The sequence below is a fragment of the Cyprinus carpio genome, chromosome A5, assembly GCF_018340385.1.
Source record: "Cyprinus carpio isolate SPL01 chromosome A5, ASM1834038v1, whole genome shotgun sequence".
NCBI lineage: Eukaryota > Metazoa > Chordata > Actinopteri > Cypriniformes > Cyprinidae > Cyprinus > Cyprinus carpio.
In genome coordinates, this window is record NC_056576.1 from 15,781,841 (window position 1) to 16,326,953 (window position 545,113).

A 545,113-nucleotide genomic window follows, 5' to 3' on the forward strand; every position below is an offset into this window, starting at 1 on the left:
AAAGCCTGATTTTGAAAGTTTTCCAGAAATTTGTTTCATATTTGAAGGAAGCATATTTACCCAGCTTTGCATTGGTACAAATAACACACATTTGTAATACACCTGGGTAAAATTCAGGCCTATAGATCATTCACATTCTCTGGAGTACTGTACATAAAATCTACTGCCTCCTGTCCTGATTCTCCTAAATAGAAACCAAACACACTCATGTATCTCCATTCTTTCTTTTCATAAATAGATCTTTGGCTCTGACAAACAAGCATATGGTGCCATGTGGTATTTTCGAACAAGTAACCTAAGAGTGTGAAGCATTCGCATTATTATATTTTTCAATAAATTCGTAGCCATCCATTTGGATTTGCATGATGTGTCACTTGGACCACATGGGCGTGTTATTCAGAAATCTGCTCTTGTTCTTTAGCTCCTCTGAAGAGTTCTGGAGCAGATGTTCCTCTCCATGTCAGTTTGAAGGTAATGTGCCTTTAAACTTGATTGCGAGTAGAACAGCTTGTTCCGATGTAAGATCTGTTTGTTGTGCAGGTGATATAGTGAGCTGAAATTGTATGCTGTGAAAGAGAGATGTAATGGATAGTAAACAACATGGCAGTATAAAACCTCGCATGTTAATGTTTCCTGTTATTACAATCAACAAAGTACTAATAAACAGTAATGAAGTACTAATCAAACACATCGTATCTAGTGATGTGTGCATTCATTTATGTTCTGGCTTTGTAAGAGCAGTGATGGTAGGATATTTAAAGATTTATTTTGGTTTATTAAGCTATGAAACTGTTGCCCTGGATTCAACACCAAAGCTCAGTGTTATTAGTGAATAACCTATGTACTCTGTATACTAATGTATTTTGCTTTGTTTTTTTAATCTCAGGTTGTTGGGGAAAGCTAATTTTACCACAGGGAGCAAACTGACATAATTTGCCAGATGTCCTGCTATTAAAAGTTTGGATGCAAGAACTAGCTGTTTGTGAAGCAGAGGGAGAAACCGGTTGCCTCTTAGAACCCCAAGACCATTTCACATCTGGCTTTATGTGCTATAGGATATTTTCTGCTGTTATGCACAACAGAATAAATACAAGGCGTAATTTACTTTAAGAGCGTTTTTCTGGGTTCTGTATGTGACTAAAAAAACGTACTTAGTTACTAACGTAATCTCAGTTCCCTGAGATATGGCTAGCAATGCAATACTCATTCCTGTATCTCAGAACCGAGGTTATGTTAGTAACTAAGTACGTTCTCTGTCGATACTACTCTCGTACTGTGTCTGCTTAAGATGCTATGGGAACACAGTACAATCACGCTGTGCTAAGTTAGAGGAACGACTGCAGATCACGAAGATGCCTGAGGCGCCGAGTCAAACGCTATCTTGGGTCAGGGTCCCTGGCGCTTAGGAAGCATCTGGCCGAGCGGGAGTGCCCTCATGTCTGCTGAGCCTTAGCAGGCTGAATGGTGGGGGCAGCAGGTGCTGGCTTCATGGGCTGCTGAGTCGAAATAAAATTAGGGCAACTAGCTCCAGAGCTGAGCTTTGGCAGAAAATGTCACATATTGGGATGATTTCTATATATACCTCGTTGAAGCGCTCTGCGAATCCTTCGACCGCCAGTCCGAAGAGGCCCTTGGGGGAGATCGGAGCATCAAGGAAGGGGACCTTATCTGTGTCCTTGATTTCTGTTAGCGTCAACAATAAATGGCGCTCGAGCACCACAAGGCTGGCCATCGACCTCCCGATCGCCTGTGCAGTGGTCTTGGTGGCACACAGAGCTAGGTCAGTTGCACTCATCAGCTCCCTAAGGCTCACGGGTTCAAGCCGGACTCATCCGAGGATGCAAGGATCTTGGCCTGAAAGACCTGGAGGATCGCCATAGAATGAATAGAATGATGCGGAGGGTTCCTCAGGTGGAGACAACTCTAAACCCAGTTCTTCGACCGCTTTTGAGAGGATACCATCCCGTCTTTGGCAGCGCTGGGTGTGGACAATGGCAAGGGGGTGGGGTTGATCACCGAGCTCAACATCTCCACTGAGTCCGAGGTTGTCAATGACATGCTGACATCAGGCAGCTCTTCCTCACTTCCCCCAAACGAGACCAGATCGCTCGCACTGTCAGAGGGATGCTGGTCAGACTGGAAGAAGAGGAAGGGAGAGCTCTCTCTTTGGAGCGAGGGCAAGGCATGCGGGATCTGGGCCTACTTGAGCTCGCTCGAGGGTGGATGCTCGAGTCCTCTGCCCCGCTGTTTTTTTCCTCACAGGGAGGAAGAAAATGGGAGGGCACGAGGGGCGGAATCGCTCTCTGAAAAGAAAGCTATCTGCAAGTGAAGAGAGGTGAGACTGCAGTTCTCACAGTGAGAATAATCAGTTCCTGTGAGCGCAGTTTCAGCATGGGATTCTGAGGGAAATATGAGAATCCTGTAGCGAACGCCTGCTTATATAGCCAGATGGCCCCACCCATTCTGGCGGACTCTGGCGGGCTTTGCCATTTTTTTTATACACTGCACGAACCAATGGCTGTGCAGTTTCACTGTGTGAAGGCTTCAGTTCAGGAGAAAAAAGGCTTTTTTCCCCATAGCGTCTTAAGCGGAGTGTATTATTGACAGGGAACAAGCAGTTATTTAGAATGCAGTGATTTTGTGCAATTATACATTGGGATTTTCCTTTTTGTCTCTTTCTGTTTTTTTTACCTTTGAGCAGCCTAATCTCTGTGGCACTGAATTGCACCCACTCTTGGACACTCTGAACTCATTTCTTTCTTTGACACAATGGGACTGATTAAAAGGGCAGAAGTGATGGCCACTGCCCTTGCTATCATTCTCTTCCCTCCATCCCATCAAAGAAACTCTGTTCTCCACCATTTCTCTCTGGCCAGTTTGTATAAATTCACTCTCTTTTTCCTGCCTCTTGTTAAACACTTACAGCAAACCTCCAAGCCCAGCTAAAAAAATAAATAAAAATAATAATAAATATAAAAATAATAAAAAGGGATGTGCTAATTAAGTTATTTTTCTTTTCTTTACCTTTTTTGCTTCATATTTTTCATTTTCAATTTGAGAAGCATTAACCTTCAGCATCAAACTGGACTTAAATCAATAGTGCTTAGACTGCAAACGAAGTAAACAGGATATTAAGGTAAGATGTTTCCTCCACCTTTAATTTTCCTCTTTTTCATAGATCACCATATGTCAAATTGATTAAATGATTGTGCTCTTATTAATTGATTTATTCTATCTGAACAGATAGAACAAATGTTAGGGGATCTATTGTTTGTCTGTTTGTTGGTGGGGGAATGGTTGACACAGTGATTTATTTAGATTTGTATGGTAAAAAAAATATTATATCATTGACTCCTCTGAATTTGGGTCAGTTTTTTTCAGTCTCTTATGCTCACCATGCCTGCATTTAGTTGGTCAAAATACAGTAAAACAATAATATTGTTATAGTTTAAGACATCTGCTTTCTATATGAATATATTTTAAAATGTAATTTATTCCTGTGATCAGTGTTGCATGCTGATTTGATGCTCAAGAAACAGGATTTTCAGGATTCTTTTATGACAAGAAAGTTAAAATGAGCAGCATTTATTTGAAGTCTTTACTGTCATATTTGATCAATGAATGCATTCTTGATGAATGAAAGTATTAATTTATTTTCTAAATGTTCTAAATGGTATTGTACTTTACATTTCAGACAAATTTAGTTATTCAACTAAATAAAAAAATAAAAAAACACAAATTTGTCTCCCTTTCATGACCCATTCCAGTACATACTAAAGTCATCTCTAAATTTCTTAGTTTATCAGTTCTTGCTCATCTTTCCCTGCTTATCACTCTATATTATAGGCCCTTTTGCAAAACTATATTTTTGCCATTTTTCCCCATTGCAATAACAGGCAAAGAAAAAAGATTTCCCGCTATGTAAATCACATTAAGGTCAGTTCACAGCAGAGTGCTCGATTTCTCTACTGATTGGACGAATGAAGTGAAATTGATTTTGGCGACTCTTCCCATGTTGAAAAAGTTATGAATCACATGGCTTGCCCTTTTTCTCTCATTGCTTGTTTGTAAAAGGCTCCAGATGAAAAACTGAAACTCCACAGAGACGAGGTGCACCTACATTAACTGTAGTAAGGACAATTCCCCAGGAAAGTGGAGGATGTTTCATCTGACTTCCAGTCCTGAATTGTAATACACATACCGACTGAATGCAAAATGAGGATGCAAAGGAATATCAGCGAAAAATGGCAGCCACATTCACAAGTTTCATGGTGTTAGTTCTGAGATAAACTATTTCTCTTTATGTAGCTCCTATACCATAAATCTTATGAGGCTTTACATGCACAGTACTTACCCCTTTTATTGTAATCTTTTATTGCTCGCTGAGCTCTAGTAGTTCTGTTTTTTTCGGGTTCACCCCTCAGCACTTTGCTGTTATTTTGTAGTGAATATTTCAGGTTGTGTCACTCGCTAACAAAATGTACAATCCTTAGAACAGAGTTAACTGTCTTCATAAGTATGTGTTAAATTCACACTCACAGTGTAAAAATTAACACTTATTCGGGGTTTATACAGCTCCACACTAAATAGTTAAACTAACATGTAAAATATTGTTACTTTTTTATACTTGTATAGAGTTAAAAAACAACACCGTAAATGTTTCCCTTTGACACCATTAGTGTTTTTTCCCATCATTTGCACCAACTTAGTATTGAAACTACACTAGGTGTGTCAATAGCTTAACAACGAAAGGAGTTATCTCCACACTAATATATACCAGTATATATACACATACCAGTAGGTATGGCTGGTGGTCCTCCCTCTGACTGAGATAGCGTTCAATACTGGTGCAGCACTGTAAACAGCAAAAACAAAAATTTGATTAAACAAAGAAAAGAGAGGGGGAAAAGAAAATTACTGTGTGCAATGATGAATGTGAAAAACCCGGCATCTAGTAGCTTTTTTTAATGATGAAAGTGAATGAAAGTGCTTTAAAAGGTTAGTTCACCCAAAATGAAAATTCTGAAATCATTTATTCACCCTCATGTTGTTCCACTTTGAAACACAAGTGAATATATTTTAATGAAAACTGAGAGATTCTTGTCCATCCATGGAGTCCACACAGCTACCACTTTGATGCTTCAAAAAGTTTATAAAGAGATTGTAAAACTAATCTATATGAATTGAGCATTTAAGTACAAATCGATCAAGTCTCTTTAGAAAAAATAGAACAAACCACTCAGTTCATATGGGTTAGTTTTCAGTTCATAGGCAAATCTCTTTTTGAACTTTATGAAGTGTCATTTTGTATTTGTGTAGACTGTCAATCAAGGGACAGAAATCTCTCAGATTTCATTCAAATAACTACATTTGTGTTTTGTGTGTTGTACAAAATCCTAAAGGGGTTAGGAATGACATAGAGATTACATGACTGTTTTGATTTCAGTTTAAGCATGGTCGCTATATGACTGGTTTTAATTGGTTAATTTCTAAGTAGTAGCTAGCACTTACCTTCATCGAGAAAATCTTGGAATAAACAAAAGTTAAACATTTAACTTTTAACCACTTTTCTTTTATGAAAATATACTGTAACTTTCAAAATGTCTTCTCTGTGACACAATTTGTGGGAACTAAGATACAGAAATTTCTGTTTTTCAGCTTCTGAAACTTGCTAATGTTAGATGAATATGGTTCAATGTAAAATAGGGATGTTTAAAAAAGAATGAAAGAGAAACAATTCATTCACTTTTTCATTCTTTGAGTAAACCATACCAAACCAAACCATGTTTCAATGGAGCATTTTGCTTTTTGAAGAATGCCTCCTTTATTAACCAGGGTTGATTTTACCCTATGGGGCAACAGTTCATACATAAACAAAGAAAAGTGCACAAGGAAATGTTCAGTGTTAAATTTACGAAAGTACTTCCTAAAGTTTTAGTGCAAAGTCATCAGTAATTGATGCTTGAATGAGTAGGATATTCTATTTTACAAATATGTCTTGCTTCACTTGCTCAGATCCCTGAGATTAAATGCAGTTTTCATAGTAAAAACATGTAATTTATATGTTACATAGAAACTAAGGTAAAATTCTTTAAAATAGATATATGAATGATATTCATATATCATTGTTTCTAAATGAATTTTGAGTAGTATTTGTTCAATTAATTGAGTACTGAGTACTATTATTAACTTATAGCGTGTCATAAATCATTTAAAATAATAATTTTAACTGTTTAAAATCACAGAATTTACACGACACACCTTATTTCCTAGTCCTGAAAGCCACTCTTTACTAAAGACCTAGAGTTATAAGGGTAAGTTCATATATATTGTCCTTGAGGTTGATATGTATTTTCCTTACCTCTATGGCCCTCAGGGCAGTTCGTTCATGAGAGCCATTAGTCTTGTCTGATCTTGACTGATATCTTCTTATAAGGATAGAGCTTGAAGGCAGCGTTATATGGGAATACCTTCTCTGTGACTTTTCTCTTGTTTTTTCACGGCTCTGCTGGCACATGCAGGTTACACCGATATACTCAACTGCTCAGCAGCCACCTTCAGTGATGAAACTGTTACACACTGTCATGTTGACATTCACACTTTAACATTTTGTGCATGATTGCTCAGGTAATCTGTTTCTCCTGATTGCATGGCTTGATTGACAAATGCTGGATAACAGGTGAATGAGCACAGCTGTTAATAGGAGAGAATGCGAATAGCATTTGAAAAGAATGATGATGAAAATTATGTTTTGCAGACCTAGTGTAAAGGAATCTTAAAGCCTTGAAATATATTTGAGATATCCTAAAAAAAGACATTCATTACTATAGTACTACAGTATAAACCAAAGTATTTCCAAACTAAATGCTTTATTTAATATTCCAGTATTTGAATTTCAATATGGTCATTTTCTGATTCAATATGGTATTTTAGAGTCATGGTTTTTAAAAATTCTTAAATACAAAACAATTAATTCTTTATTAAAGAGAGTACAATTCATATACTGTACATAATGTATAAATACAATACTTTAAAATGTGTATATATATATTTTTTTTTTCTTTTTGAAAATTGAGGGGTAAAATGAGCTTTACTATCCTAAAAAGTAATCTTAAATGTCCTAATCATAGAGCTTTGTCTTTTTTCATGCATTTGTGGCTACTGCAGGAAAAAGCAGACCCTCTAGAGTGGCCAGGTCAGAGTTCTGACCTCATCCTGATTGAGATGCTTTGGTAAGAGAGCAATTCACACCAGAGATCACAAGAATATTGCTGAAATGCAAGGCTTTTGTAAAGAGGAATGGTGCTGAATGCTTCCTGATCGTTGTGCAGGTCTGATCCACAATTACAGGGAATGTTTGGTGGAGGTGATCACTTGCAAAGAAGGGTCAAGCTGAAATCACATGCTCACATTCCTTTTTTTTCCAGCCAGCACTATGAATGTTTGCATGGTATGTTCAAAACAGACATGGAACTGTATTGTTGTTTGAGTGTTGTGACGTAAAAATTATATCAATAATGAAATTAAATTCAGCGATTACACTAGGTGCACGCCACTGAATCAACTCTTATTACTGCACAGTTAAAAAAGTGCTAGCAACAATTGGAATGCAAAGTAGCACAAATATTCCTGTGGTAATTTAAGCTTGTTGAAATAACTGCACATTATTAGCATAATAAGATAACAGTGAGCTGAACATAAACCGTTTTTTAAAAAAAACTACTGTTATTCTAAATCATTTAGTCTTTGGATAAACTGTTATTTGTTCTCGTTTGTTTCCCCAAATCACACACACTGACACATTATGTATCCTTATGTTTTTTAGGATTGTATCTGCAAGTGGTTCATGAAAGCTTTTTCTCTCCGCTTGCACTGTACATTATGGGTTTCTTAAAATAATTTTATCACTTTAAACACAAAACTAACATCACTAACCATCACTAGTCCATTACAAACAGTGAGAGCATTGTGCATTGTGATGCACTCAGGACAACATGTGTGAAGAGAAACTGCTTCTTATCAAAAGTTCTATTAGGGGTAATCATGTAAAAAATAGCACTAAACCCTCTTCGGATACCACAGAACATGGGGAAAATGACCTGAAGGTCTGGTTCATGTTTAGTCCAATTGCCTTTCAGTAGCCCTAAATGTGTTGTTTACCAAGTCAAAAACACTAGAATTGTAGAAAGCCATATGGGTACTAATTTATTTCCCCACACAGACAATTGTACCCTAAAAGCGGAAGACAAGAGAAAAACACTTCTGGTATCCATGGTGATGTCTTATTCCAACTGCAGTCACTGCTGAAGTGTCTGTGTGGATCTTGAGGCAACAATTCAGATGTAGATTACTGAATCTACAAATTCAAGTTCAAGAGTGCTCCAATCAAATCTAATCATACTGTTTAGTACTCATACTTGGAGCTGTTGGAAAAGTGTTTTTCTGTCTGTCCAACACAGAGTCTGTCACTATCCTGGCATTTTAAATGGAGTGGTCTGTTCACAGTCAAATGGAGGATATTTATGCAGCACAAATGTGGCATTATTTCTTATAAGTAGAAATATCCTTGTGTTGAATCAACACAAAGGTCAGAAGAGTGCTATTACAGGCATGAAAAATGTGTCAGAATTTGCCTGCCTTCTGTGGGGAAATGTCAGAGGATCAGTGAGCGACTGAATACAAATGTCATATGGATATAGAGGAGAAGAGAAACTGTTCAAACTCCCCTAACATTGCATTAAATCGAGCACTTGTGAAAAAAAAAGATCTTAGAAAGTTTGGGGTTAGTATTCTCTTATGCTCAACAAAGCTGCATTTATTTAATCAAAAATACAACTGCAAAATTGTGAAATATTATTACAGTTTAAAATAACTAAAATGTAATTTATTCCTATCATGGTAAAGCGGAATTTTCAGCAGCCATTTAGTGCAGGGGTCTGCAACCTTTTGGGTGTGAAGTGCCATTTGAATTTTTTCTGGTTGACCATTGTGCCAATACCCTCACCTGTATTTGATTATCATACAAATAGTGAAGAATCTTAAATATTTCTTAATTCATAAGTTGTTTTTTAAACAAAATCCTAAAAGTTTCTTTATTTTAATGTTTAAATTAGACTTTGAATAACAGATTTACAGTGTGAGACTATACTGAACACCAATGTATGTGTGTGTGACAAGGTTAGTTGTGCATTAAACCGTTCTACAGAGAATGAGGAGTTACGTGACAATGTTTTCACTTTGCATTGCATTTCAGTAAGGCATCGCTATATTAGCAGGATCCTTTATCCATTGCCATGGTTACTTGGACAGTGAAACAGAGAGAGAGAGAGAGAACAGCTTGATATTTGTTTGTATTTTTACAATACAGCAGTTTCTTGGGAAGAAATGGAGAAAGCAAAAGGAAATGGGCTCTAACGGGACAGACTAAATAACACCTCCAAGGAGCGTTATTTAGAGAAACTGCTTGACATCGACAACATCGACCCATACGACCCACCAGCTACAGAATGGCAGAAAGACCCAGAAGCACTACCACCTCTCCTATGGATTAAGACAGTGATATTAAAAATTCATATTTTTCCACATAGTATGCTTTATTACTAAGGTGTGTGTAGAATGTGGTCTTTTAATATCACTGAATTAAGCATTTTCTTTAAATGAGAGGAAAACGCTTAAAGTGTGAATAAACATGTTACGTTCACATTTTGGGCTTATATGCGTATCTGCACATAGTATGCTTTATAGTTTTGTCTTTATCTCTGTCTTAGTACATTAAGCCACATTAAGTGTTATCTGTGTTAAGCATTTTAGAATGTCTTGGTTCAAGTTCTGCGAATTCACAAGCTGAGTGAGAGTCATACTTGCAAAGCCAACTTTAATTATTGAACCAAACAAAATCAAAACAATGTCCAGCAATGTGATTCTTTTATTGAGTGATAAGCAGTGGGTTTAATCAGTGACATTATTAATAGATTTACTGTGTGGTGTCTTCTCATCATCTCCATGACCTGCATCCCTTGGTGTTTTTACACGTAAAAAAGGCAAATTTAAACATATTGCATTGTCCAGTTTTCTCTCAGAAAGATGATCTGAGTTACTAGTGCAATTCTCGATGCAGCATGAATGACATACAATGGTGGCATTTTTCACAATCACAACAGAAAATCAAAATACTGCCCTGATCTCAATAGTGGAAAGGCAGTGTGATCCTCCCAGTATGGCGGACAAACAAAGCAGTTTCCTAGAACTCAACGCAACGTGACGTCAGCTTCACATTCTCTATATTAATGCGCTGCTTTTGACATTGACGAGAGCTGTTAGTCCGCTGTGGCAGACCAGGCTGAGAATGTAACTTAAAGCTTTTGTCATCCTAACAAGAGCGCTGCATAATCTAGACTAGCGCAGGTTAATTCTCACACTTTAATAGTATTTATAGCTCCTAACAGGCTGTGTGACTATAATAATGATTATGTCTCTGCATTAGTGTCTCCAGTATTCAGTGTAACATGATCCTTCAGAAATCATTCTAATATGTTGATTTGCTGCTCAAGAAACATTTAATACTGTAAATGTCGAAAACAGTTAATATTTACTTAATATTGTAGAAGCTATGTATTTGTATAAGAAAGCTTGAATAACAGATTAAAATTTTGGATGGCTTTCTTGCTTTATGGCATTTTCTTTTTGTCTTCAGCTCTCATTTGAGCTCATGTAAACCTTATGAGGCTTTTTTTGGGAGGGTTTGTGTATCGATAATAAGAATTCGTTATAATTTGTGTTTAATGAGAGAAACAGATTTGTTTAATTATTTTTAGTGGGCTTATTTCATTCTGCAAATATGTGGCAGTGTTTTAAATGTATTCACACATTACTTTCATTAAATAAAGCAGCAGGGATCACCTGTGTATCGTAATGAATAGAAGAACATTTTATTAAAAGACCCCCAACTGCTATATTCACCTGATTTGATTGTTTTAGAAAGGTAAAAATTTAAATGTGGCACTTATTAAAATGCTTATTTCATATATCTTTAAGCATTTCGTTATAATGTCCCTTTTTTTCTTTTAGTCTGCAGTGTCTCACTGCATTAAATATTAATGTGATTTGTTTTAAAGAATTACACTTACATAATTGTGAATCAATACGTGGTCCATAAAACAGAGCAAGCACAGCTAATGGCACCTTTTCTTTATCTTTGCAAGGAAGCAAATCTTAGACTTAATTAAAAAGAGCTTGATTTACCACCCTTATCTTTTGTAATCATGTTAACCAGTTGTTGTCTGAATGCTCATTAAGAGTATGGATTTTAATTAGGAACCATCTCTACACTTTATATCACTGGCTCCTTGGGGACTTCTTGCGAACAGACAGTGAGATTCATCTTTATCAAACTGGTAATGATTTGAAAACTTGTGATGGGCTCTTGTTCTTTTTACTTTATTTTTGTTTTTATGTATTTGTTTTTTTCTGCTTTCCAAACAGGCACTTTTATCGCATAATGTTTTGTTTATTTTATCCAAAAATGGGTATTTGAACGTGTATTATTTTAATGATTATTCTACAATTCTACATTCTACAGTTTACTTCATATCTGTAAACTGTAATTGTTTTATTTATGATATAAATTAATATATGCTGTTTGAACAGTTTGACATTATCTATTTTTGATTTGGTCACCATCTTACTTCTCATCTTCTAACACCTAATTAGTTCAACATCAGATTACACATCAGTAGAAGATGATCCAATTTAAGTCTTGGTAACTGCTGATGCAGGGGCAATATTGATTCATTAGGGTCAATTATTACTTTCTGAGATTTAATTAGCAAACACCTGTTTCCTGGTTGATTTTATGCTAATAAAAGATTTTCTCTAACACTTCTGTCTTAATGCAAACCATTAATTATTGATGACAGGCTGAGTATTTAAAACAACAACCAAAAAGTAGATTTCTGCTGTAAAGCTTCAGAGGATGATCAGTAATCAAGACCTTTTTTTTTTTTTTTTTTACTTCTTTTTAAGTTTCTTTTTCAAGCAATTTTGATCTAGGGCCAATATTACAGATTTTACTTTGAAAACGGAACCTAAACCATTACTGTAAGTATTACAAATATCCATTCATTCCTATCATTTGAGGAGGTAGATTCAAGGTTCATGTGTGTTTATGATTATCAAACACTTGATAAAAATGAATGGCAACTCTCTACAATCAAGTTCTTGCACCATACTCTAAGCATGAACATATCACTGACCATGACATTTTATTGATATTGCTGTGCCATGGACCTTGGATTGTACTATTTAATATATTTAATATCTCCCCATTGATTTACAGGCTCAACCTCCCCCCGGTTTATGAGCGTTAGCATGCAGCCACTCAACTTTATGCTTAACCGAAAATGAAAAAATAATGACCCCATCCATTGTAAAATTCAACCTGTTCAGAAAGAAAGGTGCTGAAGACTATAGACTGGAATGAAAATGACACCTTTCCTTGTGCACTTTGTGCACTTTCTTTGCAGCATGTGTAAGCTACTTTTTGCACATTTCTTTCTTTCTTGAGCTCTGCAAAGTCCTATAAAGCTAACTATAGAATTCTGCTGGAGTGGATTCACTGAAGAGAGAATTTAATTGTGTGTGAATTAAATATGGCACTGTGAGTGCAGAGATAATTTTGACATTGCTTAATAGACCAATGAGTTGGATGTCATTATTTTGACAAGTTTCTGGTGCACAAGGTAGAACTCTTTGCCATAGATAGTTTCTCCTATGGTTTGGTACCAAAGCTGGACTAACAGCTATATGACAGTCCAATCAACAGATATGCCGTGCTGTGAAAAGGCAGTTTTGTAACTCTGGCTCATGTATTTTTATTAATTGTCTGTATATTTCCAATGAGTGGATATTGCTTTGACATGCACTTGAAAAATAGCCTCATTAAGTGGAAGAAATGTGAGATTCTACAACTTAATGAACTCAATAAAAAGCACTTCACCTGCTGCTTAAATGTTGCAATACCAAGGTTGAAAAGCATGGAAAAAACAGGTCAAAAGCCAATAAACAGATGAAAAATGTACACTGTAACTGTTGTTGTATAAGCACGCCATCAACCCAAGGACACAACATATGCCTGGATTTGATTTATTTTTCAGCATTATCAGCTTCTTTAATGATCATCAAGGAGAGCATAAGTGGTACTCAGCTTCCCATTCCTTTTATTTCAGGAGGTGGTCTAGAATCAGCTACTGTTCTGCTTTGTGTCACACTATGGAACCATATGGAAGCCATTTCCAGAGTAAAATCTAAGACGTAATGGTGAAACAATGTTTTATAAAAGAATGTCACAAGATTTTTGATATATGATGTAGATTTGTGATATATGAATTCACATTTTGAGATTTCACATTGTAGGATCTCAAATCTAAATGACCAGAAATAAAGATGCAGTTGCAAGAAATTACATCACATTCTGAGATACTGTGTCGCATTTGGCAGATATAACTAAACTCACAATTGTGACTTTATATCTAACAAATGCATCTTTGTATCTCACAGTGTGACTTTTTATTAAGAGGTGGGCATCCAAAAATCAGTGAAGCTTGGTGTAATGCACACAAACTCCCAATCCATATTGAAAATGTGCTACACCACCCTAAACAATAAAATATGAACTCATTAATCATCACTGAGGCTTGTTTACTCATAAAAGTGAAAGTGATGCGTGGGCTTTTATGGATTTCTGCACAAACAAAAAGGTGAAAATGTCAATAATACAGCAGCAATATAGTATCAATTTGATGATTTTATTTCTGTTTCTAAGATACACAGATGTAAATTTATGCAGAGAGAAAAACACTGTATGGCCAGAGTCAAGGTCAATCAATGTGGGACTGTTGTTGATTTAAATACACTGGCCAAGAGCAAAACAGTGGATGATCCAGCTGGAATCTGATCACGGAGACAGAGAACGAGACACTGCGTCTCCTTACCATTCTTCTTATGAGACTGCATGTTTTCTCTCGGGCTTCTTAATCTGATATTAAATATTGCCATGTCTTCAAATGTTCATTTTGTAAGTGCTCCCAAAAGAATTACAGTACATAAACACCTGTAAGTAACAGTATTTGCATAGTTGCTGCATGAAAACCCAATAATAATTGAAGCAATTTTTACAGTAGTGTTTCACCTTCCTTGAATGGTGCACACATTGTCATTTGTCTGCTTAATGGCCTCATTTAGTCCACAAAGCAGTATATAATGAGCTGTGGGACATTTTCAAGTTGTATAATGAAGCCATTACTATATGCTGCTCTCCTAACTCAATTAGTGGAGTACACAGACAGCCTGTTTTTATCAGAGGTGAGAAGCTTGATTCATCTTAGGGGCAAATTAACAACAGGGATAACATGTGTTTCTTCATTTATTTATCCATCTTATTAGTTCTTTCACTGTGATAATTTCTCACTTTTCTTGAAATAACTTTTACTGAGAAGTCATTAAAGGTTCTTGGCCTGCTCTGATGTTCTTGGTAAAAACAGAAAAGATGTCCTGTTCAGTGGTGACCAAGTATTTAAGTCAGAGAGACATCAATTATCTAGCTGATTATCTTGGGAAACAGTCCATGCATGCAGGTGGTCACATTTTACAGCATGAATTGCTGAACAAAAGTGTAATTAAACATAAAATGTATGTTATGGTCAGGTAAGAGTATTATAGACTATTATTTGTGTGCCCAAGCACCTTCATCCCAGCTGGTTACAGTAATGGCAATTAACATAAATAATGGTGTAAATTAAAAAGGATACAATGTTCAAACATATCATTGTCGATATTCTGAAATAAATCACTTACATAGTTTTATAAAGCACTTATAAAGCATTTTTGGAGTCCTATGAGTCCTTCTTCCAATGACCTTTCCGCTGTTCTTAGTGATATGATAGCTCTAGCAGGAGTCCAGGAGATGCTATGCCTCTTGTTATTAAGTTCCTGTACAGGGCTCTTGTAAAATTCATTCCCTGAAATCTTCTAGTAAAATGCTCAATGAATTATCAATAATTGAGATCATGCCCTCTTCTTCACCTTTGTTTCAAATGATCTAGCAGAGATTCCCTCCCTCTTTGCTTCTCCTCGCTGTGCTGACCAGGTGAGGAGAAGCTGCAGATGGCCGGGGATCTGATTTTGATGGATGTGCAGCATGTGCACATGTGAGTCCTTACACCAGAAAAAAATGATCTAAAATTCACCTCAATAATATTACTCACAAATAAAATTGGAAGCAATTTTAAAATGAATAAATCTCAGTTATAAAAGAAGGAGAAGAACATCTAGCACAGCCATTCTAGCTGTGAACAAACACGTAATGGTGGGCTACTGTCTATCCCTGACCAGTAAGTTTCTCTTTATCAGCTAAACATTTGTTTGGTGCATTATGGTAGTGTTGATGGTAGTTGACAGAGTATATATTTATATTATAAGGCTGTGTAAGACAGACTGAAAATTGTCCCAGAGGAGCTGTTTGGCGCTTCCTCAGTTAGCAGACATGCCACACATGATGCAGACTTATCCTCATTATCAAAGCCTCTTACTCCGTACCATGCTGAGAAGGAAGACACTTTTACTATAATAAGGAATGGCACCAGAACACACATTTAATACCAAACATTTGTTCTCAGATAATGAAAACACAGAAAACATCAAAAACTTTACCTGAATAGGATTTAGTTCTAACCCAGGAACATATACACATGTGCATGCACATTATATGATTAATTGCTAGGAAACTGAAATTTGTTGAGTGGAAATTTCGCTGATGTCGTGCAACCGTATCAACACTGTTCGTGGGTTACCCAAAACAAGACCCGAGTGCTTTGACTCATAGCCAAAGCCAGGTTCATTGAAGATTTGCATTTAAAACTGTGACAGGTGATAAATAATGCACACACAGGGAAAAATCCAGACTCACTACAAAGCCTTATTTTATTAATGTTCTCACCACTGAAACGCCAGTTGATAATGGAAGCTCATTTAATCCTGAAGGAATAGTAGGACAAAGTCGAAACATAAATATGTAAATCATAGCCCTGTGCTAGATTACTCCTATTTGTCAATGTCAGGGCAACTGTCGCATGCCCTCCTCTATTCTAACACACATGCTTATTACTGCACACAATCACTACACCTTCAGAAAGTGTTATGTCACCTAATATACTTGCATTGAATGGTGGTAACTTTGTGTTTGTTTGACACCTGTCATGATTTCATCATAAAACCTGGACAGTTGAAGCACCAAGATGAACTTCAGCATCTGCACTCTTCAGTTCAATCCCCTGACTTCAATATTACTGTGGGTGGTTTTGTAAAAAAGAGTGAGAAGCAGATTCCCTTCTTCAACATTTCTAACATTTGGCATATTTTTTGTAGACAACATTCAGGTGGAGACTATTCTAAGAAAGTTAGACGCTGTATTAAAGGCAAATTGTGGTAAAACACCTCAATAAGGAAATACTGCCTATTTCCCAGGTGTTCACATTATATTTTCAACCCCTGTGTATATATAACAAAATGGCATATCAAATTATTTATTTAATCTACATCTGCAAATGTTAAAAAAGGTTCATCAAACAGATTGTTGTTGCAGATTGTAGGTTTGCTTTCATTTGCTTAATTATATGTTTGATATCAACTGGTTTTGCGCTAGATGTGGTGGAAATATACAAGCTCAGCACAATGGACAATAATAAAGCCCTGCATTATGTTTTAGTGCTGAAATCATAGTGCCATGATATGACTCTTAAAGGGAGTTGATGAGAAACCTTGATTCTTCACTGGTTCAGTTAGCTGAGGTTGCTTTAGTAATGACCATGCAGTTCATAAATTCAAGACCATGGGTGTGTGTCATTTTATGATTCTTCATCCTCTGAGCTGTAGGCTATCCCATGACAGTACTGAAGGCTGAAAATGCTTAAAGTGATGATGAGAATGATATACTGTACTACTGCCTCAGTTGTTTTGGTCAATAAAACAGCTTTCAAAAGAAGCATTGTACAATCATTTCTTTATCTTGATAACACACATTTCTGTTTTTTTGTCTCTTATTATTTGGTTAATAAAATGCTTTGTTTATTGAAGTGTGTTCATTTGTAGGCAAATGATGTAATTCTTAATCATCTTGGATGGCCTTAGTGTGAGTAAATTTTCAGTAAATTTGTGTAAATTATTGCTTTAAGATTAGCTTTTTGGTGGCCACTGTACTGTATGTAAATAGAGTCATACTATAAGTCAATCTGAAGTTTTCACCAGTCCTCCCTGCCAGCACTGATGTTATTTGCAAACAGTGGTATTGACAGCTGTGATGGATGTTGGTGTCCTGCTCTTGTGCATGGCAGTGGAGTGGGAGAGATGCTCTCTGTCATCACTGCTGAAATACTTTACATGATTGACTACTGTTGCAGTGCCCTGCCTATAAAACTGTTGACATCTGATTGCTTTGTTGTTTCCACTAGTACAAACATGAAAAGAATCACTTTATTTCAGTCTCTGTTGAATTTATAACCAAATTTGGACACAACATGTCCCATGAAATATATTCACATCAAGTCACAGCTTATTGTCAATGCTCTCTCACAGAATAAGAAAAGAGGTGAATGTAGTTCCTATAGGCAATAAAAAACAGAAGTATAAACAATATAAATTCATCATGTACACAGAAAACAAATATGAATATAGCACGTTATTATACTGTAATATTACAGTATAATGCATAGCATTTTAATATACATTATTGCTATTGTTGAGTATCAAAATAAATTGCCCAAATTTTGAGTGTGTATTTTGTAAGAGTTAGATGACTGTGTGAAATGTTTTATTAGACAAAACATCATAGACAGACATTGACTGACTTTTAAAGGTCACAAAATAGATTAATACACAATTTTCTTCCATTCATATGCATGCGAAAGCAGTCAAGCTGAAATGCATGAAATCTGTTGTGTTCAGTTTGTGAAATGCACATACTGTAAACATACTGCATATTATGAATTATTGAGTATCAAGTTGTATTAGATGACTGTGTGAAATTTCTTATTAAACAAAATGTCACAGACAGACATTGACTGACTTTAAAGGTCACAATATAGCACCATTTTTTTACCCATTCATATGCATGCAGTCCAGTGTATTCTGTTGTGAAATGCACATTATTCTGATTCATAGTTTAAAATGAATATGTTCACATAATTAAGGATAAAGTGAATAAACAAACACAGGCCTGGCTGCTGAAGTCCATTGGGTGCTTTATTAAAGACTATGATAAAGAATGACTTTAAGCTGAAAGTAGCTTCACAACTTATTCGGTAATTTCACCTGCCATATACAGTAGCAGTTTCAGACTGCATGCCAGCCCTGAGAGAGTAAATCACTGTCCCCTTGAATCAAGATCAGGTTAGTGATGGCTGATAAAAGCGAGATGCATCTCATTTCGTCTGATGAGTAACACCTTTGATATAAGAACAACAGCTGTGTTGTTTCTGTTTGACATTGACAGGCTCCAGCATTTACCAAACTGTTCTGATTGGCAATCTGTCATTGGAATCTGTCATATGCTTAGGACTACTGAGGAGAGGGGTGTAGGATGAGTTCTGCTACCAGGTTATCACATTATAAAGCAAAGTGAGGAAATGACACGCATCTGTTCTAATGAGTAGGACCTGGAGATGAAGGCAGAAAACACATAATTGAGTGGGCAAATAGAAAAAAAAAGCCAGAACAGTCTTTCAAACTTCTAAAGTGAAGTGTGCAATTACTTTGATGCCAACCTACTTTCTTTTACCCCAGTTTAATGTGCAGAGAAAACTAAGTAGAGCATTCATAAGTTGACATCCCAAAGAATTTGGTATGGTTGAGGGGTCTGTCATGAAGGGCTACCTGTTCTTCTGAACATTTGTCAGCAGGGGGCAGTGGCAGCTTTATGAAAACCTGTTTGAAAACAATGAACCCTTTTCACATTTCTAGGGTTATTAGGGTACTTTTAAAGGACAATAGTGTACTAAAAACAGAAACGTTTTTCCTTTGCATCTTTGAAAAGTTTTATGTACAGATGAAAACATTGTCAAAACATCCATTTTATTTGGATGTTTGTTTAAGATGGTTTGGAGAACATTCCAAATTAATATTCCCATAATAATGCATGCAAAATAATAAAATTGGAATGTTCCTCTTAACAATGTCTTTAAAGTTCACTTAACCAAGAAAAAAAACGTTTTAAACATTTTAACGGGACATTTTAAACATTCAAAAATAATGTGTTAATTTTAGCAAAATGTTATCAAAGTTAGCAAAACGTTATGTCTTAGAACATATTTTTGTTCTGCTCGTCATGTGAAGCACAGAAGTTTTATATAATAGTTTTCCAGAGATTACAAGAATGTAAACAGAGATCGATCAGCATTCCAGACCAGCATAAGACTCCTGTGATTTTAAGAGGTAGTAAACCTCTGCATCAATGCTTCTTTTTCTCCATTCAGGTCAACATTATGAGCAAAGCCGCTGTAAAGTCCTGACCCAGCACTGCCGTGCTGCAGCCCAGCTGAGATTACCAGCATGGGGAAGTGACCCCAGGCCAAACCTGCCTGATGAATTCTCTTATGAAAAAAAAAGGAGAGAAAAAAGTCCAGATTGTGATAGATGGCCAGGTCCCAAAGCCATTCCTCACGTGCCTCTCTAGCAGCTACCAGTTGTAATGGCCTCTGTAGGACAGCACAGAGATGCTATTTTTCTCTTTAAGTACACAAAAAGTTGTCATGTTGTTGCCAAAGTCAAGATTTAAACTCTCCCTTGAGCATGCAGTAATTAAAGGAATTTATCATAATTGCCAATCAAAGTGCTCTGAGGGGGTGGCTCCTTCTCGTTAGACATTATTTGTGCCAAGACCTATTAACGTGCCTTGTTTAGAAATGATTTGCACAGATACTTTGTGTATGTGTGAGAGAGAATAATGTGCCAGTGAGGTAATAATGTTGCAAAATTACCTTGAACTATAATCATCAGAACATAAAGCTTGTTGTTGGGGGTTGTTTATGCTGAAAATACAGATAACATGAACATTGCCTTTCAAAGAAGTAAGGAAACAGTAAAAGGAGCACTTAGAATTGAGAATAAAATTATTTTGATGTAAATAGCCTTACATTAAAAAAAAAAATTCTAAAGTGCCTTTAGCTTTATAAAATCACATAACAGCAGTTACCATCATTTCAATTTCCATCTGAAATGTTGCTTTGATGATTTTGAATATACAGAATGATGGAAACATAGCTAATCTGACGTTAGAAAAACTCACAGGTTTGAGTTTTGAGTTCAGTTTACAGGATGTTTATGTACATGTTTATGTACAGTAGTGTATTAAACTTTTAGAAGATCAAGATAAAATCCAGCATTTCATGATATGACCCCTTTAAACTGACCTCTTCTTATAAGCCACTGAGTGATTTACGAGAATAAAAAGCCTTTTCTATCCTTTGAACATTTTGCCTTCTACAGGAATGCAAAGCCTGTCAAGCCGCAATGGGTTTCTAGTTTTAATTGCTTCTTCAGAACTTGTTGAAGCAGTTGCAGTAAGGAGGAAATAAAATGTTACAGCTATATAGTAGGATTTGGATGCAGTGGTGCTGCCTTCAAATGCTCATCAGGAGATGGTTAATGCATGAACTGCTGTTCGACAACTGTGGGACTCTGGCACACTCCCACACTCATCAAAGACAAGCCTGAGGGTTCTGAACACCCCTCTGAGCCTTATGACACACCTAAAAAACACTTAATTTGTACAACTGTTCCATTAATTCATACTACATTCCTTTTTTGTCCTCTGAAGGCTTCCATGGGGCAAACGTATCAGTTACCTAATTCAATTTGCTCTGCTTCAACGCTCATGCTCTATAGGTGACTATTAACCAGAAGGAACAGTACAAGGCATGTGTTTGAATGATAGAAAGGAGAGCACACTCTGAGACAGAAGACTTTAAAAGTGCTTTAGTGAAGCTCTGGTACCAGATGTTGCCAGACATCTCTTTCCAACCCTGCTCTGAAAAAAGGTACTGCTTAGATTACTGTAAACAAATTCTGGTTCTTTAGCGGTTCTATTCAACAATATTTTAATATTTGTGAAGAATTAACATTTGGAAAAAAGAAATTCAGTTTCAGTGCCAAATGATGAGACTGTTTCAGTAATAAAAAAATCTCTTCTTTCACAACCTGTGTTTACACAGATTTAAATAACATTTCACAGTCTTTTTATATGCAGCATAAAAAGCAATCCAACAATAGACCTTAGTCAGGGTAATTTCTGACAGGAATGAAAATGAGGCTGTGAGGGATAGAAGTACATGGTGTTTAGTGGACTGTGCTATTGTTTAATAAAAAAAAAGAATTCAGCAAAACTTAATATGTAATATTAATAACTTAATATGAATACAATTTCTTGGATCCCAACCTTTGTTTCTTTGTTTTACTTGTGTTTTTTATTTATGATCCTTGTCTCTTGTATGAAAAAATAAATGTTCATTTATGTTTGTAAAATACTTATTTTAAAATTAAGCTGATTATGGCACATAACTCGAATGATACACTCTCAGCTTTATTTGTATATAAATTGTTTAGAAGGTAAAACATATTCATCGGCTACTGTTCAAGAACACTATTCTGTTGATGCAGAAAAGCATCTTTGGGTGCGTCCGTCCACGAGATTGGTTTGCAACGATCAACCTGAAGGACGCATACATTCATGTGTCGATCCTTCAGCGCCACAGACAATTTCTGCGGTTTGCATTCCAAGGATGAGCATATTAGTACAAGGTCCTGCCCTTCGTGCTGTGCGTGTCTGACAATTTCTTCGTTTTGGTTTCAGAGGATGATCTTGTTAGTATAAGGTAGTGAGGTTTTTGCATCCTCAACTATCTAGACGATTGGCTTATACTAGCACAGTCTTGGGATCAGTCTGTTCGAGCACAGGGACCTGGTGTTCCGGCACCTTAGCCAGTTGGGCCTTTGGGTCAATTGGCAAAAGAGCAAACTCTTCTTGGTGCAGAGGATCTCGTTTCTCGGTATGGAGTTGGATTCGGTTGGCCAGACAGCGCACCACAGAGGAACCTGCGGGTCGGTGCTAGCCTGCTTGAATACTTTCAAGGGCAGGACAGCAGTCCCACTGAAACTTTTTCAGGGCACTTATACCACTCAGCCTGTTACATATGAGACCGCTCCAGCACTGGCTTTATGGCCGAGTCCAGAGGTGGGCATGGAAGCATGGCACTCACGGGGTCCAAGTTACACCGGCCTATCGCCAAACCTTCACCCCATGGTCAGATCTTGCATTCCTATGGGCAGGGGTGACCCTAGAACAGATTTCCAGGCATGCTGTGGTTTACACTGATGCCTCCACCACCGGCTGGGGGGCCACATACAACAGGCATGCAGTCTCAGGAGTTTGGACGGGCCCACAGCTGCATTGGCACATCAATTGCCTAGAGTTGTTAGCAGTGCGCCTCGACTTGAACCGTCTCAAAGGTCGATTACGAGGCAAGCACATGCTGGTCTGAACAGACAACACAGTGACCATTATGTACATCAACCGACAAGGTTGTCTGCGCTCCCGTCGCATGTTGCAACTCACCCACCACCTCCTCCTTTGGAGTCAGAAGGTTCTGAGGTCACTTCGTGCTGTTCACATTCTGGGCCTGGTCAAACCATGTGATTGTAAATGTGATTGCATGTCAGTGATCTATACAGCTAAATTGTAACATTTTTTGAAATCAATTAAATTGAAATGAGTACTGAATACTGAATAGCAGTGGTTCTGTTGTCATTCTATCCCAGAATACCCTGTTCCACCTTTCCCTACTCTCTGGTTTTGTCCTTACTCCCCAGATTCAACACTGTGCCTGGGACAAGACGTTGGAAGAAATATGGCTGAGGCTCACCCCATCCATCACAAGCTGAACCTGCCCAATGAAATACAGGACGAGCTTCCCAACAATGAGTCCTATCTTGTGTTAGACCCCTTGCTTGTGTATTTATCACCTGAGCAGAGGTACAATGGCTGATTCACAGGGCAGAGTCTCAGAGTCTCTCCCTACGTCCTCCAACAACCTCTTTGGATTTAGAGTTTGTCTTTGGGGCTTTTTATATTTTTCAAATAGACCACCTTTTTTAAGTGTATTCATATGTCCCCATTTGCAGTACTTAGGTACTGATCAAGTACATTTCTTTGGGGAAGAAATTGAATGTGAGAAACCGTTTCAGGTATTACTTGCCAGTGGGTTTGATTTGATCATAAAAATATCACACCAAAATATTATTTTATCAGACTACCATTATTTATGTTGTGTGAAAGTGTTTTAAACTCAAGTGTTTTTGAAATACCCATCTAACGAGAAACTTCAGCTAACGTTCTGGAAAGGTTCTCTTGAAGTTCAAGCAATCATTCATCTAGTGATGTAAATAGAATTCATTCAAAGATATCTGGTCTTTAATATTGTTATCATTCTCATCATGTACAAAACCCTAAAAGTTTTTATGTTGCTCATGGATTTTTTTTTCGGAACGTTATGATTGACTTAAAAAAAAATCTTACTACTAGTTTCAGAATGATACAAGAACATTCAAAAGTTTGCAAAATGATAAAATGGAGGGTTCCTTTAATCTTCCAATAACCAGTAAAAACACACACACACACACACACATTCAGAAATAACAGTTTAATAACTTAATTGGAAAGTTAGAAAATTTAGAAATAGAAAATGTTCTTAGAACATAGTTTTGTTATTTGAGAACTCATTTTATAGTATTTGTCATTTGAATGTAAATGTATTTGTCTTTTTCCCCCTAACTGCATATTAAATATTTTACATTAGGACTACTAGTTGTGTTCCCATGTGATTTATCAATATATTATGTTCTAGAGATATAGTGCCACATATGGTGAGTTAGCTGAATATTACATGGCTTTTTTTGTTGTAGTTGTGACTCTTTTGCAGCCCATTGGTTCATTCATTGATTTACTAGCATGGAAAGGGAGCCAGACTGATGACGGGTATGAGTGAAGGTCTATAGCTCCTTTGGATAGCCTTGTCCTTGATTTAGGCAAATTAATATCTAGCAGGCAATAACTCTCTATGGCTCATCTAGCCCAGTGTCTCCTCCACTGGGTGAGAGGTGGAACACACCACACTGCTGGTGCTAATATCGAAGTCATGATGGGTGACAATTATATCCAAAACTGAAAAGCATTCCATGTGGGGCAAAAATATCAGGAGCAGTCACAGAAGTTTCCATAGTTTATACAATAAAAGTTGGTCTTATGCAAATGTAGATTAATAAAGGCAGTTGGGACCATTGGCTTTCTGGGTGTGGATGTAACTAAATGAATGCTGAACTACTTTTAGATTATTCATTATCTTATATGCATGTATTATATATATTCACATTGTTCATAGACTCAAATCGATTAATTATTTTTTGTAATGTTTCCAACACTACATAGGAGAGGATTGTTTAGAACAAACAGATTTATTGGAATGAATTGCTTTCCAAAGTTACACATTTAGGACAAATCATTTCAGAATGAATCTGACTTTCCATCGCTACAATGAACTGTTTAGTTGAGCATGTTTCATTATTCCCTCCGCTTAAACATTAAACAGCAGTAGTGTTTTGTACTCTTGTAAATTGCGTAAAGACAGTCTGATGTATACTGCAGATCAAGGGAACCTCCAGCCACAACGCCGATGGAGATTGGCAGACACGAAGCAAACCCACATCAGAGATGGTGGGCTGAGGGTGAGCTGAGGGGCTGACAGGGGACAGCGGAGGTGGTGGTGAGGACTGATGAAGAGGTGGTGGGAGAGGGAGGCTGGGTGGGAGTTTTGAGCGGTCCGGGGATTCGGGGATGGTGTGTGCTGCCCCCCCCACACACACAAACCAGATGGCCACTCTCAACACTGGGGGCACCAGAGATAAAGGAATGACATCCATGGCTGAGACCAAACAGACAGACTGTTCAGGGCAGATAGACAGTTTGGGCATTACCTCCATGGTTATATCAGAACAGGTAGAGAGTTCAGAACACAGGAGAGGAGGTATTTCAGAATAAAAGTCTGTTAAATCCTCTGAGTCCATTAGCAGCTCACCCTCAGTGGTGGCACTGTGGGCAGGGCTTTCCTCCATGCCCTCGCTCTCCACTGTACAATCCTCCATGGCGGGCATTGTTGCTGGCTTACACACCTGGTCAGACGTTTCATGAGTCTCTGTGTCCGGGGTGATCCTCAGCCCTGTCACTCCATTAGGCGATGGCTCATCAGTCACAGTGGACTCTGGCTGTCCGTCAGCGGTGGAATCTGGCTGTTGCGCCGCACAGTGGGTGGTATTTGGCTGGACTCTGGGTCCGGAGTGGGGCTGGCAAGTTCCTCATCAGGCGTGGCAGACAGTGAACTGAAATCCATTTCTCACCAGCACCTGTGGTTGCTTCTGCTGTGAGGAATCATTCTCAAAGTCTTAGGGTTTTGATGCCAGAAGAGATTTATTATCAGAGACAATAAAACAGAGAACTCTACAGAGTTGGTGTCTGGACACCATTTATACATACACATTTATACTATTTATATATTTTTTTCCTTTAAGGCGCGTTCCATCCGGTCATGGTTTACCTTTTTTTGGCTATGCCTCCAATCTGTTTCCTGCAAGCAGACAGGAGGCCCCATCATACATTTTTTTGTCTCATGTCAAAACAGGATGTGCAGCTTTACCATAAACCGTATGTCTGCACATTCCATTCATGCAAGCCTCTACACACATAGGCAAATATGATTATAATAGTAAAATAACTTGATACATAAATGGTTATATTCACAGTGATTATACTTGAACAATTCATATTTTGACCAATAAAAAAAAAAAAAAAAAATCTTCCACACACCCACTCCACAAAGGCAGCGAAATTCCCTCGAGGTCCGTCTCTGGACAACTGCACGCGGTGTTGAGGCTCACCATGTAGCAGAGCAGAGCACGTCGTCCAGGTAGCTGGTATTGTTGGCAATGTCCAGAAATAGTCTTGTGTGGTCCTCGAGGGTAAGTTGGAGGAATTCGGGGTGATCCATTAAAAAAAAAAAACACTTTCAAAAACAAGAAAACAAACAAGGGGAAATGCACCGCTAAACTTCTTGTTTGGTCGGATGTTCTGTCACACTCCGGTGCATTCAAAACACTCATGAAAATGATTAAGGTAAAATTATATTATATCGACACAGCAGGTAAATCCACAAGAGGAAGGGTAAACACACAGGATGACACTGAAGAGACTTGACAAACACTAACTGAACTGACAGGAACTTAAATACACAGACAAATAAAGATAATTAACCAGACATAGGTGAACAGAATGAAGTAATCAGACACGAGGGAAACTAGGTCAAGGGAAACATGAGGAAAGAAAACAAACTAAAAGTCCATGATAGTGACAGCTAACTCATTCATTCACAGTTTCTCCAGAATGGCTACACAAGCTTTGATGACAAGACAGCTATTTCACAATCGGCCATATTTACTGATGACAACGAAAATGACGTCATGACATGTTTTCCAATTTAAATGCATGAAATATCATAAAAAAAAATACTGAATCTGCAATAGAAGTGCACCAGAGTGCATAATGTTGATTTTTGAGAAAGTCAAACAGATTTATTAAATCAGTTTTTGCTCACCCTGTGATTCTGGTAATTTTAATTTCTTTGATGCACTTCACTGGCTCCCCTGCTGAGAGTCAACCATCTCCCAGTCTATGCTAAACTCTTTGTGCACATGCTGTTTGCTGAATAATTGACTGGAGGTCTGATCAAGTCCCAGTGGCAGCTGGTCCAACAGACGCCATGCCGCTATCACACTTCATCATTTCATTTCAAGCCATTGATAATATCTGTCAATGGTAATCATTTGTGATGGCGCCGAATTCTAGTAATGTGTTGTAACCAAACACAGCTTTGAATCCAAAAGCAGAACACAGGCTAAAAATTATGCAAATAAAACTTATTTATTGCCAAAAAAAGCAAGCAACACAATCCATCTCTCTTTTTATAGTTGGAGATTGTTGGCTGAGGTGAGTTGGAAACTAAACAGACCAAAAGTTTTGGCAGTGACATAAATTTTGTGTTTTGAAAAGTTTGCTGCTTCAGTATTTGTAGATTATTTTTCCACATGTTTCTATGGTATATTGAAAAACAATGATAAGCATATCATAAGTTTTAAAAGCTTTTATTGGCAAAAAATATAATGAGTCAATATTTACAGTATTGACCCTTGTTCTTCATAACCTCTGCAATATGCTCTGGCATGCTGGATATTAGCTTCTGGGCCAAATCCTGACTGATGGTGAATCATTCTCGGCGTTGATCACAATTTATGGGCTTCTGCCAGTCCACTCACCTTTTGAGGACTGACCACAGGTTCTCTATGGGATTGAGATCCGGAAAGTTGCATGGCCACAGATCCAAAATTTCAATGTAATGATATTCAAGCTACTTCTTTATCACTCTTGCTTTGTAACATGGTGCTCCATCATCCTGGAAAATGCATGGATGGATCATCACCAAATTGCTCATGGATCGTTGGAAGTCGTTGCTCTTGCAGGACATTTTGATACCATTCTTTATTCATGGCAGTGTTTTTGGGCAGAATTATGAGAGAGACCACTCCCTTGGTTGAAAAGCAACCCCAAGCATGGATGGTCTCAGGATGCTCCACTGTTGGCACAACACAGGACTCATGGCATGGATGGTCTCAGGATGCACCAGTCTTCTGCTGTCCAATCTTTGTACTTCCTGCAGAATTTCAGTCTGTCCTTGGTGTTTTTTTCTTGGAGAGAAGTGGCTTCTTTGCTGCCCTTCTTGACACCAGGCCGTTGTCCATAAATCTTGGCCTCACTGTGCATGCAGATGCTCTCACACCAACCTTCTGCCATTCCGGAGCAAGCTTTGCACTGCTGGTGACACAATTCCATTGCAGACTTTTTAGGAGGAGACGGTCCTGGTGTTTGCTGGACACTCTGGGACATCCTGAAGATTTCTTCGCTGCATTTGAACCTCTCTCCTTTAAGTTCTTGATGATTCGGTAAATAGTTGTTTCAAGTGCAATATTCTTTGTAGCAATTTTCTTGCATGTGAGGCCATTTTTGATGCAAAACGATGATGGTTGCATGTGTTTCTTGGGAGGTAACCATGCTAACAAGAACACAATGATGGGAAGCACTTCTTCCCTCATTTTATAGCAATCAGTCTGCTCTTACAATCTTAGTATGGTAGTGATTTTACCTGACTAGTACTCATTCACACTTTTACATGTGTTGCTGTTATAAATGGTCAGTTAATGTTAGCTGGTCATTTTGTGCCAGGATCAAAAAGCAGTGAAAATATTTTTTTTTTTTTTTTTTTTTTTGTGAAAAGTTAATTTTTTTGGCCAATCATTGAATGTTTTAGAAATTATTTAAAATTCATCTGAACACTCTACACCAGTGGTTCCCAATCCTGGTCCTGGAGAACCCCCAACACTGCACGTATGTCTGGGCCACTGCATGCTGAGAAAGGAATTCGTTAGTCAAGCAACGTAGTTGCTGGTTTGCAGTGAAGCTGGTAGAGTATGTCTTTCTAAGAGCAGGGCTTTGAAAAATGCTTCTCTCATCAGTGCAATCAAATACACAGCACCTACATAAAAATGATAAGACTTGTCAGTTTAAAATAAACGTTAAAACAAATGTTAAAATAGCCATGTTTGTACTGTACTTTTTGCATTTCAGACTGTTGCAAGAAAGGTTTAATCTGGCTGAGCTTCTTGTCTGCTGCAGGCATCACCCTATGACACATTTTCTGGCTTAAATTGATCATTTATGTCAGCAGTATATAAGACAGTGGACAGAAACAAGTCCTGCATTGAGTGACCTTTTCAGAACAGCATAAAGGTAATGTATGCCAGAGGAGTTAGAGAAAGAGTGCAGATGGGTGTTAGTAGCTTTTGTGTGATATCACAGATCCAAGTGTTTCAACAAGCTGGGGAACTGTTTTTGGTGACAGAAAGGCTTAAAAATGGAAGAAAGTGAGAATCTTTATGGACACTTAAAGATGTTCAATTCTTGTAGACAATCACTTTCATATCAAAACATTTGAACTTATGAGCTAATTACTTTTGATGCTTTTAATGTTTGCTATTATTATATGTGTAGAACTGATTGACAGATCTGTCCATAATGTGCTCAGTTGTGAAAAAATGCAATATCTCAGGCAGAGGCTTTGTTTAGAAGCTAATAGAGATGGATAGGATAGACTGTGGCCCACTTCTCAGATCATGTATATTATTAATAAACTGTTTCTTTTGATTAACACCAGTGAAACTTCCCACTAGTTTGTGTACATATATACTGTACATACTCTATATAATAACTGCATTAATAACTGTGTTAGTTTACTATCAGTGGCTCAAATTTCCCTTACTAGCTCTAAAATGATGTTTTGGAATTGGCAACAGTGGTGCTGAATGAGGTGCATAAGAAATTAATCCTACATACAAGATTGTTTTAATGACAAAAACCTGACAGATGTCTTGAAAAACAACATCTGAACAATGTCTTGAGGAGTTGTAACCATAGTACAAGCGAAATAAATGACTCTGGTTGGGTTAACTTGGGTGTGCATTATTTTCTAATATTTCAATTTCAACAGGAAGCCAGGCCTGCTCGTGGTGCAGACACTGTATACATCATTGTACTATATGTTAACTCCTAATCTTGGCTTTTTTTTTTGGACAAAACATTTTTCAAAATATTCTTTGTGTTCCACAGAAGAAAGTAAGACATACAGGTTTGGAATGACATGGGTGAGTAAATTTTCAGAAAATGACCGAATTTTCATTTGTGAGGAAATGTTCCTTTAATATACTGTATGATGCTTAGGAGTCACGGCATAAACAAGAGGAAAGGCCATTTTGAATTGCCATCAGACCTCACAGAGATATCAGAATGAAGGCAGATATTGATGCCTCCTTGGATTACCTCTAAGTGCTGACTATCAGTTTGCCTCCTCTGCTCAGGGGTATGGCTCAGATGCCAGATTTTCATTCCATTGTTCTGCTCTGCCAGCTGCAAGTCGATTACTCCATTTACTTACCCTGAGGAGATTAACCACAGAGCAAGTTCAGGGCCGCTTAAGAGACTCGAAGGCTAGACCTCTCTAATAGCAAATGTTTACAGCATACTGGACAGAATCTCTGTGACAAAAGGTTAGACCTTTGAGTTATCTATCCATGTTGTAGTCTAGTCTCTGGTGTCAGTAACCTAGTATAATATATAATATATATTCAGCTTCCTAACTGTTAACAAGGTGGTGCATTGAAATCATACACAAGCATGCCTTCAGAGACATTTTAGATTAGTTTATCATTTATGGATGATATGACAATCTGACAATTTCCTCAAAACAACAACAACATCAACAAAACTACACAACAATCCGTAGACCACTTAATAAGTTGGCTGAATGCAAAGAGAGGAAACATATTGTAATATTTGTATCGTCTAAATCTGTATCAAGTTTTAAGGGGATTCAAAAAACAATTGCTTTATCTCAGCAGTAAAATGGGAAAAAAAGGAGTAAACTTTCTGTGCATGAATTTGATAAATGAGAAGACTGCCAAAAACACTGCCTCATTGCTCATTAAAATTTCTGCCTTCTTGAATATATTGCCCATGGCTCATTTGATGCATTCCATTGTTTATTCATACTGTATTTTCAACATTGAAGTGAAGTTACAGCTCATGCAAATGGTAGCAAAGTGGGCCAGTTAGAACCCCTCTAGAACAGAGAAAAAAAGTATTTACTGATTAAGCTTACTGTTTAGAGAGCTACTTCAAAGACCTGAAGGCTGATTCATATATGTACTGTATATCTTCAGTGCTGTAAGTATAATGATGGAAAATGACCCCAAGCATATATTACAGCTGGCTTGTTAGTAGTATTTCAACACTATTCTTATCTGTTTCATGCTCATGGAAGCAGTGCTTTCTGGTGCCCTACTCATCTTTACAATTTGATAAAAACGGCAAATAATACTCAACTCACTCTGTAATTCATCCTCTGAAAGATTACATTTCAGCTTACCATAAAAAGCTGAGAAAAACAAAGACATTTAAGGGCCTGCTGGAAATTATCTTCACTGAAACAATGAAATGTAATAATGAAAGAAAGACTAGCAAGACTTTTATTAGCCTCAGGTGAACCTAGGACAATAAATTCTATAGGAATCATGTACAGTTGCCACAAATTGCTCTTTCTTCTGCCTTTTTAAAATTTTATTTATTTTTATTTATCTGTTAAACGTATGGTGCTGTCACCACAGGAACTTCCAAACAATAGGCCTATGCTGTGAGGAATCTTAATTATATATAAGGTTTTATGAAACGTTTTTAAAGCTTGACTTGCTTGTGCATGTGCAGGACATAGGCCTTGAGTTGTATGACATTTATTGAGTCATAACATTAAATTTGTTGGTTTTAAACATGAACAAACTTAAATATTAAAATTTCCTTGCAGATATAGAAATATGTCTATTTTAATATAGACTTCTTCCTTTACTTCTACCTTTCCACATATGAAATAAAACTTCCCCTGAAGCACAATATTACACAAGCTTCCATAAATACTCTTACCAACTGTTTTTTCGTCAAACTTTGTAATGCAGTTTTCCTCTGGTAGTAAACAATGAATGCCTGATATTACTCTTTTGCATAACTTGGTTTAGAGAAAAACGTTATGTTTCTAAACGCCGCCCACTATGAAAGGTTATTCACATTATACATTTGAATTGCTTTCTCAAATGTAATATTGCTCCCTCAGGTGCATCATTTATGTCTGTTGGATATGTAAATTGTTTCTTACTCAGTGCCTCTATCTAACTAAAGGGGAGATAATTGCATTATTGTGAATCTATAGCATGAAACCATGCTTGCACATTCCTCCATTATAGTGGGCTACATTACACATTTTAATGCTATATGAGTATTTATAATATACATTTTTTTGTACTAAGTGATTCTACAGTTCTGTAGATTTTGAGACGCTATATTTACAGAATAAAATATTTGTTAGATAAAAAAATAAAAATAAAACAAAAACAAAACAAAACAGAAAAGAAACAAGCAAGCAATGGAAATTTTATGTTTTTTTTTTTTTTTTGTTTTGCCTGCATTACATTTTAATATCATACTACAATTCATACATGTTCCCAAAGTTTAGTCTGACAGCATTAGGATTTTGCACACTTCGCACATAGGCTACTGTATATATTTACAGCATCCCAGTTTTTTCGAAAGTCTAAACATCTGTGTTTTCTCTGGCAAATAAAGTAGCGGGATTTGTCTCTCTTACATGCTTGGAGCATGAAATGGGCATAAAAAAACTGGAGTGGAGTTGAGCTGGAGTAGAGTGGTATCTGTATTCCAGTGCAATGCTTGGCAACATGGATCCTTTGTGCTTTGATTTCATTTAATACTATTTTCATTGACGGATAAGAAATATATGAAATAGCTTGAGCAGTTTTGTCTGAAACATAAGTTAATCAATATTATTTGTTTATAAAGCTAAACTGAATTTGCAGTCATTTTATAGTAATGTGGCCTTGCACCTACAGCTGATCATTGGCTGCGCTGATAATATGGCAATCGTGTTTTATAAGATATGCACTATAGTCTATAAAGACCAGATCACAAAAATAAATAAATAAATAAATAAATAAATAAATAAATAAATAAATAAATAAATAAAGACTCTTACATCCAATTATACATGTTCACGTATATAGAAAAAGTAATAAACATTTTTGTACCATTAAATACTGAAAGAAAGTGTTTAAAAAATAGAGGGAGAGGCAGTCTTAGTATGTTTTTTTAATTTGAGGAAATCCTGCTACTGGCAAGGTTTTTAAGCATTAAACAGTTTTGGTCTGCTGAAATGAACTTTTTTTTTTGACAATGTAGCAAGATTTCTCCCTATTAGATTCCGGACGCACTTCAAAAGCATCAAAATTCAACCATATGACCACGAGTCACGCTATATAGTCCTGAGCTCACGAATATTCCCACCTGACTAGTACTGATGCTTGTGGTGAACGTGTCTCCGCCCACCACGATGCTCCATTGGCTAGCTCGGCTAGTGAGCGTGTGGCACCTGCAAGTCTCAGCAAGTATCTCAGTGCACTAGGACAAGGCTCTCAAGCAGAGCACAAGCCGGTGCGGTGTTTGAAGTTCGGCGCATAGGAATGATGTCTGCTGAGGTTTTAGAGAGAAGTCAGAACATTAAAGTGAGAGAGAACGTTAGAGCAAAAACATAAGGAACTGTCAAAACAGAGAGAAACAGAATAGAAATGGGAAGTACCGTGAACGGACGTCGGCGATTTTTGGAGATCATCTTGGTTCTCGCGCTCTGTGCAACGCGCGCCAGCGGTCGAGGTAAGCGCTGTACGTGGGAGAAAATACTTTGTGATATTTACAGTGTTATAAGCGCAATAAATAGGCTATCCTGTTGTCATTATTTCAACTTTTATATTGGATAAGAAAATCTTATGAGACCTGTTTGATTTCCCGCTTTGCCCACGCGCTCTTGCACGCGGTGGCGTTAGGAGTTTATCTCAGAAAAACGACCGACTCTGACAGCGCAGTTTTCAGTACGAAAATATAGCTACTACGTGAGTGTTTTGGCTGTATATTTTACCGTTTTTAACGGTGGGGTGTAAACACTGAGGTGAGACTGACAGTGAAATTGACAGTTTGTAACTTTTTGTTCTGTAAGAGAGCAGCGGATTTTCCACACCATCCGTGCCAGGTTTGTTAGAAAAAAACAAACAAACAAACAAAACCTGAACAAATGGAGAAGAAGAGCTGGAGTACATTAAGCGTTTTAATATAAAGTCTATATTCAACAGGCGGCCATATATTTAAATACCTCTCTCCTAACTCACATGTACCAAATGTCATTATTGTGACACTTAAATTCACTAAATACAGCTGTTATTTAAGGGAGTAGTTCACATCCAGAATGAAAATTCTGTCATCATTTACACAACCTCCACTTGTTGACCTGTATCAGTTTCTTTCTTCTGTTGAACACAAAATAAGATATTTTGAATATAGTATTAGTATTTTTAGTATCCATAGTATTTTTTCCCCCTTCTGCTATGGAAGTCAATGGTGCACATCAACTGTTCGGATACTAACAATAAGAAATAAGAAACTCATACAGGTTTGGAACAAGTGGAGGTTGTGTAAATGATGACAGAGTTTTCATTCTGGATGTGAACTACTCCCTTAAATGAAGTGAAGTACTGCTTTTTACTGACTTTAGTTTGTTAGCCGACTCGACTCTTAACATCACTTAAGATAACATGAAGTGAAATGCAGTGTTCGGCAGTATTGTCCTGCTACCTTTTTACATACTGTACACTTGACTTGTGTGGATTAAGGTGAAGCTGGTGGACTGTCAGGTGATGTGATGGTAGTTGTGTAATTATAGTTATTAAAGGTTTTGTATTTTTTTTATGGACAAAATAATAATTATAACAATATAATAATAATAATAATAATAATATGTAATGGAAAATATGATGAATAAGTGTAAGAAAGGTATTGGTATTGTCAACTGTATAGCTGTGTATTACATGTTTTTTATTATTCATAATAAAACACATTTATTATTATTATTGCTATTATTATTGCAGGGTTCCATGTTCATGGAAAACTTTTTAAAATATGAATTTATATAAATTTAAATTTACATTTTTTCGAAAATATTTGATCAAACTTTGATCTTTGTGAGTGCAATCTTATTTTTAAAACTTATTTTTAAAATTATACAATTGTCACAAAAGACTAGAGATGCCTTAAGCCTGTGAAAGATGTACAGAAGGTCAGCTTTTAAGCCACAGCATCTTGTTATTTTTGTCTGGGATGTCTTGAAGCTTGTCAGATTTCGCTGATCAGTGTGGATGAACATCATATCTTCACAATGAGTGCAACACACGTGAAGGGTCAGGAACTGAGACCTCTTGCATGCTACACTGCTCTCAGCAAGCCCAATGGGGCCTATATGAAACTTTAAAAGGGTTCTCAATGCATCCATTCAAGCATGCGTGCCCCATGGATCCCACATAATGGCACGCGATGGTTAGCTTTCTTTTTCTCTAGCAGAAGTCGTACAGACTGTGCAGACATGAGTAATTTAAGGGCTGTTAGCACAAGTTTGAAAAAAGAAAGCTTAAGTGTGATTCCATAGATAATATTAAAGTTCTAATTTGGTGGAGGAGCCTTAATTCATTCTGACTATTGAAAAGGTATGTTTGCAGTGTTTTCTCATTCTCACACAGGCATATACTTCAGCAAGAATATAAAGATCTGTGATATAACAATATATGATCTTTTTCAAATCACTTTCATCTTGATCTCTCTGCTGGGGATCCTCATAAGAAGTTGTTTACTTTTGCTCTTTTGTTCTAGTTTTCTAATTCATGAAGTACAGTTACATGCAAAAGTTAAAGGGGTCATATGGTCCTGCTAAAAAGAACATTATTTGGTGTAATGAAATGCGGTTTAAGGTTCAAAATTTTTTTTATTTTCCACATACTGTACGTTATTGTTTCTCCTCTATGCCCCGCCTTCTGAAACGAGTCGATTTTTACAAAGCTCATTGCTCTGAAAAGCGAGGTGTGCTGTGATTGGCCAGCTATCCAAAGCGTTGTGATTGGCCGAATGCCTAAAGCGTGTGATGGAAATGTTATGCCTCTTAACATATTGTGATGCCTTGTCCAGCCAGAGCGACGAGACATAAACATAAAAACCATTATAAATGTAATATAAACATGATTTCTAGTCGTGTCTTCTTTTGGAAGGCAAAAACAAAGTAGTTTCGCTTTCTCAACGAAACAGCGTCACACACCGTGGCCTTGAGTGAGCGGAGGCCGCAGGCCTAGAGTGAACCGCTTGAGTGAGCAGAGGCGGGCGGCTTGAGCACGGTGTGGCAGACGGATTCTACGAAGGAGAGTACCTTGGGCTTGCAGCAACCACATTTGACGACCCGGGCTGGACTCTGCTTCGTCCACGGTGAAAGCCGATTCAGCGATCTACAGTGCAAAGTTGATGTATTTCCTCAGCGACCAGCACGGATCAGCCCCAGGCATGACGAAACAGATATCGTGCTCTTTTCGAAGGCCAAACAAAGTAGTTTCACTTTCACAGTGAAACACACAGCGTCTATGCGACATGGAGGCGGCAGCAACAACAATACTACAACGAGAATAAAAGGTACGACATCTTTCTTTGCGTGGACATCTGGGTGGTGTTATACAAATCTTCCCACATACCGATGTAGAGATGTGGGGGCGTGTTAGAATGAGCCATTTCAGGGGGGCGTGAACGAGTGTTAACTTTTATAAAGAATATCTCTTTAGGATTTGAGACTTTAGTCTTTGCAACTTCACAGATCTTCTTTATTCACCAAGAGCTTGTAACACTCCAAGGAGAAAGGAAAATTTGAAATCGCGTCATATGACCCCTTTTCAGTCAGACTAAAATGATAATTTCAAATTTAAATGTCACGTAAAACCATTTAGTTCAACTGGAATCATACCTTTCTCTTATTTTTTTTTGTGAAGTTGGACTTACAGATGTAGTTAATGTGGTTATTGCTAACATATATTGTATATAACTTAGTCAGACTTCAGTTCGCACTTGGTCCAAAACACAGCCAATGTTTGTTCAAGTATTGTTCAATGTTAGTTGTTCAAGTATTTGATTGTGCATTGTGTAGAAGTATGGTTTATACCCGAGCAGATTTTTTTTTTTGAAGTATTTAGATTGAATTTAAATGATTGCACACGTATGCAATTCAGTTTTAGAAGCAACAATCTAATTTTAGCAGTGAAATTGTCTAGCCGCCAAACTCCACCAGTGGACCGCCCAATGAGAGAAAGCAGCCAATCTGGATTCCGGAAGCGACAGAGGTTCTGTGTATTTTCCTCGCAGTTATAAAAATCCATCACCAGCTCGGCTCGGCTAACAGTGTGTCAATGCAGTACTGCTCACTGCTCAAATTTACATTTAAATGAAACTAAATGACTGAACACTCACAGATGAAAATCAGTAAAAAAAGCACCACCTCCTTGTTTTTTTTTGTTTTTTTTGAGAAAGTATGATTCTCTGCATGAAACTGTTATTAGGCCCTAATGGGATATGTGTTGATAAATAAGGAAATTACATGATAGATCCTTGTTTTTGTGGAAGGAAAAACAAGTCTCATACAGGGCTTCAGAGATGGAATAAATCTGGGAAGAGAGAGTACCTAGAGAATGTAACCTTGAGCATTATTAAAGGATTCGTTCACTTTCAAATTAAAATTTCCTCACCCCCATGTAATCCAAGATGTTTACGTCTTTCTTTCTTCAGTCAAAAAGAAATTAAGGTTTTTGACAAAAACATTCCAGGATTATTCTCCTTATTGTGGACTTCAACGGCTACCAAACGGTTGAAGGTCAAAATTACAGTTTCAGTGCAGCTTCAAGGGGCTCTTTAAAATGATAGAAGAGGGTTAAGGGTCTTATCTAGCGAAACGATAGGTCAGTAAAAAAAAAAAAAAATTCTATGCTTTATAAACAAAAATGCTGGCCTTGCACTGCTCTGCGATGTGCGACCATGACTTCATGTAATACGTAATTACATTGAAAAAGTCACACTTGACGTAGGCGGAATGTGTTTACAAATGTGGAAAAGAAGGAAAATTCAAAAGTTGTATTTTCAGTGACACATATTCAGATTTTTTGTCAATGGTGTTTGACTTAGTCTTTGCATGTTCGACTTGTAAACACTGAGTGGGTACTTCCGCATACGTCACGCATGACCTTTTCAACATTTGGTAGCCGTTGAAGTCCACTATAAGGAAAATAATCCTGAAATGTTTTCATCAAAAACCTTAATTTCTTTTCGACTGAAGTCCTTTAACTCATAACTATACTTATGATTGTGCAGAAAATAATATGAGCTTGCTGCGACTGCTTTCACTATGCTCCTATATGTGCTTTCACTGGGTAAATATTTCTTTATTTTTTGATGGTGAAGAGTGAATTTAACTTCATTAGTCTAAAATAGAAGTAACGTGGGCTGATCCACCATCAGGCTTTTTTTTTTCAGGTTTTCATCACCACCGTTTCATAATGATCAGTGCAGTGCCTAGCCTCATCATTTAATTATGTGAAGTCTGTAAAAGTGTTTGCATGGTGTAAGTATAGACTTATATTCACAAGATATAGGCCTAGATATAATGTTCAATTTTCAGCACTGTTGTCATTCAAATTCCATTTATTCTAAGGATATGGAAGCTTATGAAGATACAAGGTAATATCTGGTCTCAGCAGAAGGTTTCGCATATTCTGCAACATTTGCAAAACCACTTCCGATAACATCTGAACATGTGAGATAATATGTGTTATTCATAAGTGTTAGATCTTCGGAAGCATTGTAATCAGAAAAAATGATTGTGGTCATGAGTTATTTGGTAGCTAACTAAAATATTTACATTTAGAGAATTATGGTCTTATTTTTTTTCCCCAGCAGCAAAATATGTTCAGGCAGGATTTGATATATTGTAGCTGAAAAGGTAGTGTAATATTTAAAATAACAACAAAGGAGTTGCATGTCAGAAAAATGCATACAGTTTTTTCTCTTTAGAGATGCACAATATGTTTTGACCTCAAGGTTAAATATGAATATTTACTAGCTTTTTTGCATTGACTGGAGAATAACACAAATCATCTTACAATAATCTACACAAAAGCTATATATGCCATTGCTAATGAAATCTAGAAACTTGCAGTTTCCAGTCCTCAGAGATGTCCCCATTTACCCATTTCTTTTTGTGTACAGGACCAACTCGACAATGTGGACAAAAGTTTTTTTTTCTACTATCGTACCAAAATAAAAAACAGACATCTGTTTTTAGATCTCTGTGGTGTGGTAGGTAATTGTGGTGTAGCAATGTTTTTTAAACACACACACAAGTTTTGGTGTAGTAAATTAATGTTAAAACAATAATAGAGTGCTGCAGGAATGAGTCCTAATACCTGGAAACTAGCACCTTTTACATTTAGCAGATGCTTTTATCCAAAGCAACTTACAGTGCATTTAGGCTAACATTTTTTTATCTAACATGCGTTCCCTGAGAATCAAACCCACAACCTTTTGCGCTGCTAACGCAATGATCTACCACTGAGCCACAGGAAAACTTTTTGAACTTCCAGTTCCCTAAATCAAATTTCATCATCAGAATAGTATGCACATACTTTACGTGCACCACCTGATTTTTGTAACTGCATGTACAGGTCGCACATGCGCTTTGAAATTGTTTTGCAGTAATCAGTTAATCAGTTAATCAGACAACAACAACAAAATAGCAGAGACTGCAACTACAACAGACGCTCACATTGACAAGTGCTTGTGTGAGAGAGTGAGATAGCCTAGCTTTGGTTTAAAAGAATACTAGGGCTGCACGATATATCGAAATTATCGAAATATCGCAAATGTAAATATCATAATATGCTTAACGCAACAGCGTGCGATTGTCTGAATCATTGTAATAATATGCTACTTAAATCAAAACGTTGCAAAATATCAAAGTTTAAATTCGTCACATATAGCAGAGAATTGCTTGACGTTACAAAGAGTTATTAAGTGTAATAAGTTGCAGAAGACAGCTCTTTGCTGTCTGGTCTTGCTGTCTGACTCGCACCCAGAAGCGCATGCACAAGCCGCATCTCGCACAGCGTATCTTCATTTCTGCTGCACACGAGCAAATCACGCCACACACATAATGTGGACGAGTCCGAGCGGGACGGGAAAATCACACACACACACACACACACACACACACACACACACACACACACACACACACACACACACACACACACACACACACACACACACACACACACACACACACACACAGATGCGTTTCAGATGGCGCACGAACACAGAGTTGATTCGTCTTTTGCATCTCCTCCTTATGTTTGAACAGACACATACACATAGAATTATGTCAATAGTACCTGTCTCGATCATTCTCGTAAATGCAGTCAGTTATGTTTTAAATGAATGTGAACAGCTGAGAAAGAAATCGGATATGTATCATTATACTGGATCCATGCAGTCGGGTTTAAAGGGACAGCAGCCTATAAATATGTGCTGCTGAATGTCACGTATGTTAATCAAACAACAAAACAGCTATAACAAAGATTAATCTAAATTTAATTCATGCAGTGAACACAATGCAGTGTTATTTTTAGGGGTGCATGATAAATATCGGCCAATAATTAATGTGCATCTTGTCAGTAAAGCCGGTAAATTCCATCACATGCGTGATTTCACATAGATTGGCGGTTACTACACAGAGCTGTTGTTAACTGACAAGCTCCGCAAATCCATGCTGATAATGAACATAGATTATCGTGCACCCCTAGTTATTTTACACTTAATTATTACATTTCTGTACCTGAATACTACTGTTTATTTTATCTATGCTTGTAAATAAAAACTATAGTTTTTGCTGTGGTATATGAATGAGTACTTATAGTGTATGGAAAGCAAAGTCACAATGATATAAAATTAGTGTCATTCATTTTTTTGTTTGTACTGTATGTTCACATTGATGTTAAAATTAAATTTTCTGATTTGTGACATTACTTTTTATATACTGCTAAAACACTGCTGGTTACATTTAGACGTTGTAGTGATTCTTTGTTTTTCATTTTATTTGATTCATTTTATCGGTCATTAACTTAACTTCACACTAACTGGAGAAAAATACAGCAGAGATGAAACTTTTCTAGAATGTATGTGTCGACCACCTGCATTCGCACACAGTATCAGTGGAGTATGCTTTGAAAGGCTAGCCGTTCGACTGTATGCAAGTGTATGCATACAAAAATGAAGTATACTTTGAGCTTTAGTGGTCACTTCAAAGTCATTACAACTATGATGTAGTTCATTTTATAGTGTAACTTTTGCTTTTTATTCCTGGTAATTTTATTTAGACCTTTTTTGGCCACCTTATTTTCTGCAGTAATTCAAAAGCCATTGGAAAATTCTATTGGCCTTTTGTTGAGGTAACTAAGGTAATGCTAATTTCCGGGTTGTTCTACATAATTTCATCATCCTGAATCACTCTATTATTGATGCTGTTCATCATTTGGATACCATTTAGAAGCCATTCCTGCCCAAAGAGGTAAAAGAATAATGAAACACTCTGTTTGTTTTGTAGCATTGACTGCACATGAACTTAAACCACCTGTAAGGACAAGTGTTTGGTTCACAGGTGCTAAGTTGTTTATTTCAGCAAACTTGCTGAGAAAAAAAAACTAATTGCTGTTCATAGAAACAAAACAAAATACCATAAATTGTTGGCATGATGGCATCCTTGAAAGTGATTTCGTTCTTGGTTGAGTTTTCAATGTAATGTACACAAAATGTGTTACTTTTCACTGTTGCATTGTAGTTCCCTGAGTAATGTAACGTGTTCAGGAAATATCTTCATTACATGGATTTGTAGCAGATCTCCATTATGCTTAGACCTTGTGTGTTTGTGGTTCAGGAACCATTTCCATGTCAGTGTTTACAGATGGCACAGACAAAAAGAGATTTTTATAAGTCGGTTTTATGATAGAGTCCCTATTGCCCAGGCAGTTGTTAGGTTTACAGGATTTATCTGTGTCTGTTCTGCAAGAATATCACTCTCTGTCCTCCAGTAAATTGTTTTATCCACACACATTAAAGTGAACCATGAAATATCCTAAGTGTTCTTCCTCTCATTTACAGATTTATTTACTGCTATATGCAGTATAGTACAGTTTGCAGGCCTTCCCAAGGCATTAGAAATGCAATGTTGTAATTTGAAAGTGCAGGTTAAAGAAGCAGTTTTTTTTCTCTGATGGAAGCCTTAAACCATTGTTGTTTTTTTCCCCTGTAATCTAGAAATAGAAATAAGTGGCCGTTAAATTTCAGACTTTTTGGATAGTAAGTTGATGTGTAGTATCGCTGTTTCACGATTACGTGAATAACTGGAGATCAAAAGCAGCAATAAGTGTGGGGGAAGAATCCAAACTTTGATCATGTCTGGTGGCATTTATTGATTTTTTTTTTTCTTTCAGCTTGACTAACTTCTAGATTATATACACACACTTTCTACGATCTGCTTTTAGTGGTGTAAAATCACAGTTTTTTGAGTGCCTCAAGCTATTTTGCTCTCTCTTTTCTGTGCTTTCCAAGTTTCGATCACAATCTGAGTCTGCCCTACAGTGGGCTCAACCCGCCTCTCACTAACACTACATTCTTCTTATCCATCCCAGGAGGATGCTCGTCAGCTTTTTTGTTGATTTAACCTGCACCTACACCAAGGGTCATGTTAATTCTGGTGGTTTTGATGCTGCATTTAGGAGTCACAGAACTACAAGAGGATAAAGAGTTCAGGAATATTCTGTTATCACTTCACAATGCCTTTGATCCAGTAGAATGAAGTAGGTCATAAACACTATACTGCAATACAAATGATGCTGATAATTTTTTCAAACATGGAATGAGTTCTCAAACTTCTACGTCTTCTATACTGTTTTTAATGTACAGTATTCGGTTTCAGCCTTTTCTTTTATTTTCTAAATTATTCATATACCAACTAGTTTACTAAATGATTCTGTGTTCAAGCCAAAAGTGCAATGTGTTCATTTAGAGGTTAATCTACCTTTTGAATCATAAGCAACCAATTAGAGACCTGTTTTTTGACCGGTGTCTGGGCCAAGTTTTGACTATGTAAAAAAATCTTCTGAGCTTGACCCTGATTTGGGTACAGTATTTCTGTTGCTTAATATTTTGCATTATATCAAAGCTATAGTTTGAAAGCAAAGTTTCACTTGAGTGGTGAAGCTTTAATGAAGTGGCATTTCTTTCTCAGCTTATGTTTTCTATGCTATTCTATTATCTGCTATATGCTATTTCTATTCTAAGTAATGTTTGGCTTGCGACATTTTATGCTTTTTAGGGGTGGACCATTATGGCAGTAAACCATATGTGTACATCTAGAAGCACGTTTTTTGGACCGCACACATGACTGAGGTTTACTGCGTGGCATGCATACCTTGTCCTTCATTGTGTTTTTCATCTTTATAGGTGCAGCAGACTTGTTGTGATTTAATGTCTTATGCACTGGAAGGACACACAGATAGAAGCCATCTATCCCATCTGAATGATCCTCTCTGTCCCCATTTCGACACGACATGTATAATGCTCATCCCTGTTGTGAATAAACTACCTACTATCCAAAGGGCAAATATCAAATAAGGAAATACTATTTAAATCACACCTGAGCGCTCTTTGAATGTAAGTTGACTGACTCTAGGTCAGAGAGGGATTTTAAAACTGTCCTTTATTTTCGTTAGAATGTCTTGGTCAGGACTCAGGGACTGTTCACATGAATATAGAGCTGGCAAAAAATTGCAGCACTAATGACTGTGACATTTTATCAGGGAAACATGAGCCAATACATCAACAGAATGGGGCATACATGTCTAACAGTGTAATTTGTTTGTGTAAATATATCAATGAGTGGGCTGGCGAATATAAATTTTGAATAAACTGTAATTAATGGAAACATTGATTGTGCATCCATGGTTCAAATAATTAATGAGGAACATTGAAATATTAATGCAGCCTAAATGAAGTGCTACACTGAAAGCAGTCAGGCTTAAAAGTAAACTGCAGCCCATCTACTAAATATTAAACAAAACATCAATCTGTAAGCTCGCTTTTCATCAGTAAGGGGTGTGGGACAATATCAGAGCTGAATCAAAGTAATGGTTCACCACTAGAGAGAACTGCAGTGCTTTGTCATTAGATTATTATGATGTGTCTGAGGTCAAAGGTCATAATGATGATCAAAGTCTGAGGCTACATTCATGATGTAAAATAGGTTTGGTGTTGTCACTTGTAATTGCAGGACACAAGGTATGAATTTTAACACATTTTCCCCATAAGTTTTATTGAATATGAAATATTTGGTCCTTTCTCTCTTGTATCTGCAGTACTTTGGTTATGACTGAAAGCTTATAATTCAATGACATTGCTAGGCTGCTCAAATTGCATGCCAGTAATTTAGCAGATGTCACTTAAACACCTGCCTAATGAGGGGGGTTGAGGATAGGAAAAAAATCACTGGCTTTTAATTTTTATTAAAATGTTTTTAGGTAGTCAAACTTTATTTTCAGTTAAGTTGAAGTAGTTCTAATTTTAATGCTTGAGATGAATTAAAAAAAATAGATAGGCCTAATTATGCCTAAATTTCATTACATCATTTTCATACTGCTGCTTTTTAAGTGTGAGTGATCTTAACTTTAATGTTGTCTAATTCTTAGTATTGTGTAGCTGAAACCTCTCTAGTGTGCTGCCAGATAGCATAAGATCACCAGACATTTGTGGCCCTTGAGGCAGCTCAATCCATTTGTGCTCATGGGTTTGAATCCCCACATGAGTGTGGTGGTTATGATTGTGGCTCTGGTTTCATTCAGATGAGTAGAGGGAAAGGCACAGAAAGCAGGGAGAGAATTAGCTGGGGTTCATTTGGTCTGTGATTAATTTCCAGTAGTAGTATTACTGACTCTTCAGACACAATAGGGTGTGGATATTATAATAAACTACAAACCGCTCTCTTGGGTGGTGTGTAGGCATGGGCCAATTACCGGGTTCAAGGTATACCACAATTTGAAAATTTCCGCAGCCGCACAGCTTTCAAAAGTATACTCAATCGCAGATGAGCGCGGACGGATGAGCTCTACTCCATTTGCAGTACCATGGGGTGCACGGCTGTCCGCGAGCCCTCTTTATGAGACGCTGAAGACCGCCGCACAGAGAAAAATACTGTAGCAGGCAGATCACTCACTGTTCATGATGCACAAACTATTTGAAGAAAATCCTCAATATTCATTTGGGGGTTTATAGGAATGTGTTTATGAGGGGAGCTGACTGTCTTCTGAAAAGTTTAAGTGGTATTTTCTTTTCATCTCGTCTCTGTATATAGTTCATGTTAAAGTAGTGTTTCAGGCAGTGCAGCTTTGTTTACAGCGGTAACCAAGGTAACGCTGTATCTGGTGTTCCAAAAGCGCCTCCTGCTGTCAGAGAGTGAATATGCATCTCATTCAGAGCTTCTGCTGTTTGTTTCGTTCAGGCATGTAGTACAATTTCACAAAGCTTGTCAGAACATTCTGTTTTTGCTTCAAATTTGGTTATTATTACATCAAATTACGTGTATGATTATTATTATATAACTAAATGATATGAAATGATGTGAAAGATATGTATATGAATTATATAACTAAAATTAAATAACTGTAATTACAGATTTAGGTTAAATAAAGATGTCAGTCTTCATTTTTTTGTTTTTAGGAAACAAATCAAAGAAAATATAAACTAATTCTACTGATAAGAATAGAAACAGATAATTTGTATGTGACAATCTTTTTCTTGTCTTGTCTTGTTTGCTAAGACTCTAGTGGTGAGTTTAAAGCGCAATCACAAATAGCAAATTTATCAAAAATTTAGTGACCCACAAAAGGCTCATCTGACACGTCACGAATCTCCCTTAGTAAAAACTGGGTTATGGTTGAGTTCAAGACCTGTTTAAAGAACAGACTAAATTTAGGAATAATTTTTATTACTTTCATTACATAGTTTAAAAAAAAAAAAGTCTGATATCTGAAAATATCTGCATTTCAGGCAAGACTGTTTTAGCAGAAAAATCCATAATAATGCTATGGGTTGTCTGGCATTGTGGCATATCTTGATAAATGACATTTTCTATTTGCTTCAGCAGCCCTGGTATTAGACTTTGATAAATGTTACTTTCCTTGGTTTGTCTTCAGTCAAAGGCCTTTCTTAAAGGCCACCTTTGTCATCATCACCGCTTCCTTTTGATGAGCTGAAACTTGCCACAGTTATAGGGATTTAAAAAAATACAGAGACATAAATGTCAGGGCAGGATTCATGTGCACTGCTAGAATTAACTTCTTTCACTGATCTAAGACTGGCTTCCAATCCAAAACTTCTCATTATACATGGTTTATTTTTAGATAATCTTAAAAGGACAACCATCAATGATCCTGGCACTTTCTACATCTTTAGCACAGGTAGCTTTGACTTGAGTCTTTGGTCTAAGGGCAACAAAACTGAGTTGTGATTACCTGTTGAAATTGGGGAAGGTTGAAGCCCAAAGACAATGTGCAACAAAATAAGATTTTGATCTTGGACTGAGAGGCAGACCGGTTGAGAAGTAATGAGAAGGCATGATATCACAGGGGAGAACAAAGTGCAGTGATTACATTTATCTCTATTGGTCTGCTACAGGGCTGCTGAAGGAGAACAATCCCTGAGCTCTCGATGTAGCAGGGCTACAGGCTTTACATGCTCTGTTTTTATTCAAGGCATATCGGAAAACAGTCCTTTTTTGCAACAGTCCCAGCAATTTGGGCCAAATTCATCTCTATAAAGATAATGTTGCGATTGCACCAAATTAACATGTAAAATCAACAGACCTATTTATTTTTATCTAAACATGCTAGATGGATATCTTTGAATCACTGAATTTTTGTTTTCAGTGTCTCAGGTCATTTATTCCCTGTTTTTATAATGTGTCATTAACAGAAGTTGAACTTTTAAAAATGTCTTTCCCTGTTTTCTGGGATTTTTTGTTTTGTTAGTCTGTTTTTGAATTCAGGCACAGGTCTTATGTGAATAGCTTCAAAGTGTTTTAACTGTAAATGAAACCATCAACCTGTTCATCAAGTTTCTGACAGGGCACGTCTCTCTGTAATCCTCATTGGTGTTTCAAACACAGCGTGTGTCTTCCCTTCTACACAGTGTGTGACGAGTGGGGCGGGGCCGAGAGCCGTGGGAACGGAGCGAGGCCGGTGGAGTGATTGGGAAATGAGCGACACCTGCTCCACTCACCGGTCTCGAGTCCCACGGAGGAGATCGGGAGGATACAAAAGAGGAGCGACGACAGTGAAAGACGAGAGAGGACCAGGCCTGGGTTTTATTTTTGTGTTTGGTTTTTGTTATGCGCGGCAGTCGCCCGTAAAGGGGCTGTCGCGCTGTTTTATGTTTATTTTGTCATTAAAGTTTTATTTGAGTGTTCGCCGGTTCCCGCCTCTTTCTTCCCGTAATTATGGAGTTTTTTATTATTATTGTTACACTGGTGCCGAAACCCGGGAGGAAGGAGGGACGCGCTTCCGAAGATCCCTTGCTGCTGGGGTGAATCCGCGGTGCCATCGAGCTGGGCGTAGCAGTCTGGCGCCGTGGACGCTCGAGGCGGTGGGCTGGAGTGAGTTGCCGGGGACGGACGAACTCGCTGCCGGCCGCCGCGATGTGGAGGAGCGGCTGCCGTCCGTAAGGGAGCGGAGGAGTCGCCGCCGTTTGCCAGGTGGCCGGAGCCTGCTGGCATCCGCCTAGAATGGGGAGGAGCAGGGAATGGGTGACTCCTGCCGGCTGCCCAAAAGCGGAGGAGCCATCGCCGTCCACCGGGCGGTGGAGGAGTGTCGTGCCGTCCACCCGAGGGCCGTTCAGTGCCGCCGCCAGGCACCGCGGAGGAGTTCACCCAGCTGGTGGAGTTTTCCCGAGGCCGAGCGGCAGCGTGTTGGGAACCGGATTTTTTTTTTGTTTGTCGTCTCTGTCGCTCCTCATCCTTCCATCTCCTTTTCTCTCGCCTCGTCTGTCTGTCCTACCCCCAGGTCCCCGCAGCCACCGTGAGCGGTCCCCCCCGGAGGGAAGGGGTGGGGGGTGGGGGGGAGAAGAGCGCAGTCTCGTGGGTACCCCCCGGCCTGCGAGGGGCGATGGGGGTATGTGACGAGTGGGGCGGGGCCGAGAGCCGTGGGAACGGAGCGAGGCCGGTGGAGTGATTGGGAAATGAGCGACCACACCTGCTCACTCACCGGTCTCTCGAGTCCCACAGAGGAGATCGGGAGGATACAAAAGAGGAGCGACGACAGTGAAGGACGAGAGAGGACCAGGCCTGGGGTTTATTTTGTGTTTGGTTTTTGTTTATGCGCGGCAGTCGCCCGTGAGGGGCTGTCGCGCTGTTTTATGTTTATTTTGTCATTAAAGATTTATTTGAGTGTTCGCCGGTTCCCGCCTCTTTCTTCCCGTAATTATGGAGTTTTTTATTATTATTGTTACACAGTGTTACAAGGGAAGAATACTATTAACATTACATGAGCTTACATTATCGCCAAGGCTGATATATCGGCCGATATTTGGCATTTTTCAAATATTGGCATTGGCCGATAAGTTTCTCTGTTTGGCCAATGCGTTCGTAGCGGGACTTTCATTTTAACGGCACTGAGAACGGCAGCGCCAGAACACACAGTGCTCACATTCTCCCTCTTGCTTCGCTGTCGTCGTTAACAGTTTGTTTTTACAAGCAGTGTTCTAAAAGTTCAGATATTTAGTCTAGCAGCTCTCAAATGTTTCACAACGAATTAGCTTTCTCATTTCTTTTAACCCATTTTTAAGAATGCTCATTAGAAATTTTACAATGTAAAAGAGAGGTCTGAATGTGCATATCATGATCTTAATTCAGTGCTAGTCTTTTTTTGTCTAATGTTTCTAATTTCTGCATTTTAGTTAAACCTTTTCCTTTCAGCTTTTATCATTTAATGGGCTTAGGCTTGAGTTTTTCATGCTGCAATTCTTCAGCACTTTTTCATGCAGATGTGGCTCTGGGAGGGCAACATGACAGGAAAACAAGATGGATACTCCTCCATTATCAGTGGCCAATTTTTCTGGCACCACATCCCACGGGATTGCGCCGATGTGATGTTTATTAATCGTATATGTACAATTTCTAATAAAAGGCCTTCAGCACAGTGCCGCCTTTGTGTTCCCGAACACTGTCTGCACTGGCAAGTCACATTAGCATGCCAGTCCACTCGAATGAATGAGCGGTATTGCTAATGCACCTTGCAAGCCTTTTTTGGACCAAAATCCACTTGTGGGATTGGAGATTGGTCTGAATGCTTTTTAGATAATTTAGAGGGAGCGAGATGAGGGCAGTATTATTACATTAATGACAAAATGGCACAGTGGTCCCTCTTAGTATGACATTTACATGCCTTTCCCGTTGCCTTTGTGGAGCTGCTTTTTTTTTTAAAGCATGCTTTTCACAAGTTTTCTACAGTAAATGGGTTAATTTGGAGGAGATGCGTGAGAGTGCTAAAGATAATATAGTTTTATTTTCACAGACTGTTGATCGGCTGGCAGCCAAGAAGGAAGAAAAGTTTTAATTAAAAACTTTTTCTGTCTGGAATGTATTCTGGAACTTTTTATGTATTTACACCAAACATAAGCATGATAAGTCATGATTTATTTCATGATTGTTTGCGTTAGAATAGAAAGATGGGCAAAGTAGATAAAATATGATTGTTGACTGTTGAATATAAACATAATCATTTTAAAACTTTCTGTTGCTTTGATTGGCCAATTTAGTTTTACTCCCTGAGCAGTATATACTGGCAAGATATTTGATGTAATGTTATTGGCTTATGTCTGTTAAATAATTAAAGCGATAATTCACCCAAAAAATTGTCATTATATTAGCCAGAATATTACACTGACAGCCTCAGTCACCATTGACTTTCATTGCATCTGTTTTCCACGCAATTGTGCATGGTAACTGAGGCTTTGGTTTTACTAAAATGTCTTTTGTATTTTGTGAAAGAAAGTCATACAGGTTTGGAACAACGTGAAGCTGAGTAAATTATTATGACACAATTTAATAATAATAATAATTCATTACATTAATATAGCGCTTTTTTTGCTTTTCTAAGCAGTCAAAGTGCTCTACATTGTGAGAGGGTATCTTCTCCTCCACCACCAGTGTGCAGCATCCACCTGGATGATGTGACGACAGCCATAGTGTGCCAGAACGCCAACCACACACCAGCTTGTTAGTGGAGAGGAGACAGAGTGATGAAGCCAATCAGTATATGGGGATGATTAGGCAGCCATGATGGTCAGAGGGCAATGGGAAAATTTGGCCAGGTTGCCGAGGTCACACCTTCACTCTTTTTGAAAGCCATCCTGGGATTTTTATTGACCACAGAAAGTCAGGAACTTGGTTTAACGTTTCATCTAAAGTGAGCTTTTTGAGTCTGATCACATTAATGCTGCTACTCATAGTTTTGCCAATAAACATGCTGGAATCTTAGCAAACTTTTAACCCTGGAGCTCTGAAACTGCAATTTGAGCCTCAGACTGCTATGAAGTCTAAAAAAACAACCATACCATCGTATTTGCTGATAATAACATGTTTATGAGCTTATCTGCACTAATAGCAAGATGGCCTACCTGAACTAATGGCGCCAGTTTTCAATAAGTAGGTTAAATATGGGAAGTAGGATTACCCATGCACCTCGTTGCTTTCTAAAATCTAGCTGCACACTATGTTTACATTGCACTTGAGAATGAAAAAACACTATGAGATCAGATTAGAGTGTGTTTAAAATGTATCAGTAAAGCTATATATATTTATATATCAGTAAAGTTATTTTTATTTTATTAGGGTATGTTTGTTTTGGGCAGCACAATTAATTGAAATAAAACCAGTTGTTTAATTAAATGAATATATGTGCTGTGTGTTATTGTCCTCCATCTCTTCATCTTGTTTAATTAAATGAATATATGTGCTGTGTGTTATTGTCCTCCATCTTTTGGTATAGACTTTGAGCTTTGTAACTCTGTAGATCTTATACATGCACAGATAGCTACATGACACACTAAAGAAAAGGAAAAATAGAAATCGCATCATATGACCCCTTTAATTAGAATCAATTCATATTTGATTCATACAGTGAATACTATGCAGTGTTTTAGTTATACTTGATTATTAAATTTTTGTATTACTTCTTATTATATGTTCAATAAACCTAATGTAGATGAAAAACTTGTTTATTTAATTAGTATTTTTTTCTGTTGTGTTGGTAATTTGCTTCTTTGTTCTTATAATAATTTAAATATAGTAAAATAAAAATAGCTTTATTGATATATCTTGTTATCATGAAATATTTCTCATACTGTGAAAGAAGATTTAGGTCACATCGACCTCCCCTACTTCTCAGGACAAGAAATGTTTCTCAATATATGACAGTGACTATTTTTCTAAACACAGCACTGAAAATTCTGGATTTTTCAACAGAGCTACAGAGACAGATTAAGAAATGAAGCAGATGAAGAAATAGAAGTTAACCCTTGGGCCCAATCTTAAAAGACAAAGCAAATCTCTGTAACCCCCCCACTTTCATTACCACCTTTCAGGTAATTGCCAGCCAAAAGCAATAACCTAGAAAATGACTGATGTACAGCCTCTTATGATGTACCTGTTGAAAATAACATGAAAATGGTGCCAAGGAAGTTTAAGAGTCAGCTGTGTGTAGAAAGCTTTTCTGTATGATTTTTGTTTCATTGGAGACCATTCAGTGCCAGAATCATCATGCTAATCAATGGCAACAGCTGTTTCACCTCCCCCTGGAATCATACTCATTGACACATCATAATCCAAACCCTTCCCACCAACCCTTTACTCTTCATAATGTGCTGTACGTTGCATGTGTGCAGTTCTGCTGCAGTATATACCCATATCTCAGCCGTAGGTCCCATTGCATACCCTTAATCATTGTAGATTTGCAGTTTACTGCCACAAAAACAGACGGTAGAACCCCAAAGCCTGCGAGTGGCAGTGAGACTACAGTATTTCTAAATCAGAATTACTTTAGCCTATTAGGGGACTGTGTTTGAAGCAATGTAAATGAGATTTCCTTTCGCCTGTTCCCTGATGTAGTTAAGCATTGCCTGTGCTCCTATTATTGAATACTAAGTCTGCCCATCTTATCTGGAAAAAGTGCTCAATTGTCCTAAAGGGATTACAGCATGGTGATTTTGTAGCAGCATCATATTCATTTGTTTTTATTTCACGTCATGCTTAAAATGCTTAGAGCTTCTGTAAGCATTTTTTTCTCTAATTGCTGCTTGCATAAGACTGCTAGCCTGGTTTGATTGATTAGTTTGTGGTCTCCCAGTTTTCTCTTGGTTTTGTAAGCCATTTGTTCTGTCAAGCTTACCTAAAGGCCATTTCCAATTGTATTTCTTATTCAAACACTGCACGTCAAGGTTTACATTACGAGAATGGTGTTTTGTGTAGTTGTGAATCAAATAAGAACCTAGGAAGTCAGGTGAAAGTGGACTGAAGTAACTGCAAGTCCAGCCACCATTTTCGCAGCACAAATGAATTTCACTTTTTATTTCTTAACATGTTTATTTTAACATTTAGATCGTATTTTCCTCCATTTTGTGTCCTTGATTGGGCTGTGGATGATGCCTGCTGCCTTGACACTATGACAATAAGAGTGAAGCTGTCAGTAGAGGCCCTTAGTTGAGCGGCTTTGAGGCAGTGGAGACACCATTCGTCTCAGGATGAGAGAGGAAGGCTGCCGTGCCATAACACAAGGTCAGACATTGTGCTGAGTGATGGAGGACACAAGTAGTGAAGGTGGCCATAAGTCCTGCCTCTTCCATTTAGTATGGTCCCAATGGATGGGGTCATTCAGAGTTTTACACCAAACCTCCAGCTGCAGCATAGCTGAAGACAAGCCAAAGGTCTGACTTTCACATCCTTTAAACTTTTTGAACTCAAGTACCTATGCATGCCATTGCCAAACTCATGTCCTACGATCCAAATCAGGCACTACAATTTTATTTTTTGCTGCTTGTCTTGGGAGCAGTCATGGCATAATGGTTAAAGAGTTAGACTTATAACCCAAAGATTGCGGGTTCGAGTCTCGGTACCGGCAGGGATTGTAGGTGGGGGAGTGAATGACCATCACTTCAGCACCGCACTTCAAACACACGCATGTGCACACAAATGAGGATTAGAACCTGTAGCCGTTGAAAGAGTTTCCAATGACAAACACAGATGTACATCATCTGCTGAGTTAAGGTATTTCATTGCACTTTAACAAGTCATCTAAACGGCCTATATATGTGCAATATTTTAACCAAGCCCTCACTTACAGAGTTTAATGCGTTAATTTAAAACGCATCTCATTCTGTGGTGCTGCATTGGGCTCGTCATATGGCATACGGTCCGGAACGCTGTATGACTGATGTATCCATTTAATTTAATTTACTCCAAATATATGATCGTACCTGTTTTAAATACTTTTATATTTAATGTGTTCATTTATGTCCAATATTTAGTGTTAAACTGTTGGTCTTTGAAATAAATCTACATTTGATGTTCACCTTTGACTGATTTTACAGACCTTTTACAATGATAACTTCAGTTTAGTTTCTAATGCGATTGGTGTAACCAGTGCTGAGTCATTATAACTGCATGTGTCTAAACGTGTGAGACAGCGCAAACATAACAAACTGGCTAAATGCAGGTTAATGCTTTTATATGCTGTGCGTAAGGGGCAAAAATGTAGCTGTGATGATTGGTTTATGCTTAAGCCATTTATTACCTTACACCGGTTTCACACTGCAAGCATGAGCAGCATGTGAGCAGCACTTATTTTTTTCGGCATGCATGTTAATCAATGAGTGAATTCACACTGGCATCAGGAGTAGCGCGTGAGCAGCAGTGAAGCAGGGGTTTTGGCGCAGAGTCTATTTTTGCTGCACTGCTGATGCGCAATTAAAGTGAAAGAACACTTTTGATCAGTGGTGGTCAGTAACGGAGTAGCTTTACTTTGTTACTGTACTTAAGTACATTTTTCAAGTATTTGTACTTTACTGGAGTAGTTTTATTTTTAGTAACTTTTACTTTTACTTCACTACATTCCAAAGCATAAGATCGTACTTTTTGCTTAACTACATTTCCTAAAACATATCGTTACTCCTTATAATAGGCTATATCACATGCTCTGACACGCAGAAGTGGTTTCTGATTCAAGGACAAACTGATTATTTTCAATGAACCTTTTAAATCGGTTCGCAAATCGCACCAAACGATTCATTCACGAATTTGAATGATCCGATTGCAGCTGTTCTAGAGTCAACAACTCACTGATTCAAATGAACCGTTTAGTGCGAGTCTCTAGTGAACTCAATTCACAAGTAAGAACCGGGAGATCTTGTGAGCACGTGTGCGACTGATGCTGCTAAAAGTAAGTTACTAATGTTGAATTTTAGGATTAATTATTGTAACTGAAAACCATATTTAGGTCAAAACTGACAGTTGTTTGTGAACTAAATCTGCTGTAAAGGGTGATCTATTTAAGGCCACTGAAATGCTTGAATGCAAACACATCAACATCAGTGCCTCTTAGGTCAAAAAAACAAAACATTTAAATATCACAGATTAAATAAAACAACTAATGCACGTTCAAATTCCCGCTGCCATAACATTAACAGTTCTATTAAAATGCTACGCATTTAGCCCTATGTGACGTCTGTTGTTATATTGTTTATCAACAGTATAAATTTTGATATTGTTTGAATTAACAAGCCAAGTAGACAGATATGAATGTTTATTCATAACCGTACTGAAAATAAGTAAATATTGGTAGCTGATGCTAACTGTCTAGCTAACAAGCTTGCTGGTGCTTAGTTGAGGTAATCTTTAAAAATAAAGTCCAAATATTTTTATTCAACCACCTAGATAGATTACATCTGGGGGGAAAAGAAAGGATGTGATGTTCAGAACATGGTAACCACAGTAATTATCAAACTGGGAAGTGATGCCCTCTGGGGGCATTTGGCCAGGGGTGTTTTTTCACCACAGACAAGGTTTGAGAAGAAAAAAATCATTATGAAAATCTTCATATTTTTTTCTTAAAATGTAAATGTAATAACTTCAGGCCTTATTCTCATTTCATATATACCTGTGATGTTCTGCAAAACAACAAATTATAAAACTCTTTTTTTTCTTACTGGTGAAAATATGATGGTCAGATGTGACCCTGGAGCACAAAACCAGTCTTAAGTTGCTGGGGTATATTTGTAGCAAAAGCCAAAAATACAATGTATGTGTCAAAATGACCAATTTTTCTTTTATGGCCAAAATTATTAGGATATTAAGTAAAGATCATGTTCCATGAAGATATTTTGTAAATTTCCTACCGTAAATATATGAAAACTAAATTTTTGATTAGTAATATGCATTGCTAAGAACTTCATTTAGACAAATTTAAAGGTGATTTTCCTCAATGTTTTGATTTTTTTTGCATCCTTAGATTCCAGATTTTCAAATAGTTGTATCTCAGCCAAATATCATCCCTTCCAAACAGCTTATTTCTTCAGCTTTCGGATGATGCATAAATCTCAATTTCAAAAAATTTACCCTTATGTTATAACCCTTTGTGGTCCAGGGTCACAAATCTGTTTTCTCTCAGGTACATCACAGTGTAAGCTTCACAGTGAACATTACTACATCACTCTCGTCAGCGTAGTCCATATCAACAACAAAAATATATTTTGACTCCATATAGTGGTTATTTTGAGAAAATTCCAGGTATTTTGGATTATAAAAAAAATATGTGCTAATATAAAATTAAATTAAGTATACTATATAAAATTGCAAATAAATCTATCTATCAGTACTTTTTTACTTAAGTACATACAAAATCAAGTACTTTTGTACTTTCACTCGAGTAAAATTGAAAAAGGAGTACTTTTACTTTTACTGGAGTATTATATTTTTATACGTATTTGTACTTTTACTCAAGTACTTGATTTGCGTACTTCGTCCACCACTGCTTTTGATGGACAAAATGAATATGATTTCACACAAAAAATTTTAAAAATCAAGAATCAAAAATATGTATAGAAGATTTGCCCATTTAATCTTGTTTTTAATTATTCAGTTTGATTTCTTTTTTCGCCAGTGGGTCCCCGAACCCATCGCGCCACCACCGAAAACTCACATCTACATAAGCAAGTTATAACTTAAAACATTTTATCAAACTCACAACAAACAATTCATCTTGCTCGGGATCTTAAGTTACAATGGAGTAGCCTATATAGGAAATTAGTAGAAAACTTATTAACTGCCTCTGTAAATATTGTAATCTGTAGGTATTGCACTCTTGTTCACTTACGATTGACGTGGCAAACTTTTTATTTTCAGTTCTTCAGTTACAGAAATGGTGCTATAGACACAATACATTTACATGACTTCTTCAACATTCGGGCTAATAAAAATATAATGAGCGCTCAGCGTGTTCACTTATGGTTTGGTTAGAAACACACATTGTAATTTTTTTTAATGAATATCTAGCCTACATAAACAAATAATTAGGTTCAAAAGTAATTTACAGTGAAATGCACTAAACAAACACATTTGAATTGAATTAACACCGTCATACCTAATAAACATAATATTCTCACTTAACAATTAGCTAAAATAGAAAGAATAATTATATTGCTCCAGATCTTCAGTTACAAAAACAGACACAAGGCACAAATTACAAACAAGGACATAAGACGGACACAGACAAATCATATCTCCTAAGAAAAAAATTAGGTATAAACTTTAAATTACGATTGGCTAGAAATGCATAGCCTACCTTTTTTTTATTCAGCTCTACATAAATAATAACTTAAAACATTTTTACATTCTTACTTAGCCTAACGATTAGTTCACTTTTCTCCCGATCAGTTAAAAAAATGGAGCTTAAACACAAGAAATTAGGCCTAACATAAAGCACATCAAGAGATTATATAAGAAATATTATGGACACTAGTGTTAATTTTGTCAGCTTTTTTCAATTTAGTCTTAGGCCCGTGCTAAAATGTCCCTGTTAGTTTTTATAATTTTTAGTCAACATGATCCTGTTTAGTTTTAGTTAAGTTTTAGTTGACTAAGGCCCGGTTTCACAGACAGGGCTTAGACTAAACCAGGATTAGGCCATAGTTCAATTAGGACATTCAAGTAATTTTTATTAACATGCCTTAGAAAAAACATTAATGTGTACATCTTGAGACAAAACAAAGCCACTGATATATTTTAAGATCACTCAGTGCAAGTTTCTTTCAGTTAAAACAGCTCAGACTTATACTTTAGTCTGGGACTAGGCTTAAGCCTTGTCTGTGAAACTGGGGATAAAAGTCTCAACATTTTAGTCTAGTTATAGTTGAAAAAAAAAAAAAACCTTAAGTATTTTAGTCTAGTTTCAGTCAATGAAAACTTGACATTTTAGCAATATGTTTATTATTAATTAACCGTACATCAGTATTAATTTTGGCAGCCATTTTTATTTTAGTGTTAGTCTTACTCAAATGTACATTTTAGTTATCATATTTAGACAGACTTGTCCTGTTTTTGCTTATTCAAACTTATACAGTACAGTTTGTCGATCTAAAGTGGTAATTATGAGTAGTTCAGCCATGAAACTCTATTGGCGCTCTAATTGGTTCATGCAAAATCACGTTCCCAGCTAATCAGGTTCTAATTATAATTGCAGTCTGCCTATCAACTGGACACATTCCATGCTCACCACACCTGCATGCAATGCTTATTGCTAGCACTTTCTCTCTTACTGGGAATTCCCAGTTTCACGAGAATTATGTCTAACCCTGATGTTGAGGATGGGTCATCCACTAACGATAATGGATAAGACCCAGACAGCGACACAGCCGCTACCCAAACTGCTGGCGATGAACTACTCTCTAACCCCCTTGCCAATGCAGAAGTGCTTGTCTGGCCCAACGCCATGCTTCAACCTAAGATTTTGGAGAACTTATTCAGCCATAACATCACAGCTCCAACAGGATTATCTCATCAAGATTTGTTTACCTTTTTCCTTGCCTTGTCCGATCCCAATCCAACACCACCTAGTTCGTCCAACACAGCCCTGGCGAAGTCTAAAAGAAAAAACAACATACCTGCAGCAACTTCCACTCCTTCAGCAAAAAGATCTTCTAACGTTCCCCAAGAAGGACAGAACCCTGTGCTTGCAGCTCTTTTTGACATCAAAGGTTCAATCAACAAAACAGACGCCAGAGTAGCAGCGCTAGAGAAATCTTCACTACTCCCCCTAGAATCTCCAGGTGTTTCACAGTGTGACGTGTCCCCACGTCACCGCTGGTGACGGCAACTCCTGCTCCATCCAGCGGAACCACATTCATTTCACCTGCAGCAGCTTTCCCAGCAAGTTTGGGGAATCAGATCTTAGCAGGTAATGATATCAATTTAGTAAAAATACTGCTTTATTCTTCTGGGGTCATAGATAAAAGGATCGTTGACTGTGGGGATATCTCCGTCGTTTTCAAAGAATGCGATCCTGTCCAAAAGCCTGTCACTTGTAGAATTCAATGTTGCATCCGGAGTCTTCAGAGACACAATTTGTCTATCCAAACAGAAGATATGAACTTGATATTTATTTGGCTATTATCTCAGATTTGGCTTCCAATTAGGGTGGTTCCCTGTTTTACGAATACCATAAGTCAATATCCGCTAAAGCATCAATGTACATTTAGCGTTTCAATGTTAAAATGGATTGGTCCGTCGTCGATCTTGAACTGATAAGTAGACACTTCCCTGGTCATAAGACTAACTCCTGCTCCATTTGTGGCTCCTTCTCTCTTCTCGCAACCACATGTGACAACCCCGGGCTGGACTCCGCTTCATCCATGGTGAAAGCCGATTCACCGATCCACAGTGCAAAGTTGATGTATTTCCTCAGCGACCAGCACGGATCAGCCCCAGGCATGACGAAGCGGATATCGTCCTCTTTTGGAAGGCCAAACAAAGTAGTTTCTCTTTCACAGTGAAACACACAGCGTCTATATGACATGACGGCGGCGGCAACAACAATACTACAACGAGAATAAAAGGTACACCACCTTTCTTTGTGTGAACATCTGGGCGGCGTTATGCAAATCTTCCCACATAGTGACGTAAAGGTGTGGGTCATGTTAGAATGAGCCGTTTTAGGGGGGCGTGGACGAGTCTCAACTTTTATAGAGAATATCTCTTTGGATTTGAGACTTTAGTCTTTGCAACTTTACAGATCTTCTTTATTCACCAAGAGCTTGTAACACTCCAAAGAGAAAAGAAAATTTGAAATAGCATCATATGACCCCTTTAAAAAAAAACAGTATAAACAGCATGTTCTATATTTAAGTATGACCGAAACAACATATGAGCTGTTTTTGTTGTTTACCATTTACACACAAATCCCCATGTTAACATGCAAAGCCCCATGATAATAAACTTTCAAGAATTTTAAACTTTCAAGTTTATAACTCACTAACTTCTATAAACAAATTTATAGTTGTCTTTGTAAAGAAATATGTCACTTTGGAGCTGCTGCTGTGTGAATAATCTGGTGAGTCTGCAGCTGCAGTGACGCTGTAGTTACACTGACGTGAAGCTGCCGTGAAGATCACGCTTGTGGTGTGAAATGGGCGTTACTCCGATTAATGAAAACGAGTTAAAGCATTTACATGACCACGTGCATTCTCGGCTTTTTAAGCTTAATTGGGTTAAGAACGTGCATGTAAATGCACTCATGGTAGTCCGCTTAGTTTCATGTTGAACACTCTATTTCACTTTAAGTGGTAGTGGGATTTATCCCCTGACTGAGTCTCTTGCCAATTTTACCTGATGTGCTCTGAAAGGTTGAGGTTTTAAGGAGCCCCATTTACTATTGTGTGTAACTTTTCAGTGGTGGCCTGAGGAACTGTCAGGTCTCTTATCAGCCAAAGGAGAGCTGAATCCCATTACAGCTGTCAGTCAGGCAGACACAGAATCCATTACGTGATCAGGGAGATCAACTGCAAAAGGTTACATTTTTGATGTCTGCATTTAAAGTAGCTGAGGGGATGATGGATGTTTTTGAGCTACTTAGGTTTCCAGGAAGCCTCCTGAAATTCCCTCTCAGGTTTAACCAGCGTCAATAGGAATTCTGCAGCCGTAATGGGACAGAAACATAGAATGCCTCGGGGTAAGGAGGTCTGGTTAGGAGTAGACAATTCAAATGCTCAGTAAGAACCAACTGAACTACAACAGTTACAGTAGAAAGCATTGAAACAGGATTTTAATCAGCCCTCCTACCTCATGTGGCCTGGCTTCTGTCTCAATGACGAATTGCTCATTATGTCCTATCAATGTTCAAACAGCAGGCTATCTTAACACCCAGAGACTGCCTTTTAATAAATAAGCTACTTTTCGTTTGCACAGACAAAAATTATTTAAAGATGTTTTTATTTAATTTGTTTTGTTTGGAAATACCCTTTTCTCTGAGTGACCAAGCACGTGATCCAAAGCCAACTTGGCTTGACTTAAAGATTCTGAGTGGAAACAAAGGAGTATGGGCTCCAAAGTGATTGACAGTTAAAATAAGCCTGCTGGTGGTGAGGGAAGCAGTTCATTAATCCACGGTAAATCCCCAGCAGTTACTGAGGTGGAGATTCAATTTTCATTTACATTTCTAATTCATTTCCCCTAAAGGATTACTGACTAGTTGTTGGCAGTAATCACACATAGATAGCAGTGGACTATGTAATTGGGTCATTTAATATTCTAAAAAGAGTACTAATTATGGCTTTTCAACTTTCCCTTTTGCTACACTTTCCTTTGAAAACATTCTGAAATATCTCAAATATATTAAGCAGCACACAATTTTTACACAATTACTGACACATTATTTCTGACCACCAAGACAAGACATTAATCAAAAGTATAAACAAGGTTTTAAAATTTGATATTTCATCTGAACTGTGACAGCCTTATTAAAAGTAGCACCATATTTCGTTTAGGATGCGAATGAAAATGAGGCTGTGATGGATCGCCATGCACTGCATATAGCAAGTATATATAAAGACTGTAGATCACATCTTATTTCCAGAAAGGCTTGTTTTCTGGAGTTTTTTTTGGTCTACTAAAAATGTTTTTAAAATATCTTTTCCCCCAATGTCTTATCTGCTGGTTAATCAGCACTAGTTAGTGGTATAACCCATTGAAAAAGATTTTAAGTGCATCCCGCACAGGCTTATTTTCATTTCTGTCAAATTAAATTAAATACTGAATAAGGTAGCACACTTTGCTTTAAAGAACTGCTGTGTGGGATCATTATTGAATATTTATGCTGATATATACCCAGTAGTTTTCATGGACCTGAAACTGTTTATCTACTACCTAATCTTTGTAGAGCTTTCCTGCCATATGCTGTGGAGTGTAAGGGCATTAAAGTTAATTGTACCACAAGCTACAACCAACTCTTCCTAATGGCCTTAAACAAATGGACCATTGAAAGTGCAGGATGATACCTATGTCCTACCTCTGAACTGATTACCCATAGCTAATTAACACTTATTTAATGAATGAGTAAATTAGAAGCACAGAATGTGGACTCTCATTTATTACAGCATGCATCAGGCAGACCAAATGGATAAGGACAAATTGAATAAGGGGTTTGGGTATGAGAACAAAAGAGAGAAAGAGAAAAGGAGGCTGGGAAAAATCACTGCTCAATGAGGTGTTCTATGGAAGTGAATTGGCCTGTGCTTTTTGGCACACTTGTCTGTAATCCATGCCACAGTTTGAATTGGAGGTCCAGCTTAGTCCAAGAAAACCTCACAATCACAGGAACAATCTTCTCTCTGCATATCCTACAATCTCCTGGACTCGCCATGGTCTCTGATTTCCACACCACCGCTGATCCGCGGGTCTAACTGTGTTTGATTTGCACAATAGAATGAACTGTTCCTCCTGGGAGAAAGACTGCCATTTGTGTTGTGTTCCTGTTGTGGCTCTCCAGCTCCTTTAAGTTTATTCCAGAGGTCACCAATTGTTATGTTTTAAAATGCATCCTCTCAGAGGGCTCATTTTGGAGCTGTGCTGGGCAGAACTTTACCTGGCAAAAAAGCTCATATGATTCATGCAATCCAGCACAGAGGGGATGGTGTATGTGAATAAATGGAAATTACAGCTTTTGAATTATGTTTTGGAGCTGTTAGAACACAACATTTTAAACAAATAATCTGTTTAAATTAAATTGTTTAAATGTATATAAGCATTGTGCATTGAACACTATAGCATAAATGTTTCTTAACCATGTTTTGTTGATTTGGTAAACTGTAGAGCCACTCTCCTATCAGTAGTGATTTATTTTTCAAGATGTTTGTGTAAGAACAATATGTTCCATTTTCTACTTTTGTTCACTAGGGTCAATCGATGGCATCCACAGCAGTTTTAAAGTGGATGGACTCTTTTTCTCTCTATGTGTCAGCCATGCTTAAGGACCTTTTGTTAAATTACTCCTCTTATCGCACTATTCAGAGCTGTGGCACTAAATTTCATGCAAAGAGACAATCCATGGCCAACAAAGATAAATTGCCTTTACCAGACATCTAAACATGATTCTTTATGATAATAAATGTTGAACCCAATATATCAAAGTGTCATTCACCGCTTCAGCAGCAATATCAAGATGAATGAGGTGTGTCTTAACAATCACATTAAATCAGCATTAGACTGCCTGTGCCAATCAACATATGTCTTGCAGTCCTAATTATACCTATTATTCAATCTGTAAAAAAAGTTACTGCACATATTCAGAGAGAAATGAAAGATAATTATAAAAACAGATAAGATCTGGAGTCTGCATTTGCACTTTTATTTGTTTATGTTTAGTTACAGTCCATTGAACTACTTGATGGATTCATTAACACTGATGCATGCTGGGAATTTTATTAATGGGCTAATAGTTATACTGCTGTCGAAGTTGAGTGATTTTGAGCCCAAGATGAGGTTCAACAATTTGGTTTTAATAGTCGGTACTTTATTGGTCACGACAACATAATTTGTTCTGCCATTGCTTGATGTTTCCACTTGCATAGAAAACTTCAGTGATTTTATTTTTCTTAGAATAAGAAGAAAAGGTTTGGATTGTATTTTTGGTTTCACAGATCAGAAAATTTTTGATGAGCAAAATTATAATTTTTTAAATTATTATTTAAAGAACACTTTAAGTACTTTGATACCAGCAAAAACTAGTTGCATAACTAAAAAAGGGTCAAACATGATTAAAGACAAGTGAACTGTCAGTATTAAAATAAGAAACAAAATAAATTACAAGCATAGATAAAATATGACAAAGCTACAAATAAAGTGAGGTCTAATATCAGTTTTCAGTCACAAAAATGCATTTAAGTATAAAATAACATTGCATAGTGTTTACTGTATAAATTAATAGGGGTGGGAATTGCAGGGTACTTCGAATCAAGATACATGGCTCAAAATACGATAATGTCATGAATACAGCGATTCTGCAATAATTGATATATTGCTAGACAATTCTTTAATGATACATCACGATATCTGTCTATAATATGAAAACAAAATGCCTGTGAAAAGGTTAAGTGCAAGTTTTCTCTCTTTATTCAAGTCCAAACGGATAGAAAACAGCACAAAAAGTTATGTAAATCAAATTTCACAATAAGTAAATTAATATTTTTATTCTTGGACTTATCAAAAGCTTACACATTTCTTTGTGTGTAAACCAACACATTTAACTGCTTATCAAATTATATATATAAATCTATAAATCTGGTACGTTTCAAAATTTACCTGAGTGTTTTCTCAACCTTTCCTCTCCTCTCATCATAAAAGCGGAGCCCCGCACATGACATAGCTATTCACATCGCATCTTTTGCATGCTCAAGTTCGTTATTTCAAATGTAGATGCGCGGCAACCACACACACTGCACACTTCACACTTTGTTTCGTCATCCATGCCATAGGTGCAGATTTATGTTTCTGCCGGTCGGAGGTCACTGTGCACACTGCATAACGCGCACTTGTAATATCTAAAGAGAGAGAGAGCATCCAGTTTTGTTAACATAAAACTGGATGCGCCGTCGCCGCTCTCTCTCACTCATATAGTGAGGGAAATCCACCTGTGATCTGATGGGAGAGGTAAGGCTACTCACGGACTCAATATGCGCTCTGAAGTGAAAACGTGATCGATACCTCTATTCCACACTGATAGCTGTTCCGGGGCAGTTTTTTAGTTCTCATCTCCATAAACATAAGACTTCGGTGCATCTCTGATTTGTTGTTGGTCTGGCTCATGCTGTTCTGTAGTTTATTAAAAGTTTATTAATTCTGAACTTGTCGCGTGTCCATATTGCACCAAAATGCGACACTGCACTCCCTTGCGTCCGCAGCAACACACCCGCCACAAGTCGATTGGATGAACGGTTCTCGACATAATAAAAATGCAAACAGACAAACACACAGAGATTCCTGCCTTTATTACACCATGTCTACACCGGTTGCGGTTCAGCTAAAGTCTGTCTACACTTGACGCGACAAAGCGACCATTGATAATCATTTGAAATTTGTGTCAGTACGTCATAAATAGAACTCAGCAGCAGTTTACTGTCGGGAATATGTCAGCCGTGCGTGCCACATCCAGTGTAGACAGCATAATAAGTTCTATTGTATTTTGTCGCGCCACACCACTCGCGTCTGGTGTAGACACGGTGTTAGAGAGAAGAATATATTCAGCCCCCTCCCTCCGAAGCTTTGAATATTCGGTGTTAATTACTACCGAAGCTTCGAAGCTCAAAAAATGGTATTCAGACCAGCCCTAGTAGGTATGAATTTAGATCTTTTGTATGTTTAAAAAAAATTGATACGTTGATACAGATATTGATACAGTCTGTAAGTACATTTACATATGTAAAGGATTTGCCACTGATGATTCAAACGCGAGTTTTAAGCAGTGTAGAGCAGCGGTTCTCTATTCCAGTCCTCGCGCTCTCCTGCTCTGCACATTTTGTATGTTTCTCTTAAGGCTTCAGATGTTTTTTCTATTTGAACATAAGTGGTATATACATCACAGGATATTCCGCCATAATTGAATTTAAGAAATTCCAGAACCTGTTTTTAAATTTGCCCTGTGGTTTTAGATGGCACTTTTCCTTTCAACTTCTTTGTTCCTCTCTTTGGATTAATACCTACAGAGTGCCTAAAGGGTCAGGAAATAGACTTTATGTAATTCACATTGATTTTAGCTTTTGAGGCATTTAATCATATTTTAGAAATTTGACTATATGTTAGAACGTCTCGGTTATGTATGGTAACCCTTGTTCCCTGAAGGAGGAAACAGAGACGTCACATCGGTGGGATATCACTTCGATAGACCAATCTACTTTGAGTGTAAACTAAACGAGCCAATGCACATTGGCATGCAATTATTGCATCCAGCTGCCGCTGATCACAGCGTGAGTATAAGAAGGCAGCAGGTGCAATGCATACCAGGTTTTCGCTGAGGAGCAGAGCCGGCGACCCAGCCGCTCAGCATGTGACATCTCCGTTGCCTCCTTCAGGGAACGAGGGTTACCATACGTAACCGAGATGTTCCCTTTAAGTCAGTTACTCTCGACGTCATGTCGGTGACCGACTAACTGGGATCCCTACCAAAGCGCCATGGGTGCTGCCCCTTCCAGTGCCCTGTGCGAGCCGCCTGCGCCCCTATTAGGTGTAGGCCGGGGCTCGGAACAAGTAGTTCCACTCACCATTGTCAAAGCACTACCTCACTGGGTGAGATTGGATAACACTGGGAAAACGTACCCGTTCCGCTTGGAACAGGGACGCTGCGGAAGCCCCATCCTTCCCGAAGGAGTTTTCGGAGGCAAATACACATATAGCATCCGTTTAGGTGTATATGGAGAAATTTGAGGTGATTCAAACCCTCTTGGAAAGGCAGAAATCTGCTGGGGAAACACGTGCTCTAAGGCTATACCGTGGACTATATGCATACGAGTACCGCTTAGGTCTCAATATGGAACCCAGCCTTCCACGGTTCTCACGGATTCATCATGAAGGCCTGGCGCCGGACGTTCTGCCGCGTCAAGCTGCCTAGGGTGTTGTGGGATCTCAACAGGGTCTACAGTACGGACACTCTGGAGCAGTTTTAGCAAGCCGACACTAACCGGGGCCTCTCGGTGCCACTACCCATTTGAGGTGAGAACACAGAAGGATACCGGCTCTACACGAAGGCTATAGAACCTAGCGAATGTGTTAGGGGTCGCCCAGCCCGCAGCTCTACAAATATCTGTCAGCAAGGCGCCACGAGCCAGCGCCCAGGAGGATGCAACACTTCTAGTTGAGTGAGCCCGCAACCTGAACGGGCAGGGCACACCCTGTGCCTGATAAGCCAGGGTTATGGCATCCACAATCCAGTGGGCCATCCTCTGTTTAGAGATGGCATTCCCCTTCTGCCAGCCTCCGTAACAGACAAAGGGCTGGTCTGAGGTCCTGAAGCTTTGTGTCCGGTCTACGTAGCATCTCAATGCTCGGAAGGAACAGAGCAAAGCCAGGGCTGGGTCTGCCTCCTCTAGGGGCAGCGCTTGCAGGTTCACCCATGGTCTTTGAAGGGTGTAGTGGGAACCTTGGGCACGTAGCCGGCCCGGGGCCTCAGGATTACCTGGGAGTCAGCCGGCCCAAACTCTAGGCACGAATCGTAGACCGAAAATGCATGCAGGTCCCCTACCCTATTGATGGAGGCCAGTGCAAACAGGAGCAGAGTTTTCAATGAAATAAACTTTGGCTCAACTGAATGCAAAGGCTGGAATGGGCCCTGCTATAGTTATTTCAGCACCAGAGTCAGGTCCCAAGAGGGTATGGTGGGCTATAGTTATAACCCCCTGGCCCCTCTAAGGAACCTGATGACGAGGTCATGCTTACCTAAAGACTTCCCATTCACGGGGTCATGGTACGCAAAAATAGCACCAACCTGGACGCGGGTGCCAAACGAGACAGCCTTCGATCCTTCCTCAGAGGAATCGGCCAAGGAGGGGCTGTCGCGGGGAGCACTAGTTCGGGGAACCAGGTCCGAGTGGGCCAATACGGCGCCACTAGCAAGACTTGCTCCTCATCCTTCCGGACTTTGCACAGTGTCTGTGTGAGAAGGCTCACTGGGGGAAACTCATATTTGCGTAGGCCCCGCAGCCAGCTGTGTGCCAGTGCGTCCGTGCCGAGAGTTCCCTCGGTGTTTCGGTAGAACAACTGGCAGTGAGAGGTCTCTGGAGAAGCAAACAGGTCTACCTAAGCGGCTCCGAACCGTCTCCAAATCAGCTGGACCGTCAGGGGATTGAGTCGCCATTCTCTCTGGAGCATTGCTCGAGACAGCTCGTCGGCTGTACGGTTGAGCAGGCCCGGAATGTGAACGGCACGAAGTGACCTCAGAACCTTCCAACTCCAAAGGAGGAGGTGGCGGGCAAGTTGCAACATGCGATGGGAGCGTAAACCACCTTGTCGGTTGTGGTACGCAACGGTCACTGTGTTGTCCATTCGGACCAGCACATGCTTGCCTCGTAAGCAACCTTAGAGATGGTTCAAGGCAATGTACTGCTAGGCTCACTCCGGGCAATTGATGTGCCACTGCGTGCGGGCCCGTCCAAACCCCTGAGACTGCATGCCCGTTTTGTACGTGTCCCGCCAGCCGGTGGTGGAGGCATCCGAGTAAAACACAGCATGCCCTGGAGATCTGCTCTCTAGGGGCACCCCTGCCCAGAGAAACGCAAGATCTGACCAGATCTAACCGCCGAGCGTGTAAGTCGCTGGACCGCCATATGCCCCAGGAGCCTCTGAAAAAGTTTCAGTGGGACCGCTGTCCTGCCCTCGAACGTATTCAAGCAGGCTAGCACCGACCTGCACGTTCCTCTGTGAGGCGTGCTGTCTGTGCGACCGAATCCAACTCCATACCGAGAAAAGAGATCCTCTGTGTCTGCGAGAGTTTGCTCTTTTCCCAGTTGACCCGAAGGCCCAACATGCTGAGGTGCCAGAGCACCAGGTCCCTACGCTCGCACAACGAGATACCAATCATCCAGCTTGGAGGGCTCGGGACGGGGTGGAGGATTCCACTCGAGCCCTACCCTCTCGGTGGCCCGGGAAAGCATAGCTGCCATTTCGGGATCCGATTCAGGCTTTGCCACTGTCCCGGAGGGCGGCAGCATTGCCGAATCTTCGTCTGACAGCTCTCCCTCCGATGCTGATGTCGTTTTGTGGTCAGGGGTGGCCCGGGAAAGCACTCGCTGAAGAGGGCCCAGTGTGTTCCGTGGGTTGCTCCACTGGATCAGAGGTGCAAGAGGAGTGGTGGTCCCCAGAGGGTCGGTTCCCTGCGGGGTTTGCCACCATTGTGACCCTCAAACCACCCGCGCTACTGCCGGAAGTGGTTCTCGTCTGTCCACCAGGACGAGCACCAGATCTCGGCAGAGGCAGTGGAACTCCGCCCCCTGAAGGTACCGGAGCCTGGTTCGCAGCTCTGAGATGGTCATCTTCCCGCAGTGAGAACATGACGCATCCACGAAAGCCACCTCAGCGTGCTTGACACCCAGACACGTGAGGCAGCGATCGTGACCTTCACCCGGTGCCAGGTAAAGACCGCATCCAGAAACAGATGGGTGAAATGATATTCTTATAAGGACGATCCATCGTCTTTATAAAGACGCACCTGTGGAGCTCTTTTAAAGGAAATTCGCTCTTAGGAAATGCTCTTTTAGTGCTGAGGCGCACAGGGGAGATGGCCGCTTGCAACACAACAGGGGATAGTGCAGCCTGAAGTGTGCAATCCACTCGACACTGGAACGACCGCCGCTGAAATGCCATCTCGCCAACACAGGAAGCTTCCTAGAGGGTGCTGAACTCGCAGTTCACCGTAGGCACAGTTGAGGTAAGCAGAATGATACTGTCGCTCGGCTTTGAAGCGAAAAGCTGGTATGCATTGCACCTGCTGCCTTCTTATACTCATGCTGTGATCAGTGGCAACTGGATGCAATAATAAAAAATAAAGCCATGGTAACACTCATTTTACATACAGCACATAGTGAAAATGAAATTAATATAACATTGGGCAAAAGCATGAAGCACAGCATAATTTGAAGTCACAAGTTTAAAGTTTGTCGATCGCGCATCTCAATGAAGCTGAATTCTCCTCCTGTCCACATTCAATTCGCATGGACCGACCATCACGCAGAGTACACCTGATCATGCAGGATACAGATGCACAGTTTATAAGATCTCACAGCTGGATTCGACTAAGTTTGCAAGATTTTTTAAATTAAATGTTCATTAGTCATTCAAAGATTTGTTTAACCTGTTAACCCGCACCTGGACGTCGACGCACTGAACTCTCTTTGTTTGCATGTGTCAATGTTTACGAATAGATTAAATGAAATGGGACAAAATTAAACTTGACAAACTGTATATCATTATAAAGATCTAAGCCTCAAGCATCGACAACAGATCGCTGTTTTTCAATGGAAAGCTTATAAAGAATGTATTTGCTAGGGCTGTTATGGTCGCTGTGACAACCGCATCACCGCAGTGAGTGCACGTGACGTCACGCACTCTATAACAAACATAATAAGTTTTGTATGCAAGTGTAATAACAGTAATAGTTGCAAATTGTTTTATTTAGACTGTCTCTGGTAATTCACAAATTACCTCAAACGCCATACACATTGTTTCCTTTAGATTGACAGGTTTGAGCGCAGGAAAATACAGTTTATGCATTCAGCAAATTAATTTTGTGTTGGGCGATGGACCTTGTTGGGAAACCAAACCGCCGTTCTGGAGTCATCTCCATTCATATCACCCATCTGCGTTTGTACAAGTTCCTGTGATCGCAGACGCCTGGCTGGTCAGGTTTGGCGAGGCTTTCTCCAAACTGGTCAAATAACAAACGAGACTGTGATAAATGAAAGATGTTAACAAGAAATATGGGAACAATTCCTATTTCAAAGAGAGCGCGTGCAGACAAGGTGTCAATGCGCCACCTCCTTGGTGGTGGAACAGTGAACCGTGTCTACATCGGACGCGACACCGCCACGTTGCAACAGGTTGAGTCTATCTAGTGTCTAAACAGGACATTTGAACACTGTGTCAGTACATCATAAACAGGACGAGGCAGTTTACTGTCGGGGATTTGGACGCGACACCGCCACGTTGCAACAGGTTGAGTGTTACTGTACTTAATTACATTTTTTCAAGTATCTGTACTTTACTGGAGTAGTTTTTATTTTTAGTAACTTTTACTTTTACTTCACTACATTCACAAGCATAAGATCGTACTTTTTACTTAACTACATTTCATAAAACACATCGTTACTCCTTATAATAGGCTATATCACGTGCTCCGACACGCAGAAGCGGTTTCTGATTCAAGAACGAACTGATTCTTTTAAATGAAGCTTTTAAAGTCGGTTCGCAAATCGCGCCAAAAGATTCATTCACGAATTAGAATGATTCGATTGCAGCTGTTCTAGAGTCAACAACTCACTGATTCAAATGAACCGTTTTAGTGCGAGTCTCTAGTGAACTCAATTCACAACCGGGAGATTCTTGTGAGCGCGCGCGCGACTGATGCTGCTAAATGTAAGTAACTAATGTCGAATTTTAGATTAATTATTGTAACTGAAAATCATGTTTATTGTCAAAACTGTCATTTATTTGGGAACTTAATCTGCTGTAAAGGGTGATCTATTTTAAGCCCACTGAAATGCTTGAGTGCAAACACATCAGCATCAGTGCCTCTTACATCAAAAAACAAAACATTAAAATAACACAGATTAAATAAAATAATTAATGCACGGTTCAAATTCCCCGCTGCCATAACATTAACAGTTCTATTAAAATGCTAGGCATGTAGCCCTATGTGACGTCTGTTTTTATATTGTTTATCAACAGTATAATGTTTATATTGCTTGAATTAACTAGCCGAGTAGACAGATATGAATGTTTATTCATAACCGTACTGAAAATAAGTAAATATTGGTAGCTGATGCTAACTGTCTAGCTAACAAGCTTGGTGCTAAGTTGAGGTAATTTTTTAAAAATAAAGTCCAAATATTTTTATTCAGTCACCTAGATAGATTACAACTGAGGGAAAAGAAAGGCTGTGATGTTCAGAACATGGTAACTGCAGTAATTATCAAAGTGGGAAGTGATGTCCTCTGGGGGCATTTGGCCAGGGTTTATATATATATATACCACAGACAAGGTTTGAGAAGAAAAAAATCATTATTATTTTTTATTTTTTTTATCATCAAATATTATTTTTTCCTTAAAATGTTCTTCCTAACTTCAGGCCTTATTCTCATGTCATATATAATGGTGATGTTCTGCAAAACAGCAAAATTTTAAAACACTTTTTTTCTTACTGGTGAAAATCTGATTGTCAAATGTGACCCTGGAGCACAAAACGAGTCTTAAGTCTCTGGGGTATATTTGCAGCAAAAGCCAAAAATACATTGTATGGGTCAAAATGATAAATTTTTTCTTTTATGGCAAAAATTATTAGGATATTAAGTAAGATTTATGTTCATGAAGATATTTTGTAAATTTTCTACCGTAAATATATCAAAACTTTATTTTTGATTAGTAATATGCATTGCTAAGAACTTCATTTAGACAAATTTAAAAGCGATTTTCTCAATGTTTAGATTTTTTTGCTCCCTCAGATTCCAGATTTTCAAATAGTTTGTATCTCAGCCAAATATCATCCTTTCCTAACAGCTTATTTATTCAGGCTTTTGGATGATGCATAAATCTCAATGCTTATGACTGGTTTTGTGGTCCAGGGTCACAAATCTGTTTTCTCTCAGGTACATCGCAGTGTGTCTTCACAGTGAACATTACTACATCACTCTCATCAGCGTAGTCCATATCAACAACAAAAATATATCTTGACTCCATATATTGGTTATTTTGAGAAAATTCCAGGTATTTTGAGCAGTAGGATTATAAAAAAAAATATGTGCTAATATAAAATTAAATTAAGTAGCCTATATAAAAATTGCAAAATAAATCTATCTATCACTACTTTTTTACTTAAGTACATAAAAAATCAAGTACTTTTGTACTTTCACTTGAGTTAAATTGAAAAAGGAGTACTTTTACTTTTATTATACGTATCTGTACTTTTACTCAAGTACTTGATTTGTGTACTTCGTCCACCACTGAGGTGGAGTCAGTTTACTTTTTGTTTTATTATATGTATCTTCACTTAATATGAGTTCTATATGTATTATATATGTATATGTATCTGTTTTATTTATTTTATATTTATTTTAGTGTTTTGCAGACTGTGTATTCACTGGCGGAAGTGCTAAAATAAACACGAGCTGACGAGTTAAATCGGGTTTGTTAGACGAGTGAGACAGTGCTGGGCTGCTCAAGGACAGTTTTGAAAACCATTTCAGAGACATGTTCTTAAATGTGACTCATATAAAATATATAACATGCATGCACAGATTTAAGTCAGCTTTAATCACCTTTTTGGTAACTTCATGACTTAACTGACCACGACATTGCATGCATGTAGTTTATTTCGCGCTTTGATATGAAAGAATACAGGCTACAGCACGCACTGGCACCTTTGTGCATGCAATTCAAGAGCATGCGCTGCAAGCACAGTAGCCTACTGTTTCTGCACCCATTTGACTCGCGCCTGGCACTGAAGTGAAGTGGAGTGTGTGTCTGAAACGTCTCCCGTTCTCAGTCATTCTGCGACTGAATAAATGCACTTCTTAAATGAATAAATGGGGCAGCTGTGGCCTAATGGTTAGAGAGTTGGACTTGTAACCTGAAGGTCACAGGTTAGAGTCTCGGTGCTGGCAGGAGTTGTAGGTGGGAGGGGGGAGTTAATGAACAGCGCTCTCTTCCACCCTCATACCCATGGCTGAAGTGCCCTTGAGCAAGGCACTGAACCCCCAGTTGCTCCCCGGGTGCTGGATATAGCTGCCCACTGCTCCGGGTGTGTGTTCATGGTGTGTTCACTTCTCACTGCTGTGTGTGTGCACTAGGATTGGTTAAATGCAGAGCACCAGTTCCGAGTATTGGTTACCATACTTGGCAAATGTCACGACTTTCACTTTCTTTCTTGTCAAGAGAAAAAGTGATAGAAGCAGCAGTTGTGCAGGCGATTATTTTTTTCAGTTTAACGTTAAAAATCTGCCACCGTCACAGCCCTAGTATTTACTAAATTTGTGTAAGCAGTACACTTCAAAACATGCTGAATCAAAACACAGTATGTACCAGATTTGTCATTTTAACGAGTCATAAACGCATCCACAGCTGTAAATCCCGGTTTAGTTTGAAAGGTAAGGGTCCACTGAACGACATCCCAAAGAGCACGTTTAGTCCAACGAAGCAATAACGTTGTTATATGGATAGTAATTCCTTTGTTTACATCTCAGTTCTTCAGGGACAGGATTGTTTGTATCCATTATGGAATAACTTGTGCTCAAAAATCTGCATCTTGGTAGTAAAAAACTGCATGGTTTTGTAGCATACAGTGTCACAAACAGAATGAAAGTCAAAAATATGCGGAATATTGTTTATTTGAATTTTGGTGCTCTCTTGTGACTGCTCGTGATGCACGCTGTGACGCACCTGACATCTGATGGGGGCGTAATTTAGCGATCGGCTTTTTGCACAAATAATTATTTCTTTTTTTTCTTCTTCAACATTTTTCATGTATGTGTGTGTGTTTTGTGGGGAATGTGGCTGTATCTGCATGATTACCATCTCTATTACTGATAATCAGCTATCTATGTGAATGCGGTCTATATGAATAAAGTGTGATTATTGACTTTATGGGGCATCTGTATGATTACAATCTCTTTAACTGTCCATCAGCATGTGATTATTGACTATACGAGCAGCTATCAGTGTAAATGCTGTATTTCTAGCAATCTCAGGATGTACTGTAATTGGCATACATACTGTAGTTAATTCTGTTTTTTTGTCTCTTATTTATTTTTATTACTCAAATTATTCTTATTGTATTAATCTAGTGCTCAAATAAATCATTTATATGATGTCTAAGATTCTGTCTATTGTTTTATAATTGAAAAACTATGCAGTGTTATGTTTAATGGCTAAAATTATTTGTAGAACCCTTCATGAGACATGTGACTTCCAACCCATTACTTTTCTAGATTGCTCCAGAATTGATTTCATGTATTTTTATATGAAATTAAAAAAAAATCAGTGTGGTACAATTTTTTTCAAGGCACTTCAGTGTCTATAACTTTTAATCTTTTTGAGCACTATCAACTCTGGATAATGGAAAGTAAATTCCAAAGGGTCTTTTTTCCAAATACACCAAAATTGTGTGTGTAGCACAGTGAAGTCAGGAACTGTTGCAATTTTAAGTTAGGTAGGTAATTTTCAGCTGTGTGTCCCATAATGGGGGGTGCAGGTTAACAGGTTTAATTATATAAATGCATATTTGCTGAATGCTGACGGCAAACGAGAAAGTATTATAATGTTTGCCTTTCTATTACTAATAATATAAAAGCGAATGTTATAATACTTTTTTGTATACATTTTAATTCCTTTGTTCTATCTGATTATTAGAGCGACTTCTGTCCGTGGACAGAACTGTTAATGACCAGTGTTGGGGAAAGTTACTTTTAAAAGTAATGCATTACAATATTGCGTTACTCCCTTTTTTTGTGTGTTTTTTTTCGTGGGAAGGAATTTTTATTGACAGTTTTGGGACTTTTAAAATAATGCATTTTGCTTGTTTTTATATGGTTCTATTTTGCAAACTGCCCTGTCACACCAAAAAGTGTAATGTCAGCAGCAGACTGAAGGAAAAGTAAAAGACATTAGTTCAACACTTCAGCAATAAAAAACAATACAATGAAGATTAGTTTATCTAAATAATTTTTGTGTTGGATTCAAAGGTCAGCACATAGTTTAAAATTATTGCATTTGGTAATAAAATGTGATTAGATAAATTTGTGTTATTTAACATATTTAATTATTGCAGGTTTGTTTTAATTAATTTTGACGAATACTTAATCTGTTTTTTTTTGCGTGTTGGCAAAGAGCACCCAACGCCTCTGTACTTCTGATTTCTCCCAATATGGGGACAGGAGACTTGTCAGTCAACAAATGGGAAAACAAAGTAACTGGCATTACATTTTTGAAAAAGTAACTCCGATACTTTCTCGTAAATTAAAAAGTAATGCGTTACTTTACTAGTTACTTGAAAAAAGTAATCTGATTACATAACTCAGGTTACCCCAACACTGGTTAACGATGACAGCAAACAAGAGGGAGAATATGAGCACTGTGTGTTCAGGCGCTGCTGCTTTCAGCGCGGTCAAAATAAAAGTCCCGCCACAAACGCATCGGCCAAACAGAAAAACGTATTGGCCGATGCCGATATTTGAAAAACGCCAAATATCGGCCGATTTATCGGCCTTGGTGATATATCAGTCAACCACTATTACTACAGTTACCAAACATGCAAAATAAAAAAAATAAAAAAATAAGTCACTTACTACAGTTGTGAATCACTCATCTTGCCACTCCCAAATCTCGACCGTTGAAGATCCCGCCTCTGTATATTTGAAATTTACAGCAATATAATGTACATTTGCATCAAGCTTCATACGAGAATGCATTGCAGTTTACAGCAATAAGCTGTATTATTAGAAAAACTGCCCGCTGCTGTAAAATATTCCTGTAATTGCTGTAAAAGGAAATCCGAATTATTTTAGAAAAAAAATTAAATAAAAATCAGTTTACTTTTAAAATCTGTAGGGGTGCCTGTTTTTGCTATTCAGGCATGAAATGTCTGTGAAAAATTAGGCCTACTGTAAATTTTACAATAATTAACTGGCAATATTACAAATATATTGTTATTTCAGCAAATGTATTGCAATTATACAGTATTATGGTATCACTATAAAGAAAAAATAAGGATAATATACAATACTTTATGTGGGGTTACAGCAAAAATGATGTCATTTATGATAATGAATTGCAGTTCAGTGTAGTAGAAAATCAGTATCATTCTTGGTAATTTGAACATCATAGATATTGGCCTACATATACAATAAACCAATTTCAGTGTATGATTAACTTCCTATTTTAGCTCCATTACCACTGGAAGAAATTGCCATCCAAACTGAATTTAAAATGATGTTATACAGCATCTTGATTAAGTCTTGACTTATATTTGATGTCAAATTGATATCAAGGTGCCCGCTGGGATTATGTTCTATTATATTACATTTAGGGCTGGGCAATATAACGATAACTATAATGATAATTATCGAGGAATAATTTTCCTTGATAAAACGATAAGTTCAAGATATAAAGTTCAAATGGCAGCGCAGGGTGAGCTCAATAGAGCAGATGAGTTTACTCACTGATCACGAGACCACTTTCTTGTGCTGCAGATACTCGTCATCAAAGGCAGGCAACACATCTGTTTCATGGTTTTAAACAATATCACTCATTAGAACATGCTGAAACTAAAAATAAAATTTTTCTATTAAGATATTTATTTTATTGAGGATAAATGCCTGGAAAAGTGTAAAGAATTAAAAAATGTGAAGTAGGCATGGGCCGATTACCTGTTTCAAGATATACCGCGATTTGAAAATGTCATGATTTCAAAACCACTAATATTTTCCATTATACCGTTCCTGCTGTATGCGCTGTTTTCCATGTCTCCTCAATGACTGAAAGAGTAGGAATCCCTCAGGCTGTGTGCAGTGTAGAGAGTAACACTGACCCCTCCTCTTCCTGTTGGTGCGAGCGAGCGGTCAGTCACATGTGTGTAGTATGGCCGAACTTAAGGCCCGGGTACACTTTACATTCAGCGTTCCTTTCCATCTCGCACACAGCTGCGTCCTCACAGCTTTCAAAAGTATACTCAACTGCAGATGAGCGCAGACGGATAAGCTCGACACATGCGCAGTACCACGGGGTGCGTGGCTGTCTGCGAGCCCACTTGATGATGAAAATAACGTAATGCCAGCCTATTTTGCCTTATTGCAACTCTCTGTTCTGGACTTGCACAAACTGCGTTGCAATGCAATCATTTTCCAAAATGTCATTTATGTGAAAATATGAAGTCTGTTAACGTCTGTTAACACAGGCCAGAGACGCTGAAGACGGACGCACAGAAATATACTGCAGCAGGCAGATAACTCACTGTTGATGATGAACAAACTATTTGAAGAAAATCCTCTATATTGATTTGGAGGTTTATATGAATGTGTTTCTGATGGTAGCTGACTGTTTTCTGAAAAGTTTACATGGTATTTTCTTTTCATCTCGTCTTTGTATAGTTCATATTAAAGCAGTGTTTCAGAAGCAGCTTTGTTTACAGCGGTAACCAAGGAAACGCTGTATCTGGTGTTCCAGAGGCTTCTCCTGCTGGCATAGAGCGAATATGCATCTCATTCAGAGCTTCTGCTGTTTGTTTTGTTCAGGCATGTAGTATAATTTCACAAAGCTTGTCAGAACATTCTGTTTTTGCTTCAAATTGGGTTATTATTAAATCAAATTATGTGTATGATTATTATTATATAACTAAATGATAAATGATATGTATATGAATTATATAACTAAAATTAAATAACTGTAATTAAATTTAAATTTATGCATTTAGCAGACGCTTTTATCCAAAGCGACTTACAGTGCATTCAGGCTATCAATTTTTACCTATCATGTGTTCCCGGGGAATCGAACCCCCAACCTTGCGCTTTGTAACGCAATGCTCTACCACTTGAGCTACAGGAGCACTATTACAGATTTAGGTTAAATAAAGATGTCAGTGTTGTTTTTTTTTTTTTTTTTTTTTTTTTTTTTAGGAAACAAATCAAAGAAAAAAATAAATGAATTCTACTGTTTCTAATATTCAGTATGTTGCTCAGAAACAAAATATATTGTGTCCAGCGGAATTTTTTTTTCTTTTTTTTTTACCCGGTCATTTAAAAAAAAACCCACACATTTCAGAGCTGTAACAACAACCGTGATATCGTAGAATTGTACTTGGTGAGCTCATCAACAATGATAACATACTGAACATTTGAGAAAAACAATGCACATACAAATATAATCATATGTATCCTATCAATTACAGGAAGTGAAATGCAGATGCAGAAAAACCAGCGGAATTAAGAGCATTAACAATCCTACAATACTTTCTGTACAGAAAATGTGTAGACTTAGTTTTAATTGCTCTAAGTTGTCTGCCTGAAGGTAGAGGTGTGAAAAAGTGTCTGGCTGGATGTAAGGGATTCTTCAGGATTGTTAGACCTTTTTTCTGCAAACATGAGACATAAATCTCATCAGTAGTGGGAAGATCACAACCAAAACTTAACCAATTTCTTATCTGTAATAAAACTCAACCAGGTGCGTTTGGGTCACTGAGCTCTACCAAGTAGTTTGAGAATGTGTTTTTGATTAACTAGAAGTTTCCTAAGAGTGGAAACTCATTCCTAAGAGTGAAACAGATATTCCTGGCATGTCTTGCCCTTACTTTGTCTTTTGGCTCCTCTCCATTTCCCTTATTTTACTGATGTCTCGTTAATATGCTTTGTTATAGCTTGGAGCTGTTTAAATATATTTTTGGAGATGTAGATACAAACCAGGAGTATTAAGAGGACTGACCGTGTTTGTGACAAATGTTTAAAAAGGAACAGCTCAGTGGAGCTGGGACAGAACCTGCCTGTTAGATTGCCTGTCTCATGGGAACATTGCCACACTTGCCCTGATTCCCTCGCTTTTTTAAGGAGACACTCATGTAGATATATTCAAATGATCTCCCCCATAACCCACAGCGACTGCACAGAGAGAATATAATAAAAAAGACCTAAAGCCAGACCAGCTAACAAGATTTTGTTTTGTAACCGAGGAGAGAGTTAAGCAGTCGGATGAATTATTGATACAAACTTCGTTGTGACATGGTGAAGAGACAGATGAAGTTCATTTGAGCAAATTCCTGACAGCTCTTCAATGGAGCTTCACAGACTTGAGTGAAGCTCAGGCAGACGTCTCCTTGTTCTCTTTGCATTTTGATGTTTTGGGGATATGTTTGACAGGTTCATTTATACTGAGGTCTTAATTTAGTTTTAATGTTATAATGAACTGATTTATTTTACTTTTTTACTTTTTGAGTTATATAACAGAGTTCTTCAAATGTATACATACAATGTGTTCCTATTAAGAGTGTGAATTACTGTTGCTTATACTTTTATTTTAAATAAAGTAGCTTTCAAGGAGAGCTTTGCTGTTACTTTTCTAAGCAGTTTTCCTTTTTGCCTGGAAAATTGAAACGTACAATTAAAAGAGAGTTCATGTACGGTCTAGGGGCTGATATATTTTACACACTTGGCCTCATTTGACTTGGTCCAGTATGAAACCACCTAGCAACCAAAGAGAACACCCTAACAGCCATACAAAGCACCTTATGGTGGTGCATTTTGCATGGGCATTTTTTATTGTCTCTGTCTTCTTTGTCCTTTAAACCTCATAAATAATTGCTCTCGCATTGATTTAATAAAACACTGTCTGGCTGTCTGTTTGAATTTTCCAAATGTGTAATTTCCAGCTAAGCAATATCATACAAATGTATGGACAAAGTAATTGAACTCATCAAGCAGGGAGTGATTGGCTTAAACCACAGTGATTATGCTGTTATATAATCAGTATAGCTGACCGTGCTTGGTTTACCCTCCTGCCACTTCGTCTTAACTCAGATTTAATTGAGGAATCTTATTGAATCTCATTGTATCAGGTTTCCGGGCATCAGGTTATAACACAAGTCAGGACAGAGGTTGCTGACAAATCTGTAATGGTTGTAGCCTGTTTGTGTGTTTTTTCATTAGCCCCCTAAGAAAACTGGTGGTGGAGAGCCCCACAGCTATATCAGCACTTTGAAACAAATGTTTTTTTTTTCTTTTTACACCTGACTCATAATCAAGTGTTTTTCATGCGAAAGAGGCTTGAAGACTCTTCCATTTCTTTGATACACCTACATCTATGATTTATCATTTCTTTATCCAAGGTTATTAGAATCTCTGTTCGCTTTCCTGTGGTACCACATCCATCTGTTGTCCTCCTCCTTGATGAGAGGCATTTGTGCTACTGGAGAATCAATCCTGAGAGAGAGAGAGAGAGAGAGAGAGAGAGAGAGAGATGTAGGGCTGGTTTAAAACCTTGAGGTACAATGGAGTGCGACTGCATAATTAAAGTTTAATCCTTTTTGTCGTTCACACTGCTCTGAGAAAGGCTGTGGGGAAAGTAGGCCTATACGAGTTTGATGAGTCTAATGTTTTTTTCTTGCTCTGGAAATTTTTTTCACATATATATATATTAGGGGTGAAATGGTACACAGATGTCAAGGTTCAGGGTACATGGTTTGATACGATTTTGGTACAACAGAAAAAATACAAATCTACTATGCTCAGTTTCTGTTCTTTTATTTTGAACAGACAGTAGTACAAGTTGGGGAAAGTCGTGGCCTAATGGTTGGAGAGTCGGGCTCGTAACACAAAGGTTGCGGGTTTGAGTCTCGTACCGGCAGGGATTGTAGGTGGGGGGAGTGAATGTACAGCTCCCACCTTCAATACCATGACTGAGGTGCCCTTGAGCAATGCACCGAACCCCCAACTGCCTCCCGGGCACCGCAAAAAAAAAAAAAAAAAAAAGACTGCCCACTGCTCCAGGTGTGTGTTCACAGTGTGTGTGTTCACTGCTGCGATGAGGGAGCTTCAAAGGTTTCTAATGTACTTACAACGTGTTTTTGCAGCGTTGAGTAATGTATCACAGACGTATCCTCTCATTATAACAAACAAAGTGTAGACAGTGTAAATAAGAGATTCGTTGTGCAGCGTAAGGAGCTTCATTGATTATAATGGAGGTCTGAACTAAGATTAGTGACAGCTTTTAATGATTATTAAGGGAGTTTGCAAATGTGATATTGATTTAATACAGCAGTTCATTAAACAATAAGTTAATATTAAACAAGAAGTTAATATTAAGTGACATATTATATTGCCTTATTTTGCTCTATTTCGTCAACGAAAATAGTTTAAAGGGGTCCTATTATGCTTTTTCACTTTTTCAGCTTTAGTTAGTCTGCATAAAAAAGATCTGCAAAGTTACAAAGCTCAAAATCCTGTTCAAAAGGAGATATTTTATTTAACAGAAATCACTTTTCAAAAACTACAACAAACAACTCATTTGGACTACAACAAATATTTTCAGGGATTTGTGATATCACAAAGATGAACGAATGGGACGAGACCTGGTTGAGCTGCACTAGAGAAGGCGGAGACGCGCTAGCTTTCCCAAGGCAGACGAGCTTAGAGTGGTTACAATCATCCGTGTTTAAATCGTGCTCATATTAATTTGATTTTGATGCAATATTTACACTGAAGCTCACAGCAGGCCTATGGTAAGGAGCGTGACATTTCCTGACCAGGTGCCGAGTGCTGTCAATCACAACACAGACTGGCCCAGCTAACCAATCACAGCGCATTTGGTATTTCAGAAGGCGGGCCTTCATTTGATACAGGAACTGTTTGAGCCTTTCATGCCAGACTGGGGAGAGAGGTGTTGTAATAATGTAAAATATGTGAAAAATAATGTGTTTTTCGAACAACCTAGTATGAGAGCCTGTTCTAGTACACCCCCAAAACAAAATCAAGACCTTGGAAAAGAGCATAATAGGACCCATTTATAACAAAGAACAGCTGAGTTGCTGTGCATCTCCATTCAAGCACAGCATTTCCTTTATGAATGAACTGCATTTTTAAATGAATCTAGTGAGTCAATTATTCAATTACCCATTCAAAAAGACAGTCATGTACTTCATTCCTGAATGAATCAGCCCGTTCGAATGAATCAATTAAATGAATGATTCAGTGATAAAATCAGTGATTTGGCGCAACCTGCTGGTAGTTTTAGTTTCATTTTAAAGTATATTTTCTGTTATTTAAATCATTTAATATTTCTATATTCAAAATTTTATATTTAAAACATTAACCTCAACATGAATTTAATTGCACTCATGCGGCCTCATTAAACTTCTAAAAATACACATACAAGCCACTTTTGTGTTTTTCTGTGCCATCTCTGTAGTACAAATGTATTTCTTAAAGGGATAGTTCACCCAAAAATGAAAATTTTATGTTTATTTGCTTAACCCCCAGGGCATCCAAGATGTAGGTGACTTTGTTTCTTCAGTAGAACACAAACAAAGATTTTTAACACAAACCATTGAAGTCTGTCAGTCTTATAATGGGAGTGGATGGGAATCATGTCTAAAACATAAAAAAAAAATGCGGCCACAATAACACTGTATGACAGATGGATCGCTTTTATTTCGTTTTTAATTTTTTATTCAAAATATTCATAAACTTGCTTACCATATCATCAACTATCTGATATTCCGATTCGCAAATATGTGTAAATGAGTGTGTTTTATCGTTTAAAAAAGTGTTCTTAATGATCTTGATCCTGATCTGTAACGTGAGATGGGCACCGCCATGCTTGTTCATGCTGCAGTTTAGATATCCTGTCTGTCGGATTTACAGCACGTAAATTTATCAGTTTCTGCCGGTGAACTGGGAGAAGAATAGAGTGAACTTTATAGTTACTTACACTGTGTGTATCTGATATTAATAAAACACGGTGGCAAATTATATTTGAATGGATTGTTATTGCTGCTTCCATAAACCCTATGTGGGACCGTACTCCCAAGGGCACAGAAATAAAAATCCTATATGTGGGACGGTACCACTCAACCATGATAATTATTTACTCTGTGGATTAATTTTAATCCACATTACATAATATATAAAAAAAAATGTTTATACATGCTCTTTCAGATAGTTTTCCTTTGTGTAATAAATAATTTTGATTTTGCTTTAAAGTTATGAAAGCTAAAAAATACATATGTTTTATAATTGTGCCTTCAGATTATTATAATAATGCATATTTCAATGATTGTATGGCACGCATGCATACCCCTGCTTAGCGCACTTACCTTCTCTGAAGAGTAAACTTCTTTGAAACCTAGCTATGGCTCTGTCAATTTCCAGCCTCATGTCCTTTTTCACAGATGATAAAAAGAGCATAGAGAGGGGCGAGAATCATTATAAGTCTGGGCATGTAGAGCATTGCAGCCTACATGCTGGTCTACTTAGCAGAGTTGTCAGGGCTAGCATGAGGAAAAAGGTTGATCAAGTGTCGGTAAGTGCTGTCAGGGAGGGAGGAATAAATCATAATATTTAGCTATACGTGCTGAATGTGTTCAACTGAATTTATATATAAAAAACTATTAAAGAAGATGAACAATCACTTAAAATTGTAGGTTAATATAATAATAATAATTATTTAAAAAATGATCCAGTTTAGGCCAATAGCATCTGCAAAGTTATTTTCCCAACAGTAACAATATAATTTCAAGTTTGATTTCTTTATATATTTTCTCCTGTTTTTATTTTTTATTTTATTTTGTTTTCTATTTTTTAACTGGGAGCTGACCAGAGAGAAATAAATTCACTATAGCAAGCAGTATCTTCAAATGTTTAAAAATATATAAGTAAAATACTGTCACATTCTCATAAAATAGTTTTATTAAAATAAATTATATTCTGTCAACAATTAACATTAATCTTGCCATGACACAGGTCTCTACAGGTGAAGAAGGCATTATGTCCACATAATGTGGTTGCATTTGGAGGCAAAGCAAAAATCATTGTTGAATTCTGAAAACTATTAATTGGTTATTCTACAATTAATTAAAATACAAATTAGAAAACACTACAATGTTTTTTTCTACAAAAAACAAAAACAAAAAACAACAACAACAACAACAACAAAAAACATTATGATTTGATAAACTAATCCAAATCTGCAAGAACACAAGGCTGTAAAAGCGGGTTAGTATGAGTTCCTGTTCGGTGTGATGACGTTTAATGTCTCCGACAGCACCTGTAGTCCCATTTAGCAACTTACATTTACATTTACATTTATGCATTTAGCAGATGCTTTTATCCAAAGTGACTTACAGTGCATTCAGGATATACATTTTTTAACCAGTATGTACATTATGTTGCAACTTGTTAGCATCCGTCTTTTTTAAGAAACGTAACAGCTTTAAAAAAATCACGAGTGGGGTGTAACTGGTGGGTTTTATGTCGTAGACTAAAACATGAAAATATCTTGAGCTTGTGTGAACCATGGACATTATTTAAGGGATTTAACCAAAATCCCATTCAAAAAACCCATTGACTCTGGGACGATGGAACTGGAAGTGCTAAAATACTAACTCGCTTCTGGGTTTTCGTCTACAAATGACATCATAGCTCCACCACTCTATAATATACGCATCATTAGTTATTCAGAGAAACATAACACTGACTGCTTATGCTACAGACTTAAAGACATGAAGCTTTAATTCCAAGATGATGCACTGCGTGTTAAGCTTTGAATTTCAGTACAATATAGAGCAATATAGTAACAGGCTTGTATTGTAATATGTATTGTATCCGAATCAATTTCAGATACTAATACCAGATATATCATCACGTTTAATTCTTCCTGTGTAATTACTTGCATAGTGAAATATATTTTGTGTTGGATCAGTCACTTGTGTTGGCAAGTACGCAGCTGAGACACCCGCCTAAACGATTTCAATATATCCTGCTCGAAAAGACAATAAACACTGCAGATAACATCTGAAGTAAAAATTTATTTACCTACACATATCTTAAAAACTAATCCGTGTGACTGATACACTTCAAATCGGGTGATTTTAGGTCAGTGTTTTGGCTATCAGTCAATGTAGCTCTCAATCAGTAGGGAATAGTAAGATGGCCACTTGAACTCTTTTGGTGGCTTCACCGCTGAATTGCAGTTTAAAACGCCATGAGCGATTCAATCATATATATATAAATCAGTGGCCGAATACGATTTAAGATTTTCTTTATTTTTTTTTTTGTAAGTGTGACCTGCCGATACTGATTTTTGCTGATTCCGATTTTCTTTCTAAGACTAATTGACCGCATATACAAACAAAAATCTTTTAAAAAAGAATTATTTACATAATGAAAGAAATTATTAAACAACATTACAGTTTTCCCCAATCTGTCTTTATGAAAGGATTACTGAATCATTGACTCACTCGATTCGTTCAAAACTATGGATTCATTCAGTAAAGAAACACCACTGTGTGTTGTAGGGAGACACACAACAGTTCTGCTGTGGATTTGATTGCGAAAATTGAGCAATATTGTGTCTAAAATTTAAGTCACTTAATTTTAACTTATTTTGTTTAACTTATTTATTGAACTACTATTGTATAAAATCAGTGTCACATTTAAGTCGTGATGATATTCGGGGAAACATCTTGGTTGTGTAATGTTGCTTACCTATATCATATATCTTTTTATATCCTATATCTTTTTTTTCTATCGCAGTATACATCAAACTTTCTGTGAGTCACGAGCCACATCTGGCACAACATTTAGGTGGCCAAGTCTCAGTGCTTCCCTAGTTATTTTTGTTATTGATGTTTTAATCAGGCTTCTTGTCCATTGGGCAAGTAAAATTCTCTCTCACTTGCTCCTTAAAAAAATCTACTTATCCCGGATAAGCTTTAATTGAGCCCTATGGTTCCCACACGGTTTACTATGGACCTACACATATTACAAATTGCGAACTTTTGTTTCTTCACACACAGTGAAGAACTTCCATGCTGACGACATGTTTACATGTGGATGTGAGCGTAGCTGTGACATCAAAATGTACCGGCTTGGAATTGGCAAGACGTGAGACTGACCGGACGGTCACTGGTCCAGGTCGATCATATGGAGACGTGAGACTGACCGGACGGTCACTGGTCCAGGTCGATCATATGGAATATGAATTGTTGCTCTTAGTATAAAGTGAGATGGGATTTTTTTTTCAAGCCGTCATAATCATTTTTTTTTTTACATTGTGCTACGCAGAAAGTTTATTGATCCGTGACACATTCTTCATGATTGACTAGCTGCTTGGACATCAGAAGCAATGAATAACTAATGAAGTCAGGAATCTGATTGCCCTGCTATGGAAAAGTGAGAATGAGTTTATGTCAGCTGAAAGATAATGTTTGGGACACTAGAATGCTAAAGAGTTGACTTCCACTATTCACAGATGGAATAGGAAATCATGTTTCACAGTGGACAGCATGATTGCACTGTGTTAGACCCCATTAGGGCCAGAAGCCAACAGAAAGACAAGGAAGTTTACATAAAATATTCATATAAGTGAGATTTACTTTCAGCCTCTCAGAATCTGTATAAGGAAATGGTTATAATTGACCAGGCACCTAAGGAACCAGAGAGACTGACCCACACTTTGCAGTTAGTATGTCAACACTAGGTCTCCATAGAATCTGCACTTTTTTGAAGATATTATGTAATTGTTGAAAAAAAAATTAATTCTGGGTATTACATTTAATTTGATATGATGTGTTTAATGAAAATGTGCTATATCATTTCCTATAGTCATTTTCCTTGCAGGCCTACTCATCATCATGATTGAACACATTTAATTTATTTTTCAATTTCATTGCATTTTAATTTCTTCACCAATTCAATCCAACGGTGTCGTGTAGTGTCCACATATTGAGTCAAGAATTGTTTAACAGTGGCCTTCTATTGCCAATGAAGCCATTTTTCTTTTTAGCCTTGTTGGGATGAGAGAGAGGAAAAGAAATCCATTAGGTGTCTTGAGATTACAGGATCTGAGGAGGGCTTGGGGAATTGAATGTCGGGAACAAGACCCAGTCAGAGTAATACCTCAACACTCACTCCAAATATATCTGCTGGCAGTTCACAGCTGTAAAACATTGTTTGGTTTTACATTAGAGAGTCAGGAATAACTGCTCACCTCCATGACATGCTAACTGTTGTTCAAAACACTGAACAAAGATAAATGGTAGTTAAACTTACAAGTGTGAGTGGTGCTTGTCTATGGAAAACTTATTGCAGTGCCAAGGAGAGCTGTGGTGTTCTGAATTGGCCCAAGTCAAAAAAGCTAATTCTTTTAGTGTAATTCTATGAGATGAGCCTGTTTTGTCATCAGCCAGGTGAAAATCACAAGTCTGATCACTTTAGAGAAACAACTGAAATCGTGTTATCTGTATGAGAGATTGACTGCTTGACAGCCAGTATCTGTCTGATGTGACTAGCAATAGCCTCCACTTTGGTTGCAGGAGAGAACAAACTTATAAATGTTACATTAGCATGTGAACATTCGCCAGTGCCTGTGAAGAGTAAATCAGACGTTTTCCAGTTCAACTGAGCTTCAGTTCTCTCTCTCTGATGGCTGTCCAGATGAGGAGCTTTCTGGCTCCCTAGAGATTTGGGACAGGTCAAGTTAGAGGGGCCAATTAAACAGCCATGCTTGGATTATTTTTCAGCTAAATTTATGCCATCGCTGTCTTTCAGCATTTTTTCCCCTCCCTGTATCATCGTCTTGTTTCCTCCCTCTCTCCCATTTTCTTTCTGCATGCATCCATGGCAGTAAATTGGATATACCTCACAACCAGACACACATGAGTAATAGAATGTTACTTTTGTACTGTAATGATAGCACTGAATTAGGCTTTGAGAGAGGGACATTTTGGACTTGATGTGATGCAGTCTATTCACAGGCACTGCCTCCTATAAGAAATAAATCCATAAAATAGCAGAATAAGTATGCTGACAGCTGATTAACAGTATATTATACATTAATTTTATGAACATATGAGTAACACTAAAACGACACAGTGCAGTGTAAAATTCAGAATACTGGTAAAACACCTGTAAAAACTAAACATTGAAAATTCCTTCAAATTAATACAGTACATTATGCCCTGCCCATTGTGATAGGTCTCTTTTCCAGGCCCAGAAGGAATTTTGCAGAATCATTTTTTTCTGCACTGCTTTTGGGGAAAATTGGTGGAATGGAATTAAACACTGTGAAATGTGTTCAAAAGAGTTGAGAAATAAGGCAAAAATATTTAATTTAAAAACATGCAAGGGGCAATGGGACTTTGTATGTCAAGATTCTGGTTAAGAGAGCATTGATAATTATTAATAATTACTATTAAAATAATAGTGACATTTCCATCCATGGGACAGTACATTATACTGTAACACATGAAGATTTGCTCATCTAATGGTTATGTAGAAATATGAAATTAGTATTATAAGGTAAAGGAATATAAGGAATATAATTTGTGCCAAACTGTTTGTTCATATAAAATAAATAATAATTTCAGTTATTTTTTCAGAATTGGTAATCAGTTTAATATGCTTAGACTTTTTCTATTATTATTAATCAAATGATCATGTGACACTGAAAACTGGAGTAATGGCTGTTGAAAATCCAGCTTGGCATCAGAGGATAAATTGCATTTTAAAATATATTAAAAAAACAGTAATTTTAATTTGTAATACAGTTTTACAATATATCTATTGTATTTTTAATCAAATAAATGCAGCATTGGTGAGCATAAGAGGCTTCTTTTAAAACATTAAAAAAAAATCTTGCTGATCCCAAATTTTGAATGGTAGTGTATATGAATAATATAATCTCACTAGACATAATTAATGCAGAGCCAACAGCAGTGCACTGTATTGTAATGAGCTTTTATCTTCTGCCACCCTTGTCTGTGCCAGGGGGCCTTGCCACAGCTTCCCCTATCTGTACCCTGCTCCCTTTCCCATAGGGATGGACCTGATTATAATGGCTCTGGTCACATCACAATTAATGCACTGGAACAACCGAACCTGCTACCTAATGAAACATGTCTTCTGTTGTGCCTGCCATAGTGTTAGTAAGGGGGCATTTTGAGTAAAAATCATGTTCTATATTTGCAGGTCACACATTCAAGAGAATAAGACTATCTGACCAGTCTTTTTTCTCTGAGAGTGAGTGAGTGAGGTGTGTTTACAGTGAAAGCTAGGTGGGCAGACCCAGAGTGCTGAAGGGGTAATTTCTTAAGGCAGCAGTTTGCGAACATTGGCTGGTGGTTGGTGATAGGACCTGTGTAGTTGTTCAGTGTCATTATGGCACATCATGCTGACAATTAAGGATGGAGTTTTCGAACATTGGTTGGTGGTTGTTGGTGATGCATTTTCACTGGAACTTACAGCTGATACAGAGAACACTGAGCAAGCATGTTGACGACAGTAGAATGGGGATAGAGGGATTACACTGAAGCGAGTTGGATATCTGAAGGTGCTTCTGTTGTCTGTTTTCACTCTGGGGTTGTTGAGATAAGGGGAAATAATTGGGTTGCGGCATTTTTTTTTTTATTGTTGTTTTTCCAAAGGACTGCTTTCTCAGAGTAGCTCTGCAAAAGAAGCTAGGATCTCTGAGCTGTTGTAGCATAGATCTTTTGAAGGGATAGTTAAGCAAAAAAGGAATCCTGAATGGGCCGTTTTCTTTGATTGAGTAGCTATCCAAACGCAAGACTGGTCTCAATATTACTCCTCCCAAACAGCAAAAAATTAAGTGGGAGAGTGTGATAGGTAGTGGTCGACGATATATCACAAAGGCCGATATTTTGGCTGATATTTGGCATTTCTCAAATGTCGGCATTTGCCAATGTTTTTCTGTTTGGCTGATGTGTTTGTAGTGGGCCTTTTAATTTGACGGTGCTGAGAACGGCAGTGCCTAGATGCACAGCGCTCACATTCTCCCTCTTCATTGTTTGCTGTTGCAATTCTCACTGCTGTGTGTGTGCACTTGGATGGGTTAAATGCAGAGCACCAATTCCGAGTATGGGTTACCATACTTGGCAAATGTCACTTTCACTTTCATCTTCATTAAATGTGGTGAATAATAATTCTCTCACCAGCAGTGCTGATGACACTCTCTCAACTGTTGGGGCCTTTAATCTTGAAATCAGCTGACGATAAATAAAATGCAGCACATATCTGTTTTTTTCAGTGACTTGAACTCTGATGAATTTGCATATAGCGCGGGAACTTAAAGAGCAGGTCATATGGTATTTTAAAGTGTCCTTATATTGTGTTGGAGTCCCCTAAACAGTTTTAAATGCATCTAAGGTCAGAAAACATTGTAATTTTCTCAGAATATACATTTGATATTAGAGTAATTTGCCAATGATTTTGAAACGATTCGTTCCAAGCTAGTTCGTAGCAAACCCCTCCCTTCCATAAGCCTATTCTGCTCTGATTGGTCAGCTGGCCAAGCCTGTTGTGATTGGCACAGAGAGGAGTCCTTAAGCCAGTGAGCGAGTGCTACCATTCACAAAACTCCTTTACATAAAACAGTAATATAGTGCTCCAGTCCATTCTTATAATAATGACATAAAATGCAAAAAACACTTATGCAAGTGAAACATGCCCACAGCTAAAGTTTAGCTGCTAAACTGTGAACACTTAAAACAATAATGGTGGGTACATTAGCCAAGTGCTAACGTGACTAACTGATAAAACATACAGATGAAACAATACCAAAATATGTCTACTGATATATACTAACTTGTTATTTTGAGCACTTAATTGAAAATGTACACATAAGGTATAAATCGTACTTACAGGTTGTGGTTTGGAGAGCTTGTTAGTCCAAATTAAGAAGATTAGAAGCCAACGAAGATAAAAGCCAAGATTAGAAAAGCAGTCCTTGATGAAATAACATGCACACAACAAAAGGTTCGAATTATATTTCTGTGTTATCCTTGAACACAGCGTCTTCTCAACATGATGTAAACACACTAACTAGAGGATGTGTGTGTTGGCAGGTTTTTTGCAACATAAACAGTTATCTTAACTTTTCCACACAGGGGAAGTGGATGGTGACTCAGAGCTTTAAAAAGAACAAAAAAAGGAACATTCAGTATTTTTTTTTTTTCCAAAATGTATTTATCAAAGTTTTCTTTCAATTCTTGTCATAATATAAAAACAGCTTTAGAAAATGTAATAAATATTGTTCTAATATAATTTTTATATAAATAATTATAATATTATTCTAATATATTTTAATATAAATGTTGTAATATAATCTTTTTTCACCCATGTAACATTGTATTCTAATGGAGTTTTTTAGACACCAGTGAAATTTTAGATACCAGTGAAATTTCACAATTCTCTATTCCAATTCCAATACTACAGCAAAAAACTGGTAGCCTAACTAAGGTCCAAACACTATTAAACAAGCAAACAGTCAGTAATAAAAGCAGAAAGAAATATCAAGCAATAATAAGCAGAAAACCATCAGACTGAATTGAGTTCTTCATCACCACAAAATCACTTTAATGTTCGATAAACTTTCGTGATGACAGTTGTCAACTTTCCTGAGCCATCGGGCAGTCCTTTGTTGTTGAGAAAATAAGGATAATAATACAACAAGGAGTTCAATACCATGAGATAGGAGGGTTACTTTGAAATGCAAATATCCTTCTGGAGGAAAATGTTTCTTTTTTTCAGGTGAACAATCACTTTAATGGTCATAGAATAGAGATCTGGTGTACTATCATTGGCCAGTTCCACCTTGAGAGGCTTTTAGTTTAATTATTAATGTCAGGAACCTTGAAACGCTGGTCAAGGTCAATTTGGAGTTCAATGGTTTAGTCATTGGAGTCTCAGTCTCGGCTGAATTGTAAGGGCTATTTTTGTATTTATACTGACAGATCAAGAGGTACTGATCTGCACACCTGCTCCTTAGAGCAAGGAGAAAGAGGGGAGTTCAGTGGGTACTCATACATCATTATGCCATCAAACAGGGTTGTCCAGTAAGCCTGTGAGATTGAGAATGCTGTGTTGTCATGTCCAGAGCAATGTTCCCTCAAAACTTTTCTCTATTGGGCGGACATTTCGGTCACCTGAGCAAAAACATTCTTTATACCAGACCTGTACAGCACGCACGCAAAAAAAGTGTGTAACTTTTAACTTTATTGTGTTATTTGTATTTAATTTGGCCCGTGACTAAATGATGTACATTTTAAGTTACCTGAGAACTGTTTCTTTTTTTCTTTTTTTTTTTTTTTTTTTTTTACAGTATAATACACTTTCATTTAAATGTTTGGGATCAATAATGTTTATTAAAGAAGTTTCTTATGCTCATCAAGACTGTATCTATTTGATAAATGAATATTATTTCACAAAATAATATTGTGAAATATTATTGTAATTTAAAATAAAAGTTTTCTATTTTAATATATTTCAAAATATAATTTTTCCCTATGAAGCGAAGCAATTTTCAGCATCATTACTCCAGTCTTCAGTGTCACATGATCCTTCACAAATCATTCTAATATGCTGATTTATAATCAATGTTGGAAACAGTTTATAATATTTGCTTAATTTTTTTGGTACCTGTAATATTTTTTAAGGATTCTTTGATAAATAAAACGTTAAAAAGAACAGTGTTTATTCAAAATAGAAATTTTGTGTTACAATATACACTACAATTCAAAAGTTTGTGGTCAGTCTTTTTTTTTTTAAAGAAATTAATACTTTTATTCAGCAAGAATGTGTTAAATGGATAAAAAGTGATAGTTAAGACATTTTTTAGAAAAGATTTATATTTTGAATAAATTCGTTTTTTTTTTTTTTTTTTTTTTTTTTTTTTAACTTTCATTAATCAAAGAATCAAAGAAAAAAGTATCACAGGTTCCAAAAAAATATCAAGTAGAACAACAGTTTCAACACTGATAATAAATCATCATATTAGAATGATTTCTGAAGGATCATGTGACATTGAAGAATGGAGTAATGATGGTGAAAATTCAGCTTTGCTTCATGGGAATAAAATAGATTTTAAAGTATATTAAAATAGTAAATCAATATTAGAAATTGCAATAGATGTTTCACAATATTAAATTTTTTTTTCTGTATTTTCAATCAAATAGGCCTAAATACATCCTTGATTAGCATAAGATACTCCATTAAAAATTATTTATTAGGTTTATAATATAGGCCTAACATAATAAAATATCAAAACAAACAGAAGCATTTAAACTGAGATATGTAAGTTATATATATATATATTTATATACTATATATATATTATATATATGTAATATATTATATATTAAACTGAGATCTGTAAGTATGAACGTGAATTCTTCTATAGCTATCTAAACATCCCTATGAAGTACAGTTTGCACAATAAAACATGTGTGACTGTAAATGTCTCTGAGTTTTGTTACCCATCATTCGTTGTTTCCAGCACTTAATCAAGCCACTCTTTTTTAATACATGATGACGTTTTATTTCACGTCACGTTGGCTCTCGATTTGAGCTATTTCGGCCGCAACCATTAAAATATTTGGTTTCTACAGCGACTCATTTGGCGCACTGCCATGCACATCATTCTTTCTATGAAAGCTGTAAACTGCATTCACCGGTTCTAACTTTATAGCGATATCAACTCTATAGTGGTTTGTCCAAGCATTGCAATTCATGCGCTTTTGCAAATGGCTTTCCCAACTCATTTATGCGTGTGCGGCACATTATTTCTTCTGCGCGGCCGCGGTGGAAGAAGTGCGCTGCCGCGTGCGTGTGCGCAGCTTAGAGGGAACATTGGTCCAGAGCTGTGCCAGAAATCTCTGTGGTTCCTACTGACCCTTTGACCTGAACTGCATTCTGTCTCTCTCTCTCTCTCTCCCTTTTTTTTGTGGCCTCTACAATATGATGTTATACTCATTTCAGACTTTTTCTATAAGGGCTTTTTGTTATTTTTTAACTGTATCTGCTTGTGTCTGAATGAATCCCGATCCACAACTTCTCCCTGAACCCCAGTGTTGATCTACAGTAGTTTCTAAAGAGCTCCCTTGGGGGATCTTTTGTGTCTGCTTAACAGATGTTAAATACTTGGAGTTACTTCTGTCATATCAGAGTGAGCAAAGTGCTGTCAGCGGTAGATGGGGAGCATTTGGAATGTGTGATGATTATAGAGACCTAGAGCTCACACCAGCTTCCCACAAGACATTTGCAGCAGGTGAGATGACTGTAGCAGGGCAGCACGCTGACAGATGGGTCGCCGAACCTCTGGAGAACAGGTGGGACTGTTTAATTGGGACTCAGCTCACAGGCTACAAAACAGCCAACTTTCATAGACCCTGATGCTACAGCTGTGGTCCAGAGATGCTAGGGAGCTTGCCAGTGGTCTGGTGCAAGAGCAAAGACAAGAACTGTCACTGTGGTCTCTTGAGGCTCAAGTATGTAGGTGTCATTTAAAAAAAGAAGCTTTCAGTCCTCATTATCCATCCTCATTTTTGTTTTCTGGTACCAGTAAGCAGTTGGTTTTTATGTGTGTAAAATTCAGCAGGGCAATGATGCAATCTTATGACAATGCTTACCCAAAAAACCATTGTGCAGAAGTTCTCGGGTTCACACCTGTTCTCTTTGTGTACAGCTCGCTGCGGTTCAACAATGTGTTAAAGGTGCTGAATACACATACACAGTTTATCTTATGTCTCATTATATCTCCTCTGTATGGTTTGCGATAATTGCAAAAAATATTAGTTTTTTTTTATTTTGTTCAGTATCTAATATAATAAAAATTTACTTGAAGCACTATTGTAGAATAATTTTTCCTAACCCATTGGCAAATAATTTTCCTTCTGTTTCTCTAAGCAATAAACCTCATATTAAATACAAGAGAACAACAACAGTTGGCTATAATTAATGCGTCATGACATGAGAAATCAAATTTGCCTTGATCTTTTGGCATATAAGAGGTCTTTGTACCATTTAAATATTCTGCAAGTTTCATGTTTTAAAATGTCCTCGTTATAAAAAAAGCATTTATCTAATAAAGCTCCAAAAATGCTTTTAAAAGAATATTTACTTTGACGTGTTTGGTTTAAACAGGTCATTCACATCTCTGAACAGACTTGAGAAGGATCCCAGCATCAGGAACAAGTGAATGGTTTATTTTACTGACATCCCGGATCATGTCAGAGGATTATATGTTCTTTTGGAGAATTTTGTTTTGTAAACAATGCACAGTGTAATTGAGAGTTCTCAAAGAAACTTTTGTTGAAAGAAGAAGCAGTACTGGATCTGACAGCAGCTGAATCGCAAACCATAAGTAAATTATTTCATAATGCTTTGTCTGTAAATGACAGTTTTTAAAACTCTTACATGCAGTAGCATTGATACTGTTTCCTATGCAATGACGTTAGCCAATGTGGCCGATTACTAACAAGCCTTTAAGTGACCCATACCTTATAAAGAAACAGGTCATTTTAGACAGAGGGTCAGAATGAGGCTCGAAAATATTCCTTTTTCAACATTTATTTGTTTTATTTCCTCAAGGAACATATTAAAATAAAATAAAAAATCCATGTCATGACCACTTTAAAATACCTAATACATTATTATTATTATTATTATTATTATTATTATTATTATTATTATTATTATTATTATTTTATTATGTAAATGTTAATGTAAAACAAGACCAAATAGAAATAGGTGTTTATTTTTTACTTAATACACTTTTACATTAAGTGAAATCTGCAGGTGTATACAGTAATTTTTCCTCACATTCTTCTCATTGTGGTGGCTGACATGGTAGCACAATAATTCATTTGACATACATATACATTAAATTCATGTTTTATGCTTGGGTCAGTATGATTTTTTTAAAAGTCTCTAATTCTCACCAAGGCTACATTAATTTGATCAAAAATACAGTAAGAACATTAATATTGTGTGAAATAACTATGAACTGCTATGATTTACTTGCAACTACTGTGTTTAGCCTCTGTATGGCACTTTCAGTATTGAAGTGGTCTGACTCTGTAATGGTTTACTTCCATCAATAAAGCTTTTAATATCGAGCAATAAAGGCTGCTCAGCACCTTTTTCACTGTTTACATTTAACATTTGCCTTTGTCCTGGACTAACTGAAAGTTCTAAGGAAAAGAAATAGGCTATTATTTTAATGAGCCTTCAAGTGAATACGGTCGAGTTTTAGATTCTTTAGATTTCCTGTAAATTTTCTACAGCCATAGCTTTTTTTTTTTTTTTCACCTGTAGCCAGTAATAATAATAACAATAATAATAATAATAATAATAATAATAATAATAATAATAATAATAATAATAATAATAATATATTATATAATAATATTAAATAATATATAATAGTAATAATAATATTAAAACTAACAATTAATATTATTTTTTATTGTTGTTATCTCCTGAGTGCTTCCAGGGGGGTATTCCAGAAAGCAGGTTATGTGACATACCCGGGTATGTTTAAGAGTAAGTAAGTGGATAACCTCAACTTTCGGTTCCAAAAATGGAGGTAACTTTCAGGGTATGTTAGTAGTCATAGCAACTCACTCTCTGAACTTAACCTGCTCCGGAGCAGGTTATGTTGCAGGGTTAGTTCACTTCAGCGAGCCTTCAGTGGGCGTGACAGATAGCGCACAGCATTATATAATATTACAATATGTAATATAGCTTATTTTATATATTATATATATATATATATATATATATATATATATATATATATATATATATATTTTTTTTTTTTGTTTTTTTTTTTTGATATGTTAATGAGGAAGCACTAATATAAGTAATAAATAAGGTAACATTATTCTAATATGATTATTTCTTTTATTGCCATATATAAGAGTTATCTGTATAAATTATAAAACACTATGACAAGGTAATGTTTAACTTATAAATATTTATTTATTTTATTTATTACATGTTATATTATCTCACACATGGATTTTCTATAATGTCTCAATTCTAAATCAAAATACATATCTGATATGACTTAATATGTAATTAGCATAAAACAAAAAATATAATTCACATTCTCAAGGATTAAAGATTACATGGAAAAAAAAATCACGGTCATCAATTAGGTGGCGATATGCACTGAGCATGTAAACAACTAATGAACAAAAGAAGAAGAAAGAAACAGCTTGGCGCGCTTTTTCTTAGCGTCTGTTTCCATAGTGACTCGTCGATTCTTCGCTCTGTTGAGAATGTCTTGTGTCTTAATCAGGAACATACTCTGAGTTGAATGAACTTACTCCCGGACGCATTTTTGGAACCACATACCTCGAGTAAGCAAGGTTTGGGGTTAATCAACCGAGAGTTCAGGGTTTAGTTCACGGTAAGTTAACCCTGCTTTCTGGAATACACCCCAGGTCACATAGGCCGGATCTGCTACAGATTCTTCAGTGAATTCGGTGTATTCATTCTGAGCAGGTAAACGTTCAACAAATGTTTGAACCATCTATCTGATCTATTCAGAAAACTTGTGTAAAAGTTGAACTTAATATTAATAATACTAGCAGAGCTGAACCTTTTTATTGTTATTATAATGTTAAGTATATTGAAAAGTTTTTTGTAAGATGAAAGACTTATTTGGAGTCTGTCCATAACTTACACTTTTTTCCGACAGATCCATTACTTGAATGATAAAAGGAGTGCTAAATTTACCCTAAATTAACCCTGCTTAATTAACCGCCGGTGGGACACCTCCCACATGAAAAAGTGAATAATCAAATTACTACGCAACCTCTGAATGGAATAACAAAAATAGGTATAATTTTAAAGCTTAGAATCTCAGCTTTTTAATGAATGTAATTATTTTGATCCACGAGCGCTGAGCAGGCCATTTAAACCGGAGTGTACCACGGGTGGGACACCGCCCGCCCCCTGTGAAAATATTACTAATCATATTTTTCAAACCACTGCCTTGATGAACAAAAAATGAATATCATTTGAAAGGATAGAGTCTGAGCTTTATAATGCATGTAGATTAACTCCAAAGTAGTGCTGAGTTATTTGCTGATAAATGACAAAAAAAAAAAATCATAATTTACAAAATATGTATATAACATAGCACATAAAACCCCAAATGTGTGCATGTTGTAATATTCTCATGTATTTTTTTTACGCTTATTTCAATAAACGTGCTCTAATCGTGGAAAATGGCATATCATTATTTACAGCAGATTCTCACGATTGAAATAAGTCCAAAATCAAAACAATCTTTTGCGTCTTTTGTGTGTAAATAAAACCCATGAATTGAAGAAATCAGTTGGAGAGCTGCATTGAACACTTGGCAAGCAGAATGTAAATCCTACAATGTTTCTGTTTATTTTATCTTTTATATAACCTTTTTTTAAAAAAAAAAATAATAAGGTATCATTTTAAAGCTTAGAAATTTAGCTTTCGAATGCATCCAACCATTTTGATCAACTCCTAACCAGTGCTGCCTAGTTCCTCTAAACCGGAGTGTATCACCAACGGGCGACCCCTAGCGAAGAATAAAATAATAATCATATTTTTAAAAATTAATGGCCTTGATCAACACAAAATAGGTGTCATTTGAAAGCTTGTAGTCTTGTAGACCTTTACAATACATGTGACCACTTTGATTAACTCCTAAGTAGTGCTGAGTTATTTGTGAATAAATATAAAAATCTGTTTGCATAATTTATGAAAAAAAAAATTGTGCCATGTACTCTAACATGCCAAAAACATCATACAGCTCAGACAGTCATGTGTCAAATGTTATTTGAAAGGTCTCATCGAGTAGAATAAAACTAGTACAATTGTTTGGGGCTTTGACTAAACTTGAGTGAGGCATTACTTCAAATTCAAAACAACAATTTCAAAACTGTCAAGGGCTAAGGGAAAGGCTACCTTAGTTCCATATGCTGTAACTTTTGATTACTTCATGATATCACCACAAATTTTTATTCACATAGAGCACATATGTTTTTCTCCTACCTTATTTCTTTAATGAGATATTGAACGTCAAATAAGAATGATATGAAAACATTTCCCATGATCACTTTTCTTACATTTTGTCACCTATTTCTCAACATGAGAATATTCAACTGCAAGAAGGATTTCTATCAAACGATATCCACCTTTTGACCCTCCTTGCTACGGTATTCGACTTATGAGTCATTATTTTTGTGTATGGCACTCAGAAAACAACAGTTTTTACAATTCCTTCAGAGAGTCAAGAGCTAGACAAAAAGGCCTATTTTGTTACAAAATACTGTAACATTTGGAGACTTTATGCTATCACCACCATAAACAGATACAGCTAACATGCTGGGGAACATCATCAAAAAATAATTTTCCTCCTACCTTACTTCTGTCCTGAGATATTGAATGTCAATTAAGACAGATATGAAAAATTTCTCTTGAGCACTCAAATTTTTCTTATATTTTTATCAGATATTTCTGAGCAGGAGAATGTCCAAATGCAAAAAAAATAAAGTACAGAAAGTTTTCTATCAAACGATACCAACCTTTTGACTCTCCTTGCTACGGTCTTGGAGTTATGAGTCATTATTTTTGTGTATGGCACTCAGAAAAAACATCAACTTCAGTGAGGCAAAAATACCTCATTTTTAAATTAAAGGGTTAACATCACACATTACAATACAGACTGTCAGGGTATCAAAGATCATAAGAAAGACTAACTGAATGACAGTTATGATCTGCTGAATATAAAATGCATAATGAAATCTCTGATCTCTGAACCAGTCTTACATTGCGTAAGTAAATTTTAGAGTTATTATAGATCAGAAGAAGACTGTCACGGTGTCTGTTCTGTGTCTCCCTGGGTGGCCACTAGAGGTCTCACTTCCCATTATCGTCACCCCACTTTAGAACTGCATTTCCCATAGTCTTGTCTGTTTCATCACTGCTCATTGCACTCAGCCAATTCCCCGTTAGCATTGTCATTTCCCTGTGTATAAATACCCCGGTTGTTCTGTCATTGTCACGGAGTCCTTGTTGAATGTCACCCTGGTTTGTTGTGGTTCTCGGATGTTGTTTATGTTTCTTGTTTCTGGACTGCTTACCTGGATTGTGACCTTTGCCTGGCTGACCATGAGATTTGGATTATCCTAATAAAACATACTGCAATTGGATCTACCTGTCTGTGTGCGTTTCGTGACAGAAGGACTCCGTCATGCCTAGATCCAGCGGTGTGGGATTTCGAATCGGTTACCCAGCCACCATGGAGGAACGGAGGGGGAGATTCCGGAACTTAACCACCCTTCGTCAAAGGGGGAGTGAGGTGGGTGGCCTGGCGCAATTGTTTTGGACCATGGCGGTCGGGATGGGGTTATAATGATGCAGCACTGAAGGACTTTTTTAACAACTGTCTGGATGACCCTTTACCTCAATGGGAGATGAAGGGGCTGGAGATCCTAGACTTTTGGGGGTTTACCCATTACCTGTGCCATCGTGCTCAATGGGATACTACCGACCACACCTGAGTCTCCAGAGAAGAGGGCCGCCAGCCCAGCGCCACAGCACAAGATGGCCGCCCGCCGCCAGCCCAGCGCAGCAGGAGATGACCACCAGCCCAGCACCACTGCACAGGAGGGTCGAATCTACACCTGTGTTGGCAGACAAGATGGTTGACTCAACGCCTGAGTCTTCCGTCAAGGAGCCACCGGCACGTCATCATAGAGGCCGCAGGAGGAGGAGACAGGCGTCAGCCGTTCCTCAAAGCCCGGAGGACGTTCCCGAGCAGGCCGCTGCCGTCCAGGAGGACGTTCCCGAGCAGGCCGCTGCCGTCCAGGAGGACGTTCCCGAGCAGGCCGCTGCAGTCCAGGAGGACGTTCCCGAGCAGGCCGCGGTCGTCCAGGTGGAGGTGTCCAAGGTTCCCGAGGCGGTGCCCGATGCCGAGGCCGTTCCCGAGGCGGTGCCCGATGCCGAGCCCGAGGCGGTTCCCGATGCAATGTCCGATGCCGAGGCGGTGCCCGATGCCGAGGCGGTCCCCGATGCCGAGGCGGTGCCCGAGGTGGTTCCCGATGCAATGTCCGATGCCGAGGCGGTCCCCGATGCCGAGGCGGTGCCCGAGGCGGTCCCCGATGCCGAGGCGGTGCCCGAGGCGGTTCCCGATGCAATGTCCGATGCCGAGGCGGTGCCCGATGCCGAGGCGGTGCCCGATGCCGAGGCGGTCCCCGATGCCGAGGCGGTGCCCGAGGCGGTCCCCGATGCCGAGGCGGTGCCCGAGGCGGTTCCCGATGCAATGTCCGATGCCGAGGCGGTGCCCGATGCCGAGGCGGTGCCCGATGCGGTGGCCGAGGCGGTGCCCGATGCCGAGGCGGTGCCCGAGGCGGTTCCCGATGCAATGTCCGATGCCGAGGCGGTGCCCGATGCGGTGGCCGAGGCGGTTCCCGATGCAATGTCCGATGCCGAGGCGGTGTCCGATGCCGAGGCGGTGCCCGTTGCCGAGGCGGTGCCCGAGGCGGTGCCCGTTGCCGAGGCGGTGCCCGATGCCGAGGCGGTGCCCGATGCCGAGGCGGTGCCCGATGCGGTGCCAGAGGTGGTGCCCGATGCCGAGGTGGTGCCCGATGCCGAGGCGGTGCCCGATGCCGAGGCGGTGCCCGATGCCGAGGCGGTGCCCGAGGCGGTCCTCGATGCTATGTCCGATGCCGAGGCGGTGCCCGATGCGGTGGCCGAGGCGGTTCCCGATGCAATGTCCGATGCCGAGGTGGTGCCCGATGCCGAGGCGGTGCCCGAGGCGGTGCCCGATGCCGAGGCGGTGCCCGATGCGGTGCCCGATGCCGAGGCGGTGCCCCGATGCGGTGCCAGAGACGGTGCCAGAGACGGTTCCCGATGTAATGCCCGAGACCGAGGCTGTTCCGGAGGTCGAGGCGTGTGCCCGATGTTGTTCCCGATGCCGAGGCGGTGCCCGATGTTGTTTCCGGTCCGATGCCGAGGCTGTGCCCGATGCCGAGGCGGTGACCGATGCTGTTCCGCAGGTCGAGGCGGTGCCCGAGGCTGTGCCCGATGCCGAAGCGGTGCCCGATGCTGTTCCGGAGGCCGAGGCGGTGCCCGATGCGCAGGCCGAGGTCGTTCCCGAGGCGATGTCCTTGTCCAAGGCCGTTCCTGAGGCCGTTCCCGAGGCGGTGCCCAATGCCGAGACCGTTCCCGAGGCGGTGCCCGATGCCGAGGCGGTGCCCGTTGCCGAGGCGGTGCCCGAGGCGGTGCCCGATGCCGAGGCGGTGCCCGATGCCGAGGCGGTGCCCGATGCGGTGCCCGATGCCGAGGCGGTGCCCGATGCGGTGCCAGAGGCGGTTCCCGATGCGGTGCCCGATGCCGAGGCGGTGCCCGATGCCGAGGCGGTGCCCGATGCGGTGGCCGAGGCGGTGCCCGATGCCGAGGCGGTGCCCGAGGCGGTGCCCGAGGCGGTGCCCGATGTTGTTTCCGATGCCGAGGCTGTGCCCGATGCCGAGGCGGTGACCGATGCTGTTCCGCAGGTCGAGGCGGTGCCCGAGGCTGTGCCCGATGCCGAAGCGGTGCCCGATGCTGTTCCGGAGGCCGCCCGGCGGTGCCCGATGCGCAGGCCGAGGTCGTTCCCGAGGCGGTGTCCTTGTCCAAGGCCGTTCCCGAGGCCGTTCCCGAGGCGGTGCCCAATGCCGAGACCGTTCCCGAGGCGGTGCCCGATGCCGAGGCCGTTGCCGAGGCGGTGTCCTTGTCCGAGGTCGAGCCCGAGGCCGTTCCCGAGGCAGTGTCCTTGTCCAATGCCGTTCCTGAGACCGTTCCCGAGGCGGTGCCCGATGCCGAGGTCGTTCCCGAGGCGGGGTCCTTGTCCAACGCCGTTCCTGAGGCCATTCCTGAGGCCGTTCCTGAGACCGTTCCCGAGGCGGTGTCCTTGTCCGATGCCGTTCCTGAGGCCATTCCCGAGGCGGTGCCCGATGCCGAGGTCGTTCCCGAGGCGGGGTCCTTGTCCAATGCCGTTCCTGAGGCCATTCCTGAGGCCGTTCCTGAGACCGTTTCCCGAGGCGGTGCCCGATGCCGAGGTCGTTCCCGAGGCGGTGTCCTTGTCCGATGTCGAGCCCGAGGCCGTTCCCGAGGCCGTTCCCGAGGTCGTGCCCGAGGCCGTTCCCGAGGCGGTGTCCTTGTCCAATGCCGTTCCTGAGGCCGTTCCTGAGACCGTTCCCGAGGCGGTGCCCGATGCCGAGGCCGTTCCCGAGGCGGGGTCCTTGTCCAATGCCATTCCTGAGGCCGTTCCTGAGACCGTTCCCGAGGCGGTGCCCGATGCCGAGGTCGTTCCCGAGGCGGTGTCCTTGTCCGATGCCGTTCCTGAGGCCATTCCCGAGGCGGTGCCCGATGCTGTTCCGGAGGCCGATGCGGGGCCCGAGATGGTTCCGGAGGCGATACCCGTGTCCAAGGCCGTTCCCGAGGCGGTGCCCTTGTCTGAGGCCGTTCCCGATGCCGTTCCCAATGCCGTGACCTGGCCATCGCCACAGCCTGCTCCTTACTGGCTCCCCCCGATTGGCAGGTTCCGTTCGGGGCCACTCAAATGGCGAATTCCTCCCTGGCCGTCTGCACAACGAGAATGGACTGATCCACCGTGGCCACCTGAACTGCCTGGCCCCTCGTGGTCCCCTGAACTTTCGGGTCCACCGTGGCCACCTGAACTGCCTGGTCCCTCGTGGTCCCCTGAACTTTCGGGTCCACCATGGCCCCCTGATCTGACCGAGCCACCTGGGCTACCAGGGGAGCCATCACTGCCGGTCCCAGTTCCCCTACACGGGCCTGGCCCGCCATCCCTCCCCCTGTTCTGCCTCCACCAGTCCACCTCCCTCCTGGTCTCTTTGTTTTTTTGGTTATTTTGTTCTGAGGAGCATCTGGAAGCTGCTCCTTAGAGGGGGGGTAGTGTCACGGTGTCTGTTCTGTGTCTCCCTGGGTGGCCACTAGAGGTCTCACTTCCCCTTATCGTCACCCCACTTTAGAACTGCATTTCCCATAGTCTTGTCTGTTTCTTCACTGTTCATTGCACTCAGCCAATTCCCCGTTAGCATTGTCATTTCCCTGTGTATAAATACCCCGGTTGTTCTGTCATTGTCATGGAGTCCTTGTTGAATGTCACCCTGGTTTGTTGTGGTTCTCGGATGTTGTTTATGTTTCTTGTTTCTGGACTGCTTACCTGGATTGTGACCTTTGCCTGGCTGACCATGAGATTTGGATTATCCTAATAAAACATACTGCAATTGGATCTACCTGTCTGTGTGCGTTTCGTGACAAAGACGGCATATTGATTTTCCCCTTCTGCTAAGGGATTAAACATATTGGAGCAAGTTAATGAAAGATTTTTCCCTAAAGCATAAAACAGTTTCAGAAAAGCTCATAAAAACATGTTTATTATTTGGTTTATGCATGGTTAACCCATAATGTTGCTTGCTGTAATGTGCATTTTTAAATCCTGCAGTGCACGGTATCATGTAAAAATACACAATGGGCATAATTACCTTAAACCAAACCTGTGGTTTCTGCTTTTCCACATTTATATTCTACACATTTCTCACCTCATCAATAATAGCTAAAGGTGAGAGTGAAAATGAGTGGCCGTCCTGCTCTTTCCTCTGACCCAGTGATGTCCCAGAGCAGCCGTGTTATGAGGCTTGCTCCTCTGGTTTCTCCGCAGGCTAATGATACAGAGGTTCTGGATCTGTGTGTTTGTGTGTGTGTGTGTGTGTGTGTGTGTGTGTGTTAGAGATTGAGAGAGAGAGAGAAGAAGCTCAACTTGTCAGTGTAAATGGCACCTTATATGTTGAGTGATGGAGATGCACTGACATTCATTACTCTCTCTCACTTACAGCTACGGATTCTCCATTCTTGACTCAATACCTACAGGACGCTGGGCTGGCGTAAAGTAATGGCATGGCTTCTAATGTGTCAGTACAACTGCATATGATTTTAAAGAAAACTCAAAAACACTACACTTTGCATCGGCTTATGCTTATTTATAATGCTCTTCTAAATCATTTATCATCATTTGATTCATTTTGAATATACCTTTATTTGAGCATGGAAAACAGTATATCGGTATAACTGCTCATTTCAACTGAATCTTTTTCTTACAGGGATGCAAAGGCTATTATGAATGGAGGAATTGCTATCTGTCAGCAATGTGGCTGTTTCTACTCTTGGTGGTGTCTCAGTCTGTCCTCTCTAATCAGGTTTTCTTCAGCGACCAATATGTGTGAAAAGATGTGTGTATGCGTGTCAGAGAAAGAGTGAAATCAAGACAGGAAAGAGAGATGAAGACATATAGAGAAAAAGACAGACAGAGCAGTTTTTTAGCTTAGACTAATAGGTTTGGCAGATGTTTTTTGTGGAAAGGAAGAGGGATGTGTTGTTTGGTTGAGTCTAGCCTTGTTCTGGATGGCGCACTTGATGTGCACTCACAATCCTCATGCCCATGCCCATGAAGTTCTAAAGCCAATGAGTCATTTTAGGTTTCAGAAGGGTGCTCATGATTGCACATTTTTGCTGAGAACATGCTGTTACTGGTTCCACCGTAGATGGCTAAATCTGACTGTGGAGTAAACATTATCCATTATCTAATAATTTATTTATTTATTTTTTTTTACAAATTTTTGTTGCTTGCATTTTTCTGTCAACATCCATTGGAAAGAATGAATAAAAAGCAACAGTACAAAGTTGTTATGTGACATTAACATTGCAGTAAATTTAATAATGAATATGAATTAAACTACAATATTTGTATTATTTGTAGTTTAATTCAGACTGATTGTGCAAAAATTACTGAAAAGTTAACATCTAGCTGCATTTAATAAAACACCTTCATCCCAGAACAATAATGGTTCTTATTGTCATGTCTGGTTTTCTATCATCTTAAAAAAGCTCACATCAAGACTCTGAAATTGTTATTATTAATCTATTTTATTATTATTATTATTATTATTATTATTATTATTATTATTATTATTATTATTTATTTAATTTTTAATTTTTCATTTTTTTTTGTAGGAATTATATCCAAAAATATGTTTTACAAAAAAACGTTTTTCTTTCAATAATACACATATTAATGCTTCATGTGTCATGGGAAACCCAAGTGTGTTTGTTGTATCTGAGATGGGGTGACCCTTAGGCAACTACTTATCATCCCCTTTCAAACGCACTTAAATCACATGCTCTGCCTATAATTGCATGGAATGCTACACTAAACTGATGTCATGGCTTTTATAGTGCTCATAACAGGATAATGGAAAGGGTGGGGTGTAAATCCATTATTGGCTAGCTATCTCTGTTTTGGCATAGAAGCGTGCTTTTCAGTGTTTCCAGTGCTGAAGAGCACATTTAAAGAAGTCAGCATTTTCTGTGAGTGGAACAGCTTAGACAAAAGGGAGATGAGAGCAGTAGATTATGGTATGTTGTTTATGGTAACTGTGCTGACCACAGATTATGTTTGTTTTTCTCTTCTGTTTACTATGAAAGCTTTAAATTGAAAGAGTTTAGGATTAATTAATTCCCCCTAGACAGGATTGGTTTTTGGCATTGGCATCTTTATTTTTACTTTTTTGATTAATAATTGTATCATTACATGTACAGTTTGTGTACATGCAAGATAAGTACAGAAGGCTTTAAAGCTTGGAACTTCATGAGTTATGGATGAAGCTTTGAATTTTCCTTCTGTGTAAAATACATTGTTCTCATCCTCTCTGATTGTAGGTAATAAAACCTTGAGCTAGTTGTCTTCAAATACAGTATTTCAAAAGATAACTTCAGTAATTAAAAGCCTGATGGAAAGAACACAGTATCAGTTGAGGAGTAAGTTTATTTATCTACTCTGTAAAAATGGGAAGGAACTGGCATGTAAACCATAAGATGTGTAGTTGCGACTGTTTAAATTCTTGGTCAGCAGTTCAGGTTTTCACCTTTTTCGATTTGTATCCCCTCCCGCTTCTGTTCTGAAGGTAGATGAAAAGCATGTTTTTTTGTAATAAAAACATTTTTTTAGACAAAGAAAGTGTTAAAAAGAATACACCCTCACACAAGATTTCACTCTACAGTCATATTAGTGACCTAAAAGAAGCTTTTTTTTTCTTTTCCTTTTTTCTGGAGTGGGTCAACACATGGGCGATGACATTAAGATCAGATGACCTGCCAGTACTAACAGTTGATAATGGCTGCCAACTTTATTGTGGCATCAGTAAATAAAAACTGTTGTTTGATGCTACCTTATCATTCCAAGACCACTATCATATTTGTTCATCGTAAAAAAGAAAAAGAAAAAAAAAAGACCTATTCTTTTCTGTTACTGACAATCTATGCCCTACAGTTACACCAGATTAAAATCAGAGCTCCAGATGGCCTGTTTTATTAAAGTTTTCAAATAACTCCTTAAATCATACTTGTCTGTGTAATGTAACTCCTTAAATCATACTTGTCTGTGTAATTAACTCCTTAAATCATACTTGTCTGTGTAATGTTTGTGGATCACTCTTGTGCATTTTTTATTATCTTGTTTATATTTAGTGTAACTTTATTATCACAAATGAATCAGTGTTTTCTAAATGAGCAGAGGCTTATTTTATTCAGTATTTAAAAACACATAAGTTAGCAAAACACATACCATTACAGTTAAAAAACTGATTCTGGAAACGGTCAATAATGACCATTTCAAAGTGACACTGTGTTTGTTATGATATCATATACAGATTGTGTAGTAACTATAAGTTATCCTGCCTTTACCCTTTACCTGCTGACAGTTTTAGACTCTGTATTTCGGTAGGAAATGAGAGTTTTCAGTGCTGAGTAAATCCCAGAAGCTCGGATTCAGCGCAATTCTCCATGGCGGCTGGCCATTGTATAAATGTCACTAACATTGTGCGATATAACAATGTAAACTAGGAGCATAGACTTGCACTATTCAGAATCGTGTGTTCACCATAATTTAGGGGAGTCTGTTCCTTGACATCTTTTGAACATAAAAAAGAAAACGAAACCAAAGCGGCAAAATGCATACAGATCTATTTTGTGTCACATGTTCAAGCATGACGCGTCGCCATGGATAAGGCGGTACACTCTCTAACGGTCGCCTGAAAAAGTCAATGCTGGGTTTAGCTTGAATATTTTAAACTCAAATGCAGGTTAAAGTTGTCACATAACTCCTTAAATCTGTCTGTGGATGTTTATAGCACTTTTGTAAAAAAAAATTATCTTGTTTACATTTAATGTAACTTTTAAACTTTTTAGTTAAACTTTTTTGCGCCTCAGTGAATCAGTCTTTCTAAATGAGCAACCCTTGGTTTGTTAGGAACACAAATATTAAGGTTCAAACACAAGTCATTGTTTTCAGTGACACTGTTTCTTGAGCACCAAATTACATAAAATATCTGCTTTTGAAAGATCATGCTGACAGTTAAGACTCTGTATTTAGGTATAAATGAGTGTTTCTGTCATTGAGTTACTCAGCCTGATGGTCATTTCCATCTGGCCATTGTTAAAGACATTCATCGTGCCATAACTTCGTGAGGAGCATAGACAGGCACTAAATGTCGTGTTTTCATGATGAAATCCGAGAGCTCTTTCCTGACCCTCCTGACAGAAAAAGCAAGGATACCAAAGCAAAATGCTTTAAGGCCCAGTTCAAGCAATGTCGTGAATATAGACAAAATATCTTGGTGATGTAAAGTCAGCTGGGTTGAACCGTAATTTTATGAAAATACGAGCAGGTTTCTGTCACATTTTTGTGCATAAATTATAGCAAAAATAAACAAAATATTCAACAATTCTTCTCCTGCGAGTTTACCATCTTTTTTTTTTTTTTTTTTAGAGTAATCCTGGACGAATGCTTGGACTTTATTCAACAATTCTTCTCCTTCGAGTTACCATCTTCCGCCATTATTGAGAGTAACACGACGCATGCGTGTGGTGTTGTTGTTTCATAGGTAGGACCCTTGCTGTCTATTGAAGGTCAGAAAGCTCTCAGATTTCATAAAAAAAAATCTTAGTTTCTGAAAATTACTCATCCTGATGTCGTTCCAAACACCTTCCAAAAGACCTTCGTTCATCTTCGGAACACAAATTAAGATATTTTTGATGAAATCCGAGAGCTTTCTGACCCTCCATAGACAGCAAGGGTCTTACCATGTTTAAGGCCCAGAAAGGTACCAAGAACATAGATAGTTTTGTGACATCAGTTATTTTTAAATTGTATTTTTATGAAGCTACGATATTGTTTTTTGTGCATAGTTTAAAACAAAAATAACATGCTTTATTCAACTGTCTAATTTATCCTCGAATTACCATCTATTTCATATTGAGAGTTGCACGCATGCGTGTGGTGCTACATAGATTGCAATATTTTGGTGCCAAATACTATGTTTAACAGTGTCTTAAAATATAAACTTGGAGATGGGTGAATGACCATCCACATTTAAATATCCACTGCAGATGTATTGCACATCCCCAGATTTTAGGCAACTGTATAGTAAAGTTCAGGATTAGGAGTGGGATTACTGCAATATCTGACCGTGTGCTGTAGTTATACTCAGAAGGCATTGTGGATCTTTAAGGATGCCCTGCTATGTATGTAGTTTGTGCTGTAGAATTACCTCTGAGCTATTAAAACCCCAGTCCAAAATCAGCTATGCAGCTAGTAATTGATTCTCCAGATCAATACTGTCTAGCCCAGTGCAGTGATATTTAAACAAACACTCAGTGATAGTGGGAGACTTTAGACATTGTCTTATTTAAACTGTGCAAGCAATAGCAAGCTGTTATTCTATTATAATTCATTGTAAATCCTGACCTAGGGATCATTAGTAGACAGCGTTGCTTATTAAGCATTTGTTATTTTGAGGACTGTGGGCTAAGGCGTTTTTGGCATGCAGAGGAGATTGTGGACCACTCACCCTTTCCTGCTCTCTGCCTGCAGCTCAGCTGACAACACACTTTCTTCATCCATCAGAGAAACCCGCACATCCATGTGAGACTTTGCAGAATTAACACCTTATCACTCTTTCCTTACCTGTCAGTTTTCTTCATATCTCTTCCTGCTGCTTTGTTCTTTTTGTATTTTCTTGTTTTATAGTTTTAGTTTGAAAAACATGGCCAGTCAGCGAAAGTATATTAATATATGTCATATTGGAGCATTATATATATAAAAATAATTATCTATAAATATCTGTAAGTTGTTGAAATTTAAAGTTTCAAACCTGTATGGGTTTGTTCCTTGTGGTTTGGAGAAAAGCAGCTCAGACATTCTGCTTAACATTTTAGTTTGTGTTCCACTGAAGAAATTAAATCATGCAGGTTTGCAGTAACATGAGGGTGATAAAATGACCACACAGCCCAGTTTACCTTTGTGACTATTTACAAAGTCGGTAAGCTAATGATGCCTGGTATTTTAAAAAGGTATTCCAGCCTTTAGTCACTTTTTTTTTCCCTGGACAGATACGACAGGTTTCTGAAGGCTCCTTCTTTGTATGGACGACATGCGTCTTTCATCTTTGTGCATAAACTATAGTTACATCTAAGTTTTGTCATCTTAAAACTGTGAAAATAAGTTATTAATAATTTTATAAAGATTAACTTGAAGTGACAACCATCAGTTAATATTTAAAGTCTGTTTATGATGTATTTACATAGAAGTTCAATGTGGAAGAGCTTAAAGGGAGCACACTGAGCTTAATTGGAGCAGCAACAATTTTTAATTAATAAATATTAGATGAAATTTAAAGGACAAGATTTTGCTAAATAAATAATCTAGGTCATGTATTAAGTTTATAATAATTTAATATGAATAACTGTTATTGACAATATCTATGAAATTATACTTTTTTCTTATTGATGCCACACTGAAACTGTGAGTTTCATAGGAGTGCACCCTTTTAGCTCACCGTACAATACTATGAAGTCTTTAAAAATTACAGCAGGGTAAAACCACAGACCAGCAATAAACTGTACATTTATAATATTATGGATTTAGAAATTCCAGCCAGTAATGCCTGTGAAGTAATATAATAGTGCAGTACACAATCTTATACAGCTGGTCAGCTAACTGTGTTCTAAAATATGCTGCTGAAACCATCTTTTGGATCTAACTGTAATTATTTACCACATCCAAGTTCCAGGTAATAATATGCAAAAGTAGTAAGTAGTGAAAATTACCCAAAATAAAGGCTTAAACATCTAAACAGTGCACATTTAAGGGGCTCCTCTTCTGGTGAAAGTTTTCAGACAGCTTTTAAAATGGCTGCCATTTTAGTGTGCAATGGTCTGATTGACTTGAAATTGCAAGGAGGTATGTAGTAACAAACACATCAATTGGTTAAGACATTAAGTAGGATAATACATGATTTTGAGCTCAAAAAATGGTAGTGTGCTTAATGAGTATGTGAACTTAATAGGTGTGTTTACCCTAAATGAAATCAGTATCAACAAACTCCATTTTTCCACTGTAGGAAACATAGAAGCTGCATCTGAAGTGGTGTTGGCCCAGATTACGAACACACAAAGCCCTGTTATAGCAAACCCAAGGGCCCCCCTTCATAATAGCCTATCTTGGTGCCATAACATTTTCTACAACTGAAATATATATATATATATATATATATATATATATATATATATATATATATATATATATATATATATATATATTTTTATATTTTTTTTTTTATCAATTCTCTAACACAGAGATACAATTAATATGCACACTTAATATTCCAAGCTACAAGACATTAAAAGAATAAATACATTAAAGTGCCCCTATTATGCCATTTCCAATAGTGCCTTTTATGCAGTGTGTAATGTAGCTGCACAGTATGTGAATGTAAACGATCTGTAAAGTTGTAAGGCCGAAAGTGCACAATAAATAAAGTTATTGTCTCCCAAAATAAAGAATCAACTCTGTACAGCCTAAACGAGTCGTTAGTGATTCGAGTCCCACTTCTGTGATGGCTACACGTCACGGAGTAACACATTTGCATAATTCCTGCCTATGTTCTACATTGGCCAACTGCAAACAACTTGACCCCACCCCCAAACACGTCATTTTATTGACGACTACTTCTCTAATTTCGGGACGTTTAATGCGGGATTCACCAAACGCTTGCTCTTGAAAGATGGATCAGTATCCTGTTTATTTGGACCAGCTGCTCCACTGAATCACAACCTGTAAGTATGATAAATAATAGAGGTTTATATTTTCTATCGAGCGTTCAAAATACGGAACTGTAGCAATGGTCGTAACATTTTTTTTGACACGTGCTGTATGCAGTAGACCAATCACAACAGACTGGGCCATCTGACCAATCAGATAAGAGTAGGCTCAGAGAAAGGAGGGTTTTAGAGAGACTAACGAATTGTTTGAAAATCATTGGAAAATGAGGTGATATTGAATACATATTTTGAGAAAACAAAAGCATTTTGACCTTGCACGCATGTAATCCTATTGTAGGAGACTTCCAAACCAATATTAGGAACCTTAAAAATGGCATAATAGGGGCACTTTAACACCAGATATATGAAGTCAAAGCAAACAGGTTTCCAGAAACACCAACAGCTTTTGAGCAAATATGGCTCCCTTAAGGAGTTTACTTTTAAATAGTTTTATTTAGGGAGGTAACGATTCACTGATGCGATATGATTTACAATATTATTTTCTCATGATCTTTAAAAAAACAAAATTAGATTTTATTGCTTGGACAAAATGCTGCACATTTCTTTGTGAAATTGAAATGTCAAATAACAAAACTAACTTTAAAACAAACCCCAAATCTAATCAAATAAATAAGGCCAAAAATGTTGGTCAGTCTTCTCTCTTAGTTTGAATTAAATCCATGACTGAGTTCCATCAAGGTCACATTCCAAGTTTTGATTAGTAAGAAAGGACTAACCTAAGACTGAGATGATTCAATAAATATAACATCACCCTAGTCCTCGAATCTCCTGAAATACAGTGAATGTTGCAATGGATTATTTTTTCCTAATCTCCTGCCCTCACTTTCTTGTACTGCAGTACTACAGTATGGTTAGTCCCAGACACACTTATTTGATTTCTTTCATAATAGCAAAGGCTGTATGTATTTTTTCAATTTCTCCTATTGCTGTTAGTATACTATAGTTTATTTTATAAAACACGGAAAATAATTATGAATTAAAATTGTGAAAAGCTCTTTTTTGTTGTTTTCCTTTTTGACAGTAGTTCCTAAATTTGTTTTATTCAATGAAAATGGTGAAATCCAACATTAAATTTTACAGTATTATGCACTATAGCACTAAGAATATTATTGATTTTTGGCAGGAAATAGTGTGTAAATGATCACTTGGAAAAGGTCAACATTAGCTTGAAAAACTACCACTGTTCTTGGAGTCTGCATTTCACCCACTTATATACTTTTAGATTACATGTTAAAATGGACTGCCCTGCAGCTGATGCAGAAATGAAACCAACTGCTAGCCATCTGTATGATGAAACAACATTATTTCTTATAACAGTGCCATTTTCAAGAAATCTCTAAGAAAATGATGTCCAGCTGTGTCAGTATACCTTTCTGGATACTCTCATCTATTGTGGTTGGACATTATTCCACAAGGTTAAATGTGCTTTGAGGGAAAAATCTTTTGCAGTGTTGACTTACAATTCTGTGGTAAAATGTCAGTCGATGAGCGGTGGCAGGTGGACTGGGATATGAAGTGAAAGATGCATTAAGGTTGGGCTGTATCATATGAGATTGCTCACTCTTTGCCATTTTGGCAGCTGATGCACAGCAGATGTGTCAGAGTTTCGGTATCACATGTCTACTCTGTCATGATTGTCACTGTCAATAAATGTGATATGGCCATGAAAATTGTCTGGGGAAATAATTTCAAATGCTTGATGGTTACAAAGAAGATTCTGCTCACATTTTGGACCAAGACATCAAGGGTGATGTCATATTTAATAACTTAAATTGTGAGCATAAATGGATTACAATGCTAAGAGATGCAATTGTATTCATTCTTCCGTTCTGTGCACACAGAGGGTTTACTTTCGAGAGCCTGAGCTCCAGGACACATGTTGTCTTCTTAGTTTTAATGAGAACTCGGGGGACTACTGACCTCTCACTTTCTCTCACGTTTTGTAGTAAGGACTATATACAATGTGTTAAAAGGATAGGATTCAAAAATCTATGATGTTAATGTTCCTCTAATTGATTTGAGCTGAAAATATTTTTTTAAATATTTATTAAATATTTTTATTTTATTCTATTTTATTTATTTTTAATTGCACATTTTTTTTATACTAGATGTCACTGCGTTACTGACACATCTGTCCTGTCTTTCCATTAGCTGTGTCAAAATAGCCAAACCAAGTGTCTGTATTATTCTTTTGCAAGCAATGAGCTTGTCTTTTTGTTTTTGGAAAAACATATAGACCATAGACTCAATTTGGTTGTATTGTGCAACTTTTTGTACTATTACAAATAGGCTACATCTATATACAAGATGTCCATCCATTGATGGCAGATTTGTTATCAGGATCAGCATTTAGAGGATCTGCTACTGAATCCATTTGATATTCTGCTCACTGCTCACTGTTTTGCTTCTTTTATTTGAATAATGGCTTTGACTGTGATGCTAAAGTGCTGTAATATTGAAACTCTGTAACACAATTTGTTTACGTTTTGATATTGTGAGGTATAATTGCTTGAGAGAGGTCAAGCCAAGTCAAGTCAAGTCTGCTTTATTGTCAATTCTTCCACATGTACAGCACATACATACAGAGAATTGAAATTGCATTACTCTCAGACCCATGGTGCATACAGATAACACTAACAGTAGAAAGAAGGTCATTGACTTTATTACATTAAACAAGCAGATTAATGAAGTGACAATGTTTTTCTTTTTCTCATTTAAAGATCATTGGATTATTTCTTCCACTGCTATCTTAGAGAACATAGCACATCATGGTGGGATAAGTGGCTTATAATATATATATATATTTTTTGATACATGATAGCTTTAATGGCAGAATTAAGAATTACAATTGGGTACAGTGCAGCAAATGGATCTGAAATGGCACTGTTTATGTATATCATTATATTAATGGTGACTCATGAAATACTGTAAGTGCATTTGCATGGTTAGCTATTTTTTTTAGCACACTTGATTCAGTTTTCTTTTTGTTCATGCCTTAATGCACACATAATTTGGCTTATGGAGTTGTTCAGAAGTGAGGGGAGCATGCTGCGGCAATGATAACTCTGTAGCAAGGCATTTACATTGAAGAACTGGCACAAAATTTGTCTCATTGGTTATTTTCATAGCTTAAACGGTTCTATCCATTCTCCATTCTCATGCATAGTAATAAAGAAGATTGATCAGAGTGGGCTTGTGTTTGGGTTTATACGTCATTTCCCTTGGATCTTTCACTAGCCCTTGAGAGCCCTCATATAACCATGTGATAAATAAATCAGCCTCTGAAGTGATTAAATTTACCTCACAACCAGTGAGCTGGAGAGGCCTGTTTTACTCACCTGTCGATTAAAGGGAGGCTGTAGCCACAAAAGAATGAACTGAGATAGAAAGGAAGCAAGAAAAAGGTAGGCTAATGTCTTTTGAGGTTAGCACCCACTCTAACTGATTTAGAAATCCTGTTTTTGCTCTTTGTGTCTCTCGTTATAATACGAGAGACAAAAGTTATGTCTAGTATTTGTAAAAGAAATGAAGCAGCTAGTGCACCTAATACATCATTTCAATATTCACATAAACCTGCCTGAATATTTAGTCATTATTAATGAGCCAGTCAAACTCGCTCAGCTTCTGCAGAGAAGTAAGACACTTTAGTCCTCCTTTTCCATTAGCTGTGTCAGAATTGCCAAACCAACTGTTTGTATTTTTCTTTTACAACAAGGCATCTGCTTGTCTTTTTGTTTTTGGAAAATTATGTAGACTCTTTCTGGTTTTATTTATGAAACCAATATTAATGATGGTACAGAAGGATTTTTAAAGCATTATTAGTAGGAGACTGAGATAGAATTGGATTGTGTACTGATTGCATTTTTAAGTTTTGTGACCCATTTCATGTACATATTGAATGAATGCATTTCTTTGTATTATTACTCAGACAGAATGCTCTGGAAGAATGCTGAATATGAATGCTGCTTAAAATGATTCAAATTCATTTCTTGTGTGTGCAGAGATTAAGATAAGCCAGAGGATTTTGTGTTTTGGTTTTATGTTGATAGGATAATAACCACTACTGTATCTCATTTGTTCATATTTAGTTTAATTTCATTTGTATTTTATTGCAAGGGATCTTATTTCTTTTGGTTGCATTTCATTTGACTGGATTTTATTTCATAGCTTAGATTGTATTTAATTTATTTTCTAAAACTGACTTTCAGGAAAATAATTCAATGTTTTTTCATTTGACATCAAACTGCTATCAACTGGTGTTCTTTACTCAGATGGCTGTCTGGATAAAAGAGCCCCCATTTCTGCACACACTGACCACAATTTTTTACTTAAAAAAAAAAAAAATTATTATAGTATATATATATATATATATATATATATATATATATATATATATTATATATATATATTATATATATTTATATATATATATATATATATATATATATGTAACATAGTTAAAAAGGTTCAAGTTAAATCCTACTAAATGTGAGTATGGTGCCACCTACTGTCACAAAGTGTACCTGCAGCGAATGCTAGTAATGACGAAGGATTATGGGTAATCCTCAAAGCAATGGAGGATTTCCCTTGAGGTAACGTGTCTATGAATGTCCGTGGACTAAACAATGTTAACTCCCTTAAAAAGAATGCAAAAGTTGCAGATGTGTCATCCTGTCTTTCTGTGCAGGACTTTCCTGAACCAGATCGCATCCAATCCAGTGCACAGTTCACACAGAGCTCATCACCTTCACCTAGGTCAGAGAATGAAATATCACAAATTTTGACTGACATGGGCTTGGAGGATTTGAACCTCTCTTCTTGTGAAGTCTCCTCTGAGTGGAAGGATAAACTGCTGCAGATCATTGAGCAGTATGAGTCCATATTTTCGAAGCACAAAATGGACTGTGGCGAGGCAACAGATTTTGTACACAGAATCCGCCTAGTGGATGACAAGCCCTTCAGACTTCCATATAGGCGGGTTCCACCATGCCATTATGATAAGCTTCGGACTGCTCTAAATGAAATGGAGGAATTGGGGATAATCCGTAAATCTCAGAGCGAGTATTCATCTCCTCTCGTCCTGGTTGTCAAGCCAAGTGGTGATCTTCGCATCTGTAATGACTTCAGGTGGTTGAATGCAAGAACGGTGAAAGATGCACATCCTTTGCCTCATCAGACAGATGCTCTCGCTGCACTTGGTGGCAATGTGTTCTTTTCAACGATGGACCTCACGTCAGGATTCTATAACATTAGAATGCATGAAGACGACAAAAGATACACAGCATTTTCCTCCCCATTTGGCCTCCATGAATATAATAGAATGCCCCAAGGCCTGACAAACAGTCCTGCGACCTTTATGCGAATGATGATGTCCATCTTTGGTGATGAGAACTTTACAAGCCTGTTATGTTATCTAGATGACCTTATGGTCTATGCGCCATCTGAACAGATTGCACTTGAGCGTCTGCAGATGGTTTTCTCACGTCTTGCTGCCAACAACTTGAAGCTCTCACCTAAGAAGTGCTACTTCCTTCGCTGGTCTGTTAAGTTCTTGGGACACATCATATGTGGAGATGGTGTTAAGACAGACCCGAGTAAAGTGCAAGCTATAAATGATGTGCAGGAAGCAGATCTGATGGAATCTGATATGGAGACACCAAGTTGTAGGTGGTTTTGATATTTATTGGGGTTGGTTGTATGCTATAAATGTTTTATCGAGGGATGTTCTGCTAAGGCTAAGCCACTGTTCAGCCTTGTGGCTGAGCCTGCTACACCACACAAAAGAGGTGGAGCCCATAAGCCAAAATTCAAGAAGGGGAATGTTAGACTGTCTCCAGCTGACTGGACTGTTGAGTGCAGGGAAGCATTCAAAACTTTGAAACATGAGCTTGTGCATAGTGTCACCTTGGCCCATCCAGATTTTAATGCACCATTCATCCTCTCTGTTATGCACCTCCTTTGATGGCCTGGGAGCCGTCCTCTCACAGTTGCCTCCCGATGGTGCTGTTGCCAGACCAGTGGCGTTTCGCCAGCAAGACTCTATCGCGCTCCCAGCTGAACTATCCAGCACATCGGCTGGAGTTTCTCGCTCTTAAATGGGCGGTCTGCGACAAGTTTAGCCACTGGCTGAAAGGACGACGTTTCACAGTCTGGACGGATAATAATCCGTTGACATACATCTTAACTAAGCCGAGGTTGGATGCATGTGAACAGAGATGGGTCTCAAAACTCGCAGCATACAGTTTTGATCTGCGCTATGTGCCTGGCCCAAAGAATGTGGTTGCAGACGCACTAAGCAGGGAGCCATTTGTACAGTCATGCATAGGCCATCGTCTTGTAAGTGAACCTTATGCCTCATTGCTGAACCAAGTGGGTGGAATGGTGGATGATACAGTACAAGATGCATTTAGATATACTGCTGCTAACTGCCAGTTAGTTGTTGATCAGTCCAAAGATGATACTGTTGTCACCCCGCCCCCCCCCAGGGGTCCCTCTCCCTGCAGGAAGTTTCAGCTGTGCTAGAAGCGCATGACTCCAGAGGTGTTAGCCGAGTGAGAGGCACGGGACCAGTTATTCCTCAGCTTGTCAGTATCAAACAGAATGCCTCCCTACCAAGGAGTGAACTGGTTAATCTTCAAGAACAGGATGACGTCTTGGGCAGGGTTCTCTTTTACATCCAGCGTCACAGGAGGCCCACTAGACATGAACGTGCCAATGAGTCTCGTGGAGTGATGAAAATGTTGAGACACTGGGCCAAGCTGTCCATCAAAAACGGTATGTTGTACAAAGTAAAGAAAGACAGGCAAATGAACATGGCAATCCACCAGTTTGTTGTTCCAGACTCCCTCAAGGCCCAGGTTCTTTCTGGCCTCCATGATTCAGCTGGTCATCAGGGACAGGCTCGCACACTCTCTCTCGCCAGGCAGAGGTTCTTTTGGACAGGGATGGAACATGACATCATCAGCCATGTGAGGAACTGCTTTCGCTGTGTGGGTTGGGAAGACCCCAGAGCCCAATGACCGTGCTCCTCTTGAAAGCATTTGCACCTCTGAACCGATGGAGCTCGTGTGTATCGACTTTTGGACTGCTGAGCAGTCGGACAAGAAGTGTGTAGATGTTCTGGTTGTTACGGATCACTTTTCGAAGCTGTCACATGCATTCCCCTGCAAGAATCAGTCAGCGAAGCAGGTTGCCCGTCGTCTGTGGAATGATTTCTTTTGCATATATGGTTTCCCAAAGCGCATCCATTCAGACCAGGGAGCCAATTTTGAGAGCCGACTCATTAAAGAGCTCCTGGAGATGGCTGGTATCCAGAAATCGCATACCACACCGTACCATCCTATGGGAAATGGAGTTGTCGAGCGATACAAACAGGACTCTTGGGAACATGATAAGGTCCCTGCCTGCCCATTCCAAAGCCAGGTGGCCACAGATGCTTCAGATGCTGACATTTTGCTATAATTGCACTGAGCATGAGACAACAGGTTTTGCACCCTTCTTTCTAATGTTTGGGAGGATTCCACGTCTACCTGTTGATGTTTTGTTCCAGCACACCCTCCTCAGCGATGCTGTCGTTAGCCATCGTGAATTTGTCTCCAACTTGAAACGTGACCTGTCTGAAGCTGCACGCATTGCCTGTGAGAACAGTCGGACAGAGCAGGCTCGACAGGCAAAGAACTACAACCGCAAAGCAAAAGGGTCTCCCCTCACTGTTGGTGACAGAGTCTTGCTTGCAAATCGTGGTGAGAAAGGGAGGAGGAAAATAGCAGACAAGTGGGAATCCACAGTTTTTGAAGTTAAGTCTGTGAAACCTGGAATCAACGTGTACCGAATCAGTGACCCAGTGACATCCAGAGAAAAAGTTGTTCACAGAAACCTCCTACTCCCGGTGAATTTCCTCCCAGCAGGAGGTCACGACATTTTGGAGTCAAGCTGCTCATCAGATAATGTTAGTGCACAAAGTGTCCCTGTGGTTCCTGTTGACATGCAGGACAGTGAGACAAAGACACTTGAGTGGTTACTGCAAATGGATAAGACTAATGATGAGGATGCTACAGACAGCCATTCCAATTGCTCACCTGTTGTAGCTGTGAGTGCCTCTCTCCCAGAGACTGAAGTGAATATAGTCCCACATGCTGTGAGTGGGATTTTACAAACATCTGTTCCATCAATATCTGCTCAGCAACCACTTTCCCCTAGACCCTCTGTAGAATGTGTGGTGTCCGAGGTAGAACCCTCCCCGCCCTCAGTGGAAAGAGCTCATTGTGTCCCCTCCCCTGACCATGCTAGTGACGCACAGCCAGGTGCATTAGCACAGGACCACGTAGTTTGCAAACAGCCACATCCACTCTGCACTAGGGCAGGTAGACTTGTTAAGCCCCCAGCTAGACTCATTTGTGAAATGAATGAACAGGTTGTAGATGACTCAGCTTCAACAGTTGATTCTTTGTTTTCTTTTGTGAGAAACATGCTTTCTGGATAGATTGCTTGTGTATGTATATGTCTTAAGAGTGTTCGCACTAGTTTATCTGAAGTATTTGACAAGAATCTGCTAATGAGCAATGTTTACAATATGAGAGGTGTACACGGCATCTTTTGTGTCTTTGTTGGTATGGGGCTTAGCTACCCCCTTACTGACTTTCTCCCAGGTGGAGAGTTTCTAACTGACTTGAAACGCATTTGCTCCTAGTACGAAACAACTGTTTGGTATTTGAAAAAAAAAAAAGAAATGTTTTTTTGTTTTTTTGTTTTTTGTTTTTTTGTGCCCAATTTAGCAGGATTTAAGGGGGGTGTATGTAACATAGTTAAAAAGGTTCAAGTTAAATCCTACTAAATGTGAGTATGGTGCCACCTACTGTCACAAAGTGTACCTGCAGCGAATGCTAGTAATGACGAAGGATTATGGGTAATCCTCAAAGCAATGGAGGATTTCCCTTGAGGTAACGTGTCTATGAATGTCCGTGGACTAAACAATGTTAACTCACTTGAAAAGCATGTAAAAGTTAAGCTAGATTTCTTTTGGTTGTATAAGGTGTTGTTGATTAATTTCGCCATGTTTTTATAAAGTCAACGATCTGGTTATGTGTTTTATAGCCGATAGAAAGTCTCTCGAGTATAGCTAGCTAACTTTAAAATTATGCCTTCTTTCCAGACAGAGCATGCGCTGTTTATCCACATGAGATGACTACTCAACACTGTTTTCCTTTGTCATAAATGCAGGTATGTTACCATATGTTGTTATAAAGTGTTGTAATGTTTGAACATATGATTGAGGTATTTTATGCTGTTTGTCTGCCTCCGGTATGTTTGAATTGTAACGAAGTTACATGATTGTTTACACATAACTGACTGTTAACATAAAATGGAAAGGTAACTGTAGGAAATCTGTGTAATTACATTTTGGGTTGTTTTTCCTCCTTGCAAGATTAAGAGGGACAATTTGATGTGTTTTAATTATTTTGTTTATGTGAGTTTAAATTCACTATACGATCAATATGTCAAACTGTATTTTAATTTTGTGTAGAGCTTTAAGAGTAGTACATATGGGTAATCCAAAAAAGCAATGGAGGATTTCCCTTGAGACAGAGCATGCGCTGTTTATCCACATGAGATGACTTCAACACTGTTTTCCTTTGTCATAAATGCAATGTGGAATAAACCTGTCCTGTTACCACAAACCTGACGGTGTCCGAGAGAGTATATCAGGCAGAAGACATAACACAGAGGTTACATATATATAATCTGTATGTGTATGTGTGTATATATATATTTTTTTTTACAGAAAAGAAAGTCAGTAGCAGCTCTAATAATATTCTCTAAGCTAATATAAAACATATCTAATGTTATACATGAAGCAGAAGATGAGGGTAATCGTTCTCAGAGAGCGTTTCTTTTAGAATACAGCTTTTCTTCTTCACCACTTAACATTTAAGCCTAATTTATTATTCACTTTTCTCCCTGCAAATGACAGTAGTTTCAATTTAATGAATTTTCTTATCTCATCTCAGTTTTATAGGATTACTAATGCAATATGGGAATGAATGTCTGTAAGGTGGGGTTCCATCTGAATTTGCAATGTCATATCATACTGCTCATTACAGAATATGCTTTTAAGCTCTATTGTTCAAGTGCATCATGTATGTAACTTCTGTGAATATAGAGTCTTATCTAGAGGATGAAAAATGAAAGCCGTTGGAGGGCCCAAGGTAGAAAGTCGTTCTCATCTATTGCTACATTACGAAATCTCTTGACGTACAAGTCAATTGTTATTTAATTGATATTATTTAATATTGTTTCATATCCAGAATTTCATTTGTGATGTATCAGTATGCAACATGTAGCAAAAAGCAATTTCAATCATCAAATATTTCTCATTTGCAAATGTAATGAATCTAGCCCTTCTTTGAGGATTCTCAGACCCCACTTACTCTTTTGTAATCTCCTGTGTAGGAATACCACAGATAAACTCTCTGGGAAATTACACTCTTGACTTAATATCATTATTAGTTAGAAAAGTAGAAACTGAAAGGGGGGGCGGGGGGGTGGGGGGGGGGGGGCGGTCTAATGCTATTTAAAGCATTAGTTATAGTTATTAATAGGGGTGGGAGAAAAAATCGATACAGCATAGTATCGCAATATTTTCCGCGGCGATACAGTATCGATACATGGGTGCCAAGTATCGATATTTTATTATAATAAAAATTTGTAGAATAATAAAATCAATTTCATTACAGTCTTTTTTTCCGCATAACATCATCAGGAGGGCTCGCAGACAGCCACGCACCCCGTCCGTGTGCAGGCAATTTTTTGAGACCGCGCGGAGAGTGCGCGTACAACAGCGCATGTGCTAGGTGTATGTTGAGAGCGCAAGTCAAGTAATGTTAGGTGGTACTGCGCATGTTGTCGAGCTCATCCGTCCGCACTCATCCGCGGTTGAGTATACTTTGAAAGCTGTGCAGATGCGGCTGTGCGTGAGACGGAACGGTACGCCATGGTCATTTGCCAAGTTATAGACAAGTTAAAACTAGTATTGCTCTTTGGCTTTGCAGCACAATATTTGACCGAATGGGTAAAAAATACGGTTATTTTTGTCAGTTACGGAATTATAGAATTACAGAATTATAACATTTATTTGAATTAATTATCGATCGTTTGTTCGAGCGAGGGAGAAAGATGACAGTTGTGTGTGTGTGTGTGTGTGTGTGTGTGTGTGTTTGTTTGTTATTTGCCTTGTGTCTGTGCGTATATTTAAGCTGTGAGTTTAGTTGTTTGTATTAGATATTTTAACCTCCTCGTTGCTGAGGAATATAATGCAGTGATCCAGTATCTAATCCATTTTATTAATAAAAGTAGCGGGGCAATAAAAGTTTAGGTTGGCCTACTCCTGAACATTTCTGTGTGCGCAGTGGGATCTCTCTCGCTCTCTGTGCCAGTGATGTGTGTGTGTGCATTTGTATGTGTCAATTAAAGCAGCGGCGCATTAATATAGAAGGGGTAATTAAACGGACTTGGAACTACCTGAGCATTAAACGGTTTTAATGCATACCTGCCAGCCAATCAGAATCAAGAATTCCAACAGACCATGGAAAAAAATGAAGTATTCTAAGAGTAGCGCATTGTTTACTTTAAGAGTACATGTTGTTTAATTTAAATGTAACATTTTTATTTTAATGTAATACTATGTTTTATTTTAAATTTAACAGTAATTTACTTTCAAATGCCACAATTTCTGAAGGGTCTGCACAACTTTTTTGTACAAGTTCAAGTTGAATTGTTCAAAATACCTGTAGTAGCAAAGCAGTGCATAACTGTTTACATTTAATTAAGGTGGGCTAGACTAGACTGTAATACAACTAGTTGAGTTTGCCAGGTGCATACAACATTCATGGCAGGTTTTCATGAAAGTGTTGGTCAGTTTGTCTGCTTGACAATCCCATGTTGCACTGCAACAATAAAATTGAAGTGATACACAAACTGAGAAACTGAGTTTCTTTTTAGTTAAAACAGATGTTGCCAAAGTTTTCGTTTGGGGACATCATTTGAAGTTGGAAAAAGGTAATAAATTGCAATATATCGCAGAATATCGCAATATATTTAAAATCACAATAATATTGTATCATGACACAAGTATTGTGATAATATCATATTTCCACCCCTAGTTATTAACACAGTTTAAGAGTTGGATTATAATGCTAAACATGTCCAAAGTTTAAAAAAATTATTTTGACGTATGACGGCATATTTCTGTGCCAGATGAACTCCTTCCGGGTTCGGTTAAATTTCAGAAAGTTATTTTCTTTTTAATGACATCATGAAGGGCAGAATTGCTTGTATGGGCACTTCTCCCAGAAGAGCGTGTGCACATCAACCAGCTCGAAAGCAAGAGCAGACCATCAACGTGCTTCATTCAAGTTACGTGAGACATCAGCAGCGCTGCACAGGACTTGCTTGAGAAGAATGTCTCCAAAGAAGTGTGTTTTTGGATGTGAGAGAAAGATATCCTTGTTCAGCTTCCCAAAGAACCCAGCGTTACATGAAGAGTGGATGCAGTTTGTTTTAAAAACATAAGTGTGTTTGTTTGTTCCTGTCATTTCGGTGACAAATGTTTTAAATGACGAGTTTGACGCTGGATTTGCACATTATTTGATACTGAAAGATGGAGCGGTCCCAGCGTTAAAAGATACCAGTCATGAGTCAGAAGTACAGATTCTTTTTCAGAAAGAACCGTAAAGCTGTAATTCTCTTTTATAAATCTGATAAAACTAAATACTTTTTGGAGAAATGATGGATACAATACTAATATATAGGTACTCAGGATTAACATGAGTTGGCCGAAACTGTGTGTTATGTCCCCTTTAAAGATGCTTAAAGATGGCCATTTCAGTTTCTCGAAAGTCTGATATCCACAACGGACATCATTATTGGCACAGTATATGGCAAGGTACGATAAGTGAGTGGCATGTTCTTGATGTTATTGTTTTAGCCACTAAAGGCACACCCAACCCTGGCTTAACAGTAAGGATTGTTGATGCAGCAAAGCTTTTTATCCCAGATCTTTTCCGCTAGCTTGGTTTGATGGCTTCTAGTGTCTGGAGAGCAGATGGGCATCAGTGCCATCTAAGGTAAATGTGAGAGGGGCTGAGGGAGACAGCAACCTCCTCTCTGTCACTGCAGACAAATCTGAGAACTAATGTTGCTGATAAGGTAAAATGACACCTGTAATGAATGCCCAACAATGAAAAAGTGTGACCGGAGTGCTGAATGTGTGGAATTGAGAGTAGAGTAGGAACTGTGAAGAAAAGAGAGAGAAAACAAGTAAGTGAAAGAGAACACTTCTGTGTGAGCTTCCAGTACTGGCTGCTTTTTTTTTTTTACACTTCTCTGACCATAAGTTCAGCTAGTGAAACAACTTTCTTAACATGCAGCCCAAATATGTTAGTAAGAACAAAAAAAAAAAAAAAAAATGGAACTACAAAAGCTTGCTCTACAAAGGTCTTCAATTGAAAAGAGGAGTTCCGAACTCATTCTGTGGAGGAAATGTTGTCTGCCAGGCTCATTTGAATGTGTAGTGCTGCTTGTGGTTATTGTGGGTTGTATTTCTATAACTTGAAATGTGAACAGATTTAGTTTATAGTTCTTATCAAACCTGTCTAAGTGATTATGGATTTTACCTATTGCATGACATGCAGAGCCACCTTTTAAAGCAGCTATTGCAAACCAAAGGTAGTTAAGCAGGGTTTGGTTGGTCCTTAAATACTTTGATTTTGTTTTTCCTCTGTAAAAAAAAAAAAAATCAACAAAAAAGTGTTATGTTGGACAATTTAAATGGTAGTGGAACATGCATGCATTATATAAAAGACTCATTATACAGGTGTATATTTATGCATATTATGAACTGTGCTCGTCTCGCTCATATTTTCCTTTGTCATTTGAAGTTACCATTTTAATGCTACATTGCATTTAGTCAGTTTAGTCATGTTAGACTATTTGTCAGAGGTCAAAATCTCCACCACAGAGGAACCGAAAAGGTGAATGTTTTGGAAAGTACGGTTTTATTTTACTTTTGGCACTGATGTTGTAGTAAGACATAAAGGTTACACACATACTGGTAAAAAAAAAATGATAGCCTGAATGCACTGTAAGTCGCTTTGAATAAAAGCATCTGCTAAATGCATAAATGTAAAATGTAATGTAAAATGCAAATAAAAGAATTTGAAAAAAAGTAAATGTATTTGGTAGTTTAAACACTTTTATAATGACCATGTTAGTTGATCTATACCAGGTGATGTGTGCCACCATGTTACATTCGCGCTGAATCTGAGCGAGCTGTGGGATTTACAATATGTAAATTCATCCACTCCTCCCAAAAGACATTAAAGTAAGTCTTTGGTAAACTGGGAGAAGAGCAGATTAAACTTTATAATTATCTACAAAATCTGTACATGATATTAAAAAAACATGTCATCAGATTATATTTGTAAGGATCATTATTGCTGCCTCCATAGACATCAGCATGTATTTTACGAACTATAAATGTATGGTTTTGCTAGTAGTTATGTGTATTTAAATGTCTGAAAAAATAAGCATTATATAGTTGAAAACACTGAATAGTTGTGATAATATGACAAGCGCTCATTTGCACATCCGATCTGGCTCCGCACCAGCAAAAGAAGATTTGAATTCAGCAGTTGATAACGTGATGCACTGAACGTTCTAATCACACCGATGTGATCGTATGCTTCAGGGACCAGCCAAGAGTCAAGACTGATCACACCGGTGTGATTGTACACGTCAAGGGTTAATAATGAGAACATTGATGCAAGTAACAAACAAAAGGACTAATACAACAAAACAAAGACACAAATGAAACAAACTGTGTTTTTAGGTACAGTAGGTCTATTTAACAGTAGCTTTCAAGAAAGAGATACAGAAACTGAATAAAGTAATCAAAATATATAAGTAAAGCACTGCATAGTCTTCACTGTATGAATGAAACATTCATGCATTTATTCTTATTAAAGCTAGTAAAGTTAGTCAGGATTAGTGAGTGATTTTTTAGATTTCTTGATTATCATTGAAGAGACAGATAGCAGTAGTAATATAAGTCTGCTGTCACTTTAAGAGCTGCATGCACCCAATTTATTGCTACACATGTGTTTTCTTTCTCAGCTGTTTATATTAATTTCAGTCATATACCAAGACGGGCATTTGAACATAATTAATGACAGATCTTCTTTATGCACCAAGAACTTGTAACACTCCAAAGAGAAAGGAAAAATTGAAATCGCATCATATAACCCCTTTAAAGCTTACAAGCAAGCAGCCATTTATCTTGGTCATTTGAACTGTAGAGGAGCTGAGCCTGGTTTGTCTCTTCCTATCAGCCTCCAGGTCTATGTCCTTCATTAAAACCTGTCATGCTCTTCACCAAACATGTCACCAACAGGTACTGGAAAGTTCTTCAAGTTCCTGTCATTTGGCTCCTGCTTTCTATACAGAAAGTATGTACTGACAACAATGACATCCAAATAGCATTCCACAACTTTTTTTGCAGAGATAGCATGTCAGCTTCATCCACAAGGTCCATATGCTCATCGCAGTCATCTTATTGCAACTATTTTGTTCCTTGTCACATTAGTGAAGGATGCAGGACAGTAGATGGTTTACAGATCTGTTACACTAACTTACCTTCCCAACTCACAGATGAAATTGCTTCAGAAGATATGCTGCCCTTTTCTGAAGTTCCTGTCTGGGCTGAAAATTTTGTTTTGGTGGATATTAGTGGTCCACGCCATTTTATGTTTTGTTTTGGTGGATTTTAGTGGTCAGCTTTGTACTGTTTGTTTTTGGCTGCAGTGCTTTAGATAATTGTAGTTCTGTTTCCTAAGATGTAGAAATATGGCTTGTCATGGTCTGGCCAGAAACCAAAATGTTGATACATATCAAAATGGCTTGGATACATTGAGTAATGTGAAATGTGCTCTAAAGATCTTCATCAAATAATCCACTGGATACCTCAGTTCATTCATATTAACTAGTGATGGGAAATTCGGATAATTTTACCGACTCTGATCTTTGAGTCTCATTCAGCAAAATGAACTAATCTTTTTTCGAGTCATTGGTTCATTTGGTTAATTTTAGTTAAATTTTATTACAATTTAAAGTGTAACTTCCCTAACACATCTATTATTTACGCAAATGTTGATCACACTAGAAACAAGTTAAAAACTATAATGCTATAAGAAACAGAAAATATGAATTCATTGTTTACCTGGTTCTTTAGTCTATGCTAGCTCACCTCACCACTTATCTGACAAGTCTTCGGGTTTGAGTCATTCGTTCATCACGTGACAGCCCCATAAGCTTAACCAATGCAGTCTGAGCTGGACTAATGAGAATTTGTTAGTTCAACTTTCAAGTCGTTTGTTCTTTTGTCACATGACATGACAGCACTACAATGTGGGTGTTACAGTACAGATGGGTCGGAGACAGAAGATCACAGGTAAGGTGGTATTTATTGACATAAGCAGAGATGGGATGAGAAACAGTGGTAATCGGTGGATTGCAGAGATGTTAAACTGAATACTGTCCTTGAGATGATGTAGGGTGAAGGTCCTGGCAGTAGTCAAGTCGCGGAGATGTTGAGGGCAAACTGACCAAGACACCACACACCACTACAATCACGACCCAGACACAAATAGGAGGTAACTGGGAATCACTGGAGACAGGTAGAGCAATGGAAGTCCTTGAAGTCGGCAGATAGGTATTCCTAGTGCGAACGAACCGGACAGTGACATGCTTGTGGAGTGGTCTTTTAAGTGTTGGTGGATGATGGTGCTGACGAGGGGCAGGTGTGTGTGATCAGTACTCAGGTGAGGGAGTGCGCTGTGATTGGATGGGGTTGGAGCCTGGCGTGTCTGTGACAGTGGGTGGGCTCAGAGAAGATTTTGTGGGCCTAGCCTAAAATGCATCTGTTATCAAAATAGGCCAACACAACTAAGAGTTACACCTGCTTGAATACACATCACCGTTTAATCAGAGCATAAGCCTGTATGTCATTACAAGCAGTGTTAAGTACATAACAATAAGAACAGCATGAGCACGGTGGCCACACCACATGTGCGCATCTGACAGATGGACAGCATCAAATCAGCAGGACAGTAGCTACAGTAGTAGTACAGTAGTGGACAGTATGTAACCATGCTTGGTCATAGTCTGGCTCAGCGGCCATATAAACGAAATAAACAACAGTGATTAGGCAACTACATAGTAGGAAAATGTAGATTCATGTTCCTGTACACTGGCGTGTAGGGGAGGTAGACGCTGGAGAATGGAGCGCTGCTGGTGATGGAGAAATAGGTGAATTAACATTAGCACTAGCAGAGCTGTTCAGCTGCTTGAGCGTAGAATATGCGGGGGACATTTCATTCTTACTCGAAGCCAGAGGGCCCTCTCTTGCGCAGAGAGTACAAAACAGACTCACAGAAGTAACGTGACGTGCCAGGAAAACCCTAATATGGACAAAGGCATGTATAACAGCATACAGCGATCTCTGCTGTAGCTAATCGGCAAGGGGCTGTTTGCAAACTTATCTACATCATTATATGGCAAACAAGAATTAAGAAACAACACAATTTATTTTTTATAGGTCAAGTATTGTGATTATTGCAACAGAATTCACAATGATTAGGCTACCTTGTGAAGCAACTAACAGTGGGCCTGACTGACATCTCTGTTTTCAACGCAAGATGGTTCCATACTGTTTTTCTTCCATAAGTCTATTTCTCATTTTGGATCTTTATCTCCTGACTTGGTCACTTTAATTATGTAGCAAATATTAAAGTAAAAAAGATAACTTTTCCCTGATTTGTTGGTTCATGCTGCATTCATTTATTCTAGTGGGATTTTCACCCAATTAGATATGGTCAATATCTGCTCAGCTAGTTTTTTCACAGTTTTGAAATCTATCAAACATATACCTTTTGACATGCCCTTCAGCATTTAACTGATCTTGTCAGTTAAGATTTTTGTTTTACCAAACCCTTCATGCATAGAGCATCAATGAATTTGACAGTGAAGGCACCAGCTGGGAATGAGATGGCATCTTGCCATTGCTTTGGTGAATTAAAATGAAGTTTGGGAATTGTCTTTTTTATCCAGACCTGCATATGCCTGAGCAGGTTTGGGCCAGAAAATAAATAAATAAAAATAAACAAACCCCCCCCAAGTTATTTGTTTTTTTATTTTTTTAAAGGAGTATTTTTTTAATTTGTTTAATATGATGTTTTTGTTTATAACTACCTTTATGCCTGCATTTAATTTAAATCACTGCTCATTGTGAAGACTAGATAAAAAGTTTAATATTTACCAATACTGTATTTTTGTTTTATGTTAAAGAACCATAATGACATTATTTAAGATCATATGCAATTTAAACTTATAGGTTGAATTTTAGGTTTAAAAAATTGTAGTGCTTTAGTAAGTGATTCTGGAATCTTTAATAATTTTAATCTGGATCAGTTATTTTAATGGTAATAATATTCTTAGTTTTCCAAAATCTTTTTCATATTTTCCTTGATCTCTGCAGAGAGAGAGAAAGAGAGAGAGAGAGAGAGAGAGAGAGAGAGAGAGAGAGAGAGAGAGAGCACGCATATGTGATTGAGTGAACGGAATAAGAGATATTTGAGACATCAATTATAACCCAACTCTTTCCAACTCTTTCTCACTTCCTCAGGCTCACACTTCATTTCCCTTTCTCTCACTCTCATCCTTTCACCTTGGCTGGGATTATCTTGACATTTTCTGACACTTCTGCCTTAAAATTCTCAGTTTACTAAAATCCAACAGAGTGCTCACCATGTAACCCCCATATGCTCGCTTGTACACACACTTTCCTTCTCTCGTGTCAAACCCTCTTCAGTAATCCAGGAAAGGCTTGGGTGTGAAAGCAAAGTGCATGGTTTAAAGGGCAGGGGCTTTTAGTGCATGTGCGGAAACAGTGATGTGTAACTACATCAAGTAGCTACTTGGTGATGAGGACTGATGATTGAAATGCATTTCCATGTAACCCACTTCCACCAGCCAAGCTGCTTTCCATGCACTTTCACAACAGGAAGCCAGAGAGCCCAAAATAGCTGGCATGGGAATTGCTGACACATTATGATCTATTTGGAAATGTGCTTTATGAGATTATTAGAACTAGAGGTTTAGTGTTGCACTGACTCATAATGACTGAATTCAAGCATGATTAACGTTTGAGTTTGTTTGTACAGAAGAAACACTGTGAAACATTTTAGTGCATGTAGCCTATATTCATGTAGCCTATATTTCATTAAAAAAAAAATTAGTCAATATTTTTTTTCTCTTATGTTTACCAAGGCTGCATTTATTTTATTTATTTATTTATTTCAAAACAGCCGTTACTTAATCTTCAGTGTCACATGACCTACAGTAGTAGTGTCCTTTTATATTGTCATTTTTAATCACCCAGATACTGATGCTTTGACTCCGTACCGGCAACATGTCAGAATTGAACAGACTAAAATTGTGTTGCATACCGGTCCACTTCAAGCACTGCATATAATATAAAAAATGGCTACTAAAAAATAAAGCACTTGAAGGGGAAAAATGGTATTTTACAAAATTTTAACTATTATTAATGATAATTGGTCTGTTTTAAGAAGATTAAATGAATTAAGATAAAGAAATTAGCAGGAAAATATCAAGAGTAAGCTTTATTTTATTAATCAGCCTAAGACTAGATGAGCAGAATAGCCCAACCTTATTTGTGTTGTGGAGGATAGGGAAGAGTTAAAACAGAAAGAATAATTAAGTAATTTCTTTCTTAAATGCTAAAACTCAATAGGTACAGGCAAGGCTGCAAATTAACAATCAAAATAGAGGATACCATACTGTACAGTATGTAATGAAGTGAGAGATGAGTTGAAAGTGAAAAAATCACAAAATAAACACTTTACTAAAGAAACAACACTTGCTGCACAAGGGAGCTGGCACGATGCCACCTCACCTCATGGTTTGCAGTTTTTGTAAGAGTGTGATAAACACGCATCATTATGTAATTTTCACAGTCTTTACTGAAATGTACATCATTATATAAATCACCTAAATCAGAATATTATATAAGTATTTATTTACCTCTTCCCTGTCTGCTAACTATTGGACAAGCTGTGGACCTTCATTGCAGAGGCTGTATTATAATTAACTAGCATAATGAGAAAATGAATTGGGCTTATTGGTGGCTTGCTTGTTAGAGTCATTAGGACTTGTGTTTATGATCATCTATCATAGGATGAGCAGACAGAATTGGCTTTGTTGTTTTTATAGAGCATGGATTGTTCAAATGATTCATTACCTTTTATTGCAGTAAGTGTGCAGGCACTGCTAAAAGGATAAGGCCAACAAATAGCACTCTGGGAATTAGTGTGAACACAAACCCAGTTAGAGATGTGCATGGATGGGTCTATTAACCTCTACACCCTCTGATTCTTTTATACTTCATTACTGTAGCTCATTAAATTTCCAAATTGAAAGGTGTTTATAATTGGGTTGTGTTTTATGATGGTCAACTGTATTGTTGTCTGGCTGCTGTTCTTGGTGTGGTTTAAATCCTAGAAGATTAACTGTAGGGATAGTTACACATTATTTACCCATCCTCATGTTGTTTTCCCATACAAATTACAAAAAACAAGTCCATGGAAAAGTTATGTGTGAAAAATGCACTGAAATTTTGGTCAATCTTTGCTTATAATCTTAGTGAGATGTTAAATGTAGAACTCTCATATGAAGCTGTAAGCAAAAATCTTATATTGTTCTGTTTTTCGTTCAAAAAAAATAAAAATAAAAGCAGAAAGTAACAACAATGAGGGTCAGTAGATAAATAATGACAATTTTCATTTATGGGTGAACTATCCCTTTAAAATGCCTTTCCCTCCGTTGTTAAACCAGCAGCAGTCACTAGTCATGTAACTTAATATCCGCTGTCAAAGTCAAAGTACAAATTTATCTTGCATATTCACCTATTGGTCCATAATGTAAAAGGGCTTTTGTAAGACGTTCTTCTGTACTAATAAATTGATGGTATTTGTTTTGTACAGATCAATACAGGTTTGCATTTAGATAGCAGAGCAAGAGGTCAAAAACATAACCATACTGATAAGAACTGGCTTTAACTTTCACCTTGTGTTCCATTTACTTTTTTATATTTCCTATATGTATCTATCTACTCTTTCTAACATAGTTGCTGCTAATGGCTTTTAAATCTTTCAAAATGTTTTCTAGACTTTATTGTTATTTCATCGTATTTTTTTTTTGCTGAAGTTTAGTATGATGCTGTGACTGATTAATGTTTAATTCATTGCAAGGCAGTTTAGTTGAAATAAAGTTTAGGCTCTCTTCACAGCAACAGATGGCAGATGGATCTGGAGTTTCAGGTTATTCCTTTTATTCATCACTGAAATTTTTGCAACGGATGTGGGGGATTTTTGTTGGTAAAGGAAGGACCAGACTGCTCATAGGGTACTGTACTTCCAATACTACAATTTAAATGAGAGAAATACCATGTGATGTTGAGGGCAGATATTTACATGAATGGAAAACAAGCAAATACAGCCAATGCATGTATTTAACATTGGTTTTAAAGACTGGCAGATCTACAAGACAGAATAACAAATTTTATCCAAAGGTTGCGGCTTCCTTTTCTACCACTGACCCTCTGTAATGGAGGGAAGTGATGTTGTCGTATTCAGCTCATGATACAATTTTTATCTTGTCACCCACCTATCTGCAACACTGCACAGCAGGATTTGTGTCCTTATTTCTCCCTTTCTCTTGGGAGTAGAATAAAGTGGATATTCATAGATATTAATTTTACACAATGGAAGTGACATGATGGCATGTGATTGAAGCTACAGGCCTGCTTTGTTAAAATCATTTGTTTTCCCAACCAAGCTTTTGGAAGTGCATATGCATAAAATGAACTAGGGCTGGGTGGTATGACAGTATATAACCTTAACAGTTTTTTTTTTTTTTATTTGTGTGTATAAAGATGTATGTAAATTGGTTTGGTTAATGTTTTGTTCATGTTGAGTGTGAATGAGAATGGGAAAAGAAAAGGGGAAGATCCACAAAAGATTCAATTTTCTAAAGGGTTGTTAAAAATGTGAAATTGTTGAACAAAGGTGCAGCAGTCAACCATGAGAGCAGTGCAGCACCCGGACATTTTAGAGGAGCGCACAGGCTCAAAACCATGGAAGCATAATTAATTAAGTTTACTTGACTACAACAGTTTATATTTCAATGTCGTAATAAATAGAAATAGCCTTAAAGGAGCCGTATATAGGATTGTGGCCTAAACTGGTACTGCAATCACTATAAAAATACTGTAGAGCGGTGTATCCCCTCCCCCTACCCCCTGACTCGAGGTTGCCAGATGAGCTGCAGGATTCAGCAGAAACGTAGGCTGCTTCAATGAGCAACGTTGGCGTCTGTGTTCAAATTCTTCTCCGTTTTCAGCCGTCTCCATCTTTCAAAAGCATCTCCAATACAAATTCTGGTTTTATTTCGGACTTTGTCACGACTAATTTCTGAATTATAACGACGGTCTTTTTGATTTAGTAACATTAGACATTTTTATCCGACTGGAGTTAAGGGTAGGTTTCAGCAAAGCTGGCAACACGGGATCCCGAAACACTACTGACTTCGTGATTGGTAATAGGTGGAGGGAGGCGCGTCAGGCCAAAACACAAAATGACACATCCAACATCAGTTGAGGGCTGCAAGTCCACTTTTTAAATGACAAATATCCTGGCCGGACTACTGTTGTCAGTGATATAAGTATTTGAAATGAACATGATTTCTTAACGTCTAGTGACACATCAGGGCCATTTTATGATTAATTGAAATAGATTTCTTACATACAGCTCCTTTAAATAATGTGTAGTTATCGGCATCTTTTTCGCCTTATATAACTCCAGCCGATCTGACACTGATTGGAACTAGTTGATAATAACCTCCTGTCATTCGATGCGTCTCTCAACTTGATGCTCAAATTGACCAATAACATTTTAATGATGCTTGCACATGCAATAAGAGGCAAATATGATAGGCTGAGTGTCTGTCAGTCTTCACTGGGCTGGAGTCAAATAATGTCACAGTTATAAGGTGTGTATAAATTTAAATTTAAACTACTTAGTTAGCACTAACAGTAGCTACTGTTCAGTGTGCATACTGCTGCTCTCCTTCTAGTCACTATTGAACTCTTCCCTCTCTTCATTAAAGCTCTAGGTGAAGGGTTGCCAGTTATCACAACAAGAGCAAAACAAGCCCCTTAACATAGTACTGTATAATAAGCAGACGTTACAAAACTGTACCCGGGCACAAATTGAAACAATATAAAGTATTAATTATGTCCTGCAAAATGAAAAGGAAGTAAATGTGATTTATTATGATATTTCAATATAACATATTTAGATGTTAAAAAAACTGATTGAAGTAAAACAATAACATGAGATTTAAAAACACCTTATTTAAAGTATAATAATAAAGTTTAATATCAGTCAAGGTGAAGTACTTTTCATTTCTGAAGTATTTGAGTTTATTTATTATATAAAGCCCTTTTAACGATTTTCAGAATAACTGCATATATTAATAACTATATCATGAAATATAATGTTACTGTGAAATAAAATTTGTCATAAAGTGAAACTGAATTTTGGTCATACTGCCCACCCCTAGATGAACAGAAAAAAGGTTGAGCTGTTGTGCTTTCTAAAATTGTGTGCTGTTTTTGCCCCCATACTGAACCGAGAAAACAGCTGAGAACTGTTTTTTACACCAAAGATGGTCACCCGAGGTCTTATCGCCCTTTCCATGAGGAAGTTGAGATTTTAGTCATAAGTGACAAAACATCCAGAATTCATGAAGGATCTGAAGTTAAATATGCCGATGTAATTCTGTGTTGTTTTCCAAGGAATATTTCTATCTATGGTGCTCTGTGCAACCAAGACAAATTCCTGTCCACTTTGAGAATGTGAGCAAACATCTGCAGAAAAAGAGTAACATTTCATCTTGAATTGTTTAGAGTGAGCTCCATATTTTGTATCTTGAACTTCGAAACCCAGTGTAATATTGTGCATCTAAGATTTCCTGCATTTGCCTCCTTACCCATGGGGTGATCTGTGACATTCTCCTGACATCCCTAGTTTTGACTGTGCTTTTCCACCTGGTGATTCTTCAAATAGCCCAGAATGCACTAGGACTGGGCGGTATATCGATTTTGAATGATATATTCGATATTAGGCAATAACGTTTATATCGATATACAGTAGTTTGATACGAGCGCATCTGAAAATGTAGCGGAGGACACAGACTGATCTGCTGCATAGAAAGTGCACAATACAATTTGTTCTAAACATGTGACAAGCTTCATATTAAGACCTTTAAAAACTGGTAAGACATAGTTTCGTTTTGCATATTAGTTTAAGCGGCTCGGCCTGTCATATGCTCTGACAGAAAGGCTGCATGTGCCGCTGACAGAGACACTAGGCCTCTTGAATGCATACTGTAACTTGCATTTCATAGGTATATTCTCCATCTGTAAATGTTAGAAAGCCATGGAAATATTTCCATTTTTTCTGTCAGAAGTGCATGAGCCTTCTGCTTTGGGATTCTCCACTAAACTTAACAGACTTAAGTGAACGAGCGCCGCTGCACGCATGCGTGCCAAACAGACAGAGCTGAATTAAATAGGAGTGCAATAATTCTGACTAAAATATACACTTTGTTGAAATATTTGTAGTTGGACAATAAATGTGACATGTAGAATTTTAAGCCTACAAGTAAGACTATTTTTATGATAGCACTGACTGTAAAGTGACTGTTATGGGGTAATCAAAATAGTCTAATGCAACTCTGTGCTTTTGTTCTAATTTATTTTCATTTTTAGTTTAGTGAATTTAACTTCTGCTTGAAAAGCCTTATTTTTGTTTTTAGATTGCAGTGTTACAATGTTAGAATGAATTGTGATTTTTAAACCCTTTTTTGCACATAATATAAAGGCTTACATGGTTACATTCACTTTATTTTTTTTCATAGCCTTTAATATGTATTGTTTTGTTGGACAACATTGGGTGGTAAGTGAAATATATATATATATTAAATACAGATTTTTTTAATCCAAATACAAAAACGAAAATACAGAGATATATACCGTATATCACAAAATCGAGCCAAAAAATACAGAGATATTTATGTTTGCCCATATTGCCCAGCCCTACCGTGAACTAGGTATCACACACCTGGAAATATAACTCTGAATAATGCCATTTGTTCCTTTGGTGCTTCTTCAAAGCTGTTTTTCTATACTCAGAAATAGAGCATTCAACAGTGAATGGTTTTTAATTAGAAGTTAAAGTGCTGTTGGCATGTTTTGTTTTATACATCATTAACATGTCCACTCTTCAGCAGTTTTTGCCTCTCTTAAAAGCTTGTCTAGAAATGGTATGGTGCTCTCTGTTTTTCTCTTGAACACAGTGCACTTGTGTAAAGATTGTAGTTGAGTAGACATGGGGCAATTGTAACACTAAATTTCTTCACAAACAAGCTAGACAGATGATACTTGAGTGTAGCTGTGCACAGTGATGACAATTAAATTGCTGGAGGTCACCAGGTCACTCTACTGTTGGTTTATAGCAGCTAGAGGTTAAACCGATCGTGGTTGATCCGTGATCCATACGGACCAAGCCCCATGGTTTGGCACGCATGTGATCCGTGGATTAATTGCAAAATTTAAGCATAATAGAGTAGAAGTTTATAATTTGTTTGTATTTACACAAGCAAGCAAATTTTACATGAAGCACGCGTTTCAGACGGCGTGCGAACACTGAACTGAATCCTCTTCTGAATCCTCTGAACAGACACATACACATAAAATTATGACAAAATACCCATCTCGACAATCGGATGTGATGTGTATCTTCATATCGGATTCGTGCATCAGGTCTTAAAGGGACAGTGGCCTATAAATACTGCTGCTGTTATTAATGATCATTAAACTACAAAACAGCTGTGATAAAAATCTATATTTAATTTGTACAGTGAACACTCTGCAGTGTTATTGTGTATTTGCTCTTATTTTTACTGGCTGTTCTCTTTAATCATGTTTAAACTTTCTTAGTTAATCTAGTAGTATTTGTTGTTGTATCAAAGAAGTTCGCTTTAAGTAATAAATGGAAAGCAAGTTAAATTGAAATATTTTTCTTTCCTTGCTGATCCGAAAAATGATCCGCTCCGTGGGTCAAAAACCGTAATGTGATCTGAGCCGTGAGATTTGTGATCTGTTGAACCACTAATAGCAGCTGACTATGTGGTAGTTTCCAGCTGTATGAAGTAGTGCTTTACTTTCTGCACTTCCTTCATTAGTCTACACATTGTGTTGATGCTCATTTCCATAAGGTTTTTTGCACTAGGAAAGCATAATGCATCTGTACTATATTAGTTATTGATTGATATTATATATATTTTTAAATGTACTGTTCCATGTTATAAATAATTTTGGATTCAGTTTGGGGTATTCTTTAATGTTTTTAAAAAGTCCTTTATGCCCATCAATGCTGAATTTATTTGACCAAAAAACAATAAGAAGTTGTATTGTTTTTTTAATTATTTTATATATATATAAAGGCCAGCAGAGGAACAGCGAATGCCGTGAGTTGCGCACGTAAAAAGAAAGCCCACTAAACAGTGACCATGTGCTGACTCTGAATGCGTCTCTCACAGACTGGCAAAGAAGTATCCTTTAAAGGCTTGTGTACACAACTGTTTGTGAAATGGGGCTTTGTGCTTGTGTATCCTACCGCTCTCATTCGGCACAAATCCAAATATTCCGTAATATGACAATATTGTGACACAGAGGCGGGCGTGCTCATATTTGGCTCACTGTATTTTATTTTGATATAGTACCAACTGCGCTGTCAAGTTAGCAATGCTGGAACTGATGTGTTTTGTGTGTGTGTGTGTGTGTGTGTGTGTGTGTGTGTGTGTGTGTGTGTGTGTGTGTGTGTGTGTGTGTGTGTGTGTGTTTGTGCGTGAGTGTGCACGCCGGAGCGATCACTTCAACTATTTCCTTATACCAGCTGAATCAACTTTAAACACGCATTGTCTTATTAATAAAACATCACTGTATAAGCTCAGCATATATGGCTACATTACGTGTCACTGTTTTTTCCCTCGTTTATCTGTAAACTAAATCAAATATATTTCAATTCAATTTATTCCTTGTAAGCATATATGTAATGCAGATTGTGTGTATGTATATATATATATATGTGTGTGTGTGTGTGTGTGTGTGACTTTATGTAATATTTAGTTTTTCCACATTTAGTTTTAAATGTTATTTGTCCTACTGTCTGTTCAAAGTAAATGAGAGAGAAACCGAGCGTAGTAGATTTCTGAACCATGACATCAATGTACTGTTCCACCCCTTTTATATATATATATGTATATGTATATGTTTATGTATATGTATATGTATGTATATGTATATGTGTGTGTGTTAGGGATGCACAATATTGGATTTTTGTCGATGTCCGATATGCCGATATTTTTTCAACTCATTTTGGCTGATACCGATATATTTCCTTTTGTTTGGAAGCAACACATTTTCTGTACAGGGATTATAAGCAAATTATTTAACATTTTGGTTAGTTTAACAAAAACTTATTTTTGATATTTAAATAAACAGTGAAGTTCTTTTATAATGAGAGTACATTGAAAGCTTTGAAAATAACTATAAAGCAACTATAAAGCAATCCTTAACATTTTATTTTAATATTTCACATTTGTAGATGGTCTAAAGCAAAAGAGTTGTACAAATTCAGAAAATCTTTTTATTTATTTATTTTTTTTAAAGAAACTTATTCCTGTGATGGCAAAGCTGAATTTTCAGTAGCCATTACTCCAGTCGTCAGTGTCACATGATCCTGATTTGGTGCTTAAGAAACATTTATTATTATTATTATTAACATCAATGTGGAAAACCATTGTGCTTCTTAATATTTTTGTGGAAACATCTTTGATGAATAGAAAGATTTATCTTTTTTACCGTCACATTATCTTGCAGTATCTACAGTATTAAAAGAGAATATGAAGTGAGTGTTTCACAAAAAAGCAGTGTACTGCTTTGGGTGTGTGTGTGTGTGTGTATGCATACATTCTTTATTCATTTCACATTACAGCAAATGTGGGAGGTGGTAAAAAAATAAAAGTCTATTAGATTTCAGTGAGCAGAGCTGAATTAGCTGCTAATTTAATGGCTTTCATGGGATTTTCAACCCTCTACAGACACCTTGGCATTTGAATCGCCATTGGCTTGTATATATAATATATATATATATATATATATATATAATGTTTGTAAAGTGGCAAAGTTTTTTTTAAATATCTTTTAATATCTTTTAAGTACACTCTTAACATCAGTTAGTCAAGCATTATAATATGATAATCAAGTATTATTTAATGATAGAACTTTAGAAATTAGAATTAAAACTTGATAACCATGTATGAATGCATATTAGTCATTTTAACTGAACTGACTGGTGGTGGTGCTTTTTGGTCATTCCGTGTTTCTGTAAAAAAAAAAAAAAGGGAAACATAAAAATACTGATAAGATAATAATGATACTAATTCTATTAATAATAACAATATAAAACACACTAAGGATTAAAGAGCTGCTGGATTCATGAATATTAATCAGGTTGTGTTCTTAAAGCAGTTCTTAAAAGCTAAAGAATTCCAAAGGAACGCTGTTATTTTGACATGAAAAAACAACAATATTGTTTACATGTAGCATGTCAATTTTCTCTCTCTCTCTCTCTCTCTCTCTCTCTCTCTCTCTGTGTGTGTGTGTGAGACAAATTGACGGCAAGGTGTGTGCCTTTACACTAGAGTTTATGGTAAGTCAAATACAGGTGTGCTGCACATCCATTCAGTGTTGCCAAGTCTGCGGTTTCAATGTGGAATTGGGCTACTTTAACACTGTTGCTGCGGGTTATTTTTCATGTCCACGGGTTGAAGCGACTCCAATAACATAATATTTATCCCCTGGAATGCAAATTTTAGCAGGGGGACCTTTTCTTGTGAAAACCTGGCAGCCCTGCACCCATTCAAATGAACTCAAAAATATCACAGGTTGGTTGACGGAGAGTGAAATTTGAAGCACTCAGTCAGAAAGTGTTAGGCAAGTGAAATATATATCAGTGCTAAACTTATACTTAGCCTCCAAATCACACACTGGTGAGTAAAATCTGAGAATTTATTAGTCATTGGCTAATATTAGACATCATTTAGTCGCCAGAGTGAAGATTTAGTCGCATATGTGAGTGATTTACTCGCAATGTAGAGGGTTTGATTTTGCACATCTGACAGATTTTGCAGTGTTCAATTGAGATCAACGGATATACATTTTTTTCTTTTAGAACAGATGCCGATTATTTGCATGTTTATGTGACCGATAACTGATATGCAGAGCCGATATTTACTTATTGTTTTACTTAACACTTTAACACAATGTTAACAATAGTACTTAACTGAACAAGCATTTTTATTTACAACACTTTCAGTACTGTAATTTCACCCCCTCCTTGCAAAAATAAATAAACAAGTAAATGAATGAATAAATAAAGTGCACTATCATTAAAGTGTCTTAGTTAAAAGCTTTGATCAGTTAAACAAACAGGTAAATAAAGATAAATAAAGACAACAAAGAACATAAAGAAAGCATAAAACAACACTATACATTGATGAAACAAAAAACAAAACAGTGAATACATCATTTCAAATTCAGAGTCGATCTCAGCTGGCATGTTATCAGGGTTATTTATAGTATTTTCATCTGTCCTGATTATAAAATGCCTGCTGACACAGTGCTGGTTTTATTTGTGCATTAACACAGAATTCATATTCAAATTGTGAACTTTTGTGGAGATAATAAAGTGACATGACATACAGCGAAGTATGGTGACCCATACTAAGAATTCGTGCTCTGCATTTAACCCATCCAAAGTGCACACACACACAGCAGTGAACACACACACACACACCGTGAACACACACCTGGAGCAGTGGGCAGCCATTTATGCTGCGGCACCCAGGGAGCAGTTGGGGGTTCGGTGCCTTGCTCAAGGGCACCTCAGTCGTGGTATTGCCGGCCTGAGACTCAAACCCACAACCTTAGTGAGTGGATCTTGTTAAAGGCTACAAATGGCGGCAGTACGTACTAGAGCATGCCTGAGCATCAATCAGGTGTGAATGGGACTCATGAATGGCAGCTTCACAAGAGTATAATTACATTTCATAAACAACAGAGAGAGTTAAATTAAGCTGGTTTGTTTCCAACATGCACTTATTTAAGTCTGTATCATTTAACTCATGTAAAGTAAGGCCTTTGGGGCATAACTTTATGGATTGCATGACTCTTGTTGAGTTTATCTCTATTTCTCAATGCCAAGCTTAAACTACATATCAATCATTTATGTAACACATTTTATTTGTGAATTATTGGCTGATATGCATATCAGTTAAAGCCATTCAAATTACAAATCTCTCTACAAGATGCAGTGCCATAATGAAAGTCTTGCACAAAATTCTCAAAGCGCCATATATCGATGAATCTGATATTACAAAACCTAAATCCGATAATAGAAAAATGCTTAAATATGGGGAAAATATTGCAAAAAACGATTATTGGTCAATGTATACTGTCTAGTATTCAACAATATATATGGCTGGTCTGTCATAGGTGGAGAGTTTTCTTCCAGAGTGTCAGAGATGATTGAGGTGTAGGCAGTTACAATCATTAAAATGGCTTTCATGTAATTATCTCCAAATAAAATCTTTCTAATTTCCCTCCATCCTTAACACCCCTGTCTTATTTCTCTTCTCCATCTCTATTGGTATGTCTGCTATTTTATTCTTTTAAAAGAATGATAGCAGAAAAAAATAAAATACAAAACACTCAGCCCAAGGAAGAGCATTCTCACTTTCTTCTGCACTGATATGCATTTTAGTTCATCAGTCAAACACAAAGCAATCAGTCGCACTCTCATCCATCGCTAATTCTTTCATTCTTTTCATCACAAAAGCACTCAGGGAAAGCTAATGCATTTTTAAAGTAGAAAATGGTTTGAATTGTTTTAGTGGAATAGTCTCTTTGGCACACAATTTAAAATCAATGGGAAGCTCAGAACATTCCCAGAGGAAAAGCAACATATTTACAAACCTGAAGCTGTATTAAATGCAGACCACATTTAGATAAGTTTGTGACATTATTTTTCATTAAGGAAAAAAATTAAATAAATGAAGTACAGAGGCACACATGCAAATGATGTGTCTGGGATGTTCAAGGATCCAAAAATGGGCATAAAATTAAGATTTATGAGTTTAAAATCTGAATAAATGTGCTAGAGAACTGTTCTCATTTCTTACATGTTAATTGATTTCACAGGAGCCGTCAGTGATGCCCTTGCTGATTCTCTGTCATCAATTGGTGGGACATTACCTCACTTCCTGCTAGAGCCTGAGGATGCTTACATAATCAAAAACAATCCTATCAAGCTGCGCTGTCGTGCAACCCCTGCCCTGCAGATCTTCTTCAAATGTAATGGGGAATGGGTCCATCAGAACCAACATACCTCACAAGAGTACATGGACCATAACACTGGTAAGACATATATGATCTTGCTGCTGCCGCCCACCTAATCATTTCTTTTAAATAAATATTTTATGTATGTCAATATAAGCCTGTTGGTTCATCTGTAGTTCAAATTCACTTAAATCTCTTATCTGTTAGATCCTTAATAGATCTTTTTCCTCTGTCTCCTCTAGATTTTTTGTTCTGTATTTGGCTTTGTATATCTTATTTTGAAAACACTATCTAAAAAAGCCAGGAATATATATGATAAAAAGACATTTAATTGGTAATTTGGTAAGTTTTGTCAACTGTATTCACTGTTATGTAGTATGAGATTTTATTCCATAAATTGCTTCAGAATTTATCTTCACACTACAGCTGGTTACTTCCCAGTTAGTCTGCATCACAGGGGAGATTTAGATGCTCGTGATATTCTTATGAATAAATAAAGTTGCTTCAGAATTTGATTTGACAATGCCATATATATTGACATCTGTCAAGATACAGTAACATTGAGATTCTTTATGGTTACTATGGCTGTTGTGTTTCAGAACTGATTTGTTGCAGTCTTTTTACACACTTCTTTCTTATTTGGCTTCACTGGGTTTCAGTGCTTTGCACAGTTGTATTTTTAGCCTGTTCAGATCTGGATTTTGGTGGAATATAAATAATTAAGTTTGCACTGATCAATGCTAAATATGCCAAAAATCCTCTTTTTCTAAATCTGAACAAAATGAATAATCCCCACCTCTACTTGTGAGTCAGATGTTTATTATTTTAATTCTGTAACATTCATTTCATGTGTTCCACTTGCCAGCTGCAATAATGTCACTCTTATGAATAAATAAAGTTTATTTAGGCTGAATTACAGGAACTGTCAGAGGTACACTCGACAGTGCAATAATTAGAGGATTTCAACTTCTGTATTACTAAAAAAATAAAAACCTAATCCACCAGCTTCTCTGAAGCACACCATGATTAGTCCACATAGGCATTTGCCTCACATGAAGGCTACGTGCCAGGAATAGCCTCTCAATTGCTTCTGGAAGTTCATTATTGTGTGATTGCTGTGCTGTGAAATTATTGAGGGCTTGATAATGAGAAAATGAAAAATCACAACAATTTATTTTCCCGTCTACATATGGGAAAAGTCATAGAAGTTCAGGCAAACTTGCTTGTGACTATGTCACATTCTGTAGATGCATTGCCAAACAATGTGATTTGCTATGTCACAAAAATTACTTCAACAGTGGTTTTATTTAAATACATATTCTGATATGGATGTATTCAGTTAGTGCTGGATTGTTGTAACTAAAAACAGGAAGAGTACACTACAGTGAGCATGTAATCACTGAAACATCTTAAGATTTCTCAATTTCTGCTTTTACATTGATAATATGCTCAGGAATTGGTCTGGCAAGCTGCACCGTGCAGCTTTCCTGTGTTTTTTGTCCACAGTGAAGAATGAGGTGACTTAATGTTTCAGTGGTGATTTAATTTGGTGATCTGCTCAGCCGATTTATCACTGATTTTCTGCTTGCTGATCTCAGTTTCATCTCGATACTGTACATACATGCTCAAGACTTTGCAGCATGCTTTCTTGCCCCTATTTCTGTACCCTTGAGCATTTGCATTTCATGTATCCTTGCACACAGATTCATCATACTGTTGCCCTCAAAGGACATGTCATCATTACAAATATAAGTCAGGTTCAGTGGTTCTAAATGAAGAACCTTAACCAATGCATTTTATATGTGAAATAGCATCCAGTAGGTTCTGGATGTCACATGCTCATTGCACTAAATGTTTTGTTTCTTTATTTAGCTTGTGATCTGTTGTACAATAGATTTACAGCAGACTTTTAGGACAGGTTGTTCACGATTCCCTACTCTCCTTTTGCTCTGTCCAGCTACAATACAAAAAGCAGTAATTTCCTCCCCTGAGAATATACTTCCCCCATTACCAGGTTCACTGCCTGCAGTGTTGCCAAGGCGATGAAATGTATCAGTCTGGGCCCAAGTGGATTTGCAATTAGAAGAGCCAGAGGAAGTCTCCATTCGTCCAGTCACATTGCCAGCTTTACATCAGTGCTAAACTCATAACCAGTGATAACAACATCCTTTATAGCACCCCACCATGCCACTATAATGGATGACAAAAACGAGGATTGGATTAGAGGGATGCTAATCAGAGCCACAGATCTACAAGAATTGGATTTTATTGATTAGAGCATGGGTCTTCAATGTCATCGCAAGGGGAAGATAAGATCTCTTATTTACCAGGCATACAGATAAGCAGCAACACATTGCCCTTGAGTTTAGACCAGGTGAAGATCGAGACGTACCAGTCCAAACCTGTTGGACAGAAGCCACTTAATGTCATTTATTCCTTTATTTTTTTGGGGGGGGGTTTTGTTTGCTATTGTGGCAACAAATTAAGATCATGTAGTCAGTTTTGTTTTTCATTCTGGTTTGTGTTGGGAACAGAAAATAGTCAACAGAAGGTCACGTTTATAGCTGATAAATATTGCTGATTTATCCTTCATAAATAAACAAATGGGTGACAGTGTTGATCAATTCCAATGTGTATCTTTATCTTATTAATTCGAAGTTTTCCCATGGTGCACCAACTGATATTTCTCTCAAAATGTTCTCAAATCGGTCCAGGCACCAATAGGAATGTGACAGAAAATGTTTGTAATGTCAGAAAGTTTATTTTGTTACTCGTCATAAATGTCACTGTTTTACTGCAGATAAAGATCCTATTACAGCACAATTATACTGTTGCTTTCATAACGTAAGTGCAAACGCTTCTGCCGTCAAATAGTTTCCAGAGTCTGTTTTCAGAATTGGTGAAAACTGACCGTTAATATGCCCACAGTAGCCTTTATAGTGAGCCACTCTCAAAAAATGGACAATTTAATGAGAACCATCCTGAAAAAACTGTCCTCCATTATTGTCAGTTTTATAGAGCACATGTAAGCATTTAGGCCCAACCATCTTATCTAACCATCAATATAATAATCATTATTACATGGCTTTATTAAATACTTGATTCTAATTGCAGTCAGATAGTTTTCGAATAATGACCATACTGTGTAATTGTCTGTAGTTCCAAGCAACTCATTTCCTATATGTACTAGTTTTTTGTATCACTCAACAATATTTGTCTTTTCAAATCAGTATTTCTTGTCCATTTTTGTATTCAAATATTATGAAGCTATTTGATTAAGTGGGATAATATACAATCAGCTAGACATTATCACAGAATAAACCCCTTTATATTTATAGTGCTTTATACACTATGGATTTTTTGAACAAATAGATGCAGCCTTGGTAAGCATATGTAAGAGACTTCTTTCAAAAACATTATAAGAGCCCTACCCCAAAATGTCTTTTCCCTTTTATTTATTTTATTTTTTTTGGTACACAAAATGGAAATTTTCATGAGCCAAGTTGTTTATCATTGTTGAAAATAACAATGTGAAGCTAAGTGATTATACCTTCATCTATTTCTGCTTGTGGGCAAACGCAGTGCCATTGAGGGTGCTTGAGAATTTGCTGTGAATTCCATTATTCCCAAAATTCCATGAATGGATGGATGGATTTGTCTATGCAATGTAATATTTTTGCATATTAGTGCCATAATCGGTGACAGAGACATGTTTAATACATTAGCTAATTATATGCTCTCTTACGGTTTTTGCCTCAGCAAATCAGTTGTTGATGTACTGAATGCCTTAATAATCCAACCCTTAAGGCGATAAATGTGGTTTATGATACTAGTTACTGAGCATCCCTGGTGCTTTAATAATTTGCTCGGTTGAATTATAGCTCAGCAGGAGTTGAAAAGCACCTCATTTATGCTGGTCTTGCAGTGACTGGTAAAACAGCAAGATGCATGCTTTCCTTCCGACATGAGCATTAATACTGCTTTGGGAAACAATATATTAATACTTGTAATATTTTTCCTTTTATTCTTCAGTGTTGACTGGGGAAGAGATCTGAAATTTTCAAAGGTGTTTGACGAACCCCATTCTGGAGCACTACTTCAGGTTTTATTTGTTCCAAGCTCTGCAATATCAACCCATGAGGACAGTTATAGAGCATAACCATCATATGAAAAATCATCCTCCACTAAGTCATTTATCACAGCTTTGCCAAAGGAGGAAGAAACGACTGGTGTGCTGCTTGCTGTGCTTCTATTATTGTCCTTTACTGATAAATAACAAGCTGAAACTTCTATGCAGCAGCACACAAATAAGCCCCACAGACTACTCCATTTAGGATTATAACCTGTGGATTGTGGTAAAGAAAATAACTATCTGTTGATAAGTGTAGGTGTCGGTCGAGAAAGAATCATATTGAATGTGACCAGAAACTAGATGACACTTTTGCTTCCTGTCTATAGATTAGAGGCAAATAGAAAGAGGCAGATCCAGACTAGTTCCAAACACTATAGGGGGGCGCAGATGCTGCCTAGACCCGATAATTAGCTCTTTGTGTGCCCGTCATACCTGAAGTGAAGGCCTTGAGTCCTGGCGACCAGGCAGTAGTGACAAACTAACAATGACAAGATCTTTCCTCTGGCACCGCGTCTGCATGCTTTTCTTCTCTGCCATGGAGTGTCACATTCTAATGGCTGCTATCGTCAGGAATTAAGTCAGTATGTTCCAGGAGTATTATGGTTTGAATGAGTGAGAGTTAACTAGGAATTGGTATACGCTTTGTGGTGTTTGTGATTTAAAAGGAAGTTTTAAAGATTTCAGTTTTAAATAGTTCTTCCAAAAATTAAAATGAGCTAAAAATGTTCTCGTCCTCAGGCCATCCAAGATGTAGATGAGTTTGTTTCTTCATAAAAACAGATTTGGAGATATGTAGAATTACATGTCTTCCTCACCAATGTATCCTATGCAGTGAATGGGTGCCGTCAGAATGAGAGTTCAAACAGCTGATGAAAACATCAAGGCGTTTTAACTTTAAACATCACTTCTGGCGAAAATAACAGTCCATAATCCATAATAATGCCAGTATAATATTAATACTATCATAATAAAGTTCATCCCCCGTTGTCTTCTTACTTCAAATCCAAGTTGTCTTGTCACATCCAAATCTGTTCCAATGAAGAAACAGCCTCATCTACATCTTGAATGGAACAAGGTTGAGTACAAATTTTTTTTTTTACTTTATTCTTTTTTCAGTACCATATGAATATCATCATGCAGCTCAAACAGAAAAAGTTGTTACCTGCTCTAAACCATAGCACTTCTGTAGCATTTAAGAGAAAATTACTGTGCGGGCACAGTAAAATTATGTGGGCACTCATTGCAGCTGTCATCTAGTCAAAACACGTGAACTTGAATATAATAAAACACAGATTTAAAAACTCTTGTATGTTTTGTCGCTCTTGCAGTGTGCGGCATAATTGATTTTAATGAGAGTGATGTAGTTGTGTCATGCTGTTCACTTTCACTATAGATTGACTGCACTGCTTCACACTGCGATTGGCTGGTGTTTTGGCCCTTTCCAAGTCAACAGAGAAAGCCTCCAAAAGTTGTCAAATTAAGACATAAATTTAAGTGTCTAGAATTATACACACTTATATACTACATATCAGTATTTTTATCAGTGTGTTCATATTGACTTTATATTTAGCATGAATATTACTAATATATAAAATGGCTTAGTAACCTTAGTAGGATTCACCATGCGGATTTGTTAATTTGCCTGTTTATTAGCGCTCACTTATCCTTTGCCTTTTAGTCTTATTAGTTCTTTATTTTTGTTAGTTAGGCCTTCTAGGCAAACATCATATATCAAAATTAATTATTCATAAGCAAATTCTTCACCTTAGTAAATTACATCCAGTAAAAAAAGTGTAGTAATTTACATGCACTAAGATATCTTGTATCCTTTATCATGTCAAATCATATATTTTATATTATTATTCTATATCATTTTCAATGCCTGTTTAATATACATAATATATTGAATTTGAATTAAGTTTGTGTGTTTGTTTTGCTTCATTCATTCCATTTGCTTGTTATATTGTTCTCTTTTTGACGTCTTGTTCAGATGTTGTATTGAGGCATTTACGTATTTAAAAAAAAATAGTTTGATTGTACCCATGAATATTTTAATTTAGTGCTACAAGTGCTCTTAAACACCTATCTTAGAGTAAAGTCCTATAACTCTGTCGCTTCAGTTATTTATATTTATTTCTCCTCTCCTCTGTCTCAGACTGATGAAATCACTTTCCAGTGATTGCACAGCAAAGCTTCAGGGCAGTTGTAGCTCATGTGGCTCAGTCCAGCTTTCTGTCATGGAAGAGGAGCCAGCTGACCACTGCGAGTATAGTTATGACGTGTCAGAGCTGACATGTGATATGGTGTTGACATCTGTTAGCGACAGCTTCTCTGAAAAAAAAAGGTTCTTCTTGAGAAAGTGCCTTTATGCTACAATAGATGGAATCTGACTGCAAATGAAGGACAGAGAAAGAAAGAGAGGACTTTTGCAGTACAACAAATGGAAGCTGACTGCAAAGCAAGGTCATTGAAAGAGGACAAGTACAGGGCATCACCCTTCATTTCGCTTTACGCAGATGCATTTTAGTGTTGATGTTTAATCTCTCTGGGCCTGTAATAGCATTATCACAGACAATTGCACACTCAACAACCGCACTGCAACATACATGTCTGGAGCACAACAGGGGGAGTTATTTATTTATTTATTTATTGGAAAAGGAGGATATTATGCGAAATTACAAGTTTAAATTAGATTTTCTAAACATGTGCATCTTTCATAGGATTTTTTAATAGCATGGACAAAGTAACCATGTATTTACTTTTGTTATACAGAATTTAGTAAAACAGCTGCTTATTAAACTCTGCATACTATAGGGCCATTTCTAACTATTGGCAGAGCAGACAGCTGAACTCTGCATTATGAAGGGCCTCCATTACTGTACCAGTACCACAGTAAAATATAGGTAATGGCATATGTTTCATGTTTACATTAGGCACTCCCACCAAGTACAATATTCTGATTGTTTGCATCTTGTTTTTAAGCCCATAAATAATAATGTTCTCGTTCTAATAAATTTATATTGTAATGTACTCATACTTATATATAAAAACAATAATTTTTACATTGCTGGTAGGTTATCATTGCACAAATTAACACACTTTTGACATAAAAAAATTTAATTAGAAGAGTTCTAAACTAATGCGTCTTAGCAGATACTTGCGTATTGTGCAAGTGGGAAGCTCTGTTTCGGGCATTACGTCTCTTTATATCAACCAGCCCTGGTTGTGTTCCTCTGCGGCTAAATTAAACCTTGTTGTAGCCTATATATTATGCTCTATTCATTATTTTTTTTAGAAACCTTGCACTTTTCTACTCCTTTTTAAACGGTGTTCTTGTATTCAAATTATGCGCGGTCCACTGCTGCACACATGCCATAATATCGATGCTGGGCCAGCTGTATCGATAATTGTTTCGTCAAATCTCTGTGACGATACATCATCGTATCGATGTGTTGAACACAGCACTACTGTATTATATTGTCCTCATGTAAACAGTACATTTGTAATTTGCTGTATATGATTGATTCACATAAAAAATGTATACTTCAACCAATACCATTGGTTAATATGACATTATTTACAAAAATAAATTATTAAATTCAGTTTTTTGAGCTCTTGAAATGACTTATGTTATGATACAATTAATTTGTTTAAACCTTGCCCTTTCTTACAGTCAACTGCAAGCTTGCATTCCATCCAATTAACAAGATTAATAGATCCAAGATCCTGCCCTTTTCATGAAAAATAAGTTTCACTTAGATGTTAAAATACAGAAGAAAGACCTGACAGTACTTTCACTTCTTCGCAACTTTAAAGGTACAAAGGTACAAAAACAGCCTATTAAATTCTAAGGGTGGAAATACAGGGTGCAAATCGGTAATGTGAAACTAGAAACTATGGCTGTATTTGCTGCAAGATAAAAAGGTTTTAAAAGTGATCTATTTAGGTACAACTGTCTTACAGAGTGCAGTATACATCATAAAAGAGAGAATAAAAAAAAAGAAAATGTTGGCCCCAAAACATTGGTATTACACAGTTCAAAGATCTGTAATTGTTCATCAGGAAAAAGTAGCACGTAAATGAGTTCAAACCATGAATGCAATAGTGCTATTTCAGAAACTGCCTTGACTATGTTGTGCATATTTATGTCTTTCAGTTCATTTTTTATTTTTGAATTCTTGAAGTCTTCCTTTCATCGCTCTAATAGCACTTTGTGCCATGGCTGTTATGATAATTATTTATTAGGAGTTACGCTGGAGGGAGCTGCCATGCAGACATTGCAGAGCTGGTGGGGAGTACATGAGCGTGTGATGGAGGATGACATTAATGTGCTATTAAGCTTCTACCCCTTGAGCAAAGTGTCACATTTGCCACTGTGAGCTCAAGAACACACACATGCACACAGTGAGATGAGTCATTCGGAGGAGGTCACACCAATGTTATGTAAGTTAGTTGAGAAATGACCTGTTACCCACAGAGGATCCAGTAAAGGTCCACATTAGTAATGGAAGTAGTCATTTAACAGATGCTTTAGTTCAAAGCGACTACGTGAACAATCCCCCTGAAGCAAGCTAAAGGGTTAAATACTCTGTTCAAGGGCACAAGGGGTTGTAGCTCCTTGTTTGAATTGGTTAAATGAATGTGTGTATAAAAATAAATACACACACATTTTTATTTCTAATGATTTAATTTAATTTATTTATATTCATTTATTTTGGCATTTCAATTTATTTATATGTGCATTTTAATGAATTGATATATCAATTTGTTTATATTTTTATTTATGTTTCAATTAACTTATTTCAGACGGAGTTACCAGTGGCAGTTTTAGAAAACCCACTTTTTTAAACAATAATTGTGCAACGTAATTTAAATATTTTCTTTACAGGACTTTACAGGCCATTTAAAATCTATCTGGCTCGAAAATCGAAGGTTTTCTTTAGTTTGAATCAGCATTGTAGTTCTGTATATGACAAATCATTTTCTAAAAGTACAATTTTTCCTTTAGGTCTGTTAATTCATATGAGTTCAAGTTTAAGCTCATGCTTAATTTAAGTATAGCATGCCACACTGATGTCACAATTGAAATTATTTTGAAATTCAGTCATTAAGGAAAAGGATAATGAGGTAAAAATCTTGTTTACTTTCAGTCCTGCTGGTTGTTTAGGTGCTTAGATGCCATTATAAGTACTTTAATTGAATTTACTGTCCTGTCCAAATTCTCACCAAAGTGAAAACTGAAAAATCTGACTTGGAATACAATAAATACTGTATGACTGCAGCAGCTTCACTTGCTGGTTCTCCATTGGTTGTAACTCTCCATGGTGCTGAAATAATCTCTCCCTGCTACAGCAGGGGAGACAAAAGCTACAAATCAATTGCTGGAAGCCTTTGCAAGAATCACACGGAACGAAACATTACACCATTCTCGCTGTGCCATGTTCTGTTCTAAGTCTGTTCAAACACTAAAATACTACTAAAGTCATTCCCTGTGGCTGTCATGTAATGTAAGCAGCTTTCGAGTCTAGCTGGTGAAGTATTATGAAAGGATCCGGTGTAAATCGTATTAAAAGTGACTTGCAAATATTGTTGATTGATGTGACTCTATTGTGAACTTAAAACTGTGATTTCTTCTTGAGTGCTGCTTTTCATATTCTGTGCTGTCAGAACTATATGTCACCTATCTAAATGTCTTATTAGGATTGCTGATGCATTTATTTTAGCATCGCATACTTAAAGTCTTATTGATGGAGCACACCTTTCGTCTTGCTGTCACTCATATAGGCTTACACAGATCTTATAAGACTTTCCTCTAACAGTCCATGGCGCACAGAGCACTAGAAGCATCTGCTTAGTGGATCCAATACTGGTTGAGCCAAAGCTTCAAATGATTGCTGCGTCCTGTCAGCTTCTGTCCCTTATTAAATTGTGTCATGGTAGTGCCAAATGTTGCAGCTGAGGCAGACAGGATTAACTGATTCTAAATAAAGCTTTGAGGAGACCCAAAATCTGCTGCATGTTTTTATGTTACTGACATAGTTAAGCCTCCTCCTGACCATCTTGGTCTTTGCCAAAAGGCAAATGAGATTCTGAAGTGTAGAAATCACACTCTTCCACTAGGGGTGACTGCAATTCCTGTTGTTCAACTCTTAGAGCAGTGGTCCTGGAGAACCCCCAACACTGCACATTTTAGATATCTCCCTAATCAAACACAACTGATTCAACTCATGAGCTCATTAGTGAAGACTCCAATACCTTAAATGTGTGTGTCAGATAAGATTAATCAAAAACGTGCAGTTTTGGGGAGTTCTATGGGACCAGATTTGGAAACCACTGTCTTAGAGCATAGCGTTAACACCAGTCAAAGTCATGGGTTTGATTTCCAGGGAAAAACATGGACTGATGAAAAGATCAGTAAGGATAGATCAAAGGTGACAGAAAAGACAATTATAATGTTTTACATTTTAAAAGATTACCATAAAACATCGAAAAGATTATCATTTCAAATAAAAAATTTGATTCATCAAAAGAATCACAAAAAAAAAAATCTATTACCATTTCCACAAAAATATTAAACTGCACAACTGTTTGAAACATTGATAATAATTAGAATTGTTTATTCAACATCAAATTAACATTGTAATATGAGCCAGATATCAATGTAGCATTGTATTTCCAGGTCCGGGCTGATTCCTCAGTAGAGCTCTGTGATGAGAGGCCCACCCATGAAAATTTACGCAAGTGATGACCCCTTTCCCACCTCTGCTGTCAACAGCATTTTCTTTGTAAAAAATTATGCTGACAGATGAAAGCATGTCATCTGTGTCTCTCCGGAATATCACCTGTCAACTCACCTGTCAATATTCTTGCTCAAATTTTTTTTATCTTTCTAACAGAGAGAAAGATCACCTCCTATTTACATATTTCTCATATTTTCATCTATTAGGCTGGATTATACACCATCATTATTCATGATTTTCTTGCCTGCTGCTGAATTTTATCCCTCACACTATGCTGTCAATGGAACATCTAAGCTAGAGAATGATGAATAATGTCTGTGTCTCTCAGTGTCCATGAAACACAGGCGACAGTCTTGCTTTGTTTACCCTTGACTAACAGGACCATGTAGAGTCAGCTCAGAAGTGAAGGCAATCTGCTTTCATGATCAATAAACCTGTGGGACAGGCAGGATGCACCACGCTGTTCTGGTCTGCTTTTTTCTCTGCGGTGTCATTCATTTTTGGGAGAAAACCAATTCAAGAAGGCACTTAATTAAATGAGATGTTAGCGTTTCGCCTGCCGCTCTCCCATGACTCCTTTCCACAGTGGTTGAGAACTGCTCATTTATTAAGGGAAGAATTGCATCCAATTCTGGTAAAGCAGATGTAAGTGCCATATGTGGTGCGAACAACATTCATTTTGTGTCATCATCTCAGCAGGGTCTGTCTTTAAAGGTTTGTGATCATTAACAAAACTTTATTTTGTTAACCACATAATGACAGAAGGTGAATTTCAGAAAACCAACCGAGTAATTAGGAATGCACTAAACAACATAATTTTAAAATTGATTAGACTGTGGGTTATCTGAATGACTATTTGAGTAGTTGCTTTTAAAGAAATATACCAGATTTCCAGCTTTTTTCTGAGAAAGACTTTTATCCTTGGAACATACACACACACACACACACACACACACACACTATATATATATATATATATATAACACACACACACACACATATATATATAATTTATTTACTTTTTTATTTTAATTTTATTGTTTTTGAAAAAGGTATTTTTTAAATATTTATTAGTAACATTTATTCATTAGTTTATATATGTTAATAACTACTGTTAATAATAGCTCTTGAATTGATTTACAAACTTGCACTTAGTTTTCCCTCTATTGAAATTGTTGCACAGAATGATTTAGCACATTTTATTTTTAATCATTAACTTAATAACTGATCCAGCCCCGATGCAACAGAAAACACTACAGGAGGTCATTTATGCCTACTGATGTGAGACTTTACAGTTGCTCTAGAAAATAGGTCCACGCACTCATCTCATAGCTGTAATTAATGCAGTTAATTATCAGACATAAATTCCACTATAATTACAGTTTTTTTTATTGTTTGAATTTTGTTTTACTTGTATATCATTCTGTTGTCAATTTATTTATTTATTTATTTATTTATTACAGTATATGTGTATAGTATGTGTTTTTGTGTGAACTGTGAGTACTTTTACTGTCTTTATGTATTGTTGCTAACGCTCTTCAATTTTCCAAGTGTGATCAAGTACTTACCTACCTACTAGGGGTGTGACGGTCTCGTGGCACGAGATTTTCCGAGAACCAATGCAGTATTGGCATATGTCAGACTGGCTCGTTCACCAGTAGTGGTATGTAAGATATTTTATGTTCACCTGTGAATACAATATGGTTAACGTTACCTGCAGTTAACAGGACGCTCCCGTGATTAACTAATCACCTATCTGAATGATTGGGCTAGTGCTGTTTTCCTCAAGAAAGTTTATCATTCTCACGTGTTTTAAGCCTTGTCAGTTAAAACATTAAAGTGTTTGAAGCCATTCAAGCGTGAGACAGCGCAAAAGAGATTTCAGTGTGGCACACGTGGGACAGACTGTTTCTGTGAACGCACACAAAAAGCCACAGCAGTATTTTGAATCTTAAGTATATTCATCATCTGCTTTACGTACCTGGCACTGCCAGTATTTTTACAAACTTGTAATTTACATGTTTACAGCAGAACCATGTATCATTCATTTATATTTCTACATGGCTCCCTGCAATACAACTCTGATTCTTCATCTAGTGGTCTGTTATTGATACAACCACAACTGCTACAACTGATAATGGAAAATTAGAATCGAACAGTAATTCTTTTTTGTTGATGGTAGTGAATTTGTTGCAAAAGTGGTGCTTTGATGGCTAGAGCAGTTGTGCTTTAAATGGGATGGACCTAGAGACTGCTGCTCAGAGATGACTTCAGTGCACTGACAGTGCAGCAATTACTGTTGCTAAACCCTGAAGCATAGCACACTGTCAGCATGCTAAACCCCCTCTGAGAAGCTGCATCCCTTCCACAAAAGAAAAAAAAAATCTCTTAAAACTTTCTTGTTGCCTAACAGACTAGTCAGCCATTCTGGCCCATTAATGTTGCAATATTTACTTTCAAAACATCCAACCAGAAATTAGTGTTGTTTTTGGTGGCCTGTTTTAATTTTAGTCTTAGTCTAGTCTTTGTGTGAAGCTGTCAGTTTAGTTTTTATTAGTTTTAGTCACGTTCATACTCTTTAGCAATCATGTGCACGTTTTAGTACATTGACATGATGATATTTATACTCTTTTTAGTCTAGTGTAGTTTTATTAGATTTTAGTTTATTTTTTTTTAGTATAGTTTTTGTTTTTGTATATTTTTTTTTATTCTATTTTTTGTAATGCAGTTATTTTAGTACAAGTACCTAGAAGTATAGACGAAACCAAAATTTTCTTTTAGTCAAACCCATTTCAAACAAAGTTATCTTATTATATTATTGTTACCTTATAGACTCAAGAATACATCCATTCCAGACACGGAAGATGCTCTGATTTGAATTTACTACATTTATTTTACCAACCAAACATGTTAGAAGTACACACACATAAATGTAAATAAAATAAATTAAAACAACAATAATAATAATAATAATAATAATAATCTGCTAATTTTTCTCCCAAAAACGAACCCCGGCTGGCAGGCCATCAGTCCCTTTCTCTGTGTCAAGGCTGATTTATACTCAACGCATCCACAAGTTCGCTTGGGTGAGCGCGGAAAATATGACGTCATCGCGGTGTTCGCTTTGAGTGCGCGCGAACTATTCGCGTGGCGGAGTGCACTGCATTTTTTGTAACTTTCCTCATAGCTCCACATCCGAACATGCATGAGTTCAGGGCGATTCTAGCCGATCATGCACATCTATGGCAGCGTTTGTGAAACAGAAGCAGTTTAATGTGAAGTTCAAACTCCATCTGTGCTTTTTGACGGAAAATGCTTTTTTTGGAAAAAAATGTTTGCATAGTTTGTCCGAGGCTTCTTATTTGAAGTACATTTTATTTTTATTGTATAAAATAGAATTAGAATTCATTTAGATATAAATTATACACTATTTGCTTAAAGTTGTCTTGTGTTTGATGCATAATGCAGCCAAATGTTTAAGATTGCTTTAAGTTTGTTCATAAAGAAATTATTAATTCATCATCTCATTCATCACAAGACTTGTACTGGCAAATGACTTCACACTGGTGATTCCCGACGGTCTTAGAGGACAATTACTCCTCGTCGCTCCCCTGTCATTTCAAAGAATAGAAAGTGAGACATAGGAAACAGAAATACTGCAAAATAATAATAATAACGACTAAACGAGATGAAATAACGTTAAAACATTTCGTTTCGTCTAGTTTTGGTCAACGAAAATGAGACATTTTAGCATAGTTTTTATTTTCTAAACCACATTTAGTCTCGTTTTTATTTGTCAACGATATTGCATTATACATTTAATTTATGTTGCATCTCGTTTTCGTCACATGATAAAGGTTCGTTGACGACGATATTTAGTCATAATTTTCGTTGACGAAAGCAACACTACCAGAAATGCAACTTATATAATGATTCCTGCACCACAATCTAACTGTTCAAAGTGACCCTGAGATGTGCTGAAACGTGACTAGTAAAGAGGCAGAGGACCCATTTAATTTGCATTGTTTTAACTGCCTCAACTATTTAATTTCTCCTCATAAACCTTAGTGTGATTGCTCAAATCTGAAATCCTCTTCACTGGATTGACATACACTAGCTTTCAAAAGTTTGTGATTAACGTTTTAAAGATTATTATTTTTTTCTTTTGTTGTTGTTGTTTTTGAAAGTCTCTTATTCTCACCAATTCTGTGTTTTTTTATCCAAATACAGTAAAAACAATAATATTGTGCAATATTATTATAATTTTAAAAAAATAATTAATTTATTTTAAAATGTTAACTGTTCCTTTAATGGCCAAGCTTAATTTTCAGCAGCCATTACTCTGTCTTCAGTGTCACATGATCCTTTAGAAATCACTCAAATATGCTGATTATTATCAACTTTTGAAAATTTTCAAACAGTGTTGTAGATTTTATTTAGAACCACAATGTCCACTTGTATAGTTTTTGAGAGTAAAACTGAGGATATGAAATGGAACACTTCCAATTGAGAACTGTCATGTTTGTTTGGGCTTTTTTGTGGCCATCTTCCAGAGCAAGATTCAAAATACAATGTCAGCATCATTTTATCTGTTTATCCCACCACACTGGGGCTCATCCCAATCTCATACCGAGAAAAAAAAAAATTTTTCAAAATGAACTGAGCCTTCTTGAAGTGATCTGTTTACATAAAACGCATGCTACAAAATTAATCCCTGTGTAGTTATCAGGCACTTTCAGATTTATTTGATATTTATCTGGTAAAAGTGTTCAGATATGGTCCCTGCACTGTTGTTTGAAGGCACACAGTACAGGAGAAATTCAGATTACAGAGTTATATCAGAGAATGTTCAAGTGGAGGAGCAAACAATCTGGATTGTTTATTATGAATCTCAACATACTGCATCTTGCTTCTAATCCTATTTGTATGAAGTTTGTAGGGTAGAGATACTGAAGAAACAGGTAGAAGATGAAACTGATTAACAATGGAAGCCTTTACTGATGCAACAAACCTGCAAAAAGTGACTTGAGGGTCACAGCGGGGAAGTCAGACATTTTGAAAATCAAGGAACATTAAATTGCATCTCCACAGTTTTAATGATCATAAATTTGAGAGTTTGAAAGGTTAAGGTTGTGACCATCTCATCTGCAGATATTTGTCTTAAATGAAGCCTCAGGGGTAACAAGCGTTTCTGGCTCTTGTGCTTTTAGGCTAATGCAGCTTCAGCTAGCTATTTTCATCTTGCTAACGATCTGTGGCACAGACAACAAGGAAGGACCTCATGGGAGAGGGAGAGGAAAAAAAGGCTTTTATCAGTAATGCGCTCAAAAACTTGGAGCAGAGAGAAATGAAACTGGAGTTATGTAGGGCAGCTTGTGAAGGGAAAAGCAACCCCAAGCCATTACATTTTTCACTGGTCGTAGAGATTTTTTAAAATAACAATGCATAAGATATTTTTAAACTTCATTCTCAGAATTCACAGAGCTCTGGTACCCTTTCATCTTTCTGACACCCAGTGTATATTCTTTCGGTCAGTTGCCATTAAGGACCCTGACTGAAGTCACCAAACACTGAAAGTCAATACTTAATGGGCATTGACCTGAAGTGAATTCAGATGAAGATGTTCATGCTTTGTGTTTCTCGCTATGTAGGGCTGAAAATCCGTGAAGTGACGATCAATGTTACCAGGCAGCAGGTGGAGGATTTCCATGGTCCAGAAGACTACTGGTGCCTGTGTGTGGCCTGGAGTCATCTGGGAACCTCAAAGAGCCGTAAGGCCACAGTGAGGATAGCCTGTGAGTAATGCATGAAACATGACCTACAATTGAAATACATGATATAAACACAGGTGGACTGCTGTGAGATAGTGGCAGAAATCTCTTTTATGTATTTCCTTTTTTTTTTCTTTTCTTTTCTTAAATGATGCTCTAAATGCTTTAAATATGAAAGCATATTAAAAAGTTTTAATTAATGTAATTACATTTTGTAGTCTGTTGATAGATTGATTTATTTTTGATTAGCATTTGCTATAATTATAATTGTCATTAATTATCATTGTCAAGTTATTATTAGGTTTTATTATTTTATCATTAGCATTTGTTATCAAATAACAACATTTTATTCTTTAATACAGGGAATTTTTTTTTATCCTATCTGAAGCTGGACCAGTTTTAGACATTTTTGTATTTTTTTCTTTCTTTCTACAAATTGAAAGAATTTGCAGTTCACATAAATAAATAATTTAATTTTACTAGTACAATGGGGATGAGGCAGTCAGAACTGTATTAATGAACTGAACCAATGACACCTGCAACTCTAGCAGATGGCCGAAGCACCATTGAGAATTCCTGCACTCTCCTTCTCTCTTGCCCTGCCTTTCCAAGGTTGCCAAAATGAAGGGCAGGGGGCATAGAGAGAGCAGGATGCTGAGTGATGAAAGCATTTGGCATAAATAGGTCAAATATTGGATCGAACTCTGACCGCTGTGACAGCTGCCTCTTATCTTTTCAAACAGACCTCCGCAAGAACTTCGAGCAGGATCCTCAAGGGAACGAAGTGCCAATGAAGGGAATGATTGTGCTGCATTGCCGTCCCCCAGAGGGAGTGCCCATGGCAGAGGTAAGACCCATCCTCTCAAGTCTCTGACATCATTCCCACAGGGAGTCTGGGAAGGGCAGTGCATGCTCTCTTCTGAGCATCAGTGCTGTTTTAAACATCTATACTAATTCTGTGCTTAAAGGGGTAGTTCAACCACAAATAAAAATTCATCCAGATTTACTCAGCCTCATGTTGTTACAAACCTGTATCACATTTTCTTTCTTCTGTGGAACACACACACACAGAAATAAAATAAAAAATAAAAAATAAAGAGCTGTTTTTCGTCTATATAATCAAAGTCAATGGGGTCCAAAACATGGGAACTTTAAGATTTTCATTGTATGGACACAAACACAGAAAAAAGAAAACAGACACCTTTTCCAAAATATCTGCTTTTGTGTTCCACGTAAAAAAAAAAAAGAAATGTTGAACTGATTTGGTCCAACAAAAAAAAAGGGACCATATTGACTTTGATTGTATGGACAAAAAACAAAATTGATATATTTTTCAAAATATTTCCTTTTGTGTTCCACATAGAAATGAAAGTCATACAAATATTTTAAAGAACTTTTTTTTGGTCCTTATAATAAAAGTCAGTGGAGTACAAAACAACATGGAACCATAGTGACTTTCAATGTATGGACCCAAGAAAACAAAAACCAAAAAACACAAAAACCAAAATTTCCCAAAATATTTCAGAACACAAAAGAAGATATGAAAGAAAGACATACAGATTTGGAACGGCATGAGGGTGAGTGAATGATGGCTGGATTTAATTTTTGAGTGAACTATCCCTTTAAACAGAACTGCAACTGACTGTTTACTGACTGTTGTCATCAAATTTGATAGATTGATTTCAGTTTAATACACATTCGTGTGCAGTCAAGGGCCAAGTAAGGGACAAAAATGACAGGTCCACATATCATGGATTACGAGCAGGCAATATATCCGTGTACATGTGTGTCATTATAGTAGGGTTTGATTCTTGGCAGCCACCAATGCTTTATGAATGATTCAGTGATGAAATGGAAGAGCTCTGTCAGCATCTGTCTCTTCAAGAGCACGGTGGACAGAAACACAGGAAATCTGGGAAGTACTGGAAGACAAGAATCTCCCTTCAAGTACTTTGTCAACATAAATTAAGTCAGCTATAAGAGGGGCTGGTGAATCATGTAGAGTGCAGACCAGCAATTGGCGATCAGGTCCATTCCAGCACACCTCCGCCATGAAAAATTTAAATCCAAGCTGTGAGGGGGAGAGTGCAAAGATTTATACAGCATCATTTTACCAGCATGCTGGATGCTGACTCTCTCTCACTCGCTTGCTCTCTTTCTGTCCTAGTACTGTGTGATTGTGGATTTAAACCTTCATGAACACCCCCTCTTAGAAATGCTCTGTAAGATGTCTATGGTCACTAAGCTAATAAGAGTCTTTTCTAGTCTGTCTATCTAATGAGTTTTTCTCGCCAAGTGCCAAATGCGAGTAAAAATCGGCTTTGACAAGTATATGAAACAGTGTCAGTCACCAGATGGCTGGTAACATTTTTATAAATTCTAACAGTGCAATATTGTGAGAACAGATGTGAACAACGCTCCGTACAGTTAATGGGTCAGTGCTACTTCATCACAAAAGTTAAAGCCTTTGCAATGTAAATATTCAAGAGAGGAATAAACACGAAAGGACATGCATTACTCACGCGCTGTAGGAAGTTCAAACTAGAGCCCGACCGATATGGGTTTTTTGGAGGCCGATACCGATATTAGGGAGTAAAAAAAAGGACCGATATCGATATATCGGCCGATATTCTTTATGTGTAGGCTATATTATAGTACAGTATAGTCACGTCCCATTCCCATTCGTGTGTCCAAACCTTTGACTGGTACTTGATCACATTTGAATTATCATTGCAAAAAAATGTGTTTATGTATATATATTCCGTTTATGTAGTCTATATACTGTATTCTATATATATATATTCCTTCTGCATTATGAAGTGCCTCCAAAACTGTACCATAGTACAATATAGGTAATGGCATATGTTTCATGTTTACACTGGGCACTCCCCACCAGGCACAATATCTGTTTGCATTTTGTTTTTAAGCCCATAAATAATAATGTACTCGTTCTAATAAATTTATATTGTAATGTACTCATTCTAATAAATTAAAATCATCTTAACATTGCTGGTAGGTTATCGTTGCACAAATCAACACACTCTCTACGTTTAAAAAATAAAAATTTGAAGCGTTCTAAACTAATGCGCTGTATTCACTGTATCTCACACGCACATTTAGTCACTCACACAGATCACGCTGCGTGCATGCACATTCTTTTTAGCGCGGCCCACTGCTGCGCCAATGCCATAATATCGATACAGCGCCAAGTACAGACAAATCTCTGTGACGATACATCTTCGCATGGATGTTTCGAACACAGAACTATGGGTCACATTCAGCAGACAGACACAAGCACACTGTAATTTATACTTATTTCAACAGACAACTAAAATTAAATCCCTGGAAGCTTGTGAACAGTTTTGTAACATTTTAAAATGCTGGTTTAATGTAGTAAGACAGTAATGCTAAAAGACATGCAGATAAGCCCAGAATATTAAAAAAAACGCGTTTAATTACACGCAAAGCATTTTCCTTCGTAATGGAGAAAACACTTAAGTATTAACACAGTATTTAAAGTTCATATTTTTGGGTTCATCAGTTTTTCTGCACATATTATGGTTTATTAGTAAGGTGTGTACAGAATGTGGCCTTTTAATATCACTGCCTCGGTAGATTAAGCATTCTTTTATGTGAGAAGAGAACGCGTTGCATTCACATTTTGGGCTTATGTTTTGGTACATTAAGCCTCATGAAGCGTTAGTGTGTTAAGCATTTTAAAGTCCCTGATCTCTGCTAATTCACAAGAGTTATACTCGCAAAGGTGGTTAATTATTAAACCGAACAAAATAAAAACTTTTAAAAACATGCAGAAATATGATTCTTTTATTGAGTGGCAGACAGTTGGTTAAATCAGTGACATTAGTATGACCGTAGACATTAATAGATTTAATATCCGGCGTCTTCTCCTCATCTCCGCGATCCTGCTTCTCTTGGGGGTTTTAGACGTATAAAAGGTGAAAAAAACAACGTTGCATTGTCCAGTTTTCTCTCAGAACGATGATCGGAGTTACTTTTGCAATTCTTGTTGCAGCACGAATAACATACAATGGTGGCATTTTCCACAATCACGACAGAAAATCAAAATACTGCCCTAAACTCAATAGCGGAATGGCAGCGCAATCCTCCCAGTATAAACAACGCAGTTTTCCAGAACTCTACGCGTCGTGACGTCAGCTTCACTTTCTCTATTTATATGTACTGACCTGTTTTTATTTATACATAAAAAATAAGACAAATTCCATGCAATTGCGAATCATTCAGTAAATTCTGTTTTTATGACTGATTCCCTGATTCCATCAATGTTTTCTGCATAGCAGAAATCATATGGTCATACAAATGTAGCAAACGAATATGATAAGCTCATTATGAGAGGAAAAGGGGCATTGTTGTTTTTTTACTTAGCATTGAGTCTCTACAAATAGGTGACAACGTAGCGTTAAATCACCATTCAACAGACTCAAGCCACCACCGCACTGCCGTCTATTGGACTGCAGAAAAAGAATAACTTTTCAATCTATATAATATATATATATATATATATATATATATAGATATATATATATAAAAGATATATATATAATAAGAATTACATGGAATTACATAAATAATGATTACTTAAATTTAGGGGTAATCTATTCCCTTAAAAGGGTGTCTTGTCCTTTCGAATATTAACAGTATTGATGTCTGAGTGGTGAATTATACAGTGACATGATACTGTATCTATGCGTGGGGTGCTTCTCAGCACTTTGGTAATTACAGCTCAAACAAAAAAACACTGAAATGACCTTTTAGAAAAAGAACAAGTTTCCTGTTTTAGAGCTAAACTGTAAATGTAAATGAGTTTCCCCAGAGAGCTGCTCTGCATAGTTGGTCTAGACTGGTGTTATCATAAAAATCTTTTTAATGAGATAATGCACTCTTAGTTATGCTACTGAGGCGTAGTCTTCATTTGGAGAGAGATTTTGCTCCCAAAACTTTCTGTGAAATGTATTCACATTCCCTTTTACTGTTTTCTTTTCTTGCTATTGACTTAGAAAGCTTTAAGAGGAAAGGAAAAAGGTGACGTGACATACAGCCAAGTATGGTGACCCATACTCAAAATTCGTGCACTGCATTTAACCCATCCAAAGTGCAAACACACAGCAGTGAACACACACACACACCGTGAACACACACCCGGAGCAGTGGGCAGCCATTTATGCTGCTGTGCCCGGTGAACAGTTGGGGGTTCGGTGCCTTGCTCAAGGAGTATCTTATTTGTATAAATGGAGATTTAAATCTCTTTCTGTATGTGAGTCTCTTCATCTCAAGGTTTAGATGGACTCTTAAAATGTCTTAGGCTGTGCTCAGATTTGTCAAACACCAGCCTTTGCAGTCAAAATCCAGATATTTCATCATGAGCTCAAATCAAATTCATCCAAGGCCAAATGATCTGAGCTGATCCATATTTATAGCTCTATACCCTTGCTGCATGACAATCCAATTTTTTTTTCGTGAGGAATTTTTGGGGAAACACCTGGGACAAAGTTGATACTTCAGTTAAACAGTTTCCTTAGCTTTCTTTTGCTTTTTCCCCTAATTACTTTTAATATTCATCAGGAGTTTGTACACTCAAATAGCAATAGCTCACTTCATGTTTTCCTACCTGTTTTCCACCCCAGTCTCCTGTCCTGTTCCAGCCACCATGAAATTAACTGATGATCCTCATGATCTAACAAGCCAATTACAGGCCCCTTGGAGCTGGGTGGTATCCTGTCTCTGTGTTTAACTGAGATGAGGCTGATCTGAAAAGAATGGTAATGTGGTTGTGTGTTCAGGAGAGGAGGAAGAAAGGGACAACCCTTGTGCTTTATGCTTGTGGTTGCCTTTACTTTTCTGTGATTGACCAACACCATATATAAGTGTTTGCCTTTTTGGGGTTAATTCCTTTTGTGTGTGTGTGTGTTTTCACCTTTTTTAGGATCACCATTTGAATTCAGAGTGCGTCAAGGGATATAAAAGCTCTAGAATCGGAAAATAAACTGGAATTGTGACATTTGTAATTGAGTTTATGAGAATACAAAAACAATGAGTCTGTGCAAATAGAAAAAATTGTCTATACTTTATAATATTGCAGGTGTGATTTCTGATTTATAGTGCCAAGATTTATAGTTCAGATGTGCAGTTCATAGATGTATTGTTTATGATATCTTGATATATTGATTGGCAGTAATATATTGGCACATGAAATGCCAAGTATGTTGAATTTTTGAATTGTGTCGATACAGTACAGCTAAAGGAAAATCAGCCAGGTGTTCAATGTTCATATATTAAAGTAACATTAAATTATTAATCACCCTCTTACAAAACACACACACACACACACACACACACACACACACACACACACACACACACACACACACACACACTTAATCCTGTATGATATAAAGCTAATCTATGCTAGTAATAATTTATGTAGAGATACAGTTGGAATAAAGTCATCAATAGGAATTGCAAAATGTAATTATATTGCTCACACCATAGTATATATCATATTATTTTCAAGAGAGGAGTAAAGTAATGTATACTTGGTGTCATATAAGGGCAAGACACTGCATAGAAATTGTCTCTGTACCAAAATGTGAGGCACAAATACAAATATAATTTAAATAGGTTGAAATACCACACTGACAAGTAGGGCTTGTTGTCCAAAACATCATAAAAACGTTAAGTAGAATAGAAACTGACCTCTTACCGGGAAAAAAGGGAAAGTTAATAGTGATTTCTGTTGCATAAGTCGAGACATAGAAAAGGGTTAGTGGTCAGATCTGTGATTCCTCAGCTCTTGGATTTCTGCAGTTGAGCACTTGAGCTTAATAGCATTAGAACCACAACTCATTGTAGCATTACAGCAGTTTACTCACCCTGAGAACTTGGCAGTCCTTGAATTACTTGAAAGATTGGACCATTTTCCACAAAAGCAGACACTTTGTGTTGCCCACACTGTCCAGCTCATTGTCTGTTTTTCTCATGACTGGAGTAAGCCCTTTCTGCCAAATCCTTGCAAGGGTCCCCAAGCAAGATTCTGTTTATGTAAATAATTATTATTATTATTTTTTTTTAATCAAATATGGATCTTGTTTCACATGTGAAGAGATTATTCAATCATAGCAGATGACTTATTATTATTATTATTATTATTATTATTATTATTATTATTATTATTATTATTATTGTTATATTATTTTTGCTAGAAACCTTGCCTTGGTGAAAAATGAATATACTAAAATGTATTTGATTTCATGATAAGTATGCAAAAAATAAATTTACATATTTATGTACTTTTTTTGTAAACTAAACTGGTCTGCTAAATTGGAACAACTAATTTTGTACTAAATGTACTTTAATTGTGCAGACGTAATGCTGAAGTACAACTAAAGATATACTGAAGTATATTTGATTGTGCTAAAGTGGAATTATTCTATACTTCAGGTACACTTTAAATATCTTGCATTTAAAGACCAGTGTTATTCAAAGGTCATACAATCCTCCTCAGTAGTGGCATTAAGGGGTCATATGGTGTGATTTCAAGTTTCCCTTTCTCTTTGGAGTGTTACAAGCTGTTTGTGTATAGATAAGATCCCTAAAGTTGCAAAGACTAAAGTCTCAAACCCAAAGAGATAGTCTTTATAAAAGTGAAGACTTTTCTACGTCGCTGTTGCATAACACTGCCCAAATGTTAATGCAAAGAAAGAAGGCATAACTTTTATTCTTGCTGTAGCATTGTTGCTACTGCTGCCATGTCGTGGAGATGCTGTGTGTTTCGTTGTGAAAAATAAACTACTTTGTTTGGCCTTCCAAAAGAGGACACTACTCAAAATCAGTGGTTAAGTTGTATTTACAACACTGTTCCAGAACAATTCAACCCAAATATTCAGATGTGTGCAGCGCATTTTATGGATGACGGTTTCCTGATCCTGGGAGAGTAGCCTACAATGACAGTGTACTGACAAATAATGTTGACTCACAGCCTGTATGTACGTTTTCATATTTAAAGGATTTGCCACTGACGATTCAAACGTGAGTTTTGAGCAGTGTAGAGTAGCGCTTGTTGTTTGTTTTCTTCTCCAATCACAAATGCAGACATGGTTTTATGTTTACGCGGCGCAAAAGAACAGTAAAACAGTAAAAAGACAGTACAAGTCATTATAATCAGTAATTATGTGCCCACTGGATGCTACAAATGCCTGGCTTGTAATGGGTTTTATTGGTCTTGTCTCGTCTCTCCGGGACACGGCATTACAGTATGGTAAGGGCCGTAACACTTCCATCACACGCTTGAGGTATTCAGTCAATCACATCGCACTGGATAACTGGCCAATCAGCGTACACCTCCCTTTTCAGAACGATGAGCTATCCATCTATCAGAGCTGTTAGTAATTAATTAGTAATTACCGTGCTGAAATATGAAGCAGTTTCAACAGCCTTTTCTCCACCATACACACACTTTAAAGGTAAAACTTGCAAAACTGATCCAAACATTTTCTGATACCTTGTTTTACTGAGTTTAAAATGTTTTTAAGTTGCTCTGACCTCCTGTCCCACTTTCATGGGTGACAGACGAATAGCCCCTGTGTTTGCAATAACAGCAAGGTCTTCACTTCGACTGATCTCTTCCTGTCAACAGAACCTTAATCAGGCAGGATTGAGGCACTAATGAAATCATGGTATCCTCTTGAGACTGTGGAAACTCCTCCTGCCACTGTTAACCATGCTGTAATTGAAACAAATGTGCCAATTAGACCATTCATTTCTCACATCGTCTGCCACATATTTACCGAGCTAATTTGTATTTGTCCCCTACCTTTCCTCCTCTTACTCCCTCTCTACTTCTATCATGCCCCCCCCCCTTTTCATTCTCTCTTTCTCCCTTTCCTCTTCATGTCTGTGCTTCACCTTTTCAAAGGCTAAAGGGAAGTGGTGCGCAAGAATGCAGAGCATGGCAAATGTCTCAACAGAGAGGTCTGCTTTCACTGTGTGCTAATTGCCTATTTCAACTCCGAAGTTTCCCTGAAAACTTGAGTAAATACATTAGAGGGCAAGTGTGCGTTTCACCTCCATACACAAGTAGTATTACTCCCTGCTGGAAAAAAAGCTTAAACTGGGTGATTTGTTGATCTTAAACTTGTCCAGTAAGCTAGCAAAAATATATTTACATTTACATTTACATTTAATCATTTAGCAGACGCTTTTATCCAAAGCGACTTACAAATGAGAACAGTAGAAACAATCAGATCAACGAGAACAACAACGGTATACAAGTGCTATGACAAGTCTCAGTTAGTGTAGTACAGAACACGTAGCCAGGGTTTTTTTTTTTTTTTTTTTTTTTTTTTTTTTTTTTGGGAATATGATAGAAAAGAAAAAAGGTAAGTACTAGTATTAGTTGGTTAAGTGCAGGCGAAAAAGATGAGTCTTTAGATGTTTTTTGAAAATGAGTAAAGACTCTGATGTTCGAATTGAGATCGGGAGGTCATTCCACCAGCTGGGAGCAGTCCAGGAAAAAGTCCGTGAGAGTGATTTTGAACCTCTTTGGGATGGCAACACAAGGCGTCGTTCACTTGCAGAGCGCAAACTTCTGGAGGGTGCATAAGATTGAACTAGTGAGTTTAGGTAAGTTGGCGCCGTGCCAGTGGTCGTTTTGTAGGCAAGCATCAGTACCTTGAATTTGATGCGAGCGGCTACTGGTAGCCGGTGTAACCTGATGAGGAGAGGAGTAACATGGGCTGTTTTTGGCTCATTGAAGACAACCCTCGCTGCTGCATTCTGGATCAGTTGTAGAGGCTTGATAGTACATGCAGGAAGGCCCGCCAGGAGAGCATTGCAATAGTCCAGTCTGGAGAGAACAAGAGCTTGGACAAGAAGTTGGGTGGATTGCTCTGACAGGAAGGGTCTAATCTTCCTAATGTTGAATAAGGCAAATCTACAGGAGCGGGTCGTTGTAGCAATATGGTCTGTGAAGCTTAACTGATGATCCATCACAACTCCTAGGTTTCTGGCTGTCCTGGAAGGAGTTATGGTTGACGAACCCAGCTGTATAGAGAAGTTGTGATGAAACGATGGGTTAGCTGGAACCACCAGCAGTTCAGTCTTAGTAAGGTTGAGCTGAAGGTGATGGTCATTCATCCAGCTAGAAATGTCACTCAGACAGGCTGAAATGCGAGCAACTACCGTCGGGTCATCTGGTTGGAATGAGAAGTAGATGAGAGTGTCATCAGCGTAGCAGTGATAGGAAAAGCCATGCTTCTGAATGACAGATCCTAATGACGTCATGTAGATGGAGAAGAGAAGCGGTCCAAGTACTGACCCTTGAGGAACCCCAGTAGCAAGTTGTTGTGACTTAGAAACTTCACCCCTCCAAGACACCATGAAGGATCTATCAGACAGGTAGGAGTTAAGCCACTGGAGTGCGGTTCCAGAGATGCCCATCTTTCTGAGGGTGGACAGGAGAATCTGGTGATTAACAGTGTCAAAAGCAGCAGACAGGTCCAGCAAAATGAGTACTGAGGATTTTGAAGCTGCTCTTGCCAGTCGCAGGGCTTCAGTAACCGAGAGCAGGGCAGTCTCAGTTGAGTGGCCACTTTTGAAGCCAGATTGATTGCTGTCCAGGAGGTTGTTCTGTACAAGAAACATAGAGAGCTGGTTGAACACAGCTCGTTCGAGTGTCTTTGCAATGAATGGAAGAAGGGATACCGGTCTGTAGTTTTCTAGAAGTGCTGGATTTAGAGATGGTTTCTTCAGCAGTGGGCTTACCCGAGCCTGCTTAAATGCTGAGGGAAATGTTCCAGAGTGAAGAGAGGAGTTGATAATGTGAGTAAGTGAAGGTATGACTGAAGAAGAAATCGCTTGAAGGAGGTGAGTGGGGATCGGATCCAGAGGGCAAGTAGTAGGATGACTGGACAGGATAAGTTTGGAAACGTCCGTCTCTGAGAGTGGAGAGAAGGAGGAGAACGAGTGAGCATTAGTCGTTGTGAAGTCGTTGTGAAATATATGAGGCTAATAAGGCTGGCCAGGTCGGGAGACCAGCTGTTTTTTTTTTTTTTAAATACTGTAGCAACAGTAAATTTTACAGATTGAAACATTTACAGTAAAAAAACATAATTCATTAACTGAAATGACAGTATAAAAAATACTAAAATCTGTTTATTTTTCTCTCTTTCTTATATAATGACAACCACCTGAAAAATACAGGCGATTAAGAGAAAGTCAAATAGTAAATTAAAGCTTATCACAAGTAGATTTTCTCATGCTGAAGTAAATACTAAAATATGGAAGTAAAATACACAGCCTCCCCAAAATCTTAAGGTGAAAATGGGAGGAGGAATATTTAATGTTAATAAAATTCACAATTCATTTCAGTTCATGTCTCGCAATGTGTATTGTTTGTAATTTCACAGCTTTAATACCTGTTATAACATGTTACTGAAGTTGGAAAGCACCGCTTTTCTATCGCGAATGTGTCGAATCTGCTGATGTAATTACAAATGCTAGGTGATAGAGAAGGGTAGGGGAGGCTGGGGGAGAGATGAGCTCTCGTGCCTCAGTTGGTAAAAAAACATTTGCCAATCAGCATCGAGTGTTCACTTTCAGTGCTGAGGACTGTTGAGAAAAGAAACCTCGCAAAGGAGGCTAGCCTCCCTTCTAGTATCAACCAATCATCATAGAGAGGTAAATTACATGCTATTAGTTTGAACTTCTCACGCTGCGCTGATAATGTACCAAGTACTTATGATGAGTAGCGATATTGAATATTTGATCGCCAAAAGATTTACCAAGCTGTCATTCAAACAGTATATATTAAAAAAAAATGTAAAAAAAGGGAAAACATGCCTAAGCTGGATATAGGCTACAGCAGTGGGCTTAATTAAATAGCACAACAGACAGCTCTCTTTTAACACAGACTTTTAAGAAGGGATGGATGTTTGCTTCAAGTGATAGGCCAGGTAAGTGATATTATATTATCTTGTTGTATGTGTGTCTTTTTCTTTACGTTTTCTGAATAAAAGCAACCAAAAAGCAATTTTAAAGTGGTTAAGCAAATAATAATAATAATAATCGTCAGGATTCCCAGACCAATACAATTAGTGTACCTGCCACGAGCCGCCACTGATGACAACTAACAGTTAACAAATATATACAGATCTCATGCCTTTTTGAGGGGTGCTTAAGAAAACTGACAAACATTAAATCCAGAGAACTGCATGCTTTCATTACCTATATAACTCAGACTAGAAAACCTGTCAAAATTAGAGTCCCACCTTAGTAAAGGAGATCTCATACATATTTAAACTTATAAAAAATATAAAAATGTATACAAAAACAAATTAAAAGATTAATCAATATGTATTTAATTTATACAGTGAAATGTTATTTTACATTTGTTTAGTTTATTTCAGTACCTGAAAACTGTTAAACATACCTAAAAAGCACTGTTTATTTAATATGTATCTTTGTTCTGTGGTATTTATGTAGGCTTGCTGAATGTTAAATGGATCCAATCCATGTTCATTAGAAATTATTTGATGATGCAGCAATAAAACTGCTAGTTAAATTTAATGCAGGTGTTCTTGAAATTTGATGATTTAAAACATTATCAAAATACTATCTATTTTGATGCCAAAATTTCAAATAAGAGAGGAAGTGACAAATATCGGAATCGGCCAATAAGTGTTTGTTAAAAATTGGTATTAGTATCGGCCCCAAAAAATCCTATTGGTGCATCCCTAAAACATTTAACAGTATTTTGATGTAAAATTACATGAAATGTTTGATTAGGTCTATTAGTTTTTCACTGTATAGAGTAAGGGAAACATTAATAACTTTTTACCTTAGCATTTTTAGTCTTTTACCATTAAATTTAGAATCATTTTTTAGCATTTACCTTTTGACTTTAGACTTCGCTGACTGTATTTTTACAGCTTTATAGTATAATTATGTATCTGAGTTAGTCATATGGTTCACAAAATAATTAAAGCATTTTATGAGATATGAACATAAGGGCTAATGTGATTCTGAGAAATAATCTGTGAACAGAGCAAAGTTTAAAGTGCTGTGATAAAAGTAGATGAAGAGAGGGCAAAGAGGGCATCACTGCAGCTACTGCTCAGCATAAATATGATCATAATTTCATATTTTAGTAACCATGTTCTGTTGCACTAACCAAATCAGATTTTGTTTTTGTTCTTGTTTTTCTTCCATGGCAATGAAGTAATGAATTACAAATAACAACGTTTACTGTAATTGAGTACATGAGTTGTACTTCAAGTTTTTCGAAAAGGGTGTACTTTGACTTGTGTATGTTTTAATGGTACTTTTACCATGCCATTTTCCTTCCATCTGTGTTTGTTACGTTCCTGTCAGTGTTGCCAGATCTCACTAGAAAAATAAGCATCGGGTCTGACAAACAGGCTAAAAATAAACAACTGTTTTCATTGTTGTGTGGGACAGGAACTATTTCTTCTGTAAATAAGCACAGTGTGCAGTCTAGTGTCAGAGGCAAAAAGTCATTATTATTTGAAATCCTATTTTAAACTATGCCTTCAACAACTCAGTCCTGGAGGGCCAGTGTCCTGCAGAGTTTAGCTCCAACTTGCCTCAACACACCTGCCGGGAAGTTTCTAGCATGCCTAGTAAGAGCTTGATTAGCTGGTTCAGGTGTGTTTGATTAGGGTTGGAGCTAAACTCTGCAGGACACCGGCCCTCCAGGACCGAGTTTGGGCACCCATGGTTAATACTGTTCTAATTGAGTGTATTGCTATCTCTTTTGCTATTTACAGTTTTGGTAAATAAATGCTTTTCTTTTTGTCAGGTGGAGTGGTTGAAAAATGAAGAATTGGTTAGCTCCCTTGGAGATGATAACATTGACACTCGTGCTGACCACAATCTGATCATCAATGAAGCCAGGCTCTCTGACTCTGGCAACTACACCTGCCTCGCCAGTAATGTTGTCGCAAAAAGACGCAGTGCTACAGCTACTGTAGTTGTGTTTGGTAAGATGACACTGATATGCTTCATTGACTTGTTGTGCTGTCTCCTCATCTTTGCTAAAAATACTACTAAACAGCTCTCTGTTTGCATCAGGGCTGTGAAGTCATTAATTATCACATTTTACCTGCTAACTCATTAAGTTCAATACCTCTTAATGATAATTTTCACTTTTCGTGTGAACTATTATTTACTCGCCCTCATGACTTTAATCTGTAATTTTGTTTCGTTTTTTTTGTCAATACAAAGAAAAAGTCAGTGGGGTTCAATGTTTTTTGGATCTCATCAGCTTTAAATATGGACAAAAACAGTTGAAACATTGTTTCAGCAAAAGAAAAAAAAAACATCTGTTTGGGATGATGTGTGTAAATGAAAACTGGATAATCATTTTTGAGTGAACTTTTCCTTTAAGCTCAGTTATACTGTATATGATTGACACTTAAATTACAGAAGAATTTAAAGCTATAATATTTTCACCTAAACAAACTTTAGCTTACTTTACGAGGTTTGCTGAGATATATGTAGACTACAAAACAATTCAAACTAGTGAAGACCGCTACCAGTGACTACCACTATCCAGGGGCGTGTCCACATTAAAAATTAGTTTTGCCACCACAAAGCAGAGTATTTGATTGAAGTGCAGTGAGAGTGGAGCGATGAGAGGAGCAGCAGCATGATTTTGAATGAATCAAGGATTTTTTGAAAGTCGGTACTTTCCCTTTAAGGAGTTCCTTTCTTTCTGTTCTCTGGTTGGGCTGTCTCCATTGTATTTTCGGTGGCCCACCTGTAATATCATCAAAGTTGATAACTCTCTGAGGACAATTCCCTTTGACTAGTTGCCCGGGTTGAGCGAGATGTCCCTCATGAGAGTATGTGAATATTGAAGCAGGGTTCCTTACTCCACTGTTCAGTCTGCATGTACAGGTTCCTTGGATTGAGCTCTCATAAAGTCAACCTATTTGGGATTTTATTTGTAAAGATGTACCGGTTGAGGCTGGTTTCCTATGATAAGATCTCCCTGATAAGATAAGAGTCGAAATCTTTTTCCCTACCTAATATTTCTGGTAGCAGGGTTGGGCTGCCTCCCCGCTTTCTAGGACTTTGAATTAGGCAGTCTGCCTGAGGTTCCTTTTTATATGCTAGGCTGCCTTCCCTGATTTCAAGGTATTCTCAAGCATGTGGTCCCCCACAATCGCACATGCTTTTGGCTGTCTCCCCTGAGTTAGGGTTTTAAGTAGGTAAACCCATTGTCTTTATGAACATAGCAGTTAGAGGACAGTTGTGTTCCCAACTTGGCTGCATGGGATGTCCCTCCTTATATTAGTATTGGTGTAATCTCGGGTTAAACATGTAACCATGGTTCCCCGAGAGGGAACGAGAAACTGGTCTCCTTGCCATGCCTAGGGCCTGCCTGTGTCACCTCTCCTTCAGATAAAGAATTTGATGACGTGCATTACAGGCTCCCTCTTATACTTCCGGGCACTCTGCTAATGACGCCACAGGATGAGCGGGCCAATGGGTTTGGATTGTTTTCACAAGTGCTTCAGACACTGGTCATGCTAATGGAATTTCCCAAAGTGTCCCCTAGGGGACGCAGTGTCTCGTTCCCTGTCGGGGAACCATGGATACATGTGTAACCAGAGATGTTTTCAACCAGGTGGCAGAAATCATCCCCTTAATATGGCAGATTTTCCATTAATTATCTGCAAGAATAAAAATAAATAATCTTCTTTAAAGTGAATTTTACATATAATGTTCCAATTCTGTGTAAATGTATAAAACAGTATGCATAATTTTGAGAAAACAAATACCATAAATCCCTCCAGAACTGTTTAACTAAAATGTGAGCAATATATAGCCATCAGAAGTTAAAGGGGTGTTGTACAACACTTGGTTTTTGCTGTGGTATGTAAAATTAGTGAAGGGGTGGTCGCATCTTTGTCACTTTTTTCACCCCTGACTGACTGATTGAAAAAAATTTCTGTGAGAGTGTGGAGGGAAACATACTGGAGAGAAACTGGAGGGAAACATAATCGTAATTGGCGACATGAAACATTCATTATTGGATTAGGAACAAATATTTGTAAATATCAAAATTTTATCAAATCATTCATATTAAATCTCAAAATGGTCGAATACCTATTGGCTCAAGCTACAGCTTGCTAACACACTTAGCTAATATAAGCTTTCTAATAGCTAACTTGTCCTATCATTTTAGTAATTATCTGCACCCCTGCTTCCCTCTAACATTCCTAAAGCTAAGGCTATGTGCTGTGCTTAATATTACCTAAGTTAATGGTTGAAGCTATCTAAACGGTGTTTTGATCTTTGATGGGTAGATTAAATGATACTGTTACCTGGTGATTAGATGTCAGGGTATTTCATGTTGGGCCATTCAGTAGGATCATTTCTCCAACAAAAGGAAGGAAATTTAGAATTTAGTTTCTCAATATATCTCCTCTCAAGTTCACATAGGGTGGTGAAATAATCCTTTGACATGGTTAAAAGTAATGAATGTTTCATGTCACCGATTACGTTTCCCTCCAGTGGGTGTAGTTCTCTGAGTAATATGATATGTTGTGCTTTACTTTTGTGCCCTTAAACGCTCGTTTTTTTGGGGCCGACAGCTTATAAAAACATAGTTCTGGGGTTTTTAAGCTTGTTTGCTTTACACCTTGTCACATAGCAGCTTGTAGACATTGTTCTGTTTTTTGTTAAAAGTATTTGTTTTAGGTCAGAATGTATTGCTTCCCGCAATACAAAGTCAATGGAGAGGGTGGGATTGCCCACGGTGTGGGCGTGGCTTAAATGTGCTCTGTATCTATAAAATCCTGGACACGCCCCTACCACTGAAAGGGCTGATAAGAGAATCAGATGATTCACCTTGTCAAAGCCAGCAAAAAACATTAAAGGACAATCTTAAGAGGAAATGTAACCATGGTTAAGATTTCTATAAAACTGTATTTGTTTTAAAAACAATAAACACAGGTAAAAACTATACACACACACAAAGACACTGCCATAGTTTGAATATAAATTAATTATTTTCTCTTACTCCCCCAATAAATTTTAAACAATATACATTCATAATATTGTAATATTAAATATGAATATACCACATTTCTGCCAAAATACCATGGTTATTACAATAAGTGTTACTACAGTTCATCCATGGTAAATGCTTGTAAGGATGGTGATTTGGAGATTTAATTCTAACGTGTTTATTCATAGCACAATGTTTCTTCTGTTTTTCTTGTTAATCTTCTTGGGAATGTCGAGGCTGTTTCATCTGATGTTAAACTAGTTTAATTAAATAGTGATTCGTATCTTGTAACAGGTATGTGTGTGTGTGTCTAATTTAAATGTTTGTCACTGGATATCACAGCTGTAGATATGTATAGGTAGATGCCTCATTAGCGACTATTTCTGTGGGGTGCTATACATAAGCTGTCCGCCATATTGGAAGAGTCAACTTGGTATCATTAATCATAATAATCAATGATTATTAAGATGCCACAATTCTTGGATATCTGTGGTTCCGCCCCTCTCTTGCATTCTCGCCCCCACCGGTCAAACTGACCGGTAGAGAGTTTATGATTAGCTGTATGTTATTATTCACATTTAGCATTCTATTATCTATTCTGTTATCCTGCTATGTGACCTTGGTGTTAATATTTGTTGTATTGCTGGTTGTACAGCGAAGATATATCAAATTTAGACTACAAAAAGCCAAACCACAGATGTAAGAGAAGGTTTTGCTTAAGCCTGTTAGTCATCCTGACCTCTGGGTGTTTTTTTCTGGCAGGGTGAGGGAAAGGTTGTCTCTCAAGCTCAGTTGTTGTCTTATTCAGTGGAAGATCTCTTTATCTCTGCAGTGAATGGTGGATGGTCTCTGTGGACAGAGTGGTCTCCTTGCAGCGTGAACTGTGGGAGAGGAGTTCAGAAGCGATCTCGGACCTGCACTAACCCCGCTCCTCTGAACGGAGGAGCGTTCTGTGAGGGCATGTCTGTGCAGAAGATCACCTGCAATGCACTCTGCCCAGGTCAGATGCTCATCAACCCCAGCACACCCCTGAGGTGTAGATTTTAGTATCAACGTAGCACTTAAAAGCCATGTTTACATTCATAATAGTACATCAGACATTGTAGTACATTTTCCATTCTATAATTATTCAATGTAAGGGTATTATTATGGATATTACTGAGGCTTTACTTCATGTATGTAAATGAGACCTTTTGTTCTCCTATGAGAATGAAGAAATAATCTCTAGTTAGTGTAATTTTATTAGAGGAGTTATTCATGTTGTACTCTTGTCTTTGTGATATTTAAATCAATTTGTGAAACTGTCTTTTTGATCTGACCATGCATGATTACTTTTGGTTTGCATATTAAATTTTAATCTTTTAATTAAAAAAAAAAAAAAAAAAAATCACAGTTAGGCTTCAAATGAGTAAGACGCATTTAATTTGTTTAATTCTTAATAAATCATGCATTGAGTTTATATGTGATGATGACAATTAAAAAACAAAGTATTTATTTATTTATTTTTTTTTGAAATTAATTAAACAAGAAAACATGTTCATGTTGTGACTATTACATAAGTCAGTTATTTATCAAATGTTAATTAAATGACACAATATGCTATGCTAATTAATTGTTTATAATAAAATTCTTAATTTCTGAAACCTCTTAAGCATCTGTCCAATTGGGTAAATCTCACAGTATTTATTTTATTCATATAATGTGGAAATGCATTATGACATCATGAGCGACATAAGTGCCTTTGTGTATTCCGCTTGATACAGTTTTACGCTACCTTACAAAAGTTGGTAAGAATTTTTTTGAATGTTTTTAAAGTCTCTTGTGCTCATCAAAGCTGTATTTATTTGATCACAAATACTGTAAAAACAGTAATATTGTAAAATATTACTACAATCTAAAATAATTACTTTCTATCTTAGTATATTTTAAAATGTAATATATTCCTGTGATGCCAAAGCTGGATTTTCAGAAGCCATTACGCTTCAGTGCCACATGATCCTTCAGAAATAATTATATTTGATACTAAAGAAACGTTTATTATTGTCAATTTATTTCCAGTATTCTTTGAATAGAAAGGTTAAAAGAACACCATTTGAAATAGAAATCTTTTGTAGTAACATTGTATGTCACTTTTGTGATCAGTTTACTGCATTCTTGCTGAATAAATGTATTATTATTTTTATTAATATTTAAAACCTTGTTGTCCTCGAACATTTGAACACTTAATCATTTAAGCAATATCTTTTTATAGCTTGAAAATAAAATGAAGAACAAATTAAAACTTTGACCAAGTTACAGATAATACTGAGAATTTGATCAATTGAAGTGTGGTCAAGAGTTGGACCATTAAATCACTTTTAATTAAGTTTATGAAGTCTCTAGAAATCATTGCCGAGTGCAGTTAATGCACCGAGCATCTGTTCACCTTCCTTTAACGGCAACCCCGTTGTGTGCTCTGCAGTGGATGGAGTCTGGGAAGAGTGGAGCGAATGGACGATGTGTAGCACGCAGTGTGACAGGCAGCGATGGAGGGAGTGCAGTGTTCCACAGCCTCGTCACAGAGGCAAGATCTGTGAGGGAGAAGGTCAAAGCACGGAGAACTGCACGGGAGGACTGTGTACACAAAGTGAGTATGTGCAAATGGCATATTATGTCATAAACATCGTCATTTCACCGATGATAACAGGGTCATCATCATCGCATGTTGGTCATGCTATTGCTCACTTGGTCCTTGACACAAAGCTCAAGCGTGTGAATTGCAATGTTTTGGGAACTGTGATAATTGTCTGCTAAAAGTGGATGAAAGTGAAGGCATCATGCCCCGTGTCCCTCTCAATATCTCCCTCGTAGCTGTTATGATGAGAACCCTCTCAGATTTCTCCTCCTTAATGAAGGATGGAAACATCCTGCAGCCAAAGTGATCCAAAACCATCTGCCAGTAGCTTCCCATGGCAACAATGCCGAGCAACAGTATCCACAGCTGATGTTGGCACAGCCTGCAGTTGGAAATCTACCCCTGATGTGAATCAGATAGCAGATTTGTAATAAGTATTACAGGGATGGACTGTAATTCTCTCTCCCTTTCTTTCTCTCTTTCTCTTGTTCTGTCTCTTTTTCCCTGCAGATGGGAAGCTGATGCATGATGTTAAGCCTGAGAGTGAGTTACTCCATGTGAATTCATAATTGCCGTACAGATGAGTGAATAAAACAACAAAATAAGCTGTTGCTAATGTTAATGTTGAACTTCTGTTTTATCTTAAACATCCTTTTTATGAATATTCATGAGAATTTGTGTGATAGCTTTTTTTTCTTCATCCTTAATTAGGAGAAACTCAGTCACCTCAAATATGTCTTCACTTTTACGCTTGGTTACCTGTATCATTATGTTGACGACAGAAAAAAAGATGCAGAAAATTAATTAGCAAGAATACAATCTGTCTCTCAGTTTGAATTTTAGTATGGAAATTACAAACCAACTAAGGCATTCACAGCAAATGAACTTTACAAATAGTTTTTGCAATGTAAAAATAGTTGTTAGAAAATATGAAATCAAATAATACATTTATAATATAAAATTAAAGTATAAAAAATATAAAGTATTTAAGAAAATCAAGAAAATATTTTTTCTCTAAAAACAAAATATTTTATCTAAAACAAGTCTTATTGTCTTAGTGCTAGTCAATGTATTGTGTCCTTTCAGATTAGAGAGTGAGTGATTGGATGTGGCATTTGAACATTTGCTGTATTTAGAGGAAGCAACGGGGTGTAATCATTGAATATTAACTCACCTCGTCAAGCATATTATGTATTAATTTCTCCCTGTGTATTATTTTAACCATATTGAGGCACTTTGCAAAACATCATTTTAAATATGTATTAGTACCAGGTGCATCTGAATTGTTACAGTGATGTGGCTCTGAGACACTTCTGTGTGCATTGGTCTGTGAGCTGGGTTATAATGCTTCTAATTGAATCTATTAAATCTGTTCCATGATGGACATGCAATTAATTCACCTTTACTCTTGGACAGAAACTTCTTTCCAGCTTGAAGCATGTAATCCTGTTTAACTTTCCATAGTGCGTCAGGATATTTGAAATGCAGTGCAGTAGTTTTATAAACATATTCTTCCTCTCATGGCATGATTAATGTCCTCTGCGTCCTTTGTGATCTGACGAGTTCTGTCTGCCCAACCGTCCTGCTGCAAAGGTCATTTGGGCCAGTGCTATAGAAGCCAGCTGAACAGATGTATCATTGCGTGGGGTGTTGGCAAACCACCCTGCCAGTTATTAAAGTAGTAAGAGCCCTGGAATCCACATCTCCCAAACTGCCCTCATGTGCCAAGCATATCTTTAAACTCCGCTAAACATGTGCATATTACACCTGTTCCATTTGCACAGGTGTCTAAAAGATTTGCAAGTTTAACCACAATGACCAGACATGGCAGCTTTAAATGTTTCCCTGTCACAAAAATGTTATTTTTCTGGCACCATTAAAGCATTTCATTGGCACAACAAAACTGTTAAAAACTCTATATGTTATTATCTTTTGTTTTGTCTATTTCATAACAATAATAACAACATATAATAGAAGCAATAATGATGAAAACAATAGCAACTACTGCTACTACCACTACTAATGATGAAATATTATAAAAGATTACTTATCATTAAAGTTTTATTTTATACTGTTTCATAACACAATATAACAAAAACATTAGTAATAATAATGACAATTGTTATGAAATATAAAATTACTTATAATTAAAATAATATTTTATATTATTTCATAACTGCTATTTCATAATACTATTATTTCATATAATTATATCATATAATATAATGTATTAAATATAATAGATTATATTTACAACTATACACTTATTATTTCTTTATTATCTGGCACTGTGAAAACATTTCACTTGCACAAATCTACAAAACTATTACATGAACCATATCTTGTTTTATTTCATAACACAATAATAATAATAAAAATAATAATAATAGGCTAATGAAATATAAAAGAGTGCTTATAAGTAAAGTAATTCTTTATACTATTGCATAACACAATAAGACCTTCTTCTAAAGATGATGATGATGATAAATACACAAAAATATAGTAGTAGTAATAATATTAGTGTTATGACATAGTATAAAAGATTAGTTATCATTAAAGTAATATTTTATGTTCTATAACACTACTACTACTATTACTAAAAATAATATTATTATTGTTATTATTATTAATAATAATAATCATTATTGCTATACTATTTTATCCAAGATAGCAGAGGTATGTACATGTATTTGCTATTTGGTGTATTTTCCTAAATTGTTTCCACAATAAATGATGGTTTTTCCATGAAGCCTAAGAGAGTGTGTGTGTTGTGTATACATGTTTTTGTTTTTGTGTGTACTTTTACCTGAATACACACCAACTCATGGGGACTTGTGTCACCGTGGGGACCTAAATTGAGTTCCCCATGGGTACAGAAGCTTATAAATCATAGAGAATCAGTTTTTTTGAGATTGTAAAAATGCGCAATGTTTTCTGTGAGGGGTAGGTTTAGGTTTAGGGTTGTAGGGTGATAGAAAATACAATTTGTATAGTATAAAAACCATTATGCCTAAGGAGATTTGCCACAAGGGTATTGAACCTGAAGTGTGTGTGTTTGTGTGTTTATGGCTGTGTCCCAGGTATGGAGAACTCTATTGATGTTGCGCTGTACTCTGGTCTGACTGCGGGGGTGATTGCTGTGGTCGTCCTCATAGTGGCCATCACCCTCTACAGGAAGAGTCAAAGTGAGTATGGAGTGGACGTCATTGACTCATCTGCTCTTGCTGGGGGCTTCCAGTCCTTCAACTTCAAAACCACCAGACAGGGTAAGAGTTCATTGTAGATGAAGCGGATTGGTTGGATTAATTGATTCATTTTGATACTGAAGTTTCTGTGCTGCTTGTCAAAACAGGCTAAGCCACAATGAACATGAACACCAAATAATGAATCCAAATTGAATTGAATTGCTCATAAAGACATGCAGACGCATGCCATAAGATTTTTTTTTATTTCACAGCGAGACACTAACATATTTCAGTCACACAAACAGTCTCCCCTGAGCAAACATACATTCGCACAGAAAAAAAAAAACGAGTAAATGTTTAACGCATGCTACGTTGACTTCAATTCTGCCTTTTTGTCAGCTGTGCCGATAACTTTTGTTGATAAGACCACGACTATAGTCACATGACCCACATTTGGTTCCGCTACACGCGTCCATATTACTGCTGCTGACACTTCTGGGTCAGAGAAAGTGATAGCCATCGCCTTGCAGGGTAATCAATCCTGCCTGCTTGTGACAGCACAGTGAAAGGCTGTGACTAGCAGCTTGTGTTTACTGTGCTCAAGGCCTGGAATGGCGAAACCCCCCACCTTTGCATGCAACAGGAATGAGGGGATCAAGGCTCAGCTCAGCTGCACCTGTCAGGTCATCAATCCTATTTAAAAAGGCCAACTTTCTCCTAGCCTCCCACTGCCCCTTATTCCAACAGCCAGTCCAGTTCCCATCAGAGTTGGTAGGAAAGACCAAACCCCATGCAGTGGAGATAAGAACATGTTGGATGATCATTTGAGGATGTGGGATGTAGAATGAGACAATAGAGGCTTCTCTAAACAATTGTTCATTTTGAAAGTTCAAAAGTTCCAAATTTGAATGCATTTCATGTCATTTTGATTTGGTTTTATTTCTCTTAAGGTAGATTTTGTGTTATTCATTATATTTTGTATCACTTTTCCTTTAATCTAATTTTTCTGCATGATATCTGTTGCAGTTTTCTCAGTGTGTAATTATGATAAAGTTTCTAAAGTATTCCAGCTGACTCTCTAAATCTCAGGTAACAGTATGACACTCCGGACCTTTGCCCGTCTGTCTGCTCTTGAAATCTGAGCCACTGAGTCATTTTAATCATGATTCTAATTCCAGATCTTTCCCCGCAAGGTGCCCATGACATGCCTGTTTCATTAACTTCTATCATCCTGCTGTCTCATCCTTTAATTTTTCTCTGTCACTTTTTAAGATTTCCTGTCTCACGGTGATCATATCCTGCTTCTGAAGGGATATGAGAGGAGAAAACCAATTTGTTGTGGATGAGAATTTAAGAAGTTGAACCATTTAATGCTTTAATTTCTTCATATGTCTGGTGAAACTAAATCAGGTTCAGTTCTCTGCTATAGGTAGTGGTTAATTCACCCAAAAATCTAAATGTTGTCATCTCATGTCATTCCATGCCATGTAATAATTTTTTTTTTTTTGTCCATACAGTGGGTGTAAAAAATGTTTTGGACCCCATTGACTTTGTGTATGGACAAAAACAGTTGAAATGTTCTTCACAATATCTTATGTGTTCTACAGAAGAAAAAAAGTGATAATGGTTTGGAGCAACATGAAGAAGCGTAAATGATAATAAAACTTTAACTTTGGGGTGAATATACCTTAAAAGGATCATGAAGTTGATAATTCCAAATGTGCATATGCAGCAGCATATTTCCTAAAATTTTCCAGCATAATTTATTCTATCCTGACACCTTTGAACTTAGGAACGTTCAAATTGTAAGACACACCTATCATCACCCTGTTGCAAAACCTTGACCTGCCTAAGCATGGCAACTAGAAATATCCCAAATGCCTGACACCAATCAGCCCAGTCTGGGGTAATTAACGATTTTCCTAAAAATAAAGACCCATTAGCCTCCTGCCTCCCACCGCTCACTGTGCAGCAGCTGGCCGGCAAGGACTAAGTGACTCAATTGTTAGAGCTACATTGGCACTGGGAGGAATTGTGAGGGCTCAGTGATGGTGTGTGTCTGTCTCAGAGTGGAAAAGGTGAGAGAGCAACAGCGAGGGATGAAGACCCCTTCCAGGGGCTGTTTTGAGTTCAAGCTGGGAGGTGACAGATTTATAAACTTGAAAAACAAAAAGGTCATTTAGACGTAGTTCATATAGGTCTGTCTTCCTAAGTAGCTAAATGAATAAATTTTACAGGAAAGAACAAATCTCTCATGATGTCACTGGAGAACTAATGCTAACTGTGCTTATGGGTGTTGACAAGCTATTTAAGGATGTGACTATTGACATGTGTACCATGTGTTACTTTGATAAAGGTTTATAAAAACAAGTACATTTGCTGTTCAAGTTCGCTTGCATAATCTAAAATTCCAGCTAGCAATGTATATAATATATTTTTTTGGGGGTCATCCAAACCCCTTAGACATAAACTGTATACTCCTGAAATAATATTTCAGTATTTTACAACATGTATGCAGACAACACATATTTGCATATTCATGGTTCTCTGACTGTGGTTAACAGTCAAATGGCATGTAGTTAAGGAGATAAAATAATACTTTTTTCAGTAAATGTTTTATTTTGATTGTTTATAGTGTATACACACACACACACACACACACACACAAAATATATATATAGGTCTGCACAACTGCGCAATTATTTTGTCATAACATTTTAACAGTAATATCATATATAATATTGTACTAAGTCTCGTATTTCTGCTGCTGAAACCTACCAGGACCTCTTTTGTGGTCTTTATTATTATTAATTTTAGCTCTAATTATAAAAACATAGACATCACTGTTGTAAATTGCAGCTGTTCAGTTGGCTTATCGAACCCTCATTTAGGAAACCCTGGAAGAGAAGGTTGAGTAAAGGCGGGGGTCCTAGGTTCTGGGGGTCTAGTTTAGGATGAGCAAATATTCAGTTTGGGGTAGAGATCAGAATTAAGGTTAAGAAGAAACCTCTTTCTTCTACTGGACTGACCTTGTTTCAGTTAAATTGAACTGTAACATTGGACTTTGAATTATATAATCTTAATAATCTAACACCTATTCAGAACCACATTTCAGGTGGTTTGATTTTGAAGGGCCAGTGATTTAAGAGGGGAAAAAAATAAGCCTAAATACATAATTTAGTAGGTGCAAAAGCACTTTCTTTTCTCACATACTTAAAATTGTCCCTTTAACTCTTGTATTTTTCAAGAAAAGATTTTTTTTTTTCCGTTTTTCCAGCACTCTTAGAATGAATATTTTAGCCAAAACAGCAAATTAAATATTTAATCCTTTTCTATTTGCATGCCTTGATTTTCAGGCTGTGGTCTGCTGCACTGGAGCTGGCCTTTTAGGACCCCATCTAACCATATTCTTTTCTTTTTACTTGTGTCAGCAACACCTATGAAACACCCAAAATATCACAGACTTGTGTTTTCATCTCCTCAGGCAATCCACTTCTGCTGAATTCCTCAATGCAGCCCGATATAACCGTCGGCCAGACGTACAGCAGCCCAATCTGTTTTCAGGACTCCATAGACAAAGAGCTCTTTGACCCCCTGCCAGACAAGTTCAAAGTTCAGAGCTCCTTTATGGTTTCACTAGGTGTGGCTGACCGGGCCGAGTACCATGTGAAAGCCCATCTTGAGACCCTTCCTGCTAACCTACCCCCAAACTACAGCACAGTGGAAGGAAAGATGATGACTATGATTGTTCCTAATGGACTTCACACACTCAGGAAGACTCAGTTTAAGACAAGTGCAGTGTTTGGGCATCTGGGTGGCCGATTAGTCATTCCAAATGCAGGTGAGAGAAAATGTATATATTTATAATATATTTATAATATTAGTGTTTGTATTAGATACCATTCATCAAGTTATTTTTATGCAATGATGAGCATGACTGTCTTGAATTAATCTTAAGATACAGTACAGCTACATTTATTCATATTCTTTTAGCAATTGGATGGAGTTCATCGAAAAATGAGAATACTCATAGTCATTTGTTCACCCTCATTTCCTTCCAAGCCCACAAAAAGTGGCATGAACAGTATGCAAAATAACTCATCATCTGTTTGCATCTAATAAGTGCCCTAAAACCAAATGCTCTCTTTGGCTGATGCTTGTAAAGGTCAACAGTTCATTGAACCCATTCTCTGAGGTTTGTTATTTTTACTTGTTAGTGTGCACGAGGAAGTTTAGAAAATAATGGCAGAATACATAACACAACTATTGTTATTTAAAATGTTTTTTTTTTTTTATTCTGCTGCTGAGGGTGTTGTGTTCACCTTTCACAAGATTGTAGTTAAATATAATATATGAGCACTTAATATGTAAATATAAGGACATGGAATCATTTTTAAGTCTTTTAATGTGTTAATGAATGCTCATATTGGCAATTAGTTCATGTAGCATAGGAATTAGTGTGTATTGTGTAGCTGCACATAAATAGTATCTCAGTGTTGTTGTTGTTGTTGATGGTGTTGGTTTTCTAGGTGTAAGCTTGCTGGTACCTCACGGGGCGATTGCTGATGACACCTCTTGGGAAATGTACATGCTCACAAATCAAGAGGAGTCTAGGTAAGACATATTTGTATCACTTTCACATCATTGTATAAGCATTAGCATTTCTTTTTAAAGATTCAGAAAAATATATATATATCTTTTTTATTATTTTTTAAAGAAACAATTCAAATTTCTGTTGTTCAAGAAGCTTTTAACTAGATCTGACGTTAGACACTAAACAGGCAGCCATCACAACAGAATGTGACTATATTGTTAATGCACTTCACTGTGTATCATCAAATCAATGTAAAGTCTAGTTTACACAGTGGTTTATTAACAGTACTGCTTTGAAAGTTTACATATTTAAAGTCAGATGCTACTGCTTTAAATAGTTACACATTAGAAGAAATAGATACAAATTAGGTCAGTTAAAATTTCAGATACATTGACATTGCAGATGCGTTATAAGTTTTTAGAAGTGCTTTGTGGTATACAGTTTGGCATCGTCTGTTTTATGGGAAGAAATCCCATTAGTTTGAATAAATGAATATGGAATGTACATCTCAGAATTGACTTTTATCATCAAGACTCCCTCGCCTTAAATTGAGATCTGATTATGGATATTAGAGATGGAATCTGACTTCACACTGAAATGTGAAATGCCATAAAAGCTCTCTCAAACAAGCAGGATTCTGGCTTTGAGTTACTGAATTCTTTTAGGTGAAAAGCTGAAGTCTGATTATGACACAAGCAATGACTTGATTTTCCTTTATCACATCGAACATGAAGTTCACATAAGTGAATCATTTTATCCTGATCATTGAGTGATCATTTTATGTGAGTTGTTTTGGCATATATAGGTCATGGTTTACACCCCCACCTGAATCTTTCCCCATAAAACTTTCTTGATAGTTTCTGAAGATCTTTGACACATTGTGTATTGTGTATTCTCAGAATGTAAAGGTAATGACCCTGCATGAGCCTTGATGTGTCTCTGGAGACAATATGACTGTTGCACTCTGGCAAAACCTGAAGTAGATCCAACACAACTTGCTATCATTGCTCAGACTGAATACATCCTCATAATTACACAGGATGATTAATCTTCATAACGACACAGGATGATTGAGGAAACAGGAAACAACAAAAAAATGAGTGTAAAATGAGGACGTTATGAGTCATTGTTAACCACATCTGTGGCAAAACACTGATTTAGACTGGAGCCTTGAGTTCAAGGTGCCCTAGTGTTGTTTTTGGCGGGTTTTTTTTTTTTTGGTTTTTTTTTTTTTTTGTTTTTGTGTTTTTAGTTTTTATTTGTTTTAGTCACGTTCATACTCTTTTTAGTCTAGTCAAGTTTCAGTCAACTTAAAGTCTGAGCATTTTAGTCTTATTTTAGTCAGAATTATCCATGACTATTTTCGTCTAGTTTTAGTCGAAGAAAACGGATGACATTTTAGTCAGTTTTAGTCGACAAACCTGATGACATTTAGTCTAGTTTTAGTCAATGAAAATTGTATTTTAGTCTCTTTTTAGTAATGCCATTCTATTTAACCCAGTCAATATAGTACAAGTACCTAGTAGTTTAGACAAAACCAAAATTTTCTTTTAGCCAAACCCATTTCAAACAAGGTTATCTTATTATATTATTGTTACCTTATAGACTCAAGAATACATCCAATCCAGACACGGAAGACGCTCTGATTTGAATTTACAACATTTGTTACATTTACATAAAACATTTAAATAAAATTAATAAAAAAATAAATAAAAAATCAGCAAATTTTTCTCCCAAAGACAAACCCCGGCTGGCCGGCCATCGGTCCCTTTCTCTGTGTCAAGGCTGATTTATACTCGACGCAGCCGCAAGTTCGCTTGGGTGAGTGTGGAAAATATGACTTCATTGCGGTGTTGGCAGAAGTTCGCTTTGAGTGTGTGCGAACTCATTTCACTTGGCGGCGTGCTTGCCATTTTTTTATAACTTTCTGCACAGCTCCACATCCGAACATGAATGTCTGTGCCGCCGTTTGTGTGAAACAGAAGCAGCTTAATGTGAAGTTCAAACTCAATCAGGTGCTTTTTGACGGAAAACGTTTTTTTGAAAAAAAAAGTTTGCATTTTGTCCAAGACTTCTTATTTGAAGTACGTTTTATTTTTATTGTATAAAATAGAGTTAGAATTCATTTAGATATTAATTATACACTATTTGCTTAAAGTTGTCTTGTGTTTGATGCGAAATACAGCCAATAGTTTAAGATTGTTTTAAGTTTGTACATAAATAAATGATTAATTCATCAACTCATTCATCACAATACTTGTACTGGCAAATGACTTCACACTGGTGATTCCCGACGGTTTTAGAGGACAATTACTCCTCGTCGCCCCCTGTCGTTTCAAATAATAGTACAAAGGCAAACGCGACAAGTAAAAAAGCCTTGTCTGTTTGGGAAGGAGAAGTGAGACACAGGAAACAGAAATACTGCAAAATAATAATAATAACGAGACTACACAAGACAAAATAACATTATAACATTTCGTTTTGTCTCATTTTGGTCAACAAAAATTAAGAGACATTTTAGCATAGTTTTTATTTTGTAAACCACATTTAGTCTCGTTTTTATTCGTCAACAATATTGCATTATACATTTAATTATAGTCATCTTCACATGACCAGCATTTACGTTGCAAGGTGTGCAACATAAGCTTATTGTAAATATGTGTCTCTACCTATTTTTGCAAAACTCCAAAAACATACAGGTACATCTCAAAAAATTAGAATATCATGGAAAAGTTCTTTATTTTTTGTAATTTAATTCAAAAAAGCAAACTTTCTTATATTCTAGATTCATAAACTGAAATATTTCAAGAGTTTTTTTGTTTTAATTCTGATGGTTAAGACTTACAGCTTAGGAAAATTAAAAATTCAGTATCTCAAAAATTTTGAATATTCTATTTTGAGCTTGATTCGTTTGATTAATTCTGACTATAAATACTGGGTACCTCCTGGGATAGTTTAGAACATGCAACCACAATTATGGGAAAGACTACTGACTTGACAGTTGTCCAAAAGACGATCATCGACACCCTCCACAAGGAGGGTAAGCCACAGAAGGTCATTGCTGAAAGTGCTGACTGTTCACAGACGGCTGTATCGAAATATATTCATAGAAAGTTGACTGGAAGGAAAAGGGAGGTAGGAAAAGGTGCACCAGCAACAGGGATGACCCCAGCATTGGGAAGATTGTCAAGAAAAAAAAATTAAAGAACTTGGGAGAGCTTCACAAGGAGTGGACTGAAGCCAGAGTCAGTGCATCAAGAGTCACCATACTCAGACATCTTCAGGAAATGGGCTACAGCTGTCACATTCCTAGAACCAAGCCACTCCTGAACCAGAAAAAAAAAAAAAAAACATAAAAAGCATCTCACCTGGGGTAAGGAGAAAAAGAACTGGACTGTTGCTCAGTGGTCCACAGTCCTCTTTTCAGATGAAAGTAAATTTTCCATTTCATTTGGAAATCAAGGTCTGGAGTCTGGAGGAAGACTGGGGAGGCACAGAATCCAAGCTTCTTGAAGTCCAGTGTGAAGTTTCCGAGGTCAGTGATGATTTGGGGTGCCGTGACGTCTGCTGGTGTTGGTTCATTTTGTTTTATCAAGCCCAAAATCAATGCAGCCATCTACCAGGAGATTTTGGAGCACTTTATGCTTCCATCTGCTGACAAGCTTTATGGAGATGCTGATTTCATTTTGCAGCAGGACTTTAGCACCTACCCACAGTGCCAAAACCACTTCCAAGTGGTTTGATGACCATGATATTACTGTGCTTGATTGGCCAGCCAACTCACCTGACCTAAACCTCACAGAGAATCTATGGACTATTCTGAAAACGAAGATAAGTAACATCTGAAAAACAATACAAAGGAGCTGATCAAAGCAATCTGGGCTTCAATAATGCCTCACCAGTGCCACAAGCTGATCACCTTCATGCCACGGCGCATTGTAGCTTTGGAGATCTTGAACATTTCTGTTTTGTTGTTAATTTTTTTTTTTTTTTATTTTTGAGAATATTTTATTATTTTTTGAGATACTGAATTTTTAATTTTCCTAAGCTGTAAGACTGATTTTTGCACAATTTCATACATAATTATTTATGACTTCTAAACACATAACAGAACACTTGATTTGATATTTGCATGACATTTTTATGGCTTTTCTAACAGAGTAAACTTGCTTGGTAGCTCACCTGGAACAGCATTGCACTTGTGCTCAGTTACAAGTCCTGTGAGATGCAAGTCAAGATAAAAGAGCTCAGAGACTTGGTAATATCATTTTATTGAAATGTTGATGGTTGGGTTCAAGGTGGGTCTTTCAAAAAATTTACTACTGCTGTTACTACTACTACTAATAAAAGTCCACTGTAAAATTAGTTCACTATATTTCAAGCCTGTATATGTCATATGATAACTTTGCAAATGAGGGCATTTGGCCATTATTCACAGATAATCTTTCTATGAAATCTGAATTGAAGAGCAGTTTGCACATTCTGATATAGCTCCTTTTGTATTCCACAAAAAAAGAAAGTTCATTCAAGTTTAAAAAGACATGAGGTTGAGTAAGTGATTATAGACTTTTTCATTTTTGTGGAACTGGGCCTATTCATTCAATTCAAGTTACTGATCAATTTGCCACACTGAAGTCACGGCCAGATGCCCAAATGAAAGAATGAATACATAATGGTAGCATTAAATTTTCTTGTCGCCTCCTTCAGCACTCTGCTGCCTGACCCTCTAGCTGTGACTCATCAGTCTTTTTGAATAATGCTTCTCAATACAGACCTAGGAGCTTGCAGGATAAGACCCTTGGTGATGAGGAGGAGAGTAGTAAAAAAAACATGGCAAGCTACTTAAGTACTAGATTGGAAACTCATTTAGAAGTGCAGTTCCTTATGCAACCCAGGTAATCTGCCCTCAGCCTTGACTCCAGTGTTGTGTTGCAATTAAGAACTGTTTGCATAGAGAAATCCGTTTTTCTGTGTTGTGAATACCAGAGAGATCTGTACATAGCAATGCAAATTTGATCTGTTTTAATATTTTAAAACAAGTAGGATGTTGTTTGAATTATGTAAAGATGACAAACCTTTCGATTGAGTGGTTATGTTTTTTGCTTGTTGTTCAAATGCACACTGGAAATTTAATTGAAGGACAATGTTTTTGCCTCAAGAAAGTCAGTGTCAAACAGATACAGTTGAGGCATTTCAGACATTCATCATGCATTGTCCTTCATATAGCCTTTTTTAGTTAAACCTGAATGAGGTTTGAATAACATTGAAGTTCTTACAGAGCTGGCATGCCTGAATAGTAATTAGATGTAAATAGAAGAACACTTGAAGAGAGTTTAGAAAAGGACAGGCTAACTGGCTGTGAAGAGTGGTTTTGTTCTTATTCCCTCTTCAGCAAAGCTGAAATAATATAGATTCAAATAAACTGTAAAAACGTATGAATGATATATATATATATATATATATATATATAAACAAACAAACAAAAAAGTAAGAAATAATGAGGGGATATTTGAATTATTTGTTAAATCGAGAGCTTTTAATTAGAAAAGCTTTTAATTCGTGGTGCCGTCTAATATTATATTCTTTGCAAACAGCGACAACTTCGTTGCAGATAAAACACACCGGCTTTGCATTCACAAAACTAGGTATGAACGTGTAGTTGTCTTTCTATTCTTCTTTGTATGCCCTATTTTCGCTGTTAACTTTCCCCTTTAGACTCTTTGATAGTGCAGTTTTCTCTCACCAGCTAGTTTAAATGTTAACATCACTCTGCACACAACGTAATAGCGTACTTCTAGCACCCAAACAATTAAAACAAAAATGCAGTTTAGTACGTGAGGATGCCAAGGATGTAAAAGTGTAAAAGTAGACTACGTCAAATAATTATTACAATAAGTTATGCTCCATTGTGTAACAAGCAAATTAAAGTGATACACATTTATTATTCACAACATGGAAAGAGGAAATAAAATGTAGTTCATTAAGAGCATGACTCAAACATACCATTAATGGGCTTATTCAAGTCCTCTTTTATTTTTTGAGTTATTTGCAAGTTGGAGAATGAAGATACTTCCCAGGTTACGTGTCACTACTCTGCTTTATTGATTTATCCAGTGTAAAACCTGGACACCGCCAAACAAATTTGGCTTTTTGTTAATGACTGTCCTACTACAGGATTTAAAACGGCTCACTACCAGTTACAAGACACTGTAACAGTCTGTCACAGGCAATTCTAGTTTCATTTTTCATCAATTAATTTCTTAAATTATCCTTTGACTATGTTTTGGGCTGCCATCTAGTGGCAAATTCAATTTTTTTTTGGCCCGATGCCAAACTTACTTGCCGACCCCTGGTATAAGTCATTATAATCAGTAATTATGTTCCCACTGGATGCAACAAATACCTTTGTTGTAATGGGTTTTATTCAGTGGCGTAGCAAATCAGCCTGGGGCCCTTATGCAAAAAATTTGTATGGCCCCCCCCCAAACATTATTGGCTCCAACTCGGTTAACTTAACTTACACCGTGTCTACACCGGACATGACAGTTGTCGTGCCGCAACAGCTAAAGTCTGTCTACACTGGACGCGACAAAGCGACCGTTGAAAATCATTTGACATTTTTGTCAATACGTCATAAATAGAACACAGCAGCAGTTTTCTGTTGGGGATTTGTTGCACCGCACCGCATCCAGTGTAGACAGCATCACTGATTATTTTTAGTGTTTTATATTATTTTTTTTGTCACAGCGCTGTTCTCGTGTGGTGTGTAGACGGTGTTTTGGGCTATTTTTTTTTTTTTTAGAGTAAATAAAGTTACGTGAATATTGTGTTTTTTCAAGCTGTTTTATTTACGGTATAGGCTAATGCTTGGAAATGATAAGTTTTCAAGTCATTATTTGTATTTTCATTATTTGTAGCACACAAGCCATCCAAAAACAAACAAATATATATATTATATATATATATATTTAATTATTATATATATATGGCTATATATGTATATATATATATATATATATATAAACAAACAAACATAAAAAAGTCAAGAAATAATTGAGGGGCCCTTATTTTGTGACAAAAAAGTAAGTTTTTTTTATGTTTTATTTGAATTATTTGTTAATTTATCCTCATTTTTTTTATTATATGTTTGACGAACCTGACTCGCCTTCTCCTCTAATGAAAGAGTTTTTGTTTTCGATTAAATTATTTAGTTTTAAAATAGTAGTTTTCTTTTTCATTTAAGACTATGACAGTTTCTAGTAGCATATATTTAATGTCGGTGCCAAAAGCGAGCGCTCCTGCTCAAGACCAAGACAAAAAAAAGCGCATCCTGTTTATTTTCCTTATTTTACAAAAGCACAAGGTTTTGTTGATATCGTGAGTGCACACACATACTAGTAGACCCTTTGCAGTTCCGAAAATGATGTATACTCTTACCTTTATGAGCAAAAATGATGGCGTATTATTAAGTTTCCACTGTTATTTAAAAAAAAAAATGCAAGTGATCGTGCTTGTGCCTGCGCACTCTCTGCACAAATGATTGGATATGCACCTAACAGTGCTCATTTGTCTCGGTCAAATGTTTAAATTAATACTGTGAAATGCATGAAGTGTTTTATGTCTGTTTATTTTAAGCACATCTCTGTTGGGTTGAGAAGGCTAAATTGATCAAACATAATGCTCAACTCACTGTCTGCAGCTGCTACTTGGTCGTTCATCAAAAAACAAAAACTTGAATTTAACAAACATAAAATGTTCCAAACATATTTCTAAATTAACGTAATAAAGAAACAAAAAGAAGTATGACCACTTTGCCATTAAACGCAAAAACTGAACTATTTTAATAGCTGTGTAATGGGGAAGAGAGTGAGAGAAAAAAGACACAGGATCCAGTCGGACTCGGGCAGAAAATTCTCATAAGCTGATGGACAAGGGCCGGGCCCATGCAGGGCTCTATTCATTCCCTCGTTTCAATTTAAAGTTCACCCCAAGCTTGGCGGGCCCCCAAAATTTCCCGGGCCCATATGCCTGCATACCCAGACGCTACGCCACTGGTTTTATTGGTTTTGTCTCATCGCACCGGGAGACGGCATCACAATATGGTTAGGGCGTAACATTTCCGTCACACGCTTTAGGAATTCAACCAATCACAACGCACTGGATAGTTGGCCAATCAGCGTACACCTCACTATTCAGAAAGATGAGTTTTGTAAAAATCGATGCGTTTCAGAAAGGCGGGGCATAGAGGAGCAACAATAATTTACAATGTGTGGAAAATAATGTTTTTTTTTTTTAACCTTAAACCGCATAAACACATTGCATTACACCAAATACACAAAATAATGTTCTTTTTAGCAACATCATATGACCCCTTTAATATTATCCAGCTCAACTTTTTTAAATCATTTTTTTATTTTTGTCTAATAAATGTTGATGTCTGTCTAATGTTTATTGTTAGATAATAAAATCAAAAGGGCCACATATGTATATATACATTTTCACATTGTACAGGCTATGCAGTGTTGACAACCAGAAGGCTTCTCCTTCCTTTCTGTTTTCCTTTTTTTTTTTTTTTTTAAACCTTTAAATTTGCATGAAAGGCCAAATCTTTCATTAACTCTTTCTCATTAATGGGTTTTATGTTATGGTTTACCACCACAAGGAAAAGATGGAAGATGGTGATAATGGCCAGAAGATCATAAGCAGTTAGTAATGAATATGCAGGAGCTGATAAACAACTCCAGTGCCCTCAAAGAATCAGTAGCTTCCCTAAATCAAGGTTGTCCAAGTCGCAAATGTAATGATTCTGTAGACTGCAGGCATGACAGTTTTCATCAGTATATTATTTATGCAGGATAACGAGAGTTGTGGGCACAAGGATTTTTCTGTCATTGTGTTTTGTTTTCTTTCTATTTTTCTGATCACTCTGTTTGATTTAGCTAAATGTATTGATTTTAATTATTGGTCAAAGGGGTCTAGTGTAGCTCAAACAGTTGAGTGTAGTGCTAGTGATGGCAGAGTCATGGGTTTGATTCAAGGATTGCATGCACTGATAAAATGTATACCTTGAATGCATTGCAATCTGCTTTGAGTAAAGTATCTGACAAATGCATACAATTTTTTAAATTTTTTTATTTACACTACCCCTAAAATCGTTTCTGAAAAGAGTATCTCTCAACAAGGGTGCATTTCTGTAATCAAAAATGCAGTGAAAACCATAATATTGTGATTTTTGTGTAATATTGTGATCAATTATTCCTGTGACGTTAAAGCTGAATTTTCAGCAGCCCTTGAACCCCCAACCATGTGAATGGTAGTGTATTTTATTTATTTCAAAATAAATAATGGTGTGGGCTGTCTTGAAATTATCAGTGATATATTAATGTATATATACTTTTTTTTCTCTCGTTTTGTCTACTAGTGCCCAATCAGAGGAAAGGTGTGAAATTCTGTTAGGGCCAGAGATCACATATGGACCTCCAGGGCTGAACCTGTCCTGTCCTGTTGCCATGACGATAGCTCATTGTGCTGATGTCAGCACTGAAAACTGGAACATTAAACTCAAGAGACAAACCAAGGACAAGTGGGAGGTAGGAACAAAGACATGACGTCGATGTTTTTCACAGCAAATTAATTTCATATTCTTTTCTGTATGACTCATAAGTTTGTCGGATTGAAAACATTGTCAATTATTAGCGTTAAACCAGTACAATACAGTGATGGCAACCTTTGTCAACATAACATTTAAAAAATGATTTAACACTTTACTCAGCTAAATATACCGCCAGCCCCTTACGATTAATTTTTTTTATGCTGCCATTTAGATGTATTTTTAAAGTCTTGTGATAGAGTTAACCTGGAGACGTGTGCCATGAATCCAATTATAAGTGAAATTTATTTGAACCACATCCTGTAACTGCTTGTGGCAGCCTTTTGGGCTGTGCGTATTTAAAAAATGTGTTGATTAGGCGATTGTGTGCTCTTGACAAGAGATCCAGGGACAGCAGCTCCTCAGAGGAGGCTTTGGCAGTGAAGTGCTGAAGGAAAAAAACAATTACAGCCTGTAATAGCTGGGAAGACACACAGTTCATGGCAGTCAAACAGCAGGAGCATTGGGACAAGGCAACCCATCAGACTCAGGATATATCGATCTGGTTGTACTATAGGACCCCCTGAAATAGGTGCTGACACGGGGAAATCAGGACAGGAGTCATGGTTGGGTTTTTCCTCCTGACCCTACTACAGTCATTCACATTTGTCCTAGTCCCATGTGTTTTTCTTTGCTGTCAGCCTCTGAAAACCTTAAACTGTCATCTTTGTTTGAAAGTTGACGTATTAATAAAAGTTTACCGTAGCAGCACAGAGTTTGTTTATTGTGAGCCACTAGCACTATTGAAGGTGATTAGATAATAACCTTCTTTTTGTGTCTGGCCACCAGCATGAGTCATTATTTAGATGAATTTTAGATTGTTCCAAAGCACAGTACTTATCCTTGAGATTAAACCCAACAGTCTTCATGAAAATGCATTTGCTGTCATTTCCCTGGCTTTTAACAATTTTATTTGAACAAATTTATTTGAAGTAATTACATAAAAACTGCTGGTAAAATCACAGACTTGTCAAAGAAAGACTGCAGCAGTATGAATTTCTATCCCTTCCACGCCACACATACCTTTTATCTTTTTTCAGATTGTGAAGTTTTTTTTTTGGGGGTAGTTCTTTTTGTTTTTTATTTTTATTTGTTTGGATGGATTCAGTTAAATAAATAAATGGTCGTCTGTCAGAAAAATGAAAAGAGCCTGTATTGTATGAATGCCTGTGCTTGACTTGATGTTAGCCTAACCTTGTCAAAGAAATACAAAAGTGACCTCACTGATTCGTGATTTGTGAGTGATTCTATGTCAGTGTGGCAAAGTGAATTTAGCTTTTTCCACTGATCACAATTACACTGGCAAAAATATGGGCTGAACTGACAATCTTTCACACTCTGATGTGAAACAGTTTTTTTTTTGCAACAGCTATAAGTCAGTCTGTGTGAAGATTGTTTATTTGAAGGCTTCCAGTGAGAAGCCTCTTTGAATTTAAAGTTACATTTATGAGATGTTTTGCTGGGAGTATCATTTCACTTTGAACTTTTCATAGCACTGGACACTAAAACAAATCCACTACATCCTCCATCTTGGTGAAATTATCATTAATATCAATAGCTTCTGATAGTCTTGTTAGCTACTAAAAACATGATATGGATGGATCTCCTTAGGGATATTTCACCCAAAAATGAAAATTCTCCCATCATTTACTAACCATCATGTTGCTTATAATTTATATTGCTTATAGATTAAATTATTTGGGTCTAAAAATTATTTGAATAAGGTTTCTAAGATGTCTATTAAGGTTAGGGATTGTTTAATATCAAACAAAACTACTGTTAATTATCTCTGATGTTTCCTTGATAATGATTTAAGTGGTGTAAGTATGGCTATGAAAGCTCTGGGTAAGTTTAATGCTAGAACAAAATTTCTTGCCAGGCATGTTAGTTTTCTCGATAAACAGAATATAAAATTACTTGTGTCATATTTAGTGCTATGTCATATATTTAATATGCATGAATTTCTTGGATGTCAGATTTGTCTTGTGGTTGGTTAGATAAGTTATAAAAATCTCAAAACAAATTGATAAGTTTAGATTTAGGGTTTAGTTTAGTTTAGTTTTACACATGTTGATGTTTCCCTTTTTAAGCATCTTGATTGGTTATCTATAGAAAGCAGAATAGAACACATTAAATTTAAAATGTTACATAAGATTATCAATAATAGAGCTCCTTCATATTTCAATGCCTTTTTTCCAGGGTAAATGAGCAACATTGTTATAATACTAGGCAAAGTCTTATGGATATTAGATTGTCATTTTAAAACTATGTATGGTTGTAGGTGTTTTCTCTGAGGCACAAGTGTGACATAAGTTACCTCTGGATATTAAAGGTATTCTGTAAAAATGGTTAGATTTAGTTTAAAAGTTAAAAATTTGGCTCTTAAGTAGGTTGTTTTATTGATGAATCTGTATTTGTATATGTTGTGTATGTGTTTAATTGTGATTGTAAATTTTGCAAATGTGTAATCTTATGATCATTTCTGCATTTATAATGCAGTATCAGTATCTGTTACCAGGAGTGAAGTGAAGCATGCTTTAAGTTTTTAACTTGGTGCTATCCTTGACGATTTGAGCATATTTCACTACTTTACTCTCTAATAAATCACATCAAATCAAAAGATGGTTTGATATACTGTGATATTTCTCAAAACGATGCATGTTTAGAATGCTTTATGGTGAAAAAATGGGGAAAAAAATTACATTTTCAATTATAATTTAATTTTAATTTTTTGTTATTTTTAAATATTTTTAATTTACTATCAAGCATTCACTGAAAAGTGAAAAAGTCCAATTTATGAATGTTACAGTGATTTGATCATCTCTTTCTTGGGTTCACAGGAAATAATGTCAGTAAATGATGAATCAGCCTCCTGTTATTGCCTAATGGATTCGCATAGCTGTCACTTGTTGTTGGATCAGCCAGGCTGTTATGCACTAGTGGGGGAACCCATCTCCGATGCCGCTATAAAGAGACTAAGGATTGCTGTGTTCGGCAGTATGGAGGCCTCCTCCATGGACTACAGCCTGCGAGTGCACTGTGTAGATGACACACCACATGCCTTTCAGGTGACCACAGGACAGTGAACATGTGGTCTTAATCACATTACTCAAACAGAATGCAACAGTCGGGTTCCGAAAGTTAAAATCCCATTCATTTTCATAGGGGGATTGATTTTTAACGATAACTTACTTAGTGTGAGCTACAAGGTTATCAATGGTAAAGGCTTTTGTTCAAACCATTAGGCCACATTTGTTAAACATATTTATTACCGATGATTCTAGTTTTCTCCATCTTTTTCAATTTGGTTGTCATTCACAGTGCTGCTTAGAATTGTAGTTCAGTTCAATTCAATTCAAGTTTATTTGTATAGCACTTTTCACCATACGAATTGTTGCAAAGCAGCTTTACAGAAAATGAAATTTCTACAATATATTTAGTAGCAACTTATCAGTGATGACTGTCAGTTAATGTACATATGGAAGAAATTTATGGAAAAATCAAGACGTAATCAAACAGACGATGAACACTATTAACAGCAATTATTATTATGTTGCAATCAAACTTATAGCAAGATTTGGCAGTTCTGTATGTTTTTTTTAGGGTTCACATCATCTGAGGTCCTCTGAGGGGTTGGCATCATCTCTTCTCAGGTGTTCTGGATCCAGACTGAAGCTTGTGTAAATCCTAGTTACAACAACAGAGAAACAAATAGAGACATAATTAGCGTAGCTGCTGTTCCAACCAAGCAAAAATTGATTTGTTTAACCCAAGCTAATGAATAATAATGTGCATTTGATCAGATATAACTGCAGTACAAGATTATAAGATGCATTATTTGAATGCTTGGCCAAAGAGATGTGTCTTTAATCTAGGTTTCTTAATTCTTTCTTAGTAGTTCTTTCCCTCATGAAAGCACTAAAGGAATAGATCTCCCTAAAATGAAAATTTTATGAGAATACTCACCCTTAGGCCATCCAAGATGTAGATAAGTTTATTTCATCATTTCAAATACTTTTCAAATGCTTTTTTGCTTCAAGTCACAGCTTGTAAGTTGTGATTCACCTTGTAGCTGGGTGGTTTGGTTGATGGCTTATACCTCTTAAAAAAAATCCTTATGGGGAAAATATGCTGCTGAAAAAGTGGGCGGGCACTGTTGCACTCTAGTTTAAAATTTCTAGAAGAACCTCCTTTATTTAAATATCACAAGATGATTATAGTAAAAGTAGACTGCATTTGCAGTGGGTCCAAAAGTCTGAGACCACTAGTGACAGTGTGGGTTTAGAATTATGATGGTTTAATTGTGTGATCGGAAAGTGTGCCTTGGTCAGTGCTATTTTCAAACACACAACCAGAGGTTACAAAAGTCAGAGTCAATTACTGTTGTCTTGCATGAGCGCTCAGAATCCTGTGTGCTCACACACACACACACACACACACACACACACACACACACACACACACACACACACACACACACACACACACACACACACACACACAGAAAACACTCATCTTTGCAATACAATGAAACACAAAGCAATTTTGACAGATAAACACTGCCATGCTTGAAATCAAAGACGCCAGTGATCAATTTAAATTCTCTTTAATTTTCTTTTCAAAGCTTAAACCAGGACTTTATTTGAAAGCTTCTTTTTTTCTGAATGTTTATTAGCTACAGAGCTTTTGTTCCTTCCAAACACTGTACCTTTTTTTAGCTACTCAAGATCAAGTTTAGATAATATTTCTTATATTGAGTTTTGACTACAATGGATTGACAAGATTTTACACTTGAAATTGGCATAAGTGTTTTTAGGCATTGTAGTTATTTCTCTTCTGAACAGCACCTCCTAAGCAGAGTAGCTGCAATACTGTGGTTCTAGGTTATGGTGGTCCAGTCTATCCACATTTTCTTTATGTACCACTTTCTGTCCTTTCCTATGTCTTTCCCCAGTGTTCTCACTCTGTTTTTCATGTACTTCCATTTTTTACAAAGAGAGTGGTCACTGCTGAAACAAGTAGAGGAGGTCAGCTTCTTGAGGAGCCCAAGACGCTGTTCTTCAACAGAAACTGCCTCAGTCTGCAGGTGTCCATCCAGGATATCCCCCAGTTTCTGTGGAGCATCAAACCCTTCACTGCTTGTCAGGTAACATTCTAGCATGAGTAGCCTACTCTGACCACAAGTGCATTGCAGACATCTCGGGTAAAGCTAGTCTATACCTTCTAAAAAATGCTAGATTAAAAACGACCAGCGCAGGGCTATTTGGCAACCCATTGCAGTGTAAATAGTGGACAGAACATAAGAAGGTTTATTTTGACCCAGCTTGTTGGGTTTTTATACATTAACCCATTTTCTGGTTTGTTTTTTGACATAATACTGGGTCAAACAACCTGATATTGAAGGTTATTCATTTCAAATAATAATAATGCAATCTGTTCTATGTTATATATATATATAACATGGACAGTTCATACATTTCAATATGTCAATGGTGGTGCTTCATAGGTACAGTGTATGCTGCATTTGTTGAATACTAGCATTCCAAGCAGATATTAGTTGCAACATACATGTAAACAAATAAACTAAAAACATTAGTTTGTTTGTTTCTACAGTAAAAAATTTGATAGGAAAACAATCCAAACCTTAATTCCATTCAGGAAGATTAATCTCAGGAAATTTTCTCTCAGAAAAGAACACAAAATGACCATTGACAAATTGATCTGGTTTTAACCAGTTTGGCTAGACAACAATTGGTTACATTGTCCCAGCACTGGGTAGGTGTGTGAGGGGTTTCATCATTTGAATTTTCAGTAAAATTGACACAGCAGCTGATTTGCACAAAAACTATACAGCACCTGGGTAAATACAATAAAAATAACACAATGAAATGACCCAACAGACTGAACCCAACATTTGGGTCAAGACAAAAATAGTTTGTGTGATCAAGGTTTTTGTCTTGTTTTTCCAGTCATTTAGTAAGATATTAAAAATTGTTTTTAGAGAACATAAATTTAATCAAATATTCCTTACTGCATTAGCATAGTTTAAAGCATAAAACTATTGATGTTAGATTTATTTACTGACCAATTTATTATTATATTTTTTTTTATAAAAAACAATTAGCGCAAGTAAGGTAAGAAAAAAACCTATATTCTCTAAAAACAAGTCTTAATATTTTATGCAATTTCACTTCAATTTTGCAAAGTAATTGTGTCTTGTTTAAACATCTTAAGAAGTTTCCACTGTACAAAAAGACAAAAATACAATGTTTTAAATGTGCTTTCCTGTCTATTCTGTGCTATTTTTATGACAAGAGCAAAAAGATGAAAAAAAAAAATGTTATCTGTATGCGTGAATCTCTTATATAGGAAGCAAAGAGTAGCAGTTTTAGCTTTCATTCATTCAGCACTACAAGTTTCAGGTCTGAAGACCGACACTGTCCTCCTACCTAGCATGCAGATTTAAAAGACAGTGACAAGTATTTGGTTCTAGGTTCAGGCATTTGATCAGTTCAGAGGTGCTTCTGTCTCCTGGAACATGCTTTTGTATGTCTACTCAAGGGAGAAATTAATCCCAGCATTAAGGCATCTGCTGTCCCATCAAGCATCTCTTCTGCTCAGGGTTTCTATTACTGTTGACATAGAGCATCTCGCAGGTCATTTCAATATGCAGGGCTGGAGAAATAGTGCAGGAGAGGTCAAAGACACTCCCTGCAGACGTGCTGCTTCACAGAAATGAATTATACATCAAAGGCAATTACTTTCCCTTCTGCTGCCCTGCACCCAGTTACGGTGTGTTGTACATACCCCAGCACTGACCCCTATCATCAGAATTAACAGGGATTAGAGTTTGTGTCTCTTTTGTACTGATGGTCTCAGAGATGAGCCTCTTAATACGCATGCTTCCACATTTTTCATGGATCAGGCGCTTTCACTGACTCAGCTCTCTGATCTCTCTCTCTCTTATTCTCATCTCGCTGCAGGAATTCTCCTTCACTCAAGTCTGGTATAGGAACCAGCAGCCTATGCACTGTGCCTTCTCGCTGCAGAGACATAGCGCCTCAACCACCCAGCTCTCCTGCAAGATCAGTGTGCGGCAGGTCAAAGGTCACGAGCAGATCCTGCAGGTCTACACCTCAGTGGGAGAGGTCAGATTCATTCTAATGTCACAGTGTTTAATAACATCTCTGTGTCTTCGGGTACTGTCATTATTTACTCACCCTAATGTTTATTTTCTCTGTGGAACAAAAAATAAATAAAATTTTTTTAAAGAGTCTTAACATCTCCCACAAAATGACAGTTTATAGTGACAGGCTGTCACGCTCCAAAAAGGAGTGGCTTGAACAGAAATTATTTTCAGTGTATTTTCAGATTTCAGTGTAGACTTCAGTGCAGTGCTCAAATATGCTGCTATTGACATCTAACCTGCACTGTACACTCTTAAAAATAGAGTTTCTTTATTGGCATCTATGGTTCCTTGAAGAACGTTTAACATCCATGGAACCTTTCTATTGCACAGAAGGCTCTCTCAGAGGAAAAAGTTTTAGTTAATTTCTTCATGCCAAGAAAAAAAAAGGTTCTTCTAAACTGTTCACAGAAAAGATATTTGGGGAACAAGAAAAAGAGAAGGTGGCTATTTTGAGTCACAGAGTTGAAGGGTAATGTGAATAATGTCTTAAAATTATAATGACTTCTGTAATATAATAATGACTTGAAATATAGCGTGAGTCATGCTGACTACTTTCACTGTGTTCTGTGGTGCTTTTTTTATTTTGGTCTGAATTTACAGTTATTGCATGGAAAAAGTTTTAAAATGGCAGTTTTCATTTTAATTTAACTCTTCCTTTAAAAGTTACTGTCATTTGGGGCCAGATGTACAGCTAACAGCTTGTGCCAGCGCAAACCCTCTTTTGGCATTAAAAATCTCCTAAAGATAGCAGTAAAATATTAGCGATGAATTTGAATAACTAGTGATAATTTAATTGCATTTGCATTTGTAGGAGTTTCCCTTTCCGATGCAAAATTTATGGGAGGAGAGTATTTAAATGAGTCATGCAATGTGATATACTAAGAATTGCGGTAGTCAAAATTCACTAAATCCGCCCCTGGTGGTATGTTTAGTTTTAGTTTTTTTTAAAGTCGACTTTTATGTGATGAAAGTCGACTAGTCGCTGATGACGTCATTAATGAACAAATAAGTCTGGAGCTGCTGTGGCATATGAAACAGTGTTGCCCACAAGGCTATTGCTCCTATAACAGCTCATTTTTATCAGTTATTTTGTCTGTGGGTCGTTATATTTCTCACAGATTTCTGCTCGTTCTAAATCAGATACAGAAAAAGTAGCACAGTAAAGATATGAATGCATGTGTGAATTAATTCTACCTGTCAGCGTCTCTCTACTAGTAGGGAAGCTGTGGGGTATAGTTATTAAGAATTATATGCTTGAACTTTTCCGTTTCTAAGCTATTTTATTGAGAAATCAATGCACAATGTTGACAATACATTTCCGCGCTGAACGATTCTGTGCTCGCGCGATCTGTGCGTGATGTACGCGCTACTGTCTGAAGCCTATGTGTGTGCGTTACAGAGCAACAGCGCATTATATTAGAATAGCGATTAACTGAACTGTACTAATAGCTGTTTTAAATGTGCATTCTCCCATTTAGTTTATAGTATCCAGTAATATAATCACACATGTCTTGTGGGGCGCTTTCAGAGTCTGCATTTATTTGTCATTTCCTGTTTGGAAACAGAGCGTAAATGTGGACGTCCTTCAGAGATTTCTTATACTGTTGCGCCCTCTACAGAGCAGTCATGGCAGAGCATTAAAATCGACTAGTCTATTATTCTGTGCAACCCCTAGTCTCAACCCATTTTGTGCCTGGCATGGCTGCAATAATTACTAATTTTCACCACTCTTGGTATTTTGCATTGGTCATTATGGAAATGATCGGTGTTCTTTAATCTGCTCATTGTCAGTAGATCAACCGCAAAACTTTCCTCTCCCATCAGCAATTTTATGGGATTGCAGTCTTATGTTAATTTGCCTTATTTAGTAATTCTGAGCCGATGTCCTTTAGTACATGGTTATAATATATTATAAACCACAACTGATTTTTAAGATCCTTTGTAGATTAACAAAAATGTATGCTAAACCACAGTTGTTTTTTGTTATTTTTCAGAGTGAGAAAGAGACGCTCCCATTTTTTATGCAGGCAGATTGCACGGTGACTTCACAGACGGGAGCCAAAGCCTTCAAAATCCCCCTGTCCATACGTCAGCGGATATGCACCACCTTCGATACTGCCAACGCCATGGGCAAGGACTGGCAACTCTTAGCTCAGAAACTCCACATTCAAAGGTGAGCGCCAGAGAGAGATGAAGCCAAGGCAACAGGACTGATTGAAACTTATTGCAGCAGTGCTCACTTTGTTAACAATGCCCTTGAATAATAAGCTGAAACTGCACTCCGCTTTGCTCGATCATTTCAATCAGAACTCATACTCCTCAGGCCTTTCATCTTTATTTAATTCAGTTAATACAAAGGTTAGGAGTTAAAGAACCACTAGAGATTTGGGAGATATAAGAGATGCCACCTTCCATTTATCTATAAAGTGATTGTATGGCACATTGATAATTTATACTGATTTTTATTTCTGTGTAGTTGATTTATGAGCTGAACTTAATCCAAACCCTAAACCTTGCTTTTAAATCTGAACATTTTATTTGATAGTTTGGTCTGAAATGGGTCTGTTTAGCTTTAATTTTATTATTATTATTATTATTTTTAACAAGAGTTGCATCCAAGTAACTCTACAAAATGAAACCATGCAAATAAAAAAGAGAACTGATTACAGTTGAAGACTTTTTCCTAACTACTAATACTTTGGTACTACTAATACATAAATAACAGTTAAGATATGAACTAGAATTGCAGCTGTGTATTTTGTGCTATTTGAAATAAATGGCAATTCAGATTTATTCAGAAAGCAATAATATTGTTACCTTTTCTGAACCTACAGGTCCTTCTCAAAAAATTAGCATATTGTGAAAAAGTTCATTATTTTCCATAATGTAATGATAAAAAAGGGAATCCTTTTGCAGAAATGACTGCTTCAATGGCATGGAGGCAATCAGCCTGTGGCACTGCTGAGGTGTTATGGAGGCCCAGGATGCTTCGATAGCGGCCTTAAGCTCATCCAGAGTGTTGGGTCTTCCGTCTCTCAACTTTCTCTTCACAATATCCCACAGATTCTCTATGGGTTTCAGGTCAGGAGAGTTGGCAGGCCAATTGAGCACAGTAATACCATGGTCAGTAAACCATTTACCAGTGGTTATGGCACTGTGAGCAGGTGCCAGGTCGTGCTGAAAAACGAAATCTTCATCTCCATAAAGCTTTAGCATGAAGTGCTCCAAAATCTCCTGATAGCTAGCTGCATTGACCCTGCCCTGTTGATAAAACACAGTGCACCAACACCAGCAGCTGACATGGCACCCCAGACCATCACTGACTGTGGGTACTTGACACTGGACTTCAGGCATTTTGGCATTTCCTTCTCCCCAGTCTTCCTCCAGACTCTGGCACCTTGATTTCCGAATGACATGCAAAATTTGCTTTCATCCGAAAAAAGTACTTTGGACCACTGAGCAACAGTCCAGTGCTGCTTCTCTGTAGCCCAGGTCAGGTGCTTCTGCCGCTGTTTCTGGTTCAAAAGCACACGCCTGTGCACGGTGGCTCTGGATGTTTCTACTCCAGACTCAGTCCACTGCTTCCGCAGGTCCCCCAAGGTCTGGAATCGGTCCTTCTCCACAATCTTCCTCAGGGTCCAGTCACCTCTTCTCGTTGAGCAGCGTTTTTTTGCCACACTTTTGTCCTTCCCACAGACTTCCCACTGAGGTGCCTTGATACAGCACTCTGGGAACAGCCTATTCGTTCAGAAATTTCTTTCTGTGTCTTACCCTCTCGCTTGAGGGTGTCAATGATGGCCTTCTGGACAGCAGTCAGGTCGGCAGTCTTAACCATGCTTGCGGTTTTGAGTAATGAACCAGGCTGGGAGTTTTTAAAAGCCTCAGGAATCTTTTGCAGGTGTTTAGAGTTAATTAGTTGATTCAGATGATTAGGTTAATAGCTCGTTTAGAGAACCTTTTCATGATATGCTAATTTTTTGAGATAGGAATTTTGGGTTTTCATGAGCTGTATGCCAAAATCATCAGTATTAAAACAATAAAAGACCTGAAATATTTCAGTTGGTGTGCAATGAATCTAAAATATATGAAAGTTTAATTTTTATCATTACATTATGGAAAATAATGAACTTTTTCACAATATGCTAATTTTTTGAGAAGGACCTGTATGTCACATGAACATTTGAGTTTGGCATTATATTACAACACTGCCATCTACTGGCATATTCCCAGTAACAGCACGCAGGTCATGTATTAATTTCAACTGTAGTCCCTAAAAACAACAACAGACAGATACATAAGAATACCCAGAGTCATACATTCAGGCTATAATGCACACATATAATTTAATGCAAATATTACGTAAGAAGGTTGACATATAAATATGCTATTGCTATGTACTTACATAACTTTGTCATCTTTGTGAAACCTGCATTTCCTTTCGGCACAGGAACCTGTCCTACTTTACCAAACAGAAGAGTCCATCTGCTGTCATTCTCAGTCTCTGGGAGGCCAGGCATCAGGGCAGTGGAGATCTTGACTCACTTGCAAGTGCTTTGGAGGAGATTGGAAGGATCCACTGTAAAAGTCTGCCTCAGAGTCCAGATGAAAAAGAAACAGACTTTACGTTTTGAGGGACTACTGAAGACTACATGTACTCCACCAGGTGCAGTTCCCCAGGATCTTCAGTTTAGAGTCCAAGTGGACCCAGCTGAGGCATATCCAGTCTGAGAGAAGACTTGGACAAAATGCGACCAATCATACGGCATAAGTACGAGTTGGTATGAACTTGGCACAGATTCAACAGCTTAAAAATGCTTTTCTCAAAGCAAACATCAAAGTGCCAAGCCTTCACATCTTACATGAAATTCTGCTTTAGCCTTTCTTTGGTGTAGGGGTGGGTGATATGGCAAAATATATATATTTTTTTTTTCCAGAAAAATCACGATTCATGGTTGTATCACGATTCTTTGTCAAGTTGGTTTTACTATTTTGCAAGTTGTCTGAGCAGTACAGCCAAACTAATTTCCCTTTTTTTAAAAAAACAAAGCCTTACAAAGTAACAAAATATAAAATAAAAAACAATGGCAGACATTTAGGCCAAAATGGGCAAAGATAAAAGTCATTGTTATTATTTTATCTTTGTTATTTAAAAAATAAGAGAAAAAGATGCAGATTACAAATACACCTAATATACAAATGAAACAAACTGCTTTATTTTTCAGGTACAGTAGGTACGGTACAGTATTTAGCTGTAGCATTCAAGACTTTCTTCAATATATCTTCATTTGTGTTCAGCACAAGACAGAAATTAATACAGGTTTGGGACAACATGAGAGTGTGTAAATAATGACAGAATTGTAATTTATGATTGAACTATCCCTTTATTGACAAGCGCCATCATGTTTAGTACAATTAGTCTGCTGTCGCTTTAAGAGCTGCACGCGTCTAATAAGATATACGGGCACGCATCTGTATTTCTCTCAGCTGTTTACTTTAACTTTAGACATAACCAACAGTTTAGATGTAAACCCTGTGTGTTTAAAATATTAAAATATTAATTAAGACTAAAAACTGTTTTAGATTATTAAATTAAAGGTTTAGGGGAAACTTGTATTAAACAATAATGCTCACATTTTTCATGCACTTACTTTACGACGCAATCTTCAATAATTAGCCTACATCAAATTAAAGTTGTTCAAATAAACGAATATTTCCAGCCCATAAACGATTATGCAAAAATAACTAGATTGTGTTTTTTATTTTTTTTAAAACAAGAGTTGCACCCCCCTACCATACATATGTATATGCATATACATAAACAAAGCTAAACCAAAAAAAAATGTACATGTAACTAAAATATTTAATTTCAGTCATCTTCACGTAGTGAGAAATAATCTATCCAAGTGTCCGCTGTTGCTTATATTATCACACTACAATGCAAAATTATTTGTCAAATAAATGAAACGATGATACATTCGAGTCGAAATTGTTATAGCTTCAAGATATTGCACTGATATACATGACATGGTGAAAAAGGTCTGAATGAATAATACTGAAAGTTTCGATGTTGTTTTATTTTCAAGATATTGCACTGATATACATGACATAGCCGGATGTGATGACATGCAGACTGTGATAAAGGCCTATTAGTGCAATCAGACGTGAAAGATAACTAATCCAGTAATCAGGAGCTGTTTGACAGGAAAAGCGCATTTCAGAACAGCTTGCAAATGAAATGTTAAATGTTATTACGATAATTTTCTTCAAAAGCAGATCGTGGAGATGTTTTAATCGTCCACGATCAAAAATCATGATATCGCACACCCCTAATTTGGTTTATGATTTATTATTATTATTGTGTGGGATTTTATTGGTGGCCAGGCTGAAATGTTCTTGAGCATTTTCTTGCGTAAGAATCATAATTAAAGGAATAGTCCACCCAAAAATGAAAATTCTGTCATCCTTTACTCACCCTCATGTCATGACTTTTTTCTTTGGAAAATAAAAGAAGATATTGTGAAAAATGTTCGTATCCAAACAGTTTCAGTTTTTCTGTTTCTGTTGGAAAATGGAAAGTGAAACTGTCAAAATATCATCTTTTGTTTTCTGCAAAAAAAAAAAAAAAAAAAAAAAGAAACTCATGATGAGTTTTTTTGGCTGAACTATCCCTTTAATCTTTTCTTGTTTTTTCACTAGTGGTCCAGAGTCGTGAAGTATTTATATCCCTTCTGCATGTCACTACTGACGTGTGCTTTGTTTGCACTATATGATGTTTAGAGAAGGGAAGAGAGGGAAATACGATCCTGCAAACTGCCTTTTTTGCTCATCACACATTGTGATTGTGGCTCAGCACGTTCTTTTATCTCCACTGTTGTTTTATTGTCATTTTGCCATAATGGGATCGGTTGAGGATTAATTCTGAATAATATATGGTAATATTAAGATTCTAACATTGTTTTCAGCTATGGCAGAGTATTGCACATGAGGAAAGAATCTTGTTTAGTTATTGTAAAAATCAATTACAATTAAAAACCTCAGAGCATAACCCACTCGCTCAAATGCATGACTCTGTTCCTGTGAACCTGTTTGAGTCATCAGGCAGAGAGCAGGACAGTATCATGCCTTTTATAGAGAGCGGCAGGCCTGAGACTAATATTGACCAGAAGAAGTGTTTACTTAAGCCATGCAAATGGCATCACGTCACTTTTGTTAACACTTGTAGCTTTCTTTTGAAATGCATCAGAAAAGGGAGAGCTCCAAGAGACCTCTGTAAAATGAATCCTCTTATCTCTTCTGACCAAATTCCACTGTGTGGTGGGAAACACGGACCGATGAGCAGTGATAGTTGTAATTAAGGTCTGATAAAAGGAAAAGAGCTATGTGAAAAAATGCTGTCAGAAATGCAGGAAAAAAGTTATGTCCTCCTTTTCCAAGTTTTCTACTTCATTAACCTTCTCTCTCAAACAGAAATGCCTCCAAGAGCTAATTTTAGTTGGTTATCAATAGTCACAAAAATGCTCACCACTGGCTTAAAAAGTTAAGCTTTATGTCTTACTCTGGATAATATTATATTCACATATACATATATATTATTTGTATTTTTAATATAAGTTTAATGAAGGATTTAACTAGATTGATTGCTCGTCACTTTATGTTGTGAAGCTTCGAGAACCACAGTTTGACATGTTTATTACTGCAGTTGCCCACAACTATATCAAATATCCCAAAAATATTTTTTATATTATTTCCTTTATTTTAATTTATTAGCAAATTTGTTCTAAAAAAAATTTATTAAAACGTGTCGTCATGTTAATGAATTTGAAAGAAAATCACTTTGATGCTCATTAAACTTTATCAATGTTCACATTTATGTCAAAATATTGAAACATGACGTTAAAATTACAGAAATAATTAGCAGAAAACAAACAAACAAAAACAATTCTAGAAATAGCTATCAAACCAAACTAAAGATTTTGCCCTATTATTTGTGAACTGCATTTATAGTGGTACTATTTGATAAACTAGTACAAAGCCTTTGAACGGTAAAGATAACAATGTTTATCCATCCCATGTTCATGTTATATTTAGGCTCATGCTTCAAATTATGATTCTTGTGCCTTGTATAACTTCTGTAAATGGTGAATGTTGTACAGGTTAAGATGGTTATGAATCATGCAAATGTACTGTAAGATTTCAGTTAAAAACGCTATAGGCTATTACACTGATACGCAGGGGTCAAGAGCTTTTCTAGCGCTAAATAAACTTGTTTGGTATCGCCAGGCCAGCTTTGTGGTATACTGTATCTATAATTATGAACATTTTGGATGTTTTCTGTACAGTGGAGTTTGCAAATGTATATGCAGTCTTTTGGAAATATATGTACAGCTGAAGAGAGCTGCAACTCTAGCAAACATGCCTCATGTCTTTATTTTCTTTCCAAGTGCTGAGGATTTTCTTTATTTTCATTTAGTGTCAGGCAGCTGATCTTATGTCTTACAGAAATGTCACAGAATGTTTTTTTTTTCTCTTCTGTTTCTCTTCTTCAAAGCAAATGTAGTTCTTAAAATAAACTAATATCCTGTTACTCAGACACACAGTAGGCTAATTCAGGATCATAAATGGGAGGTGCAAAGTCCACAGTTGGTCTTATCTTAAATGGGCCCCTCCTCCTTCAGAACTTTCTTATCAAAGGACACATAAGTGACTAAAGATTCAGCCCTCATAACCATGGTAACCAAAAGGTTTGATTGTTATTAATACTGAATGGATTCTTAGAGCAACATTCAGAAATCTGAACCAACAATACATCTTAAGAAATCCCAATTCCAAGATTATACAACAAAGCATTCTAATACTGTGTAGCCTATAGATATAGCCTATTCAGGCAATTACCTTTTAGAAAATGCTTTTGGCATCTCTGGCTGAGGGATTTAAACTCAATCAGTTTCCAGAAAGCAACAAAACAATGACTAGATTTGTTGAAAGGAAAGAAAGGGAGAAAGATGCTTTTGCCACAGTAATGCCTTACAACAGTTTATCTAGAAAACAAAAATATATATAATGAAAGGATCACATGGTGGTGCGTATTTGCTGGAAGTTGAAGGAGCAGTATGAAATTCCCCTTAGACTTGGTAAATGAATAAACAAACATGAGTAGCCTACCACCTTCCTCCACGCGCACTACTGGAGTATCAACCAGCTTCCTGTGTTTTACACACGGTCACTCAGCAGTCATAGTATCGCACTGTCCAAGTCAACTGTCTACTAGATAGCGCCAAACTGACAGAAATACCCTTGCATTTCGTAAACTGATAACAATTTTTAAGATTGTGTGCATTCAGAGAGCACGCCAAAGTGAGACATCCTAAACTGTGTAATGATGGAGATTCACTTACTGGGTTATTTGACTGACACCAAAGTTAACACGGAGAATCTGGCCCTAATATCCTCCTAAGAAATAAAAAGAACGTACAGATAAAAATATTGAAATATTTTAAGTTGCTATTCAACCGGAAGTGAACCTTGCAGGCGATTCATGTGCCAGCCAGGTTGTTTCACGAACGTATGAATCCTTAATAGCGACGGCTTCATGAATATTAATTAGGTCACTTAACTGGACGCTAAGAGACAACGTCACCAGAAACTTAATTAATATCATAAGTAAAGTCTCGACCATCAGTTCTGCATTTACTATTCGTAACTTCGCTAATTTTTATAATATAGGACCGGAAGTTTTCAACAGCTAAATAGAGGTGCGCTATCAGTAGGATGGTGCTTGGACGTGACCTCCTTTCAGTTAATTCAGAGAAACAATGATTTGACTACTATGAGATACAACACTTTCTTGGTAAGTGAATCCAACATTTATTTAATTTGTTTTATACAAAATTAATCAAGGATGAAGAGGCTGAAAAAAGCTGTACAGACATTTCCAACACCGTTTGTAGAAAGAGAAGCTCTTTGGACAGCTCCAGCTCAGGTAGGCCGAATAGAAAACCCTTCTTAATCTATAGCCCAATGAAATGAACTGCATACATACTGTACTAGATGATTACAGCTGATCAACTGTAGTTTTTACACAAGTAAAGGAAATAATTGATGCATTGATTAAACCCAACATTGTCTTTTGTGTTGTGTGTAAAGACTTTGTTTTCATATAGTGTTTCACACAGGCCTAGTGATTACATCCTATTTGTACAGTGACTTTTATTGTTGTTGTGCCATTAATTGCAATGCTGGCATTCATTGTGGGTCTACTGGACAAAGTCAAAACCAAGTAAAACAGCAGGTAGACACATCTTGAAATCTTTCCTCAGTTCTTTCAATATTTCTTCTTATTTCCGACACATCTTGAAATCTTTCCTGAGTTTTTTCTGTATTTTTTATTAAAATAATTGCTTAAGGTTTTAAAGATTTTTTTGTTATCAACTGCTAAATTCAAATGTGCTTTCACGTGTTGGCTGGCGCTGAGCCAGAGAGAGGACACATTGGTTTTGATCACAACTTTTCAGTGTTTTCAACCACATAATGTTTATTTTAGTTTCAGACATATAAGTACTAAAAAAAACAATACATTTAGAGTTTGTAAAATACACACTGATGTTCAAGGAAGAGGCAATAATAATCCTTTCCATTATAATTAGACACGTTGTTTTTATTCATATCAGATACACATGTGTAAGTAACTTTAAACAGAAACTCTATTCTTCTCCCAGTTCACCAGCCACTTACTTTTATGTATTTCGGGAGAAGTGGATGAATTCACGTGTTGTAAATCCAACAGATCCGATTCTCTGAACTGCGTCTTCGGCACACAAACTAAGATGCCGTCGCGCATACACTCAACTAACGCGATCGTTATAAAGGTGTTTTAAAACACTTCCAACTTGCATATATTTGACAATCGGAATATCAGATATTTCATGCCATATCTAACAAATTTTGTGAATTTTTGAATAAAAAGGAAAAATGACATAAAAGCAGATCATTCATTCAGCTCTGTTGTTGTTGCGGTGTGTCACGTGACAAGCAATGACGCGTCACCATGGAAACCATAAAGTGACACATTCTAAATAACGGTTGCCTTAAAAAAAATAGTGTGTGTTTACTTTGTTATTAGACTTAGACATTATTAAGAGGTGTCCACCTGACACGCAAAAAATGCACCTCCCACTACAGCACCCCCAACTTAAAACCTCTTCCCACGGCCCTGCTTATTTCAGTTGTTTCTTTACTGCTTGTCACAATCTTTTTGAGTTGCAGTATCAAGAAGTCCAAGGGAAATGGTTAAGATCTGCATGGTAGTTCAACAAAATACAGCGAATACATTTCTCAGCTTTAACCACAGAAACTCATATACATTTTGATGTAACTCTACACTGTGCACATGCCCAACCAGACGACATCTTTCTTGTCATGCAGGGTGACAGTGAGGAGGCCGTTCCTTGAGCAAAACTCTGCGGTGGGTACCAACATTCCTGATTCATCTCATATAAACTATTTTTGCTCTGTTGGTTTGTCAGTCTTTGAGTGTCGTCTTGGGCAAAAACATCACTACCTGTGTTTTTTAATTACACTGAATGTTTAACAATTCCTCCTAGTTGTTGTAACTGACTCACTGTGCCTTTAAGATGTTGAATTCTTCCATCGCTTTTAGGAAAGAGAATCATTAAGAAAACTTGTTCCTTTGAATGGTAAGGCCATACCTTTTTCCTTACACAGTTTTATGTTGTTAACTTTTACATTAACTTGAGTGTGAGTAAATGATGACAGAGGCGAAGTGGCTCACCCAATGAGAAGTTGGTCATTTTACAAAATGGATGTAATTTATTAAATCATAATAGACGTCTTATTTTTTACTGTAACTTTATATATTTAATTTAAAAACATATTAAATAGTGGTTGACGTATTGTTTTTTACTGTAACTTTATATATTTAATTTAAAAACATATTAAATGTGAGTGTTAATGGTCAATTACAGGGGTTTAAGTGCTCTGCATTTACCCATCCGAAGTGCACACACACAGAGCAGTGAACACACACACACACTGTGAACACACACCCGGAGCAGTGGGCAGCCGTTAGATATGCGCCCGGGGAGCAGTTGGGGGTTCGATGCCTTGCTCAAGGGCACCTAAGTCATGGTATTGAAGGTGGAGAGAAATTTATAGGGACCATCTCTAAATTTACATACGACATTGGTATTCACGTTTCTAACTTAAATAGCATTCGAAGAGAATGAATTTCAGTCACACAACCAACTGTAAAGTGTTCATGTAGGTGTCAACTATCTAGGCACACCTTTTAGTTTTTTTAATATTTATTAAACTGTCAAATCATAAGTAACCATTGCTATTTTTCATTACCGAATGGGCTCAAACATAATTTGAGCTTTAAATTATGGCATATTTTGTGTTTGAGCACATTCTGTAATGAAAAAATAGCAATTTTTTACATATGATTTGACAGTTAAGTTGAATAAATATTTAAAAATCTAAAAAGGTGTGCATTATAGTTGATACCTCCACGAACACTTTAAAGTTGGTTTTATGATTAGTCATTCTATTCAAATTGAAGTTAGAAACATGTATAGCCTACCAATGTCGTATGTAACTTCAGAGACGGTCCCTAAATTTGCGACTTATCTAATGTCCAACGTCAAGTCTCGCCTACAATGTTATGTTTTCGGAAAACATCAATCGGATCAATTCTTTAAAAACTCTTAGCAATGAATCCGGGTCGTCTACAAAAGAAACTCGACCGACCACTTGCAGGTGATGGATTTATCGATCGGAAACGTCTGAACCAAGCGTGTTTGAAGCATTAGGTACAGCGTTTGATCCGCTAAACAGATGCGACCCTTTGTGGAAAGAAACACATAAACGTTGTGCTAGATACTATTCACAACAAACTGCGCGCATTTCTTCGCTCCTCGATCTTTACTCTCCTTTGAAGGCGAACTGACAGAGAGAGAATTGATTATCAGATCATCCGCGAAGCCCCGTTGTCTCAGACTGAGATAATGCTTTACAATAAACTTGTAGGCCCACCCACTTAAACATGTCTGGCTAGGCCCCTATAACAGACCTTACATTTTTGGGTGAATTATAATTCCTAAAAAATAATGAGTTATGCTGCAGTGTTTTCACTCTGTCTCACCTTTTCAGGAGAAGAATCGTTGAAGAAAACCTTTGATTTCTTTGAAGAAATAGATGTCCACTTTCATAACAGATTCTTTAGGTTCATTGGACTGAGTGATAATTCAATCAAAAGTGCAGAGTCTCTTTTTCCAGAAGACAGAATTTACAAACTGTTAAAAATCTGGATGGAAAAGGAGGGACTGAAGGCAGATTTCAACAGTCTTATTGAAGCATTAATCTATTTAGACCAAAGGCTGTCAGCAGAAAATATCATTGCAAAGGCAATTAGTAATGGTTACTTTAAATATGAAAATGAGTGAGTGGAAACATGCAAATATTGTCACCACCATATTCTCCTCAGAGAGCAAAGATATGCTTTTGATTTTATTTATTTATTGTACATGGCTTACCTTAGATAAGATGTTATGCCACTTTACAAAAATTAATTACATTTGAAAAATATATATATTTAAAACTTGTATTATTATGAAATGTGTGGTGTTATATGTTTTGATCTTATTATTTACCATTTTGTATACAAAATTGTGATGCGTGTCATGATCTTGAATAAAATGTTTACATGTGATTATTTTGTGAACTAATAAAAGCAGTTCATGTGTATCTTCGTTTTTCCTTTAATGATTGGGACGACGTTTTAAATAATCTTAAGGTTCTGAATATAGAGCTCACATACTTCTCTTGCTTCAAAGATGTTTCGTAATATATGTAAGAACTGCATTTCAGCTTGCTCGCCACCAGAGGGCACCTGATCTCCTGGAAAATAAGGATTTCAACCTCAAAGTTTGCAAATAGGGACAAGAGTGGGTGAAACAGATTCGTGAGAGTAGAATCTGATTTTAAACCACAGCAGTACAGAAGAAAAATACATGATCCTAAAATAAAATATATTTGTTATACAAGTTTTGTTCAAGGATGTTGGCGGTTGAAAGGCTTTCATAAATTCTACCTCTCTTTAAAACTTGATCATTCTCTGCATTATGCGGATTCCTTCATAATTTTGGGACATTTGTTTTTTTCTCGCCAGGGTAATGGTTTTGGGAAATTAGTTCCAGTGAAAAAAAAGGACATTGCAACTGAATGCTGACATCGCAGCAAAGTTTAATTTCCGTCTAAAGACAGATCTCATGAGGTAAGAGTATTTTTTTCAATTGTTAGTTTTATTTATTTAGTTATACTTGTGTAGTAATTTATCTGGGTAATTAATTTTTTCCCCAAAAGTAATAAAAATATAATCTAACAAATAATATTTACACTATCTTTCATTCGTAAATTAGGTTCTGTTTACTGGTTGTGGCTCTAAGGGATACAGCAAAAACCGGAAGCTAACAATAAATAGAATTGTCTACTTATTTGTTTGTATTTTATTAACGTCTACACCTACCCCAACCCTAAACCTACCCTTTACAATAATGCAAAAATAGTCATTATTGTTGTACAGTGTGAGAGAAAAAATACGCTATATTGATGTGCGCATGCCCAGTAGTTTTTGCTGTGGTCTAGCCTTAACCCTGTTCACTACACTTCCCATGAAGCCTTGCGGTTAAACAGGAAATTGTCATGTCGGCAAACAGGGCTGCGTTTCCCCAAAACATCGTAAGCTTGGTCGTTAAAGTTTGTATATGTTGTTTTTCTTTCTTGCCTGACATCTTATTGTAAGTTGTAATTTGTGAGATTGGTGGTTAGTTTTTGTATATGTTGTTTTTATTTGTTTTATTGAAAACTGTTTGCGCGGGTACTTCGTCTGTTTTCGAGTGTCCTCATACTGGCATTACGTCACAGAAAGAAAAGCCCTTTAAAGTTTTGAAATAAGATAATAATGGATAAGTATATGCATTAATCGGAGGGGATTTTTTGTGGCATTGTTTCCTTGCGTCTTGGAAGTAATTTGAACAGTTCTGTGTTATTAAGTTCTCTATTTGTACGGTATTTATAGTGTTGAGTGACATAATGTCCATTTCTTCCTTATCACTGCTAGTCTGTCCATTTTTGCTGTTCCTCATTTCTGCTATTTGTTTGCCATCTGGTCTGATTGTAGACGAAATCGAAAATCATAATGGGGAATCAAGGAAAGAGGAACTGAGATCAAAAAAAAGAAAAAACCGCTGTCACGAGGCTTTTGGAAATTTGTAAGACATCAGCTAAAGGTACTGCACATTAAGATGTGCTTCTCTTATAAAAACAGCCTTAGACACCTTGGATGCTCTTTGTTTAAAATTAAAGTTGAAAATCACTAGACTATTTGATTTTGAGATTTTTATAAGGTAAGTTAAAATATTAGAAATGGCTATTAATGTTGCTTATGTCTTTGGAAACACCTCTGTAATTAAGTGTACATTTAATACATGTGTCAGGTTAATTTCTCAAGATAAATAGCTTAAAGAATATTCATGTGCACTGTCTGTCTCTGCAGCACTCACAGGATGAGAGGAATTGTTGCCTTTTACCTAACCTATTTGCTGTGCCTGATATTGGGGATCATCTGTGTGGCATTAGTAGTTCACTGGAATTACAGCTATCGAGGTGGATTTGCATGGGACGGCTCAGCCAAGCACTTCAACTGGCACCCGGTCTTCATGGTCACTGGCATGGTGGTGCTTTATGGGAATGGTATGTTTGATTGGGTATTATTTCGGCTTGTGTTTCATGCTACTGTAGCTGTAATATGATAACACAACATTGCACAGTTAATGTGTTGTAAAAAAGTGTGTGGTTGTTTTATTGTTAGATTAGTGGGGAAGTCGTGGCCTAATGGTTAGAGTTGGACTCATAACCCAAAGGTTGCGGGTTCGACTCTCGTACCTGCAGGGATTGCGGGTGGGGGTAGTGAATGTACAGTGCTCTCAAGTTTGGCGGTTTTCAAACATAAGTTGTATAGGCTAATTGGTTAATAGACAAACCCAAATGTGCATGTACTGCATCCAATCAGTCATCACAATGTTGTAAACACACGCACACTGCAGAGGCGTTGATGCTGATGTTGACAGCCAGACTTACAGCCAGTCACGAGGGATCAGCAGACAGAGGTAATGATTCAAGAGTGATGGGTTTTTAGCGTGATAATATGATATTTGAAAGTATAACTGTATATTCAAGTAATTACAATGCCTAGATGTAATTAAGTTACAAGGTAAAGAGTGACTCAACTCTCAAAACATGAATTACTGTGGAGGGAGATGACATGAAGGCTCTAATATCACTGCATCTCTGAAATCAGAGTGCAGTTGAATAAATTAATCAAAATCAAAAGTAAATATCTAGGTCTTTATAATCCTGTCTTTTATCTTTTATATGGTCCAGATTGGTATACCTTTGAAAGCTGGCTTGATTAGTTTTGACTGTGCAAAGTTCTGTATTACGTTCTACAATATGAACTACACAAAAGACTTCTAGTTCTGAATCAAGTTAAAGTGCAACATGAAGGATTATAATACAGTATGTATCAATGAATGACACAGTTTTGAACGTCATGGTGTGTTCATGAATGAAAAATATGAAATACCTGCTAATTACTTAAATTTTTCATATCACTTATGTTGGCCACTTTTTGCATTTTAAATCACCTTTTTCTGACTGTTGACATTGAAAATGATGCATGTGTTTTGGTTAATTTCTTAATTGCCGTTTTGACAGTGTCTGCTTACATATTTTAATCATATTTGGTCATTCTCTTTAATGTAGCCTATTTGTCCTGTTTTGACCGGTTTACCTGGGAAATTTATATTATTTTGTTGACATCATTTTAAGGAGTTAAAACGGTCCTTATCAACCTTGATTGACATTTTGTTTTTCTTTTTTTTACCGGTTTACCTGGGAAATTTATATTATTGGTTGTTTTGGTTGGAGTGTTGGGTTTTGTGAGCTTTTGAGGTGGAAATCGTCCGTCCAGTCTGGCAACACTGGAAATATTATAATATTTGGCTAAATATTATATTATGTTGACTTCAGACTTTCTGACATCAGTGTCTTTTTTTTCCTTTATTAACCAGCGGCCATATTGTACCGTATTCCTCTGACGTGGGGTCACAATAAGCTCCCGTGGAAGCTGTTACATGCTGGACTTCTGCTCCTTTCTTTCATTCTGTCTGTAATCGGGCTTTGTGCGGTGTTCAACTACCATAACGCAAACAACATATCCAACCTTTATTCCCTCCATAGCTGGGTGGGGATTTGTACCACTGCACTTTTTACTGCACAGGTGAGTATCATGTTGAAAAGTGTTCATGTACAGTGTAGTGGTACATCTTCAGTTGTTTCTGTAAATAAGAAGTTTAAATAGTGGCTAAACAATGAACCATCTACATATGAATATGTTAAACTAAAATGTCTGTATCCAAAATGTTTGAAATTATCAGTGGTGTAAGTGAGAATTAAAGAAATTCTCAGTTTTTCTGATGCTTTTTCTAGTGGGTCATGGGTTTTAGCACGTTCCTCTTACCCTGCACTCCAATGTCAGCACGTGCTTTTATAAAGCCAACTCATGTTTGGATGGGAGGAATCATCTTGGTACTGAGCATTGTGTCTTGCATCTCAGGGATCAACGAAAAACTCTTTTTTGCACTGTAAGTGATCACACTACATAAACTGACTGGTATGGATTAGCTTTTGCAGTTAAGATCTAAAGAACTTAAATTTAACTTAATTATATATGGCTGTTGAATCTGTTTGACTAGATATGATCATTAAGCTCTAATCAGTCTGATCTGATCATTATGCTAAAATCAGTATGTTTTAAGATTTGAGGTATGAGGTATAAAGAAGTGGATAAAAAAAAAATCATGTACCCATAAATTTAGAACTCACAATAGATTTAGTGTATTGTCATGGCAAATGCGTTGTACTATTGGTTCTTTCCTCAGAAAAGAAAACACCAATGGGACGCTGCCTTATTCCGCATTACCACCAGAGGCAATAACTGCAAATTCATTGGGAGTCATCATTGTAGCATTTGGATTGGTTGTTTTGAAAATCTTATCCAATCAGATATGGCAGCGTCCTGAGACAGGCTATGAAGAGGGAGTTTACCAGGTAAAAGATAAAGGATTTTATGATGTCTTTGAGTTTGATGTACTTAATATTGTGACAAAAGTAATGCTAATTATTTTGTCTTGGTACAAATCTCTCTATATTCATAAATCAGTAGTTAAGAAAGTATGCAAACAGTTTTTTTTTTTCTTACAGGATTGGTTTAATATTATTGTTCCTTTGCTCTCATTTTCAGCCACTGGGGTATGATGGAAGCTGAAATGTCTGAAATCTCCATTCTGACTGATCTGCACTCTTCAATGGAATCAACGTCCTCTTATGTTACAACCATTAGTCTTCCTGTTTCAAATCATACAGTGCACTGCAGTTTAATGCAAATCTTCTCTTTATCATGCGTTACATTTGATTTGACTGTACTGCTGCTGCTGTTGGTGTAGAGCACAAGGAAAATGGTCATATGTAAAATCACTGCTTGATCGTCAGTGGTTTGTGCTTATTTATTATATGAGAAGACTTATGTAATAAATGATTGAAATCAAGGAAATACATGAAGGTATTGCCACTTCTTTGTTTGTTAAACCGGTTCAAACCGGTTGGGAAGGGCGTTCACACCAGGGACAAATCACCACGCATCATCATCAGCAAATACCCAATAGAAATCGAGACTGTCTCGCACGAATCAAAACACTCGGCAGAGGTGTATAAAATTTGCATATCTTCGCTAAACTCCAATCAGTTATTCTTTGATTGTTTGCAATTTACGCACTAAAACATAAACATAATGTAAAGCCGCACTAAATAATGTCCTAAAAGTAATGTAATTGAAGCGTTCAGAAAAACTGAGAAGTGATAAACAATACTATGACGATCAGGGATAAACAGGTCAATCCTAATTATTGAAATATCGCGAATACCACAACGCAAGCATAGCGCACCTGATACGTCTTTATTTGTTATATAATTTATTCGATTCCAAGATATGACTCTCAATAGACCTACTTCCCACTTGTTTTGCATTGTTGCGTCTGCCCCCTAAGAACCCCGCCCGCAGAAGGGTTGACGCAAGCATGGTTTCCACTAGGTCCGCTTTAAAGATTTATGTGTCAGTCCTCCCAAGGAAGTTCATTTAATTTCATCCGAATTCATCGAGATTTCAGTCTGCTATCATGTCTGGTCGAGGAAAAGGCGGTAAGGGGCTTGGAAAAGGTGGTGCAAAACGTCATCGCAAAGTTTTGAGAGACAACATCCAGGGAATCACAAAGCCAGCTATTCGCCGTCTAGCGCGTCGTGGTGGTGTGAAGCGTATTTCTGGTCTGATCTATGAAGAGACGCGAGGTGTATTGAAAGTGTTTCTTGAAAATGTTATTCGCGACGCTGTAACCTACACCGAGCATGCCAAGCGCAAGACTGTGACCGCTATGGACGTAGTGTACGCTCTGAAGCGTCAAGGCCGTACGCTGTATGGTTTTGGCGGTTAAATTTCACCCGGACCAGATTTTCCAAAAAAACAAAAAAGGCTCTTTTAAGAGCCGCCCAAACATTCAATTAAAAGTGCAAATTAATCTTTTAATTATTTTCTTCATTCTTTTCTTTATTTTCCTCTTTTTCTCCTGTTTTTTTTTCTTTAAGTTCCCCACAACACAAGTCCTGTTTTGATTAGATTACTACTCAAGTTTTAAAATGGAACAAAAAAAAAAAAAAAGCAAGCTGTTTATAATTAGTCGTTGTTACATAAACTGATACTTGCTCTAATTTAAAAAAAAAAACATGATTTGACAGTTCGTTAGTTAATAGGTGATCGGACTGAAATGTCAGTAAACCTTTTGACATTTTCATATTTACTAAATGTTTGTAAACTAGGCTACTTATTATAATATGATTAAATAATGTAAATGAGTAAGATTGATTTTAATAATAAATAAAGCATGAATATGTCTATGAATATAATTAGGCAATAAGGCACTATGGAAGTTACTCCTTATTGTGAATATTTATGGCTAAAGGCGGTTGTCATGCACAGTAGCCTACTTCCATAAGGGACAGTCTCGAATGACTTGTTTTGGTATTGCCTTTATAAAACGATTGCACCATTAAAATTATTAAGGAGTCCCTAAAATCGAGCCTGACATCTTTGCTTATCTGTTTATATGGTGTACCGGGTATCATGTTATATTCTAATATCACTGCACAGCATAGCGGATAATTATTTATGTCATGTCCAGGACTTCATCTTCAAGCGGAAGAACTGCGCCTAATGAATTTGCTTAAAAATAATAGTTTAATAAAATTCTAACTCACAATAACATACTCGATTAAAAACAGGAGTCTTTTTATTTGGGCTATTAAAAGTCCTGGCCTGTAATTTGTGCATTTCAATTAACAAATAAGGTCTAAGAGGCCTGCTAAATTATTAATATGGCCATGGCTTAAAGGGCGTTGTTAGGCACAACACACAGCGGATTGACTGTCACAAATACCACATAGGACCAACAGAATCATTAGGAATACAAATTCATTAAAACTATTTTATTAAGCAAACTCATAAAGTGCCATTCTTTCACAGGCAGACGTAACAGAAATCAAAAATAAATAAATAAATAAAAATCCCTGCGCATGAACGGGTCAAAGTTGTGGGATAACTGATAGGCCTACTGAAACGACTGACTGACCGATTACCATCCTTTATATATATATTTATATGTGTGTATGTGTGTGTGTAGGCAAAGTCTCTTTAATAGTTTATTCTATAGTCTTTGGTATAGTCTATGTATAGCCTATATATATATATATATATATATATATATATATATATATATATATATATATATATATATATATATATTAACTGCAAATTGACTATTAATAAAAGTCGTATTTATCATAAGTAAGCTTTTTGTGCCCTAGTCGATGTTTAATATTTCTTACTAATGAACAGCCATGAGTCCATACGCTATTAATCAGATGTTGAATAATGTACAAAAGGCAATCATAAGATTTTTCTTAAAATAAAGAGTGAAGATTCTGTCACACGCATTTATGAAATATTCCATAAACGTGTGTGACAGATAAAAAAAAAAAAAAAAAAAAAAAAAAGTTTTATTATTTAAAGTCGATCAACATCACCGTGCAGAAATAACGTGCAGCAATAGTTCCGCGCTGAACAATGAAGGAACGGAGTGAAAATCCTCGACGTTATTAAGCCTATTCGGATAAAAAGTGGCTAAGTGGCATTTTTACAACCACTAAATGTTATTGTAAGAATAGTAAAGTGTTTGTTAGTATTAAAATGTTGAAAAATTTGCCATAAATTCTTCAGAACAACATTATACACTGAGATAGCTTGCCTCTGTTATGGCACTCCTCTACTGTTGAGAGCACTTTCCCTTTAGATACTACAAACTCCCGTTTTATTACTAACAGGCAACGTCTTTAAATGTGTAATGTTGGTAAACTTGCTTATATATAAGTTATTCGAATCATGTACTGTGTGTTCAGATATGATCATTAATAGATCATTGTATCTCCGTGTGATTAGGTGAGGCTGAAATGGCTACAGCTTCGATCTGTGTTACCTTCACTAAAGAAAAACGCTTCAATTTTTTATTCCGTGAGCTGTCTTAGTTTTAAACCACCACAAATGTGTAGATTAGAGTCTTTTCTGTGCAAAGTGTCCATCATTTTAGTTGTGATTTTCGAATTTTAATATATAATCTACAAAAGAACAGAGGAAGTGCGATATTTCCCGCTGCGCCTCGCACTAAATTTTGACGCGTTTTGATTATTGTACAATAAACCGAGCGACGTTTTGCACAAAACATAAGCTGCCCTTAAAGAGGAAAGACTCAGCTATCGGGACGTGGTTTAAAGTCTACAATCCGTCACTCTTTATCGCGGAAAACCTTGTGTTTTTCAAGATCAGAAAACACATCTACGAATGACTCCGTCCTGTTGAGAGCGTCGGTTGAGGCGGTTGAGTCTATATGGTTCTCATCTCCCGTTTAAATCCCGCCCTCAGCTGTTGGATGTAAACATTGCTTGTTTGACAGCTCTGTACTACGAGACATCGGCTCCAAGTTTACTGAAACTATGGCAGAAACTGCTCCTGCTCCCGCGGCTGCTCCGGCCAAAGCCCCGAAGAAGAAGGCGGCAAAAGCGAAAAAGCCTGGACCAGGCGTGTCGGACCTTATCGTGAAGGCGGTTGCCGCTTCCAAAGAGCGCAAAGGAGTTTCCCTGGCGGCTCTGAAGAAGGCTTTGGCAGGTGGTGGATATGACGTTGAGAAAAACAACTCTCGCGTCAAGATTGCTTTAAAATCTCTGGTGAAAAAGGGGGTGCTTGTTCAAACCAAAGGCACCGGGGCATCCGGATCTTTCAAGGTGAGCAAGAAACCAGCCGCAAAGAAGCCCGTTAAGAAAGTTGTGGCGAAACCGAAGAAACCAGCCGTGAAGAAGAAGCCGGCAGCCAAGGCGGCAAAGCCCAAAAAGGCAGCAGTAAAGAAACCTGCCCCAAAGAAGTCTCCCAAAAAAGTGAAGAAACCGGCTGCGCCCAAGAAAGCCGCCAAAAGCCCGAAGAAAGTAAAGAAACCGGCTGTGAAGAAAGTTGCAAAGAGTCCTAAGAAGGTCAAAGCAGTGAAGCCTAAAGCTGCAAAGCCCAAGGCTGCCAAGGCGAAGAAGACGGCCGCTAAGAAGAAGTAGACTGCCACACTTCACTCCATAAACCAAAGGCTCTTTTAAGAGCCACCCCATCTTCACAGAAGTGCAAATATTCCTAATGCATGTAGGACGGCAAATGCCTTTTTACTAGACTGAGAATTTTTTTTTTTTTTTTTTGGGGTGGGATGAGACACTTTTTGAAATGTCTTGTTGGATAGGGTTTTATTGCTTATAAATATCACCAGCGCGAACGAGCCCGATCTCACGAGTACATATTTTACGAGCTAATTCGTACGAATTCGTACGACCAACTCGTACAATTCTGTGGAACGATCGAGTTGCACATTCGTATGAATTTGTGAATTATACACCAAACCCCGCCCCTAAACATGGCAGCAATCGTATACCTCTACGAATTACTCGTAAAATATGTCTTGTTGGATAGGGTTTTATTGCTTATAAATATCACCAGCGCGAACGAGCAGGACCAATACTTCTGTGGAAGATCGGTTTGTATTGATGGATGTTTTCAATCCTTCACAGATTACACAGAAGAGTCCGCTGGTTGGAAAGTGTCCGAAATGTGCATACATTGTTTAAAGTTCGTGTGCGAGCGTGTGTGCACCTGTTTTTATACAGTCTATGACTAAACAGTATGAGTGTTTTTATCACCATGTCACTGATACGTGTAATATTTATATTTTGTATATGATTATACTAGACTTTCCTGTAAATATAGCAATACAGAACACACATTTATAATTTATTCATTGTTAATGGTTTGTTGAATGTTGCTACAAAAGGCAAAAAAGATACATTCCATCAGTTTTTTTTTTGTATACTATTGTTTTTATCTTTTACTCATAAACCTATATTTTGTCCAAAACCTGTTTTAGTACAAAACTACCAACAAAAACAATTATGGTATCAGAAGATGAATGCTCATTTGTTTTCTTTATCTGCTTAATGTAGCCTACATCAATGTTAAACTAATTGTTTTTAAATTAAGGACACTTTTTCTTATTAAAAGCCATTTAATACTTTGGACAGACCTCTTTCTTTTTTCTGTAGAAAAAAATCAACTTAAAGATTTTAGCTTAAAATTTATATTAATGTATATGGGAATGTGAATGTCACTGCACATGATTTCACCATTTTGATTTAAGTTTTTCAAAATTTTGATTGTTTTTGCCTGTGGATGGGCATATGTAAATATTCAAAGTAGTCCATCAAATAATATGAGGTAACAAAAGCAGCAGGTATTATAAAAGAAAAAAAAAAACTGTCAGTCTGTCAGTGCCTTTTCCCTTTAAGAGTGAATAGAGGAGTCGTTTCAAAGTCAGGTGTTATTCATTTTCAGTAAAGTAAAGTCTTCAAGATGACAGACATGATTATTATTTCCTCCATTAACAAACTCAAAAAGACTGAGCATTATTCGGGTAGAAATAATAGTTGGTACTGCATTATTAGCTTTATATGATACAATAAATTAATGGTATAATCTACAAATCTCTTACAATAAGTCACCTTTTGAATGATTCATGAGCAGAGTAATGTAGAAAACAGCACTCAAAAACAGGTCTCTAAGCTATTCAATTACTCATGGTCTTACTCAGTTTGAAGTAAAAGTAATCATAAAAGTAGAATTATTTTCAAAACACACCACCAAAACATATTTAAAGATCACAATATTTCAGAGATACTAGGAGACTCACTTACATTATGAGCCACATGTTCAAGAGATGCTAACTCATCTTCTTTTGTAAATGGTATGATTTTATCCAGTGATATTTCTGTTTCTCCATGACTTAGCATATGAGGCCTTTCCCCATATACAAAGTTACATTCAGTTTCATAAGGGACTTCAGCCATCTTTGACACTGTATCAAAGCACAAATCTTTATCACTTTCCTCCCTGACAGCATGCGGATGCAGACATGGGTGACTGAAGAGGTGAATGTCTTGAAGGTTTGTGGAGTCGCGATGGTACGACACCAGCTCATTGCTGAAGTCAACCGTTTGCACAGCATTCCGAGAGCACAACTTCCCACATCCCAAGAGACTGGAGAAAGCTTTGCGGAATTCTGCATTAAATGCATAAACTACGGGATTCAAGGTAGAGTTCGCCCATCCACACCACACGAACACATCAAAAGTCGTCTTATTGATACATGGTATCTGTCCGGTGTTGTGGAGGCAAGGGTCACAAAATAGCACCATGCAGTTGAGAATGAAGAAAGGGAGCCAACAGCAGACAAACACACCCATGATCATCGACAGGGTTTTCAGGACTTTGATTTACCTCTTAAATGCGCTTTTTAACTTCTCTTCAGGTGCTTTATTGCAGCTCTGGCAGGACTGAACATGCTTAATGGTGCACTCTTGCATTGATATCCTTCGGATCTGCCTTTGCGCTATGAGAAAGATGCGAGTGTAAGTGACAATCATTATGGAGACAGGAATGTAGAAGCTGATTAGGGATGAAGTGATGGCGTAAGTGCGGTTTAAACTGGCATCACACTTTTCAGCCATTTCTCCCAGGTCTTCTTTATGGCGGAGACTCTTATGCCAACTCAGCTGCACAGGAATGAATGAGATCAGAACAGAGAGCATCCATGCCACTCCAATCATGACAAATGCTACTCTTCTTGTCATTTTCTGCTCGTAGCTCAAAGGGATAGCAATAGCCCAGTAACGATCCACACTTATGATGCACAGGTTAAGAATGGAGGCAGTGGAGCACATGATGTCAAAGGCTATCCATACTTCACAGAAACTGCCGAATGGCCAGAAACCCACAATTTCAGCGGCTGCCTTCCATGGCATTACAAGAGAGGCCACTAAAAGATCTGAGACAGCCAAAGACACTACAAACACATACGCCACTTTGGAGCGCAGATGACGGAACCGTACCACTGTGGTGCACACCAGAGCATTCCCTAGAAAGGTGGAGAGCACAAAAATGAAAAGCAGACAAGCAGTCGTGGAACAAGTTATTAGTTCTGAGACATAACCTTCAGTCTGATTTACCATCTTCTGGGATTTCCCTGGCTGCAACCTGAAAAATGAAGTCCTTTGATTAAGCATCCGTTCTTCGGGTGGTACATTTGCAGATAGTTTAATATCCAAAGACTTCAGGAATTCATCCATTAATGAGAGGGTTGCCTGTAATTGAACCTTCCCTCCTTCCCTCAACCAGAGAAGTGCGTGAGAATACAGTGCAGAGGGTGAGACTAATGATCTTGGAAGTAGGACTAGTGGGAGGAGCCTAAAAAAATTTAGTAGAGAGGGAGACTGTGACTGCTGTCATATATATTATTTATCTATTTTTGATATATTTTTAATGATGTATTTTCAATTTATGTTTTCAGTGATCAGGCTCTTTCAAAGTAATTCTAATACTTATTAAAGAAATAGCCTTAGGCAAGTGGAAAATCTTTCTAAGGACATCTGCTATCTGACTAGTTACGCCTAATTAGCATTTGTGGATTCATTTACAGTTCTGTTCTCCTAAATTCACTGTTATCCACAAGATGGCAGTATACAATAATATCCCACAAGAGAACAGACAGCGGTTCCTGTGATGGGAGGTCCGACTCATTTCGGCGAAATGAATCTTTCGAACTGTTCGTTTCAAAGAACCAGTATAAAAAAGCTGTTATGTTCAGCTGTTGTTTTACGATATTGTGTAATTACGCCATCGCGTGGTCCCCGATCAACTTTTATTTATTCAGATCGGTTATCAGCCACGATTAAGTTCATAAAACTTAAAAATAATTTCCATTGGCAATAAACAATCGTACAAACCGTTGCTGAAAATAGGTACGGTATTTATTAAAACCAATGTTTCGTATGTGATCTGAAACGGCAAACTGTAGGCTACTACCTTTTCTATTTCTATTGCATTATTTTTATATGGCAAAAATATTAAGACTAGAATGTGTGCTAGGACAAACAAATTAATTGATGGATAGTATGCATGCTATGCTTCGCCGAATTCAGCCACGAATCGGGAATCATTCAGTCAGGTTTTGTGAACCGGTTCAACGGATTCGTTGACAAGATCGCATTAAAAAAAAGAGTCGTCCAAGAATTGAAAATAACTATGAGGTTTCAGATATTTGTCTTACTGGAATACATTCGTCCCAACCCAAAGCGACAACACCAACATACATAAGTAGCCTACTATTAGTGCAATTTGTTTGCACCCCCTCCCTCCCTCCCTCCCCCCCAATTTAATCTGTCACATTTATTATTTTGGTTTTAAGCAACCGACTTCGTTTAGGCACGTACATCATGTCTGTTTCCTCTGAAATTCCAGTTATGTGCCCGTGCGACTGGAGGTCCATGAGGTCACCAGCCCACAGTGGTGGGCGTGAGGGGGCAGTTCTATAAGGCGTAACTTTTTGTCTCGACTTTCCTGAAACTGTATGAGATCAACCAGTGAAAGTTTAGGGGATGTGCAACAGCTGAGAGAAGCAGAGATTCGCATTCGGAGGAGTATTTTACTGTGAAAATTGCACTCGCAGCAAAAGTAAGCTGACAACTGCATCTGCTTTGCTTCATTAAGCTATTGTATAATCGCATATGTTTTTCTTATTTCAAAGAAAATAATCAGAGTTGTACTGAATATTTCGTTTTAAATTCTGTTACCTGACATTCTGGTTTTACAATACAGCATGTTTCCTTGTAAAATAGAAGAGAGAGAGAGAGAGAGAACAGTGATTCTAATGGTTAGGTAAGACGTCATGCTTGAGTTAGTGGGATAGGATGCAAGTACAAGCAGTTTATGACTAAATGAGAGATACAAGTTGTGCTGTTGTTTGGTTTATGTGATTGCATAAGATATTTCTTATATGTGCCTTTGCTTTTTGTTCAGGTAGTACACTGGGCTATTGTGTTTAGGTAGAATTACACAGGACTGTGACCCCTTGACATGTGAACCCTTCAGAATCCTATTCATGGTGGTAAGGGGACTTGCTGTCTGGAAGTGCAAAATACTAACAGACAAGAACCAGGTCTTTAGGACAGGAATGTGAGGCAGTTCCAAAGCTTTAGATGGCTCAGAGCAATAGGTCTTGTTCAGGCAAATACAAGTATATACCAAATACATTTCTGAACAAACCCTTTGGTCTGTGTGGACAATACATCCTAAGATCCTGAAAAGATTCTGAAAGATTTATTCATGCTTGTGTAATTTAGTTTACACATTTAGTTTTAGTTTAGGTTACAGGCTTCACCATTGGGATGTATTTTAGACAATAACTTTTTGAATGTGTTTGAGAAAGTGAGCGGTCTTAAAAATTGCTTTTGTAGAATTGGCTCTTTTATCTTGGATTAGCAACCTTAAGGGAACCCTTGGAAGCATGTTACTTTTCCCCCCTTTGTTTCCTTTCCTTTTTTTTTTTTTTTTTTTTTTTTTGCTTTTAAGACAAAATGCCAGTTAATTTTTTTTTTTCAAGAAAATTGTACTGCAGAACCAAAACATCTTGAAGACTCACTCTAATTTTCTGCACAGTGGGGTTCACATGTTTGAGAACCCTAGCATGTATTTTGCTTTTCTTTTTTTTTTAATTAAATACTTTTTTATTAATCATTTTTACAGTCAAATTTATATTATAAGCATTAGGGGGGTTGTGCATTGCACATGATTGTGCAAAACCTTTGAAAATTACCTTTTGTACAAAAGACTTCACAATGTCACAAATTTGCTTAGTTGATCTAAGATGTAAAACTAGTTAAAAATCCCAAATAAGTATTATTCCATTTACATCCTAAAACATTCGGTGTATTTACATGTTTAAATCAGGTTTTAAATGCTATATTTTCAATTAGAATTTTGTAATCCACTGTGTATGAAGTGCCCCCCCCCCCCCATTCTTTTCCTCCATATTCAAAGTGAAATTTATATTTTTTCTGGTTAGGGTATGGACATTGTAGTTGAATAGTATGCCACAGTGTGGTCTAAACAAGTCTCTGTGTTCTCATTATTGCACTTTTTGATGTGGGCTGATTTGGTGATGGATCCTTGAGCTCAAGATTTTGATAAAAGTGCATTTGATTAAAAAATAAGTACACATAAATGGCCAGTTGGAAATAGATTGAAACGGATGAACTATGTCTGTTAGCATCAATAATGTCTTTCTGAACTGCCTTTAAATAGTAATAACAATAAAACCTACTTCCATTGCTTCACTTTCACTCCCCACCCCCTCCTTTTTTTTTTTTTTTTTTTTTTTTTTTGTAGGCCATAAAAACCTCCTGAGCCTCTATCATTATGCTGGCCCTCTGGTCTGTGTCATTTGTACTATTGTGCATATGGAGATTTAGCTATGCACAGTATGAGCATCTGGGTTACCTTCCGGGCTACCAAGAACCTGCACAGGACCTTTATACTATTCCAGAGCTTCCTAAAGATACACCCAGGATACAGCTACGTCTGGCAGGAGAGAAACGCAAGCACAACGAAGGGCGCGTTGAGGTCTTCTATGAAGGGGAGTGGGGGACTGTGTGTGATGATGATTTCACCATTCATGCAGCCCAAGTTGTATGCAGAGAACTGGGTTATTTTGAAGCAGTCTCCTGGTCTCCATCATCTAAATATGGGAAGGGAGAAGGTAAGACAATGATACAATGTGAAACTAATGAATTTTTTTCTCAGTTAAAATCACGCTGCAGTTAAAGAAAAAGTTAACCCCAAAAATGAAAAATGTATGAAAATGTACTCACCCTCAAGCCATGTAAGATTGGGGGGAAAATGGCTTTACATGTTTTGCTCACCAATGATGTAAATGGGGGCTGTCAGAATGAGAGTCCAAATAGCTGATAAAAACATCGCAGTATTCCAGTCATGTGGATTATTGTGATGTTTCTATCACCTGTTTTCAGTCTTATTTTGACCGCACCCATTCTCTGCAGTGGATCCATTGGTGAGAAAGTGATGTAATGCTAAATTTATCCAAATCTACTTTGATAGTATAGGTTAGTACATGTCCATGGAGTTTGTTTATTTATTTATTTCAACTCAAGATTTTAGGTTATATGTATATGAATGTATGGTTCTAGAATTTGTCCTCATACACCCTTTTGACTTCAATAAACAGTTTTAATGGACCAGTGCTGTGACAAATGAATTTTAAAGCTGCATGCATAATAATTATGAAAGAATTAGCAAAACAGTGAATATCGACAATATTTCATTGATATTCTTTTATGGAGTATTGATGACATTTAGAATATACATGCACTGACTTTCTGTGTTTTTAGGTCGTATCTGGTTTGACAATGTCCGTTGCACGGGGAATGAGAGGAGCTTGGCCCAGTGTGAGTCTAATGGCATAGGAGTGTCTGATTGTAAGCATACTGAGGATGTCGGGGTGGTTTGCAGTGACAAGAGAATCCCAGGATTCAAGTTTGTGAACACCCTTACCAACAACATCAATGTAAGTGAATTTAATACAGATGGGTTTCTTCTGTTATTGTCTAAATCTATTCAGTGGCATCATGCCCATTCAAATTTTTGAGCCAAATTAATTTTGAATGCAACTTCAAAAGGAACAGACACAAATAAATATTTTTACAGTCATGTTCCTTTTTATTGTAGGTTCAAAATGAATAGTGCCCCAAAGCCTTTTAGTAAATTTTGCTCATTTTGAAGCCAAAATATGTCATTTAGTGATTTGTGCAAAATCAGTGTTTTTGTGTGCAGGTGGTTAGGGGAATCTGTCCAAAATTTTACAAAATATTAATTTATAAACACAATACAACCAAACAGTTTTAGCATTAAATGTGAGATGTGTTATATATCCATTTATGTGTATTTTGTAAAGATGACTTGCTGCACATGCTAGAAAATTCTGTGCAGGTGCAACGCAGCCTCTGATTCACAAAATGCAGTCAAATGTAGAAAAAAAGGTGCAGTTTAGCCTTGTGGTGATCAGACCTGATGGTTTACACTAATTTGTTTCTGTAAGCTACAGAATACATGGAGGACTGATTCAATGCAGGACTTAAAGGTCTAAAATTCTTAATATTCTGGAATAGCGACATTAAATCTGTTAAAAATGTGTGTTCTTGATTCGGTTCATAATTCAGAAGTACATAATTTAGTCTCACTGGCAGTCAAGTTCTCCATCTGGGGCCAAGGTGCAGGTTTTGGCTGTGGGCCCCTCATGAAATTGTTTTCTAGGTAGGGGAAACTAGGTGCGTGATGCCCCTGAAACTATTGTGGCTTTTGTTTTCCTTTCCAATTGTTCAATGCATTCTTTTCCATTTATTTTCACACCCAGAGCTAAGTGGCTTGGTTGCTAGGCAAATGACAATGGAATGTTTAAACGCTGCCTTGTCACATTTTTTTTTTACGCTACCCAGATTTATGCAACTCGGCTTTATCTAAATTCATTTTCGAGTCCAGTAATAACAGGATTTGTCCCCATCCTGTCTCTTTCCATACACAAGCTGCTCAGAGCCGACAGCGTCATCATGAAAGAATGCATTAAGCACGCAGAGAAATATTTCATGATAAGCGCTCTTGTAAACAAAGAGAAGTGTAATTCCAGTCTTTGGATGAAACACAGACTATAGAAGATGTGACAAATATGATTTCAGAATCTTTGATTGTAATTCTCAGTGTAATACCAAATGGAAACCTTAATGAATGCCCATCTGAGCACTCATTACCACTGTACTTTGCAGCAAGAAAAATTCTGAATATACATACACATTTCAGAAAGATACCTATTGTGTCTGAATATCATTTCAAATGATTATTGCCTTTTCTAAAAGAATAGGGAATATATGAGTCAAGCAGTGGCTAGAGGGAAGTCTAGACGTCTTAGATCAGCTTCTATTTGGTAGTCTCCAGCTGAGAAACCTGGAGAGAAAGCCAGAGTCAGCTTTTCCGTCTACTGATAGCGGGCAAGGGGCTCCACAGTTAAATCACAGGGAGGTTTACCATAAGCCGGCCACATTCAAGTCATCTGGGAATGTTCATAGGCAGCCCACTGTGGCCTTCCTCAAGTTAAAATGGGAAAAATTATGTAATGTATAAGTGTAGTACAGGAATGGCATATGTGGAGGAGAGTCCAAAGTTGAGACTTCAAAAGAATATGCAGACAGGCCTTGGGGGAGAATACTTGAACACTACATTTTCCAGGTAGTGGTATGGAATAACTGTATATTTTTACAGTATACGTAATAATATGCTCATTCACTTCGCTCAGATGCATTGATCTAATAAATCTTGTCAAGTTGTTTTAAAGGGGTCATATGATGTGATTTAAATTTTTCCTTTCTCTTTGGAGTGTTACAATCTCTTGGTGCATAAAGAAGATCTGTAAAGTTGCAAAGACTAAAGACTCAAATCCAAAGACATATTCTTTATAAAAATTAAGACTTGTCCACACCCTCCTAAAATGCCTCGTTTAAACGCGCCCCCACATCTCTACGTCACTGTGTGGGAAGATTTGCATAACACCGCCCAAATGTTCTTGCAAAGAAAGAAGGTGTAACTTTTATTCTCGCTGTAGTATTGTTGCTGCCATGTTGTGGAGACGCTGTGTTTCATTTTGAAAGCGAAACTACTTCTTTGGCCTTTCAAAAGAGGACGATATCCGCTTTGTCATGCCTAGAACTGATTTGTGCTCGTCGCTGAGGAAATACATTAACTTCCCACTGTGGATCGCCGGATCGGCTTTCACCGTGGAAGAAGCGGAGTACAGCCCAGGTTCGTAATATTTGTCCTTTGTCGAATCCGCCGGCCGTGCCATTCTCAGGTCCGCCAGCCGTTCCTCACTCAAGCCCACAGTGTGTGACGCTGTGTGACGCATTTTATGGAGGAGTGTTCTCTGAACCTGCAGATTAGCCTTCAATGGGTCTGTGCTCGAAGGCTGTTCCTATAAAGTGGGGCAGTTCTAACTTTGCGAGGACAGTCTGGTGCTTCTGACTCACAGCCTGTAAGTATGTTTTTTATATTCAAAGAATTTGCCACTGTATATTTTTCTACAGCCTAATTTTTATGTAAATGAAGTAAGTAAAATTTTATTTATATAGCACTTTTAAGCTACAACACAAAAAGTGCTGTACACAATATAAGAACAAAGTCTAAAAAGATACATTTATGCAGGGCTATACACAATATATGATGAAGCAAAAAGAGCAAACACTAAAATACACATAAAACATCACAAAATATTAAAGGCAATCGACATTTAAAAACAGACATACATTCAGATGATCTAATATCCACTGGCAAACTATTCCATAGTTTTGGAGCCCTCACTGCAAAAGCCCAATCTCCTTTTGTTTTATATCTGGTTCTTGGAACTGCCAGCAATTCATTAAAAAAATTTCGTACGGTCTCAGAAGCTCAGCTAAATACAAAAGTGCCAAACTGTTTAAAGCCTTAAATGTCAATAAAAGAATTTTAAAATCAATTAATCTGGCTGCAGCATTCTGTACTAATTGTAAACGCGAAAAATTACGATAATTCAAAGAAGAAAACAAGGCATTACAATAGTCAAGACGGGAAGAAATAAAACCATGAATAAGCTTCTCTGTATCATTAAAATTAGAAAACTGTCTCACCTCATTTCTTAACTGATAAAAACAAGACTGAACCAACTTCTTGACATGAAATTCAAAGTTTAAATTGGTATCAAAATAAACACCCAAATTTCTTACTACCTGCTTATTATTCGGAAAAACCCTATTTGATTTTTATTCGAGTTCTGACCAATTATCACAACTTCAGTATTTAGCCATCCAAGTTTTTAAATCTATTAGACATGCTTGTAGGACATCAAGACTATTCAGATTATTGGAACTCAATGATATGTATAACTGTAAGTCATCTGCATAAAAGTGAAAATGTATATTATGATTTCGGATAACAGCACCCAATGGAAGCATGTAAATTGAAAACAAAATTGGTCCTAACAGGGATCCCTGCGGAACTCAACATACAACTTCATGAACAAGTTGTTCTCCCTGTTTAGAAAGAAACGTATGTAGTTAGCCATTCATATGTTTTTAGTAAATATTTCCATGCCATTTACTCCATTTATTTAGCTCTATACATGAAAGATGAATCCATTTTTGCCAATTCTGATAAATCTAGGCAGTACAAGCCCTGTATAAATCAGGACCAGTGCCCCGTCCACCATTATCATGGAAGAGTGGGACACGCAGAAGCAGCAGGAAGCCAGGCCTACCATGCAGACACGTGTTATGTAATACCTTGATTACAATCACAGGGAGTTTGTGCCTTTATAAAGTACTACGAAGTTCAGGGGAAGTTGCATTATTTATTTGCTGAAGAGTTAACGACTGTGTTTCATTCAACATCCTAAATGGACTCAATATGACTTTGAAATATGTATTTTTAAGTCAAGGTATTTCATAGAAATGCATGTTCGAAGTCATCTAGTTTTGTTAATGCTTTTACAACAGCTGAAGATAAACATGGTCACCACCACTTCGTCTCAGACAGATGCTGCTGATCAGCCCGGAAACAGTCAGACATTATTTTTCTAGTGACTAATATGTTCCTCATCTCGGGAGTCTGGCCCAGCATGTACAATTATTCTTGCTCTACATGTTCCATGAATCCCCCTTTTTAAATCCTTTTTTCAAGACCGTACTGTACTTCACAAATAGTCTTAATAAGTCTATAAGTGTGTTTATAATGTAAATGTTATGCAGTGTATATACTCTATACATTTCCTGCACACATGAAAGGTCAAAATGTGACTGTCATTCCTTACCTTTGGGTAAATAGAATAAAGTAGTATTCTTGGTTAATGGATTTGATTGTAAATTGTTTTTTTTTTTCCTGTTAAATGCTTTCAATAACTGAGGGATGAGTCAAAATTACATTTGAGGTAATGAACTGCATGCCACAGATGCTTGATGGATGTCATATTGAAAATAACCCGTAATATTCCTTAAACTACACTACATTTCAGTGATCAATGATTTCAATGATCAGTCACAAACACTCACTTTCTCTGTCTCTTTAAGTCAGTGTTCATTCTGTTTACTTATCTGCCTCTCCTCCCCTTCAAGTTACATACTTAAGGGAAATGATACACCCTACATTAAACAGGATGTTTATTTCTATGAAGTAGCAAGCGTAATCTCTGAAAATGCAAATCAAACCACAGCTAATGTGACTAACAGTGTCATTTACTGTGGGAAGAGTTGTTCTTTCAGTCTTAAGCCTAGCCTTCGCTACTTTGTCGCCCTACATTCAGTATAGCATGTGACTATTGCTTGTGGTTTTTTAAGTACATTTAGCTTTTGACCCAAGTGGAAAAACACATTTTTTACATTCCTTAGGATTCCGAGGTTTCTATACATGTAAAAGTTTTCCTTGAAAACTGACACCAGTGTTCAATGTTGTTTTTTCCAATGTTCAAAGTTCTTGTAGGAGATTGTTAGGTCAGAATTAACTGCTAAAAGAGTGGCAGTCAGAGAAAGAATATAAAGACAAATAAACGTGGAATGGCCTGTGCTCTCCAATCTTGTTATTTTAGGAAACAGATAATCATCACTTGTGATAAGGCTCTCAGTCTGTCTAACAAGACAGGCCAGGGCATTTATCCAGCAAAATAGACAGGTTGTCTGTTAACTGTTGTCGATCTAGACTGTTTTAAAAGCTCAGTCACAGACAAGTATATGTAAAAACTATGAGCATTTTGTTATCACACTTTTATGTTATAAGTTGGGGGAAGGGAAAATGGTAATAGGAAAAGGACTCCATCTCCAGAGAAGCATTTAGCATGTCTTTACAAAGAGTTTAAAAACAAACAACAGCCATTTTTAACAGAAGAAGTTTCTTAAACAGGACACCATATTCAGTATACAGAAAGATGAATGCTGCATTTGATACTTTTGTGCTTTTTTTTGTTACAACCATGTCTTTGTCTCCATCTTTAGCTTGTGACAGTAATATCTACCATTTGTACTCCTTTTATGGATTTTGAGACATTCATTAAAATTTTGTTCATCAGTAAAGTTATTCAAAGTTGTTAAAGATGTATAATAAAATCATCACTGCAAGTTTTTAGTTTTTTTTTATGTTAAAGTTTTACGTTTTCGTAGGTTGAACATTTTTAACTTGGGTATGTTGCTTTATAATATTTTTTGAATGACAATTTGTGGAATTGTTTTATGTTATTTGTATTGTTTAGTTGAAGACTCTCTCACTCTTTTTCTTGTATGAACGGAAAAACAATGTGGGCTGTGTGACATTTTCCTTTTCACAATCTGTCTGTCGGCTAGTGGAAGAAAGCCTGTCAGTTCACCACTTGCGCCTCTGACTCCTTCTACTGTATGAGCAGTAGGAGGGTTCTCTTTTTTATTTTTGAAAGACAGAGCAGTCTCCTGAGACGCTTACTTACATCCACAGAAGGACAAGCCCTCATAAATCTATATCCCAGCTGCTGTATTTTTCTTTCCTAACTGCAAAATCCAGTTACCATGGTAGCCAGCCACACATGTTTAGGAAGTCTTTTTCTTCCTCTTTTGTGCTATTAAATCACACCTCAGGTGTTTTTTCTTCCAACCTTATTTGAAGCTTTCCACATTGCCTGTTTAGAAAAGAGTTAATTGAAACCACATGCAGCTGATATATGTGCAATTGTCTTTGAACTCACTGATCAAATCACAAAGTAAATGGTGACTTCACTCAAAAAATGGAAAATCTCATTTATCAAGACTACAGAGTTACTTTTTTATGATGGAAATTCACTTTTTATTATTATCCATCAAACAATGTGTTATGCAACATATTTAAAAATTCATGATGCTGTGTTGAGATGATTGCTGTGTTGGGGTGGATTTAGTTGCCTTTATATGCCATTTTAGCTGGTGTTTTCCTGTAACTTTTTATTTCAGCCTTTGATAGGAATGCTTTGTTGCATTACACAGTAGTTTAGATAACAAAAACTGTTTATGAAAGGTTTACTTGGTTTTGTGCCAAGTCACGGAAACTGCTTCTATATTTTGATGTCTTTTGCTGACCACAGAGTCCAATTTAGATTTTGGAAAGGCACAGTTCTTCATTAAATCCGTTCAACCTGTGCAGAGTGACAAACAAGCTGTGACCACTTGGTCAGAGACATTAGAAAAAAGACTGACCATTTCATTCACAAAAAAAGTCTTTCTCTTGATTTACAGAAATTACCATTTCGTGTTTTTGAGTGCTTGGTTGTTCATTTCAGTTTTGTTTTGCCTCATGAAAATTTCAGACATTTTAAAATCCAAAATAGTCTTTAGGTCATATTAATGAACGCTTGTCATTCTAGAACTCTATACAAAGTGTATCCATGTTGGAATAAACCCACATAATTGCACTGCTTGCATTTCCAGTGTGGTACAGTAAGGATATCCTATGACTCTGCCACATGTTCATCAACAACCACATTCTCATTCCTAGTTCGAAATCCCTGACTTCAGCTTGCTTGAGTTTTTTTTATTTATTTATTTTTTTTTTTTTTAAATGAAAGACACCTTCCTCTTTTCTGGTTTATATTGTCTTGGGTGTTGTCCACTTCATGTTCTCCTACACTTTTCATGAAAAGTTAAACCTTTTACAGGCCAAGGAGCACTTTTATGCCTGGCAATTGCAAAGTTCTTTTTTTTCATATTAACTTTACTTATACTACGAATGAATGCAGTCAAACTTATAGCAAAATGAGGTAGCTCTGCATGTTGTTTCAGGGTTAGCATCATCTGAGGTCCTCTGAGGGGTTGGCATCATCTCTTCTTAGGTGTTCTGGATCCAGATTGGAGCTTGTGCAAATCCTAGTTGCCACAGGATTTACAAAACAGAGAAAACAAATAGAGACATAATTGGCATAGCTGCTGTTCCGGCCAATTAAAATTAATTGGTTTAACCCAAGCTAACAACAATGCAATAATGCACATTTGATCAGATATAACTTCAGTTCAAAATTATGAGATTTATTATTTGAATGCTTGGCCAAAGAGATGTGTTTTCAATCTTTTACATTTTGAAATGTTTTTACTGGAATCTTAAAGGGGACATTGGCTGCCCATTTTTCACAAGTTGGTATGATTCTTTAGGGTCTTCATGAATGTCTGTATCATACTTTGGTTAAAATTACTCAATGGTTGTGTGGTGTAAAACAACACCCTTTTCACCCTTTCAAAAACAGCTCTGTTCACAATGACTCATTTTAGTGCATGTCTCTTTAAATGATTATAAATGAGCTCTCTTCTGTGGGGCATGTAGACACAAGACAAAGGATTTGCTGCCTTGGTCTTATTCAAATAGCTAGCTTTCTACATAGAATGTGGCTGCAAATTGAAACAGTTTGCTGGAAGACACAGTTTCAGACTCAGACATCCCATAACAAACTGGCTGTGTGCTTTCTTTTCAGTTTTTCTGAGCTGGCCGATATGCCAGAAACTATTTAACTAAATCAAAAAAAATCTAAAAAAGTGAAAATTTCATCCAGTATCCCCTTTAATAGATCTTTCATGAATAAAATTATTAAAGTGTATTTTCAAAAACAAAAATCTTACATACCCCAAACTTTTAAATGGTAGTGTCTTTAACACAAATTTAAACATATTTTACAAAAATGTGGTCAAACTATATCATAAGGCACAGAGGGCAATGGAATGTTTAGGCCACTATATTTACTGAGCTCAGCATATAGTCTTTCAAAACTCAACCCACATGGTCTCATTGCGTAGGAATGTAGATCTACTTCTAAAGCTCTTCATGTAGTCTTAAAAGTCTACAGAAAGGATTTAGCTTAATTCCTTCTGAAGCATTTAGAGTTTATGTAGGCCTAGATACTTCCTGGAAGAATTTGGTGTTAATCCAGAAAATTAATAATCAATAAATAAATGGGATGAAATGCATTTAGATGCTGCTATGTAAATTTAATGTCATAAGAGTTGAAGTGCTTTCTGATATTCAGTGTTTCATAAGATGTTCTCCATGTACTTCAGTTTTCCAGACTCTCCAGTAAATTTGGGGAAAGAATTTTAACCAATGCACCTTTGCCTGATTATCAAGGTGTCTGGGACTATTTGATGTGAGCTTGAAAGCAGTGACCTCTTCTTTGCCTTTTTATTTATCGACTATATACGTCAGAACCCATTAAATGCATTTTTAAGTCTTGCTACAGACGTGAATTGTAGTTGGCTTAAGGGTAAACACGGCTGGAAGTTTTTTCAGAGGTGGAGCAGGTCAACAAGTCCTGCTGATAGGATGTTTATAATGAAGTGAAGAACTGTAAAACCGTTTAGTTTAAAGTGTTAAAGTTAAAGTGTCCAGTTAAGAGTATCACAACTTTGAATAATGCTGACACAGAACAAATTGAAACTTTACGCTATTATATATATGAAAACGGAGCCATAATAGAGTAACCCTCCTGACTTGTCTGGCCTTCAGTTTGTCACTCTGCAATTATTTTTCTTACTAATACAAGAATCATCGTATACCATAAATCAGCTTTAATGTTGCAGTAACAATACTTGTCTTCTTTCGCCCTTTAGAGTCTGAACATTCAGGTGGAGGATGTTCGTATACGCCCCATCCTGTCAACATATCGTAAGCGCATCCCAGTGACAGAGGGCTATGTGGAGGTGAAGGATGGAGGCAAGTGGAAGCAGATTTGTGATGATGAGTGGACTCAAATGAACAGCAGGGTTATCTGTGGCATGTTCGGCTTTCCTGGAGACAAGAGATACAACACACGTGTGTACAAGTGAGTTCTCAGTTTCCCTTCAGTCGAGATGTCTTTTTTTGCAAATATCTCTTTAGAATATAGATTTCTTTCTTCATAAAAGCAAAAGTAACTTTGGTGACCTAGGAAAAATGTAGAATTGTAATATTTTACATGGAGGTACTCCCCTTTTGATAATAAACATCCCACTACAGCAAAATGGAAATAAAGTGCACATGGAGTTTAATAGTTTGATTGTATAGTTTTATTTGGAATGTACACTGACAAATATGTTTCATATGAAAATATGATCATGTTATCTGTTGAATTCCATCCCGTGATTCAATCTATGGAACAAAGCAAATGTTTCAATCATAGTGCTACTATAGTGTATGAATTCTGAACAGCTTTGATGCGTCTTCTGTTGTCCAGGGACCCCTGGGGTCCTTAAAGGTACTGCAGGGCCTGTGTTAGCTTATGTATGAATCATACAAATTTCATAAAATATACAGAGGTTTTAGTTTTGTAGACAAGTGAACCTAGTTATCCAATATAAGAGTTTCATCACAAAATTATTTTACTTTATTTTTTTACTGAATAAGGGTGGACTGAATGTTCAGGGGAAATCATCCTGGTGTAAAAGACATAAATCTTAATCTGTTAATCATAAGTAAGACATAAATTTTAATCTGTTAGCTGTTGGTAGCAAGCCTGAAAGAAAATACCCAACATTGGAAATAACAAAAATAAACATGCTGCTTTTCCATCAGCACTGGTCAAAGAAACCACTGGTTACTGCTCAAGAATGTCTAGGTAAATGATCCTTATTTTAATCACATCATAGCGAGTCCTTTAAGAATTTCCTTGTAGATAAATCTCTGTAGCACTCCTACAAGAAAATAGACAAATAAATAGCAAAATCTTCTGAGGGCAACTCAAACTTATACTTTCTGCTAAGCTATTACATTCCATAATGTATTCGAAATGTATGACTCAAGAGTATATCTTTATGAGCACTTTCATAACTATGTGGAAATCAGCCCTAAAGACTAGTTAGGGCTAGATAAGAATTAATCTGCTGTATGAGAAAACATACAGGCACAATGGAAATTAAAGCTTTATAGTTGGTTGTATTCTTAGACTCTTCGGCTAAGCTACGTGCTTCCTCACACATGGTGTGCCTTATGAAATGTGCAGGCGCTGTCTGTTTTTTTTTTTTTTTAATTGGGTGCTTGATGTTGGGGGGAGGGGGGCACGTAGCCAAAGGCTGTAGTTTTTTCAGCATGGAGCCAAAATGTGCTTCTTTTCAACTACCTCTGTCTGCCCTGTGGCTTTAAACTGTGCTTTCATAAGAAAACTTGGACTATCCTTTCAGAGGATCGTGCATGAATGGCTCCTGTAAATAATATGGCTCTTTCCCTCGCTGGAACAAGCAGACAATGTTCTCAGATGGTGAAGTATAATTGCTTTCCCTACAGCTGTTCCCGCAAACAATATAAATTAACTGCCTGGTTATATGTTCAAGCTTTTGTAACAAATCGTTTTTTTTTTTTTTTTCTTTAGATCAAATCTGTGAGTTAAATGCTACGTCTAGCATTTCTTTTGTATCTTCAAAAGCCTGTGTGTGTGTGTGTGTGTGTTTGTTTGTGTCCACATTTGTTTTCCCAATAGTGGTTGCAACAGGGATCTGAAACAGACTTTGGAGCAATTCCAGTGTGAGACGTTCTCTCCCTCCAAGTCTAAACAAAAAACAAATGTGGATTGTGTATTTTTTGTGAATGACGGCCAGTATACTTCTGACAGGGCACTGTTATCATCATGGCATTTTGCATGAAGCTTGTTAAATATTCTATTTGTAGGATGAGCATCATTTTTCCTGCAGGAATATATGACGTCACTTCAGCAACGTTTCATCTTTTTACAGTTCAATGTGTATCAAATCTTTAATGCAGTCATGAATCATTTACTAGTTTTATTATGACTAGGATCTTTCACTTGGGCCTATACATGAGTTTTGTTTTAGTTATGTTTATTCAATTTAATTCTTAAATTCCCTTTGCTTTATTTCTCAGGATGTTTGCCCGCCGGAGAAAGCAAACATACTGGGATTACTCCATAAATTGCACCGGAAATGAAGCTCATTTGTCTAGCTGTAAGCTAGGCCACACGCTTGCCATCAAAGCCAATAGCACATGTGAGCAGGGCAGTCCTGTGGTAGTCAGCTGCGTCCCTGGCAGAGCTTTTGCCCCCGCTCCCATGGCAGGATACAAGAAGGCCTTCAGACAGGAGGTGAGACCAGATGATGTATTTCTTTCAAAAATGCAAGAAGCCACAAGTCCACATGAGGTATTGCTTTGTGCTGAACTTCTGTCTCTCACCTTTTCAAAACTATTAAAGGGATACTCCACCCCAAAATGAAAATTTTGTCATTAATCACTTACCCCCATGTCGTTCCAAACCTGTAAAAGCTTTGTTCATCTTCGGAACACAATTTAAGATATTTTGGATGAAAACTACGAGCCTTGTGACTGTCCCATTGACTGTCAAGTAAATTACACTGTCAAGGTCCAGAAAAGTATGAAAGACATCGTCAGAATAGTCCATCTGCCAACAGTGGTTCAACCGTAACGTCACACAACAGTCACAAGCCTCCTGGTTTTCATCCAAAACATCTTAAATTGTGTTCCGAAGACGAATAAAGCTTTTACAGGTCTGGAACGACATGGGGATAAGTGATTAATGACAGAATTTTCATTTTGGGGTGGAGTAACCCTTTAAGTATGGAACAGAGCTCAGCACAGTTTCTCTCCATGGTGATAGTGAATCTTGATCTAGACTAAGCGGTTACTTTAAAGTGAATCGTCTCTTACTTATTTAAAGAAGTTTTTAGGGCAAAAGTGGCAGTTTTTGAGTCCAATATTTTAAGTTGCTGCAAACTGTGATTATATGAATACTTATGTTAGAGAGCGAAGAAGAGGATATTTTTGATTCTCTAAAGCACTGTGAAGCCGAAAATGACATCACTCTTTCCAAATTACATATATAAGTGGTCCATGTGGAAGCTTGCCTGTTACATACCATTCAGCGAGGGCAGTGAGTTCATTAGCATGATACAGATCTGCACCATTTAAATGTATGCCTGAAAGAATTCCTATAGAATATATAGATTGATTTTATGGTCAAAGATGAAGCATTACATGAAATGAATGCTTTTATCCAGCAATGATATATTAAATTGATCAAAAGTGACAGTATGAATTTATGATGCTCCAAAAACATCCATTTCAAATAATTTCTTTCCATTTCTTTTGAACATTCTACTGTGGTTGCCAAACAAATATTAGCAAGCACAACTGTTTTGCGGGAGAGAAATGGATTTATCAACTTTTACAATCTTTTATAATGATGTTAGGCTTATGATGTCTGGAGGATTGTCATGCACATCTGCCATACGAATTGCCTGAATTATTGGAAAACGTCTCAAATATGAATATCCTTCAATTAGTTTATAACCAGAGATGTTTCAGCTCTTCATGCTAAGAGGAGTCATTCTCTTCCTCTTCCTTCACAGCAACCTCTGGTGCGTCTCAGAGGTGGCGCTGTAGTTGGAGAGGGACGTGTGGAGGTGTTGAAAAACGGAGAATGGGGCACGATCTGTGATGACAGCTGGAATCTCGTAGCAGCTACTGTGGTGTGTCGTGAGCTTGGATTTGGAAGTGCCAAAGAGGCTCTTTCTGGAGGTCAACTTGGACAAGGTGCATATAGTTGAATTGAACAGAAGGTTATAGACAGAACATTACAACCACCTTGACTTCTGTGCATTTGCTTGGGCCCTTTTTAAGTATTCATAGCACAAGGTGCTCTGGGGAGATGGAGGACTAAATTTGATATGTTGCTTGTTATAATGAAAGTCATTTCCAGAATTTGCTTTGGGGAGATGGAGGACTAAATTTGATATGTTGCTTGTTAAACTTGAATAAAACTGCTTTTATGACGCTGGGAGGTCTGGAATCCCCAGGGGGCTGCAAAGTGTGGGAGGAATATTTTTTTTTCATTTGAATCATTTTTCTTCTACAATGGTATTTTTGGTGCCACAAAAAAAAAAAATGATTAAAAGATTACAAGAATAAAGTTATAGAAGTAGCAATACAAGATTAAAGTTGTAATATTTAAAAAAATAAAGTAAAAATTATGAGAATATAAAGTGAAAATAGTCGCAGATTTTTTTTTTTTTTTTTTTTTTACATGACATTAAAATGCTGTCATACACTTCAGTTTACATCTTCTTTTTTTTTTTTTTTTTGCTTTAGTACAATGGTAAATATAAGCAATTTAAAACCCAGTTTTTAAAGGGACAAGGTGCTCTGGGGAGATGGAGGACTAAATTTGATATGTTGCTTGTTATAATGAAAGTCATTTCCACCTCATGTTTGTCATTTTGGAGTCAATTTGAGTTCTGAAATTTAAGGTATGTTTTTATAGTGCAACGACCTTCTATATGTAAGAAATTGGGGAAATTTAGATTTTATGATTCCATGTTATATTAACATATTTTTTGATGTTTGCTGTTGTTCACATAAATGGATCTTGAAAAATGTATTGATGATTTTATACATTATGAAATGGGTCCTCATGGGGATCATCATGTTTTCAGACCCCAGGACTAAATAATACATTAATGCAATAATTAATTCATACAATACAGTGTATCTGAATGTTTTATAGTAGTCCCACCATGCTATTTCAATTAAAGGTGTTTGGTTTTGACAAATTGCATGGTTCCATGTTTGTTTTAGGTCACTAATCTATAGTTATCCTAAAAATGATCCAAATGATATGGTAGATAATGGTTATATAGCCTCTGGATTGATAGGTTTAAGCTGAAAATATAAAATCTTTCTCACTTGAAAACAAGTGTTCCTTAAATTCTTTCATAAATGCATACAATAAGTATTTAAAGCAATGCACCATGATTCTTGTGATAAATTATGTTTTGTTTGATTTGTTTTTTTCCCCCTATCATGCCATCATTAGATCTGTGTTTAAAGATATGACTCTTGTTATACCTTTAAACATGCTTTACTGTTTGAGCTACAAGAAACAGTTATGACTAAATATATGTTTATGACTATTTATGGATGTGTCTCTGTATGAAAACGTATATTTTCCAGGAATGGGCCCTGTACATATGAATGAAGTTAAATGTTCTGGCTTTGAGAAGTCTGTCACTGAGTGCCCCTTTAGTATGGACAAAGACTCTGAAGGTTGCAGTCACGAGGAAGACGCAGGCGTGAGGTGCAATGTTCCTGCCATGGGCTTTCAACAGAGGGTAAGAACTCACTGTTTAATGCGTTAGTGGTAACTTTAAATGACTGAATATTGAAATGTATTTTTACCGTCATAGCATAACATGGCCACTGTGCTCTTCATTATTGCAGCTGCGTTTGAGTGGAGGTCGTAACCCCTTTGAAGGTCGTGTGGAGGTTCTAAAGGAGCGCAATGGTTCTCTGGTGTGGGGGACTGTGTGTGGTGAGGGCTGGGGCATAATGGAGGCCATGGTGGTCTGCAGACAGCTGGGCCTGGGCTTCGCAAGCCATGCTTTCCAGGTAAGTTTCCCCCTTAAAACCCCACCAGAAATGGACGTTTAAGTCTCACATTAAGGACTGTCACACTGTGCTTATCTCTTGGTTACCAGAGTTACAATAACCAAGATAATCAGGGTTTAGAATGACCCAGGGTTAACAGTTTGAAGTGTGATCCTTTTACACTACTGACACCTCAACAGACTGTTAGTAAGATATGTCTATCCCTCTCACCAGGTCGTCCCTTGATCTTAGTAAATTGGATGTTGGCCTTTTGAAGAAATTCATGGTATTCCAACTTTACATTACTATTCAGCTCTTTTTGTATAAGCAGGGATGGTGGAAGACTGCTGTTAGTGAAATCAAAGCTATGTGTGGGCTGAAAGTTTTGCAAAAGCTTGAGAGATCTCTACTTGTAAAGTAGCTTTAGAAAAATCAGATCACATCAGTTCTGGAATGTTTCAGGCCAGTTATCTTGACACAACGTGATTCTGGTGGTGCCCATTAACTGTCCCTGCTGATGGTAAATAAGAAATCGCAGCATTCTATTCCTCAGGCACATTGTCTAGTCTAATGACATTGCATCTGTCAATTCACAGATGGGATTTTGTAAACAGAGCCAACTGGTGTACCTTCGAAAGAATGTCCCCTGATTCTGTTTGTTAAATATGTCCATACAGAAACAGTTTTTCTGTTTTTCTCCTAGCAGTGCGCTCTCTCAACTGACTTGTACTGCATCCAAGATGAAATTCTTTCTTGTTACAGCTTGGGACAAATGAATTACTGCAAGGAAACATATGTACTTGTAAATCTGAAGTCTGAAATGAATCACAGTTCTGTTAGAGTGTGATGTGTTTTCCCGTTGCTTTGATCTGTTATGCAGAGCTCGGCTTGAAGTCGTCCTGTGAGAATGATGGTTCTGATACTGATAGAGAACAACGATAATTAGTAGAACAACCAACTGTTTAAGACACCTGTTTTCCTCAGATTAACCTTCTTAAATACATGCTTTCTGACAGTTATAGATGTCTGTGTTTACGGTTGCCAAGAGAAACAGTTACTCCCTTCTGGTTTTACATTGTTAAAGATAAACACTTACACCTGGGAAGCATTTAAGAGAGTTAGAGACTCTCGGTTTCAAGAGGAAATTATATCTCTCCATCAAATGGATCTTAAATAGATGATAAGCTAGAACAAAACAGTTGAATCCTGCAGGGTTGGAAAAAAGGAGTGGTCTGCTTTTGAAGATGTTAATGTTGTGTTGACAAGTGATTTATGGCTGGAAATGGTTACACAATATGGATTGTTTGTGTTTCTTTTAAATAATGAAATCATTTGATGGGAAACTGATAGGCTCACGAATTTACAGCGTAGGTAACTTATAATATAGTAGCAAAGAGAAAAATTTGTTGCTTTGGATACTAAGTTTTTTTATTATTTTTTTTCTATTTTTTGTTTTTTTTTTTTTTCCACTGATTTGCTAAGCTAGGTCTAGGATGCTGAGGACTCTCTCCATTAGAACAAAGAAGTCCCTTGGGTTTTGATAGGGTGACATGCAATAGCACCATCTTGTGGTTATTTTACTGTTTTTCTCTTTCTCTGTTAACATTTTCCCTGTTTTGTTTTTTAACATCTGTTCTTCCATACGAGTGCATTCAGTGCATGCATTCTTTCCTTTACGCCAGTCTTATAACGACACCTAGTGATGTGAATATAGTATCATGAAAAAGCAAAAGTTTTAAGTTACAGATACCACATGATAAATGTTCTATTCACAATCCACTTTAATTTATGAAAAATTACCAATAATAGATGAGATTTTATTTTTAGATTTTCAGTTTTCATTTTAATCTCAAATAGTTTTTTGTAATTTTGAAATGTGCCGTTGTCTATAATATGTGCATAAAATGTGTAATGTTTCTATTTATGTATTTCCATTAGTTGACAAGGCAACATTTTTTAGTTTTTGTTTAGGTTTTTTAAAGTTTAAGTTTTCATTTGCTATTTATATATTATATCAATTTCAACTTTATTTCAAACAATGAAAACATTTTTATTAGTTGTATTTTTAATTAACAAAACCAACACTGTACTGAGATAAAGCAAGTAGTATATGCATCTTAAATATTATATATGCCTCATACATGTCTGCTCCCATGATGCAACTCGCTTCATGTAAAATAAAACAACTTTCACTAGGCTATGATGATATTTGATATTTGTACCATTTGAGTCTACTCATGTGAATATCATTTTTTCAAAAGTACTTTATGTTTAAAAATTAATAAGTTTAGAATAATTAAGAATTATGAATAATATTTTGAATGAGTTAAATTACTTGGTGCATCTTTAATAAGGTAACAATCTGTACAATGATAAATGCTGTCTTTATATTCAGTGTATTTGCACTTCCTTTAATTTTCCCGGTAGATTGGATGAATGATTTGAGCTGAGGTGTGATTATGTGTTTGTACAGGAGACATGGAACTGGCCCGGTGCAGTGAATGCAGATTCAGTGGTAATGAGTGGGGTGAGGTGTGCAGGAACAGAGATGTCTCTCTCCCACTGTCTGCATCATGGAGAATATCTCAGCTGCCCTAAAGGTGGAGGCCGCTTTGCTGCTGGAGTTTCCTGCTCTGAGAGTGAGATTATTATCATCATATTCAAATATTCAAATCCAGTTATTCTTATATTTTTCATTTTTATTCATTTATTTTTATGACTTAAACTAATTTGTTTCTGGACAAAACACTGCCCTCTACTGGTTACGTTGAAAATAACATGCAATCCAGTTTGCATTGTACTGTATAAACACTAGCACATATATACCCTTTCTGCTTCATTTGTACCAACTAAATTAGGGAAACAAGGGATGCCATGGCTAGTGATAGATGAAAAGTGTGTTGTCAGTGTGTACTTTTAAATCTTTGATCTGTGAGCTGTTAAAGGAAAAATCAAAATTGATAGATGTGTTTTATATATATATATATATATATATATATATATATATATATATATATATATATATATATATATATATATTGGTATTGTGTTGTTTTGTTATTTTAAAATACTGTGAGAACTTCTGTGGCTGCTCATCTTGCCCAGGACACTTCTAAAAAAGAGATTTTTAATCTCTGAAAGTTTATTTCCTGGTAAAATAAAGGACAATAAATAATGTAGCTTGTGGTTTAATATGTGTTTAAAACCCATCACTGTCAGATAATATGGAGTTGAAAACAAAGAAAAGTGCATAAACTATTCTGGACACCATTCAACATCTGTTTTAAAACTTTAGCTAAGTTTTGTTTGTTTGTTTTTTTATGTTCCCTGCAGCTGCCCCAGATCTAGTGCTCAACCCCCAGGTGGTGGAACAGACCACATACTTAGAGGACCGTCCTATGTTCATGTTACAGTGCGCTTATGAGGAGAACTGCCTGGGCTCCACTTCCAGTTCCACTCCTGCCAACTCCTATCGCAGGCTTCTCCGGTTCTCCTCCCAGATCCACAACAATGGACAATCTGACTTCAGACCCAAAGCCTCCAGAGAGAGCTGGGTTTGGCATGACTGCCACAGGTGAGGGGTCAGATAACTGAAAACTGAAATCATATTAATATGATTTCTAAAGGATCATGTGTCACTGAAGACTGGAGTACATTCAGGCTGCTGAAAATTCAGCATCACAGGAATAAATTACGTTTTGAAATATATTAAAATAGACAGTATTTAAAACTGTAAAGCTATTTCACAATATTACTGTTTTAACTGTATTTTTGATCAAATAAATGCAGCCTCTGTGAGCATAAAAGAGTTCATTCAAAAACATATAATATCTTACCGACCTCAAATTTTAAAAACTGTAGTGTATATTTTTACTTGGAGTTTGATTTATTTTCTTTTTACTGTTCCAGGCACTATCACAGCATGGAGGTATTCACCCACTATGACCTACTTAGCAACAATGGCACCAAGGTGGCAGAGGGACACAAAGCAAGCTTTTGTCTAGAGGACTCAGAATGTGATGAAGGTATGAGAGAATGTGCCTGTTTTTGTAGCCCACTATTGTAAATAGTATTTCCCCTCACTCTAACTCTGTGTATAATTGGTATTGAAATTGAATTGGTATTAAATTTACAGTAATGTGATCAACTTTTATGATATGCTCTTTGTATTGGTAACTTTATTAGGAATTGAGAAGAGGTACGAGTGTGCAAACTTTGGTGAGCAGGGGATCACACTGGGCTGCTGGGATACATACAGACATGATATTGACTGCCAGTGGGTGGACATTACTGATGTTAAACCGGGAGACTACATATTCCAGGTTATAATGGCATTTCCAAAATAGTAGTAATTTTAGTACCAAAGAAATTATTTTGAATCCTGTTATCCTGGTTCTTGGAAACAGACATTGTGATTAATTGTTTTTACTGACTGTATTCACTCTTTCCGACAGATCGTAATTAACCCCAATTATGAGGTTGCAGAGACAGATTACACCAATAACATTGTCAAATGCAGATGTCGATATGATGGTCACCGTATATGGATGTATAATTGCCATATAGGTAAACAAACATTTATGAATTATGCCTCTTCACATTGACTTGTCATGAAAAAATTTTTCACATGCCATTATTTTGGACTTTATTAGTCCCTTCACATTAAATATGTATATTTTCTAAAAAGTTTAACTACCAAAAAGTGTCTAAATACTTCATTTTATAATATAAATTGTATCATTTGAAATTTATCTTTTTGTTTTATTTTAAAGTGTGCTTATTCTTTAAAAATGAAATGTAAATGTAAAATGTACATTACCACTTAAATATTTTGGTAGTTTTTTTATATATAAAAGTTAATACTTTTATTCAGCAAGTATGCACTAAATTGATCAAAAATGACCATGGAAACTTTACTAATGTCAGATAATATTTTTATTTCAAATACATTCTGTTGTATTGAACATTCCATTTGTCAAAGAATTCTGAAAAAAATCTTTCCACAAAAATATCAAGCAGCAAAGCTGTCTTTAACATTGATAATAATACAAAATCAATCATATTTGGATCATGTGACACTGAAGATTGCAGTAATTGCTTCTGAAAATTCTACTTTTGCCATCACAAGAATAAATTAAAATATATTTTAAAAAGAGTTATTTTAAATTACTGTTTTTACAGTTAAATGCAGCTTTGGAGATTTAATTCAAAACATTAAATTTCTTACTGACACCTTCATAAATTTCAAGTAAAATTATATGTTTGTATAATATAGTATCCTGTATAGCTGTATAGTGAACATCACTGTAATTCTGTCTCTTTTAGGGGGCTCCTTTAGTGCAGAGACAGAAGACACCTTCCCTGGCCTGATCAACAACCAGGTGACCCATAGGTAAAAGTCTGGTGCTGAAGAACATCCAGAAACCACGGCCAACCAGTGAGATTAACAAGTGCCCTGAACCACTACACCTCTCTAGAGGGCCTTTCATCTCTCAGCAGTAATTCCATGGTACTCTTTCAATTATGCTCAGTGTCACCACATAGGCAGCACAGTCCTCTACTGTATTACAGGACTAAACATCACTTTTCAATTGAGAACTCAGATTTAAGACAGAAACTGACTCTGAAAATTGGCTGAGATTAACAGACTGAAATGATATTTTTCCCTCTCACCACTGGGCCAGTAGCAATTCTGAAACCTCATTCTTTCTTTCTTTGCTGCTGGTGTTGAAAATGAAACTGTGGATAACTCAAGTGAGCTCACTTCAGACATGAAAGGAACTCTGGTGCACTTTTTTATTTTTTTGACCTGACAGGATTTGTGGTTTAAGTCTTTTTGTAAGCGTTTTGATAAGCTGAGAGGACTTTCCTCGGATGAGTCTTCTGAGAGAATAATACATAAATCTACAGAAAAATAAAGGCATGAAGAGACCAGTTCCTTTTTCTGTGTCATGCATTTCAGCTTAATACTTTGGCATTTTGAAAAACAAGCTGATGACTTCTGCTTATAGATATTATTGTCATTATTCAAGTACCTTATGGGTTTGTAGAGGAAACAACTGATGCATTAGAAAGATATAACGAGCCTTCCAATATTTTCTATCAGTGTCCAATTTCATCAGTATTTTCAGAAAAGATGTTGTTATATTATGAATTGCAGTGTAAGAAAACTTTGAATATTGCCTTAAGCCAACCAATTCAGATAAGTGGTTCATAAACACGGCATCCTATTCGTTTTGTTTTGGGTTTTTGCCCACCCTGTTCTTATTGTTATTTTGAATTCACTGAGGGGGGGACAGTCATTATGAATTATTTGCCCTATTGAATCTGACTGGAGACATCACAAGCAGTCTGATCCTTTTCAACTATTCATGCAAGGGTATTCATAGTATTTCATCATGCAAGCATTAAATAACTTATTTTAAGACAGGGATGCTATTTCAGAATTTCTTTGTTTTTCAATGTGGAATGTCTTTCATCTGTTGTCTGTCAATGGTGCTAATATAGTGTTATCCTCTGTTTTTTGAGGTACAGTTTCAGCTAATTTTATATTTTACTTACTTGAATGGATGTAAAAATCATGGATGTATGCGATGTATCGTAATAAACATGCATTATTTGGCAAAGAAAAACAATATACATTCCTACACTTTGGACAAATGAATTCTCTTCAAGCCATTTTCTCCATATCGCACCCTCTTGTGGTGTATTGCAATATGGCAAACACATTGTAGTTTATCCACTAAAGGGTGCTCTAACAAAATAAAAAGGTGGAGTTTTGGACTCCACCAGTACTGTTTTTGCACAGTATGTGCTACTGTTTCATATACTTTTTTATTAGTAGACAGCATACATTATACACTGTAAGCAGTACAATAGTATTTCAGTCAAAACCAGTCTTTGTAACCCGAAACCTGTGTGTTTTTTATTTATCCACCATATAACACCAATTTATATTTCATACAGAGCAGCATATGTGAAGATGTGCACCTTGCTAGTTAAAGCATTCAGTACTTTATTTAACAGGCCTATGCTCTTCAGATGATTAATTACATACCTGTTTTTGCAAAAACAACTAACTACTACAATTTTTACAAAAACAACAAACTACAAATTTTACAAAAATATAAAGTGGTGTTACACCATGTCTACACCGGACGCGAGCGGCGCTATACAAAGTGACAAAAGACAACCCATTAAAAGGGTCTACACCGGAAGTGGCCAGGCACACTGTCGGGGATTTGTCATGTCGCGTCTAGCCGCTCGCATTGAAAAACTAGCATTACAGTTTATTTTAAATCATCAATCAAATTTAGAACGAACTGAATGTATGCACAAATCACGTATGATTGGAGCATACAATAGGCCTATATAAAAATCTGCATTTGTTTTAACTGTTTTTGAGAACTGCAGGCTTTGTTAGAGTGCTAAGGGTGAGAGAGAAATAAATGAGGTTGCATGGAAAGCTCTTATGGACATATTTTGGGCGTTCAATGCAAAATTTATTAGGTGTGGGCACACTCCTCCTCAAGATGGATCCAGAACCACCAACGCTGGAGCTATGTTATTTACATGCACCTGTTGTGAATCTGGAGGAAATTTTTAAGGAGATTTTTATCTGGGCACATAAACATGCAAATTGTACGAAATTATTCATGAATAAGGCCCACTGTCTTCTAAAAACCTGTGCCAAGAAGTTTGACAGTGGTTCGATCCGCATTGCTTTCATGGTAACAAGCTTTTCAGTTTCTCCTGCTGACCCTCACAGCATGATGCTTCTAACATTGTGCTTGATGGAAACATTTTCTAATGATGGACTGAATTTGGTTTACACCAAACAAAGAACTTTGCTTTCAAGCCAAGGAGCTCTGTTTTAGTCTCACTACACCACCAAAAGTTTCTTAAGGTTTCATATTTTGTCTTAGAATCTTGAAAATTTTCCAGAAGGTTTCATGTTTTGTCTTTTGCCATAATTTAACGTTTGCCTCTCCAAGGTTTTCTTCCAAATCTGACAGGCTGAAAAGATGATTATGTCTGGACAGCTTCTCCCACTTCAGGCCAATCTTCTAAAATTCTCACAGTGTTATAATCTGTAATTTTTCTGCCAATTATTCTTGTCCAATTACTCGGTTTTGGTAGGACAGAAATATATTTTTTAACTCTACAGTGCACACAGGAACATTCAATCCTTTGTTCCCAAACTTTTTATGTCCATCTGGAACTCTTTCTTTCAAATCATCATTACAAAACGACTGATCTGGTTTGTTTTTCACATCTCACAAAAGAGCAAAAGAGGCCATGTTTGCTGTCATGAGATGGATGCGTTAAATAACAGTTGATGAAAGACGAACACCATGTCTCTTACAGAGCTGAAACAATCAAAAACCACACAGAAAAAAGAGCAAGTCCAATTCAAACCACTCAGAAAAAGCTGCATGCCAGCTTTGTGCAGGATAGATGATGGCCAGACAGACTAAGAATCAATATTTGTTTTGATGAAGTGTCAGCTCGAGGCTTTGGTCTCTAAGTAGAGAGAAGAAAAAAAATAAAATAAATAAAAATAAAAAATAAAAAACAACAACGTGCAGAAACGTGGAATTTGTGCAGTGTAAGAAGCCAGGCTTCGTCATACAGTTATGCTTCTCTGTCTAGTCATTTCACAAGTTTGAAAACCTCTCACTATGTGTTCATAAATCAGAAGAACATCTCTGTGTGCTCACTCGTCTCAAGGAACATTTGTTCTTATAGTCTTCTCTTTTGGAACGTGTGGACTGATATATTCTAAATATATATATATTCAAAGATATCTGTAATATATATAATATAATATAGAATGAAATGTGTGGGGACTTAATGTGTAAAACTGTTGCCAATTTAGCATCAGTCATTATAGGACAAAAAAAAAAAAACCGAATACTTAATTCTCTGTTATTTATTAATTCTCTGAAGAATAAGCTGCAATGTAGACCAGATCTTAAAACGCAGCAAATCAAGTAGATTCCATAAAGAATATTTTGTTTGATAATCCTTTTTTACACTTCTTAGAAATGTTAAATTAGATTTGAATATATTTGCTTAGGGATATTAGGTAGCCCCACAGCACATCATAAAACAACTCCAAATAAAATACAACAGAAAACACAACCCATCATTAAAATAGGTCATTAAAATTGACAATCAATTTGATGTTTGACTCATTTATGGCTTTCATCCTCTGTCCTTATTGAACTGTACCACAGACAGATGTTTAATTAATGAGTAGTAATTGTTACATAAATCACTGTAGTCATGAGACCCTAAATGAAAAGACATTGATAGATAATGATTTTATTTGCATAAATGAAGTTTAAGAGTAAGGCAGGACAGTGTAGCGTTGCATAACATGGCAGATGGACTTGATAAGATTAATTATGGCTAAACTAAATAAGACTCGATGTTTTATCACGCAGACTTCACTCTTACTCTACTTGGAGTGATTTCCTAAAGATGCTTGACATGTTTTAACTGATAAAGAAACCATTCTGCCTAATCCTTGACCATTTTTACTATGATTTTTTGATGTAAAAAAAGTTTTTTTTTTTTTTTTTTTTTTTTCTACTCTCATCCCTCGCATAAGGGAAAATATTATATAAATTAATATAAGATGTAATATCCCAGGAAAAAGAATCCACATTTACATACATTTTGTCATGCTATTTTAATGATAGTCTTTTTTACTAAATATTTTTTATGTGAAGTTCATCTACTATTTTTACTCATAATTAGTTTTGATAATTCACAAATACTACATTTACAGCACAGCTCCCATGAATTAGTAATTCAAATGTTAAAGACCACCCTCAGACTGGATATCATTCTTTTCCTGATTTATTGTGCATCTCAAACATTTTTTCTAAGCTTTAAGCACACATCTATAAAACGTCCAATTAGGACCAATCTTAATGACCACTCAGGAGTAGGTTTTACTGTGGTATATGGTTGTGTTGTCCCAGCATAAATCAAGGCTGTGGGCCACACTGGTCAGTTTGTGAAGATGTATGCTGCTTCCAGGAAAGAGCATACAGGCTGAGCAATAAAAACAGCCATTAAGCAGCATGGCATGTAAATGGCCACCCCAAATGATGCTTGTAAGTGCTCTGTCTGATCCTGGAGAAGGCAATGCACAGAGGACAAATACGCCCTGAGAGCCTATGAAAGGCCGGGACAGGGTGGATGATGATGCATATTCTAGATCCAGATCTTTTACTTCTTATGTCACTTATTACGCAGCTCTTTAATAACTGATTCTGATTGGTCAGTCGCAGCATTCAGCAGTCAGATATTTCCTGTTATTTCCCGTTGTCCATGACAACTCTGTATATCAGTCTGTAAAGTATGAATTTCTGTAACTGTAAAAAAATGTCGATTGAATCAGTCCACTGATCTGAATAACTGAAACCATGTTGTATCACAGTGCAGACTGGCTCTCTTGTTTTATACAAAAAATTGACATTTCATTTATTGATTGTAGAAAGATTTAAGTATTACTAATATTATTGCAATCTTTTTATGTAACTGTTGTATGTTAAAGTGGATTATATTTTTTCTTCTTAGTGGATGCTTCAAGATAATAAACAGTTCAAATAATTAAAATGATTTCAAATCAGTTTTTCATGTAAATGTATTTATTTATTTGGGGAGTAGCCAGATAAAGACATTTGAATCAATAATTATGAGAGGCAGTATAGTTTAATTAAAGGTGCATTTCTAGTGGTGACTCTGCACTTTTTTTATTTATTGTAATAAAACAGCAAAATCTGATCTTATAGTTTGGCAAAGTATAGTAAATTAAAAATAAGCAACTTATTTCCTATCTTGGGATTGTGCAAAGTTTAGATTTAATGGTAACAATTTTTGATACTTTAAATTGAAAGACATGTTTTTGGACATGATAATATTTTTAAATTCGGATGCGGCTCAAGGGAACTGACGGATACAGCCAGCAAATAGTAGAACCCAGTCTAAATGAGTGGATAATGTTCCTTAAAGCAATGAATAAATTGTGAAGGGAATAAAACTCTTGTTTTTATTTCATGTCAGCAGACCAGTGATGTGCCAATGGAAAACACAGAGAGACAAGTGAAAGTATTCTGCATTTACCAATCTCTTCCATCACAGCCCCTTCTGGAATGAAAGACAAGGATAGCACTGTTGTCCTGATATAGGCCTACCCCTTTCAAAATCAGTCATGTTACATTTGTTAGTTGGTAAAATGGCTTGTTTTTGGAACTGAAATGCACTCTAGAACATTAAGTATTTCATGTGAACTACAGCTTCATGGGAAAGCCAAGTATTATTATCGCGTGTGAATGTGTGTATGTGTACCGTATGACCTACTCATAATAAATCAAGCTTGCATAAAGCATTTTTAGTTGAAAAGTACTTCATTTATTTTACTTATTTAATCACCTTTGTTATGTTTTGTTTTTTTAGCACAATTTGCTATATTGAAGCAGTACCTTATCTATGCTACAGATGGCAGTAAGTGCTATGTAAATGTTTGAGAAACGTGCTAAAATAGAAATAGTGGCAATAATGCAGTGCAGTGATGTATAGTGAAAAGATAAAATCAGATTGCTTCAAAATATTATTTAAACTAATTTAATTGCAGTGTGACTCATATTTTATTTGTAGCACATTTGCAGCTCCACATGTCTCAATTCCGGCACCCATTTACACACTAAAACCCATCAATTCAATTGAGATGACTGGTTAATGGTGTAAACAACAGATGTTAGAGTGATCACAAAAACATATAACAAAGTATTTGTGCTTGGATTAACTTATATTGTGAATAATGAGTAATACCTGTTGTTCTGGAAAATAATTTGAATATCGGTTATGTTATCGCTCATATTTGTATAACTCATTGACAGACAACTTACTGTTACTTCAGAGTAACACAGTGATGTGTATGAGCGCTTAAAATGGTAGCTTTATGGGCAAAATAAAAAACACAAAAACAATCAGCAACAGATGTGGTGAATTTAGGGCACAAAGAAAGCTCCTTTCAGCTATATCTGGATTCAGTCCAACAGCAGACTTCAATATGCCAAACGTCAATATAGCCCAGTGTACAAGGTGAAAAAGAAAGAAATGAAATGGCTGTGACAAAAATGAGGTCTCTGCTAGTTCTTTTCCACCATTCATTTAAAAGCGGGAAATAAGTTGCCTGAGGCCAGTCAGCTTCACAGAAAGCCAAATACTGAGCAGTAACTAAAAGTTAAAAAAAAACATTGTCCTTTTTTCTGTTTAAAAGAAGGACAATGTAATTCTTCAATACAGCCTTTGTTTTTGATCATATTATGGTCTGGACCCAAAGAGAGTAGAATCTCAGGTCAGTCCATCTCATCCAGTTATGCGTGCAACACTGACATGAGTAACCTTCGAGCGCTTCCCTGTCCAGTATTTTTCACACTCGAATAAACCATGCATTAAACTAGCCTTCCAAATGTTTATAGATGACTTCATTTGGAGTGAGTATAGATAGATTTCTAGACAAGGGTTACCCTGGTTTTTGGCTGCTGGCTCATGGCCTTGTAGATGTGCCAGCTGGTTCCTTTTAAAATGCGCTTTATAACTGTGAGATTAATAAATATAGACACACAACTGGAACACATTTTCATTTTTATTTACCAGAATATAAACCAAAAGTCTGTTTTACGTTCGGATGAATTTCAGTGTCTTCTTGGCTTCCAAACTTGTGTTTTGATAAATTGTTTTAAGCTGCATCTTCTGATCTATGAAACGTGTTAACACGGCAACCAAGTCCAGTGGTAATAAATAATATTCAATACTTCATTTAAAACTGTCTATGCAACCGCACAGTACTTGGCACAATATATATATATATATATATATATATATATATAAAGAAAGTATATATATATATATATATAATCCTGCATTTAGCTAGTCTCAAACATTGGTTTGGAAGTAATGAGGCCTTGTTTTTGCAACACATGGAAGGCTACTAGAAAATGTTCCCTAAACACATTAATTGTAATAGTGAGCCATGTTGTTTTGTCAAGCTGGTAAGCATTAAAGAGAAGCAAAGCATGTCTCTTAATGTTTATTAGCTGTTTAATATCCTGCTTTGAGTCTCTTTTATCATTAGGTTACATTTTATTCCTTTTTAGTCATTACATTCCAGTTTAACTCACTAGCTCCTTTTGCTCTCCATTTCTCACAGTCAAGGGTAACATTAAGTCTTGTTATTCTAACTTAAGCTGTGACAGTGAACCTTTGGTCAAAGGCTTGGCACCATAAAAAGTGATTTATATTGACCCTTGTCCTTCAAACCAAAACTTCTCTAATCTTTACTAGAAATAGGGTATGAATCAGACTTGCATTACTAAATAAGGTTTCACGCCTTGTGGTAAAACATGTGGCAAACCTGCCAAAGTTATATGGTTTGCATGTTGCTGATGACATTCATTGGCTCTACGGGGTCATATCTAGTCGTACCCCAACAAGTGAATTTAATTTAAGTTGAATGTTTGAACCAGAGGTGCATAACTTCATGTTGCATTCATCTCTATAAAAGCAGTTAGTCAAACAGTTACTGTGAAATCTGACGGTTTCAATATTCTCTCTCCCACACTGTGCGTGTATGTATGTGCATGTGTGTAAACTGCTTTAGTGAGTAGTAAACTTTTCCTTGATGATGATACTAATTTTTATTACATGTTAAATGATTAAAAATTTACTGCTGACAAATAGGTAAAACCTAGTGGTTTGAAGGATAGTGTCAAAGATTGGTAAATATTTCAAATAACTGGACTGTGATTCTTAAATAGAGTCTTTTAATGTCATCTAATGATTCTTGTTCTAAATATGGCTGACAAGATTTTTTTGGTGTATGAACGAATGCTTCTATTTTAGTGGGTGTATGATTGTCATTATGTTCTGCTCAGGGAAAAAACAAACAAACAAACAAACAAACAGGACACATTCCAATGTGCAGAAAAAAAATACCTTTTTATCTTTGACTCTTGTACAACTGTACACACTGAGACCAATGCTGCAAATTATAAAATCATCATATATGTGCTTTGTAAATATCAGACAGGATTGATGGAGTATGATTGGTGAGAGACATTAATATTTACCCTTGAACGTGTCCTACAACATTCATGTTTGACACGATTGCTTAGTAATGAATATAACAGTGCGCATTAGACGATTTAGACTAGTTGTTAATCAGGGTTCTCACATACATATAAAAAATTATCATACTTTTATTATTTGTTCTTCTCAAAATTGTGTAATTAATTTGAAGCAAGGCTGAAGGTGTTTGCTTGTTCAATAAAAAGTGTGTTTTTCCCCTCCAGAACTAATAAATATTAAACAGTCCAAATTCAAAACATATTTTCTGTCCTCTGGATTTGATTACTGAAGGCATTAGGATTGTAGATATGTTCAGTACAGTCATATTCATTTCATTTTGAATATGCTGTGTTTAAACATTGAGGTATCTAGCAAAGAGACTTTGTGTCTCAGAGTGCGTTTATCACTCTATCTCAGCTGTAACAGTATCTGTACCAGATATTTCTCTGGAATGCCTTAAAGCCATTTCTTCTCCAAACAAGGACACAACATTCTTCTGCCTGCTCATTGTCAAGACCCCTTCATCAGGGTCATAAAAAATGTTTAATTTTTCATCAAGCATAAGACTCTTTTAGGAAATATCTACACATGCTTTTTCCAAAAACATATTCCCTGTTCTGATTTTTGCTGGATTGGTTACTTATAACTTATTCGAGAAAATCGAGAACTATATTAGAATAAATTTGATGACACTGATAAAACTGAAGTTTCATATCTAAAAATACAAACAGCCTCTCCAATTATGAATTTTAGAGACAAACTACATCACTCCATCTGATGTATAACTTTGGTAAGTAGTGTAAAAGGAATGTAGCATGTTTCCAAGGCCTTTTTATCCTCTGATTATATTTACAGTAAGACCTGATCCCCATTAATTGAAGGATGTGGATAAGAACAGAACTTAGAGATTTTAACAAGCAGCACAGGAAGCAAAGCAAGCAAAGGAAAAAAAAAAGGAAAAAGCGATATCATGCTCCTGATACCTGAAGATAAATAGCTCATCTTTGCACAATTGATTATATACGAGAAAGAAAGACGCCAGAACTTTTCAGACTTTTCCATTTTATGACAAATCTGCGTTTTATTATCCATTTTAATACCAGCTGAAATTTCTTGGTAAATATTTTGTTTCAATTGCCAGCATGTCAATCTGTTTCTAAGCAAGCAAACAATCATGTTGTCTTTCATTCTCTTCTAATTACTCTCACTGAAAACACTTATATTGATATAAGACAAGAAAATGGAATAACACATTTTTTGTTTTGTTTTTTTGCTTTTTCATCTCAACTCACTGGGTGACAAGTATATTTTTCTTGTGAAGCAATAATGAATATAATTTTGCCTCTGCAGAATTCCTTCATTTAGAATCAAGTGAGATGAATGTAGCCATCTGAAGATTTATGAATTCCAGTACATATTTAGACTGAAACAACAAGCAAAGCAACTCTCCTCACAGGTTTATATGATAGATTTGGCACAGATTGTGAATTTGGAGTGTCCTAAAGTTTCAAATGACGCAATCATGACAGTTTCATTGTATACAGAAAAAGTCAAATACAAGAAGGGGAAGAAAACAAACTGACAAATATGTCAATCTGTTTAGATAATGCTGAGAAAAACTAGTGTATATCCTAAAATCCTGACCATTACAATACACTGTCCTGCCTGTCGCTGGTTGGGATTTAAACGAAATAAAAGCCTTATTGATGGGCTTAGGAGGATGGAAATCCACCTTGAAATGACCTAAGAGCCTACATAGCCCTAGGCATAAAGGATTGAATATGGAGTGGTAGTGAACAGCGGAGGGGGTACATGCGAAACGTCTCTGTTACATATGGTAACCCTCGTTTCTTGAAGGAGGGAATGGAGACGTCACGTCGGTGACCAACGAATTGGGATATCACTTCGATAGACCAATCTACTTCGAGTGTAAACTAACGAGCCAATGCACATTGGCATCCAATTATTTTTCCTCTGGCTGTGATTGATGTGTGTGTGTGTTTAGTAAGCAGGTGCAATGCATACCAGGTTTTCACTGAGGAGCCGAGTCGGTGACCCGGGTGGCTCAGCGGTGGTAGAACAACCGTGGCGACGGGACGTGACGTCTCCATTCCCTCCCTCGGGGTACAAGGGTTACCATACGTAACCGAGACGTTCCCTTTCACTCTTGACGTCACGTCGGTGACGGATGAATTGGGATCCTTACCAAAGCGCCATGGGTGCTGCCCCTTCCAGTTCCACAGCGTCCAGCTGCCTAGGGTGATGGAGGATCTCAACAGATCTACAGTACGGACACTCTGGAGCAGTTTTAGCAAGCCGACACTAACCGGGGCCTCTCGGTGGCCACTACCCAATTGAGGTGAGAACACAGGAGGATACCAGCTCTATACGAAGGCTATAGAATCTAGAAAAAAATTTTTAGGGGATGCCCAGCCCGCAGCTCTACAAATATCTGTCAGCGAGGCACCACAAGCCAGCACCCAGGAGGATTCCACACTTCTAGTTGAGTGAGCTCGCAACCTGAACGGGCAGGGCACACCCTGTGCCTGATAAGCCAGAGTGATGGCATCCACAATCCAGTGGGCAATCCTCTGCTCAGAGATGGCATTCCCCTTCTGCCTGCCTCCCTAACAGACAAAGAGCTGGTCTGAGGTCCTGAAGTTTTGTGTCCGGTCTACGTAGCATCTCAATGCTCAGATGGGACAGAGCAAAGCCAGGGCTGGGTTTGCCTCCTCCAGAGGCAGCACTTGCAGGTTCACCACTTTGTCTTTGAAGGGTGTAGTGGGAACCTTAGGCATGTAGCTGGTTCTAGGCAAGGCGCACTGCTAATTCTAGGCAATTGATGTGCCAATGCAGCTGCAGGCCCATCCAAAACCCCTGAGACTGCATGCCCATTGTACGTGGCCCCCCAGCTGGTGGTGGAGGCATCCGTGTAAACCACAGCATGCCTGGAGATCTGCTCTAGGGGAATCCCTGCCTGGAAGAATGCAAGATTTGACCACGGGGTGAAGGTTTGGCGACAGGCCGGTGTAACTTGGACCCGGTGAGTGCCATGCTTCCACGCCCACCCCGGGACTAGGCCATAAAGCCAGTGCTGGAGCGGTCTCATATGTATCAGGCCGAGTGGTGTAAGTGCTGTTGCAGCCACCATATGCCCCAGGAGCCTCTGAAAAAGTTTCAGTGGGACCGCTGTCCTGCCCTTGAACGTATTCAAGCAGGCTAGCACCGACCGCACATGTTCCTCTGTGAGGCGCACTGTCTGTTCGACCAAATCCAATTCCATACAGAGAAAAGAGATCCTCTGTGTCTGGGAGAATTTGCTCTTTTCCCAGTTGAACCGAAGACCCAACAGGCTGAGGTGCCGGAGCACAACTGATCCCGAGACTGTGCTAGTATAAGCCAATTGTCTAGATAGTTAAGGATGCAAACATCATGTTCTCTGAGGGGAACAAGAGCTGCCTCCATGACTTTTTTTTATAAGACACGGGGAGACAGGGACAGCCTGAAGGGGAGAAAAGGTCTGTGGTGCGGAAGGGTCGACACATGAAAGTATGCGTCCTTCAGGTCGAACGCTGCAAACCACCCAAAGATGCATTTCTGCATTAACATCTTGAACAGTAGCAGATGAAGTCAATGATACCGCTAAACTTGGGGGGATGTGGGGTGAACTGAATCGCATAGCCGAGGCTGGTGGTCCGCAGAAGCCAGTGAGATGGGCTGGGTAGCACTGACCAGGTGCCTAGAAACTGTACAAGCAGGACAAGCAGAACCACAGCCGTACCCACAGTGGGGCAGCGAGGTGGAACACAGGGACACAACTCGGGTGGCTTGTGAGCGGGCCGGAGAGGGGTGTGAGTGTGGGGTGCAAGGCTCACCTGGTTTCACAGGTTGGCAGAGGGTGCGTGAGTAGGGCCTTTGTTGATACACTTGAACTGCCAGCTGCTGCCATCTGGCAAAGGAGGAGGATGAGTGAGGTCATCCGCAACTCTCTGTGCCCTCCTGGGACCCAGAGATAGAGAAAAACGCTCTCTCGTTGAGATTTCCAGATTCTCCACCTGCCCCTCCTCCAGGGGAGGGAGAGTGCCTTCACCATCCCCCAAAAAGCAGCTACCTTTCTCTGTTTTGCCCGTCCCGGGGCCTCTTGCTGGAGGCTGCTCCAGATGTGGCGCGGGAGTGGGAGCGGGAGCGGACGCAGGGGGCCGCCCTCAGCGACAAGCAGGCTGGGAAGCTGTGGCCGGTGGATGGGTGGAGGCAGCAGCTGCCCGCCGGGCAGAAGGTTGGACAACCTCAGTCTGTTCCCGTGCACTGCTGGGCCAGGTTCTCGAGTGCGTCGCTGAAGGGGCCGGACTCGGACACAGGGGCATTAAGGAACCGATCTTTGTTGGCGTCCCTCATTTTAACCAGACTCAGCCAGAGATGGTGCTCCTGGACCACAAGCGTGGACATCGTACGACCCAGAGAACTCGCAGTGATCTTTGTCACTCGGAGTGCGAGGTCAGTGGTGGTTCAGAGTTCTTTCAGAACTTCCGGATCATGACCACCCTCAAGCAGGTCCTTCAGTGCTTTGGCCTGGTGCACCTGCAGTTACGCCATAGTGTGTAAGGTGGAACCAGCTTCCCCGTAAGCCATATAGGCACTGCTGGTTAGACCAGATGAATGCCTACAGGCCCTGTAAGGAAGTACCGGGTCTCCCTACCAGCAGGAGGCGGACTTAGTACACAATTGCGTCGCTACCGGCCGCTCCACAGGGGGAATCGCTGAATACCCTCTCGCTGCACCACTGTCTAGGGTGGTGATGGAGGAGGAGCCCACCGGCCAGTTTCTGGCATTAAAAGGTGCCCTCCATGACCTGGTGAGCTCGCCATTACTTCTGGAAAGAAAGGCACTGAGAACCTGCGCAAGCCACCTCGAGAAACCAATCATCCAGCCTCAAGGGCTCGGGACGCGGTGGAGAGTTCCACTCGAGCCCTACCCTCTCGGCGGCCCGGGAAAGCATAGGTAAAAAGAAAGATAACGACTGCACCCAGAAACGCACAGGTGAAACAGCATCCTTATAAGGACAATCCGTAGTCTTTACAAAGATGCACCCGTGAAGCTCTTTTAGAGAAATTTGCTCTTTAGGAAATGCTCTTTTAGTGCTGAGGCACAATTGGGGAATTGGCTGCTTGCAACACGAAAGGGGGTAGTGCAGCCTGAAGAGCACAACCCATTCGACTCGGGAACGACCATCGCTGAAGCGCCGTCTCGCCAACACACGAAGCTTCCGAGAAACGTGTTGAACTCGTAGTTCACATCTAGACACAGTTTGAGCAGAATGATTCTAACGCTCGGCTCCGAAGCGAAAAGCTGGTATGCATTTCACCTGCTGCCTTATTATACACACGCTGTGATCAGTGGCAGCTGAATGCAATAATTAAATGCCAATGTGCATTGGCTCGTTTAGTTTACACTCGAAGTAGATTGGTCTATCGAAGCGATATCCCAATTCGTTGGTCACCAACATGACGTTGAGAGTGACCGACTGAAAGGGAACCAAGTTAGACAAAGAGCCCATTTTTTCAGGGTCCAGACGACCCCCACTTTTGCCATTCAAGATGAATAAATCTAAATAAGAAACCATATATGCTCCCTGAAAGGCTCTAGGCTCGAGTGAGTGACAAACAATTGAAAAGACAAATAGTTACATTGTCTTTGGTCATGGATGGCAGGAGGGTTGCTGCAAAAAAGCAATGATGGGGTGATGTGAACTGTGAGGTCAAAGGTCAAACTCTGTGTCTGACCCAAAATTTGAAGGGGGTCCTCAATCTAAGGAAGCATGTAACTGACCTTTTGTCTCTTTATAGTTCATCCTTTTTTCAGTTTCTCTCTCACCTTCTCTTTGTTTGGGTTCTCCTTCAACCATTTTTTTTTTCAGTGCCCCCTCCCTCAAAAAGCTGACTAGCTTTCTCTGGCTATGTTGAGAAGTGCTGACGAGGCATTTGTCTTGTAGTCACTCACCCTTGTTTGATTTAATTGCTTTTCCAGTGCCTTGAAATGCTCTCCCTGCAATAAGCTCTCAGGGGCAAGAGAAATACATTAAATCACTGCCAAACATTTTATATCCTAACAGTTTTAGGTTCCCATGTAGCCTATAGATTTAGAGACCATGATTAAGTGTAATCATTGGAACGGTCTTGACCAGACAAGTCCGATTAGAACCGCACTTAATAGCATCAAGTTGCCCATGGGCTGCCAAAACTCACATTATTTTGACAGTTAGTTGAGACGACAGGATGACCTACTACATGCCGGTGGAGGCAGCACTCCCATGAAGCTTGCGGGCTGGAAAACCCTCCCTTTTCCTGTCACGTCCAGCCTGTATCCTTAAGTAAGGAACTGAACACTGTTTTCTCTGGGAACTTTGCCATCAGGCAGGTGACCTCCCTCTTCCTGGCCTCTACTTCACTCTTAGCAGCACCTGGACGATCATTAATCATGATGTCCATGCGGGTTTACCATGAATGTTAGTCAGAAATCAGAAACAGATATGAATGAATCACTAATGTACTTATATATATTTCAAATTTGATCCACACTTTAAAATGCTCTGTTGCTTTTGGTTTGCACATTATACACTGCATCTCCTTACCCTTCTAACAATTTTAGTGAGTGTTTAGGCTAATGTTTTCCTGAACATTCTTGTAACCGGGAAAATATTCTTTAAAAATAAATTGATATATAAATAAATATATATTAAACTAGATATTTAATCTTTCACTTTTGGAAATAATGTTTTTACAACTGTATGGGATGTTAGGAAAACATTCTGAAAACAAACATGTTAGCTGGATAGCCTTCTTGTTAAATCTATTGGCTCAAAAAAAAAAAAAAAAATCTTTATATATATATATATATATATATATATATATATATATATATATATATAGAGAGAGAGAGAGAGAGAGAGAGAGAGAGAGAGAGAGAGAGAGAGAGGAGAGAGAGAGAGAGAGAGAGAGAGAGAGAGAGAGAGAGATCTATATCTATATATAAAGAATTATATATATATATATATATATATTTATATATAAATATAGATAGATAGATAGATAGATAGATAGATAGATAGATGGATAGATAGATATATTAATGCAATTAATACAGGAATTACAGTTTAAAGTACACACAATATTGAGTTGATGTATCTTTTAACATAATCATGTCAGCAGAACAAAATAATATTTGCAACTTAAAAGTTTAATTAAATCAATAAATTTGAATTCTTTAACTTGCATTTATTAAAGTTCTGTAATAGGTCCTCCTGAATTTTTAAAATATATTTTAATTATTAATTTACTTGTATTTAACCTATTAAATTGCTGTTTGTTCATTAAGTCACGGAGTTACTTAAAATAAAAATGGTCAAACTGACCTAGTAATGTTTAAAGAACTTTACAATAACGAAGCATGAATAAGGTTTTCATGATAAAGTTGGGTAAATGTTTATCAAGCCTGATAAACACTGAAAGGTCATACATATAATGTTACTGTGAGAATGTTTTGTTTGTAACTTTGAAAGTATGTTTCTTTTTAGTTGTGATATACATAGATATAACGTATTATATCTATCTATCTATCTATCTATCTATCTATCTATATATATATATATATATATATATATAAAAAATATATATATATATATATATGTGTGTTTATATATATACACACACACACACACACATATATATAAACAACATATGCCAGAACACAAAGCCATGCTGTAGTAAACAGGGGAAAGACTTGTGGGTAAAATGTGGAGGTTCTGGAAGGACAGATTATTCAGTGGTTGGAATAACTAAATGCAACACACCATGCTTTCCTCGTTAAAATGCAATGAGTTCCTGATTAGACCACATTAAGGCTGCTTTGTGAAAAAAAAAAAAAAAAAAAAGAAATGCATAGAGCTGGACAGATTCCCATTTTGTTTACAAATGGTCACCAGTGAGGTGTTGCTCTCAGTGCCAATGACTTAACTCTTTGTTGTAAAGAACACAATGCCAGTTACATTCTGTTCAGTTCATCGGACAAAAACTGCTGTGTACATGCCACACAAATAGTCTTATCTGGAATAATCAGCAGCCACTAAATCTGAGGGCCATTAAGGGTTATAATTTCTTTAATTAAAGGAACAAATTTCACAGTAGATCTCAACTGATTACAAAATAAATCTACTGAACTTGTAGTTAGCAGTGGAAGAATTGTAGTAATTTACTTACTTGCTAATAGTCTCAGGCGTAGTGGCGTGCAAAAGAAAGAGGAGAGGCCTAAAGCTGCAGAGCTGGACAAATGTCTCTGCCCATGCATGAAGTCACAGAGCCACCACAACACATGTTTCTATGTCTGGTGAATGTCATGCATCAGCTGACCTAATTCTACTACTTTAGTCCTTCTTTTTGCTGGACGTCTCAGAGCCATGGGTGAAAAAGCTATTGTGGTTTTGATTTGTAAGCCTTATAATTATACCGTTTAATTTATGGATCATAATGATTATTTACTTTTTTTGTTTGTTTGTTTGTTTTTGTTTGTTTGTTTGTTTTTTTTACAGCCGACATCGCTCTATTTAAATGTAATGGATTTCAAAACACATTTTTGAAAGAAAATATAATTATTTTTTAATATATAAATAACCACATATACTCTTCTGAAAGGTTGTCCCATTAAAATCCAATTAAACAAAAAATATAAAATATTTGAAACATTTATTAAAGAAGGAAATAAAACAACAAACCAACTGAATATGATTTACAGATGAAAATATGTTTCAGTGGTAAAATAGAAGAGAAGGAAAAGGTGTGTTCTTTGGTGGCATGAGATTCCTGTAATTATAAACAGATGGATATCAAGATAACTCCAGCTCCAGCATTCCCTCCCAGTCACAAACTCATTCCCCTTATTTATTAAGATGTTTTGACATGGATTTGGTAAAGACTCATTTTGCGGTGTTCCTCTTTGGAACGTAAAACTGATTTGATATGAGTGCCTCCTGTGATTGGCTAATAACTCAAAACTACTAACTCTATATCTATGAAGCCTATAGCTATCCTGACTGGTTAGTTGAATTTTGTTATTTGCATTTAATATTGTTCAATCACTGTTGTCTGTGACCCTTTTATAACAATATGCATCCCAATTTCTGAAAACAGCTGTTTTACACATAAACCATAATAAACGGATGGTAAGGCTTGCAAGTGACTTATAAGATAAAATGCAGTCATATTGTTATACTCCATGTGGCTTGTATTTGTAAAACGTTACAAGTGATTTAATGCATGTTGTTTTGTATTTATAAACAGACATAAAAATGGGAAAACATCTAATCCGAGCTGCTTTAATCAAATGCAAGCCGGTAATCATGTCTGTGAGGTTAGATGGTGATATCATTGCTATGTTATAAAAAAAAAGGTGGGGTTGGTAGACTATAGACTAGAGTGGTTATCATTTGCAATGTTACTACCGTCACAGGACAGGCTCCTGAATGGACTTTCATAGGCAATGGGATTTTCTCTGCTTTCCTTGGCTTTGAGCTGTGAAAGAAAAGTAACAGCATGTTTGTTTTACTGCTCCTCACTTTTTCCTCTTTTCTCCTCAGTGCAAATCGATCTGTCATCCTTGCCGGCTGCTGGAGAGAACATTGCGAATGTCTGAGAGTCCATCTTTCACTTTTTGGCAAACTTTCTGAAGGCCTGTGGTGCAGTGTGCTGGATATATTGTCTCTTTATCCTGAAAAGCCCTGGAGACATTATGGTGGTCTACAGAAAAAGGATTCAATTGCTATGGCCAATTAAAGATTAATATTTTAAATATTGTCTCCTACTAAGATCAACTTAAAATACATCACCCCAGTCAGCTTGAATATCCTGAGAGCTCTGCATAGGATTCATCTGGCTTCGCATGTAAGGGTTTTATGAGCATAAACGTTCAACTGTCATAATTTTCTTTTCACTATACAGTTACTTTTTCCTACTCCCACATTGATCCCACATAAAGTAGTTGTTTGTTTATAAACATAGTGGTTGCTATGATCCACCTTGGCAATCAATGTGACATCAAAAGATTTGGCTATCATTAATTTGTAATTTGAGCCTAGTTTAAACCATAAAATTAAAGATTTACAGAGCAGCCAACCCCCAAAAGGCAGAAGGATGACACTCTGCTTCAACTCATTTGACAAGCCTTAACAAAGACACAAATTAAGCAACCAATTCAAGCCTAGCTGAGTCTTGAGAGACGAACAATAAACCAGAATCAGTTTCTCTATGGTAAAGCTGACTGCTTTCTCCCTCCTGAGTGATTATGGAGTGTGAACATGCTTTATAACTTGGCATGAGACATTTAAAAAAATGAATCTCTTAGCCTAAATAAACACGAGTTTAAGAAAGGGAATGACTATTTCCTTTTCTCTTTCTATCTCTCTCTCTTTATGTTTCCTTATGCCAACATGAAAGTTCAAGTTATCTGTAAATGTTAGTCATTGGCTTTGCAACACATGCAGACAAGCACTCACAGGTTGCCATAAAATGTGGAAATGCGTTATACAGTCTTTTGAATTCCCCAGGAGCTGTCAGGACAACATTATTTTAAATGTATTATTATACAATTATATTAAAGTGGGATACGTTTTGAGTAAATGAAATGGCATTCAGTTTAACAGAATATAGAAGCTACTTTGGAACTCATGCAACACAGGTTTAATTAGTCCTGATGTGATTTGCTGAGTAACTTAATTAAGAATTCTTATTTTTCACACATGGGTATGGACCTCCACAAATTGAAGACAAAGATCTCCCATTATGCATCATCACATTCTTGCATTTAGCCATCTATTGTCCTTTAAATCAGGAAAGTTGCTGTGTTCAGGTGCTGCAGTTAGTATAAGATTAGACCTTTCGTGTACCCGTATGTGCATTTTACTGATAATGATCTCTATTGTGGCTGAGGAAACCACTTTGCATAGGGTTCAATGGGCACTCAATACAGCTACCACAGTTTTGCTTTGTTAGTTTAAATGTTATGTTAAGAGGCCTAGCTGTTGGGTCACTTTTCCACTCACAGCCATTCAATTAGCATTCGTGCAGGCATCTCTCAGTGTGATATTAGCTTGATCAAGCCCTTTTCCCTTTATACCAGAGGCTATACAAACAGAAAAGGCATTCATTTATTCAGCTTAAGAGACTCCCTAAACTCCAAGAAACCAAGAAATTCTCTGGGAAGGTGTTGGCTGAAAAATGCTTTAGTTGAAGGCTGTTGAGGGCTTCATGTTGTTCCTTCCGATAAACCAGCACTCCTAGTCAGCATTTTTAGTCCCATATCTTTCAAATATACTGACCTTCATGTAGACCATGTCTTGTTGTTTAGTTTAGCACAGATGAAGTACAATCTCAGCTGACATATGTTTAGCCAAATTCATAGAAACATAGTCTTTCATACCATAAGACATTATGCATAAGTGTGTTTTTGTGGAAATGTGTGTTATATAAATGGTGTCTAAAATCCCATGGTTGTTCTCTACAGTAGGTTAACGGCACCATGTTCAAATACATGGAGCATGGTGCACATGATCCTATTTCTCATTTTAGCAAACTAGTATGAACAGATATCTATTATCTTTATTAATCGTCCTTTAATTTCCTTGAAGCCTACTAAAATAGTCACTGAGTCAGCATATTTGATCAAATATATTAGATCAAACTTAGAAAATCAAGTGTCATCATTTGAACTTAATTTGATTGCAGTAATTGTTATAATGATGCTGGCTACTGGCAAGTTATGACAAAACAGTTTGTTTTGTATAATATCTGTATCAGGCTTTTATGGCCCATAGTATGATAGTGAGAATATGGAGCTCACACTCCAGGAGGGAAAAAAAATCAGTTTTATTCAGAAGACCAAACTTAATATGTCTACTTACATAAAATGCATATAAATATCAGTTGTTACTCTATATCTCTCAGTAATATATCTTGGTAAGATTATTTAAATACTTAGTTTATGATTAATGTTCTGTAGTTTTAATTGTTTAATAGTTCAGAACATATTGCATTTCAATAAAGTGACTAAATTGCTTTGGTCCAGTATCTTAAATGTTGAAATATTCTTAATCTTGATAATCCTGAATAATCGTGAAATATTATCTACTAAACTCTACAAGTTATTTTTGCATTTACTTTATAAAAAAACATGAACTATTTCACAAAAACACACCTGCCACAACCTTAAAGGTGTATACATTTTTAAAAGAAAAAAAGTATGAAGAGAGGTATGTAGAGGCTTATCAAATATGATATAGTAGGCTATGTTTTATAGGGTTAAAACTGTGTTATGTATAAAACTGTATATGTAGCTATATTAATTGTAAAAAAAAAAAATAATAATAACCTTGCCAGAACTGTCACCCTATTTGTGACGATTTAATCGTATTTTAAAATTAAACTGAGAACGGAAAGATAACCTTGACTGACTGTTTAATGTACACACCATTTTAATGGCATCTATCCTGATCAGCCCCCTAAGCTTAATTTTCTACACAGAGGAACACAAAAGTTGTTTGCGTGCATTCTGCATTGTCACATTTTTCTACAAACTAAGTGCAAGTTAAAACGGTGCTATAGAGCACATTATAATGGCCGTATTGCTTTAAAATGTCTTGACAACGGTAGTTGGTGATAATGAATTCTGAGCTATCGTCAGACTTGATTATCTCAGTCACCAATGTGATTAGCAAAACAACTGCGCAGAGGAGAGTTAACACGCGCCGGGCGATTTCACACCTCATTTTAACTTAATTTGGCTCGTTGATATACAAATGAGACCTTGAACACAGAGCAAATAAAGTCGTATGAAATTATATAACGTTACAACTTTAAACGCTCACTATGTGAACAGAAATGACATATATGCCGGTTTATCAAGAAAATCAGTAGCCTATTACAGCTAACGTAGGTTATTCCGCACATACTGAGCATGGAATTAAAAATGCACGACAAACCACAGAGTTCCGTGGTAATGCGTGCATGTTTCCCTCAGGTAATGTCGGCTTTTCAGAATATTGTAAATGTCATTATCACGAGCCTTCAGCGAGTAACCCCTCATGCATTTCAATGCCTCGAATAATGTTATCGGAATTAAGTTATTAAGGACCCGCTTCCACAAAAGGCGAGTGAGAGAGACGCACGCGGGCGGGGATACTGGCTCATTCATTGGGTCATTGAATACTTTGATTGACACATGAGAAGCAAAAGGTGCAGAAAGTTTCCTATTGGTCGCCGAGGCGGTCTCAGTCTCCCCTGGTCTCGAGCGCAGCGCATTTCAAGCAACTCAGCCGTGTGAGTCAACAACAGCTACGGGACTTCAGAGCTGGAGTTTCCACACCTTCAATAGTTTCACTTCAGAGGTATTTGGCTCTCCCTCCTTATTTTCTAGATAAAGAGGACTGCATTTCACTCAAGGCTCACTGCTTTGGGGGCTGCATTGCCTGGGGATCCTGACCAGGTGTTCACAATGAAGTCCTTCGCATCTTTGTTCCTTTGGAGGATCAACATTTTAATAATGCCAATGGTCTCACTGGGCCAAACATCTGAGTATGTGTATGATAATTGGAGGGCAGAGTTGTACAGTCCCAGCCGTATCTATGACAAGCCTCCGCAGTGTGTGGACATCCCTGATGACCTGAAGCTCTGTCACGGTGTGGGCTACAACAAGATGCTGCTGCCCAACTTACTGGAGCACGACACTATGACTGAGGTCAAGCAGCAGTCTGGGAGCTGGGTGCCCTTGGTGCACAAGAACTGCCACCCGGGCACTCGGGTGTTCCTGTGCTCCCTTTTTGCCCCTCTATGTATGGAGAGGCCCATCTACCCATGCCGCTGGCTCTGTGAAAATGTCCGTGATGGCTGCACACCCATCATGGAAGCATTTGGGTTTCCCTGGCCTGAGATGTTCACCTGCGAGAAGTTTCAACAAGATGATGTGTGCATCAGTGGACCCAATGTCACAGAGGACTCCAAGCCCACTGGTAAGTCCAAATGGCTTAACATGAAAAGTTTAAGTTTGGCCTTATTCATTTTTTTATCAGGTGTGATTTCACTAAAACATGAAGATATATGTGTGGCTCAAATAAAAAATATGTAAAAAAAAAAAAAAAAAAAAAAATATATAATATATATATATATATATATATATATATATATATATATATATATGCCTAGATTTTTGTCTAACCCTAATTTTGACATGCAAAGAAAATTTGGGTAAAAAAATTAATTGTTTTGCAAATACTGATTTATTTTCTATATGTATATTTCAGTGATGGCACTTTTTATCCTGATAAAAAATGTAAGGTTATACTGACTGCTTCCATGTATACTGTATACATTTAGTATTATTTTACTTATGTTACAGCCTTTCACCTTTTGCTGTGTGTGAGAAGTAACACCTGAACTTTTTAAAGGCAGTTGCAATGTTATTTCAGGGACCGGTGTCCATTTGGGGGTTTTCATCTAGACGTATCACACCTTTTGTTGCCTCTCAGGCTCTTAAATGCCTCTTGGTTTTATCAGATTTTAAGTGATTCAGTTTTGAGAACATTTTTATAGGTAACGTGTTCCTTACAATAACATCTGTAGAGGATGCAGGGGATGTGGCTTCTAAAGCATGATAGATGAAGAGCTGAGTTTTTGCTTGTTTAACAGCTGGTAGCAATTGATTTCAGCGTGTTAGTTGAGTTCCAGGACAACGCTGGGATGTGTTCCAACAACAGACCATTACATATCTATTTATGTGGTGTTATTTCGCAACTGTGGCACCTAATTTTTGGAATAGATACTTTTCTTTAGTGTAGTTTCTCTTTGTAAAAAAGACACTGTAGACAGGCAACAAAAAATGACTTAAAATGAATGTCTACTGTATTTGAGTAGCCCCACTATTTCTGTAAATGTAATGCTTTTTTAATATGACACAAGCAAAAACTTTGCCAGGCTTCCCTGCTGTGCCTGTTAACGCATTTTTTTCATAAGGTAATGCAGGAGAATAATACTTTAGCTCAGACAAAGGGAGAGATTTGAACAGATGCTTTTATTTACTGGTGGCACCAAAGCAGAAAATGTTAATTTTCTACGGTTAGAAAATAAATGTACATTTATAAATAAATACATTTGCCCAGTTTTAGAGACTCCAATTAAAAACCTCCCCTGTAATTTAAAGAAAATTAGGTAGATTAGTAGGTAACTTAGAGTATATCGTCTTGTAGTCACGTGGACTATTTTACAAGGTACTGTAAGTCAGGGCATCTGGCACCAGTTCCCTATGGAAATGCTCAAACCCTAGCTGTATGTCCCAGACAAGGGAAAGTACAACTAGTTTATGTAGATGGCTCATAAATTACAAGGGAATTTCCATTTCAAAAGTTACAACGTGGTGTTTTAGAATGAACCGACTGTGAGCCAGAACGATGTACCACACTAAAAGAAGATACTTTTGTGACTTCAGCCATCTGCCTTAGCCTGCTGTTAGTGACGCACGGTCCTGAGTGAGAGATCACTAGCATGGTGGCTTGGAAGTTGGAATACCAGAGAGAGAAGTAAAAGTAATAAGCACCCCATAGAGATCCCGTCAGCTGTTATCACATGCTATCAGCATCATGGTCGAATGAACCCAAAGCCACAGATACATTAGACCCTCCCTCACATATCGACCCACTGTAAGCTTCAAGCAGTGCTGGGTTAAAGAGAAGAAAGGATTTCCTCTCTTCCTACTCTCTACAAGGGGTTAAGCCCTAACCATTTGTCCGCTGTTTTTTGTGATTCCATGGCAATAATGCCTGTGGAGAAAGTAACACTCAACAAGAGCCTCTGAATTTTGAACTCTGTTTTATCTTCTGCAGGGCAGTTTAAGTTTACTGCTTCTACTGCTTTTTATCATCCTTAAATGCTTTAAAATAATAGTTTTTGCACAGTGGTTTGATCCACTGGTAGCTTGCAAGTGGGTGATAATTTACATTACGCAGAAAAGTTGTGACATAAAAATGTTTATCCTTTGGAATTCCTTGCCAGCAGCTGTCTTTACAAGCTCTTTTCACCCGAGTGCAATTTCCACAGTAATCTGTTAAATAGATGCAAATGACAAAACAACTAGTCACCAAAAATTAAATCAAAGTCTTGTCAAATAGCGTAAATAAAGACCGATGGGGAGTTTGATCCTGTTGAAAAACAGATTATAATGATGATTTGCTTGAATTTCAATCTTAAAAGGTACTAAGAGAATTTACATTCAAGGCTTAATTTCTCTGTTTCCATGACTATGGGGAGGTATCTGGAGAACAGTAGTTGTCCTAATTACAGTCAGCCCGTTATTGGGGTGTTGTCTTGTGCCTCCTTTTTCTAACCTGCATAACTTGTAACAATAGATAATATACAAATGCAAATAACACAGATCATATTGGTTTACTTCAAACTGCCATGTGACGGGCAAAGAACGAAACAAGCAAGCATTTATCTAAAAATGTTTGTTTCTAATCTTTTAGTGCTATGAGAAGAGCAGCGCAAAACAAAAAAGTATACTAACAATTCAAAGTACAGGATGTATTACAGGCCCTTTAAAAAAACAGAAGAAAGCCAGGAGAAATTCCCATAGCTTGCCTGACAGGTAGATAATTAGAGAAAGTTGAACAAGTTTGAATTCTCTTCTTTTTAAAAGAAAACTTCACTGTGTTTGGATCCCCTCTGTTAAAAGCCAAATGCAGACTTTCCGAAGAGTCACACACACACACAAAAAAATACAATTTGGGACTAAACATCAAAGTAGACAAAAGAAAAAAAACATTTGGTCACAATTACTCTAGATTTTGATACCAATGGTGAATTTCTCTGACATTTCACTGACAGCATTTCCTCTGTTTTAGGATACTCCCCAGTTTGTCCTCCTTGTGACAATGAAATGAAAACGGATGTGATACTGGAGCACATGTGCGCCAGTGAATTTGGTAAGAACATAAGTACACACATCATACATGCCTACACACAGAAAAAACACACATCCATGCTGTTTTGCGCTCACACACTTGAACGTGTCAGGACTGCAGCCCATCTTCCTCTCTCATCTTCTGTATTCTGGAAATGGAGTAGGCATTTTAGTATGAAAGAACAGCCAAAACCACACAGTCTTGAACCAAAAGTATTCACCTATTCCTTCAGCTTTCCTAGCAGCCTCATACAGATGCCTGTAGTTTAATGTTCTTGCTCATCTTAAATTTGGTTCTCAGGGTCTTGTGTTAGAATAATGAGGGAAAACTTTATTCTGTCAGGAGAGGAAACCATAGCAATTATTTTTTTAGAATGACTTGCTTACTGGTATATTAAATCTTTCAGTTTAGTTTAGTTTAAAGATGGGGTCCACCTTTCATCAGTGTTAAGTCATCACGTTGAGTCATAGCTTCCTTAGCCATAAATGTCAAGTGCCAGAATTATATTTTATTTCATGGCCATTAACACTGCTTTTGGGACAGATTCAAGCAGCACTGGATCACAGTTTTGTTATTTTGCACATATTTGAGTTTCTTGACTGCCAAATCCGCTTTTAATGGAACAATGCAATGGGTTTAAACACTTAAAACAGCAGCAGCTGAATGGTTTGGATTACCCTTTGAAAGGCTCTAATGAATTGAGGTAATTCACAGAGGCTGTACTATTTATTTGGCTGTTACTAACAGCTGTAAATTGGGATGTTTGCTCTCCTGTCTGGATGTGACAACAGCCCAGGGGTTGATCTCTGGGCAGAGACTATCAAAGTCTGAATTTACTCTTTGACCACTGGAGTATAATGGATATATATTATATGAATATAATATATTTCTAAGGCCGGTAAGATAAAAAAAAAAAAAAAAAAAAATGTAATTCTTTTATTCAACAAGGATGCATTAGTAAATGCTGTTCTTTAAAAAAAAAAAAAAAAAAAAAAAACATTTTAAAATGTATTAAAATTAAAAATGGTCATTTAAAATTGTTATAATATCTCACAATATTACTTTTGTTACTGCGTTACTGCTCAAATAAATGCTTGCCTTAGTGAGCATAAGAGACTTCTTTTAAAAACATTAAAAATATCTTAGCATCCCAACTTTTGAATGATGTATTGATTGAATGACATTGATACATTGGTGGCCTTTTTTCCATTCTGTTAGAAAAGATGGGTTTAATTTCTTGTTTTTAGATTTTCAGTGTGACTAAACATTTATTTTTGAGGATGATTAACAACAATGACTGTTAAATGAGCATATAACTGAAGCCATTAAGGCCAATCACAGCAGGAGTTACCTCAACAAAAGGAGAGCATTGCGAGAGTGACTTCCTGCTTTCCTCTGAAGAGGAAAACAAAAGCTGGTTTTGGTTAGCCTTTGACAAAACCATAAAGTTTTATTCAGTGTTTGAAATGGGTTAGCTATCTCTGGAAAGCTGCCGTCTTTCTCTGGTCAGCTTTATGTAAACCGACCCCACTGACACTCTCTCTGTGACCTCAGTACTACGTTTGTTATCCAGGATATTGCCAAAGACAGACAGTGAGGGAAGGCAGGGTATGCTGTGAAATCTTGCTGTAAGTGAGGAAGTAAATGTATGGGTTAGTCTCTAAATCAAGCTTGTATACATATTGTTTTCTCATTAGACATTTTGAACAGCTCTGGATACTCACAAAGATTTGTGAATACCAGATATTTAAAGAATATGGAAACAAAAGACAAAGTATAGGTACAGTTTATTCCCATTCTGTCTCTCCTTTCTGACAAAACAGTACTGCATTAGCACACTTTAGTTGGCTGTCTATCCTGTGGTCAGTGATGCATGCTCAGCTTTCCTGTAGTAAAACTGTATGGTGTAGCACCATTTTAACTGGAGCTCACCCCAAGCCACAGGTGCCACGTTTGTGAATTGTTTCAGCCCAAACTCTCCCTACTGAGTTTATGGCATCGTTACTTCTGGCTCCGAACATGTCTCCAAAATGACAGAGGAAGCTAGGTCAAAGATCAGGGACGAAGGTTAAAAGTTTTTTAAAGCAATGTTTATCACAGATGAAATGTGAATACTTAACTGTTTTTTTTTTTTTTTTCAAACTGATTCAATTCATTTTGGAAAGAACACTGATTGTGACCACACAATTTCTGAGATATGCTCTCTGTTTATATCTTATTTATCAAATATTTACCAAAGCTTTCAAGCATGAAATACTTATTTGGACCATCTGCGATTGAAACATTATCTGCTCGGGTTTGTGTTTAGAATCTGATCTACCGACTGTGCTTGGAAATGGTGGCTGCTTCGTGTTTTTGTAGTACGTAGTATGAATGCAGCAACTATGTGTGGTCTTTGCACACAATATTTCCTTACTATCCTCACATGGTTCAGTAAATGCTTTCACTGATGTGGATCTGTGTAGAGTGGTATTATTTTAGCTTTCACATTGTTATTGTTCGGAAAGTGTGGTGTTACACGTATTAGCTGTAAAGCCACATCTGAAGGTATTTAACTGTAGCCATGTTCCTGCATTTGTAAGGATTACATTCACAAACACAAGGTGCAAAAGGAGTTCAGAGTGGAGTTAAAGCAGGATTTGAACTAAGATAAAGTGGATGTGGGAGGTAGGCAAGACTCTTTCTAGCCTGACTTGATAATTCTTTAACCTTCAGACCATTTTTTATTTATTTTATCAAACAATAAGCTCCTTTATAGATTTCAGATCAAGCTGTAATCCCTTCCATGTGCACTAATAATACTGGGAAGACAGGCTTATTTCTGCAAGTTAGAAGTAGGGAGGTGTGAGATATGAGGTTATGGGTTGCAGACTAAAACACATTTCATCATGTAACTCTTTGAATTACAGTATAACAGTGTGAAGAGCTGCTCCAATGACTTAAAAGGGGTCCTCATGGGGGACTTTAACTTTCCTTGGCAATGATCAAGCATTATATTTTCATGCTCCAGGCTGCAGAGGATATTTATAAGTCAAGGTTTAAGAGGATATGATGAGGATTTAGTTTCACTGTGGTCTGCTCACTGACAGCCAATGGAGACTGATCAGATTGTTAAAGCATAATTAGCAGTAAATCTCAATACCGATGTCTGCTCACTTCCTCGGGTCTTCAGGATCGGCCTGCTAATTGGACCAAATTCTTCTGAAGTTCACTGGTGGGTCACTGTTGTTAGACCGTTGAAGTTGATAAGATGTTACACTCTTCGTATTTCTCCATCATTAACCCAAAAGGAGAAAAAAATAAATAAAAAAATTCACCTGCGAGGCTGTGTGAGGAAGTAACAGCCATTAAAGTTATATTATGGCAGGACCACTGTGGAGTTGACTTGTGCGAAGGTTAAGAAAATGAAAAGATTAACAGGTTAAAGAGAGTTTTACTGACAGATCAGACAGATTAAGACAAAGAATTTGGAGTTAGATTAAAACAGGGGTTAAGTGGTCAAAAGAGCAGCCATGACAGAATTTCCTCATGTAAAATTCTGTCTTATACTGATAAGGTACATAATTTAATGAAATCTTTGCAGAGGTTTTTACCAACTGTTTTCACTTATCAGTACCATATCAGTTATTAGACTTTTTAAATGTTTTATTTAATTGTATAGGTTGATATTAGACATTTTTTTATCGTATCAGTCACTATTAGATATTTAATCGTCATGCTCATTTCCCCTATTTTTAGATCTAGATTACCTTTGCAGGCAAATAATGCTCACTTAAAATGAATCTTCAAAAATAAAACTAATCTCAAAATGAATATATTTTTTCATATTGCACTTTGTTGTGATGCCTAAATTCACTTCTAGCATTTAAAATTATTTATTTATGTTTTTAGTCTTTTATGTTTAATTGATTTATATTTACATTACATTTATGTTAACATGTTTTAATTAATGTTTTGCCACAATTAAATTTTTTATAAATCGAGGAATCACAATTTTGAATAGAAATATTACCAAACTTTAGAATTTGATACTTTGACAATATGCCAATGTTAACAGTCAAGAGAAAAGAATGATCCAACCGCATGTCGTCGTACGTGATTAACCGCTCAGGTGTGATGCGCTTGTGAGAAGGACCATAAGTACCATAAGTTTAATTTGAGCGCTGCATTTTTATAATGCCGTTTCATTCATGATACACTGCAAGAGATGCTAGCGCAACAGTCAAACGCATTTATGTTCACATAGAAAAAAACATGGAAAACCAGCGCAATCCAATAAAAACCTGTAAAGAACTACTACTGTATGTCTGAAATTTTATGTTTGCATCATGGTGACAGGCTGTTCATTTATAGTTAATAATAGTCTACTGGTGGTTTACCTTCAGTCATTTTGAGACTTTTTAAAAGCATTTTCCTTGTATTGTTTCTGAACTTATAATATGCATAAGACAAGTCTGTACAAGATGTAGTTGTAGTTCATGCATCTTTTTTGTGAAGATATTTAACAAGTGATTTGTTTAACATTTACATCATGTTGACAGCTTCATGTGTGGTGCACTTGAAATAGAAATTTCTTCAACTAGAGAGTTAATAAAGAAGTTATTTGAAACGTGTTGTAGTAAAATTTTCAACATGACTAGTTAAAAAAAATTTAAAATCAAGAATCGTTCAAACATTCTGAAAAAAAAATTAGGTTTTTTTTCCTTCTCCATCACCCCCCACCCCCCCCCCCCCCGTTGGAGTAATAGTTGAATGAGGACCATTTCACCTACGGCCAATATATCCATTTAGAAAAAAATTTTGACCTTTGACTAATTGCCCCAAGCTTAAAAGAGAGGTATTCAAAGGAACAAAACCTAGTATTAAGTTACGTTTAGAGGGGCAGAGGGCAGTGAAGCTGCAATTTGGGACATTCTTGCCCCCTGGGAAAAGAATACGGCTTTAAGAGCGGTTTTGGTTTGCAAGGATATTGATGTTTTTTTCTTGAACTTGACGGAGTTCATGACAGAGAGACCAGTATCATTATGGTTTGAGACCATTGGCAGAGAAGACAGGATGGATATTGATTACACATTCTCCTCATTTTTTTTTCCATTCCTTCATCTCTCTTTATGCCCCCTGCATTACTTAGCAGTCTAATCTCTCTTTTATGGCCTTGGACGTTTGGAAACTACCAGCTATACCCCTTGCAACCCAAACTCTTCTTGGCCTCTCTGAACCCAGCACATGGCCTGAGAAATTAGATGACTTTGTGTAGATGAGAGAGAGCTGCACAGTCCAGGAATAAGATGCAAGATTGAATGAAGCTTTGCAATATCATAGAACACAACAGATGCAGTAGGTGGGAGAAGTGTTTAAAAACAGTGTGGGGGCTTTTCGAGGCAGCTCAAAATCTACATGTCATTATGGAAATAAACATAAGGGCCTAATTTGAAGAAATACCCGAAAACTATTATTTACTGGCAAGATGATGTAATCTTCAGTCTCCTCTCCACCCACTGGAGAAGATTCAGAAAGCTGATCGCAATTCTCTCTGTTTCCTTTATCCATATTCTCAACCTTATCCATATCTCTGTTTTTTTTCAGCCATAAAGACCAAGATCAAAGAGGTCAAACAGGAAAACAAGGATCGCAAGGTGATCCTGCAGAAGAGGAAAAAACCCCTAAAGCTGGGAACTTTGAAGAAGAATGACCTGAAGAAACTCACTCTGTACCTGAAGAACGGAGCCGACTGCCCCTGCACACAGCTAGAAAATCTCAGAAACACATACCTTATTATGGGACGCAAGGTGGACAAACAGTACATTCTCACCGGCATTCACAAGTGGGACAAATCCAGCAAGGAGTTCAAAAAGACCATGAAAAAACTCAAAAGCCACAAGTGCCCTGCTTTTGAGAATGCCTTCAAATAAACATTCTCAGAGCTCCCACTTACTTTATGAACTTCCACATCCAGGCAACCCAAAATATTGTTTTATTTTTCATTGTTCATGTACTATATATATATATATATATTATATATATATATATATATATATATATATATATATATATATATATATATATATATATATATTATATATATCTATATATATATATATATATTTCTCATGTATAGATCAGACACTTGAGGTGCTTTGTCTTGGATCTGTGCTGTTTAAGACTGAAAAGATAATGAAAGATACAGTAGACAAACTCTCCACCACAACCAACGGATCACTTTTGTATATATCCAAACTGGTGATAATATGTTGGAAAATTATCATAATTCACCTACAATTGATTGTTTACTTTTCTTTAAAAAAATTTTTAAGAAAAATACTACAACAGATTTCCAACGCATAATTCTCTGCCAGACATCTTCACAATTTATTGTTACAATTTTATACACATTGTGAAAGTACCATATAAGCCATTTCTCCAATTTGGAGTCACAGTTACATCACTTGCAGCTGCATGAACATGGTGGAGGGAAATGGGTAAAATCCATGGAATAAGACAAAAAAATGTATTGTTGTGCCTTTGGATGTCAGAATCGTAATGCAAATCATTTTTATAGAATACTGTCATCAAAGATGCGATTTGAAGCTAAACTATAGTTGAAACCTGCTATGATTACCCTACCCCACCAGATAGGCTCCGCCCACAAAAAACGTTAACACTGTTTGCAAACACAGAAATTGGTCTATTGAGTCTATTACAAGTTGCTAGAGTTACTCCAAGTTCAATAGACAACATTATTTTACAGTGTGCATCGGTCACAGTCCTTTCTGTGACCTGTACCAATCAGTCATTAAACTTGTTTAGCAGTTCTCTGGTGAAAAATAAGAGGTCTGCTTTGCTTAATTACTGGCAAGATATATATGCATAACATTTATTGCACTGCTAAAGCCATGTATATGACAAATTATGGATTCTGTTTGATGGTAGAATATCATATACATAAGCCTATACTTATCTGCTGTAGAACAAACTGTTTTCTGACTAGTAAAATTATTATAAAAGAACAGTACTCAATAGCATATAACATCAAAAATACTGATAAAAATATTCATTGCTACAGGACATTTTTCCATTTAATCCCACAACTGGCTACTGTTATTAGTGTATAATGCTGTTTGCGTTGCAGGTGAAAGGTTTTATTAACTGCAAAACTCTTGACATTTTAGTCCACAGCTTTGTCTAAAATGCATGTCACCAATCATTTAAGAATGCATAATGTGCATTGCATAAACTGTCTCTTCATTTTTTCCTTAAAATGATCTTCTTGTGGTGTAGCACTGTTAGTTTCAATGTTTCTCAATTCCCATTTTTTTATGTTGGCAATCATTTTGTACATAAAATTCTAGCACACATATAAAATAAAGACTATAAAAATGTTTATATCGTTTGCACAACAAGTTATTTTCAGTCTTTATTGAACTAGTAATTCAAAGTTTTAGTTTTTAAACACATTTGTGGTGGTCATTTACAGTCATTGTCCCATACAGAGAATTTCTATGGTCAATATGTGCAGAACATAGTCACACCATTACAAAACACTAGTATCATTTAATCTAGAATTCAGTTTGCACATTTAGAACATTCCGATTATTTTTTTTGTTTATTTTGCTTAGTTGATATTATTTGATCTCTGAATTTGGTTCACTATGATGGACTTTTCATAATGAGGGTTATGCATTGACAGGTAGCAGCCGAAGAGTTCAGGCCAAACACAGACTGGTACATAATCACAGAGAAAATAATACATGTACAATGGCCAAGGCAAATTAATCATAAAATAAAATTACTACTTTTGTATTATATAATACATTTCAGCATTCATTCTTGCTGCTTGTTTTTCAAGCATGTTAATCCTCTCTAGAATGTTGCAACAATCTTATATCAACAATGAGCACAAGTTCAATAAACGGCAGTTTCACTGCCATGTTTCAGATGATTTATTGGCCATGCTCTACGTAAAAAATAAAATAAAATAAACTGTCAGAGTTAATCAAACTGTCTACATCTCTCAGACATGACTGCCAGAGACAGCTAATTGTTGTTTTTATGCTCCATTTTACCTTTGTGGGGTTAAATCCCAACCTAGGCATGCTTTTCTTATTTGTTTCAATATGGTTATGATATGAAACGCAAACTCTAACAAATCTCTTATGTTTCGGCTGTCAAACTGATTTCACAGTTGGTCTCGGATGATGGCATAGCCTATCCATACCAAATATACACAGCCAAATACATAAGGCGATGTGTTTTCATTGTGATAATGGTTCACCTTTCGGCATTTGTGTGTTCTGAAAATAAAAAGGTAAACATTTTAAAAGTCTTTCTTGGTGGTCTAGGCTAGTGCACAAAATGATTCACGTTTTAAGGTAACGATAAATCAACCAATCAACTAACATGTTAAATCAATCAACGAGACAACTACATAATCTCAGAGTGACTGGTGTGATGTTCAAACACAACTATTATTAAAAGGCCAATAAATGCAGAGTTCCTGTTAACAGCAAATTACTTTGGTGTGTATCTCAATAGAAAAACATACAAGAATGAAAAATGCAGGAATAACGCCAACAGGGGCGTCATGCACAATTATTATTATTATTTTTTTGATATTTTATTATTTAAATATTCCTTTTTATTCAAAATATTACCAGACGTGTTAACTATATCATGAAATAACTAGATTCTTAAAAATGTGTAAGTAAATGCATTTTGCACCTTTATAGATTAGTTGATATAGCCTATAATTGGCGATAGTAACCTTAATAGTGTAATCTATTAATAAAAACACATCTTTTTACTTAAGTACCAAATATGGGTGACATGCCATAAATATTCTGACTTTGTATTTAATGTGAATTTTATAAAAACATTGTAATTGTAACTCTCAACATTGTAACTCTCAAAAACTTACATAATTACTGAAGTTGTTTACGTTTACACTGTGAAATTAATATCCTAACTTCGTACGCACATCTGCACTTTGTTGTTTCTGATGAGAGAATTGTCAGAGCAGAATGCACGCACTGCACCTTCTAATCATGCCGGAGTGATTGTAGGAAATGTAAAAAATAATATTTGACTAATTTTTGAAAGCTGCGTTCAAAATCCACTTGTCTCAAAAATCAGTTTGAATGGGCATGACGCCTCTGAATACCAAGACCAATCTTTGGACATATGGTTTTAGTAAATGACCAAGTATTGCAAAATGTATTTCAGATGTGGTTCCATCCTCGTCATAGTTACTGCAGCTGTCTTCAAAAGCCTGGAAAGTTTCAAGATAGAGCTTTGCCTTATTAGGAAAAAATCTATGATTAAAACTCTCTCTCTGTTTCCAAAGGTCAGACAACACCTTCTGCTTTTAATTAGTGTTTTTAACAGACCATATTTTAAAGTGGGGTTTATTAGAGTTTACAATTGTAAAACATCAGTGAGATGTGCTTGAATAATAATGAATGCTATGAAAATATGGACAAAAAATCATGGCTTTGATCAAGAAAAATATGTGGGAAAAAAATCATTCTCATATAAATTATTACTATTATGATAAACTGACTTGTTGTTCTATATCAGATGAGACAATTCGGCATACAAAAAGCTCAACACACAATACCAAAGACGTTTCTGCCATTTTAATTTATGATGCTTGATAGATGTTTACTATTGCATTGTTACGCTTTCAAATTGTGTCCCATATGAATTTATGTGTTTAAATTATGTTTAAAATATAGCAAGCTGTGGTGCGAAGCAAGGCTAATAGAATTTAAAACTTAAAAAATATCAAATTTAACCACTTTTTAGGTCGTTCCTATGTCCCTGCTTGTACTGTGTTCATTTACTAAAACAAAATGATACTTAAAATGTATTGAGGTGCTTTCATGAGACAGTCTGAAGATGATTGTTTAGATTCCTTACAGATATTATGTTATGATTACTCTCTGTAAAAAGCTTGCATCAAAGAATGCTTAGGTGCTTGCATCTCCCAGTCACCCCTACCTCCATTTGGTCTCTGACTCTCTTACTTACATAGGAATTTGCTTCATAATGTCCAGGAATGGATAACAGGCTACCTCTTGACTAAATAAATGCTGATAAAACTGGAAAAACCCTCTGCATTTCTTAAGGGCATAATACAAACTGTAAGAGCTACTTATCTTCATGCAGTGGCCAAGACAGATCTATCACAGCGTTCTGGTGCTATGTGGGAGGTCTGATCTTTCCAGCAACTCTGATATTTGATAAGTGGACACACTCATTAGACATGACTGAATTCCTGTGATTATAGTAGATGTGAATATTTTGGTCATGCCTTAGCACAGTTGACGTGTATAGAGAAAGGGGTGGGGGGGGTTGGGGTGAGATGTTTTCCCTTGTGTATATCATTCAAATTTCTAATTCAACATATTTGTTAAATCAAGTTATGTAGACGAAGGGGTCACCAAACCCTGATCAAACTCACCTGAACCAGCTAATCAAGGTCTTGTATGTACTTGAAACTTCCAGGCAGGTGTGCTGAGGCAAGTTGGAGATAAACTCTGCAGAACACCGGCCCCCCAGGACCGAGTTTGGTGACCCCTGATGTAGACAATCTTTGAAGCCTACATTCTCAGAAATAAAGGTACAAATGCTGTAACTGGGGAAGTACCTTTTCAAAAGTTACATGTTTGTACCTAAAGGATCCATTTTGGTACCTTAAAGGTACATATTAGTACTTAAAGTGTACATATAAGAACCTAATAGGAACAAAAGTGTACCTTTTGAAAAAGTACCGCCCCAGTGACAGCTTTTGTACCTTTATTTCTGAGAGTGTAGGGAAAGATTAGCAATGATAGTTTTGTGGTGAAGCACATGAAACAAAACGTCTACGTTACGTATGTAACCCTCGTCCCCTAAAGGAGGGAACGGAGACATTACGTCAGATAGAGACTGACGAATGGGGTCTTGCCCGAGAGCCCAATCACCTTCGAGTGGTAACAAAACGAGCCAATGGTACACAATGTACCTTGGTCTGTGGGATTTGCATCGCGAGCTCCGCCCCGCTGTGTGGGTATATAAGGAGCAGCACAAGCAGCTCACATTCAAGTCTTCGCTGAGGAACCGAGCCCAGTGACCTAGCTGTTCAGTGGAACAGCGATGTGGCAAAGAGATGTAACGTCTCCGTTCCCTCCTTCAGGGAACGAGGGTTACATACGTAACCTAGACGTTCCTTTTCAGTCGGTCACATTCCAATTTACGTCAGAAAGAGACTGACGAATGGGGTCCCTTACAAAACGCCACATGGCTGTCTTCCAGTGACCCGTGTGAGTGATAGCACCCTGTCGTGAGGCCAGCATGAGTGAGGGTCTATGCCTGACACAGAATACACTGGGTAGCATATTCCAGCTGGACGTATGCTAGCAGGCTGCCTGCTCATAGGAGGACTTACAAGGCAGGTATCAACCGAGAGGTGGTGATACACATGAATTCTGAGGTACCCAGCCCGCAGGGTGGAAGTTTCAACAACAGAGCTGGCAAGGTGCTTGCCAAGGGAAAGACACATGCTACGAAGAGATTTACTGTGGAGATACACACGTGGGATTCCCCAGAAAGGAGAATCACAACACATGGAGGCACCTAGTCCCACACAGGGCTGACAGATAGGGCATGCATGCAAGTGCTGGACATCAACAGTGCTGGAGGAACCCAGGGTTCTGAACTGAGGAACTCACCTGAGGGAAATAGCGCACGTATCCAATCCGTTGAGTGGAATGGCGCAGCAAGCGGATTGACACCTAGCAGGTCCTTACTGGCCCGAAGGGGCGAGTACCCGGGAGGACACGGGCTCTACCAGGAGATTATAAAACCTCGCAAATGTGTTAGGTGTCGCCCAGCCCGCAGCTCTACAGATGTCTGTTAGCGAGGCGCCATGTGCCAGCGCCCAGGAGGAGGCTACACTCCTAGTTGAGTGAGCTCTAACCCCTAGGGGGCATGGCAGGTCTTGAGCCTGATAAGCCAGGACAAAAGCATCCACTATCCAGTGGGATAACCTCTGCTTGGAGACAGCCTTTCCCTTCTGCTGGCCTCCGTAACAAACAAAGAGCTGGTCTGAGGTCCTGAAGCACTGAGTTCTGTCCATGTAAGTGCGGAGTGCACGTACTGGACAGAGCAGCATCAGGGCTGGGTCTGCCTCCTCCAGGGGCAGTGCTTGCAAGTTCACCACCTGATCTCTAAAAGGAGTGGTGGGAACTTTGGGCACGGATCCAGGCCGGGGTTTCAAGATAACGTGAGGGTTGGCCGCCCCGAATTCCAGGCACGCTTCATCAACTGAAAATGCCTGCAGGTCACCGAAGCCAAAGCCGTCAGGAGCACAGTCTTCAATGATAATAACTTTAGCTCTACTGAGAGCAAGGGTTCGAAGGGAGCCCTCTGCAGTGCCGATAGAACAACTCCGAGGTCCCAAGAGGGAACTTGATGAGGGCGAGGCGGATTGAGCCTCCTGGCCCCTTTCAGGAACCTGATGATCAGATCATGCTTCCCAAGAAACTTACCTTCAACAGGGTCATGGTGAGCCAAAATGGCGGCCAGATAGACCTTCAGGGTGGAAGGAGACAGCCTTCGTTCCAACCCTTCCTGAAGAAAGGAAAGCACTGACTCGATCAGGCATCACCAGGGGTCTTCACGACGTGAAGAACACCAGGTGACGAAGAGGTTCCACTTCAGAGCATAGGCATGTCTGGTAGACAAGGCTCTAGCCGAGGTGATGGTAGCTACCACCTGAGGTGGCAAGGTACCAAACCTTCCGTGAGCCATCCAAAACCCACACATGTAGGTTCCAAAGATCGGGACGCGGGTGCCAGAGGGTGCCCCGTCTCTGAGAAAGGAGGTCTTTCCTCATAGGAATTTTGCACCAGAGCGTCCGTGCCAAGGGTGCCCTCGGTCAGGGAGTAAAACAACTGGCAGTGGGAATTTTCTGGAGAGGCAAACAGGTCTACCTGAGAGTCTCAGAATTGTTCCCAAATCAGCTGAACTGACTGGGGGTGGAGTCTCCATTCCCCGTGGCGAGACTGCTGACGTGAAAGCCTGCCCGGAATGTTGCTTCTGACTCCACAAGAGGAGATGGCGGGTGAGTTGCGACATGCGGCGGGAGCGTAGACCGCCCTGACGATTGATGTACGCTACGGTCGCAGTGTTGTCCGTATGGACCAGAACGTGCTTGTCCTTCAGCAGGGCCCTGGAGTGGTGCAGAGCAAGCCGTACTGCTAGCAATTCGAGGCAATTGACATGCCACTGAAGTCGGGGTCCTTTCCAGGAACCTGACACAGCACGCCCGTTGCACATGGCACCCCAGCCCGTGGCAGAGGCATCTGTTGACACAACAACATGTCTGGACACTGGTTCTCTTTTCCCAGTTGACCCGAAGACCCAGACGGGTGAGGTGTCTGAGCACCAGATCCCTGTGCTCGCACAACCGCGCTCGAGAGTGAGCTAGAATCAGCCGCCAGTTGTTGTGGTTGTTGATGATGAGGACTTGTTGTTTGATGGGAGGAGGGGCTCCCTCCGCGACCTTTGTAAAGACACGGGGAGACAGGGCCAACCCGAATGGGAGAACCTTGTACTGGTATGCCTGCCCCTCGAAAGCAAACCGAAGAAACGGTCTGTGTCGAGGAAGAATAGAGACATGAAAGTACGCGTCCTTCAGGTCGATTGCTGCAAACCAATCCAATGGACGAATGCATTCGAAAATGCGCTTGGGCGTTAGCCTCTTGAACAGAAGTCTGTGAAGAGCTCGGTTCAAGGCAGGCAATTCCAGGATTGGCCGTAGCCCACCTGTTTTCTTGGGTTCTATGAAGTAGTGGCTGTAAAAGCTGGACTTCATGTCGACTGGAGGGACCGGCTCTATCCCACCCTTTGCCAGCAGGGTTGCAACCTCCGCACGCATGACAGGAGCATCCTTGCCCACCATCATCGCGCGAGCACCCCAAAACCTGGGGGGACGCCAGGCGAACTGAATCGCGTAGCCGAGCCTGATCGTTCGGATGAGCCAGCGGGACAGCCTGGGGAGCTCTAGCCAGGCTCCCAGAAACCGATCCAGTGGGGTCAAGGGAACTACAGGCATACTCACAGTGGGGCAGCGAGGTGGAACAGACAGCCCTGGCATGGGAGGCATAGCGTCCCTTAGCGGGGGCGGAGTGCAAGCACTCGTCTGATTCCGAGTGGCAAAGAGGGCATGAGAAGGCAATGCATTCTCAAGCCGGCTCTGCGTGGAAACTGGCAAGGGAAGAAGGGAACGAGAGCGGCGAGGAAGCACGTCGCCAACTGTCGTCTGTGGCCTCTTGGGAGGGGGGGCCAGTGGCGGAACAAAAAGAGAACGATAACAAAGGATTCTCCCCCAGCCCTCCTCTTCCGGGGGAAGGAGTGGTCCTGCTACCATCTCCTGATGAGCTGACATCCTCAACTCCGGGTCGCCCGTCTCAGGAACGCCGCTTGGCCTGACGCTTGGCAGGTTTAGGGGCAGAGATGGGCTGCGCCGCCCTTCTGCGGACATCTCCTCGCTGCGGTCGGGGTGAAGGCTGCTGCTGTGGCCGAGCGGGAGTGGAGGAGACCACAGACCACATTTTTTCATCAAAAATGCATTTGATACTTAAAAATTAGACATCTAATTTATAAAAACACCTTAAATTCTATAGATTGTGGAAAAATATCTATTTAATATGGTTTAAGTAGTTCCGAATGTTCCATTATTTGCTACAGTTCTCATATGAAAGGCTCTAGTCTCTTGTTGCTGGAAAAAAGGATGCAATTTGGCAAACCAAGGGTTTTATTTAACAGGTCCCTGTGTACTGACATAGAGTTTGCAAGAAAAAGAAAAAAAAAAAAATTCAGTTGCGGGATTTTCAGTTGAAAGTTCAGTTTTCTCTGTTGCTATTGTTGAATTCCTTTGGGTAAACCAAAACTCTAAAGGGAACATGAATGTAAAAGTAATTTACAGCCTGAAATGTTCACCTTTAAGCCTCACAAAAACCAGAAAGGGAATGAAGGTTAAGGGGTTGAACTCTCTTGAAATTAGCCATAAACATTATGTTGAGTAATGAAGTGCTAAGTGACTAGGGAAATGAAAATGGTAGCATTACTGCAGAAACATAAATGTACAGGTTAGCTGAGTGTTTTATTGAAATGTTGCACTAAAGCTTTCAGTCTGAGGGAAATGTGCCGTAATTGTACATTACATATATGCCATGTAATTTATGGTTTGCCAGAACAAAACATGATCATACAAAAGCAGCTTTATCTAGGTTTAAATATATCACTCACAAACTCACCATCCTTTGGGATGGGACTAAGGTGAACACAAGTGTGCAAAGCTGTCCCGGACCCCTCACACACCGAGAAGAGGGGATGCTGAGAGCAAAACTGAAAGAGTGTAAGGGTGGGGGTGTGGGAGGACAGGGTTTGCCAGCTAAGCAGCTCAGGCAGCTATTGTTGGTGCACCTGGCCGCAAGACTCATTTCTAATTTATAAAGCGCCTCCCAGAGCTGCCAAGGGGAGCTTTACTCCTGAGGCACCTCAGACCACTATTGTTTATTATTCTCCCCCAGCTCCCACTTACAACTGACTGCAGAACATTGACCAGAAACACACTTGTGGCTTGATTTTTCATTTTAGTGTGGAGCTTGGGAAGTGAGTCACGGTTAGAATGTGTTTTATACCAGGCATATACAGCACACACATTTATTCATATTGTAAACACACTTACTTGGACTCCAGCGCACACAGAGCCATAAATGTACATGCTCTACAAACTGCTCACTCCATAACTCAGTCATCATTAGTCTGTGTGTATAGTGCCAGTAAAGTAACTACAGCACTTTCTCTAGAATCACTATAGTAATGTGCAGAATAATTTTTTTTAGGTGCAAAATGATGGACAAATCCTTTTGAGAATCTTATTTTACCTATCTTTTTTTTTTTTTTTTTGATCACACAGAGACTATGTATCGTCATAACTGTCAAAACTAATGGATCGATTCTCCTATTTAAATAATGAAAATATCTGTTTTGCCTGGACACATGAAATGTAAATTTTTACTTTAAATATTTTAATGCTTTTTTTCCCCACGTTTTTTAGTAAAATGGCAATTTAAAGGAATAGATTACTTAAAAATTAATTCAGTCATTCTAAACCTGTATGACTTTCTTTCTTCCATGGAACAGAAAAGGAGATGACCATGAGAAAAGCCCCAAAATAACAAATTTCACCACAGCTCTCAAATCTCATTCATGTTCACATTGAAATATGGTGCATCAAAAAGTTGCCAGACCAAGATTGATGTTTATAGTTCTGTACATTGTTGGTTCCCTGGTAAATGTAACACATAATTGTATCAAATACAACATCATGGCTGTACTTGCTAACATCTCTTTTTGTGTTAGTCAGAAGAAAGTAAGTTATACAGGTTTAAATTAACATAATGATTTTTGGATGAACTATCCCTTTAAGGTCACCTATGCTGTAATTTATGAACTTGTCTCTTCTTTTCATTGTGCATGCAAAGTTCCAGCAGTATACTGGATCCAGAACATACTGAAACAGGATTTCTTAAAAAAAAAAAAAAAAAAAAAAAATTAAAAAAAAAAAAAAAAAAACCTTTTTATGTGAAGCACCCAAAAACTTACCTTCTCATTAAAGAATGGACTGAGATTATATTAAAGCTAATGAAGTCCAACCAGAGTCATACCTGCACTTTTCTCCTAGACAATGTTTCTTTGTGCTCAACTTGGAGATGGAGAACTATCATCTTTCCAAGTGCCTATGGCTAGTCAGACGGAGAGAGAGGAAGAGAAAGAGAGAGACTCAGAAGACCTTTTTTTTCTCAATTTGACAAAACATTAGCATAAAAAACAAACAAACAAAAAATATTTTAAATAAATAAATATGAATATTAAATGGAAAGGGAGTGAGAGGGAGAGAAACAGATAATGCTAGGGGGATTTTATCTGTTGAAGAATCCAAGTTTCCCCAAAGTTTGCCAGGTCTCCCGCAATAGTGTCTGTCTCAAGTCTCCCCCTGTTGGAGAAAAGTGGAAAGTCACATGGCTTTTCAGCAGATCACAGTATGCAGATGGCCTGTTTGAAAAGGAAGATTGACCTTTGATAAATCCTTTGTTGTCTGATAGTGCAAGGAGTTCACTCTTCCATCTGTTTATGTAAGTTAAAGAGAAATACACTTCATTAAACATTATGCAAAATAGAAATTTTCTTAACTTCTATCTATCTATCTATCTATCTATCTATCTATCTATCTATCTATCTATCTGTCTATCTGTCTATCGGTCTGTCGGTCTGTCTGTCTGTCTGTCTGTCTGTCTGTCTGCCTAAAAGACAAAAAAAAGAAACAAAGAAAGAAAGAAAGGTGAGATCAAGACCCATCTAAACCCAAAGCCCATTAAACATACCATTAAACATTAAACACCCATTAAACATAAATAATTTTTCATCAGTTTTTAAAAAAATCTATTTTATCAATAGCTCCCCGACACTGAGTAAACAATTATCATTTATCCCTTAATATTGCTCTCAAAGGCCAAGCTCATCCTCACTACAGAGATCATTGTGCACTTTTATACTTGGTCTTTCTATAGAATATTCTGTAGAATTGCAGTAATGCATTTCCCCATTGAGAATAAACAATACTGCAATTACATTGTGAAACAAAATTCTCTTTGGTCAGCATTCATATTTTCTACAACAGAATGTATTTAAACTACTTTATAGATACTGAATGTGAACAGAAACATCTATTTAACTTGGTGATGCATCAAAAATGTTTCTACACCCCTACGATGATTGTTAATTGCAGATTACTTATACTGTTGTAAATTGTATATTCAAAAGTCAACCAGACCAGGAACAAACTTGCTTTACTTTGGAAAAGAAAATGGTCTTGTTTGGCATGACAGGAAAGGCAGTCATTGTTCACTATGATTCACTTAGTGTGATCTGCAGTGTGCAAGTAGGTGAGATGTTGTTGGACATTTACACCACAATCTGATACTCCGTCTGGGAAGAAGATGGGGACTTCTCGTTGCTTCGAGCTCAAGTATGTGATGAAGAGGGATTCCAAGACTAATAGCACAGTAACTGGCTATTCTCCATTCCTCTGCGAGAGGCTGGCTCCCATCATGCACTTCTTCGCCAGCTCTGACTGCCTTCTCTAATTGCAAGCACCACGCATTCCCAGAATGCCTCACTCGGTTTTCCAGCTGATATTTTTTCCCCTTAGATTTTATGTATTTATGAAATGAAGTGCAAAGAGGGAAGCCCTATTCTTTGTTGTGGTACTACACAACAACTACTCTATTCCTTACAGTTTTCCTGCTCTGTCCCCAGGCTACCACCTACAAAAAAAAACAAACAAAAAAAAAAAAAAAAACATGTAAAAAGAAACATTTTAGTCAAAACATTCTGTAGTTAATCAATATTTTTCAGACCACCACAAGAGGGAGACAAAATCGTTTGCAACAGCCCACTTTGATGTAAGAACCCTGCATTTTTCTTTCTCATTTAGATGAGAACATGTTGACTTGTGTAAATTACAGTTTACAAATAACATTTTAACAGAGGCATTAAAATGATTATTTGTAAATAGTATTTGATCTCTTTACATGCATTCTGTCTTCACCATAGCCAGCACATCCTCATTTGTGTAGTTTGATGGATGCTGTATTTGCTCTCGGGCACATTGATCTGTGGGTGTTTGTGGGCACATAGTATGAATAACCTTGGTCCTCTCTGCCCACAGTGTTCTCAAATCTCTTGTGCTCTTTTTAACTTGATAGAGACAATGATGAGAGATACTGCTATAAGAAAATATAGTTTGTCTGTATACTGACACACAGTATGTTTGCTGTACAGTACATCACACAAAACATTTGTATATGGCATGTTTGGGGCTATTAATAAGGTTAGAGGAGGATTTCTTCTTCATTTGCAGGCTCTGCATGCATTTTTCATCATTTAAAACAAATAGGTTGCTTAACTCCCTGTTGTGTACCAATAAAAGCAAAATGCTTTAATGCATAAATGCCAAATAAATGCATTTATTTTATTGATTTAAAAGTACAGCATAGAATCCCCCTCAATAAATCATAAGGGAATAATTTAGGGTTTAATGAGTGGAGAAGTCTAATATTTTATTGGAAGGTCGAAAAATTATATTTTGTTTAAAAATGTCATGGTCAAAAAAAAAAAAAGAAAAAAAAGAAAAAAGAGAAGAAAAAAAAAGGAAAAAGAACCAAACACATTTATAGGTGAATCAGTCACAATAACAATCAATTACATGCATTTAGAAAATAGATTATCATTTATAATTAATTTAATTTATTTCTTGGGGACTTTATGTTTTTTTCTCATTAAATTTTATGTCTTGTGGCTATACTTTTAAGTATTTTTACATGAACAGATTGGCCCCATTCACTTCCACTGTACAGTAAGTGCCTCACTATAATTTTACATGAAATGGAAAGACAAATAGAAATGAATTATTTTAATCAATATTATGCCACAAGTGCAGTTGAATTGATCTCTACTTGTGAACTATGAATATTCCTCTAAATAAGTGCTCAACCCCAAGAATACAACAGAATGTCTAGAAGGATTTGTAGTCAAGAAAAAAGACAAAGGAAGAAATTAGTGCTCTTTTTAACAGTAAGCACACAGGAATATGTTAATTAAATTAACCTTGAATACTGGCACAGAGCACTACAGGCTGTCCTTGCCCTTTATGACCTTCAGCATCACCAGCAGTGGCACACAAGAGCTTGCAGCTGCGTGACCTCAGTTTCACAAGGGCCTGATTCTGCTACACTACTGCTATTCACTTGGAATGGTGTGCAACAGTACACCAAAGAAGAAAAACCACACCACATCTCCTCACAGCATTTCCTTGGGCGAATTCATTCATCCTTATAATTTTTTTTTAATTGCTTAATTGATTGATGGCAGAGCAGAATAATCAATGATTTGTTGATAAGACAGCTTACATTTAAATTGAAAACTGAATTTATTTCACTTCAGACTCCAGTTTGAGGCTGCCTTCATGTGCTTGTCTTAGACTAGATTCCCTTATCCAGGTGTTAACCATTCGAAAGGAAACAGCAAAATTGGTCTGGCTTCAGACAAAAACCACTTCAAGCATCACCAAGAATGAGGTCTTGACACCTGTAGGTACATCATCGAACATGACATCACTGTGAATGTTTTAGCCTGAGGTTATAGCACTATACTTTCTTGGCTGTATATAAATAAAGTGCTTTGTATAACGGTTCTTGACATTTCCATAGGCATATTCAGAATATATATATATATATATATATATATATATATATATATACTATATATATATGATATTATATATATATATTATATATATATATATATATATATATATATATATATATATATATATATATATAGAATATATGTATCTCAGAAAAAGTGTTGGGAAAAACATTGACCAGATTTTCTCATGCAGTGGAAAGCCAATCCAATATATTCTAGCAGAGAATTAGAATATAGAAGCCTGTTTCTGCCACAGAAAAAAAAAAGTGATTTTGTGTCAAATTAGTGCAAAATGACATAATTTGTTGAATGTGTCTTTATTATTGAATGCTTTATTATGTTCACTGGAACAGTCTGCCAAATCCTGCAGTACATTATGTTAAGTAACAAAGCATTAAAGATAAAACTGGGATCAAATCCATTGCTGTATTAATTGTCACACTGCATGTCCATCTGTATGTACTGTATAGAAAATTTCCCCAGTGGACTGATAGCCCATCAGTTCCCATCCCCCATTTCTCCCCATTTTTCTTTTTGCTCTGTGTTTGTGTTGGGGGTCTGGAGTTGCCTAAGGAAGAAGCTGTGACATCACTGTAGGTGACCTTGGTTCCCCGTCATCCACAGCCGTATGGAAACTGGTATGTGCATAAGCATGCATGTGTGAAAATATGTGTACATGTGTGTGCTCAGCTGTGCAGTGGTTGTGAAGCAGCAGAACATTAGCTTAGAGCAAAGACCAAACCTGGTCTTCACATGTTTCCTTCTCTTTCCTTGCTCTTATCAAGAAGGCTGTAACCTGTGTCATAAATACTTTTAAAACTGACATAAATGCCGGTGTACTGAGCTTAGCAACCACATTGTCAATGTAATGAGCAAAACCTCTATTTTCATGTAAGAAATATGACCTGAAAATCATCATAGTTAACCTATTTTGCTACAATATATTAAATGCTGGCAACTGTTTTTATTTTTATTTTTAATTATGTTATAGTCCCTTAATCCTGCTTAAAGTCTTTTTTTTTTTGAAAGAAAAAAAAATATACAGTAAAAATGAGCAAATAAATAATAGATTACATTTAATAAAATTAATTGCTCAAAACCAGATTTTCCTGAGTCAAAATGAGTCAATACTGAGTCAAAATGCAGTCTTTTTTTTAATATTGAGTGTTTAACCTGTAGTTTCGTAAAAATAATGGATAATGTTCTGGCAGAAGGTTTTTTTTTTTTTTTTTACAGTGGGCACGGCTTTTTAATGACCCCCAGATGACAAAATGAAAAATACAAGAGACAGGGTCGCGGGTGTCATCTGTAAAGGACCCCAGGCTGGGTCTAAAGTCTATGTCCTGACATATCACATTTGGATCTGGTTGGGGCATGAACAAACTAATTTTGGCTCAAAGAAACAGTTTCTCACTCTGGCTGCAGAACATGGAACAGATGCAGGATGAAATACAAATATAAATACTAGCTAAGTTTGCAAAATTGTATGTTGTCTGCTTTCACATATATTGGATATTTATTTTAGGCTAATTTATGAGCCACATTGTCCCAAATTCTCTATGCTTTTAAAAAAGTTTTTAATTGCTTTAATTGCCGTTTAGGCCTTCTCAAACCGCAATGCTGTCTCAATCTGCCATTAATGCTTTGATTGCCTTTGTGATTTATTATGCTGGTATGAGATGGTCATTGAACAGTGAAAGTCACGCAGTATCCAGCCTATTTACCCAGAATTCCTGTAGAGAATATAAATTAGCTAATGGGAATTTGAATGTAGCCAGCTATGAGACTAAGAGTGGAATAAGAAAGGAAGAATAGAATGTGCAATCCACAGGAGATTTTTCTTCAAGGCATATTACCAGAATCTCAGAATAGTTCTATATGAGAATGAGAAGTAGGCTTAGAGCTCAGATTTAGCCTTTTTGCTGTAATAAAGGAATTTATTGGATGATTGGGTTGGTATGAATAAGAACCTTCTATTATTATATTTAGCATGGTGGATTTGTATTGCTAAATTTTCTGGTTTAAAAGCTAACTGAACATAAACAACCCCAAATATCATCTTTTAAAAGCTATTTTTGGAAAAGTCTTATTTTTTATTATTTAAAGATATGCAGCCCTTTCAGTTCTTTTAGTATGCCAGACATCAAAGAATCACTAAATTATTTTTTAGTTGTTCAGATGAATTTTAATTTAAAAGATAGTTGTCCGTGGTCTGCCTTTTAAATGGTCACACCGTTTATGCATTGGTATGAAATAAATGGCAAGAAATAAATCCAGATATATCAGGTGCATATACAGTATGTGTATATATACACAACAATAGAGGAGAACTAGCACACTATGGGGAGACTGAAAATACATTTTATTTATAGGCCACACACCATTTATTCTTGTCCTCACAATATTTATTCTGTCATACTTTTGCCTACATAATACACCTCACAGGTTTGGAGCACAGACTCTCAAACCTTGTTTAAGTGAGGTTGTGTAACTTGTTGAGTGAACGCTCACACGTTTTCAGAGTGTGACATCTCATGTAACACTGGCCTAAGTCTGGATCGGCTTGTTACCAGACATGGTGACGTGAAAATGAGATTTGATGCTGAATAACTTTACAGACACAGGAAGTGAGTGGAGCGGTTTTCACTCATTCATGTAAACCCAAGTATAAAGCAGTCTTTCAGGCTTTTATGGTTTAATAAACCATTCATTGAGATAATTACCCTACGTCAATAATGAACGAACATCATTAAATAATGCTGAGCAGAATGAACAAAATCACTTGGGCATGTTTATGGGTCTATTATGTCACAGTATGAATCTTTTTCCTTTAGAATTTTAATTTGATGTAAAAAGATGTGTGGCTGTCTATCTGATGAATGGTTTTGTAGCACTCAGTAACAAAAGTGAATATTTGCTGTTTTGCTCGATATTTGCTCAAAGTTAAGTTTAGCCTAAGGCCATATCCTCTTTAGTGACATCCTAAAGAAAGCCTCCCCACACAGCCTGGCATCACTTCAAATCATGTGGTGTAGTGTCAAAACATGTAGTGTCGAAACATTATCTATCCCAGCTTGTATAGCCACTACTGCAGGAAAAAAACTACTCCAGCCATCCAGCCAATGGAGGACGGCAGGGCGGAGAACGCTCTGCAATTGAACTAAAGGACCGCAGGCAGCTGTACACGAGCATCCTCTATTCTCCACACGCGCCCACATCACACAGTCAATGGATTACACCTTCTCTCTCCAAGTGCAACACCATCTGACCGTGTACCCAACGCACTTATACGAGGACTACAGTTTAGAGTTACAGGTATGTTTATAAAAATGAAGTCAAAGTCTTTGCTAGTTTGTTTAGCGGCGATGAGCGCGGCTCCAAACTAACCCTTCTCTCGACACTGTTGGAGATACTTGTCAAATGCACGAGCAACATTAGAATACCGGATTATATGGTGGTGGTGTACTTTCTCAGATTTGATGCCGCTGTGACGTGCGAAAAGCCAGTTTTGGCGCGAGCTCGATGAACGTGTCGCGTGCTGTGATGTTTACATGATAAGGGACACAGGAACTGTAATTACATTGAATTGTATCATACTTGGTGTTTAATTTGAGATACCTCAACAGTAACATTTTCGTGTGATCTTTGTTGTACCAGAAAGCAATGATGACCCCGAAAAAGGTACATTTCGTTGGCACGAGGCACTGTTGACAGATTGCTCTCGGTTTCGTCAATCTCACAGCTGTTTCATTTACTGCAAACGATCAAGTACAGAACTGAGAACCCCGCTGATGCGGGCAGTGCCAATTTTCCCAGTTTTGATCTTCGTGTTCACCTGTTGTGATCTGTGTAATTTCCTGAGACAGTAACCCTTGAACATATTAGGATTTAGTTTAGTGCCTTGAACAATTGAGGGATTATTACCTGTCCTATCTAGCCACAAGAACGACCGGTTGATTTAGATTCATGTACCAGGAAACATAATTTTGCAAAGTAAGTTAGATTAGTATTGTGAGTATTATTTATTTTTCTAGTTCTTGTTGACTGAATGACCTTGCTTAAGTAGATTTTCTTTACATTTAGGGTACAGGTTGTTCTGTACAGTGCACTGAATAAACAAAGAAAAGAAGAATGTTTAATAACTTTTTTATTTTTTCAGTCTTTCAGTCTCTCCATAAAAGCACTATGCCCACATAAGTAATGAAAGTTTCATAATGAATTTTGCAATGTTAATCCTGTTATTTTCCTGTTCATTACTATGAAGCTGCTTTGAAACAGTTTGTACTGTATAACACATTTTGTAAATAAATGTGACTTGACTTTCTTTGAGGAACTGAAGGACAACCATTTGTATTCATTTTATTTTTCTAATCATTGTTATTAATGTAATAATACATATGCAATGATTTTCCTTTTTATTATATTAAATATAAGTATTTAACCATTTGTTTAAGCGGCACTTGAAACTTTAAAGGGACAGACTCATTTTAAATGCTTAAACTTTAAGCCTTTGAAATGAGTCTGTCCCTTTAAAGTTTCTCCTCCAGGTGCTGCTTAGATCATCTTTGTGTGGAACAATGGTAGCATTAATATTCTCTTTCATATTCCTTGGAATGCAAATACATGACACAAAAGCAGATGTCTTTTTTTGTAATAAGTGGCTTTCCTCTTCTTTAACCCTGGATATGTACTTTGTCCACCCAAGACTTCAGGTGACATTTGCTGTAATTAGTGAAGAGCCAAATCTCATTCTTTTAGTTTAAACTGTATTTGTCTATATCAAATTCTAGAATTATCATTTAGGATAAAAGATGAAAAATACATTATAAGTTTTCATTTTTAGCCATACATTAGTGTATCGTCTAACAAGCTGGGCTAATAAACAGTTGTTAGGAGAGAGCAGAGTGAGAGTAAGATGTGAATTATTGATGTTTCTTTGATGCTGTTTTTCCTGTGCAGGGAAAAGAGGCTCATCTTTAATTTCTATTATTATGGTGTGTTTATGAATTAAGATTCTCTGCCTGCTAGCTAGCCAGTGGAAAACAGTATAAAGAGAGAGAGGAATGCCAGATATAACAGCATCAGTGTTCATTCATTATAGATGCATGATGGTCTGAACTGTCCCGCTGTAGTGTGGTTTTCAGTGATAAGGGAGAAGAACAACTTTAAAGTTTGCTCATTTGAACATTATTTCCTGTCAGCATTCACACGTGAGCCTCCCTGCCTCATGCCATTTTTTTTTTAAATTAAGCCATTTTCTCAGTATTAGGGGCAGTGAAATTGCACAGCGGTGGGTGGTTGGTTTAAATTGTCAGAGAAAATTATCTATGCACCACAAGGTGGCTCTGTTAGTGTAGAATCACCTTAGAATTACCTCTGGTTGGATCCTTTTTTTTTAAACACTGACTCCTGTGCAAAACCCACCATATTACAGTTGCACTTTCTGTTGAGGTTCATTTTTGTGGACTGTCCTATTCACATCAGAATTTGTGATAAAATCGCAATAATTGCGGTTTCAAAAGAGCTGTTGTTCAGATCATGATGTACATCTTAGCACAAATCTTTTATATTAAGGACCAGTTGAACTCTTTGAGATATATTTTTTTATTCTCTTATTCTAACATAAAAAGAAAAGAAAAAAGTGTGTTTTATATAAATAAACAGAGTATTATTTTTTGTCTCTGGGGAGTGTGAGAGCATTTTGTCTCTAATATTGTGTTTTTATTGTTAGAGACAAAGCCCAAACTGATGGAGAAGCTTATGGAGAGGAAAATGCCTTGCCAAAGCCCAGGGATATGATATGATATTACCTTTCACTATCTCCATTTCTGCTCACAGGAATTAAGTAGCAAATCTGACTCTGAGCTTTAGTCTCCCAGGCCAGCAATATTTCTACAGCAAGACTTACAGCAATACTAGCTATCCTCAATGCACCATGAATACATATGCTGAAAACCTCCTAAAATGCCAGACATGTTCTTATTTATTGAAAATATGGTGTTATCCAGTCTTTTTTTTTTTTTTTTTTTTTTTTAATAAGGTAGAAAAATTTAGTTGTCGTTCAAACATACCTCTTACATTAAATCTTATTATATTGTTTATCGACAAGGGTTGTTAGCTTTGAAGGAGTGAGGAAGGTTGATTCTCTGTGCCCTTTATTTGAACCCTTCCTTCATTTTATCAGATGTTGTTGGAGTCCCTGGGGTCCTAGTGTGATGAAGAAACGAGTTTTCAAATTTAATCGAATTTCTAATACGTGGTCCACATAAAAAGCCCTATTCTAATGTAAGATATGTTTGTCGTTTGGCTTCACACTGAGGGTGTATATTGTTAACTGAAAGCACCCTGCAGATATCAAAGGTACAAAAAAGTTAGCTCCAAATTAAATGGCACATTTCATAACCAATGCCAATGTTCAAGGTCGATTTTTGTCCTTATGCCCAGTGCATGCATTGTCGGTTTGAGAACCTTGTAGTACATGTTCTGAACTCTTTTCCAGTGAAAAAGTAATTATCGAAAAACATGATTTGTGTAATTTTACCGTGCTATGTCCTCTTCCTTTGGCCTAGGCTGATTCATAATTCAAGTATGAAATTGGTGAGCACTCCTCCACATTACAGCATTGGAATGGTTTTTCCATATTATGTTGTGGAAACTGGATAAAGGTTCAGGTTTATGTATGATAAAACGATTTATTGCAAAAGCGCATAGTTGAAATGTATTTTGTCCAGTTTGAGTGTAATTGCTAGACTAAAAATAATTTTCAGAAGTTTTTTTGGAAATTTTTGGAAAATGATTTAAAAGAAAAGACTATTTCAGTTATTATTTACTTAAAAAAAAAAAAACATTTAATTCAGTGTGTTACTTGCCATTTCTTTGTAATTGTTGAAATGTTCTCAATTTCCATGTGATAATTGTTTCAACACCAATTTTTGTTTTATGTTTCTGGAAGATGCTTCATATTCATACATTTCCGACTGCCTGAGGTGCAGCATGAATGTGTGACAAACATAATGTTTGTGTTCAGGATTCAGGTAGATCAACTGATGATTGCTGTTCTCATAAATACCTAATAAGCTAGGGGAAGAAACTCCTCCTTAGTCTCTCAGTTTTTGCCATCAGGCTACGGAAGTGCTTACCAGATGGCAGCAAAGTGAAAAGACCGTTACTAGGGTGGTTGGAGCCCTTGATGATTTTAACAGCTCTGCTTTTGCAGTGTTAGAGGTAGATGTCCTGCAGAGAGCGGAGAGCAGACCCTGAGATGCGCTCTGCTAAGTGCACAACTCTTTGCAGGGCTTTGCAGTCTTGACTGGAGCTGTTCCCTACCACACTGATATACACTGAGACAATACACTTTCAGTGGTCCCTGAATAGAAAGTTTTCAGGATTGCTGGTGAGACCCTGAATTTCCTCAGCTGTCGCAGATGGTACAGTCGTTGCCTGGCTTTATTAACCTGTGTTTGAATGTGGGTGGTCCAAGTCAGGTCCTCGGAGATACACCAGGGTACTTGAAGCTGCTCACCCTCTCCACAGGGATCCCGCTGATCATAAGAGGGGTATAGGGCTGCTGCTGTCTCTTCCTGAAGTCAACAATCAGCTCTTTAGTTTTTCTCACATTCAGAGAGAGACAACTGTCCTTGCACCATGATGTAAGTTTCTCTACCTCGTCCAGGTATGCGGTCTCAATATTGTTGGAAATGAGGCTCAGAATCACAGTATCATCAGCAAATTTGCTAATAGATGTGGAGCTGTGAGAAGACATGCAGTCATATGTGTAGAGAGAGTACACACACACACACACACACACACACACACACACACACACACACACACACACACACACACACACACACACACACAGAGCACTGGCCAGCCATTGTGCTGCGCCACCCGGGGAGCAGTCGGGGGTTCGGTGCCTTTGCTCAAGGGCACCTAAGTCGTGATATTGCTGGCCCGAGACTCAAACCCACAACCCTAGGGTTAGGAGTCAAACTCTTTAACCATTAGGCCACGACTTCCCCTGATTTTTACTATGAGGAATTAAAAATCAGGATTAAAAAAAAAATAAAACAGTTTTAATTGCAATTTCTAGCTGTAAAATTTTTTAGAGCTTGCCAAATCTAAAAATATATATATTCATTATAAAAATGCACAAAAAAAAGCCCCATCCCACTGGTTGAGAACCACTGCATATAGTATAGGGAAGCAATGATATTCAAATTCTGGTTGATACAATAAGCTGATGATTGTATACCATTATTTCCTTTTTTCACAAAATTAATATGAGATAATTGGCAGACACCCTGCAGCATTGCCACGGACCCCCAAATTCTCATGCATTTTTTTTTTTTTGCCCACATGAGGCCCATCTGAATGTTGCATGTCTTCCAATTAAAGTATTTGAACAGGATAATAATGTTTGACCTTCAGCTAGCTACAGGGAAGAAGCAATGAGCAAAGTTTTTGCTTTGAGAATTAAAATGAAATGACATTGAAGTAGCAAGTTTGCAAAGGCGAGGAGGGAAATAAGTGCTTAATGTCATAAGTGATCAGTTCTGTTGTAAGTTGATTTCAAATAGGCCTAGCTCACCAGCACCACATTTAAATTAGATGCTGGGTTATTGTAGCATGGCCAAATTATTACATAAAGCCATCTTAATTTACTCCATGATAATCACCCACCGTGACAAATGTATTATCTGCTAGGAGCAGGTCGCTTTCCTTCATCACGCTACAGTAAATTCTATCACATCTCCTTGCTCCTTTGCACATGACAGCAGATGTTTTCCCCATCCCCTGGACACATAACACCACTGTCTTCTGTAGGATGGTGGAAAAAGCATTTTGTACTATATCCACATAACAGCCCATGTCCATGATGCATCCAAAATTCATGAGTCTTGCAAAGAGAGACACTTTGTTCTTGTGCATTGAAACATCTGCTGTGTAAAAGAATCTCCTCTGTCACTTTGTTTTGTAAACCATTGGGGGGAATGGACTTGACCCACCCAACCAGCATTTGGCTTATGACCAGCGTGTGAATTACGGGGGTTTCGGAGGGGTCTGACCCCCCTTCTCGATTCAAGATATGAGGGTAAATTAATAAATAATCTGCGAATATCTGCATGATTGCAAATTTTACACTTATTTAATACTACAACAATTCAATAAACAATAAGTTTATTTTGTTACATTTTCAACACAATATTATCAGAATTGTCTGTTTTTGTGCAGTTTTGCCAGCAAAAATATTATCTATAAAGCCACAGCAGAACTGTTGTGCATCTCTGATCAACACACAGCAGTGATTCATTACTGAATGAATCCACATTTTTGAATGAATCGATTGAGCCAATGATTCAGTGAGTCATTCATAAAGACATTCACTTGCTCCGTTTTCTGAAAGTTTCATATTTAGATAAAATTTTCTTTTTTTCTTAAAACCATTTTGTATTTCAAAATTGCATTTTTTTCACTTTTTTCTTTTTTTGAATGTTGAATTCAAAATATTCCTTTCTAAAGCTACTTTTTTGTAATGTCTATTTAGTGCTTTGGTAATTTAACACAATAATGACTTTAAATTATCTTTAATTAATCAGTACATGAAGTGCCAATCAATCTAATTAATGAGATAAATTAATTAACTTGACAGCCCTTTAAAGCATAAAAAATTGCACAATAAATTCATGTTAATTTACACCAGACACCCCACCCCACACCCCATGTGCTCTGACCCCCATCAGTGTGTAATTCGCACACTGCTTATGGCGCGTTTGTGGTGTTGTCCATAAGCACTCCAGAGGTAGTTTCAAAGCCCTGTCAGGGACACTAAACAACTATGTGAGTACAACACAACATTAGAAAGATTAGCAGATGAGAACAGGCAGAACATGCTGAGCAGTGCAAGGCTATCTTTTCTTTCTTTTACATTATTTATCTTATTTTTTGAGACATATCTTTTTCTGTCAGTCATGTTTACGCAGTATGAGGAGCTACTCAGGATGTGTTATTTTGTTTAGGCAGAGGGGAGCAAATCTTGTTTCTTGACCTGAAGTTTTGTTTGCTTTTGGCTGCTTATAGATCTACTAAAGGGATGTTTTGATACTGGTATTTTTTTTTATGTCCAACTTTTAAAGATCTTAAGACTGGAGAAATGGCTGCTGAAAATTCAGCTTTGCCATTACAGGAAAAAAAAAAAAACATAGAAAACTGTAATTTTATTGATATTTCACAGTATTACTGTTACTGTATACTGCGTTTATATCAAATAAATGCAACATTGGTAAGCATAAAAATGTTTTCAAAACTTGACAACCCCAAACTTTTGAATAGTAGTGTGTCATTACTCAATATTATTAGTAGTCATTGAATCATTTAAATTATTGAAGTGATAAAACCAACTGATGATCTGCACAGTAGTTTTAACAGGCAAAACAGCAGTTTGGAGCTGTTATTTAATAAATACCAACCTGCTCAAGACCCATCATGCATCAGTTTGTTAAAATACAGTCTTGCATATTAAGACTGATATGAAAAGCTTTTCATATTCACAATGTATGATTACAGCACACTCATTGATAACTATATCTTTGTTCATTTAATAGTTTTTATTTATTTATTTATTTTTGCATTAAGGTAACGACGCAAAACCATGAGAGATGTTCCTCAATGGCAGCTACCTGCTGCCTATGGTAATTCTTCTTATTAGTATAGAGGACACACAGACACTCTCCCTTTTATTACAGTTGCTTGAGGACATTACTCAGCAACCAGCACTCGTGTGTGTGTGTGTGTGTGTTTGCACACGCCTGTTTAAAGCACCAGCAATATACTTAAAGTTAACTGAAATTGAATATTTTTGACTGAAATGGTTTTATTTTTGCATTCCTCCGCTCATCCCTCACTCCCAGGAAAACAGCGGTTGGAGGGGCGTGGTTAAGCATATTTTGCCCAAGGCGTCAAACTGACGTCATCAGAGAAGGAATACCATTCCAGAGAGGAAGCAAATGATCAGATTTTGATTGAAGATTACCAAGACAAAATTTTTTTTCAGCGGATTAACTTTCACGGATTAATTGTTCACTTTAAGACTAGCAATGTGTTTTTGCAATGTCGGGACTTTCTTCAGCTGATATGACAGTAGAAGACCTTGATCAGCTGGCGTGCAGCTCATTACCTCCCTTAAATTATATTTTGTCCCCTTAGGTTCAAGGCAGTCGTTTTTGAGTGATAGACATAAAATGTTCACTGGGCTTTGCGTAGTCTTTGGATGATGATTTGGTTAAAGACTACACGGAACAGCATTAACAAATACAGTTCAGTGTAAAATGTAATAAAAATACACTACTGTTCAAAAGTAAATTATATATAATATTACTGTTGTTATAATAATGTAAAAAGCTATGTGTACTGCGTTAAGCTAACTGAGACTTTTTATAGCACTTGTATATCACTGCTCTTTTATTGATTTTGATTGCTTCCATTGTCCTCATTTGCAAGTCGCTTTGGATAAAAACATCTGCTAAATGACTTAATGTAAATGTATTAATGTTTTATATATACTGTATATATATATACAGTATATATATATATATATATATATATATATATATATATATATATAGATAGATAGATAGATAGATAGATAGATAGATAGATAGATAGATATACATTTACATTGAATCATTTAGCAGACACTTTTACAAATGAGGAGAACAATAGAAGCAATCAGACCAACAAGAGAGCAACAGTATACAGGTATACCATAGCAAGGTGTTTTTTTTATTTTAAATATATTTTAGCGAATAGAATAGAATAGAATAGGTATGTGCTAGTATTAATTGGTCAGTTTCTAGTGAAAAAGATGAGTCTTTAGACGTTTTTTGAAAATACTAAATACTAAGCTGCTCGAATTGAAATAGGCAGGTCGTTCCACCAGCTGGGAACAGTCCCAAGAAAACAGTCATGAGAGTAATTTTATGCCTATTTGGGATGGCACCACAAGACGTTGTTCACATACAGAACGCAAGGTTCTGGAGGGCGAATAAGTCTGAACTAGCGAGTTTAGGTACATTGGTGCAGCACCAGTGGTTGTCTTGTAAGCAATCATCAGTACCTTGCTTGATGTGAGCAGGCTTGAATTTGATGTGGGGCAGTTGTGGCCTAATGGTTAGAGAGTCGGACTTGTAACATGAAGGTTGCCGGTTCGAGTCTCAGGTCCGACAGGAATTGTCAGTGAGGGGAGTGAATGACCAGCTCTCTCTTCCGCCCTCAATACCACAACTGAGGTGAGACCCTTTAGCAAGGCACCGAACCCCCAACTGCTCCCCGGGCACCGCACCATACGTCCACACGTCATTGCAGCCATTGCAGACTGATGAATAGAGGTGTGACGTGAGTTTTCTTCAGCTCGTCGAAGAAATATCTGAATATCTGTCAGACAGGCTGCAATCCGAACAGCTACTGTCAGATCATATGGTTGGAATGAGAAGTAGCCTTGAGTGTCATCAGCATAGCAGTGATAGGAAAAGCCATGCTTCTGAATGACAGATTCTTATGATGACATGTAGATGGAGAAGATAAGTGGTCCAAGCACTGCGCCCTGAGGAACCCCAGTAGCAAGAAGTTGGAAACCTCACCCCTCCAAGACACCATGAAGGACCTACATGAGAGGTAAGACTTGAACCACTGAAGTGTGGTTCCTGAGATGCCCATCTTCATGAGGGTGGACAGAAGGATCTGGTAGTTAACTGTGTCAACACAGCAGACAGATCCAGCAAGATAAGCACTGAGGATTTGGAAGCTGCTCTTGCCAGTCTCAGGGCTTCAGTAACCGAGAGCAAGGCAGTCTCAGTTCAGTGACTGCTTTTGAATCCAGATTGGTTGTTGTCCAGGAGGTTGTTGTGTGCAAGAAACATAGAGAGTTGGTTGAACACAACTCACTCAAGTGTCTTTGCAATAAATGGAAGAAGGGGTACCAGTCTGTAGTTTTCTAAAAGTGCTGGATTTAGAGAGGGTTTCTTAAGCAGTAGGGTTAAACCGAGCCTGCTTAAATGCTGTGGGAAATGTACTAGTGTGAAGAGAGGTGTTGATAATGTGAGTGAGTGCAGGTATAACTGAAGAAGAAATGGCCTGAAGGAGGTGAGTGGGGATAGGTTCAAGCGGACAGGTAGTAGGATGATTGGAAAGGATACGTTTGGATATGTCTGCCTCTGAGAGTGGAGAGAAGGAGAAGAGAGAGTGTATATTTGTTGTTATGAAGTTTTTGTCAGTTTGTGGTGTGGAGAATTGGCCGCTGATGGCTCTTATTTTATTTATGAAGAATATTGAAGAGTTGATGAAGGAAGGGGGGGGGGCAAAGAAGAGAGGAGAGGGTTTTTAAAAGTGTGTGAGAGTCAGAACAATTGTTAATTTTGTTGTGGTAGTATGTTGTTTTAGCAGTGAAGACATTTGCAGAGAAGGAAGACAGGAGTGACTGATGACACTATGGTCATTAAAATTTTTAGATTTTGGCCACTTCCTCTCTGCAGTCCTGAGCCTAGAGCGATGTTCACAGAGAACCATGGACAGCTAGGGGGCAGAGGGTGTGGTGCATGCTGGTCTGGATGAAAAGTTGTCTAAGCCCATACTCCCATACTCAGAATTCATGCTCTAACCCATCCAGAGTGCACACACACAGCAGTGAACACACACACACCATGAAAACACACCCGGAGCAGTGGGCAGCCATTTATGCGGCGGCATCTGGGGAGCAGTTGGGTATTGCCGGCCCGAGACTCAAACCCACAACCTTAGGGTTAGGAGTCAAACTCTCTAACCATTAGGCCACAACTTCCCCAGTGTAGTGAAGTGTAGGTTACACCAAAAGGTGACCTGCAGAGGAGTGTGTGTTGTGTCCGGAGGCAGTCTGAGGTTAGAAGTGATGACAAAGATGTAATTAGCAAGTATTCTAATTGATTTGGTAGGAAATATTTTAATGTTGAAAACAGTTGTGCTGCTTTTTTTTTTTTCTACAAAAAATTGATTTCAAATAAATGCAAATACATTTTTTTTTCTTCCATAAACATTTTCCATGCAAGTTTGAAGGTCCTTGGCAGTCTGAAAATAGACTTTCTTGGTTATATCACCTGGGAAGTTCAAGTCAAGTTATTTTTATTTGCTTTTTTGCATTTTGTTCTATAATCCATGTTGTTTGACAGCAGCTGAGGCAAAGAAAGTTTTTGATTAAAGATTATGAAAAAAAAAGCTTTTGAATAACATGCACTGATAAACTGTGCACACTAAAGCCAGAGACATTTTATTTAGAAAGGAACTATGCTAAATTTGTATGATGTTGTCTTTTAATCACATTCACATTGCAAATAAGTGAGGGGGAAAACTCTTCAACTCTGTCAGCCCCATTCCTCTCTCTAAGCAGGCCTCAGACCTGATTAATAATGCAATTGTTTATTAGATTGTTCTGCTGAATTTATGCATGGTTTCCTCAGAGAGGGAGAGTGAGCTCCTCTCCCCACACCATCGTTCTATTTTTCTCTTTTCATTTTTTTTCTGTCTGTTCCTCCCCTATTCTGCAGCAGCTCTGGTTATCTTTTATAGTTTTTTTAAAAAAATATATATATATTCTTTTATCCTCATCTCTACAAACGTATGCTGCTGGAACACCTATCTGTTACCCAGAGCAACTTCAACTGTGCAAACTTCTTGTCTTGAATTCAGCACATCTACAGACCTTTGTTGGTGCCTTTCATCTGATGATGGGTAAACTGAGGTCACAAACAAAAAGAAGCTGAAAAACCATGTGCAGTATTCTTAATGTGTATAGTATCCATAATGTTGGTGTATGGTTGTGCAGATGCATCACAAGTTGCAACAGCAAAGTACTTTCAACATTTTCCATCAAAGTGTGAGAACAGAGTGTCATATCAGAATCTGAATTTAAAAATTGAGAAAGAGCAGCTGATCACTACTGAAGATTTACCTGAGCTCTAATTCTGATGCAGATTTAGAAAAAAATATCTATATTACCAACAGCCTGGGACAGATGTGAGCCACTGAATGAAAGATTATAATAATTTAATTTGAGTAGCTTGAATATGGTAATGGTGTGATATCTAATATGCATGCATGAATTAGTGTAACAAACCGACTCTATTCAGAAACTATTCAGTATGTTTATTTATTCTGTCTTTGAGAAGTTGCAGTCATTAGCATTTGCAAATCAGGCCATGCTAAAAATGTCAATCCCAGTGTCTTAATCTGGCTTTCAACAAGAGCTGATGCACAAAATAAAATAAAAAAAATAAAAAACATGGCTACAAGAGAGGAACCAGAAACACCAAAAATCACCCACCATCAATTAGTGATAGGGATGTAACGATTCACTCAACCCACGATTCAATTCGATTCAAGATTTTGATGTCACAATTTGATTCAATTCACGGTTTTATTTTATTTTATTTCTTTACAAAATGGTATTTAAGACAAATTATGAATAAAATGTGTCCTTTATTATTGCTTGGACAAAATGCTGTACATTTCTTTGTGAAATTATAGTGTAGTGAAGTGTAGGTTACACCAAAAAGTGACCTGCAGAGGAGTGTGTGTTGTGTCCGGAGGCAGTCTGAGGTTAGAAGTGATAACGAAGATGTAATTAGCAAGTATTCTAATTGATTTGGTTGGAAATATTGTAATGTTGAAACAGTTGTGCTGCTGTTTTTTTTTTTTTTTTTTTTTTCTACAAAAAATTGATTTCAAATAAATGTAAATAATAATTTTTTTTCTTCCATAAAAGTTTTCCATGCAAGTTTGAAGGACCTTGGCAGTCTGAAAATAGACCTTCTTGTTTATATCAGCTGGGAAGTTCAAGTCAAGTTATTTTTATTTGGTTTGTGCATTTTGTTCTGTAATCCATGTTGTTTGACAGCAGCTGAGGCAAAGAAAGTTTTTGATTTAAAGATTATGAAAAAAAGCTTTTGAATAACCTGCACTGATAAACTGTGCACACTAAAGCCATAGACATTTTATTTAGAAAGGAAATATGCTAAATTTGTATGATGTTGTCTTTTAATCACATTCACATGGCAAATAAGTGAGGGGGAAAACTCTTCAACTCTGTCAGCCCCATTCCTCTCTCTAAGCAGGCCTCAGACTGATTAATAATGCAATTGTTTATTAGATTGTTCTGCTGAATTTATGCATTTCCTCAGAGAGGGAGCTCCTCTCCCCACACCATCTTTCTATTTTTCTCTTTTCATTTTTTTTGTCTGTTCCTCCCCATTCTGCAGCAGCTCTGGTTATCTTTTATAGTTTTTTAAAAAAATGATTATGACAAACAAAAAGAAGCTGGAAAAACATGCGCAGTATCCTTAATGTGTGTAGTATCCATAATGTTGGTGTATGGTTGTGCAGATGCATCACAAGTTGCAACAGAAAAAGTACTTTCAACATTTTCCATCAAAATGTGAGAACAGAGTGTCATATCAGAATCTGAATTTAAAAATTGAGAAAGAGCAGCTGATCACTATTGAAGATTTACCTGAGCTCTAATTCTGATGCAGATTTAGAAAAAATATCTATATTAGCAACAGCCTGGGATAGATTTGAGCCACTAAATGAAAGATTATAATAATTTCATTTGAGTAGCTTGAATATGGTAATGTTGTGATATCTAATATGCATGCATGAATTAGTGTAACAAACCGACTCTATTCAGAAACTATTCAGTATGTTTATTTATTCTGTCTTCGAAAAGTTGCAGTCATTAGCATCTGCAAATCAGGCCATGCTAAAAATGTCAATCCCAGTGTCTTAATCTGGCTTTCAACAAGAGCTGATACACAAAAAAAAAAAAAAAAAAAAAAAAAAAAACATGGCTACAAGAGAGGAACCAGAAACACCAAAAATCAACCACCATTAATTAGTGATAGGGATGTAATGATTCACTCAACTCACGATTCGATTCGATTCGATTCGATTCAAGATTTTGATTTCACGATTCGATTCCATTTAAAATTAGAGGCAACCACTGCATTTTAATCATGATCCAAACAAAGATGCTGCATACATGCAACATGAGCAGTTCTTAATTTAAACTAGAAATTTTAAAATTTAAAATTTAGAAATTTTGAAGCAAAAACAGAATGGTTTGACTTCAGTTTTGTGAAACTATACATAAAAATATCTGCATGAAACAGCATGAATGAGACACAGATTCACTCTCTGCCAGCAGATGGTGCTTAAAGCGTTTCCTTGGTTTCTGCTGTAAACGAAGCAGTGCTGCACTTATGAACTTTAATATGCTTCATTAGATTAGATTAGATTAGATTCAACTTTATTGTCATTATGCAGAGTACAAGTACAGAGCTAATGAAATGCAGTTAGCATCTAACCAGAAGTGCAAGAATATAGTGTTTTATATACATAAAATGTGCAGAATAAGTGAAGCTATGATTTTACAGAATGTACAGTTGGGTTGCTATATACAGTATTGAGCAGAGTATATACAGAATATAAATAGGAATGCAGTGTAGGATTGTATGTACATTATGAACAGAGCAATGTAGGATTATATATACACATTATGAACAGCAACAACGTGAGAACAGTGGTAATAAATACAGTTGGATGAGTGTGCAAAAGTATTGTTAAAATAAATTCTATGCAAAAACACTAGTGCAATTATATTTTTATAGAATAGTTTACTGTGCTTTGTACAGTAACAACTTAGTTTACAGTGCGATAACTAGAACAGTGTGCAGTATGTGCAAAATATGAGTAGTGCAAATACTTGTATGTAAAGTACTTTGACCAGTGCAGTAATAAAGTAGGTGCCGGTTAGATTGGTGGTGTGGCGTTCAGAAGGGTCACGGCCTCGGGGAAGAAGCTCTTCCTGAGCATGCTAGTCCGAGAGCGTAGGCTCCTGTAACGTCTGCTGGATGGAAGATGAGTGAAAAGTCCATGGTTAGGGTGAGAGGCATCCTTGATGATGTTTCTTGCCCTGCCCAGACAGCGCTTGTGATAGATGTTCTCAATGGAAGTTAACTGGGTGCCGGTGATCCGTTGAGCAGTTTTCACCACTCGCTGCAGTGCTTTGCGGTCAGATGCGGAGCAATTGCTGTACCATACTGAGATGCAGTTTGTGAGTATGCTCTCAATGGTACAGCGGTAGAATTCCACAAGGATCCTGGGATTCAGGTGAACTTTCTTAAGGCTCCGTAAGAAGTAAAGGCGCTGCTGTGCCTTTTTGACCAGGGTGGAGGTGTTATGGGACCTCATACAGAGGCCTCATACAGAGGCAAGATGAAATGAAAAAATACCATCTAAACTTTTCTAAAGACAGTAAGTTCTCCTCAGACATGCATTCATATAAACTCTTACACCTAAAAGAATCACGATTTGTTTGGCATCTCAACCGATTTGAATTGTCACATATTTGAATCGATTTTCAACTGGCTCGCGGTTAATCGTTACATCCCTAATTAGTGATTTATATTCCATTCCACTTTTGCAATTTGAGCTAAAGAAACTAATTAGGTGTAGGTGGGGGGAGTCGTGGCCTAGTGGTTAGAGAGTTTGACTTCTTACCCTAAGGTTGTGGGTTCGAGTCTCGGGCCGGCAATACCACGACTGAGGTGTCCTTGAGCAAGGCACGAACCCCCAACTGCTCCCCGGGCGACGCAGCATAAATGGCTACCCACTGCTCCGGTTGTGTGTGTGTGTGTGTGTGTGTGTGTGTGTGTGTGTGTGTGTGTGTGTGTGTGTGTGTGTGTGTGTGTGTGTGTGTGGTGTGTGTGTGTGTGTGTGTGTGTGTGTGTGTGTGTGTGTGTGTGTGTGTGTGTGTGTGTGTGTGTGTGTGTGTGTGTGTGTGTGTGTGTGTGTGTGTGTGTGTTTTTTGTGTGTGTGTGTGTGTGTGCGTGCACACTTTGGATTCTGGGTGTGTTTGTTTGTGTGTGTGGGGTCACCATACTTAGCTGTATGTCACGTCACTCTCACTCTAATTGATTTCCAGGCTTTGTAAATTTGAAATACATTATTGAAATGCACCTTGATGAACATTCACATTAAAAGTTGGCATGAAATGAAAATTCAGTAAGTAAATTCAAGTAAATACCCGATGTATTTTTATCTATGTCTATCAGTTACATAAAAAGTAGCTGCCTGCGGTCATTACCAAAATGGCCATCAGGTGAACTGTCTTGTCTCACAGGGACTTTGAAACACCCAAACTAGTCAATCAAAGTTTAGGGGTTCAGATAAATTGCAAAGAGGGTCATTAGAGCAGGGTTGGAACTAGGGCTGCACGATTAATCGAATGGGATTGTCATGAGCATCTTTTCAGTAAAGCCGATTCTGTAATCATCAGTAAATCTCCAGCACATGCTTTCAGATGGAGCAGCATTTACTACACAGAGCCGTAGTTCACTGACAAGCTACGCAAAAATCGCATTCATAATCATCGTTGATTATTTAATTGCATGATTATGAAATCGAAGAAATCGTTCTGTGATTATCAAAGCTGTTTGCGTAGCTTGTCAGTGAAATAAGGCTCTGTAGTAAATGCTGCTCCACCTGAAAGCACGTGAAAATACCACATTTAATAACATGTTTTTACTCCAAACTCACTTCATAACGTCAGTGGAGTGTTTAAAAATAAATCCTTCTGCGAGCTGATGTGGCTTCTTACACAAAATAAGGCATGCAACATATTTCATAGTATTCTAAGCAGTGATAAAGGCTATGTCGATTAGCATTGCATTGTTACTTTTAAGGAGGATTCTTGCAGGGGTGTGTGTGATAAAGCAGACAAAAAGGAAAAAATTATAAACATGATATATTGGGGGAAAAAAGTATTATGGAAACACATCAAAGATGCCAGCTGCTCAATCCAACACTTTCTTCAAACTGTTGATTGTCCGCAACTAGAGATGAAATGATATGAAAATTTCTTGTCACGATTATAGTGACCAAAATTATCATGTTTATCAGTATTATCTTGGTATTGTTCAAATGTTCAGAAAGTAGTAAAACATAAATCGTTTCACAAAGTTTTATATTATAGTGACCAAAATTATCATGTTTATCCAATAACTAAAACAATAACATTACCAACGCTGTCTGGATTTTGAATGACAACTTGACTGACAACAGTTTATCTCATGTATGTATCATGTACGAAATGTTCAAATAAAGCTTTGAAAAAGTTTCATAAAATGGTAAACCTCACATTTCAGCCTTTAAATAATAAAAAAAAAAAAATGTCTGTAAATCCACTCTGGCACTACGTGGCGCTTCTGAAACAGCAGAATTAGAGCTGTTTTCCCGTAACCTCTGTGGAGAAATCATTGTGATAAAAACACTTATTTATTAGATATTACATGGAGCGAAGATGAAACCAGAATGCCATTGAATCTTTTCTGAGAGACTGCAACTTAAAACTTTGGACAGTGTTTATTCATCCTGAGTTGTTTAAAATTGCGCTAATCGAAAATGGTTTTAATGATAATTAAAATATGAAACGGTAACACTAACCGTTGAGAATTTTATCATGACTTATCATCAAACCGGTAACCGTTTCATCCCTATCTGCAACCTGAAGAATGCCTTCTTTGCAGACAGTATATTGAGATCGAAAGGCATCAAAGCATGTCTGAATCCAATGTTTTCATTGTTTCCAGTCAACTAAGATGCCTGGTAATTTTTTTAAGCTAGCATAGATTTATAATATCCCACAATCCTGTGTGCGTGGGAAGGCATGTATAAGCGCAGCTGTGTGCCCTTAAGCAAAGATGGCAGCAAGCATGCCGTGTCCTTCCACATGTGTCTTTGAGATGAATAGAGATGCTAACAGACAGATCTTACCAGGTATTACAGACCTCTTTTGCCTGAACCCAGTTTCCTTTGGAGGTTCCTTCACATAAAACTGCTGTCTGTTAAATCAATGACTAACTGTGTAGCATGGCAGCCGATTTCAAACACAGTCTGCAGTCATTGTCTCCACATCAGTGCAGCTGTTAGTAATTGGTAGTAATAAAGACACACTAATTGGTCTATCTGGCATAGTGTGCAAAGGGCAACTACAGAGTGATCAGTTTCTTCATTACCCAGGACACACACAAATAAAATGTACAAAAATTCAAATCTAAGTAAAGCTTTTTATGTCTACCATTTGCCAAAAGTAACATTTATAGTTACTGCAAAATGTATCCTACTGTTCCTTTATCTCTTTATTACTTTTTCCCTTCACCTGTATCTGGCTGCAGCCATCAAATAACTAATATGGGAATTTTAGGCCCTTGATTTGTTCACTTATCCACAAAGCACGTGGTATGTAAAGTTAACTTTGTTTAAATGTTTTTTGTTTTTTGTGTTTTGCAGTGAATTGCCATTTTAATGCATTTATTTTTATATTTCATCACATGAAAGTCGTATGAATGTTTTAATCTGTTGCTCTAAAAACCCTGCAGTCTGTTTATAAGCCGTTCTGGGAGTGAAATGCAGCTCCAGTAGAGGCATGTCATGTCCTTGTGCTGGTACGGTGGTTTGATATGTGGGACGCATGCTGAAATAATTAAAGTGACAGAAACAGCATGTCTTTATGAATAATTCATGTTACACTTGTTTTCATGACACTGTTTTTCCCAAAAGTATGTCTAAAATAGCAGTGCAGTACTTTCGACTTCTGTCATTTTTCCATTTCATAGTGTTTAGTGATGGAAGTTTATAATAAAATGCTGAAATATAATAATGTTTTTTTTTTCCAGATGAAGTCAACAGAGGTGGATCAAGGCCTTTTCACAGACAGTTACTGCAAAGTGTGCAGCGCTCAGCTCATCTCAGAGTCACAGAGAGTGGCACATTATGAGGTGAGACCTGCTTTCTGTCTACATCCTGTCTGCTTGTACGTACAAATCTCTCTCTGCTCTTTTGTTTCCTTGATGTAAGTCATTTTAGATGTTGTAATCCAAAGTGTACTTTATCATACGGACAATCCACCTAGAGCAATCAGCGGTTAAGTGCCTTCAAGGACACAGTTACAATATAGTAACAACTAGTAAATATAGCTAGTACTAGCTTGCTTTCTGGACATCTTCCACAATTACTCATGGGAGGTTCTGAGTGCACGTCCTCTGATCTGTGTGGTGAAGAATAGCAGCCTAGCTGTGTTACAGAGTGTTTCCCTCTGGTCACTGAACGGAGAGTTATATGGCCACTCTTCAACAGAGCTGTAACCTGAACGGTCCTAGATGGGAACATAATGTATTTGCCTAGGCAGGCATGGAGTACAACAAGAAGATAGTGTGCTGGTCAGTGTAAAATATTAATTCTGGGTTTGTTTTGTTTGTACGTGCCCAGTGTGTTATTGGCTGTCCCATGTGGACTGAGCCATTTTCCGAGCACCTTTGAGCCATCTAATGATTTCGTTTACAAATGTCACGTGTGTGAATTTGATTGCATTGAATCTTGTTTAATATAACTTCTGACTGTCATATCAAGCTAAGCTCTGGCACAAAAAAAAAATAAAAAAAATCAATGTTTCAGCTTGTGATATACTGAAATTTTGGAGTGATAAACAGAATTTTTTTTTTTTTTTTTTTTTTTTGCTGGGGCTGAAGTATTTTTGTATAGAAACACTTGCTGCTTTTTCACTGATGTGTTTTGGTGGTCTGCAAAAACATGGATAAGCTACATCATGTAAGCACGTCAGCAGTGTGGATGTACTTCATCATGAACAAAAATGAGGCAAGAGTAGCAGTATGTATATTTTGTTTGGCTAAAATATCAAGAGATGGCTTGTTTCCAAAGAACATTTTTTACTATGACTGGTTAATCACCTGTGAACAACACCCTGAACAGTTAAATGACCCAAAATCTCATTACCAGAACTTTATTTTTGGTTTCAGTTTCTGGCTAAATTAATATTTACATTTTATTTTCCATGTTTTAATGAATAAAATAATCTGTGGTGCATCTGAGGCTGCTGGGTAAATTACTAAAAGCTGCTAAAAAGCTAAAATCTTTTTGCTGATTTTTGCAAACCACCGCAAGCATTAAATAAAAATGCTGTCAAGCTCCAAATGTGGAAAGACATGCAGTGGGCACAGTATTTTTTTTTTTTTTTTTTTTGTGAAGACCCAGATATGTGGAGAAGAGTTTTTGTCTCTTGCTCTGTTTCACCACAGAAAAGCTTGGATGGAAAAGTGTATCGGATGGAAGCTCAGATATTAATTAAGCGTTTTATCAGAGTATTTTTAAAAGGCTTTGAAAAGTTCTAGGGAATATACAAAAGAAATGGAGAATAACTGTTTATTTTCATCTTAGTAAATATCACACATGATGCTCGTGGCAGCAAAAGGGAAATTATGTTTGGAAAAAAAAACAAAACAGATTGTATCATGAATTTCATAAAGTATGGAGTAACAACATGCTTATGAAATTCAATATAAAAAAAATAACATAAAGGGTCTCTACACTCTAATGGTAATCAATAAACTGAAACGTAATACAAGTGATAAAAACTTTAATTTAATTTACATGGTTCATTTACTAAATTTTGCATTTGGAATCCTTATTTAGTCTACTCCAGTCCTTTCTGTCATTTCAAAAGAAACTTACAATGTGTTTTCTTGAACTAATTGGGGTCTTTGTCACAATTTTAGCATTTGATTTAATTTAGAAACAAAATAATTTGTGTTTGCATTGAAATTGTCCTGAAGCTCATTTTATTGGGAAGGGATCTGTACTGTAGAGGCTGTAGAGTAGAAACATGTACAGAGGCTTTTGCACTCAGGTCATGGTTTTAGAAATTATGCTGACGGCACAATTTTTTCTCCGTGATGAGCTCTTAATCCTCACTCCTGAAACATCAAAGACTGAAAGACAGAGAGCCTAAAACAGAGAGAGTGAGACAGATTGGAGGAGGGAGAGAAAATCCAGACATTTGAACTGAACAGTTTAACGGCAGCTGTATTAAAAGGAACATTAATAATGCAGAAATGCAATCATGGACCGGAATAGCATTTCCAGTATTGGCTTTAATTTTATAGTCCTCAAGACACTTATCCAGGGTCTCTGTTTATGCATTCAAAGTTATTCCATACCTTTTCATGTGCATTACCAAAGACTGTGATAATATCATATGTACAGGTGTGATAAATATTATTGTTAAGCTCCAGGCAAACATCTTCTTAATGTTAAATCCAAGCATATCGCTGTGCTGTTATGATTAACACCATGCCAAGGTGATTTCAGGTATGCATTACCTAAAGCAAACAGAAGATATCTGGTGTCATTTAAGCAGTAAGCAAGGTCTGTGGCCTGTGTCTCCTATTGAGTGTACAGTAATCTCTCTGGTGCACTGTGCTATTTGATTTCTTTTTGTGGTCTTGCTCTCTTTCTGTCTGTTTGTGTGCCCTTGGCTTATGTGTTTCCTTCATGCAAGTCCAATCAGAATTCTCTAATCTTACATATGCATGAGCCGAATAGCAGAGAGGGGGAAGACTGCAGGCTTTTATTTACGTTTGGTCATGATGATATTATCAGCGTTCAAGGATAAACTGCCCTCTCATTGTCCTAGACCCTCCTCTACAAGATTGGAATGGTCCATGCAAGTTTGATTCTAATGAGACTCCTGATTCACACTAAGGACTAAAGGACAAAAATCTCAGATGAACTTTTGTGGTTTCATTAATAAATGTGCATAATTCTACTTGTACAGGAATCAGTCACAACTATGTATTGCTTGGAAGCTGATTCTTTCCCCCAACCTGACACAAATGTAGACCAATGTGAATTGTCATGACAATGTCAGTGTTTAACCTAATTTCTTTTAAACACATTTTACCATGTTGAATACATTCTACAGAATTAATGTCAATTTTCCAGTAAAATTAGGACAGAAAACGGGGGAAAATTATAGGAGTGAATCACTGACTGCCATTTTTTTTTCTGCGATATTTTAAATCAAAATTTAGAATGTGTGTGTGTATATACCATTCAACAATCAGTACTGTTTTATTGAAAGAAGTACTTTTATTCAGTTAAAATGCATTATATGGATTAAAAGTAGCACTTTTTGTAATGTTACAAAAATGTCTATTTATTATATAAATGCTGTTCTTTTGAAATTTTGATTCAGAATTCTGGGAAGAAAATGTCACAAGCAAGAAAAATGTATCACTGTTTTCACAATAATATTCAGAAGCACATCTGTTTTTAAAATTTATTAATACAAACATTGAGCATATTTACATGAACACCAGTAAGCTGATAACTCACAAATATCAGCTTATTAAAATAACTAGTTTTCCCCGTTTACATGCACATCAGTAACCTGACAACGCAAGTAAGCTGAGTTTACATGACTTCATTAATAAATCAGGTTATTTCCTTGTAGAGTTCCCTCAGAGTATTCCATACATTTGTCAGTTGTGATGTTAAATTAAGCTTGCAACATGTCGGGAAACTTACAACTCGTAGGCTATATTATCCTCTCATGCAGTTATAAATGCAGCATTGTGACTGAACCACTTCTACTTCTGCTATAGATGAGAACACATTTTTATCATTATCTGAGTCATGAAAAAGTCTGCTTTTGTAATATATTTCCTTCTTTCTTGACTGCAAGACATTTGCTCGGTCTAGATGCGGTCCTGTCACGTACCACACATGCGCACTTCAATAAGCCGACAGAAAGCGGGTTATTGCGTTTACATGGCGTGCCAAATTGGAGTAGGAAGCAAAAAACTACCTGTTGTGACCGGTTTATGCTTACGCTGTTTGTGAACTTACTCCGATAAAAGAAAACGGGTTACCGCATTTACATGACCAAGTGCATTTTTGGCTTATTAAGCATAATCGGCTTAAGAACGTGGATGTAAACGCGCTCATTATCTTGAGCACCCAATCAGGATATTAGAATGATTTCTGAAGGATCATGTGACACTAAAGACTGGAGTAATGGCAGCTGAAAATTCAGCTTTGCCGTCAAAGGTATAACATACATTTTAAAAATACCAAAACAGAAAACAGTTATTTTAAATTATAATAATACATTTTTATTAAATAATATTTTAAAATGTTTCTTTTCTCTTTTTTTTACTGTATTTTAATCAAATGCAGACTGTTTAGCATAAGGCCTCTTTCAAAAACATTTTAAAAAGGCTGCTTGTGAATCTTGTATTGTAAGCTAAACTTGTCGCTGAGCTGTGAAAGTCTGACTTTGATTCACAAAGCTCTATTAAACACATCTACTGTTATTATCGAAGTGAGGATCAGTAATGTCTTTAAATATGGCTCTAAATTTGGCTCCCTCAATTAGCTCCTGTACCGTTGACTAAATCAGGATGTTCTTGCTGGCCTAACAGCCATTAGAGTCATAAAAAGAGAAGAAATCATTTCTCTGTAAGATGCTTCCTAAGATAGTGCTAACAAGTGAGAATAAAATTGGGATGCATGAGGCCAAGTCTTTGGGTTCTCATCCCAGTGTGTCTTTCAATGCAACATAAAATTTGTTTTTCATATGAAAAAAAAAAGCACAAGTAATTGTATTTCTTTAAAGTCATAATTTGTGGAGTTGCTCATATTGTACAGTTACAATATAGTGAGTCATTGCCTGCTGATTTGACTTTATTTTCTTTCATAGTTAAGAACAAATGCAGTTATATAAAGGATGTCAAGATCATTTTATTAGGAGTTTTTTAATGCATATTTCAGAGGCTATGCAGTTACACTGTCCGGTGTTTTAATGCTTATTTTTGCATAAGTATAAAGATTTTTTTTTTTGTTCTTATTTTTAATTGCCATGAAATTTCTAAACAGTTAACATAACACCGTATTGAAGACACAAAGCACAATACATTCATTGAGGAAGGCATTAGATGGGTTTTAAATCTTGCAGTGGATCTTTATGCTTTGAGGATCTTACAGATTATCTGGCAGAACGGAAGCCGTAGCATAATTCTTCATTGTCTCTACTGATACTTTCTTTAGCTATTAGAAGTGGGGAGGAGCAGCATCAGCAGCAAACAAATTAGAAGAAGATGGAGTTAATGGACAGAACAAAGGCTTGTGATGCTCTGATGAAATATGGATGAGGGCCTGTCAGAAAAAAAACATGAAAACATATCATGTGAAGAGTCCTTGGGTCTAACAGAAAGTCTTTCATACCCAAGACAAAGACTGATTGCTAATGAACTCACTTTTCCACACTTTGATCCCCATTTAGATTCATAATGCAACACGTTTTCAGAATGTCAAGTCAAGTCTTACTGTTTGATGCTCAGGATTTTTACTACTAGAAAGAAGTCTTTGGTATGTCTTGTATTCATACTGATGGAATTTTGTCTGCTCATTTATGGCAATTTTTTTTAAAGTTGTACTTAAAGTCCATACACATTCTTCAGTTATTTTTCTTTTAATAATAACAAAGTTCATGTTTTTAATGCTTTGCTGAAATGTGATTGTTAAAATATGTCTGTAGGTTTGTTTGAAACATAATGTGTTTCTTAGAAAGAATAAGAAGCTCTAATAACCTGTCCTTGTTTTTTTTCTTTTTCTCCTTCTTCTTTCTGCATTGTAATCTACAGCGGTGCTGTGATATTTTCTACAAAACCTCTTTCAGTGTATTGAATATGATAGGGTTATACAAGGTTTTGGCGTGAATCTAAAATCCCACTCAGTTTCCTGGCATTCTGTGATAGCCTTCCTGCTCCCAAAACTGGGTCTGAACATGTTCTAGTGACAAAGCAACCAGAGGCCAAACAGTGAGGATGCATATAGTGCCTTGGAATAGAATATGTATTGGGTCTGTGGCATGTTAATAACCCAGTTTACTTGATGCAGATGACTAATTAAAATTTGTAGCTGGAAATAAAATTTTTCAGCACCATCTGTTTGATTTTGATTTTTTGCAATTTTACACTTTGCTCTATCATTAGAAGAAAAAAATATCGCATTTGTATTTGAATGGCTGATTTGGGTTTTTTTTTCTCTTAAACTATTTTATAGAAATGTGCATAACCATTATCTCACTGGTTAATTCTAGAAGTCAAAACTCGCCAAACTCACAATAAACCAGTATTGTCAAAATCCCGGGACAACACATGAGAAGCACACAGTATGAGCAGGATTTAATATATTGAATAAATTAGGCTTTTCCTTATACACCATTTTTCCTTTTAATTATGTTGTCAGATTGAAAAGCTATAAGACAAAATTTAACTCCATACTTGGTTGCTGCCAGGGTTCCTCTAAAATGTATCTCAGCATTGAAGTGAACTGTCTTTATGCCACCAAACAGTCTTTGACTGGTTTTAATTTGTGTGTCCACACACATGCTGTTGTTATCTCTAAAGGTGGCTTTTTACTTGATGAAGCCCTTCAAGAAAACAAACATAGTCTCCCACAATAACACTACTTTTTTAAAAAGGTAAATTAGCAACAAGGCTATCAGCATCAACTATACAAATGTTTGAGCAAAGATAAAATGATGTTAGGTAAAATTAAGTCTAAACTTGCATGCAGGAATCCTTCCCTCAGTATTGACAGGGTCATCTACTCTTTAACTCACTTTTGATAAGAAAGTAAAGTAAACCCTGAAGGAGACATGTCTCTGCAAACAGTCCTTTACCAGTAGAGTGTGGGTCCTTTTACAGTAATGAGTCTTGAAAGCTTTTTCCATTTGCCAGTTATTTTTCCCCTGTGCTTTCCCATGAGTAGAGCTTGATGTTTTCCTCTGGCCAAATGACAGTGGGGTTTGGAACATTATGTGCCTTTTGTGCTTGAAGCTAAATTGTGGCCCTCTAAATCTATCGCTGTGACAGTTCAACCCCAATCTGAGTTTTTACTTCACCCTTTGAGACTAGTTTTGTCTACCTCCATGTAATTACCATACCCAAGACTCACCTAAGAACTGGAGTCAAGAGTCCTTAAAAGTACACTTCGGGGTCGGATAAGTCCACAAGTGTCATTTCTTCAAAGACATGCCCACCGTTTGTTGCTGAGGACTGTGGCTGTGGAGTGTCTGTTTATTTATAATTAAACAAATTAATTGTGATCACATCTGATGATTTCTTTGGGGTTAATGAAGTTAATCTTCAACATGATAAAACACACATGCATTTATAAAATGTATTTGTGTAAATTTTATATTAAAGTACTTGGCCTGACAATAATATAATGTAATAGATTTTTTTAAATGAAATATTACAGTTAAAAAATTGAAGGTTGGTTAGATTTAAATGAATAAATCTGAAGAGAAAATCAGTTGATAGCACCTGACTATAACACACTGACAGGCAGGAATGGATACAGACAATTTTTTTTCATATTTATTGCATGCTGATGTTGTAGAAAATTATGGATAGAATTGTTGCTGAAGAGGTTGAAGAGAAATGTGTTTATATTTGCACACTCTCCAGGTGCTTAAGCAGCAGCATTCTCAGTAAATCTTGAGATCCATCTGTCCCTTTCGATCTCTCTCTGTCTCATTTCATATTTACTCTCTTGAGCGGAGAAATAGGAGGACCAGGCTAATAAGATTCTCTCAGGCAATCTTCAAACACAAGGTGACAGATCATATTTTTGAACCACATTCATCTGTAGTCAGTCAGGTCTGTTTCATCCAGGTGCATATGTCATTTTTTTTGAGATTCTAAGAAAAGCAGACAGAAAATCTTTCACTTCTTCAAGAGGAAATGAGTGGCTTTCAATGCAGATTATTCCAGTGCCACTCTCTATCCTTCATTTCCACACTTTGCCTCTTTCCTTTGTATTGAGGATGAAGTTCAGTTACCCTCTTGTCAAACATCATTTTCAGGTAATCTGAGAGGTGAATTGATTTGGCTCACTCTCTGAAAGTAATTGATGGGTTTTGATTTGTGGCTCCAGAGTAATTATTTATTGGCCTGTCCATGAGATGGGCACTGCTATTCACTTTTCACTCAGTCCCTGCTCCAGTGCTCATCTTTCTTTGGTAATTTTTTATTACCATTAATGATTTTCTAGTCTTTCACTTTGATTTGTTACAGCCATCTTATTCTCTTATAATACTCTGATTGCAGAATAATCTGATTAAGAATAACAAACACGTATTTAAATAATAATTTATTTTGTCTTTTTCAGAGCCGGAAACATGCAAACAAAGTTCGTCTGTATTATATGTTGCATCCAGTAGATGGGGGATGTCCGGCTAAGAAGCTCAGAACAGATGACGTGAGTATATCGCAGCCCTTTTTTTTTTTTTTTTTTTTTTTTTTGCTTTTTTTAAATTACACCTCTATATATTGAGTTCATAAATGACTTGCTCTGTAAAATTCTTCGAAAAGATCAGCGTGGTGAGTGTTTATTCTTTTAATGAGCTTTTCTAGCCACTGCTCTGCATAGCCAATCTTTTTCATAATAATATGCTTCATGAACCCCACTTGTTAAAAAGCACTTGATTGTATGCTTCCTTTTATGCAAACAATTAATTCAATAGACTGAGTTTCTGTAGGTATGCTGCAAATTTCTTTTGAAATCAAAGTAAATACATTTGAATTACAAATGAGAAACCTGCATCCATGGACAGTTTAGCTGTTATTAATGTATCACATTTCCTGCCATGGAGTGATGTGGTGTGATATTAGTGATTGCTATAGAATATCAGTGTGCACTATAGTTTCTGTATGACATGATTTTGATTCTATTTTGTGTTTTGTTTGGATTAGATTTTTTTTTTTTTGATGATGATGTTGTTGTTGTATGATTTGTTGTTTTTTTTAATAGTTGGTTGGTGTAGTATGGTGTAAAAATGTGTCGTTCTTTGCAAAAGATGCTAAAAAAAGGTTGGCAAAACTGTTTTACAGAATGTTTGATAGCTCGGTGAATACTGAATGACTGATGACCTATTTAAGGATGATTGTAGAGGTGAATCAAGGGTTGTAGTACGTCAGTCCAGCATCATTTCATTACAAAGTGACAGCAGCTCGATGTATGTGAAATGTTTTGATCCATCTGGTTTTGTACTGCATTGTCACTTTGAGATAATAGGTGATCTTGTGTGCATTCAAGCTTGGGGTTGAGAATGGAGCAGGTTTTAAATGAAGGCCAATTAAATTCAAGAAATAAACAAGAAAGTTCAAGAAAGTCTAACTCAATTCTGAACTTCAGCCATCTTCTGAGATGAGTCTTGCTGAGATGATAGTCAGTCTGCTCTGCTTCTCTCAGTATAGGATAAAACAGGCTTCTGCTTTATGGCCGGGTTTAATGGGCTATTCACACAACGAGAGGGGTTCACAAACACAAGGTTGTGTGAATGTTGCTGGGATCTGCCTTTCTGCACTCTCAGCTGGGCAGAGAAAGACCATGATGCCTGTGGTTTTTGCAGATGTTACATGTTCTTTAGACAGCTTCCAAACAGACCAACAAAGCTCTCACCACAGGAGACCAAATGCACATCTAAATGTTTATGTGAGAATCAGAGGATGCAAAATCAAAGCCATCGGCTATGGGATATGGTTAGAATTAAATGATATTGAGTATACTGTGTATGTTTTATTGATATTCTGTATGATCACAGTAATTGTCATCATTAAACAAGCTACTGAGGTGGGGACACTGGCAGAAAATTGCAGTAATGAAGGTGATTAGTATACGATTATTGTGTAGGGAACCACCATCTTCAGTGGCCAGATTTCAAAAGACTACGTGCTGCTTCTGAGTTCTTTGACTGAACTTTAACACTTAGCTTGTATCAGATCGATAGTGGCAAAGAACAGACATTCAAATAGTCATCGACTGCTATGTGTCCATGTGTCCTCTGTCAATAGGCTCTGCAGACAAACTAGATTTGCGCAAGTTGGACAGCAAATTTTCATGAGCTGAAAACTGAAAACTGAAAGTGAGGTAGAAATATGGACATGTCTTCTCAATGAGTACAGATCATAGGCCAAAACTGCCATTTTTTCAGAAAGGAGAGAAAGACCGTATGAAAACAAAAGTGGCTACGTTTAAGAAACAAGTTAGGGCACTTTCAGACCTTTAGATTTTTTGCTTTATAACAAATGAAATTACTATTTTGTAAAAATGTTCACTTTGGAAGCTGTCTGTTTGGAAGCTGTCTAAAAAATTAATTATTTTAAGTGGTCAACCGATATTATTTTTTTGATAGCCAATGCCGATATTTTGGAAAGCAGGGTGGCCGATATAATTTTTTTAAAATTGTAATTAATATTTAAGAAATTTGAAATCATTTGACAATGGATAAAAAAATAAATGTGTAAAATAAACATACTTTAGATGACAAAGTATTTTTCAAAAATAAAAATATAATTAAAAAGTAAGTAAACACTGTAACAACAGGGCACTCAGTGTTCTGGGAAGTTTATGTGCATTGGGAATCATATTTTTCAAATAAAGCCAGAGTAACACTCATTTTACATACAGCACACAGAGAAAATGACATGAATATGGCAGTGGGCAAATGCATAAAGCACAGCATAATTTGAAATCACAAGTTTAAAGCTTAAAGCATTCAATTCACACGGACCGACCGTCACACAGAGAACATGCGATCATGCTGGATAAAAATGCACACTTCACAAGATCTCACAGCTGGATTTGACTAAGTTTGCAAGGTTTGTGAAATTAAATGTTCATTAGTCATTCAAAGATTTTTTTTTTATGATATAAATGCATATTTGCTTAATGCTGACGGCAAATGAGAAAGTATTATAATGTTTGCCTTTCTATTACTAATAATATAAAAGCAATCGTTATAATACATTTTGTAGACATTAATTCCTTTGTTTAAACGTTCTGTCTGATTATTAGACACTTCTATCCATTTTAGACAAAACTGTTAACAACGATAGTAAACAAGAGGGAGAATGTGAGCACTGTGTGCTCAGGTGCTGCCGGCTCTTAGGACCGTCAAAATAAAAGTCCCGCCTCGAACACATCGGCCGACCAGAAAAACTTATCGGCCAATGCTGATATTTGAAAAATGCCAAATATCGCCCGATATATTGGCCTTAGCAATATATCCACCAGCCATTAATTATTTTCCTCAAAATTCTACAAACAATACCCTATAATGACAACGTGAAAAAAGTTTGTTTGAAATCTTTGCAAATTAAAAAAAAACAAAAACATAAGTATTCACAGCCTTTGCCATGACACTCAAAATTGAGCTCAGGTGCATCCTGTTTCCAGTTTTTATTTTATTTTATTTTATTTTATTTATTTATTTTTTTGTGGGGAGAGAGAACAGTTCATTTAAGTCTTTAGTTTGAATTAATTAAATTTGAATGTTTAGGGTAAGTTTTCCCATTTAAATATTGAGTTAATCCTCTTACACTCTCTTATCACTTATCAGTTAATGTACTTCTGAAAATCAATATAAAATTAGTGCAAGATGTGGAATTTTGTGATTACCCTTTCTCTGTCATTAACCTATCAACGTGATAGAGAAAAACGAAGTCAGGAAGCGTTCAGTCAAAATCAGCACTTTTCACAGTGGGACCGAGGGAGTAGAGTGGAACTGAAAGCAATTATTTTTTCCACTACATAGCTCTTTCTGATGTTTATAGATCAATGAACTCTACATGGCTACTGTTGTGTGAATGCTGTTGTAATGTTTTTGACTCCTTGGCAAAAAAAAAAAAAAAAAAAAAAAAAAAACCTGAAAGTTTTGTGCCAGCAATTTTACTACATCAGAAAAAGCTAAGACATACTGTACTTATTTTCTTGATTTCTTCAATTACAATGTGAGCACACACACACACACTTGCAAAGCTACACTTTCAACAGTTTAAATGTTAAGGGAAATGTTGAAATTGTTAATAATTAAAGGTAAGTAACTTTATTATGTTGTCAACTCATCCAACTGTACCTGTCAGTCAGTGTTACACACAAGTGCTGCTTGCATTTTCTTTAGATTCATTTTTCCCTCTCTATTTCCCCAGAGCATAGGGTTGTGTTAGAGTAAACTGGCCATTGACCAATGGAGAAGTAAAATTCACCTGCATTAAGAGTCAGTAAGCAGCCAAGATCTAACAAGCTGTCCTCTGCTCTCTCAACACCTAATAAAGCGGCAGCAGATCGTACACGAGATCACTGGTCACATCCATCTGCTTAACACAAATCAGCTGTCTGCGGCAGCTACTAATAGCTACATGGTCCCCTAAGGACACTTTAAAAATCGCTCCCCAAGTCTCCAGCACTGTAACTCAATGCAAGGGCTGTGGCGGAGGATACTATTAGTGGCCTGGGACAACTTCTGCACTGATCGAATAGCCCATCTGATACTTACTCCTATTTAATTAGCGGTGATTAAATCAACCCCTGCTGGGGCTCGTGTTTCCAGGGGAGAGCAGGGCAGACGGAGAGCGTGTGGAGGACCAGAACGAAAGAAGAGAGAAGAAAGTGAGCTGAAACTCGAGCCTGGATCCTCAACTTTTGTTCTAGTCTTTGTTTCACTCAGTTAATGACAGATCAGTGACTGTGTGAATGTCCAGACAGCTTGAGAGTGATACAGCAGTTTTATCTCTACATTTACAGTTCAGTTTACGTTTCTTTCTTGGTATGAACTAATGGGATGTATGCACAGATAAAGCTTTGTTTAAACCTGCTCTGCTGGTTTAAAGTCAATGATATGCAGTCAGTAGTTGTTTAATATCTTTGCTTATCAGTGTTATTTTATTATTTATATATTATTGTATTTATTAATATTTTTATTTAGCCTTTATTTTGTGTTTTCAGTTTTCTTTTTAATTAAATTTTTGGTAGTTTTAGTAATTTTGTTAAGTGCTTTTGTATTCTTTTATTAGTTTTTGTTTTACCTAATATATCTATTTAGCTAAAATAAATAAATAAATAAATAAGTTGACAAAAATATTTTTAATAATAGTTAACAATATCAACAACTGTTGCTGATTTTAACCATAGTTTTGGGAAAGATTTTTGTTGACAATCCAGGAATTTTCTGCAGACCACAGGCCATTTTATATTGAAAAACACTGCTCTATCTGCTTGTTAAGTCATGACGCACCGAATACTGTTTCTGGTCCAAGCCTGTTTCAAATAAGAATACGTACTGTTCTTTACGTTTATGAGTACTATTCATTTATTGCACAACTTTAAGCCAAGCTTTTAAAAGCTAGAGGTGTCTGGACTCAAAGTGTTATATTCAAATAGTTATTTTTTTTCGCCTAGTATTTAAAGGATTTAGAAAAGATAAATCACTGCATGGCTATTAGGATCATGATTTTTCCATATTACAGAAAGTGAGTGTATATTAGCAGTGTTTGTTGTTTGGTTTTGGTGTCTGATGGAGCGCTTGGACCCAGAAACTGACATGTGACTGATGACCTGTGAATGAAAATAAAACCTGTCCATCAGTTTTCTTCTGTCATGGTATTTAAACTTCAGCCTTGTCAGAACCAATACTGAAATGTTAAGATGTGGCGCTGATGTGGATGGTGCAGATTTGAAACCATCTTCCAAAAAATTATAGCTTTATTATAGATATTTCATATATTAAAAAGATAAGATCTAATGTATCTTTCAAATATGGGGATGGTTTTGAGGTATCCGTGGGAACCTGAATGATGCAATGTGAACTGACAGCACTGATCTTGCCATGCTTGGCATAGTATCTTGTTCTCATGGAGACACAGACCAGACTGAGTCATGAGTTCTCTGACCTTTTTTCCTTTTTCATTGTGCTCTGTCACAAAGTAGACACTTCTTGCTGGAGGAAATATGTAGTAAACAATAAAAATATAAGTGTATAATCTATAAATGTACTTCAGTTAAAAGCACAATATGCTTGTAACATTTGGTTTTGAGCATTCTGGATCCATGAAGCAATAGCCATGCTGCACAGCCATGCAACCGTATATACTGTGTAAACAGAATTAAACCTCAAAAGGTTTTACACTAAAGCAATCTCTGCAAAGCCCCCAGAGCGCTTTCACCAGCAACTACTGCCTGCAAGCCTCAGATGCATTGCTGAACTGAGGTCTTTCATTGTACTCTGCTTTATGGATCACACACAAACACACACACACACACAAACTATTAGGATATATGTATATATATATATATATATATATATATATATATATATATATATGTGTGTGTGTGTGTGTGTGTGTGTGTGTGTGTGTGTGTGTGTGTGTGTGTGTGTGTGTGTGTGTGTGTGTGTGTGTGATCCATAAAGCAGAGTACATTTTTGTGAACAATGAAAGACCTCAGTTCAGATAATTAGAGGTGCATAGGCTTAAGCATCAGATCTAAAACCTAACAAATAGAAAACAATTGAGAGGAAATGCATATGAATTGTGAAAGAAAATACGAAAGGAACAGGGATATTCATCTGAAGGTGTATATTGCGCTTATGGTGGCGCTACTTGTATGTTCAAAATTCACTTGATCTTTTGACATTTAAGAGGTCATTGTACTATAAAAACATCCTGTAAGTTTCAGAACTCAAAACATTCTTGTTAGTCTAAAAACAGCTTAAATTGGAGCCAGTCTGCCAAAAAAACAGGTTGTGAATTGTGCCACTCTGTGACATAATAGTGTTGCTAAACTCCGCAGAAGATGATCAACGCCTGTTTCCGCATCACTGCCTGTTTAGCACTGCCCACCAATTTGGGCATATAGTAAGTAAATAACGAGAGAGGCAAACACAGGTCTACACAGAAATCAAGCGATTTAAGATGGCTCTGAAAAAAACAAGACGCTGTGCAGAGCGAAGTTGTGGAACTCTTTGCATTACCTTCTTTCTGATCCCAATGTTAGGAAATAGTGGACGGATGAACTTATTAATGAAGATCCAGACTGCGTCAGTATGAACTTGGCTTCTGTTCACTTCATTTACAAACAAAGTATAATTTGATGCAGGATTTTCAGAAAGATTGAAACTAAAAGAAAATGCTGTGCAGAATATATTGGATCCGACAGTAATGTCATACCACACAAGTGAGTAACTGTTTTTATTATGTGGTCACTATTGCTTTGTCTGTAATTACAGATCGTTTGATATTTACTGATTATTTATGTGTTTTTACCTTAAATCACAGTGGCATCCATCTATGAAGGATATAGGTCATCAAACATGCAAAACTGTTAGCCAATTATACCAGTGGGCATTTATTTCCAAGTACAATCTGGCACTCCTATTCAAACAGAGCATTCTGATGAGGGCGGTCAAAACAGGACAGAAAATAGCCTATTACTTCTAAATAGTTTTTCTAGGTAAAAATCTTGATAACATTATACAGTAAGTGGATCTCAGAAAACAGTGCAATATAATAAAAAAGTCAGTTCATGACCCCTTTAAAATAGAGGTGTAAATTTTGTCATGCATCTAATTTTACATTGTCACCAATACACCATTGTTCCCAAGCCAAATTATTTGGGGCAGTTTAATATTTTTGTTATATTTATTTATATTTGTTTTTGTATTTACTAATATGTATTTGTTACATTTTATAATATTATATACAGTTGACATATTATTTTCATCTATTTATTGTTATTTTTTTTATTTTTTTTTGTTTTTTGCATATAACATTTGTTACATACAGTTGTTATATATTATTTTTGTCATTAGTTTATTGGCAGTTTGATATTCTTACAATCTTATAGGGGTGGGGGGGAAATTCGATTCTTGGATGCATCGTGATGTGGACGATTCTGAATCGATTCACAAATGTCAAAAATCTATTTTCTAAATGTCAATTGACAACATAATATTGACGGAATGCAAAAGACAGAACTCTGAAGCGTGGAAGTGCAGGGCCTGGACAGTCTGTGGCGTGCACGTAAGAGACGCATGATCAGGCACCCTTTGCATTAAAAGCTAGCGTATGGAAGCACTTTGGCTTAGAGCCCTGCACGGGACTGTTTGCACATCAGGGAGACGCTATCAATATGAGGGGTATCGAAATTGCTTGTGAATGATTGCTTGCAGTTCACTTTTAGTTTCGCGATCACGCACACTCTGTATAGCGAGCAAATCTTACAAGATCAGATATTTGTCAATGAGCTCAGGATCTGTTGAGCAGCAAATCTTGAGCATGATCTTGTCAGTCGTCTCTCCTTTCTTTCCACCTGTGATCAGTGAAATCTGCCTCCTATAGTTCATGTTGAATGCAGGGTTGTCAAGTCTGCATTCTTCTATGAAGCTGAAGGGAAAAAGGACCTGGACAAGAGCCATACTATATGCAAGTCATGTCTATTATTTTTTGTTAGTGATTCAAAACATGCTGAAGTCTGTATTAATTTACTACAAGTATGCTGCTACAGGCACACATTTCTTTTCCTGTTGGTTCTTTGCAATGCTGGGACATTTGCTGGCAAATGTTATCTTCCAGATGACTTGCCAAATCACTTCCATTTGATTTATTAATAAAAGATATCGGAAGTAAATTCATTATTGACCATTACAAATACTTTGCTTCAATAGTCACAAGGTGAGAAAAAAGAAAATCTGTATTTATGAAAAAGATGCATCGATAATCGTTTTATCATCGCATCGTAGCCCTCTGAATCGTAATCGAATTGAATCGTGAGGTGGCTAGAGATTCCCACCCCTACAATCTTATGATAAATATTTGTTTTATTATGTACAGGTATTTTCTTACATAAAAATACAAAACACAAGGTTTACAGTTTGTACATACATAAAAGAAAGCACCATTTCCTTTTGAGACTCGCTGATCTTCTGTGTACATAGTCATATCTCCTTCTCTCTTCTTGGTATTTGAACAGCAGTTACAAATTCAGCATCTCTGTACCACAGGCTGCTTCTGCTGTTCCAATCAGATGGTTATCAGCCTCCTGATTATTCCATCATAGCCCTGATGAACCCTGTCAAACTCTTAACAGTTCTGTCGCTGCTTAGTTGGGCAATAGGCAGTCATTTGTCTCTTTGAATTGACTTCATACGATACTGCAGAAATATGCAAAATCCAAGACTATTGCACAAATCAATCACTAAAATATGGGACAAACCAATTTCAGTTTAGCTTTCAAACTCCTAACTCAGTTTGAGTCAATACCGTCTCTGACATAAGTTCATGGAAATGTAGTTAGTGTGTCAATAATATAAGTGAACAATGTGTATACTTTTTGCATGTCACCTGCACTGCCACAACCCTTTTCTCTGTTTTCTCTTATCTTTTGCCAGCAGTGAATTAGCCTACCCCTTTAACCAACATATCCATCAGAGAAAAGGCAACAGTGTTGTTTTTGACATGATTTTATTCTTAGCAGTTGTCAGAAATGTGGTCGACACCATGAAGTACAAAGTAAAGTTAATTTAAAGGGATAGTTCACCCAAAAATGAAAATTTGACGTTTATCTGCTTACCCCCAGGGCATCCAAGATGTAGGTGACTTAGTTTCTTCAGTAGAACACAAATTATGATTTTTTAACTTCAGCCGTTGCACTCTCTCAGTCTACAATGCTTGTCAATGGTCACAGAATATGAGAGAAAAAGAAACATGCACAGAAAAATGCAAATTAAACCCTGTGGCTTTACATCACATTTTCATTTTTGGATGAACTATCGCTTGAGGAGTATGCAGTATGGTTATAATATTTATAAGGTTTAAAGTGTTTAAAGTGATTAATAGAATTTTAGATTTTTTTTTAGAATTTTTAAATTTAAGTTTTAATTTGCTAAGGGGTTATTAACCTAATATAAATTTACCTAATATGGTTTAATTGATATATTTATTGCATGTGAGAGACTTTATGCTTCGGTAACACTTTTACTGTGCCAATAAATTGCTTTGAATTGAATTTAAACCTAATTTCTGAATTGAAATCTTACCTTCATACTAATTATCATATAAATTAAGAAAACTGATTTTGTTGAAAACATAATGTTGTGGTTAATGCTCCAGACATGTTGAACAGTGACTATGGTGTCATGTACTGTTCCCACTCTCACTGCCTTTTCTCTCCCTGCTTCATTTCCTGTCTAAACTCAACTGTCTCTATCAATAAAAGCTAAAACCCAAAATGGGAAAAAATGCTCTAAACTGAGTAGAGTTGGCAAAGGTATTCATGGGCATGCATGCATTCAAAAAAGATTAGCTATCGCTGAAGCTGATGAAGGTTCAATGCAAAGAGGCTTCATTGTTGTGTGTGAATAGGCTGCATTAGAAAACAAGCATTCACTAAGCATTAATCTTGAGTAGAAAAACGGTTAAAGAGCATGTTGTCTTCCTAGGTAATAGTTGCAATTCTTTGAAATGCAGTGGTTCGCAGAATGTTTGTTTTCTGTTAAAGTATGTGTAACTTAAAATACTTTCTCCTCTCCAACCTTACTATGTAGGGACAACAATAAGCTTTTTGCCTGTTTGCTTATTGAAGTTGCACCGATACTATTATAAGAGTAAAGCTCTGTGGAAGACACTTGTGTTGACAGAAAAGTGAATTTACAGCTTTCAGATAAAAAAGATTATTGTATTGCATGAATGAAATAGACGCAAATCATTTTTGCCAAAGAGCAATGCGTCTTTTTTAGTGACAGGCTGTGAATTGCTGCGTAGACATATATTCAGATGTGTAATTATCTTCTGCTTTGCACATGAGTTTAGAATAAAGTCACACACATCTGACGGATCACATTGGAGATTAAATCTGTGGGATACAGCTGAGTCAGGGGTTTTCTGTTGTGTTTTTCTATTAAAGAGCTTTGGATGTAATTTTTCGGTTCAGAATGTTATCAATATTGTTCACGCACGCACACGTTTGTGGGTTTTACCTTAGACTCTGGATTTGATGCTTAAATATAAGCATTTATTTTTCATTTATCTATAAGACAACGTGAACTTTAAACATGACTAAGTCACTTCCAAAAGCTGATGTATTTCCAAGTGAAAAAGGACAGTCAACATGAAAATATATAGTTCAACACCCAACAGAATGCCTATAATCCCATAATAGCCATTTGGATTAGCAGACAAAGAAAGTTGTTTCAGAGGAAGAACATTTTGATGCAGTTTATAGCATTTTGTAAAAAAAAAAAAAAAAAAAAAAGAGAGTTGATTGTTAATAAAACCAGAAATGTGCTCTAAGAAAATACATTGAAACATGGACATATTTCCACTTGTTAAAATTTACCATTTAAATAAATATTTAAATTAAAGTTAGAAACTTATTTAGCAGTTCTTTTCTATTAATTGCAGGTTCATTTGCATCATAACACAAACTTTTTCACTATGTCTAAAATTACCAATTGAAACAATTGAAATACTCTCAGCCAGTGCAAATTTGCTTTGCAATTTGCACCATTGTGCATATCAAAATCATACTTTTGAAAAGTCCAAAACAACCATACACCGTAATTTAACAGTTAAACTTTTAACTTTTAAAATGGTGCCCCCCCCCCCCCCCCCCCTGCAGATAGCATAGCAATTATTAACACCTATGTTCTTTATAAAGTTTTCTTTTAATAGAGAGTCATTCTTTTTTGCCCTTGGCAGTGATTTCATTTTGCTGTATTAGATAGTGAATGTCACTATAAAGACCACAGCATTCTGAATGCACTGTAGGACTGTGAGAGATTCTGCTTTTCAGAGCAGGTGATGTGGTAATGGATATACTGAATGTACAGTGCACATACTGGAGCATAGAGCAAGGTCATTTGGAGAAGTGCTGTGTTGGTGTGTACAGCTCCCTCCATTAACACTGAGGGTGCTTGCCTTCCATGATACTTACAAAAAGAGAAAACAATGAATTTCTGCAGGTCAACCTGCAGACCAAAAATAGCTTCAATGCATACTTCCCTGTTACACATTATGCAAAACCAGTATATTAAATAAAGCAAGCAATACTGGCCAAAACAAATGCAGTAACTACACCCACACTGGAACTGAGAAAAATTGCTTCAAAGTTTGGACAAAACCAACATGGCGAATGTAGTACTTTTTGCTTTGCTTGTGTAAGAATGCCTCCAAGCGCAACCTAAGCCTGTTTTCACTCCACATGTGTAATACCAGTTTGCCCTTCCTATGGTCCAAGGCTCTGTGTGGCAATGGAACAAAATTGCTGGAAAATTCATGCAAATAAGCTCCTTGTTTTATTCATAGAGCTGGAAACTGAGCTGTAGGGCAACCATTGTTTTTGATTACTATCAATATAATGTCTCTCCCTGTAATTACAGTTAACAGCTAAAACGTCTGTAAGGAACACCTAACAAGGCAAAAGACTAGCAAATTTCATAGTGGAATCTTAACAAAATTACAGTGTTTTAGGAAAAGAAACTCTGAAAGGGAATTCTATTGGATCTATAGGCCAAGCATATACTGATGAATGTATCACTGGGAAAATAAACTCAGTCATTAAATGGCTCCATAGATTCCACAAATTGTATTTGATGTAAAATATGCAATAGATCTTACAGCAGGCAGTGGGTGAACTCCTCAATTTCTGCCTGTGATAGTTCAATCAAACTGGCCCCATTACTGGTAAATCACCTCCATTTGAATCCCACCAGGAACCACATAAGCAATCCCAAATTTGTCAAGACATTTCTCCCCCTCTCGCTCTCATTCTTTACTCCGTTACATCTGTAGCACTGATGGGGGGTTTGACCTGCGGGGTTAAGGGGAGAAAATTTGCTGTGAGAAATGTTGTGCAAAGCGATTGATTTCCTCTTTTAACCCCATGCCCTTGCTCTGTCTGACATTCTGACCCAATAAATGTGTCTGATGTGTTGCAGGGGAGTGAGGAGGGAGATGTGGATAAAAACAAGTGCTGTACACTGTGTAACATGTCCTTTACTTCAGCGGTGGTAGCGCAGTCTCATTACCAAGGCAAGATCCATGCTAAGAGGCTCAAACTTCTGCTGGGGGAACAGCCTGCCATAACAGCCAAAGGTACGTGTTAGACACACAAACACACACATGCACACACGTAGCACTATAAAGTAAAAAAAAAACTCTAGCAGGTTGTTGATATATGAGTAGATATGTCAGAGATGATTGCGTATGGCTGGAGGATCAGGACAGGCGTTTGAAAGAGCCAGACACTCACAGTCTTGCACAGCACATCAGTGCTCGCCGCCTACTTGCCTACAAGGGTAATTGACCTAAAAATAAGGCAGAAGAATGCATACGTGTCTGTCTGTGACTTTGTAAAAGGAGCTGTACGGAAGCAGCCAAATGAAAGCAGTGAGTTTGAGAATACTGTTGTCACACTGTCTGCATATTTGTATTTATGTCTGTGTTAATTCTTGCATTAGGTTTCTATCATGCAGTGCTTTGCTGTGAATTTAAGGTTTCTGACCTGTTTACAGCACAATAGCGACCTGCCAAAGATGTGCAGGAAACACTCGGGGATGTGTGGGCTCTCAGAAATCTTCTGCCCGTAGGAGGATGCATAAAGGATATACAGTGTGTACAGTAGAGAGAGGCTTCGTGTGTCATTTCGAATTCAGCCAATGGAGAGAGAGACTACACTGGCTCGCGGTTTCGTTCAGCATCCATTAGTCACCAGCTTTACTACTGGCTGTGCCTCCAAATGCCCAATGTGTTTATTAATTAAACTCTTCACTGGACAACTGTGCCTCATATAGCATAGTTAGGAGGCCCACCACATCACATCCAGTGTTTAGGATCAATTACACAATTCTAACGCTTGAGATGGAGCCACAGTCTGTCCACTATCTATGTCACACTGATGTAATCTAATGCGCATACAAGACAGACTAGTGAATGAAAACCACTGTTTATTTTGTGGGATTTATTATTATTGTTATTGTTGTTATTATTATTATATATAGATATTTTTATAATTAAATTGATTTTATTATTATAATATATTATATTTGAAAAACATCATAATTATTATAATAAAAAATCTAAACAAAGTAATATTATTTTTATTTTTTATTATTATTATTATTATTATTATATCTAAATAAAATAAATAGTACATTTATTATTATTGTTATTTTTATTTTAAAAAAATGTTTTAATATTACTATTAAAATAAACTCCTTGCCTTTATCACCCTGAATAGGCTTGTTTTTGATAATGACCTCATGGTATCAGCCTCATGGTGCATATTATTGTATGGTCTTGTGTGTTTCCATGTTAATTTAAAATTCATAGGTTCATTCTTTTCACAGTCTGGTTTTAAATGCAAGGCTATGTAGCATATCTTGCTTTAAATGTATTACCACTGTAGTCTTGTTTTTTTCTTTGCTCTCTCTCTCTGCTTGTTCCTCCCATGTTTCCTGTCACTGACTGATGCCATCATTAGCTGTGCCATCTGCGTCTGATGGCTAGAGACAGACAAGGCTTGTGTCCCACTCCGAGTGGACTGAGGCAGACCATAAATCCCTTTGACATGTGGCGTACTGAGACAGACTAGCTAAGGCCCAGCTTAACTGAGCAGAGAGGAGTTTTCTTGAAACTCAGTAAGCTTTTCAGTGCCCTGGCAATCTGGGGACAAACTGTAAACGTTGCTATGTCTCTTCAAAAAAAAAGTGCTGGTATCTCTAAAAGTGTTTTTAGAGAAGCATTTTAGAGGGAAAGATTATCTATTAAGTGATATTTGAGTGCATAGTTTATTATTGAAGTTTAGAATTGGAATGTGATCTCTTTAGAATTGGAGTCTTTTCCAGGTCAATTACAAATAATGATGTCTAAGAGTTTGAGATAAAGATATCTTTTAAAAATCTAGTTCAAAACAAAAATGGCAAATTCTTATGGTTGTAATTTTTGTCTTCGTGTTAGTTTAAAGGGGTCATATGACGTTGCTAAAAAGAACATTATTTTGTGTATTTGGTGTAATGCATTGTGTTTATGTGGTTTAAGGTTCAAATTTACATATTATTTTCCACATACTGTACGTTATTGTTTCTCCTCTATGCCCCGCCTTTCTGGAATGCGTTGATTTTTACAAAGCTCATTGTTCTGAAAAGTGAGGTTTGCTCTGTTTGGCCAGCTATCCAGTGCATTGTGATTGGCTGAATACCTCAAGGGTGTGATGGAAATGTTACGCTCCTTACCATATTGTGATGCCGTGTGTCCCGGCGCGATGAGACAAAACCAATAAAACCCATTACAAACGAGGCATTTGTTGCATCCAGTGGGGACAAATTACTCATTATAATAACTTATACTGTCTTTTTATGTGTTGCGTTGCATATCAGACTGCATAAACATTAAACCATGTCTGCATTTGTGATTGGAGAAATGACAAACAACAAGCGCTACTCTACACTGCTCAATACTTGCGTTTGAATCATCAGTGGCAAATCCTTAACATATGAAAATGTACTTACAGGCTGTGTGTCAGAAGCGCCAGACTGTCCTTGCAAAGTTGGAATTGCCCCACTTTAAAGAAAACAGACATCGCATTGTAGGCTACTCTCACAGGAAACAGTCCTCATCCTCCGTAAAATGTGCTGCACACATCAGAATATTTGAGTTCCGAAACAGTGTTGTAAATACAACTTAACCACTGATTTCTAGTTGTGTCCTATTTTGGAAGGCCAAACAAAGTAGTTTTGCTTTCACAACGAAACATACAGCGACTCCACAACATGGCGCCAGCGGCAACGGTGATAATAAAAGTTACACGTTCTTTCTTTGTGTGAACATTTGGGTGGCGTTATGCAAATGTGGGGGCATGTTAGAATGAGCCATTTTAGGTAGGTGTGGTTGACTCTTAACTTTTATAACGAATATCTCTTTGGATTTGAGACTTTAATCTTCGCAACTTTACAGATCTTCTTTAGGCACCAAGAGCTTGTAACAGTCCAAAGAGAAAGGAAAAATTTAAATCGCATCATATGACCCCTTTAATTAAATTTTATAATGAATTCTTATCACAGAGTTTTCTTGGGATTACTGTTGATCTGAACCAACCTTGCCTTTTTTATAAAAAAGCCAAAGTCTAGGTTGGCTTTTTATAAAAATCATATAACAGTTACATTGTGACTTTAAGACTTTTAAGAATTTTAAAAAAATTGAAAATAGAAGATGTATATTCAAGTCATTGTCTTCCAGTTAAAATGTAAGTTATTTCTGAATAGCTTAATAAATCAAGTAAAAAAATGTGCATGCAAGTAATTTACTACTTAATGATGATGGCTTTAAGTAGTTAGCGTGTATTGTGTGATGTGTTCAGAGCTTAGTGGCCCTACAGCAGTTTGTGTGAAATTAAACCAGGCCATTTACAGGCCACTCTTATTGATTTCTACATAACATGCTAAAGTGACGCAGCTGAGTGAAGCCAGTGACCTGAGGCCAGCTCATCTCCTGGGAAACACTATTGTTTCAGCTGGATATCAGCCAATAACACAAAACATCCTGTCTCTTTCTCCTCCTCCTCCTCCTCCTCCACCTCCTCCACCTCTTTTATATTCAGTAAGACAAATGAGAATCCAGTGGAAGGCTGTGTTTATTGACTTACATGTACATTTGTTTATTTATACATGACATTTAAAAGTACTACATCAATCTTATTAAATTACTCAGCAGGGTGTTTTGCAGTCAGGTCTGGTTGCCTGTGATTCCTGTTACTACAATAAACATCTTTGCCCTTTGGTAAATATGGGAAAATTAGTTTTTGTTTGTATGTGTTTCTAGACTAGATACAGCAGTATTGTGTAAACTGGGCAAGCTACCTAATTATAATTTAAATATAATTATATACTATTTCCAATTGTTAAGACTTCCAGCCTATTCAAAAAGCTTTTTAAAAATGTTTTATTGTAAGGCATTATGTTGTAAAATATATACTGTATTTGGTCAAAAACTCCCTGCTTATATAAAGCAGGGAACTAGATTAGATACAGCAGTGAGAAAATTGTACAGAAACTCCAGTAAGGACTTTTTAGAGAGAAAAGCGGATAACTGCAAGGATTTAAAAAAAATGGGGAAAAAAGCCTTTGATCCTGTTCTGGTTGATCCAGAAATAGAATCTGTCAAGCCGTACACCTTCATTGCATAAGGATAAGGCTAATAAGGTTAACACGACAACATTTTCAGCCAAAAATGGGAAACTTTTTATGCGTTTTGTCTGTTTGTTTACATGACAACAGCGTTTTGGAGACTGAAAACGGATATTTTTGAAAACAAGTTTCAAAGTGCAAGTTTTTGAAAACGCCACTGTTATTGCATCCGTGTAAACACCCAGTACGGGAATCTTTGAAAACGGTGACGTCGTGCACATGCGTAATACGTGTTAGGTAGGTGTTGATTTTAAAGGTAAGCGTGAACAAACATACACAACAGTGCTGACTGAGTACATGGTACTGTTGTTGCTGCTCAAGAGTTTGCTAATGCTTTTGCAGCAAAGTGTGGATTTACTTCACCAATATTACAACCAACAGCGGAGACGCATCATATACAACTTATAATTGTCACTTCTCTACAGGTACTGTTTACTAACAAGGTGACAGTGCCAACTACTGGCCTGGCATACATAATGCATTTTTGGTTGTTTTCGCGGATATGTGTAAACGCTAATCTTTTTCAAAATGTTGTGGTTTATTCGTAAAACTTTTTAAAAAACGCAAGGGTAAAAACTTTTCCATTTTAATTTTTTTTGCACACTAAAGCTGTTTATATGGATGTTTTGTGTATTATGAATTTGTATTTATGAATTGATCTGGTGATTTAGCAGACGCTTTTATCCAAAGCGACTTACAAATGAGAACAGTAGAAACAATCAGATCAACGAGAACAACAACGGTATACAAGTGCTATGACAAGTCTCAGTTAGTCTAGTACAGAACACGTAACCAGAGTTTTTTTTTTTTTTTTGGGAATATGATAGAAAAGAAAAAAGGTAAGTACTAGTATTAGTTGGTTAAGTGCAGGCGAAAAAGATGTAGTTAGAATGTTAATAAGACAAATAAGACACAATAGATATACAGAGATGTAGCTTTATATTCAGTGGTGTTTTGATGTTTTCATTGTTTTTTGTTTAAAAAAAAACGAATAATATGCATCAAATGCTTTCTGTTATACGTAAATGTATATGACAATTTGTATTTGGGGGAAAAAAAATAGAAAAATCAAGTCATAATAAAGATCTTTTTTTTTTTAATGTGCAACTTCTGAGTCTAACTTAGTGCTAACTTACAAATTTTAGAATAAATCAGGTAACATGTAAAGGCAGCATAATCTTCATCTACAACTGTCATGACGTTTGACAAAGCATAATTTCTAGCATTATACACACATCGCCTGCACCTTGCAAGTTCGCTTATTAAATATATCAGATATTTTGCATGTTTTCCCCCACAATTAATTGTGATAAAAGTGTGTAGGTGTTTGGGTGTACTCAGACCTTACAACACGCCACAGTTGTCGCTAAAGAATCTTGCAATGTTTTGTGACTTGTGCAGGCTGTATGCTTGGATGAATGATCTCTTGGAAAGACCCTCTCCATCTTTATGTCACTCAAATCCAGTAGCTGTCTTTGTGCCTGCAGTAAATCTCCTGATAGATAACTCTTCCTTTATTGCCTGAACTGTCACCTGGAATTACCTGAAGTTTCTTTGTTATTTCCTCCCACAGAATCTCATTAATGTTTGAAATCTCCTGCCTGCTGGTGTCAGACTATTGTTTGTTATAAAGGAGACAGGAAGCACATTGCCAGTGAATCTTTTTCACTGCAGCAGTGGCCATGAACTGATTTTTTTTAGAATGTGAGAGACTTGAAATTGTTTCAGTCAGTGCATTATGAACTAGTGGTCGATCGATATTGGTTTTTTGACTGCCGATGCCGATATCTTGGAAAACAGGTGTCAGTTCGGCCAGGCTCAGCCACCTCCCAATCATAGCGAACACCCTCACCTGAGTTCTGATCACACGCACCTGGCACGGATCAGCAATCACCCTCAGTGCACATTCATAAGCATCCAGTGTCTGATCTCGTTCTTACAAGGTGGACTCACTCACTCTCTCTTGCTGATATCTGTGAGATACATTGAAAGACTTACCTCTGTTGCGCTTAACTCCTGTGTTTGTTCTAGTGTCTTCTCCTGTGTCCTCCCTACTTATCAACTCCATGGATTCCCAGTTCATTCATCAACTGAGGCGTGCGCAGTCCTCTATCTCCATTCCACGATCTCCTGGAATACCACTAACTGTGTTACTCTCCTCATCTTCCCTAAAGACTGATACTTTGACTCTGTTACTCACCTGCCAGTACCATTTGACACTCTTGCTGTGAATAAACAACACTAAATATTTAATAAAAATATAATTAAAAAGGAAGTAAACACTAACCAAAAGGGCACTCAGTGTTCTGGGAAGTATGTGTGCATTGGGGATCATATTTTTCAAATAAAGCCAGGGTAACACTCATTTTACATACAGCACAGAGAAAATGACATGAATATGACAGTGGGCAGATCCATAAAAGAGCGTCATAATTTAAAATCACGAGTTTAAAGTTTAAAGTATTCAATTCACACGGACCGACCATCACACAGAGAACATGCGGGATAAAAATGCACACTTCACAAGATCTCACAGCTGGATTCAACTAAGTTTGCAAGGTTTGTGAAAAATGTTCATTAGTCATTCAAAGATTTGTTTAAATCATATAAATGCATATTTGCTTAATGTTGATGGGAAACGAGAAAGTATTATAATGTTTGCCTTTCTATTACTAATAATATAAAAGCAATCGTTATAATACTTTTTGTATACATTAATTCCTTTGTTTAACCATTCTATCTGATTATTAGACAGACTTCTATCCATATTTAGACAGAACTGTTAACAACGACAGTAAACAAGAGGGAGAATGTGAGCACTGTTGTTCAGGTGCAGCTGATCTAAGCGCTGTCAAAATAAAAGTCCCGCCTCGAACTCATCGGCCAAGCAGAAAAACTTATCGGCCGATGCCGATATTTAAAAAATGCCAAATATCAACCACGTGTTTGTTGTTGTTTATATGTCTTCACTGTTCTTAACCTGCTATCCCTTCCTCTGTCCCTAATTCCATTTCTGTTGTATATAGAAATAGCCTCTCCTTAACCAGTGATACTCGGGAGCCTTCTAAGTGATTTTAAAGTGCTTTACTGCTGCAGTAGGGAAAGGGCAGCAAATAAATGGAAGGATGGAGGTGTATCTGCCTTTTGGGGATCAAGACATGCTCATTGCTCCTCCCTGAGCTTTTGAATAAGAGGCACAGTGGGGGAGTGGACAGTAAGGTGCTAATGATACACTATAATAATGTAAAAGAGCTGGATTCATGCCCCAAAAAGAGCAAGGAGTAATAGTTATGAACAAGGTTGTGGCCACCCTGGTGACCATGAGAACATTAAGTAAAACTGGGATAGCGGTAATGAACAACTTCATGTCACAGGCCTGTGGCACCAAATTTAATTTGGGCAGTACAGAAGGACTGTTAAGGCAGAAGTCTGGTTGCAGTAATTGCATTGGGTGAGACATTGTCGTCTGCATTAGACTAGTGATGGTGTTATTGGGGACATTCCCTGGGAATATATTCATTTATCCTTTATCCCCTTTTTTGTACAGGCACAGTGTTCCAGCTAATATACGTAAATATATCTTCATAATTGAAAGATAAACACTGAGTAGATGATTAAGACAATTTGGTAATTTTTTACAACAGGGTTATTATAGTTAACTCATAAAAAAAAATATTTGGTAAAAAATGTTACTTAAAATAAATGTTAACTGAAATAAAATACTTATACTGTTTAATTTTAGCTAGTTAACAAGGCAACATTTCCCATTTTCATTTAGTTTATCTTGATGTTCTAAAATAACTAACACTACAACTGAAATAAAATAATAACTACACAGAAAATCAACAAAAATAATAAAAACAACAAAAACAAACAATAAAATTGCTAAAATTTTCAAATGAAAATGACAGCAGAAAATATAAAAATAATTCATAGCACATGTATGATAATAAAATAACATTGTTTTACAATAAAGTGTCAGTGTAAGATGTATACGATGGGGGATGGGGGGTGGTTATGGGGGGGCCCCTCTTTTAAAAATATGCTTAGGGCCGCCAAAATACTAGGGCTGCCCTGAATGGTAGTATGTATGTTCAAAAGTTTTGGGTCAGTAAGTCTTTTTTATTCAAACGTAACAGTAAAGATATTTATAATGTTATAAAAGATTTATCTTTCAAATAAATTCTATTTTTGAACTTTCTATTCCTCAAATAATCCTGAAGAAATATATCACACAAAATATTAAGAAGCTAAACTGTTTTCAAGATTAATAAATATAAGAAATGTCTCTTGAGCACCAGATGAGTATATTCAAATGATTTCTGAAGTAACCTGTGACACTGAAGTCCAGAGTAATGGATAAACTATATTTGAAATACAAACGACTTATTTTAAATTGTAATATTTTAGAATAATTCACCAAACAAGTGAACTGTCACACAAGCAGACTGGCTATTCAACTTTTTGTGAATGACATGTGAGCAATGTTTTATAACAAGGGTCCCTGCACAATAAGAATATATGGCATTTTAGTACACAAATATAATGATGAATCAATGCATTCAGCTTCAAATATTCTATTCCACACACACAACACAGTGACAGTGACAATATTAAAGCAAGGAACTTGCAGTAAGTTGTCACTGTGTGACACGTAACTCACAACAAGCGCAAATAATCTAGTAAATAATGTCAAAAAGCTTGGTGAAGCTGCATAAAACACAGTTCCCTTATATTGTTCAGGGATCGTCTTGGTCTTGTGTTTATACCTGTTTTTCCTTTTGATGGATGACATTCTGAAAACCCCTGAGCTTGTAAATCAGTACCAATGTTTCAGTGCTGGTGCCGGATTCTGCCAATATCCATAGTGTTATAATGCAAGAGTCTGTCAGATACTCCAATAACTGCAGCAAGGGCTTAAGGGAGTTTTATGAATTACACATTATCTGCTTTATTTAACTGTCACTTTTCTTAAATTTGTTTTTGCCTTGCACTTTTAACATTTTGTTTATTGTCAAGGCAACATTTGTTCTTCATAGGCAGCTTAAAATGCCATGTAAATTTCCTGTAAGAGGAGGTGTGACCACACTTCAGGCAGGACTAATTAATTTAATGTCTTTAATGCAAATGTATTGCCTTTCATTGTGCCACAAACAGATAGGCCATGCAATAAACAATATTTCTTTACAGAGAATGACCGTCAGTTAAAAACAAACTAGATTAAGCTTTCTCAAAATGAAGCTGCCTGCTCATTTATTGTCGCCCTCTCTTGTGACAGCTCATTTATCTTCTTTAAATTTTCATCTCATGTAGCATTTTAATTTGCGGTATCAAAATTAATTTTTGCGGCAGTGGTTGTTCATTTGGCTAAATTATATTTTGTGTCCCAACTAAAGCATTCATTATACTTTTATCAATCCTGCTGGAAAGTGTGTAAAAAGAAGAATGAAAACAGAATGAAGGAATAATACACGTGTTTTGGCAGGGTATTCATTTCCTGGCTCAACAAGGGTACTTTTCAACACGTCTCTTGTTCCAGATTGTTTTTACAAATATGCTAATAAATTAAATATTTGGAGGAAGTTTATGTGGAGTCTCTTTAGCCTCTGCCATAGCTTTTGCTGTGTATGTAGTTTATATATCAAATCATGTATAATGTTGCAAATAAGGCTAAAGAAGAGAGTTTGAGTTTACAGCAGTCAGTGTAAATGTGAACAAACTCTGTCAAAGATATTGATTCAGTTCACTCTCACCCCTCAATGACACCTATGAACACTAATAAACTCAGACACAAAGTGGCCCATTCTCTCCAATTGTCCCTTCTGCCAAACAATGGGATGTGATGTCAAGGCAGAAAAGAGCTTTGTAAAAATTTTCTATGGCAGAGCTGACAGCCACCGAGGTGTTAAAACTGATTGTTAAGCCCGGCATTATGATTCTCTGGTATGTTACGGACGCAGACGCAGGACTGTTAGATACAATGCAAAGCATCACCTTCCTGATAAAGTCAGTGGCAACAGCTTGTTAGTTATGAAGCAGAGGGCACATCTAAACAGAAGTATAAGTAAAATTCCAGTGATTGTGATGTTGCTGTCAAGATCAGAAATAATTTCCAACTAGAATCACTGCAGTGAACAAGAATAAGGCACATATTTTTCTTTGATTCATTGGGTTATCCAAGCAGAAAAAAAAAATGTCATCACATAGCTGGAAATAATTTATGAGAGTTTCTCTTTTGTTGTCTGAGCATGTACTTATAAGAAATCTAAAAATCCTCAAGCTATCTGGATTGCAAACAGGGTCCAAATTCACTCTCTGTAAGCTCCAAATGAGAGTAATACTTGGATTTGGCAATAGAATAAAACAAAGTTCATTGCCAGTTGGAGGACAATCTTATTAGATATGGCAATATTGCATGCTTTAAAACTGATAGTCCGCCCCTTGTGATGTAAGCTATTCAAATCAAAACAGTACAAACTGTAAAACCTAAGTCCCAAACCTCACCTATTCTAACAACTTTTAGTGAAGTGAAACTCTTGAGTGAAATTCTGAGTATGGTGACCCATAGTCAGAATTTGTGCTCTGCATTTAACCCATCCAAGTGCACACACACAATAGTGAACACACACAGACCGTGAACACACACCCGGATGAGTGGGCAGGCATATTGCTGCAGCACCCAGGGAGCATTTGGGGGTTTGGTGCCTTGCTCAAGGGTCTCACCTCAGTCATGGTACTGAAGGTGGAAGAGGGCGCTGGTTATTTACTCCCCCCACCTACAATCCTTGCCAGTACTGAGACTTGAACCCACAACCTTTGGGTTACAAGTCCAACTCTCTAACCATTAGGCAATGACTGCCCTATTTTTTTTATCTAAGATATTTAAATTCATTTTTCTCCAGGAATTAATGTTGTGACAAACATATAGAATATTCTTCATGTTAAGCCTCTGAAACAGTAATAAGATGGACAAAATCACATATTTTCCTTAGTTTTTTGTGGCATGTGCATTTCACTGAGAAATGGAGATGGTAATGCTGCAAGTGACATTTCCTGTAATGTTTGTTACAGTGTTAATGGAAAATATAAATACATTTTTAAATAATTTAATTCAAATATAATAACCATATTTACACTATAGATTTTTTTCAGGATTCAGAATGAATGCAAAGTTTAAAAAAAAAAAAGCATTTAATTTAATGCATACTTTTGTGTGGTAGTGTATATATAATTATATATATTTAAAATAAAAATAATACAAAATAAAATTTTATGGCCACCCTTACCAAAAAGTAGTATACTTCAAGTTTATTTTATTAAGTATACTTAAGTAAAGTTCAAGTATATTTAGACTTTTTGTAAGTATAAGTCAAGTATACTTAAATGTTATTTTAAGTATATTTCTGAGGAGTACATAAAGCCCATTTCTGAGAAGTACATAAAAAGTAAACTAAAAGCATACTTTCCTATTTTTTGTTTAAAAGAAGTATACTAATAGCACACTTGAATAAACTTCTTTTTCGTAAGGGCAGTAAGAAATACATTTTCTCATCTTCTCCAACATTGTCAAAATAATTGCAAAACCTTTGATCCCTGATTCCAACAAATGGAGTTAATTGGTTAACAGATGTTCAGGAGCAGGGGCACGCCCCAAACAATCACCTGACTTCCTGAAACCTCCATATACTGTATATCGGGCCACCTCATACCATACTGCTAGTCTCGTTCTCTCGAACCTACCCTTCCCTCCCTTTCTCATCCATTTAGCCAACCTTATCCCACATTATCTTTCTATCAGGTTGTATCGGGGGTCCTAATTGTCTGGCCTAAATATATGCTAGAGACGGTACCCCCGCCCCGAGTCTCTCTGAGCCATCGATTCTAGATGCCCTGATCAACCTGACCATCATCCCATTCCCTCGACCCCTTCATCCTCTTTCTACTCTTCCCCAACTCCCTGTTCAACTAACAGTTTCATAGCTTGTTTGTGGCGTGGTTCTAGCTAGTGAAACATGTACAGAGTGTGATGGAAATGTGGAGGGGAAAAAAAGTCTCCTGTGAATCTCAACCCCGTATTTAGGGGTGTGTCCTAGAGAGGACAGCATCTTGGCCATTGCCTAAAGTTCTATATACAGAATTTACCATGTTGTCCCTGGTTTCCAAACTTCTGCAGACTTGCCAAATATACCTCCCCAGCGTTTTTTGCTATTGCACTTAAATCCAAAGTCTTGGATATATAAAATATTAAATAATGTGTTAAATCAATAATCCAATGTAACTCTTTTTCTGCTTTCTGCAGAGGTGCCACCTAGTCCAGTGAAGACACCCTCCTCAGAAACCTCACCTTTGAGCTCAATTCGTCAGCACCGGGATTCTGATCGCTACTGTCAGCTGTGCAATGCTTGGTTCAACAATCCTGGAATGGCACAGCAACACTACGATGGCAAAAAGCACAAGAAGAACGCAGCACGTGCAGAACTGCTGGAACAATTAGGGAAGACTTTAGACATGGGAGAGATGAAAGGTACTCTTTAACTATTTCTTAATGGCTGTTTATGGATGCGTGATTATTTTGCTTTTAGTTCATTAGATGATGAAGCAGTGAACTGAATGATAAAAGATTTGGATTGCCTTACTGTCCTGCAGGTCTTTGATGGAAATGAGAATGTTGATTATAATGGCCAGTTTCTTTTCCGTGTATGTAATATGTCTGCCAAATTTCAAATGGAAACACAAAGGCCACTTGCAATTGCATTTCCAATGTTTCTACAAGTTATGATTCTGTCATTTTGGAATAGCAATTTAAATTCACCCATTTGCTATTTCTCTTTGATATTGTTGGGAGGTATGCCACGCTGCCACTGCTGGTGGAAAATGATGCACCTTTTCATTTTTATTAATTCAAATGAGGAAAATGGGGACAAATATTTAATAAATGTGTCTATTTTGCAACAACAAAAAATTAATTTGCAATTGCGTTTGGATTTTGTCTCAAGGTATACATCAACAAACAATTGCAAATTAAATTTGCAATTCCTTTTGAATATTGTCCAGAATATCATTCCATATTTGTTTCACTTTACTGACTTGTTATATTTCATTGAAACAACCCACCCCAGAAATATGTATAGTAGGGTGCAAAAGTCTGAGATCATTCATCAAAATGCATCTATTTTAAATTTTTCCTGTTACATTTTCCTATTAAATTATATTACAAATTATATTATCAGCATAACAATTAGAATAAAAAGTAAAAAAAAAAAAAAAAAAAAAAAAAAAAAAATATATATATATATATATATATATATATATACAGTATTGTTCAAAATAATAGCAGTACAATGTGACTAACCAGAATAATCCAGGTTTTTAGTATTTTTTTTTTATTGCTACATGGTAAACAAGTTACCAGTAGGTGCAGTAGATTCTCAGAAAACAAACAAGACCCAGCATTCATGATATGCACGCTCTTAAGGCTGTGCAATTGGGCAATTAGTGGAAAGGGGTGTGTTCAAAAAAATAGCAGTGTGGCATTCAATCACTGAGGTCATCAATTTTGTGAAAAAAAAAAACAGGTTTGAATCAGGTGGCCCCTATTTAAGGATGAAGCCAGCACTTGTTTGAACATGCATTTGAAAGCCTGGAGGAAAAATGGGTTTGTTCAAGACATTGTTCAGAAGAACAGCGTACTTTGATTAAAAAGTTGATTGGAGAGGGGAAAACCTATAAAGAGGTGCAAAAAAATTATAGGCTGTTCAGCTAAAATGATCTCCAGTGCCTTAAAATGGAGAGCAAAACCAGAGAGACGTGGAAGAAAATGGAAGACATCCATCAAAATGGATCAAAGAATAACCAGAATGGCAAAGGCTCAGCCAATGATCAGCTCCAGGATGATCAAAGACAGTCTGGAGTTACCTGTAAGTACTGTAACAGTTAGAAGACGTCTGTGTGAAGCTAATCTATTTTCAATAATCCCCCGCAAAGTCCCTCTGTTAAAAAAAGGCATGTGCAGAAGAGGTTACAATTTGCCAAAGAACACATCAACTGGCCTAAAGAGAAATAGAGGAACATTTTGTGGACTGATGAGAGTAAAATTGTTCTTTTTGGGTCCAAGGGCCACAGACAGTTTGTGAGACGACCCCCGGACTCTGAATTCAAGCCACAGTACACAGTGAAGACAGTGAAGCATGGTGGTGCAAGCATCATGATATGGGCATGTTTCTCCTACTATGGTGTTGGGCCTATTTATCGCATACCAGGGATCATGGATCAGCTTTGCATATGTCAAAATACTTGAAGAGGTCATGTTGCCCTATGCCGAAGAGGACATGCCCTTGAAATGGTTGTTTCAACAAAACAATGACCCCAAACACACTAGTAAACTCGTGGTTCCAAACCAACAAAATTAATGTTATGGAGTGTTGAAATGGTTGTTTCAGGAAGTTAATGAAATCGAGAACTTTTGTGGGGTCGTGGTTCCAAAATGCTGTTTCTGAAGCAAAACCAAGAAATGTAAATGAATTGTGGAATGTAGTTAAAGAATCATGGAGTGGAATAACAGCTAAGAGGTGCCACAAGTTGGTTGACTCCATGCCACACAGATGTGAAACAGTTTTTAAAAAAAACTGTGGTCATACAACTAAATATTAGTTTAGTGATTCACGGGATTGCTAAATCCTAGAAACAAAAATGTTTGTACAAAATAGTTTTGAGTTTGTACAGTCAACGGCAGACACTGCTATTTTTTTGAACACACCCCTTTCCACTAATTGCACAATTGCACAGCCTTAAGAGCTTGCACATCATGAATGCTGGGTCTTGTTTGTTTTCTGAGAATCTTCTGCACCTACTGGTAACTTGTTTGCCACGTAGCAATAAAAAATGTACTAAAAACCTGGATTATTCTGGTTAGTCACATTGTACTGCTATTATTTTGAACAATACTGTATATTTTTTTTTGTGTGAATCTATATATATATATATATATATATATATATATATATATGTTAATCAAACATTGTAATGTTTTTTTTTTTGTTTTTTTGTTTTTTTGGAAATCCTATAATCTGCTTTTGGGTTTAGTATTATAGATTTTTTTAATATTTCATTTTGATTTTGTTAAGACTTGTTTATCATGCAGCACAGAAATGTCACAAATCTCAGCTCCTTTGATGCTAAACTCTCAGAAATAAAGGTACAAAACCTGTCACTGGGGCGGTACCTTTTCAAAAGGTATATATTTGTACCTTAAGGGTCCATTTTGTTATACCTTATAGGTACATATTGGTACTTCAAGTGTACATATTAGAACCCAATAGGTAAAGTGTACCTTTTGAAAAGTTACCGCCGCAGTGACAGCTTTTGTACCTTTATTTCTGAGAGTGTAGGTTGTCTTCAAAAATAACTGCATTTCCTTGAAGAAGGAGTCCTCTTTGTCAATCAAAAAATGAGAGCTCAATGGCAAACTGTGAGGTCACAAGAGTGATCTCTGTTGCTCATGTTATATTTCACTTAGTTTTTTTTTTTTATTATTGAAAGCTATTTCCAGTTTAGAGGGGTAGTTGGTACCGTGGGGCTCACTTCCTCGATAGATTAATGAAAGCGTTCACATAAAACAATAAAACTTCTCAATGTGTCTTTTACTTCCCTTGCCTCTTCTCCAGCTTGGGCTCCAAGAGAATAAAAGCAATAGGTTTGTGTGTCCAGAGGCTTTGATACAGGCTATTCATTTCTAAAGAATGAAGAGTGTGCTCTCCCATTGTCACGTGGCTCACATTATGTCAATAACAATTACAAATCAATTTTTCTCTCAGGTGAGCAGGAAAGAGTCCGGGCCAGCGGTTTCAATGCCTAGCAGAAAGTTCAAGTAACATGAGATGTTTCATCTCATTAGAGATAAAGGAATGCAGATCAAAGCTTCACAGAGATAGGCGCTGTGAGACTGAGATGAGCATTGAGCTTAGGTTGGGTTTAGTTTGTTTGGACTGAAGGTTATCCCCAACTTAGAGTGATAGATGGTGAATTCAGAGTATCCTTGTTAATGGAAGAGACACTGGAGACTTGGCCAGGCTCATAGTTAATATTAGTCTGTCAGCACCAGATTAAAATGGAAAACAATTAGGCTGAGTGCTGAATGAGAAAATAAACTGGAGATTTCACTTCACTTGAGGATAGAAGTTATCTACATTTCCCAAGGTCACAATAGATTTATGAATTATATTAAGATTTTGTCAAACATCCTCCTTCATATGCAAGCTCAAAGTTTTAGGTAACACTGTAAAGTGGGGAAAATTTAGCTGTAAGTTTTTTTTTTTTTTTTTGCTGTATTTATCCCAAACTTTGTCCCCACATTTTTTTTAACCCATTTCATTTTAATGAAAAACTAAAGAAAATAAAACAGCAAAGAAATTTGGAAAATTTAATAAAACAAGGGCTGTTGTTCTTTTTAACTTAAAGAAAAAATCATCAGAAATATTACATTTACATTTTACATTTATGCATTTAGCAGACGCTTTTATCCAAAGTGACTTACATTGCATTGTCTAACATTTTTTAACTAACATGTGTTCCCTGGGATATTAAGCAGCACAACTGTTTTCTGCATTCATTATAAGAACGCATTTCTTCTTGAACACCAAATCAACATATTAGAACAATTTCTGAAGGATAATGTGGATTAAGAATGGAGTAATGACTGCTGAAAATTGCCACCACAGAAATAAATTACATTTTAAGATATATTCAAATAGAGAACAGTTATTTTACATTTTCATAAATTGTAGTATTATTTTTTTAATTGTTTTTTTTATTATATGTAAAATTTTTTGATGGTATTAATGTTTTTTTGAAAAAATCTTACCAACCTCAAACTGGTAGTATAGATGAAAGTTAAAACAAGAGATTAAACGAGAATCTGCTGATTCAGATGATACCAGTTCTGTCATTTAACATCAGCCTGATCGCAAATTAGAATTAGAATAATTTTTTTTATTATTTCTACCTCCAAATGGTTTTTATTTATTTTTTAAATCCTTTATACTGATACACCATGTACCACTGTACCACTTACAACTTAATTATCCCCGGCCTCCCCTATACATCCATTTTCAGGTTGTGTTCATTATCATACACTGTCATTTCTGTATCAGGAAGACCTTGACCAATATAGACCTGTAGAAATAGCTAGTCAGACTGATATTTCATGAACATTTTCTCTTCATTGAGGCCAACCATCTCTTCAATTTTCCCCTCGGCTGCCCGTTCGCACTGTGCCCTGCAAGGTCTCTCAATAATGTCACCTAATCATTACTCCAGCCAGGAAATGTCAGCACAGACACCGCAGCGTTCGGTAGTACGCCTCTGATGGCTTCTCTCCAACATGATTATCAATTAGTAATGATGTGGCAAATCACCCTAATGGCCGGAGTGTGTGTGTGTGTGTGTGTGTGTGTGTGTGTGTGTGTGTGTGTGTGTCTGTGAGAGTGAGAGAGAGAGAGAGAGAGTTTCACAGACGGGGAAATGTTGCAGGAGAACTTGCTGTCTAATTCATTGGGCTGGAAGCTGCTGGTGGCAGACTCATCTTTCACACAAAGCGTTAGCACCTACAACACTTGCCTCTGTCTCTCTTTCAGTATCCATCCCATGTTATTTCTCCCTCTGTCTGCTCGCCTTAGATTTTTCTGCCGTTTTCTCTGTTTGCATATATCTGTCCCGGGCATCCTTTGAGTTTTGTCTGATGTTTAGAGCATCAGAGAGGGAGCCAGCAGTCACACTTTGAAGACTGCAACATCATGAAATATTCATAACTTTTCTGTTGAGCACTATGTCTGTGTGGTTTCTCATGAATGTGTGTGTGTGTATCTGTGAGTATATGGCACGTTTTCTCTTCGAGCGGCTTTGAATTGCAGCACCTTTTTATTTACACAAAGGTAGGGCTAAACGATACTTCTGTATTCTGTAGATTTTTTTAGGAGGTTAAACATAAAAGGGTGCATTGTCTTAAACTACAGAAACGAGGCCTCTATTCACGTGATGCCAGTTGAATATTATAACCAATAAAAATTTTTTTAACAACCATTAACATAAACTGTATGCAATTATCATTGCAGTTATACAGCTGATGATGCACTGACAGAGAATTATGGAGGTCATCCTTTCCTCGTAACTATCATGATGTACTGATAATAAAATTCTGTCATCATTAACTCATCCTTGTGTTGCACGTTCATCTATAAAACACAAAAGTAAATATTATAAAGAATGTTTAACAGTGTTTACACTCAAAAAACAGCTGTCACTGAAATAGTACCCTTTTAAAATATGTACACTTTAGGTAATATGTACCTTTAAGTTACTAATTTGCAACATTTAGGGGTCCATTTTTTTCTGCAGAAAAAGAAAGTCATACAGGTAAATGGTGACCTAAATGAATTGATGCTCAATGAATTGTGTTGTATTATATTTGCAGTGCTAAATACGTGCACTAGCCATGGGCTTTTTCCATTTGATATGGTTGATATGTTTTTTTCTGGAGCAGAAGTGAATCAGTGTTTGCTGAATTACCCACCGCTTAGATGCCATCTGTATGTCACTGTACAAATATGGGCATGTTTTTCTCATTCATTGTTGTTTAATATATTTAATGTTTAATTTCACACAGCAGTGCTGATGACGAATTGAAGCAGACACATTGTCTATTTACAGTGCAAACATGCTGATTCAAGCCTGTCCAACAGGTTAGTGGATGATAATGTGCTGAATATGACAGGGTGTTGTGAATTTGACCTCTGCCCTCATGATCACTGCCCATGTAAATGATGAGTAGTTAGAACACTTTATACTTTACAGAATCTTCACAATCTTCCTATACCAATTTCTCCCTATAAACATATATTTAGGTTTATAGTCAAAGCGAGATCTGTGGTGTACCATCGGGCGGGCAGATGCCTGGAGGTAAAAATAGATGAACCAGTGTTGCCTTAAACTTCATAAACGATCAACTTGCCAGAGAGGTTGTCCTATAGAGGCAAGAGTTGAAAAAGCATGTTGGCATGGTAAAGCATTTTTCTAATTAGTAGTAGCGTGTCTACTGAATATGTATGCATGTGTATATATTTGAATATATGTATACTGGTCAAACTTTTGGAATAATTCAGATTTTTCTTAATGTCTTTGAAAGAAATATTTTATGTTTATGAAGGCTGCATTTCTGATTTCAAGATTTCTGAAGAATTATGTTACAGTAATTAACAATAAAATAAATAATAATAATTGTAAAAAAAAAAAAAAAAAAAAATCAAACATTTTCTAAACAGCTGACTCAGAAATTTAAACCCCATTGTATATAAAAAAAAGGAAATGAAAAATGGCTAAGCACTTTTAACTTTTAAATGCAGCTAAAGCCTGTTTGAAGCAGAGTGCTAAAGTTGCTACACATTAGATTTAGTTGAAATCTCAGGTCTGGTAAGTGTGTGCTGGTATCTTATATGATTATTGATGGCAAAAACTGACTCTTAGAGTGTAAAGATTAGTGACTAATAGTCTTACCGTTTATTCCAACTAGTTTAAGTTCGATAAACTATAGGATCGACAGATGTGGGTATCAGTATGTTCCAGGGCATGTCCCAGTTCAGTGGTGTTATGATCCCTGACAATAATAAAAAAAAAAATAAAAAAATAAAAAAACCTGGCTACGTGTTCTGTACTAGACTAACTGAGACTTGTCATAGCACTTGTATACTGTTGTTGTTCTCTCGTTGATCTGATTGTTTCTACTGTTCTCATTTGTAAGTCACTTTGGATAAAAGCGTCTGCTAAATGATTAAATGTAAATGTAAGACCAAAAGCCTGAGGTGATAATATCCTTGAAGGAACCATTAAACTTTATTGTGCTCTAGGAATTTGCAGCATTTGCCCAGTTTTCTTTGCAGAAATGTTCAAGTCCAGTTAAATTTGATGGTGAGCATTTGTGGACTGCAGTCTTCTTCCACAGATTTTCAATGGGGTTTAAGTATGGGCTATATATAGGCCATGCAATTATATATTATAGACTAGGCCATGCAAGAACATTCGCCTTTTTCTCATTTGTCCTTTGTTTGTTGTGGTTTTGTGTGTTCTTTGTTCATTGTTTCCCATTGTGAATTTTTTTTCAGAGTTGAGAAGTTTTTGGTAGAGGATTTGACGGTATTTTGCCCCATCCAGGTCTCCTTCTCTTCTGACAAGTGCTTCAGTCCCTGCTACAGAGAAATACCCCAAAGCAGGATATATATAACTACATGTTTTTTTGTTTTGGTGTTGTTTTTTTTGGAGGTTGGGTTTTTTTTTGGATTTCCGCCAGATATATCATTTGGTCTTGAAGCCAAATAAGTTCATTTTAGTCTCATCTGCCTCAGAATCTTTAAGGTGCATTTTGGCTAACCTCATTCTTGCAACCCTCCCCCACAAGCCACATTTGTGGAGAATTTGTGATATTGTTGTCACATGCACACAATGACCATTCTTAGTCATAAATTGCTGCATCTGCTTCAGAGTTGCTGCTGTATAAATATCATTATGAAATAAATGTTTTTCTCTAATACACATTGGCCACAATTAACGGCACCCTTTTATTCAATACTTTTTGAAAACTCCATTTGCCAGTTTAACAGGTCTAAATGTTCTCCTATAATGCCTGATGCGGTTAGAGAACATCTGACAAGAGATCAGAGACTATTCCTTCATCCAGAATCACTTCAGACCCTTTAGATTCCCAGCTCCATGTTGGTGCTTCTTCTCTTTAGTTCACTCCTCTCATTTTCCGTAGGGTTCAGGTCAGAGGACTGGAATGGCTATAGCAGAAGCTTGGTTTTGTGCTCAGTGACCAATTTCTGTGTTGTTTTTGAGGTTTGTGTTTGGGATGTTGTACGGTTGGAAGATCCTAACATGGCCCATTATAAGATTTCTAACAGAGTCAGTCACTTACTGATTTTTTATCTGTTGGTATTTGATAGAATCCATAATGCCATGTATCTAAACAAGACGTCCAGGACCTCCAGCAGAAATATAGTTCCACAACGTGTAAAAAAAGGCAGTATATCTCATTGTACACATGGGGTACTTTTTATCCCTGTGTTCACCAAACCCATCTTGAGTGTTTGCTGCTAAACAGCTCATTTTTTAGTTTAATCTCACCATAGAAGCCAGTCCCATTTGTAGTTCCAGTCATGTCTGATAACTGAATATGGTTTAGTTTGTTTTTGAATGAGCGAGGATAATTTTTCTTGTAACCCTCCCAAACAACATGTGTTGATGTAGGTTCTGTTGGACAATTTTTTTTAAGGTTTTCTGAAGCTGAGACTCAACTATTTTCTGCAATTCTCCAGCTGTGACCCTTGGAGAGTCTTTAGCCACTCAAACTCTCCTTCTCACCATGCATTAGGATGATATAGACACACGTCCTCTTCCAGGCAGATTCGTAACATTTTCTGTTGATTGGAAATTCTTAATTATTGCCCTGATTGGGAATTTTCACTGCTCTAGCTCTTTTCTTAAAGCCACTTCACTAATTTGTGAAGCTCAATTATCTTTTGCTGCACATCAGAAATATATTCTTTGGTTTTTCCCATTTTGATGGATGATTAAGGGAATTTGGGCTTTGTTTTTCCCTCCTCTTTATATTTCTGTGAAACAGGAAGCCATGGCTTGGTAATTTCCATGTTTATAATCACGCTGGAGTGCTCAAATTGTGAATATGAATGGGAATATACTTCAGAGATATTTTACTCATAAGAATTTCTAGGGGTGCCAATGAATTGTGTCCAGGCTGTGAAAATTAAAAACCTTTATTTCATAAGGATATTTCCCCCCATTTTAAATTCTTATTATCCAATGAAAGGATACATTTTTGTGAATTTTTTAAATAAAAGATCAAAAGGATTAACAATGCAGATGAATTTTCACAGCCTTATTTGATCATATTTACCAATATTTGCCAATATTTTTGGGCATTACTGTGTATATATATATATATATATATATAATACTGTATGCTGTGAAACAGAGATAGCAAAGAAGCAACATTCAACGTCCTTTATTTCACTTGTGGTTCCTCTGTTCCCATTCGAAGGATACCCTGTTAACGGTAATAAATCTGAGACAAGGGTGACACAGATGAGAGAGACTTCATAGGAGCTACGCACTGGTCAACTCTTCATTGCTCATGTGTTCTGTGGGCAGCGTGACAAGCGGAACGGATGGCTAACATTTATGGATGTCTGGGCATTGCTCCATTATTTCACCTTTTCAAAAAGCATTTGAGTGGTGGCCTGTCAAAAGGCCAGCTGAGAGTCACCACAAGCTACACAGTTCCACCACATCCTCTCAATGTCAACACCCAAGAGTGTGTGTGTGGGGAATAAAGTGAGCCAGTGTATTTCTCCCACCAATAAAATACACTAGCTGTAAACAGTTGACAGTATGGTCATCAGCATGCCCAGACTGAATCAGTACCCAAAAAACTCAGCAGAAAGACTCTTTTTATGGAGAATTCTGTAGAAACTTCTGCCCAAACATCAGTACAGAAAATGCAATAAAAAAAAATGCAAATTCTTTTCTGCAAATTCATCTGCCTGAGACAAACTGTGGGCACATTGTACAAATGTTAAACTGCTGAAGTCATAAAATATTTTATTTATGACCATGTATCTAGGAGCCTTAAAAATCTGTGGAGGGAAAGGACATTTTTGCTGTGCTTTTCAGTTTCACTGTTGCTGATTTGATTAGCAAGTTTTAAAAGCTCCTGCTGGATGCCCAGTGGCAGAAATAATCAGACTCTTGGGTATAATATAGATAGACACAAGGAAGACTTTGTTCCCAGTCTGTCAGTATCAGTTTTTTTTTTTCTTTTGTTTGTTTGTTTGTTTTTGCCAACCTGCTGTAATACACATCAACTGCATATCAACAGAGACAGCAAACTAGATTTATGAGAATGAGTAAAATTAAGCATGATGATAAATCAACAGTAAGACATGACCTTCTCCTCCAAACGTTGTTTATGGGTTTAACTCGGTTTGGAGAGAAGGAGATTGCAAAGGCCATTTTTCAGCTGCAATATCATTAGTGCAACATGACAGCAATTACACGGGATGCTTAATCCATAACGGGGGGGGCGCAGACGGGAAACAGCACTGATAGAGAGCCAAAGTGCTGCTGTGTCACGTTAGTCACAAGCTTTCTGCTGTCCAAAGTCAACACACAAGAAAGTGACTAACTATAAGAAGTGATGCTGCTAACTTAGCTACATCTTTTTTAGTAGTGTGAATATTTTTTCCAACATGTAGAAGTGCGGTGTGACAGAACACTACATTACTGTATTTTTTGTCACATTTTATTTTACAGCAGAGCAAGCTGAGCCTATGATCAGACATGCGCTGTCCTTTTTGTCATTTATAATAAGTTTGTTTGCAGAGTTCAAATAAATAATTCAATATCAAATAAATTTACCAATCCAAAAAAAAAAAAAAAAAGATCACTGGTTTATTTTATCCCATGCATATTTTTTGAGGTATTTTTGAATTAGCATTATAGCTTTCTTGGTTATTTAGAATCTAACTTGAGCTTAGGTCGATTTAATGCAAAAAAGGTATCATTTGACAGTTTATAAACTGCTTAAAATTCTGAGTAGCTTTAAAGATTTAAAGTGGCTTGCCCAGCACTGAATAATAAGTGTTATTTTGTTTCAGCCAAGTTTCACTCTTCTCATATTTCTTCATAGCTGCACAAGACCAACACAGTTCCTGGCTTCCTCTCTCTTGCCCTTACAGGTGCGACAACATCAGTATCCCAAGATGCATTACAAGCCATGTGGCCTTCTCAAATATTTATAATGTCACTTAACACACACACACACACACACACACACACACACACACACACACACACCACACACACACACACACACACACACACACACACACACACACACACACACAGGAACCTGTCTCCTTAAAGGTCCCCCCTCAAAGGACATGGATCGCATTTCATTGAGAGACCTTCCATTGTAATTTCATAGTTGTTCTTAAAAACAAAAATAAATAAATAAAAAGGCTTGACATTTCTATATTTATATCTCTTTAATTGATTCTCTCCACACACATTCCCTCAGGGTACGTTAATCAGGAGAGTTGATCAGGCAGAACCGCGAAACACAGCCAAGCAGTGACCCGTGCTGGACCTCTGCTGACTAAGAGAGATAGAGACCAGCGTTATCTCTTTCCCCAGTTAGTCCTTCTGTTCTCGGGAATGACATGATAAGGCTTTATTTCAGCTTAGCATGGTGGAGAGGCCGTGGACTAAAGCCAGTCAAAGGATATGCATGTAATGTAGTTTTTTTACGAGTCACCACAAATATTATAAAATATTAGGGCTGGCTTGATACCACTTTTTCAGAACCAATCCCGATCCGATACCAGAAATTCTGAGTATCTGCCGATACCGATCCGACACCAGCGTAGGTTTTTTTTTTTTTTTTAATCAGTGTAGAATTTCCAGACTTCAATGTGTTGACCTGATCATCACTCTTCACTGTAAAGAAAAACAACAAATGACTAAATATATGATCATAGTCTATGACAAAAATACTGCTATAAACTAGGTTAGTGGATAATTCAGTAACAAAAGTTACTCAAGAAGAATCATGAGTGCACAATAACTTTATAAATCTAAACATTTAGTGTAGAATTTAGTGATTATTTAGTGGGGTGATTTTAAGGGTGAATAATTGTAGTGCTAGATTTGGTGTAATGTTAAACATTGCTCTTTGTATTGTTGTAAAATACATTCATGAAAAACAAGTAATATATTTATATATTAATTAATATACAATAAAATTTTAAGAGATTTATTTTAAATGTATAGCACAGTAATGAGGCAGCAAGATATGATAGATAAGACAACAAGAAAGGCTATTAATAATGTTTCATTGAGCAAAAAGTATTATAATATGAAAGGCTCCTACAAAGCGCTTATGCACATCCCGTGCGCAGAATAATGCTATTGAAACAACACGGAGTCACAGCGCGCAGTACTCCGCATAAAAAAGTTCAAAGCACAAAGGGAAGAGATATTGATGTGTAGTGTATTATATCTGTGCGGTAGTTTTTTGAGCCTTTTCTTTTAACAGTTTTAAATTCCAGTTACTATGCGCATGAAGAACAATTCATAGTGCTCTCCACTCAAGTGTAGTTATCTAACAGACACCCAGTAGAAAGTAACATGCTTTAGAAATAGCACTAAACTCCAGCAAGATAAAGTCCTTTTATGCAAAACCATTGATCTTTATCTACATAGCAAGTATAATAATAGGAACACTGAATCATTTTGGAGAGAGTTTAATTGTCTTGACTGACGTAACCAAATGCCACACGCAGTTTGAATGCTGAATGGAGGATGACAGACAGCCGCAGTGAAGAGAATAGTTTATGTGAACTATGGAACTCAGAACACTTGAAATATAATGCATGAAAACTTTATGATGCTTTATAATGCTTTTTTGTGCCTTTCGTGGGGCTTAATAATAACACAGAATAGTAGGCTATACACAGAATATCGAATTTGGATCGGTCTTGTCTGACCGATAACCATTCTGGCAAAAAATCGCAGTATTGGAGTGATACCGATACTGAGTATCAGATCGGCGCACTCCTATAAAATATGATATTTTGTCATATTCTGTTGTGTCCTTCGTTTTGTCCTCTAAATGCAATAATGTCATTGAAAGACATACATGATGAGATTTCACAGCTGAATTTCCATACTCTGACTGCCATGTTAGATTATGTGCATTTAATATTTGAACTTTCTTAAAATTTGTGTGTCTGTTTTCTGTGTAGGTCTAAAACGCTGCTACACATGTGATGTCTGCAGTGTCACACTGAATTCAGTGGCACAGTATCATGCACACCTGCAGGGCTCCAAGCACCAAAACAAGTAAGTGCCAACGTGCACCTCATGCAATAAAACGGCTTGTGTTGTGGAGGTTGTTTTTTAATTTAATTCATGTAAAATGTGTTTGCTCTTTGTATTAATTGTTTAATATCAGTAAAATAAAGTGTAATTAATTTCAATTTAATTTAAATTTATAAGTTAATCCATACAAAAAGTATAGAAATTTGTAAATACTTGTATAAAATAGAAAAAATAAGGAATTGTGTGAAAAGTTCTCTTTCATTTCTTAAAAAATCATTCTCCATTTCTCCTCACTAGACAAAATCAGCTGTTCTATAACTCTAAACCCCACCTTTTTTAAAAGTGCAGACTCCATCTTCATAGCTGTCAGATGTCCAGCCCCTTTTTTTTTCATCTGCTGTCATCATATTGGATGTCTTCCCTAATGTGTGGTCCAGTAGCATATGTTTTGGGGGTGTTCTGCACACTGCCTGCTGATCCTTATACAGGTTGTTTGTTGTGAGTGGACCAGACACAATTGAGACACAAATACATACTGTCACATAAACCAGAGTGGCTCTGAGAGTTCACTCCACAAGCATTTCATTTGACAAAAACAGTTGTCAGATGTACAAAGAAACTCAAAGGCCTTCACTACAACCCCCCAAAATAAAAGTTTGGTTCAACTTGTAGAAATTATGAAGTAATAACAATAATATTTATACAAACACACATGCAGAACAAGGATATTCAGTTCTCACTCCTTGTGGGGGGATGGTGAAAGAAATGACCCTCCGTGATAGAGTACCAATAAGGCTGCTGATCAATAGACACACTCTGTGTCTCCTTCAACAGACTAAATAAACTCTCCTGCTTCGTCCCTTCTCCATTCAATCAAGCATGCTCCTAGCCAACAAGCCAGATATGTTTCCTCTGCCAAATTAAGAACAACCTTATATTCAGTAATTCAATTCAGTTCTAAGGGATGTATGCATTATCCACACACTTTGAATGGAGGTGTATAACTATATATATATATATATATATATATATATATATATATATATATATATATAGTTATATAGTTATATAGTTATACACTTCCATTCAAAGTTTTTTTTAATAATGCAATAATGTTGTGAAATATTACAATTCAAAAAAACTGTTTTCTGTTTGAACATTTTTCAAATATAATTTATTCCTGTAATGTGAAAGCTGAATCCAGTCTTCAGTGTCACATGATTCTTCCGAAATCATTCTTATATGCTGATTTGATTTTTTCTTTTTAATTATTAAATAGAAAGTTCAAAAGAATAGCATTAATTCTGAAATAGTAAGGGCTTCTACATTATTATAAATGATTATGTCACTTTTGATCAATTTAATGCATCCTTGTTGAATAAAAGTGTTTATTTCTTTCAAAAGCATATACCTATAAAGTGTGAGAACCCTGAAATTAATAGATGTGTTATTATGGCATTTCAAAAGGTCAAGCATATTATAGTATCATTAAAGCAAATATAAAGCATGCATAATATGATATAGTTTAATGTTGCTTTATTCATTAGGGCATCCCAAGGAAAATGGGTTTTCCATAGCCTTTGTTCTAAAAGCCATGAAACTCTATAGAAGGTTCAGAGTACACTTCCAAAAATAGTTTTTTTGATTCAGGGCTCCTCTATGCTCTAAAGTTTCTGTAAGATACAAAGGTTTCAATGCTGATTACACACACATAAGTGACCCATGACACAAGGGTTGTGTGTACATGTTATTTCCTGATTAACACAGAGAAGACAGATGATAAAGAAAGGATGCAGAGGCTATGGGATAGGGGCAGAATAAGAAAGAGGTAAAAGACTCATTCCTCCTCTACGCCAGTATCAATAGGTCAAGCCGGCCGACAGGCTCATTACCATGGCATCACTACACTCCTGTCGCACCATCCATCAGTGTCCCTCCATCAAACAGCTTGCAAACACAGGAACAGCATGCTTACTACTGTCTTCATCCCGTTTCATGTTCTTCATAAACCGTCTCAGAACTAACAACATTCTGCTGGGGAATATTTGTTATTTTACAATCAAAAATATCGGCATTACCATATTGATGTTAATTCGTCATATTTTCCACTTATTTTCTTTTTAGATTATTTTTTTTTTTTTGTTATTTGGTATTTTGGTATTTGGTTAGTTTGTGGGTGAAATTTTGATTATTGCTTTTATACCACACACACACACAAATCAATTATTGTTAAATAAAACAAAGGCATGTAGCCTTCAAGTATATCTTTATAATAATACAGATTAATTTTGATTATCAGAAAGCATGTCAGTCCCTCAGCACATGGGATCAACTGCAGAAAGGCGATACAAAAAAGCTATTGTCATTGACTATATTGCAGTATCAATTTGGTACAAAAGTATGGGTACTTTTAACTTGTTACACAACCACATTTCATCCAAAACCTGTCATTATTAATATGTATTGTAAATGTTTGACTGAACTGGTTAACTAAAAAGACCCCCACGCCTAGTGACTACAAATCTCAGTTTACTAGCCATCACAAATGACAACTTAAAGTTTATGAAAGTGACTACAAAATGCATCAGGGATCCCTTCTGTTTGCCTATTGTTTTTCAGCTGAAGTGATTAAAGGTGTTGTTCAGTACATTAAACTGAACAGCACACAGTGAGATGCCTGCCTTATAACTTCTCATCACTGTCCCCCTCCCCCTGCCATCCTCTACCCCAACCACTGCTTTAACCCTGCTGATTAATGAAATCCTTTCATCCTGGTCCCTCTCCTGTCCATCATCTTATTCCCCCTACAATTCTCCTGCTCAGCAACCTTACAGCCAGGAGGATACGTCTCCGCGCAGCCACCTGACAGCTCTTTGATTTCAGTCTCATCCTGTCTGCAACAAGCTATTTGCCTTCAATCTCGCTTGCCCCATTTTCCAAACACCATCTTTGTTGATTTGTTTGTCTCACACAAGAAGCAAGCTCCCTAGGGTAATCTTGATTTTTTTGGTATAAAATAAACATGTCTACACTCCAAGTGGCGATAAAACATGAAGTATTGATTTTGTTACAGTCTGAACAAATGGCCTAAGACAGTCTTCAAACAAAATTGTTTGCTTTTGGCATCATATTGTGATGAGACAAGATAAAAACAGAGACATAAGCAGATCATGGAGTTTTTATTTTATTTATTTATTTTTTGTGAGGTGAACAATATTTCAGTGTCATGCTGTGCTTATGTTCCATTAGCATCTCACAGTAATGTTTTTTTTTTCTTAAATTTACAAAAGTTTGCATCCCAGTTACATTTACATGATTTATATCATGTCAAATGAGTATTCTCATTTGAGAAATTGAGATTGATTTAATACATTTAAAAATTCTCTTCTCCACGTAACTAAGGTGCGCTGCTTGTCTTGACAAATTACAATGTGAAGACAACTGTTTAATAGCAACTATGTTTGATGCTTCTTAAGCTGTATATTAAAAGGATAACATAGCATTTACTCACCCTCATGTCATGCCAAGCCTGTATGATAGAAATTCAATTTTTGAGTGAACTGTTTCATCCCATCCATTCTGCAAACCACTTTACCTTTGTAGGATCACAAGGATGTTAGAGCCTATTCAACCTTGCTTTAATATTTATTGATTTGACAGGTCTTTTATTCATAGCAACTGAAAGTGTGTCTATGTGTACATTTCATCAGTATGCCTATGTTTGTTCCCTAAAATCCATGACTTTTTCATGGATTTGAATCCTTTTTTTTTTTTTAAAAATCTTGACCTCAGGATGCCTAAAAAAAACTTAAAACTTAAACTTTTTTGTGTATATGTTGTTTGCTTATTTATGTGTTTTAGAATCTGTACAGCACATTGGTCAACTTGTTGTTTTTAGTCATGCTTTAGAAATAAATTGCCTTGCCTTGCCTTGCCTAGGTTTCTTTTTTATGGGCTGTTTGCTTTATTTTGGAAAGGACAGTGAAGTGGACGTAAAGAAGAGAGAGAGAGAAAAAAAACTTTAGTTGCCCAAAGAAACTTAAGTCAAAAGTTCTTGAAACAACCTTTGTTGTTTAGTTTTTTTTTTTTTTGACTGTTAAGTTTGGTTGTTGATTTTATTTATTTTGTGAATTTTTTTTTTGATGTTGTGTTTTTTTTTTTTTGGTAATAAATAAATAATTTGTGTGTGAGTGGTTTTTTTTTTTTTTGTTGTTGTTTATTCATGCATAATTAATGAAAAGAAAGATTACTTTATTTTTTTTTTGTTTATTATTTATTGTTAATAATAAACTGTTACATGTCGTAACATGTCGTTAATAATCATCTTAGTCTGTCAAAACCTACCCCACAGCTTCTTCATCCAACATAAAGCTGCAATTGCAAGAGAGAAAATATTATCTAATATTTCTAAAAGTTGACTCAATGAAAACAAGTTCTATAATTTCTGAAAATCAGTTTCAGTATTGACTATTTAATATGCACAGTAAATGACTGTAAAATGCTACAGTGTCACTATAGTGGGCAGATCCATTCTGAGGATGCTACACATTAAGATCAGAATTTAAAATACACAATCCCACAGCTTCAAATCAAATTTTATTCCCCAAGTGCTTCCTCCATTTTACATCACAGCTGCGATTGCAGAAGATCAGGCCATGACTTTTTGATGTCTCCATCCTGAGACACCCACCCTCCACTCAGAAGCATAATAGGGAAGCTGCTTGAGCATTGCCTTAGGAGAAGAATGAATCACCACTACTGCAGCTCATTCACTTTCAGGGTCCTGCTGCCCGAGTCCTGCTCATACAGAGGTCTGTGTAATTGAAAATGCACAAGAATGACCCACTGTCAGTTGTAGGAATTGAAAGGGTCCCAGAATCAAAAGTACTATGTCACATTTTATGAAATGTTAGTTTCATTTAACATTTTATTTTCTTCACAAAACTAAAAAGAAATGAACAATTTTAAATGTATTTGTCTCAGTTGCTTTGTAAGTGAAAGCACAAAACACTGCACAGGTAAAAAGCAGACTGTTCCATCATATTTAATTTCAGCAGTGGAAAATAACACCAGAGGGAGGAATGAAGGGAAGGTGGGAGGGAGAAGGTAGATGGAGGTCAGCGTTGGTTTGGCAACAGCAATTTCATTTGAATGTGGGTCCTAAAGCTGTGAAGATTATTATGTAAAATTTTGCTCCAGGTTATTTTGTTGGATTAATTTGGGATGTGAGCTCTAAATTATTAACAACGGACAGCATATTTTGTACAGCTATTTTAAGAGGAAATGCAACCATTTAAATACTACATGAAAACCTCACGATGAAGGTACTGTAGGCCTACTCTGTGCCTTCTGCAGAATAAACTTTGGTTTGTGAGCTTGACCTAAGTTATCAGAAACTTCTTGAAAGTAAGCTAAAGCTTACTTTTGTCACAAACAAAGTAAAAATGTAAACAATCAGATGTGGCCCTGAAATTTCATCACATAGCATGAATTCTGAGTATGGGTCACCATACTTGGCTGAATGTCACGTCACTTTCACTCACTCACTTTCTTTTTCACCTGTTTGATCTTGCTTTTCTGATTTTGCTGAATAATATCCATGAGACCATTGCCTATCCAGTGTTTTGCTTTGTTGTGCACTGAATGTGCACTACATAAGTTTTTAGAGGTGAAAATTGCTACATTTTCTAAAGAAGTAAGCACTGGCAGTTCACATATAAGTCTTTTAGGACTGGCTTTCTTCTTAATGTCATTGGGTCTTGGTGTAGAATGACAGATCTCCTCTAACATGTTTATCAAGGGCTAACATGCATATTACCTCAAACCACCAGATTCATCCATGCAGAAGAGCTGATGAAAAAATATATATATTTATAGATTATTTTATATATCTAAAATAATAAAAAACAGTTCAACCACATATGCTGATAGAAAAGCCAAAGTTCATTACATTTCATGATCTAATAGCTATAGTAATGTTCTGTAGCTTTACATTATTCATTGATTAGTATCATGCACTATGATATATGATGCATTTGACTGGGCTGTTTTAAAGGGAATTTATATAAATTTACATAAATTCTGCATACTGCAGAATTTATGTGAATAACCCTCTGAGGCCTGGCATTTGGAAATGAAGGATGGTTTTAGTGCTGAGGCCTGAAATGCAAATTGCCCTTTGAAGAGGCATCTGGGGTATTTCATTACTATGGCAAAGATAAACAGTCCTCTCCCTCTCACTGTATCAAGTGACCTGAACCTCAGCAGAGTCCTTCAAAATGTCACATGAAGTTGTGGTTTAGCAGGGTTTTGTGCCCATTTTGTCTCACATCGGTTGTAATAATACTGGGGTCTATCAAAGATCAAGGTTGTAATTAAAAGTCTTAAGGGCTGTTGCAGGTGCTGTTATTACTCCATGCAATCAGTTCCAGTGTTACTCTAATTGTGTTCTTAATTTAGCACAATGAGGCATGTTAAAATGTATTCACCAACTGCACTTACCTATCATTCCTGCTTTGGTTTATGGTTATACATCACGTATAGTCTCATTTTATCTACTTTATACGTTTCATCTTCAAAGAACTGAAACAAAAAATTAATAGTTTTCAGATTGTTTCAGAAAATAGGCTATCACACTGTCATATAGGGTTGGGTATTTTTTTTTTTTTATGATACCGGTGCCAAATCGATGCATTTAAAAATGGTAATGGTGCCTGAACTGATACTTAAAAAAAAAAAGAGCCACAAAAAAAAAAAAAAAAAAACGATGGATAAAATAAATATACACAGCATTCACATGCTCCTCGGATGCTCTCATATCCCGAGTTGTGCTTCCCTTACTCTAAGGCTAATAAATGTATTTCACGATCTGGGTCATTATTTAATACAAACAATATTTAATACAAAGCCAAACATAATGTTTCTTCTGTAACTTATCTCTGTCAATCACTCTGATATTTAGTTAAAATAAGTGAATTGACTGGAGTGCTGTCTTTTTAATCAGTTATGTGAATGACTCTATGGTATGCCACATGCACTGTAATATGTTTTATATTAAATATTACATTTTCAAATGAAAACAGCAACATGATCGTTTTATAAAGTATTCATAAGTGTTAAGGGTTAGATTTTTGCTGAAGGAAACAGCTGTGGTGTCATGAGGGGTGAACAAAACATAATGGGAAACCGATTGCTCCCTCGTGACCTTTTGCAAACTGTATTTATGATAAAGAACTGCACAATTATTATAACAATCTATCGATAAACACGCACCTTGTGTCCTCTGTTTCTGTTTGAGTTCGCTAGTGCTGCTCCGCTGTGGTCTGCGGATTGAAGAGTGCACTGAAAGTTGGGAAGGGGATGAAGTCTGTTGCCGTTTTCATATGAAATTTAAAGGGGACTGACTCTGAGGCGATCACAAATTTGTGTACAGTTTATGGAGCTAATTGCTAAAGCCCCACTAAAAATGACCTAGCGACGCCCATGCTTCAACCAGGACAAATATTTCAGTCAATCACTTGGGAATTTAAAGGCCCCGATATACTTCAAATGAACTTCGTTTTTGTTCTTCATTTGAGGGCAAAAAGAAGTTCGAAAAGGCTGAGCGACGGTATACTGTTTTCAAACATTCCGACCCCCGCGCTGCTAGAGGCGGGGTTGTAAACATGTGTCACACCCCTGTTTTTATACAGTCTATGATCACGCCACCTGCATGTACCCCCAAAACACAGCAACGATGGCAGCTGTGAGAGAAGAACAGTTTTGTAAACATCTGGCAGTAGCATTAATCTATTCAGTGGCAAAGAAAAATAACAAGAATAAGCGACGTACTCGCTGCTTCATCTCCACTCTTTCTTTTCATTCTTTTCATTGCTTTGGATCGGATGTTTCTCCACGTCGCCTTGCATAACTCTGGTTCGTCAACATCAAGCTTTGTTGCAATTTCTTTCCAGGAATTAAAAGCCTTCTCCGAGTCTTTAAAATCTCTCCGCGAGCGATCGTACAAATGCGGATACATCTGTACAAGCTCTGCTACTCGACCTCCAGTGTATTCATGTTGCTATTGCTAACTTGTTCTCCTGTAGGACCTTCGTGGAATGAGAAACGAACCAGGGGAAAAAAATGTGCACGTCAAAGAAGGTGGAGTTTCAGACCACACCCACCGATTGCGTAACCGCCTCGGACCAATAGAAACTTGAAGGTGTTTAGGAGCCAAACAAACTCCTAAACTCCTAAACCCCAAAAAGTTCGCTTTGGTGAGCTGTTTCAAACTGACGAAATGAACTGATTTTGTTCGAAATGATGTCATTTCAGTTCATCATTCTTCGATTTCGTTTGAAGTATATCGGGGCCTTAAGTGACACCGGAATCTGTGCTCTGATTCGGTTCTAGTACAGCTACATTTACATTTAGCAGACGCTTTTATCCAAACATACAGTGCATTTAGGCTTTTTTTTTTTTTTTTTTTAACCAGTATGTGTATTCCCTGGGAATTGAACCCACAACCTTTTGTGCTGCTAACGCAATGCTCTACCACTGATCCACAGGAACACTAGTACATACTAGTACATACTACTAGTACATACTAGTACATACTATTAATACATACTAGTTACATAGGTAGCCAACCCTACTGTCATGGTAGATTTCCAGCATGTTTACATTCAGCATGGTTACATTCTCATTTAGTCACTTAGCGTTACTTAGTCATGTTTTCCCATATAGATTTTTAATTGGATCGACATCAGAACATTGAGCGGACTAGTGTAGCATGTTCTCAAACCACTCATTTGCATTTTTATTTGCATCTGTTAGGCCTACTGTTTAAGATGCACAATATCAATGCTGATTAAAAGCTGTCTAAATTTAAGGCTGCTCAAGAGTTTTATACCCCAGACTTCAGATCAGTCACAACCACTAACTTTGTTCATGGTTGTTTCTACTTAATAGCTTCTTTTGTTACACCATCACCACCATACAGACAAGTGTTCTGCAGAGCTGTTGATATGGTGTTCTGGTGGACCTTGACTTCAGTCTTCATGGCTCTTACAACTCACAGGCTTCTCTATGGCTTCCCTACCAAGTCTTTATCTTCTGTTTGAAGAAATTTGATTGTTAACCTGTTGTAAGCAAAATCTTCAAGGAATGCTCTTTGAGCCTTCAGAGTGTCCTTTCATAATAATAATCCCTTATAACTGAATTATCCAGAAAAGTAGTTTCATATTCATATTATTGACACCTGAAACTTACAAGAAACTTGAAAGGAAAAACTTGCATGGCTAGATGACAACATTTAATTGCTTCATCCTTGAGTTTTTAATCTTGTTAAATTTTTACCATGGTACAAAACCTGTTCAGAGCCACAGAATATTTCCTGACAACCAGGAGACAAATAACACCAACTTTCCACTGTTTCACCGTGTTCCTTTTGAAGATTTGTCTTTTGGAAGGGTTAAGGTCACTTAATATTTCAATGTAAATATTTAATGAGATGTTAATGTGGTTTACAGGATATAGAAATGATTCTGCTGGCAAATTACAGGCCTCAAGCATAATTTCTCTCTCATCTTTTACTGTGAGGTTTTTTTTTTTTTTTTTTTTGTCTAGGCCTGTAGAACATTAGACTCAGAGTTATGGTAATGTGTACTGACATAACACCCTCATGTTTTTACACAGCATATTATCATAATTTGTTCCAGTGAAAATTATCACAGATTTAATTTTTTTTTTTTTTTTTCATTAAAGGGGGAAATGGATGGATTCTATGTGGAGTGTGGGGTACATTTGCTGTGTTTTAACTTTAGACTTTAACTTTTAAACCTATCAGACAGAGACACCGGATTAAACACCAGCCACTCCAATCCCTAAAGCTGAGCTCTGAAAGGTTTTCCGATAAAATTATAGAATTGGATAGATGAAAATTTAAATGTTTCTACATTAAATTGGTTCTCAAATGCAGTGACCATAATATCATATTGTATCATCTGACCTTCTAAACTTTCTTTATCTCCCTCTAGCCTAAAGAATCAGCTGTGTGTCCAGTAAACCAATAGGAAAAACAAGATGATTGGATTGATGTCAGACAATCTGTGATCAGCTTGCCCAGGATTTTCTGCCTCCCTTTCTGTCCTTCTTTTACTCTGTTGTCTTACTCTCGACTTGACTGCAAAAGAAGATTGAATATCCTCTTAAAGTCAGCCTTTAGTCATCCTGAACCCTTCCTCTTCCTCCCAGCCTCCTCTACAGCAGCTCTCTTCCTCAGGCTCGGAATCTCTGGAGGAGATGTGACTTCATCCAGTGACACCCGCCTGGTACTTATTCTGTTATCACTCCAGAAGTTTATATAGCTAATCTCAGTCAGTTGTTGTTTGCATGACTGAATACTGTATTTGTTGTCACTTTCTCAGCTAAGCAATATTTGTCCAAAATCTGCCAAATTAATAGTTAAAATCATAAACATTAACATAAAAAGAGAATGCACTCTATAGAAACTTGTCCACATTTATTTTTATGTCTCTCATTTTTAATGTACATGTTATACAAATACCTGTGTTTTTGGCCCGAAAATATGGGCATTTTGGACAGGGTCCTGTGGAAACAAAATGTATTAAATGTGTTTGTTGTATGTATGTGTGATCTGTAGATAGCTGTTTGATGAATGGGCATTTGAGAATATTTGTAAGCAAATGTGAACCTATTCAAAATTCTGGTCTGGGTTTTATTACATTTTTGACTATTTGAACAGAATGATGTTATAAATGTCTTCACAAGAAGATCAGAAAACAAAGATCAAGCAGCTAATCCTTCATACAGTTGTTCATCAGTTATTTTACATGCCTGTGTCCTTTTACATGTCACGGCGAAAATTAGAAGGTATGTACAAATTTACTGTAATAATGTTTTTTGATAATATTCTAACAATATTAAAAAAAGAAAAATATTATTATTTAAAAAGCTATTTTAAAAGATAATATAGTTATTCAATGGTCATTATTCATTTACACTACCTGTAGTTATATTTGTTAAAAAAGTACCAATTTGAAGGTTTACTTTAAAATTGAATTTATGACTTTTGATTGCACAGCTCTTTGAAATACTTAATTCTGATTGCTCAATTTTTGCATTCCAGTGTCAAATACAGGTGCATCTCAATAAATTAGAATGTCATGGAAAAGTTCGTTTATTTCAGTAATTCAACTCAAATTGTGAAACTTGTGTATTAAATAAATTCAAAGCACACAGACTGAAGTAGTTTAAGTCTTTGGTTCTTTTAATTGTGATGATTTTGGCTCACATTTAACAAAAACCCACCAATTTCAACAAATTAGAATACTTCATAAGACCAATTAAAAATAAATAAATAAATAAATAATAAACATTTTTAGTGAATTGGTTGGCCTTCTGGAAAGTATGTTCATTTACAGTACATGTACTCAATACTTGGTAGGGGCTCCTTTTGCTTAAATTACTGCCTCAATTTGGCGTGGCATGGAGGTGATCAGTTTGTGGCACTGCTGAGGTGGTATGGAAGCCCAGGTTTCTTTGACAGTGGCCTTCAGCTCATCTGCCTTTTTTGGTCTCTTGTTTCTCATTTTCCTCTTGACAATACCCCATAGATTCTCTTTGGGGTTCAGGTCTGCTGAGTTTGCTGGCCAGTTAAGCATACCAACACCATGGTCATTTAACCAACTTTAGGTGCTTTTGGCAGTGTGGGCAGGTGCCAAATCCTGCTGGAAAATGAAATCAGCATCTTCAAAAAGCTGGTCAGCAGAAGGAAGCATGAAGTGCTCCAAAATTTATTGGTAAACAGGTGCAGTGACTTTGGTTTTCAAAAAACACAATGGACCAACACCAGCAGATCGCATTGCACCCCAAATCATCACAGACTGTGGAAACTTAACACTGGACTTCAAGCAACTTGGGCTATGAGCTTCTTCACCCTTCCTCCAGACTCTAGGACCTTGGTTTCTAAATGAAATACAAAACTTGCTCTCATCTGAAAAGAGGACTTTGGACCACTGGACAACAGTCCAGTTCTTCTTCTCCTTAGCCCAGGTAAGACGCCTCTGACGTTGTCTGTGGTTCAGGAGTGGCTTAACAAGAGGAATACGACAACTGTAGCCAAATTCCTTGACACGTCTGTGTGTGGTGGCTCTTGATGCCTTGACCCCAGCCTCAGTCTATTCCTTGTGAAGTTCACTCAAATTCTTGAATCTATTTTGTTTGACAATCCTCATAAGGCTGTGGTTCTCTCAGTTGGTTGTGAATAATTTTCTTCCACACTTTCCTTTCTGTTAACATGCTTGGATACAGCACTCTGTGAACAGCCAGCTTCTTTGGCAATGAATGTTTGTGGCTTACCCTCCTTGTGAAGGGTGTCAATGATTGTCTTCTGGACAACTGTCAGATCAACAGTCTTCCCCATGATTGTGTAGCCTACTGAACCAAACTGAGAGACCATTTTGAAGGCTCAGGAAATCTTTGCAGGTGTTTTGAGTTGATTAGCTGATTGGCATGTCACCATATTCTAATTTGTTGAGATAGTGAATTGGTGGGGTTTTTTTTAATTGTGAGCCAAATTCATCACAATTAAAAGAACCAAAGACTTAAACTACTTCAGTCTGTGTGCATTGAATTTATTTAATACACAAGTTTCACAATTTGAGTTGAATTACTGAAATAAATGAACTTTTCCATGACATTCTAATTTATTGAGATGCACCTGTATTTCTGCATTCTGCCCATTGCCTATGACAATAATATATAACTGAATAACTGATCACTCATCCAGGTTTTATTTGCTCTGTGGTCATGGTCTATTTCTCTGTTGTCTCTAAAAGTGAGAGAGTCATTTCAACCCAGATCAACTCAAAAATATGTATGTTAATGTAAGAACAGTTACATCATGATCTCAAAACAAGCTCCTTTAAAAGGGACATCGGATGAAAATTTCTTTTTTTTTTTTTTTTTTTTTTTTTTGCATTTAGTTAGGTTTCTGCCATGTCTGCCAGTTAGAAAAGCTGAAAAGAAAACACACAGCCAGTTTGTTATGGGCTGTCTCAGTCTGAAACTGTTCATCCAGCAAGAGGTAAAAAAGGTGTTGTTTTAAATGATCACTGAGCAATTTTAACTAAAGTATGTTACAAACATTTCATGAAGACCATAAATAATCAAACTTACTTGTGGAAAATGGGCATCTGATGTCCCCCTTTAAAGAGATAAAAGACACCTGACAGGGTTACATTTTTCATGATAATGGTCGACTGCCCATTATCCCTTCCTTATTTTACTCTTTATAAAAAGATGTCAATGTTTATTCCTTCGTACATTCAAGAAATAGAAAAATCTCTTAAATGACTCATAAAGTGAAGAAACATTTTATCAAAGCCAGGTCTCTAGATCAAAACGGAACATATTTAGTGAGTGTGGTGGGACTTAATCGGCCCTAATATATATAAAGATTTTAAAATGAACAAATAACAATTCAGTGCACAAAGACGGAAGTATCCATTTATGCATTGTTTCACTGGAACTAGTGTGTTCCCTTTAAGAGAGTAACTTCCTGTTCTCTCCCTCTTTGTGCTCTGGGTCATGTGATCAACTGTGTCTGAAACAAAATAAAAGGCACTTCAAATAACCACATTTACATTGTCTTGTTTCTACCTTCATTAGGGCATTTACAGTAGATATGCTTTTACTGTAGATATCACTAGCATAGCCAGAAAAGAGACTCTGGGTGTGCATCAGAAAAACTGGGTGTGTCACATTTATTGACAGATTAATGTGCAAAAAAACTCTGACTCGGCACATCACTAACGATACAGAATAGACTGGACTGATGTGTAAAACTATACTCAGGCTCGCCTCATAACCATAAAACTATGTAAAATATAACTATACATTACACTCAGGATTGCCAACAACATCGTCACTGCCTTTAATAGTGCCTGTAACAATACAGCCTATGAATGAATGAAATTGCATATTTTTAATTAAAGAGAACTTAGAGGGTGTGGGTTGCTTTTGGTACTTAAATTTTTGCTTCAATAATGAGATCTAAGTTTAAGAATACGCTTTTAAAAATGTGTATTTTTTTTCTCTCTCTATCTAACATTAACTTACAATAGTGAAAGACTTCTTCCCTCAGGTAGATTGCATGTATTCTTGCCTAGCTGGATGTTGTGCTCATGATCAATAATCACGTTGTTTGCATTCGCCCAAACTGATTTGCTGAAATCAAAACGCTGACGGTGAAGGGAATTGCTATTAGCGCTAGTACCGTTTGGTGAGAAGTGGGAGTGACCAGCCTGCAGAGGATTCACAAATGAAACAATGATTACTTATCAATTGAGAATTTGTTATTCGAATGGTCTGGTGGTCATACTGCGTATACCAGCGAATACGGGACAAACTCCCTTGATATGGGATGACTCCGTATTATATGGAACGGTTGGTAAACCTACCTGTTGAAGCCGGGCCAGGGCAGGGAGAAACATCCTCATCAGGTGTAACGTAAAGCCCCATTCACACTAGCAGTGACTTTTGTCTCTGCATGTCGCCAAGGGCTGGTGATGAGGTTGATAGTGAGTGTTCTAAATACTGCTTGCCTTGACAGCGAATCAGGTTTCTTGCCACTAAGTACAAATATTTTGGTGTTGAAAGTATGTATATAATCTAAATCTAAATTAAATCCGTACATACAAACAAAAATGAATGAGAAACAGAGCATACTTTCTTCCATTGCATATGTTTATCTATGGCTGAGAGGAGAATGATCACATGAGCTCTACCTTCTTCTTTCCTATTGGCTGTCATTCCCGAAAGTCGGATTCTGAAGGATTCTGAACTTTGTCGTGTCGCCGGACACACCTCATCCGGTCACCAACAGCCGCTGTCGCCGGAAATCGCCAGCTCTTAATTGAAATGAATGGTATTGTGTCACTTTGCTGTTGCATGTTGCTTGTAGTGTAAACGGGGCTTAAGGCCTTATGTCAGGCTGTCCATCAAGCTGAGTTTTTTACTAAAGAATTTAAGCAGGGAGCTCTGCGACATATTGCTAGTTAGCAAGGTTTAGTCAAAGATTCTCTATCATTTAGAATGTGAGGCAAATGTCTCCCAATGGGGTCACACGTCACAGTCAGTGGCTATTTGCGGATTGGTTGGCAGTCCGAATGTCGGCAGATATATATATTTTTTTATGAAAATCATTTAAATATTGAATTACGTATATTGTACGTAAACAACAATACATCAAGTTAAGAAAAACATTTTTTATTAAGACTATAAAAAAAAATTCTGCATCTATTTTCAGGTGTGCCAGCTGCCACTGTGGGTGGCATCGGCATACCTGTGGCTACGCCATTGGTAGATATGCTCAGTGGGAATTTCTGTGTGGGACATCATTTCCTAATTTGAGCTGCAAGGAGTGGTACAGGTTTGTAATTCACTCTGCAGGGAGTACAAGTCTTCATCAAATATTATTAACATTCAGACGTCCCATTTCTGACACTAATAAAGCTGCAGCATGACATGAAATTGCCTGCCTGAATCCCACTATGCTTCCAATACTTCAACTTAGATAATAAAACAATATATATCTATCCTCCTTTTCCTCTCAAAGGACCGATATTCAGACAACCATGTTCATTCCAAGCACCTCTCCACATTCAGTCTCTTCTGAGAGTCAAAGCTATTTATTTCATAATGAACTTTTCTAATGAAACGTTCCAATGCTGTGCCCCCTTTCATGCATTCTGACCCATAGAGATAGATTATTCTAATTAAGTGATGCCGGCAATGGCGGCACCTCATCAGAAGGCCTGAGTCATTAATTCTGCTCATGAGGAAATTTAAATAATGGAATGTAAATGGGGAGTTCTCCCAAAAGGGAGCTGATTGTGTGTAGATGTTAATGTGGGCAAATGACAGTGTGTAATAAAGCAGCTCTGTCCATCTCAAAAGAGTCCAGTGACTAGCCTGAAAAAAGATATAACTAATCCCTAAGTTCAATGTGAAACCTTTGATGTGCTTTCAGTCTCACAGGTGTACTTACAGGATGGCAGAGCTATCTACGTCTGCCTGATTGTTATTTTTGGTATACAGGTAAGTGCCTTTTAGGGCCCATAGACCGCAGCTCACCAGAACCATAAATAATCCATTCCTTTAAGACCCTGTTCTTTGCCCTTGTGCTGGAAAAGCAGAACTATGGGCGGCCTGTGACAGCCAGGGTTATCTGTTTTTCCAAATTTGTGTTTGCAAAGGATATCCACTTTGTGGATAGTAGCAAAGATTGGGAAGTCAAAGCAAGCAAACAGTGGATGTACATAACATGAAAAATCGTCCAAAACCATAACATGGTTTTTCACTACTAAATAACTGCATATGAGCGTGCAGTATGAAAACATGACTGAAAGTGTCTTGCTGGTGCACAGCTTAACAATAAGAATGGCCTGAGGCTCCAGCTGATGGAACAGTCATGTGTGATTATGAATTCATGGTGTTACATTATAGCTTTATCCTTTACAGAACACAATTTTGAAAAAAATATAAATAGAGCAAATATATATTGCAAAAAATAACTATAGATCATTCATTTGTCATACAGGACAAGTAAAAATTAGCAACTACTGGCTCAACTGGCTAGCAGGAAAAATAAATAAATACATACATACATAAATAATACTTGCTAAATCTTTCCACTGTAAATGACATTTTCCATTTAAAATGTTTATGCTATTATAATTCCCTTTTTTCTAAACAGATTACATTACAAGCCATCAGAAATGAACATGAATCAGTTTTTAATTATGCATTAATTTTTTTTCCCCCTCTTTATGCATAAATTCTGTTGAGGGGGTGGTTGTGTGAGGAGCTGAAGGGGGTTGAAAAGATGAAAAGCTAATAATTAATGAAATCATAAAAATGTCAAATGAAAATAAATCATTTTAAAATTATTCAAAATAAAACAATTATTAAAATGATTAAATATTATTAAATATAATTTAAAATTAACCACGTCATGCAAAAAAAAGTGAGCATGGAACAGTTTGGAGTTTGGAAATCCCTGCTCTGGGGCATTTCACTGTACAGGAAGAAAATTCACAAGCACAATATCACAAAAACATAGTTTTGGATAATTGCCTAGATAGTAAGAAACTTCATTGGTCCAATCAGATGAACAGCCTCAAGACTCAAACTTCAAACTTCAACTCAAACCCACATCTCATACAGAGAAACTGGTTTTGATTGTTCCTACACAGAAGCAGCAACAAATCATGATTAACAGCTAACCCCTAATGCTCATACACAGTCACAGAACGTAAATGGAATGAGTCATATAGAGTAGGTTTATGAATGAAGAGAGAGCGGAATAGATTAGCTGCTGTCATTTCCAGTTAGCTCTAGCATGACTGAAGCCCTGGCTTTAGCCAGTGGGAGACATCCAGGTTGTCAAGGTACATCCATCTGGACTGTCTCCCACACTGCCCCTGTGCGTGTCTATCCATTAGGGCGGTAGTGTTATTTGCTTTTAGAATGTGTGTTTGTAAACAGCTCCATCTCTCTCTCTGTGTGTATCGCTCTGACATTACTATGCTGTGAGCAGAGGGGCCGAAATGTCTGTCAGTGTTAGTTCACCACCAGTCAGGGCCTGCAGTCAGAGGCTAAACCAGAGCAATGTTTTGCCGCTGTTCTGCTAGTCAGCATCGCACAGCTCCAGAGAGCCAGAGCCGTACACCCTGACACCTATATCCTCAGCTTGGGGCCACCTTCCTGGAAAGGCTACTTAATATAACCCCTCTTCCCCCAAGGTTTTCCGTGACTCCTAACCCCATCAATGCGACACTGTAATTTCCCAGTGCAAGGAAGTACAGGGACCTAAATTTGTCTTTAGTAGCATAGATATTAAGTGCCGTGGCTTTCTAACATGCATTAATAAATCTTTTTAATGCTCCACCAGATCACAATTTATTCAGGATGAAATGCTCTACATGGCAATATTATGGAACTGATTTAAACAGAATTATTTAATTAGGCAACTGAAGAACCGGTCATGTGTTCACTTGCTACAAGATGTAACTGTATGGAACACGGTTATGTTTGAATTTTAAATTTGTTTGTTTTGATACAATAATTAAAATTAAACAGTATAAATAAATTAGTTTCAGTCCCAAATACAGTGGGTATAGAAAATAATCTTTGCAGCCAGAAATGAAGACGGACACCGTTTTTGTTTTATCCAAATGAAAAAAATTGTCAAATACAAAACAGAATAACTGAGTTGAGAAAAAGGATCACCTGGTTGTGTCAGTATTTTGTTGAACCACCTTTTGCTTTAATTACAGCCTTTAGTCTGTTGGGATTTGTCTCTCTACTAACTTTGCACATCTAGACTTTGCAATATTTGCCCACTTTTCTTTGCAGAACTGCTCAAGTTCAGTTAAATTTGATGGTGAGCATTTGTGGACTGTACTTCAAGTCATTCCACAGGTTTTCAAGTCTGGGCTCTAACTAGCTACTAGAAATCCTGGCCAGGACGTGTCCCATAAAAATTGCACGTATTGTCACCCTATGACTAGGCCATGCAAGGACATTCACCTTTTTCTCCTTCAACCACTGTGTGATCAGTTTTGCAGAGTGCTTTGGGTCATTGGCATGTTGACATCTTTATGGCAGAGGACATCAGATTTTCAGCCAAATAATTTAATTTTCTCATCTGCCTCATAATCTTCAAGGTGCGTTTTGTCAAAGCTCAGTCATGACTGTATGTGGCCTTTCTTGAGGAGTGTTTTTTTTTTCTTGCAACCCTCCCATTAGGCATTAGGTCTGGGCAATTTTTCTGATTTTATCAGTTCGAATTTAATGTTTTGCCACAATTTTATTTTTTATAAATCGAGGAATCACGATTTTGAATAGAAATATTACCAAATGTGATAGGCTGAAAGCTGCTGTTATTTATTTATTTAATTTTTTTTTTTTACAGAACAATTATAGTTAATAATAGTCTACTGGTGTTTTACCTTCAGTCATTTTGAAATTGAATTACCTTGACTTTTTAAAAAAAGCATTTTCCTTGTATTTTTTCTGAACATTTAATATGTATAAGATATGTTTATACAAGATGTAGTTGTAGTTCATGCATCTTTTTTTGCAAAGATTTTAAACAAGTGATTTGTTTAACATTTACATCATGTTGACAACTTCATGTGTGATGTACTTGAAATAGAAATTTCTTTAACTAGAGGGGTAAAGAAAAAGTTACTTGAATCATGTTGTAGTTACATTTTCAAGTCGACAAGTTAAAAATCGAGAATCGGTCAAACGTTCTTAAAAAAAAAAAATCTAGATTTTTTTTTTTTGCCATATTGCCCAGCCCTACCTCATATACAAGCCACATTCGTGGAGAATTTGTGATCTTCTTGTCACATGCACACAATGATCGCTCTTTATCATAAATTCCTGCATCTGCTTCAGATTTGTTGTAGGCCTCTTGGTAGCCTCTCTGACCAGTTTCCTCCTGCTCTTTCATCCAGTTTGGAGTGACGTCCTGATCCAGGGAGGGTCTGTATTGTACCAAATACCATCCACTTTTTAATAATAGACTTCACTGTGCTTCTAGGCATTGATAAAGCCTTTGAAAAAAAATTGTGTCCATCCCTTGCCTGTCCACAAATTTATCCCAGAGAGCTTTTGAGTGTCTTGCCACCCATAGTTGATTGCTTGCTTCAGGTGCACTACCAAGAACTGAAATGCTCCAGGAAAGCTCTTTTCATGCTGAGCTAATCAAAATGACCACAGCTGATCACAGTTTAAAGTCAAATGGCTTTGTGTGGGTTATATCAACACAGCACGGACTTGCACAAAATACAAATTCTGGAACAAACCACTATAGCTAACTAAAATTGTTTATTTTGTTGATTCTTCTAACTTTGAATTAAACTATTGCTGTGTATGAAACTGTTTTTAAATTAATAGTTTTCAACTTAGTCAACATGGTTTCATCATTTTAATTTTAGCATACGGTAGTAGTAACTGGTTCAAAAATGTTGCTGTGCAAACCAAACTATGTTGGCAGTCCACAAAAGTTCACTACTAATTAAGTTTCCTACTAATTAACTTTACTAAATAAGAATACTACTAATTAAAAAATGGGTGCAAAACACAAAACAATCCAGAGTTCCTTCCTCTTTACTGATTTCATAACTCGCATTACTCACTCATAATCACTAAGTGAAAAACATTCAGCTTAGTCTATGAAACTTTTCTTCAAGCTTCAGAGAATAAATATCCATTCATCCATTATTAATTTGTTCAAAAGCCAGCAGCTACTCCAGAGTGCAGCCACTCTTCCTTCTCCTCATTCCCCATTCCATCAGTCTTACACAAAGTCAAGCTGCAGTGGCTCTCCTGTATAATATATCCCAGTTCATTTCAGGTCTAATTGAAGAAGAACACAAGACATCTCACAAGCTGTTATTGCAGCAGTATAATAACAAGAGATCTGAAAAGAGGACTAGAGGCCTTCGAATCAAGGGCAAGCTATCTGTCTGCTGAAGTATTCCATTCTAAGCATTCAAGAACAGATTCACCTAAAGGTAAATGGAATCACAATCTTTAATTTTTCTACTTATGAAAACCATAATTCTGCACTGCATCATTCATGTGCAAGTTTCAGCTGTCAGCTCGAGCTGCTTGAACCATGCAGGTGTTGAGAACATCTAAAGGTGTAGCCTATATTTTAAATTGCCCTTCACTTTAACTGTATTTTCTTCACTACTTCAATCCATCTACCATTTGTGTTTAAATAAACATCGAACATAGGGTAACTGAACAAAGGTTTTATGTATGTTCTCTAGACTTTAATAATTCACTCATATGCCTTAAGTTGTGCATCTCTGAGACACAATAAATCATTCTTTCACAAGCAAAGTGAAGGTCTACTTACATCAGACAAATGCTAGTACATTGTATGTTGCAAAAACTGTAATCTCTCATGCACATATATATCTAGCCCATCAATCCTTAAAGGAATAGTTCACCCAAAAATGAAAATTTGCTGAAAAGTGACTCATCCTCAGGCCATCCAGAATTTAGATGAGTTTGTTTCTCCATAGGATTTTTTCATATTCATATTTTGGATGAAAACCTGGAGGCTTGAGACTGTCCCATAGACTGCCAAGTAAATAACCCAGATTACACGTCTGATGGCAGATGGAGTATTCTGACAACAACTTTCATACCTTTTACGGACCTTGACACTGTTATTTACTTGGCAGTCTATGGGACAGTCACAGGCCTCCAGGTTTTCATCCAAAATATCTTAAATTGTGTTCTGAAGTCGAACTGAGCTTTTAGAGGTTTGGAACAACATGGGGGTAAGTGATTAATGGCAAAATTTTCATTTTGGGGTGGAGTATCCCTTTAACTTACTGTACATAAATAGGATGATAAGGTATAATAGAATAGGCATATCATGCACATATATAAATGTATAATGTAAAATGATCTTTACCTTAGTGCTCTCTATAGAAGGCCTTTGACCCTCAATCACAGCTGAGGGACAGTTGCAGTTTGTTGTAAATTAGCCCTGCTGGACACTCAAATGCTCACAAGGGTTGCACTTAAATTTGATCTTCTTCAGAACTAGTTCAACATCAGCTACACCTGACCTGCTGTAATTTCACTCCTATGATATAATATTCTATGAATAAACCTGCACCTCATCACATCTGGGCAAGCTTTACTTGCCTCTCCTGAGAAAGAGGAAATTATCTCCATTAATATAAAATCCACCTTTAATTAATAACCCTGCAGAGACAGATGCTCTCCAAGATTCATACCATGGTCCTCAGTCCTTCATTTATATCTGGATTCTCTCCACTACTCTGCAGATACTGTACATGTATATGGTGACACAAAAAGAAGTTTTCAATCTGTCATGATGGCAGGATAATTATAAATTCCACTAACTGATTTTTACTAAAAGTAAGATGCCATATGCTCATGCTTCAATTATTAAAAGCCATTTATCTGATGCATAACAAATACTGGCTCCAATAACATGTTTTATATCAATCATAAATAAATCTCCTATAATTGCATTATGATGCATAAAAGAGGCCAGTAGCATTTGGCTGGGATTACTCTCGAATTGTTGTTACATTTCCACTCAACAGTGAGTTTGTCTCTGTCAATGTGAAGTAAATGTTTTTTTTTTTAAGTGGATCTAGCATCAGCAATAGGGGAAGGACATGGGCCATTAAGGAGCCACATTATGAGATACATAAAAAAAAACAGTTATGAGATACAGATAGATATTACAGCATGTTATTTGTAATGGATTTAGGTCACATCCATTCACATTCATGTCTCACTTTAGTCTTTCCTGCAACTTTCTTTTCCATACTTTTTCCTTCCTTTTTTCCCCCGCCACACTATTGAACCATTATGGGAAAGGAGCTTGTATCTGTTCAAATAACGGGGCTATCCTGCAACTTTCTTTTCCATACTTTTTCCTTCCTTTTTTCCCCGCTAAAAAGATTTTATTATTCTTTTTTTAAACAATAAATAAATTTATCACAGTCCAGGAGAATACTTTTAAATGTGGTCAGACTGCTTATCAATATAGTTAGTTTTCTGCCTGTAGCTTAATTTTTTACAGAGAGGCAAAGCCATTTTAAACATTAATGCTCTTTACTTGTGAGGAGCCAAAAACAAAAGAAGCAACAACAAGTACACCTCTGAACCTAAAATCTTTCTTAAAGTTATAATCAATACATAGACATTCAAACACCCAAAAACACAAGGGTTTAAAAATATTAATCTTAAATAAGTTGTATAATTAGACCAGTAAACCAGACACTAGACATTTAGTCTAAATGTAAAAGTAAAATGTATATATATATATATATATATATATAATTTGGTAAAATGAGGTAAAGAGTAGTGGAATGCACTGATGGTCGTGGACTTCTAAAAATTCTCCTTTTATTTCAAACAACATAGAACCCAAATGCAAAAAAAGAGAAAAATCCAACCTTTTATTTAAGTACATTACTTTGGTGGTAAAAAAAAAAATCACACATTTAGAAAAAAAAAAACTTGAAATCATGTGTCCCACAATTATTGGCACCCCTGATGTTAATACTTTGTACAACCCCCTTTTGCCAACAAGACAGCCCTTAATCTCCTCCTATAACATTTTCACAAGATTGGAGAACAAACAGAGAGAGGGATCTTTGACCATTCTTCTTTGCACAATCTTTCTAGATCATCCAGTGTCCTGGGGTCCTCTCTTATGCACTCTCCTCTTTAGCTCGCCCCACAGGTTTTCAATTGGGTTGAGGTCTGGGGACTGAGATGGCCATGGGAGGACCTTGAGTTTGTGACTGCTGAACCATTTTTGTGTAGATTTTGCCACATGTTTTGGATCATTATCCTGCTGAAAGACCCAATGACGACCCATCTTCAGCTTTCTGGCAGAGGCCATCAGGTTTTTATTTAAAATGTCCTGGTAGTTCAAAGCGTTCATAATGCCATGTACCCTAACAAGGTTCCCAGGGCCTTTGGAAGAGAAAACAGGCCCACAGCATCACAGATCCTCCACCATACTTCACGGTGGGCATGAGGTGCTTTTCGGCATACTCATCTTTTGTTTTACGCCAGACCCACTTAGAGTTTTTGTTGCCAAAAAGCTCAATCTTAGTCTCATCTGACCAAAGCACACGATCCCAGTTGAAGTCCCAGTGTCGCTTAGCAAACTCCAGACGTTTACGTTTGTGAGTGTTAGTGAGAAAAGGCTTTTTCCTTGCATGCCTCGCCAAACAGCTTGTTGGCATGTAGAGAGCGTCTGATGGTTGTTTTGGAGACTTTGTGACCCCAAGATGCCACTCTTTGATGCAATTCTGTGACAGTGAGCTTAGGACATTTTCTTTTACTTCTCTTACCATCCTCCTTACTGTGCGTTGTGGCAAGATAAACTTGGGGACCTCTTCCAGCCTTGTTTGTCACTGTTCCAGTTGTTTTAAACTTCTTAATGATTCCTCTGACTGTAGATATGGGCAAGTTAAGGCGAGTGGCTATTTTCTTGTAGCCATTGCCTGACTTATGAAGGTCGACACACATCTGCCTTACTTGAATGGTGTGTTCTCTTGTCTTTGCCATGTTGACAAATAGGTAAGAGAATTAGGCCTCTGTGTCACGTCATATTTATACCCCAGGTCATGAATTACTAATTAAAAGTTCCTAGATACCCTGACCAACTTTAGCAACTACAGAAAAATACATAAAATATATTAAAAAAAGAAAATTTTTTTGAGTTTTTGTTAGGGGTGCCAATAATTGTGGGACACATGATTTCAAGTTGTTTTTTTTCCTAAATGTGTGATTTTTTTTATTACCACCAAAGTAATGTACTTAAATAAAGGTTGGATTTTTCTCTTTTTTTGCATTTGGGTTCTATGTTGTTTAAAAAAAAGGAGAATTTTTAGAAGTCCACGACCACATCTTAAACAGGGGTGCCAATAATTGTGGACACTGTATATATATATATATATAAATATATAAATATATAAATATATTATATATATATATATATATATATATATATATATATATATATATATATTTTTTTTTTTTTACTATAATAGTATTTCAGTGATACTAAAATAACACCAGATTCCAGATTGCAGAGTCTGTCTTTAGCATTTTGAAAGTTTTTGCGCCATTTACAACTGTTTCTTTTTCGCTCTTCTCAGGGGCATATTAAAGTTGTGCTTTCAAAGAGAGGGAGGTCATAACCTCTGGATAATACAGAACAAAGGCTCCAAAGCCCAGTTATTCCTCTCACCATTGATGCAGTGTTACTTTCCCCAGCAGTGATGTGAAAGGAACATGTCGACATGCTTCTAGAAGACCGGCTGGCATTGCTCTCAAGCTTGATAGCTGATATGAGCTATCAGGCCCTTTAAACTGGCTCTTTCAAGTATCAGGTGGTCTTTAGATGTGAGGAGACAAGACAAGCACCGACCCTTATTAACTTTGCTACATTACATGGCTGAGGCCCAGGTTCAAACAGAACCAGTTGCTGGATCTAATTGCAGTTGAAACTAAATATCAGATTCAGCTGAATGGTCAGGCAGTGTCAAATTACAATGTATCATTAATGTACAATTATACCTGCTGTTGTCAAAAACATAACATATATCAAAAACAGATCAGACACAATTAGGCCAGGAGTTTTCAAATGTTTTGATGCCAAGGATCCTTAAATAAGAAGGAATGAAATATAAAAGCAGCACATATGTGAGAAAAATTTGAGTGTGATATTATAGAGATGTGTTCTTATAAAATGTTTAAACATTATATCCATTGATTGTAGATGTAATAAAAGGTTAAACACAGTACTACTGTATCAGTTACAGACAGCCACATACTTCTGACCATTGATTTCAAAGCCTGGTCTAATTGTTTGTACATAGGTATTAGTACGTAACATTTACAAGCAAAAAATTTAAATTTTTGTACATTTTAAGTGTTTTTTTTTTTTCACATTTTTTTATATCGTTAAAATATTTGTAATAATTAATTTTTTATTAATTTTATCGATAAGCGATTTAGATTTTTAGACCCCTCAGCTTTCCACTAAACCTAAACCTTCCCATATTATAGCAAATATAAAAGACATAAACCGTTAATTGACCAAAATATGCAGGGAAATTACTATTTTAATAACAATATAACATTAAAAATATATATTTTTTATAGTCGCTAATCCGACTCCTACCTCTAAACCTAACCATAACTATTTCTTAAAAATATGTACAGTATAAAGACAAACATGACAGACAGATAAGTGCAAACACAATTATTTACTTATTGCATAAATGTCAAAAGCAATCCAAATGAGGATAATTTCAGAATTTCTAAACATGTTTTTTTTTTTTTTTTCAAAGTCAACCTCATCAAAACAAAGCCATGAATTCGGGTCATTACAGACACTCTAAATGGGTTAGTGTAAACTAGAGTGTATTAAGAATGCTGGAGGGTGCCCTGCAACAAGCCCTATGTTGGCCAATGACGGCATCAAATCTATACTGCAAAAGGACCCCCTCAACATCTGGCAACACGTAGGCTTCCAATGACTTTAAGCTCGTTCGAGATGCATCGGAGCTGCACAGACCGATCAGCACATGACATCAAAATACAGCGAGAGCGATTCAAAAGTCTGCTCTCCAATCAGTCTTGCAGTACTTCAATGTCATAGGCCTTCAGCGATCAGTCTGCGCAGCACCGATGCATCTCGAACAAGTCTAGTGACTCAGAAGAGGAGTTTGGACTTATACTGTGGTAATTTGAAGGTCGTGTCAAAAAGTTGGTCTAGATAAATAGCTGTATTCTGTACCTTTGACTTGTGTATGATCATTTTCTTCCAAATACAAACATTTTGAGCTTCTGGTACGATACTTGGACATTTCCAATCTGGCAACACTGCTGCTGAGAGGATGGAGCTGAAAATCGCTGAATAAAGGCTTGAGTTTGGGTCTGTTCCTCGCAGTCGGGTGGATTCTGAAGATTTGGATTACAGCGCACGAACAATGAAAACGCCTATTGTGTCCCACGGCAAACAAAGTAACGTTAAATATTACATGATAAGTAATGGTTAAATGATTGCATAAATGTTATTCATTTTAAGGGTTTAGTGTAGTCTTGTTTAACATTATTCTTCGAAACGAGTTGGCAACAGAAATTACACAGAACAGAATGAAATGTTAACATTATTAAGTAAATGAGTGAACTTCGTTTATTAATGCAATTGAAATCATAATAAACATAATGCCATTGATATGAGAACCAGAAAAAAAAAAACTTTGTGAATTGTTTTTTTTTTTTTTTTTTCTTTTCTTCATGTCATTATATTGTTTAGAGCATAAGACATTTTTGAAAAATTATATTTTATTCATACTTCATGCTATGTCCTCTGTAGTGGACACCAGTTTAACCTCTTAATTGTCACCCGTCTCCTCTGTGGGACGCCTACGTTTACTTCACTATTTTACAGTTAATTCCTAATCTAATCATGACAAACTATATATCATTGGAAAGGTCTAAGATTCCTAAATAGATATTTTACCACTGTTTTTTTTATTTATTTTTTTTTAATTATGTAGGAAAATTAATACATTAATTAATGACAAGAGTGCACCTCAAAAATCTACATCATAATAACGGGAGTTTTTAAAAAAAAAAAATGTCTTCTTCATGTGATAACCAAAGCAGACAGGTGTTTAAAGTATATAATTCTAACATTTATGTTGTCAGATTTTTTTTTTTTTTTCAAGAAAAACAAATAAAAAAAAATATATAAACTGAATTCACTGAATTTTCTCAAATAGAGCAAATGGGGAAGACACACTGAAAAGCTGTCATAAGGGCAGTACACACAGTTTTGAGACAAAATACCACTGCACAAATGTTTGATTTGTCTAGCTGTGGTTTATGTATGTTGATTTCAAACATCCATCAGTCAAACAATCATCGGAAATTATTATTTTATTATCCTCCAAACTAAAATTCCACCTGTAATAGCTGTCATTGGCATGCATTCAGACAAAAGACATAACAGAGTTATAATGATTATAAGCTTATATTTAATTTCCTAAAGAGAGAAAATTTAAAAAGCTAACATCAAAAAATCTTTTTGATTTTGAAATTTTTTTACATTTTGAGATTTCTCATTTCCTTATCTTTCCTTCTGTCTTCTCATAACAATAAAAGAGCTGCTGGCCCTAGGGATGCTGTCATGCAATTTAGTAGCTGGTCGGGGCCACTCAGTCACTCCTAGCTCTATTTGAGATGAAGGTTGTTTCAGTAATTGTTTACAATGACATTTATGTCAGCCTTTCCTTTACCCAGCCGGTCAGGCAGCTTTGTGTCAGGAAAAGATTGTTAAAACTAGCTAGAGTTCCAGGAAGCTAGTATGTGCCATTGTGGTGGTGATCTGACATAGGTGGGTTTTTCCCCTGACTGCAGTTTAAAAGATGTGTTCATAGAGGGGGAAGTGAAGCTTTTCTATGCGTGATGATGAGACAGAGGTGAAGAAAGAGTCAAGTATGGACTTTCACTTCCTTATGTTCCTCCTGCACATCACCAAAGAAAAGTCAGCTTAACATGAAGATGAAAGCATAAAGTGTGTGTTTTGAGAAATAAAATAGTTATACCATGTTTGAGTCAGTAGGTTTCAGTCTAATGTGACAACATCATTAGCATTTTTGAGAAAAAAAAATATCATTAGGGTTAAAAAAACAAACAAAAGGAAACATATATATATATATATATATATATATATATATATATATATATATATATATATATATATATATATATATACTTGACTAAATAAACAAATACACAATCAAACAGTAGTGCCATAATGGGATTTCTTTCAGGGTTGTAACATGCTAAACTGTAATTGCTCAGTCCTGCTCCATGAGTGCACGTACTAAATTTACTGTCAGTGATTAAGATAATGTTGTTTTTTTATGGATGCCACTGTTACGATTTTTACCATATTTTACTTAGTGATTATGTAACTGAAACCAATTAATTTTCCTGTAAATCCTATTTAAAATGACTCATCTGGCCAATGTAAACAAACTGATTTATGACGGAGAGTTCTCAGGCACTGTTCTCTACTTCTGGCAGCTTAGAAGAAGCAGTGCAGAGTGATAATAAATGAGACGAAGCTAGAGAGACACTTTATTTGGAAGCAGACAATTCCATTAATCAAATCTGAGATCAATCAGTGCTGAACACAGACCGATCGGCTGACAGCAGCTGAATGATTCAGCGATTACTACAGTATAAATTAGCCTTTAAAACACATTATGAAACAAATTGGATGTTTCTTATCTTGTCTGAGCACAAGATTTCACTGACTGGCAGCATGTGGCACAGCATACTACAAACCCCCCCCCCCCCCAAAAAAACAAATAAGGCAATGTAAATAATCAGACCTCTTTCCTTCTTAGTTTTGCTTTTCCAGGCTCATAGTGGAACCACTTGACATTTGGGATTTGACCATTCCCTGCACCCCGATTCCTTCCTGCTGGCAGATAATTGCATCAAACATTCATGATGACCTATACAAGCAGGCTGCATGGAGGGCATGGCACAGCTGATCCACACACTTCAGCTTCACTCTGAGTGGTAACTGGGATGGATTTATATACAGAGCATGCAGATTGCTCATGCTGGAACCTTAAAACTAGGAACAGATTGGCCCACTGATGCTTTTGTTATCGATATCACTCTAGGAATCTGGACCACAATGGATTACCTCAAAAACAAACAATTTGTTGTTATATCTCAAGAAATTACACTTTTCTAAATTTTAAAATAATATTCACCAAGGATGCCAAATAGCTTTACAATAAAAATGATTTAATGTACAGTGAAAAATAAAATAAATACAGTACACTAAAAAAAATGTATGTAGCAATTATGAATATGTGCTGTTAAATTATGCACCATGAAGAAATTAGGAATCATTTATGAATAATTTATATAGTTTTCCCTTTCACAACAATATAATATTGTTTTTCTACAAATGTAATCAGCAAACTATAAAGGAAGAAGTGGCTCACTGTCGGAACTGTCAGGTGTTAGTCATCTGGTGTTAAATTTGTCCCTGGGTGCCCAGAGAAAATCAGTAATTACAACTTCTTAATTAGTTTGCAGGAATGATATTGATTCACATAACTGTTTCTTTGCTGTGACAAAAATCTATCCCCCTGCTGGTTTAAATGCAGTTTTGTCTGAGAACTGTGGGCAATATCTTGAATAACTGAACTGTGGAAAAGTGAATAGGTGATGGGGAGGAGGGGTTTTGTTTTTGTGATCTGTTCAAGAGCAGGGTTTTCTCTAACTTGGGGGCATTTTGCTGCTAGGATCACTGACATCAACACAGGGAGATTGATTTAGAAATAATTTTGAAAGACTGTTGAAATTACAGTAGGCTATACATGCAGCAAGATCAGCTGATACAGGTAAGCATATACTCTTACAATTGTACTGTACTTTATAGATATATTAATGCCTGACTGTCTTCGTATAGAAGGCAAGAGCAAAGATGTCTCTGAGTATGGAAAATCCTCAGGGACTTTACAGTGCGCTCGGACTGACCTTTAAAATGTCACGGTTGAAGAAGTCCTGTTAAAGGACTGTTTCCATTACCTACAACCCCTCACTTCCTCATCCAGTTTCAGTATTAAAACTTAAATTCACCTAATGTTAATTTATACTACATGAAAAACATGTTTACAGTACATGAAAAATTAATATCAAGATTGTCAGCTCTTGATACTTAATGCGTTAATGTTAACGAATAGAACCAAATTTTAAGGTACTTCCATACGATGCTACTGTTTTACAATTTAGGATTACCTTTTCAGAGCTGACAACCGAGGTTTACAAAGAACAGGGAAGTTTAAGTGTGAGATGCAAGAGAAACAGTAAGTGGGTGCAGACTGAAATAAAAAATAGCCTAAATCTAATTTAAATGAAATGCTTTTAATACAAAGGCAAAAATAAAATGCAAGCAAACAGTATTCCAAGTAAAGGAAGGAAGAATCAGTCTTTTTTTTTTGTGAGTTGTTTGTTGTGTGTTATTTTGCTGTGCTGTTAGTCTTGAGGTACAGTATGTTGAGTCTCAAAGACCCCTACAGTAGTGCTCTATTATTCTAGGCCGATGTTTCTCTCATTTCTCTCTTCCAGTATGGGAGAGGAAGGAGTGGGGTTATTAAATTCTAACAGGGCTGTGCTGATACCCACATATCTGAGCTCTCACTTCAAAGGCTGCAACTTAAAATACCTTTCCATTGATCTCAAGGCTTAAGTAATTGAAATACAATTATACATGCTGAGGGGAAAATTAATAAAGGAAACAGCATTTAAATTCACTCTCCGAGAACATGAAGGGAAAGGAGACCGCTGCCCCTGACAAAAATCATCTTAACTTAGTTTGGTCAACCAGTCCCACTGAAAGACTGACTGACTGACCTCCATGACTTGACCAACACAACACCAGCATTAACTAGCACAAACCAGCCAGGTCTTTTCAAAAAGATAGTCAGAAGAAATTCATCAAATTTCTAACTTGCTGTTTAAATGTTAATATTATCTCCAGTATGAATAGGAGGTTTAAGAGAGTGCACTTCTTAATGCTAGATGAAACCACATGCACCAATAAAAAAAGAGAAATATGCATCAGCTAATAACTTTAAGTCCATGTAAGTGAATTATAAACAGAAATCAAAGAGAATGTTCAGTCAGGCCCCTTTTAATGACAGTAGCCCCCCGATTATATATTCCTAAGGACAGCATATTCAATGAGGAACAGTCCAGTTTCCTTTCAAGCCTATGTGTTTGATCACTTACCAGTCATATACATTACTCAGTAGTGAAGAGATACTCCATTTTATTTGCTTGTTTGAGCATTTCATTTTTTGTAGCATCCCAAAAATAGTACTTCACAAGAATAATGATTGGGTGGGTACTGGGGTTCTTTATGTACTTGGACTGTGAAATTGATAGTTGCAGTGAAAGAGAAGAAAGGCAGAGAAACTGCAGTGCAGATCAAGATGAGAAATGTTGTGTCATATGCATCCTAATCAAGTTTTGAAGATTCAGCATAATCTAGCAGCAAAGAGGAAATGTGTGTTCTAAATGAGATGGCAGAGCAAAAACACAAGTGTTAGCCCACACTATTTCACCATTGCTTGACTCATAGTTCTGGGAATAGCGTCTTCTGCCTTTGATCACATGGTAAACACATTCTCTTTTCAGTTGATTTACAGGTGCACATAGGCACAATATCATACATGTCAATATTTCAAGCAGGTATTTACTGTAAAAATAACTTGTTAGGTGACCTAAAACGTTTTTCACCTTTCATGTATGTCAGAATTCTTTAATATGGACAGATTAACCCAATTACAATAATCCACATTCATGAAAGTCCTTTCTAATGGTTAGAGTGGATAGAAAAAGCTCCTGAACAATTGCACAGTTTGAGGGAGACGCACATTTTAACAAGCAGGGAAAAGTGTTTCCTTTCTATCTTTCTGCTGCAAAGTAGCAAAACTCCTGTCATGTTATGCATCCTGTAAATAAATCTTGTTGAAAGTTAAACATCCTAAAGGAATAAAAAACGTGTGTGGTGTGTTAGCATCTTCCCTCCCCCTACATAGAGACAATTGATTTGTGGCTTTTCAAAATTTGAATAATGGATGGATCTGGCAGTCAATAGTGCACGGCCATTAATCTTGATTTATGTGCTGTAGGGGCCTATCTGGCTGCTCTGCACATTATTCTCAGTGGAACCAACTGAACAGAGCATTTTACACTAACTCCAAAAGTGCCCGCAAGGCCAGAACATCATGCCCATTTTAACTGACTTTTGAGCCAAGTGGATTTTAAATGATCCAAAAAAATATTTCAAAGTTAAATTCAATGATTGTTGTAATATTACTATATTAAAATTATTATTATTTATTATAAATATAAAAATGAATGAAAAAAATCTATATATTTGGTCAGTCAATAATGTTATACACTAAAAATTCTATCACCCACCCTCATGTCACCCTCGATTCATATTTTTTTACAGTCTATGCTTTTTACCCATGGTTTACTTGCAATTTTGCTTGAAATATCAAATTAAATTGAATAGTGTAAAGTATATTATAATGGAATGAAATAATACAAAATAAACTGAAATGGAATGGAAGAAAATGGTAAGGAAGAAAAAGAAAGAAAGAAGTCTAAATCTGTAAATTTTTGTACTAAATATTCAGTTATCACCCACCCTTCATGTCACCCTCAATTCATATGAATGTTTTTAAGCTTGTGGAAAAAAAAGACAATGCTGCTATATATATATATATAAACCCACTATCTGTCACCCTCAATTCATATGACTTTTTACCCATGAAACAAAATGTCAAGTTGTTCTTTCCATGCAGCAATAATGCATTACGATCTCTGGTTTAGTTGCAGTTTTGCTTGGATGATTGAATAAAATAAAATGGAATGGAATTAAATAATTGGAATGAGATACCAGAAAGGGGCACCAGAGAGGACCAGAAACTGTTTAGTTAACCACATTTTTTTAAATATCTTTTTGTGTGTGTATTCAGCAGAAGAAAGAATGAAACTCATGCAAGCTTTCAGGTGAACTATCCGTTCAACAGTAACTCTTTTTCTCATACAGATGGTTTCAGCACATCTTCAGTAAGCTAATTTATTCAGATACATTTTGATTTCAAATCTATTTGAATTACTTTCTTCTCAACAAAAAAATTATTTTCTGCAGTGACAATAATAAATACAATGACAAAGTATTGATCTGCTGTCAACACTTGATCTGCTGTCAGTCAAGAGGTCAAAAACTATGATGGAAGACCTTTGACACCATCATACATGCTAAGGCTATTCATCAATGTAGCTCGTTTTACCACAGAGAATCAAAGGTTTGCTTGTCAGAAGCACCACAGGATCTTCGGATTTTGTTTGTTCCACTACAGCTATGAATACCACACAAAACAAGGCATCTCTCAAACAGACAGATCATGAATAATAATTTGCACAGGACTTGCAGGTGTAATTCAACAACATGTCACACAGTTAGTGAAAGTAGCGTGCAAGCAAAAGGTGAGGATTTTAGACATTTAGAGTCAACTACTTTCTTTTCCACTGAGATTTGCTGTGATTACAATTTGTTTTGTTGCCTCTGGGCTGCCAGAATTTTTTTTTTTTTTTTTTTTTTTTTTTTTTACCACAAACTGATACACAGGAGAAGTACAAGCAAACAGTGTTTCTATAATGATTTTGTGTCAACACTTTGTTTGCTGTTCATGGGATGATGACTTAGACGTAATACAGCTACTGTCACAGACATTTTGGAAATACAGAGTGAGATGGTGTGAAACTGAAAAGACAACTACAATATTACACACTGCTATAGTAACTATGCACTGACCTGACATTTCTTTAGCTCTCAGAAATCCAATATAGCCCATCCTGTTTCTGAGGTTATAAGTAGATACTATCTGAATTTCTACTTGTTTTGGGCAAAAATCCAAATCAAACATTCTCGTTCAATTATTACTGTTAAACAGAAATTTCAGGTTTATTCAGGTTGATTACCACCAACTTAAGTCTATCCTGAGAAAAAGAAAAAAAGAAAAGAAAAAAAAAACTATCCCCAGCATTAACACTGCAGAGAAAGAACTTGAGACTTCCTTTTGATCTTATCCTGAAACTAAATCCGCTTATTTTTATAATTAATCAACAGGAGACTAGATTATTATCTGAAACATTATCCCCCCAGCTCTATGCAAACTGAACAAAGTGTTAATCTGCCTCAATGGCGATGGTATTTAAATTGTCAGAATTGAAGATCAAGAGGGAAAATCAGAAGGTTAAACTAATGTACAGATGAATGAATGATTACTGTTATAATTAATCAACAGGAGACTAGAATATTATCTGAAACATTACATTATCCCTTAAAACTATGTGCAAACTACATTCTTCTAACCATCTAGCCACCTTTTACCAGCAAAAGTGACGATCAACAGGGAAAATCAGGAAGTTATGCTAATGAACTGGTGAATGGATAAATAAACAGATACTTTAAACTCAGCCTACTTTATATTCACCCCACATCCCTGTGTGAGGTTTGATTGAGTTTCATGTTTTAGAGCAAGCTCTCCCCACAAAAAAAAAATACACTGGAATTACAGTAGATATGCATCCCATTTACTGCTGTACCACTCTCAGATGCATATATTCTCTGTGCCTGGGTTACATTTATGCATTTAGCAGACACTTTCATCCAAAACTCATAGTTAAAAGCTGATGTTTATCGGACCCTGGAGAATACATGCTGACCTTGTTGCACTTGCTCTCATGCAGAAAGACGACTGTCCATCATGGTGCAAAAAGTTGGACCAGAGGAAGTCATTAGTTGCTTATGTCTCATTTAATAGAACTATTTTATATGTCAAAAAAAAAGGTTGTAGATCTGTTCTGACAGGAAATTACAACGTTAAAAGCACATAATGTTAACTATAATGTTTATAATTTATACTACATTATACATTTTGGGATTAGTAGTACAGTTTTTAATGTTTTAGAAATAAGTCTTTTATTTGCACCCAGGCTGCATTTCTTTGTTTAATAATACAATAAAAAGAAAACTACTTTGAAACATTATTACAACATAAAATGACATATTTTCTTTCAAGAATTTTTTTTTTTTAAATGTAGTATATAAAATTGTGCATGGTTGGTATATAGAGCATTAATGCAAAAGTAAATGTATATAGGCATAAAAACTATTTCATCACTTCGTAGAAACTAGTTTTACATCCTCTTGATCCTTAAAAACCATTAAAAAATAAGCAAGGTAAAAAGAAAACATAACAACCCAGATTATTAAATGCGGATTTGCTTGCAACAAAGATAAACTTACAATTCTTTGTAAAATATTAAATCTGGGTCCTGAAACAAAACTGTCGAGAGTCATTGGTTTTGGCTGTCTGAGCTAGGGGCACCAAAAAGACAACCCTTAAAAGTCACAGCATAATTCTTAAATTGCTGTTCAGTCATTGATTGTTGTCATTTGGCCACTTATGCAGTCATGTTATCTCACTAGTTTTGTGCAGAGAGAGAATGTAAGTGGAAGCGAGATGTGAAGATGTGGGAGGTTTAAGAGTGCTGGCCTGATTAGGTGACCCGGACCAGGGGGAGGATGTACAATTATGTCTTATTGCTGAGGGCAAAATGAAGCTGAGGTTAATGGTAGGAGACAGATGGACTGGGGGTTGAAGAGCTGCATTATTGCAGTGCTGGAAGTGAGTTAAGGTCAAACTGAAAGATGGATAAAACTTCTGTTTATGTTACTATGATGTGTGGACTGGATTTTTGACATTAAATGTTAAGTGACCACTGACCAATCTCTTTCTTGTTTTTCTGCCCTAAAACATCTCAGGGCATCACAGCATGTAAAGCACAGAGATGCAAACTGGGTAGGGTGCATACACATTTTCCAAAATGATATTTTCATGGCTGTGGCTAGAAGGGATACAGCAAAAACGGGAAGTTAACAAAAACTTGAACTTTCAATCTAATAGATTGTGTTTTATTAACGTCTATACCTACCCCAACCCTAAACCTACCCCTTACAATAATGCAAAAATAGTAATGTAGATGTGAGAAACATTATGCTATGTTGATGTGCGCATGCCCAGTAGTTTTTGCTGTATGCCATCTAGCCACTATATTCATAATATTTGTTTGAATATAAACTTTTTTATTTTTTTCAGAGATTGAGTGTGCAGGAAAATATCTAATTTTTAATTATTTATTTTATTTTATTTTATTTTTTGCTAATGTGCCCTTGGATTTTCAGCCAAAACAAAAATAGTGCAGCCCCTTTGTTAATAATTATCAAAAACATGTTACCTTTTTAATTACATATGCATCCCCAGCAACTACACTATGGCCTAATTAATTTAAATGGCTATAACTCCTGAAAGGACTGATTAATTTGTATGACATCTGGGATAAATACTGCACAGTCAAACTGAAATGTCAAAGCTTCATCTAACAGGAGCGTGCTTACCAGCCAAACCCTGACCCCTTGAGCGTCACCACAAATGGTAGTATCATAAAACATAATCAACACCTGTTTATCACATAAAGTTTATTGATTTCAATTCTAGTCATAAATCTTCTTGTGAAAGAGAATGTTATACCTCCTTCTGAATATTTTTTATTATTATTTTACAACCCCCCCCCCACCATTTTTTTAAGTTTATACAATAAAACTCTTAATTTATACAATAAGAGAGCTTCAAAAAAGGTAAAAATTGAGAATACTCAATTTCATGCAATATACTGTACAAATTGATGCAAATTTGGTTTGTTTTACTGATCATCCACTAGATGGCTCCCCTGACCATTTCCCAAAAGGAGTCAAGAAGCAATTAGTGTTCTTTCACTTGTTTGCAGTCAGAACAAGTCTGTCTGCACAGAATAGCAGATCAAAAGAACAGAATGCTACAATAGTTATCACTGACTGACAATAACACAAAAACACTCATCAGCATTCAGGACCACGGAATTCATGCCAATAAGTGAAAGATCAGCCTTCCCTGGTTTTTCTTGTTTTTGTGTACACTCCTTTACAGGTCAACAAAACCTTAGAAAGCACATGCCTTACCTGAGTTAAGTGCTTATTCTTTCTTTCTCTTCATACACATACATACACACACACACACACACACACACACACACACACACACACACACACACACACACACACACACACAAACAAACACACACAGACACAGACACAGACATGTATTCAAACAAACTGGATGGTTTGTGTGGAATTCAGTTTAGCACATGAAACATTTTTTATTGTTGTTGTTTTTGCAATGGATATGTAGGATCTTAAATTCTTTGGACCAACATATTCTGAGATGTATGATTCAGATGCATGTTTAGGAAAGAACTAATGTGGGGCAAGACAGAGTTAAGATTGCCCCTCCGATCCATCCACCTTTAATTAACTCATGCCTGTGTTTTATGTTATGTTTATTTATCAACTATTCATCACAATATACTAGTAAATGTTCTTAAATGTTGCCCTTGCTCTACTTCTTTACATAACTATTACCACTCAGTCTGATGTTTTCTTTCATTTGCAATACACCTGACAAATTTGCCATTTGCCCTTTTGATCCAAGACTTGCTTCCCCAACCAAATTCTACCTGAACTCACTATAAAATTATTATCTCAAAATCATAGCATAAAGTCAAGTATATATATTTTATATTTTTATAGCACGTTATACATTAGAGATTGTTTTAAAGCATCTTCACAATATTAAACAGGACAGTAACGAGTCAGTGATGCAAACTTTATCCAAGATAAATCCAAATTCTGCTGTAAAGCAGCTCATATTACAACATAATAGTGTTATTATTCAGCTCCAGTCAGGTTAGTGTTGATTCAGTTCAGTAACTCTGTAAATTTCATCAATTATGAAACAAGTTCAATTCTGAAGACAGTAGTGTTGATATTCAACTTGAGTCAGTTGTGTTGATTCAGTCTAGCCAAGTTGTTCAACTATATAGTAGCTCGACAGAAGAAAATAGTGTCATTTTGAAGCTTGATTTAGTTCAAGTTTTGTTCTCATCCAATAATTAATAATATTACTGAATATTACTTCAATGTATTTTAAAGTCAGAGAAGTTATTCCAAACCAACTAAATCAGATTCCAGTAGGAATGCAGAGAAAGGCTGAAGTAAGGATGAATGTTTAGGTGACCTAAAGCTTCAGTCACGAGCAGATTACATAGGGGGGATTGGAAGAAATCTACAAGCTAGACTGTCTCACAATTTATGCTTACATGTAACAGATTCTTATTCAGGTGTTACATCAAACAGTCAAAGTATCAAAAGCTTGTCCGAAGTATCAAAAGCAGTTGGTTTTTGTGCTGCTGTATTTAACGTGCTCAGTGCAGCACAGGTTGGGTGTGAAGTGGAGTTGACAGTGCACAGCTCGGACAGCTGAGCTGCTTAATGGCTTTAGATACCAGGCAGCAGAATTAAGCCCATGTGCTCTCCCTTCTACTCTTGCCGGACTGACCTGACTATGGTTAAGCTGAACAGGTTTGAGACCGGTTATTTCACAGGCCCAAAGCACATGCACTCACTTATACTGTGGGTGCTGCTGCTGCCTAGAAAAACACAGCCAGATGTCTTGGATCTCAGATGGCTCTAAAAGTGTTACTTGGTGGTTAGGGCTGCGTCTGTTGTTTTGACACTTGATCATTTCAGTGTGGTCTTTTCTGTTGATGTTATGTATTATAATAGAAGTCAGCTCAAGGTTTTGTTATGCTGGAACCCTTCCCAAGTACTAAACAAAATGTAAACTGAAACAAGGCACTGCAGACTTATGCAAACAGTAATGTTATTGTGAATGATAGTGGAGTAAGATCTGTTCATGTAAAAAAAAAAAAAAAAAAAAAAAAAAATCCATGGCCAAATTAGTTTTTTTTTTTTTTTTTTTTTTGGATGATTTGAAACACGTGTGAAATCCTCATAATTTCAATTAATGACTTTTAGTGCATTTAATCATTTTTTAACTTATTCATTTTTTAAATTTTTTTTTGGTTTATTTATTTTATGTTTTTTTTTTTATTATTCATATTTTGAATTTGCTTTTATTTTTATATTTTTTGTTTACATGTATAATTTAAGTTTAATTTTCATGAAATTTGTTGTGTGTTTTTGTCATTTTTATTATTTTTTAAATTGTTTACATTTATTTTTATTTTTGTGTTCTTCAGTTTTACTTTTATTTCAGTTGCAATTTTAGTACTTCAACATTTCTAATTTTCTTTTAAATCTATAATTTATATTTTATTTTATTTTATTTTATTTAAGATTTATTGCAATAAACAGAAATGTTTTTGATATTTTTAAGCTTATGTTTTTAGTTAATGATAACAGCCGTGTCCATTACTGTGCACATCTCAAATAATGGATAAACTTATCTGAAAAATTCTTTTACACATTTCACATACTAGTAAGAAAAAGGTAAGGTACTGGAGGTTTTCATCCAGGACATTATCTGCTAAGTTTATGGACATTTCCTTTAACCCTGAAGCACAGCACAATGTGTAATTCAAAATACAGGGAAAAGACCTGTGAAAAACCAATATGGAAAATTCCTTCATTTTATCACATCACAGACTTTTCTTAAAGGGATAGTTCACCCAAAAATGAAAATTTGATGTTTATCTGCTTACCCCCAGGGCATCCAAGATGTACAGTAGGTGACTTTGTAGTGGACCATTGACACTCCTAATTGAGATTGTAGATAGAGTGTCAATGGTCCACTTGAGAGATCTGGCGGTAATGCCTCTCTCCCTCTCTCTTTGGACTGATTTTTCTTTATCCAAACAAACACAGAAGCAGTGATAAAAAGCCCAGATGGATGGAATGAGCTAAATAAAGCCCCAAAGACCCCCATAATGTTTCTTAAAATATCACATTTTATATAAATGACAAAAACAGCTTGCAAACACAGACAGAAGATTCTGGAAAGTGAAGGGAGTGAGAGTTTATAGAGAAGAGTCACTCAGAATCAGTATCAACACAGATTAGATCTTTGCGAGGACACACGGAGGAAACGGTCGAGCACTTCACAAAGGCAGGTTCACAATAGCTGACATAATTTATGAAAGATTTTTTTTTGTGATGTTATCATAATGGCTTCACCTGAGTCTGCAACAATGAGTCCTCCCCATAACTGTGCGATAACATCATGTATAGGAAGTTAAGAGCATTTGCATAATGTCGCAAGGTTAAACTGGAATAAGGTGACAACGCCAGGCTCTTTACACTTCCTATCCAGTCGTTGGAATGTTTAAACACTGTACATTAGGATCTTATCAGCATCTGCTTCTCTTATCATTGTCCTGTGTTAAACTCTACAGAGAGCAGCTAGAAGTCCCGCCATAAATAATGAGGGAACTTTGTATTAGCCAAGATCTTGATTCTGAAGTACACATAAAAAGAACTGCTGATGGAAATCATTTATATATTTCACATTTACATATTTTAGGTTAAGTATTGAATGTTGCACCCAGATATTTCTGAAGGCATTACATGGAAATGCACATTCTAAAATTATGTGTGCAGATGTCAAGACAGGAGGACAGTATGTTTCTCAATTATCTGAGTCATTGTATGAATACAAGATGTTTTTTTCTGAGGAGCCTCTTCAACAAAATATCAGAGAAATTATTTTATATTTTATTAAAAAGGGCCAATTAATGCATTAACTAACATTAACTAATAATAAGCAAGTATTTAGTAATCTTTGTTAACGTTAGTAAATAGAAATACAACTGTTCATTGTTAGTTAGCTCAGGTCTATAGACACAGCTTTTGATTTCAATTATGTATTAGTAAATATAAGTTAACAAATGGAAACTTATGTTAAGCGTTACCAAAAATATTTTACAAAAATTTCATTTTGTAATATGTTTTATTATTTTTTGGACACCCAACAAAAGGCTCTACAGAAAAAAATGGCTCATGGTTGTACAAAATGACTCAAATAATTGCAGGTAAATTTGTCTTGGTTTCCACTAATGCTTGCACGAGATGTTATACAATGTAGACATGCTACAGTATATCATCAATGATAGGTTCACAATAATTCACCTGAATAAGTGTAATTTCTGAAGGTACATCCTCAGACGTTTAGATGACTGCAGTGTACTATGAAGCCAGATGCACTATGAAATCATTTACTGTAGACAAATAAGTAGCATAGCCACGCAACAAGGGCCAAAGGACAGCCTCTCTGATTTGTATAATGCTGATGTTATGTAAAAATGATGACATCTGTGGTTTAACCAGGATTCTAGTATTGCAAGTCACTGAGATCTCTAGTCTCTGAAATTCCCAAAAATGTCTGTCCAAAACTTAAACCATCCATCACATTTAACACCATCCATACCTTCTCTCTAACTAAGACAAGAGACACTGCCTGTCTGTCAATAGAATATAGGCTTAGTGACGACTCCAAGAGTTCACACATCTTCATATCCGTGTGGATGACACAGTGCACTTTGCTAACAACCAAAGCTTAAAAGTCTTTAAAAGATTAACCCAACAGCACTCTGACGACATTTAGCCTGTCATCAGTTTTCAAACAGGCTGTTACTTCATTCGCCCTGAAACACTCTGTGACGTATCTAACTACACTCATTACTCATTCTGCGTAATAAGGGTAAAGTCCATTCAGATGGCATTATCAAGAGCTCTTACATCACAGGTGATTTCTTCAGGTCTCCATGAAGAGTAACTAAACCATAAAATAGGTGAGGAAGAGAAATTGAAAAGAAAGAAATAGTTAGAAAAGATTAGCTGACAATGTCTCTCTTTATATATATAAAAAAACATTTTATGGAAATTTTGTCATATATATATATATATATATAAATATATATACATATATATTATATGACAAAATTTCCATTGTTTTTTTATGTATATATATATATATATATATATATATATATATATATATATATATATATATATATATATATATATATATATACATACATCAGTTACATCAATTAACAAATGTATTTTTAAATAATAAGGCTAACTAACTAGAAATAAATGCATTTGTTTAAATATATCAGCCTATTTTATTAAGTGGACCAATACTGCTTACATTAAATAGTCACATTTATTGGTATGACATTTATCAATATGACCGTCAATATATTGTGTAACTCTACAGAAAATGCTATCTAAATTGTAGCCAATTTTATTATAAGTAAATAATAGTTTTTCTTGCACTTTTGAGAATGTTTACTGTTCTTTATTTTTCCACAAAAGCTGATTCTGAGAAACGCACAAGAATTCCAATGTACCTGAACTGTAATGCACCTGTCCAAATGGCAATAAATCTCTAAATTTGCAACATATGACCAACTGTATATAAAAAATTGCCTGTCTCTCTATATTAAGTAAATACAGTTTTAGCCCATTATTATTAAATCACAATCAACCGCACTCCAAAAATACCCACGGGAATAAATAAATAAGCAGAGAAATGGATATATAAATAGGAGAGCTGTTCTGCCATTGTGTGGTATCGAGAGGGCTTCCGTCTCAACACCTGCAGAGAAAAAGTAGGACATAGGGAGTGGGGGAGAGAGGTGGAGAGGGGAGCAGGACAAAGGAGAGGAGGGTTATAACAATGGCAAGGCCGGTCAGTGGAACTGCAACGAGACAGAGAGTCTGCAGGTTGCGACAGCGCCCTGCCCCGGGGGCAGCCAAAAGAGCCACACAGGAAGAGGCTTCACTCCTCTCTCCAGAACACACACGACAGTGAAAGAACAATAGAGAGGTGATTCACTCAAGAGAGAACACATTTGATGACTGAGTCTATCCAAGGTCCTACAGGAACACAAGGTCAAAGTGCAATATAGGCCAATGAATTTAATTGCATGCAGCAAATGTTGGCCTTCTTTCAGATTTACCTATAACATATAAAATCAATAATTTTATATGTTAGATTTTTTTTTCTTCTTCTAAACTTAGATTTAGAATCAAAAATATGTTATGTTAATATAAAGTGTTGTGTGGTGTTGTTGGTTGTTTTTCTGATTTCTTATTTTTTTTTTTTTTTTTTTTTTGTGTTTTTTTTGTTTTGGTGCATTAAACCATTACTCTGCCTCAGAAGCCTGTCCAAAATCAGTTTCATGAGATGCCTTCATGCAAAAACGCTGCCTGCAAAGTCATTGCCTGATACGGCAGTAAGTTTTCGGATGCAGCCAGTATGTTACACGGCTTTTTAAATCATGGTGGGTGAGGGCGTTTTCGAATGCATCTGGCCAATCAATATCAATTGTCTACTTACGTCACGGGTAGTACCAGTTGTGCTGGTTAGACCCTGCTCTGGAGTAGGAGTTAATTTGGTTCTCGAAAAAGGCAGTCTAGTACTAAAATCGCACCCAGTTCCTGCGGTGCAAAAACGCCCAAAAGTGGGTAGTTCCACAATTAGTTCTGGTACTATGAAAAAGTTCCTGCGGTGCGAAAGGCCCTATTGTGATATGCTGAATTTGTGCTGAAGAAACTACTAATCAAACTCACCTGAACCAGCTAATCAAGTTCTTACTAGGTATACTTAAAACTTCCAGGCAGGTGTGTTGAGGCAAGTTGAAGCTAAACTCTGCAGGAGACCAGTTGGTGACCCCTGATGTAGATGCATAGATAGGTTTCAGACAGATTAATAATGAACTCTGTGAAGTTAAACTATGTGTGTGTCACTTTGTAATTAAACTCACTTAAACTCACTCTTTCTTTCTTAAAAACTTGTACACTTTTTATTTTCAGTCTTACATTTTTATTTAGCCACAGCAAATAATCACTAGTAATGGAGATATGTGTACAGGAAATTGCAGAAATATGGCTGAAATGTCCAAAATATTTTTCTTGGGATGTGGACTTTGCGTCAAAGAGTCAGCATAGCTGGTCTCGAATGACGTCGGGGCTGTAGGGGTCAGATGCAATGTACAATACTGACATACCACAGATACACACACATGCAGACAAACACATACAAACAAAATAAAGAATTGATTCATCCATTGGTAACAATGGGCTTTTCATCACCATTGTGAGCCATCTCTCACCCAGCGCCATCTAGGCTTGAAGTGACTTTCAAATAAAGTATGTGATTTAAGGAAACAGAAAGTTATGTCCACATGCATAGCGGAAAGCAGTCTGAACACACCACTTAACGCCAGCCACACTTGTAATCCCTTTCCTGTAAAGCAGACATTTCTCATCCTGCCTGATGTTTGTTGGACTGCTGCAGTGTGGTGGAAGTTTCCCTATCACCACCATCACTGTCATTAAAGGTTATCCGATGAGAATAGAGGAACTTGGTCACAATGGGTATGCATGAAAAGTTAGTCTGTCAGCAGCTGAGTTGGGCTGGTGACATGACCGGTATTGAAACTAGATTTCTAACTAGTCAGCTGAGGAAAACTTGTTTACGGAAGCATTTGAGTGATGACGTTGAAAAGCTTTCTGGTTCTGCTTTTGTGACAACAACTCTTGCTTCAGAAGACATAAATCACTTTTGTATTGCTTTTTCTACACTGCGCAAAAAAATTCTAAATAATAAAACATTATTGGAGTACATTTAGAAAATACTATTTCAGTCTTTCTACTTCAAAACTGTCATGTTTAATTCAATGTGATACTTGCCATTTCTTTGTAATTAACTGTGAAATTTACTAGTGTGAGAGAAAATGTTTACACATTTTTTTCAGTGTAAAACAAAAAAAATAGGTTGTTAGCATGCCAAGCTAAGAAAGAATTTTAGTGATACACCAAGATATTAATTTCTCAGCCGGCACCAAAATTATGTGTGCAAAAATCCATTGAACCCTGGAGGGCAATAAATGCCTAATGATCACACAGTCCATAAAATTTATTATATGGCTTAAACTGATGGGAATTGTGCAGACTAATTAAAATGAACTATTTTAGATCATGTTAGGGTTAGGGTCAAATCAAAATTAATTTAAAATTGATGATCACATGAATTTTTAATTGAGCAATCAGGTTGTTTAAAAAACAAATGTTTGAAAATTATGTTTAAATACATAGTATGTTAATATGAAAATAAGAAAGTTCCACATGCCTTTAATCTGGAAACTATGTTACACATGCCACTAGAATTTCTTTTCGTGTTCACCTAAATTAACTTTTCCTCCTCATTTACACTGATTCAACACCACAAGCAGTTTTGGTTCCTTTATCAGTTGTCAGTCTCTGAACCAGTTTGTACCAGAGAGGCCTGAGTCCTGTGTAAACTAATAACAGCAGCTTTGCTGTCAGTTCTACCTGGCTCCTTCTGTCACTATAGAAACACACACACACACACACACACACACACACACACACACACACACACACACACACACACACACACACACACACACACAGACACACACACACATATTGCTTCCACACAATCTGTTCACTTCAAAGTTCCCTGTCCTGAACACAGTGAAAGGCAGGAAATGGGTGGGAGAGAGAGGACAATCCTAAGGCAAGCATATCATACATCTCACAAGACAGGCAGGACAATTGACTTAAATATTTTAGCCATAGTATACCTAAATAAACATGTTAGTGTAAAAGGAAAAAACATGGAAATGAAAGCTGACAGACAAATTAAAAAAAAATATGGATTGCTTGAACGGAAATTTGAATGCAAGCTTACAGCAAATGATTCAAACATTGAGCACACTGCAGCGTCTGCCTTTTAACAATATAATGTTGCATGTTTTTATGTTACTAAACTCCCACAGCTGCTCTAGTTCAAAGGTTTTAAGAATAGCTCACACTTCACACAGCCTGTAACAATAACATTTAAGTGTGTGTGTGTCCCCACCATAGTCACTTTTGGCAGGTGAATGTTTACATAGGAAATTCCCTCTTGCCAGCGATGAAGAATTGGACTCTGTTGTTTAGACCGCCAGGTAGTCAAATGTCAGATGACGCATTCCCTGCCCAACAGAACTGGTTTGAACCAGTACAGTGACCGATCAGAGCATTAAGATTAACAGGCATCCACTGATCTTCCTCTCTGCCAGCCCTAAACCTAAACCATGCCAAAAATCTGACAAAACATCTGAATCCACAAAATTACTTATCGCTATATATCAAAAAACTGACTCAGAACAGGATCTAAAAAGATTAGCACTTGGTAAAGCTTCTATCTACACTCCACAGTAATATAATACACCTTTAACAAATATGGCTGAATCAACCAAAAACTGGTTCATGCCGGTCTGGTAATCTGACAAGCCTGAATGAAAGTTAACCAGACCTCATGGTGAGTGTGTGTGACCATCCTGCAAACAGCCCAAAAAGTGAAAGTTAATAAACAAATACCCCTGAGATCTAATAAACTCTCAGGATGACTGCTGAAATGATGGGTTTGTGGGTTACACTTCACTGTAGCTAGTTTTTAGATTAAACACAGTTTTTATAATTTTAGACTTTAGACACAGTTTTTAGACTAAACAGCAATGTCAAACTTGTTTCTATTGAGATAGGACCTTAACATTTCTACTGTGAACAAGGCAGTAATACACTCTCAGGAAAAAAAAGTCAAAAGTCACCTTTGTACCTTATTTTGCCCTAAAGGGTACATACTGGTTCCTTACAAGTATATACTGGTAACTAAATAGTACAAATAGTACTGCTTTTGTACTTTTTTTTCTGAGTGTGAAAGATGGGATCAATTCTAGGGACCCATGGGGCCAGGAAAACCCACAATTTCTACATTTTATTTTTAAAAATAGGAGGTGCCCAACACAATTGTTCAATTAAGTCAAGTCGAGTCACCTTTATTTATATAGCGCTTTAAACAAAACAGATTGTGTCAAACCAACTGAACAACATTAATTAGGAAAACAGTGTGTCAATAATGCAAAATGACAGTTAAAGGCAGAGGTTATCATTGAATTCAGTCATTCAATGTCATCATGCAGCCCAGTTCAGTTTAAATAGTATCTGTGCAATCATTTGCAATCAAGTCAACGATATCGCTGTAAATGAAGTGTCCCCAACTAAGCAAGCCAGAGGCGACAGCGGCAAGGAACCAAAACTCCATTGGTGACAGAATGGAGACAAAACCTTGGGGGAGACCAGGCTCAGTCGGGAAGCCAGTTCTCCTCTAGCCAGACTAATCCAGCAATTCAATTCCAGGCTGCAGCAAAGTCAGATCAACTGGTTCCTGTGGTCTTGTCCCGGTGGTCGTCTGAGACAAGGTCTTTACAGGGGATCTGTATCTGGGGCTCATCTAGTTGTCCTGGTCTCTGCTGACATTCAGGGCTGTAGAGGTCCTTTCTAGGTGCTGATCCACCATCTGCGCTGGATACGTACTGGATCCAGGTGACTGCAGTGACCATCTGACCTGGATACAGACTGGATCTGGTGGCTACGGTGACCTCGGAAAAAGAGAGAACCAGACTAATATTAGCGTAGATGCTAATGCTGCGCTCCATTTTCTGGGCTGCACTTTTTAGGGTGCGAATGTGCTCATTATACCACGGTGTCAGACTGTTTTCCTTAATCTTCCTTAAGCGTAAAGGAGCAACTTTATTTAAAATGCTAGAAAAGAGAGAGTCCATAGTTTCTGTTACAACAAATTGTTCTGAGGTTTTGGATATGCAACGGAATTGGGATACATCGGGAAGTAACAAGAAGTAGAATTTACAGTTTTAGCTATATGAAGTTTGCACAAAACTAAATAATGATCTGAGATATCATTGCTTGGCTGCATAATTTCAACACCATCAACATCAATTTCATGTGACAGTATTAAATCTAGAGTATGGTTTCGACAATGAGTAGGTCCTGAGATGTGTTGTCTAACCCCAATATAGTTCAGAATGTCTATAAATGCTGATCCCAATGCATCTTTTTCATTATCAACTTGTATATTAAAATCACCAACAATTAAAACTTTATCTGCAGCCAGCACTAACTCAGATATAAAATCAGCAAACTCTTTAATAAAGTCTGTATGGTGCCCTGGTGGCCTGTATACAGTAGCCAGTACAAACGTCACAGGGGATTTATCATTAACACTTATCACTTATATGAATTACCATTACCTCAAACGAGTTAGAGCCTACTTGAAGACTGCCGTCTGAGAAATCCTGAAACCATTGTTATAAATTGAAGCAACACCTCCACCTTTACCTTTTGGACTTGGCTCATGTTTATAACAGTAATCTTGGGGGGTAGACTCATTTAAAATAATGTAATAATCAGGTTTTAGCCAGGTTTCTGTCAAACAGAGCACATCTAGGTTATGATCAGTGATCATATCATTTACAAAAAGTGCTTTCATAGAAAGGGACCTGATATTCAATAAGCCAAGCTTTATTATTTGTTTATCCGTATTGCATCTGTTTTTTATTTGTTGAACCACAATTAAATTGTTACTCTTAAATTGGTTTGGACATTTTTTGTATTTTCTAGTTCAGGGAACAGACACAGTCTCTATAGTGTGATATCTAGGTGAAAGAGTCTCTGTGCTGAGAATTAATGGACTTCTGTGACATGAGGCGGCTACCAGACGGTCGGTTTAGCCAGTCTGTCTGCTTCCTGACCTGGGCCCCAGTTAATCAAGTACAAACTCTAAGACTATGCGCCATATTTCTAGAGAGAATAGCGGCACCACCCTAGGAGGGATGAAGGCCATCTCTTATCAACAGGTCAGGTCTGCCCCTAAAGCTCGTCCAATTGTCTATGAAACCTGTTATTCTGCGGGCACCACTTGACATCCAGCCACTGAGTGACGACAGTCTGCTATGTGTCTCATCACCACAGTAAGCAGGGAGGGGACCAGAGCATATTACAGTGTCTGACATCCTGCTTGCAAGTTAAACAACCTAGAGTCCTAACTGTAAATCATCCAACTCCATCCCAGTCATTTTAATACACAATATAAAGTAAAGAAAGAGAAAAGAGTCAGAATGTTTAATTAATAATTTATTATACAAATAATGAAAAATAATATTGTTAAAAATGCATAACTGGTGTTATAACATTGTGACAAATAAATAGGTGGCCAATGAGTGTTAATTAAAACACATCACAATATTAAGCTGGCACAGAGACAATGCATTATGTTTAGGCAGTTTTCAGGCAATTTAATTTCTGTCTCCAGTCATAGTTCTTGTGCACCAACAAATACACCTATAAGGTGCAGTAGTTCGTGATAAAGTCCATTTTTAAAATGCATAGAGTTCACGAGAAACATTTTCGCGCGTCTTCATGTTGTGATGCATTAGGGTCTCCGCGTGCGCGAGCCGCGGGATTCCTTCACACTGAGCGCCTCCACAGCTCCAGATACTGTGCGTCCCGAGCTTCATGTCTTGTATCAAAGGGCTCGTGTCAATTACGAGGCTTTCGGTCATCTCGGTGTTCCTTCTCGACAACTCTGGACATGTCCGTGATCGCCAGGATGTAAATGTCACCGGCAGTCTGAAACGAACGACCACGCAGCCGCGGGTCATCGCGTGAAAACGCTCAACGCAGCTTCAGAAAGTGTCGCACCATCCCGGCGATCTGCAGGAACTTGTCTTTCTTCCTCTGCTTGAGGGCCATCAGAGCTTTGGCTGTCTCTTCGGGGTCGTGCGTGAAGGAGAAGATGCTTCTCACTCTCTCCTCGGCTTTCATGTCCCCAGTTTTCTGGAAGAGTCTCATGAGCGCGTCCTGGTTGACTTTCTCGAAGATGTTCGCCACCGCCCGCTTGCGGTTCGCTGTGTCAAACTTGTTGCCGTGGATCGAAGGGCAGACCCGGCGAGATTCTGAGTACATGTCAGTCGACATCTTGCGGCTGTTGTGTTGTTTAGCAGCGTTGGAGTCGCCAACTCGACCGAACTGAGCCGCTTTGGTGGCTGTGAGACGAGTGAGGAGTTTTACAGTGACGGCTAGCTCTTTATAGGTCTCGCTTACGGATATGACAACATCCGCGCTGCCGGGAACGCCTTCCCCGTTTGCAGCCAACTACTATTTCCTCAACATGCCTCAAGCTTTGGCAATGGCAGTAATTATGGATGAGAGCGCTGACAACATGAGAGCTCGAGGTTCATCACATAGAGGTGCATTTGCAACCCATGGACTTTTTCTGTTGATCAAGAAACATTAGATAACAGCTGTTAATTTAGATTTGAACACATAAAGCACATTTTGTAGGAATGTGGGATTTTGGAGATGTGGAAACCCTAAAATCCGGTGAAAAATTCTGGTGCTCTATGCAAGATGAAGTGACCTCACTCCCTGAAAAAACAAAACCATACACTATTGTTCAAAAGTTTTTTTTTTTTTTTTTTTTTTTTTAAGAAATTGTATTTATTCAGCAAGGACTGGTCATTTGATTGGTCATTTGATACATAGTGTCCTCTCCAAACAATTCAAATTAGCCTACTGTAAAAAAAGATTTTGGAAAAAAATCCAAGTCCAGGCACTCAATAGGATGCAAAAGTAAAAAAGCCTTTAATAGTTGGGCTAAAGCATTAAAACACCAACGCGTATCGGCCCATTGGCCTTCATCAGGGTGTTGGTAACAAACAGACAGAATCACGCAATACTTATAGTTGCATTGGTTTCAGGTGTGCCACTCTGGTACTTGCAACACAATTTTTGGCCACTAGAGGCAATAGTTCAGATAATGGCTAATACCAAAGGTCAAACCATACAAATACAAGATAAGGGATCTCCAAGTGGAAAAAGAGTAGCACCAATACAAACATCTTGTGTACTCCACACAATTATATCCCTGAAGTCAATAAATGTGTAGAGGCTAGTTACCCATCTTACTTCTGAATTCATTGTCAAGATAGTTTCTAAAACAACAGGAGAAAAATATTATTATGGGCATTACAGTACATTAAAAGAACAGTCAACATTCACGGACAACAATACACTGTCCCTATTGAGACACAACCTTTACAAAAAAGGTGAGAGGTCAAAGTCTTCATTAAGACCTGGATGACTGGTGGCCCTCAAGGAATAGATCCAATATGTCTCCCTTTGTTTAAGGCGTTTGATGATATCCCCACCCCTGGCATCCAGGCGAACAGCCTCAATGCCCACTACTCTTAGGGTCGAATCACTCCCATGTTTTGCGTCTATATAATGTTTGGCCATTATATTAGCCTACTGTAATGTATCTTCGTGACAAGAACTCACTTAATTGTTTTCATAGCATTCTGAATAATTATATTGTCATCACATTGGTGTTCAATTTTGGTGTCATTAACTGTATTAACCTGTATAGCCAATTCTTTTCTAACTATGCCATGGATGATGTCATATGTTTGTATGTTTAAAAGACTGATGCAAGTCTCTGAAACAAACATCAATATTAATACGTTGTCTTTGGTGTAGTTATACAACCTTTAAGCCTGTAAATTGACAGAACCCATGTGTCTTTTTAAATAGAGTAGCACCCTTCAAAACTGCTTTACTTAATATGATTGCAAGATAAGTTTAAACTGGGAACTTTAAAAATAAAAAGGCATTCGAGTGAAAACTAGTTGACTACAAATAGCAACATTCTATTTTTTTATAATTGCTAAATTGCTGGAGGCATTTCAGATAACACAGCTAGGAACTCATTTTGCATGCTATGAGCAACTCCCTATAAACAAAACTCAACACACAGACATCCTTGTGTTTATTCTCTGTCTGGTTTGTTTTAGAGCAATTCCCTTTGAACCTTCATTGCAGTCTTGGTGGAAAACAAGCAAGTCACAAAGGAATTTACAAAATACCAGATTCTGCATTAACATTTTATTTGGCCTCCAGAGACTGCCCAAAAATGTGCCATTGTTGCAATAATCTTGTGGAATGCCTGTTAGTTGGCATCTATTGTGAGTCTGTTGCGAAACAGGATACCCGTCTTTCTCAGGTTGGCATAAGTTATGAATCGAGTCAAGGAGGATGGGAAATATGCAGAAAGTGACGCCAGGAACGTCATAAATATAAGCAGAGACTTCTCTGGAGTCTTGCACACAGAGCACAGTATGACCTTTTGACACGGTAAAGGAAGCATTGGATTGAGAGCCTGGTCCTGCCCTCTCAAACACAATCTGAGTGTACTTTATCAATCCTAACAATGGGAAAACTAAATTTAACTTGGGTCAAAGGTCACGTCAGCTGGTCTGCCTGAAGGTTAAGTAGTTCCCTCCCCTGCACACGCCTGGAGCCAGTAGCTGATCAAAAGAATAAACAGAATTCTCCCTAGTGACACAGACATTACTGTACTTCTTTTGATTTTGTGCACATACATGATACAGTATATATATATATATATATATATATATATATATATATATATATATATATATATAATATTTTAAAGATTGTTTGTTAACAAACAATACGGTTTTGCATGATTATGAAGTGCATTAATCAATTTAAATGAAGTAGATTTAAATTAATAATACTAATAAATAAATCAGTAAAAATGTAAATAAATAAACCAACTTTTAAAATGTAAACCACAGAGTTCAAACTTCTAAAATACAATCCATAGAGATGAACATCCATTAGTTTCTGATTATACTGCCAGTCTGTTATTGGCTGTCCATATTCAAGGCCATAAAACTTCAAAGCAGAAGAGAAGCAAACACTGTGAGCAATGAAGAAGATGAAAATGAAGTAGTTTTGCACATTTCATTTACTGTGCTGTTTCCACTGACGTTATGTGATTTGCAGACAAACACAATAAATGTGATTAGGATTGCCATGTTCACAGATAATAACATTCATTCTGGCTCAATTGCAATTGTCTCTAGAATCATGAATTTGTTATTTATTATTTTATAAAAGCAGCATTCAGCTTTCATTTCTGAGAGAATGACGTCATGCAACAAAATCTGTGACACAATGTTCACTCTTACGTAATTATTGCTGAACAGTAAAAATCAAAGGAAGCAGCTGTGAAGATCTTTTAAAAAAAATAGCATTTACCTCAGTGTGCTGCATGAAGTAGAGAATTTTGTTCTTTGTTTTTCGTCCCTTCCTGCATGCTTTGCTGAACTTAGCACCGTAGGGCCAGAGTCTTCAGTTTGTAAGATGTGACAAAATTTGTTCCTAGCTGAAGACTTTATGTGCTGCATACCTACATAGAAAATGACCAAACTTCATTTAATTTTTTTTTAACTCTGACAATGAATTATTGATCAAATGTTGTAATGCAGTCATCATTATTTTATTTTTGCCTAGGAAAGTCTGAAACAAGAAAACCCTTTGAGATAAGACAAACAAGTGGCATAGTCTTTTTTTTTTAATTTAAAGTGCATAATAAATGATCAAGACTTATTTCTATTCATTGCAAAATAAACAGGAAAGGAGCAATAATAGCGTATGCATGCATTTTAATTTGATAAGCCATGTTTCATCATTTATTTGCAAAACTGTGTTGCCGTATTGTGTAAATTGTAACCGAATAAACTATAATATAAAACATAAACATGCATACTCAGCAGCACACACATTGTGAAGAAATGTTTAGCACAATTCTCAGAAGCATAAGCACTATTGCTATAATAACAGTTGTATAATGACATCAGGGCACTGCAGTCAAATCTGCCCACAGGGGAATGTCTGTGGCAGGAGATTCCAGTTTAATTACTCAACTTGTTTTTATAGTATCATTTGCATCAGAGTGTAGAGATTAAATATTTGAACATACTCTCAAAGTCAGGGTATTGTCTTTTTCCAAGGACTTTCATCCACAATGACAAACCTTAAGAGGTATTATTTAAAATAAAATAAAACAATGACAGATTTCAGGTCATACAACAGTTAGAACTGAACTTATTGAACTTACCATCATTCAAATCACAGGCCTCAGTCATCCAGACCTACAGCTATGCAGCTTGATATATAACTCAGCATTTGTTAGTTCACAGACTCACAAGTAGCACCTTTTAATCATGTCTGCTGCAGGCCATTAACAGGAAGATGGGAGGTTAACAGTAATCATCTTTTACTACAGCCTGATTCCGGGACTCAAGTGCCGTGTTTTGCAATCACAGTTTTGGCACTGAGCTTCATGTATTCACAATAAAAGACAAAGGGTTGGCATCTAACAGTTTTTTAAATAGCCATATTCTTCTAGTCGTGTCTTGACCTGAACCATCATAAACAGTAAAACCAGAGTTAGGAAGGGCAGCTTCTTAAGAAAAAGCAATTAATCAAACACCAAACGCATTATGGCTGGTAGTCTGCCAGTACTGCTAAATCTTGGCCCAAATATTATTCCCATTCCACTGTTGCCTTTGCCTAGCTGAGATTCAGGCCAAAATCATTACAGAGAAGGAAGTATCCTGGCCATATTAGGAGAGAAAAGCCACTGGAGGTAATATTACTCAAACGTTAACAATATCTTAATTAACTGTTTCACATACAGTACACTCCTTGATTTCTTTCAAAATGCCTAAACCTCACTGAAGGATGTCTATTACAAAAAAAGCCTACACACTCTCACTATAAAAGGTACAAATGCTCTCACTGGGGCGGTACCTTTTCAAAAGGTACACTTTTGTACCTTTTAGGTACTAATACGTACACTTTAGGTACTAATATGTACCTTTAAGGTAACAATATGGACTCTTCAGGTACAAAGGTGTGCCTTTTGAAAAGGTACTGCCCCAGTGACAACTTTTGTTCCTTTTTTTCTGAGAGTGCATGATTTACCAATTCTGAACTATTTTACGTGATTTACATTTTTTTATATATATTTCATTTTAATGGTTAATAATAATAATAATAATCAAAAATAATAATAATTATTATTATTACTACAGAAAAAAAAAATGTACAAAGTGCCCCTTAGACAAAAAGTGAAATGTAAATTTCTGAAATTAAATTCTAAAAGAAATGTATGCAAACCTATTTCCTAAATCATAATTATTACTTAAAAATACACTATTATGAGATAATAATTAAAAAAAGCAAAACTGGCATAAAAGTCAAAATTACTACAAAAAGTTGGACTTTTCATATTCCCGCCTGTCATAATTTCTTTTTCATTTTATCTCCTAGTTTTGACCTTTTACATTATAATTATGACTCATTTGACTTGTACGTCATAAATTCAACATTTTATCACATATTTAGATTTTTCTATCTCTTGGCAATTGATTTAATCATTAACTGAATTTTTTAAAACAATACCTCTGTTTCAGAGGAAGATCAAGTTATTATATTTTGACTAAAGATTAAAAAAAAAAAGAATAAGAAAAGAAAAATGCAAGCAGGGTCATTTTTGATTTCATGGTGATTTATGAGAGAACCAAGTTAATATCAGAGAGACAGCCATATTATGTTGGAGACAGCTTCAAATGTTTCTGGAATAATCCATAATGATTTTAGACAAAAAAAAAAAAGTAATTATAATAACAACAATAATAACTGAATACTCCTCTTTTCTCAGAGTTTTGCATAACACACTCATAACTAGAAAGGGTGCATAACTGGTCAACAACAGAACACACTAGAGTGGCCACTGGCACACTTTCAAGACAGACAGCTTGTGTTTTCCCACACTTCCTCACATACGCTCAGAATCCAGGGACAAGCCCGAGCATGAGGGTTACATGAGTCATCAGCACTGATCCACGCAGACGCCCAGGCAGCATTACGCACTAAACTAGTCAGAACCAGAAAAAGCACCACCCATTCCCTATCTGACAGTGCCTTGCCCTCGGTTTCTGTTTCCATATCTCTTTCATTCTTTCAACCACTCTTTTCATCAAGCGTGATATCTCAAAATCATATGAAAGCCAGACCCCATGTGTCCTCACTAGCCGATCTGAGTTAGCACCGTGAGCCATAGCTTTACTAAGGTCACAGTGACCAGCACAGACAGCTCTCTCTCTTTCTCCCTGAGTGGTTTCAGTGTCCCATTCCACAAAGCCCCTCACTTGCTTGAATATCTCACACCACAAGCCGCTTGCTCTGTACTGACCGTTCTGAATGCCTTTCTAATTACTCTGGATCATGAAGTGGTTATAGGTGGATATGTACTTCAGGACAACAATATATGTTTATTACATCACCCTGTCCTGGAGCAAATTGTTCTAAGCAAATTGTTCGTACTCACAAATGACAATAAAACTCACAGGAATATTTTGGGTTAAGCTCCATTTACAGCATCTGTGACATCATTGGCAATTCCCAGAGACAATCATTTCAACATCAACAATCAGTGTTACAAATAGTGTAGTGTGTGTAGGACAGTAATTATAAAAGAATAAACTAGGGATACCCATAAGCTGATAATTATTTTCACATTATTGCCAATAACCGTTAAAGCCATACTATGTAGTTAGGAAAACAAATTAAAGAATAACAACTCAAAAAAAAAAAAATTATTTAACAATGCCTCTTTAAATTGGTGCTATATTAATTAAATCTTAAAATATAAGTAAATACATTATAAAAACTCAGATATAAGCCACATAACTGATATGGTACCAATATATTTTGCAAGTTTAAAATCATAATTGTTTTAATGTTTTTGAATGACGTCTCTTATGTTTATCAAGGCTGCATTTAATTGACCAAAAATATAGTAAAAATAGTAATATTGTGAAATGTCTTTATTTTTATATATTTTTATTATTATCAATAATAAAAACAGTTATGTTGCTTTGTGTATGTTTGTGGAAAGCTTGATACGTTGATTTTTAGGATTTTAGTATTCTTTGACGAGAAAGTTCTCATCATAAAAAGAACAGAATTTATCTGAAATACAAATCTTAACATTATACATGTCTGTACTGTCAATTTTGATCAATTTAAAGTGTCCTTGCTGAATAAAAGTTTATTTAATAATTGACAAAAATTTATTTCTTAAAAAAAAAAATCACTGACCTCCAAATTGTTGAATGGAATGGAATTGTATATAATTTTGTTAAAACCTTTTTTTTTAATTATGCAATTTTTTGTAAAAACAATTTTTTATTTATAAATGGTGGAATGGGATATTTCATTATTATAAAAAAAAAAAAAAAAAAAAAAAAAAAAAAAACTTCTGTGGTGCATCGTAACTACTACTGTTTCTTATCACTGCTTTGTAGACTCATTGTGTTGTAAACACTACCAGGAGTGTTTAAACTGTATATGGTTACCGAAGAGCGTTGCCATGGTATCTGGTCTGAGTGAGCCATTTTCCCCATGACAGTGTAAATGTGGGAGAGCCGTGCGAGAGCGGAAGCATTGCCCAAATACAACTGAGCTAAAGCATGTGTTTACTTTGAAAATAATTTGGCACACTCTTAAAAAAAATCATTCTGAATCTTAAATTGTGCTCTTAAATTACAAATGGGAAACTCACATAAACGTAACAGTTTGTCACGGTAACAAACTTAAGCAGAGCGTGCTTTGAAAGCAAACTGCGTCATCGCACCGCCACACTGACAAACATTCTCCAAATGATGCTCATTAGCAATGAGTAAACCGTGACTCCGATAGACACGTTAGCTAAAGTTAGATTAGCACTACCCTATCGCTGAGGGCCTAGTAGTTTGTGTCTTCAAATGGTTGTCCAAACAGGAAAGCATTCACACGGCAGAGAATTTATTTTCAAAACTTGTGGTAGAGTTTACTGTATCTATTTTCGTCTGCTTACGAGAACCAACAAGTGGCAGACACATTGAGCTAATACAGTGGTTCCCGAGATTGTGATTCCTGTGTGAACACAAGTCTTGCTTATTTTAGATGGAAATCTAAACTGTTGATTCCTCAGCAGATTCCTTAACTATAATTACTAAAACTGAAACTAAAATGTATAAAAGCTAGTAATAGAAATAAAATAATAATTAAAGTTTTAACTAAAATAAAACTGAAAGGTAAAGCGTTAAATAAATAAAAAAATAATAATAAAAAAACTGAAAATGAAAAACTATAATAGACTTTATAGTTCATTAGTATTCTTCAGTGGTTCAAGGCTAATATCCCAAAGCCTGTCAGCCTGTCACGCTCTCTGTCTGTCTCTCTCCCATGACCTGACCATGACGGACAGGATCTCTTTGGAGGACAGACAAAAAAGAAAGAGAAAGAAGAGTCTGGAGACCGCATGCCGGCATGTTATTGTTCATCCTGGCCGGGGAACAAGGTGGAGGAAGGCTGCAATTCCCTGCATGCCAAAAAGCTTTGACCAACAATCCACACCCCCTCAGACGTTTCCTATGTTACTTAATAATAACGGGCCCATGCCAAAACACTAGTTTGGACAAACAGACAATAGGGCCTTTGTCAAATGGCTGTGCATCACCTAAAGCCTTTTGTTTTAATGCTCATTAAATATTCCAGACCTGACCAGGTCAAAAGCTGGCAGAGGTGATTTACATGTAACCAGTTAAATATTTAATAATAATAAAAAGATTAGAAAGGAATTATACGAGATCAGTTCGACTTAACTCGACCTAAACAAGTGTAACTCTCTCTCTCTCTCTCTCTCTCTCTCTCGACATATATATATATATATATATATATATATATATATATATACATAAGTAAACTGGTGGAAAATAGAGGAAAATGTTGCCAAAACGTTAAACCACACTGGATTTTTTTCTTAAAATATTTCTTAAATATAAAATACAGATAAAATTTGCAATGTATTAATTCCATTTTTTGTACAAGAAAAAAAAAATCAAGCTAAAATTTCTTACTGGAACAGTTCATATTTCACACCCAGATGTATAAGATATGTACAGAAATCAGTTTAATCTGAGGTTATGAACCTGTTTTCCACGTGGTAGAATTTAGGGAAAGCGAAAACAGCACTGGAGTCATACAGGATGCAGAAACTGGAACTTCAGTGACATCAGAAGCTCATAAAGAAGAAGTGTAGCCAAATGCAAGAACATCAAAAATGTGTATTAAGGATTTCTGAGAGACAGATATGAGTTCAGTTCAACCCCCCAACACACACAAAAAAGGGACAGAAAAATTAACTGTAATTAACCCCTATTCCCTCCACTGTACTATTGCAACATCCAATAACCTTTCTGCTGAGTATCCTGCTCAAATTAGCTTGAGAAAGCATGGTTTAATTAGGTTTAATATGAACGCCTGGAGTGGGCACTGTGCAGTGAGTGGAAAACAAGGCCTGGTAAGCATGTCAGCAGCCTTAAACCAGTCACCAAGAAAGGAATCAGTCTTGCGGATGGTTTAACTCATCAGAAAAGCCTTGGATACTCATCAGAAGCACAGATAGTGGGGGAAGCAGCATGTTACCACTGAGGTAATATCAGCACTACAATGTAAGAAGTGCCCACAACAAAGTAATAAAGGCTGCAAACTTAATTAAACCCAAATCCACAACCAAAGCACAACCTACTGCATACAAACTACAGGTAAAAAGAGTCACATCTGTCAATCATGTCAACTGCTCTGGCTAGAGCTGATAATTCATCCCTAGTACAAAAGGCACTATTTTGGCTTGCTGTTGTTCTGTTTCATACAGGCCTATGCACATTTTCTTGTGTGTGCACAATGTGCCACACTTGAATGCCAACTCATTTCCTCACTGACAGGAACAGAATAATACACTGAACATGGACTGCATTATATATCAGTATATGACCATTGTTCCGAAAACAGAAACACATGGAAAATCCTTTAACATAAAGAGAAATACAGCACATCATATAGCACAGATTAAACAAACAATAACAACACCTGCCCCACATACACACATAGAGTGTGAATGAGACATTTGGACTGCATTATGAATAAAACAAGCCGCAGACATCATATTAATATGTTTAAAAGCAATTACATCATCCAAAAGCTGACATCTGCGAGATGAGATCATCACTTAATCTCTATAAAACTTAAAAGAGAAAAGGCTAAACAAATCACATAAAAAATCTGCCAATCTCTTTTTCTCTTTATATAAGTTTTTTCATCAGTGATGATGGAGGGTGATGCAGAAGAACAAAACCAGATTAAGAAATTAAACACAAATGTTTCCGCAGGAGAATTTAGAAGTGAATTTCATAGATTTCCCATGATGTAAGAGAATTATTTTATATATTGAAAAAGTATCTACAGTTTTGCATAAAATTTTGCATCCACTTAGTGGTCATAGAAAGCCCTCTTGTGGCCACATCTGTTTCTGTTTTCAGGATTTAGCAACAGAACACATTATTCATAGCTACCCAGGCACCCTTAAAAACAGTTATGTAAACACTTATGAAAAAAAAAATCATAACTATTAAAAGGGAGGTACATCTTTGTGATGAGAAATGTAATTTTAAATAAATCTCAAAAAGGACTATTATGCTTACAACTTGGCTTTGAGTAGTTTGGGGACATTGCCACCAAGTGGTCAAAAATTATAATTACACTCACAAGATATCTCTCTCTCTCTCTAAAAATATTCACACTAAACCTAAAATCTTCATCCAAAAACCTATCAGACTGAACAGGGGTGTAACACAGAGTAGGGTCTATCAATTAAGCTTCTACACTGATATTCTGTAAACACTCGGCTAGAAAAATGTGTCATACAAAGAGCAGCAGAATGAGCAACCGTTATTAAGTGATTCTTTGTTTATGCTTTCACTTAACAATACAGATATAAAGACAGAGGTACAGATGATCCAGGGTCTGAATCTGTGAATGCATTTAGCAGATCAAATACATGCTGCAACTTTACTTTTCTCAAATTATCTTCTTTTATGTTCCATAATTTATGTTAGGTTGTTATAGCCTAAATGTTAATGTGTACAAAAAAAAATTATGTTTGAAAAAACTCTACAATTTGTAATGTCTACTTGATACTTTCTCATTTAAAACAAAAATAGCTTTAAATAATCTTTTGTGGGTATTTTCAGTCAGTTTTATTTTGTGATTTATTGCGATTAAGATGAATTAATCAAAACATCATGTAATTAGTTAGATTAAAAATTTTAATCAACTGACAGCCCTAGTTTTAACATAGAAATCATCTTTGCTGTATAACTCAAAATTTTGTCTCAACCAGTTTTACCCTGAACAAGACCAAATTATCACCTACAATACTTCAGAATACAACTAAAATAATACCTAAAGATATTGCATTGTATTTCCTATTGGAATCCAGATTGTTTCATAATTAGGCCATGTGAGAAGCTCTATAAATCATTTTAATGCATAATATCTGTGAAAGTTATCCTGAAAGTGAAAAAATTGTAGTCAATTTATAATGTTACAAAGGATTTATATTTCAAATAAATTCTGTTCTTCTGAAGTTTCTATTATCACTGTTTCCACAAAAATATTGCACAGCATACAACTGTGTTAAATATTGATCATAATAAGTGCTTCTTGAGCATCAAATCAGCATTTAATGATTTCTGAAGGATCATGTAATACTGAAGATTGGAGTAATGGCTGCTGAAAATTCATCTTTCCCATCACAGGTTAAAAAATACATTTAAAAATATATTCAATTAGAACATTATTTTAAATGGCAAAACTATTTCACAAATAATTAGTTTTTTCCTGGATTTTATATATATATATATATATATATATATATATATAAATTCAGCCTTAGTGATCATAAGAGACTTTAAAAACATCAAAAATCTTACTGACTCAAACTTTTGAACAGTAGTGTATTTATACACGTTTGTCATTTAACACTTTTATGCTCAGGATATCAATGTTGATAGTTTCTTTACATGAGCCTTTCAGGTTCATAATGTTAAATGTCTAATTTACCAGAAACAAAAGGGTTTGACTCACATATTGTTTTTTGATGATCCAGCTTAATATACCAGATCTCAATCCATGAGAAGTTATTACACACGCGAGTGCAGATCCATGACAGAACAGACATTTGAGCAATAGGTCACAAAAGGACAGAGAGCAGGAAGAGAGAAAAGGGCCAGTTTGCAACACAGCCTTAATGGACACTTCATGCTTTCTCCACTCCAACAAGTGAACAGTAGCTTTTTTGGAGGCCTCAGGAGAAGGCACAATAACTGCATTATTGTCCTTGACTTGACCTTGTGTATTAGAAGAAGAGCAAGAATGCATTTCAAAGAAGAAATCACAGAAGACAGGGCAGTAGCTCCCTATTTTTTGCTCACATTATACATTTTCATGAACTGACATCTTTGAGAAAACCCAAAGCCTGAATGAAAAGGGAAGTAACGATGCTGTTTTGAAATTTACTAGACTACCAGACGATGTATTAGCAGACCCAGTATTAACAAGTATGAATCTGCAAGTCTTGAATAAAATTTAAAGCCAAATAAAAAACAGAATGAGGATCAGCAAAGTGACATTTTTTTGCTCATCCTGTGGAGGACTATGGAGGCTTAACGTCTTTTGTCTACACTTTTATCTAAAAATGTAGGCAATTTGCTTTCTATATTCATCCGATAACATTTTGAAAAATAATCATTACATTTTAAAGCAATGTATATCTGTCCAAATCATTCTTTGCCAGTTTAAGGTGTACTTGAATAAATTACATAAAAAAAGGCACATTTTGAAAGGGTCAAAATAATATAATATATCTTGGTAACATAGATGCATTGCAAATTTTATACGTGAAAGAAAGTGGTTAGATACTCTGGCTGTTATTAGGGTGGCAAACTATTTACATATCATTATAACAAAAATTTGGAAAAAGGAAATGTAGAATTAGATTGTGCTTGAATTGTGTTCAGTGGTATAAGATAACAACCTGCTTGACCACCTTGCTCGGAAAGTTTAACCATCAACATTTACCTCGTTGTTTGTCTAGATGATTGCATTTAAACTCTTTTTGTGTGTTTTTGACCAACAAATGTTAAAAGGCAAGATTTTCTAGAACACATAAGTGAAGATTTGCCCAGAGTGATCAATTTATATCGGTCACTTTTTTGGAGCAGTTAAATAAGGCCATTGAACACTCATAAGTGACACCTCTATATAGCGTTTATCAACACTAAGAGCGAGTCTCGTTATCATCATCTCGGTCTGTCTGTATATTTCCTGCATTCTTTTGACACTTTCAGGGGTAGGTCCAAGCATGTCACTAATCTTTCATAACTTTGTGTCACTTCCTGAAAGTGCATGTGTAGAGCCTAAAGAACACTTCAGCTGAACTATAAAGGTTTGCACAACCAAACGATACCATTTCAGTTGTTCTGTACACTGACAATGGCCAAAAGACATCTGATGTTGTGGATCTTCGCTCTGTGTGTTTCACTCAATCCCTCAGGTAAGATACTTGATACACTAGTGCCTCTGCTTCACAATTACTGATTAACTTATCTCTGTGGACTCTTCAGCTGTAATACTACACTGGCTGCACTGACAAAGTCTAAGAGTTCACGCAATGAAAAGTGTCTGATTTTAGAATAATAGAACTTACATTGAAAAATAATGAAATATTTATATTTGTACAGATCCTAGATTTACTAAGGGTCAGGGAAAATCATGCAAATTATATGGAATGCAATATTTGTTGGTTGATATATATATATATATATATATATATATATATATATATATATATATATATATATATATATATATATATATATATATATATATATATATATATAACAAATGTATTGTTTGTATTATTAAAAACATAATTTCAAAACATTATTGCATTTTTAAACCGTTAATTCATATGAAACCACTGGTAACACATTAGATTGTAGTGTATTACATATAAATATAATATATAATATAACTGAACCAATACCAAAAGTAAATAGTATTAATAGAAGAAAGGTGCATTCACAAGCAGATCTACATCAAAATCCATATTAATTCTATTCAGTACTTAACTATAATATAAAGTGTTATCAGTTCATTTTGTTTTTATCTCTCTGTCACTTTTTGGTCAATAGCATTGTGCACATTATATTATTAGATTATATGAAAAGGCTGCAGCATACTTTTAGAAAAGAAAAAAAAAAGTACAAAAGCTGTCACTGAGGTGTTATCTTTTTCTTTCCTTTTTTTTTTAAGTACACTTTTGTACTTTATTTACCCCAAAGGGTGCCTTTAAAGGTACATATTAGTACCTAAAAATGTACATATTAGTATGGTACATAACTGTACCTTTTGAAAAGGTACCGCCCCAGTGAAAGCTATTGCACCTTTTGTACCTTTTTTTTCCTGAGAGTGCAGTTTAATACCTTAGTCTCAGTAACAAAAGCACTTAGTAACAAAAGCACCTCCAGTATTGGTTTAGGAGTATGTGGGGAAGGGGTTAGGATTAGGGAATCAGGTAGCAATTTAAAATGAGGGGGTGTATAATCTGGCAGGGGTGCAGAATTCGGCATAACACCGCAAGTTAACAATTAATTAAATTTTCTACCTATTAAGATTTATTAACGTCTACACCTACCCCAACCCTAACCATACCCCTTACATTAATGCAAATACAGTAATTATTGCTGTACGGCGTGACAAAAATTACACTATTGATGTGTGCATGTCGAGTAGCCACAGTTCTATCCCTTCTAGCCACAGTTGGGTTACATCTGACCTTCAACCGAGACGTAACACCAAATCCACCCAGACATTGTTGTTGCATTTGACCCAGGAGCTGGGTAACACAAAAATTACCCAAACACTAAAAATAACCCTCCAAAAATGACCCAAAAGGCTCAATCCAGCATTTGGGTTAGAAAAATAACCCAGGATTTTTTAAAGTGTGCATCTTAAAGACCATATTTAAATAAATAAATAATCATTACCGTAATTTTGTACTTTCTGACTAATCTGTGCTTCAGTGTCTGTAATTCCCTCTGTTTGTCGATCTGCTATAGTTGGTCACATCCCTGAACTAGATGGAAAAAAGGTTTATGAGATTGTTCGACCAATCAGATTACATGCGCTACAAAAAAGGGATTTAAAGGTGAGTTCTTGTCTACCCACCTGTAAATGTCATTTGTAAATATTTGAATCAAACTAAATCATTTCTTTCCTTGCAGTCAAGACCTGACACAGTGAAATACGCTATGACACTAGGCGGTAGAGACATTAAAATGCATCTCCAGAAAAATGAGTAAGCTTGTCTGTCAGTTACTCATCTGTCATCATTTTGTGTGTGTGTGTTTATCTTGGGATATTTAAAATCTGCATGTTGCAATTTAGAAAAGTTCCATATTGTCATAGACAAACATCTGTTCGTATCAAAACTGCAGTTACACTTTACACATTTTGACTTGTCAGTTTGTCCCTTTTTTGTGACTGATCTGAGAGATGTGTGTTGGTCAACAGTGGCATACTGACTAAAGACTATAGTGAAACTTACTACACTAAAGATGGGATGCTTGTCACAAACACACCTAAGGATCTGGTATGCTACAACTTGTATTACTAACATATGACATATATAACATACAAGTTACAACTGATCAACTATAAATCATTATTGTGATGCGATCCATAAAGTGAGGAATTTATTTAATACCCTTTTCTTCCACAGGATTTATGCTATTATCATGGGAAAATAGTCAATGACAGTAAGTCGTCAGTTAGCATGAGCACCTGCGATGGATTACGGTAGGGAAACACAATTGTAAAAGAGGTTTCTTTTGAACTTTTACAATGACATTAATTTGCTTTAAAAGTACACATTACATTTTTTAAAAAGTTTAAAATATTTAAAGAATTTAAAAAAAAAAATTCCTCCCAATCTATACTGCTGTTTTTATACTAACTATTGCTGCATACTGCAATGCCAGTTTGTTGCCTAAAGTGTGTTCTACACTTTTATACAATTAAAGGAAGCTACAGCATGACTTGTGTTTTCTAGATAAATAGGACACATAAATTACACATGGTTTCCCAATCACCCTTGATTAAGTCACATTTCATGCCAATTGCCTTTTTTTCTCTGTAACCAGGCCAAAAGACCCTACAAATGACATTGTGCCCATTTTGTGAAATGTCTTCACAGAGGCTATTTCCAAACAGAGGAGCAGAGGTTTCTGATTGAGCCATTGTCTGAGGATGGTGATGGTGACCATGCTGTCTATAAGTATGAAAATGTAAATGAAGAGACGCCTAGGGTGTGTGGAGTCACCAACACTAGTTGGGACGAGAGTGAGGAAATCGGTCCTCCACGCATTCTCAAAAGTCGTTCTCGTTCCTCAGTAAGATTGTCTATTCATTTACTTTAGCATAACAAAAAGCAACAAAGCACAATGTGGTTAAACTTTCACAAGAATTAACCACATTCGGGCTGGGTTGTTATTAAGTCTCAAGTAGTGTTCTGCAATGTCAACGCAACAATCACAATAAATTGCAGAAGTCGAAATTGCAAAAAAAAAAAAAAAAAAAAAAAAACGTCCTCGATTAACCTAATCCTGTACATGTTGTAAAGAAAGAAAGGGTAGATAATATTGTTTTCAAAATGATTTCACTGAAGAATTATTATGTTGTCAGCTCTGTAATTTCAATCTATTTCTTTTTCTCTTGATCAGGGGCCAACTTTTTTCCAGCAACAAAAATACATTGAGTTCTTTCTTGTGGCAGACAACAGCGAAGTAAGCGCGGGAATCAAAGCACTTTAATGAATAATGCAGCATAACAGATCTTTTTTTTTTTTTTTACTTATTTTTGGGATCTCAGTAAATATCAGTTGATATCTGATGTTCTAATACAAAAAACCCTCACTGGGTTATAGCAACATATGTGGGATTTTGTGCTTGTTCAGCATTTCTGTTTTTCTAGAATCAAACTGTTCTACATTTTTCACAGTAAATTTAAAATCACTGATGCTAACAGATTTCAGAAAGTGTGTCCAAATACCAGTGTGACTAATGAGTGAAAAAATGCTTTGAATTATGATTCTTTTTTTTTTTCCCTCAGTACAAAAAGATGGACAGCAATCATGAGAAGTTGAGAAAGAGAATATTTGAGATCATCAATTACATCAATGATGTGAGTCAATGATGACGTATATGCTTTTCAAAAGTTCCAGCATGCAAACATTTATGGATCATACAGGATATTACAACTAGGACCTGTGATAACAAGAATTCTTGAGTGTGATAATTAATCATATGACAATCTATGCCATCTACAGATCTTCTGATGAATACTGGTTTAGTGCTTTAGTAAAACTATTTATGGTGACCAAATATGTTTTTGTCACACTAGAACAAAACGCATGTGGAGTCCGAAATCGAAACACCTGTGATTTAAACTCCATTTAAAAGATTGATTCAAGAGTGATTTAAAACAAAGGAACATAATGGCATAAAATTAGTAAAAACATTTAAGATTCTGCATTTCTATAGTTTTTTTTTTTTTGTGTGTGTGTGACAAGGCCCATGACATCCTTGCTTCCACTGAAGCACACAAGATGCAATAAAATGGCTCAAATTTTTCCACAAGCTTGTGAGTCAGTTTCATCCAAATGGGGGAAATGCTAATTGTAATTGGATGTACTAATACTAACTGTAACAACCTTTGATGGATAGCGTGGGTCCCTCTATTGTTTGTCAGTTGAAAAAAAAAATAATAATAAGTGTACTAAATGCATAGATGTGCTAATTCTGTTTTTGAGGAAATAAATAAAATAAAGTAGATTTTTTACCTTTTTTTGTATAATACAATTTGTCATTTAAAAAGGTATTCAATCAGAAAAAAAATTGCTAATGTTTCAGACTTTTGGAAACCACTGTACACAATATACAGTACAGTAACATACTCATCTTTTACTTTTTTTTTTTTTTTTTTTTTTTGCTGTGCAGGTATATAAAGAAATCAACACATTTGTTGCTCTAACTGGATTTGAAGTCTGGACAGATAGTGATAAGATACAAGTGTCTTCTGTTGCTGAAGATACCTTGAACAGATTTACCCAGTGGAGGAACAGCGATCTCATCAAAAGACAGAAGCATGACAATGCCCACCTCCTCAGGTTATAGTTAATCAATACTTTGTCTGCTCCAAGCTGCCGCTATTGTGTTCTACTTTGAAATGGTTTAGGAACTGAAATAGGAAGGAGACAGACTTTAACCACTAACTGAATGTAATCAAGAAGGATTGGTTGAATTTGGATTAAACATTGATTTTTGTCCTTCTCTCAGTGCAGTTGACATTGATGGAATAACTGTGGGTGTAGCTAACACTGGAAGCCTGTGTGGAAGTCTTTCAACAGCGATTGTGGAGGTACTAATATTCTCTCATAAAAAGTCACAAACATATTTCCCAAAAATATGTAATGAAACCAACATGAATGAAAATAAATAAATAATCTAATATGATCACAATAAAGGAAAGGGATATATGCAGAAAGCCAGTATGGAGATGGTTTATGAATTCATTCATCAAATTCAGTAAAATTACGAACAAATACATTTGCATGTTTTTGCAAAAAAACCTTGAAGAGAATAATTTCACAATAATGGAGAAAGGGGAAATATTTTCCATTACAGCATACAGATGATTCACCATGGTTTTAACTGTGGTTTTTCACTTATTGTTGCAATGTCTTATTCTTCCTTCCAAAATAATCTTAATACTTCATTATAATATAGACTAAATAATCATTTGAATGAAAAAAGAAAGTACTAACTGATTTTTCCTCCTCAAAGGATCACAACTCTAATGCTATACCAGTGGGGGCTACTATGGCCCATGAGATGGGGCACAATCTGGGCATGGATCACGACAGCAGCGGCTGCGTCTGTTCTGATAGCACTTGCATTATGACAGCTAAGCTCAGGTACCTACTGCATAAAATTGTTGAACTTGATTAGTTTATTCAAACGTGTTTTTTTTAACAACAAATCTGCAATTTCTACTGTAAAGTTTTATTTTGTAGCTTATGGAGAGCCTAAAACAAAGGTTCTGAACAAATATCACTGCTCCATGTCTCCGCAGCTATTTCATCCCACAACACTTCAGCAGCTGCAGTTCTAGTAACTATGTGAACTATCTGAACAAGAGAAATCCAGAATGTCTTCTGAATATGCCCAAACCAAAAGAATTGATTCAGCCACCTGTATGTGGAAATGGATTTGTGGAGACAGGAGAAGAATGTGACTGTGGAACGGTACAGGTAAGCAGACTAGGGTTTCCTAAATGTGACAATTCAATGATCTGAAAAATGTTTTTGCAAGAAATATCAAAGTAAAGCACCAAAAACTTGTTGTAAAAAAAAGCCCTTTAGAATGACATGGGAAGTAAAGACACTAAAAATTAAATGCATGACTTTATTCCTCACATAAGACGGTAATTTCACTAGATGCACTCAACAAGTCACATCCACATACTATCAGAAGCAAGATTATGTACAGTCGTGGCCAAAAGTTTTGAGAATTACATAAATATTGGAAATTGGAAATGTTGCTGCTTAAGTTTTTATAATAGCAATTTGCATATACTCCAGAATGTTATGAAGAGTGATCAGATGAATTGCATAGTCCTTCTTTGCCATGAAAAACTTAATCCCCCCCAAAAAACCTTTCCACTGCATTTCATTGCTGTCATTAAAGGACCTGCTGAAATCATTTCAGTAATTGTCTTGTTAACTCAGGTGAGAATGTTGACGAGCACAAGGCTGGAGATCATTATGTCAGGCTGATTGGGTTAGAATGGCAGACTTGACATGTTAAAAGGAGGATGATGCTTGAAATCATTGTTCTTCCATTGTTAACCATGGTGACCTGCAAAGAAACGTGTGCAGCCATCATTGCGTTGCATAAAAATGGCTTTATAGGCAAGGATATTGTGGCTACTAAGATTGCACCTAAATCAACAATTTATAGGTTCGTCAAGAACTTCAAGGAAAGAGGTTAAATTCTTGTAAAGAAGGCTTCAGGGCGTCCAAGAAAGTCCAGCAAGCGCCAGGATCGTCTCCTAAAAGAGGATTCAGCTGCGGGATCGGAGTGCCACCAGTGCAGAGCTTGCTCAGGAATGGCAGCAGGCAGGTGTGAGCGCATCTGCACGCACAGTTAGGCGAAGACTTTTGGAAGATGGCCTGGTATCAAGAAGGGCAGCAAAGAAGCCACTTCTCTCCAAAAAAAACATCAGGGACAGATTGATCTTCTGCAGAAAGTATAGTGAATGGACTGCTGAGGACTGGGGCAAAGTCATATTCTCCGATGAAGCCCCTTTCCGATTGTTTGGGGCATCTGGAAAAAAGGCTTGTCCGGAGAAGAAAAGGTGAGCGCTACCATCAGTCCTGTGTCATGCCAACAGTAAAACATCCTGACACCATTCATGTGTGGTGTTGCTTCTCATCCAAGGGAGTGGGCTCACTCACAATTCTGCCCAAAAACACAGCCATGAATAAAGAATGGTACCAAAACACCCTCCAACAGCAACTTCTTCCAACAGTCCAACAACAGTTTGGTGAAGAACAATGCATTTTCCAGCACGATGGAGCACCGTGCCATAAGGCAAAAGTGATAACTAAGTGGCTCGGGGACCAGAATGTTGAAATTTTGGGTACATGGCCTGGAAACTCCCCAGTCGAATTGCAGAGGTCCTGAAAAAGAAGGGCCAACACTGCAAATACTGACTCTTTGCATAAATGTCATGTAATTGTCGATAAAAGCCTTTGAAACATATGAAGTGCTTGTAATTATATTTCAGTACATCACCGAAACAACTGAAACAAAGATCTAAAAGCAGTTTAGCAGCAAACTTTTTGAAAACTAATATTTATGTAATTCTCAAAACTCTTGGCCACGACTGTACATGTACAGAAAATTCTTGACAGGGTTGCTCCAGTGAGATGGGATTACCAATCTCTCATTTATCTTAATTATATAATCTTAATTACACTCTCTGCAGTGTGCAAAATAAACGTTGGAATGCATGTAATATTACTGCAGATGTTTATACGTGTTACTTTAGTCATCAATTTTGGCCAGAACTTGTGTAGGATGGACTGCATACATTACCTGGATGTTCATACATTCATTGCTTGAAGTAAATTACTTTCCAAGAGTTTTTCTAGATTCTCAGTAGTACTTAAAAATACAATTAATTATGTACCCTGAACAAACACACCTAAAATGCTGAGATATCTTAAGACGTACTCATTGGCTTTATTTCAAAACCTGTTTCTACATAGGGGTGTACAAACCCATGCTGCAATGCACTCACCTGCAAACTGACTGAGGGCTCACAATGTGCAACAGGAGAATGTTGTGAGAATTGTAAGGTAAGATTCAAAGTCTGGGGCATTTTAATCAAATTATGAAAGTATCAGATTAACACAGCTGCTTTAGGACATATGATAGCCTACTACCGCATACACTCACACTCCATGCATTTCAACAGTTCTTAAACCACTAAAGCCCATATATTTGTCAAAATCTTTATAACTGATGAATCAAGGGGATTTCCCTCTCATGAATATTGATTAGAATAAAATGAATCACCTGTTCTCCACTGGATGAAATGAAATAGTTCACAATATATCCCCTTAATATGAAAATAAATACATTCAAAAAAAAATGTGTCATTGTTTTCAATAATTTAAAACCGATGTCAACATCTCAAAAAATGTGTTTTATCATATGGTTTCATTCATTTATACTGGTAACTACCAACCAGCTTCTAACCTCTAAAGTATGCAACCTACATGTTTTTTATTCCTCCCCATCAGATCATGTCAGCCGCACATGTGTGTCGTCCAAAAAATGATGAATGTGATTTGCCTGAGTCATGTACTGGAAAATCAGCCTGGTGTCCTGAAGATGTCTTTACAGTCAATGGAATCCCTTGCAAGAATGGTAAAGGCTATTGCTACAATGGCCAGTGTCCACAGAGAGAGGAGCAGTGCATTAAAATGTGGGGTCCAAGTGAGTACAATAATATATTGTTGCAACACAATAATAGTGAAAAATAATCAGTGTTGGGCCCATATGACTGTGTCTATTGTTTCTTTTTATTAAAATAAATAAAGCTGCTGTGGTGGCTAGAAAATATTGCTACGACCAGAACACAAGAACAGAATACTACGCCCACTGCAAACGTAATGGCGGTAGATATATTGCATGCCAAGGACGGTAAGTTTTTACATCAATCTGTCCATTCATTAATCTCTTCACATATCAAACTGTTCAGTTACTATTTTTGTCCCCTCTGATCAAACACCAGTCTTATCTGTCTGTCTACAGAGATGTGATGTGTGGAAAACTGTTCTGTGAAAATGGCGATCCAGAACCCAATTATGGACAGCTGGTAATATTCAGTGAATGTAAAGCTACATTCTACAGCAGTTCTGAAGATGATTATGGGCAAGTTGACACTGGCACCAAATGTGGGGAAGGGATGGTAAGACTGGTCTCTAGATACACGCCAGTTATACACAAACTTCCTTGTAGTTTAATAACTATGAACTCCTTTAATCACCTCTAATGAAAAACTGAAAACATTGTAGGTTTGCTACAGTTGTGACATTCAAGTCATTTACGCACAATGTTTTTTTTTTTTTTTTTTTTTTTTTTTTTCAGGTTTGTAACCAGAATGAGTGTGTTGACCTAGAGAAAGCTTATAAAGCAACAAACTGCTCAGCTAAGTGCAAAGGCCATGCGGTATGACCCAAAATCTTTGACTATTTTAGGTCTTTCAAAAGATACACATACATCAGAATTTGTAACTTGATTCTGAAGAATTAATGTAAGTGTATATGTTACAGGTTTGTGACCACAGAATGGAGTGCAGATGTGAACCTGGATGGCTGCCGCCAGATTGTGAAACACCAGCAGAAAGTGATGGTTTGTCTAAAAGTAGTACCACAGATATTGCACTCAAAATAGCCTCATATACTTTTAGTTTTGAGCATCATGAATGAGATTTTTCTTCTTTTTTTTTTCATTTCAAGGCGTGAATATAGCCATTGCTGTGGTTGTCTGTGTGATACTTCTATGCGGACTGGCCGTCTTTTACAAGCGCAGAGAGAGCACACCATATTCATTCCGGTAAGAGTATAGGAAACTAACACTTTACCACTGGGGAAAGTCAATAAAACAAGTGTATTTAATACTGCTGTTTTCTCAATAGCCATCCAAGGCAGCAGAGAGTTCATGTAATCAACATCCCTGACTACAGCCTTCAGTTGCCAAATCAGAAGCCACCTCCGGTAACTTGCAGTCGCTACTGACTTAATTTCATCATTTCATTTAACCACAAACATAATCTATACCCAGTAAATTGTGAAAGTGTGATCACGACTTTGTGATCTCTTCCTTATTCTTAGGCAATAACGCCTAGAGCACCTCCTCCACCTCCACCCTCGTCAGTCCAGTCCAGAGTTCTACATAATGACTGTATAAATGCACGGCAGGTAGCAAAGCTAACGCTATAATGTGTAATGACTGATGTTCACATCAGTATTTAAAGGAATAGCTCAACCCAAAATGAAAATTCTGTCATTTACTCACTCTCATGTTGTTTCAAACCAATTAAGACTTACTTCTGCAGAATCCAAACGTTCAGCACTCGTGCGGCTCTTGTAATATTCAACATCTACTGAAGAAGTGCGATATCTGTGTGTGAATGAAAAAAAAGGCATAGAAACTATTTTCACTGAATTAAACCAAAGTCCTTTTAAGACAAGCAAAGTCTCTTTAAGACAAGTCATGTCACTCTGCGGCCATCTTTGAAACGCCTCTCGGGCATGCAAGTGCAACTCCTATCTCTTAGAAAGGGGAAACATCAAATTCTCCAAAACTGTTCACTAAGCTTACGATTAAATTTCATATTTGAAATGACCAAAGAATTCGGACAACAAATGTCATAAATGTTGTTACTTTTGCTCAAATCGCATTATAAAAAGCTTATTTTTTGGGCTAGATCAGCCAGAAGGCGGAGTTTCCCATTTTTTCCCCATTCAAAACTATAGACGGTTTCAACGAAACTAGGAAGAACTGAATAAATACGGACAGAATTTTGGGTGTACTATACCTTTTACACTTCCAATCACTGAGCCTAAGAACATTTTGATAAAAAGATTCTATATGACAAGTTTATAATTGTCCCCCTCATAGGCTCTTAGACCACCTCCTCCAAGGGTGTGTATCTAGCACCTGTCAAACCTCAAGAAGTGGAACCATGCAGCAGATTGGAATGGTCAGTCACTCCAGAACCTGCAGAAGGGTTCCAAGTGATTTTCTCTTTAAGAAAAATCAAATGTCTGTGAAAATAACCCACATTCTTAGCATAAATATGAGACCGACACACTGAGTTATTATTATAATTTGACTGTGGAAAAGAATGTCCTTGAGTTAATTAATTTCAAGCCAGGTTTGTTTTTAACTGAAAATTATCTCTTTTTAAATTTCATTTTATTTGTACAGCCTGTTTCTGTGTAATTGAGCCTGCCTTACTGTATGTACAGTAATGATTTTTTGATCAGCTATTTCTTCATTGCATTGTCAACCAAGGTGAAAACAACTGTTCTTTTTTAACCTACACACATACACAAATTGTTACAATGCACTTTCAAGAGATATTAAAAGAAATGCTTTTTTTACATTTTTTTACCATTTAGTTTTATATTTATGAAAACTTGTAAAATGCAATGTGAATGTATGAAGAAAATCTATTTTAAATGCTTTTAAAAGAAAATATGACCAAACGTGAGCTCCACAGTATTTCAATTTTTATTTGTCGTCTTAACTGATACATCTACATAATATCAAGCACTTGATAAAATGGTTGTTCAATTAAATCCCCATATTGTATTTTTAATTATGCTATAGTTGTGCATAAACATTTCTACACATTCCCACAGATGTGTTTAAGGGACTTCATTGAATCTCTGAGCCTGTGAAGGCATAATACTCAACATTTCATTGCAAACAGAAACTTAAAGAGATTCAAACTTCCTCTTTCTTCCACTAAAGAAGTTCAGGTTGCCAGTACACCAAGACCAGGCCACACTCTGTTAAACCATTCAAGGAAAACTGTATACCTGATAATCTCATCTCAGTACTTCCATTGGTATTATTCGAAATACATGCAAATAAATGTAGCAAATTTTCCCTTTGGAGTCCACAGACATACTGCACTGATTTGATCATGCAAAACACACATACACACTCTTCAGGAAATGCTGTATGCTGGAAGGTCACACTGCAATCACATATTTATTTCTCATAAAAGCTGAATTCATACACCTAAAGATGAGCATGACATATTAGTCATATGATTAGATTTGAATGCTTTTGGGATGAAAAAATGAATTTTTAAATCAGTCTCATGTGAAGAACCGGTTCTGTATTTAAAAAATAAAATAAACACACACACACACAAATACATTTTACAAAATTAACTGTTGTCTAAAATGTACATTTCAAATGCTTCCAGAAAATGGGGTGCATTGCTCGTGCATAGCATTAGACATTTAACACCATCGCAAAATCAAAAAATAAAAACCTGCTTTAAAACCAGATGAACCTGCTGCTCGTGTTCAAATGAATAAAAACATGCATTAAAAGGTTTAATGCTCTTCCTCCATAGTCTCTTAAAGTTCTGTATCTGTATGTCAACAGTAGGTGGACACATACCACAATTTTCCCTAAACCTGTTAAAACAAGCAGCCATGTAAAACAAACAAACAAACAAACAAAAAAAAACCTTACCACAATACCTCATATAGTGTTACAGCTCAAACCACCAAGTCAGTTTGTGACACATTTCTCAAACTCAACATGCTTTGTTAATGTCTCAGCAAAAACTGGATGAAATCGATAGTCTGTACGAGCAGTCTCTCAGTGAAAGATGAATACTTTGCATTAAAGGCACAATACGTAAGATTTTTTCTTTAAAACATCCAAAAATCACTAGAACAGTGTTATATATTTTGCTGACTTGTGCACTTGCATTATCCCGAATGTTTCGAAAAATGTTTAAATCCATAAGAAAAAAATAGGAATTTTAACTAGTGACACGGACCGTGTCTATAGTGTCATTGCTTTGCCTGCCTTTGATGTCATAACCCCTCGATTTCCAGTTTTGTTTTGTAGAAAACATATGGAAAAACAAAAGACGCTTTAAGATGCTGTGCAATAGGCCGGTGACGACCGCACAGAGTAGCATTATAAAAGAACTTTCAAATGTATCTAGTAAGATAAATCATCGCTGCTTTTTTTCCCCCACATACACACGACCGAAAGGAGTGGAAGTGGTCAACTGTGGCATAATAAAATCTCCGCTGCTTTCCAGCCGTGTGTCGCACTCATTCAGTGGCCTTGTTTCACTTCGACGACTTTCAGCCTCACTCTGCTTCATTCTACTACGTTACTAAATCATTAGCTCAACCATGAACATGATCCCGAGTCCCATCGGATTGCATCGGCTGTGGGGATGAAGACCACAACTCCCATGATTCCACACTCAGTCACAGCTTCACCAAACTTCGCCTTTGTTTCTTTGTTTGTTTTGAATATGCGCCCTCTAGTGGCGAAACATTACATATTGTGCCTTTAAGCCTGGAGGACATTCTTTAAAGAGAGAATAAGACTTCTGGCTTTTTACGTGCTATGTATAGGTGTTCTCTATTTACAATGACATGCATTTAGTGCAATATTCTTCAGACTGACCCCATTACCTCCTCATCATACCCTAAAATGGGGTTGGTTAGAGCTCTGGCAGCGAACTCATCACAGCACAAAAAAAGACTTTGGCTTTTGAGTCGATCAAAGCAACTTCACACGTCCCAGATTGGCTGTTACACGTGTACATGAGCTTATAGGCATGCTAACAAATTTCACTGTATATTTTAACAAATAAAACTGGTTTGTTGTGTGGCAATCTCATCTATCATATATTTTTAAAAAAAAAAAAAAACATCAATAAGATAAGTGTGGCAGACATGAAATGAGGAAAAGTAAGTCTTGTCTGAAAGTTTGCCCAATGATAGTTCTAAAGAGACTAAAATATCTTCCAGTACAGATGCAGAAGTTTGATGATGTGATTGTGACAGTGCTTTCAAAAGACATGCTTTGTTTTCGCTTTTTTTACTCATGCAAGTAGAATCAAACAACTCCTATTTAAGGTTAATGTTATGGCTACTTACATGTGATGTGTCATCTGGCTGTAATCTGACAAAAATGAATATAAATGCTAGTTTTTCCATGTAGAAATTGACATGTGGAACCCAAAGCAGTTAATATGTTCATTTACTCTGAATCTTACTTGAAACTGAATATTATTAAACAGTTATATAAAATATTTTTCGATAGGCTTTCAGTATAACTTATTTCCCTTACGTTTGTTTTGTCTTAATAAATCCCTTACAGACATTTATTGATAACATACATCAGTATATTCAAACCATCCCTTGCCAAATACATTGTAACATAAAATATTATAAAACTGGGATTAACTAGATCTTCTGATCTGTACACCATCTTGAACCCACATCTCTGTTCTCAAGTTACAAAACTGTAGTTGAAGTTTAAAGGTTGACACATTGTGACTGTATACCTTTTTTTTTTGCACACTTTCAAATGTTCACTCGTCTTTAAAATGTTGCTATCTAGTACATCTAATACATTTCATTCAATAAATAAAATCTCATGTTTGTACTTAGTTGTAAGTGATTTCTCTCTCTGTCTTGTGGAATGGTTCCTCTCCACATCTCAGGCCCTCCTCTGCAGGATCCAGCAGTTGAGGGGTCTTATCTTGTGGTGAACGTGGCAGAGAAAGAGAAAATGCTATGGAGCAGAGGAAGAGTGCAAAATCTCCCCTTACACATTCCCATCAGTGCCGTTTTTCTCGTTGGCAGCGTTAACTGTGGTACCGTCAGGTTGCTGGCCGTCCTTCCGAGGCGGCATCCGTTCGTTTATTCGGTCCAGGCCACGAGCTTCTTCGAAGTTGCGGATTTTCCGTGTAGGAGAGAAGCCTTGGATGGCTACCGGGGAAAAACAAACAAACAAAAAAAAAAAAAAACAAGGAAAATTAGGTAGTTAGGAAAATGTGCATGAAGATTATTGATAACTTTCAGTGTTAAAATCACACACACATTCATGTCACATGATACACAACACCAACTGTCTACCTCATGTCTTGCTGTGTACACTACAGTTCAAAGGTTTGAGACTGGTAAGATTTTTTTGTTGTTGTTGTTTAAGTATCTTATGCTCACCAAGGTTGCATTTATTTGATTAAAAATAAAAAACAGTAATTTTGTGATTTTGTGTTATAATTTTATAATTTTTAATTTTTTTATTATTTGTTATGTTGTTATTTGATGATTCTTCAGTATTCTTTGTTGTAAATTATTCTTATATTATGATTTTTTTGTGATATTTTTATATGAATTGAAAGGTCAAAAGTACAGAATTAATTTGAAATGGGAATCTTTATTAACACCTTTACTTACACATTAATGTCTTTACTTCCACTTTTGATCAATTTAATGCATCTTTGTTAAAGTATTACTTAAAATCTTACTGATGCCAAACTTTTCAACAGTAGTGTACAGTATGTCTAGTAAATTAGTATAGTGATGTTTCTGCTACAGGAAATAGAACATAATAAAAAATAAAAAAAACATCACAGTAAAAACAAACAATGGTCTACGCAAAAAATGGTGGCAACAACTGCAATTTTACAATTATGAGATGCAGTAAAAAATATAAAAATGTATAAAAATACCTTTTTACATAAAATCAGGTCATATATAACATTTTAGACATTTTATTTATATTGTGCAAATACAGAGAGAAAAACAAAATAGTCAAATGGGACTGAGTGTATTATTTACAGCACTGAAAAAAATGGGATTGAGGGCCAATTTATTTTAATATTCTAAAGGAATATGACATCACATATCACTCATACTTTAAACCACAAAAAGAGCTGAACACGTATCCAACCAACCAACATGCACGAACAGGAAAGCTGATTCTTGCACAACTAACAGGCTTATGTCCTATAGCATTTTTGAAAACACTGCCAAGGTGAATCATGACTGGTTCCAGTTGACAAAGCAAACACAAGATACCTACTCAACACCAGTAAAAACAGAGACGCAGCTGAACTTAAGCAACTCAACAGCGCTCTGGCACACTTAACATTTCATGCCAGTGTGTTTATTTGTGTTTGCTTGCACAATAGCTTAGAGCCTCTGTACATTACAACAGCGGGCGAGAGGCCTTAGGCAACAGTGTTACGTGTGAACAGAAACAGACAGTCTTAGGAGCGCAGAGTCATAACGAGATTAGAATCTGAAAATGCTTGGTGGAGGGAGGTCTTGGCCTCCCTGCCAATCGCATGGCAGGATGGGAATTAGCACGCTCTAGCCAGGGCCCGGGACTAACCAGCAAACTCCTCTGGTCAACAGGAAACAGCTAATTAATGAGGTGAAGCAGAGCTGGGACTGAAAGCCTCATTCCATCACTGCATAGACGGTTTCAAGTGTCCGCATCCATCATTTATCACTAAAAATGTTGGCCTGGAGTAATTTCAGGCTCTTTTGTAAAATCTGAAACTCATAAGGAAAAGAAATGCCTTTAAGAAACGAGATCCGCTTTGTTAGGCTATTTTCAATTAAATTCACAAAAATATAGTGGTGCAAGAATACAGATTTTCCATGATTCGTTTAAGACACACAGACAGACGCTGGGGTGAACGGCAAGGCACAAAAAGACACAAAGGAGAAAGAAGAAAGCACAGCATATAGGGGCAGGATATGACACAGTACTGCCAGCGTACCTCGACCCTCCTTTGCTTCTATGGCTGCTGTATTAGCAAGCACAGCAGGAAGTAGCCCAAAATGAATGGAGAGAGAAGTTATATCAGAGTGATTACATTACACCCCAAGCATATTAACCCCACACACCAAAGCAATGCAGTAATATTAGCAGTTATAGAACCCAACAGTATTATAAACAGTGCAAAGAGCAGTTAGTGACAGAAAAGGCAGTTAGTTCTTTACAACCACAGTGACTGTTTGGCCATTTATAATTCACTGATGGTCAGTACTAGGGCAAAACAGGCTACAAAACATAATAAATCAAAGATTATGCATCACTGAAATACATGTTCAGATGTTTTAACAAATTTAGGTGCAATCTCTGACTTGCCTATCAATCGATATTTATCAGATAAACAAATAATGTGTCAAATATTATACATACTGACACATATGAGTCAATGAATTGAACATTATTAAACTGAGACTACAGGATTGGATTCAAACTAATTTATAGCACCATATCTTGAATTATCACCACTTTCACAAAGAAAATCTTAAATGCAGAAGACATTTCATGAAATTAGCTTAAGATCTCATACAATTTCTTTATAGTTTCGACATAGACAAGTTGACATATCATGCCTGTGAGCACAATTAAAAACATTAAACTAAACTATATTTTTATGTATATATTAAACTTTATTATATTATAAAACTAGAACTAGAACTATAAACTCACCAGAGAATTCAGAAAGATGGAAAGAGGACCATAAGCATAAAGACTGATTCCACCTAAATAAATGCTAAATATTAAACACTAAATACAGAGATCTTGAATACAAAATATTATTTATATTAAATAAATGCGAATTGATCTCTGATTTGGAGATTTTCTACAAGCAAGAAATTCAAGCAGACACAACTATTCAATGCTGTATAGGCTGAAGTGAGGGGATGGTAGTCAGAAAACCAAACCATCTCCTAACATATTATTTTCTATATAACATAACTATATGCTTATAGCTGGAAATGTCCTATTGTCCTAAGATCTTGTAGTAAGATCAGGTTAACAGCTTCTTCGTTTCTTTAATATTCCTCTCTGTTTTGCAGGTCTAGCTGGCTTGATGTCTGACCCATACGGACAATGAAGCCAGCCTCTTAAAGGTCACTGAATTTTCTATATGTACTTCAAATAGTGACATCCACCCACTGTCTCCCTCTGATCTCCCTTTCTCACTCCATCACTACTCACTTGCACAAAGTTCCCTACACAACTGTCCTTTAATGACCTTTAGTCCTGGACACCTCGCCAACAGATTCGCCTACTCAGAGTGGACAGGTCAATCCAGAGAGTCATGATGCAGCTCTCATGACAATCTGCCACTGATTGGCTCTCAGAGTCTCTGTAGCGCAGGTGGCTAAATCACATGGCTTAACATGAGCCTACAAGGGAAGGGCTTTACACAGCACACAGGCAAATAATCAGTGTAAACATTACATTAGTTCATAGGTGGACGACAGGATATAACAGGTGTTCATAGTGCAGAAAAAAGCTGTACTGTGCTGTTTGTATAATTGTGATAATACACAATTGAATTGAGACACTATTTTCCTGACAATAAACCACATTTCGAGATTGAAATGACTAATGACTGCTGAAAATTAAAAGGAATAAACTACATTTTAAACAATTGCAATTTTTTTTTAAAAAAAGGTGTTAATATTTGACAGTAAGTTTTGAAGAATATATATATATATATATAGCTTTCATGATCCTTTTGAAGTTTAAAATTCTTTAAACTTTCATCAAAGAAAGAAAAATAATAAAGCATAATTTTCAATTTTGGGAGAAACTTAATAGTTGTGACGTTCAAATAAGGCTCAGATATAATAAATATATATATATAATATATATATATATTAAATAATAATAATAATAATAATAATAAATAACAGTCCTAAAAATAGTTTCCTTTTTTTTGTATAAAACATTGATTTAAGGATGGTTTTTGACCCAGACGGTTTCATGAGATTTACTCATTTAAAAGACCAGAAATATGGGTCTGAGCGGCTGGGGGTGTAGGCAGTGATTTTGCAGCTACTACCAGAAAGTTGCTAAGAAGTGAATTAAGCAGCCGAATACAGCCCAAAAAAGCTCACACAATGGAGATGGAGAGCACAGCCCTCACCAGTATCTGCCGCTATAAGCCCCGATGCAGTTCTGCACGAGGGGGAGAGGCAGATCATCATTATCAAAAGCATCTTGCATGCCAAAGCTCGTTCTAGCTGCTGCATGCTGGTACTTCATGCTTTTGTAAGAGGGTGATGAGAGCAGTGCTGGATCACATGTGGCGATGATGATAATCCAGTACGACTCCCGGGTTGGATGTGAAAGGCCTGCAAATCCACTTTATAAACCTACCATTACAAAACCACAAACATGCTCACTTACCATTCTGTAAGGTCTGCTTGCCTCCAGACAACACTCCTAGAGGTAGCGTTCCGGTTGGGGTGAGCCCTTTGAGGGTCAGTACACTCTCGCTCTCTTCCCTGAGGCATAACACACACACACACACAGTATTACAGTTGTGTTCAAAGAACTAAATGGAACATAATCAATTAGGTTGGGATGGGGGAGAAAGAGGAAATATATGGTAATTTGAGAACCAAAGACAAAAGACTTCAAGCTGTCCTCTGTTCCTCCATTATCTATGGCACTGTTCATCTGGAATAATGTCTAATATAATTAGACCGCTACTCCACATGATGACTCACTGACGCCAGCTCATTAATCCTAATGGAGGAAAGTGTGTGTGTGTGTGTGTGTGTGTGTGTGTGTGTGTGTGTGTGTGTGTGTGTGTGGTGTTAAAACAAAACTTCATTTTATTCATGGAAGTTTTTCCTGCTCTTTACCCAAACATCTTTTTTGTTTCTTTTTGATAACTGTAATGATCATTACCAAGCTTTTTCTTTTTTGTTTTCTGTGATCTTTATTGTTTCTTTTTTTTTGTTTTTTTTTTATTTATTTTTTATGAAATGTTTTTTAATACGACAAAAATTGTATTTAGTGTGATCTCATATAAAAACAGTGTTAGCCTACATTAGGCCTATTAATTGTAATGATTTAATGTCCACGGTTAACAACAAATTACATCGAGAAAGCGAGCAAAGAACACAACGGAGCTTTTGAAACTCCATCAGTTAAACCATTGCGTCGCAGATTCGAATGTTTCGAAGCGCTCCAATCAGATCGCGTACCGCGAATCATTTGATTCAGATCTGGGACTTCAACGCGTGTATCGCGAATCATTTCCCAGATCGGCACGTCAGAGCGAGTTTGCTTTTTATCCCCACCGGGGATAAAAGTTATTCAGCAGAGACGGATGCATAGAACAGAGGGGGGGAAGTCCCCCCCATCCCCCCCGGCAAATCACCTGTATATATATACACACAACACAAACACACAATTGCAGATCAGAAACACTCTGCCATTTTTAATGGCACGGATCTTATTTCTGATCACCTCCTTACGGACAGCTGGAGTTCCACCTGCACCAACACAAAACCAGCATCAAAACACTGTTAGCCCTTATGACCTTTGACTCCCAAAATGCTAAGGAGGGAGGAACCAAAAATGTGGAGACGCTGAGAATCAGAATGACATCCTGAGCAATAACTGACCTATCGGTAAGCCCTGCTCCCCTTAGTTACAGTTGCAAAATCAGAAAAACAAACAGAGTCTTACAATGACAGCTGTCAGTAAGATAACCTTGTCCCAGGATGTTTTTGATACATTTTGGACACAGAAGGACCACCATTTAAGTGGGACTTAAATATGCCATGGAGGGATATATAAAAGTATATGCACATAATTTTTCCATTTTTGCAGCATAAACACCATCAAACCGATGAAAGCTTCAGATCTTCCAATGTTTCTCTATGGCGCTGAAACCTAAAGATATCGGAGTTCCCGTCCCCATGCAGCTGATACTCAACTGCCATTGGCTCATATGAGTTTGAGGGGAGGGGCTTACCGAAAGGTCAACTGTGTTTATTTTGACAATTATGACAACTGCATTTTAAACTGAATTTGAAACAGTTACTCTTTATCAACTTTATTTTTAATACAGATAAAATAATAATAAAGAATAAGCAATTAAATAATAATTAATAAAAAAAAAATTAAGGTAAAAAAAAAAATTAATTTGTTTATATGTAAAAAAAAATTTATTAAATAATTTTTTTTTTAGTCATGTCTTTATTTTTCTGCCACAATAGCTTGGTTTTAACCAGGATGCTGGAAAATGCTATGCAAAAATAAAGACATTGTGACAGAAATATATCACTACTAATAATGATGAGGACAATAATAATTAATAGTATGTAATAATGCATGTTATCATAATAATATTATTTTTATGTTATTAACACTATTATTAACTATTATTCAATAATATTTATTATTATTTTAGCTTTTATTCGTCAGAAAACTAAATGAAATATTCCAAATATGGGAAAATGCTGTCCTCTCCACCTTTTCTAAAACCCATAATGTTGTATTATTAGATTTGTACAATAACTTGTATTGGTCTTAACGGTTTGGAATTACTCAAATGAGAAACCAGGTGAGCTTGGAGAGCATTCTGTAAGCCTTACGTGGGTTTGAGAGTATTTGCAAAAGAGTGTCACACCTTTGTTCTAATTATTTAAGCAGATCTGTTTCCGGGTTCAATAATTACACAAGGCGAAAACCACAATCCTACATAATCTAGATACATAAAAATACATTAAAATAGAAAACAGTTACTTTAAATTGTAATAATATTTCACAATATTAATGTTTTTATATAAGAGTGCACCATCATGTGAATTCTACTCTCCACAACAGACTGACTAAGCAGGAAGTATCAAGGGACGACATAAGCAGACATCAGACCTCCAGGGAAAGCATCTTAGACAGCCAGAATGACAGTTGGACACTTCTGAGGACCTGCTGTCTACGCTGATGATGACCAGACAGACAGACGCTCACACACACACATGCACATTCAAGCTGTTCTGCATTAAACTGTCACTGATTGTGAAGCAAGAGGAAATAAGCACATAAGGTAGTTGTCAGCTTAGCAAACTTTAATTAATCTCAATTGTATTATACATGCGTGCTTGTGAACAACCTTACCTTCACATAAGTCGTCTCCCTCTGACATGAGTTCATCATCAGAGCAGATGTTTAAGACATTCACCAACATCTCAGTCACTGTAACAAACAAACAAACATTCTTGTTAGATCTGCAATATAAGCTGACATTTTACAAGACATTGTCCATGCAGTTCTTTATCTAGTGGTCCATTGTTCCTAGAGCTTCTCTTTAAAATTCCATTCTAAGTTCTATAACAAAATATGTGTGGCTTAAAGCCATGCACACTCACAAAAAAAAAAAAAAAAAAAGATGGAAAGGCTCAGGAAGTTATAATGATTTTGTAAAAGGTGCCCTTGAACACACTCGCACAAATATGACATTTCAGGTTCCAGTTTTTTTTGTATTCTTCCCACTGAGAGGACACAGTCAGCCACCAAAGACACGTCATCAACAAGGTCGTTCTTGCCTCTCCTACGCATTGCCTGTTAAAATACTACTAACCACCTCAGTCTCACAGTCCCTAAAAATCACAATCTAGTCTTCAGGTCTGAGTTTGGATACCTACCTTTCTCGCCCACAAAAGGCAGTGACCACGTAAACACATCCATAAAGTTGGGTAACCAGTACGGGTGAGGAGAGCAGTTGAACTGCCTAATGTTCATGACATTGTTTTCATATTTCAATACAGCCGCTGAGGAGGAAAACACGGGGAGAAGTCATGCACAATCATGAAAACAAACAGAAAACAAAAAAAGAAAAGCAACCATAGGCTGCCACACAGGTTTACAAACAGTCATCTAATACTTTGACGTTCTAGATTTCTAGATGCTTTAGAGTCGGTATATGGCAACAATTACAGCAGAGTTGCAGTGTATATTTTTTCTTTGCACTGCTGGCAATTGTTACATTATCCTTTGGCGATCACGGTCCAACAATAAATATATGAAATCAGCGGTCACAGTCCAACAATAAATATATGAAATCAGAAGTTTATCATAAATTATTTACATGTATAAAGAAAAACTCGTTCTTATTAGCTGAGAATATGGGACTGTAAAGAAATGACATCACTCGCAATGGTTTATCAAAGGTGCTACGATTACAGTTTCCACAGTAATAATGATGTTGGGGTTTTGAGGAACAGTTTGAGGTTATGAAAAGCACCTTTGGTTTAAAAAATAAAAAAAGTTTGAGAAAACCTGCATGAAATATATGGCCAACATACTTTAACATAAACTAACATACCTTTGTTGTTATACACATCTAGGTAATTTGGTGCTGAGAAAATGGTAATTAATGAAGGGAAGCCTGTTGTCTGACTTTTTCTGTACATCCTGTACCTGAAACAGAAACACACACAAACCTCTTAAGTTGTAGATTAGCTCAGTGTGCCAAAAAGGCATCTAGTGTAGATCAATCCAGGAAGTGCTCTCATTAATTGTTAGATAATGTACCCTTGTACTCTGCTACAGATGGTATCTATTTTTTTTTAACTGGCAGACACAGAAGGACTATATCGACATCACAAGAATAAACTAGCAAAAGCTCAAATTATCACAGAAAACACGAACTTTTTCAATCTCACGTTCATGAAACATAATAATCGTCGATACTTACCCTGCGTCCTGTGCTTCATGTGCTCTAATTACTGACAACAGGTTATTGTTTGTCAGAAAGTCACAGACTGCTGCATAACTGTCAAACAAGAGAAAGACAAACTTCTGAGGGTCTCATAATGAAAGATGACAAGCAAGTTTTCAGCCCTTTAAACATCTCAAGCCCTCTTGCTCATACTGAACGAAGCACGGGCCAATGTACTGGATGATTCTGAATACAGCTTTTTGGGGTTCTCTTCAAGTCCACTCGGCCGCAACACAGTGAACTCTCAAGCTAACAGACCACCACCTGCACTTTGTTAGCATTCAGCTGGCGTGGTACAAACAAATGCCAGCTGGACAAGCAAACAGTGAATAAACACACTTATATATATACACCCAGAACGAAACCAGCTGGGTGACACCGATCAGGTTATTTCCAGGAGTTGGCGCAAATCAGACAGAATTTCCGCACCGACTCACAGATTCCTGAATGACTCAGTTACACGTTTATGAGCAAGTACAAAGAATCTAGTCAAAGAAAAACGCAAAAGAAAAAGGTTTTACAACAATATTCCATGCAGCTTTTTTCTTCAATACAATAAGTGCTTAAGTTTTTTTTTTATAGTTATAAAAATGTAATTTAAAATGTAATTGATTACTCATGTAAATGTTACATAACTAATACGTGTTTCAAAATAAGCTATATTCAACCCATGATTTTTATTTGCAAAAATTACAACAATATGTATTAATGAAAATATCTTGATTTCAAAAAAATAAGAAAACGCATCTACAAAAAACATAAACATAAAATAAGCAAATCAGCCCTGGACTGTACATAGCCATTCCTTACACTTTAGTCACTTTTATGTTCTAGGGGTTGATTTGCATAACAAACTTCTATTTTGTTTTTGTTATATGAAGAGAACTCAACTTAATTTTTTTAGTATGCTTTCAATATTTATTTTTCATACTTTTCAACTGTCTTTTATGTATAGAAAAAAAAGGGAATATACAAAATGTATCATGCAACAGTAATTATTATAAGTATAATTTATAACTTAAATGTATTAGGTGTGAACAGAATGTTAGTGATGTTGAATACATCTGTAATTTTCTCAAAAATCTGGGAGATCTAACCCAATAAACAAAGCTCTGCTCCAGTACCTGAAGAAATAGGAGCAGCCTCTGACTGAGTTGTGGTTAAAATGCTCTGCCGTCTTCTCACTGCCATAGTCCTCTCCCGGGTCGGCCCAGATCAAATCACACATAGGCCCAAAGGCCGGGGGCTCCTTAAACCGGTCTAACTGCAAAACACAGCGTACAGACAAAGAAAAAAAGAGGCATGAACACATCTTGTTTTCTTATAAAAAAGGCTGTTAGGAAAAGGACAGAACATAAACAGCTGCTTACTTTCCTAATGTCATCTAAGCAGTTGATTTCTGGTGAGAGGCCACCATGTACACAGAGGAACTGCTGGTTTAGAAGAGCTGCAAGAGGCAAGCAGTCAAAGGCCTCCATACATGCGTCATAAACCCTCTCTGAATACTTTATTTTACCTGTAAGGAAACAAAGACAGACAAGTATGACTACATTAGAGTTCAGAGCACTGAAGTCAAGAAAACCACATAGAGACCAATTTCTCCTTCCCTCAGTGTATCGCTGAAGATCAGAGATGATTCACTGAGCTGTACTGTTGCATTTATTTTATTAAATAAAAAATTAATAATAATAATAATAATAATAATACACAGCTTGAACTTGAAGCAATTGATATTACAACATATTACATTGTCATTTATATGGGCAGTATGTCACTCATTCAGTAACATTTTTATCATAGGTTGACATTTTAACAAACAACTGATAAAAGAAAAACAGATAAGATCATAGGCTATTTATGATAGGTGGGACATACCTCCACCACTTTTTGTCATAGCCGATTTTATCCCAACCACTTTATGAAATAACCTACAAAAAGGATGTGTCTAAATACTTCTAATTAAAATGTGTGAATATTTAAGTTGAAAGTTCAATTCACTGGTTTTTGATTCAGTACAAAAGCAAAACGATTCAATTTGATTTCCACACACTATCCAATTCAAACAAATGTATTTTTTAATTATTTGAAGAATTCTTTAAAAAAGTCTCTTGTGCTCACAAAGCCTATTTATTTGAAAATACAGTAAAAACACAGTAAAACAGGAACGCTATGAAATATTTTTACAATTTAAAATAACTGTTTTCTATTTTAATATATTTGAAAATGTCATTTATTCCTGTGACAGCTCAATAAACATTTCTTATTTTTAATTAATGTTGAAAACAAATATTTTTGTGGAATCTGTGATTTTTATTATTTATTTTTTTCAGTATTCTATGATGATCATAAATCTCAAAAGAGCAGTATTTATTTGAAAAATACATGTTTTGTAACATCATACATTTTTGATCTAATTCATCCATGCTCAAAATAAAAATGAGTTTCTTTAAAAAACAATCTACTGCCCCCAACCTCAGAATAGTACCTGGTATACAATTTTTTTTTTAAATAAAATACTTTAAAACGTATTCCAGTATATTGCTTACAAAAAAAAAATGTATGTTATTGATGAATTTATCAAAGCAACTCCATGTGCTGCTGAAATGGGTGTTTAAATGAGTTTTGTACATTTCTCAATTTTATTATTTACAATTCCGTTTTGACTTGGAAATAAGCATATATTGAATGTGTGGACACACACCTTACAGACCTGATCTTTAAATCAGTACATACAATATCAAAGTCAATACAAAGTTATCATTATCAAGACCATGTTAAATTACTTGTGCATAATAATAATCCATGATGTCACAACCAGCATGTAGTCACACAGTAATAACTACACCTAAAGCGACAAATCCTGTCTGCCAGCAGACACAAAAGAAGCAGGGACTATTCAATTAAATTCAAATGAGCCTAATTAGTGCAATGCGAATCCTTAATTCAGCTGCTGATTAAGCTTATTAATACTTCAGTATCTGGACTGAAGTAGTCTCATTAGTCTTGTCTTCTGGTTTCCACTAAATACAGCTGGGTTATTCAACAAACTGTATTACACATTCACTCCTCGAACGAGATCTCGTGGAGAGCACTTGGGCTTCCACTGAACATTCAGCCATGAATCCACCTCCAGCTTTGTTATGCAGAGCACAATAGCAATGCTATTATATGAGCTTAAGAGCAAACAGTGTTCATTTCAAGCACAACAGAGTAGTACCACTTAAATCAGGGATTTAATCAGACCTTCAAAAGAACCTTCATTTTAATTTAATCTGGATTTTACCAAGAAGCAAACGTATAAAACACTATAGCATAATATAATATGAACTGCTATTATATTAACAAAGATAAAATGCATGGCTGGCATAACCTTGTGAAAAAAAGCATTGAATGTGCTTCTGGTAGTGCATTTTATTGGTTTTTTATTATAATATAATAAAAAATGTGTTTTTGGATATTATATTTTTGTGATATAATTTTTATGTTTTTTTTTTTATTATTTTAATATATTGTTTTTTTATTGTCTTACAATGTTATAACTGTGCGCTGTGCAAAACTACATTTTAAAATTTAAAAATGTAAGTAAATATATTTTAAATGTACTTAAATATGACATCCAAGTTTAGAACAGATATTAAAGTATATTTTAGTTTACTACAAATGCATCTCAGTACATTGAATAAAAAAAAAAAACTTAAATTACATAGAAATTTAAACTTAAGTCTTAGACTGGTCAAAATCAGCACTCTGAAGACCATCTAACTGCATTTAATATACATTTAAACTATAATACATTTTTATTTTATTGCAGTAATGCATTTGAAAGCAATAAAGCATTCAGTTTGCACTTCACTATATTCTTTTATAACAGGGCTCCAGAAAAAATAAAAATAAAGGAACCAGATTATTTTTTAAGTGCAACAGAATAAACATGTTTTATTTACTTTTTTTAACACTTTAACATTTCATTCATACTGTCATGTGTTTAAGTCTCATCTTTTCTAGTCTTTATCAGCATTTTAACCCATCTTGTAGATGTCCTGGGAACTAAGGTTCACTTAAAGTGGCAACTAAACATCTTTTCCAACATGAGAACAATATACAATCACAAAGAATTTTTTATTATACAAAATCTGTTCCAATATTATGGACCATAACTATATCAGCATCACTTGGCAATTGAGTGTAGTATGGGCTCCTCCTCAATGCATCCTATAAATGTTGTCATGTGTCTTGCACACATCAAGTCTGTTTTCCTTCATTAGTAACATGCAATTATTTATGTGGTGTTGAATCTTATCTTTAGCTCCTTGCATTCTTTCTTATGTCGACAACAGGTTAACTACAAATATATAGCGCATAAATTTATCAAATGCTCCTATTTATAGTTATTTCTAGCTGATTGATGAGCTTATGAATGCCAAATGGTTATTCTGAGGTAAATGACTGTATGTGGCATTGTTGACAAGTTTCACTCATTGTCCGCAGTTTGAAACACTGAATGAACAATTACATGAGACATTTCAGTAAGTAGTACTGTAGGCTTACTTATAATCTACCTTTTGATGTCTATTCATGTTTATTTTGTACTATAGTAGTAAAGAGAAAGATACGATGGGTTTACGTGCCGCTTGAACTGCGCTAAAGCAATTACTCATGCTGCAGTAAGGAGTTAACTGTTAACGATATTGCTAATATCCACACAGCTGACAGCTTTACCTGTTGTAGTTTGTTCAAGTTGTGCACAATTGAGGCTAATAACATGTATTTAAAAAAAAAAAAAAAAAAACTATAAACTAAACATGACAAGATGACACACTAGCTAATGGTAGCACACTAGCTGATATATTCCAAGTGACAAGAGGTTCAAAATGAAATAAAAAAATGTGGCTGCCGCTGATATGACATAAAGGGCAGAAGGGCATGAACACTTCAGGTGTCAACAGCTCAAAATAAGCCCAGCTTGGCCATGTGATCTCCTAGCAGTGGCTTTAGGAGTCGTGTAATAACCTCCTGGCAGATGGGTTCTGGGCTCAGCAGATGCAAACCTGGTTCAACCACATCACACCAGAGAGAAGAAATTCCTTATGTAGGAATATTCTTTCGGATAACAAATATGTCTTTGCATTTGTAAGCAACTGCAGCGTAAATAAATCCAAGCCTGAAAAGAAGCTAAACAGCTTCTTGTGTCTCTATTCGAGATCCTGGCTGGTCATGCTGCATTGAATTAAGGTTTTAAATAAATTATTGTAAAAGAATGCTAATGAGAGGCTTCACAATGAAAAGACATTACTCTCTCATAAATCAGGAGAGGTAATGCTGCGTGTAGTGTACAGCGGCTCATCGGGTTTGTCTCTTTGTGAGCCAGATGAGCCCCAGCCACTTCACTATTCAGCATACTAATAACTCACACCTGGACACTTTCTGGCAGCAGACATAAAGCTCTACAAACCTAACTCTAATAGAGCTGTCTGCTAGCCTGTTTTCTCAGAGGGACAAAGTGCTGTTTGAAGAAAACAGAGCACGTAAAGCCTGTAAAACAAAGACAGCGCCTCTTTATGAACTGCCTTTCAGAGAAGTGGGAATATTAATTCGGTCTTAAAAAAGTTGCTCTAGATCTCAGGGAGAGTAGAGACCAATTTCAGACAGTAAGAGACATAAGTCTTAAAGTCCTAAAAGTGTCTAATTTTCGCAAACCATTAACGTCCACCAGAAATATGTGGACAGAAACTTTTTAATATTTTTTTTTTTTATTGGCTGAACTGAAATAAAGCTGAAATAAAATTTAATTAAATATAATATTAGATTAAACTTTAAAAAATAAAGGAAACTAAAATTAAAATAATACAATAAGAAATATTAAAGTTTTACTAAAATTAAAGCGGCAAAGCCTGTGATTTAATTACATAAATACTTGTTGTATGCAATTCATAGTGAAGTGCTGCACTGTGTTCTGGGAACACAACATGAGCCAATCTTCCAAAACATGAAGTTGTTGTATGCTGAATTTTAAAAAAAAAAAAGATTAACAAGCAGATTAAAACAGCCTTCTTTGAATACAAACGGTGCCGATATTTATGATGGTTTAACATTTGAAAATGAAGAATTCGAGACTATAAATTTTAGTATTGTAATTTCTTATGATGGCAAAGCCTTTGATTTATATATATAATACTTGTATATTCACAACACTGTGTTCTGGGCCAAAGTGGAGTGTTTTACTGTGTTTTGGGTGCTTATAAGTGAGAAAGTCTTGCAAAAAATGAAGTGATTTTATGGTTTAAGATTTGAAACAAAACAATGAGACTATAAATTTTAGTAATAATTTCTTTTGTTTCAAACAGTAAAGCCAATAATAATATTTCTTTTGTTTCAAATCTTTATTTTAGTAATTATATAAATTTACAATAATTGTGGTAATATTATGATTATTTTTATTCAAGCATAGCAAACCTGGAATTTTTAAACTGCATTTTAAATTGCAATTTTTTTATTCAGAATTTTTTTTCTTCTGGGAAGATTGCTAAATTCAGTCCAAAACTGTCAGCAATGGCGCCACCAGGCAGTGACCATATTGTGTGATTCTGGCATGCTGGGAGATTGAAACAGTAAATATGTTCCAGCCAAACTTGATGTAATAATACATTTCACAGTGTGAGCAGCTGCCTTGTGTAGTTTTAACCCACATTAAGTGAAAAATAATTATTCAAATCATTTAAACAAGTATTGCTATTTTACTAAAGTGGTTCTCTCAGGCGACAAGATAAATGAGACCATACTGGCCATCCAACTCCAACAAAACTGATGTGATGTTAGCCATAGGCAAAGCAGTAAACGGAAGTTACAGTCATCACTAGCAGTTGGCCCAGTATAAAAATCTGGTCCAGTTATATCAAGCAAATATGCTTTAAGAAACATTGCAGTATGGAGTCCGCTCTATTAAGGCAAATCAATTTTGACCGCTTAACTGCAGGAGTAATATTACACTGTTTGCACAGTAAACGAAAGTGCTAGCTGGTGACAGCTGGCTGAAAATGCAGCTTTTCAGACATCAAAGAGGGAACATCAGTGAAAGCAGAGGAAAAGGCTAGCCAACACATCACTTAGCTCTCAGCACTCCAAGATGCTTCATTCCCACAGCACTCACATTCCTGTTTGAAGGTGAAGTATTCTGTGAGGTGCCGACACTCATGGTTGCCTCTGAGGAGGAAGAGGGTGTTGGGGTGGTTGATCTTCAGTGTCCACAGAAACAGCACACACTACAGAGACACAGAGAGAGAGTTATAATCCTTAAGATACTTGATTATTAATGTCAGTTGACACAGCTATGAAAAGAAAATGAAGACCGCTCTCAATCTTTTACATCAACAAACTAGGGAAAACATCCCATTTTAATGAAATAAAAATAGATAAATAAAAATATCAATTATATACAATCTTTCATTTTTGTATTGGATTAAAAAACTGCAAAATTTTCCCCAAGAGAAACCTTTTTAAAAATGTTTATTAGTGTAATTTCTGAGTAAAAACTATTTCCTAATATCATTTATAGCAGGACACTTTAATAAAATTTAAATTATTTTTGATATCTTCCTTTATTGTAAAACAAAGGCAATTTTTCGGTTGCATATTAAGGTAATCTTTTTTAATGCCCAATGGCAAGATTACAGCACAATCACAGTCCTTTCACTGTTTGGTGCTCAACAGATGGCCAACTGGGTGCACAAGGGACTGCAAAATTTGGAGTGAGTGGTCACATGATAATTATTCCCAAAGACACATTATTCTAAACAACAGGTTTGTTTGGTTCATTTACACATCTAAAATTCACACTAAAGTATAGAATGTGCTTGGCAGCAAACAACAATAAAAACCTTGGCAATACACTAATAGTTTGAGTGAGACGCCTGATCTTCTGTACAGTACAGAGTACATGCACACACTCATTTCAGCCTCATTAAAATCCATTTATCTTAATCCCCCCACCCCCTTCCTTTTCATTTGCATGCAAAATCCCAGACACCACTCAATGTGGGGAGAACAGGACACCAAGGTAACCAAGGACGACAGGTGTGCATTTAAATGACACGAGAAATAATAGACACGGAGGAGGGTGCAAGTGGGAGGTGGGATGCAACAGTGCCGAGAGCTAGGACCGGAGCCTACGCAAGAGGAATAATGAGCTGAAAATTGCAGGTAATAGTGGCTATGAGAAGAGGACCTGAACAAAGGCTATCATTGCTGAATGGCAGACGACACAGGGAATGACAAAATGTTTATTTCTTAAAGTTTACATGCTGCTTCAGGTTATTGCCTGGTTTAATAACATGGAGGGATCAGGATGGTTGACTAGGCATCTATCAACCAATTAGTTAGGTTGATTAGTTTATCTAATTGTTTTATTTATTTATTTTTATTTTTTTTGCTATGTCGTTTCAAACAGGAGGAATTCACATAATTCTTAGGGTGTTTTCACACCTGTAGATCGATTGCTTTGTTCTGAAACCGGGGGTTAAATTGCTACAATTTCTTGGTTCGGTTCGCATTCACAAGCCAATATTTACAAACAGACCAAACTTTGTTAATACAAGTCACGTGCGAGTAAACTCTCCTTTAATTGATCAGAGTGCATCTGTTTATTTTCCGGGATTCGTCTCAGTGCATCTGTTTATTTTCTGGGATTCTGCTCAAAGTTGTCATCCGTCAGGATGGACAGACAGCAGCTTCATGGGATTATTGTGGCTTTTTTGGTCACTGCTGTTATATTACTTCATTATTTTGAGCAGGAATCAAAACTTGGTTAGGACAACCTAATGTACCTATTGCAGAGAAGAGCAAACAGAATGCTGTTCGGCAATGTGTTAGTCTGACCAAATTTCAATTAAACATTTCACTTCTTCCCTACTCCAAGTTAGCCCAAGGTCCATTTTGGGAGCCATAAGCAATACAATCCCTGCTGCTTCACGCAACTTTATGTTATTACCCATCATACATTGTGATACAGCCAGATTCATTGGTCTGTTGGGTTGGATTGGTTTCAGACTTAAAGCGAACCGCTACAGATTTCGTTTGCAATCGGGCCGAGAGCACTTCGTTCAGGCAGTCTCTGGGCAATTGTTTTGGTGCGGATCCGAGCGCAATTTCCATGTTCACATATGCCTAAACGAACCAAACCAAGGGAGAAAACGCACCAGGTTCCGAAACAAACGCTAAGATGTGAAAACACCCTTATTCAATAGAGCTCCAGCATGCTAAATGTTGTGAATTAAGACAATTTTTCAGACTTTAAACAACCTGAATAGAAACTGTTGTCTATTTTAATATATTTTCAAATTGCAATAATATTTCAAAATATTTATGTTTTTACTGTATTTTTGATTTTTAAACATTTTTAAAAAATCTTATCAACCCACAGTGCGTTTGTCTATGTATATATATATATATATATATATATATATATATATTATATATATATATATATAGATATAGATAGATAGATAGATAGATAGATAGTGCCCTCCATAAGTATATGAACAATAAAAGTCAAAATTGCTTTCTCTGCTGCTGAGTCAAGACATTTGCAAATATGATTAAAAGATGAATATGCGACAAAACTACAGAATGTCACATTTTATTATTAGGTCTTTCGACACAAACATGTTTTACCAAATAAAAAGGAAAGCACTTTCAGAGTTCATCCCACTATTTGATGTGAGCATAAGTATTGGAACAGTTGAATTTAAGGCAGATGTAAAAGATTAAAAGCTAATATTTAGTTGCAGATCCCTTGCATGCAATCAGAGCAGTGAGTCTGCAGCCCATATATATCACCAGACTCTTGGTCTTATGCTTTGAAATGCTTTTCTCCAGCCTTTAATGCAGCCAATTCCAAATGTTGCTTGTTTTGGGGAGTTTCTGTCTTTAGCCTCCTCTTCAGCTGGTGAAATTAATGTTCAATCGAATTTAAATCTGGAGATTGATTTGGGCAATCTAAGACTTTACATTTCTTTGCCCTGATAAAGTCCTTGACTGAACTGGCAGGGTGTTTTGGGTCATTGTCCTTATCTAATATGAAGTGCTTTCTAATGAGTTTGGTGGCATTTTCTTGAAAATTGGTAGCAAAGATGATTTTGTACCCTTCCAAATTCATTCTGCTACTGCCATCATACATTAAGTCATCATTAAAATTAAGAGGTGCTGTTCTAGAGACAGCCATGGATGCCCATGCCATGACACCACCACCGCCAAACTTTACAGATGAGGTTGTATGCTTAGGATCATTTGCAGTTCCCTTTTCTCCACACTTTTCCTTTCCAATCACTTAGATAAAGGTTAATCTTTGTCTCATCGGTCCATCAACTCCAATACTCTACTGGCTCACATTTGTGAAGAATCTTGCCTTTCTATTGTTGATGCTGATCAGAGGTTTGCATCTTGCTGTGTAGCTTCCATAATTCTATGTCAAATTCTCCTGAGAACTGTAGATTGACAGAGCATCACCCCAGCTTTCTGGAGGTTGTTGTTGATTTTACAGACATGTATTTTAGAGTTCATTTTCACAGCTTTTATGATTTGTCTGTCATCAACTACTGTTGTTTTTCTCAGCCGATCAGGTTGTCGTTGGTTGCTGATGTCGCCAGTAGTTTCCAAACTCTTGATTTCTCCATGCCCTTTGTTTTTCCTATAGTTCTTATTGACTTCCTCTTTTCTTTTAGCATCCAAATTTCTTGCTTTTCTTTCAGAGTCGGCTTCCTCGTCTTCATCCTGGTTTGTGTGTGTCATCATCGAATGCAAGACTCAGAATGCAGAAGCAATGGCTATAACTGATAAGACACATCCCCTGCTTTTATTATCTGAAGAATTAATGCAACAGGACACAGCTGAACACTTAGAAAGAGCTGTGAGGCAACTGTTTCAATACTTATGCTCACATCGGATAGGGAGATGAAACTCTAAAAGTGCTGATCTTCTTAGCTGGTAAAAAATCTTTGTGTTGAAGCACCCAAAAATAAAATGTGACATTCTGTAGTTTTGTCTCATATTCATCTTTTAATCATATTTACAGATTTCTTGACTCCACAGCAAACAGAACAATTTTGTCTTTACTGTTCCAATACTTATGGAGGGCACTGTGTATATATATATATATATATATATATATATATATATATATATATATATATATATATATATATATATTATATATATACATACACACATTTTATAATATATATTATTTTATTATTATGTTGAGCAGAGCAGAGCAGAGAAGTCAGGACTAACTCATTTGAATAAAGTTAAGCTCTGCTCATGTCACTGGAAATGTCCAACTCTCAATGAAAATAAACAACTGCATGCAAGTCACTGCGTGATTGCCCCTTAATGTCCAACTTATAAACTCCTCACAGGATCAAAGTGTGAGTGGTCAGTGACATCAGTCATTCAGCGGAGACTCGCAACAAGCAGAGTGTTCCACGCTTTAATGCTCTATGACTCATCTCTTATGAAAGGGTACAGTGTCTGGCAGGTTGTCAAATAGCTCCAGTCAGACAACTCCTCCAGTGACACATCCAAATGAGACAGACTGAGAAAGAGAGGTCATTTACCATACAGCTTAACAAGGTCTCTGATACCCTTGTTCTCCATTCTTAAGCATCCACAGCTCCTGCAATTTAATGTTTTCTCTTTTAAGAGTGACATTTAGTGAACTTGCACAGCCTACACTTACCAAAAGCAACCAATCACACAAAAAGTAGAGGCTTGAGTAAACTGGGAGATTCAAAATGGACCATTTTCACATTATGCAATGCAATCGTTTTAGGTTAGTTAATTAATATATTGTTTCATTATTATTATATAACAATAATATCATATGCACACATATAAAGATAAATCCCCAGCTGCCACACTCCTTCACTTCAACTCAGTAGGGCTGGGAAATGATTTTTTGATCAAGAGGCATTAGAAATCATTCATTGCACCCAAAGACAAACTGCACTGCTTCACAACTATAGGACAGGAAGATCTAAACCAACAACATGCCTGTTACCCACTAAATTACTGAAAGAGTTGTTACCTGTAGCAGAAGAACTGCTTCTCAATATTATTAACTTGTCGTTATCTTTAGGTCACGTCACAAAACCATTCAAACTGGCGGTTATTAGATCCCAGATTAACTAGATCCCAGTGAACTGGCAAATTATAGACCCATTTCAAATCTTCCGTTTATGTCAAAAATTTTAGGAAAAGTTGTGTCTGCTCAATTGTGCTCCTTCCTGCAAAAAAATTATCTCTATGAAGAATTTCAGTCAGGTTTCAGTCTCCACCATAGCACAGAAACTGCACTTGTTAAAATTACAAATGACTTGCTTCTTGCATCAGACTAAGGCTGCATTTAATTGCTATTTTTACTTGATCTTAGTGCTGTGTTCGACACTATAGATCATGACATACTTATAGATTGATTACAAAACTATACAGTTATTCAAGTGCAGGTTTTAAGTTGGTTTAGATCCTACCTGTCTGATTGCTACCACTTTGTTTATTTAAATGGGGAGTCATCTCAATGATCACCAGTAAAATATGGAGTGCCACAAGGGTCTGTCCTAGGTCCTCTGCTGTTTTCAATATACATGTTGTCCCTTGGTAATATTATTAGAAAATATGGGATTAGTTTCCACTGTTATGCTGATGATACTCAACTATATATCTTAACAAGACCGGATGAAACTTCTAAATTATATAAGCTAACAGAGTGTGTTAAAAATGTAAAAGATTGGATGACCAATAGTTTTCTCCTATTAAATTCGGATAAGAGAGAGAGATTACTTATTGGACCAAAAAAAACGTACACAGACGGACTAGATGGATGTACTGTGACTTCCTCTACAGTCAGAAATCTGGGTGTTATATTAGACAGCAACTTGACTTTTGAAAATCATATTTCCCATGTTACAAAAACAGCATTCTTCCATCTTAGAAACATGTAACATGCAGAAAAGCTAGTTCATGCATTCATGACCTCTAGACTGGACTATTGTAATGCACTGCTAGGTGGTTGTCCTGCATCTTCAATAAACAAGTTACAGGTAGTCCAAAATGCAGCGGTTAGAGTCCTTACCAGGTCAAGAAAATATGATCATATTACCCCAATTTTACAGTCTCTGCACTGGCTACCTATTAAGTTCCATATCAGTTACAAAATATTATTACTTACCTGCAAGGCCCTTAATGGTTTAGCTCCTGCATACCTAACTAGTCTTCTATCACGCTACAATCCATCACGCTCCCTAAGGTCGCAGAATTCTGGACTTTTGGTAGTACCTAGGATAGCAAAGTCCACTAATGGAGGTAGAGCTTTTTCGCATTTGGCTCCCAAACTCTGGAATATCCTTCCTGATAACATTCGGGGTTCAGACACACTCTCTCTGTTTAAATCTAGATTAAAGACATTTCTTTGGCCAAGCATTCAAATAATGCATCTCATAATTTTGTACTGCAGTTATACCTGATCAAATGCACATTATTATTCTTTAGCTTGGGATGACGCAAGACATATGCTGAGATATGTTAGTCTCGCAAATTTGCGTATAGGAGCAAAGGAAGCAAAGTTTCCTTACTTTAGCAAAGGAAAACCATTCTCCTCCTGGTTTATATCGAAATCCCCCAACATTTTTCTTTGCAAATCCTTGGTTTGTACTCCTAATTTGTGACCGCATTTTGTTTTGTTCTCTCTCCTCATTAGTCACTAATCACGCAAGACTGGCGTACTACGCCATCCACCTGAACGGCTTCCGTGTATGACAGATAGATGAAGTGACAGAAAAGTGTTTATTACGTTTGAAATATGGATATTTTTCTTACAAAAACACATGGATTCTTTACAGAAGGCTTTTATTCACCTCCCGGAGCCATGTGGGACACATTTTATTATGAATGCACACGCTTTATTTGTTGACTTGTGGACTGTTCAACTGCAACACTCGCTGACTGCAATGATTGAAGACTTTTCATGGCCTTAAATTTGAATTTGAAAACTAAATTTAAGATTTTTTTAAGCATCCGCGGAAACCCTGCTACCTCTCGGACAAGTTTCCTACATTATATTTTTGTACATAATACACACAATACAGACATTGATGCGTAAACTTGAATACGTTCTAGATGTCTAAAGTATATAAAAAGAATAAACCAGTCTGAAAATCTCCATCAGTCACAGCGTGATTAAGTGAACATGTTTCTCCAATCTTTTAAAATAGAAAAACACAATAGAAAACAACACTAAAGAATTGACTCAAGGAGTCAATTCTAAAAAAAAAAAAAAAAAAAAATTGAAATCGAACAGCTCTACAACTCAGCCCTTTTGTTCCTTGATCTGCTCAATGTTACAAAGGCATGCTAATTCAACGTTAAGACAAAGCAAATCATAATACCTCATCCTTTCAGACCAGCCACTGTAACTATGTAAAAGATTACAGTTTCCCAAAAAAGTCTGGAAATTGTTGTTGACCAACAAATCTTTACTGGAGATATTATGGCATAATCTGCTTTTTACTTCTTTTTTGTGCTTATGTGTGGCAGTTGATGCACTGTTGGTAATGTGGCAGTGTAGCCAGTGATAATGCCTCAACAGATGGTTCAGAGAAGATGTCAGATTCTCAGCCAAGTAAGAATGAACCCAGCCTTGCATGCAAATACATATCCCCACTGGAACTATCACAAACAGTGAAATAAAATTTAATACTCTTGAGTATCAGGAAAAACACTGGTGTTAGGGTAAGGATATGGTTAGGGTAAACTGTGCATAGACTGAACAAGACTACTTAATACTTAATGGCCTAGATGGAATATAGACTGACATACTAGCCTTCAAATGTTTTTTTTTTTTTTAAGAAATTAATACGTTTATTCAAAAAGGACACATTAAATCAAAAGTAATAGTAAATACATTTATTTAAGAAGGTTACAAAGGATTTTTATTTTAAATCAATGCTGCTCATTTGAACTTTGTTCATCAAGCAATCGCGACAAAAAAAAGTTTCAACAAAAATATTACAGGTGCACTGAGCGATTTTTGAAAAACGCTTTTGACCAGTGTCGGACCAAGCCCCAAAATAAACGTGCACCCAATCAGCAGTAAGGGACGTGTCTAGTAATAATAGGGAGAAGAGAGTGCTCAGTAAATGCGCAAGACGGATATTAGCAGGTTGACTATAGATAGCGAGAGATGGCAGATAAAAAATAAAATAAAATAAAGTAAAAAGAGGAAAATTTCAGAGGAACAAAACATTTAAAAGAAGGGTTAAGATCAGGTAAGAGGTAGGACCCACGTAAATACTGGAGCAGCTTCCAGCGGTTGAGAGAACTCAAGGAGCGGGAAGGCCTGAAATCGGACGCAGAGGTTGCTTTGTTTCTTCTTGATAGGTGAGTTATGTTGATTTTGCTTTTACACAAAACTACTCTGTGTTGGCTTTTGCTTGAATATGCTTGGCTGGCAGGAATAGCAGATTCCGCCATTGTCGTTGCCAGGGTTGTGAACGCACATGTTGGGCGGAGTTATCAAAATGGTGGCGAGGTCCTGTTGGGGTATTGGCGTGTTTGTTTTGGTGCATTCAAATATCAACATCGTTTGGCAAAAATCGCTTAGTGCACCTTTAAGCAACACAACTGTTGTCAACTTTGATAATAATAAGAAATGTTTCTTGAGCACCCAATCTAATTTGTACTGTATTTTTGATCAAGTAAATGCAGCCTTAGTGAGCATAAGAGATTTCTTTCAAAATCATTCAGAAAAGCTTTTGAATGGCAGTATATTGGCGAGAAAACAAAAACAATGTGTTAAAGCTGAGAGTACTACTCACTTAGGCGCTTAGTGGCTAAATACATAAACATATTAGCTTAAATATTGAATAATAAATAACTGTGGACATGTAGAAATCTTTAAATAGCAGGGTTTCAGTGTCCAGTGGGAATCTGTGAAGCTGATTTCTGCAGGTGCAGATTTCATGTGGGCCTCTTGTTGTAGATTATTTAAGAACACGCACTCACCTCAATACTGAAGTATCCTCTGTCCACATAATCGCCCAGGAAGAGATAGCGCGTGTTGTCGGGGGAACCACCAACTTCAAAGAGCTTCATGAGGTCGAAGAACTGTCCGTGAACGTCACCACATACTACAGGTAAAAAGGAAGCACAACAAAAGCTTAACATGATACTTCACTTTCAGTGAGTGATACTTCATGCCTGCTTCATAACTGAAATCAATGGCAACTGTAAGCAAAGTGAAACGGTAAAAGGGTTTTTGTATTACACCACATTAAAAACAAATGCTATAGAGATAATGGACTGTACGTAGACCAAACACTTCACTTAAATCCATACTACCTGCATCATCTAGCCAGCAACGGCCACATGTACAAGACTGCACTGTCACTTAGCAACAACGACACTATATCTGAAAATACATCATAGGCTGGATCCATTTATAAAAAAGGCTGTATCTAGAGCCAGAGGGGTTTGTGACATCTATTAATTCGTGTTCAAAGGCAGCAATATCTATAGAGGACAGATGAGCTCTAATTCATCGGCATCATTAAATACTGTGGCATGACGCACACAACGTCTCGAAGAATTAAACCTTGAAGCACAACATCATCATCAAATAATTGAGTAAGTTTAATAGGCTCTGTTTGTCACTGATAAGGCCCAGCCAAATTTAAGATTACCCAGATGCGATGCAGATTCTTGTGTATAATCTTTAAATTCCCATTATACGATTTCCTGTCACTTTCTTCTATCTATCTGTCAAATAAAAGAAGCAAAAGCCCATAACTAATTTACGATTATGCAATTTCTCATAAACCAGAGTGACTAGATTGGTCAAAATGGTTGACTAGTTTTCCAACATCTAAGCAAATATTGAGGTTGACTGGTTTATATATCCTTGACTTTCCTTTTTTTTTAATAAAAATATATATTTAAGTGTCTTTAATTAGTGTGCTCGTAAAATCAATGTGCACAGTAAAACCTTTAAAAAGTTTACATTCGTCACAAATTTAAAATTATTACTACTACAATTATAGGAGGTATCACAAATTATTTTCATGTAAATATAAAACTAAGCCAAAACTAAAGCTACAGGTGAATTTAGGCAATACAAATTTACAGTATGAAAAGAATGAAAAGTATATGTAGTATGTAAAAACTAGTGCTATCAAATCGATTAATCACATCCAACATAAAAGTTTGTTTTGTTTACATAATATATGTGTGTGTACTGTGTATATTTAAATACACACACATACATGCATATATTTAAGAAATATTTACATGTATACATATGTATATTCGACATAATATAAAGGCATATTATACATACATTAATATAATATTTATATTATACATAATATAAATTTAATAGATTTATTATACATAAATATAATATATATTACATATATTTCTTAAATATGCATGTATATACATATAATTATACACAGTACACACACACTTATGTAAACACAAACTTTTATTTCAGAGGCGATTAATCGATTTGACAGCACTAGAAAAAAACGATATTTATTTTCAGATTTGCTTAAATTACATTTAACAGTGTTTTTATATTATTAGTGTTTTTAAAACTTAAATAAGTACGCTTTAGATGACAACAAAGGTATATAGGGGAAATGTGCATGCACAATTAAATATCCAATATTGCCCGACTGATAGAAAACCAATCGATCTATTAAAAATCTATTTAAAAGCTGCGACCTTAAATTCATGCATCCCTAATTTTTTTTTATAGTAAAGTTGAATGTAGACAGGAAAGTGGCATATTTCAATCAGGGTCAAGTGCACTCAAAACCAGACATAATATGAAAGTCTTCCTTTAGAGTTTAGAGAGTATCTCCAAACAAGTTTGCAGCAGCTGATTCTCCACAGTGACTGTTTGTGAGACTAAATCAGCTAATCTCTGCAAAGAACTCAACATCAATGCCAATATGGTGTGCCTGATGAAAACGGTTTTCACAGATGGAGTATGGGACTACTTGAAAAATTACTTATCAACCAAACCAATCGTTTTATGATTTATTATTTCATTGTTGGCTAAAGGTACACACACTGATGCCAATGAAGTGTAATAATGAATATTTGAAATGTTGCATGAAGTTTCCATGGAGCATTTATTCTTAGGAATCAGCCACAGCAGAACAAAACCAAAGTCAGAAAGTGCATTTTAATCAAGACAGATGGTCATCTCCCTTAAGCCCTACTAAAGATGCTCTTGCTTTCTTACCAGTGATTGGTGCCTCCACCTCTAGCATGCACTTCTCCTGCCTAAGGATGTTGGCACCCTCATTTATGATGCGCAGCGCAACGTCCTCCTCCAAACGTCCCTCTTTGATCAAATGGTTCTTCAGTATCTCAGCACTGGGTTTACCATCCACAAACAGGTCCTTCACTGTCAGCCACTGGTGAGGGGGCAGTGGCACTGCTGTAGGTACAACAAGAGCATCATATCAGTTGACAATGTGCTCAACTTTTACAATATTAACAAGGCAGCTGCAAGTATGGAAAACAAAAGAGGAGGTACAAAGTATGCCCATTACGAGTGATAAAGAGCCAATATAAGAGAGATAAGGAATAAAAGGTCATTTAATTATTAAAACAATGTTAATAAATCACTTTTTAAATGGACAAATTAATAGACATACAGACCATTTCAAAAGTTTGGGGTGAGTTTTTAATGTTTTTGAAAGTCTCTTATGCTCACCAAGGCTGCATTTATTTGAGTTTTTGAAAGTTTATTTTATATATATATATATATAAAAAATAACATTATATATATATATATATAGTAAAACAGAAATTAAATTGTTACGATTTAAAATAACTGTTTTCTATTTTAATATATTTTAAAATGTAATTTATTCTGTGATATGAAAGTTACATTTTCAGCAGCTATTACTCCAGTCTTCAGAGTCACATGATCCTTAAAGTGTTACTCCACCCCAAAATGAAAATTGTGTCATTAATCACTTACCCCCATGTCGTTCCAAACCCATAAAAGCTTTGTTCGTCTTTGGAACACAATTTAAGATATTTATGATGAAAACCGGGAGGCCTGTGACTGTCCCATAGACTGCCAAGTAAATAACAGTGTCAAAGTCCATAAAAGGTATGAAACTCGTCGTCAGAATGCTTCATCTGCCTTCAGACGTGCAATCTGGGTTATATGAAGCAACGGGAATACTTTTTGTAAGCGAAAAATAACGTCTTTATTCAACAATTCCTTTGTCAACAGTCTCCTCTGTGTCTCTCCATATGACTGTATGCTGCGTATGCTCTTCTATATCATCCCCGCCACAAGGATCACTGTTTCTACGTGTATTTAGCTTTGATTTGATTTGAAAGAAAACAGAGCATCCTTGTGGTCTTGGCAGATAATGCGACAGTCACAGGCCTCCCGGTTTTCATCCAAGATATCTTAAATTGTGTTCCGAAGACAAACTAAACTTTTACGGGTTTGGAACAACATTGAGGGTATTTTGGGGGGGGAGTATCCCTTTAAGAAATCATTCTAATATGCTGTTTTGGTGCTCAAGAAACTTATCAATTTTGAAAACAGTTGTGCTGCTTGTTATTTTTGTTGAAACCTTGATATATTTCTTCAGGCTACTTTGATGAATAGAAACAGCATTTAATTTGAAATAAAAACAACATAAAAAATGTTGTAACAGCCACTTATGATCAACTTTATGCATTAACTTCCTTCCATTACTGTCCATTACTCTCCATTAATTCATCACACATGGATGTACATCACAATACAAAAAAAAAAAAAAAAAAAAGATCTGTCGTTTCACTGAGACAAATGCATTTTAAAAAGTATTACATTTTTATTTATTTATCAAAATGGTATATTATTAGCCATTTATAAGTTTTTGGTCATAACAAGAAAGTAATAATGAGTTCTTCCCTAAAACCACTGCACACATTTGTTGATGAAAACATTTTCGCTTAATGACTCTTGCTCCAAAGGATGCATCTTTAAAGAGGAAAAAAAAAAAGGTCATAGACAGTGTATTCTCATATCTGCTCTTTATTAGTTTGAGCTGCTCTCTGGAGCATCATGACATTTGCTGCTGCTGGGGCTAATAATAAAAGTTATGGTATCATGAGGATTCTATTGATTCAGCTCTCAGGTTTAACCTTCACAGACGTGAAAGGATCCTGAGATGTCACGCAGTAATCCCTCACCTGTGCTGAACTGCCAGGTAATCTAACTCCACCAAATCCCTCAGCAAAAGTGCAGAAGTTGCCATAGAGAAGGGCTGTGGCTCAAGAGACGTGTTCAATAATGAGAATTTTTGTTATGATTCATGGTTCCTTAGAAGCTTAAGAGCTTCTAGATGATGTAAACTTTTCTATCTCTGTACCCTCTGAAGAGTTAATTACTGAAAGAAGTGAGGAGCGTGTTGAAGTTCTCAAACACCATAAAGAGAAAACAGGAAGCTGTGTGAACAGCCAGGGCCACTGGTCTTTTCCCCCAAGTCTATCACAAAAGCTATGGTTGACGCTGCTGCTTCCACCGCGACCTCATTTGCATGCAACTGCCATAGTGTATTCTGGCTGCTCAGCCTCCGGCTCCGAATGTCTGCTTGATCGATAGCCAGTGAGAGCCCATATGTTTCAAAAGAAGTCAGAGTTGATTGTAATTTTATGGAAAGTGGGTTTTAAAACTGTGGTGTGATTGGCGATGCTGAAGGACATGTAACTAAAGACATCTGCAAAGCATTCAGAGGGAACAAGTAGCTGTCTGGCGGAACCACAAGGTGCACCGAGTCAGACTTTGACAACGCTCCCGTTAATCTGGCGGTTCTATTAAGCGTGCCCAGAATGCCAGAGCAAATGATGTCTGAGCTCTCATCCATTAGGGATTCAAATCAAGCCACTGGATCCCACATCCAATCAGCAGCGTATCTGTACGAGGACACTGAAATGCCTCATTAAAACAGATGTCATGGTTTTAAACTTTTATTGTTCACAGACAAAAATTCACAGCATTCCAAAACATGGCAAATGCCAAAGTTTATGAAGGATCTCTTCATATGGCCAAAGTTCAGCCTCTTTGATTTTAATATCTCTATTATGTGGCCACCAAGCGGCAACTTTCCAGTCTTTCTCTTGAAACCAACATGAAAGTGACTTAAACTGCAATTCATCAACTGGCCGCTAGAGACTGGCTCCAAAAGGAAGTCAATCCCACAGACCACCCATGTTAAAATGCCCATATTTACAGTAGAAAAAAAAAAAAAAAGGTTTACAGCCTGGTACAAAAAGTGGTTATATAGCTATTTTGCCCTTCATGACAACTGTGAAGGGATTTAATTTTTTTTTTTAATAACTCATCCGTTTAAATTATATTAAGCCTTAAAATTCTGCATAATTAAGGGTGTGGCCACTTGAGTGACAGGTGGATTGCCACTGCTGTCACCACCGTCGAACTAGGCGGGCGTGGTTTCAGCAAACACCCACATCCCACCTCTTTGCCTGTTTTCGATTATCCAGGATCGACACGCTGCAAATATGGCGACAGCCGGTTCCACCCACATTGGGCTTCAGAAATGCTCTTCAGAAACTGTTTTTATACAGTCTATGGTGGCCACACCCTAGGCATGTGTCAATATTTATAAGTACTTCAGTTCAAGACATCACTATTGCCAAATCAATCAATTATAAGACATTCCGATTTGGCTTTTTCCAGTCTTCAGTTTAGTGTCACATGATCCTTCAGAAACCATTCTAATATTCTGACCTGGTAGCTGATCAATGCTGAAAACAGTTGTGCTGCCTAATATTTTTGCAGAAACTGTGATCAAGAAACAAGAAAGTAATAATCAACTTTAGAAAACTCCTGCATGAAAATATAATACCATAGAAGTGAAGAAGTTTTTTTATGCAATAATTGAGCCACAATATACAAAATTGATGGGATCTCATTTACTTCAAATGTATTTTTGCTTTCGATCGAAATATCTGTCAAAAGCATTAACTGTGATTTAAGAAGAAATGATAACTGAAGACTATGGTAGAAGACAATCTAACACTTCCACTTTTGGCATGAAGACATAACCCAAACATTACAATCATTATGATATCCTCAGCTCTGAAAGCCTTAAAAAAAAAAGAAAGTTGTGCTATCATGACACATGGCTGAACAGAGTTGAACTTTGCAGAAAGCGGCAGATTTACAGTCAAAAAACGTTTTCAGCTCATGTTCAGTTGGTCACACTTATCCACACTAAATAAAATACTATAAGCAGTAAGGGGATAATATGGAGAGAGGGGCGAGAACGGACGACGACTCCACCTCACCTGAGTTAAGGTTTCGTACAATACGAGCTCACGGTCATAAGGACATAAATGAACTTTATCTATACTCTGACAACTGAGGAGTATAAATAAACCGTAAGCAGCCCTGGGTCCACAACACAGCCTGGGAATAGTGACGGTAAGCTGGGTACGAGCACTAAGAACAGATTAGGCAAAGCCTTTATTAGCCAGGGATTCCAGGTTCAGAGGCTGTTTATTTAGGGACTCCTCCTACTGCAAACAAGATCCTGACCCTAAAGTTCAAAAGAGAGGATGGAGGGTTAAGGCCAGAGTGGAGAAACGTCAACACATTCATGCTACAGAATTCTGTAGGATGCTTTACACCTTCATACCGAGAAAGATACAAGGGTTAGACACAGATCCTCAATCTAAGTTTAAACATTTGCATATGACACAGTTCTGAACCAAACGCTTTGCATTTCAGTGTTACCAAGGACAGGCTCTGCCTTCAGGATGACATTTCGTGCCACGCCGATTCAGGGCTTTTTCAGCCCTGCATTCAACTTGACACTAGGGAGGCTACAAGTGTTCACTCAAAACCTGGATATTTGAAAGGCAAATTGGTTCCTGTGCTGACCTACTAATGTGCTATTAGTGTCTCTATTTTTTTCTTGCTTCTCAACCCAACAAAATAATCTTTTCAAACCCATCTGAAAGCGTGAAGCAAAAGGCGGACATAAAAAAAAGACCAATAACACGGACAATAGAAACTAAAGTCTAAATTTTTCAGCATCTGTGACACTAAGTCTTGCGTAACATCTGGTGATCAATGACTCAAATATGAGCAAATGGCAACAGAAAGTGTACGGTTCTGATGTTAGAGAGCCCAGGGGTTTTATCAAATGTAATTTGGCTAGGTTTACTTGGTTTGACCTTATTGGGTAAATAAGGTTTGACATTACTGGATACCTAGTCAAAATGAAGCATGCATACAGTGAGTCTTATTTAGATCATTACTATTAAAAAGCAAAAACTCTTTTGTTTTCCTTAACAATATTTTCCACAAAGCCAGAAATTTATGTAATCACAGATGGATCTAACCGTTTCAAATTAAAACAGTGTTTAGTATAACTAACATGTCATAACCTACGTTAGATGAAGCAGGATTTAATTTTTCACAAAAATGAAAACATAATTGTGAGTGATATCTGTAAAGTCTGTTAAATCCGTTAAATAACTCTGCTTGTGAAACATTATCTTATATTAAGAGCTACAGGAGGTTTGTGTCTTGAACCCCCACTGCATGCTAATTCACATAGTTTTCTCTAGGAAAGTTCTCAAAGCTGATCCAAGCAGGTAATGTGAAGCATGTGTTTCTCAATTTACCCCATATTACTTATACCACAAATAATGATAGGACACTGCAAACAATGGCTGACTGGAGCACAATGCTGAATTTTAAAATCAGGTTTGCTTTATACCTGAAGAAAAACAAACAACAACAACAACAACAAAAAATATAAACACTGATAACAATGCAATGATTCTGACCTCATACACCAGGTGTGTAGACAGAAATATTCATATTTCATATTTTACATAGTATGAGCCAGAATCAAGGGTCACTCCCACCTTCATAGTTACAGGCATGGGTGATCAATTTGAGTTGAAAAGCAATCAGTTGTATATTTATATTTACAATATAAATTAGGTGTGCAGGTAGATAAAAATGATGCCCTACTTTTGAGTTGAAATGGGTGCAAATGGTGAAAGAGTAATGGGATAATTTGTTGTCAATTCAAAAGGACTTGTGCCAAGATTACGAAATATTCTTTACTCAATTTAGTGGGATAGTTGCAATAACTGGACGTCAAAATAAACCTGTTTGAAAAGTTGGGATCGGTAATCTACAAGTTGTTATTGATATTTACAGTGCAGGCAGTCAACAAAACCTTTAAGAAATGATTCACTGAATCAAACGAGTCACCAAAATACCAGAGTGGGAATCCATTAGAATCAGTTTTACCTGTCTAGACACTGCATCAAACACAAACCGACATGAACTTACTTTTAATAATTCGGTCAGTGGTCGACAGCTTTTCTTTCGGTTCTTTGGTCGACATCTTCTCACAGTTCAGTCAGGATTTATTAGCCAGTAAATAAGCAAAGATATCCTCCGTGTTTGTTGGGGCCAGTCCGAGAAAGAAGAAATCGCAAAGTGGCCAGCGACTCCAAAGGGTCCGAGAACAGTTCAAATTCAGCCCAGCAGGCAGGTTTAACACTCTAACACAGCTAATTTAGTCAACACTGAAACACAGTTGGGTACACGGGTCACAGGGCAGCATAATATCATCGGCAGCAGACACACCGACTCGAACGCTTGCCCTCGCTGACAGAAACACAACCACCGATCTACAAGCTAGTCGAATCGAGCCAGGTCTTGGTGTTTTCCTGCTGACACTGAGCTATCTATCGAGCAACCAGCCTTTCTCTTTCAGATATCTTGGGCTCGTGGCAGCGGGAGCCAGCGACACAGATGATTAGGGTTTGGTGCGCAGTCTTGAACGTTAATCCGATTTTCCACTTTTCAGAGTCAGAATGTCAACTCGCCAGTTTAGCTAGACACTCATAAGAGAGTTCGGCATAATAATAATAACGTGCCGAGACGCGCCGATTTGTCTTCATAAACATATGTCCTCTCGTGTGAGAACAGCGATTGCGCGAGCTACCCACCCACTCGAGCTAACCATATGGCTAGCAGTAACTTCCAATCACACTCTCGTTCCCAACTCCTCAGATTAAACGCTAATCTCTAAACCTCAGACGGATTTCCTGCAATATGGCGGAGCTGTGGCTCTCGACGCGCTGGCGTAGGCGTGACGCAGCACGTAAAATTTGACACGTGCGATGCAGACGCTTAAATGGGTCGTGCTGGAGGTCCCTCGGCGTGGTTAGGGCGCTATTAAGGCGGTGCTCTGGAGAGGAAAGCAGAAAAACTGCAAAGAGAAAACAGACCGTTAAAGTTAATGTGATGTGGATCTTTTAAACCCACACTGTAGGCCTGTTGCCACAAAGGATAAACTTTTAGGCAGCACCTTTTTCTTTTCTTGCGATTTCTTTTTTCTTGTCAAAGATCTGGGTACTGGGTACTGTATCATAGCATCATGTCATTTTATCTGCAGCACACACACACACAGACAAATGTATATCTTTCTTTACTAATATATATATATATATATATATATATATATATATATATATATATATATATATATAAACAAGCATTTGCATGAATTTGAATTTTTCTTGGGGTCAAAGGTTATTTAAAGTGGTTTGGGAAAGTCCCATGGGAAAGCAAGGGAGTGATTAAATTATTATTATCATATTACATTTCCAACAGTGCTTGCAGTGATCGGCCAATCACAATGCACTGGGTCAGCTGGCCAATCAGAGCAGACTGGGCTTGTCAGAAGGAGGGACTTTGTAGAAAACGATGCGTTTGAGAGAGTCGGAGCATAGAGGACCTACAGGTCCTTCTAAAAAAATTAGCATATTGTGAAAAAGTTCATTATTTTCCATAATGTAATGATAAAGATTAAACTTTCATATATTTTAGATTCATTGCACACCAACTGAAATATTTCAGGTCTTTTATTGTTTTAATACTGATGATTTTGGCATACAGCTCATGAAAACCCAAAATTCCTATCTCAAAAAAAAAATTAGCATATTTCATCCGACCAATAAAAGAAATGTGTTTTTAATACAAAAAAAGTAAACCTTCAAATAATTATGTTCAGTTATGCACTCAATACTTGGTCGGGAATCCTTTTTGCAGAAATGACTGCTTCAATGCGGCGTGGCATGGAGGCAATCAGCCTGTGGCACTGCTGAGGTGTTATGGAGGCCCAGGATGCTTCGATAGCGGCCTTAAGCTCATCCAGAGTGTTGGGTCTTGCGTCTCTCAACTTTCTCTTCACAATATCCCACAGATTCTCTATGGGGTTCAGGTCAGGAGAGTTGGCAGGCCAATTGAGCACAGTAATACCATGGTCAGTAAACCATTTACCAGTGGTTTTGGCACTGTGAGCAGGTGCCAGGTCGTGCTGAAAAACGAAATCTTCATCTCCATAAAGCTTTTCAGCAGATGGAAGCATGAAGTGCTCCAAAATCTCCTGATAGCTAGCTGCATTGACCCTGCCCTTGATAAAACATAGTGGACCAACACCAGCAGCTGACATGGCACCCCAGACCATCACTGACTGTGGGTACTTGACACTGGACTTCAGGCATTTTGGCATTTCCTTCTCCCCAGTCTTCCTCCAGACTCTGGCACCTTGATTTCCGAATTACATGCAAAATTTGCTTTCATCCGAAAAAAGTACTTTGGACCACTGAGCAACAGTCCAGTGCTGCTTCTCTGTGGGGAATGCGGCACCTGTAGCCCATTTCCTGCACACGCCTGTGCACGGTGGCTCTGGATGTTTCTACTCCAGACTCAGTCCACTGCTTCCGCAGGTCCCCCAAGGTCTGGAATCGGTCCTTCTCCACAATCTTCCTCAGGGTCCGGTCACCTCTTCTCGTTGTGCAGCGTTGTTTGCCACACTTTTTCCTTCCCACAGACTTCCCACTGAGGTGCCTTGATACAGCACTCTGGGAACAGCCTATTCGTTAAGAAATTTCTTTCTGTGTCTTACCCTCTCGTTTGAGGGTGTCAATGATGGCCTTCTGGACAGCAGTCAGGTCGGCAGTCTTACCCATGATTGCGGTTTTGAGTAATGAACCAGGCTGGGAGCTTTTAAAAGCCTCAGGAATCTTTTGCAGGTGTTTAGAGTTAATTAGTTGATTCAGATGATTAGGTTAATAGCTTGTTTAGAGGACCTTTTCATGATATGCTAATTTTTTGAGATAGGAATTTTGGGTTTTCATGAGCTGTATGCCAAAATCATCAGTATTAAAACAATAACAGACCTGAAATATTTCAGTTGGTGTGCAATGAATCTAAAATATATGAAAGTTTAATTTTTATCATTACATTATGGAAAATAATGAACTTTTTCACAATATGCTAATTTTTTGAGAAGGACCTGTACAATAATGTACAGTATTTTAAAAAATAATGTTTTTTGAACATTAAAGCATGTCAACATATTCTGTTACACCAATACACAAAATAATGATCTTTAAAAAAGCATCATATGACCCCTTTAATCACTTACCCCCATGTCGTTCCAAACCCGTAACATCTTTGTTCGTCTTCGGAACACAATTTAAGATATTTTGAATGAAAACTGGACTGCCAAGTAACTTACACTGTCAAGGTCCAGGAAAGTATGAAAAGCATCCATCTGCCATCAGTGATTCATCTGTAACATTATGAAGCGACGAGAATACTTTTTGTACACGAAGAAAACAAAAATAACAACTTTATTCAACAATTCCTCTCCTCTGTGTCTTTCCAAATCAGCGTAGCGCCATTTTGGCAAATCTGAGCAGCGGCTTACGCTGTTGTGTATCAGCCGCGCCACAAGGATACGTTTTTTTTTTTTTTTACGTGTATTTACGCTTTGTTTTGAAAGAAAACAGCGCATCGGTGCAGTGCGGCTGAAACAGAAGATTGAACGCTGCTTGCATACTGCTCAGAATCGCCAAAACGGCACTACGCTGATATGGGGACACACAGAGGAGAGGAATTGTTGAATAAAGTCGTTATTTTTGTTTTCTTCGTGTAGAAAAAGTATTATCGTCGCTTCATAACGTTACGTTTGAAACACTGATGGCAGATGGACTATTCTGATGATGCGTTTCATACTTTCCTGGACCTTGACACTGTTATTTATTTGGCAGTCTATGAGACAGTCTCAAGCCTCCCGGTTTTCATCCAAAATATCTTAAATTGTGTTCCGAAGACGAAGTTTTTACAGGTCTGGAACGACATGAGGGTAAGTGATTAATGACAAAATTTTCATTTTGGGATGGAGTAACCCTTTAAGTATGTTTAACTTTTTTTAACAATAAATTTGATTACAATTAAAGCTAAACTGGTCAAGTGGAATAATTATGTGTTTTTATTTTTCTCAGATTTTATGTCATGTTTATAAAAAAAAATATAGGAAAGTGTTAGTCTCAGATAATATTTTCCACATAATATTTAAGAGAATTATGTTTCAGCGTTTAGCAGAAGCTGTAAATGATAAAATCATTTACCTACTGTATATGCATAGTGGTTACTACATATAATGCAAAACCACTACATTTATTGCATAAACACTTGTTAGTTGTATAATTAATTAGTTATAACTCTCAATGTGTGCAAAAGTCAGCTGTTTAACTGGTAAACAATATTTCAGCACCATTATAAAATGCATGCACCCAATTTTTTGGAGCAAAAATACATGAATAGCTCATCACTGCTTCTTTTCCTCTATCCTAAGAGCATTTAAATATTTATAAAATGGAAAGATTCACTTTAACTGCAAAACGTTGCTCAACTAGGGCCAAATAGGGGGCCTCAGCAAACTTTGTGCTGTATGATGACAAATTATAAAATTATTATTGATATGCTCAGATAATCTATCTTGTCTGATAATAAAAAGGTAAGAAAACAAGCAGTTTTGTCATTATTACAGCAGGCCAACCAAGTCGAATATGGTTCAGAGAGGATGACACTACTTTGTGTACTCACTTGAATCCACTAGGGGGAGTCAAATTCTTTGTTAGATTTATACAGTGTATGATTTATACATGGAACTATATTGTATTTTCAATAATTAAAAAGAACATAACCCTCATTCCTGAATAAAAGACATGGAGGTTGAACTCACAAAAAAGTGATGGGATATCATTTATTATCTTTAAAATAGAGATGTCAGTTCCATTTACCATGTCTACCACTTTCAGTATTACCTAGCACTTAGTCTGCATATTTTACATTAGGAAAGTACAAAACACTATTTTATTGCCAGCAAACGCATAGAGCCAAGTAACCTTTTACAAGCCTTGCGATCATTATCATTTCTAAGAAAAGAAAGACCATGTTGATACAAACATACAAACTTTTTTTAAGGGTGGAAGCTGGTTTTTCCAGATTGTGTGCATTCCTGTCATAGCACATAATAGTTTTCACAGGTATTTAGTCAATGTCTAGAAATAATACAGCCTGATTCATGAGGAACCCAGATAATTCCACCTCTCGATCTGGTGCTCATAAGCATCATCATAATAAGCAGATATTCAAACAGAGCCTGCATAGTAACATCATCTGGGTTCAGCTCATTAAATGAATGTAGTAGCACCAGTGATTAAAGAGAGGACTTCATCCAAACAATGTTTCTATCATGTCAGCTTCCTGAATTTGAGGCAACCCAATTATGGCTCTAACTGGTAAATCATAAACAATTGATATTTAGGTAAAGGGCACTTGTAAATATGTACCTGTGTAAACGGCATATACTTTGAAAAATAAATTTCTAAACATTAATAAATTTGCTATAGAACAGAAAGGCAAGGAGTTATACGAAGCACAAACACACTCCTCACCACAGTGAACAAGTCTTCATCTTAATACCCAGCATAGGCACAAAGTGGCTACTTCAGCGGCAGACGCATGAACAGACAATGAAAACAGATCCAGGGTGAAAACAAAAGGCACAATTAAAGGTTATACTACATATTAAGGACAGAGATATGATATGTAACAGACCAGATGGTGTAGGTAAGTGCAATTTTATATGGTATGGCTATATTAGTTTGAATATATTAAATATCATTTAAAATGTGGGGGCTTATGGAAAGGAAACACATCTCCAATGAACATCTTTACGCCAGATGGCAAAACTAAACACAAGGAGGATTATGGTGTTAGAAATAAACATTAAAATGGTAAATATGCATCAGCGACAGTTTAAATGCACGGTAATGACAGCATAAGCACGTATGCTTCACAAATGTTCACACTCAAGCCTAAAAAAAAGATTAGCACATTAAATTATTTTTCCACACATACTATCATTCAATTTCACTCCTTTCAAATTCTAGCCAATAAGCTCCATCCATTAGCGCGAATTAGCTTGTATCTGAGACATAAAGCCCCTCTCCATCACTCATACTCCATTCACCACATCAGTACCAGATGATTTCACCCACATTTAACTCAGATTTGTATTAAATCTGTTTTACTGCTACCAGCACAAAACTGGATCCACTGGAAAAACAAATAGCATCTTTGGCTGCAGGTCTGAAAAAACCTGAAGAGCAAAAAATGGTTTTGTTTCTTCCCCCCAAAAAACTCAGCACAGTTCGGTCTCAGTCTGTTTGCATAGGTATTACCTTTTTGTTAAAGCAGCCTTTTCCGGTGTGAAATGTCAGAAGATATTAAAGTGGTTGAACTGACATACTAGCATGAACTCAAACAGAAATTAAAACATCAAATCGTAGCTCTTCATATCTGTGTAGATGGCCTAACAGAATGCCTGTTCTTGAACTCTGATATCTTCATTATGTATGGAAGCCCCTGCTGCTCATGTCAAACTTTTTTACTTGATCTAACACCACTGAGAAGGGCAGACTCCAAAACCAACCATGACTGATCAAATACAAAAGTGGTCTAAAGTGCAAATTGAAGATCCTGTTGCAGATGCCCCTTTGATTGCAGAAAAGTCTTGTTAATTTTACACATGACAAGACTCCAACTTGGCGCACAATATTTTATAACATGCAGCTTGAAGGACCTACAAAAGGCTTGAATGAATGTCCAGTGTGCACTTTGTTTTTTCTCCATAGACCATAATGTCCCTTGCTCACTGTATGATGAAGCCTGGCTGGGGTGCCATACGTGGAGGGGGTCTCTGGGGCACGGGTGGGGCATATTGCTGCATGTACATGTTGGGGTATCCCTGGTTGAGAATGGGTGGCGTGTTTCCTACTCTAGGGGGAATAGGGGGGTATGGAGAGGCCGGAGTGAATGCAGAGGTAGAAGGGTAGGAGACGGCAGCGGTGGGCTGAGCAGGAGGAGTTTGGGTGACTTTAACAGGGGGAAGAGGAGGAGCCCGCCGGGGCATCGGCGTGGGGGAAGCATTGACCTCTATATGGAGAGCGGCTGGCCTGGAGGGAAGGTCCTGAGAGCGAGAGGGCTGAGGTGCAACCAGGGCCATGTGGTGTCCTTTCAGCACCATTTCCTGGAGCTTCTCTATCTTGACTCTCCTTATGTGCGCCAGCTTCCTCTTACTCTGATACTCGTCGATGAATGTGTCCAGGGGGGTCGCACCATCGAGGAGTGAATCAGCCATGTTCTGATTGGAAAAGGAGGGAAAAAGAGAGAAATAATAGCATGAGCATTGACTAATGAGTAAATCAGATGTTGAACAATCCTCAGCAGATATCTAGTGCAACTTCGAAAAAGTGTTGAGGCTTTATGATAATGGAGGTACCTCAGTTTCTTCCTCGATTTTGGCCCCTTCTGCTTGTAGGAGTGCAAGCAATGTGTCCAAGGGAGTGTTTCCAGATCTGTCGTCTGTGATGGGACAGAAAGAAAAGCAAAATGTGTTATAATTAAGATATTTGAAATATTAAGACAATTAATCACTGCCTTCCAGTAGCTGAAACAGTAGTGCATGGTGTTGGTAATGCCGCAGTCATGGGTTCAATTCCCTAAGAAAGCAAGAACCCAAGAATTCAATGCAAGTCCCTTTGGATAAAAGCGTCTGCCAAATGCATTACTTTACATGTAAACAAGATATTATCTGATACTGAAATGAGGAATAATGTAGGAATTTAGGAAACTTGTTTTAGTCTGAAAAGGTATGAAACATGTTAGGGATGAAGGAAAGTGCCATCTTTTGGCTTTAGCCGTAGTGCTACATGAAAGGCAGCAATATAAATTTGCCAACTCGTGCATGCCTTAAGTAAATCTGCCAAGGCATCAACAGGGTGTGTTTCACCTTTCAGTTCAGGAGCCGTGGCTTCAGATTTCACAGTACAACTGGACACGCCTGTCAGAAATTCTCAGAGGTCAACAGACACTTGCGTCAGAAATCAATTTAATGTATGCTTAAATTACACAACTTACATTACAGCCATTCATTATCATGAGAGAAACGTGTAATATTCTACACTTAACAGATTTGTAAAGAAACACAGCATTACTGATCAGTGTGCAGTGTTGTAGTTCAGTAGTAATGTGGTAAACAAGGCAAGAGCAGCCAGCCTGTTAAGTGGTTGGATGAAATGTAGAGTTATGGATGGTCTAATACAACAACAACAGAGGAAAAATTATTTGAGAACAAAAAGAGATTTGAAATCACAAACCAATATTGTATACCTCCTATAATGGAATGCATTAAAACATATGAGTAAGTAGTAAAGTCTGCAGATTAAAAGAATCAATATATGCTTTGATTCAATCATGGATTAAGACTGTCGGACATCTCACACAGCACTTTGAATGCTTTTAATTCATTACATATGGCCACTCCCTTTACCGATTTACATCTATTTACATTTATTTTCCTGGCAGAGGCAACTTACAAAAGTGTCATTATGTATTGTTGTTGTTGTATTCAACCATCCATAACTCTACATGTCATCTAACCACTTAACAGGCTGCTCTTGCCATGTTTACCACATTACTACTGAACTACAACATTGGAAACTGCTCAGTAATGCTGTTTCTTTACAAATCTGATCAAATTAAACACTGTTAGCTGTCATTTACAATTTATCGTTGCAGTTCTCAACTGCAGATACCAAAAAAATATGGTTTTGTTTTCCTGGTAGCAAACACTGAGTACGTTTACATGGACAACAATACTCCGATTTTAATACGAAAAAGACAATACTCTGATTAAGAATCTACCATGTAAACACAAATTTTTGATTACCTTAATCTGGCAAAAGTCATAATCGAAGTAAACACTAATGAAATGAAGACATGTGGAGTAGTCACTGTTTATTTCAGTTTAAAAGTTCTGTAATTAATTACATTAGCCAGGACAAACTGAGCGATGCAACAAAACCTGAATGCTCCCATTATAATCAATAAGACCAATGCCTATTTTCTGTCCTCTTTCGAATGACAGGCTATAACTGACTCATTGCTTGTTCTTAAACAGTCAGCTGATACTTATGATTGGCTGATTGATGATTTGCCATTTACCTTGTTTATCATCGCCTCTTTTCAGTACCCTACTCTTCCGTGTTTTATGGTGTTGTGAGCCAGTGTTTCTATTTTCATCAAACATGCATTTGGATTTAATTGTTAACTGTTGTATTTATTTTAGATTACAGCTTGTGAATAATTCGGGTTAAAATATGTAAATGGCAAAATTTTAATCTGTACTCATATTATTCTACATGCAATTGGCATTCAAGGAAAAGTCGTTTTTGAACTTCACTTCTCAACTCAATCCAAGTCAAATTGTTTAGCATGGAATTAAAAAAAATAATCTAATAGTTTTACATATATGTGTGTGTTCATGTATTAAATACTGTGAAATGGTTGTCCCTGTCCACTTTCTTTGTTTGAAGATCTGCTCAACTGTAATGTGATGTGTGAATGACACAAGATGGCGGCTATAGGGGTAATACAGGGATATTTTTTTAATGATTTTGTTTTGTCTCTTGGAGTTTCATAAGCAAAAATTCACATCAGTATGTCCACAGCAGGAAGGTAAGATCTTATGGATTTATGAATGTGGCGCTCATTTTTAAATCTTCCAGGTATCTTCCAGGTCGCTTCAAACATTACAATACTCATGATAACTTTTGTTAACTCTATAGTAAGCAGATCCACTTCACCAGCTAACTAGTCTTTGGCAGCTGTGCACTTGTTTCTCTTGCACATATAACACAACAGAATCAGTTACAGACTTATCAACTGTATGAATCAATGTACTCGAATAGAGATCTGCATGCTTTGGCAACAAACTGAGATTGACAGTAAACACGACTTAAAAACTGTTCCTCTTAGGATGACAGATGAAAGAGGAGCAGGAAAGAAAGGAAGGGCAAGGCCTTTTAAATAAAGGTTTGTGTTTATTACACCAATGCAATCATCACTATTGTCCTACTACTGTGGAATAAAGTAACACACTAAACTCCGGATGAAACAGGTTGTGACGTTTTGGCTAATTTAGAGATAGGAAGCTGTGGACACCTGAATGAGATCTGTTTTTCCAAGTTAACAAGTGCCCACTTTATTACCTTTGCCTTATTTACCGTTTCAAATGTGAATTGTAGAGCAAATAAAAACCTCTGCCCAGAATAAAAAACATTTTTATGCAGAATGAATCATCAGTTTGCGTGTTCTCTTCCATTTCCCAATCAGACTTTGGTGAAGTGCACATGAACATAATACCATACTACAATAGACTACTTTCTAAAATGGGCACAATATGCAAATTTTCCCATTAGATTTGCCTAAATGACCTACTATATTTGCCTAAATAAACATTATACAACAAAGCATACTGCATGTATCCCACAATGCAATGCTTGTATTTCATTGCAAACATCCCGTAGATCATGAGACTGCTATCAGTTTACAGCCAGCCCAGCTTACTTTGTGCTCTGAGCAAGTGTGTGTGTGTGTGTGTGTGTGTGTGTGTGTGTGTGTGTGTGTGTGTGTGTGTGTGAGAGAGCAGACAAAGAGAAAATACTGAATGTGTGTGTCCGTGTTTGTGTGGGCATACTCCTTCCCCCTCTCCAAGCCTTGTTTCTGACATTGCTCAGGGCACAAAGCCACACTGTTACTCTAGAGATCAGCTCCACAGCAGCATCAGAATGAACCGTCACGCTGAAATACCCCCACAGAGCTGCTCAGTTGTTATGGCTCAGCTTTGGGAATAGGGGTGACGGCGGGTTAATGTACACACAGGATCCTCACCACACAATTTAGCCTGAAGACTAGGACTTTTGTTTATCTGCGTCAAGTGAATGGTTGACTGGCCAGCCTGCCGGCAACCCTGTCCAGATGCACTGGCACTGCTGCTGCAACTGCGACTGCTGCTCAGATTCAGTAAATCCTTATCTGGGACAGATAACCACCCCAGCCTGGGAAAGTGGGTAACCTACATTTCACCAAAGCCACTATCTTTCTCTCCATCTGTACACAGACGTCAGTTCATCGTGTTTATTTAATCTACACAAAAATAACAAACAGAAACTAGTCCTCAAGGAGGGTGAGACTCTGATGTGAAGGGCTGGAAGTGAAAAGTGATAGATAAACTTACACAAAAGTCAGTTTCACACGAAAACTCATCTTAACTCATCTCAATCTGAAATGTAATACTGCTACACTAGAAGGCTAAGCCACATCTTTTAAATAAATAAAAAAAATTCAATATTTGATATACATCTTGATATTTATGTATACTAAAATCCTTAATTTGGGTGATTTTAAACTAAATGCCAGAATATTAATTTAAGAAAGAATGTTATTGAATTATTTCAATATACAGTCACAGTATACATTAACAAAAAGCAATATTACTTTTATTATCTTATAAAATTTTACCGACAATAATATTTTTTAATGTTTATTAAAAAAGACTTTTATGCTCACCAATGCTGAATTTAATTGATCAAAATAGAGTAAAACCGGTAAATGTTCTGAAATATTATTTCAAATTATTACACGGCTCTGTGGAATACTTCATTCTGATTGGTCAGTTGCAACATTCCAAGTATGTTATCCCTCAAAAGCAACCGGTAAAAACCAATAACAAAGGCTCATCCGTGTAACTGAAGTCGGTGCTATACTCTTGCCAGAAACATTTTTTTTTTCTTGGTGGAAGCTTTGTGTTTGTTTAGCTAATAAAATATTAAAACTCGATTAAAAATTGTGTACAGTTATTAAATTATGTCATCCTGGTATTGCACACTCGCTCTCGAGTTTCATACAAACGCAACTACTGCCATTTTGCTATGATTGTTTTGTTCACTGTAATGGATAAGATAACTAACAAACTGGTAAGATTTAAAAAATTTTTTATCTTAAATCTTTTATCGCCATAATTATTTATGTGGTGAAATGTTGTGTAATAAGTGGTTTGACTGCACCGTTTCTCTCAAATGTCCGTCGAGCTTGAACTTGCCGCTTGCTCGCAACTGCTGTGTTCACGGAAGCTTGCGTTCAAATATTTCAATTCAAATCAATATTAATTTCTTGTCTAATTATTTACTTATGTGGCAAGTAGCCGTGTAATAAGTGGGATAATGTACATCCAGCCAGTTGTTATCGCAGAATAACTCCTGCTTCGCGTCAGGTCCTGATCACCCTGTCGGGGTTATTCTGCAGTAACAACCGGCTGGATGTACCTTATGCCTTACTTAAAAAAACTAAAATTACAAATACAATATTATGCATTCTTTCTGAAAAAAAGATAACTGATGCCACACTTAAACAAAAGTGTACAAACAAAGGAGGAAAATTTTAAATGGACAAAAGCTCATTAAAAGAAATCAGCACATTTTATACACAATGGATACTAATTTAATGACCCAGTCCTGCTCTACAGCACAGATCAAATACAAGATCCAGCTCAGAGGGAGTGGGAGACAGCAAGGCTTCCAACACGTACTTCAGTTACGTCAAACACCATAAGTCAAAGCATAAGCCAGATGACACTGAGTGTACAGATGGTAAAATGAAACAAGTGTTAGTCCGCTGTTTGGAATCAGCTTCCAGGCAACCGCCGTGTCACAAAGAGTAATCAGTGACAGCGTTTTATTCATGATATCAGAACACACAGTGAAAAGAGGCATGGAGGGACACTGAATACCCTTCCCTGTTCTCTTTAAAGTCACAGATCCTTTTCAGCTCTGACAGTCATCTGCTATCATTTAGTTCTGCCTTCTGTTTCCATGAAAAGAGAGAGACATATAGAGGGAAGTGGTGCACAAAGCCTAAGAATTTGTGAAAATTACATGTAAAACCTGACAAACAGGCCCTTCGGGGAGTTATCTTATAGATGGAAAAGATGACTAAGTTAACACGCCACAACAACATTAACATGTTAAAGCCTATAGGGACGCTTTACACATTTACATTGCTTCCACTACAGCTTTTCAAAGTTACATATGGTAGAAATAGTCCCAGGCACATAAATAAAGGACATAACCACAATATACAAAACAAGTTTATAAGAGTTATTGTAAGAGACATATGCTACACAGAAAGGCAGAGAAATAAAGGAAATTACATTTTAATCCTAGTATTAAGTTAGTTTTAAGTAGTAAGTAAGTATTTTACCTAGAGTGGACTTGCGCAGTTGATAGGCCTCAAATAGCTCCTGTAGGCTCCGGGACCGCCTGGTCAGTTCATTCTTTTGGTGTTCAAGTATGGGTTGGAGTTTAAGGTTCTGCTCAGCAAGATGACGGTTACTAGCCAGGGTCATCTCCTTGTTCTGCTGTAGTCCTTTAATCTGAGAACACACAAAGAAATTGTTACCCAATAAACAATGAGTATATATATGGATTTTGACATAGATTACTATTTAAAAGTTTTGGATCAGTAAGATTTTTTAACACCTTCATTCACCAAGGACGCATTACGTTGATCAAAAATTACAGTTAAGACATTTAAATTAGTTGGTTTTTTTATTAAGTTAATACAATAAATTAAAAAAAAAAAAAAAAAAAAAAAAAAAAAAAAAAAAAAATATATATATATATATATATATATATATATATATAATATATATATCTATCAATCAAATTTAAATTTTATATATATATATATTTCAAATAAAAACTGTCACGATTTCCACAAAAAAAAATTAAGCAAGTTTTCAACATTGCTATAATAATAATAATAATAATAATAATAATAATAATAATAATAATAAAACGATTCTTGAGCACCAAACAGCATATTAGAATGATTTTTGAAGGATCATGTGACACTGAAGAGCTTCAGCATCACAGGAATAAATTACATTTAAAAACTGTTTTTATTTTAAATAGTAATACTATTTCACAATATTTTTGATCAAATAAATGCAGACTTGATGTACATAAGAGACTTCTAAGAAAAAAATCATACTGACCCCAAAAGTAGTTTAAATCAAAAAAATGTCAGAAGGAGAATTTACTGTGTCATGCCTTGTGAAAAAAAACAAAAACAAATCAAAGTCACAATGACAAGTAAATATCACTAGACAAGTAAATATTTTCACTTGACAGTTTTAAAAATTTCACACAGCATCATGCTGCATCTCCAGGTGACAAAGTAAACTGTCAGGTACATGTCAAGATAAGGGTAAATAACATGGTATGTGGGCAGTGGAAAGTGAAGGTGAAATCTATAACCCATGTACATTACTTTCCAAACTACGACAGAGCAGCACAAGGTTTTTCCTGGCTCAAAATGAGACTATCCTGACCATGTGCACACACTGTACCCACCGTTCAACTGGCTGAAAAACACTTTTTACACACAATGTGTGTTAGGTGTTCTAATTATTAGATGATTGAAGAAAATGACAATTATCAAGTTAAATTCTACCAAAACAAACCTGTTGAACAATGAATTAAATACAACATAAGAGCTAAAAGGGGTCCTTTTGCAGTGTACGTGAACATGACATGAAATTGAAAATCTTTATCCACTCCTTATAGTCTCCTGGTCCACAAATCCTTTTGTTCCAAAATACATTTATCCACTTATTACAAAGTGTCTTTCTAGAAAACAAAACATTTTTAACAACCTTATGTGAATTCTTTTGATTGAATATATCATGAAATTTAAATGCAGCAGGGTAACAGGTGCATTAGAGCTAACATTAGCATTAAGCTACGTAATACTATTTATAAAATTAATAGTACACTTTTACTCAGTCTCACTTCAAACCTCCATCGAGTGTTTGCAACAAATTCTGAATGCGAACTAATGTAGATTTTGGTCATGTCCACCTTATTTTTCAATGCGGAAGTAAGCTGTTTTCTGTGAATGTGCAAGACTTCTGTTTCGTTAGCCACTGTAGGGAAATAACGAGAAGAATAACAAAGTGCAGTAAACTGATTGCACTACAAACATGTGTGTTCATAGTTATGATAATACATTAAAATAATATGGTAAGACACGCCAGTTTTTAATATCAAGCAGCAAAACAAGCTGTTTTGTACAGCTAAAAATAGCTTGACACCGGAAGCCAGACCCATTAAATTTACAAAAGGCTGTGTCCGCTCTTACAGGGAAAATAAGGTGGATAATGTTGTTGAAATTAGTTATTTGTTTGTGCAGCCCATTTCTAAAGTTTTCAAATGTCAAAATAACTAGGTTTTGTAAACCCTATCAAAGATTAAATGATCATCAGCAATTGCTGGCACTGGACTTTTCCCTCATATCATTACAAAAGTTAAAAGCATTCAATCCAAAAACACCACAGGACCAAAAAATGCATAAACCCAAAAAATTTAAATCCAAAACTACAACCATTAATAGGGAGTTGGTCCTCCCTTTGCAGCTATAAAAACTCCCACTTGCTGGTAGATTTTCCAGTAGATGCTGAAACATAGATGGAGGGATTTTCTCCCACTGAGACACAAGAGCATCAGTGAAGTCAGGCGCCAATGATAGGCAATGAGTTCCGTTTCATAGTTCAATTCATCCCACAGGTGTTCAATTAGAGACCTGGTAATCTTTAAGGGTTGTTCAGTCATAGTCGCTTACGTACAGCTGTTCTATACAAATCACAGAAATTAGACATTTGACAACAAACCTAATTGTTTATATGGATTAGGACTGCTTGATTAATCAAAATTAAATTGCAAAGGTGATAAATCGCGATAAGGCAGAAGCTGTGATTGTCATGCGCATCTTTCAGTGAAGCACGGTTCTGTGATCAGCAGTAAATAATCGCGATTTATTGCCTATGCTTCTTAATTTCGATTAATCGTGCAGCCATAGTTTGGAGTAAAAACATGTTATTAAATGAGGTATTTTTACGTGCTTTCAGATGGAACAGCATTTACTACACAGACCCATAGTTCACTGACAACTTACGCAAAAGCTTTCATAATTGCAGAACGATTTCTTCGATTTCATAATCTCGTGATTAAATCATCTTCGAATTATGAACGTGATTTTGCGTAGCTTGTAAGTGAATTACGGCTCTGTGTAGTAAATGCTTCTCCATCTGAAATCACGTGATGGAGATTTACTACTAATCACAGAACCAGCTTTACTGACAAGATGCGCATGACAATCCCATTTAATTAATCGTGCAACCCTAATATGGATATAAAAAAGATTCACCACTGAGAATCAGTTAAGAGGCTTAAAACTAGTTATACACAGATTGATTTGAATCAGCTGGCCTTTGATATATAGGTCACTCCACCTTAAGCCTCTCCTTGTACCGGATGATCACAATGTACTTATTGCTGCTGCAGAGGCATGTTACAGCCCCAAAGAAGGAATTATTAATAACCAGGGGGGTCACTGGTAAAGGTTTCAGGCTGTACAAAATGCAGTCACACATCACCAAAAAAAAAACCTCTTCAGAAATAAGATCCCATTTCCAAGAAGCTCATAAAAAAAAAAAAAAAAAAAAAAAAAAATACATTGCAACATGCCACCTCTAGTGACTCAATAACCTATGACCACCATGAGGAACACTGAACAGTATTTAACTGTCCTCCATTTTCAACAGGTGCACTTCTGCAGTTTCAGTTTAGAGATCATGTGTCAGAGTGCATAACAGAAAGAGGTGAGAGAGTTTGCATGTTTCTCAAATGCCTGTCTATGTCAGCTGGCAGGTCAGGAAACATTTGTTCTTCTGAGCTTTTACACGGCCTGTGCTGGGATGTCCTATGTATTAAATTGGGTCAAAAATAAATTAAATACCCAGACAAGCACTCAAAATATACAAGTCAGTATCTAACACAAAGAAAGCTGAAATCACCAGTCATATCACATTAACGTTGACAGACGATACTGCATCCAGTTCTCTTGGTAATACACCAACATTGCTTGCGAAAAGCAAATTATTGCTCATCACTGATTACACAAGGCTAGTTCTCTCCAAATCTGATTAAAAAGGATAGGTCTATTCATCATATAACGTTCACATCGCTTTCTAAAAGAGGTGTAGACCAGTTAACAGGTCCGCAACCATTGTTTAATGTGGCAGATAATTACAGTCTACATATGAAATGTTACTATATATATGGCTTCTGGAGCACCATTCCAGCACTAACCCATTTCTGTCAGTTACCAATTTCAGTGAAAGCCAATATTTAAGAACGCGTACTTTTAAGAAGTATGTTTATTTAAACAGCCACAGATAAGCAGTTAAGAAAGTTTCTTATAAATAAATGACCGTTTATAGCACTAAATCAGAATACTGCCAGATCAAACTTGCTCCTATGACACATACTGATTCAAGGCTGACATTTTTCAATGAATTTGGAGGTCAAATCAGCACAAAACTGTGAACATGTCCAGAGTACTACTGTCTAATTGACGATATGCAAACACAATTGAGCAAAACTTTGAACTTACACAGTAAGTCAGAACGGTACTGATATTGTGTGCATTGGCAAAGCTCAGCATGTTGTCTCATGAGATGTGAATATGTTTATGGTTATGCATCAGCAATTATAATTCATATGAAACTTTGATTGAAAACCAAATGACCTGAAATCACCTGTTAATATGCAATTTTAATAGAAAAATACAAAATGATACATTATGAAAATACTATAATGAAATACTATAGTATTATTGTAAATAAAAACAACAAAAAATATATCATGTTTATTTTTAAATTAAAACTACACAAGGTAAATAATCAATAAATGTTTCCAGAAAATATTGCTAGTGCCTGGCATAATAAAAATTAACATAAAAAGGCTCATGCTCTGATTCCCAAGGTTTCCTCCAAGACATGACAGCGAAATATGTTTTCATAAAAGTAACAAAAAGTGAAGCTCTACAAATAAATAATACTAATAAATATATAAATTACACAAGACCAACGTCTTTCTGCAAAAGAGGATCACGACAAATGACTTGCATCACTGACGGGTGAAATACAAGAACAACAGGACAAATGCATATTCCTAACTCATGGGCATGTTTAGATAAGGCTGGTCGAGCAGTTTCTGCTTCAGTGATAAGGTCACTTTGGCTTAAGTTACTGAAAATATGTTGTTCAACGAATGACATCATAACACTTAACGTAGTCATATTTCCGCGACGTCAAAAACGTACCAAACTGAAGTCACGAGCAGAAACGTTCAAATTTAAACAGTTCCCAATAAAATGTATTTTTAAAACAAGCCATTTAAAAATATATAATACTAATAAACACGGCCTACATCTGTATAAAATGGGGCTTTTTCAAATACACATAAACTCGCCACGTTAACTTCGCGAAGCTCTTCACGAGAAAAATAAACTTACCTCGTCCGAGTCGTCGATAAATTTGTTGAGTTTTTCGTCATCTTCGAGCAGTTCGTTTAACTGAGTTAAGGTGTAAGAACTCAACTTATTCACAAAGCCAGCCATGTCTGGCACAGCGGTGTCTTTCACACTTCGAACTCTGTGGATCGCGGTCGGTTTGGGCAAAGCTGTTGTTATTTTCAGCCGGAAGACGACAGGAGGAGATGCGTGACGTCAACCGGCACATCACTGTAAGGTATTTTTCATGTGATGCTCACAGACTTCCTCCAAAATGATAATTACATTTCTTCTGTCTTTCAAAATGTGTAAAACATACGTTTGTGCGTCATACTGCATAAAACTGATAACATACTAAAAAAATATTTTTAGAAATTTGAAAACAGGAATTAAATCAGTTTAAATACAAAAAAGGATAAAAATAGAATAAAAAAGAATAAACTGACAAAATCACATGACAAAATTTCTAACATTAATACATACTATAAACTACATACTAACTGTATGTGAAATTTAATAATTAATGAAATTATGTTATGTTTAGTTTTTTTTCTTTTTTTTATTTTTTTTCTATGTTTTGTACTATTTAAGATATTTAGATTTGAGACAAATGTACAGTACATCAAGTATATCAAGTATATATTGCTTAAAGCTTTATTCAAGGCAGTACCCCTGTCTAATAAACACACTATTTAACATGCAAAATATGTGATACATCCCAAGGTAGGAATAAATAAAATATATAGGCTATATATATATATATATATATATGTATATATATATATATATATATATATATATATATATATATATATATATATATATATAAATCAATCTAGAAATAAGGCTTCGATACAATCAAGTCAAGGACATTTCAACTCTTCTTAGTAGTGTGCTTCATGCTCAGTGTTATATATATATATATATATAAATCAATCTAGAAATAAGGCTTCGATAGGTGGGGCTGGTGAACGTCTGCATCTATTTCAATCCCCAGGATCTGCCTATGCACCAGTTTACAGTAGAGGCCTCCCCTGGCCATGAGTTCTGCTCCACCACGGAGTCTTTCTCGATCACTAGGATGTTGTCTGCTCTTTCCACTGTACTCAGTCTGTGGGCAATCACTAAACCGTGTGTTCTCGCATCAAGTTGTTCAGAGCCTGCTGAACCTAAAAACAAAGTAACAACACAAATGAAGTCTAATGCAAGACTGAAAATGAATGTTCACTTAAGCCACAGCCTTTCAATGTGTAATAGTTATTTTACTGACAAATGTCGAGAGCGCATCATTGTAGTGCGAAAGCACATTAATCTCTCCGCTCGCGCGCGGATTTCCTTTGCTCTTTGCACAAAACCGGACGAGGGAGAGCGCGCGCACTTAAAACGTGTCTCTCCTCTCACTCAAGCTGTGTCCTGTGGCTGTGCGCTCTCAAGTCTCTCTGTGCTCATGCGCTACAAATATAAATTATTTTCGCACCTGAATTAAACGTTGTTTATCACTATGCACTTTAAAAAAGTTATCAAAACAGATTTGTGCAGGGCCTTTCCTTGATTTATTTTATTGTTGTATTTTTGTTTTAACATAAACTGGTTATTGTAGCTACTTTGTTTATATCTCTTTTATGTTTGTATTTTGATCTTTTCTGCAAATGCACACATGCATATCTCTGTAAAATAGGCTACTTTGTAAACACTGTTTTAAAAGGTACTATATAAATAAAGCTTTAACCAATCAGACCTCCGCAACTGACCGATGAATGTACTACGTGAAATATAATTGGCTGAGTGAACTGAACCTGGAATTTTTTTGACAATCAAAGATGCATGGATCTTTAATTTCTTTCCAGTTTAATAATATTTAGCAATGGTAATGAAATAGAAATGGCCAGGAATTGGGTGCTTGGATGATTTGTACAACCAATTTATTTAAAAACAACATATTAGCCTTTATAGTATATTTTATTTTATATATTAATTTTATGTTATGTTATGTTATGTAGGTTAGTTAACTAAAATTATTTTATTGCATTGTATGTTGGTATGATGATAATAATATGTAACATCTCAAATCAACATCAAATGAAAAAAAAAAATAGATGTAAATGATGCAAGATATAACAATAAATGCTCTAATAGCATCGCTGTTTGGACATTTATTGGGAGGGTTTTTTTTTCGTTTTGTTTTGTTTTTAAATCTAGTGTTTGTTTTCAGTTCTTTTTTTTCTTCATTAAAATGCACTTAATATTAGCTATAGGCTACATTCAATGGCACTCTTCTCTAAAACAGTAAATATATAGTTATATTTTGTTGATTTTGATTGCTTCCATTGTCCTCATTTGTAAGTCGCTTTGGATAAAAGTAGTTACATGTAATTACATTGCATGCAAATGCATTAAACCAATAGAATATAATGTAGTAATGTTATGGCAAATATGAAAAAATCATTATAGTGTTATATTTTAAGAATCATATGCTTTTACGTTTGTTTAGATAAATCGTTCAGAAGGGTTTGACCAAACTGTTAAGCTAGGTTATTTACAAATCATCCAAACACCCGATGCATTTCTAATATTATGACTAAGTAGTATTAATTTGTAAATAAATTACAGATCCATCTTTGAAATCCGATTGGTTGATAACTTTTTTGACAACGTTTAATTCAGGTGCGAAATAAATATATATAGCGCATGAGCACAGAGTGATTTGAGAGTGTACAGGACACGGTTTGAGTGAGAGGAGAGACACGTTTTAAGTGCGCGCACTCTCTCCAGTCGAGAGCGGCATATATCTGAGCGCACGCGTCCGGTTTTGTTCAAGACCAAAGGAAATCCGCGCGCGAGCGGATAGAATCGCGCTCGCGCATTGTATTAATGTTCTTTCTTGCTACAATAATGCGCTCTCGACATTTGTCAGTAAAATAACTCCATAATAGTCATCACTTACTATGTATTCGCTTTCTGAATCCAGTGCACTTGTGGCTTCATCCAAGATCAGAATGCAAGGGTTTCTGATGAGAGCCCGAGCAATGGCAACTCTCTGTTTCTGCCATAGACTGTATAAAAACAGGTTTCTGCCCAGCAGACAGCTGAGTGCCCTTCTCTCCAAACCCCTGCAACAGACAGAAGACAGAGCAGCAGGAAGAATTATCTGCCAAACTCTGTTACAAACTCTTTTTCTGTTTTAGTACACATATCATGTAAATAAATAATATTATTAAACAAATAAATAAATACAAAAATATATAATACATTATAATACAATATAATATAACTCAAATCAACTCAAAGCTGTAAACATTCCTAGAATACTATCTAACTGAACCAAACTGTGGTACAAATAAGTGAAAAACATCAAATTAAGATAATTATGTATATGAATATCTACTGTGCTCATTATGACAATGCATAAGGCATTAACATCAGAAATGTAAATTTCTGAACATGGCTTAAAATTTGAGAGTGTTTACACATATAATGTAAAATGAATATAATATTAATAAATAAATAAATATAAAATAAAAAAATATATAATATAGTATCATGTATAAAATATAGTATCATTTAATATAAATAAAATATATAATATAATAACAAACCAGTTTCATAGCCTTTGGAGAGGCTGGTTATGAAGTCTTGTGCACTGGAATTAATGGCAGCTCTAATGACCGCTACCATGAGAGCTTCAGGTACACCATAGGATATATTCATCTGAACAGTGCGGCCAAATAGAACAGGCTCCTGACTCACCAGTGCTACCTATTAAAAAACAAAGTACTTACATATCTAATCTGCTTTTGGTTAGGCCTCTTCACCACTATTCGCATTATCAGCAACTACTGCCCTCTTAAGGTCATATAATGTACTACAGGCTGCATTGAAAACAATACAAGTACAGATAAAACTAATTGAAATTCTAAAAGTGTATTTACGAAATAATGTATCTATTCGAAATGCAGTATGACAGATCAGCCTCAGCATATATACCACCTTAGAGTGATAATATTTGTGTTGGTAGATTTGCACAGGTTGGCCGTCCACTAGCACTTGGCCTTGCTTAGGGGCATAGAAGTTCTCCAGCAAACACATACAGGAGCTTTTTCCACCACCAGAGGGCCCTACCAATGCAGTTACTAGCCCTGGGCGAAGACTGAAGGATACATTCTGAGAAGAAAATGTGGGTTTAGTTTCCTTCTTGTGTCTAGGAATTCTGTTACTGCTTCACTGGCATATCAGAGAGAAAACAAATAAACATCAAATGCATTTGCAATACACTAATTGCATCGCTGCTCCCCACTAACGTCAACCATTGCAACCTAGTTTAAGCATTACCCTCAGGGGCACAACTGTCATAAAGTATCTCAATAATTCTGTGGTTCATAGGTTATTTCTACCTGACGTTAATCAGGTGTTTAAGCTTTGTGTTTTTAGTCAAAATCATTAACATTAATCAGCCCTTACACATAAATAGGTGCGATGCAATAGGATTACAGCAACAAGCTATTTCTCACGCTGAATGTGACAGTGTGGCGCAATGTGACAATCACAGCCAATGAATCAGAACATATCTTATATGCTCAGAAACAAACAAAAATTTGGATTTGGAACATTGCATTATGCCTGGTTAGGTTATAGTGCTATAATTTGCTGTTAGTCAGTAACCTTCTATCTAAAGTCTACCTTCAGTAAAGAATACCTTTAATATATCCATCTCTGGACGTGTTGGATATGCAAACGTGACATTTTTGAATTCCACCTGCCCTTCAAATGTCTCTGGGGTTTCTTGACCATCAAGGGTATATTTAGGTTTCCTGTCAATATATTCTAACACTTTCTCTGCAGCGCCAACGCCTTGCATCAGACCTGTGCACACTGACGATATACTCTATAAAAAGAACAGACAGTAAGACTTTGTACATCAGATTCATCATGAGTATCACGCACACACATATTAAAAGAAAAACACCATACCTCCAGGGCCTCTCCGAGCTCCAGCTCATAGATGATTAAAGAGGAAATAAGGGTCCCTCCGCTCATCTGATTTGTCCTCACTAAGTGGCCTCCATAAAACAGGATTGCTACTTGCAAGGCCAGCTAAGAGATCTAAAGCAATAACAATGTTACAAAAAAAAAAAAAAAGAAAGGAAGAGAGAGGGAACAACAATTGGTATCATTATTCAGACTGACACCGCTAAGCCAAAAACAGTGAGAATAATCATTGGTTTGGCAAAATCATCCATGCTTTTCTGGATAACTATGCTATCTATCGCTTGCCCCGTGTAATAAGGTATAAATGCTTCACCTATGGGGAGGACAATTAAGCATTAACACTATGAGCTGATAAACACTAGAGATGAGAACAATATGTTAAACAATATAATGTGCTAGATGTGCTACCATCCAAGTATGACTAATCAAGGCATTCACAAGTAACTGTACTCAGACCGTTAGGTTTGGAAATAAATTGTAATAATGCTTAACAATATTAATGTTTTACTTTATTTTTGATCAAATAAATGCAGCCTTGATGGACATAAAATACTTTATGTAAAATAAAAAAAAATAAAAAATAAGACAGTGAGAGGTTGTGTTTTGATAACTATCTATTAAAAATAATTTTTCTAAAAAATAAATAAATAACAATTCCAGTCCAAACTCTCAAAAGTTAGATTGACATTAAACGTATACATTTCATTACACTTTACACTTACGCAGTAACAATATTTAATGCATCATGTAAGTGTTCATTGTTAGTCTGTTAAAAGCATTGTTGGTTCATGTTTAATATTGTGTTAACTGTAAACAACCTTACTGTACATTTACTATACATTCCATGAGATTGTTTATTAAGAATTACTGCTGGGCCAAAATTAGCATTACTTACTGTCACAAATGAAAAATTAAATAAAATATTAACTCAAAATATCACCTGAGTTAAGATGTTTACTTAATTTATTAAATTTCTTAGAATATTTAAGCCATAACTATGGGAGTGAACTTACACACAGCAGAGAGGAGAAGAAAGAAGAAAGCAATGGCCAGCAAACCAGAGTCCTTCTTACAGTACGAGAAGAGACGGTCAATTGTGGCCAAAAGGGTCTGAATACTTAGGACCATGTGATATTTCAGTTTTTCTTTTTTAATGAATCTGCAAAAATGTCAACAATTCTGGGTTTTTCTGTCAATATGGGGTGCTGTGTGTACATTAATGAGGAAAAAAAAAAAGAACTTAAATGATTTTAGCAAATGGCTGCATTATAACAAAGAGTGAAAAATTTAAGAGGGTCTGAATACTTTCCGTACCCACTGTATATGGAAGTGATTTCTATTTGGCGAGTAAACATTAGTTATGAAATGACAGTGTGAAACCAGACCAGACAGGTCTGGAATAGTAATAAAAAGGTGCGCGAGTGAAAAAAGTTTATGCCAATGTACTGCACCTGTAAAGTTGATTTGCTGGCCTGCGCAGCTTGACACCCGGCACTATCACAGACTCATTCATTGGGGCAGTACAGAATACATGAAAATCCTAATGACAGACAGAAAGTGGGAAAAGAATACTGTACCGGTCAATCAGAAAGGGCTCTGGTCACACTGATGATGTACACAAGTAGGATATTTACATATTTTGAAGTAAAGTGCGTGAATACATTTTATTTCAACAATATAGGCACATTTTTAAAATGGATAAAATTGTTTGTATTTGCGCTACAGATGTATAAAGTGAAAGCCTAACTTATAAAATAAAAGGCCACTTTTAAAAGTGTTCTTCAAAAGTAGTTACACTTCCATAACTATTTTTCGCAACACACTAAAATACACTTAAGTGCACTGATGTCATGCTTTAAGAAGTAAACTTATTTTGATGTGTTGGCAGTTTTTTTTTTTTTTTTTAAACATGTATATTTGATTTTACGATAAATGCTTATGACAGTTGGCAGAACACTTGTAAAATTAAATAATATATAAATATGTTCTCAAGTCATAATTAAGTGGACCAAAAACTTCTCAAATTCAACTAATTCACATACATTTGCACTATAATACATTTTCCTTTAATTGTAAATAATATGCATTTAAGTGTCTGAAAATTATACATCCAGCTTGCATTTAAGTATGTTCTTTAAAAGTATCTTATTTAAATAAGTCCTCGAAGTAGTCTATACTAAAGTCGATCTCTTTTAGACAAGGTTATAATTTTACTCTTAAATATTGAGGAAAATACATTTTTTTAAATAAAAAGTATGAATAACTTTTATTTTATAGGGTAAGGTGCATTCATATGATTCCTACATTTGTTTTATTTTTTATTAAAAAATTTAATTAAAAAAGTAACACTCTACTGTCCTTCTGTTATTAATAAGGACAGTTTTAATATGATTAGGATTTTCAGTGACCACATGGATTTCTATTGTACCACCACTGTGGCATTGTTATCAGTGCGGTTTAAAGTTAAAAATAGGTTTTGGCAGCTCTAATTGGTTGGTGTTTATATAATACTGTCGCTGTAATTCTTAGTATTTTTAGCAACCAGTTTTTAGCATAATTTTAACAAACAAAAGTTATATGAATTATAAAATATGATTTTAAACGAGGCCATGGCATTTCAACACTAAACGGTTTGTTTCAGACATGTTGCCACATGGCAGGCTGTCCATATGATGACACAAGTTACAAGGTGAGGTCAACCTTATTGCTGCAAACTGTGGTCACATTCTTGCACCTTCGTTTCAACCCTCGTTATTTCAAAGACAAACAGGAAGTTACACGAGATGTGTCACATTGGTTACAGAGTAGCTGTTTTTAACTTATTAACAAATCCATTTATTACAAATGAAAAGAGTCAATTGTTGGATAGCATTTATCATAATTTAAAACATAATGGAGCAAAAAGTATTTATGAGATAAAGTCTGAAACTTTATAACTATTTAATGACATATAGAACCTTAAAGTTTACTTTCCACGCACATGGATTGCTGATTAAGTGCAATTAAGCACTTAAAAAAGTTTGCAAATTTAGACTTACTATCAAAGACAAAAACCCTTATATAATAATGATCTGAAAAAAAAAATGAGTTAGAAAAAAAAAAAACAGAACATCTATTTTCTGTGACAGTGAACAATGAATATTACAATCTTCATAATTAATGTTTACACAACATTCTTTCAGATAATACTGAAATCTGTGTTCGTCAGAGGACTAATCTAAAGCAAATCCAGATAAAGATGTCTTTTGGGACATTACTCAACCAAGCAAAACAAACATCTACATCTTTGGGTGTGTAGTTCTGTGACTAAACAAAAACTAAGACCATCTTCAGTGTCAATGAACGCCTTGAGGTAAAATACAATCTCTTAATCTTGCTACATTACGTGCTGAAACAGAAAGTGAACATGAGTTCATCTGCTCTCTGTGGACCACTTACTGCAGATATCAAGTCTTCAAGCTGTAGTCTATGCAAATACACTTTGCGGATAGTGCTTTATGATTAGTCAAACAAAAAAACGATTTTTAGTTTTCAGTGCACATCAGAGTCTGTTAGAGGATATTCTAAGCCATTCTTCTTGGCTTCAGGTACATTCTGGACTGTGGTTAGGACTGTCTCTACTGGGAAAGACAGGTAGAGGCTTTCCTTAAGCTTTTTTGCTGAGGGTGTTTCCTCTGTGAACAATGGCTCCGTCACAGTGAGAGTGATGGAAGGCATATTTCTAGCCTTGCGTTTTGCATTTTTCTTTTCTTGTCTGTATGCGACATTCATATTTGAAACTACCTGTATAGGAAAAAGAACGTTATCAGGAGAATGGTATGAAATTATAATTTTTGCTTTTTGAATAAATGCTAGCTGTTAAACATGTACAATGGAACGCTAATTTAACTGATCTATTAGTATACAGTTGTTCTCAATTCCAGTCCTCGTGTATCAACGCTCTGCATATTTTGGAAGTCTCTCTTATTTAACACACCTGATTCAGCTCATCAGTTCATTAGAAGAGAGCTCTGTGCATGAACTGTGCACAGTGTTCTTTGCTCCCTACTCCCTGAGGGAAATCCATTGACGTTTACTTCACTTCGGAACATTCATTCATGGATTTAAGCTATGACACCAACCGCAGCGTCTTCATACAGATGAAACGTACTAGAGAAGTGTGACGTAATATGCCTCTGTAAATAAATACAATTTAAATTCACATCTCACTCACTTTAATGCCCTTTGAATGGAACATATATGCTCTCTTCGAACTAGAATCATGGCGGAAATTCCTGTGATGTCCACTTCGCAAGTCACTTACGGTCGAATAGAACAAACTTCTGATGTGATAAGAGATACATACAAAATGTGCAGAGTGGTGGTATGCAAGAACTGGAATTGAGAACCACTGTATTAGTAAATAACAGGACTAAGAAACAAATGCCCAGACTTTACCATCTGTTTGATGTTATTCTGTTGCTCGTGCATGGAGGAAAGAAAAGCGTTTGTGTCCTCTTCATTAACAGTCTCATCCTCCTGGTCTTGATAGCAATTAAAAGGATCAAACTGTGTTTTAAGAAAAAAAAAAAAGAAAAAGAAATTGATCATTAATAGTAATTCAGTCAGTGTAACGTCTTGCTTATTATCTTCTGTGCGTCGTGCACCAGCTCTGTGAAGGCGAGAGAGACTGGGTTCGATCAAGGATGGTCTGCATATAGACCTATCCTATGATCACCTCCACTCACTCCTCTTTGTGAGGACGATGGGTGTGACACACAGGACACTTGTGTGTTTCAAGCTTTTTTCTGGCTACCTGTTTTTCATCCTGTCAGTGACGTGCTTGTCTCAGTGATAAAGACATGCAGGTGGAAGTGTGGAAATAAGTGTAAACACTTGCGACACTGACGTTTTATCAAGAGGATTGATTCTCACATAAAAATATTGATAACAAATTGTTTAACTATTCATTTTCTTATTAACTGTGAAAATGAATGTGCAAAATAAGCTTAGTGGGGGTAAAATGAAATTGACAGCTCTCATTTAAACAAAGGGAGCTAACACTGACAGTCTCTATATACAACAACACACTAAATTAAAGGCAGAGCTAAATGTGGCATTTACTATAATAGGTTTATGTGAAGATTATTTTAAGTTGACTTTAATTAAAAGTTATAATTTTTTATTATGTTCTGTAACAGTTTAAGCTTATTGGATGTTAAAATAATGGCACAAATTTTACTGTAATGCTAAATGGCTATATTTACTCCCAGAAATTATATTCCCAGAAATTGAATCCATTTAACAGAGATATCAGTATTAGTTTTGGAATCGTTGATACTTGCCTTCATTCATAGTGCTTACTAGAAAGTATATGCCAAGATGCCAATAAACAAATACTGCCTTTATTTTATATTTGAAAATATATTAAGGATTAAATTCTAATGTTATGTGTGATTATTTATAGAAAAATGAGTGATTAATTAGGTTTTTTATGGACTACTTTTTACAATAAAGCACACTACTTCTTACATTAAATCATTAATTCATATCACAAAATTATCATATCTTAAAAGTTCATTTTCTTACCTCACTAGATATGCTGGCTTTTCGGTTAAACATTAAAAAGTGTGGTGTAAATTTTGTTGTAGGGTTGACTGATGTCCTGAAGGTGGCCAAAACTGAATCGAGAAAGTCATCCCATTCCACCTGTTTCTCCACCACCATCTGTTTTATGGCATCTCTGAGCAGATTACTGCTGCGATCATACAGTGCGTTCCGCTGCGGCTGGTCTACGGACAACACTCTTTTTCGTTATGTTATGTTGGCACCGGTCATGCTTTTTATTTTTTAATTATAATTATTAATGATGTTGATGTACAGTTGAACAGCAGTTTTGCATAAAAAGTTGGTATTTTGACAAAAACGTTTTACCTCCTCGCAGAAGTCAGCACTTTGAGAGCAAAATATTGTCTTTGCAGGGCCAAATCTGGAGGGGGGAAAACACATTTTAGCAATAATCAGCATATTTATTCTTTATTAATGGTGCAATATTATCTCACCTGCAAACAGATGAAGAAATGCATCGTGCAACACAGAGACCATCTTTCTTTTGTACTGGAAAGGCCTCTACCCATTTACTGTAGTAATCTGTAATAATAACAATGTGAGTGTTCCCTCCATGTACAGTGCCTGGGAATGGACCTGTTTGTGAAGACATTTGGTTACTCTTTAGAAATGTGTGACAGATTAGACTGCTTAAAAAGTCCCATACAAAATTTTACCAATTATTTCAACTGCCAAAATGTCCCAAGGACCGTCCACTTTGATGGGTCGTACCGTTCTAGCCAGGTTTTTATTCCGCTCTGCGTGTTGACACGTTTCGCACACTTTAATCTGAAACAGATGATACAGTGACTTGTACATGACATGACAATACCAAAACACCTCCATTCCTAAAAGGGTCAGATTGATGACATCCACTGCATACCCAATCCACAACATCCTTGACAATGCCAAGCCAGTAGTATTTACTCTGAATCCTGTGAACAGTCTTCTTCTGTCCCAGGTGATGCCCAACGTCATTGAAGTGACACTCCAGGAATATCTGTCTCTTCCGCTCTGCCTCAATCACTACCTCTCGCTTTTCTTCTTTCTTCGGGCCCACATAATACAACCGGCCATCTGTAGAATTTATCATAGAGAAAGGTAAGAGATAACAAAACAAAGCAATAATCAATAAACAAACAAACAGATAATTAAATAAACACATCTAAGTTACTGTTCATTTGTAATGTTCAAAAAATTACCTTTTTACATATACACACTAACACAATTTATTGTTCGGCCTGTCAAAGGTAACATAGTAACATAAGAAATGAAAATAAAAAGCTTTGTGTCTATAAACAATGTTTCCAGGAAATACATTGAAAGAGAGATTACTGACATTCTGAGATTTGCTCTCACCTTCAATCATAAATTTCTGAGCATATCTTTTAAGGTTTTTCTTGCGAATAGGATTCATGGTTTGAGGGTAACAGCCTTCGGCTACAAACGTGTAAATGTCCCCCAGTCTGTTTGAGCTGGACTCCACCACCTCCTCCTCCGCAACTGGCAACGGGTCCACACTCAGCATTCTGCTGCCAATATAAGCGCCCAGGCTTTAAATACATAACAGATGACACAGCTAAATAACCATTTAATTTTAAATTCAAAACTACAGGCACATCGATAAAGGGGACAAGTAAACCGTGTTTCTGAACAACTCGAGTTGTGCCTTGAATTTGCACACTCACACACAATAACAGTCGGACGGAAGGAATTAAGTGACGTACCAGGATGTAAACGTTACTTTTATCACTCGGTATTTATCGCCGAACTCGTGCAAGATGTGTCTCGAATATTTATACTCATCTACACAGAATAATGTAGCATAATTAAATCTGATTATTTTAATTATGTATTTATTTTAGCGAAGCAGTTTGTTTCCTTACGGACATATTTCTGGTTGTTCCAAAACATTCATTGAGTGGGCGGAGCTCTGGAGAGATTGACAGTTCTGGTCTAACTGGGGTCGAGAGTTGTATAAATAGCTGCTAGACCTGTATAAATACATAACAGTATGTAGTTAGAATTACAAAATATGTAGTAGTCAAATCTGAAAATACTATGGAGAGATTTTACACGTGCAGTTGTTTTTTCAGCGATAATATTTTTCTTGAAGAATACAAACTTCATGTGCGTTTCGTCTCAGAGAACCAGTTCAGGAAGGACTATCAAAATGTAAGTGATCTGCAACAACAATGTTTAATGTCTTAATGTTACATACTTAGCCATTTGTGTCTGAACACCACTGACATCTGCTTAATCCTCAGATCCCTGGGTTGTGTGTCTGAATCTCAGTTCAGAGACGTGCTTGGAAAGGTGAGAGAGCAGAAGTCACTCTTGTGATAACGATGTACATCAAGGCTGTAAGAGGGTGGTTATTTACTCAGTCGTCTATTTATAGATTCATGCAGAAATCGAGAGACGCCAGCATTATGCATTGAAATCGGCAGAGAGAGCAGCTACCATCAAGGAAATTTATACACCTCTACATCAACATGTTTATTATTTGCAGGTACTTATATTCGGCAGTGCAGGGAGTCTATGATTCAGAATCGTTCACTGATATACTATAATATCATCTATCCCATGCAAGGAGTCATTCCTGGACCCAGAGTTTTTACAGTTGGTAAAATACTGTACTTCTACTGATGCAACCATGGAAGGACTGATGAATCTCATTCAGACAGAGGCAGGTGAGCTGCTGCTTTTCTCAGTTTTCAGTTTAAATCTGTTGACTGTCAAATTATGAAAGAAAAATTTGTATATTTTGCAGTACCAAGGGTCTTCCGATTCCCGGTGTTCCGAAAGGAATTCTGCAAGGACTTTATTGAAGAGCTGGAGCATTTTGAACAGTCTGATGCACCGAAGGGCCGGCCGAACACCATGAACAATTATGGAGTACACATTTTTATCATACACACTTAATCCAGTTTGTGTAATTGATATTGCCTTCAAAAGGCATACTAATATTGTTTTTCGTTTAATAATAATTTGACATCTCTCTCAATGAATACAGATTCTCCTCAATGAACTGGGCTTTGATGAGAGTTTCATCACCCCACTGAGGGAGGTCTATCTGCATCCACTCACGGCTCTGCTCTACAGCGACTGTGGAGGAAGCTGTCTGGACAGTCACAAGGCTTTCGTGGTCAAGTATGCTATGCGTGAAGACTTGGACCTTAGCTATCATTATGACAACGCTGAAGTCACGCTCAATGTTTCACTGGGGAAAGATTTCACGGAAGGGAACCTGTTCTTTGGAGACATGAGACAGGTGCTGTGAGTTATAGTTTATATAAAATCATCCAGTCCCTATACTAATATAGCACTTGCATATTATTGCTCTTTTTTTTGTTTTTGATTGCTTCCATTGTCCTAATTTGTAAGTCACTTTGGATAAAAGCATCTGCTAAATGACTATATGTAAATGTAAATGTAATAATAGAGCTTGAAATTATGTAATGATTATTAGACTTTTGAGAATTCCCAGTTTTGGGCCTGTCAATCTTGAGATATTAATAACTCTTTATATATCAATATTCAAGTTTCTACATCAAACTGTATATAGTATAATATAGCTATATATATATATATATATATATATATATATATATATATATATATATATTATATATAGATCACACATATATAATATATATATATATATATATATGTATATGTATATATATGTATGTATGTATGTACAGTGTATGTGTGTGTGTATGTATGTATGTATGTATGTGTATATATAACCTTACTAAAGGGCCTTTGCATCAAGAAGTTTGGAAAACAAGATTTAATGTATAATCTTCTACTTAATGCATACAGTCAGTTGTATAAAATAAAATGAAATATTATCACATTCACCATTCAACCCCCCTAAAAGCACAAGCGAACACTTTCTTCAAGAAGAGATTTTATTTAGTGATTATACAACACTTTAGTTCACTTTACAAAGACATTGACACTTTTGGGCAGCACAAACATGCAGCCTAGTAAAACATGTTAAAGGTGTATTTATAATGTCTTGATCATGTACGTTTGTTTTAGGTGCCTCTGAGTGAGACGGAGTGTGTGGAGGTGAAGCATCACGTTACTGAAGGTCTGCTTCACAGAGGCCAGCACATGCACGGAGCTCTACCCATCTCCTCAGGCACACGCTGGAACCTGATCATATGGATGCGAGCTTCACGTGAGAGGAACAAACTCTGCCCTATGTGTGGTAAGAGACCCACACTAGTGGAGAGTGACGGATTCAGTGATGGCTTCACCATGGACCCTGACGACACTAGTAGTACATTGTCATGTTCTTTAACATGATGTTGTTCAATGCATATGGATGCTGTTCTAAATAATTTAGTTTAATTTATTGTACTTTGTTTAGTGGGTCAGCAATCAGGGTAAAATGATTTTGGTGCCTTCTTCAAAATCAGTACTAAAGGTATAAGAGTTGATTTATGTTTATGGGTAATTTTGACTGTAAATGACCTGATTAAATATCTAAATGATTGTAAATGTAGTGGTTTAAAAACCTGCTATTAATGTTAGGCAATGCCTTATCTTAGCATGAACTGTTAATATATACAAGGAATTTGAGATGTACAATAAAACAAAATAAATAAACAGACAATCAAACAAAAATAAGAATAATAATTGGTATATGGCTTATATGTACAAAAAATTTAATTTCAGTAAATATTTTTAATCTGCCACCTCATTTCCTTTACCAAAATTCAAGTTGCCAGGAAACAGAATTATTGCTTATAGCAATACTAACAGAATTATTATTTTATAAAGAACCTTATAAAAAGTTATTTTTTCCTACAGAGGTTAAATCTCATGTTGGCCAATATCCATCATTTGCAACCTTTCCATTTACACATAATCATATACAGAAAAAACATCCAATGCACACTGAACACAAGTCACACAAACATTCTGAAACCTTCAAGTAAATAAAATGGAAGGCCAAAATCTGTTTTGTTTGCTATTTCAGAGTTTGTTTTTTGGTTGTTTCTTTTCCCCAATTTTGATTTCTGAGTGTTATAAGCAGGAAAAGAAAGGGAAAGGAAGGAAAAGCATGACTGTTCGGAGAAAGGCAACACTACTAGACCCAGAGGTAGCAGTTACACAGGAAAACAAAATCATAATTGTTTATCCCTCTAATCATCATATCAAAGGTACTTGAATCTTGAAATATAAAGTTGACCTGGTTTTCTAAAATGAAAATACAAAAGGTTTTCACTACATGTATATATAAACTGATTTTGTCTAAAATATATTCTCATTTGTAGTAAGAAAATAATATTTCTGCCTTCACATTATATATGGTGTTATATTGATTCCAATTCATAAAATTTACTGTACTTTCAGCTTTTTTGGTTTTTAAAATAAGAAACAAAAATATGGTGTTTAATGTATTCATAGCATATCTCATACATTCGGCTCAATGTTTCCCCTTTAAAATAACTCAACTTTATGCCACGTCACCGTTATGTCTATTCATTAAGTACTGTCTGATCCATTCTGTATATCATAAGTGAACATGAACGTGTGTTAGTGACACAGGATCTTCAAACAAGCTGAGACAGAGCGTGCAATGTTCCACACATTATAGTGTTGTTTCGCTGCTCATGTCCCTGTGATCTCGGTGTCTGCCTCTACGGTTAATATCTGTGTCGTCATAGTCCGACTCCATCTCAATCTTCACCTGGGGCAAGGGGCAGGACATTCCTCTGGCCGTTGGCATTGCCGGGGATGATGGACAGGAGATCTTCAGATGCAGAGTGATGCTGTGGAATGGCAACTTCCAGTTACAAGAGTGAGGAGGAGTAAGAGGCGAGGGCAATAACAGGAAGGAGGAACAGCAGTCTGTATTAAGATGTTAGTGTTCCGGGGGAATCAGGAAGAAGGCTCAGTATGCTTGCCCTGTGTTTAAATGTGATAAATACTAGGGCAACTATTGTATACCTTAACAATAAGGTTCTACATTAACATTAGTTAATGCATTAGGAATCATGAAATAATTTTGGTTTTTGGTTAATGTTCATTTCTAGATCAGACATTTATAATATATTTTTAACATTCCTGTTAAAAAAAATATAGAATATATAATTCTTAACAGGAATATTAAATATATAAAAAATATATTTTTAATGCTCACCAAGGTTGATTTTATTTGATCAAAAATACAGTAAAGACTAATATTGTGAAATATTATTACAACTTAAAATAACAGTTTTCTATTTCAAAATATATTTCAAATATAATTTATTCCTGTGATGGAAAAGCTGATTTAAAAAAAAAAAAATTTTTTAAATTTTTTTTGTAACAATGTGAAAAGTCTATACTGTCCCCTTTGATCAATTTAATTTGTTGTTGGTCAAAAAAGTATACATTTATCTTAAGTATGAAATCTTACTGACCCCATATATATTTTCTGTATACATAATAAAGTAAATTATAAAGTAATAGTTTTATTATAAAATGTTGAATATTAATATATGAACATTAACAATTAACATATACATATAGTATATGTAAAAATTAAGAAATGCTATAATATCTATTATGATAATAGTCCAGTATGATGCCTAATGCAATAACTAATGTTAACAAATTGAACCTTTGTTGAAGTGAACACTTCATCCAAACCATGCCCCCTGAACAGCAATGCAGACATGAAACTCAGCAGATTTTACATCATTTCTACATCAGAGTGATACAGAGGCACACATTTGAATAAGTATGGGTCATGGATATAGTGTGAGAGGAACCAGGCTGGGGGGGGGGGGGGGTGGGTTTGGGGGGAGCACAGAGTTGTTCTGGATAAGCACTCTTATTGGAATCACAGTTATACAGGGAAAGAAACAACCAAAATTCTTAAACATTGTTACATTACACACTTTATATCTACTAAAAAATATATTTTAGAACCTTTCTCACTTTTATCTTTGCCAGTTTTTTAACGGTATTTCAAAGAGATAATCAGTAACTGTATCTAATTATGGTTGTTGAATTTTTATTATTTGTTTTTTTTGTTTGTTTTGTTTCTTCAGTGTAAGCAAAAGAAAAAAAAAATATGCATAATACAATAAATTACACATTTTTTTATAATAGCATGCAGAGTAAAATACTGGTGGTTGCATGAAAACAGTTCTATCTGCATTGGTTCAAAGCGCATGGCAAGGGCAATGAGAATATAGCAAAATACTGTATACAAGATCTTGCATGACCTTAGCAGTTATACATTTAACATGCAGAGCTACCTCTCAACTATGTCATCTAGTTCTACTGTAAGTATTAATGCAGTCTTTAGTATTATTAAATGTAGAGTGGATGTGCATTTAAGAGGAAATGCTCTCGCATTTAAAAAAATTAATGAACTCAGTATCAGTAGTAGTAACTGCCCGGTTGGCATCGTGCTGCCCACTCTGAGTTGGAGTCTGGCGCCTGTAAGAGGTCACGGTAGGGAACGTGTAGTTTGAGCACACAGTACCTGCGATCCAAGTCCGAATCACTGGGGGAGCAGTTTGCATAAGGGTTATACTTGTCCTGTGGATCAAAGAACAGATGAAGATTTGTTTCTGCATGTGTAGAATGTGTCAAGTTTGCTTTTGAGGCTTTATTGGTACAAGAATGAAGCTCTTTTCCACCAGAAGGTGGCACCGGAGAAGCACAATACAATAGTTTGGATGTAAAAAATGATAGATCATTTTATATGACTTAAGTCAAATAAAACTCTCATTTAAATCCCAGCAGTCTGCGTCTGTCTTTGAATAATTAGGCTACTAAAACACTTACATCTTCACTGTCATTCCCTCCTTTGCCTTTCTTTTTTTCCTTCTTGGTATTCTTCTTTTCATCCTCCTTTTTCTTCTTTTCCTTCTCAGGCAGGATATCGTCCAGCCATGCCAGATCGTGTTGAGAGAAAACCATGTCCAACATCTTTCGTATCACCATGAGACCAAGAATCTGAGGGAACGAGACAAACTATTTTTTTTGTTTCCTTAACACATCCCTAATGTTTATTATCTTTAGGAACCTTGTATTATATACTAAATCACAGACTGCTGGAAATTCATTTCAATTCATGGCCTGTTCACAGCATGATTTAACTACAAATTACAATCGTACAACGTTTTAAAGTACAATGATCCTGAATAGGTTACATTCAGAAAGCTTTATGGAAACTAATATAGTTATGAATCATGATATACATTGCTGTTTATGTGTGGCAATATAAAATGATCATACCATGACTGGGAAGATGATAGCAAGGAATGTGGATTTGAGGATCCAAAGAACAGCTAAGCACACAATCTGCAGCAGTGTGAACAGGTGGACTCTTCTCAGTGGTACGTGACGCAGGTATGAAAAATCTGGCTGGTGTTTTGCTGGCATCATAATCAGTTTGATCCTGTCCCAGAACTATAAAAGACAAAACATTTGATTAGATACTCAGTGGACAAAAATTAAAAATCTGTCTGTATTTCAAACCCAAATTACTAATTTCCATCTAATGAAAGTGAACGAGGACCAGGTCTGTTCAGTCTTCAGACCTTTTGATGAATAAGCTGATTCACTTTACAAAATGGTTTAATCGTAATGGTTCGATCTGAATGATTTGTTCACAAATCGGATTGATCAGGTTCTCGACTTACTCAATGATCTGATCAAGTTGCAGTTCATTTGAAGGGAAGATTATCAGTGAATAACAACTTCGTTTTGATCATTTCCTCACACAAAACTATCAGATGGATTTAGAAGACTTGAAATGTATAGCACAAGAGTCATGTGGACAACATTTATGATGTTTTTATAATGCTATCATGTACTTTTTGAAGATTGAGAGCGAGAAAGTCAGAAACATTTTGTTTGAAATGGTTTGAAATGACTTAAACATTTTTGACTTTTTTGGTCTTTTTTTTAGTCCATTGTTTTACCTCACTTATATAATATAATCACAAATCTACATCCCAAAGCTTGACAAATATAAAAGAACACATCGCTATTTAGAAGCAAACTCAGCTTTTAAACATTTAGTCCTAAATAATTCATTCAGAATATTGTAAAGCTCTCTGCTTGAGGTCCATCATTTTGCCTTTGTCCTCCTTTTGTTCTCTAACTGACATTAAACTGGACTACTACTAGAGCAGAACAGAAAAGTAGCAACTGGCTTTGGCCAAGCTACAGAAGAGGGTGGATTCTCACTGCAGTCTGACAGCCTCATCAGAATACAGCTCAAAATTGCCTCAGTAAACCCAGCCGGCATGCAAATATCCATTCCCACAACACCACGCTCTTCCATCCCTGCACTGTCACAGTGTGGAGAAATCACTCATTTCTAATCACTAAACACAGCTGTAGCTATGCATGCAAATGAGTGTTACCCTCTCACACAAAGTGCAAGTTGTAATGTTTTCCCTGTATGGTTTGAAAATTTTCTATGATATTAAAACGTAGGAATGTCAAAAACAATAAAAGTACATCGGCTATCAGAGCTGTTCCAAGCAGTTTGGTAATGCCTGTGAGGAGAAGGAGGAGGGGTTGGGAAAAGGTTAGATCCCTAAAGGCACTTACTTGGATGCCACTAAGAGAAGCAACACCCATGTAGAGGAAGACTCCATACAAGACCGGCATAGGAATGAACTATAAACAGAAAACAAATACAAATAAACATGAACTCATTTTCTCAGTCCATTCTGGTATATAGTATAACACCCACTTTCCACCATCCGGTCAATTTACTGATTAAAAAAAAAAAAAAAAAAAAAACTCCTACCGTTTTCAGAATAATCAGATCATGAAAGTGAAATGACTTTCAGAGAAATGTAACTGGAAGCACTGAGAGATCTTGCTTTTGCCCTTAATTTAAACAGATCAGCACACTTTTTTTTTTTTTTTTTTTTTGAAAAAAGGCAAATGTGCTTCTACACCTTTTTTTTTTTTTGTGTGTGTGTGTGTGTGTGTGTTTTTTTTTTTGTGTGTGTGTGTGTGTTTGTGGGAATGTTTTATTTTTAAGGTTACATTTCAACTGCATTTAAGGTCCTGTGAATAATAATAATAGAAAAATAAATGTTGAAAGTCATGGCTGTAAGATGATTGCATCTGACCAATTGAAGATGACTTTCAGGCTGCTATCCTGTGTTCCCTATACCTGTTTTAGAAATTCAGTTTAGTAAATACATAACATTTAAATGTGTACAAGTTGTGGGTCAGTAAGATAAAAAAAAAATAAAATAAAATAAAATAAAATGAAAGGAAAATAAATTAATAATTTTATTCAGCAAAGATGCATTAAACTGAGAAGCAAACAGTCAAGATATTTATAACATTACAAATGATTTATTTAAATGCTTTTCTTTTAACTTTCTTTTAGAAGCATCCTGCTGGATAAAAATGTATCACATAATTATATAATAATAATAATTGCTTCGTATGTACCTAATCAGCATAATATAATGATTTCTGATGGATAGTAATGTATTCAATAAGCAGCATGTATTCAAATATATTCAGTTATTTCACAATATTACTGTTTTTGTATTTTCTATCAAATAAATGCAAGCTCGTTGAGCATAACTGACTTTTTCCAAAAACATCAAAAAATCCTGACCCCAGATTTTGAACAGTAGTGTACAGTACATAACATCTGTTTGTTCTTTCCCCATTCGAAATAGTACCGTTAAAGTAGAGCAGATCATACAGACATCATTGTAGAATTTTTTTTTTAATGATAATAATTGCTAATCTACCCTAAATAATAGGCCAGAGTCAGTATTAATTATCTCTGTCATTTCAACACGCTCACCTGCAGGATGGGGGCCAAGAAGATAGACACTCCTGTCAGCACAAAGACCAGGATTCCTGTCAGCCTTTGTTCTCTGTAATCGGAAGAGAAGCAGTAAGAGAGAGAGAAAAGAGACAATAGAATGTGGAGAACTCAGATGAACAGCCTATGTATTTGTATAATTTGTGTTGAGTTAAAGTAGCAACTTATTACATGTATTACTTTGTTGTTTCCATTTTTGATTTAATGTAAATTTTTAAATATAGCATTTCTCATAACATGATAGCAAGTCCCCGATTCCCACCAAACACAATTCACCAATGCATTTATTTCAGCATTTCAGCTGTATCCAGATGATTTAAGCAGTTTATAGCTACATTTTGAGGCTTGGCATCTGTTCCATGTAGATTAATTACCATTTGGATATAAATGTGGGCTGCCTCCTCATATAAATTAGATTTTATGACAATCAAGTTTGTAATAAGTCTTTAACGCCCACTCTCAATAAACGTTTTATAATTAGTGGCTGTTATTAAAGGAAATAATTAACATGGTAAGCTGAAAATCACCTTTCTTTTTCTGTACAGAGCCAAACAGAAATTCCATCAGTGGGAGACCACAACAGACCTGCTGCTATGGTTGCTAAACAAGTTGTCTATGTCCGTCTCACCTCACACCCAGAAACTGCGGCTGTTCCCCTGGAGCACTAGACTCGCTCTCCATCTTCAGTGAGTCAATGTGAGCGATGGAAATGACAGTGGCCGCCACGTACCACGGCAGGCCCATAAAAGAGCAGGCTGCCATCAGAAAGCCCACCCATATTAGATCCAGGTGATACCCACAACCTTTCTGTAACAAACAGAGCGAGAATGTGAGGAACTCAGTGGCAATGAAAAGAACAGGGGTGATGAAAGATCTGCTCATTGCACAGGTACCTTTAACTTGTTTTCCTTGCGGTTGACGATGACAGCACTGATCTGCTGATCCATGAAGATGAGGATGGTGACGAGGAGCGCAGGGACGAAGCTTGCCAGGTAAACCCACCACGGATTCTTTCCGAATGGCATCACAAACCAACCCCGGTCGGCGCGTGTGGGCCGTGATTTGAAAAGGAAATACCCAATAAAACAATGAGGAAAAACTAAAGAAAAGCCTTTACCGAAAAAGTCACAAAAAAAAAATCAAGATCAGTTGTATTCTCCAGCACATGTGAGCTGAACTTCATTTACTCTCACCTTGAACTCTGTGGGCACAATGAGTTTGGGAGTTTGCAAACCTATAAGCATGTCCAGCCCCACAAATGTCATGATGGACATGAAGATGGAGAAGTCACTAATCAGCTTCCTTAGCTAGACAGAACGAAAAAGAAATAATTATATATATATATATATATATATATATATATATATATATATATATATATAAGAAGTGAATAAAACACCTAGTTGCAAAAGAAGAAATAGATCACAGTGTTGTTGCAAAGCTACATAAAATATATTGAGCTGCAAACTAGCCACCTTTCAATTATTATTTATTATTCAATTATTATTATTATTATTATTATTATTATTATTATTATTATTATTATTGCATTCAGATTTTTTTGGGGATTGAAAATAGAGTAAAAACTTTTTGAAACATTATTACAATTTAAAATAAAATAAAAATAATGTTTTCTACTTTTATATTTAATGTTTTCTATATTTTAAAATGTAATTTATTCCTGTGATGGCAAAGATGAATTTTTAGCATCCATTACTGCAGTCTTCGGTGTGACATGATCCTTCAGAAATCATTATAATATGCTGATTTGGGGCTCAAGAAATGTTTCTTATTATTATCATTGTTGAAAACAGTTCTGTAGCCTAATATTTTCAATGAAAATTAAATGAAAATTAAAAAATTTTCAAAGTTTTTGTAGGTTTTGTAATTTTTTTATTTTTTTTTTTTTTTTTTTTTTTTTTTATATATTATTTTATAATGTATATCAAAAAGGTGCATAGCATAAATACATGCTTTAAATAAACATTAGTTTAAAGTATTGTGCGTCACAAGCATGATTAAAACTGCATGACCTTGTTTACCTTTCATGAATCTGCAGGTATAAAGCCCTTCTGATTGCTCTTACACTATCAAAGATCCTACTGATCTTACTAAATCCCATCAGCTATTAGGATCATGCAGAATTAAAGAATAGAGACAACTTTCATCTTAAACAAGATATAGTCAGTCAGATTTTGCAATAGTAGAGAAAAACTTAAGGAGGAAAGGACATGTCCAAGATACTAACAAGGTCGACGTGAGTGACAGAAAAGTGCCAGTGTGAAAATCTGTTTTTGCAGGAGTTTGGTAAGGAAAAGGAAAAAGAAACTTCACTGGTCTTACCTTTGTGGGAAAGTAGCGACTGAATTTGAACTTCTTCAGAGTTACAGTCATAGTGTAGGTCCCGAAGAACAAAATGAAGGACATGAGAGCAAGATCTGGAACATACTTGCAGGATTTTCCTACCAGTGAGCCTCCGTACTTCACACACTCCTTCTTACTCAGCTGAGTCCAGTCCAGAGCTGTTATATTCAACTGAGAAGATGGGACAAACAGAGGAAAAGGTAGAAATCAGGGACAGGAGGGAGGATTGTAGACAGGGCAGAGGATGGAAGGGTTGTGTGGTGCGTAAACAGAAAAAATGATAGAAAAAGAGAGAATAAAACAGGACAGAGCCAAAAACATACAGCAATACAGCAGACCTAGATCAGTAAGAATTCATTTGTAATAAATTAATTGGATTTATGTTGGATTGATATTTCCTTCATAATGACATAATACCAAAACACAAAGTATCATCGTGGGTTATTAAATCAACGACAGTTAGTGCAAATACAGTGGATTCAAAAGCTGTAATCTAATCTGAGCTCATGCTAACACAGATGTGAGTGAGGTGAAGACATGAGGCACTTACACCAAAGAGAGCAGAGGAATTATCTGGCACTGGGACTACAACATCGAAGATCATTGGTGCCACTGAACAAACAGAGAGAGGGAGAATCAGAGAGGAAAATGAGCAGAACAAATGGAAATCTCAATAAAACTTTGTTAGAAGAATTTATCCAGGATCAAAGCCAGTTTTGGCAATTGTAAATGACTGCAAGCGTAGCCAGTGGTCGAATTGTAAAAATGTTTTTAGGGGGGATGGTGTGGTCAATCAATCAATCAATCAATCAATCAATCAATCAATCAATCAATCAATCAATCAATCAATTTTATTTATTTATTTTATTTGGGGGGGGGGGGGTGCTCTAATTTTACATACTGATTAGAAAAGTTGTCTTATTTTTAAAACCGTTGTTATTTAATGAAAAATTAGCCTGTGAAAATTTTTGGTCAAAATTGATAATTAATATTTTGCTGATCCACCTGGATGGATAAATAATAATGGCAATAAAACCGCCAGTAGATGGCACCAAGTCCCTGTTTTAAAAAATGATTTATTGAAACATTCAAATCAAATGATTAGTTTAAAACAGCAGATTCAATTTGAAACGAAACAAGTGAGTCCATCTGAATGGACCGTTGAATCACTGGCTCGCTGGATTTCTTCAAAAACTAATTCATTCAAGAAACTAAACCGTGTTGTTATACACTGTTGTATAAAATTTATAGCACATTTGCTGATATTTAGAAAAGTACATTGCTCATGCAATGAATATAAAAACATAAAAACTCATACAATTCATAATTCATTCATGAATTATAAGGGCATTCTAACTGCATTCTAACGGCTTCAACGCGCAGTGAATGCTTTCAATGGACTCTCAAGACGTGTTTTGGTTTGGTTTTTGCAAAGTCCTATTGTCTCTCTGTCCCTCACAGTCACACATACAGCACAACATCATTGTCAAGGGAATGTCTTTAAATGTTTTTATAATGTATTTTCTAAACAAGGAAAAATCATACCTTTTCTTTTGTCTTCTTTTTAAAGAACTTCAAAAGTTGCGCTTGAACCATTTTTCACGAAAAATTAAGAAAACTTGATTCCGCTTGTGCGCAGCTTGTTACAGTGCTAAGTTCTGATTGGCCGATCGCCGATATTTATTTCATGAATTATCACAAGAAGTCTAGAAAATTTAAATATTTCATTTGCATAATAATTTTTACATAATACACATTATTAATCTAAAGTGGATGGTAAGGGGAGCTGGTGGTTTAACTGAGGGGATGCTTTTTGTCATTTTCTTTTTTAACCAGGGGGTGCCATTCCCCAGCATCCCCCCTCAATTCGACCCCTGGGCGTAGCTCCACTGAAATGTTCATTTAGTGTTTGAAACAATCTAGCATGCTTAAACTACTTTCAAAAGACCTCATTGCTATTTTACATTCATTGCTGCAAGCCATGTGATAAACACAAACTCATAAAAAACATGCTATTTGTCCAGTTTAAACTCATGCTTATGGAAAAGTACTCACATCAATCGGAGGCCACGTTTGGGGTTTGCAGCAAAAACAAACATAACACAAATAAGTTACAATAATCACATGCACTCAGCCAGTTCTTTTCAAACACCCAAAGTAACTTTGTTTAATCAAGAAATTACAATTGGGCATGTTAATTTATGCATACTGATAGTGCAGTGACTCCAAAGTGAAATTTATTCTGTAACACTGTACAATAAGGTTTGATTCATTACCATAAGTTTGTAGTTAAAGTTTAATGAAAAAACAACGAATCATACTTCTACAGCATATTCATCAAGATTAATGTTCATTTTACACTATGTAGGGTAACTAAAATAATTTTCAAATGCAATAAATTCCTGTGATGACAAAGCTGAATTTTCAGCTTTGGGGTGGACTAAATTTACTGGAGAAGTTCAGTAAATGTCACCAGGGAGAAGTCTAATATTTCACCGGAATATTTATGGGGTTAAGATTTTTTTTTTGATATTTTAATTAATATTTAAATTAATTAAATAAATAAATTCAAAAATACAAATAGATTATTCATGTAGATTTTTAATGTAAGGTATCAATCTTAAATGCTCAAAGTAAAACAAATAAAACAACTTGAAAACTAAAACTAAAAAATTAATTAAAGCCAACACAACCTAAACAAAATAAAATAATAAAATTGAAAATAAAAAAAAATATTTAAAACATCAGTTAGCCATAATAACATAAGTATTACAGCCAAATATGAGTTAACATTGAAGAGTATAGCATATTTAGAAATGAACAGAGATTACTAGATTAATAAATGCTAGAAAATTTGTTGGTCATTTCTAGTTTATGATACCTAATGCACTAACTATTGTAAACTAATTTCACCTTATTGTAAAGTGTTACCACTTCTTCTTAGTGCACAAATCCTGACACACTAAATTAATGCAAATTTGTTCTACATATAATTCACTTCAAAATTATTTCTCCACCATTTCAGAAGTGACGTGCTCTATGCCAAGAATGGACTTACTCGTGTCTGGTGCCAAACACTCGCACTTGTAGGCTGTAACATAGTCTGGTTTGAAGTCTGTGTTGATGGGATAGTATTTGAAAGATCCCACCATCTTCTTGATGGCATCAGAGATGAAGATGAAGGAGATGAGGCTAGAGAAGCCTTCCTCGGTGAAACGCGTCATGTACTTTATGATGTAGCTGGCATCCATTGCGACCAAGAAAAGGCACTGCACGCAGGAGTGTATTCCGATCCACAGTCGAAGCTCCATGTAATCAATCCCATTATTTCTGAGATAAAAAAAAAAGTTTAAAGAAACAATAAAGAGAGATAAATACAAGATCAGTGAACACTAGAGAGCAAGAGAGAAGTCGCTTATGTGCATCAGTAAAGAGAGATGATTTATGAGTGTCTTTTAAGGGTTTGATGAAAGTGAGCAATCGAGGCTGTACTGTATTGTCCACAATAATAGACCGTGAAATTATGATGGATTGGTGCAGAGGACTTTCTCACTTGCTGAATTCATAAAGCAGTTTCTCAAAGATGAGGATGGGGCCTGTTGAGCTGAGAATAATGAGTGGTTGACCACTAAACAAGCAGAATACTGTTCCTGCTAGAGCGGTGCCCAAAAAACTCTCCATCACACCCTGACAGAGAGTTAAACAGGGAGAGAGACATGGAAACAAGGTGAAAAGAGAGGGACAAAAAGAAGACAGCTTTAGATGAAGCTAGGTCACAAGCGTGCTCATAAAATTCTCCAGAAAAGAAGATGATATGCAACTTTAAACATACTATCATGTTCTATGTCAAGGTTAGAAAACTGCGAGGTGTACCTGGTAATTGTCTGTGGCATCCCCTAGAAGGCCCCCAAAGGTGATTGCATTGGTAATGCAGCCCAGGTAAATGAAGAGCACTGCAGAGATGGACTGAATGTGGAAGCCTTCATAAAAGTCGCTTGGGTACCAGGGGAGCTTCCTCTTGATGTCAAGGAAAAGGCCGCCACAGAACCTGTCCCGTAAACATAGATGTTTAATCCATTATTCAACAGAGACCTGTCCTCTTTAGCTTGTGTTAGACAGACAGCCAGAAGTGAGCTCTATCTTGATTATTAACACCAAATACTGGCACCCATTTTCTATCTCTAAGTCCTCACAAGCCCTCAAGCGTAGCTGCCAAAAAGCGCATTACATTTTCATTTTTTGACTCTCCTGAACCTCAGATCTCTGTGGCATCTTTCAATTATTTTAAAGACAGATAAGGCAAGAACACTTTGAGCTCCTGAAACTCAAGCTATGACCAAAAATTTACAGCCAAAGTGTTTTAGAGGCTCTGCAAGGTTGAAGTACTAGAACTTCAGGTCCTGAAGATCAGCAGATGAATGCTCAGTCAGCAGGGCTGTAATCATTCAGAACTTAATTGCAGATGTCATTTCAATTTCCATAAACTAATGGAGGTGACAAACAGGATGCAAAATTGAAATTTGAATGTAAGGAAGTAGATTTAAAATTCAAATAATTCATTTTTATCTAGAACTGTAAAGTTTTCAGAGAAAGCTTTGAATTTTGTCTTGTAAAAATATTGTTTGAAAGTTTTCGAAGAAATGTATAAAGTCTGCATTAAGTCTGCATCAAAATTGACACTGTTTTCTTTGTTAGCACACATTGCTAGTCTTGTGGTTAACAATCAATCTGTGCAAGTTAATCCACTGAAAAAAAACGTTTGCCATTGTAATCTTTCATTAAAATCTGAAAATTAGCTTCCAGTCTGGAATGGCATTGCACTGATTAAATGCAGCTGGATAAATGCCTGGTTTGTATGTCTTATGGAAAGAAGAAAATAAATACATAACTTTAGGTGGATGGATAGATGGATGGATGGATGGATGGATGGATGGATGGATGGATGGATGGATGGGTAACTTTAGGGTGTGTGTGTGGGTGGATGGATGGGTGTGTTTGGGTGTGTGGATGGATGGATTGTATATTGCGACTCTTCTCCATGTTCATGTGGAACAGGCATCTCCTCATCCTCACTAACAGGCCCTCCACCGCCTGCTGTCCCATTCATCTGACCCAGCTCATTGAGGTTAAACACAGACTTCCTTCTCCGAGAAAACAAAGAGGAATGTTAAGATGGGAAACTTATGGGCCAACCAAAGCCACAAAAGAAAGAGTTTTACCTTTGGTCTGCTGAGGGAATTTTTTTGGGGGGTTCTATGCGAATTTTGGGGTCCCATTCTCCAGGTGGAAGTACAATCACCTCGTCCAAAAACTCATCAATGCCAGCAATCAGATCCTCTCGGTCCCTGGCTTTATATGCTACATCACTGAAGAGCTATGGATAAAACAGGTGAAATCAGTCTTGGATGTCTTTAAATGTATGAGTTTATCTTTTTTTTACCCTGGATTATTTGGAAGAATCCCACATTAAGAATGATAAGAATTTACTGTAGACTGTATTACAAATATGAATTGCATAACAAAAGAATCAAACTTACATCATCCACCATGAGCGTGGCAATGGCACGTCCAATCTCATTGTAAGATTTGGCTTTGCCAAGAGGCCCAAGTAGCACAAACAAGAATCTGTCCATTAAGACAAAACAAATTCAAAACTTAATTTTAGTTCATTAAACTTTTTCCATATTGTGAGACATATTGTGAGTTTTTAATGTGCAAAACCGTTACCTGGTGGGCACTGGGACTTCCGTCAGACCTCCAAGAGTGGTGGCCTGAGATAGCCTAACGAAAGCAACAAAGGGTTTTTCCAAGAAATCCACTTCTCCAACCAGAACATTTGATGCCTCTGCATCTCTGGGGATTTTTTTCATAAACTTGTTCTTCAGCTGAAATAAAAGTGAACAAAGAATAAAAAACTATTTGATAGGTACAGTATGATCCTTGTGTTGTCTTTTACCCTTCTGTTCCATCACAGAACCCTCATGTTGTCATTTAACCCTTCTGTTCCATCATAGGACCCTTATGTTGTCATTTAACCCTTCTGTTCCATCATAGGACCCTTATGTTGTCATTTAACCCCTATGCTCCATCACAGGACCCTTAGGTTGCAATTTGTTGCTTTTTTTTCATTATGTTTCTTCTATGCCTTCTGTTCCATCATAGGACCCTCATTTAACTAGTTCTGTTCCATTATGGACGCCTTATGTTGTTAATTTAATTATTTAATCCTTCTGTTCCATCAAAATACTTCTTTGATGTAATTCTCCATCACAGGATGCTTATGTTGTCATTTGACCCTTTTTTCCATCTAACCCTTCTGTTCTATCATAGAACAGTTATGTTGACATTTGACCCTTCTATTCCATTATAGGACCCTTATGTTGTCATTTAACCCTCTTTGTCCAACCACAGGACCCTTTCTGTTCTGTTTTAGAATTCTTTTGTTTTGTAGTAGAATTATTTTATTGTTTTTTTGTGTTTTTGTTTTTATTATCATCTTATGGTTAAATTGTCATTTAACCCTTTAGTTCCATCATAGAACCGTTATGTTGTCATTTAACTATTCTATTCCATTATAGGACCCTTATGTTGTCATTTAACCCTTTTTGTCCAACCACAGGACCCTTATATTGTCATTTAACCCTTCTGTTCTATCACAGGGCCATTATGTTACTTAACCCTTCTGTTCCATCATAGGACCCTTATGTTATCATTTAACTGTGTGTTGCTTTTTATTATTGAAAGGCTCTATACAAATAAAATGCTATATTATATTATTATGTATATCTTGTGCTCTTTATATGTGCCAAAAATCTGGAACTGAACATTTAAACACAAAAGTTGATTTATTGCTATTTACCATCTGTGAAACTTTTCACACACATTTGCTTGTACTATTTTAAACTCTATTACTAAAATGTCTGCAGCCTTTCTCACTTTGAAGACAGAACAATTCCATCTGAAGCATTTGAGTAAAGTGCAGTCTGGATTTATATTAATCTCTCGCTTTCCTCTATTTTTTTCTCTCTGATAAATCGTAAACCAAGGATACATCCACTAGCATTACGACATTCATGTAGAATGATTCTATCTCAGCTTCACATTGTGTGTCAGGGATGTGCAAGAATGGAGTTCAGAAGGGCTACGCTGAGTTATCTGGCAGACGAAGCTCAATGTGTTTCTATGTTGGCCTATTCTAAAAACCAATATATCTCACTTCTTTGGATAACAGTTTGGAGTTCCTCCAAACAATGCTTTACATTTTCCCATCACTATAAACAACACAAAATAGTTTTGGAAGTCCTACAAAATTTATACTGACAGCCATTTGAGGGGAAGATATAAATGTTCAATTATATTTTCAATGATTTACGCTATCATTCAAAACTTTTGGTTTTTAATGAAAGATGTGTCGTATTAAGTCTTCTTTGAAAGAAGTCTCTTATGCTTACCAAGTCTGATTAATTTTGAAGAATACAATAAAAACAGTAATAATTTCATATAATAGCCTATTACAATTGGGGGGAGAAAAACAGTTTTATTTTAATATATTTTAAAATGTAATTTATTCATGTGATGGCAAAGCTAAACTCCAGTCTTTAGAGTCACAAGATACTGCAGAAAACAATTCTAATACTAATATGCTGATTACTTGGTGCTCAAGAAAAAAAAATGTATTATTGTCAATGTGATATAGGTGTTTAGGATTCTCTGATAAATATAAGCTGTATTTTCTTTTCTATAAAATAGAAAAAGGACAGAATTTCTTTAGAATTGAAATCTTTTGTAGCATCATAAATCGTTGTCACTTATGATCAACTGAATGCATCCTTGCTTAATGAAAATATGAATTTCTTTTTAACAAATCTTATTTATTTATTTGCCTTTATTTAACCAGGAAGTCTCATTGAGATTAAAATCTCTTTTACAAAAGAGACCTGGCCAAGGTAGCAGCCATGCAGTAAGACAACATTTTAAAATACAAAAAAAATTACACATTAAAACAATATTTAAACATAATATCCTCTCAACAAAAACAATCACAAGCCTCAATTACCAATCTCTTTATGATGCCTTTAAATTCACCAATGGACACAAATTTATCAAGTTTTAGATCTTCTATACTCGACTACTCATTCTGTTTTTATACATTTTAGTTCAGTTTCAGTATGCCAAAGAGACTGTTCAGTGTTTTCTGATTGTCTTGACATCTAGTGTGAGGGTCAAAATCATGTTGTTTTTGTCCAGCTAATGGAAGCTTTTTGTTCAGGCACACAAGACTAACAATTTAAAAGTAAAAATAATGAAAACTTTGCTATTATAATATATCTTCATGAAAAAAAAGCAGGACAGTAAGAAATGAGTGTCATGACTGGTGGCTATAGCCTTATACGTTGTGTGCCCATGGACAAAATTTGTGACACCATTTTCCAGAGGGATCGGATCTCAGATCCCGAGTATATCTCTGCATGTGAGAGCTCAGCACGAGGACCACACACTCAGATGGCCCATTTCCCCAATGGCAGATCAATACCAACCCAGACACAAGGCCACGGCAAAGCATAGCACATCAGATCAGCAGAGCCACACACAATCATAGCAAGCTCCTCATATCAACATACGATCAAATACATCAATACAATTATGTTAATGTAACAAATTATACAATGTAAGATGTCTGTTTATTAAGAGGAATGGCAGGAGTTTCTCATTTTGGTGATTTTCAGTTGACTCTTTTGTAACCTTAAAAACAGTGTTCTTGGAGCTGTAGCTAAGAGTATATCTTTTAAAATTTTATTAAAGGGTTACGCCACCCCAAAATGAAAATTTTGTCATTAATCACTTACCCCCATGTCGTTCCAAACCCGTAAAAGCTTTGTTCATCTTCGGAACACAATTTAAGATATTTTGGATGAAAATCGGGAGGCTTGTGACTGTCCCATTGACTGCCAAGTAACTTACACTGTCAAGGTCCAGAAAAGTATGAAAAGCATAGTCAGAATATCCATCTGCCATCAGTGATTCAACCGTAACATTATGAAACGATGAGAATACTTTTTGTACATGAAGAAAATAAAAATAACGACTTTATTCAACAATTCCTCTCCTCTGTCTCTCTCCAAATCACTGTAGCACCCTTTTGGAGAACATTCACAGCTGCGACACAAGGATATGTTTTCTACATGCATTTACGCTTTGATTTGAATGAAAACAGCGCATCCGTGCAGCCTGGCTGACACAGAAGAGTGCACACTGCTTGTGTTCAGCGAATATTCTCCAAAATGGAGCTACAGTGATGCGGAGAGACACATAGGAGACAAATTGCTGAATAAAGTTATTTTTGTTTTCTTCACGTGCAAAAAGTATTCTCGTCGATTCATAACGTTACGGTTGAACCACTGATGGCAGATGGACTATTTTGACAATGTCTTTCTGGACCTTGACAGTGTAAGTTACTTGGCAGTCAATGGGACAGTCACAAGCCTCCCGGTTTTCATCCAAAATATCTTAAATTGTGTTCCGAAGACGAACAAAGCTTTTACGGGTTTGGAACGACATGGGGTAAGTAATTAATGACAAAATTTTTATTTTGGGGTGGAGTATCCCTTAAAAAAAGTTATTTCAATTATAGATCCAATTCCAATATAATGATGCTAGAGAATGCAAAAGAGACTTTGATTTCTAGAATCTTTCTTGCTTGAATTTGTCAGTGAGTCAGTCTGGAAAATTGGTCACGGCAGATAAAAATAGCTTCAAAGAAAATACAAAAGATCCGTGCAGCTGCTATTGTGAACTATTCAAAGGCTTTTGTGCCTGGACAGATTGTGGTTTTCTACATTTGTATAGATAAAGACACTCTGTGATACCATGTGACTCACCTGGTCTGTGCTTGGTGTGTCTGCAATGTCATTCATACTCCTGCTCTGAGCTAGGCCTGTAGACACACAGGCACAAACATACACAGGAATGTCATTACAAATATTTAATTAAAATAATAAAAATCCATTAAGCCTTATTCCATCAGCTAACTATTTGACAACTAATCTGACATCACTCACTAACTAATTAAAAACTCTTGCCAGGCAACTTTATATGACATTGCAAATTAAACATAATGGCCTTTTGGTTTTAACCAAACTAACAGATCACTGACACTAGATGAGTAGGATAATTAAAAATGAGGACAAGGATCACAGGATGAAAAGAGGGCACATAGACTCACGTAGCCGGCCATAGTTGGCTGCTTGTTTGCTTCGAAGATCTTCTATAGAGCGGTTAAAATTTGCTCCAGCAGCAGGGGATCGGGCTGGGCTCCGAGCTTTGAGACACAAGCAATATTACAACTTTTTAAACGAACTATTAAGCAGACAATGTTTTTTTAATAAATCGATGCTAATGAACTGCGGAAAAAGGACAGCAAGGAAATAATCCCTGGAAAGAAGTAAAATGGGATTGGGGACTGTTCTTAAAAAAGTCACTTGCAGCCCTTATCATCTTATTCAGCAATATTCAGGTCAAATTTAACAAAGGCCATGTCAGTCTTTTACAAACAGCAAAAGTGGATGGTGACCAATGGCTGTTGTTTTTAAGAAAAGTTGTTTTCTTAAGCTTTACAGCTTTGTGTGACGAATCTAAAGTCTTTATTTACTGACAATCGTCTAACGTCCTTCAAGCCTACATTTCAGTCAATTCTTTTTTGTCCTTTTCTGAGCTCATTTTGTTTTTGCAAGAGTTTGAACAACATAAGTGTGAGAAGATAATGATCATTTCTGGATGAACTGGCATTTTAAGAAAACAAGCAATTAGGCTGCATTGTACCTGAAGATGCACACAAGGCATCTACAAATTGACGAGAATGCTGCTGGAGTGCTATGGTTTAGTCATTGTTCATTTATTCCTTCATTTTTCAACCTTTTGTGCAGAATACAGTGTGTGTAGAGATGGATGGAGATGAAGATTGAACACTCACTGACTCCAGAGCCAGACTTGCCCAGATCTGCAAGGGAGCGATGGATGGGCTTCTTTGTCTGGTGTCTGTGCTTTCTCAACAGAACAAAGCTGATTTTATCTCTCAGCTCAGGACCAATCAACCCTTCCTCTATCTGACGTTCGATGATGTCATCTACAGGAGACAAAAGTTAAAGTGGTTAGCTTTGAAAGTACACTGGTATGATAGCAAAACTTTACAATACATGACAAAAGTAATCAAAAAGAAACATTTTTTGAGCTACACTTCAGTATGCAAGACGATATCTATTGTACAAAGGTTTTGATGGTTCAGAAAACATCAGTAGCCCCCCGTTAGATGACAAGCACCGAGAATAAAGAGCTCGGTTGCCGACCGACTATCTGTGGTAGTGAATATCCCTCCAGGTCCAGCAGCACGGTGCCTGTCTGTAGGCATGTCCGCAGTTCAAACAGGCTGTGCAAGGAGAGCGTAGAAACGTGGGGTTTGCTCCATCTCTCACCACCTTCCTCAACCTTCTCCTCAAACTTCACCCACCTGCAGATATGCACAGTCACAGTCACACACACACACACACACACACACACACACACACACACACACACACACACACACACACACACACACACACACACACACACACACACAGTTGAAGTCAAGCAGAGAAAAAGGAACATAAAGTTTCTGATGTTGATGTTGTTCTGGTCCAGATGCTGTTTATTTTAAGGTGAAATGTGAAATGTCTGTCTCACTAGAGCAGAAGTCCCCAAACCCTGAAGGGCCATAAATCAAACTTGATATGAATCTGATTTGGTCATGGGCTGAAAATAAATGTTGCTTTATATCCAACCATATTACATAAAAAAAAATTACAAGTTTTTATATGAAATACACTTATATTATCTACAATTTAATGCAAATGTATACATTTCGTAAAATTTAAGATAAAGTAGAAATGAAAATATGCTTTAATGGCATGTTTTTTCTGCCCTCTTGTGATTATGGCATGATGGGCCAAATAAATTTTGGGGGCAAAAAGCACCATTTATAAATGTTACAAACTACAAATATCTGTGCATTCTGATGAAATAAACATCAACATAAATATGATATTCTTCGCTGTCTGATTCAGTTGGTACAGCTCAGTATATTCGCTAGAACTAATTAGTAGTAGTGATCATTTGGTATTATTTAAGTTGTATTACTAATATTTTTATATTAGCGTTACTTTTTTATTTTTAGTTTTCATTGTAAGTTTAGTTACATTTTTAGCTATTTGTTTCTGTCATTTTTTTATTTATTTTTTATTAATTTTTATTACTATTTAGGTTTAAGTTACGTGTAATTCAACTATTCAACTTCAATTATAATTCTTCAACTTAAATGTATTTCAGTTAGTTGCCTAAGCAACATTTTTAATTTTCATTTAGTTGAAGTTTTTTTCTAATGTTTATATTTTACTATATTTCAGCCTTACAAGATTTTCATTACAGTGATTTTGAACTTGCAGTAGGTATAAGACTATTGATGCCATTTGTGTTGCCTTGGTGTGTATGTTTTTATACCTAGCTGATTCTTTCCACTCCAGCTCATCGCCCTCTTGTTGCAGTGTGTCCATCTCAGTGAAGAGAGTGGGTGTGGGCATGGTTTCCTCATCATCCCCCAAAATGTAGCGCAGCCGCTCTGCTGCTGGGGACACTGTGAGATGAACAGGAAGAAAAGTGACTGAAAACTTGCCTGTTTGGATTTCGCTCAGTCAGATAGTAGAATGAGATGGCCTTCATAAATAAAAAGTGCACTGCATGCAGCACCACACACAGTGAAAGTATTTCCCCGAAAGTTAAGAAGAAACAACAAGGACACCCACTGTGTATGTTTGATCCCGTGTTGTGATGGCTGACTGTGCCTGGAGGAACACTGAGGCAGTGTAAGCCATTGTTCATTAATTTTGTGTGTGAGGAATAAAGTTGTGAGCTGTGACTGAACCTGCATGTGAAGCCACACTGTGCTTGTTTTTCATGGCCATGCCAGGGAGTATGTGGCAATGTCACAATGTCAGGTCGTTGTGTTCTTTATTTGTTCTCATTTCTCAGCATTTCTCAGCTCTAACACCTGTTAGGTGCATCTTTATTTCCAACTACGGTTTGATCAAGTCTGCCTGTTTCATCCTCCATCCAAATGGGCCATACACCGGCTTCCTGAGAACTAAAGATATGCCTCAGGAAGACACGTGGAGAATAGAAGCCCATAGATGTCAATTTGTGAATGAGATGCCAGCATAATAAAGAGCCGACAAAGAGTGTTTTTCAATGCCGATGTGTCTGCATCAAAGTCACACTTCACAAGTGAGAGAAGGGTCCTGAAACCTCCAGTCCATTAAATGTGAAGAGAAGCATGTTAGATTAAACACTGAGAACACAGCTTACAGAGAAACTGACAGCTTTATAAAAAGAGCAAGAGGTAAAATGCAAAATTGTGCTGCTGTCATGGACACTTCAGCTATCATAATTCAGCAATATGAAACATGAACAAGTGATTACTAAGAAGCTGCTGATTAGATTGAAGTTAAATGCACAACTATTAAAAAGTTCATTAATGCATGAATCCAGCATTGATTTCAGTAATGAAAGATTTCTTTTTAAATATTTACTGTTACAAATGGTGGTCTGTCTGTTGAAGCTGAAGTGCGATGACGTGTAATTACTCACAGCTGAGAGTAAGAAAGGGAAAGAAGATAAATAACATTGAGTTCCATGTCAGCTGCAAAGGAGGTTATGACCTTTTTTAGTCCATGACAGTAGTGCTGAAAAAACCTTATTTTCTTCATAAATCAAAAACCAACTCTCTAAAAACCCATTAGAAATTCCCTAGAAAATCCATGGCTAATTTCTAAATCTCCACTGGGATTACTGATCAGCTCTATTCATAATTTAGCATAAAAGTAATTGTTTTCTTTGAATGTGTTTTTATTTCTCTATTCAAATGCTGACTTGCAATTTTTGATGCCTCGCAAGTTGTTTATTCTCAAGCATTTAGAGATGCATCACCATAATTGTTTTTCATCTTCTATTCTGCAGAGATGGCTCTATCCTGCCCTCGGCACACCATGATATTGAGACTGAGGGTGCGGGGTGTATCTGATAAACCGAGCGCAACTCTATTTCACACACACAAACAAAGAAACTTTTGGCAGTTTTGCTCCCTATAGTCCCCTTGAATTTGCATTCTCTCTTTCAGATACATTAACTTGAGTCTATTGCCTCACAGAGCACATGAATTTAACCATTTCCCATCTTTTGCACCGGTTTTTTTTTTTTTTTTTGGTTCACCATATTGGCAATAAAGAAGTTTGTGGAAAGTTCTGTGCTGGTAAAGTTTTAAGTTTATATCCTGCTCAGTCACAAGACATTATCATGTGATGATCATACACACTTTACAGATCACTAATATGAATGACTTTAAGCTCTTTTGTGAACTGATTAAGGACTCACTGGTTCTGTTGATGTCTGATGGCAGATTGTGTTCTGGTTGATCCAGGCCTTCTGCCTCGAGATCGTACCGGTCTCTGTCATCACAGTCATAGTGTTCGGGTCTCTGATGATCATGTCTAAGTCTTCGTTCTACATCTGCATCACGACTCAACATGGACGAACGTCTCCTCCTGCGTTTGCGACGGTAACCGTGGGGCGCTGGCACACCAATGTAGACAGACTGATGATCTGTGGAAGGCGCAACACTTTTTGCTAAGAAGATTAATGACGTATAGTTCAATGTCTTGGATGTCATTGATTTTGGAAAGTAATTTCATGCTCCATAGAAAATGTTCTGCCCACACAAGCAAATCAGTAAATCAATATCAGAATCAATAAATGGCCTATATTTGTTTGCAATAAAATCTTCAAGCTTCCAGTTCTGTCAAAGTACAAATATAAAAGCAAATGACTGAGCAAAATATAAGTCTACTGTTTAAATTCACTCTTAACTGATAATTCATCTAATTATTAGAGCAAAGCAATTGTTGGAAACACCCATTCCACACAAATATAACTGTTCAATGTTGATAATGATAAGAAAAGTTTCATGCGCAGCAACTCAGAATATTAGAATGATTTCTGAAGGATCTTGTGACACTGAAGACTAATTAATATTTTTGTACTCAAAAACATATAATAACAAAAAAATCATACAGGCTTCAAACTTTTGAATGCCAGTGTATGTGCGATAAACAACACCCCTAAGATTCAGTCAAAGGCAAATTTCATACATTATTTTCTCCCTCAGGGAACAGTTACTCTTGCAATTTCATGTCACAACTATAATTATCCCTTGTCTTATTTTATGTTTTATAAGATGTGAAGTGGAGGAGGAAAAACTGTCTGGTTAATTGTGAAAGTGAGAGGAAATGTGAAAAACATTTTTAGCTGCTGGCACAGTAATAATAACTTCACTAATTTGGACATAAAATGCTTTCTGTCATGTTTAAGTTTTTGTCTCTTTGAGATGGCAATATGGCAGGATGTGTGACACTTTATTTCCTGAATTGGGTCTGTCAAATCTTGAAAAGATAATGGAAAGAAAAGGTGAGTGAGGTAAAAAGCCTGTTTCTGGTTCAGTTTTTGCTGTAACCATATTTAGGAGCTGCTCAGTAAATATTAAGAGCTGTTGAAGGGTAACCTTAAAACACAAACCTATATAAACTAAACTATTGCCATAGTCTTTTCTTTCATATTTTGACATTTATACTCCAGTGAAATGACTTCTCGAACAAGAAAGAATTTAGAGAGTGGGACTTGATTTTGTCAATCAGTGGAACATTGTTGTTTGTTATTGCTGCAATTTCATTTGAGAAATGTATTTAAGTTATGTAAGTTATTCCACTAACTGCAGGGGTCTCCAAAGTGGCAAAAACACAAAACTACATACAGTTGCTTTAATATTTAATGACCCCATTTTGTTTGTAACTTTATCCGTGGCAAAATCTATTCATTAGAAGATATAATGATAATATTTTTTTAAGAAATAGCCTTAATATTTTATTAATATATTATTAATAAATATTAATAATAATATTTTTATTAAATTATTTGTTTAACATTTCACTTTACGTTTGTCTTCTGGTTAGGGCAAAATGTCCTAAATTAGCTCAACATGTAATTACTCTCATTCTGATCACCTGATTAACCATTCAGCTCTTGTATTTGTGTGTGTGTGTGTGTGTGTGTGTGTGTGTGTGTGGTTTCATGCCTAAGGTTACTCACCCTCTTCCTCCTCGGTAGGAAAATGGTAACGACTGTTCCCCATGCCTCGATCATGATCCATCCTGAGATGAAAAGATTATTTCATATTTATAAATATGTCAAAGAAAGAATGCAAAAAGTATGCAAACCAAATGTGTGTTTCTGTAACATCTTGAAAATATGTCACATCATCACAATCTCTTGTTATGAGTTTTGATCATGCATGACAGAAGGTCAGGGGCATGACTGGCGGCAGTGGCACACACTGGGCATTGAGCTGTTTGCTGAATCTCTGCCAACAGCAGATCAATAGTGAAATAATTAACACAACAAATGACCAATGGAAAGATACATAATTACACGACCAGAGAAAAACTCATGCAGTCCAACTGCAAGGCCAGTGACTTTACTACAAAGCCACTAGCAATTTTTCACTAGTTATGATTTTGATATGCACTTACCATTATTAAGCACAAATTAAACTTCTACATTTTAAGAGCTGAATTACTTTGATTTAACTGTGAAATTGAATTTTAACTGCCTCAGGCTTTTACACATATTCCGGATAAAATTCAATAAATGTGCAACAGACTTTTTTTGAACACTGCACTGTGCAAATTGTTTATTGTTCTAAATCAGCCTCCTGTGCAATTTGAAATAAATACATCACCGTTCAAAAGCTTTTGAAATTAACAATTTTATATAGAAAGAAAGGATGCATTAAATTGATCAAAAGTGACAATGGAGACATTTATAATGTTACAAAATATTTATTTATAATAAATGCTGTTCTTTTGAACTTTCTTTTCATAATGAAAAACATGAAATCCACAAAAAAATTTAAGCAGCACAACTGTTTTCATTATTGATAATACTAAATAATGTTATGTGACCACCGAACCAGCATATTAGAATGATTTCCAAAGGATCACGTGACGCTGAAGACTGGAATAATGGCTGCTGAAAATATCACAGAAATAAATGACATTGAAAAATAGATTAAATAGAAAACAGTTATTTTAAATTGTAATAATATTTCACAATATTTCTGTTTTTACTGTAGTTTTGATCAAATAAATGCAGTGACTTTAAAACAACAACAACAACAACAAAAACATAACCAACAATGTAAAAAATGACCATGATTTTAGTTGTAAAAAACAGTGAAAACGCTACAGTACAAACCTGTTAAATGGTTAATGGTAAGTTCCTGTAAAATTAACAGGGAAAAATGTTCCCAGAATTCTCTGCGTTGCACTTAAAATGTAGTTTGAATTTGATGTTTTTTCTTTGAAATAACTGTTTCTTCTTAGTTTTTTCTTATCTGTTATGTTTATTAGGGTTGTATGTTACATATAATGTTGTTAAATTAATGTTTATTGCATATTTCAGTTTAATGAGTTTCACCATTATGGTGTTTAGTGTTTGTGTGATTGACAGTGCACCTTCTATATATATTATTATTTAAAAGTTGTTTGTGATTGGCTTTGGTTCATCACGTGCCTTTCTTAAAACCACCTGCATTTGGTGGTTATCAGTGTATTACAAAGGTACAAAACAGATTTCAGTACTTTAATAGGCTGGTATGTTAACATTATATCAGTTAATGAAATTATGGTATTTAACTGCAAATTTAAGTTAAAACCATAAATCCTAAAATGTTGTTACTGTATTTTTTACGGTAGAATTCTGGCAACCACAGCTACCGGTTTTTTACTGTAATTTTTTTTTACAGTGAACCACAAACTTTTGAATGGTATACATAAATGCATACATACACTATTACAATAAACATGAGAATTTATATTGAATGAGGTCCTCTAAAGTAATCAATCCAGGTAATATATTATGCCCCGTAATGATATTTTTCTTCCAAATGTTCCTACTTCTCTAACATTTATTTATAGGATTGCTCTATAGTTCTAGCTCAGATCAGTAATAACCTTGCTCAGGTGAGGAATCATAAACTTGTAGATGATAATAAGGAGGCATGTTGCTGCATTTGATTAGCTCTGCTGGGTTCCAAACGGGATAATTAGCTGTCACTTTGGTGTCCTTCACACCCCATGGCCAGCAGAGCAAGAGACAGAGAACAATGGTGAAAGGGGGAAAAAGAGAAATGCTGTTGGCCATTCTCACTCACAGGCTCGATCAATGGGTCCCCATTTGTACTCAACCCACTTACAGCACTGGCCCAGTGTCCTCTCTCTCTTCCTGCATGTGCTGCTCTACTCTCTCTTTGCTAACCTCCCTACTCGCTTTCTCACGTCAGGCACTTTGTCTAAATCTACCCACAATGACAAAAATGAATTGGTAATTTTCCTTCACACTGTTTCAGTTGCTCATTAGTTTAGGAGCAACACTCAGATTTATAGTATTGTCAGTGTTAATTCTCCATGAACATTTTACTTTTTATTGCCAGTATGGGATGAAGACATTAAAATAAACATCTAACTGAACCTTGCAGTGTCAATCAGTAATTAAAATGCTTGAAATAGGTCTTGTTCGCAGGACCCCCTAGTGACAGCCATCAACAAGAAACATGAATATATTAATTATGTTAAAAGAAATCTGATTCAGTATTAACAAGTATTTTATATTAGCAAATATGTGGATTATCTCATGCATTAAAATGAGTGCATAAATATCAACGCTCATCACTGCATTGTTTTGCTTATACTTCTAACTTTTATTCTACACACATTACCATTCAAAAGTTTGGGGTTGGTAAGATTTTTTTATGTTTTTGAAAGAAGTCACCATGGCTGCATTTATTTGATCAAAAATACAGTAATTTAAAATAGACGATTTAAAATAACTGCATTTTAAAATGTTATTTATTTCCTGCAAAGCTGAATTTTCAGCAGCCATTTCCCCAGTCTTCAGTGTCACATGATGCTTCTAATATCATTCTAGTATGCTGATTTGGTGCTCAAGTAACAGTTCTTATTATCAGTGTTAAAAACAGTTGTGCTGCTTTATATTTTTGTGTAAAGAATGACACATTTTTTAGGATTCTTTGATGAACAGAAACAAATTTAAATTAGAACATACATTTTTTGTAACATTGTAAAAAGATTCTAAAAAACAACTGCATTCGAAGCTTCCTTGAGCCACAGTAATATCTGTAAAATTACATTTGAGCGATGTCATTTTACCTCAAAAACACAAAACTTTAAAGACTGAAAGTGCAAACAATGGTTTACACAGGCAGCAGAGACACTCAAACAACCAAAATGCAGAAGAAGAAAAAAAGAAAAAAAAAAAAAACATTTACAGCAATACTCCTAACACCAAATTTCATGCTGTTCAATGGATCACCCCATTATCCTTTATTAAAAAGAATTACTACACAAAGCAAGTTTTGTTTTCATACTTAAAAATACATGCTTGGTAAAAAGTCCTACCTGATCTCAGTAGCAGTGCACGGATGGAGAGGAGAAAAGCAAATCAAAAGCACTCATCAATACAGGAAATCACTGAGGAGCACAGCTCTATGGAACACAGGACAAAAACTGCATGTTACAGAATTAATCTGTAACCCTTTTCCAGTTAATCACCCTCACACTCAGACACACCCACTCGTGCTAACACATCCACAAAGTGTGTGTCAATGCTATGGACTGGTGACAAGGTCGATAAGTAGATAACTGGAACTCAGGCAAATGGACCACTGGGAGCTGTGTTAAGGGACAATACTGACTCACTGTGCACTCTCATGTCCACATCCGTTCATTTAACCAGACTATTCACTTTGTATGAGAGGGTATCCCTACATTAAATCCAAAATGTTTTAAATTGGTTGCGTCAGAATGCTATAAAAAGTCAGGTCATTCACTGACTTTCATTAAGTCATTTGTTTGAATTGGCCATAACACCCTATTGTATTTTAAAACTGCATTTAAAACATGGATATTTTAAGAATATAATTAGCTTCATATTCTTAGTCAATTAAAGTTGGCTACAAACATTTCAGAACTGCAATACTTACACAGTTGCTTTTCATTTTTCACAAACACAAATGACAGGATAATGTCAGGATATGTGCTGTGACATATATTGACTACCAAGAAAAATCCAATTCATAGCAGATGCTGAACTGAGTCCATCAAAGCACACACACACACACATACACACACACACACACACACACACACACACACACACACAAACACACAAAATTAATAACAAACCTAGACTCAAGATAACCTGTGTTACTTAAAACTCGTTGGTTGATGACCTCGTCCTTTGCGATTCCTGTTGACCTGGACTGAATGGCAAAAAGGCATGAGCTGGTTGCTGAAGCCATGCCCACCTAGCTCGACGGCGGTGACAGCAGCTGCGATCCACCTTAATATAATTTAAAATTCACCCCCCTCATAGTTGTAATGAATGGAAAAATTAGCTATTAAGTCCAAAACCACTTTTTGTCCCAGGCTGTAAAAGAAAAATTCTGCTGTAAAGTTGGGCATTTTAACATGGGGAGTCTATGGGACTGACTCCCTTTTGGAGCCAGTTTTAGTCACTTCCATGTTGGTTTCACGAGAGAGACCAGAAGGTTGCCGCTCGGTCGTGAGTCGTGACCCACTGTCACTCTTTCATCATCCACACAAGGTTCTTCATCAGGGACACATCATTCAACAGACAGCGCTCAATCATCTGTGCGAACCGAATATTTCCAGAGGAAATGGCATGTTGATGCACATGAAAAGCCATTTTCTTTGTATGGCATACTGAAAAGAATCCACTCCACTTCTTGCATTGCATTTGTGTGAGTAATCAGGGACACTCAATGATATTCATTGGCAAGATTGGATTCATTCTGCCGCCCAGAGCATGGCAGTCCCAGTCTGATTCGTTCGGTGATAACACCATATGGGATTTTTGTCAGAAGATGATGAGATGAGGTGAGTAGGTGTGCATTACCTCAGGGATGATAGCAAGGCAAGGCACAGTGCATAGCTATTACCACTTCTAGTAAACTTCAGATAAATGAATGCCAGAAAAAACAAAGTCTGAAATGTAAAATAAACTCCAAATATTAACACTTTGGATGATGTTTGCACCAACTAACAATAAATTCTGCAATGATTGATTTAAATATTTTGACCTTAAGATGTATTAAATAAAAACCATTATGGACAACATTGTCTTTGTTTGTATAGCATCTTAAAAGACTGACATAACCAGGATTTAAGCCGCGTTTCCACCGCTGGAACTTTACCCAGGAACTAGGGACTTTGGGCTGGTACTCGGTGTGTTTCCACAGCAGGAATCAGGATCCAAATAAAGTTCCGGGTAAAAAACTGCCCCTCAGAAATCCCTGCAAAAACTTGGGCGCAGAGCATGCTGAATGGTTGAGTTCACGCAGCATTGTGATTTCAACCACCATTTATTCTGATATTTTTCAATATGTAACTGTTACTGTGTCATGAAATGTAGTTTTAAAAGTATTTCAGTTCTTGAGGAAAAAGTTCCTGGTACAATTGTTCCGGGTAATTTTGGTGGAAACACGGATTTAGATTTAAGTAGTTGAACATACCTCAAGATTGGTAGCAATCAACAAATGAAAAAAAAAAAAAAAGATGAGCTCTTTAAATCTTTGCACAAAAAACAACTAACAATAATGACAAAACAACAATGAAAAAGTTTAAATAAAGTCAGCAAACAGCAAAACAATAATCCTATAACAGTATCTGCATAATTTATTCACGCTGCAATGCATGCTGGGAACTCACAAAGCCTTAACATTTCAGCAATATGAAATTCTTTGTTCAAACAACTGTTTGACTAGTTGGAACAACACTTGGAGTCTGACAAGGGTTTTTATGTAGTTTCGAGAAAACTGC

At 36.8% G+C, this 545,113-nt stretch overlaps 14 protein-coding genes, 2 long non-coding RNA genes and 2 pseudogenes across 27 annotated transcripts in view; 12 read left to right on the top strand and 6 right to left on the bottom strand.

The window, feature by feature from the left end:
- LOC122141870 overlaps positions 1-1,128 on the top strand; it is a 4,701-nt gene extending 3,573 nt beyond the window's left edge. Inside the window, exons 2-3 of the long non-coding RNA XR_006158161.1 lie at positions 422-471; positions 887-1,128. This is a non-coding gene — a long non-coding RNA (uncharacterized LOC122141870). The remainder of the gene's footprint in view (positions 1-421; positions 472-886) is intronic.
- A 32,041-nt stretch (positions 1,129-33,169) lies between these two features.
- LOC109090112 (netrin receptor UNC5D-like) lies at positions 33,170-210,551 on the top strand. 3 transcript variants are annotated; one of them, XM_042755176.1, is made up of 17 exons: positions 33,170-33,523; positions 143,406-143,621; positions 160,067-160,210; positions 160,930-161,033; positions 174,039-174,219; positions 178,090-178,257; positions 179,719-179,883; positions 180,382-180,414; positions 182,952-183,137; positions 186,697-186,897; positions 187,586-187,670; positions 197,072-197,240; positions 200,140-200,367; positions 202,296-202,445; positions 204,283-204,447; positions 206,483-206,661; positions 208,936-210,551. In XM_042755176.1, exons 1-17 carry the CDS (start codon positions 33,439-33,441, stop codon positions 209,117-209,119), a joined length of 2,643 nt encoding a protein of 880 aa, XP_042611110.1. In that variant the 5' UTR covers positions 33,170-33,438; the 3' UTR covers positions 209,120-210,551. The 3 variants fall into 3 exon arrangements, with proteins under 3 accessions (XP_042611110.1, XP_042611105.1, XP_042611104.1); XM_042755171.1 differs by having other exon boundaries at positions 33,172-33,523; positions 186,541-186,897; positions 200,221-200,367; XM_042755170.1 differs by having other exon boundaries at positions 33,173-33,523; positions 186,541-186,897.
- LOC122144343 lies at positions 119,265-121,197 on the top strand. Its single transcript, XM_042755186.1, has 2 exons — positions 119,265-120,828; positions 121,041-121,197. The coding sequence occupies exon 1, from the start codon at positions 119,277-119,279 to the stop codon at positions 120,369-120,371; it is 1,095 nt and encodes a 364-aa protein (XP_042611120.1). The 5' UTR covers positions 119,265-119,276; the 3' UTR covers positions 120,372-120,828; positions 121,041-121,197.
- A 3,524-nt stretch (positions 210,552-214,075) lies between the features above and the next one.
- On the top strand, positions 214,076-218,118 carry LOC122144364. Its single transcript, XR_006159676.1, has 5 exons — positions 214,076-214,467; positions 214,689-214,776; positions 215,910-215,949; positions 216,145-216,181; positions 217,656-218,118. It is a non-coding gene; the product is annotated as an uncharacterized LOC122144364 (long non-coding RNA).
- A 555-nt stretch (positions 218,119-218,673) lies between these two features.
- LOC109090574 (lysosomal membrane ascorbate-dependent ferrireductase CYB561A3) lies at positions 218,674-223,178 on the top strand. 4 transcript variants are annotated; one of them, XM_019104410.2, is made up of 7 exons: positions 218,674-218,778; positions 219,685-219,910; positions 220,060-220,256; positions 221,636-221,844; positions 222,054-222,208; positions 222,506-222,674; positions 222,868-223,178. In XM_019104410.2, exons 3-7 carry the CDS (start codon positions 220,070-220,072, stop codon positions 222,889-222,891), a joined length of 744 nt encoding a protein of 247 aa, XP_018959955.1. In that variant the 5' UTR covers positions 218,674-218,778; positions 219,685-219,910; positions 220,060-220,069; the 3' UTR covers positions 222,892-223,178. The 4 variants fall into 4 exon arrangements, with proteins under 4 accessions (XP_018959955.1, XP_042611137.1, XP_018959953.1 ...); XM_042755203.1 differs by having other exon boundaries at positions 219,685-219,793; XM_019104408.2 differs by lacking the exon at positions 218,674-218,778 and adding an exon at positions 219,113-219,242 and having other exon boundaries at positions 219,685-219,793.
- Positions 223,179-223,739: 561 nt separating this feature from the next.
- On the top strand, positions 223,740-224,202 carry LOC109090890 (histone H4). The gene has a single exon (XM_019104718.2). The coding sequence runs from the start codon at positions 223,799-223,801 to the stop codon at positions 224,108-224,110; it is 312 nt and encodes a 103-aa protein (XP_018960263.1). The 5' UTR covers positions 223,740-223,798; the 3' UTR covers positions 224,111-224,202.
- A 2,444-nt stretch (positions 224,203-226,646) lies between these two features.
- LOC122144378 (histone H1-like) lies at positions 226,647-227,521 on the top strand. The gene has a single exon (XM_042755235.1). The coding sequence runs from the start codon at positions 226,719-226,721 to the stop codon at positions 227,322-227,324; it is 606 nt and encodes a 201-aa protein (XP_042611169.1). The 5' UTR covers positions 226,647-226,718; the 3' UTR covers positions 227,325-227,521.
- Positions 227,522-228,888: 1,367 nt separating this feature from the next.
- Positions 228,889-230,315, bottom strand: LOC109100430 (annotated as a pseudogene).
- On the top strand, positions 229,264-256,202 carry LOC109100379 (lysyl oxidase homolog 2B). Of its 2 annotated transcripts, none has more exons than XM_042755226.1 (14): positions 229,264-229,398; positions 233,530-233,899; positions 234,549-234,724; positions 243,816-244,027; positions 246,058-246,274; positions 247,557-247,740; positions 249,157-249,314; positions 249,424-249,591; positions 252,044-252,209; positions 252,904-253,144; positions 253,480-253,595; positions 253,756-253,892; positions 254,025-254,136; positions 254,896-256,202. In XM_042755226.1, exons 2-14 carry the CDS (start codon positions 233,560-233,562, stop codon positions 254,964-254,966), a joined length of 2,298 nt encoding a protein of 765 aa, XP_042611160.1. In that variant the 5' UTR covers positions 229,264-229,398; positions 233,530-233,559; the 3' UTR covers positions 254,967-256,202. The 2 variants fall into 2 exon arrangements, with proteins under 2 accessions (XP_042611160.1, XP_042611158.1); XM_042755224.1 differs by lacking the exon at positions 229,264-229,398 and adding an exon at positions 231,664-231,816.
- A 20,768-nt stretch (positions 256,203-276,970) lies between these two features.
- Positions 276,971-287,380, top strand: LOC109090113 (secreted frizzled-related protein 1-like). Its single transcript, XM_042755241.1, has 3 exons — positions 276,971-277,765; positions 280,649-280,729; positions 286,295-287,380. The coding sequence occupies exons 1-3, from the start codon at positions 277,252-277,254 to the stop codon at positions 286,618-286,620; spliced, it is 921 nt and encodes a 306-aa protein (XP_042611175.1). The 5' UTR covers positions 276,971-277,251; the 3' UTR covers positions 286,621-287,380.
- A 16,667-nt stretch (positions 287,381-304,047) lies between these two features.
- Positions 304,048-381,118, top strand: zmat4a (zinc finger, matrin-type 4a). 2 transcript variants are annotated; one of them, XM_042755252.1, is made up of 7 exons: positions 304,048-304,339; positions 322,783-322,884; positions 331,142-331,231; positions 343,743-343,899; positions 356,287-356,511; positions 369,854-369,950; positions 370,227-370,284. In XM_042755252.1, the coding sequence occupies exons 1-7, from the start codon at positions 304,253-304,255 to the stop codon at positions 370,267-370,269; spliced, it is 801 nt and encodes a 266-aa protein (XP_042611186.1). In that variant the 5' UTR covers positions 304,048-304,252; the 3' UTR covers positions 370,270-370,284. The 2 variants fall into 2 exon arrangements, with proteins under 2 accessions (XP_042611186.1, XP_042611188.1); XM_042755254.1 differs by lacking the exon at positions 370,227-370,284 and adding an exon at positions 379,946-381,118 and having other exon boundaries at positions 304,054-304,339.
- Positions 381,119-419,105: 37,987 nt separating this feature from the next.
- Positions 419,106-420,070, bottom strand: LOC109090581 (transcriptional and immune response regulator-like). The gene has a single exon (XM_019104419.2). The coding sequence runs from the start codon at positions 419,959-419,961 to the stop codon at positions 419,659-419,661; it is 303 nt and encodes a 100-aa protein (XP_018959964.1). The 5' UTR covers positions 419,962-420,070; the 3' UTR covers positions 419,106-419,658.
- Positions 420,071-433,199: 13,129 nt separating this feature from the next.
- Positions 433,200-444,604, top strand: LOC109090576 (zinc metalloproteinase-disintegrin-like batroxstatin-1). 4 transcript variants are annotated; one of them, XM_042755261.1, is made up of 22 exons: positions 433,200-433,357; positions 434,925-435,013; positions 435,090-435,163; positions 435,361-435,457; positions 435,587-435,663; positions 436,061-436,256; positions 436,587-436,649; positions 436,975-437,046; positions 437,862-438,031; positions 438,201-438,282; positions 438,708-438,838; positions 438,997-439,174; positions 441,197-441,286; positions 441,734-441,929; positions 442,034-442,136; positions 442,248-442,404; positions 442,584-442,664; positions 442,769-442,847; positions 442,955-443,051; positions 443,134-443,212; positions 443,330-443,416; positions 444,120-444,604. In XM_042755261.1, the coding sequence occupies exons 1-22, from the start codon at positions 433,297-433,299 to the stop codon at positions 444,153-444,155; spliced, it is 2,295 nt and encodes a 764-aa protein (XP_042611195.1). In that variant the 5' UTR covers positions 433,200-433,296; the 3' UTR covers positions 444,156-444,604. The 4 variants fall into 4 exon arrangements, with proteins under 4 accessions (XP_042611195.1, XP_042611205.1, XP_042611200.1 ...); XM_042755271.1 differs by having other exon boundaries at positions 435,379-435,457; XM_042755266.1 differs by having other exon boundaries at positions 435,379-435,457; positions 438,708-438,837; positions 438,993-439,174.
- Positions 444,605-446,916: 2,312 nt separating this feature from the next.
- ppp3cca (protein phosphatase 3, catalytic subunit, gamma isozyme, a) lies at positions 446,917-481,781 on the bottom strand. Of its 2 annotated transcripts, XM_042755285.1 has the most exons (14): positions 480,959-481,781; positions 474,851-475,048; positions 472,606-472,730; positions 463,706-463,817; positions 457,929-458,074; positions 457,683-457,822; positions 456,535-456,612; positions 456,163-456,257; positions 455,483-455,608; positions 454,956-455,033; positions 453,250-453,325; positions 452,229-452,332; positions 449,794-449,820; positions 446,917-447,988 (listed from the first exon to the last, which is right to left on the bottom strand). In XM_042755285.1, the coding sequence occupies exons 1-14, from the start codon at positions 481,011-481,013 to the stop codon at positions 447,825-447,827; spliced, it is 1,524 nt and encodes a 507-aa protein (XP_042611219.1). In that variant the 5' UTR covers positions 481,014-481,781; the 3' UTR covers positions 446,917-447,824. The 2 variants fall into 2 exon arrangements, with proteins under 2 accessions (XP_042611219.1, XP_042611223.1); XM_042755289.1 differs by lacking the exon at positions 449,794-449,820.
- Positions 481,782-487,581: 5,800 nt separating this feature from the next.
- Positions 487,582-499,512, bottom strand: LOC109073671 (vacuolar protein sorting-associated protein 37B-like). Its single transcript, XM_042755300.1, has 4 exons — positions 499,295-499,512; positions 494,138-494,309; positions 488,319-488,401; positions 487,582-488,180 (listed from the first exon to the last, which is right to left on the bottom strand). The coding sequence occupies exons 1-4, from the start codon at positions 499,397-499,399 to the stop codon at positions 487,689-487,691; spliced, it is 852 nt and encodes a 283-aa protein (XP_042611234.1). The 5' UTR covers positions 499,400-499,512; the 3' UTR covers positions 487,582-487,688.
- Positions 499,513-500,228: 716 nt separating this feature from the next.
- Positions 500,229-505,471, bottom strand: LOC122145168 (annotated as a pseudogene).
- A 6,239-nt stretch (positions 505,472-511,710) lies between these two features.
- Positions 511,711-514,504, top strand: ogfod2 (2-oxoglutarate and iron-dependent oxygenase domain containing 2). Its single transcript, XM_019089759.2, has 7 exons — positions 511,711-512,038; positions 512,123-512,179; positions 512,265-512,375; positions 512,457-512,556; positions 512,637-512,761; positions 512,880-513,137; positions 513,914-514,504. The coding sequence occupies exons 1-7, from the start codon at positions 511,925-511,927 to the stop codon at positions 514,181-514,183; spliced, it is 1,035 nt and encodes a 344-aa protein (XP_018945304.1). The 5' UTR covers positions 511,711-511,924; the 3' UTR covers positions 514,184-514,504.
- Positions 514,505-514,993: 489 nt separating this feature from the next.
- Positions 514,994-542,864, bottom strand: LOC109073678 (electrogenic sodium bicarbonate cotransporter 4-like). Its single transcript, XM_042755313.1, has 26 exons — positions 542,672-542,864; positions 539,286-539,347; positions 537,519-537,746; positions 535,593-535,725; positions 534,404-534,564; positions 534,031-534,183; positions 533,284-533,379; positions 532,940-532,995; positions 528,789-528,946; positions 528,599-528,686; positions 528,281-528,435; positions 528,078-528,202; positions 526,935-527,113; positions 526,615-526,748; positions 526,120-526,391; positions 523,612-523,646; positions 523,041-523,232; positions 521,891-522,004; positions 521,591-521,752; positions 521,326-521,504; positions 520,677-520,749; positions 519,446-519,514; positions 518,120-518,293; positions 517,667-517,837; positions 517,362-517,417; positions 514,994-515,655 (listed from the first exon to the last, which is right to left on the bottom strand). Exons 2-26 carry the CDS (start codon positions 539,344-539,346, stop codon positions 515,475-515,477), a joined length of 3,405 nt encoding a protein of 1,134 aa, XP_042611247.1. The 5' UTR covers position 539,347; positions 542,672-542,864; the 3' UTR covers positions 514,994-515,474.
- Between the last annotated feature and the right edge of the window lie 2,249 nt (positions 542,865-545,113).

Coding starts and splice junctions, on each gene's coding strand:
- LOC109090574 (XM_019104410.2), top strand. CDS start 220,070: ATGAGAGGAATTGTTGCCTTTTACCTAACCTATTTGCTGTGCCTGATA. Junction 222,209..222,505: donor GAAAAACTCTTTTTTGCACT/GTAAGTGATCAC, acceptor TTCTTTCCTCAG/AAAAGAAAACACCAATGGGA. Junction 222,675..222,867: donor ATGAAGAGGGAGTTTACCAG/GTAAAAGATAAA, acceptor TCTCATTTTCAG/CCACTGGGGTATGATGGAAG.
- LOC109090576 (XM_042755261.1), top strand. CDS start 433,297: ATGGCCAAAAGACATCTGATGTTGTGGATCTTCGCTCTGTGTGTTTCA. Junction 438,032..438,200: donor GACAATGCCCACCTCCTCAG/GTTATAGTTAAT, acceptor TCCTTCTCTCAG/TGCAGTTGACATTGATGGAA. Junction 438,283..438,707: donor TTTCAACAGCGATTGTGGAG/GTACTAATATTC, acceptor TCCTCCTCAAAG/GATCACAACTCTAATGCTAT.
- LOC109090112 (XM_042755170.1), top strand. CDS start 33,439: ATGGGAAGTACCGTGAACGGACGTCGGCGATTTTTGGAGATCATCTTG. Junction 180,415..182,951: donor GCATGATGTTAAGCCTGAGA/GTGAGTTACTCC, acceptor GCTGTGTCCCAG/GTATGGAGAACTCTATTGAT. Junction 206,662..208,935: donor CAGAAACTCCACATTCAAAG/GTGAGCGCCAGA, acceptor CTTTCGGCACAG/GAACCTGTCCTACTTTACCA.
- LOC122144343 (XM_042755186.1), top strand. CDS start 119,277: ATGATAAGGTCCCTGCCTGCCCATTCCAAAGCCAGGTGGCCACAGATG.
- ppp3cca (XM_042755285.1), bottom strand. CDS start 481,013: ATGTCGACCAAAGAACCGAAAGAAAAGCTGTCGACCACTGACCGAATT. Junction 475,049..480,958: donor CACTGACCGAATTATTAAAA/GTAAGTTCATGT, acceptor TTGTACCTACAG/CAGTGCCACTGCCCCCTCAC. Junction 457,823..457,928: donor GCTTAGATGACATTAGGAAA/GTAAGCAGCTGT, acceptor TGTGTTTTGCAG/TTAGACCGGTTTAAGGAGCC.
- LOC109090890 (XM_019104718.2), top strand. CDS start 223,799: ATGTCTGGTCGAGGAAAAGGCGGTAAGGGGCTTGGAAAAGGTGGTGCA.
- zmat4a (XM_042755252.1), top strand. CDS start 304,253: ATGGATTACACCTTCTCTCTCCAAGTGCAACACCATCTGACCGTGTAC. Junction 356,512..369,853: donor AGACATGGGAGAGATGAAAG/GTACTCTTTAAC, acceptor TTTTCTGTGTAG/GTCTAAAACGCTGCTACACA. Junction 369,951..370,226: donor GGCTCCAAGCACCAAAACAA/GTAAGTGCCAAC, acceptor TCTCCTCACTAG/ACAAAATCAGCTGTTCTATA.
- ogfod2 (XM_019089759.2), top strand. CDS start 511,925: ATGGAGAGATTTTACACGTGCAGTTGTTTTTTCAGCGATAATATTTTT. Junction 512,039..512,122: donor TCAGGAAGGACTATCAAAAT/GTAAGTGATCTG, acceptor GACATCTGCTTA/ATCCTCAGATCCCTGGGTTG. Junction 512,180..512,264: donor TCAGAGACGTGCTTGGAAAG/GTGAGAGAGCAG, acceptor GTCTATTTATAG/ATTCATGCAGAAATCGAGAG.
- LOC109100379 (XM_042755226.1), top strand. CDS start 233,560: ATGCTGGCCCTCTGGTCTGTGTCATTTGTACTATTGTGCATATGGAGA. Junction 246,275..247,556: donor AGAAGGCCTTCAGACAGGAG/GTGAGACCAGAT, acceptor CTTCCTTCACAG/CAACCTCTGGTGCGTCTCAG. Junction 253,596..253,755: donor GGACTCAGAATGTGATGAAG/GTATGAGAGAAT, acceptor TAACTTTATTAG/GAATTGAGAAGAGGTACGAG.
- LOC109090581 (XM_019104419.2), bottom strand. CDS start 419,961: ATGTCGACTGACATGTACTCAGAATCTCGCCGGGTCTGCCCTTCGATC.
- LOC109090113 (XM_042755241.1), top strand. CDS start 277,252: ATGAAGTCCTTCGCATCTTTGTTCCTTTGGAGGATCAACATTTTAATA. Junction 277,766..280,648: donor AGAGGACTCCAAGCCCACTG/GTAAGTCCAAAT, acceptor CCTCTGTTTTAG/GATACTCCCCAGTTTGTCCT. Junction 280,730..286,294: donor CATGTGCGCCAGTGAATTTG/GTAAGAACATAA, acceptor GTTTTTTTTCAG/CCATAAAGACCAAGATCAAA.
- LOC109073678 (XM_042755313.1), bottom strand. CDS start 539,346: ATGGATCATGATCGAGGCATGGGGAACAGTCGTTACCATTTTCCTACC. Junction 527,114..528,077: donor AGAAGAGTCGCAATATACAA/TCCATCCATCCA, acceptor TATGTTTACGGG/ACAGGTTCTGTGGCGGCCTT. Junction 522,005..523,040: donor GTCGCTACTTTCCCACAAAG/GTAAGACCAGTG, acceptor CGTTCTGTCTAG/CTAAGGAAGCTGATTAGTGA.
- LOC122144378 (XM_042755235.1), top strand. CDS start 226,719: ATGGCAGAAACTGCTCCTGCTCCCGCGGCTGCTCCGGCCAAAGCCCCG.
- LOC109073671 (XM_042755300.1), bottom strand. CDS start 499,399: ATGGCTGGCTTTGTGAATAAGTTGAGTTCTTACACCTTAACTCAGTTA. Junction 488,402..494,137: donor ACTGCGCAAGTCCACTCTAG/GTAAAATACTTA, acceptor GTCCCATCACAG/ACGACAGATCTGGAAACACT. Junction 488,181..488,318: donor AAATCGAGGAAGAAACTGAG/GTACCTCCATTA, acceptor TTTTCCAATCAG/AACATGGCTGATTCACTCCT.